The sequence below is a fragment of the Mauremys mutica genome, chromosome 4 (assembly GCF_020497125.1).
Source record: "Mauremys mutica isolate MM-2020 ecotype Southern chromosome 4, ASM2049712v1, whole genome shotgun sequence".
Classification (NCBI taxonomy): domain Eukaryota; kingdom Metazoa; phylum Chordata; order Testudines; family Geoemydidae; genus Mauremys; species Mauremys mutica.
The window spans coordinates 93550041-94126756 of NC_059075.1; the positions used below are offsets into that span (position 1 = coordinate 93550041).

The 576716-nt window shown below is 42.1% G+C and overlaps 1 protein-coding gene and 1 pseudogene across 1 annotated transcript; one reads left to right on the forward strand and one right to left on the reverse strand.

The window, feature by feature from the left end:
* The first annotated feature begins 74356 nt into the window (after nt 1-74356).
* SPON1 (spondin 1) lies at nt 74357-411518 on the forward strand. Its single transcript, XM_045015301.1, has 16 exons — nt 74357-74877; nt 88601-88707; nt 133163-133296; nt 169069-169142; nt 171588-171710; nt 197191-197339; nt 357671-357735; nt 397239-397440; nt 402674-402814; nt 404054-404129; nt 404704-404886; nt 405356-405526; nt 405627-405794; nt 407142-407306; nt 410272-410535; nt 411227-411518. Exons 1-16 carry the CDS (start codon nt 74655-74657, stop codon nt 411388-411390), a joined length of 2409 nt encoding a protein of 802 aa, XP_044871236.1. The 5' UTR covers nt 74357-74654; the 3' UTR covers nt 411391-411518.
* LOC123368154 lies at nt 281757-282438 on the reverse strand (annotated as a pseudogene).
* Nucleotides 411519-576716: the final 165198 nt, after the last annotated feature.

The window sequence follows — 576716 nt, forward strand, 5'->3', positions numbered from 1 at the left end:
GCAGAGCTTACATTCTAAAGGATAAGACTGATAAATGGGGATGGAGAAGAGAAGCACAAAGAGGTAAAGCAACTTCCTCAAGGTCACACACCAGTGGTAGAGGTAGGAGTAGAACTGACGTTTGACTTCCAGTCCAGTACCTTACCCACTAGGCAGAGCACATTTGTAATTGTATGGAAACCACTCTAATTATGTGTCAAAACTGTGAATTAGAGAGAGGCAATTTGTGATGGAATATTGAATTGGACTAAATAAAAAAATGGAGATATACCTATCTCATAGAACTGGAATGGACCCTGAAAGGTCATTGAGTCCAGCCCCCTGCCTTTGCTAGCAGGACCAAGTACTGATTTTTGCCCCAGATCCTCAAGTGGCTCCCTCAAGGACTGAGCTCACAACTGTGGGTTTAGCAGGCCAATGCTCAAACCACTGAGCTATCCCTCCCCCCATTCATGTGAACTTGACTAGATGATGAAGCTTTAGTCCCATCATGTTCTGGTTTTTTTTTTGTCACCTTCCACTTTTCAAAACCCATGTATCACTTTAAGAAGTTAATCTTAATTCATATCAGCAAAGATGATGTTACATTGTTATGTCTAATGTTGGGTAGAGCAAATCTAAAATTGTTTTCTTAGGTATGCTTTTGTGTGAGCTGCATTTTGTGAGGTGAGAAAACCGGGCAAGCTTTCATATCACATTTCATGTCAATTCTCTTACTTAAAAAAAAAAAGTATACCTTTACCTTTACATACTCTGAAGAACCTATTCCTTTAATAAAACATTTATTGTTTATGTTGGTAACTTGTTGTTATTAGACTTAATACTAGACTTTAAATAATGCTACTTTCAATGGGGAAAGTGCCCTCTAATTGATATATGGGCTGTGCAACTTTTAAAGATCAGAATAGATGGATCACCCCTGACATCCAGCTGTGCATCTCAGATGTTTCTGAAACAAATTTATAATGATGAGAGGAGTGCTTCAGCTGACATGTTTGTTAGGACTTGTTACTTGCATATCAATGAGACCCAGCTGAGACTCAGAAGAGCATTAAAGTGACTGCGGATGAGTCTGGAACACAGAATAATGCTGGCTGCCTTGCGGTATGGTAACTCTGGCTTGTCATAGATGAGTTGCTGATGAAGCTTGTAGTTTATTGACGATCTTTAAATGGCCCTGGCCATTAAAGCTCAGCCAGTAGTCCCAATGGTTTTCCTATCAAGTGCATTCAGTTTTTTCATGGAAAATATTTTAAAAAGCAGATTTTGAGAGTTACTGATGTCACATTGTTATAGGTGGTAACTTTCCATGTTAGTCACAAATTGATAGGGACCTTCACAAAAAAAGCAGATTTTTCTACCAAGACTTGGAAAAGAACAAAGCCCTTTGAAAGTCCCCAAAAGCCACAGTTTTATGTAACATTGTCTCTTAAAATAAAAAGTTGCTATTAATTATGTCTTTTGTATTACCATGTGGGAGTTTTAATTGCAAGAATTTGTGAAATATTTCCAACCAATTCTAACAATGAACTACCCAAATTTGTCTTTTGCAGCAGTCAGAGTCATCAGACTCTTTTTTTTCTCCTGAAAAGAAAAAAATGAAGATTTTCCAAACAAAATAATTTTAAGAGAAATTTATTGTTGTTTATAATATTTGCATTGTGTTAATACCTAAGAGCCCCATTGTACTTGGTGCTGTACAAACACTTTACATTGTACAAACACAGGAGCTTACAAATCTATGTGTATGACAAGAGACAACCATTGAATACAGAAAGGCAGATGGGGAACCACAGGGAAACAATAGGACAGTTTTGGTCAGTGTGGGAGGCAGGGGTCACAGCACTCCATCTTCCTAAATCAGTGCCAAGTTTTTTGTAGTTATTGCAGAAAAGAAGAGATTTAATATTATGTGACGGATGATGATGAGGTAGCTATATGGATGTTTACTGGGAGCTCCTTGTGCGAGTGAGAGGCTGAATGGGAGAAAGCACAAAGGTGCTTGTTTAAAAATGTAACAAGTGGGTGATGAAGACTGGCATCCTTGGACGAGTAGAGGTGAGAGCCAGCATCTTGTTAGTGAATGAATGATGATAAGCAGGGTGAAGATGGGTTGTGAAGGGTCGTGAAAGAGAAGGCAAGTAGTTTGTCTGACAGGATGGAGAAAGGGGAGCCAGAGGAGGGATACAAAGAGGGGGCTGATGTAGTCAAAGGAACAAGCTTGGAAAGTGACCTTTGCAGCAGTATTTTGAATGAATATGTGCAGGGCAAGACATCGTTTGTCAAGGCCAGAGAAGGGATTTTCCAGCAATCAAGACACAAGATGATTACAGACTGAACAAGAGGTTTGGCTGTGTGGATAGATAGGAAAGGTTGTATCCTGGAGATATTATGCAGGAAAAAATCAGCAAGATTTAGACACAGCCTGGATGTGAGGACCTAGAAAGAATTCTGAGTCAGATAACATTCAGGTGATAGGCTTGTGTGACAGGAAGGGTGATGATGTTGTGCACAGGAAGGGCAGGGAGAGATTAGGAGCTCTGTTTTGGCTATGATGATCTTAAGCTGAGCTAGGTATCCTTGAGAAGATGTCAGAGTGACAGACCAAGATTTTAGTTTGCACAAGAAACGGCTAGAATAGAGACAACTAGGAGAGAATGGAATCACAGATGAGAAAGGATGACATGATCTGAGTATCATCAGCACAGAAATGATAGTGGAATTAGTTTGCAGATAAGATTACCTAGAGACAGGGTATAGAGGGAGAAGAGAGAAAACCAAGGGCAGAGCCTGTGGAACCCCCACAGAAAGCTGGAGAGCGAGTGAGAAGGATTCTTTAAACAACAAGCTGGAGGAACAATTAGAGAGGGAGGACGACAACCAGGAGATAATGGAATCACAGAAGTCAAAGAATGACAAGTATCAAGAACAAGAGCCTGGTTGAGCCTGTCAAGCTGGTAGAGGAAGATTGAGTACTGGTTCTCAACTATGGCCAGGAAGAAGTCAAGAGAGACACGTTTCATTGGATTACAAAGGGGTAGAAGTTGGATTGGAGAGGCTCTAGGGTGGAACTGGAGGACAGGAACTCCAGACAGCAACTGCAAACAGCGAAATCAGTGCTCTTAGAGATGAACTGGGTGGGAGATAACCCCACTTGCATCTCCCACTACTGCTGAAAAGTAGCAGGGAAAGTCTAAAGTATGCTTGTATTGAGAGGGGAAAGAACCAGGAGGGAGCAAAAGGTGGAGAAGAGTGAGGGAGGGGATGAGAGTGGGTGAGAGGGAGACCAGGAATGGGATAGGATTACTAGGGCAAGGGGAGAAGTTGAAGGAGGGGAGCAAATGAAAAAACTTCAGAGTCCAAGACACAGGAGAAGGAGGAGATTGTTATAGGAGGGGAAGGGAAAAGATTAACTTTACAGTTTATTCTTTGAAGGAAAGATCAGGATCCTGTGAAGAGATAAAATACTAGAGGCAGGATGGTGGGGGAAGGTATTAGGAGGAGTCAAAGATGGTGAAAAGGTGACTGGGATTGAAGACATGGGATTCATATAGGATGGAGAAATAAGTGTTTAGACAGGAAGATGTCAGAACTGAAGGAGGAGAGAAGAAATTTGTGGTGGATGAAGTCAGCATGGTCACAAGAGTTTCACTAGAGATGTTCCATAGTGTGATAGCAGTAGTGGAGGAAGTGGATGTGAGGGATGACTCAGAACTGTGGTTGACAGGTTGTCCTTTGTGCCAGGAGTGGGGACAAAAAAGTCAAGTGGGAGGAGAAGGAAGCCTGGTTAGAATCAACAGCTATGTCTATTGATAAGGAGGAGAAGGACTGAGAGCAGAAGAGAAGCTATCAGAAGTCATGGACTGTAAGTCACAGATTGGTTGAATGACAGGGCAAGAGGATAGGTGGCAGATGAGTAATGTTGCAAGAGACCAGATGATGAGCAGAGAGGGGGAACTCAGCAATGGAGAAATCAGCAAGAGAGCAGTGCTTGGTGAAGTGAATGGCCCATTTGGTAAGTGGGAGAGTTGAAGCAGGGTTGCAGGTTGAATGAAGAGGTGAGAGCCAGGAGGCATATGGCTATGGGGATGGATGGCTATTGAAGTCACTGAGGATAAGTCTGTGAGATTGTGAGGTGAGGCAGAGAGCAGGCCAGAAGTCAGCTAGAGAAGACCGATGGGGAGGAGTTGGGTAGATAGCAGCAGCATGGAAGTGGGAAGGAGTGTAGGGCTGGACACAGTGCTGCTGAAAAGAGCAAGATGAATGGAAAGAGGGAGGAGAAAGGGGCTGAAAATGGTAGGAATGGGAGAAGAGAAGCATGGCCTGATCCAGGGTGGGCACTGTTCAAGAAGGTGGAGACCGCTAATAACAAAGAGCAGTTGCAGAGGCAATGTGAGATGAAGAGACCCAGGTCTCTTTGAGAACCAGGACCTGGAGAAAGCAAGATATGAAGAGGCTGTGGATTTTTTGATAGAATGGGCATTCCAGAGACAGCAGGAGAAAGGTAGGCGGGAAGGAAAGGGATGGCATGAGCTTAGAAATGGTGGCACCACAGGGATGGAGATGTTGGTGAAAATCAGTGAGGAAGGTGGACAGGGTGGGGGGTGGAGGGAAGGGCCAGGTGAGGCGTATGCTACCAGAGGTGAAGAGGGTGTGGATATAGGACCTGGATATGTGCTGGTGAGAAGCAGGTGAGGATTGCAATGAAGAGGGGAAGAAGAGTAGGTTGAGCTGATGGGAATTGTGGATGGGTGACAAAGAAAGGGAAATGGAACCAATGCGGGGGAGAGAGGGCAGAAACTACAGTGCAGAAAAGGATGTGGGGAGAACCATGTGAGAGTGGCAGATGGACATGATTACAAACAAATTTATCACTGGATCAATAAATGGGACTCAGTAAAATCAGTAGCAATGAGTCAATAAGCAATCATTCAAATGAGATATTATGTGAGTCAATTACTGAACTCCATAATGAGATTATTTTAGAACTGATTTAAAAAAATAGATCTGTTCTGAAATGGACAGCGCTGAATAAATTGAATTATTTAGAAACATTATCATTATCTCAGATGCACAGGTGTGTATATTTTTTTTAGTTAGAAAACTGATTGAAAAAGCTTTCAAAAACTTGGCCTCATCAGCAAAGTAATTCAAGTTCCCTGTAATCATGTTAAATACAAGACTAATTATTTTCCTGCAGTTAAATATTATATTAAATATAATTCAATTCTGATCACTTACCATGCTGCTGCTGCGAGAATATTTAAAAGTTAATAACTTTCTCAACAGTCTGTACATGTTATAGTAGCTGTTGTTTATCACTATACATTCCACTGGGTGAGAGGAGGCTGTATTGTTGTTTAAAGATTAATTTTCACCTTGCACATTAAATGACTTTTTTACATTTAAATGTTATTTTCTTACCCCCTTTGCATGAACTACAGTGGTAATAATTAATTTAATTGTACAGCAAAATTAATCAGCACTTGTGAAGTTTGGTGAGTAAGTCTGATAAGCATCACATGAAGAAGAGTGCTTGAAAGCATCAGATTAAGTAAATGGAAATATTCTGAATATTCTAAGTGTGGAACGAGCCAGGTGCTGAAAGACAATAGTTGTGTGTGTATCAATATATAATTGTGTGCGTGTGCATGCACTAGCAGGCTTGTATCTCTCTCATTTGTGTAATATGAATGAGAGGTTTAGCATATATTTGTGAGGAAAGTCCCAGTTTGGGAATGATTAAAATATCTGAAAGAGAAAAAGATGAGAGTGGGGAAGCAAGGTTAATTGAGGCCACAGCTCAGCCAATCACTTAAGCATATGATTAACTTTAAGCACCTGCATTAAGTCAATAGGACTTAAGTATGTGAGAGAGCCTGATCTTGTATTTGTTTGTGTACCCAAAGCTTACATTGACTTTCATTTATTATTTTATTACAAGAGTTTCTAAAGGCCACAACCAACATTGGGGCTTCATTGTATGTACAAGAGTAAAACAGTCTCTGCCTTGAATAATTTACAATCTAAATAGACAAGATAGATAAAAGAAGCATTACCACCCCCACTTTGCAGATGTGGAAATGAGGCACAGAGAGATAATGACTTGTCCAATTCATGCAGGAAGTCTGTGGGCTTCAGAGTGATGAATTGAACCCAGACTTAATGGCTAGCGCCTTAACCACAAAACCACTCTTCCCCTCTAGAAGGATACCACTGAGTGAAACCACTGAATTTTTGTGGTTTGGGGTTTTTCCACTCATCCAGTTTAAGCTGTTTGGTCTACATATATGGCCACCATTGTTATAGTAACTCAGTGCCATTCAACAAGGACCTGATCCAATGATCAGTGAAGTCAATAAAATGACATTCTGGACACCAGCTCTCATAATGATACCCCACTGGCGATGGCACACTTTCCTTATCTGATTTTACATTTTAACTTATTCTGTTTTATGTTTTGAGATCTTTGTCACAGTCTTAATACAGGGCCGCCCAGAGGATTCAGAGGGCCTAGGGTCTTCCCGCCGCCGAAGACCCAGCACTTCGGCGGCGAGTCCCGGGGCAGAAGGACTCCCTGCCGCCGAATTGCCGCCGAAGACCTGCCCCGGGACCCGCTGCTGAAGTGCCGGAAGGACTCCCCGCCGCAGGTCTTTGGGGCACTTCGGCGGTGGGTCCCGGAGAGGAAGGACCCCCCACCGCCAAATTGCCAACGACAACCCAGAGTGGAAGAAGCTTGGGGGGCCTGGGCCCCGCGAGAGTTTTCCGGGGCCCCCGGAGCGAGTGAAGGACCCCGCTCCAGGGGCCCCAAAAAACTCTCGTGGGGGCCCCTGCGGGGCCTGGGCCAAATTGCCCCTCTTGCTGCCCCCCCCGGCGGCCCTGTTTTAATGTATGCAAGTGGACTGGAAAAATTTGTCTTGACTCTCAGACACAAAATGCTTAAGATACAAGTGAAAAGGTGAGAAATTGAAATGACAATCTAATTTTATTATTCATTTAAATGAAATATGTCCACAAATGGTGTGCCCAAAGAAACATTTCAATTACTGAATCTGTCTGTCTCTGTCTCTCTCTCTCTTTGTCTCCTCCCCAACCCCTACTGGCTCCCCTATGCTATTTGGGGTAAGCATATTACATTTTCTTTCTTTAACAGTCACCTTGTGATGTACAGAAACAAGTACCCATTTTTTTCTATGGACCAAGAAACTGAATATATTGTGTTTTAAATCTTGTTAATTATTGTTTGTGTTTGTGTGTGTGGTTTTAAAGCAATAAAAAGGAAATCAGTGGTAATTGTTACTATGCTTAAAATAAAACCATTTTCCAGGTTTATTGCAACTTGTAATTGGCTGCTTTTAGAGGGGTGACTAAGAGCGTGGGTGCTAACACTGGGATAAGGAGGGGTTTCCAGCCTTTGGAAGATAGGGGCATTCAACACTCTTGCCTGGATAGAGTCTCATCCCTTCCCTCTCCTGAAAACCCTCTCTGGCATCCAAATACACACATCACAAGCAATACCAAGCTAACAATAAAACAATTTTATTTTCCTAAGACTTTGATTTAGCTTCTTAGTCTTAAATATATACTTTATCAAAGAAGAAAAAGAAAAAAACGGAAGTGGGAGAATTAATTTTGATTTCTAGGAAGCTTGGTCTCAGATAGACTTAGTCTAGTTATAATATATAGGTATTATGTTCCAAATTAGTGTTTGATATTCTATGTAGACAAAGAACTGGAAAATAGATTCATTTTCTCTTACTGAAAGAGCGACCTTTGTTGTATAATTAGAAATTTTTTTCTAATCTGAATGGGACCAGAGATATATGTACAGTATTTCCAAACAATTTCATCATGTATATGAGTCTGTGATGTGAAGCTAAGGATAATATAACAGTGAAATCAATTTTAAAATAACTATACATGCTCTTTTTAAAAATTATTTCACTTAGACTGGCAGACTAGTTCATATGGCATGTGGGTTGTGAATCCATGAGACTACAGGTTCTATTTCCAGCATTGTTCAAATATGCAAGAATGAAATCTCTTTCAAATCTCTTGACTCTTGAGAACTGTGATTGGAGTATAACCTCTTTGCACTGGGGTCTGAGAAAAATAAATATTGAGCTTTGATTGAGTATATTTTTATCTGACATATTTCCCCTGGAGTGATTGCATCACAGAAGACATTTGACCAATTTGAAGTAGTGTGCCTTCCTGCATTATAAAATGCTGCATGCTAACTTGATGAGGGACACTAGGGGATGGCCTGATCTGTGAATATATTCATGATTGCTTTATGTGCTTATGGTGATGTCTTCTCTAGGTATCATTTGAATATAGGGTCATCATTACTATCCTTGCCACTTTGCTTGCCATCCACATGAATGGAACATTGCGGGGGAGAGTGTACTGGGCACTGGAAGCCATTGGAATATAGATTAAAAATAACAATGCATTTTATTTATTTCCAGGGGAGGACATTACATAAAGCAAACAAAATGCATCTGCACAATGCCATGGGTTCTAGAGGGGCAATAAAGTGAGGCATGGTGTCTGAATAACTGGAAGCTTCATAGCTTTGAAATCATAGTGAAAACTCCTTTTCTTGCATATTTTAAAAAAATCTTAAATGGATTTGGCATGTGAGCCTTGCAGCACACACAAGAACTATCACAACAAACATTAATAAAACATTGGAATGCATCCCTAAAAGGCTGTCATGGAAGTACAGAAAGTATAATAATATGGCCAGCCTATCTCATATGTTGGTTATTTGATTTACCTGGTTAAAGTGATCGCAGGATCCCAAGGAGGAAAACCATTGAGGTTCAACTAATAACTAACTGTCATTTCACTGACTTTCAAAACAACATTATGTAAATACACAGTAATGAGTTCTCACCAGGAGAGAGAATTCAGTAAGAGCTTTTTCCTGATCATATGCATTGTCTAAATTTGAATTCTAATTTTGTTGTTAGCTTGACATTTTTGGTAAACAAGTATTGGGACATAATGAGCAAGACAATCTTGAGTGAGTACAGTATGAAGTGTATAATATCAGAGGGAATGACATAGGAATATCAATGATTCCAATGGATGGTGAAATTTTTAGACTGCAACTCTGGTATCTTATGCAAAGAGTCTTTCTAGGTGGAATGATAAGGCTAGTTGTTGGTCTAATAGTGTCTAGTGATCAGGGGTATTTACGGTGTAATCTGTGAAATGTGTTGTCAGGCTTTCTGTTCATACTCTGTCACCTCTAGGACTTATGCATACTACTTTATTCTGCTTAATCAAGTGAATTTCACTTTTGATAATACTTTAAAGTGTGGTTCCACTCTGTAAACTGACACATTAGAAATGTTGTCATTGGATCCCAGATTTATTGTTTCTCAGTTACTACATATCAAATGTGCTCAGTGTTTAACAAGTATTTTTTTCTAAATACTAAGCTTGAAAATTCAGCGTGGGCTATGAGAGTTAAGCTGGGTTCTTTCCTTTTGGGCATCGTCATCAGTACAAAAGGTTCTCCAGGCTAAATTTATCTCCAGTGGGGTTATACAGCTGTATCTGATTGGAATTTAGGGTATGTCTACACTACAAAATTAGGTCGAATTTATAGAAGTCGTTTTTTTAGAAATCGTTTTTATAGTCGATTGTGTGTGTCCCCACACAAAATGCTATAAGTGCATTAAGTTGGTGGACTGCGTCCTCAGAACCGAGGCTAGCGTCGACTTCCAGAGCATTGCACTGTGGGTAGCTATCCCACAGTTCCCACAGTCTCCGCTGCCCATTGGAATTCTGGGTTGAGATCCCAATGCCTGATGGAACAAAAATAGTGTCACGGGTGGTTCTGGGTACATGTCGTCAGCCCCTCCCCCCCTGCTCCCTCCTTCCCTCCCTCCGTGAAAGCAACGGCAGACAATTGTTTCATGCCTTTTTTTCCTGGGTTACCTGAGCAGACTCCATACCACAACAAGCATGGAGCCTGCTCAGCTCACCGTCACCGTACGTCTCCTGGGTACTGGCAGACGTGGGACTGCATTGCTACACAGCAGCAGCTCATTGCCTTTTGGCAGCAGACAGTGAATTATGATTGGTAGCCATCATCGTCATATTCCTGGGTGCTCCTTTAGCCGACCTCGGTGAGGTTGGTCAGGGGCGCCTGGGCAGACATGAGAGTGACTCAGCCAGGTTATTCCCATCTTCTGCCGAGCACCCAGGAGATGATGATGGCTAGCACTCGTACTGCACTGTCTTCTTACAAGCAGCCAGGAGATGATGATGGCTAGCAATCGTAATGCAGCATCTTCTGCTGAGCACCCAGGAGATGACGATGGCTAGCAGTCGTACTGCACTGTCTGCTGCCAGCCTAAAATGTAAAAGATAGATGTAGTGGATCAAAACAAGAAATTGACCTGATTTGTTTTGTGAAATCAACGGCCTGCTAAACCCAGGGTTTTGAGTTCAATCCTTGAGGGGGCTATTCTGTGTGACAGTTGTTTGTGTTTCTCCTTAAAGGTAACAATTGGAGATATACCAATCTCCTAGAACTGGAAGGGACCTTGAAAGGTCATCAAGTCCAGCCCCCTGCCTTCACTAGCAGGACCAATTTTTGCCCCAGATCCCTAAGTGGCCCCCTCAAGGATTGAACTTACAACCCTGGGTTTAGCAGGCCAATGCTCAAACCACTGAGCTATCCCTCCCCCCCAAATGATGCAAAGCCACCCCTTTTGTTGATTTTAATTCCCTGTAAGCCATGTTGTCAGTTGCCCCTCCCTCCGTCAGAGCAACGGCAGACAATTGTTTTGTGCAAAACCAGGCAAGGAGGCAATGGCAGCGCGGTGACGAGAGTGATGAGGACATAGATGTGGTCATAGACTTCTCACAAAGTATGGGTCGGGCAATGTGCCCCTGCAATGTGCACATCGTGCTGATGAGCTCTGCATGGTCACCTGTTCTGATCAGCTCGCCACGCTGGCCAAACAGGAACTGAAATTCAAAAGTTGGCGGGCCTTTTCCTGTCTACCTGGCCAGTGCATCTGAGTTGAGAGCGCTGTCCAGAGCGGTCACAATAGAGCACTCTGGGATAGCTCCCGGAGGCCAATACCATCAAATTGTGTCCACACTGTTCCAAATTTGACTCGGCAAGGCCGATTTCAGTGCTAATCCCCTCGTCAGAGGTGGAGTAAAGAAATTGATTTAAAGAGCCCTTTAAGTCGAAAAAAAGGGCTTCGTCGTGTGGACGGGTCCAGGGTTAAATCGAGGTAACGCTGCTAAATTCAACCTAAAGTCGTAGTGTAGACCAGACCTTAGTAAACAATTCTGTTGATGTTGCCCAAGAAGGAATATAATTCCGTTCCCTCTCCCTTAGTTGTGTTGGCTCTGCAGCGGTAACATGAGTAACAAGCAATATAAGCTTATTTTTCATTATAAAAGTCAGAAGATAGGACTCTGAATACATATAGAGAGGAAATCTATTGAGTAAGAAGTTGTCATGTGAGGCCACTCACCAGGCTGCTCTCCTGGTGTTTGATACCATGTGCTTGGCTAGCTGGGTCTGGACAGTGTCTCCAGCTCTGTACTTCTAGGCATACTCTTGAAGTTCAGATCCTCTAACTAGCATCCTTTCATGAGATATGGGACTCTGCAGTCCAACTGGTTAGGCCCTGAAACTAGTGCTGGCCCTCCCAAGGCTCCTCATTAGCAACTGCATGCTCTCTAGAGTTCCACCAAATCTTTGGACCCTCTAGATTCTTGTTTCACCCTTCAGAGACTATGTGACAGTTACTTCAAAGGACACCCAGACTTTGCAAAGGACTTTCTAAACCAATCACATTTTACTCAGACAAAACAAAAGGGCCATATAGAGCTGTGGAAAAACCATCCATCCAGAGTGCTCCCTATTCTGAGAGCTTTGGGTTTTAGTCAATCTTTTCAGTCTCAGGTCCCTCTTCTTTTCCTAGTCTTGTCTTCTGGTTTTCATCTCTTCTAAAAAGGCTGGTAAGAGAACCTCCCATTTACAAAGTTTCAGCCCCCTCTGTCAGCTGACCTCAAATGCCCTGTCAGGTGATTCATTGCTTGGTTACAACCCATCTAGAGTGCAGAGTAGAAAAACTGATTCCCCTGGGCTGCAGCCACCTCATTCTCCTAAGGTGCTTTCATTTGAATGGTAGACCATCCAGGTTAATGACTCTTGTTTGCTCTCCGTTGTTAGCACACTACTAGTATCACAGTATAATATGAATGTTAAAAGGCAAAAGTGAAGTCGCAGTCCAAATTACAATCAAAATGGCATTCAGAAAACAAAATGGAGCTTGCAGACTGATATAGACTTATTCCAATTTACACTAATCTGTCAGAGTTGCTTTTCAGAATAGTACCACACTTGAAGGAAATAGATGCAAACATACTACATTTGTTCATAATTAGAAAATGAATAGCATATTTAATATGTTGCTATAAACTAGTCCATGATTACCAACAGAACTGAAATGAGTTGTTCACCAGTTTAATTCTGGGTTGTAAATCCTTTCAAGAGGCATAACTGGTTGACTCTCCACTCTGTTGGTTTTTTTGGGTCTAATCCTGAGGTCCTTACTGTAGCATACTCCTGTTGACTTCAGAGGGAATTTGCCAATGTAAAGACTGTGTAGATACTAGAGCTGAGCCAAAATTCAGATTAAAAACTCAGACTGCTAGACCAAATTTGGCAATTTCAGATTTGGACAAGCACTTATCAAGGAAGAAATGCATTAATTTACCGGTGTAGCTAATATTAGTGTATCCCAGAAAAAATAGAGTTTTAGAATATCTGAAGTTTGAATAGATGGAAAAACACAGGCAACATGACAAACTTGTAGATTGTCCTAAATGAAATTATCCCCTCTTGATCTCCTCTAGCAAAAACTAAGGACATTAGCATGTGGCCAGTGGAGAATGAGTGACCAAATCATGCCACCAAGCAGTCAGAAATATTTCATATGATTGATGTCCAGATTCTGTTACCCTTACTGACATTAATATTCACACTGACTGCAGTGGGAGTAATCACAGAGTAAGGTACTGTTCAGTGGGTCTGATCCAAATCCCACTAATTTAATAGGATTTAAATCGGTCTTAACTGATGGGTATCAGAATCTGACCCTTTAACAAACCACAATAGAATCCAGCTGCTCAAGTCAAAAGATATATTTTGAACAACATTGTAAGGACACTATAATTCTCGACTTCAGTACAACAGGCGCTATACATGGCATTGTATATTAGAAATTGTACTACTATAGAATTGTACTATTAGAATAGTACAGAATTGTACTATTAGAAAAAAAGAACAGAGGGCAAGCAATATATGAGTATTTTTCAAGTACACCAACCATGCTTGAGTTTGAGAAAAAGAGGCAGGTGGGAAGGCATTATACTCCATGAAACCAGTACTATGTCTTGGCCATTCTAGAGATACAGTTATGTATAATTAACTTCAATATATATTATTGAACCAGGCTTGCTGGACAATCTTTTTCATGCTCTAAACTTTGTTCCTGTTGTCATTACCCCCTACCAAACATTTCTGAAAAACACAATTTGTTGTCTGATACATCCAGGTCATAAAACAGACTATTAAAACAGACCATTAGCTGTAGAGTAGTTACAGTTTGGTGACCTTGCTAGGGCACCAAGAATTTATCTGCTTGTGTTCAGAGAGTCAACAACATTTGAGTGTTTAACAGAGAGGATTTCCACTTACATGCAGAAAGAAAGATATTTTTCCCCTTGTAGAGTAGCAATGAAACTTTTATTTTGAAATCTGTAATCAGTTTCTTCTCATTAGTTCCTTAATTCTCATAACAGTAAAACCTCCTTTAATTTTAAATTCTGTGCATATTTGTGAACATTTATAGAAAATGGCAATAACCGTGTGTACTGTACTTGATCATAAATGCACCCGAGGAGCAGAATTTGGTGACTTGAGTGCTGCCAGTACAACTGGTCTTTGTTAAATATATATTAGAGACTTAAGTGTTTGCGAAAAGTTGCTAAAAATGGCAGCCCTGAAAACTATCACTTAGAATCTAAAAGGACTGAGACTCTAGGTCAGATCCATTCAGACATTCAATTCTTAGCTTTTCCTTCTGAGTTTGCTAACAAAAATGTTAATGAGGGAAAGTGATTTTTAATGTCTAATGTTGATATTTGTCCTCGAACTCATTGTACACAAGCCTCTGAGAAATTACCTGATGGTAACAACTTTTGGACACCAGCATCGTTGTCTAGAACTATTAAATTACAGATGTCGGTGAAGAATTCTTATTGATGTAAATGATGCCAGATCATTGTTTATATTTCTTTAGCAATCTCTCGAGTGATCCAGTGTCTAGATTGGGCTCTTTAGTTTGATATTTTCCTGTTAAAATACTAGAAATAACAAATGCACTAGAGGCCTTGATTATCCTAAAAAAGAAAAAAAGAGGTTTAATTCTTACATAGTGGGGGGAAACGCAGACTACTTAAGAACAATAGGGGCGGCCTGGACTTGGAAATATCTAATACAGAGTTGGGAGAGTTAAAATTTGAATAGCATACAACAGTTTTTTAAGCTATTGCACAGAACGTGACCGACAGCTCTGGCAGTCTGGACTATTGGTACATCCAGTATTTGGTAGAGATGTCAATGCAATATGAGGGCCCTGGCCTCATATATGGGGAGGGAGCACACTCAAGAACATCTCTAGTTTGGTATTTAGACTGACCTTTGACTTAAAGGGTATGTCGTGCCCGTTCCTGCTGCAGCATTATTAGAATTTCTGCTCTCAACATGACTATGCAATGGACAAACACAACGTGCCCCTCCATGAGAAAAGGTGAGAAAATTCATTCTGCCATTGGAAGAAGGTAAGAAGAGAAAACGTGTGTATATTGTTTGCCTGTTTATTAGGGTAAATATGACCTTGTAAGGTGCTTAGGTAAGATGATGGTGGAATGGCTTTACAAACCTAGACAGACAGACAGACGGAGGAAACCAAAGGTGATGAAGTGAAATGCCTCCATTGATAGTGCCATCCAAAGATGGTCTGTGTGTGTAGTGTGGGGATGAATGTCACACCTTGTATAACTATAAATCATTCAATAACTGATATGTATAAAATGCAAATATTTTAACAGGATTTTTTTTCCCCAGTGTTTGTCTGCAGATAATTAAAGATTAAAGTTCCTGGTAGTGACCTTTATGAAACTGTAAATGGCTTGTCTGGATGATTAAGACCATAGTGAAGTTGAAGCCGTAGCTAACGGCACACAAACCATGTGTAGTGTGTGTAAATGATTGCCAAAGACATGATTCCTTTTTTACAAAATAATTCATGAAAAAGAAAATGACCCACAACATACAATAATTCCTTATCAAGCAAAATAAATACTTTTCTCCCCCAGGAAGACTGTTTTCTCTTGCTTTCTAATTTCATAACATCATAAGCAGCGTTAGGATTAATAACTGAGCAGGAAGGAAATGAATGAGTGAGATGGTTTGAGAGTGCAGTTTCAGAGGCAGATTTGAAACTTGGCACACAGCATCAATGAATGTCAGTGTCAGTTATTTGATATTTTTGGACCAACATTGTCTGAATTTCTCGTATCATATAGTTTGATGGACATGCATGCATTTTTCTTCCATCATATCTAATGCTCTTTTTGCATTAGGGATACACATGAATTGGTTTAATACAAGATAACTTGGGTGTCTGAAAGATATCCTGACACTCAGGAACCATTTACTTTGACACCAAGTGAATTCCAGTGGTTTAATCACACTACTGAAAGGTCGTGTTTCACTGTACTTCAGAGCAAGTACTACACAGAGGTCCTGCCACATAATGGTGGGATGCGAATCTTTTTCCTTGAGCACTTCCTTAGTATGCAGGCTGCATACAGCGAGGCTTCACAAGTTTCCAGGATGAAGGAATTCTCCATTCTCAGCTTGCATAACTGTAATGGAGCTTTTCTGTGGCTGGTACTGCTGTAAACCCTATGGCTGCTTATTCTTTGAAGGGAGGAAATTGTTCATGACCCACTCACCTGCACGCTATTCTGGGCCTTCTGTGCCCAGGGGAAGGGGGAGTGTCTGATCTAAGAGACTATAACCCTTCATGGTTTGCATTTGTCTATCCCTGTCAATGGTTTTTAATGCAATAGTTCTTTCATCTCTGGATGTGCACTCTCTCTTTTAGAGGATACTGTATTGCTAATTTAGGAAGACACTTTTGCAATTTTCAGAGATCAGTTACATTGTCATAAAAATTTGCACACACTTATACTTAACAATACTAAGCTGTCATACAAATCAATATGATATGCCTGGAAATGTCAAATGAACTCATTAAGGACTGTGATATTACATAGTGTCCCAATGAATCCATCAGACCTTTTTTTAACAATATTACTCCAACGTCATCCAGCATGGGCATATTATCAGTATCATATCACTTCAGTGTAATGCCAGATTTGCATGCTGAAGGTGTATTTTCCCCTCCTCCTGCATAGAGATCAGCATGCAACAATCTCCCATTATTACTGTCTGAATTTATGCACAAGAATTCCTATTCACTGAAAGGACAATGGAAGTCTAAAAGTGAAAATAGACTACAGAGGTAGCTTTAGTGTCTGAATATGGCTTAGATAGCTTACCCAAACTGACTAGGAAGGGAAATAAAGCTTTCCAGATGGCCACTGCTGTTAAGTATATCAAAAAACTGCTGGAAGCTGTAGATGTGTACACAAAATCTGACCCAGCATGTATTACCTTTTCATAACTTATTTTTAGGACTTGATCCTGCTCTTTGGTACGAGAGCACGCTTCCCCACATTCTGTACCTTGGGAAATCAGCTATTGCATTCCCTCATATTTGCATAGTGAGCATTACTATAAGGAATATGGCCATGTGCCCAGATGCAGTGTCTTGGAGCAGATCTTATTGTTAACACCGTCACCATTTTAGAAATGTTTTCTACAAATCCATTACAAAAATGATATTTGGGAAGATATTTTTAATTATGTCCACTACCAAACCATAAAAACAGGCACTGTGAATTGCTTCTTTGTTTCTCTGCTACATCTCAACCAGCTCTAGATAGGTACTGCATTTCCCAATATAAATTTCTGATCTAATTAAACAGCCATAAGGGCACAAGGCATTTTCTGGGAAGTGAGGGAAGTGAAAACAATCTGGGAGGACCTGATGGCCACAGGCTATACCTTAGGCCATTAATCTTAGCCAGTCATCAATCCCTAGAATATGTTCTGTTTCAAGGTGGCTGCTGCTATTGCAAGAGGAAGATGAAAATAAACAAAAAACCATACTTTTAGCATATTGGTATTTGGATTTTTTTTATTGGGAACTGTAGTTTCAATAAGTATGTACAGGACGTTTCTAGAGAATTAATTCCCTATATCTCAGCCAGTTACACTGAGTTAATTTCAGAGCATTCCATTAATCTTAAAATAGGAACTAATGACAGGAGTATGGTCAGTATGCATCTTGGATATCTTGCAGACCTAGCCTCTTGGGTGGATGAATGGTAACCAAAGCTCAATGTACAATACACTGTACCCAACGATGATAATGGTTTTAGTCCATTTTGTTGTTAACTTCTACACTCCCAGAGATCTATTGATTATAGCAGAGTGCTTCTATATTTGTCTTCAAAAATAACTACCTTAAAAACAGAGCCAATTAGGATGGTTATAGGATGCTTTTTCTTTACCCCAGTTTAATGAGATAGCTAACATAAAATATCTCACTGGACAAGGTAGTGTTGGCTGGGGGGAAATGGATGTATTAAGACTCTTCAAAACTGCCAATACTTTAAATTTTAAAGTTATTTAGGATCTGTTGCACAATTTCAGTTTTTGAAAATAAACTACTCCCACAATTTATTTTATTAGTTTATTAGTTTGTATTGCTGTAGTGCCAAAGACTTCACTCGTATTCAGTGCCCTGCTGCACGAAGTTGCTGTACAAGCAAAAAAGAAGATGCAGTCCCTGTTACAAATAGCTAACAATCTAATTTAAGACCTCATCAATTTAGTGTCTCAAACAGTACGAGAAAAGCAGGGAAGAAGGAGGGTAACAGTGAGAAGAAAATCTGGTTCCATAGGCTCGCTACATCCACTGCTTAGTTGTAATATTAATATTAAGATTAAGAAGGCTAAAGTCAGGAAATCTATCAGCCAAAGTTCTTGTAGTAGTGTTATCCTGGCACTTTTTTTTCCTGCTCTTGCTTTTCTTAGAGAGATGAGGTGGTGAGATATCTTTTATTGGACCAACTTCTGTTTGTGAGAGAGACAAGCTTTTGAGGTTACATAGAGCTGTTCTTCAGGTCTTCTTTTGACCCAAAGAAGAGCTCTGTGTAAGCTCGAAAGCTTGTCTCTCTCACAAACAGAAGCTGGTCCAATAAAAGACATTACCTCACCCTCTTTGTCTCTCTCTAATATCCTGGGACAAACATGGCTACAACACTGCCTACTTGCTTTTCTTGTTATATAAGAACTGCAAATGTTTATACTGCTAAAAGCATGTAATAAAATATACAGGATGTGCTGTGCAAGGTGGCTGAGTCAATGTTTTTGCAGTATCCTCTACCCTTGAACCTTCCTGAACTCTGCTTTCTTTGTCTCTCTCTTCATATTGCATTAATGTTGGTTTTATACATTTGATTAAAGGAGAATGAAGAAATGGAGCTCTGGAGATAGCTACTGTTTGCTATGTTTCTCTGTTCTGTATAGATCTCCTTGTGTACAGTTCTTCTCATACTCAGTGCAGGGAAATGCTCTCCCTGTTGTGTGGACTGGGAATTTCCTTTTGAGTAAAACTTTTCTTGCACTCAGTGCATCCCTTTTGAATGGTATCCCCTCCTGTGTTTGATTCCTTGGTGTAACTGAACTGCTCCTTCAGCTGTAAAGTCAGGGCATGTACATGGTCTCTCTACAGTGTGAATTTTCTGGTGTGTTTGGAAATCTCCTGTAATAGTAAAACTTCCCCCACATTCAGTGTGTGTGAATGGTTTATCTACTGTGTGGATTCTGTGGTTTTCTTGGTGATATTCCTATTCCACAAAGCTCTTCCCTTATCCAATGCATGTAAATAATTTTCTGGTGTTGGGTGTATTTTGAGAATCCCTCAGAAAATAGTTTTTTTTTTCTCATATACATTGCAGATATGCTGTGTGTATTCTCTGATATCTATTAATCTCTACTATCCTAGTTAATCTTTTCCCCCCACTCAGTGAATGTAAATCCAAGGCTACTGTGTGCTATAAGTAGATAGATTTTAGGTGTGACCTAGGGACATGAGAAGTAATAAAAATACTATTATTCCTTGTACTTTTATGGCATTTTTCAGAGTAAGATCTCAAAGCACTTTACAAAGGTGACTATGCTTTATAATGTACAGATTGGGTTCCTGAGGCACAAAGAGATAAAATTACTTCCGCAGTGTGAGAAGCAGTAAAATACAACTGTCCCTTACCTAGCCCACCACTTTACTCAGTGACCTGAAGGTAAAACTAGCAATTAACTGCCTGTACCATTCTTCCAGAAGTGAGAGAGTATCTCCTCACATATGAAGTACAGATTGTCTGGAAGGGTCAATAACATGTGAGGGTATATGTACAGACACTTCCAATCAGTAGCAGAAAGCTAAGCATGAGGAGACTTGGCAAAAGCTGTGCAGGGAAGCTGAGGGAGAGATTGAGTGGTGTTAGGGGTTTCTGTAGTTGCACAAAATTCTGTGTTTGGTAATAGAATGAAGGCAACTCTTTCTGTGGTTATTTACCATTGTCACATGGAAATAATTACTTGGCATTGTGGGGTTTGTTTCTGTTTTTTAAGCTAATTTTCTGATACTGTGGCTTCTTTTCAGGAAATTTTACTAAGTGAGAATGATGTTCCAGCTCGCTGGTAAGTTAAAGTGTATGTGTAATAGGGTGTTGCAGAGAGTAGTCATTGTACTACCCACACAAGTTTAATTTCATGTAATGAATGGCATTTTTCTTACGGAAGAAGCAGCCAGGTTTTTTCAGGCACCAAAACCTGGTCCCATTACAGTCAGTGTGAGTTTTGCTATTGATTTTACTGGGTCCAGTGTTTGGGCCTCTGCATTTTAGTAATTATTCATCCACAAAACAATAGCAAACCTGTTTTCAAAATGAGCATTCCCCAAGTGACAATTTTCCCTCTTAATGTGTTTCTAAATAATATAAAATCTTGTCATTTTCAGCTCTGAATGTGGCTGGGACAGTGTCGTAAGTAAATACCATCAAAAATCTGTTCAAAATTGACTCAGAAAAATCAGCAAACTTGCAATTAGAGATTGACAGGAGACAGAAGTACCCATCCAATCCACATGACACACTATGGATACTTTATAGCTCCAGTGGGTTCCTGAGTTTTCAGAGAAATAGTGTTACTTCATGACATACCACTCAGAAAGACAATGGGTTAGAGCCTGAGCACACAAAAAGCACTTGGCACTGCAGAACTTTAATATGGCTGTCCTACTGTATAATTTTAACAGTCTGTATCTTTATGTACAACCCTTTTTCAAGACTATGATAACTTTTTGTACAAAGTGTGCCTTGTGAGGTATCACCGAAAACTGATAATTTGCTGATCATTATTGTCCTGGTAAAATATGTGTAGCAACATTGTATGTAAAGTTATAAAATTCTACTGTATGACATTACTGAGATGTATTCCAAATTTAGAAAAGCAGCACAAACCAGGGGGAGGGATAGCTCAGTGGTTTGAGCATTGGCCTGCTAAACCCAGGGTTGTGAATTCAATCCTTGAGGAGGCCACTTAGGGATCTGGGGCAAAAATTGGTCCTGCTAGTGAAGGCAGGGGGCTAGACTCGATGACTTTTTGAGGTCCCTTCCAGTTCTAGGAGATTCATATATCTCCAATTATTACCTTATTACCTATTACCTCAAAGACAAAAGGCAAATTGGTGCCTCAGTCAACTAAATCAAATGGATGATCACCTGGTTAAGTGGCCATTCTTTGACAGGAAAAAGAGTGTACATTTCTTGCTCACACCTTGGCAAAGAAGCATCTGGAGGTTCCTATCTCCACAGACTTTGTCTCCTGAACCCCAGCTAGAGATGATTCTCAAAGAAGAGGAAAAAGTATATGAATGGGGAATAGAGGCCCCAAGTTATTCCTCCTTTCTCTCTCTCTCCCTCCATGGCATCCACAACATCTGAAGAATAAAGGAAACAGGTTTGGACTGAGGAGGAATCCTGACTGAAAGATTCTGCCAGTAAAACTTCTAGAACATGTGGTGAGAGAGATCTTTGCTTTGAATTCACTTAGCTTGTTAAGTTAGTTATTAGTCACGTTTTACTTTCATTTTCTTGTAACCAACTCTGACTTTTAAGCCTCATGACTTGCAATCACTTAAAATCTATCTTCCTGTAATTTTATTATTTTCTCTAAACCAGTGTGCTTGGGTTGAAGTGTTTGGGGAACCTCCGTTTGGGATAACAGGGTTTGTGCATATCATTTTCTATTAATAAAATCACACTTTATATGATCTTGTATAGTCCAGGACGAGCTGGGCAGTACAAGATGCACATTTCTGGGGGTAAGTCTGAGACTGGGAATTAGCCTATGCTGCAGTGTAATTCAAGGGGGGCTGGTTATACCACTCTTGCAGTATAATGAGGAATAATTTATATGCAAGGGGATAAGCTAAGCGAGGAAACATAGCTGTTGAGATGAGATTTGGAGTTAGATGGAGAAGTAGGGGGGTCCTTTCCAGATGGCAAGAGCTCCAGAAGAGACTCTTGTCTGGGTCAGATTCTGATCAGATTACTCTGAAGGCCTAAATCTCAAAAAATTGTATTGAAGTCAGTGGAGTTACTTTGGTATAACTGAAATAAGAGTCTGGTTCTGAGAACCCTCATGGAACACTCCTGCGGGAGGAAATCTAGATGTTCTGTGGGGTTGTGTAGCAGGAATCTAAGTCTCCTTAAATCTTATAGTTTGGAGTAAGAATTCTTCAGAAATGTCCTGTGCTCTTAAATTCTATAGGCATTTAGAAATACTTTCTATACACCCCTACTGGTTTCAACTCTATTATAGTCTGTAGGTTACCACCGTAGAGGTAAAAATTCACACCAATGGGCTGAAAGCCCACAAAGCCCTCTACATCAGTTAAGCCTGAGGAACTGTACCTTTGGGCTACATCAACACTAGGAGCTAGGGGTGTGATTCTCCTGCTTGTGCTAGCTCTCATCAAGCTAGCATGAGTACAAATGTACCCATGGTAGCAGCAGTAGAGGCATGGCTGAGCTGTGCTGACTACAAACTTGCTTGAAACCAGTGCGCACATACCCAGCATGGTTTAGCAGTGCCTCTGATGCACTACCCATGCTACTGTACCTACACTATTGTTTGTGTTAATGCTAGTTCAATGAGAGCTAGCATGAATATGAGTACAGGAGCAGGGGACTCACACCCCCAGCTTGTAGTGTAGCCTTAGAGGTTTAGCTTCCAAGACAGGAAGTCTGCAGGAAGGGAAGCTACAGAAATCCATGTTCTGCTATGCAGAGACAACTGGGGAACTGCATCACCAAATGAGGATCTACTCCAAGCAGCTTGGGCCCTGAATGAATATTGAATACAACAAGGTGCCAGGAGTAAATAGAAAATAACCTAAGTGGAAGAATGGAGCAGCTAAAAGCTCTACCAGACTTGAAAATACGCAAGACAACTGGAAGAGATTTAAATTGTTAATGATATAAAGAGCACTAAGGTTTACACAGATGATGTTTTGATCTGGGGAAGAACAATAAAAGAGCATGACCAGAGACTCCAAGCAGCTTTAGAAAGCATCAGAGCTGCTGGGCTAATTAGTAAACAAAAATATAAATTCTATGTAACAGAAATAACACTCCTGGGGCGGGGGGAGTTAACACAGCAAAGTATACAGATAGATCACAGCCAGGTTGAAGCCATCTACAACATGCCTGCTCCAACAGACAGAGAAGGGGTACAAAGATTCCTTGGAATGGTGAACTTTGTAGGGAAAACAATGCCTGGTCCATCTACTCCAAGCAGTAACCTGAGCACATTACTGTGCAACGCTGTCCAATGGACCTAGAGAAGGAGTTAATTAAAGAGGCACCAGTCCTGAGATACTATGACAGCAAGTGCAAAACTAAGTTGTCCATGGATGCTTCAAAGAAGGATAGTGTCACAGTCCTCTTACAATCGTATGGTCCAACACGGAGACCAGTGACTTGTGTGTCATGGGCACTAATAAAAACAGAGTATCAGTATGTTCAAAGAGAGAAGGAGGCTTTGGCCTTAGTCCAGGGGTAAAAATCATTTAATCTCTTCATGTATAGGAGGCCCGTGATAGCTGAAACTGACCACAAACTACCTATTGCCATTGCCAAAAGGGGCCTGGCAAGTAGCCCCCCAAGAATACAGTGATTATTTTTTCACTTACAAATGTATAATTTGTAAATTTAATGCAAATGTGGGAGGGACTTGGTGGTTGCAGACATGCATTCTAGAGCATTTGACAAAAGTGCAGTGGAGCACAGTCCAGAGCAACAACTCAGGATGAAACCCTGCAGCATGTTCCCAACCCCTATCACCAATTCAGTGGGGGGGGGGGAAGCTCTCCGTTCCAAATGGAATTTTATTTAAAGATTCCAGGGTGGTGATCCCTAAAATACTACAGGAAAAATATATATTAAAAGGATACATTAAGGCCATTTAGGAACTGGAATATCAAAGAAAAGGACTGGAGAGGTTTTATACTGGCTTCAAATGAGCAGCAACACTGAGGAAGTATTTTATCCACCAAAAATACACACCAAGTCAAGCAAAAGAGCCTATGCTGGTGGAACAGGAAAAATTGGCCTCCTGGAGCAAAATAGGAATAGATTTGTTTATGTTGAGTGGAAAAAACTATATACTCATTGAAGACTATTATTCTTGCTTCCCTTAGAGAACCTTACTAGAAGCTACCTCAGCTAAACAAGTGACTGTGCATGTCAAATCTGCTTTTTGCTCGACGTATTCCTGACACAGTCATCTGACAATTGGCTATAGTTTAGTGGGCATGGGTTTAAGAAGTTTGCAATGAAGCCCAGGTTTAGATATACCGGTATAACCATTAATCCCCATTATCTGCAATTCAGTGGGTTGGTAGAAAATGGTGTTAAAATATAAGGGGATACTGAAAAAAAGCTGTGAAGTCAGACTTGATCCATACTTAGTATTGTTAAATTACAGGATGGCATCAATGAAATGTCACCTGCAGACATTTTATTTAACTGAAAACAGAGGACAAGAATGTCTGAAATGAGAGAAGCTGATGTAAGTGTCACTGGGAATTTGCAAATGTATAAAGAGACAGATAAAGCTAAACAAAAAAAGCAATATGATTTGGGTTCCCAGGAGCTGCCACCATTTAGTGAACATGACACAGAGCATATCTGTAATGGGAATCAGTGATCGCAAACAGCAGTGGTGTCATATGGGGTTGTCCTATGTGCAGTCTTATGAGGTTGTTACTCCAGACAGGCTTACACTGAAGAGGAATTAGAAACACTTCCAGAAGGGAGGGAGATAAGGGGCAATGAGTTTGCTTTTTTGCCAGAGAAGATTTCAGGCAACAACCACAAGGGGACAAGACAACCAAGCCCCAATATATAAGACTTAGAACAAAGGGACTTGCCACCTCTTAATAATGATAGTACTGATATTTCAAGGGAAACCCAGAAATCCAAGTGATAGTACAAGACATCTCAGAGGTTAATTGAACACTGTTATTAAATTTAATTAGTAGGTTGATTGTTAGCATTTGAATTGTCTGTTATATCAATGTTGTTTATTAAGTGATGATGGTGGCAAGTTTTGGCTGGGACAGGAAGATGTTGTATTGGGAACTGTATCTTTAAGTGGTTTAGCTTCCCAGACAGGAAATTTGTGGGAAGGGCACTGCAGAAGCCCATGTTTGGTTATGCAGGGGCAGATGGGGAACTGTGTCACTGAATAAAGAGGATCTCTTTCAAGCCACTTGAGCCCAGAGTGATTCTTGAACACTACAATGGCCATATTGGGTTCTGCTGGCTCAAAGGCCACATGGGAGTGCTTCCAAACCCTCCGAATGCCGAGGAAAAGGTCTCTAAACCAGCTCTACATCCGATAAGAAAATGATTATGGATGATTCCAAGTATCCTCTGAATATTGTCTGACATTTGTCTATCCTTAATGAATCCAGTTTAATCTGGATTTATATAAGCTGAGAGCATGAACTGCTCTTGGCAAGTGAGTATTTTTGGTAAAATCTTTGTTGTGATTCAACGGTTATATGGTCCTAGAAGAAGCACATGGAGGGACATGATAGAAATAGGCCAGGAAAAAGACCCTGGATTGAAATGTATGCAAATCCAATAGTCTCAGGAAACCTGTGAGAGCAGTACATAGTGGCTATGGAGCAATAGCCTATATTCTAGCCCAAAGGCAGCAGCTCTGCACACTGGCCCTTGATTTTTGGGGGCAGGGCGGATTTCTCCTCTCCTTTGCTGCATACGCCACCTGAACAGAACCTGAATATTGGGACTGTATGGGGATGGAGTGAATTCACCCAAGAGGAACTTCTCTGCAAGAGCTAAGGCTATTTCCACTTGCGAAGCATTTCAAATACACTTTCCAGACAAGAATGTATATAATGTTTTGAAATGCAATGCAACATGTTTTCTAAGGCAAACATTTATAAGCAGTGGTGAAAAGTCTGTATTGTACTGCGTCAAGCAAGTACAGATTGTCACTTCCAGTTGCCAAGGGCGAACACAACACAGTGTCAATGTTGCAGAGGTCAGGAAGATGATGAGTGTCACCATTGTACTTTTCTAAAGGGCTGTAGGTTTTCTTAAAAACAAACAAGCCCTTCCCCCATAAACATCATCAGTACACACTATTATGTGTGCAGAGCAAAACTAGATTGAATCGTTCTATGAGAAGAAATCCTGCAGCATTAAAGGCGTGAAATTCTATTTTATTCAGATCACAGAAGCTTTGTGGTTAGACTGTGAAACTGTGAGATGGAGGAAGCATGAAAGCTGAAGGAATATACATCTCCAGCAACTTAGATTTTGCATAGTTCAACATATTAAAAATATATTTGCCCACCCCACTCAATGAAATACTTATAAAGAATAAAGCTCCCTTAGCTATAGACAATCTGATTTTCTGAGACCTATAGTAAAGATTATTTTCTACTACAAAATTACCCTTGCAATCAGGCAGGAGGGAAACTATCAAGTTTATGGCTTTGTTTACAGGGTAGAAATAAGTATTACTCTGTTTGTATACTAATTATGTGGAAATACATGCTATTTATCTCTTATAGGCTACGTAGTAATTTTGCATTACCATAAAATTAAGAAATTGTAATGAGTATTTATGTCCTCTTTAAAGTATTATTTAATTTATGGGTATTTACTTTACTATTCCACTGGCAATTTTTTCATCTCTGCTGATTAATTTTTTGCACACAGATTAGCCAACTGGGAAACTCAAGTTCAAGAGAGAGATGAGGATTCTGAGCATTTGCCAAACAGTTATTTGTGTTGGATACAAACAGTGTCTGGGAATTAAGGTGACACAAGCCCAATGTGCATACCGAACTCTGCGTTGGCTAGTCTACAGAGCAGTTTTAGTTGATGATTGTCCTGACCTTCTGAGCTGAGTGATTCAGCTGCAGATCTGGAGGATGTTAGTACTGCCTCGATTGGAAGACAGTGGATTACTTTGTGTCTTGGTTAAGTTTCAAGAACATTTCTATAGAGAGGGTTGAATAGTGCAAAATAATAGTGTGGATATTTATTTTGAAATTTTTTTCAAGTTTGTTTCAGCCATGTCCAGATCGCTTTTGCCTTTGGTGAACAATTAAATGACAAAGTTCAACTGGCTTGTATATTTACAGAAAATTAATTTCAAAGCTGTTTCTATTCACAAACATTGAATGTTATATTTGCTCATATGAGTATTTTCCCCGTAGCCTCCTGAATTCCTCTCTTAACTCCATGACTCTTACTCTTCCCACTTCTGATATATTTAAAGAATGATTGCTCTTCAAATTCCCTTTTAGCCCTCTTAATTTCCACTTTATGTTTTGCCTGCCATCATTTATGTTCCTTACTACTGGCTCGCTGGGGCTGGATTCTGACTTTGGTTTAGGCATGAGCTTTGAGGCTCAAACAATTTGGGTTCAACTTCAGCTATGCCACAGATTTCCTTTGTGACCTTCAGTAAGTCACTTAATCTCTCCATGCCTCAGTTGCCCATCCTGTAAAATGGAGGTCATACCATAGTCTTTGTCCCACCCTTTGTTTGTATTAGCTCTTACCATGTGTAGATACAGCATCAAACACACTGTGTTCTCAATCTCTGCTGGGGCTCCTAGCCATTATTATACTGTAAACATTAACAATACTTGTTTGACTCAAATAACCATTATAATCTTGCTATGCAATATTGCCATACCGTTTCTTCTTACATTTCTTTGTCTGTATTTGTTTAAGGGGATACATACCTTCCGAAGTTCAATTATGGTACTGTTTGCTTAAATAGCTTCTATGCTGAGTCAACACATTTTAATTTCCTCACTTTCCATTTTCGGGTCTGTTTGACTAACTTCCTCATTATTTTATAAATCCCTTTTCTAAAGCTGCATGTTGTAGTGTTAGTTTTTTGTATTCTCCCTTCTTCAAAGATAGTGAATTGAATTATACCGTGGTCACTGTTGTAGCTTAGCTATAGTTTCTTCTTCACCTGTGTATTCCTTAAGACTATGTCAAGAATAGCCTCTGTTTCTGTGTGCTCTGAAACTAATTGGTCTAGGAAGCAATTGGTTAATGTGCAAAGAAATTGTTTCTTGAATGATTGCCCCAGTATTACATTTTCCCAGTTTATATGCTGGCAGTTGAAGTCACATTTTATTACTGTTGCCTATTTGAGCTCCCTCACCATTGTGCAGTCAATAGCTCTTTCCTGATCAGGAAGTCAGTAGAATGAGACTATAAGTATATCTGTATTATGACTCTGGGATTTGTACGGTCCTGAGTGGCCCTTGTTTGATAATGGGAACCATAGTACTTGACCTATATTTAAGGATTGCAACTGCTTGTCTCTCTTTAGATTCTTTACTTATTTGCATTGTTGAACTACATAATGAAAATCAGAATAATAATGCATTTTCTCTCTGTGAACACCAGTTTTCATTAAGCTTTATTGAAGTTTAATCCAATTTATGGTCTTTCACATCCAGGTCCTAATGCTGACATTTTTCACTTTTGCTTTTCATACTGTGCTCGAAACATCCAGAAAATACAAGAAGCTGGAGTTAGATGAGCAGAGGAGGAAGTAGAACAATCAAAGTTCTCCTACCACAGTGAACTTCTGCTACAAGTTTATTTGTGTTTCCTTACTGCTTTGGTGTGTTGAGTAACATTAGAACAATTATAACATTCCTTTATCTAGAGCAGGGATCAGCAACCTTTGTCACGCGGCCCACCAGGGTATGCCCCCTGGCGGGCTGGTTTGTTTACCTGCCACGTCTGCAGGTTCGGCCGATCGCGGCTCCCACTGGTTGCGGTTCACCATTCAGGCCAATGGGGGCTGTGAGAAGCTGCAGCCAGCACATCCCTTGGCCAGCGCCACTTCCCGCAGCCCCCATTGGCCTGGAACAGCAAACTGCGGCCAGTGGGAGCCACAATTGGCTCAACCTGTGGACGCAGCAGGTAAACAAAGTGGCCCAGCCCGCCAGGGGGCTTACCCTGGTGGGAGCATGACAAAGGTTGCCAATCCCTGATCTAGAGTCACTTTTGACAATGTACAATCTGTACATTATAAAGGAACCACAACAGAATAATAAAATGAGAGGCGGAAACTAGTCCATCCTCCTGTCCATGGTGGATTTCTCCCATCAGTATAGAAATTGGGGTAGTAAAACATACTCATCTATTAGTAGCAGCAGCAGCAGTAGTAGTAAACCACTTTGAGATCTACACATGAAAAACACTCTATGTGCCTATCATTACTGTTATAACATCACCATTCAGTTCTTTGTCTAGTCTCAATTTGAAGTTCTCTAATGATGGAGTGGCCACTACTTTCCTTAGCAAAGACTATTCCATGGTCAAATACATTTCACTACTAGGAATTTTTTCCTGATATTCAGCCTACGTGTATCTTTGGATAATGTCATTCCCTTACTCCTAATTAGTAACTCCTTGTAATGCCTTGAAGCTATTCTTCAGGCTCTTCGTGTGTGCCTCCTGAGAAGTGTTTAATGCCCCTGACTACCACCTTGCAGTTCTCTCATAGTCTTCATCTACATATTCATCTTTTTAAATCTTTTCCCCATAAACCAATTCTTCCAGCTCCCTTGATCATTTTGGTTTTGTTCTCTGATATTTTCCTGGAAGTTTGCCAACATCTTTCTGGTGTTCAGGTGCCCAGAACGGAATGACATTTCTAGACACAACCTCATAAGAGTTGCAGAGAGAGTGTGACTATGTTCTCCTTGCTCAGTAACATGAAGCCTCTGTGAATTAGCCTCAGATTGCATTGACTCGTTTGACACCAGACTGCATTGCAAGCTCTTCTCCTGAAGCATCACTACTGCAAAAAGGCAAATGAAAAGGCCTTGAATAACCATGAAACATTTTATAAGGGAGTCAGCAGATCTTGTGGTTTCCATTACTAGCCTCAGCCTTTTAGCCATCTTCTAACCTGTTATGGCCTTTTCCCAGCTATTATTAAGCCATTCCTTAAAGAGAGGAAAGCCTTTTAAAAACCAATGTAAAAGATATGTGGCTTTCTCCATGAGTATAATCCCACTGAGGCACTGGCTCTGGCAGCAATGCTGAACTTCTGGTATGCATTTGTTTAACGTTCAGTATAGCAGTTCCTAAAAATGTCATTGCATACCCGTGGTTCACTGCAGTGTGCTTTGGGCACTGCTGGAAATGGCATTTGAACACTACCTGGTGTGTTAACAGGCAGGTAGATAAAGCAGGTACCCACAAAAAGGCACAGGGAGAGGGTATAATTTAAACTTCTTTAAACTCGAATTGGCAGGCATGATGTCAAATTCTTTTAACCTGTGCCATAAAACACAACAATCATGTAATTGGTGGGATTATGGTTTGTGTGTTTGATATGTGAACAGGTTTTGGTTTGTTTTTAAATACAAAATGATATTCCTCTCATGTATATTTTGGTTGAAATATCAACCTTTTTGCTCTTGGGTATTTAGACTGTGTCGTTGCTGGCATTTTCTATATGTCCGTGCCAATATTTGAACAGAACAATGAACTATTAGTAGAGCTACTGTGTACATAATGATGAAAGGTGTGGGATTGATTGCACGTTGCTATGGCAGTAAAGCAATCACTTTGAGAATTGTGCTCTCTTTCTCTCGTATTATGGTAACAATGATGCACGTTAGCTTTTTGTGGAACAGCTTCAAATAGAAGCTTAACAGGAAAGAACTTGGAAAAACATTATCAAAAGTGGAGAATTATTTTCGTTTTTTTTCCCCTCAAGAATTATCTTTTCAATCCATCCACATCATCATTGTGAAATATAGTAGCTCAGAACCCTTCTTTCTTTTCCAGTTCAGTAAGTACTTGCACCTTTAATTTTTCCCTTTACAAAAAGGGATTATTTTTTCAGCTTTCACAAAGCCAAAGATGAGAAAAGGTATTTTCTTCCTTGAAAGATAATCTTTCAAGTGCTTTGTTCAAAACAAATGCTAGGAAATGCCAACATTCTTAGTCACAAGGTGAGTTTTTTTTTCTTCCAGATGTGTCCAACATATCCTAAAAAACACATTATTCAAAACCCTATTTTAATCCCAGGGGATAAATCTGCTTTCTTATTCATGTTTGTTGCTAGGATGCTATTTAAAGGGTACATTACCATTATGGAATCTATTGGTTTACGTGATCTAAGTCCTATTGTAATCTTTTTGGCCATCAGCATGACCTCTTAACCCTTTGTGGTTTATATACCAGACTTTGATGATGAAAATGTCATAAGTATTGCTTAACTTACTGCTGAGATCCAATCTTACCTCTTTACAGCATGGATGAAGTGGAACAAATACAGTGGTATTACTTTATGTACCTTAGCACAACCTTGAAAAATTTTACTTGCTTGCTTAACTAGAGGAGTTTTTAGGGGGGTCAGGAGAGAATGGATAAGTAAAATATCATATAATTTAGTTTTCCATCATTCTCATCGTGGTAATAAGTGTGTGAGCAGATTTTGAGCCTGGCTGGGTGCATTTAAAGATGATTTTGTAAGGCTTCCTTAGAATGTTCCACAATGTGTCTTAGGCCTGGTCTACACTACGCGTTTAAACCGATTTTAGGAGCGTTAAACCGATTTAACGCCATACCCGCCCACACTAAGAGGCCCTTTATATCGATATAAAGGGCTCTTTAAACCAGTTTCTGTACTCCTCCCCAACGAGAGGAGTAGCACTAATATCAGTATTACCATATCGGATTAGGGTTAGTGTGGCCGCAAATCGACGGCATTGGCCTCCGGGCGGTATCCCACAGTACACCACTGTGACCGCTCTGGACAGCAATCAGAACTCAGATGCAGTGGCCAGGTAGACAGGAAAAGCCCCGTGAACTTTTGAATATCATTTCCTGCTTGCCCAGCGTGAAGCTCCGATCAGCACGGGTGGCAATGCAGTCCCAAATCCAAAAAGAGCTCCAGCATGGACCGTATGGATGTGATCGCTGTATGGGCAGACAAATCTGTTCTATCAGAGCTCCGTTACAGAAGACGAAATTCCAAAGCATTTTTAAAAAATCTGCAGACAGAGGCCACAGCAGGGACTCAGCACACTGCTGCGTGACAAGCGTAACGGAAAGCCAAAGAATCAAATGGACGCTCATGGAGGGAGGGAGGAGGGACTGAGGACTCCAGCTATCCCACAGTTCCTGCAGTCTCCAAAAAGCATTTGCATTCTTGGCTGAGCTCCCAATGCCTGTAGGGTCAAACACATTGTCCAGGGTGGTTCAGGGCATAGCTCGTCAATTTACCCCTTCCCCCCACTCCCAGAAGGAAAAGGGAAAGAAATCGTCTCTTGACTCTTTTAAATGTCACCCTATGTCTACTGAATGCTGCTGGTAGACGCGATGCTGCGGCAGTGAACTGTAGCATCCTTGCCCCCCGTCCTTGGTGGCTGATGGTACAATATGACTGCTATCCATCGTCACCATCAACCTGGTGGCAGATGGTACAGTACAGAAGGACTGGTATCCATCCTCATCATCAGCCCATGAGTGCTCCTGGCTGGCCTCCCGGTCATTCCCAGTAGATGGTACAGAACGGCTGGTAACCGTCTTCATCATAGCAACAGGGGGCTGAGCTCCATCAGCCCCCGCCCTTCATTTGTAAAGAAAAGATTCTGTACTGCCTGGACTATCATAGCAGCGGGATGCTGGGCTCCTCTCCCCAACACTGCTGTCCTGTCTGGACTATCATAGCAGCTGGAGGCTGCCTTCCCCTCATTTTATCTCACTAACAAGTCACTGTTTCTTATTCCTGCATTCTTTATTACTTCATCACACAAATGGGGGGACACTGCAACGGTAGCCCAGGAAGGCTGGGGGAGGAGGGAAGCAACAGGTGGGGTTGTTGCAGGGGCACCCCTTGTGAATGTCATGCAGCTCATCATTTCTGCGAGATCTGACACGGAGCGGCTGTGCTCTCTGGTTCTCTGATACACTGGTTCTCTAGTACACTTGCCCCATATTCTAGGCAGGACTGATTCTATTTTTAGATACCATAAAGGAGGGATTGACTCGGGGAGTCATTCCCATTTTTGTCTTTTGCGCCACCGAATTAATGTGCTTAGTGTGGCCGCGTGCACTCGACTTTATACAATCTGTGTTACTAAACCGGTTTATGTAAAATCGGAATAATCCCGTAGTGTAGACGTACCCTTAGAGGACACACATGGGTTTCACTGAAGACATTAAATGGGCAAACAGGTTTGGTTTCAGAATCAAGAGACACATGTAAAAGTTTTTGGTAAATCCTTTGAGATTCTGCAGATCAGAAATCTAACATTATATTTAAAAGAAAATGGGATTTACAAATCAAGTGCTGAGTTTTCAGGACAAGGTTGCAGGCTTTGTCACTCCATAACATTCATGTAGTGCTTTAAGCTCTCAACACTATTGTGAGGTAAGTAAGGTGCAATGGTCCAGATGTGCAAGGCATTTAGGCACCTAAAGATGTGGATAGGTTTAGATGCTTTTGTAAATCCCACTAGATGCCTAACTCACATTGAAAGTCAGAAAATCCTACTAGGTTCCTACCTGTATCTTTAGGCACTTAAAATCCTTTTGAAAATCTGGCCCACAATGTATAGGTCTAACTTCACTCCACACTGAAATTCAGCCACCTTTGGGGTAGACACTGCAACTCCTTAACAACGCACAGCAACAGCATGAAATAATTAGGATACGACAGTAAGAAGAATATTGTTTCCATTTGAAATTGCAAAGGAGATATAGGTAGGTGGATTAGAATTTGGCGAGGATGTGTTAGATACCACCAATCTCTATGTTATGAATAGTTCCTTGAGATGTTTAATGATCCCAGCTGGGCAGACCTCTGGTTTTACCTCTCATGTGAAAGTCAGCACCTCCAGTAGCACAGTGTCCTCTAACACTGTGACATTGTGCTGGTGCACTGACTCTGCATTGATTCAAAAGAAGAATGCCCCCTATTCTGACTCATTAACACCACTTCCTGCAGCAACTAAGTGTTTCTTGGATATCTCTATGCTTTAGATTACAAGAGCTGATGAAATAATAGTGCTAGGTTTTGTGCATGCAAAACTCTTAGTTAAATGAAGGAACCACTTGCCTGTCATCTTGACTGGGGGTAAATTACTGCACTGCAATATTACTAATAATGAAAGGGAGATTAATGGATCTTCTCAGGCTTTTTATTCCTCATTCTTCGATTGTAACCTGGACAAGAATATCCTGTTGTGGATAAAAGGACAGAGAAGCTAGCCTGAAAAAAGAAAATGTGTGAGAGTGGAAGTGAGAGAGAGTTTTCCAAACAGGGTGCTTATGTCAATTGTGTGTCTGACTACAGTGTGCAGAACCAGTGGTAGTTGAATATTGCCTTCTTTGCCTTCTGGCTTAGAAGCAACATAGAATCCTGTTTAATGTGCCTTATGTTCTGTGAAAGAGGATTGTACCCTGCTCATTCAGAGGGAAGGCCTCAATAAACTAGAACAGGGGTTCTCAATCTTTTTCCTTCTGAGGCCCCCGCCAACATGATATAAAAACTCCATGGCTCACAACTACCATTTTTCTGAATGTAAGAGCTAGGGCCAGCATTCAGGGGAATCCGGCAGGGCAGTTGCCCAGGGCTCCATGCCACTGGGGACTCTGCGAAGCTAAGTTTCTCAGGCTTCAACTTCAGCCCCGGGTGGTGGGCCTTGGGTCACCGGACTTCAGCTCCATGTGGTGGGGCTTTGGCTTTCTGCCTTGGCCCCAACAAGTCTAATGCCAACCCTGGTTGGTGGACCCCCTGAAACCTGCTTGCAGACCCACAGGGGGCCCCAGACTCCTGGTTGAGAACCACCGACCTAGAACATCTTTTACTTTTTTTAGCTTCTGTGAAGTAGACTTTGAAATTAGCACCTAAATTAACTGAGGTAAATGGAGAAGAGTTGCTGCTTGTTTGGCTGGAGATACTTTTCCTGCAAAGCTGGATAAGTGCAAAGGCACAGTTTATGAACTGAATGATAAATACAGAGGGCTGTTACATCAATGGAGAGGGCTAGAAAGTAGCAGCACCATCTACTGACTAAATCACGTTATTACCAGACTAACTCACAAGCATAACTAGAGTCGCACTGTAATCCTTCATGTTCTAACCATGTGAATGTAATTACAAGACCTCCCTGGTTTATTAGCCAACTAATTAAAGATTTAGTTATGGTTTCTTATTGTTTAAAAAAAAAAGCTGCTGCCTCGCCTTTTGATTCAGTGCAGATTTATATCCCGACCTTGCCAATTCCCTATCAGCTCAGTTGACTATGAGGACTTTTAAATATCTGATCATGAATGTTAATCCTAGCCTCAGGGTCAGCCCTTTTGTTCTGAATCTTTATTTGGGGTATGGAATGATGGAGAAACATAGTTTTCTTATAAAAAGTAGGGGCTTGTGTAGTAGTGATGTGAAAACATAATTTGGTAGAGAGGGTGATTCTGCATGCACAGTTAAAAGTTGGAGGTCCAAAGCACATAGTCCGTAATTAGGTAAAACTGTAATTTATTTTAATGGAAGTGTTGCCTCACAAAGGGTCTGAAGAATTTGTCCCTAATTTTTTGGTGGAACTGTATCCTTTCTAAACCTGGGCTGGTCAGTCTATCAAACTCAATTTTTGAGATTATTGTTGGTTCCTAGTTTGGGGTAAGTCAGAACCACTCAGAAGAATCTTTATTTCAAAATGTTAGTGCACAACCTTCAGTTCTCAGACCAAAGCAGGAATGACAGAGGAGCAGAAAAGTTGAGGATGGGGGGGAGGGCTATGTGATAAAGATATGCTGAATTCTTTAAAACCTCAATGTTCTCTTTCCTTGTGATTCCATGCAGGTTAGGGGGAGAACTAAAATATATCTATCCAAGAAAATGTAAGAACATTAGTGTCTTCAAATATCATAGCTCTGATTATTAGGTGAACTTCAACCCAGCTTCCAACATTGTAGGGGCAAAATTGTGGGAGCATTTATTTGTTTGCAGCTTTACCCATTTAGATGTTTAGTTACCTGATTTGTGGGTACAGTCAAGTATGGAACCATCTAGATGGATACAATGCCACGTAAAAATAATTGAAATAATTGGTAATGATTTCCAGTTACAGGCCATTTTTGAAAACATAGATCTATTTATATAGATAGCAGAGTCTTCTGCATTGGGTTCCAAGGGGTCACGTTATGTTAATTGCTTATTTAAATAGCGAGGCGGAGCCTGCCAAGACTAGGAGTTCTATCATGTGATTCTTCAGCTTGAAGTGAGCTGCCTCTTCTGGAGCATTGACTGTTAGAACCTGTTGTCTCAATGAGCCATGCCTTTCTGTACATATATGAGGGCAGCAGAAATAGACTTCCTTTTATGCATGTTGTATGAAGTCTCCTGACTTCTAAAAGTTGCCTCAGATGGGGAATATTTCAGAATCTTTTATATACACTGGGGTAGATTCTCAGCTGGTGTAAATTGATATAACTCCATTGAGCTGTGGATTTGTGTCAGCTGAGGATCGAGCCCATTGGGTATTAATTTGAAAAAGGAAAAAATAAATATGTTGAGAAACCAGGTCTAACCTATATCTGTTTGATCAGATAACTGGTAAAGATCTGATGACTGGACAGAGAGGAAATATTACAACAGATACACATCAGAAACATACTCAGCTATCTAAGCTGCGTTCTGTGCTAGAAAAAGAAAATATGCCAATCTTCTCGCCAAAATTGTCTCTTTATTTAACCTGCCGTAGTCAAATGCATTTCAGTGATGGTGCCAATTGCTTAAAAGCTGCTGTTTTCATGCATCATTAATATTTCCTAACCCAGTTCCTGAATTCCCACTGACAATCCTGTTAAAGCAGTCTTACTGACTGCTTAGTAAATTCATCCTGGGCCTGAATGGCCAATGTAGAATTTCTGAATTTCATTACTGGCTGGGGAGCAACCTTAATTATCCCTGAAGAAACCTTAATGACTAGGATTACCTTGAGGGGAAAAAAAAGAGAAATTGTTTTATGTCCAGAAACCACTTAGAAGCTACAGGCACTAGCACTCATTGCTCATAACGTTCCCAGTGTGACAGCTGCCAACAAATACAGCTATGCCACATCAAGAATACCTGCTATGCCCTTCTACAAAGAGATGAAACACAGATTACATGCATTTGGTCTGCACATTTATTAAGGGCCAGATTCTGATACCTTCACACAAACTGAGTACTATCTTACTCTGCAGAAAGTCCCATTTTTTTCAGCAACAATGAGTCCTGTGGCACCTTAAAGACTAACAGATATATTGGAGCATAAACTGACGAAGTGAGTATTCACCCATGAAAGCTCATGCTCCAATACATCTGTTAGTCTTTAAGGTGCCACAGGACTCGTTGTTGCTTTTTACCGATCCAGACTAACATGGCTCCCCTCTGATTTTTTTTTCAGTGACTCTACTAGCCAAGTAAGGTTCCACTCAGCTTGAGTAAAGGTATCAGAATGTTGCTCTAATGCTGGATGAAACTCGGGGAATTTGAAGCCCTTCATGTTGTTCATTTTGTGTGTGGTTGCAGCACTTGAGTTTTGCTTTTCGTTTCAGAAAAGAGATGGGCCCGAAACAAAACCCTGCCTCAGAACAACACTGGATTTTGTAGACCTTTGTGATCTAGAGCTGAACTTTGTCTCTATTGTCAGTTATTGGCAAACCCGCAAAACATAAGTAGAACTCAGTTGAAACCATCAAATTTGTTTAGTTTCTGGGTTCCATATGCTTTGCACTCAAATCCCTAAACTGACTCAAACTTCTCTTAGGTTTTACCCAGGCACTGCAGAAAATTTTGAGAGCCTTGACAAACCTTTCACCAGACTTTCATCCAGTTTCAGGTATGAAGCTAAATTGTTGCTTAGTTTTGTCTTTGGTTGTTTTTGATATGATTATGCAAGCTGCCATTATTACTTCGTGAGTGGAATACTTTTGCTAGCCTGGTTGTTGAGAGAGACAATCTGCTAAACTAATAGAAAAATTGTGTTAAAGAATTAACTAAAAGCAGATTAGGAAGTTTGGCCTGGTAGGCTGCCCGCATCACTAAATAAAGAAGAAAACAGATACATAGAATAAATGTAGTTTAATATTTGCCTCTTCGTTACCCATCCAATAAGTAAACTTATATATGTATTTACCATTAAAAGTGTTTTTCTACATACCGTATTTTCCGGCGTATAAGACGACTTTTTAATACTAAAAAACAACCCCCAAAAATCGGGGGTCGTCTTATACGCCGGGTATAAACATACTGTAGCTTCGGCTACATACAGAACGTCCCTGTGCTGATACTGTATGTACCGCGCTGAGCCAATCCCGGCAAGCGGTGTATTCTATTAATGCATACAAAGCCTGCTCGGATTGGCAAAGGTTGTAATAGCCCGCCTCTCTGACTCAGCCAATCTGAGCAGGCCCAGAGCCCTCTGATTCCCGGCCGCGGCTGGGATTTAAAAGGCTCTGGGCTCCCCGCCGCAGCGGGCAGCCCAGAGCCCTCTGACTCCCCGCCGCGGCTGGGATTTAAAAGGCTCTGGGCTCCCCGCCGCAGCGGGCAGCCCAGAGCCCTCTGACTCCCCGCCACGGCTGGGATTTAAAAGGCTCTGGGCTCCCCCCCTCGGAAGGGGGGGTAGTCTTATACGGCGAGTATAGGCCAAAACCTATGTTTTAATTGGAAAATTAGGGGGTCATCTTATACGCCCAGTCGCCTTATACGCCGGAAAATACGGTACTTATTCTGACCTACAGTGGATAAGTTAGGGTTAGCCCTTTCGTAAGACTCATCAGGTGCTCAAATAGTATTGTGATGAAGGCCATATAAGTACTTGGATAGATAGTGTGAGGAAATAACTTTCCCTCAGGAACAATTGCTGCAGAATGGCTAGCATAGCAATATTTCTGCTGAGAATAACTGCTCCAGAAAGTGATGTAAGCAACACACTGGGAGATGTTGGTCCTCTCAGGTGGCTATATTGCAACTATTAATTTGTGTACACGGTACTTGTAAGCTACAGTGATGGGATCGTGAGAAATGCACACATTCGAGAAAGAGAGGGAACTAGAATTAGTTAGAAAGAGCTAATCCATATATTCTGTTCCTCTCTGGTTTGCGTGACACCTGAATTAGCAGATGCTTGAGCAAATATTCCCAACAGCTGAAAGCCATTCTTTCCATAGGAAAGCTGCTAGCCCCAAGAAATAACATTGCCCATGTTATTGCATGAATGGTTAGACATAATGTCAATACAACAATAAAGATATTTTGTGGCATCACAGAAGTTTGTCCCTCACGCTAATTGAGTGAACATGTTGTAGAGATATATATGGAGCCTTTGACAGCAGAGGCAGCTTATCATTTTACAATGCACTAACTTCCCTGCTGTCAGAAACTAATTAGATCAGCCCATAGCAGATTCCAAAACTCTTTAAGTTTATCAAATGTGCCATGCTCTGGCAAATAAACAAGTAAATATTTCACTAAAATTCCATGATATGCATTTTTCTGTATTCCTGTCCTAACAATGGGCCAAATTCTGGAGTCCTTAGTCTGGTAGGAGATTTACCTGCAAAAAGACTAAAGAATTTGGCCCCATGATACTTGTCTCCTTTAAAACTAATTTCTTTCTGCCTGATTAATTCAGTGGTGTTGCAATCCAGTGTCTGACCAGGCTTGACTCACATCAGCATGTGCCAGTATGCCATAACAATGTTTTGCTCCATGGTGCTGACGCAGGGAGTACAACTCAGAACTAACTCTAGGAATTATCTTCTACCCCCAACCAAGTCTCCTCTCTTGAACAATACCAGCTGTTTTATTTTTCCAGCTCAAGCCCTGTGCTCCATGGGCCTGAGCCTACTTCTCTTGAAATCTGTGGTAGACAAGGCCCCCTTATATCATAGCATTTGGACAGTGGAATCACTTTAAAAGGAAGCAGCATGTGTCTTTGTTCCCAAATAACTTGAGATAATTTGCATTAATGGGGAAACAAAGCCAAAAGCAAATGAAGATGACAGGGGATTTGACAAAACATGACATACTGAGACAAATCCTCATTCCTAGTAAAGTGGCTTGTCATTATTTTTCATAAACAAAATACATTGGCACTCTACAGCACAGGTCAGTAATTATCATGGTGCTATGTCTGTTTGAAATATATAGGAATACTGCAGCTACTCTTGCCTTTTTCTTGTTTCTGTGATATTTGGCTAATATTTAAAATCTTCAAAACCAAGAGCCTAGTTTCTATTCAATGCACCTATGTATAAAGCACTTGTCACTTACAATAGTGTACTGTGAACAAAAATTGGAAATCGATACATTGCAGCATTACACAACATTACAGCTTATATTATTCTATTGGTCTGAGTCTTATTTTCACTCAGATAGTCTATTTTCCATCCAGGCTTTTTATTTTTTAAACAGTTCCCCATATTTATTTTGCAAGAGCGTTTTCTTGTAACAATCAATTCTTAAAATAATGTCAGGTGTTTATAGTTGCCAAAGAGCAAACATTTACATGATTCTCCATGTAAAGCAAAGCATTTCAAAGATGTAAAATTTGTCAGCTGAAAGCCACAACAGTACTGCAGCCTTTCTTGAGGCTGATACCATCCAGATTCTTTTCACATAGAGTGATGCGTGAGGGAGAACGATGATGATGCTAAAGAACAAATTGACTCCCACTGGAGTCATTGGGTAAACTCGTTGATTCCAACAGGAGCAGAACTGGACTGTGGAATCCTAATCTAAAACTTGAGCTACACCCAGAAGTTTGGATAACCTGTTCTCAATTATTTCTTTCTGAATCTCCTAGTTCTGGTTGAGATCCGAAATGCTAAGATGCTGTGCTGGGAAAGAAGCTGATCTTGCAGGTGTTCTGGCCCTGAAATTGTCCAGCTGATTCTTCAGATAACCAGTTCAGATGAGCATCCAAACTTCTGGGTGCTTTTCTCCTTGGTGTATGTCATTCCATCTCTTAGTTCTCTCTTCATCATGTTATCTGACTGAGTTATGGCTTGATTCTTCAGTACTTGCTTATATGAATAATTCCAGGGAGCCAAATGTCACTCTTTACTGCCACCTCCCTGAGAGCACTGAAATGTTACACACAGTAGAACCACTACTATTCCATTGCACAGGTTTCTGGGCAGTGAGAAGCCATTGCAAGGGAACTCTCCAGTGGCTCATTGTTTGACAGCCAAAGTCAGATTAAGGCAAAGACACCATGGGTGAAATCCTGGGGTTCCGTTTAAGTTAATGGGAATGTTGCCATTGACTTTAGTGAAGTCTGGGTATAAACCCATGGCTAGGGCCCTAGGTGCTGCAGTCACTTGATGAGAGCAAAATCTCAGTATTTATTTTAAAGAAAGGATGCAAAACAAAGCTTGGAAACATTACCTAAGTATATGCAGGGATGTGTATGGGACTCTGCAGGACAGCTTGAGAAAATGACTGCACCACACCTTTAAGCAGGGGAGTGGGGCTGTTGCCAGGCAGAGCAGCAGGCACCTTCCCTCTCCTTGAGATGGTAAAATACCAGGATTTGCTGAGGACCTGCTCTGGGTGTTCTGCTAGCCGCTCCTTTCTAGTGGGGCTGTGAAGGAATTTTTCCCTCACCACCAGATTGGCCAAGGTGGAGTGGGGATTTTTTTTGCCTTCCCCACAGTGGGTTCAGGGAGGGCTTTGTTATGGTGAGTAGGGAAGGGAGTTAGGCTATGATGTCACAACTCATTATATAAGTGTGGGGGCGGATGTCCAGCACAGGTACTCCATAGGAAAGGGATACAGAGACCAGATAAATGGCTTGGTAAAGGTCTTAAAAGGACGTGTTGGTTAACAGAGTGGAATGAGGCAGGGAGGGGTCGGGGCTCCTATGACTAGTATGGCTGGGGGCCAACTTTGCCTTTCTTATAGCCCCCCCATCCTCATTTGGGGGGATGGTAATGTCCTGGCTGGAGATCAGGATGGAAAAAGGGTGGGGCTGGTGGAAGCCCCCCAAGTAGTTAATGAATGATCATGGTATTACCTGCCCTGTCCATTTTTATCTGCTAGGTAGTCCCAGACATCTAATAATAAAGCTGAGGCCTGATTAAAACCATATCAGGTGTCTCCGGTCCTTCTTTCTTTTGGTATAGCCAGACAATCTGTTAACTGCCCCAGTCAACCCAAGGAGGGATAGGACCATGGCACAGGGGCAGAGCCACGTGGGTGCTTAGGGTGCTGGAGTACCATAATTTAGCTTAGCTAGTAGTATGAGGGGTTAGTAGAGAGTGGAAGCATTGTCTGTGCATGCACCCATTATATATTTGCAAGCCTAAATCTCAGGTGCAGCTCTTGGGCTATAATGATGACAGAGGAATGTCTGTATAGCCACTTTGTGCCAAGCTGTTGCGTTGGAGGGATGGGGAGGATTCCTTCCCTTCCTAATTCTTTTGGGATGTCCAAATATTGTCTATTTACTTAGACATTGTATGGGTAAAGATCAAATTAGAAAAAGGTAGAGATGCTCCACTGGCCACAGGGGGAGGGAGGGAGAATAAGCCAGCCCCACCAGCACCAGGCCACAATGGGGAGAGGAAGCTCCTCCAGCCACAGGGCAGGGAGCATGGAGAGACCACTCCTCCGGCCTCAGGAGGCACAGAAAGTGCCCCTCCAAAAGCCACCACATTTTTATTCCTGTGCACGCCCCCATTTGAATTCCCATTTCTTCTCTTTAAGGTGTGTGTATGTGTGATTAACAAAACTGCTTCCTTCCTCATAAATTGGCCTCCACAGAAAACAAACGAATTACTATATTGTGAAGGCAGTAGCATTGTTATTCTGTATAAATGAAGGGAAGTTGAGAAAATGGGTTATGAGGGAGACAACATTGATCTAAAGCACAGATACCTCTTAGACAATGGCAGTCCTGATACTGGGCTACCTGGGGCAGTGTTCAACCATACAAGTAAAAACGTTTTCCTTCATCCCCATTCTGTGTGTCATTCACAGATGTTAACATAATGTAACACCTCTTCCAGATGAAGGGTCCAACGCATGAGTAGCTGCTCCAGTGCTCTAGTCTGTGTTAAAACATATATGCACATTCCAGAAGGGGACTGCAAAACAGAAGCAGCAAGTGTGCTTTGAGAAGCCCCACACCCCAGCATAAGACAGAGCTCTGTGGGCCCAATCCATGGGTATGTACACATGCATGTGCTTGCACAGACTGTATTTTCAAAAATGATTGGTGATTTTGGTTGCCTTTGTTTTTGAATGCTCAATCTGAGACACGAGGGTCCTGATTTTCAAAAGTGCTGAGAATCTACCCTCTGAAAATCAGGGTTCTTTAAGGTATCTTGGGGTAGGCACCCAAAGTTTCTTTTTAAAAAATATATCTGTGGATTTGTATACCTATACACGTGTGCGCACACCATTTTGCATAGTCATATTTGTGTGTGTAATTGATCAAGAATTTTCAATTCAAAAAGTGTCCACTAAGGTATATACTAATACATTTCTATTTCTGTAGCAGCCTTTTTTTGTGTACAGAATAATTAATTTTATACACTAATATTTGCTTGTCAAAAACTTGAATAGTTAATATATCCATTTGCCATTGATTTTAGTCATTTTTCCTGCCCCATTTTCATATGATAGTTTGTTGATTTTTCAATGGCAAATTATAATAATCCATTTTTGAAAAGTGTGTTCAGGTGCTCAGATGAAGTGCAAAGTGCGATATTATGAGGATGACATAAGAAATCATGAATATAAATAGAACAAACTCAGTGAGGTGAAAATATAACACAAAATATAAACCTGCAAGAAGATATTAATTTAACAGATGGGGGAAGGATGACTGGAATTGCAGTCTGCATCTGCATCCTTTTACATCAGTGACAAACATACAATTGACTTCAATGGTGCAGAATTGAGCCCTTAGTTAATGGTAAATAGTTATAACATCTAGATTTATTTTAAAATGTGCTGGCCAGACATTTCCATAATGTTTCATGAAAGTGGTTAATTTCAACTCATAATATATAATCAAATGTAATAATAGTTTGCACTTATATAGCAGCTTAAATTTTCAGATATAAACTAATTATTACTTACAATAGCCCTTTATAGTGGATAATGTATTACACTGCTTTACTTTTAAAGTAATCAAGGCACAGAGAGGCTTAAATGAGTTCAAACTAAATTATTGACCGTCTAACATTGCACCCATGGATACAATTTTCAAAAGCACCTAAGTGACTGAGGCATTTAGGCTTCTAAGTTCCTAAGACTCAGTGAAAGTCAGTGGGATTTAAGAGTGAGATTTCATGCATGTTTTCAAGAAATTTCATTTTCTGTTTCTGATAACACTATTGTGGCTGGGTTTTTGACACTCCAGGGGAATGTTTGCAAAAAAATGTAAGGAAACAACACAATAGAAGATGTTCATTGAATTGTCTTTTTAAGTGAGGTAAACATTTCTCTTCATATTCTGTTTTGGAGAAAAAAATCCTCTACACTTCAATAGTTTGTTTTAAACAAAACCTAAATTGTGTCAAACTTCTTGATGGTGTCCTTTTAACTACACACATGGACTCTTTTATGAAACCTGTATATAATAAAAAAAAATGTACAGGAATAGAAAAAAAATCTTTAGTATAAATATGCGGCCTATATGTGAGTCTTGTATTAAATAAATTTTTTAATGCGGTGGTGTAATAGTCCGCTACGGGGGCCGTGCCCTCTCAGGGGCCGCCGGGAGCCAGGCCGCCTCACTACACGGCCCCAAATCAGTCCTCGGGTTCTGAAGGTCTCGGGTTCTGCCCCTCAGGCAGGGGCTAAACAAAAGGCACGCGGTCACTGCAAGGAGCCCCAGCCCTCAGTCAGGGCTGGGCAGCAAACCAGTTCTAAGCTCCGGTTCTTGCAGCCGGAGCTGAGCGAGCAAACAAAGTCAATAAGCCCTAACCCTAGCTCCGGGCGGGGCAGCACACAAGAGTCCAGGGGCTCAGATCCTTTCTGCAGGCTGAGCACCAATACAGTCAATACGCTAAGCCCTGACCCTCAATCAGGGCGGGGCAGTGACACAGCAGTCCTGAGCTCAGCTCCTCTCAGCAGGAGCTGAACCCACAGGGCCACTTGTAAGCCCAGGCCGCAGTCAGGGCAGGGCACCAAACACTTAGTGCTAGGTTTAGGGCTCCGGTCCTTGCCCCAGGGGCGGGGCAGTAGCACTAGTCTCAGAGCGCAGGTCCTTACCTTAGGAGCTGAGCAGTAATAACAAAGTCAGGAAGCCCAGGCCCTTAGTCAGGGCGGGGCAACACACAAGAGTCCAGGGGGGCTCAGGTCCTTGCAGCAGGAGCCGAGCCCTAACAAAGTCAGGAAGCCCAGGCCCTTAGTCAGGGCGGGGCAGCAACACAGCAGTTCTAGGCTCAGGTCCTTACAGCAGGGGCGGGGCAGCAACACAGCAGTTCTAGGCTCAGGTCCTTACAGCAGGGGCTGAGCAGCAATGATAGTTCAGGGCTCAGGTCCTTACAGCAGGGGCTGAGCAGCAATGATAGTTCAGGGCTCAGGTCCTTACAGCAGGGGCTGAGCAGCAATGATAGTTCAGGGCTCAGGTCCTTGTATCAGGAGTTGAGCTACAATAATAAGTCAGGGCTCAGGTCCTTTTTAGCAGGAGTTGAGCAGTAATCTCAGTCTAGGGCTCAGGTCCTTGTCTCAGGAGCTGAACCACAGCAACAAGTCAGGAAGCCCAGACCCTTAGTCGGGGCAGGCAATAAACCATAGTTCAAGGCCCAGGTAAGTGCAAGCTTCTCTGCCTGAGTGCTGGCAGGAGGGGGAGTCTGCCACCCGTGCGTGGGGTGGCAGGGGGGACACAGGCCCACCCACTCCTCTGTGTCCCAGCCCGGGGCCCTAACAGCGGCGTGGATCCGCTGCAGTCAGTGGGGATCCTGGCCGCAACACACTAACATGGGCATGTCAGTGCCCTCAGCCGGACAGGGGTCGGCTACCCCCGGGCTACACTCCATCTCCCCCTCCATGGGTACCTGCTCCTCTCTGGGCTCTGCAGCGGGGTCCCACACCATGGGCTCCTCGGCGTGCTGAGGGCTCTCTAGGTCGGGCTGCTCCTCCGGACTCGGGTCACGGGAACGCTCGGGCAGCTCCTTGGGGTACCGGGCTCGGGGCAGGCTCGGCCAGTCCACCTCAGGGTACCTGGCTCGAGGGAGGCTTGGTCGGTCCACCTCGGGGTACCTGGCTCGAGGGAGGCTCGGTCCGTCCGCGTCAGGGTACCTGGCTCGGGGCAGGCTCGGTCCGGCAGGAGCCCGAACAGGAGCGTCCGTCCTCTCCGGCCGCTGGGCTCCAACTGAGTGTTGAGGCCGGCCTTTTATACTTCCTGTCCCGCCCCTTGACTTCCGGGGGGCGGGAACAGGCGGCGGTGGCTCCGCCCACTGAGGTGGCTGTTCCGGTTCCTCCCTCTCAGGGGCCGTCGGGAGCCAGGCCGCCTCACTGCAGGTGGATATGCTCCCATAACCAGGATAGGGGGCAGAAAACTTGGAGTTTCTGCTTATTGCTTTCTTAACTTCTGTGCTTATTAGTACAAATAAACTATTTTAATTAAAAAATATTTAATAAAGAACAGAAGTATGAACTTGCAAACACACAATAGCACAGAGTACCTAATATAAGCCACATCTATTGCTTCGGGTTTTATTTGCAGTTGTAATTGACTTTCAATGTCCTGGTCCATCCATTCAGTGCCTTTAGCACCAATGTGCCTTCTAAACCAGAAGTGTCAAGGTGGGGCTTAAGCTGTCTCAGAATCCTTGTTGATTGTTTGTTATTGTACTTTCACAGCAGCCATGAATGTAGGAAGTGAGCAAACCTTCCCTGCGGTGCCTAAGCTATCTGATATGGGGTGCAACCTTCTCTCCTGAGCTTGTATGTGTTTGCTTTTGTTTTTATTGATTATAGTATGACATCAGCGCAAGGAGGTCAAGATACTGTATAGAGCTGGCCAACCCCACCCCCCTATTTTACTGAAATTTTGAAATTATTTTCAAGTGTTTGAAATTGACCCATTTTATGTTTTTAGAAATTTCTGAATTTTTTCAAAAATTGTATTGAAAACATTCTCGTAAGCATTATGGAAATGGATATCCAACATCGTAGACTTACCAAAAACATGTTATTTAAGGAAACAAAAAACCTTGATAACAATTTTGATAATATTTTGAGAATTGTGTTCTGTCTACAGAAAGCTGTTGCTCAGCACAACTGAGAGCAGCAACTTCTGTTATATTTTAATATCCCTTTTATATTTTTATCAGATTGCTCATTAAAGTTTGTTAGATGTTTGGAAACTGCTTTTTTAAATCCGTCTCCACCTGCACTCACTGTACTAACAGGCAGTGCAGGTGTTTTTGGTAATTATTGTTCTGTGTTCTAAAGAGAGACAGGTAGGCAAGATAATGCAACATTTATTCTTTTTTCCTTCCTCTACCTCTACTGTCCTCTCTCATGAAGAATTTCCTACTTCTCTAAATTACTATATCCATCCCCTATTGGGGCATTATTTATTGTAAGATCCCTTTTGTTACATTTGTTTGTTATAGCAAAATAAAACACGAATATTATAACTTGCTTACATATGCAAAATTCTAAAGTCGATATCATTTAACAACTTTTTAAAAAAAAATAATTCTTAACTTGCTTCACAATTTAGTTATTTTCCTCTGGGTTTGGGAGGGTTTTTCTTTCGTGTTTTCCAGATCGTGGAATGCTTGACTTTGTAACTTTAATTTTCTTTTAATTTAGGCTTTTTGATTTTTGTTTAATGTAATATGCATGAAGACTGCACTGCAACAGGCTTGTTCTGTAGATAGCCACTGCACTGTAGTTAACACTTCAATACTGATTAATTTAGGCTTTCAGTAAGATAGACTCAGATTAAGGCTAAGCAACCTCAGAATCTACAATACAAGCTGATCGTCACTGTAGTCTTAAATAATTCCCATCATGTGCAGTATTGCAAATAATATGCCTCTGTAATGTTTTTAGTAACTACAAAATACTATACCCTGAGGCCAATTTACTGGCTGTTTGTATTTGTGGTTTACTGATGTATTTGATTATATTGCAGTTTGGCACAAAGGCAAGATAAAGGACCTACTATTTACACAAGCTGAGGGATGCCTAATTCCTTTAGCTCAGGTGGTAGAAAGTTGTCTTATTTTGGAGCTTCTAGTTTTGGCTCTGGACATATGTGAGAAATACCTATTACTGTTGGGTGTAGCACATCAGTTTGTTACATTAGGGCGTTGGTGTGCCGAGGAACCCAGCTAATTACTATTTTATGTATTGAAACTTTACGATCGCTTACCCTTTAACATTTTGGCCTAGTGAGTGTATTTGCAGATGCTATTTTTATTAATTGGTGTCTAATCCTTTTAAAATTGTACTAAATTCTTTGTGTCAATAACATCTTGTGTATGGTACACCTGAAGTCCACCTCTTGTACAACTTTCAGCCCAATTGTGTGTAATTTACAATAGTGCAACACTTTCTCTCCATTACACCCAGAAATAGGGTTTTCTCTTGTACAGCAGGATGTATGGTTGAGGGAACACAAGACAAAGGTTAGAACTAACACAACAAGCAACAAATTGTAATTTATTTATAAAAAGCACCAGGGGCATCAGTTAAGCTAGTTCCTTATGCTTTAAAAATCATAATCGAAGTAGAACTTTCCTTTGCTGCATTTCAGGGGCCAAGGTCACATTTTCATTAGGATGAAGTGTTCTTGAATAATTTCTCAAATAGGTTAGACTCTAATTGGGATTGCTTTCACATCAAGCCTAACCAGTGTCTTTTCCCCCCTCCATTGTATTATGTAAAGGTGTTTATTATGATAAGTTATAGGAAATTCTTCTTTTCTGCTTATGTTTGAATGCTCAATTTTGTTTCTTTCAGCCAGGACACTGATAAAGTATTGGCAATTGTTCTAAATCACATGGGTTTTTGGAGACTGTCCTTTTGCGGCATCAGCCCCATAGAAACGTAACTACTTTCTACACCTTTACTTCTCAGTTTTACAAAAAGGGATGTTTTTTCTCATCTTTGGAAACAATCCATAGTGTCCTTTTTCTCCTTAGCGCAAGAATATGCAGCTGTAGAGGATGTGAAGGCAGAAGTAGTGCCAAGAAGCATTAGTCTATTTTTAGGTAGTTCTTACAGCAAAAGATGAAATACCTGATCTTCAGTTACTACAGGCTGATACACAGCTTTGTTAATTAAAGGGCTGTTAGGTGTGCAGTTACATTAGGGGATCAGAAAAGGCGATTTTCTTTGGCCATTTTTGAATCCACTCAAGCCTAAATCCGCCAGAAACTATTAGGCAGTGTAAAAGATTTTACTCTCTCTCTGATACTAGTAAATAGACTCACAGTAATGAAATATTGATAAATAGGACCCCCAAGGTCTGTTAGAAACAAACAACAAAAATACATTGCTGAATTCTCTTAATTGGAGGGCAGAGAGATCTTTGCAGGCCTCACACGTCCTGTGTACTTCATGAGTTTGAGAAGCAATACTGAATTGGTTTTAACCCTAGCACGTGCTCTTTCAGTATATTGAAAACAAATTATGTCCTTTTGTGATGTTTTAGAAGTGCTGCAAAATATTATACCATCTCTACAGATAAGGAAAAGGCATAACTGAGTGACTGAAACATGCCATTAGGGCTGTTTCTTTTTTTAACCAATGATATCTCTTGACATTAATAATTGCAGTCATAAAAGCAGTTTTAGCTTATCTTTTGCTTCCACTTCCATCTGCCAGCACCCTGCTGTTAAGTTTCATGTGGAAAAGCAATTTGTACTCACAGCACATCTATTGCTTCATCAGTAAGAGTACACATTAAAGACTAGACTCCTCTCAGAGTTTAGACAATTATACCTGGTGGTGCAAATAGTACAATAAAATCGATGCATAGCCTACCCGTGCTGACTTCATTTTGGCCTGAAGACACTAACGATGAAATCCTTCTATGAGACACTTGTGAAATGGAAGAGAACTGTGATTAATGATTGGAATGACCTTAAAACAAAATGCATGAGAGGAAAACATATTCATATTATGTTTTAAATGGTCCATCTCTTTACCAAGTTAATTGAAGCATTTTCACAGCTACTGCAAGGTGGAATGTGATCTCACACATCACAAAGGAACAAAATGAACAACAACAGGGCTGGGAGCAAGTTGTCTGGCAGACAGGACCATTGACGTTTGGGAGTATTAGTTCAATTTAATCCATGATGGCAATATCACTTTATCCCAGAATAACACTGAAATATATCCCCCCTATATGCTGTACATTGGAAACATCTATCTAGTATTAAACTTGCATCAGTATTTCACTGTTGAGGATTAATTTTCATTACATGCAATATATTTATGGGACTACTTCATAAATATCACTGGTTACATATTTATCAGTATGTGAGCCAGAGCTACAGTGGAAACTACTGATATAGTAACTCAAGTATACTAGGGGTGAGAACAAATTTAATTATAGATTTAAAAAACTACATTAAAATATTAAAGATGCAAAGTCAGGCCCTCAAAAGATAGGGCATGCCAGAATTAAGGGAGCATGTGCAATCCTAATTCAGCCCCCTTGCAAGTATGCATTGTGATGCAGTCTGTAATTACATGATTGCATACTACTTTTTTCCACAGGACCCTGTCTCATTAGTGTGCAGGATGGACCTGCTCTGAGGATGAATCAGAGTTGTGTTGTGAATGAGGCTCTTGCTTGCAGGGCTGTGGATTTTCTTCACAGACTGAACAGTGTTCGCATGCCAAGAAAAAGAATTTGTAAGGTTATGTGCGGTGCTGTGCAAATAGCTGATTTTTTTGTTTTGTTTTTTGTTTTGTTTGGTGGCTGTACTAAAAAAATTGGGTGCGGGAAGTTCAGGACCCAAATATATATTTCTCAACTACAGGAAAAAAAATGTTTCAGGTTGAATAAAACTTTTCATTTGACCCACAACAAAACATCTTGTTTAAGTTTTGTGTGTTTTACCTTCTTAAAAAATAAAAAAGAAGGAACATTTCAAATGAAAAGTCATTTTGAGTCGAAAAATGTAAATGTTTCCTTTTGAAAATGTTGAAACCAAACATTTCAGCTTTTGAGAAATTTTTTCTTCTTTCTTTGCTAATTTACGCAATGTTTTGGTAGACCAAAACATTGCATTTTTCATCAAAACAAAGTCTTTAAAATTTCACTCATTTCACAATGTGTGGTAGTGCCATGTGGTGACTCCAGACATAACAGTATCTGCACAGATCCTCAGCTCGTGTAAATGGGCATAGCACCATTGATTTAAATACAGCTCTGCCCATTATACCGGCTGAGGATATATGGCCTTTATAATTTTCTTTAATAAAATAAAATAAGTTAGCTTGTAGGTGACACAAGTATGTCTGCTTTGTTGAATGTTCTATAAAATGCATAACATTTGTCCATTCCTTCAAGTGATCACTGCCATTGCTCCTTTCACATCCTTTCCTGCTGCATACAGTGGGCACTTTGAAAAATATCAGCATTAATTGTATTTTAGACTATGGACTTGATTCGTCACTCACTTGTGTCAGTAAAAATCAGGAATAACTCAGATGAAGTCAATAGAGTTAGAGCAGGGTGTAAAATGGGTGTAAATTAGAGGAAAATGCCCTTAGCACTATATTTTTTACACTCAGAAAAGGAAACCCTGCAAGTTCTGTTGTTAGTGTGGGAAGTAAATGTTAATTTACTTGTTTTTAGTGATAGCCATTATACTTTGCCTTACAAATTCATATGGGGTCAAATCCAGAGGTCCTTATTCAATTTTACTTTAGCCAATTCCAATCAGCTGGATGGCAGGATTTGGCACATAGCTAGGTTCCTTCAAGGTATAACTGTTTCCCTTAGAAATATTGCATAATTATTTTGAGACTGTTAATAAAAGGCCAATGTTCATGTATTTGGCAGTGCCTACAAATATTGCTCCCCTCTCTTCTTTCCAAAAAATGTAAAAGGTTTTTCAGCCAAAAGTTTACAACTACTAACCTTTGAATGTTTGGTATAATATTTAGCTGTAATTTCACTGTTACAATATACTTGCATATCTCTAAAGTAATCATGAAATATAAAGACTCTGCTTTAGGTACCTGAATATATAGTTGTCTGCCATCTTCAGAATTTGTCTGTAGGCTTTGACAATGTTCAGCAGAGTCTCTCTCTCTCTCTCATACTGGTTAATACCTACTTAATACACCTCTACCCTGATATAACACGACCCAATATAACCCGAATTCGGATATAATGCGGTAAAGCAGCGCTCCAGGCGAGCGGGGCTGCGCACTCCGGTGGATCAAAGCAAGTTTGATATAACGTGGTTTCACTTATAACACAGTAAGATTTTTTGGCTCCCGAGGACACAGTTATATCGGGGTAGAGGTGTACCTAACTGGTCCATTGCCACTGTCTGCCTCCCCATTTTCTGCACTACCCCTCCTCCCCCTCCACCCCCCTCCCCCAGTGTTCTTTGACATGTGCGGTGATGAAAATTACCTTGGCAGTCAGCTAGATGATGAACTCAGTTCAGCATCATCTATGTAAGTAAATATTTCATGTACTTATAGTGACATGCTGCAGGCTTCCCAAATTACTTAAATGATCTTAGCCTAAACCAGTGGTTTTCAACCAGTGGTCCACAGGCCCCAAGGGGTGCACAGAGTGTGTCTAAGATTTCCAAAGTGGTCTGCACCTCCATTTGAAAATGTTTAGGGGTCCACAAATGAAAAAAGGTGGAAAACCACTGGCCTAAGCATTCACTCTTTCAAAAGCACTGATTCAAAGACCCAAATAAATATTTCTGTTTGCATGCTTTGTGGATTGTTTTTAAGCTCATGTTTTTGTGGTGCCAAGTGAGGTAAGTGTAGAAGTGAGTATGTAGATGTTTGGTACAGATCATTATATGTATTATTAAACACATATAATTTTTCATACTGGTAAGTGCAATTGTTGATACTCTACTGAACAGGGCAGTCTTACACATGGTTAAATGACTGGTGGTGTAATGATCAATGAATACAATGTTCATTACTTGTGGATAGGTCAAATATTTCTTCATTGCATTGTTAAATTCATGGACCGTTTGGCATTTCTTTTCTGGCTCCAGGAGCATCTTGAAAATAATAGTGGGAGTAGATGCAGGGTCTCAGGAACTTTTAACCATTTTGCAAATTCTCTGACGAGTGAATTAAACGTATTGATTTATTGAAATTAGAAGAACCCCTTATATAGTGGGGACCTGATTCTCCACAGCCTTGCAGTTTGTATAGTTATTTATCCCTCTGCAAAGTGAGTATAAAATATTTTACTACCATATACCCACATGGCACAGATGTAAATGACTACACAGGTGCAAAACAGTGGAGAATTAAGACCTGTGGGCCAGATTTTTACATGTATTTAGACACCTAAGGAGGCAGATAGGCATCTAGAGGGATTTACAAACGGTGCCTTACTCCCATGGGAGATCCCACTAGGTGCATGACCGCATCTTTAACAATCTTGCCCTACATGCCTAGCATAACCCTGGTGTCCAGGATAAATTGCAAAAGGCTTACATCTCTTTGGCTTCCTTGTTTCATCCTTCTTACTCCGTAACATTTGTGGTAAATTTTGAATGGGTTTAACCTTTTAAAATGGGAATTTCTAACACATTTTTCACATTCTAATTCCCTAAGGGTTATGAACCCAGGGTACCTAGATATTAGCAGTTCACACATTTTTGATCAGTTATTCCTCTAGAAACTTCTGAGCTAATTTCTGATTCTTGTGTTGGAAAAGTCTTATTTGTATTTCTGCTTTCCACAGCATATTTGAGTAATTCTTATTCAGTGGCCTATTTTCTAATGGTTTCCTATGGACACTGATACCTTGCATAAAAATTAGCTAAATTGCAAGGCAACTCAATGTAGGATCATAAATTCTTGCAGTCAGTTCAGCAAAAGAATATGTTAAGGAGTTTGCACTCTAGGCTGCAATTTCAAGACTAAGTTTTGTACAGAGCTGTGTACACTAAGTGACCCCTTCTGTGTACCCTGTGATACAATATATATAGTTTTGTCAAGTGCCTCATGTGTCATATGTTTGCAAGAAGATTTTTAAATAATTCACAATCGCCATCCAAAATTGTGGCATTCCATATTCTGCATCCTGATGCAGCGCACAACAGATTTCCATGTTTTTAAATAAAGATTTTTTTAAAGAGTCTTGGTTCTATCTATCTTCCCAAAATTTGCAACATTCCTCCGCTCTTCAAAGGAAGCCTAAGTGTTATTCTCAATAGGGGGAATAGAAGCATACACATTAGACTTGCAACAGGGTTGCAGGTAGTGACATGAGAATATCTGATTTCTTGGTTTGCTGGCTGTACTAAAAAATTGAAAATAATTATTATTATTTGGGTTGACCCAAAATGAATTTTTAAAAAGTTTTCAGTGAACCAGGAAGTAAAAAAACAAAAATCATTTTGGTTGTGTCAGTTTTGAGGGGGTTTAAAAAAAAAATAAAAGTGAAGTAAATTTTGAAACAAAAACATCCAAGTACTTTATTTCAAAAACACTTAACTGAAATACTTGATTTCAGATTTAAAAAAAAAATGCAGTCAAAACAATTTGACATGAAGTTGCAAAATATTCAGTTAACCGTTTTCATAAAAAAAAAACGTTTCAGCTAGTAAATGTTGCCCCGCTCTAATTGCAGAATTCTTCTGTCCAGATGTCCAAAACTTGCATAAAGCCATTGAACCCTCGCAGTGAAAGATGTACCTCATTATCTTCACCTGAGATTTATGGAAATTAGGAGTGACTCCCCAAAGAGTAGGGACTAGAGAGTTGAGCCAATGGTATTGAAGGAAAATGCAGAAGGGAAGCCAATTTCATGGAGGAAGCTTAGTCTGAAGTTAATTTTGTGTTTACTGAGTTACTTACAAAGCCAAATCCTGGGAAGAGGGTGGATTTGGACATTAACTCTGGGTCTTTGTGTTCTGTTGAGGATGGGTTAGGGACACAACCCCATCAGAGTGACTCTTGTCCCTTTGGTGAACTGCTCCAGTGTTGAGGAAGTCTAAAAGAAAAAGGAAGACACAATTTAGCACACCATAGAGTGGATATTTTTCTGTTGACTTCAGTGGGATCAGAATCTGGCCCAAGTTATAAAAGTCTGATCAAGATTTCAAGCCATACTCTTGTGTAATTTGGCAGTGTTCTCTTCAAAAAGTCTAGTTTAGGACAGAGACTTGACTTGTGAAGTTCAGATCCAGACAACTCTGGAGGTTTTATCAGAAGTTCAGCTTGCAGGAACCATTTCATGCCCATATCCATTAAGTCTGACTGCACCACACCTTACAGGTCATTGTCGGGTGGGGATGGGGTGGGGGGAGGAGGAGGGGTATTTTGCTTTGAGAGACGTAGGGGAGAGGCACAGATGCTGCTGTAAATGCAGAGTGAATCAGCATGGTAATGCTGACTCACCCCCTAGAGACTGGAATGGCAAGGACTTGATAAAGAGTAAGCCTGGTGGGAGAAGGCCCTTTTCCCCAGACTAGGCAGAGCAGCACAAACCCTCCCACCCCTTGGAAGTGCCAAAATACCAGATTTAGTCAGGACCTGCTGTGGGCGTAATGCTAGCTGCTCCTTTCTAGTGGGGCTGGGAAGGAATTTTTCCCTCATCACCAGATTGACAAGCTGGAGAGGGTATTTTTCACCTTCCCCAAAGGGGGTTCAGGAAGGGCTTTGTTATGATGAGTAGGGAAGTGTGTCAAGCTATGATGTCACAACTCATTATGTAATTACGGGGCAGGTGCCCAGGCCAGGTACTCCACAGGGAGGGGATATGTGACTGAAAAATTGCTTGGTAAAGGACTTAAAAAGAAGGTGTTGGTTAAAGGAGTGGAATGGGGGGGGGGAGAGGGAGGGTTCAGGGCAGGAAGCCAACCCCCTTTCTTTTTTAACCTCTTCCCCTTAACCCTCATGTGAAGGGGGGGGGGAAATGGTAAGGTCCCAGCAATGGGTTGGCTGGGGGACCAGGATGGAAAAAGGTGAGTCTGGCAGAGTCCCCCAAGTTAGGGTGACCAGATGTCCCCATTTTATAGGGACAGTCCTGATATTCGAGGCTTTGTCTTATATGGGCACCTATTACACCCCCTCCACCCATCCTGATTTTTCATGCTTACTATCTGGTCACCCTACTCCATGTAGACATTGAAATAATCATGGAGTTACCTGCACTGTCGACTTTTTATCTGCCAGGTAGTCCCAGACAGCTAATAATAAAGTTGTAGCCTGATTAAACCATATCCAGTGTCTCCTGTCCTCCTTCTGGTATAGACAAACAATGAATTCTGAACAGAATCCAAAAATGATATTATAAGCTAAAATTTCTGCCAGTAGTGCAGTTATGTTGAAGACAATAGAGCTATGCCTATGTACACCAGCTGAAGATCTGATCTGATCCATTATATTTTAAAAGCATTACTATGCCCTATAGTGAAATGTTTTCTCTTTGGAATGAGAATATTACAATGGATTAATAATTTCATGTCATTTTTGTTGAAGTAATAGTTTACAGATATGTAAATTACTATTAATATATAAATTATACAATTAATAAGCTATAAACTCTGACAGAGATAGTAAACATTCTTCAGTGAACACATTATTCAGTGAATTGTGCCATTATTTGTCAACTGAATTCATGAAGAATAATTCTGTGAAGTCTTTGACTAGCTCTCTTCAAAGAATAATTTATTCAATGAATCATTTCCTCCAGTATTCAAACTGATGTACTTGCTGTCTTAAGGAAAGTAAAAGCATTAACACTGAATGGAAGAGAAATGGAAAATGAGGCTTTGAAGACTGTAATGAAGGAAATGTTTATGAAACTCACATGGATGTAGTCACTGTATTTTCAAGACTAGTTTGCAGGAATGATATATGCATAAGAGAATTAGGTAAACGATATATACATGTGTACTCTGCCATTTTGTATTGTAACAGTGAGAGCCGAACCACTATTTTGCATCAACATTTTTAACAGAAAACACAATTTCCATAAAATAGACATTTTCCATGGAGAAATTTAGATTTTGCAAAAAAAATTAAATTTTTCATTTGAAAAAAAGAAAGGAAATATTTCATTTTGGATCAGGTCAACCAGAATCAAAACATTTCAGTTTAGTTGAATTGAAATGTTTTGTTTCTGATCAGCTCACTGCCAATCACTGCCAACTCATGGGAGTTGTAGTCTGAGTACCTCTTGTCCCCATCTTCTTCTATGGGATGGGTTCTTTGGCTTGACTACATGTTCTATGCTGCTCTGTGGTTATGCTAGATTTTAAACTGCTGTGGGGCATAATGGCCACAATGGATCATAGGAGATGTAGTCCAGCCAGAGATCCTGGCCAAAAGAGGCGAATAGGGGTATGATGCACCCAAACTACAATTCCCATGAGACACCATGGCGATTTGAGGGGTGCATAATGAATTAATGTTGAATCAAGCTGAAACAAAATTTTTGATTCCGTTCAACAATCCAAAATTAAATATTTTGACATTTCTGAATCGAAAACGTACTAAACTTTACATTTCATGAAATATTCTGATATTTCAAGTTTTTGTCCCAATTTGGGACTAAAACATATTTCAAATTATTAGAATTTCCTACCTGTAAGAATGGTCCCTGAACATCTGAACCCTGTGCCTGTTTCAGAGAAAGGTCCCATGATTCATATATAGTTGAGAAATGCCACATGTTTTTGATAGGAAAATCCCCTTGCCCCTGCAGAGATTAGCTGATTTCCTGATGCATTAGTCTTGATTACCTCATTTTAATGTGTACAACAGCAAATGTTTATTGGTCATAAAATTATCCATCCTTTAAAAAAGATTAGCCATAGTATAAACATGTGAATATGCCTGTATACTGTGTTTACTGTAATTACAAGGAAATTACAGGCTTTTTGTATTAAAGCAGGTGGTTGATCGTCAAACAAAAATAATACATTAAAAAATAGAGAGCATAATCAACTGTTTATTTTAACTTGTAGAGCGACAGCATGATATGTATGTAATCAGTATTCCCAAGATATGATGTAACCCAAGGATTTACATAGGGTTGAACTGGATGGAAATAACCAGAAGGGCATGATGGATTTTGTTAAGGTTCTTTTTGATTCACTGACACTGCCCATATTCTAAAATGTCTCTATCACAAATTACTCATTGCATGGCTATCGGCAATGCAAGTTAATTTATCAGTATCAGTTGCTAAGATGGAGCATGCACTTCTAACAAGACATACTGTGCAAACAATTCCATTTGTATTTCGGTTACCTTTTTCTTAAGAAGCTGAAGTATCACTAACCCCTGGGTTACAGTAGTGAATTTGTATGATAGCTACTGTAGAGAATTATAAATATATAAAATGTGTGCATGCTATTCTCCTGGACTGAAGCAAGTATTTCCATAGACATGACTAGGAGTGCCACATGAGATTAAAGGGCAGAATTGGGACTAAAAGTTATGGAATTACAGGCAATATATTTTGGGAAAATTACTGTATTCTTCTGGTGTCATGAAAGGTGTCAAGCCAAAGGCTGTGTGTCAACAGTTCCCCAAAAATTCAATAATGCCATATTTACACTTTTTTTTTATATCACTGAAATGACCTCACTGGGCAATTTATCAGAAAATATCATTTGTGTCCAGGGTTCTAGCCTTTCAAGAAGGAAGATGACTTTATAGACCATCCTAATATCTACAGTGATCTAAACATGGCATTAACTTTATGATTTGCATTTGTTCTTTTCCTGTGTACTACTGATGGAGCATGGAAGACTTTCTCATCACATTTGATATCTGGAAATATGATCGACTGTGGTTGTTTCAAGAGCTTTAATCAAATACACATTTTCCTACATAGCTATTGATACAAATATTTAAATGTACTTTCATAGGCTATTAAACCAGGGAATATTGATTAATCTCATGCAATAATGATTTTGTGTTAATTCCCCAAAATGAGTCTCTCCGTTTTTTTAATAAATCTATATTATATTACCAGTCAGATCATTTTTACTACCAATTTCAAGTTTGAAATTAAAAACTATTAATTTTGTAATGACTGCTGTATACTTTTTGCTCCCATATTAGCAAATGTAATGACTGAAATGGAAAAGCAAAGGAACTGATTACATTGGTGTGTTTGGGTCAGTAATAGTTAAAAAAAAAATCAGTGCAATTAATTGCTTTAGACAATTGCTCAGTTTTATACAGCAATGTTTTAAATGGATGTCTGTCAATATATAAAGTAGTAATTGGAAAAAAATCTAACCATACAGAGCATTTGGCAGAAAGGTAAAACAAATGTAAATGGTACTAAAATATTGTAGTGGTGTTGGAAGCATAGCTAAACATTCTGTTTTTTAGTTATTAAAAACTCTGGGCTAGGATGCAACAGTAAATCAGCATAGCTCCAATGACTTCAATGACACTATGTCAATTTACACAAGTTGTGAATCTGTCCTCATTAGTTTCAAAGTGAACAAAAAGGTGATTTGAAGTGCATGTAACTCCCTTGTTTTCTGTGAATGAAAAGGATGCTGTCATTGTATAATAGGTGCCATTTTCCTACTTAATGGTTATGTGGCTGCATAGGAACACTTAACATGGGGTTGATGGAACTCATTAGACTACAAGAAACTCCCTTGTGCTGCCTACAAGTCAATTAAGCCTTGAGTGCAAATTACCTTAGGTGTGGTTAGCTGAATCTTTTTCTCAGGTTACAGCAGAATGTTCCCAGGATATTTTGGGGATGGAAGAGAGCATTTCTGTAGCAAAAGCTAAACCTCATGATAATCATTTATCTAGGTCCCAGGCCAAAAGGAGCAAGAAAAACCTTGGCTCAAAATAATTGCTTCAGCTTCTGCTTCTTCTGCTGAATTTAGCTTATATTAACAAAAATTATCCATTAGCTCTTGCTAACGATCAGGACCATGCAGCCCAGACCACTAAATTGAACTGTACTCTGTATTTAACATCTTTGACAGCATATAATGTGGGCTCAGTTAAAATATTCATTCTAGCAATATTCGCTATGCATATAATGGGGGATACCTCTAGAATCAAAATAACATTTGTTGTGTGTGCTTCCTGTACCAACATGATCAACATCAGGTCATGCCTTTAAGGAAAATCCCATTATATTAATTTTTTCAGTAAGAGACTTATAAAGAGCCATACAAATGCTGCTTCATTGTGTATACTTCACAGACTACCGTATATGATCAACATTTTCAGACATAGGTGCCCAAATTTAGGCACTTAATTTTCAACTATACTTATACAGAGCACCTCAGTATTGTGTAAATAAGCAGAATATACACAGATGTGGTTATTTCCAGTATATACTACGGTAAAATGGCTTCCTAGCCACTACAGCATGCAACATTGCTGAATATGCATGATATTAAGTGATTTAATGATTCCATATAATGTTCATGATTCTGATCTCATGTATGCTACTGAAGACAGTGGAGTTACACTAGTATGAAACCAGCATGATATCAGAATCAGGCCCAGCATGTTTATTGAGCACAGCACAATAGTACAAAAAGATCAGGTGATGTTTCATTATTTTGAACAGTGTTTTTGCAAAAGGTCACCTAAGCCTTGCAGTTCAGATATCAGGTTGCTCTTTATTCTTGTTACTTCATTCACAGTCATGATTCTTGGTAACAAATGGTTATATTCTAGCTATAGCTGTTGCGGTGCTTGTGTTATGCGTGTCTTTGTAGTGAAAGTGTGCCACATGCCTGCTTTTCATGTATAGGACATCACCAGGCTGGGCCATGCTCCTGCCACCTGATGACATGCCAAAGCTTGAAAGTGGGTATGCAGTATGCTACATGTTTTAGTGCTGTACGTGCCCCATTTTTCAACATACCACAAAATGCCTCTCACATTTTTGCATTAGCCTTTTGTTTTTGTTCTTCCACACGAGATGAGTCTTATACTGTATGAAGAAAACTACACCTATTTTTTCTCATCTCTAAAAAATTATAGCAAACCATTTTTCACATATTGGATCTTATTCATGCTGAGTGGTGTAGCTTATCTTTTGAGATTTTATAGTGGCCACATGTTCTTATAAGTTCTGAACTGGACATGGTTTTGTATTTGGTCTTTTCCTCAGGAATACGTGAAATGAAATCCTTCACAAAAACTTGATTATGTGAATTTCTGAACTATTTACCTCCTGGGCAAGCAGAAATGGGTAACTAAGAGCAGAACAGGATTGATGGATGGAAGGAGGGGAGAGTGGGAAGCAAACTGACACATTTTCAGTGGTAAATGTAAACTCTTGTTAACTGTCCTATGAAATGTGCCTTGCGAGGCTGCAGTTTTGCCCTGATGTGCAAGTGACAAATACAATGAGAAAAGATTTGCATAGCATATGTGCTACAGGGGGTTTGGAGAGCTTTCCATGTAGCGACAAATATTCTGGTCCATTCTAGACCATTCACTCTATCTGCTCAGCTCTAATTATGAACTGAATTACCCTTTGGAATATTTGGGCACATGTATCTTCTGGCATCGCCTGCATGTGTTATCCTACCCCCTTTTTGTCTAATTACCACTTCAAATACAATAGCTTAGCTTGCTTTCTGAATAAGAGATGCAAACCTCCCATTGGTAGGAGAGAGAAATAGACCTGTAAATCTCTGAAAGACTTCTAAACCATCAATATTGCCTGTCACCTTTACAGAGTACTTTTGACTTTTACTTATTCCACCTCAAAGATCTTTTAAAACTTGGACCAGAAGTGTGGTGAGTTTTAGGGGGAATATGCCTTGAAGAAGTGCTGCCATGTCTCCTGGCCAAAACAAGCACCATCTCCAACTGCACAATCCCTCAACGTAGTTGGTACAGAGGGATTTTTATAGGCAGTGATGTCCACTTTTCTTCCCACCTTCCAGTGTCCTAGCTCCATCGCCTATATGCACATCTACAGTAGAACCTCAGAGTTATAAATATCTTGGGACTGGAGGTTGTTAACTCTGAAATGTTCGTAACTCTGAACAAAATGTTAGGGTTGTTCTTTCAAAAGTTCACGACTAAACACTGACTTAATATAACTTTGACACTTTCCTATGCAGAAGAAAAATGCTGCTTTTAACCATCTTAATTTAAATGAAACAAGCACAGAAAAAGTTTTCTTAACTTGTCAAATCTTTTTTAACTTTCCCTTTGTTATTTTTAGTAGTTTACATTTAACACTGTATTGTACTGTATTGCCTTTTTTTAATTTTTTTTATTTTTTTTGTCTCTACTGTCTGTGTACTTTCAGTTCCAAATGAGGTGTGTGGTTGACTGGTCAATACGTAACTTTGGTATTGGTAACTTTGGTGTTGTATTTTAACACCATTTGGAATGAATGTGAGTTGCACATGGAAAGAAAAATAAACTTTCATATTTTGTTAGTGACCCTCTCCCCAAAAAAGCCTTTGAAACCATTTTCCAATGCTTTAATATTAATTAATAAATAATATCTAGCTCTTAAATAGAGTTTTTCATGAGTAGATCTCAAATCGTTTTACAAAGGTGTAAATATCATTATCCCAATTTTACAGATAGAGAGACTGAGACTCAGGGAAGTGAAGTGACTTGACTAAGGTCATCCAGCAGGCCACTGGCAGCACCAGGAATTGAACCCATGTCTCCCAGTGCAGTGTGCTATCCACTAGGCTACACTCCCGCCTCTGCTATATTTTATCATGTGATGTGAACAACAAAACAAATATTATCCTACTTCACCATGGGTATGCCCAGTTTCAGCTCAATGCAAATTAAAATGGCTGACTTTTATAAACCCTTGAAAAATGGAGTTTATATTGGAAATGCCAGTGGTCACTAACCTATAGCAATGCTGCTGCTGAGTGCCAGGACCGGTTCTAGGCACCAGCAAACCAAGCACACGCTTGGGGTGGCACATTTTCAGGGGCAGCATACTGGCCATCCTTTTTTTTTTTTTTTTTTTTTTTTTTTTTTGCTTGGGGCGGCAAAAGCCTAGAGCCGGCCCTGGCGGCAGCAGCAGCACGTCGTGCGCGGTGGGCACCTTGGGGCCACTGTTGTTCATGTCGGGGAGCAGCGCCCGCACCTTGTGGCCAGGCGGGCTCCGAGTGCGGGCCACTCAGGCTGCGGGCCACTCCGCAGGGTGCATGGAGCCGCCTGCAGGTGCCACAGGGCGGCCACCCCCCAGCACCGCAGCCAGGGCTGAGTGAAGCAGCCAGAGCCGCATAGGAGCTGTGGCAGGGCAGCCAGGAGCAGCAGCAGCAGCGGGGCTATAGAGGGGACCTGTGCCTGGGGTGCTGCCATGCGGGGCCCGCATCCTGCTCTCTGGGTCTCTGCCCTGCCCTGGCTCCTCAGCCTCCTGCTGGGGTGGTCCCCCCAGCTCTGCCCTCCTGGGTCCTGGCTGGTACTGGAGGCAGGAGCCCCGGCTGGAGCCTGGAGGGACCCTGGGCTGAGGTGCAGCCCGGGAGCCCCGCTGCTTACTCCGATCCTGCCAGCACCAGACCAGCTAGAGGCGAGGGGGGAGTGGGCGGAGTCAGCACTGGTTGGGGGGAGCCCAGGGCTGGGGCGGCAGGCGGTGGGGGTGGGATGCGGGGGGAGCCCAGCGCTGGGGCGGCAGGGGGTGCAGGTGGGGGAGGGCACTGGTGTGGGCGGGTGAGAGCCCAGGACTGGGGCAGCAGAGGGGTGTGGGGGGCATCAAAAATGTTTTTGCTTGGGGCAGCAAAAAACCTAGAGCCGGCCCTGCTCAATGCTGTTATAATGTATCTGAGGCTCAAAGAGCCATTCCTCTAATGATATATGAAACTCACTCCGGCAAGGTACAGTAAGCAGGGGCCCATTCCAAAAAGCAAAAAGTCCACTTTTCTTTAAAAGGAGGAAAAACTGCTGAATATAGCTATATAATGTATAAAAACTTCTGAGTAAACTATTGAGGTATGTTAGGAGCTTGTTGTAAAAAGGTTGGTTCAGGGGACATTTCTGGTCTGCAGATATCAATAAGTCTGCCAATGATGTCATTTTATTTTTCTGTTTTATTTCATTAGTCTCTTCTTTCCCTAAAACTCCTTTCCCTCTTCCCTCTCATTTTGACTATTTAATATGTGGTGTTATTGGAATGAGGTTGTAGAGCCACCGAATTTAAGACCAGACAGGACCGCTGGATCATGTAATCTGACCGTCTGAATAGCAGGAGGCATAATTGTTTTGGGCATTTTTAGGGGTTTTGATTACACAAGGAATATAGGATTTGGACATTTGGGTTTAACTGTGCAGTTGTCTTCTGGGCAGGTATTTATGTAATATTACTCCTATTTATGTAATGGTTGTCTGAAGCCTTGATCACAAATTTTTATATTAAAATCAAAAACATATTCAGAAAAGAGGGTTAGGAAATGTTGTAGACATATTTAGAGCTGGGTGAATACTGCAAGGAATGTATTTATGATCAGTTTAGTCAGATAAAACCCAGGAAATTTCATTGACTATCTCTGACCTGTTTTCTGAAAAAAATTGAATGGTAAAATTGTCTTCAGTTTTTTCAGAAAGAGAATGTGTCACAAATTCCGAGGCAAAATGTATTTACATGATTGTTTGCACCAAAATTGTTGAAGGCTCTTTTCAGTTTTGGGAGCCCAAGTAATATGGGAATGGAAATTGTGTTACGTGACTCAGGTGACCCATAACACAAGGTGAATAGTTCAAAGGAATGTTCCATTGCAAAGAGAGATGGTGAGCAATCCCTAGCTGAAATATGTCCATGTAAAGCCATTCAATGGATAATTTTGAATGGTGATCAAATTTGAAAAAAATGAAGTTTTAATTGTTCACTGCATATGTTTTAACCAGCTGTGAGCAAGTTAAAGGCAGTGAGGTTAGGAATGAAGTGAAATCATAAGTAAATAGTAAAGATTAGTAAGAGATAATTGAATATAGAATAGACTCTTAGTGGTTTTGTTTTGCTAAGTATTCACTCTTCTGGGGAAGGGGCTCGGGGGTGGGGGGAGAGGAGACTTAACCAGCTCTTCTGGACTTGTTCAGCCCCAATGAGGTGCACCTGCAAGGCTTATTCACCCCCAGGATGGGGGTGAGCTTAAAAGGGAAAACCTGCTAGAGGTGGGAGTGATGAACAGCTGCTCTGCTTCAAAGATTGCTGTCAATAGAGACAGGCCAACCGAGAGGGAGTCAGTGGCAGGCTGCACTACTCCTGAAGTTGCACAGCCCAGCTACAAAGCAGTGTGCCCAAAGAGGAGGGGCATAAGATCAAAGGGCTGATAGCCAGGCCACCTTTGCCTTTCTTCAGGGGTGGTTCCAGACCCCAGCACGCCAAGCGCGTGCTTGGGGCGGCATGCCACGGGGGGCGCTCTGCTGCGGGACCAGCAGACCCTCCGCAGGCACGCCTGAGGGAGGTCCACCGGAGCCGTGGGACCGGCGACCGGCAGAGCACCTCCCGCGGCATACCGCCCTCCTTGGGGTGGTGAAATGTCTAGAGCCGCCCCTGCCTTTCTTTGTTGTCATCAGGGCCGGCTCCAGGCACCAGCCGACCAAGCACATGCTTGGGGCAGCACCTTGTAAGGGGCAGCCAATCTTGGGGTGGCGGGGGGGCACTCATATTTTGTTTTTGGTTCGGCGGGGCAGCGCTTGAGGTTTTTTGTTTGTTTGTTTCGGCGGCGCAGCGCTCGGGGAAGGGGTGTTTCGGCGGTGGGGCGGCACTTGGGGGGGGCAGGGATTGCAGCAGGGTAGCGCTCTTTTTTTTTTGCTTGGGGTAGCAAAAAAGTTAGAGCCGGCCCTGGTTGTCATACAGATTCCCCTCTCCAATAAGGGAAAGAGAGGGAGAGGACCTTACTTTTGGCTCTTTGTTTTACTTGGAGAACCCCTCGTGCTATGAACTGGGGGCGGAAGGACATTATAAATGACTGGACTCGAGGGAACCCCTGGCCTCCCACACTAAGATTCAACAACAACTGTAATCTTTGCAGTTCTATTAAAGTGTGGTTTATTTTGAAAATTAACTATATAAAAAGGCACCTCCTTTCTCAATAAATCTCTTCCTTTTATATATCCAGATAAATATCTTCGTACTTCAACAACAAAAAATGAATATTTACTCCTCTTAGCCCTAGAGAACAACACAGCTAAGAATGTGAGCACAGCTGATTCTATTCCATCTTGCACATCAGCAACAGAATTGTTGACTGAATTTCTATCATTTTCATCTGTGAAAACCCGTTCAAAACAGTGGGGTTGCACAGGTGTTACTAAGGGCAAAATTGGAAGACAGTGGTATTTGCACAGGTATAGTGGAGGGCTCAATTTAGCTTGTAGAAATTTTATTTCTGGTGGCAATGTGCAAGAGAAAAAAACTATTGGAATATTTAAGCCTATGGGAAGATTGCAGGAGTGGTAGTTAGGGGGTAAAAAACAACTTTATATTTGTAAGATGAGGACATTTAATCCAGAAATTGCTGAGACAAAATAAACCTAGAACTTCATAGTCTTATTTTTACAGAGTTACTTTGCAGAGTAGAACCTCACTTTAATTCCCTCCACAAACGTAATGTTGTTCTTTGGGAGTACGTCAGCATGAATTTGACTGTATTTTCATGTACTATTGAAACGTTTAGTGGGGGAGTGAGGTGTGGAACATTTAAGAAACTCTTTTACTTCAGAGCATTGGAAGGGATGTTTAGATTAAATATTCCAAGAAACTCAGACTTCTTTAGACTGAAAAGCTCTCCAAAACAAAATGACCCTAGAAGGCAAGTTTCTGCCACAGCTTAATCTCTAAAGAACCATTCAAAAACAGCCTTAGTTTAAATCCTTCTGTGCTTATGTGGCACCTAGGGCATTGAACAGATTTCCCAGCCCTTTTTCCTCTGTGCAGTTTCAGACATCTAGTTAGCACCACAATTTGCCAACTTTCAATCTGTTTTCCCCTAAACTACACCTGGAGGGATCTTAACAATCTTTCTCTCTCCCTCTCTTTGACCTTTAGGTCCTGCTTTGCAGAGTGCCTCTAATAATATGCAGGCTGCAATTCTCAATGTGTCAGGAACCAAATATTCTTATAATGTATATTATAAACTAAAACTCCACTGTCAGCATCAAACAAGCTGTTCACATGCACAATTAAACAGGCAACTATAATTAAACTATTGGGAGTTTAATATTAGGGATGCACTGCACTGACTGATATGAACTCTGCTGAACAAATCTCTGCAAACTCTTACTCTCATTGCCCTTTGCCCTCGAGGCTCCTAACAGAAAGCAAATTGAAAACAGTGCTACTGAGCCTTCAGAAAATGTCCCAAGTATTAGAGGCACCCAAGCTGTATCCATTGCACACTAAGGCAGCAAACATTTAAAAGACATCAGTCTCCAGATTTCATTCTGAACAGCATTTTTGGAGAGCTTGTGATCTTGAGGTCTGCATTATGCCAAATGAGGACCCAAACCAGTTCTTGTTGTAGATAATTGGGCTTTTGCTAATGACTTTAGTGGGAGTAGGACGAGGCACCCTGGGTTTGGTGCAAACCCCATTGAAGTCATCGGGAAAACTCTCACTGGCTTCCATAAATTTTGCCCTAAGAGAGGAAAGGCAGAAAGAAATGGAGGTGTGGGATTAACTAAAGCCAATTCACAAAGAGATTTCAGCATTGCAGCACCTAACTTTTCGGCCCCTAGAAAAATCATAAGTACACCACTGCAATCTACAAAGCCTGAGTTAGGCGCAAATGAATCGGGGAGGGGAGAGGCACCTACGAATGGGATCCATGAAACCCAGCACATTAGGTTGGGAGCCACCTAAGCTAGCCAATGGTAGATTCCAACAACTCTCCCATGGAGTTAGCTGCATGGGCAGTGGGGAGGTGCCTGTCTCTGCTTGCAGGCGGGAGCCAGGAACCCCTCCCCTGGAGTTCAGTGGCTTTAACGTGAGAACGAGTTAGGTGCCTGCCTCATTCTCACACAAAACAGTGGGAGGAGGGGGTTGTGCTGCCCAATTTATAGCTTTTATCCAAGTGATTAGCGCACTCACCTCAGATGTAAGACACCCAGGTTTAATGCCCCCTTCTGCTAGAGGGGGGAAAAGGATTGGACTGGGGTCACCCACCCATTAGGAGAGTGCTCTAACCATGGAGATATGGGATATTCTCATGTGGCACTCGCTCAGGCTGTCCTGTAGAAGCTGTTGCACTTTGGGTAACTGCTTGAAGAGTCATTGGGTCAGAGAGACAGAGAGAGTAACAGGGTATGAGAATGATTCCATCATCCACTGATCAGGGCACCCACCTAGGAGATAGAAGACCCTGACTCCAATCCCCCTGCTGCAATGTCTATTCAGCTATTTATACATAGTTGAACAGCTTCAAAAGGAGATACAGAGGGAGCGCCACATTGGAATATCCTTTAGCCCTGTGATTAGAATTCTCTCCTGATGGGTGAGAGACCCTTGCTCAGGCAGAGAAAGGAATTGAACCCGTCTCTCTCACATCCCACATGAGTGCTCTAACCACTGGGCTGAAAATTATAAGGTGGGGGGCACCACCACCTCCTTTTCTGGTCTGATTTTGAAAATGACCTGATCTGTGTCAATCTCTGAGTAAATCTACTGGATTGGGCCCCATGGGTGAGATAGGTAAAAGAAAAACCTATCTTCCCTTAGTTTGTGGATTGCTCTGGGGATTAGGCACCCAGATGCTTATCTCACACTTAAAGGGAGGCAGCAGTGTCCGTGCTCAGAGACAGAAACACACAGACACCTAGGGAACTTTTACCCAGAAAACTTAGCTGCTGAGTGAGTTTGAGTGGGTTCGGAGGCAGGCGAATGGGAGTTTTGTGGATTGCAGTGGCACCTAAAACTGGGACTTTGGAGCCTAAGTACTTCTGTGGATCAGGGACCCAGTGTCCAACCATATCTTTGAAAGCATGGAAGTTAGAGGTGGAAAAGACCTTAGTGGACCATCTAGCTGTTTTCCCAGCCAATGCAGGGTTGCTTCTGCAATATATTCTCCAGTGGTTTATGCAGTCTGGTTTTAAAGATTTTGGAGCTCTTTTCCCCATGAGAAACAGTATGACAGACTGCAGATCTTGTGAAGTTTTTGCTTTGTTTTGTTAAGATAACCCACCTGGCAAGCAGGTTTTCTCCAGCAATTGCAGCTCCATTGAATATATATGATATTACCTCATAAATTGTCATGTCTAAGTCATGGACAGCAACATTATTCGTCCCAGGAAGTGCACAAAGAAAAGCAGCACAGCAATCATGAAGATACCGAGATTTCTCTGTTAAATTTACCAGGGATGATTGGATTTATTAGTCTGCATGTGTCTTTGACTGATACATCACGCTGGATGCTGTAGGCAAACATATACTAATTGGAAGAACAAATAGAAAACCCTAAGGATGCTCATGCTTAATGACACTGCCCATATTCTAAAATGTCTCTACCACAAATTACTCATTACATAGCTATCGGCAATGCAAGTTAATTTATCAGTATCGGTTGCTAAGTTAAAGCATGAACTTCTAACAAGACATACTGTACAGTACCTAGCTAGGAAAGTTTCCAACCGCTCAGATTTTAAATGAAAGAGAGAGTGAGAGAAACAGGCCAGGCCAGTTCAGGGAGAAGAAAGTAACTATATATAATGTATTGTAAGGTTAATGATCTAATGGATGGTGATGAATTAATTAACTTTTAATTAGTTCTACTTTGGTACTGTATTAGAACCAAATTATTGCTGAAGAGGACTAAATGTTCAAGCTGAAATCCTCACAGGAGCATCAAGTTAGAAGCAAAAACCTGGCTTCAGAACAAAGACGAATTGAACAGAAATGTATCTGGTTGTTGCCTGTAATGATTTCAAGCCAGATAATTGCTTTTGAAGCCAAGCTGAACAAAAGAAAGGGAAAATCAAATATGAGAAGGCAGCAAATTCCCAAACCTTTTTTGGCAGTGGGGACTTTATCTTGTCACATTGTCAGTTGTGTATTAGCTTGTTTTCATCAACTGATAAAGCTGACAGACAGACCTGTATGAAGTACCTGTGAGTTGTGCTGGTCTAAAGAGGAAATATGGATGTTTTCGTTAACCCTATTACTGTCCTGGGACACTCAAAAATTACTGACCTGAACACACAAGTCAAATGAATACAACATCCTCTTGTAAAGTTAAGAGTTAACATGACCTACAATCTAAACCAGGGGTGGGCAAACTTTTTGGCCTGAGGGCCACATTGGAGTATGGAAATTGTATGATGGGCCATGAATACTCACCAGATTGGGGGTAGAGGTGCGGGAAGGGGTGATGGCTCCAGCTGGGGGTGCGGGCTCTGGGATGGGGCTGGGGATGAGGGGTCTGGGGTGCAGGAGGGTGCTCGGGGCTGGGACCAATGGGTTCAGAGGGTGGGAGGGGGAATCAAGGCTGTGGCAGGGGGTTGGGGTGCGGGGGGAGGCTCAGGGGTGCAGGTTCCAGGTGTTGCTTACTGCAAGCAGCTCCCAGAAGCATGTCCCCCTTCCAGCTCCGAGGTGCGGTCAGGTGGCTCTGTGTGCTACCGCGTCCACAGGCGCCACCCCTGCAGCTCCCATTGGCCATGGTTCCCAGCCAATGGGAACTGCGGGGGTGGTGCCTGCAAATGGGGCAGCATGCAGAGCCACCTGGCCACACCTCCATGTACTATGTAGGAGCTGGAGAGGGGTCATGCCAGCTGCTTCCTGGGAGCCAGCTGGAGCACCAGAGCGGGGCAACCCCCTGACCCTGGCAGGAGCTGAGGGCCGGATGTGGCCCGTGGGCCGTAGTTTGCCCACCTCTCTCTAAACAAACATGAGAGACCAGGTGGGTGAGGTCATATCTTTTATTGGAACAACTTCTATTGGTGAGAGGAAACAAGCTTTTGAGCTTACATAGAGCTTTTCTTCTGATATGGCTACAACACTGCATAAACAAACATGAACATTGGGGGTAGGAAACTTCCCCTCAACTGAACTAGCTTGCCGTAAGTGGTTCAATGCAATTCCAAAAGCTTTTGCAGCCAATGCCCCAGAAATTTATGAATGGAGACTACCCAGCGCCTGCTACTTCTAATCCAACCCAGCCCAACTCAAACTGCCGGAATCCACCTGTTGTTAGAGCTAAATCAAATTTTTAAGACAAAGCTTTTTACACTAAAAAATGGGTTGTCCAAAACATTGTGCGAATTCATGCAAATTCACCAAATTTTCTTGGTTGGAGAGGAAAGAAAATCCAACATTGCAAAAATATTGAAACATTTTGTTTGGACATTTTCTAGACAAAACATTTTTATTCAGATCAAATGACACATTTCATTCTACCCCAAACAGTTTTTTTTCCATTTTTTTGGTTCAGCCAGCAAACCAAAAATCCATTATTCTCACAGGTCTATTTATTATTATTTATATTTGCTGTATCACAGCAGGTCCCTAGTCCTACACCATGGTCCCTCTGTGCTAGTCACTGTAAACAATATCATAAAACACACTGCACAAATGAGCTTAGAATCTAACAAATCTTTCTGGATGCAAAGGATCAGGGTCCACATGTGAACCCTGATAAGCCTATACTATCAGCTGGCCCTCAACAGCAAGTCCCAGCCAAAGGACTCCCAACTCTGAACTTGGGTTGGGGATCCAGAAACTGGCATCTGCTACTAAACAGGTCCACAAAGGACACTTGCCATGGGGGGGGGGGACCTGTGATTAATCTCTCTCACTCTCACACACACCACTTCCTTCTGCCAGTTATTAAGAAACTGACCCAATAGCCCGTTAAATTTGGAAAATGTAAATTTGCTACCTCATCAGGTGCACTCCATCATCCCTGAATAAATTAAGGGAGGAATGGTTAATATTATAGTGGTTGATCAGGACATTTAAAAAAAAACAGGAAAAATTTAACTCTAAATACTAAAGATCCTCACCCAATAAGCTCTGCATCAAGACAATAACTTCTGTTTGAGCTATAGCATATCTTTTAGAAAGACATCAGGCTTTTATTTATTTAAAGTCTGCAAGAGATGGAGACTACCACACTCCTGTGTAAGTTGTAATCATTCTCACTTTAAAAAATATTTACTTCTTATTTCTAGTCTGTATTTGTCTATTAGGGAGCTTGCAACTGCTAGATCCTCTTATGCTTTTTTTCTATTAGATCCCCATGTAGAGCATGATCAAGTCAACTCTTAACTTTCTTGAATAAATCAAATAGTCTCTCACTAGAAGGCAGCATTTCCAGATTTTGAATTATTCTTGTAGCTCTTTATGAACCTTTCCCCAATTTCTGGAATCCAGTGGGATTTGGGTACCTAATCATAGGCATGTAGCACTGGAAGGGCCCTCGATAGGTCACCTAGTCCTGTCCCCTCTACTGAGGCAGGACTAAGTATTATCTAGAGGCTATCCCTGACAGGTGTTCATCTAACTTGTTCTTAAACACCTCCAATGACAGAGATTCCACAACTTCCTTAGGTAATTTGTTCCAGTGCTTAACTATCCTTAGGGTTAGAAAGTATTTCCTAGTATCAGACCTAAATCTCTCTTGCTGCAATTAAAGCCCATTACTTCTCCTCCTGTCCTATCAACAGACAATTTAAGGAGAACAGTTTATCACCCTCCTCTTTATAACATACTTGACAACTGTTATCATGTCCCCTCCCAGTCTTCTCTTTTCCAGACTAATCCCACTTATTTCAATCTTTCCTTGAAGGTCATGATTTCTAGACTTTTAATCATTTTGGTTGCTTTCCCCTGGACTTTCTCCAATTTGTCCACATCTGTTGCCAAGTGTGGTGCCCAGAACTGGAAAACACTACTCTCCAGCTGAGGCTTCACTTTTCCAGAGTTCCTACTTCCTGAATCTACTAGGCTAACGTCCCAACGGGGTTACTGAGGTAGCTGTCCTCTATTCTATGCAGACTAGTTATCTGGGATCAACCCCCAAAATGGAATCCCCTTTTTAACACTATTGTGAACTGAAATTGGATGAAGAGTTACCCCACATTCTGAGGTAAACAAAGGATCCTGCAAGGATCCTGTATGTGTCTGCATGGAGGAGAGAAGAAGGAAGAGACGGCAATCAAGAAATGCTCTTTACAGGACACCCCTGTTGTTTCATTCACTGGGAACTATTTGAGATCTGGTGCCAACCACATCAACTTTGATATATTGGAAAGTCAATATTATGGATCCTTGGCCCCATTGGAAGTTGTCTTTAGACAAGACCATGCCTAACATATCATTCGCTGAGCTTGCTATAACCTTGCTCACCCAGTGCATGCCAAAGAAATTGGCCCAGGAGAGAGAGGGATGGCAGAGTCTTGTTTGTGCCTTACGCAACATATGGTGACATGAGAAGAATTCAGACACATGACATGACTCTGGTGGGTTTTTTTTGCCTTTTCCTGAGGAAGGATAGTCATGTAGTTGAGGCACTGGCCCATGACTCAGGAGAAGGAGTTCACCTCCCATCTCTGCTGCAGACTTGTAGTGTGACCTTGGGTAAGTCACCGTTTGTAAAATGTGCCTTTGTACACTGTACCTCTCTGTACCTCAGTTCTGCATGTGCGAAACCTTTATTCAGTCTGTATGTTATTCTTGGGCATAGACTGTGTCCCTTCCTGTAGGTAGGTGCAGTACTTGGCACAATGGGGCCAGATCTTGGCAGGACCCTCTTTGCCCTACCACACCACTACTATAAAGCTAATTTCAGCCTGCAGTAAATGCTGAAACATCTGTGTGTGTGTGGAGGGGGGGCCACTCTTGTGTGGATAGTCCATCTATTTAAGAGCCCTCTATTCACCAAATGGAAATTGAAGTCAGAATTTGCCAGTGAGTGCATGTGTATAAAATATACAGTTGCTGGATGAGGATTTGGTGTAGAAATGAATCAACTGCTTCTGGCATATCCCTCTCCCCATATCGCTCACATACATGACCCTGATAAAGTTTGCACTTAAGAAACTGCAGCCTAGCCTCCCTTTGCTTTTCAAGTCTTCAGGGAGTATGTGGCTATTGCTGCGCTGAACTCGATAAATGTTTGCAGTGTCTGGTGGTTGGAAGAAAAGTGGTGTTGGGGGGAATCAGGAAATTCTTTGAGCCTTTTTATCCCTTCAGTAACTATAGACTTTGGCAGGAATGTGGGTGATTAATTTCGAGTCTGTTAGCTCAGTCCATCCAGTTGAAGCTCCCCCACCCCTTTGGATGTCTTGGAGACAGCAGCGTGCTCTGCTATTTCACCAAACCCTGTGAATGCAGCTCTGCTAAGTAAACATTGCCGAGCTGCTAATCACAAGCTCTGAAACAAAACAGCACTTCACTTCGGGATCTGGGCAAGATCAGAGCTCGCTGCTCGCTCCCTCTCTCTCCCTCCCTCGGATCTCGCAGCTTTCAGACTCTCTCTCTTTCTTCCCATGCTGGGGAGAACTCGCAGGGTAAAACTGACAGAGGCTGTGGCTTTGTCAGAGGCTTGCTGGCTTGCTTGTTTTCTCCAGAGACAAGGGGGGTATTTCCTAGCCATCCTTTCCAACCTGTTCATGTTGTGATCCGCAGCAGCAGCACCACAAAAAGTTGTTGGGAGCACCGAGGATGGGACTTCATTTACAACCCTTCGCTTTGCACTTTCTGGCTTTGACTTTTCCCTTAGTGGCGCTGGGTTTCTCTGATGAAACCTTAGAGAAAGCCACGAAATCAGAAGGCTATTGCAGCCGGATTCTGCGAGCCCAAGGCACCAGAAGAGAGGGATATAATGAATTTAGCCTGAGAGTAGAAGGCGATCCTGAATTTTACAAGCCTGGAAACAATTACAGGGGTAAGTCTTTGCAGTTCTGTAATTACACAATATAATAATAACAGTAATTAATGATGATGATGGTGGTGACTAGAACAAGTGTCACTGAAACTAAAAGACCTCTGTGTGTGTGTGTGTGTGTGTAAAATCGAGACACTGAGGGGTACTTCCGCACACCGCTTGCAGTGGGGATGCTTTCACAGCAAGTGAGTGTGAGTTGTATTTCAGAGTAACACTTCACCCCAAATATTTCATTCGGCACTAAGGGGGATTTCCTGCTTCTTTCGTGTGTGCTAGCAGCTTTACGAGTGGCAGCAAGAGTCTACAGACCGCTTGTTCTATGGTGCAACACGGACTCCCCCTCTGTTACTCTGATTTTCCCCCACCCCCAGCAATGGAGCACAGCAAAATGTATAAGATTTAGCATGCAGTGGAAAGGCAGATAAACTCGGTGCTAATTGTTCTTGCCCTCAAATATGAGTATTAATTTAATGAGTTAGCATAAGGGCAAACTGATGCAGGAGGCTGCTAACTTCCCAATTTCCCACTTACGTTTATCTCCCCCACCCCCACGCGTTTTTGCTGGGGATATGAACAGATGGTTCAAGCAGGAAGGAGAGAGTGAAAGAGAGATGGTGCTAATGACCACTGTAGATAAGAGTGCTAGGGATGCATTCTGTGCTGAACACTGCACATATAATGCTGGAAACGAACTTCCTAAACTCATCTCAGCATTTTTGCATAATTAACAGGTGAAAGCAGTTTCAAGTCATTTTTTCTGCCTGATAATATTTATTTGGAAATAAACATCCTTCATAAACATTGTTGATGTCGTATTGAAAATACCACTTTGAAAAGAAACTGAACGTGCAGTTAGACATCTGATCTCTCATTACAGACTAATAAGTAGTGTATCAGTGAAACCATCTTTTGTGGAGAGCAAATAATTTTTTCAGAGCTGCTTCCAAGTGGTGGTTCTCCATCCTTCCCCCCTTAGTTAGATTCAGTATTAAGAGCAGTACTCTTCCACTGGATGAACACAGCATCTGAGTTCAAGTTGAAGAAAAATCATGTGCACTGTCTCATGGAATATAATCATTAGACTTAAATTCTTAGAGGGGAACATCCACTAACAGGTTAACAGACATTTGACTTCTTAGCTTGAGTTTGCAAGACTTTATATTGCATGTCAGCTTATCATCTGTTCTAGTGGCACTACAGAGAAGCCTCTGGTTCTTGGGCAGTGACTTAAACATAAATATTCTTATAAAGTTTTGCAAATTATTTCCAGTGAAAATGTCATTAGGTGTTTGATTCATCCGCTCAGAATATTTTATTTTATTTTATTTTTGAGATGGGGAAATAGATTTCTGAAACACATTTGGTGGGTATATTAAGTCTTATTACACAGAGCTCAATTAACAAAATAATCAGATTAATGTTTTTACATTCTTTTTTCATTATTAGCTCTCAGGTTCTTGTCCCTAACAAGTTATACTGTTTCAGAGTAGCAGCCGTGTTAGTCTGTATCTGCAAAAAGAACAGGAGTACTTGTGGCACCTTAGAGACTAACAAATTTATTTCAGCATGAGCTTTCGTGAGCTACAGCTCACTTCTTCGGATGCATAGAATAGAACACACAGACAGGAGATATTTATACATACAGAGAACATGAAAAGGTGGAAGTATGCATACCAATAGGAAGAGTCTAATCAATTGAGATGAGCTATCATCAGCAGGAGAAAAAAAAACTTTTGAAGTGATAATTAAGATGACCCATAGAAGGTGTGAGGAGAACTTAACATAGGGAAATAGATTCAATTAGTGTGATGACCCAACCATTCCCAGTCTCTGTTTAAGCCTGAGTTAATTGTATCTAATTTGTGGCACTAAATGTTCAACTAAGCACACATGCTTATGACATTTAAGATTAAATTATTCAGATGACACCTAAACCTAGCAAACGGTCTTTCAAGAATGCTTTACTAGAGTGTGGGTGGAAGATCGCTAAATGTTCCTGTAAGTATACTTATCAGCTCCAGCAAGAGTTAATGTAACTTGTTTCATGTACAATGTGGTGACATCATGCAAAGTTTTAACACAGGGCTATTGAGTTCATTTTCAAAAGAGTCTCCACTGGGAAATTAGAAATATCCTTCTGTGTTATACAAAGTGAAGAAACTGTGTGTGATGAGAGAAGCTGGGACATTAAGGACAAGCTGGTTTCGTAAATTACCAGAGAACAAGAAACAGTGTTGTAGAAGACTCTGGGAACCTGAGCTGAGGCAGAGCCAAAATTAATCAAAGGCTGTTACCATGGGCCCAGGGCTGATTTAAGGTGACCTGGGGCACAAGGCATGCCCCCTAGGGGCTCCAGTAACCCTGATCCTTTCAGATCTGTGCCTCTGTTTTGGTTGGTGATGGAGGGGGCCACTCGCATGAGTCTGAAGCTGTAGTAGTGGGAATCACTGCTGCTGTTCCAGTGCAGCAGGGAGCAGAGGACCCCAGATCACAGCTGTCATTCACCTTTCAGAAGGCCTAGGGCCTTCCTATTCTCTAGCCTACTGCTGCTGCTTGTCTTTGGGTGGGATAGGATCCATTTGCCCGGAAGCAGGCACTAAGAGGGCTCTATAGGTGGAGAAGTCTTGCTTGCTAGCCCTGTGGAGTGTTCTGAGTGGCAGTGATAGAGACAGCTGGGGTCCCCCTCACAGGGCTTTACTGCTCAGGGAGATGTTGGGATGGTGGTAGCTCATAGGTCTGGAACCAGAGGGGAGCATCTCATCAAAGGGCCCTATGATCCAAGGGTGGCCTCAGGAATCATGCTAATCGTGATAGGAGCAGCTGAGGGTTGTGGTCATGGGGTTACTCCCTCCTCCAAGGGCCACATAAAAAACCTGAGGTCAGCATCTGGATGACTCTGCCTCCCAAAGAAGAGGCAGCAGCAGTAAATGTGTCCCTTCTCCACCAGCTGCCCAGAGGAGAGGGAGTAAGGGTGGCTGGGGACTCTTTTTTTTCTCCTGCTCTCTTCCTTTCCCTGGCTGCCAAGAAAGCAGCCACATCCAAGGGCTCATTGGCTTTCCCCCAGCTGAAGTTGTTTGGCTGACGGCATCTCCCAATATACTTATTTGGAGGCTCTAGTGCTCTAGCAATCGGATGGCAGGGCATTCCCTTTCCCTCACCCAGTGGCACACAATCTGCTCCTCTGGCTCCCAGGATCACGTGACAACATTGTTCACATTACTGCATGGCCCTGGAGTTTAGGCTGGGGTAGTCAATAGGCGGACTGCAGGCCAAATCCAGACCGCCAGACACTTTTGAACAGACTGCAAAATCTTTTTATTTACTTCTTATTATCAATATTGTCATTGTGGTGTGAAAAATGTTTCTCTGGAGTCTGCCCCTTGACTATATACCTTGACCAAGAAATTTGGACCTAGACAAAGAATAATTGACTACCCTTGGTTTAGGCCTATATGCATAGAACTATTGTGCCTGTTAGAAAATCCAGGCCATAATAGGCCTGCTGTTGCTCCCACTGAAGTCAAGGGCACAATTTCCATTGCTCTCAAAGAGAGCATGATTGGGCCTCCTTGTAAGCAATCAAACAGGGACTCAAACTTTAAAAATTATTCTTGGTAATAAAGTCTCAGAAGCAGTAACTGACAGTAATCAGTCCCAGCCTGGATACTTTATTAATCCTGAAGAGGCTTTAGCTCAGTTAGAAAACTGCATAATGTTATTTTACATGACAAGACAGAGTGGGTTCTATTCCCATAAATATGTACTTAAAAAAAAAAGCCTAAAAAAAGTCTGCAAGATGGATGTTTCACATGAGCATACAAATTGTTCCCTCCTCAAATTGTTATGCTATTGAAGAGAACAAGGAGGAGACTATTATAATCCATTTAAATGCTCCTTCCATTTGGATGCTGTTTCTGTTGCTAATAGAATTTTCATTTGCAGGTCTGCTCACCTTCTCTGAAGAATAAACAGTGTTCAAGGACCAGCTCAGATAAACATTGTGTGCTCCATTTGCATTGGTTTTCCAAGTGCTTCCCTCTTGAGTAGTGTTGAATCTCATTCTCTCTCTCTCTCCACCACACACACAAAGACGCACTTTTTTGGAATTTATTAACAACTTCTGTTCTGCACCTATCTGGGTGCTTCTGATTTATCTACCTCAGGAGTTTAATAAGCATCGTAATTAGGGTAGAAAGCACCTCTTACAACTAAAGTGCCTTATTCTGTCTTCACTCATGCAACATACAACAGAGGTTTTTGCTTAATTTAAATGAGAAAGTTACACAATGTGGCTTCTTTGCCTAAAGCCAAGGGTGTTTAGAATCCTACCGTGCAATTCTGACTGCATCACATTTAGTAGGGGGTGGAGGAGGGTAGAGAGAGAGTGTATATCCTTATAAAGGGGTTAGGATTTGGCCAAGAGGTATAGAAATGATCCTCTGGCATTTAATCTCCCCCAGGAAAGTAAAATGTACAAAATCCTTTTGTTTTAGGTTGAATATCACCCTCAGAGTTACATAGTCTTTACTTTGGTCTGTTATTTTCAATAAACAATTTGATCTACATGTAAATCAACAATCATCCTAAATGACCTACAAAATAATATACATAGAACCTGTGTTATAATTTAGCTCAAGAAAGGGCCTTTATCTTTTGAGTCTCTATCAAGTAATGACACCCCCACCTCTTGTATGAAATGAGACTGAGCTCTGACATAGAATCACAGTCATACAGTTATATAAAGAAACAAATATTGTAGGACCAATAATGATACAATGTGCATGCAAGTTACTATAACAAGCCTTTTTATTTAACAATTCTTCAAATCAAATCTTGTAAGGCAGTGTTACCTTAGCAGACTGGATAGGTCAGAGAACTGATAAGAAGATATACATTCTTTCGCTCCTACATCTCTGTGTTCAATGTAGCCCAACTCAGTAGTGTCCAAAAAGCTACCAAGCAGTATTACCTACTTCAAGCATTCAAAAATCATGATTCAGACCTCAATATATAATGAGTAGCTTAAAAATCATGAAGTTTTTAAACAGTAGTAAATTTTGGACTCATTTTATTTGCTTTCTGAAGTAACCAGGTGCCTCCAGGAGCTGGGGCTTTAAAAAAAGCACCAAATATTGTGATTTTTGGCAGCACAGTGTCCTATCTGAAATTAATTTAGAGACTTTAGTTCATTTTTTCAGTGCCTTGGTGTCCTCATCAGTGAGCCACCACAAATGGCACACATTGCCAATCTCAACAGACCAACCAAGGACGGAGAGGTCCATAAAGGCTGAACTACTTTCTTGCTTCGATCTGGACCCCTGGGTTAGAATTTGGTGACACTGACAAGTAGGTGGAAGTTTGCACTGTATCTACAATACAGACCCATACATTCAGTCATCAGACCTACCTGTTCAGCATCTTTCAGGAACACTAAGGGTGACATCCTGGCCTCATTCATGTCAATGGCAAAACACATCTTTAGGAACTGGTGCAAAGCCTTTATATTGACTTGAGTAGACTTTGGATCTAACCCTATGACAGGTTGTATAAACCAGCAGTTCTCAACTGGGGGGTTGCGCTCCCCCCACCGCCCCACCCTTGCAGGAGCTCTGCGGAGCCTGCTGCTGAAACCCGGTGCCCCGAGTGGTGCTGAAGTGGGGAGTGGTGTGGGGCTGAAGCCCCAAGGTCCCCCTATCTGCAGTCGGGAGTGGTGTGGAATTGAAACCCTGAGCTCCCTCCTACCCCTGCAGAAGTCAGGAGCGGTAGAGAATCGAAACCTGGAGCTCTGCTCCCCCTCCCCCTGCTGAAGCAGGGGGTGGGGGCTGAAACCCCGACACAGGGAGAAACCTTGGGCCCATGGGCAGTGTTGAGGGGGCACAAGGGTGTTGCCCCCCAAAACTGCAGTGCATTAACCAGAGTGGGGTAGTCCTGGGGGCAGCTCCCCCACCTCCTTCTCCTCCTGATCCCCAACCCCTCTTAGACCCTGCCCTCTGGCCAGGTCCTAGGTGGGAAGCTGGAGCCAAGCAGTGTGGGGCAGCTGCTCCTCTGGCCAGTGGGCAGTCATGGCATTCGCCCATCTGCTGCTGGTGCCTGAGGTTGTGGCTGCTCCCAGCCCCCTTTGACTGCTCACGTAGATGGTCAGACCTACCCAGGCAGCTCTAGGCCAGCTTAGCCCTCAGGGAGTAGTCACTGGTGCACAGCCCCAGACAGGCAGGTGGCCTGCTGAGGTGAGTCAGGGGGTGGAGGTGGTGCTGCCTCCCTGGACCCTGCTGTAGAGAGCTGGCCAGAGTCCCGCCGCTCCTTGCCCACCCCTCCACCCCACCAATAGAAGTCAAACTATGCCTATGCCCAAGGGGTCCCATCCCTGGCCTGGAGCCCCGAGTCCTCCTCCCCTCCCCACGCTGGACCCTGGAGTTTTTCTAGCATGTTGAGGGGGGCCTCAGAAACAAAAAGCTTGAGAACTCCTGGTATAAACCCCACACCAATGATGAAGGGGTTAAACAGCTGCCACGGGCAATGCTGACCCCATTCCTTGGGCCCTGTCAATCATATCAAGGGTAGAATAAGGACTTAAAAGCAGGAATTTTCCAGCAGTTGCTGAGCAGTTCTGGAAGAGAGCAGATGGTAGCTCTACAGCTCCTAAGGGAAATTCCTGGGACACCTTCAGGAGAACTGCCCTCACAAAGGCCATTTACAAGCACCCTCCCCCCATCCATGCTTACAAGGAGACAACAACACTGGTAGACCAGCCAGGTAGGTCCCAAGGCAAGCTGATTAGGTGGTTGATACCATTACCCTCTGCCCCTTTTTGAGTTATGGAATCTGAGGACATACAAAAAGGGACTAGGGGAGTGGGAGCCAAGAGCCCCATCCCATCCAAGCACAAGTGGACTATGTAACTCAGTTTGTATCACAGGATCCATTGTGTACTGTAAGCAAATGGGGGGCACCTGAAGGATTGTTCAGTGTCCATACAGTAAGAGGCTCCCATCAGCAGCCCGAAAACTGTGACAAGTCCTAATTTCACGGAGGGGGGGAAATAAAAAAGAAATGCTAATTGATTCTTCTTATTTATGTAGAATCTAAAATATAATAGATTCTTTATTGTTGCTCTGGATATTAACTATACTATGCCTGTTTATGCAATAAATGCAATTGTAAAACATATAGGTACTGATTCAGGAAAGCATCCCTATTCAGGACAACACTTCAATATGTATTTAAGTGTTGTCTTGAATGGGGATAGATTTGACACCTTGCTTGAATCGGGGCCATAGTCATTATGTGCATACTAGTGTATTTCTCTTATTCCTTGGGAGGCAAAACCGTTTCCACAACAACCATCACTGTTCCTTCCTTTTTGGTGCCTGAAAAATCTGAGACAGAAATAGCAAATGGGATTTATTAGAAGGATTAATGTAACTAAAAAGTATCACCAATCAGAAACAAAGAATCACCAGTCAGTTTGGTCTTGATTCCATTTTCACTGGTTTGTGAGAAATCTCTTTCTCTCTAATGTAACAAGTTATGAGCTTATGTTATGAATGGTCTTTATGCCAACCAACCTATTCCACATACGTGTTACAGTGTAAATCCAGCATCTGTAGTGAATCCCATTGAAAAGATAGAGACAATCATTCCACAAGTAGTAATTTACACTCACAGTTTATGTCATAACCCTTGTCACTCAAATCTTGCCCCATACTCAAATTCTCATTTCCACTATCCAAAGAGAAATAAAAGTTGTGTGAGAGATCCACAGGATAATAGACCATAGCTATATGTAAGTCAAAAATTGCAGAATAGGACTTTAAATGTGGAAAACGTTCCTGTTCAAGGATATAAATGGATTTTGTGTATATTACCTATGTCCAAGGTCAGCCCACAATTGGCTTTTTCTACTCAAATTCATGGTCACTTAGATGTTGCTGAAATAACTATGTATTTGATATAGTCATATTTTTTCTCTTGAACTGTGACTAATCCATGGGAAAGTTTGCTGCATATCAATAATTTTTGTGGGAATTAGACTCTGTCAGTTCCTCAGCAAGAGTGAATGGGTGCACTTCATTGACTTCAGTAGTGCTGCATCTGTTTACTCCAGCTGAGAATCTGGTCCTAGAGTTTCATTTACATTTATCAACTCCCCACCCTCATTGGCCTTCTGCACTGACAAGAGAATAACAATTATGATTATTATTTATTATTATTGCCATAGTGCCTGAAGGCCCAGTCAGAGATTGAGACCATATTGTGCTAGGCACTTTACGAGCATGTAATGAAAATACCCTGCCCCAAAGAGTTTGCAGTCTGATAATTAAGTTCCATTGAATGAATACAAACTTATGCTAAAAGTCATGACATTTTAAGGAATAGCTAACTTGTTGAGCAATATTCTGCTCTTCTCTGAAAAAAACAACAACAACAACTTCTAGATCATAGTGAGCCAAATGCTGCACATATATTCACAAAGGTATTTTCAAATTAATTCCTCTGTTTTAGTGATTCTCAATCTTTCCAGACTACTGTGCCTCTTTCAAGTGTCTGATTTGTCTTGCGTACTTCCAAGATTCACCTCACTTAAAACCTACTAACTTACAAAATCGGACATAAAAATACAAAAGTGTCACAGCACACTTACTGAAAAACTGCTTAATTTCTCATTTTTAACCATATAACTATAAAATAAATTGCGACCTCCCCCCCCCAGGTTGACAAACACTGATACAGTATATAGAGCACTATAAACAAATCAGTGTCTGTATGAAATTTAGTTTGTACTGACTTGGCTAGTCTTTTCATGTAGGCTGTTGTAAAATATCTGAATGAGTTGATGTACCCCGTACCTCCAGCTTGAGAACCATTGCTCTAATTGACTAGCTCTTTCCAGAGATCAGACTAGCTCAGGGGTCAGCAACCTACGGCACACGTGCCAAAGGTGGCATGCGAGCTGATTTTTAATGGCATGCGGGGCGGGCTAAGCCGCTCAGCCCGCCGCCACTCTGGGGTTCCTGCTGCTGGCCCCTTGCCAGCCAGGGTCCCCCCTGCCACAGCCCCACTCAGCACCCGCTGCTGGCCTGGGGGAAGGAACCCCAGGCTGGCAGGGGGCTGAGACTCCAGCTGGGAGGAGCCAGGCCGAAACCCCAAAGCGGGGCAGGCTGAGACGCTCAGTTGCTGCTCTGGGGTTCCAGCTGCTGGCCCCTTGCCAGCCAGGGTCCCCCCCGCCGCAGCCCTACTCACCTTGCGCAGGCCCCCTTCCAGACAGGGTCCAGGCCTGCAGCCCTGCTCAGCCCTACCGAGGCCAGCTCACTCACCTCAACTGCCAATCTGGGGTTCCAGTTGCTGACCTCCTGCCAGTGGGGGTCTGGCTGTCCAGCCTTGCTCAGCCTGCTTTCTGGCCTGGAGTCCCTGCAGGCCACCCTGGGCTCTTCTACCTTGGATCACTGCTCTGCAGCCTTCCCGCTGTGGCCCACTGTTCCCAGCCTGGGACAGTGAGGGTTGCACATGAGGCAAGAGGGGGTGCAGCTCAGCACTCCCATCTTAAAATTGCTTATCTCAGACCACACTGCATTTGACCTTGTGCCTGCCTTCTATCGCCATTTTTTTCCCCACTGAGAGTTGAAGGGAACATTTGACAAAATGGCAGCTCCTAAGAAAGTGAAGCTAGACGTCTGATCATTTCAGCCTGCTTGGACAGACGCATTTGGATTTATTGAAAAGAAGGACCGTGCTATTTGTGCTTTCTGTTATGAAAGTGATGTTTGTCGCACGCCAAGTGTTGGACGACATTTTGAAACGAAGCACGAGAAAACCTTTCTTGATGAAGCAGACAAGACTGAATCAATCAAAAAGGCAGTAGCAGCCTATGAGAAGCAAAGCAGTGTTTTTAAAAGATTAAGTGTAAGTAAAAAATCAAGCTACAGAAGGAAGTTACAAGATTGCACAGTGCATTGCAAAAAACAGAAAGCCGTTTACAGATGGGGAATATATAAAAGAAGTTTTTCTCAGCAGTTCAGAGATTTTGTTCAATGATTTGCCAAATAAAGAAACAATCTTATCTAGAATAAAAGAAATGCCTATCTCTGCCAGAACAGTTGAGAGACGCATAAGTGAAATGGCAGAAAACATTAAGGAAAAGCAGATGACTGCATTGAAAGACACAGCAGTGTTTAGTGTTGCAGTTGATGAGAGTGTGGATATAAATGACGTTCCACGTTTGGCAGTTGTTGCAAGATACTGTGCTTCCGATGAAATTCAAGAGGAACTTTGTTGCCTAAAACCCTTGCATGGCACAACAAAGGGGGAAGATATACTGGAAAGTTTTGTAAACCATTTTGAAGAATGAGAAGTTGACATCAGAAAAATATTTTGTGTGACAACAGATGGTGCTCCTGCCATGGTTGGAAAACAGAAGGGATTTGTAAAGTTACTTGAAGATCAAATTGGCCATCCGACAGTCAAATTTCACTGCTACATCAAGAAAACCTGTGCGCTAAAATTTTTAATTCAGAGCTTAATAATGTGATGAATACAGTGGTGCGAATTATGAATTTCCTTGTTGCTCAATCTGCTTTGACTCAGAGACAATGTCAAGCACTGCTACAAGAGATGGACAGTGCTTATAATGACATCCCACTTCACAGCAACATTCGGTGGCTAAGTCATGGCAAGGTTTTGGTGTGCTTTGTAAACTGTTTTGATGCAATCAAGGCCTTTTTGTCAGAAAAAGAACAAAACTACCCCGAACTGGATGATGACAAATGGCTGTGTAAGCTCATGTTTCTAACTGATATCACTGCTCACCTAAACGAACTCAACCTCTGTCTCCAGGGTGCAGGGCAAACAGTTCTGGATCTTTATGAAGCCCGGAAAGTATTTGTTGTGAAACTAGCAGTTTTTTCCAGGGATATTCAAACTGCTACTTTCCACTACTTCCAACTCATAAAAGCGCTATCTACACGTTGCACTGTCAATGTTGATGAGATTGGAAAGTACATGCAAGAACCGGAATCAGAATTTTCTGACAGATTTCAAGATTTCCAGCGATTTGGCCCAATGCTTTCTTTTCTAATTAAACCTGAAAAGTTCAACGAAAGTGACTTGGATTTGTCTGTATTTCAGTGGATGGGTGTTGAAGATTTCGAAATGCAACTCATTCAGTTAAAAAGCTCAGAATTGTGGACATCAAAGTTTGTGGATCTGCGGAGCACACTGGAAGCTACCGAGAGAGATCATGGGTCCTCTATTCTGACCTGCTGGACATCCCTGCCAGTGAAATTTAACTGTTTGAAAATTGCTTTTGCAATGCTTTCAGCATTTGGATCCACATACCTGTGTGAACAGGTATTTTCACACATGAAATCTGTCCTCTGTCCCTCTCGGAGCCGGTTAACAAGTGATCACTCAGAAGCCTGTGTGCAGCTAAAAGTATCCAAATACGTGCCAGACATTGGAAAACTCAGCAAGGAAAAGCAAGGGCAAGGATCACACTAAACTGATAAGATCTGCATTTTAATTTAATTTTAAATAAAGCTTCTGAAACATTTTGAAAATCTTGTTTACTTTACATATAACAGTAGTTTGGTTATATATTATAGACTTATAGAGAGACCTTCTAAAAAACGTTAAAATGTATTACCGGCACGCGAAGCCTTAAATTAGAGTGTATAAATGAAGACTCGGCACACCACTGCTGAAAGGTTGCCGACCCCTGGACTAGCTCATTTAACTTAATTTTTGGGGTTTTTTTTGTTCATCTCTCTGATCTGCCTTTCTTCATGCCTGACCAGAAGGAGATAGGTAGAAATCCTCCCAGAAAACCTATTCTTTTCTTTTTTCTGACCTAACTATACTAGATAGTGCTGGAAATCATCTGATAAATTCTGTCCTTGTGATATTTCTAGACCAGTGGTTCTCAGCCCATCACTGGTTATGGCCCAGTCAACACACTGCTGCAGCCCATGTGACATCCTCAGGGTCATATAGCTAGTATATATTATGTGGATGCAGCCCACATAATACATAGAGAGTTTAATATGTGTCCCACAAAGGTAAATAGGTTGAAACCCACTGTTCTAGACTAATTTCCAGATCAAGGAGAGCTACCTATGTTCCAGATAAGCAGCTACACTTTTGGACATTGAACAAATTCTAAAATACAAACCCTTTAAATTTTACCTATCACTCTCAGACATTTCATTTCAACCACCGATGGCCTATCTGCGTCAAAGGGATTCTACCATGGATTTTCTTCTGTGTAGTGGCATTGATGGTGGGAATTGTTCACAAGGAATCAGGGGTTTTCCTCAGTCTTTATGGTGCCAACCAGAGTTTAAGGGTGTGAAAGTAGATTATGAAATGTCAGTATCTGCTTCATAGTTGAAGTTGAAGCTACTCTCACAGTGTAAGCCCAATTTTCAAACACCTATTTTTTCCCCCAAAAGAAACCAATTTCCCTGAAATTTCACATGGCCATTCTCATCCCAGGGTAGAATTTTTCTTGGAAGTTTGGAGAAAGTTAGAAAGGAATTTTAGAGTTATCGAGCCACAAATCTGTTCCCTTTGCACCAGTCTGGGAGCATAAAAGACATGGAGAGACAGATGTTTGTCACTTTGCATAAGGCACTGCTGGAAGGTTGTCAGATACAAGGGTGAAGAGGACAGCATAAGAACTTAGGTAGAATGGGAGATAATACAATAGAAAGATGGACTAACAGGAGAGTTGGGGAATCTCCCAATGTAGGGGAAGTCTCCAGCGATTGTGAAATCAGAGAAGCCAGCTCTGAAGCACACAAATATCTCCACAGACACTTGAAGCATGGGGCATTCCTGGGCAGGCTAGGGCATTGGTAAGGGTGCTTTTAAGGTTTCTTTTTTTTTTTTTTTAACTAAAGTCCACTGTGCTCTGTTAATTCATAGCTAGCAGAACAGTCTCCTGGGGTCAATTCTAGTGGTAAATTATGCTTTTGGCATGTTCAGCCCCAGGATGAGGGCAATGGAAAGTAGTTAACCTTGACTGGTGGATAAGGCATTTGTAGCTCAGTTGCAGGGCCGGCTCCAGGCACCAGCGAAGGAAGCAGGTGCTTGGGGCGGCCAATAGAAAGGGGTGACACGTCTGAGTCTTCGGAGGCAATTCAGCAGCGGGTCCCTTAGTCCCTCTCGGATGGAAGGACCTGCCACCGAATTGCCACGGACGAAAGAAGCGGCGTGGTAGAGCTGCCGCTGAAGTGCCGCCGATCGCGGCTATATCTTTTTTTTTTGGTGAGATTTCTCACAAAAAAAGCTGGAGCTGGCCCTGCTCTGTTAGACTCGGAGATTTGGCTAAAATTTTTCTTATTTTGCATTTAAAATTAAGGAAACATGGTATACGTCAGGGGCCACATCCCTGCTCAGGAAAGAGCCGGAGCTACTGGGGGAAAGGCCCCAGTAGATATGTCTCTGCAGCAAAATTCCCTCAAGAGTTTAGCATATTGACAGTCTATTTTTAAGAAAATCCATGGGTTGTAAATAACAGCAATGTTTCATATTAAGGCTGAGACTTATTGGTAGAATTGCATATGGAAGCTTGGACTGAACCTTCCTGCACTCTGCCTGACTGTACTCTATTAATCTTTAGCTTTCATTAGCACCAAATTAACACAAATATTTAGACAAAGTTGAAGAATAAACTGTTACATAGATTCTTGATTTCACAATCAACTATTTTTTTTCTTTTTTGCTTCAGTAACCCTTTCTGCTGCCACTCCAGCCTACTTCCGTGGATTCACACTGATTGCTCTGAAGGAGGGCAAAGAGGGAGACAAAGAAGAAGATCATGCAGGAACCTTTCAGGTGAGAGACACTTCCTTGCCAGGGGCGGCTCCAGGCCCCAGCACGCCAAGGGCGTGCTTGGGGCGGCATGCCGCGGGGGGCGCTCTGCCAGTTGCCAGGAGGCCGCAGGCAGGCAGCCTTTGGCGGCGTGCCTGCGGAGGGTCCGTTGGTCCCGCGGTCCACCGGAGCCACGGGACCACGACCGGCAGAGCGCCCCCTGCGGCATGACGCCGTGCTTGGGGAGGCGAAATGTCTAGAGCCGCCCCTGTTCCTTGCTGACCTATGGCTTCAGCAATCCACACCACTGTGTGGTTGGCTCAAAGAGGAGCCATTATTAACATTAAAGAATGCAAGATGTTGTAAAGCATGAAGATTTCTGTGGTCCTTGGCATGATGCAAAGGCAGCATAATTTACTTTGCATTATGCTCTTCAGGAGATCTGCAAGGCACTTAAACCTTGACTTCAATGGAACTTCATCACATCTTAAAGTTAAGCTTGTGCTTAAGTGCTTTGCTGAATCAGGGCATAATAGATCAGAGTTTGGGCTGGATATCCTGCTACACCTCCACCTTAGTATAACGGAACCCGATATAACACGAATTCGGATATAACGCGGTAAAGCAGTGCTCCGGGGGGGTGGGGCTGCACCAGTGGATCTAAGCAAGTTCAATATAACATGGTTTCACCTATAACGTGGTAAGGTTTTTTTTGGCTCCCAAGGACAGTGTTATATCAAGGTAGAGGTGTATTCAAATACGGTGGTGGTTTAATCCATACATTTCACCTTTTATATTTCTTTTCTTACATGTTTTTGTCGTATAATATATCTCTTTCAAATACAGCTAATGTTTCCTGGTCATTTCTTTGGTTATAACCATCTTACTAGTTACATATTAGAGTGTGATAAAGATATGTTGAATAGTAACTTGCTCTGTGAATAGTCCCAATTAAGTCAATGGAGGAAAGTGCTATTTAACATGATTAAAAATACCACAATCTGGCCCTTTGGGTGTTATCAGAGAATAGTTAGGGTTCTTTTGAAACTTGGCATTCTTTCAGTTATTTCATAACCACATTACATGACAGATAATTCTGCACAAAAGTAAGAATAAGTATTACATTTTTAAATTAGACAGAAATCATGCAAGTCTTGTCCAAGATTCCTTGTTGAGCTGTTCGTACTGAATTTTCAGTATACAAATATCATTATGGATGATATTGTGCACAATTAATAGAATGGACAACAAGGATAGCTAGGCATAATAATAAATTAATAAGACTGGCAACTGGCATTCAATAAAAGATTGGCAACTAGCATTCAAGAACAAACATATATTTTAAAGAGAAAAATGCAAATGATTTTATTTTTGGTAAGTAACAAGGAAAGAGATGTTAACATCATCCCACTGTTCCCTCTTACAATTTGTTTTGGTACTGTCAGACAGTAAATGTCACCAGCATATTCAATATATTGAATATTTGTCCTATTTCCTCATATCTGGAATATTTGGCAGTGGATTTCAGACTTCTGTTTGTGCAGTTCACAAGAAAAACCTAGACATACATTATGTTGATTTGATCCTAGAATTTGGCCCCCAGAGTTAAGCCTCTTCCTAGGCACACTGCTGACCTGGAATAGATTTCAATTATGAAGACATCTAATGGAAAGGGATATTTGGCTCAGTTTGGACAGTGGAAGGGGATTCAAATAAAGCATAATCCACTAGTTAGGAAGTACAAATTATTGTGGTTCATTTAATAATTACCATTTTTTTTAAAAAAAAGGTTCCTTTCCTCTTTCTAGTTAGTTATATTCCCACTTCTAATACTGCATTGAAGCTAAAATCTAATTAATTTCTCCGTCACTGGCCAGTGTGGGAAGTTATGCCTGAGCATAAATTTCAATGCAAAGTGCATTTCTGCAGCATAATAGAGTCAGAAACTCACTTAGTTTTGCAGAAATGGAGAACAATTTTGAAGCCGGTAAAGAGTAGGTAGCAAATAGAAATTTCTAAACAGCACAAAATCACCTAATGGATCTCAGTGGAGGGATGATTATTAAGATGTTTAATTAGTTGTATTATACTGCTGGCAAGCTGAAATCAGTGTTTTAATTGGCAGATGAATATTTCAGAAGTGGTGCGTACTAAATTAATATTTCTGTGGCACAAACAGTACTCATTGTTTCCTTCCCCCTGCATAGATACTATTAACTGCTGTTCCTCAGGTTAGCAGCTGACTATGATATCTGCATTCATAAAAGATTTAAATATAGATTTGACTGACGTATATTCCTGTGGCATGGCTAGATACTACCAGTCAGAGAGAGAGACTTTTTAAACGCTATATCAGGTTTGCACCGTGTCTTGACTTATGATGTAAAGTCACCAGAGGTGAGCAAAAGTTTTGCAAAGGAAATAAAAACTATGTGCAAGACAGTTTGCGTGAAGGATAGCTACAACAAATCTTTTCTGTTTGAAAATGGGAGAAAATGGGATATTTCTCAAAAAAAATAAAAGGGAACAAAATCAGACAAAAGGATTTGATCCTGCTTCTGGACCATGAGCGTGGCCCCCTGTATCCATGAAGCATCCCACTTACTTCACAGAGCCCATGCTAGTAGACTCCAGTACAGGATCATTACCAAATTTATGAAACATGATGCATTTGTATACATTGTGCAAAATGTAATGAAGTCGTGAAACAAGATATTCATTCATGTAAATATGAGCCTGTAGTATATCCATAATGGGACAAATCTTATGCTTTTTTCCCCCTCACAAATATGTACACCTCATTGCTAATATTGTGAAAGCCATTGCCATACAGTACCTGAAGGACTGCATTGAAATGCATACTGTACATGAGGGAAAATTGTATCTACATTGTATAATCCGGTGAAGATTCCACTGCAGCCATGGATTATTGTATGAAAATACATATCCATGGAGAGTTAAGAATTAAATGAGGCCTGCATCACCAATGCAATGTTGCATGGTTTCAGTGGAGTTATGCTGGCATAAAACTGGAGTAACAAAATGGTGGATAATCTCAATGAATGATACAAAACTGAGGGGAAAACTAAACAGGGAATATTTTATTGCACTCAGAAAATAAGCGAAGAATGAAAGAAAAAATAACAACAATGCCAGCTAAAATAAATGAATCTTTTAAAAATAAAATAATATATTAATCCTCAAAAATTGAGTTGCCATAATTTTTATTTTTAAGACCTGTCTTTTGAAAACATTAAAATGGCAGCAAAATCTTCTCCTTTGTAAGCTGTTTAAAATAAACAAATCTGCATAAGGATTCTGTGTTATTTATCATTGTCAGCAGGGAGGTGGAGAGCAGATCCTGAAAAATGTCACAGAGCACACAACAAGTTAAATTAGGATGTCAATATTATTCCATTTGGGATACAAACTACAGTGCTGTGTAACTTTATAAAAAGTCAGGCATTCTAATTAATTGTATTTTCATTGAGTGAATAAGTCAGAATTATGATGATTATTCTTTAGTGAAATATTTATTAATAAAGGCACCACCACTGTTTTCAGTGGTTGCAATCATGCTTGAAGTTCCAGCACTTTGAAAATCACAAGCATTTCCTCTGCTGCAGTAAATGGCTACCTTGGGTCAAGTCTGCAGGGGTCCCCTTTTGAAATCCTCTTCTGGCTCATTTACTTTTGTAGGTTAAGTAACTCAGCAGATATGGTCAAACTTCATTAATCATTAATCAACAGGGTCTTGATCTCATAAATGGTACAGCTGTTACTTGGACAATGCAGGAGGTGGATGGGTATTTTCTTCACTTTTTTGGTTATCTTTAGTTTAATCAGGGCTAGCCCTATACCAAATGGGGCCCCACACGAGAAGCATCTTTATTTGTTAAACTTTTGAATATCTTATTTTTATTGCATTTGTAGCCCATTTCACAACACTGATGCACAATTTGCATGCATGATTTATCCCTGTTATACAAGATGATAAATTTGCATGCTAGGATCTGTAAATCTGTATTTATTCATGCCATATATAAGCAAATAAAAAATATTGTTTCCTCTAAGCTTATAGAAACTTTTAAGAATAACTGAAATGTACTAACATGAAGAAATTGAACTGTGCACCAACATTGTCTGGACCAGTATTAAATAGTGTTATAGTAGGTGACAGCTTTAGAATGCTAACCCTAGTCCTTTAGTGCAAAAGCTTTTTATTTTTCGCCTTTGCCCAAGCAAACTGAAGGACAGCGCTAGAGAGGTCTGGCCAATGGCATTTTCAAGCGATAAAATAGCAAGCGATGGCAGTCTCTTGTTAGCCAGCATCAACTGAAGATATGTTTTAATGAGCCTGAGTTTCGAAAAGCTGCATTCACCACTCGCGACTTGGCAAAGGAGGTAACAGTATTTCATTTATATCGTTACATAGATAGGGGTTCAATACATACCTCTCGCATCTCATTAAATATGTCCTTTATTAGTCATTGCTTGAACTTTTCAAGTCTTAAAGCACAAGTACACTTTCACAATTACACAATAAAACAAGGTTCACAATATCGCAGCTGGGCTTTCACTTCACTTCATTCTTATATCTCACTGATTGACTGGCAATGCCCTGCCCCTTATATACCTGCGAGGGCATGGCTGACAAGATTCTAGGAGGTTCAAGGAAAATGTAGTTCTCAGAAAGTCTGGAAGGTTCTGTGAGATTCTACAAAGGTCCAGAACATTCTAGGAGGTTAGTGAAAAATTTATCCACATACTGAATACCTGAAACATTTTATTTCAAACTTTCTATTTTCCCTTTTGTCGCTAAAAACAGAAACAGCATCCTGAACCTGGCAAGCACCAACCCCAGCATCCTAGGCAGTCGCCTTACCTGCTCTGATGTTAATCACATGAATAAAGATGCATTGCTGAAAGTGATCCAAGTTTATAGTTTAGGCCACACTAATCTAAATCTACTTTATAATAAGTGAGCAAGATGAGGCACTTTAAACAAGAATCTCAGGGCTGGCCTTTACCATGAGGTGAACTGAGGTGGCTGCCTCAGGTGCCAGACTGTTGGGGCGGGGAGGAGGCGCCACTAGGACCCAGAATGTAGAAAATTGTGTCTGGGGCTGGTGCATATGTATTCTCTCTGCTCTAGATGCACAGAGATGGTGGAGTGCTGTGCTGGAGGAAGGAGGGCACAGATCAGCAGGCAGGAGAAAAGGTGAGAGGGAATAACAGAAAGCAGCAGCAGCTGCAGGGAGAGAGAGGAGGAGGAGCCTCTTATGTACCTCTCTAGCACCCCCAGGAGCCTGGACTGATTAACACCAGCTTCTAAGGGAGCTTCCTATTTCCTACTGCTTCCCTGAACCCACTTGAGAACAGGCAGTCACCTGAAGTAGTAGGAGCCAGTTAGGCCCTTAAGATGCTGATATCTTCCCTCACTCAGGCCCTGCTACCAGACTGCTTATTTGTCCCCTTCAATTGAGTGTTGAGATCCACTATTGCTGGCACAGAACAGCAGTCATGAGTGAAAGAAGAAAACGCCCCTCTGGGGAGGCATTCAGAAAAAGAAAGCAAGCAAAGGAAACTTTTCTATCTAAGCAGGAAGGCACTCTCCTGAGATACATAGACACAAATGTTCACAGTGAGCCTTCCGGCCCCGGTGAGGATGTGAGTGGTGAGGAGATGCCTGATCTTCCAGTTAGTCAGAGTACAGGTGACCTGGCAGCTACTGCAGCATCCATATCTCCATCACAAATGGATGTAACCATGCATATTCCTGAAGAAAAGTAGATCAGAAAAGAGTGTGGTGGAGGCACAAGAAACAGCAGCTGCTCAGTTTAGTTCCTTAAGTCTAGATGATCCAGGACTGTGGACCAACTTGAGCGGTAGCCTGAGGGACTTCCTTGTACTGCATGGGTCACAGCAAGTAAAAAACTTCATGTTCCCCAAAGACAATGAAAATAGAAGTTTAAATCCAACACCTTACTGGCATGAATTCCCCAATGGTGACAAAGTGGAGAGGCCATGGCTTATGTACTCAAAAACCCAGAATGCTGCATACTGTTTTTGTTGCAAACTCTTCCAGTCTAATGTTCCAGTCACATTGGGTTCTACAGGAACAAAGGACTGGAAAAATCTGGCTAGAAATTTAACATGCCATGAGAAGGCAGCAAATCACCAGAAAGCATTCCATAGGTAGAAAGAGCTTAAGATGAGACTAAGGTTAAAGGCCACCATAGATGATCAGCATAAGGAGAAGATTGCATCAGAGTCTCTTTACTGGCCACATGTTCTGAAAAGGCTCATTGCCATTCTGAGAGTGCTTGCTACCCAAAACCTAGCACTGCATGACACTTCAGATCAGCTGTATGTGCCAAACAATGGAAACTTCCTTAAAATTGTGGAGCTGATGGCTGCGTTTGATGCTGTACTCCAGGAGCATCTAAGAAGAGTCACCACCCAAGAAATGTACACACACCACTACCTTGGAAAAACAATTCAAAATGAGATCATACAGTTACCAGCAACAAAATTCAAACAGAAGATTGTGGCAGATCTGAAGTCAGCAAGATAGTACTCTGTTATTCTGGACTGCACACCTGACATCAGCCCTATGGAACAAATGACTTTAATGGTGCATTTTGTAACAACAACAGAACCTAGCGAAAATGTCCCTGCAGTGGTGACTGTCAGAGAGCATTTTCTAGAATTTATTGACATTGATGATACTACAGGAGCTGATATGACTAATATGCTTCTTAAAAAGCTGGAAGATACGGGAATTGCGATAGCTGACATGAGAGGTCAAGGCTATGATAATGGTGCCAAAATGAGAGGAAAGAACAGAGGAGTGCAGACAGGGATCCAAGAGTTAAACCCTCGAACTTTTTTTGTCCCATGCAGTTCTCATTCATTGAACTTGGTGGTCAGTGATGCAGCGTCAGCTTCTAGTGAGGCTGCTGAATTTTTTAATGTAATTCAAAGCATCTATGTATTTTTCTCTGCATCAACTCATTGATGGCAAATTTTGAAGCAACATCTGGGAACATCCTCTCTGGCACTGAAACCACTGAGTGCCACACAATGGGAAAGTCGAGTGAATCATAGAGTATCAGGGTTGGAAGAGACCTGAAGAGGTCATCTAGTCCAACCCCCTGCTCAAAGCAGGACCAATCCCCAACTAAATCCCCAAATGACCCCCTCAAGGATTGAACTCATTAGCAGGCCAGTGCTCAAACCACTGAGCTATCCCATCAAACACCAAATTGGGAAGATAGATGATGCCATAGTTGCCATTATGGAGGATAAGGCTATGACAGGAACTGTTTGTGGGAAAACAGTGGCAGAGGGAAATGGAATCACCAGAAACATACATAACTTCAAATTTCTGTGTGGCTTAGTGTTGTGGCATGACATGCTGTTTGAAATAAATGTTATAAGTAAGAGACTCCAAGGTGTTGACCTTAATATATCTGGAGCAATGGCACAACTGGACAAAGCAAAGTCATACCTACAGTCTTACCAGTCAGATGAGCGATTTCAAACATTCTGAAGAATGCACAGAAGTTGGCAGAGGAACTTCACACTGAAGCTATTTTCCCACCCATTCAAGAATACAAGAGTCACCGAAGAAGAAGACACTTTGATTACGAGGCATGGGATAATCCCATAAGAGACCCCAAACAACAATTCAAAGTTGAATTCTTTAACCAGGAGCTAGATTGTAAATACAGTCAGTTGAAAAACATTTCATGCAGCTCAAGGAACACCGCAGTATATTTGGGATGTTATATGATATTCCAAAACTCCTCACTATACCTGAAGAAGACCTACATCAGCAATGCAGGGCACTAGAGACAGTGTTGACACATGATGACAAGCGTGATATTGATGCAAGTGATTTAGGTGATGAACTGAAAGCCCTCTCAAGATACATTTCAGCAGGATCAACTCCAAAGGCTGTTCTGGAATATATGTGCACAAATATGACCACTCTCTTTCTAAATGCTTTTGTTGCTCTGTGCATACTTCTAACACTTCCTACAACAGTTGCCAGTGGAGAATGCAGCTTCTCCAAGCTGAAGTTAATTAAAACACATCTACACTCCACAATGACACAGGAGAGAATGGTTGGCCTTGCAATCATCTCAACTGAGCATGAGCTGGCACAGACTGTGGACCTTCAGGAAGCAGTTCAAATCTTTGCAACCAAGAAGGCACAGAAAGCACCACTTTGATTATTCAAACAGATAAAAATGTCAGTGTTTACTTTGCAGACAAGAAAAGTTACATTTGCTGTTCAGGCATTTGAAAGTTAAGTGTTAGTTAAAATTTTTGAACAAGGCATTTTAAGTTGTTAGTTCTCCTTTATTGGGGTAGGTATCCGAGCAGTACCATGAGCGGCGTAGAACAGGAAGAAGGCAGAATTGAGACCTTTCAAAGTTTTGGCCCAAGCGAGGGGACATGGGGGCATCATTTGAGCTCTCTGCCTCAGGTGCCAAAATGTTGTGGGCCGGCCCTGTGTATCCAACCCCTTTTGGTAAACTGCTTCTAAATGCAACCACCACAGTACTATTCTAGGAGTGGTCCTCCCTCTACAACTATATGGGTTTGATTGTCTTCTCCTTTGCACTAGTGTAAATTGGGAGGAACTCAGTGGAAGTCAAAGGAGTGTAAAGCAAGTATAAGAATAGAATCAGGCTCTACATTTCAGTGAATTAAATGAGTCATTAAAAGTGCTTCATGTATAGAAGTTAAATTTATAACACAAGAGATGGTTTTGAAAATGTGCAGTTATCTTTTGTTGTGAGCCTCTCATATCTCACAAGCTAAGTAGGGTTGGACTAGGTCAGTATTCGTACAGATAACCAGAGAGGTAAACACTGGGTACTGTGGGATGAGGCATTGGTGATTTAGTAGGTTGATTTTTTCCTCTGAGTTTGTATTGAACCAATGGTCCAGAATGTTGCTGAGGGCTTAAGCGCTGCTGATGCTTCTGTCATTTGACGGAGCATAAAAATGAGGTGCTGACCATTTGTAGTCATTAAAGTTCCCATGGCACTGTTCCAAACTGGAAAACTACATCACACTGTACATGACCTTACAGACATGGTTATTTTTCAATAGCAGAGCTACAGTGCTGTGTTGGGTTGTTTGTGTGGTCAAATAGTTGACATTTAATTTCAGAGGTAGTGAGTCTCATAATGTTTCTGTATATGGCTCATGATTTATGAAGTCTTGGAGTTAGGAATTCCACTGTGTGTGTTTAAAGAACCAAAATGTAGCACATGAGAGTGGTGGGCAGTTGATTGTGTGAATGAGGAGAATTCCTGTTATAAAGAAAGTACTTTAATGAATCTGTGTCATGTCATCACATAGTTGTATTGAGATGTTGTTATTCTGTATCCCAGTATGAGGACACTAGGAAAAAAATATCTTGCCCAGAGGTATGTGAAATTATGGGATTCACTTCACAGGGGTTTGTATTCCATACATTTCTCTTTCTTGAATCTCAGACTGAAACTCAGTCAGTTATCTGGTTTCACATAAGCATATAAAACAATGCATTATCACTTGGTTTTGACGCAAGATTTTAAATCATGCCAAATTCTCGCAAAAGGTTTGCAAACTGTAGTGAATCTTTCAATAAGCATGGACTTAATTTCCAGTTTATTATAAAGCCAGATAAGTTCCATGGAGTTGTGGGTTTTTTAATGACACCCTTACCCCACACTAGTGAATTAAACTAAGATACATGTGCAGCTTGACCCAATCAAAGGTAAATTCAGAAGCAGTAGAGAAATCAGTCTGAAATGACTATTCAGTCATTAAATCCATGATCCAACACTCTAATTAAAGAAGTGTGTTAAAGACAAAAGGGATGGAAAATGTCAGGTATATATTTTGAGGGGTTTGGGAGGTGGGGAAACCTCTAAGTAAGCCCATAAGTTATAAGACTGCATTTTAATCTTCAAAGACTTTCTCAGTGTCCAATGGTATGCCACATCTGGATGTTTTTGCTGAATTGCTGTCCCTCCTTACACTGCATTTTATGCTATTAGAAGTGTCATTCTAGGAAGAAGAAAGCAGCTCGATGACAATACCATGGTTCTGTGTTAATCTTTGATTAGCAGTGGAATTGGCAGTCCTTTATGAAGACTGGGTTATGTTTAGTGTTGAGGATGTGTACTTTGCAGACTGTGCCAAACCCAGTCCAACCTAGATGAATCAAAGCCCCTTGACTTCTGTTATACACTATTCAGTGGTTAAAAATTAAAACCTATTCCCTGATAGAGCAGGTTGGAATATGATGAACAATTTTCATAAGTTTTACATAACGTTTGGAAAAATGTTGACCTGCTTTTCTCACCAGCAAGCATTGGTTGACGTAGGCTCAATAGGAAATTGACTCTTGCTTGGGACAGATAGTTGTGAACCAGAGGAGGTAAGATAGTAATAACTGAATGAAAAGGAAGGAGATGAGGGACTGATGGGAAAGGGAGGTGTTGCTGAATGGAAGTCCATTTGGGGCATTTAGGGGAGGTGTGGGGTTGGAGCATTACAAACTCCCAGTGATCCTTAGCAGTGAAGGGAGCTTTTATCAGTCAATGAAAATTAAGCAACCTTGAAGCTTCTCTAACATATGCTGGGAGCAATTTGTCTTGGCTTGTGAGTGGAATATAAAGGTGGCATAAAATCACCTGTGTCTTCCATTCCCTGCATGAGCTAAGTGATATTCTGGTATGCCAAGGAACGAGCTCAATATCTATTATATATTCTTTTTTCTTATATTCATTAATTAAATAGGAAGATTGCACAGCTAAAATAAGAAAATGTTAGAAAACATGAGTCTTAAGGACACTATGTCAATATTTAACTTGACTATACTTCATATTTGAAGTATTAAGAGGTAGAAATTTACCAAGAGAAATAGGAATATAAAATTCTACATATATGCAACATGGCCCAGTTAATGTTACTGAGTGAATCATGATTTTGAATTTCCTGACTTTTGCTTATTTGAACTCTGCAAATTGAACATTGCATCAAGAACAATTGTTTGCATTCAATTTTCCTACTTTTTTTAGCCCTATAAAGAAAAGGGTGAAAAGTGGCTTTAGTAATTAAACTTGGCCCAGAATATGTAAAAATAGAGTTACTATTGAAACTGTTGTGCAGATGTAATATCTCATGGTATATAATCCTTAGGGAATGGGCAATATTTATTCATGATTTCCAATGACGTATAAGGCACATATCAGATTTTGTTCTTATGACCTATTTGATCTTTTCTGATATTGCAAGAGTAGGAGTAATCTTATTCTGCTTGTACTAGAAAATTTAATTACACTTGGTTGTACTTGGTTTAGACTGTTTATCTCAGACCTACTTTATTTAAAGTTAATTTTTTGCTTTTCAGAGAGGAGAAGGCTAGGGAAAAGGGGACAGAGGAGGTAGACAAAATAGCAAACAAAGCCTGGAAATGGAGAAAAGTTATATACCATGACCCATCTTAAGCAACAGTCCAAGGTTCCTACAAAAATTAGTTACCTATTGTATGTTGTCATTATCTAAAGATTGAAGAACATTTTACTGGGAGCTTCATGGAGATATTTTAGAGTGGTTGCTAGGGTAGTGGATTCAGTATTGTGGGAACCCCAGGTGTATGTATATAGCAGGAAATTGCAGTCAGTAAATTACCCCAAATGTCAATCCTGCATGGGAAGAAAACCTGACCACACGTTTTGATAAGTCCCAGTATTATCATTAAGGTGATCATTAACTCTCTGTAACAGAGCAGTGAGCCATTTGGCTACGTGAAGTTTCTTGGCTTTCCTGAGGGATGTGTGTGTGTGTGTGTGTGTGTGTGTGTGTTTTAAATAACCTAGTAGTATTATTCTTTAAGGTTATCCACACTTACTTACAATGATTTGAATATCTGACTTAGTATTAGGATATGTAATGTGAAGACAGTGGAATTATAAAGTGCCCTTTTTTCCAAATATCTGGTATCCCAAAGGGTGATCTCTGGAGATTGTTTTCTGAACCTGACTGATAATATGAAAGATCTGTAAACTGTCTGCACAAAGTTGGCTGGATATTAAGCTGGTTTTGAAACATCATGTTCCAGATTAGCTGTAAAGATTTCAGTGACTATTGCAAAATAAACCAAATTGGTCTAAGAGTTTATTATAGAATATGAAAGAGATGTGGGATTTCCTTTCTGGGATAATAGACTTGGCTATAAGACGCACACAACCACTTTCTACGCTAGTGTGTGTGTGTGTTTTCCATTCTTTACACTCCATGTCCAAAGGAGTTTGATTATAGAACTTATGCAAGTAGGCCAGAAATAACATTCCCATAGATGGGAATATGCAAGGGAGAAATGAAGGTGGCAAACTGGGAATTTCAGGATAAAACACTGAAATTCCATGGCAACAGCCAATGAACCTGGCTAGCATAGAAAAAATCATCGACGACCAGAATACTATTGCGTTGCCTTCCTATCACAGGTCAGAAAAGGAGCCACAACAGGAATAATTTATTTTTCAGATTTGTTTGTAGAAAAACAGTGTAATATTAGTGGAGGACTCTGGGGCGGAACTCTAAGGGCCAGATTGTGATTTTCTTTCTGACATCAAATACTGTCTCGCTCCATCTGTAGTTCCACTGAAGTCAATGGGATCAAATGTGTAATAAGGTTCTATTAATCATGAGTCAAGTTCTTTGACTCTATCCCTAATCTTATTTTCATCAAATGTAACAGACTTGTGGCTACCCTTTATGGATAATAAAATAGCTTTTGAGTTGCTCAAATAGGCATTTCTTTGTACTTACATAGAACTTCCATTGGAGGATTTTAATGGGCTTGCCTGAATTAAGTGTCATAACACATCTCTATGGAGATGAGCATTATAAACCCATTTTACAGACAAGTAAGTTCTTAAGCAATTTATTCAAGGTCACAGATAACATTTCGAGTGTAGCTGTGAACAGAACTCAGGAGCTCTGTCTCCTAGGGTTCTGCTGTCAACACAGTATCTCCTAAATCAAGCATGTTTGAACATTAATCTTTCTTTACATGTACAGTGTGGCTATGCCTTAAACACTCAACATTTGTAAAATGGATAAAATTCATTTCAAGAGAACAAAAATCTAACACCAATTCTAAAATGCAGGCACATCATATAACAGTACTGCCCATTTCTTGAGGACTACATACAAAACATTAATTCTAACATCATTAAAAATGGCAGCAGTCTATATCAGAAAGCCAGGCATGGCCTCCATTAAAAGATTAAAATAGCATAAAACTACTAAATACTGCTGTTACTAATCACACTAAATCCTGACCCACCGAAAATAAAACATGGATTTGGATCAATTCTAAGTATTTCATTCTATCTATCTTTCTCGTTGTGTATCAGTAAACATCAGGATTTAGGTGTACTCTTGATTAACAAAAAAGATGGCACATTGCCTACTGAGCCATGCATAAAATGCGGGATTATGGATTTTTTAAAAACCTGCCAAAAATACTCCCTTAATCCATTTAGCATGATTCTGCTCCTTTAACTTTGAACACACTTCCCTAATTAAACTGTTCATATTCCAGATTTAAATTGCTGTCCACATCTGCTGCAAAATTATTTGTCCCCTGCTGATAGTTGAAACTGAAAAAAAATCAAAGATGTTTTTAATTTATTTGTTGCACTAACAAACTACTTTCAGCCCTTTTTTGTTTTCTAAAACTTGTTTTATATCTGTGTACATTTTAGAGTTAATTTTTAACAAAAATTGTATTTTTGTTGATTCTGCAAGATTGTTCTACCTATGATGGCATTTGTTTATTTATTTATTTTTAAAGAAAGTGTTGCTCTCAAGAGATCAGTTTTGAGCTGAAATCTTATGAGTACAACTCACAGGATTTTTGGTACCATCAACTCCAAAGCCTAGTGTAAATACTACAGTGACTGCTGCTCTATAAATACCTAAGATAGATGTAGCAGATAGCTGTGTTCAGCCTCAAAACTGACCTAGGCATCAAACTTATCCTGATCTGGGCACCGCCTACTGGACCCATGACTAGTTTCTGCCAGTGGTGGTTTATGCCCTTATTAGTGCTACATACCATTAGTGATACCATAGTGTTTTGTTCTCTATAAATGACTAGAACACTTGTGATATATATGTTGAAATTAATTGATTCTAGGTACATTTTGTTCTCAGATGTAACTTTCACAGTTATGTGCCTTGGATTCTCACATGGGAATCTAGATTACAATAAGGAAACAGCTGGTTTTATTGCTGCACACCAACGCTTCATTAGAATAGCGACAGACAATATTTCCTGTGCTCACAATATTTTTATTGCACTATTTTCCCCCTTATTTATATATGTTCTCATGCAGTTTATTTTAATTCCAGATGAAAAGAACAAAATCAAAGTCTTTGTTTAGTGACATCTGAACAAAACAGGTTTCACTTAAGGCTTGGAATATCTCTAGCAGATAGGAATATGTAAACAAGAACAAATTATTTTTTCTGATCTGAAAAATGAGTTGAAGCCAACCCATTCACTGGCTAGTTGGATTATACATTTGTCACATATTTATATATTCCAGATGATGGGACTCTTGGAATTAATTCCTTGTGTCATTGAAAAATAGGTAGTCATATAAAGATATAAAAATGTTGTATGCATTTATAAAAATGTCAGGAACTTCCGAAGTCCTCTCCACATATTCTCTTTTCAACTGCTTGTTAGGTTTTGGTGGTAAAAAGAAAACAATATGAGCCTTTACGACAGTCTCCGGAGATGAGTAGAAGGGACCCGAGTTCAGTTTCTCCATCTAATTAAAAGTCATCTGCATTGATAATTATTACTGAAGCACAGTTTAACAGTTATTAATAAATACAGTAGTTACAAGCCCATATGCTAATTCCCAACATTAGTTATAACCAGAATTGCCATGTGAATTGAGCCCTTTAGTATGATCACAGATTGTTTACATAATGCAGCAGGGTATAACAAGTACCAGATGTTCACCCAAGCACTGTGATTTGTAGTATTTTTCTACTTATCCATTTCTAATTTCTGTTTGCTGTCATTAAAACTTCATCTGCAGAATTTATTCAGCTTATTTCCACTTTTCCATGAAATTATCTGAGTCATTATCTCTTTGAAGAGACTGAGTGACAGCACTTATGGGTGAAGTCAACATACAATTTATGCATCCAGGCCCTCAGTACTGTAGCTCTATGGTACTTAGTGATGTAATCTTCTATTTCATTCCAGATTTAATCGACCATTTGGCAAAAAAGGTGAACACTTGCTAATACTGTTTGTGACCTGATCCTCAGAACAGTTTCAATCTTATGAAGCATCCTAAAGGCTATTATCTTTTCATATTGTACTGTACTGTGGTGTTCTGTGGACAGACTCTGTGAGACAGCACTACAAGTTCACATTTAGAAAGTTTTCTATGCAACCATAAAGGCTGATCTTTCTGAATAAAAGTTGAAATATTAAAATGAAATATATAAAGACTGCAGACACAGGCCTGGTCTATACTGGGGGTGGGGGGGGGGAAATTGAGCTAAATTACGCAACTTCAGTCGACTGCTGCCTCTCCCCCATCGACTCTGACTGTGCCTCTCACCGAGCTGGAGTACAGGAGTTGACAGGAGAGTGCTCGGGGATAGATTTATCCCGTCTAGACTAGACATGATAAATCGATCCCCACTGGCTCAATCGCCCGCCGATCCAGCCAGTAGTGAAGACATACCCACAGTCTAAAATATGTACCAGCTCAATCTAAGTCCTGTCTGGTGCATTAGCTCTCATCTGACTAAATATAGTTGATCTTCAGCTTTTATTGTTAAGTATCATCTAAGGATTTCAGTTGTTTGTACCCATTTTTGTTGGAAATCAATTTCAAATGAATAGCTGTATTGTAAGAACAAATTCACTGAAGTCATCTGCTCTCTCTTTGCCTTTAAAAGTTCAAATCAGAAATTGTGCTCCAGCTTACATAAAGTATTTGACACTGGTCATGACCCATGTATATAGTATAAAAGTACAAAACTGATTAAGCAGAACACTTGATTAACCTTTGTGATAGACCCAGACCAGTTGGGTACAGCAGAATAGCAGAAGGCAGATATACTGGCCACTGGATTAACAGTTTTCTGTTCCCTGACTGACCAGAGCAGGGGCTGCTCCAGGCTAATGAGAACACCTGACTCTAATTAACCTGTAAAGAGTCAGGTGAGGCCATTCAGTTAATGTGACCACCTGACTCTAATTAAGGCCCTGCTGATACTATAAAAAGGGCTCACCCCAGTCAGGCAGGGGAGTCAGGGAGCCAGAGGAGAGGCAGTGTGGCTGAAGGGCTGGTTAGTGAAGACACCCTCAAACCATCGTTAAAGGAGCCCTAAGGTAAGGGTGAAGAAGGGAGAAGCAGGAGAGCTGTGGGGAAGTGGCCCAGGGAAATGTAGCAACTCTGGCAGTGAAAGGTTGGCTGCCAACAACTGCTACCATTAGGGTCCCTGGGCTGGAGCCCGGAGTAGAGGGCGGGCCCAGGTTCCCCCCGACCCACCACTAAAGGAACAGCTCCTGGAAGGGGAAGTCAGGTCCCTGTCAGGACAGGAGGCTGAACAGAGACTGTGGGAGTTCTCTCACCAACCTCCTTGCAGGCCTATGATGAAAAGGGCTCAGTAGACTGTAACCCTGGCCCTAGAGAGAGAAGGGCTACGTGGAGGGTCACAGTGAGCCACTGAGGCTAGCATAAACCACCTAGAAGCGCAGGACCCACGGGACCAAGGTCAGAGCTCTGCCACAACTTTTACTTGAAGTAAAATTGAGTCAGTTTAGCCATAGCATAGGTATTGTACAGATGGGGAACGTAAAAACCTGAAATTTTAAAAAGACTATTTTTAGTCCAGTTATTGACACCTCATGCAGTAAAATGACAGTCTATTATAGTTTTCTAACTAAAAATAAAACAAAATACGATTGAAATCTACATGGACAGATATAGTTTGTATTATCTACTTTATCTACCTAATCATAATAACTTCAGCCTGCTACCTTGGGAACAACTTCTTTGTTAATGTCCATTGTTGTCATGCTGAAAAGCAGTGCAAGAATCTTGCCACATTTAGGCTACTGACGTTGACATCAACTGGTCAAATTCTAATAGCTATATTCTTGTGCAGTAGGGCTAATCATGTGAGCAAAATGAGCTGTGTTTCTATTCAGACACCATTAACTGAGGCTCTTACTATTCTAGTTAAATCTGCCAAAGATTGTTACTTCCAATAGCATTAGTCAAACGTTTTGGTTCAAACTTGTTGCCACTGAATCAATAAGAAGCAGAAATGAGTTGGAGTCATCAAGTTAATAATGGATAGAAAGATATTTTAAAGTTGATTTTTAATGAATACATAGTATTCATGTTAATTATTTATGAATTTTAATAACTACAGAAATAATTATAAAATTTCTCTGTTTAGGGTAAACCACCACTTTAAACACATCAGATTCTGCTATGACCATTTTACATAGAAATTCTGTAATTACATTTGGAAATAGCTAATAAAAATTAGGGCCAGATTTTTAAAGGTTTTTAGGTACCTGACAACAATTGATTTCATTAGGAGTTCATTGCGTAAATACCTTTAAAAAATGGCCCCTTAGTCTACACTGCAGTAAAAGACCAGTGCCGCTGAGTCTCAGAGCCCGGGTCAAATGACTTGTGCTTGCAGGACTCAGGCTGTGGGGCTAAAAATAGTGGTGTAGATTTTCAACCTTGGGCTGTCGCCCAGGCTCTGCAACCCTGTGAAGGAGGAGGGTCTGAGGGTACGTCTACACTGCAATTAAAAACCCACAGCTGACCCTTAGGGTTCGGGCTAAGGGGCTGTTTAATTGTGGTGTAGACATTCGGGCTTGGGCTGGATTTCGGGCTCTCGGACTCTTCAGGGTGGGAGGGTCCCAGAGCTCAGGCTGCAGCCCAAACCTGAATGTCTACACCACAATTAAACAGGTCCCTTAGCCTGAGCCCCGCAAGCCTGAGTCAGCTGGAATGGGCCCACCACAGTTTCTAATTACGGTGTAGAAATACCTTCAGAACCCAGGCTCCAGACATCTATGCTGCTATATTTAGCACTGCAGCCTGAGCTCCACAAGCCTGAGTCAGTTGACCCAGCTCTGACACTCTGTGCCACAAGCTTTTCTTTGCAGTGTGGACGTACCCTTAGTGCTCATGAACTCTGTTGGATCTGCAGCCCTGGGGACTGAAACCATCTATTAATATAAAAATAGTGACTCCACGAGTATTAGCAGTGCAAGCTCCCTTACCAACATACCCATATTCAGACCTGGAAGACCTCCTGTAAGATCTCCATGCCTATTCAGTCCTTGGTCAATTAATGGTGGGCTTTGTGATGTGGATACCAAGTATATGTCTACACTCAGATTAAAAACCCCACAGCCCCAAGTCTCAGAGACTGGGTCAGCTGACTCTGGCTCGTGGGGCTTGGGCTAAGGGGGCTATGCAATTGAAGTGTAGATGTTTGGGTTCAGGCTGGAGTCTGGGCTCTGAGACCCTGTGAGGGCAGAGTCAGCTGACTCAGGCCAGCCCTTAGTCTTTCACTGCAGTATATATGTACCCCTAGGGACTGGACTGAGATCATTTATATTGTTTTTATTTGCCTTAAGGCTCTGACCTGGATTAGGATCCGACAGGGCTAGGTGCTATACAAAAACAGTTTGAAGATAATCTTTGTCCTGAAAAGTTTATATCTTATGCCCCACTCCTGCAAATGCTCCAAGGCCCATCTTCAAAACTGCTGTGGGGAAGCTATCATGGGCCAGTGTGGGCACAAGGAAAGCCATAAAATCTCATGACTGCACGTGTTACATTTCACTTTCCTCTGTGGAATTCCTGGCGGTAAATTCAAGAGACTTTATATATTTTACGTAAATATTTGTCATTTATAAAATTTCAAATCAAATCTCATACTAATGAGAATATATTGTTCATGAATACAACCCAACCTATTCAGTGTTAGAAAATGTTGCTAGGAATGTTTGATTGTGTTTTTGGCACTGCAGCAAATTGCTACCGAATACATTTAGTAGCTAATAAATTAGGTGGTTAAAACCGGCACTAGATTTACATTATCATTAGTTAAATCTGAAGGTTATTATAACATAATGACATGAAAATACTATTCATTCACTCACTCACTTATCTCCTATAAATGTTACTGGAGATATATCCTTCCTTATGATATTCTGATTTTATTAACAAAATTCAACCTCTTTCAGTGAATTCCTGGAAAAAAGCCACCTGATTAGAAAATTCACAGTATTCATGAAATGTAGTTTTCCCCAGCCTTATGTGTAACTAAAATCATAAGGGAAACCCCTCTCCCAAATAATCTCTGCAGTGCTGAATTAAAAAAAAACCAAAAAAAAACACCTGTTAAATTTGAATCATTTATATGTATTTTATTATATCAGTATGGATTAAGTTCTTTGAATTTTACAATAAGAGGACACAACAGATGGTCAAAGTTTAGTTTAAAGTCATATGTGCGTTAAAATAACTTATGCCGCCAACAAGTGACTACACTATAAGAAGGTGTTCATTCACTACCATTTAGCATAGTTTTGTGCTTCATTGAATTGGAAACATATGTTACTTTTGAAAGCATCCACTTTACTAGAGGATTCACTGTGGTGAATGCCAGTTGGTGGCCACAGACACTAGAGAAGATAGAAACAATTTTAACTGAGTCTCCTATGCAGCAGTTGAACTTGTTTTGTGCATTAGTAGAATCAGAATGGAAGCTGTGCTCTTTCATAGACAGCAGCAGCACTATCAAATGACCCTTCTAGCTGACCCAGTAAGAGCTATGTTGAACCTGTCTCAGGTGAAAGTCATTCTTTGCCTACCTTACGTTTGCCATAACTCAAAGTATACAGAACAAGTTCAAATGTAAACAATACATTTTTTTCAAATTATTACTAGAAGTCATTCAGTGTAAATGGACAGGATGAAATAAATAGGACTGCAGTGTCTAAAAAGCTTTTTGGGAATTACATATGTTTGTTTGATAACTTTATGAATGATGAAATTATACACACAAACACACACACACACACACACATATATATATATATATATATATATATATATATATATATATATATATATAGTTTTCCCCATAGAATCTGGAAAAATTTAGCTTTCCAAGAGGTTTAAAATACTGTTGTCTTAATTTATTACAAGTAACCATAGGAGCAAGAACTTTCTGAATATGGCAGTTTAGGGAGTTACTTGAAGAAAGAAAGGTGATTTCTAATTTGCTACAATTGAGTTTGCTGTACAGAATGTTTTCTGTTATAATGTAACAGACTTGGTTCAAAAGATATCAAATATTTTTACCGTAATGCCTTCCTAAATCTCCATTTATTATGGCTTTTTTTCCAGACTCTCTCTCATTCTCCAGTTTCTTTAAAAGAATGGTGTATACCTCCAATCAAGACCCTAAATCAGTGGTCCCCAACGTGGTGCCCGCCGGGGCATTTATGTGCACCCACCTAGTGCCCAGCAGGGGAGAGAAGCCGCAGCCCTGCACCTGACGGGGACATAGAACTCAGGCTGCGAGCAGGGCCGGCTCCAGAGCCCAGCAGGGCAAGCACCCACCCGGGGCGGCCCTTTCCCGGGGGGGCGGCAGGCTGGGCCGGCGGACCTGCCGCAGTCATGCCTGCGGGAGGTCCACCGGAGCCCCGGGAGCAGCGGACCTGCCGCAGGCATGACTGCGGACGGTTCGCTGGTCCCGCGGCTCGGCTGGACCTCCCGCAGGCATGACTGCGGCAGCTCAACCGGAGCCGCCGGACCAGCGAACCGCCCGCTGCTGCGGGAGGTCCAGCCGAGCCACGCGACCAGCGGACTCTCCGCAGTCATGCCCGCGGGAGGTCCGCTGCTCCCGCGGCTCCGGGGCGCCTCCCGCGCATGACTGCTTGGGGCGGCCAAATTTGTAGAGCCGCCCCTGGCTGCGAGCACGGTGTTCTCTGTTCCCAGCAGGGGCGGGGCCTGCCTAGTGCCCAGCAGGGGAGACAAGCCGCTGCCCCGTGCCTGACAGGGACAGAGAACTCCGGGGCTGCAGGCTGTGGGCACCGGTGTTCTCTGTCCTCGCGGCTTCTCTCTCCTCTCTGGATTCATATATTATGTTATATTAAATATGATGTTTTTCATATTATTTAATGTACAAATACAAAATAAGCCTTGAAAAATTGTGGGCGCCCGCCACACTCTTCTGAAAACATGAATGTGCTACTGGCCACAAAAAGGTTGGGGATCACTGCCCTAAATTGTGCTGAAATATCAGCACTCTTAGCTGGAGCTGAAAGAGTATCTTTTCGCAAATATCAGCCTGGTGTTTAAATGAATTTGCTTTGGCAATGCTCATGCCTCTGTTGTGTTCCCTTTGTGCAGACCTCTGGCAAAAGAGAGTTTAAAAAACAGTGTGTCAAACCCACATGTTCAACTATTCATTGAATCTCAGTTTTAAATTTTGACATGGGGGTTTCCATCCAGTCACAGCGCTTGTCTAGGTAGGTTATGCAATCACAGTTTAACCAACACAGTTTAAATAGGAGTGACTATCAAATACTCTGAGAGAACTCTTACAGGTGGCTGCAAGACCTCCCTCTTTGACAAAGCTTTTCTATTGTCTCCGTTAGCAGGTTTATTACTACACACATATATAGTTCCCAAGCAAAGCCCTCCTTATTCAGGAGGGGTATAAGAGCAGAGATCTCTTGAAGTCCAGTAGGGACCTCAGTGTGCAGATTTAATTTATGTGAGAAGCATGTAGATCCTATGGTGTTAGGCACTATAGAAAACCCTGAGTCAGGCAGGTAGGGAACTTATACATAATCAGTGTTCAGAGTTGCAACATTTCTGAATACTTTCAAAATTAGCAATGAATTTGAGGAAATCATGATCTGATGCCTGATTATTGCATGCGCATAAATAAATAAATAAAGGGAGAGCTAAATTCAGTGGAGAAACTATTCATAAGAACATAAGAACATAAGAAAGGCCGTACCAGGTCAGACCAAAGGTCCATCTAGCCCAGTATCTGTCTACCGACAGTGGCCAATGCCAGGTGCCCCTGAGGGAGTGAACCTAACAGGCAACGATCAAGTGATCTCTCTCCTGCCATCCATCTCCATCCTCTGACGAACAGAGGCTAGGGACACCATTCTTACCCATCCTGGCTAATAGCCATTTATGGACTTAGCCACCATGAATGGCTATTAGCCAGGATGGGTAAGAATGGTGTCCCTAGCCTCTGTTCGTCAGAGGATGGAGATGGATGGCAGGAGAGAGATCACTTGATCGTTGCCTGTTAGGTTCACTCCCTCAGGGGCACCTGGCATTGGCCACTGTCGGTAGACAGATACTGGGCTAGATGGACCTTTGGTCTGACCTGGTACGGCCTTTCTTATGTTCTTATGTTCTTGTGAATAGTTTCTCCACTGAATTTAGCTCTCCCTTTATTTATTTATTTATGCGCATGCAATAATCAGGCATCAGATCATGATTTCCTCAAATTCATTGCTAATTTTGAAAGTATTCAGAAATGTTGCAACTCTGAACACTGATTATGTATAAGTTCCCTACCTGCCTGACTCAGGGTTTTCTATAGTGCCTAACACCATAGGATCTACATGCTTCTCACATAAATTAAATCTGCACACTGAGGTCCCTACTGGACTTCAAGAGATCTCTGCTCTTATACCCCTCCTGAATAAGGAGGGCTTTGCTTGGGAACTATATATGTGTAGTAATAAACCTGCTAACGGAGACAATAGAAAAGCTTTGTCAAAGAGGGACAAATTATTGCAAATTATTTGCTCATCTTTAATCTGGACGTCATCAGGCCTAGGATTCCATCTAGCTGAGGACAAATGTAAAGACTGGGTTCACATTACCATTACTTACAAATCTTATCGTGCTCTGCTGCCACAATCCCTTGTAATTATTTATCTGCCATGGCTCTGCTTCGCAAACTGCATTGCAGATTTGGCAGCTGATGCTGATGCAAGCTGTTATGCAAAAGAGTGGTGAAGCCCTTTAAGGAGATCAAAGCCTTAAATTAAACTAAATGAAGTCTGTAATTCAAGATCAACAGTATTTCTGTTTTTAAGTGTGATTTTTACCAGTAGATTAATTCTTTCTGAAATAGATTATATTTCTGTAATCAGTCATCTGAAAATGAGGGGAATTAGTTTGGGGTCTATTTGTGCCAGTTGGTGTACTTTTTGGCATTGAGGCTTTGATGAAGAACACAAGTGGCACATGTGCCAATGCTGCTACTGCTTCAAAGCTTTGCCACCAAGCAGGATGCTAATGTCATTAAAAATGTGTACTTGCTATAATCCCCAAATCCCTTTCTCCTTAATTTAGAGGAATTCCAAGTCTGACATGTTCACTTGGCACAGTTCTCTTTATACTAAATTTGTGTCTAAAAGGAAGGAGGGAAAAAAGTCTGAAGCAAGATAAGCAATTGAGAAATGCTTATCAGCTAAAAACTCCCCTTCTGCTTTCTAGTGACTTTCATGGCCTCTCTCTGATGTACATGACTGCAAAAGTGGCTACTTATGTATACTTAGTTTATAGGAAAATTTGGTATGATTTTATATTATATTGTAGGAAAATGTCATCTATATAATTATCATTATTATTTGTAAGATGGTAGAGCCTAGAAGCCCCAAAGATTGAGCCCATGCTGTACAAACTCACAGTAAGTGACAGTCGCTCCTTCTAAGAGCTTACAATCTAAAATAGACAAGACAGAAAACATTCGAGAGAAAATGATTATCATTTAGCGGATGGGAAACTGAGGCATAAAGAGATCTCCTGAGTCCTTGTAAAAAGTCTCAATCACAAGACTGTTCTCTTTAATCAATAAGTAAATGTTATCATGTACATATGGCCGAGGCAAAGTGAGAGGCCCCTTACTCATCATCATCAAATGTGCATAGTCTGCTGAGGACTGTTGCGCCAGGCAGATGGCATCATACCAGACACTGTAGAGTGAACTTCACAGATCTGACTGAACCATGCAAATCTAGGACTCTCTGGGTAATGCCAAGTAGAGTAAAGATGTGCACCCCTTCACATGTTGATGGAGCATGTAAGAGCACAGTATGCTGGGATATTTTTGTCCATCCTAATGACATGGGCAAAGAGCTTGCAATGCTGCTTTTGGACGTAGTGAGCAATTGAAGAAAGGTCAGATCTCTGTGAGATTAGGGCATTTTGCAAAAAGTGGAACCACTTTATGCTCAGGATTTGGCACTGACAGCACATGTAGAATGCCTCTAGCCACTCCAAGTTTTTCTGTAAGAAGGTCTAGGTTTCTGCCCCGCCTAGCAGTAAACAGGCTTGATAGATTCTGAACTTCATCTCAGTGCAGAGACACAAAGAGCTGGAGCAGAACTGAATAGTCAGTTTTCTTGCCGGGCTGGGAGAGGAGATGTAGTGCTGCAAGAACTAGCAAGTGAACCATCTGCTTTCCACACAGAGGAGCAGCTGCCTCTAAAGACAGCCCAGGGTCAGACCAGGGACTAGAGGAGTGGCGGGATCCCTGTTGCTATAGCAGCTAATGAGAGGGCTGAGAAAGTGACAGTGTTGTTATCTTTGTCTCTCTTGTGATATTTGGTATCTTTCTTAAAGCCCTAGTTGCTAGAATCAGGTTCTTTAATCTCAGTTTTCATTTTAAAAGAAAGAGTTTCTAGCTTTCATGACTATGGACCATGAAAATGTCAACCCTAAACTCTAACCCCAAAAAGCAAATATAATAATCTACATTTATTGATTTGTAAATCTCATAATTTCTAAGCCATTATCATAGAATCGTAGGACTGGAAGGGTTCTCTGCACTCAAAGCAGACCATCCCTGACAGGTGTTTGTCTAACCTGCTCTTAAAAATCTCCAATGGCAGAGATTCTACAACCTCCCTAGGCAATTTATTCCACCATTTAACTACCCTGACAGTTAGGAATTTTTTCCTAATGTGCAACCTAAACTGCCTTTGCTGCAATTTAAGCCCTTTGCTTCTTGTCCTATCCTCAGAGGTTAATAAGAACAATTTTTCTTTTTCCTCCTTCTAACCTTTTATGTACTTGAAAACAGTTATGTGGCCCTCAGTCTTCTCTTCTCCAGAGTAAACAAACCCAATTTTTTCAATCTTCCCTAATAGGTCACATTTTCTAGATCTTTAATCATTTTTGTAGCTCTTCTCTGGACTTTCTCCAATTTGTCCACACCTTTCCTGAACCAAGAACTGGACACAATACTTCAGTTGAGGCCTAATCAGCACGGAGTAGAGCAGAAGAATTACTTCAGTCTTGCTTATAACACGCCTGCTAATACATCCCAAAATGAAGTTTTCCTTTTTTTGCACATTTAGCTTATGATCTGCTATGACTCCCATATCCCTCTCTGCAGTACTCCTTCCTAGGCAGTCATTTCCCAATTTCTGTATGTGCAACTGATTGCTCCTTGATCATGAATTTGGGGTCCTGATTCATAATTTTTAAACCTTTTAGGCTGCCAGTGCTGGAGTGAGGTCAGCTGAGAGAGATTGCTGGGGCCTGCTGAGACTCTCAGCATACTTCTTAAGAACACTGGGAGGTCCAGCAGGTGATTCACTTACATGATGCAGCCTGGAGTGTATTCGGGCAAGGCTGCAGAAGAGCAGGTTTGATCAAACCTACTCAGAGGCTAGTAATTCTGAGTTTGTGGAGGAGTCAGAAAGCTTTCTCCCCTAACCCCCAGCAAACCCAAGCGTACACTTTGGGTGTTGGAAAATCAGGCAGGGGCTCTGGTGTGGACGGGTGCACGGTTAATTCGAATTAACGCTGCTAAATTCGAATTAAAGTCCTAGTGTAGACCAGGCCTCAGTTGTTTCCTGGTATCTCATTAGATGAATGGGAGTATCACAAGAAAATGTATTTATATGGCAAGAGTACTACACAGTGTAAATCTGATTTTTTGATATGGCTTCTGAATATTATTTTGAATAAACTTGTTTTCAGATTGTGTCCATGTATTCCCAGGGTGACTTCAGGGAAAGAGACATTGCTTTGTGTAGGGTGTGATTAGGCCACTAGGATAGAAGTGTCCTTACCTGAAGTCACCTGTGTCACCTTAAATTTGGCATTTAATGACCTGTGGTTGTTTAGTCCTGCAAATCTATTGTGCTCTTAGCGCTTCCTCTTACCGGGTGCAGATCAACTCCTGGAGGAACTGAGTTTCTTTAACTACTGTTGACTTCAATAGGGGTTGAAAATGCAATTGCTCAGAGCCATGCAGGATTGAGCCTTTAATGTAGTTTTTTATGATGCAATATAAAAATTCTTTGCATTAAAATAGTGTTTCGCTTTTGAGGCAATCCAAGTACTTTATAAGCCTTACTTGAACTGCACAACACACAGACATTTTACAAAGTGGGAAAATGGACAGATGTGAAAAGTGACTTACCATGGTCCAATAGCAAGTCAGTGACCACTTCAGGAATAGTGCAAGAAATTCTGGCTCTTCCTGCTAAGCCCCCCCCCCCCCCCATGTTGTCAAAGTAAGTAAACTTGACAGCATTTCTTTGAGATTTTTACTTGTTGGGATCAGAAATTAGTAAGAAAATTAATCAAAAGAATATATTGAGAGCTATGAGATCTCGACCATCTTATGTGCACACTGTGGAAATAATCAAATAAACTCCATCTAAGTGAATAAGGCAAACCATATGGGAAGCCTACTGTGTGAATGAGGGATTAAGTCCCAGTCTTTTGTGTGAGACTATGGGGACTAATTCAGCAGAGTTCACATTCCTGTGGACACCTTGCTACTGCTCTAAGGATAGTGATTATGTATAAATGTGACCACAGAGCATAAAGAATGATTACCCTTAGCAAAAGATTAATCCTACAAACCCTTTTTAGAGATGAGGATTAAACTCTCAACTGTAGCATTTAATTTCACCATACCAGAATTGGTAAATACTGTCATTAGGATGTTGCAACTGTCACCCGTGGCATGTTCGTCACACACTTCATGCAACAGTCAGATTTTTCTTGGCCATAGACTTTTGTTAGTTGAATGTGCCAGAGTCAAAAGAATGAAATGAAGAATTTAGAAATGGAATTGACATTTCCTCACTAGAATATAGTTTCATTACTTTACAGTTAAACCGGATGAGTGAATTTAAGTTTCTCAGTTATTTACTTTTCTCTCTCTCTCTCTCTTTTTTATTTGGTTGGGGGGGAGTAACTGGATTGTTTTATTGCTTATGAAAGTTCTGGACCATTGAATCCTAAATTTAGTGTTAACTGGACTCAGATGAAATGCCTATCACCTCTGGCTATGGACCATATTCTGCAAAATCTGTAAAAGCTGTTTCAGCTCCAGTAGATCAGCAAAATAATTATGTTCACTGACAGAAACAGAAACATGCTCAACCAGATGAGGACTTTATGAGCATTGTTCTAATGCTATTTTTAGTCATTCGGAAAATCATAGCTACAAAATGGCTTGTTGTGAAAATGGTAAACTTGAAAGAGAGACTAAGACAGTTTTTACCAAGTTGGAGCACCCTTATCTCTGTAAAAAGGTTTGTGAATGTCATAAGTGTGATGGGTTGGACACCCCCCCATCCAGGGTCCTGATGTGTTGGGGTTCCACTGAGCTCGCCCGTTCCACCAGCCTGGGCTCCCTCACCCTGTCCTGCTGCGAACACACACACACATACGCAGAAGTAAGGATGCACCCAGCTGTGGAATCACACAGTCTGCAATCAGCTCTGTGTGGGAAGACTCAGCTCAGGGAATTGCCCAGCACTCTGGAGCATGCACCCTCTGGAGTGTAAACCCAAAAGTATATTTTCTTGTGCTGTAAAGAGATCTCCCTCAATGTGGAGGAAGATATGCACAGCTTCCCCCCCACACACACCCCGCCCCTAAGTCATTAACTGCACAAACTGGGTTTTGGAATAAACAAAAAACAAGTTTATTAACTACAAAAGGTAATTTTAAGTGATTATAAGGGATAGCAAACAGAACAAAGCAGATTACTGAGCAATTAAAACAAAACATGCAAACTAAACTTAATACACTCAGGAATACTGGCTACAAATAATCATTTCTCACCCTAAATATTTTTTCAAGAAGGTTGCAGAGTTTCTTGAAGGTAAATTGCACTGCTTGCAGTTTAAATCTCCAGGGATTCCTTTTACAGGCTGACCTTTCTTGCCTATGCTCAGCCCCCTGCCTCCCCCAGTTTAGTTCCTTTGTTTCTTTAGGTGTTTTCAGCAGTCTTCCTTCTTGGGTTGGGAGGCAGTGGAAACGAGCCCAGATTAAATCACCCCCCAGCCTTAAATAGAATTTGCATATGGGAGGAATCCTTTGTTTCCCATTCCGTGGAAAAATACCAGCATTTTAAGATGGTATCCTGTACCAGGTGACATGATCACATGACCCTGCAGTGTCAAAGCAGCATCCCAGGAAACTTCTCAGGCAGGAGGGAGATTAGTAACTTCAAAGTCCTATTTCAGAGTAGCAGCCATGTTAGTTTGTATGTCCTTCCTAATGGCCCATCCAGGCTGATTGCATACTGTCTGGTGGGCATTCCCCAAATACATGCACAGTTGTAATAGATACATAGTCAATATTCCTAACTTCAGATACAGTAAATCATAACCTTTCCAATGATACCTCACATGACCCATCTTGCATAAAAATATTTTAGTTATGCCATATTCATATCATGACACTATTTCTATGAAGAATATTGGGCATAATGTCACAATAAGCTTTCATGATTTTTTAAAATGAGTGTCTCTTCTGATTGTGAAGAAAGCATTTAAAATCCTCAAACTTATACTTTTCCCATAGTGACTTTTCCTAAAAATCCTTGGATATTCATGATGATGATTTTTCCATTACACATTATTTAGTAAATAAATGTATCTTAAAATTTACACATCAAAATGACTAGAGACACTATAATGGCTCTGTGTCCCTACAGTAAATTCTGCATGCATACCAAAGTACTTACTAGCTTGAGAGACAAGCCATTATTGTCAATCAGCTAAATATTCCTTATACCAAAATAGGTTTTTTTACTCCTAATATTTAAACAAGTTAAAAACTTTAATTCTGAAAATACTAAATGACCAATCCTACATACATGTGTGTGAAAGTTGTAGTTTGTAGTTAAGAACGTTTCTGAGATGGCCATACTCATTTATAACATTGCCATGCAGGATTTCTTTCATGATTTTCCTACCTCCTATCTGAGGGAGGAAGAGGGAGGGGAGAAATTCAAAATTCACAGGCTAAAAAATTATATTGAAATGCCTTTAGGTTTAAGACAGAAACCTATAAGAGCCAAGGAAGGCTAAGTGATAACTAATACTCCAGCTTTGACTTTTGATCTTGGATTAGATTCTCTGCTTCCCCTAGTTTTGATTGGGTGCAGTAGATGGGGGCTGGTCCCACATAGGCCCTGCTTAGGTGAGATTACAGCAGCAATGGGACTATATGCTGACTATGGTCCTGAGGGGCCATGGCCATCTGACAGCCAGGGATTATCAGAGTGCAGAGTGCCCCAGCCTTGTCTCCTTGCCATTCTCAACACTCCTACTTTGATGCAGGAAGATGATGGGGGATGATGTACCAACTGACTATGCTGGCTCTATACCTGCTAGGGATTCCAGTATGCAGAGACTCTCCTCAGACTGGGGAGAGCTAGTCACTTTTCCACTACTTTGCCCTGCTGCAGTGATTGCTATTGTTTTGAGAAACACATTAGAGACAAGAAAGGAAGATAATTTCAGTTTGGATACAATTTCTTAAAATGTACAATTTTTTCCCTCTGCTTGTTTCATGCTTATTCAAATTTGACTTGCTCAAATGTAAATTATATCTGAATGTAAATATCTCACTAGCACAACTGGGCCCTCATCTCAGTTGGGAACTTTAGGACACTACTAGAATACAAGGAATGAATAATAATAATAATATTGAATGCATTTGTACTATTTGGACCAGATTGTGATCTTGCTTCAATGGATTTAGTCCAAATTAACAGTAGCAAAAATAAATCCATTATACAGCTAGATGAGCAAATATTTTGGGGAATTTATGAATGGTTGTTTATCCAAATCTGTAATTGCCAGTTTTACACAGGATTCTAATTAGTTGTTTGAAATGCAACTCTGCCCTAACAAGAGCCTGAACATGGAGCCTGAACTGGATTTGGAGCATTCAGGATAGAGCCTTCCCACATATCGTGCAGAGCACAAAGGGTCTGGTTGGTTTTGCAGAAACCAGCAGGAAAACTTCTCTCACAATTTATTCATGCTGATGTCTCTTATGCTACTACTAATTTTTATGCTCTGTTGCCGATGCCAGGGCATTCTCTTGGGCCACAGTCAACTGGCACACTCTGATTCTTCATATGCCAAGACAAGAAAATCAAGTTCAGTCCTCAAAATAATTTACCATGTATTCTGAGGATCAGCAGATAGCATTTCAACAGGACATTGTTCAGAATAATTTTGCCCTTTTTCACCACCACTTTATTGTGTAATAAGGGCTTTTAGGAACTCAAACATGAAACAAGAAGAGGAGGATTTTCTTTATGGTTGGTCACAATGGGTATGTCTACACTGCAGTTAGTGACCTGTGGATGGCCTGTGCCGGCTGACTTGGGGCTCACAGGGCTTGGACTAAGGGGCTGTTTAATTGCTGTGTGGATCATAGAATCATAGAATATTAGGGTTGGAAGGGACCTCAGGAGGTCATCTAGTCCAACTGCCTGCTCAAAGCAGGACCAATCCCCAGCTAAATCATTCCAGCCAGGGCTTCGTCAAGCCTGACCTTAAAAACCTCTAAGGGAGGAGATTCCACCACCTCCCTAGGAAACCCATTCCAGTGTTTCACCACCCTACTAGTGAAAAAGTTTTTCCTAATATCCAAACTAAACCTCCCCCACTGCAACTTGAGACCATTGCTCCTTGTTCTGTCATCTGCTACCACTGAGAACAGTCTAGATCCATCCTCTTTGGAACCCCCTTTCAGGTAGTTGAAAGCTGCTATCAAATCCCCCCTCATTCTTCTCTTCTACAGAGTAAACAATCCCAGTTCCCTCAGCCCTCCTCATGAGTCATGTGCTCCAGCCCCCTAATAATTTTTGTTGCCCTCTGCTGGACTCTTTCCAATTTCCCCACATCCTTCCCCACATCCTTCTGCCTAGCCATTCGATCCCTAGTCTGTAGCATTGCATGGGATTCTTCCATCCTAAGTACAGGACTCTGCACTTGTCCTTGTTGAACCTCATCATATTTCTTTTTGGCCCAATCCTCTAATTTGTCTAGGTCCCTCTGTATCCTATCCCTACCCTCCAGCATATCTACCACTCCTCCCAGTTTAGTGTCATCTGCAGTCCATGCCGTCCTCCAGATCATTAATGAAGATCTTTTACAAAACCAGCCCCAGGACTTACTCTTGGAGCTCTCCGCTTGATACCAGCTGCCAACTAGACATGGAGCCATTGATCACTACCTGTTGAGCCCGATGATCTAGCCACCTTATAGTCCATTCATCCAGCCCATACTTGTTTAAGTTGCCAGCAAGAATACTGTGGGAGACTGAATCAAAAGCTTTGCTAAAGTCAAGGAATAACACGTCCACTGCTTTCCCCTCATCCACAGAGCCAGTTATCTCGTCATATAAGGCAATTAGGTTAGTCAGGCATGACTTGCCCTTGGTGAATCCATGCCGACTGTTCCTGATCACTTTCCTCTCCTCTAAGTGCTTCAGAATTGATTCCTTGAGGACCCGCTCCATGATTTTTTCCAGGGACTGAGGTGAGGCTGACTGGCTTGTAGTTCCCTGGATCCTCTTCCTTCCCTTTTTTAAAGATGGGCACTACATTAGCCTTTTTCCAGTCATCCGGGACCTCCCCCGATCACCATGAGTTTTCAAAGATAATGGCCAAAGGCTCTTCAGTCACATCTACCATCTGGCCTCATGGACTTGTGCTCGTCCAGCTTTTCTAAATAGTCCCGAACCACTTCTTTCTCCACAGAGAGTTGGTCAGCTCCTCCCCATGTTTTGCTGCCCAGCATAGCAGTCTGGGAGCTTACCTTGTTCGTGAAGACAGAGGCAAAAAAAGCATGGAGTACATTAGCTTTTTCCACATACTCTGTCACTAGGTTGCCTCCCTCATTCAGAGTTCTGGGACCCTTCCTCCTCAGAGTCCCAGAGCCTGGCCGCCATGATGATATAGAAGGGCAAAATCATTCTGAACAATGTCCTGTTCAAATGCTAAGGAGCTGTTTAATTGTGGTGTAGACATTCAGGCTGAGGCTAGAGCCCTGGCCCTATGACCCTGCAAGGTGATAGGGTCCCAGAGCTTGGGCTGCAGCCCAAGCCTACGCCACAATTAAAAAGCCCATTAGCCATAGTCCTGCAAGCCCGTGTCAGCTGGCACAGGCCAGGTGTGGGTGTCCAGTTGTGGTAGACATACCTAATAGGTGTTTCTTAAAGAAAAAAAATAGATTTAGGTCTGATGACAGCTCTTTGTGCCTAATATATTTATGAAACAATATAAGAATGAGTACTGCTTTAAAGATTTCCTTATAATGTGTTATGATCTGTGAATTTTTGGATTATCCATCCCACAATATGGGACATATAAGAAAGTAAAGTGGCTTTAATCAGATTATCTAGTTGTTCCCATATTATTCTCAATTTTATAGTTATTGAGAGTTTCATAGAAAACAGGCTCCCTTCTTAAGCTTAATTCTCTTTTGGAATTGTGTGTGTGTGTGTGTGTGTGTGTGTGTGTGTGTGTGTGTGTGTGAGCGACAGCGAGACAGTAATTTATGTTGGTTGACACCTGCTTTAGAGTCATGTGATCTGAGTTTTCTGCATAGTGTTCACAAGAATTGGCCACACACAGTTCACTTGGTGCTAATTCCTTCAGCATCAACCTTATAAAGATTAATTCAGCATATTACAAATATTGATTAAATTTACTGAGACTGGCTCATAAAACAGAAATATTATACACTGTGATAATGACTATTTTACATCAACTAAGTGTTTTCAAGTTATTTTTGTCTATCCATATCAATATACTTGCACTATCTTCTTAATATATTGACTTAAGTAATGAGTTATATGCTGTTTTATAGGGCTTTTCCTGAATCATTTCTCAGAGATGGAAAAGGTGCTCAGAATGAAAAGCTGGCAGCTAAGTGCCTTATCTTTGTTATAGTTAATATTTTGGGCACATTAAACATATTTCTTCCTCTCTTGTTGTTGGAAATGCACATTGAAAAGGGCCATTGTAGGCATAATGTGGCTCTGGTGCTCATTTAATCTGATGAACTGAAGAACAACATATGCTATAGTATAGCATATATAGGGTTCATAATAGCTAGGTAAATTAGGGACACTTGAATGCATTTGATTCTCAGACTACAGTTGTTTCTCTCTTTTTGATCATGTAGCACAGCCTTTTCTGCCAGGTACACAACTGAAAGTGCTTATTCTAGGGAAGAAAAAGACAGTTGGACAGAATTCAAACCCTTCTTTAGAGAGTCTCTCGCAGACAGATTCTTAATTCATTTCTTGTGTCCTGGAGTAGAGAGCATGTACTTTGTTTTCCTGTCCTTGTGCTAATGGATATCATACCCATTGGTCTTCTTTGGATCATAGTTCTATTAAATGTCTGAAGAGGAGTTCTTAACTTTCCAAGCCTTGCCCTCATCTTCTGCCCATCTCTTGGACTGACTTAGAAGACTTGTCTTTAGGGTGCAGTGGGGGATTAAAATACAATTTCTATCTTTTTATGTTAGGGATTTTATAGCATCCATCACCATAGTATCTAAGTGCATCACAAGTAAATTAGGTTTGCATGGCGATGTCCCAAATGGACTTTGTGCATATTCTGTCCCTCTGCTTTCCTGGGTATACCAACCTTTCGTGTTATGGTGGGAAAGCTTCCTCAAAGAGAAGGGTCTCGCATAAGGCTTAATTTGTAGTGAAAGAGTTGCTGGGGCTCAAGCAATTTTTTTACTTTCATAACTGATGCAGCAAGCCCAGAGGTGCCAGGCCTAGAGGTAGGGCTCAGCCCTGGCATGCCTTGGCACAAATTAAGTGCCGGTCTTGCAACATACCCTTGCACAGACTCAATTAGTCTGACCTCCTGTGGGATCTAGTTTCAAAGCCAAAGACTCAGCAAAAATGCTGATCTCTTGCTCTCATGTACTTTGTTTGGGTTTTATGAACTACTAAATTGTTCCAAAGGAGCACAGCTGTTTTAGTGTTTTGAAGATGTGATCACTGACCGATTGATGGCTCTGAAGATCAGGACCAGACCCATGACCTTGCAATGGAAGTAGATGCTGTGACAGTGGAGGGATTGGAACATTATTCTTTACAGAGCTTTTTCTTCCTTCATCCTCAGTACAGATTTTTTTTATACTAACCCCTCTTTCAACTTGGTGCTTTTCAACTGTTTTGTCAGCATCATGGCATTTTCCTGTACAGCTTCAGATACTATATCAAACCACTGTAAAACAAATTTCACTGTATGGAAAACTAATTGCTAGTTTAACTTCTTGAACTAACCATCTGCGTAGTTGGTTAGTCCATCACTCAACGCTTTGCTCTGATTTGCCTTGGTTGTGGGAGAAGCTATTTAATCATTCCCATTACAGCTAAGGAGTGTCCTTGAACACCCTACACTCCCCCTGAAGTCAGTGGGGTATAAAAAGAATGCAAGATCAAGCCTGAAGCCAGTAGTCACTGCCTTTTAATATTTTCCTTATACACATGTTGAGCCAAATTCTACTCTCCTTTACAGTTTAAATTCACATTATGGTTTAAATCCACAGTAACTTCAAGGATGTTGTTCTAGATTTACAGCAGTCTCCCTAAGGGCACAATTGTATCCAATGATATTAAAATCTTAATAGAAAAAAAAGGTAAGACACAAATAGAATGCTAAAACTAATTATTTCTTTGGCTTTAATGTGTTGGACAGCATTTACCACATGCAGATTCTCCCTTAGAGGCCCCTGATTCTTGGTCAAAGGTTCTACTTTTTCTTAGGATCTTATCCAGCAAATAGCTAACTGCTGGCCCATTCCAGAAAATGTAAGGTTCCTCATTAGAGATAACCTGAAGTTTAGCAAACTATAATTTATTTTGCAAATTCTACATTTTATTCCGTGTGTCTTATTCCTGCCAACTCTTTCCCTTGCATGCGTCATCTGGGTCAATTCCAGAAAAAAATCAGGATTTTATTATCCTCAGAAATTGTTTCTCTTTTTCCTGAATTTTACCAGGAATCTATCACTTTCTCCTGTGTAAGAAAGGGGATCACTAGTACAAATGCCCCATTGCTGTAGTGATACATCGTGTCTGATAGGGGTCCTAGAGCTATTTTCTACATCGATTTGATGTTTAACCTCCATGGAACCGTCTTTTCAACAAATGTATTTGAGCCAGGTTTATATTTACTTGAAGGAACTCCTAGAATCTGGATATTTCTTCTTCTTCTTTGATTCCCCAGCACCTCAGCTTGTTGTTCAAGGTTCTGAGTTTTATAATGGCATTGTAAAATAAGCAGGATTTTCGATGCTTTCAGATCCATTGGCATTTTACATTAGTAATCCTTGTTGACAAAGTTTCTTTTTAACTTTCCCTCAAAGCCATTATTTTATGGAGGCCCTCAGGCTTTGCAGGTTTTTTCTCAGACAAACATTTGTGTAATACTCCCTCTTGCTTTGATGGAGATTGTTGAAGGAAATTGGGTTCAAGGCTCAAAATCCAGCTACTTTCTGTTGTCCCAGTGTCTACATTCCAGAATATAACTGCTTCTGTATTTAATTATGGAATTTTCTATTCTTCACAGCTCACTAATTGGCAGTTCTTTTGTAGGTTATATAGGATTAGTATATATATCCACTTGTGTGTGTGAATGTTCACTGGTAGCTAATGGAAAGAGACCTGAACACGCTCTAACCAAACAAGCATTTGGAAATTGAAGAAATGTTTATGAGCACTGTTTTTGCATTATCAACCAATTATAATCACCAGGTTAGTCACACTGGCTCATGGTTATAACCTTATCTCCTTCCTTTAGCATTAGCTATCCTTACTTTTTAAAAAAAATTATTCTGAAATTCATTGCTCTTGAAAATTGCTGGATAGACTGCACTGAGGACTAAAATTTGTGTGTAGCACAGGTACAGCACAGACTCCCCTACCAGCATGCCTGCCCTTTGATCTAGAAAAACAATTTCTAAGGATAAGAAAGTAGCTAAGTGCCTGTCTTACTCAGTCCTTCCTGGAAGTGACATCTGTAGTAGTGTTGGTTTCTGTGCATTCCATTTGTCCAGTCGGAACTGGATTGAACACCTGTTCATTTCATATGGGCCACCAAAAACACTAAGTGGTAAAAATGAATTTTAAACACACACTAAACTGGATTTGGACCCAGGACCATATAGAGGAAAGGTTCATCCTTTACTGGCCGCTATCTGGCTTGCCTTAATTTGTTTTCGCTTAACTATAGTTATTCACCTTGCTCAGTCTGAGTTGAGCATGGTCTTTAAAGATTTTTCCAAGCATGCATAATCCTTACGCTACAATAACTATTCTGAGAGGATGATTACCTGCATCATGCCCATAGACTATGGGGCTAGTGTTGCTATAACTAATGCAGTAATTTAGACAGTATTTACAGCTTTCCCAGGAAACCATCCCTTTTAAGAATGGCCCAACCAGCTGTTTTGCATTTTAATACAGTTCTTGAATAGCTCTGTATTTTTGGAGAACAGATCGAACAACTGTTTAATTAATTTAACTAGGTTCAAAGCTGTATCTTCCATTAGAGGTATACTTTCCAGCATTGATTGCTGTTCCATTGTGAAAAATAATGCAGCTTCCACTTCCAGATTCTTAAGTGGAGGTGAATGATCTCAGCAGAAAGCATGACAGCTGAATGATGAACCTTGCTCATTTTGATTTGGCAGTATCCCTGAAAAGTGTAGAAACGTGCTTTCTTCTTTTGCTTGCTTGATTCTCCCACAAGCCAAAAGTCAGTTTTGCCAGCACATGTTGTGAGGGGTGTGAAGCAAAGTAGGGGCAGATCAGTGGGGCATAAGGTGGCAGAGATAAAGGTCATATTCTGCTTTCTGTGACATGTTTGTAAGTGATGGGGAAATCTAAGAAGTTTCTAAGGCCTCCATTGGCTAAGTGTTCACAAATCCATATTGGAATTATCCAGACCTTAGAGGAGTTCTCAGGAAAGGATGGGGGATACTTCCTCCCAACTTTCAGCCTGCAGGGAGCTCTATTTCCCTCCTTCCCCCAGTCTCTCTTCATTCTCCTCTCTCCCAAACCTGCTTCTTTCTTCCCCATCCCGAAGTACCCTAGTCACACCTACCTCTCACTAACCGCCCCACTCCCATCGCAAACTCTTTACCCATGCAGTGAAGACAAACCATAATGTGCTTGAATGGCACCTGTCTCTGAGCACCCAGGTGCAAGCATCTCCACTGCAAAGCCCTACCCGTGTTACTGTCCTCACTGTGTCTGCACCTACCCATGTGGGTCTCTGGGTTCTTTGCACTCCTGGGTTTTTCCTTGTCAGTTGTGAGATAAAGTGTCTGTCTTTCCAGCGGAATTGTGGGAAGGCATTGAAGGAATATCAGCACTCAGATGATTTCGCCTGCATCCTCACTGCAAACTGGGCAGGTTCCACCAATAATTAAACCAAAGCCTGGCCTCCAACCTGTACCTCCACCTGGGTAAGCTAGTTGGGGCTAAAACACCTCCAAACCCAGGTCACAGACTTCTCTGCATGGATGGTAGGGAGATTTGTGTTAAAACCCAGGTAAGAGCTCAGGTTGACTGTGCAGTGAAGACATACCCTTACACACACCTCTTCCCTGGGGCTCCTTTCTTGTATCCTCCATCCAAATGTCTTGAGTTTCTCCTTCCTTTGGCCACAGATACCTTATTCCCAAACACCCACATCTCTGCTCCTTCCAAGAGACCGTAATCCCCACTCATCTCTCCCACAAATATCTCCCTCAAACTATTCTCCTTTCCCTCTCTCCCACCTTCCCCACCTTTCTCCTCATTCTCTCTTCCCTTGTTGGGAGAGTGGGTAGCAGGCAGAGAGATAAGAGGGAGCAGGGGAAAGGCAATGATGGTGGGAGGGCTTAGTGGCTATATTTATGGAAGGAAGGGGAGAGGTCCTTAACCACATTTTCCTAAACCTCAAAAATATTCCAGTTTGTTTCAAGAAATGGGTGTGGCTTCTGGGAAGAGGGGAGGATGGGGAAAGTATTCTGATTTTAACAAAATCAGATCAAGGTGTACCTATTCCTAATCAGAAATGTGGTTTAGTTGTTAGGGAGACCAGGATTCTAGTCTTGATTCTGCCACTGACTGTGTGCATTACCTTTAGTCAATTCACTGGACTGTCCCTGCCTTAGTTTCCCCATCTGTCAAGTGAGAAAAAACGGTAATACTCACATTTGCAAAATGCTTTGATGCCCTTTGATAGAAGTTTCTGTGCAAATGCAAATATTTTCACAGGTTAATGTATACCACAGACACCCAGCTTCATATTCACTAAGAGGAGTGCTAAAGGAGGAAAGGGGATATGGCATATATATCTTGGGGAAGAGAGAAATGAATAGCTCAGAATTAGCTTGTGTCTCACTGTACTGCTACTTGATCTCCTTTGGCTTCAGCTGGAAAGGAGAATGATCCCATTTTTTTCAGTGCTATTTTTATTTTTAAAGGGAGAATTAGCGGGGATGAAGGAACGGACTTGGGACAAGTTGCAATCACCACCATCATCACTGAACATCAGGAAAAGCTTTCTGACAGTTAGCTCTAGTATGATATGGAAAGGAAATGGTAAAAGCCACATCACTTGGGACACTTAAAGTTAGTCTGGCTAAAGCTCTAGAAAATACATTGTAAGAACTAGCCCAGGGATCGGCAACCTTTGGCACGCGGTCCACCAGGGTAAGCCCTCTGATGGGACGGGACAGGATAGTTTGTTTACCTGCCACATCCACACGTTCGGCCGATCACAGCTCCCACTGGCCGCCGTTCCCCGCTCCAGGCCAATGGGGGCTGCAGGAAGCGGTGCGGGCTGAGGGATGTGCTGGCCACCGCTTCACGCAGCCCCCATTGGCCTGGAGCGGCGAACCATGGCCAGTTGGAGCTGCAATCGGCCAAACCTGCAAACTGACCTGGCCCACCAGGGGGGTCTTACCCTGGCAGGCCACATGCCAAAGGTTGCCGATCCCTGAACTAGCCTATACTAGCATGAGATTGCTCTAGACTAGATTATATGAGTTTTTTTCCATCTCTGAACTTCCATGGGTCCAATCCTGCCAAGTGTTGAGTCCTCTCAACTCCATTGACTTGAGTAAGATCTGAGAGATCAGATCTGGTCATTCTATGATATATAGCAGTGGTTCTCAGCCTGTGGTCTGCAGACCCCTGGGGATCCACAGACTATGTCTAAGGGGTCCGTGAAAGGTTATCGTTAACATAGAACTGTGGTTTTCAACCTGTGGTGACTATGTCTAGGACTTCCAAAGGGATCTGCAAATGAAAAAAAAGAAGGTTGAGAACCACTGATATATAGAAAACATAATTTTGGGAAGGGAGTTAACCGAATTTTCTTGAATTCGCAGAAAGGTCTTGTGTAAATCCGAGTTTTGGATTAAGGTTTAAATTAGTTTCTAGCTTATTCCTTTCTAGAAACAATGTGAAGAGATTGAACCAAACAGGAAAGAACTGTTAATATCTTTATGAATTAGATATTCTTTTTTTTTCTGTAAAAGTTGCTCCCACACTGACGCATGGCTATTTGAATTACCTATACATTTTGTGGGCTAGTCAAGTATATGTCACCAATTTGAATTAACTTGGATTCTGCAAAGTATTTAAAATTAACTCATTCAAATTATTCCCCATGAGGTTTATGCAGTGTCATAGCCATGTTGGTCCCAGGATAGTATAGACAAGGTGGGTGTGTTACGAAAAAACTGGACTTGACATAACTCACAGCCATCTTGTGCACTTAGCCACCAAAAACTGGAAGTGAGAACACCACTTAGCAAGAAGAAATTTGGCCTTGCTTAGACAGACAAAAACAGCTGCTGACAAGGTTAGCTGACCTGGCTGTAAGTGCCTGTGTCCTTAAGTTTTTTCCTAGAGCTGCTTTGCTGAAGATAAAAATTATGAGTTCTTTGCTGTTGCTAGGAAAATGATCATCCTATTAAAGATTAGTTTAAGTTATGCTTTGTTTTAAATTACTTATAAAATATTAGTTAGAAAGTGTACTTTGATAAAAGTTTGAATTTTCTAAGAACAAAAAGGCAATAATATTAATTTCTCCAGCAGCTAGGAGAAAGGCTGGCGACTGGAACCCTGCTGCTGCCACTCGCTATCACCTCAGATTTTGGATAACTATTTGGGGTGCTTCTAGGTTATTGATAGTTTTAATATGTGCTTTGTATTCTATCAGAATATGGATTTTTGAGTAAAAGCACATTTGTGTGTATCAATCATTTATCAGATGGAGGTGCTGTGTCCCCTCACTGATTTATTTCCTGACACTGCCTGAAAAACAGAGATTGGTTACCATAGCTTTGGGTTCAGATAACCCTGGGTAATAGGCGAAGTAACATCTTTTATTGGGCCAACTTATGTTGGTGAGCAAGAAAAGCTTTAGAGATTACAAAGAGCTCCACTTCAGATGAAGAGCTCTGTGTAAGCTTGAAAGCTTGTCTCTCTCACCAACATAAATTAGTCCAATAAAAGATGTTACTTCCCTCACCATGTCTCTCATATAGGTTTGTGGGATTTTCAATCATTCATCTATAACAACTTAATCATAACATTTTTGCTGTGTAAATGTTATTTCAACTGAGTAGATATGTTATTTAAATCATGCAATAGTATTTACTTACTAGTTATTACTTAACATTCATAATTCAACATAGTCTGGGTTTATGCTAAAATGCTGGAAATGATAGTTAATTTTTCATAATTTTATCGGTATATAAAATGAAAAGCAGACACCAGCATAATCCAAAACAAAAATAGAATATATTTCACAGTTTGACTGCAAGGAAGTAAATTTAAACAAGTGTTGTTGTTTCAAGTATCTGTGATTGATATTCTTTCCCTCTGAAACATAATAATGTTGCTAGATATATAAATCAACATGGGGTGTAGAATGACATGTTCTAGACGATCAGACCTATTTAGCCAAGCAGGCACTGTATTACTTCATCTTCTCAGAGCTATAACTTGAGACATAACCCTTAGGCAAAACTAATCCAATTCCTCTTCTTTCCCTGTCTTTATTCTCCCATACTCTCTGGGTTTTAAAACACAATGTAATGGGAGACAAGCTAAAATGTAAAATATAATGAAATAAGTTGAAAATGAAGTCCATTTGCTATGAAATGCCACCGTGGGCTAACATTAGAGAAAATAATGACATTAATAGCTTACAGTGGTGTGTAGAAAATGCATGTACTATGAAAAGCTTAATAATTCTGATCCTGTTCTGTCCCCAGTTATGCAGCCTGGGCAAAATTTCACACTCTTCACTCAATCAAAATTCCCATTGAAATAAATGGGACTGTTTACAGAGTAAAGTACCATCATAGAGCGACTTACCCGTTTAATGGAAAATGGAGCAAGCCTTGCCTATGCCATAATTAGCTGCTTCCCAGCATATGGGTCAGGTGACAGTCTGGTGAACACCTGAGCCTCATAAAAAGGGCTAAGAGAACTCATAGAGAGGGAAGCTCTGAGGTAGGATCTGCAGGAAGCAGGGAACTCCAGTGAGTGGTGGACGGTAAGAAGGACTCCAGGGAAGCAGCTTAGGAGTTAGCCCTTTATCTCAGAGGAGAGAAAGACTTAAAGGTAGCCCTGAAGGAGGGTTGAAGAGTAGCCAAAGAGGAAGAATCTTTTGTTTCTTGGGATTTGGGTTTCTTTGGACTTTTGTTACTCTGGAAGGTGTTAAATTTGCTTAGTTAGTTGGCCAAAGGGCCAAACCACATTACCAACACTGACCCATGTGGGGAAGACTGAGAGGACTCATCTTGAAGGAGGATAGTGAGGTAGAAGAGGATTATGAGTGGCCATGCCTGTACTATGCAACATAAGCAAGGGAATCCAATCAGTCACTGAGCAGTTAACCCTCAGAATATCTCAGAGGAAGGCTGATAAATATTATTTTCCCCATTTTGCAGTTGGGGAATTTGAAGCAAATAGGATAGGTACAGCTCAGTGTCAAAGCCAAGATTTCAGTTTAGGACTTTGAGTGAGTGCCATTTGGTGCTTAGACCATTAGATCGTGTCAAATAGAAGTGGGGAAAAAATCAGTATAGTGCCTGAACTATATTTGTTCACAGCCAAGGCCGGCTCCAGGCACCAGCTCAGCAAGCAGGTGCTTGGGGCAGCCAAGGGGCAGGGGCGGCATGTCGGGCTCTTTGGTGGCAATTCGCGGCGGGTCCCTCAGTTCCTTTTGGAGGGAAGGACCTGCCGCCTAAATGCCACCAAAGAAGAAAGCAGAGTGGTGGAGCTGCCACCGATCACAATCACGGCTTTTATTTATTTATTTATTTATTTATTTATTTTCTCCCGCGTGGGTGGCAAAAACCCTGGAGCCGGCCCTGTTGACAGCAGTCCATATTCTCAAAATTTCATGCGAATAATTTACAAAATTCAAATCTAGTGGGATAGTTTGGCACTGACATGTGTCTCATAAGGGATGTGATACAAATCAATAAATGTGATGGACAAAATATATGGGTATTAGATATATTTTTAAAAAAACAATTGTATCCACGTACATTCCTTGAATTTATATATTCATTGTTTTTTATTTTTGTTTATTTTCTTAGATTTCATAAAAGAGGCCAGAGTAATGGCCCTAGAATCCAAAGTCATCTGTTTATCTATAGTCTAAGTAGAACAGAGGGTTGTCCACACTGGATTGTGCCAATGCACCTCCACCCTGACCTAAAAGGAAAGGAGTTCTAGCTCTATGCCTCTCTTTTGAGATTGCCAACAAGGGTGCCAGTTGTTTAGTGTAGACCCCACCTACCCTCTAAATGAAAATCTGTTCAAACTACAGATATTCCCTTTTCTACACTACGTGAAATGCTTTCAGCTGTACCAGAACATCTGTTAAAGCAACATTAATTGCAGAATGTATTCAATGGTGAATAGAGTTGGGCAAAAAGTTAGCAATTAAAACCTGCAGCCACAGAAAATGTGCCCAGTTACAATCTTGAAATTCAGAAAAGATTTACTGAATGGTTTGGCTAAGATTTGTAACTCTCTGATGTAAACTGGACCCAGTTTGAAGTCACCCTTGGCCAGGCCAAGTCAATGCAAGCCATTTTCTGATTTTGAAGTGCAGCCTCTCAAAATCACAGCATTGTGTGGTTCCAAACAAAACTTGGCAGTTTTAACTGAATTGTCTTTGAGAGTTTGTGCTTGTTCAAACACCAGACTCCAAGTGAAACCCGTGGAATACAAATACTGGAGGACATTGTAGAAAATATTTGCACATGTATCAAAACCAAAGTCTTGCAGATTCTAATTCAAACTCTGTTTCACAGCCCCTGTTCCTGCAGAGCATCAGCTTACTCTCACAACTGGCTCAAGGGTATATGGACAGTGTGTGTGTGTGTGTGAGCCATAAGGCATAAAGGATGCCATTTTGTAGAGCAAAACAGTGTCCTCCATACAGCGTGAACTCACATGTATGGTGTGTGTGAGGTCATGCTGTGTGGGGGATGCCATTTTGCTCTTCAAAATGTCATCTTCCTTGCTGTCTGGCATTCTGGGAGGAAATAATTCATTAAAATAGGGTCAAGCTGGCAAAAAGTTTGGGAACTCCATCCCTATATGTCAAGTATCAGAGGGGTAGCCGTGTTAGTCTGGATCTGTAAAAGCAGCAAAGAATCCTGTGGCACCTTATAGACTAACAGATGTTTTGCATGCTGCAAAATGTCTGTTAGTCTATAAGGTGCCACAGGATTCTTTGCTGCTTTTATACATCCCTATATGGTTGATTTGCAGCCATATTCAGAAAGGAGCAACTTCCCATAACTTGAGACCATTTCTTTTAGTGCTGGTTTCATTTTGTTTATTTTAATAGATTAATTGACTTTTACAACTCTGTCTGCGAAAGACTGGTGATCTAGAAAAATATAGTTACAGGTAATTCCATTTAAAGGAGACACAAACTGACATAAAACACTTTCTAAGCACATTTATTATTATAAAGTATCTTTATATTTCTTTAGATTATAGATGAAGAAGAAACACAATTCATGAGTAATTGTCCTGTTGCTGTTACCGAGAGTACGCCAAGAAGACGGACACGCATTCATGTTTTCTGGACAGCGCCTCCTGTTGGTACAGGCTGTGTAATTCTGAAGTAAGTACTTTTACATGGATCCAAGTTACAAGTAAAACCAGGTTCAGTTTATAATAAGTCTAATATGATTTACAATACATTGATGCCTGTTTTTATACACATGAGTCAGCAGTAGTTTAACCTGCACATCATTCCCTTGCAACTATTTGGCCTACATTTTTAAAAAACAGACTCAATATTCCAGGCACAGCTCTGTGTCCCCAGTTGCACCTATTTAGAAGCATAGCTTTTAGAAGATTTCACCCACAAATCAGGCAGTTAGTCTTCTAAACATTTTGTGGAGGAAATTATGCGCATAATATTGGAGGCATGATTGAAATGCTGGTAAATCCTTACATTTTAGCCAAGCATGTCAATTGGGCTGCACTATGGTACCTGCATTTTCTCAAATTAATCAATATCACTCAGAAAAGCACTGTGTTAGATCAGCAACTGGATGTTTTTGACAGAAATTTGTTTTGCTTCCTGATTTAAAGTTACAACAAAACATTGCAGCATGCTGTCCACTGTGTTGCAAGCTAATGTAAGAACTGTGTAGAATGTAATGGTGTTATAAGAGTCCCATCAGCAATCCAAGAAGATTCATTCAGAGTCAATGCACTGTTTAATAGAGAGATGATTCCCCTTGCCCACGAGCATCACCTTCATCTTACTTTGATTGTATTTGAGCCCTTTTTATTCCTCAAGGTGTGTATTTCTTCCAGACATTAGGGTAACTAGTTGATAGTGGTGTTCCATTCTGAGAATGAGTTATATTGCTCTGTATTTTCAGCACACTGTAGGCATTTGACCCTGAAGCATCATCCATTGTCTCTTGGTGGTTGAAACAGGAAGTGAAAAATGTGTAATGCAGTAAAAGCTACAGGAAACATTTAGCTAGGCCAAATTAAATACTTAACTCTCATAAATATCATGATTCCTACAAAACTTTTAACAAGAGTTGGGCAGTTGGAGTACTGTGATTGCTCCTTATTATACTAATCATAAGTGTCTCTGTGTTACCTGCATCTTTGCTGCATCCACCTGAGGTTTGTCTGTTTTATTCTCTGATTGTAAGCAAGGATCATTCCATTATATGTGTGCATAGTGCCTACCACAATAGGGCAACTCGGTACTACCATATAACATAATAATTCTTAGTATTAATTGAGTTGGAATTTATCCGGAACCTCATAATTTAAGACCCTGCTCTTACAAGAATTATGGTAGGATCTTTCACGGCCACAGGTTGTAAGCAGGAACGTGGTTTTACATAGCTTCTAAAAGTCAGCCCACCAACAACAAACAGAGTGTCTCTGATTAGAATTCTGAGATATTAATTCAGTAATGACTAGGGAAAAAGTGTGGGTGATTTAGTAGGTAGGTCTCTAATTTCTACAGTCTATAGACTACTCATCCAAATACTGAACCATTTCCAAACTGTTAAGCTTGCAGTATCTGACCAGATCAAAGCCAGGGTGGAATAACTGAAGGTCAGGTGGAAGGGCCACTGTTAGATACACATGTTTTGGTGAATGTGAATAAAATGCTATTTGATTATTAACTGTCTTTCAATAAAACTTCTGTAGAAAATACCATTTTCCCTGAACTAGTTTCTTAGAGATGAAAAGATAAATCGACTGTTGTACTTCTGAGTTCAGTTCAAAAGAAGAATGAAACACCTCAGAAAAAAACAGCTACCTGTTATTGTGATTTGTTAGAGCCAGTGATTAACATTATAATGTGGCTTTCATTTGCACTGAAATTCAGTGCTCAGTAGTACGATACATAGCAATTACTGTTGTGCTTTTTGGCATAAACTTAACACCATTTACATTTTTCCATTTGGAACTCATCTAAATTATAGGGTTTACATTAAGCCTTCTTTACAATCACCTCCCCATACTTCCATACAAATGCTGGGCACCATTTTCTCAACTATTTTGGCAATCATGAGTGCTTCAGTGAGACCATAAAAATTACATAGTTTAAAAATAGCTATTATAATTAGGGATGGCCAAAACCAGCCAGGGGAAATTCTGCTACCTTGAACTCTGAAGGAGGCAAATCATCCCTCCTCCTACCCACCTTTTTCTATATATGCAGGAATGCACCTCAGTGTATAGCTGGAGCTAGGACTCTATCCTGATAATTTGCTGGTAAGATTTGCATCAACTGGTGCTGGTGGTTTTGAGCCAGTTTTGAACAGAGAGAGCCTGATTCTTATCTTACACCATATAGTGATCCATTGGCTTCAACTTACACCAGTACAAGTGTAAAGAGAATCATGCCTTAAGAAGAAAAGGTAGTTACCAGTTTGTTATATGAAGCTAATCTACAAATACATTTTTACCTTACTATCGGCCAAGTTCTGCTCTCATTATGCCAGCCTAAATCCAGAGTAACTCTACAGACTTAATGAAGTTGCTTTGGAATTGCACCCGTGTAACTGGGAATAGAATTTGATCTGATGTTCTTAACACTGAGTTTTATTTTCCTGGTTAGTAAAATCTATTACCTGAGGCCCATAATTGACCAGCAGTCCCCTTAACATTTTTCAGGCGCTGTACCTATTACGTGTTCGGTATGGGAAAGTGAAGGTTCCAAGTGCAGCCTGGGAAGTAGAAATGCTTTGGCAGGAGTACTAGTTAGTTTGATGCATAACTTCAAGGGCAGCTTGTAGGTAGCATTAGCTTACATTTTGCCTCCCCACTCCCACCCCATACTACCTTGCTTTGTCACACAACTATTAATCCATTTTTTGCATAAAAGGTTAACATTATCAGGTTATTTTACATCTGATATTTCATAACCATAATTAGTACAGAACATGGCAGCCAGATTCCTCACTCCCACAGGTGGTTGCAGCACAGAAGCCTGAAGGTTTGGTCTCTATTTTGCCCTAGTTTACAATAAGTGCCTTGAATTCTCCCAGACTCTGCACTGAAATATGTAACCATCAGTCTATTGAGCATGTCTACACTGCCTGGACACATATACAATACTAACTAATGCAGCAAAGTACTTAACCCCGCCAGGACTCTGCTTAAGTCCCATTGAAATCAGACTTAAGTGCATGTTTAAAGTTTAAACATCTACTTAAGTGCTTTGCAGGTTCCTGGCCTATACTCTCACAAACATGTTTGTGCACACGGACTCATTGAAACCTTTTCTGGAATGGGGGTGAGCAAGAGCACGTGAGCGGCAATGATCTGTCCCTACAGCAAGTGGAACATCTTAAAAATGGATGATAAGAGAGTCTTGGGGAAATGTGTATCTTTACACAGAAGCGGAGAAGCTCCCCTACTTGGACTGGGCTATTTAAACGTTGCTAATCACCTCTCTTGCCATACGATAAGAAAAAAAATTCTTCACTATCAACGTAGCTCTCATTGTGGTGTCCCAATACAAGAGGGCTTGGCTGAATTCAGCACACAGATCCAGAAATATGGCCTCTCACATCTAAAAGTTCTTCAGCGACTGTTCATCCTCCCAAACTTGCCGTATGATGTAATCCCACTAATCAGTGCTTGTTTCCTGGGCCCAGAAGCACTGATCCACCGTTTAGAATTGCTTTGTGAATGCCAACAGCAATCTGACATTTTTATTCACTGTGTCCATCAGCCTCTATTCATTGTTGTCAAACATCTCTTCTTCTTCATTGAACCAACAGCTGAAGTGGTAGTCACTGAAGTTCTGCAGATACAGACAAATTGTGCATCCTCTATTAGCTTTGGTCATTAGAATTGTGCTGAACTCTGGGTTCTGCCAGAGAGATGGTGGAAACCAAAAAGTGACACACGGGATTGTGGGCATTTTAAAATTGTAGGATGGAATGATCATTATGGGATGGAGAATGTGGCATTATGGGAACTTGACCCCTAGTTCTCAGAAATCCCTGGGAAAATTGCTGGTATCCCAGAAAGCACTGAGAAAATGCCCCACAAAGCATTGTGCTGGTTGGCTGCACAGGGCGCACTGGGATGCCTACCTGTGATGCACTGCATTTTCCATTGATGCAAGCACTTGTGGTGTGTATGCGCAGCATTGACACAAGCAGCTAAATGTACACGTGCCTGAGCAGTGTAAACCAATGTAATTTACATCATGTAGAAACTTTGTAGTGTAGAGACACAGCCTTAGATTATAGGTGCATTTCTTAGCTAAGCTGGAGGACAGACTGTCTTAAACCACTTTTAGCCCTAGGTTTCTGAAGTTGAATGATAAAGTATATTGCTGGGGATAAAGTGTCTCATTTAAGTGTGATTTGAAATCTGGGAAGATTAAGATTTAAATCTGAAAAAAGGAAAATATTAAGTGTATACAATAGAAGGATATACACCTCTACCACGATAGAACACAACCCAATATAACACGAATTCGGATATAACGCAGTAAAGCAGTGGGAAGCCTCGAGCCCCACTGCTTTACCATGTTATATCCAAATTCGTGTGGAGCCCCAGGCCCTTTAAATAATCGTCCGAGCCCCACTGCCAGAGCTCTGGCTGTGGTTTAAAGGGCCCGGGGCTCTGGCCGCTGCAGGGAGCCCCAGGCCCTATAAATCCCCACCCGAGCCCCACTGCCAGAGCTCCAGCGGTGATTTAAAGGGACTGGGGCTCCCCGCAGCAGCTGGAGCACCAGGCCCTTTAAATCACCACCAGGAAAGCCGGTCCAGTCCGGCATGGCGTACCGGACCAAACCCGATATAATGTGGTCTCACCTATAAGGCGGTGAGATTTTTTGGCTCCCGAGGACTGCGTTATATCAGGGTAGAGGTATAATATAAAATAATGGAGTAAAGCCTGCATATTTTAGCTTGGTATGCATTAAAATTTAATATTGGGGAAACTGTTGTATAAATATGTGTTTGTAAATAGTGCAGGAATTATGCAAAATCTTGTTAATATCTAAGTCACTCATGTTTATCAAGTCATGTAAATCTCATGAAGAGGCAAATGCAAGATATGCTTTGGAATGTTGCAAGATGCTAATTATATTTTCCTCTTTTTGCATTTGAGTTTGACTGAGTCTGAATGCAACAGATCATTTAATAAATATTGGCCAGGTGCAGATATATTATGTATTTAATTTACCATTTAGAAAGGAAATCTTAAGCAGTGCTCTGATGGGATCACATAGCTGGGATTTCAGGCAATTATGATATGTGCTTCGTATGATAAACTAAACATTTACAAGATTTTATTTACTAGCTGCTCACCTTCTGCCATCCAAACGATAGTTAACCAACCAACAAATGAAAATCCAAGCTAGCTATTCCTTCTCTTATTTCCTGTAACATATCAAATATCTTTATCAAGGCCTCTTCATGGATTGTTCATGGGGAAAAATTTTGAACCATGTCTAGGGGAATGTTTTAATCTTTTTCAGAAGAATGTGGAATTTGTTGTTTTTCTGCATAAATAATCTACCTCATGATTTATTAACTTCCCCTTTTCTGGATGTAAGTGGCCACCAGAGGGCTGAGCAACTTGAAAGGACTCTTCCCAAATAAGAACTCTGGCAGATTTAGCGCTTCACTGTATGCATTTTAAAAAAATTTCTTCATTGGAAAATGGTGTGTCTGGTGTGCTGGCTGAGCTGGTAGCAAAACATACTGCAGATTTCAGGAACAATTTCAGGATTCAAAACATGTATCTGCACTTGAGATACAATATTCAGTCTCCATGGAACATGTGGCTTCCTTTTCTGTGTGCCATCCCTCTTCCTCCCAGCTCCCATATCTCTGGAAGTGAATGATATTAAACTAGAAGTGTGTGAATCCCAGGGGGTTTGATTACCATGAGTTTCATACGCAATTTTATTTTGTTTGGGTTTGCATCCCATTCTGCTATTCCAATGCTGTTGGAAAATCTAAGATAGAGTTCAAAGGAACCTGAAAATCTCAATGAAACTATCCATTTCTGACTGGTTGGGGTCATATCCATGGGCACACAATGAAATTCTCTTGATATCTGTCCAATCAAATCTTTTCCCAGCATCCCGTACTCATGATGTAGTTGTGATGAGGTATGCAAACCCCACACTGGCCAACAAGGGATTGCAAGAGATGCACAGACTGGAGGAGAAATTAAAAAGGAGCAGAATAGCTCCCTTGGTGGCAGTCCAGGGAAGAGGGCACACCAGCAATTCACAGCTCCTGAGGGAAGGCAGGATCTCTTCCAGCAATAACTACCTGAAGCTCCCTCCCTGGGGGAAGGGAGAACCTGCTTCAGATACACTCGGAGAGGGAGGCATTCCCCCCCCTCTCTCTCTCCTACGAACTCAGTTTGTTTATGTTAATTCCCCTTGTGGTGTTATGGACTACCCCAGCTGGGGAGAGACTTGGAACTGATCTGGCCAAAGAGCCAAGTCACAGGAGGAGGCTGCCACTGCCCTGAGAGAGAGAGAGCTGCCACACCAAGCATAGCCATGAAAAGGTACCTAGCCATGAGCTGACCCCCCTTCGCACATCCTTGCCACAGACTGCGAACTTTGGACAATAATGGGGTGCTAGGAAGTGGCCAGGGAGGGCAGCCTTAAGGCACTACTGGATGTCAGACCTTTGATAGCCCTCACAGGCCATGGGCTGGAGCCTGGTGGACTGGGAGGGCCCGGCCTCCCCTACCAACCCACCCTTCACCCTGCAGTTGAAAGGACCTAAACCCTTACCACAAATGAGCACAAATCATCACCTTTCTTTCCCTTAAATAGGGCTTTTAAGGAGTCAGTGTGGCCCACTGGCTAGGGATCTGGGGGAGGGATAGCTCAGTGGTTTGAGCATTGGCCTGCTAAACCCAGAGTTATGAGTTCAATCCTTGAGGGGGACATTTGGGGATTTAGTTGGGGCTTCATCTTGCTTGGGGGTTGGACTAGATGATCTCCTGAGGTCCCTTCCAACCCTAATAATCTATGGTTCTATGATCTGGACTGGAAGTCAGGAGACTTTGGGCCTATTCCCATATCTGCCATTGACATTCTGTTTAACCTTGGGCAAGTCATTTCACCTCTGAGTGCCTTAGTTTCCCCAGTGGTAAAAAAGGAACTGTGAGACTTATCTTTCTTTGTAAAGTGCTGTGAGTCTACAGATGAAAGGGGCTATATTTACTCATATTATTTGATTAGCCTAATGACTAGAATACTTTAACATGTTCTTTTTCATATTTTTTATTTCTTATTATATGACAACAAAGGAATCATCAAATACAGAATTTGTTTTGTGATTGCAACTTATGGCCCTATTTCTTATTCCTGATGCAAAACTGCCAAAAAGGATTTTACCTGAATAAGCAATGAGGGATTGAGACCATATATTTTTACTTATACAGCTGCTGTATTAATAACATGTTTAACATTAAATTATATAAAATGTTTATTTACAGTGAAATATGTACAGTCTCTTTCCCCATGCCCTTGTAGACCACTTACATTTAAAACAAAATCTGAAAAGTTGCACTTTCTTACTAGACTCAGGGCTTATCTACATGATGCTTTAGTTCACACCAGATGGGTATAAATTTGAGTCTGCATTAGCATGTTGTGCACTAACTGGCCCATCTGGACCCTGCTGGCATGCACTAAAAGTTCCCTACTGCGCATTAATGTAGTCCTGTGTCAACATTAATACTCACTAGAGAACCTTAATGTAGTCCCATTTCAAATAGTGCTACGTTATTGCACACTAAGGAACCTTTAATGTGCTCCATCAGGTCCACATGGGGCCAGCTCATGTGGACTAAAATTTAAACCCCTCTGGTGTGGACTAACGCACTGTGTAGACAAGCCCTTAATATAATTTCTTAAATTTAATGGAGCCCAGGACAGTTGGAGTACATGTCTAATAAATATACTTTCTTATAGTGACACACACTAATTTGATGTCTGAGTCAGGATGAATATATTAATCATCAAATATTAATGTATGCTCTGGTTGCTTTGTGCTGCTATAGTGAAACTAAACAGCTACAAATCTGGCTTAACTGGCTAGCTACTGTAAACTAGGTTCATACTTGCAGAGATGCAGAGCAGCTGTAGCATACTAGTGAATCTGAACTTAGGTGTTTAATCAAAAAACCAAACCATACCAAATCCAGCTATGGTCATTCACACTGGGCCTCTAAACTTGCACTCCTGGAAAGAAAGTAGGAATGACTAGAGCCAGTCAGGAACTGGAATTTCTCTTTCAAGGGAAATTCCACATTTTCAAATTTTGTTTCTGTTCCAAATTAGAACAAAATCTTGGATTTTAAAATATCCTGGAAAATGAAATTGAAGAAAATAATTTTGGGTCAATTGAAATGTTTCATTTAGATAAAATTGTAATGTTTAATTTTGACTTTGATTTCTTAAATTTTACTTTATGTATTTTTATTTTATATTAATTGAATCTGTATATTTGTTTATAACATTACATATGAATTTCAAAACAAAAAGTAACTTAAAAATGAAACATTGAAACATTCCATTCCAATGAGATTGAAATGGAACATTTTACCTTACTGAAATGCTTTGTTTCAATTTATATTAGGGCTGTCAAGTGATTTTTAAAAAAATCACTATTAATTGCACTGTTAATTAATAATAGAATACCATTTATTTAAATAGTTGAAGATATTTTCTACATTTTCAAATATATTGATTTTGATTACCTTTGCAGGAGATAATGCTGCCCACTTCTTGTTTACAGTATCACCTGAAAGTGAGAACAGGTGTTCGCATGGCACTGTTGTAGCAGGCATTGCAAGATATTTACGTGCCAGATGCACTAAAGATTCATACGTCTCTTCATGCTTCAACCACCATTTCAGAGGACATGCGTCCATGCGGATAACGGGTTCTGCTCGATAACCATCCAAAGCAGTGCGGACCGACACATGTTGATTTTCATCATGTGAGTCAGATGCCACCAGCAGAAGGTTGATTTTCTTTTTTTAGCATTTTGGGTTCTGTATTTGTCACATCAGAGTATTACTCTTTTAAGACTTCTGAAGCATGCTGCACGCCTCATCCCTCTTAGATTTTGGAAGGAACTTCACATTCTTAAACCTTGGGTCGAGTGCTGTAGCTATCTTTAGAAATCTCACACTGGTACCGTACCTTCTTTGTGTTTTGTCAGATCTGCAGTGAAAGTGTTCTTAAAATGAACATCATGTGCTGAGTCATCATCTGAGACTGCTATAACATGAAATATATGGCAGAATGAGGATAAAACAGCAAGGGACATAAAATTCTCCCCCAAGGAGTTCAGTTACACATTTAATTAATGCACTATTTTTTTAACAAGCGTCATCAGCATGGAAGCATGTCCTCTGGAATGGTGGCCGAAGCCTGAAGGAGCATATGAATGTTTAGCATAACTGGCATGTAAATACCTTGCAATACCGGCTACAAAAGTGCCATGCGAACACCTGTTCTCACTTTCAGGTGGCATTGTAAATAAGAAGAGGGCAGCATTATCTCCCATAAATGTAAACAAACTTTTGTCTTGGCAATTGGCTGAACAAGAAGTAGGGCTGAGTGGATTTGTAGGCTCTAAAGTTTTACACTGTTTTGTTATTGAGTGCAGTTATGTAACAAAAAAATCAACATTTGTAAGTTGCACTTACACAATAAAGAGATTGCACTACAGTACTTATATGAGGTGAATTGAAAAATACAATTTCTTTTGTTTGCCATTTTTACAGTGCAAATATTTGTAATACAAAGAATATAAAATGAGCACTGCCAACTTCGTATTCTGGGTTGTAATTGAAATCAATATATTTTAAAATGTAGAAAAATATCCAAAAATGTTTAATAAATTGCAAATGCTATTCTATTGTTTAACAATATGATTAAAACTGTGATTAATAGCAATTAATTTTTTTAATCATGATTAATTTTTTGAGTGCATCGCATGACTTAACAGCAATAATCGACAGCCCTAATTTACATTAAACATATTTTTTCAAAATTGACTTTCTCAGAGAATATTTTGATTCATCTGCATTTTCTTACGGAAAAATGTTCCACTGGAGAATTTTCAAGCAAATTAGGGGAATGTACTGGTGTACTGCAACTCTAACGCTGTACACTAGTGAACAAGTTGTGTTCCACTCCAGTGTTACTGGAATTGATAGTGACAGCATACGTAATATATAGGATTAAATTTTCAGCTGGCCTCAAATTGACCTCTCATTTTATATCTGGAAATATGAATGTGGAGGTATTTCAGTGCAAAACTGATTACTATAGGTAGTTGGGATTCCTACTACCTGATACATATGTAAATGCATGCACGCATACATACATACAAATACTTCCTTGCATAGATTCTTGTGCTGATTAGTTAACACAAATATTTGCATCATTGCAAAATAAGGAGCCATTCCTTAAAATGTGATCAATTGTTTGTAAAGTGCATAAGGACTGAAGGTATTAGGCAAATATAATTTTTATTGTCTTCATGACAAGACATGTTGCTATCATTTCTTCTTTTGAATGTCTTTGCATTTTCTAGTCTCTTGCAAAAAGAAGATTAAAGGTGTGCCTAACATTTGATTGGAAACCCAAATGCAATTGAAATCAATCATGAATCTATTAGATCTGTGTTTGCTGACGAGCTGAGTGAAATTTGTTCTTGGTCATTAACTTTTTGTCTAATATTGATACAAACTTTTTTGCTGCCAGTGGATATCCAGTAACATTTTGAGGCTACTGTTTGGTGCTGCATTCAAGTTCAAAATATGTTCACTGGGAAAAGTTACATGAAGCAGTAAGATGCATGTTTTTTTCCCATTATGGTCAGTAGTTCCACTTCCAGAAAACCTATGTGAACATTCGTGAGGTCACTGAACTTAAAAACTCATCTATGGATTTCACAGTGAATTCAAATCATATGAAAACCAGGTTTGTTCCAGGTTAATTATTTTATTTTATATTTTAATTTTAGTACCTGAAAATTCCTGTAGAATAGTTCTGAAATAAACAATTTGTTGGCTTGTTTTGAACCCAGCTTTGAAGAATTGGCAGTTATGACTAGGATACACCATTGTTCACGGTGTTTACAGTTCTTAAAAGACTAAATAGTGTAAAGAGAGTTAAGGACCTATTTCTTTTATTCTTTTAATTTAAAATTTAAATCATTTTAAATTAACAAATGAACAATACCCCAAGAAAAACATATTTGATTGTACTTTTAAATAGCCATGAGGAAAACAATGAAAAAAAACAATGTCATGTATAAGAAGAGTGGAAAGTTCCCCAAATTATCAGGTGCTAAAATTTGGTTCAGGCTGTATTCTGCTTACATCAAAGGTAGTTCTACATTAACAGGCTCAAATTGTTAGTCTCTTCCTCCCCTACTCCCCCCTCCCTCCTCTTTCTGATAGTGTCTTTTATGAAGTCTTCATTTTTCTGTATTGTAACCAGTAATAAGACAAAGAGGGAGAGATGCTATCATTTCCTAGTTATTTTCTGTTTGTAAATGAAAATCATTGTTAATTTAGAACCCTGACAGCTGTAAAACATTTGCCATTCCACAGCAGCTGTCAGCAGCACTCCGGTTTATTTTATAAACAGATGTTTAATTTGACTTCAATGCCATTGTCAGTTTTTGAGAGGAAACAAAGAGAGGAAACAGAAATAGAAATAATCATGATATTCATCATTTTGTTTCTTTTCGAAACATAAATCAGGGTGATAAATGAAGACATTAGAAGTGTTTTGATATATCTTTAGCTCTAGAATGGTTTAACTCAATATTTATTTTTGTTAACCACATGGATTGGAATAAACCTCTCTCATTGCACAAAAATGCATGTTTAGAACATGTTGTGTCTTTTATTATGCCAGTGCTTGAAGACAATATTTTGCTTTGGAAAACATAACATTGATTACAAAAATTAATTCACTCTTTGGTGGATAACATTTTCTTGCTCTCCAAATTGCAGAAAAGTATTCCCTGTTTATATATTACAGCCAGTGAGCCTGATTTTGATCTCAGTGATTATTGACTTCAATGGAATAAAATGCCCAGTATTAACCAGGGGAAATGAGAGGAGAATAGTTTCATTGACTAGAAAAATGATATTGCGCAAACTCTTGTACAGCAGTGGTAATAATACTATATACTATACAAGTTCATATCTTGCTTTTCACTAAGGGTTTTGTCCTGTATTGCTCATGCAAGATGCCCAGTGACTTAATAGGATTTAATGAAGTATTAAATTAAAAAATCTGGGCCAGATCCTCAGCTGGTTTAAATAAGAATAGCTTCATAGACTACAATGCTTCCAGTTCAAAGATACAGCTTATGGGCTCAGTCCTACAGTCCTTATAGTTGCAGAAATTTCACTGAACTTAATGGGCAAGGCTGCAGAGTCTATCTGTAATTTGTTACTTTTCTTGATATGTTTTGTTCTATTCTTTTATTTATGTATTTATTTATTTTTTGTGTGCAAGAGAGTGATATATATATATATATAGAGAGAGAGAGAGAGAGAGAGAGATTTAGCTATATAATGTATACAATCAACTCATACCATAAGTTATCCTGCAGCTAGTGATATTACTAAACAGACTAATAAATTAAAAGGGAAAAAAATCATAATTGGTCACAATTTATATTAAAGTGACATTGATAAAGCACTAATAAATGATTTATACTATTGTAAATATGTTATAAAAATGAGTAGCATGGTTATAAATACATCAGTAAGATATTTTGTAGATCATAATTCACTGTTACATGTTTATTGCCCTATTGGCAAATTGATCTCTTCAACAATCTATAACAATTGATTCACCATTTATTAAAACATCTATTACTCATGTATGAATCTTTTGTAAACTAAACCTTAATATAAAGCATGGCTTTATATTTTATATTTCAACATCTGCAGATGGGTGAAAAAATTATCTGGAAAAAGTTAATTTTCTAATTTAAGGTCAGATTTTGTCATAATGTTGAATAGCACTTATAGCTTCAACATTAGTAAGGTGATAGAATATGGTCCCTCATGAGTAGTAATAGAATGATGACAGCAACTCTAAAATAATATTGGCCACTGTGCTCACTTCCTGCAGTAGAAGTCTCTGGAGGAGAAAAGTAATCTGTGAACTCTGGCTTTTACACCAGGAAGAACCTACATAAAACACTGTCTCTTCCATGAGGAGGGGTACATGGACACATAGGGGGTAAGTCTATGGTGAAACCAAGCTTAATTTCCTCAGATTTCAGGTCAGCCATGAGAAAGCTTGCCTACTACTTCCCTGTGTTGCTTGGGATTCCCTTTCCCACCCCAAGGCAGCATTTTAATTGGTGTTAGAAGCTACAGAATTAACTATCATGCTGCTATTTCCATAAAAAGCCTCCAGTGTTTAGGGAAGCAGGTTTCATAGCTTCCCCCCTGCTCTGCCCTGCACTGTCTCTGGCTTGGCTTGCATATTTCCAGACCTGCTACTATCCTGTGAAGGGGATGCTTCAGGCCCCTGGGGTTAGGGAGAAGATCTGCCACTGACTCCATTCCCTCTTCTGCAGGGTCAGGAGAATGTTCCTCACCGTCTTTCCCAAAGAATGGAGGGGCATGTAGATGATGATGTGTGTTTGTGTTGGTGAATATCACTTTTCAACAGCAGAGTTCAAATAAACAAGCAAACCAACAAACAAAACCCCACCATTGTAACAAAGGAGCCTAAACAAGCTCAGTCCAAATAGAAATTGAATGGAATAAAGGCTCAGCATTTGGATGAGACTTGGACCATCCAATGGAGCAATAATCCACTTCCTCTGTGAGTGCTTAACCAGAGTGGGGGATACTCCAATGGCATTTCAGTTAAAAATATAAATGAATCCATCTCAACAGATTAGTTGTTATGGGAAGGAGGTTTGCATGCTTCTACAGTTAATTCACACTTGGAATTAGCACAATGGCAATGTATTGTTTTAGTGCAGAGTGGGCAAACTACAGCCCGCGGGCCCAGGGCCACCCAGAGCGGGGGAGCAAGTGGGGCAATTCGCCCCAGGCTCCGCAGGGGCCCCACAAGAATGGCCGAGGCTCCCTCCCTGGCCTCGGCCTGACCCCGCCTCCGCCCCTCTCCCGGAGCCTCAGCCCATCCAGCAGCGACCCTGGACAGTGCTGCAGCATGGCTTTGGCAGGGCCCCTGAGCTCCGTCCCGCTCAGTGCCGCCTGGTAAGGGAGCGGGGCTGCGAGCTCCAGCGGGGCCTGAGTTCCCTCTGCTCGGCGTGGAGCTTGCAGCCCTGCACCCTTACCACGCGGCTCTGAGCGGGGAGGAGCTCAGGGGCCCCGCCGAAGCCACGCTGCAGCTGTCGAGGGACACTCCTGGATGTGCTGAGGCTCCGGGTGAGGGGGGAGCCGGGAGTAAGGGGCCAGGGCTGGCACGGGTTGGATAAGGGGCAGGGAGTCCCGGGGACATGGAGGGGGAAGAGGTTGGGGGGGAGCGGTCAGGGGACAGGGAATGTGGGGGTTGGAGTGTGGGTGTTCCGGGGGTCTGTCAGGATTCAGTGTGGGGGTGGATAGGGGTCAGGGCAGTCAGGGGACATGGAGCAGGGGTGGGGTCCCAGGGTGGTGGTGGTGGTGGTGTCTCTGGGGGACGGTGAGGGGCAAGGAGCAGGATGGGTCGGGGATTCTGAGGAGGGTGGCAGTTGGGGGGCAGGAATTGGATGGGAGGCACAGCCTTCCCTACCCTAAAGCTCATTCAGCAGTTTGAGGCTTGCAAAAGAGCCAAGCTGTTAGTTTTTCCATTAGGGCCACCATCCCTTTCACTTCTCAAATGCCAAATTATAGTCTATATTTAATTTCAGTGCCATAGGGAAATTCATGTCAGGGGATGGTAGCTTCATTTAAAATTAGCCACTGAGGGAGGGATCACATGAGAAGAGCAATATCCTACACCACCTAGCTCCTTCCCAACCCTACTAAGGGAGACCCCCCTCTCCTGCATTCCCTGAGGCTTCAAAGAGGTTAATTCAGTGGTTCTCAAACTTTTGTACTGGTGACCCTTTCACATAGCAAACCTCTGAGTGTGACCCCCACCCCTTATAAATTGAAAACACTTTTTTATATATTTAACACTATTATAAATGCTGGAGGCAAAGCGGGGTTTGAGGTGGAGGCTGACAGCTCAGGACCCCCAGTAATAACCTCGTGACCCCCTGAGGGGTCCCGACCCCCAGTTTGAGAACCCCTAGGTTAATTTAATTTTAGCACCCCGTGTCCATTCACATGCATGTGCTATTTTGAGCATTTCAGTTTTCACAATATAGGCTCATCCCAGATTCTAGAACAAGCTCAACTGCTCTGTTCGTGGAGTATGTACATAAGCTATACTAAAGACAAACCCACAGTAACTGTCTCCAGTTTGTGAGGGACCCCATGGAGCCAGTTTCTAGGAAACAGATAAATGCATGGAGGTTAAGTCCATTAATGGCTATTAGCCAGGATGGGTAAAGAATGGTGTCCCTAGCCTCTGTTTGTCAGAGGGTGGAGATGGATGGCAGGAGGGAGATCACTTTGATCATTACCTGTTAGGTTCACTCCCTCTGGGGCACTTGGCATTGGCCATTGTCGGTAGACAGGATACTGGGTTGGATGGACCTTTGGTTTGACCCATACGGCCATTCTTATGTTCTAAGCTAAATTAACCCAAAGTTATGGAGACAGATATGAGTCAAGGAAGACAGCAGAGTATCAGAAACCTGGAAAAATCTCTAACTGAATGGGCTCAGGCGGTTGGTCACAAGCTGAGGTGATTCAAAAGTTTTGGATTTTTTTTTAAGCAGAATTTTTTATTGTTTCTTTAAACAATCAAACACAGCAAGCAGCAAATATTTGGCCACACACTTTTGAAACCTCAAACCATATTCAGGTTTTGGCAGACTAATTTCAGCTTTTCAATTAAAAAAACCACAACAAATTTTGAAGGAAAGCAGACATTGTCCGTGATATTTTTTCTGCTTTTTAAAAACCCCTAGTTTTCAATCCAAAATAAGTTTTGACGGAAAATATTTGTCCAACCCTTTTAATGAGCTTTAGTGCCTTTTAGCACTAGCTGATGCTGCAAACCAGTGATACCTTGTAAAGAAGTTTTCTCAAAACTGGGTTTGTGCCGAGATGCGGAAGATTTATTTTTCCCAGGGCCGCCCATGGTGGGGGGAGCAAGTGGGGCAATTAGCGCCGGGCCCCGCAGGGGCCCCCACGAGACTATAGTATTGTAATTTTTTTTAATGGAAGGGGCCCCCGAAATTGCTTTTTCCCAGCCCCCCTGAATCCTCTGGGCGGCCCTGCGCAGGCCACATTCGGCTCGTGGGACCGTCCCGCCTGGCCCTTGAGCTCCCGGCCAGGGAGGCTAGCCCCCAGCCCCTCCCCTGCTGTCACCCCTCCCCTGCAGCCTCAGCTTGCCATGCTGCCAGCGCTCTCGGAGGTGGGGCTGTGAGCTCCTGCCGGGCAGTGCGGCTGCAAGAGCTGCTGGCCTGCCCCGGTGCTAGACTGCGCGGTGGCGTGGCTGGCTCCAGCCAGGCGGCGTGGCTGGCTCCAGCCAGGCGGCGTGGCTGGCTCCAGCCAGGCGGCGTGGCTGCCAGTCCTGGTGCTCTGAGTGGCATGGTAAGGGGGCAGAGAGTGGGGAGTTGGATAAGGGGTAGGAGGCCCTGGGGGACAGGGAGCAGGGGGTGTTGGATAGGGCAGAGGCAGTCAGGGGACAGGAAACTGGGGGGGTTGGATAGGCATGGGAGTCCTGAGGGGCCTGTCAGGGGGCAGTGGTGTGGATAGGGGTTGGGGCAGTCAGGGGACAGGGAGCAGGGAGGGTTGGATAGGGGGTGGGGTCCCAGGGGGTGGTTAGGGATGGAGGGTCCCAGGAGGGGGCAGACAGGGGACAAGGAGTGGAGGGGTTGGATGGGTTGGGGGTTTTGAGGGGGGCAGTCAGGGGGCAGAAAGTGGGAAGTGGAAGATAGGGGGTGGGAGCCAGGCTGTTTGGGGAGGCACAGCCTTCCCTTCCTGGCTCTCCATATAGTTTCAGAACCCCAATGTGGCCCTCAGGCCAAAAAGTTTGCCCACCCCTGTTTTAGTGTCATATCTACAATTAAGAATGAAATATGATCTTAATATTTGTAGTGGTCAATGTCATTAGAAGATATTGTATAGAGAAATTAGCATTGCATTTTCTGATTGCTGCCATTGCAAGTGTAGGTGGGTGAAACATTTTATGCAAAATGTAAATATACCCACTATTTTCTATTTTTCAATTTCTGGAACTTTTAAAGGTGTGCACAATTTCAGATGAAATTTGCATCGGCAAAATTTTCAGCTTTGCAGTGCCCATGGCAGTTTGGCTGGCCATGAATATTCTGAGCAGCTTTTCATAGTGTATTTTATAGTTAGAGTTTCAAACAGGGATTGATTTCATGATGGAAATCAAATCGCTGACATTACATAGTGCCAGATTCTGCCATCCTTATTTGTCTTGAATAGTGCCTTACTCCTTAAGTGGAGTTTAAATGTAATCTCTGGGACCATTCAAGGAGTGAGGTATTACTGAACATAAGTAAGGATATCAGAATCTGACCCATGGTATTTATTCCTAATTCTGTGTGCTCAAGAGGCCCAAAAAATCTATTAATATTCTTAAAGGGAGTAGCTGCGTTTTTTGGATGTGATTAAAAAGTGGGGGCAAATTATCCTTGGTGTAACTTTTAGTTGTTTTTCTTGGTATGAACCATATCCAGCTGTGATTTTCGAAGGAGTTGTTACCCCATTTTGACGCTATTGGATAGCCCGTTTTCAAGAGCTAACAGATTGTTTCTTTTAGGAGGAGAAATTGATTTAGTCACAAATTTCCTTGGTTCAAACGTGTTTGTTTGCATAAAATGTAGAAAGTCTTGTTTCCCTGAATGCAATAGGAATCAAACAACAGGAGACAGGTTTTAACAGTCCCCAACCTCTTGCAGCCAGCACTTTTCCAAAAGCTCTCTTAGCTTTTTTTTTCTAAGGGTCATGCCATCTGTGCTTCTCTGGCTGAGTCTGGGGCATCTTTATTCCTTCTCTGAGTCCCTCTATATGGTGCTGCTGCTTCTCTCTCAGGCCTTGTCTACACTCACTGGGCGTTCAGCGCATGGCGATTGATGCATCGGCAGTTGATTTAGCCGGTCTAGTGAAGACCCACCACTGATTGCTCTCCCGGCGACTCCTGTACTCAACCTGAAAAAGAAGCACAAGGGGAGTCAACAGGAGAACATCTCCCATTGACATCACGTAGTGTGGACCCTGCGGTAAGTAGATCTAAGTACGTCAACTTCATCTACATTATTCATGTAGTTGAAGTTGCGTAACTTAGATCGATCCCCCGCCAACCCCCCCATAGTATAGACAAGGCCTCACACACAGACATCACCGCTCCACCAGTCAATGTCCTGGCCCCTGTGTTTGCTATATAAGTTTCCAAGGAAACCCCTTTCACCACGTGGTTTATCTTCTACTCACGCCTTGCCATGCATCTGTGTTTTGCTTTGTGGCTCCTATTCTTTAGCTATCGCATTACATACAGGATTATTTGTGGATTATTTCTTACATTTATCCTGAATGAAGGATGGCAGTTAATCCCATCATCTTCAATCAGGTTTCCACCAACCCCCCCAACATAACAGAGTCTCAGAGTTTAGACACTCAAAATTACAGTGAAATTCAATCAGAGCTAGGTGCTTCACTCCTGTATGCTCCTTTAAAAATTCCAGCCTACACAGGATTCTCTTGCCTAGATCACAGTACCCTGAAACAAAAAAGGAGAAACTTTTAAATGAAACCTATCATTTTTTGAAAAGATCACTTTTGCACAGTTCTAATAACAGAGATAAATTCAATTGGGCTTGGGTGGGCAACTGCCTTTCTGAGATGTACAGGTACCTATCTCTTCAGGTAGCACATTTTCTGCTTCGTCAGAGATATATTCTATCTCAACAGTGTCATTCCGAATGCTTTCTGCCCTGCTATCTTGGAGAAATGGATTTGCTTGCTCAGTCAAATCACTGCTGCAGCTGAATGTAGTTTAAAGTCTTGCAATGCATCAGAAAGTGCACTTGCTTTTATGAATAGTTTCTCACACACAATTACATTAAAATAAACTTCAAGGTTTCCGATGCCACAAAAACGATGGATTTGTAGACACTGGGATGGGTAGATGCAGGAGGAATCAGCTGTGTTTAGAGTGAGGATAATGGGATCTTCACTGACATCCTGTACAGACAGAGAGGTAGTAAGCCTGTTAGTATGTACAACATGTATCAACAATTCTTTTTTAAGTCCTACAGCTTGCTTATCAGGATGTGTCTCTTCATGCACTTCTCTAAAGACTGTATGAACTCAGTGAAGTTGAAATGAAGGCATGCACTGGAAAGAGAACCTCTTCTCATGTTGCTGCAGGCTTACAGGTGTTGTCTGAAAAGTAAATTCATATGATGAGAGAGAAGTAGGATATGTATTACAAATAACAAAAGGCTCTGCACTCCAGAGTAACTGCCACTCATAACAGATGTGCCATTGTGACACGGCTCCCACAGTGCTTTAAAGTAATCCTCTAGTACACCAGAGTCACCTTAGCAGAAGCTGTTAACAAGTGGGCATTGAACTGGTCTGTCTGAACAAAGCATAGGAAGACTCACAGTTGTCTTTAATGTAATGAAGGGACAGACAATTGTTCATTCCTGCTAGTCTCCTCATACCATTCAGCCTCTGAAGCATTCAGTTCTGTCACCTGCAGTTCACTACACACAGTACAATGTAGGACAAGTCTAATAAATGAAATCTGGTACTTTAGCAGGCAAAGTTGAATTCATTTGAAGATGTGTGTTATGGAATGTTTGTAAACAGAAAAGGTTGGCTCAGCAGCATCTTGTAGTTTTTAATGAGGCCTTTCTACTTTCCTGATTTAAATGTCAAAATATATGAAGGCCTCTGCTCCTTTCCCCTGTTCAGTCAACTTCAGCTCGGTCATTGATTTCATTAGAAATAGGGTCAGGCCTCAAGAGGCTTGCCCATTGTCATACAATAATACAAAATTTCTAGATACCATTAATGATTGCTTCTTGGAGCAGCTAGTCCTGGAACCCACAACGGGAGAGGCAATTGTTGATTTAGTCCTAAGTGACGCACAGGATCTGGTTCACGAGATGAATATAACTGAACTGCTCTGTAATACTGTACACCACAGTGTAATTAAATTTAACAGCCTTGTGGGTGGGGAAATACTAAAGGTACCCACCAGAGTAGCATTTAACTTTGGAAAGGGGAACTTCACAAAAATGAAGAAGCTAATTAAATGGAAATTAAAATGAGCATTTACAAGAGTGAAATGCCTGCAAGCTGCATGGAAAGTATTTAAAAACACCCTAGTAGATGCTCAAATTAAATGTATACCCCCAAATTTAAAAAAAAAAGGGAGAGAACCAAAAAATGCCACCAGGGCTAAACAACAGAACAAAAGAGGTGGTTAGAGACAAAAAGACATCCTTTAAAAATTGGAAGTTAAATCCTACAGAAGAAAATAGAAAGAAACATAAATTCTGGCAAGTCAAGTGTAAAATTATAATTAAGCAGGCCAAAAAAGAATTTGAAGAGCAACTAGCAAAAGACAGAAAAACTAACAGCAATTTTGTTACGTACATCAGAAGCATAAAGCCTGCCAAACAATCAGTGGGGCCAGTGGATGAGAGAAGTACTAAAGGAGCACTCAAGGAAGACAAGGCCATTGAGGAAGAGCTAAATGAATTATTTGCAGGGGATGTGAGGGAGATTCTCACACTTGAGCCATCCTTTATTGGTGATGAATATGAGGAGCAGTTTCAGATGGTCCATAGAAGCAGGGCCGGGCCTAACATTTTTTGCCGCCCCCAAGCAAAAAAGAAGAGCGCCGCCCCGCCATACCCCCCCGCGAGCGCCGCGCTGCTGAAACCCCGCCCCCTCCAAGTGCCGCGCCAGCCGCCCCCTCCAAGTGCCGCACCAGCCGCCCCCTGAGTGCTGTGCTGCACCCCCGCTCCTCCTCCGAGCACCACGCCAAGCCTCCACCCCCCCTCCGAGCACCACTCAGCCCCCCCGCCCCTCCAGCGCCGCACCGCCGTAACAAAAAAAAAAAAAACCCGAGCGCCGCCCCACCCCAAGCATGTGCTTGGTCGGCTGGTGCCTGGAGCCGGCCCTGCATAGAAGAGGCTTTGGAACAAAATGATAAATTTAACAGTAATAAATCACCAGGACCAGATGGTATTCACCCAAGCGTTCTCAAGAAATGCAAATATGAAATTGCAGAACTACTAGCTGTAGTATGTAACCTATCACTTAAATTGGCTTCTGTACTAGATGATTGGAGGATACCTAATGTAAAGCTGAATTTTTTTTAAAGGCTCAAGAGGCGATCATTACAATTATCGGTGGGTAAGCCTAACTTCAGTACCAGGCACATTGATTAAAACTCTATTAAAGAAGAGAATTATCAGACACATAGATGAATAAGATATGTTGGGGAAGAGTGAACACAGCATCTGTAAAGGGAAATCATGCCTCACCAGTTTTTTAGAATTCTTTGAGAGTGTCAACAAACATATGGACAACGGTGATCCGGTGGATATAATGTACTTGAACTTTTAGAAAGCCTTTGACAAGGTCCCACACCAAAGGTGCCACACCAATGTCCCACACCAAAGGCTCTGAAGCAAAGTAAGCAGTCATGGGATAAGATGGAAGGTCCTGTCACAATCAGCAACTGGTTAAAAGATAGGAAATAAAGGGTAGGAATAAATGGTCAGTTTTCACAGTGGAGAGAGATAAATAGTGGGGTCCCCCAGGATTGGCACTAGGACCAGTGCTGTTCAACATATACATAAATGAGCTATCAAAATCTATTATCTGTTAATAGTGAGGTGGCAAAGTTTGCAGAGGATACAAAATTATTTAAGATAGTTATGTCCAGAGCTGATTGAGAAGAGTTACAAAGGGGTCTCACAAAACTGGGTGACTGGGCAACAAAATGGCAGATGAAATTCAATGTTGATAAATGCAAAATAATGCACATTGGAAAACATAATCCCAACTATACATATAAAATGATGGGGTCTAAATTAGCTGTTACCACTCAAGAAAAAGATCTTGGGGTCATTGTGGATAGTTCTCTGAAAACACCCACTCAATGTGCAGCAGCAGTCAAAACAGAGTGATTAAAAACCTTTAGGAAAGGGATAGATAATAAGACAAAAATATTATAATGCCACTATATAAATCCATGGTATGCCCACACCTGGAATACTGCATGCAGTTCTGTTTGCCTCATCTCAAAACATATATTAGAACTGGAAAAAGTGTAAAGAAGGGCAACAAAAATGGTTAGGGATATGGAACAGCTTCTATATGAGAAGAGTTTTAAAAGACTCAGATTGTTCAGCTTAGAAAAGAGACAACTAAGGGGTCATATGACAGAGATCTATAAAATAATGAATGGTGTAGACAAATTGAGTAAGGAAGTGTTATTTACCTCTTCATAAAACACAAGAACCAGAGGTCACCCAATGAAATTAATAGGCAGCAGGCTTTAAAGAAAGGTAAGGAAGTACTTCTTCACACAACACAAAGCCAGTATGTAGAACTCACTAATGGGATGTTGTGAAGGCCATAAGTATAACTGGGCTCAAAAAAGAATAAGATAAGTTCATGGAGAATAGGTCCTTCAATGGCTATTAGCTGAGATGGTGAGGGACTCCAGAAGTTGGGACTTGACAACAGGGGTGGATTACTCATTACGAATTGTCTGTTCACTCCCTCTGAAGCATATTTCACCTGCCATTGTCAGAAGACAGGATACTGGTCTAGATGGACCATTGGTCTGACCTAGTATGGCCATTCTTATGTTCTAAGTCAGTAGCTTAGTCAGTATGAAAAGCCAGATAGACCTAAATTTTCATACCATTCTCATCACCATGATAATGGAGGGCCTGGCATGTTTGTTTCTCAACTTTCATTTTTAAAAGTATGTTTTTTCTCTCTCCCTTTCTTCCATATAGTTGTTTTGGGAGGGGACAGTACTAACTGTCGAATAGATGAGTTCTGTAATTTGTTCTGAAAACAGTGAGATTCATAGTCATTGTGATGTGCTCTAGGAATGAGTTTCACAATGTGAGCCAGCTACCGAGAAGGTGTTGTGCCCCTATTGTGTCTGGCCCTTATGGCTGATAGTTGTATTGTTCCAACGGAGCATAACTGTCGTGGGTGATAGTGTAGTGGAAGATGGTCTCAGTTCTCAGACCTTTATTCCCACCACTCATTCACATAAAATCCATAAAAATACTGTGTTTGAGAAATATGGTTCTATTCATTCCTACTTTTCTATTTTCTGTAGAATCACCAGCCTTATGTCCCCTAAAATCCAGTTCCTGGCCATATAAAAGAGGATTTTCAGTCACAGTTTTAAAGTAATATAAATGTATTGTATAGCCTTTGTTACATGCACTATGATAACATTTAATTAATATATGATGTAGCAGAATCTTGTAGGGAAAGCCCACTTTTCTACTCTCTTGTTCTTTTCTGGTTTTTAAACCTGCATAGCTGTATAAATACTGATTTAAAAGGCAAGAAAATCTTTATGGAAAATATTCGTGTTCATCTTTGCCAACTGAACTCTCAACTCCAGCCAAAATACCATGTGAACTAAAAATGCCTTTCACTATTTTGTCCTCTTCTACAAACCTTTTATAAGAAATGTATAGTAAACTGTAAGAGGAGGGGCTTGTGAAAATATACCAGCTATTTATTTATTTTATACTTGGCAATAAAGTTTTTTCTAAGGACCTGCTATATGATATAGTACTAATGGCTCAGTAGAAAAGGAACTCTCTCTAATGAAATGGAATCTTGTTATGTGGATTAATTTTGGCAACAATGTTTGATCATTATACGTGACCCATAGTCTTAGTGATCTGTTGATTAGCCCCCAAGCACAGTTTGAATAAACCTCCTTCCCACATATGGACCATCCAGAAAGACAATTTTGAGGAGGAGAGAAAGAGTATTACAGATCTTGATCCCTTTCCCCTTTGCCAACACCAATTCTTGCCTCTCTCTGTACATTGTCCCTCAGTACCAATTCTCTCTTCTGCCAGGCTGGAAGCAGCTCTTCAAATGTGCAGCAGCCTGTAGTCTCCACTGCTGGTGGCAGCTCTTGAAATAGCCAACATGCAGGAGGTTCATCTCCCTATGGTGGTAGCTCTTCAAAGCCGTTGCGGTGTTGCTCAGCTACACTTTGGAAATAGCATTCCTCTTTGTGGCGGTGGCTCCACATTCTGTTGCAGTGGATTCAGGGCTCTCCCTCACCTCAAGCATAACAAGGGATCTATCTAGATAACTACATCATATCCATAACAGGAGTGTAGTCAAGCCCTTCCTTAAAAGCAAAATCTCCGTCAAGCAGGAACAGTAAGTACTATGAAGCATTTTAATGCCAATTCAAATCAGTGGGTCCTAATTTGGCTTTATCACACAGTGTAATATGGTTTACCTGAAGGCAAGTGGTACTATAAAGGTTTGAAAATCTTTCTGACCTTTGAAACTATCAGAGAAATTACTTCCAATCAGACCTTTGCAACTACATTCTCACTAATCAGTATCAGTGAGGGGCATGAACATCAATAACACATGGCTCTTGTGTAATTTTTTTTTTATCTGTGGAGCCAGCAATCCCTACTGTGAAACAAAGTTCCACTCTATTTCTACAGAATGCTCTCCTCCACAAAAGATAGCTGGAAAATGACACAGCCGTTCTAGTATTTTTATGATTATTTCTGCTCATTCCACTCTTTCCAAAGTCCAGTAAATACACTAAAGATTAGAATGTTTGCTTAGATTTTTGTTTATATGCTCCATTAACTGGACACTGGCTCTGGTGAGCTCAATTTTACAGCCTTTTCCTTGTTGGTACAACATAACTGCCATAGCAAATGAAATGAATTTCCTTTTCATAGCCTAGAATGCGAGGCAAGGGAATGTATGAAGAGTCCTATTTCCATTAGCCTACAACAGTGGTTCCCAAACTTTAACAACCTGCAAACCCCTTTCAATAAAATGTCAAGTCTCATGAACCCCCTCCTAAAAATGAATATTTCCAGGGATTTTCTCCCTTACCTCAACATAAATTATAAAAGCAGTGATCTTGGAAATATAAAATTTGTTTTTATGACATGCTTATTACACACTATTTATTAATTATTAGTTATCATTACAGTATTTTTATTACATTATGAAAATGGCAACTCTTCCAAGATCTCACTTTTGTTGCTTATAACTTAATTAAGCTTGTTATAAGACACAGCTCGTATCAGAGGCGCCTGTAGGAAAAAAAAAAGGTGTGTGGGCAAAGCCCCTGCGCACCCTAGGGGCTGGGGGAGCCCCGCCAGGAAAGTGGGGGGGCCTGTGGGGGCCATGGAAAAAAAGGGGAGGGACCCGCGGAGGGGTGTGCCGATGCGGGGGCAGCACATGACCCTCGTCATGCGCCCCCCCCCCCCATACTGGCACCTCTGACTTCTATGTTTCATCAAGGAGTATCAGATGTGACACAGCATGAAGGTATTTAAGAAGCCAACTCAAAGAGTTCCTCCTACACAAGCATTCAGGTCTTGAGCAACAATGCACATTACAACAAAGCTTAAACTTGTTCTTCATCATCATTTAAAAACAACACTAGCAGCCTATTTAATTTTAAAAACAGCAAAAAATATCCACCTCCCTTTCCATTTCTTATAAGGAGTCTTGACGTTTAAATCTCCTCAGTGTGATAGATCTGCTTTGCTTAGCTCTTGGAAGTCCCCAAGGCTCTGGGCTGCTGGCCCCGTGCTGCCCGGGGTCCCTATGGAGAGCTCTGTCCACCATTAGGGAATTTTTTCCCAAGAACCCCCTGTAACATTTGGTGAACCACCAGAGGTTCACAAACCCCAGTTTGGGAACCACTGGTCTAAAATAATCTTATGAAGGGAGAAAATGGTGCCACTGCTGAGCCCTGGGAATGCAGTGAAGAGAACTGAGTTCATTGCTGGAGAGAAGGGTAATTAGCAATGCTGCAGGGTGGTGGGCTAACCAGCAGGGGCCCAACTGTGGCAATTAATAATTGACCTGAATAAGGGCAGTGAGGAGCCGCCGGTATGAGGCATTGGAAGAGGTTGGGCTCTTTAAGGTATTTCTTCTTCCTGAGCAGCCTGGTGTTCCCATGCTCATCTGAGGATGAGGATGGGGCCCTGGCCCTGACTCTGCATCATTGCCATCCCCTAGAACCACACTGAGGGAAACAACCCTTGTGGCCTCATACACAGGGATTTCAACTGTGACAGGTTATTGTATGAATCATGTAATTGGCATTAAAGCTCCTAGATCCAGACCCACAAAGGGACTTAGGCCCCTAAATCACAGCTTTAGGCCCTATTGTGCTCCACAAAACCCCCACTCAACTACCACCTAACCCTGTAGGTGCCTAAACTCACATGGCACCTACCTTTTGCCGTAAAAGTCCCCTAGATCCCTAAATTTCTGACTCTGGGCATGTGCACTGCTGCCCGGGTAGGCGCCCTGAAGCCTATCTCTTGCACAAATGCCAGGACAATCCTTGACTTGTTATATTCCCACCTGATTTGCCTGTTGGGCCCAATCTGGTACACCGATGCCTCAGCTGTTCTGGCAAGAAACAGCTTAGGTGCCTAAGACACCTGACTCCAGGAGAGGGGTTCCCAGTTGTGGACCACAAGTAGAAATAGGCACCAATGTCAGTGAGAGGGGTGGGGCTTAGGATGCACCCCCTCATTGGTCTCTCCCTTTGGCTAGCTTATATGGCTTGCCACCATGTGGATCTCATTGTGCGGCATCTCTCTCTCCCGATGGATTGTATGGGGAACCTAGGCATCTAACCCAGGCTTTGTGGATTCCAGTTATTTTCAAGGTGCCTAAAAGGTAGTCATTGTGGTGCTAGCAGTCATACCATCTAAATCACTTTGTGGATCCAGGCGCTAGTGTTCTCCTCTCTGTGAACCTGGTTAAGGGCTTGTCACAGTTTAGTCCCAGGGTAGTATCATGAGAAAAACCTCTGCAGCTCTGGCATCATTAATATGGCAAAGTCCTTACTGCCCAGTTGCCTGTAAGTCTGGCTGTTCCTGTCTCATGTAGGGAGACAGTATTTTAAGCAATGACACTACACTGTCCTCCAGCCAACACTATCCAACACTTTATGCCTCTTCTCCAGAGTATGGGTTACAGCCTAGTGCCTACTGTGTGGAATACTGGACAGGGAAAATAATTCAGCTGGATGCAGTGCTCAAAAGAGTCAGGTGTGAAAGGGCTGGAAGCTTACTCAAGCGGTCTAGCCAATCTTTCTTACTTTTATCCTTTTTTTTCTTGAGAAGAAAAGCATGAAGTGTCAGAAAAAATCTCTTCATCATGGGTTTTTATCCTGAAGGTTTTAGATTTAATATTTATATCTGTGACAATTCAGGCAAAGAACAGAGAGATTTTCTGAGCACAGGACAAATATAACATTGCAGCATATTTAATAACATTTTTCCTGAGATGTTTCTTGTTGTATTATATATGATAGGCCAGATCCTATCTTGAAGTCAGTGGGAATCACGCTCATGCATATGATGGCATGGCTAAGCACAAAATCAGACAACAAAAGACTGGTGAAAGTCCAGCAAAATCCATGAAAGTTACTTACAATTCTTTGATCTTGATGCAGAATTTTGCTTGGTTGTATCTCCTGACATTGGTCTGGAGTGCTTAACACTTTTATCAGAATGAAACAGAAGAAAAAAAAACTTTATTAATATTGTTGTTGCGGAGACTTTTGTTATTTTGTGTCTGACAGTAGGCTACTAAAGAGATGACAGTGTTTTGTCTGCTCTAGCCTAAAAACAGAGCTAGGGAAACAGTGAAACTCGACTTAAATAAGATTCTATGTAAAGTAAGTAAAAGTATGCTTGGTTGGCACAACCTGTGCCAGCACCATGTTTAAAATCTATGTCTTAATCTAGGCTAGACATCAGAAGAAAAATGGTTTTAAGCATGTTTCTAATAGCAGTGAGTCTCTGTCAATGCTGGATGATCAAACTCTGGTAGACTCTGATGAAGATGGAATTGTGTCTATAATGAGTTTGAACACTACTCCACAGGTGCCAGCATCTGAAACAGGTGGCTTTGTGTGCATACTGGTGAATTTTAGCTTATTTGAAATAAAAATCTCTAATTCGGGGCCTCAGGATATAAATAGATCTTTGGTAAACCTCCAGGATATTATGTCACTTCCTAACTTCTAAGTGCTTGGCTTTGCTATTGTAACCTTCTTTTAACATAATTTCAATGTAATATTTATATATAGCACTGCATAGCCAGCACTGTAGTTACCCTAAATTACATACTACATTTAAAAAAAAAACCTGACCATCACTACCAATAAAAATCAGGACTTTCCCAGCAAAAATAGAACAGTTGGCAAATATATGGTTCTCCAATTCAGTTTCTAAACTGGTATAAATGGGACTTTTGCACTAAAAATGGAACATTCAGAAACTATATATAAAAGGGGAAGGGCAGGGAGCTACTATCTTCTCATCAACAGCCCAGTTAAATATATTTTCTGTGGGTACGTTGAAAACTGGCAAAGGAATTCCAAAAATGCAATAAAATAAAAAAAAAACATGAAAAGGAAACATTTGAAGGAACAAATTGTGATGTAGTAAAAAAAGTTTAACCTGTAAATAATTAAAAGCAAAAAAAGCCTCTCATCCATAATCCCGTAATATATCATGATTTCTTGATATCTGGCTGGGGTTTGGTCTCTCTTATTTAACCACTTTTAAATTTTCATTTAAGCTATCTAAGTCCTTTCAAATCTCACAAGCTTTCAAATGCTGATTTTGCTTACTAGGCAGGTTTCCCAAGCTCTTACACTACTACTGAGTGGCACTAATAGTTCTGCTTCCACATACTTGAATCAAAAAGGTTATCCCAAACTGGAAATTGTTTCAATTATAGCTCTTAGACTGCCAAGCCAGGCCATTTCACATAAAGAAAAAGTGTGGAAGTTTATTTTCCATATATTCCATTCGAATGTGAAACGTTTATTGTCCTCATTTCCACCTACCAGGAATCAGGAGGCAAACTGATTTGTTACTCAGAGAAGGAAACGTACAGCACTTGAGTATGGTTCAGGTAATGAATAGGGAATTATGCAAAATAGTTTTATTTTGGTTAAATGTCATTTTTGTCCATGACACTGAGTAATGCTTTGAAAATGTAATCCGTATGTTTTATTAAAATGTCAAGCTGTTTATTGAATTGTGGGCTTTGGCCTAAGTTTCCAGAAGTGACTAGTGATTTAGGAACAAAAGCATAAATCGCTTGGGGTGTGGTCTGACAAAAAGAACAAGACGATCTTTTAGAGTTTTCTTTTAAAACATCTTTAGTGGAAACAGTTGCACCTGCCATATTAACACTCCTTTTGCAATTTAGAGCATCTTCAGGGTTGCTCTGAGTTGTATTAGCTTGTAACAGCATGTGAGGGCTTTTTGCGTTAGCCGATAATAACAAGAGCATTTAAGCCACATGCCGTCTGTCGTCCCTAGCATGCCTCTGCACTGGGTGCTGTGAGGAAGGACAGCATATAGCCATTGCAGCAACTCTGTGCTGGTTAGGAAATTTCTTATGTCAGGGGTATTCTTTTGGGGCAGGTTCCAGCCCCTACATGCTGCAAGTGTGGCATACAGCTGGACAGAACACTGACTATGACATAGTTGTTTTTAAGTAAATAGGCATCCCTGTGCAATATTTCCTAACCCAGAAACTTCAGCTCTATGTACCTGATCTTTACTAGTTTTCATTGGTGAGATGAAAGAACTGCAAAATGCAAACAAACATCATAAAAACATTTTTCATTTTAATAAGGTAAGGAAATGTGTTTGTTTAAAAATATATATGGGTTAGATCAGTGGTTCTCAACCAGTGGTATGTGTACCCCAGGGGGTATGCTAGGGTGACCAGACAGCAAATGTGAAAAATCGGGAAGGGGTGGGGGGGGTAATAGGAGCCTATATAAGAAAAAGACCCCAAAATTGGGATTGTCCCTATAAAATCAGGACATCTGATCACCTAGGGTATCCAGGGGGTACATCAACTTATCTAGATGTTTACCTAGTTTTATAACAGGCTACATAAAAAGCACTAAGGAAGTCATACAAACCAAAATTTCATACAGACAATGACTTGTTTATACTACTCTGTATACTATACACTGAAATGTCAGTACCCGGGCCGGCTCCAGGCACCAGCAGAGGAAGCACGTGCCTGGGGCGGCACATGGTAAGGGACGGCATTCCGTCCATTCTTGGGGCGGCACAGTCCGAGTGTTTTTTTTTTTTTTTTTGCTTCTGCAGTTCGGGCAGCATTTTTTTTTTTTGCTTGGGGCAGCAAAAATGGTAGAGCTGGCCCTGGACAGTACAATATTTATATTCCAATTGATTTATTTTATAATTGCAAGGTAAAAATGAGAAAATAAGCAATTTTTCAGTAGTAGCGTGCTGTGACACTTTTCTGTTTTTATGTTCGATTTTGTAAGCAAGTCATTCCCAAGTGAGGTGAAACTTGGGGGTGTGTACACACGACAAATCAGACTTCTGAAAGGGGTACAATAGTCTGGAAAGGTTGAGAGCCATTGGGCTAGATTACGCCTTTAAAAAGCTTTTACATCAATCCGGGGTAGTCCTGGGAGTGAATGCAACTCAGACAACTTTCTGAAGCAAATTCCATTGCTGCTTCCTCCTCAGTTCAGGGGCAGAGTAATCTGTTTCTGTTCCAAATTACAATAACCCCCATAGCTGGGTCAGCTTTGCTATCTGACACATTGGAAGGGCAGAGTGAAGGCTCTGCTCAGTATTCAGCTCTCCCCACCCACTTATTCTAGGGCAGAAAAGGGGTGAATAAAGTGTACAATGCCTCTTATTCTTATGTGCTTGGGCTCAGAGTGCAGATATCCCACATAGGTGCTTAAGGCCCTGTGTGTCTCACTCTTACTTCTCTGAGAAACCTAGCCTTTGAATTTTGGGCTTACAGCTCCCCTGATATAGCAGCATCAAAACCCTGAGCAAAAACCTTTCTTTGGTCAGAGGCAGAGGTCTTAGAGCTGAGTCAGCATAATTTCAAACACTTTGAAGCAGACAAACACAAGGACCAGCTCCTGTTTGGTTAGCAAATCAGTTTGTGACCTGGAATGCTGATTATTAAACCAGACAGTAAATAAAACCATTATTAAATTCACTGAATAAAATAGCCTCTCCTGTCTGTGTGGATTCATATCAATGTATGCATATCTATGGTATTCATGTACCACTGTGTATAATCTGCAGATCCTGTTCCAGTTGATGACAATGGCAAAACTCCCATTGACTTCAATGAGAAGATGATCAGCTCCGTATATAATTTTAAACACAGCTGAAGACATAATGACTCACAAAGCTGTGAGGAAAAGGAAGTGAACTGTTTCTCTGATATTTCATGCTCATCAAAGCCAACGCTGAGGCAAAACAAAAAATTTAAACTTTAAGAGTGTTCAAAAAGAAAAAAAACAGTCTGATAACTTTTCCAAAATGTAATATTCTTAAGTATTTGCCTCTGCTGCAGGTTTGGTGAATCCTTCCCCCACACTTAGGTGATGTGTTGTATTTTTTGTTAAAATGCTAGAAGAACCTTTCATTCTCTCTCTCTCTCTCTCTCTCTCTCTCTCTCTCTCTCTCTCACACACACACACACACACACACACACACACACACACACACACACACACACACACACAAAAGAGAAACCTAGTCATTAACATGTTCTTTGCCACTCTACTGAGTACAAGGAATAAAAATATCTTGTAAACACATGAGGCCCTAATTATGCCCATGATTGTAGCTTAGAGGATGGTTATTCTGAATTTTACTAATCATCCTAAGTGGCTATTAGCTAGTTTTATTCTATTGATGGATGGTTCTTTAAGGACATTTAATGTTTCACTGAGTCTCTCTCGGGGAGAAGAGAGCCTCTTCTGCATTGTAGCATCTTGCTCCAAAAAGTCCTTTTGGTCATTTAGGAGAAATTCAAGCAGGGGTGATAATCTACCCTTTTCTTAAGCATGCCATTATCTGCTGGGCATTTGCTATTACTAGAAAGATTTTTTTCTCCCTTTGTTTTTTTTCTTGATCGGTGGAAGTACTGTCACATAGTGTGATGTTGCAGCAAATTTTTGTTCTCTGCCATGGATATATTTGGTCAGTGCCTGCTAACTCCATCTGATTCAGCCCAAGACAGTCCTGCCATTAATATGTCCTAGGTTTATTTAATCTGAAACCAATTCTTATGATTTACTCTCTGCTTATGTAAGGGGACTGTTGTCCTCTTACTAACATTCAGTGGGGGTGTTTTGGTTGGCTAGCTCCCATACTAAAAGAATGGGGAGAGGCCAATGCTCCAGGTCAGCCTCAGCCTCTGAGCCTGATTGACAGGGTGGGCAGGCTAATCAGGGAGTCAGGAGGCCAGGGGGATTTTGTCCTCTGTGTGAGCTGGAGTTGCCTGGGTCAGACAGAGTGGGGCCGAGCTAAGGAGAAAGCAGGGGCCCAAGCCGAGCTGGGGAACAGAGCTGTGCCAGATCCAGCGGGGCCAGAAAAGCAGCTCAAGAAGCAGGTCAGAGTTGGGAGCAGAATCACAGAAGCAGCCCAGGGAGAGAGAAGATCCTGTGCTGGGAGCAGAGCTGCAGCTACAGAGCCAGGTGTGGTGAACAACTGGGGCCAGCCAAGGGGGGACTTTGGGCAAAGGGCCCAGCACAGAAAGACATCCCTAGCCAAGGGTCCTTGCATGCCAGACTGGGAGGGGGATCTTAACCTGGCGGGGGGCTGATGTTGGGAAGAAGGGTCCCACCACCCAAAGCCTGGAGGTGTGTGGCCACTGCCATTGCAAGTGTCCAACCCGCAGCATCCCTGCAGCACAGCCAGGGCCTGAGAAGGAGACCTGGGACCTACAAGGAACATACTGTGAAGTTCCCTGATGTTCAGAGACATTGTTTGTAATGTTCCCTGCCACAGAGCAGGGTGATGTGTTTTCCTTTAACTTTTTCCATTTTTCCTTATTCTTTTTTTTTAAATTATTTGTTAATTAAACAACTTGTGTTTGCTTTAAATTGTATGAAATGATCAATGGGTCAGGGAGGCGCCCAGTGCAGAGAGAGCCCACCAGAGTGGGGACACCCTAGCCCTTGTCCTAGGTTATCACAGCAGGATTGGGGGTTGAGCCCCCCAGGAATCCTGGGCCCAGCCTTGTTGGGGTTACAAGGACTCTGCCAGACAGGAGAGTGGAAGGGGAGCCCTCGAGGGCAGGGAGGCCTCTGGGTAAAGGAAGTGGGAGTGAGGACTCAGATCCTCTTGCTAGCCCATTTCACCAGGGTAGTGCAGAAGCCAGGAAAGTTCCCCACAATAGCGGGACCATTCCCGTGCTTACACTTATATCTACCCCTCTTGTGGATAGTCTCCCTTCCTATAGGTGATGTCCACAAGCTGCTCTCCTAAATGCTGGACATGCATCCTCTGATTCTATGCAGGAGGGGATCTTGTGCCGGTCCTTGCGTCACACTGCTTTTTTTAACCTCTCTTGGTTGGTTTTCCTGGATTGTCCCTTCCCACAGGTGCTTGTACATGTTGACAACCATGTTAACATTTAGGGCAAGCTCTAGCTTTCTGAAACCTTTCCTGGTCTATGAACATCAGCCATTCTCTTGAGCATTTTAGTGTGAAATGAAGTATTTCCTTTATATATTGCCACTCTCCACCCATCTCACCTCTTGCATTCTGGCAAAGGAAGCACAATCAATTACATTTTATTCTAGTGATGTGTCTGGAATAGGATGTTAGTCAGCACAAGTTCACATCTTTTACATTAACAGCAGCTTTAACCATATGCAGCCAGATTCACCTCTCATTTGGTAAATCAAGAATAAATCCATGGAAGTCAGTGGAGTAAATGTAAAATTGAGGTGAGAGTAGGCTCAGGCCCATGCAGTTTTAACTAATATGGCCTTCATTTGCCATGAAAATTAATTCTTGTTAACCGTTTTTCTTTGCATTATACTTTGGTAAGAGCGGAAGTGTTAAATAAATTATACCAATATGCTGGTAATAATAAGTCTGGAAGTGGGTGATGTTCTCTTATGTGTAAACAAAGGAAATACAAAGTAATTCCAAACTGAGGAATGGTTTCTCACATTTCCTTTAATTTGATTAAAACCTGTAAGTTTTTACTTTGGAAAGGACACAGGGCTTGTGTGAATTTAAATTCACATAATTATGTGGGCTAAAAAGAAAAGAAATCCAATTATAACTTGTACAGAGCACTTTAGCAACATGTCACAGTCAGATGGCAACTGTTCAGCATTCTGTTTTTAAAGAGAGGGAGTTGCCCATATTTCAATATACTTTTTCAGAGCTGCTCAACAATAGGATTTAGAACAATCTGGAAATAAAAATTATTACTAATAATGCTTAAAATATTTGCACCGTCTGCCTGATTTATTGTATATTTATTTGAAGATTTATGTAACAGAGGAGGAAGTCAAGATAAAACCGCATGAATAGAAAGAAAATAAATGAGAGAAAACCCTCTAAACTTGTATGCTGTCATCTAAAAACATACATAGCTCCCCAGTGGCCGGAGTTGTGAGGGTCAGGGCCAGCTTTGCCCTCTGACCACGTGAGCCCTGCTAATGCAGCAAACTCACAAAAGACAAAGAGCTGGTGCTGTCTCCTTGGAGTCCTTAGAAGCAGAATGTTTAGGGTGTTTTAAAACCAAAAGTTGTACATACGACTGAACATTTTAAAAGGTCAAATTAAAAATGAGGTGTTTCAGATCGGACCCCGAGGGAGGGACCTATGGTACAACTATATAGAAGCAGCACAATAAAAGATAGAATTATGGTCTTTCTCCAAGTAGTTTCTCTCTATCTCATTCAGGCTCAAAATCTCAAGACAAATTGGGGCTTGCAAACTCACATTTTGTTTTGACTATGAGAATTAATGAAATATTTCGTGTTTTATGAGTTTTAAAATTGTTTTTTTTAAGGTTGAGTTGCCCTTTGGAGGAATTTAGTATGATGTTAGTTCTGTGTGATAATAGCACATTATATCTACATTAAATTGCTGCTGTGTATCAGAAACATTTATCTCCTCAGAACGCCAAGTGATTTCTTATAAACAGCTGCTTGTTTTTAGAGGTGTTATTTTTCTGAATTTTTGACAGTTGAATATCATACACTTAAAAAGAGCAGATTCCGTACAATATGACTGATCACCTTTTCTTAAGGCATCAAAATTATTTCAAGTTACTGCCATATGTAATCATAATCAAATGCAACTTGAAATAAAAATATACATCTCTCCATCTGTATCTCTGTCTATAGCACTGTAGGTGTGTATATATGGGGGGGGCAGTACTAGTTTAGATAGCAAATATTACTCATCACAGAGGAAACAATTTTAATGTAATACAGTTCTTAAAATGTGGCTGTCATGGGGGGAAAAAAGAGTGTATACAGACTTTGAGGTATACCTGACTGTAGACAGACTTTTAGAGAGGGATACCTTCTAATATAGCAGTTTTTACAAAACATTCTAAGAATGACCTATACTGTCCATTCACTGCTTCAACGTTCATCCGCTTCTTGCTTTTAAGGAACAGATATGTTTCATTGTAGCTGTATTTCTCTCTTCAACAGGGCCAGTATTGTGCAGAAGCGAATTATTTATTTTCAAGATGAGGGCTCTCTTACCAAGAAACTATGTGAACAAGGTAAGATGAACCAGGTCCTCCCTTGGCCCTCTTTGAAATATTCCATCGGCTGCTTCTTGTGTCAAGTTTAAACTGCTACACCTCAATTTTGATGTTCTGCATAACTCTGTCCTGGTATAGATTTGGTATCTGCAGTCTGATGAGGTTTTCTCACCATCTCAGCACCTTCATACTACTTTGATATCCTTTCCCCACTTCCACCCTTGCATTTCTTTCATGTGGACCTATAGGCACACCCTCCCAATCACCAGGCAATGACTTCCACACTTCACATTAAATTGCACTCATTTATGCAAGTCTCTGTGTTTATAAATGAGAGCCAAGCCCTCATCGTTCCCTGAACTCTACATACTGCAGGTGTTTCCAAGATGATAGGGAGGTGGAGATAGAGTTGGAGTTGTCTTACAATTATTATCTCTGTTTCTACGTGAAGTGATTATTCCTCTCTAACGTGGTCTGATTTATAAAGAGACAATGTCTTAGAAAACTCCATTCCTTTAGTTATCCTATTGTCTTGTCTTATGTTTGTCTTGGTGTTAACTCTTCAAGGCAAGGACTGTCTTCATGACAGTGCAGACTCTCTTGGGGGAAGATTTTCAAAAGCAGCTAAGAAACTTGAAAGTCAAGGGGATTTGTGTGCCTAAATCCATCAGGTGCTTTTGAAAATCCCAGGATCAGTGCTTAATAAATACGTAGAACTAGGGGAAAGAAATCGGGCAAGTAGCTCCTAAATTCAGTTTGCTTGGCAAGTAGTAGGATGTAGGATTCAATTTTAAATGTTACGAGAGTGGTTCTGTCAAGCTGCCTTTAAACAGAGGTTTAATTTGAGGTGATTCAAACTTGAAGAGGGGGCTCATTACTCAGACCTCCTGGAAAGGAATGATAATTTCTTTGTGCAGAAATGCAGAGATAATTGTTGTAAGATGATACCACCTCTATCCCCTTCTCCCCACCAGTTTGGAAACCATTTTGGCTGTGTCTAGTTTAGGAGAAGTTAAGGAGATGACCATTTGATTTTTGAACTTGAAGTTAAGGCCCTGGATTAGTTTAATCCGGCCCTGACTATAATGTCCTTTATTTTTAAGAAACTGAATGTGTGCTAAGATGCTTAACTGAAATTAATAAATGTAGCATCCTTGATGTTAGCCAGGATTCTCACATGCCATTATGTTGTTCTGTTTTATACATTCAAGAATGCACATTACACTCATTAAAAATAACCTTTAACATTAAGAGTGGTGAGTATGTTGAATAAGACCATTGCAAGCAAGCAAAATAAATGAAACTGAGACAGCTGTTCATGTTCCTGAGAAGAGAGAGGACAGTAGAAAAGCAAGGACATGAAATTGGGAATAGGAAGTAAATTTGCATCATGTGTATACTAGGAAAATAGGTTGTGTTTAAAATGTATTAGCTAAACATTTTAACTAACATGTTTTTAAACACTAGTGTAGACAAGACAAGTCATATTTAAAACATGTTAGCTGGTCATGGTCAACCATGTGGATGGGAATCTAGGGTTGATCATGACCAGCTAACACATTTTTAAAGATGTTAAACCTTGTCTACAAAAGTGTTCAAAATGTGTTAGTTAAAAGATTTCAGCTAACACATTTTTAAACACAACCTATCTTCCTAATCTAGTTATAGCCTTAGATAGGAAAAGGCATATTGGGCCTGTAAGTGAGTTTTGTGCTTTGATAATATTCAGTTGTGACCTGAAGGCACAGGGCTGCATTGGGTGCTAGGGAAAAGTGTGGAGCTGCACGGTCCAGCAGAGAAGGCATTATACCACAAGCAGACACGATGCCTCTTAATACTCCTGGAGCGGGGTATGTGGTCACTGGCCATGCTTTCAGAGAGATTGAAAGGTCTGCTTTTATACTCCGCTTCCCGTACAAGGCATCCAGTACTCTCCCTTCCCGTGTTCACTCACACAAGGGCCAAATACAGTCTGATCCTCCTTAATCTCTTTTAAAGGCTGACAGATAGGACCATTTGTTACTGTTGGCTTCATATTAATTCACTAAAGAAAACAGAGTTGTATTTTAACTAGAGTTAAGATGATGACATGGTGTTTGGCTTCAGATCTGGATTATATTTAGGGTTGGGCCTGAGGTTCAGTATTAAGTCTAAATCAGAGAGCAGCTGTTCTTATAAAATTTTGATCCAAATCGAAATAAAAACCAGAAAACAGAAAACCTGTCCAGTTTTGGACCTGAAGTGGAACCAAAACCATAGTGGCAGGTTCAGATTCAGAGATATGAAGTCAAATCACTAACCCCACTTTGAAATATCAACGTTTCAGTTTTGGCCAATAGCTAATTGTAACTCAAAATAATAAAATACTATGAGTTATGCTGCAATACTCATATTTATAATTGGAGTTTTGCTGTCATCTGTTGAATTGCAACTGAACATTTTCAATAACTGCTGTTTTTTTAGACTCAACCTTTGAGGGGGTGACTGATAAACCAATCTTAGACTGTTGTGCCTGTGGAACTGCTAAATACAGGCTAACTTTTTATGGAAACTGGTCAGAGAAGATGCATCCAAAAGATTATCCACGTGAGTATTATTATTTTATTATTACAATAGAACCTCAAGGTTAAAATAAGGAGCATGAGGATTCTTGGTGAGAGGTGATAAAACAAACCTACAGAAGGATAGTCTTCATTATGATGAATATATGTAGTACTGCCAACCCTGTGTTCGAAACTCTTGAGTCAAGCCCCTCAAAATCAAGAAGTTGGTTTAAAAATCATGAGATTTTAAAAATAAAAATGCGGTTGATTTGCCTTCTGGCATTTGATATTTGAAATGTGTTGTTGTAGGGTCACATTTTCAAGCTTCTCTTTGCAACCATGAGGGTTAGAAACTTGTTTTCTCTCTTTTTTTAAAGAATCTCACATAATTACGTAAGTCTTGCTGCTGAGTTTTTTAGAAACACAGGAAATGTCGAGATTCAATATAAAATCTTGAGTTTGCAGCAGCACATATGCCCAATCCAATGACCATATGGAAAGACTCCCAGTGACTTCAGTGGGCACCGAATCAGGCTGTTAGTGAGGTTGGCTGCATGTGTAAAGCATCATTTATGCATTCCTCTTTCTTTCACCATGCTAGCTAGATAAATGTACAAATCTTAAAATACAAACTTTTTTTCCTAACTTAAATCAAGTATTACAAAGTTTCTAATCTACAGAATCAGTGGATTTATGGCAATAAAACGCAAATAGGTGTAGAAGATTAAATCTACAAAAACATGCATAGAAAATGGGGATTTTTGTTTGTTTTTATTGTTCTTCTTTAGTTCCCTCCTTTGTCTTTTCCATCTTACATTTGTTCTTTAAATATGGTCTTCATTATCATTGACAATAAAGGCAGGTAAGAGGCTTAGGCAGGAAAGTCATATATTTATTTGGTCTTTAAGCTTTGATAATACGTTATCTGCTGCATGATCTTTATTAAAGCTTTTGTGTGTAGCTTTTCTTTTTAATATCACTGTCACCCAATGTGGTGAATTTTCATCATGCAGTCAAAGATTTGTCTGCATATGAATTGTTCCTTGATACTGATTACACTGATTCTGTCTCAAGTTTTGCTTTATTAAGTTGAACATAGAATAGTTCAGATACAGCATCGTGCAGTTAGTACAAGTCTGCGATGATGCACTGAAACTTGTTTGACTTGCTGGTTGGGCAAAAAAACAAACACATGGAGGATAAAACAAGCCATAGTCCCAGTATTCACAGTGATACTCTTTTGAGATATTAGATGATCTGTGTACTTGCTAAATGGTACCCATTCAAATTCATTGTGTGCATAGATTTCACTGGTATTACAGAAACATTTGGAATATATGAGTCAATTTATTTCTTTTCACTTCTGTGGAACTTATTTTATAATCGATCATACTTTCCTGCTTATTAGAACATTAGAATGGCCATAGAGAGTCAGACCAATGGTACATCTAGCCCGGTATCCTGTTTTCCAGCAGTGGCCGATGCCCAGAGGTGAAAGTAAGCGGGTACGCCCCGGTACGGCGTACCAGCAAGAGCCGGTGCACTGTACCGAGGCGGATTGGCTTCACCTGGTGACAATTTAAAGGACCTGGGCTCCCAGCAGCACCTGGAGCCCTGGCCCCTTTAAACTGCTGCCAGAGCCCTGGGGAAGTGGGGGCTTGGGTGGTGATTTAAAGGGTCTGGGGCGCCTGCTGCAGCTACCACCCTGGGCCCTTTAAATCGTCCCCGGAGCCCTGGAGTAGCAGCGGCGGGACTCCAGTGGCTATTTAAAGGATCTGGGGTGGCGGCAGCCGCTACTGCCCCAGCCCTTAAAATACCCGCTGGAGCCCTGCCGCCGCCTCCCCAGGGCTCTGGCAGCAGGGCTCGGGGACAATTTAAAGGGTCCAGGGCTCCGGTAGCCGCTACCACTCGAGCCCTTCAGATCATCCTCGGAGCGTGCTGGAGCCCTGGGGTAGTGGCGGCAGGACTCAGGCGGCTATTTAAAGGGTCTGAGGCTGCAGCAGCCACTGCCGCCCCGGCCCTTAAAATAGCAGCCAGAGCCCCGCAGCCGCCTCCCAGGGCTCCAGCAGCAGGGCGCTGGGGACAATTTAAACAGTCCAGGGCTCCAGTAGCCACTACTGCCCTGGGCCCTTTAAATCATCCCCGGAGCCTGCCGGAGCCCTGGGGTAGTGGCGGCAGGACTTAGGCGACGATTTAAAGGGCCAGGGGCTCGGCCGCTGCTACACCCCCGGGCCCTTTAACTTGCTGCCGGAGCACTGCCGCCGCTACCCCAGGGCTCCAGAAGTTTTGTTGCCCAGTCACCCAGTTTTTTGAGATCCCTTTGCAACTCTTTGTGGTCTGCTTTGGACTTAACGTTTATCTTTAGTAATTTTCTATCGTCTGCAAACTTTGCCACCTCACTGTTTACCTCTTTTTCCAGATAATTTATTACTATGTTGAACAGCACTGCTCCTAGTACAGATCTTTGAGGAACCCCACTATTTAACTGTCTTCACATTTAAAATTGACTATTTATTCCTACCCTGTTTCCTATCTTTTAACCAGTTACTTATCCATAAGAGGACCTTCCCTCTGATCCCATTACTGCTTACTTTGCTTCTGAGCCTTTGATGTGGGACCAAGTATATTATATTCACTAGATCAGTAATTCTCAACCAGGGGTATACGTACCCCTGGGGGTATACGTACCCCTGGGGGTACACAGAGGTTTACCACAGAGTACATCAACTCACCTAGATATTTGCCTACTTTTACAACAGGCTACATAAAAAGCACTAGGGAAGTCAGTACAAACTAAAACTTGTTTATACTGCTTTGTATACTATATGTTGAAATGTAAGTATAATATTTATATTCCAATTGATTTATTTTATAATTATATTGTACAAATGAGAAAATAAGCAATTTTTCAGTACTAGTGTGCTGTGACACTTGTATTTTTATGTCTGATTTTGTAAGCAAGTAGTTTTTAAGTGAGGTGAAACTTGGGGGTACACAAGACATATCAAACTCCTGAAAGGGGTGCAGAAATCTGGAAAGGTTGAGAGCCACTTCACTAGATCACCCTTGTTTGTTGACACTCTCAAAGAATTCTAATAGATTGGTAAGGAATGATTTCTCTCTACAAAAGCCATGTTGGCTCTTCCCCAACATATTATGTTAATCTATTATGTCTGATAATTCTAATCATTACTATAGTTTCAACCAATTTGCCTGCTACTGAAGTTAGGCCTACCATCCTGTAATTGCCAGAATCACCTCTGGATTTTTAAAAAAAAAATCAGCATCACATTAGCTGTCTTCCCATCATTTGGTACAGAGGATGATTTAAATTGATAGATTAGTAGTTCTGTGATTTCATATTTGAATTCCTTGAGATATCTTGGGTGAATATTGTCTGATCCTGGTGACCTATTACTGTTTTATTTAACAATTTGTTGCAAAATCTCCTGTACTGACACCTCAATCTGGGACAGTTCCTAGAAAGAATGGCTCTGGTGTTGGGATCTCCCCCACATCCTCTGCAGTGAAGACTGATGCAAAGATTTAACTTAGTTTCTCTGCAATGGCCTTGTTTTCCTTGAATGCTCCTTTAGTACCTCAATCATAGAATATCAGGGTTGGAAGGGACCTCAGGAGATCTAGTCTAACCTGTTGCTCAAAGCAGGACCAATTACCAGACAGATTTTTGCCCCAGATGATCCCTAAATGGCCCCCCTCAAGGATTGAACTCACAACCATGGGTTTAGCAGGCCAATGCTCAAACCACTGAGCTATCCCTCTCCCAGTAGGCCTACTCCTTGTTTTGTAGTCTTCATTCTGATGCACTTAAAAAAATGCAGTTAGTTTTTGTGTCTTGCTAGTTGTCTTCAAATTCTTTTTTGGCCTCCCTAATTATACTTTTATGCTTGACTTCCCAGAGTTTGTTCCTTTTTATTTTTTAAAGGATGTCTTTTTATCTCTAACTGCCTCTTTTACTCTGTTGTTTAGCCATGGTGACATTTTTTGGTCTTACTGTTTTGTTTTGTTTTTTATTTGAGGGATATGTTTAGTTTGAGCCTCTATTATGTTGTTTTTAAAAAGTTTCTGTGTTGTTTGCAGGCATTTCACTCTTGTGACTTCCTTTTAATTTCTGCTAAACTGGTCTCCTCATTTTTGTGTTTCCCCCCTTTTTGAAGATAAATCCTACTGTGGTGGGTTTCTTTGGTATCCACCCCCGTCAAAAGGATGTTACATTTAATTACATTATAGTTGCTGTTACCCCGAAAGGTTCAGCTCTATTCACTTCTTGGACCAAATCCTGTGCAGCACTTAGGTCTAAATAAAGAATTGCCTCTTCCCTTGTGGGTTCCAGAACTAGCTTCTCCAAGAAGCAGTCATTAATGGTGTCTACAGATTTTATCTCTGCGTCCCCATCCTGAGGTGACATGTTCCCAGTCAATATGGGGATAATTGAAATCCCCGATTATTATTGGGTTTTCTGTTTTTGAAGCTCTCTAATCTCCTTGAGCATTTCACAATCACCATCAACATTCTGATAAGGTGTTTGGTGGTATATTTCTACTGCTGTAGTCTTATTATTCACCATGGAATTTCTAGCTGTAGAGATTCTATGGTACTGTTTGATCCATTTAAGATTTTTACTATATTTGACTCTATGCTTTCTTTCACCTATAGAGCCACTCCCTCACCTGTGTGACCTACTCTGTCATTTCTGTATATTTTGTAACCTGGTATTCCATGTCCCACTGATTATCATCATTCCATGACATTTCTGTGATACCTACTATATCAATATCCTCATTCCATTTTTTACTTGCTTCTCTACATCTTTGCTATTTCTTTTCTTCTTCCTTTCTGTAGAGAGATTGATGTGTATTATTCTTCCTCCATGATTCTCAGACAGAAAAATGTCCATTAACCACTTTAAAATGTTCTCACTATGCTTCAGTCTATCCTTCATGAATCATTAAGCATATGCTATGGGTAGACTTAGTTGAATGCTAATAAATAAATAAATCAAATCTATAAACATATGTTAGAATTGTAAAATGAATTAATTTTGTCTATATTCATGCATCATTTTACTCATATATTTGTGCAATCTAATGTTTTGGCACATATGTCCATGGAAAGCAAATTTCAATGATGCATAAATGAAAATTAACAGAAACCCAATTTTAAGCTGAAATTCAATCTCCTTCAATCATGTGACTTATAACAGTACAACCCACTACAAGTAACTGGATAGCTCAGAAGCTGAATACTCACATAGAAAATATTTGTTTAATGGTTTCAATAACAAATAAATATGAGCTATCTGCTCTGGGATATTCTATGAGAAGAAAAGGAGGGTTATTTTTTATTACAATGGATGTGGCAGAGTGGTTTTCAACACAGCAGGGCAGGACTTCAAGTTAAAATGAAAGCATTTGCTGAAAGTCTCCAGCTAGGGCAGGGGGTCTCAAATTGGGAGTCGGGACCCCTCAGGGGGTCACGAGTTTATTACATGGGGGGTCGCGAGCTGTCAACCTCCACCCCAAACCTCGCTTTGCCTCCAACATTTATAATGGTGTTAAATATATTAAAAGGTGTTTTTAATTTATAAGGCGGGGAGGGTCGCACTCAGAGGCTTGCTATGTGAAAGAGGTCACCAGTAAAAAAGTTTGAGAGCCACTCCAGCCCACACAGTAATATAAAAAAAAAATCAGTGTTTAGAATGATTTGGTAAAAGAGGGTCGCTTTCATATAATTACTCCCATTGTCCCTTTATTCTTCTTTTAATTCTAACTGTGGATCCATGTAGACTGTTTACTATTTTAGAAGTTCAGGATTTGATCCCATGTCAGTCAGGAGTGTACGCAACCACGCGAGGATCAAACTAATTATTGGGAAGGAATCACATAATAAGAGGATTAAATGTTGTTACACTTAATGATTATAAAACAAAATAAATAAAGCTACAGTTATTATTTGTTTCTACATCTATAGACTCTCCCATTATTAACATATAATTAGAAAAGTCTCATTATGAAAGTACAACAAATCTATTTTCTTTTCACCAAATCTTTGTTCAGATTGGAATTGGTGGGACTTTTGACATTGAACCTCAATGACAGCAGGACTGGACCCAGGCAGAAGAGTCACTAACAAATTTAGAGCTAAAATTTCTGGAAGGCCAGAGAAATTTGTCATGTGTCCACACGTAGAGGTATTAACAATGAAAAGTAGTTGTCAAAATTCCTGTTTAAAATGTTGACGCTATGCAACTATTAAATTAAAATAAAATCCTGTTCACTATTGACTGTGTTGAATCACTGACAATTTGACATACCACTTCAGAAATGTTCACAAATATATTTCCAATCCAGTGGTTTCTATAAATATATTATGGCTGTCCATCATATTACATATCACCTACCATTTTAATTGGAGAAGATTTCTCATATTGATCTCCCAAGGGGAATATTATTTTAAAATCCATACTACCTCCCATTTATTCATTTACAGTAGGAGCTAAAGAAGGAGAATATTCTGTTTCTCATGCTGTATGGATCCAGTGTTGGTAGGAAAAAATCTCCCTCATCAAGAGCAAATTTAGAAAATTGAGTGTTTTGGAGTTTCTTTTTGGTTTTCTATGACAAATAAAAACTGAAAAAGCTAAAATTCCCCTTTGCCCTGACAACAGCAATATAGCTAATATATAAACAAGATACAAACACTTATATTTCTCATTCATGTTTCCCTCTAATTTATTTGCCAACTCTTATCTTAACAGATTCCAAATCTTTAACCTTGACCTTTCTTTACATTTGTATTCTTTATGACTAGCAAACAAGAACTGCAGAGAAACATTATACAATTGTGACTTTAAAAAAATAAAATAAAACCTAGCCAAATCCCAGACACTATTATAACGCTTCTTGGCTCTATGAGCGAAGAGGTGAAAACATTATCTAAAAGTTGTATCTATTCTTTCCTGAATACACAGGAATTTCCATACAAAGCTCCATTTTATGTGCTTTAATTTACTCCAAAGAACTGTTTATGCCAAAGAAGCATTGTTTTTATGATAAAAAAAAAAAAGCTTCAGCAAGCTATTTGACAAAGCCTTGAACTCAGGCAAACATCATTTTCCAAGTCCACAAGTACTTCGCTATGTTAGGTACACAATAAGGGATGATTTAGCTGAAGTTACACCATGAAGCTGAAGAACTTGTGTTCCATTAAATTTCAAATTGTATTGTTATGTGTAGGAACCAACAGAGCTGATGAATCCACACAACAATGCTCGGGATGAAATCACTGCATTATACTCTTGTTCGGAGTGTGTTGTTCTGATGGCACCAGCTGACTCTAAAGCAGAAGAAGAGCAGAACTAAAGAATGATAATATTATCTTTCTCTCTGTATATGGTTTCAATATTGGTTGTGGGGGGGGGATATCCCCTTTTATGAGCAAATTTAGAAAGAGGGGGGTTGGATTTTTTTAGAAGAGTGAACAGTATCCCAAATGATCACTTTTTAAGTGCTTTTGCTTTCTTCACTGTCAGAGAGACTGAGAGATTTTAATTAAGGTCTTGTTAGACTTGTGAACTTGGATAGATATAAGACAAGAGAAATAGCAAGTACACTTACCAGACACATTTTCACGAGCTATCACAGCTCTTGATAAAAATACTTCTGGAACCCAAATGCTGTATTTATTACATTTGGCTCATTGAAATGGAAGTATTAGATTTCTTCTTGCATTTTGCTGGCTAAAATGATTAGCGCGTAGAGCAATCCAGTGGCTTATAGACAATTAGCATCATTTGTGTTTTTTTGGCTAGTGCCCATATATCATGGAAAACAGAGAACATTCAAGAATAATAATTTTACCTGCTCCACCTAGCAAGTACATGGTAGGCACTAAATTGTCAGTGCATTTCTAAGACACATTGGTCTGTGCAAAAATCTGCATTTCAGCTTGTAAATGGGGGAACTGAACACACAAATAAAAAGTGAGGTGTAGCAGTAGATGATTGCCTATATTCCACTGGCCTTCTTGAGAGTTTTGAGGCCACTCTAGTGAGAAATGGGGAATTTGTCTTTTCACCTCTGGCCTCTGTGAATGTGGGGGTTCATTCCAGAGAAGGTGAGTTTCCTTGGGTTTTTTAGAGAATCACTAGCAGGATAAGAGCAGATTGGGGGAGTGAAATAAGGTATCCATTTGCATGGGTGTGAGAGATCCATGAGGGTGAGTTGGAGAGTGCGGAAAATTGTGTGGGTTTTCAAGAAGCTTAGGGTAGGTAGTGTTTTTCAGTCTGCTCTGAAGATCTTCATTTAAGTATGTAGCTGGGGCAGCTGCTTCCCTTCAATAGATACCTTTCAGTAGGTAAGATGCTTGAGTGATATTATGGCTCAGTAGACTTAGGGTGGGCTTGAGTTGTGGGGGCTTAATGTCTTTTGGACTAGGTCATGGCATTTAGGGAGGAGACTCCTTGGAAGACATGGGCCACAGTGATAAATGAAGGGTGGAGTAGATCCATTTTATGGACACCCAGCCAGCCACTTCCTTTTACCTATGCATAGCAGTGAGACTGTTTAACCCTTTACAAGTAGAGCAATCAGAGAACAGCTACTAAGAGAGATTTTATAGCTATTGGCTGGCTGGGTGTCCATAAAAGGGAGCTACCTCCTCCCCCCTTCCCCCCGCCTTCATTTATCACAGTCACTAATGTGAAATTTATTATATTAACCTTACTGGCCATGCCAGATCATTTTCTCAGGAATGCAGGGTGTCAATGACCTTGCTCATATTGAAAGTGTTGAATACAAAGTCAATGTCTGTAATGTCATCACCATTCATGTGTGATTAAGGATGAGGGCTCTGAGTTCTCATGCATGACAGAAACACAGTTGGATAACACTATAGGTTCAGTAATGGCCCAGTTGGGCATTCAGTTCAACATAAACCAAATAAATGTCACAGAGGTGATGTGGCTGTTTTGTATGAATCTGATTTTAAATGCAGGAAGTCTCCCACCCTAAATCTGAATCTGAGGCTGTGGCTACACTTAGCGCTGCACAGTGCTGCTGCGGCAGCGCTCCCGCGGCAGCGCTTTGAAGCGCAAGTGTGGTATCCATTTGCATGGGTGTGAGAGATCCATGAGGGTGAGTTGGAGAGTGCGGAAAATTGTGTGGGTTTTCAAGAAGCTTAGGGTAGGTAGTGTTTTTCAGTCTGCTCTGAAGATCTTCATTTAAGTATGTAGCTGGGGCAGCTGCTTCCCTTCAATAGATACCTTTCAGTAGGTAAGATGCTTGAGTGATATTATGGCTCAGTAGACTTAGGGTGGGCTTGAGTTGTGGGGGCTTAATGTCTTTTGGACTAGGTCATGGCATTTAGGGAGGAGACTCCTTGGAAGACATGGGCCACAGTGATAAATGAAGGGTGGAATAGATCCATTTTATGGACACCCAGCCAGCCACTTCCTTTTACCTATGCATAGCAGTGAGACTGTTTAACCCTTTACAAGTAGAGCAATCAGAGAACAGCTACTAAGAGAGATTTTATAGCTATTGGCTGGCTGGGTGTCCATAAAAGGGAGCTACCTCCTCCCCCCTTCCCCCCGCCTTCATTTATCACAGTCACTAATGTGAAATTTATTATATTAACCTTACTGGCCATGCCAGATCATTTTCTCAGGAATGCAGGGTGTCAATGACCTTGCTCATATTGAAAGTGTTGAATACAAAGTCAATGTCTGTAATGTCATCACCATTCATGTGTGATTAAGGATGAGGGCTCTGAGTTCTCATGCATGACAGAAACACAGTTGGATAACACTATAGGTTCAGTAATGGCCCAGTTGGGCATTCAGTTCAACATAAACCAAATAAATGTCACAGAGGTGATGTGGCTGTTTTGTATGAATCTGATTTTAAATGCAGGAAGTCTCCCACCCTAAATCTGAATCTGAGGCTGTGGCTACACTTAGCGCTGCACAGTGCTGCTGCGGCAGCGCTCCCGCGGCAGCGCTTTGAAGCGCAAGTGTGGTCGGAGCGCCAGCGCTGGGAGAGAGCTCTCCCAGCGCTGTCCATACTCCACCTCCCTGTGGGGATTAGCGTACAGCGCTGGGAGCCGCGCTTCCAGCGCTGGGGCTTTGACCACACTGGCGCTTTGCAGCGCTGCAATTTGCAGTGCTGGAGAGGGTGTTTTTTCACACCCTGCTGCAGCGCTGCAAATCTGCAAGTGTAGCCAAAGCCTCACAGAGTACGTTGCCCTCACATATGAATCAAAGGGTGGGGATTAATTGCTGTCCAGATTGCACGGTCTGCTCAACAGAGGCCTTGCTTGAGTTGAGAGATTCTTCTCTATGGTAGCAAATTTGTGCCTAATGGGAACAGATGTGGAATCAGCTCTACTTGCGTTTCAGTATGTGTCACTCACTAAGCTACTGGAGATGCAGGGAGAACTGCAGGCCAAGACCTGTGAATTAGATCTGTGTCCCTAGTAAAGGAAAATGAGGGATTCAGAGACCATCATTGGAGCAGATTGACCATGTGTCCGTTTGGAGTTACAAAGTACCAGTCTGATAAAGAAGTGATTATTAGATCCTGGGTCAAGAAACCATCTCTAGACCCTGAAGGCTCTCCAGTTATCACCCAGTCATTAATTTTCCAGTGTAGGGTAAATTATTGAGAAAGTTGTGGTGGAAACAGCTCTAGAAGCCTCTGAAGTCCTTAGACCTCCCTGATTCCAGTAAGTTTGCTTTTAGCCTTGGCCAAAGTATGGAGACTATGCTGGTAGTATTGTTAGATCACCTCCTGGCAATGGCTGAAGATCATGTGGCCATGCTGAGTCTCAGATGTGTCAATTGCCTTCAGTAATGTTGCCTGTGTTTACTCATTTACAGTTTCTAGCAAAGGTCACTGAAGTCCATCTTGAGAGGCTCCATAGCTTGCTTTCTGAGATTTCAGGGGATCTTTGTTATAATTGCTTCCTCTGTTGATTGTATTTTCCTCTGTATTTTTTCTAACACCTTATTTTGAACTGCTGTTTATTTTTCTATTATTTCTAATCTCTTTTTCTAGTCTCTTCTGATTATTTTCCCTTGTGTTTGTTTATTTCTACTCCTTTTCGTCCCCCACTTTTTTTCGATTTCAGTGTTTCACCTTTAACTCTTTTAATTTGCATTTCTTTTGTTTACTTCATTACATACTTTGATTTGTTTACTCTAACTTTCTACTCTTCCCTCTGCTTTCACTCTGTTTGTAACTCTCTTCCTTCCTGCAGACCAAAATAAATATGCTGGGAGATTCTATTTCTTATTCCCTCACTCTCTTTCCCACACACCCTTCCAGTATACACTATAATCTTTCCTTCCATTAATCTCTCTGCCTCCTCATCACATTCTCTGTCCATCTTCCTGAGTACCCCATTTGTTACCCATTTCCCCTACAGCATCCCATTTCTCCCTTACCATTGTTTCTCTCTCTCTCCCCCCTCCCCCCCAAATGCTCTCTTGCTCTTCTTCTTCTTGTATATTATGGCATAACAGACTCACATTCTGAGTCTATAACTTCCAGGTGCTGGATTTCATGACATATAGTTAGTCTCTCTTTTCCCCCAGAATTTTAAATAATTGTAATATTGCTTTCTTAATGGTGTCCCATTTCCTGGGTGCTCTAACTAGGTATTTTAGTGTAAACTTTGCCACTTCTAGGTGCCTGAGTTTGTCGTACAAAATCCCCCTATTAACATTACACTCTTCACACTGCCAGAGGATATGATTAACCATTTATTTGACCTTACATGTCTCACACAGCCCATCTTTGAGTTTATTAATTAAGGCCAAATTACTGTTTAAACCACAGTGTCAGGAAAGTATTTGAAGTAGAGCTACCTCACTCTTTCTCTTACGTTCTTGAAGTACATCACCATTTTTTATTCTAGGGCAGACTTCATGAAATCTTTTCCTCCTGGTTTCTTTTATGCATACTTCCTGTTACTCCTTTCTCAGTTCATTTTAATAAGATTTTTAAATCCCTGTTTACTTAGGAGGATCTCTGTCAATTTTTTTTCACTTTTACAGTGTTTTTCTCTACTTTGTCACCTCATTTCCTGCTATCCCAGCATGCATTGGGATCCATGCTACTTCAGTGTTTACTGCCATCTGCGCCAATTTTGTTGTTAGTAACAATATTTCATTAATTATATCATTTCTGCTATCTGAATTCCCATTTTTGATTGCCAGTAGGGGATATGACAAGATGACAGTGAAGGTAGGTTGCACATCCAGTATAATGTCAACATTATCATTGCAAGCTCGGCCATCAAACGGCTACAAAATTTGATAATCTAATGGATTTCTTTATTCCATGTGTTGGGACATAGAATGCTGTCCCCACGCTCCTGGTTTTCTTATCTTTAGACCCATCCACAAATATTTGGTAATGTTTCCCTAGTTTATCACATAGATATTGATTTGCTGTATTTAACACATTTCACTCTCCTTTCCCCCTTTTAATTTCATTATATAGTTCCACATTTATATCGTGGTGGAGGGCATGATTTTCCACTTATGATGTGTGTTCCCATGGCAATATATGCTCATTTCTTATAGGTATTTCTTTTGTCTTCATTCCTTTCTCCATACTTTAATCCTGTTAACATAGGTATTTGGGTTTTCCCCCCCATGTTTTCCACTGAATTCCCAGTATTCTTCATATATTTGTTTAATATTTCTATCCTCCCTGTTGACTTTTGCCCAAAAGGTTAAGGCTAGTAATTTTGTTCTTAATGCTATAGGCATGTCACCAGCAGCTCTCTGCATTATTCAGAAAGAGGTTGTAATGGAGGCACCATGTGCAATGCATAATGCCTGGGCTTGGTTGCGTCTAGCATCCTTAGGTTCTTTTTTGATGCTCAAGTAAACATTTGGCATCAGTACTCAGTGACTGGTGTTATTAATGTTCTATAAAGCATTGCCACTGCTTTCATATCAGTGCCCTAGGTGACTCTGGAAATCCTTTTAAGTATATTGAATTTACCTTTACATTTATTTACAATATTTTCCATGTGATTCTTCCATGTTAGCTTGCTATCTAATGAGGAATGTGTAGCTTTTAACTATACCTATTTGCTGCCCATATATAGTTTACAATATTTTTTAATTTTCCTTTTAGTGAATATCATTCCTTTAGTTTTTAGAATTGAAAATTTAAAGCCCCAGGTTTCCCCAGTCCATGCTTTTCCTAAATGCTTCATTGATTTGCTTCTCAGCTATTCCCTGGTTTATGTTTTGAGCCTATATGCCACAATCATCTGCGAACTTGGATATGCCTATTCCTGCACTCATCCTTTTTAGGAGTTCATTTATCATTATGTTTAATAAGATAGGACTGTTGACACCCTCCTGTCGAGTGCCATTTGCGATTGCATATATGCTAGGGTAGGCTTTCCCTATTCTGACCTGCGTAGTTCTTTTACTTAAGAAATCCTTTATCCACCTCTATATTCTTCCTTTCATGCCCATAGATGCTATTTTATGCAATAAGCCCTCTCTCTACAACATATCTTATGATTTTTCAATATCTAGGAAACCTATATATTCTTTATTTCTCCTACATTTTTGTACTTCAATCTTCACTCTTACTATATGATCAACTATACTCCTCCCCCTCCTGAGCCCACTTTGCACATTGTCATAAAGCCATTTCTCTAGATATGTTGTTAATCTTTCACTCATTCTTTGCATGGCTTTACTCATACATGACGTAAGGGCAATTGGCCTGTATGCATCAGGTCTTGCTCGCGGCTAATCTGGTTTCTACACTGAAACTACAACCACATGTTTCCACTGCATTGGTAGCTCACTTTTTCCCCATATACTGTTGTACAGCGTTAGCAGTGTTTTCAGATTCCCCTCATCCAAGTGTTTTAGCATTTTGTTACATATGCCATCCTTACCTGGTGCAGAGTTTTTGCTCTTAGCAATAGCTTTTTAAAGTTCCCACATATAGAAGTGTTCATTTTAATAACTAATATCATATCCTTATCTTCATCCCGCCTCTTCCAGTTCTCATGATTCTTCTAATTTTTTTTCCTCATGTGGATTTCTATTCTCTGATTTTCACCATTATTAACGTTGTGGAATATTTCTACTAGGGGTTCTGTGTTTTTCTTCATAAGAGCTTTTTATCCCTCAGCCTGTTACGGTGGTGTAGAATTGCTCTTACCTTGTATTCCATTCATTGTCCTAATCTGCTTATATACCTGTGATGTTTTAGCATCTTCATTTATTTTCCCATAGTACTTTCTCCAACTTCCTTTTTTTGCCTTTTTAATAGCCCTTTGTGCAATTGCCTTGTTTATCTTATACACCTCTATCTCGATATAACGCTGTCCTCAGGAGCCAAAAAATCTTAGTGTTATAGGTGAAACCATGTTATATTGAACTTGCTTTGATCCACCGGAGTGCGCAGCCCCCCCTCTCCCAGAGCACTGCTTTACCGCGTTATATCCAAATTCGTGTTATATCGGGTGGTGTTATATCGAGGTAGTGGTGTATTTCATTAAGTCCTCACTATTCATATATGTTTTGGTCCTTTCCTTAATTGCTTTTGTTACACTCCTCATTTCACCATGGTACTTGTTTTCTACCTTTAGGATGACCAGATAGCTCTACCTAAGATAACTTTTCTGCCATCATGATTCCCTTAGTTATATTACCACTAAGTTACAAAATGTTCCCAGTTTGCTTTTTTAATATTCCAAGTAGGGGCCTTCCTCCATCCGCAACATTGCCTTTACCTTGATATTCTATCAGGATAGGGAAGTGATTATCTTCTTTATCGACTTGGCAGCTGTATTTGCTTGCTATACTACTGAACACTATTCCCAGGTCTTGACAGGAGAGATTTCCATTGGCTGCATTAAACCAAGAGGGTGTACCATCATTCAGTATTACTAAATTATTTTCATCAATAAATTGTCTAGACATTTACCATTCTTACCATTTTTTCCACTTTCACACATTCTGTTATGGTTGTTTAAGTGTCCACATATAATAAATATATAGGCCTGCTGCATCTTCAATTATCTGTCAAATCCTTAATCTCTAGTTTTCCACAGGGGTTGTATATATTATATGTTCTCAAAGATGAAAATTTATTTTGTGTTGGAATCTCAATAGTGTTTTACTTTGTTTAGTTTCTTCATCTCAATTTCAAGATAATTTTTTTCTTAATTATAAGGAAAGGTTTTCCTCACTCCCAGTTCATATTTCTCCATCTTGCCTATAGATGCCATATCCTGGGATTCTGAAATCTAGTTTTTCTATTAAACCTGTTTCTTGTATGCAAATATTATCAGATTTAGTAGCCTTATTGAGATATTTTTATTTAGTTCCTGTCCATGTGTGATTAGGCTATGTGCATTACAAGAATAAATAGTACCATTTTATTTATCCTTTACTATTTCCTTCTCTTAAAAAGCATGGAGTCACTCTACTGATAAATTGCTGACACGTAGGTACTTTTCTGCTGCTTTAACTATAATTTTCATTTTCTCTTTTTCCCTGTCTGTGATGTGCAGTTTATTACCTCAGTCATAAAAGCTATAAACCTCTCTTTGTCTACATATAATATGTCTTCTCCTATTTTCCCCTGTATCACTCATATCCTTTGATTTATTCTATTGTGCATTTATCTCTTTCTCCTTACTGAGTTTCCTTTCCTCTTCCCCTTTTGGTCTTAGATGCATCTTATTAGCTTGCACACATACTATGCTATTTGTAATTTTTAGTTTTCTGTATCTCTCTTGATTGCTTTGCTGCTATAGAACCACCGTATGCTGCACTATACTTTCTTGAACCGCAGTTGCTATGCTTTTTTTTGTCCCTTCCACAAAATTGTAGGAGTGCTCCCCTCCAGATTTACTGCATCTGATTTTCCTTTTACATATATTGCCACATGTCCAAACATTTGACATCTGTAGCACCTCACCAAGGGTGGACTATATGGTTTGGTTTAAAAAATGTGGTATCCTATTGTTACCCTAAAAGCTTCTCTTTTAAATGCAACAAGCACGGCTGTTCATGGCTTTCTTTCCCCTCCTCTCTCTTGCTAATGAGCAGCTTATCATCCTCTGTGCTTTACTTCATCTTCTGTCATTTCGATTGGCACCCCATTTATAAACTCCTCTTGTCTCCATCAGAGACTTAAGCAGTTGGCAGCTTACTTTCAGTTTTCCTAGCATTTTAACCTCTCAGAGGGCTTGGCTACACTTACAAGTTGCAGCGCTGGGAGTTACAGCGCTGGTCATGCAGCTGTGGAAGGGCCAGCGCTGGAGTGTGGCCACACTGACAGCTACCAGCGCTGCAGTGTGGCCACACTTGCAGCACTTTCCAGCGCTGTATTGAGAGGTGCATTGTGGGCAGCTATCCCACAGAGCACCTCGTCCCGTTTTGGCGCCGTTTTGGCGCTGAGTATTGTGGGAAGGGGAAGGAAGTGTGCGGGTCATTCCGCTTCCTGTTTGCCAGCGCCCCGTGGTGCATCGCTTCACATCCCAGCATTCACTCTTTCCAGCAGCGTTTGGCGCCATTGTGAGTGTCTTTCTGTTACTCTCTGTGTGAATCGCGATTTCTGTGGCAAATGGAGCCCGATCTGCTGAGGACTCTGCTGATGAGTGTCACCAGCACAACACGTTTGGCAGTCCAGCTATTCCTTCAGCTCCAAAGTGACAGTGAGGATTCCGACGATGATATCAATATGGATTTGCCTGCCGCGTGTGACACTAAAGTGCTTGCGGCATTTACGGAAATGCTCAGCACCGTTGAACGCCGCTTTTGGGCTCGGGAAACAAGCACTGAGTGGTGGGATCACATCGTCATGGAAGTCTGGGATGACGAGCAGTGGCTGCAGAACTTTCGTATGAGAAAAGCCACTTTCATGGGACTGTGTGCTGAGCTCGCCCCCACTCTGCGGCGCAAGGACACAAGATTGAGAGCTGCCCTGACGGTGGAAAAGCGAGTGGCTATTGCAATCTGGAAGCTGGCAACTCCAGACAGCTACCGGTCGGTCGGGAACCAGTTTGGTGTGGGAAAGTCGACCGTGGGAATCGTTTTGATGCAAGTTTGCAAGGCAATTAATCGCATCCTGCTAAGAAAGACCGTGACTCTGGGGAGCGTGCAGGACATTGTGGATGGCTTTGCACACATGGGTTTCCCTAACTGTGGAGGGGCGATAGATGGGACGCATATTCCTATTCTGGCCCCCCCCCACCTGGCATCAGAGTACGTTAATCGGAAGGGGTATTTCTCTATGGTTCTCCAGGCGCTTGTGGATCACCGCGGGCGTTTCATTGACATTTACACAGGCTGGCCTGGAAAGGTGCATGATGCACGCATCTTTCGGAACAGTGGCCTGTTCAGGAAGATGCAGGCAGGGACTTTTTTCCCAGACAGGAAGATCACAGTAGGGGATGTCGAAATGCCCACTGTGATCCTTGGAGACCCCGCGTACCCGTTACTGCCTTGGCTCATGAAACCCTATACAGGGAAGCTTGACAGGAGCAAGGACCGGTTCAACTACAGGCTGAGCCGGTGCAGAATGACTGTGGAGTGTGCTTTTGGGCGTTTAAAAGCCCGCTGGCGTTGCTTGTATGGGAAGCTAGACTTGGGGGAAAGCAGCATCCCCGCGGTTATATGCGCTTGCTGTACCCTCCATAATATTTGTGAAGGGAAGGGTGAAACATTCAGTGAGGCATGGACCACCGAGGTTCAAGTCCTGGAGGCTGAATATGCACAGCCAGAGAGCAGGGCTAATAGAGAGGCCCAGCACAGGGCTACAAGGATTAGGGATGCCTTGAGGGAAGAATTTGAGGCTGAAAGCCAACAATAATGTTTGCTGCCTTGCATGGGAGTGAATTGCACTGCTTACACTGTTATTCTATTATCCATAATAATAATATGATTTGTAGTGCCTCTTTCTTTACTGGGCTAAGGTATCTTTCACTATCTGCTATAATAAAGACTGTTTTCAAAGCCAAGAATTGTTTTATTGAAAAGAAAAAAACTTCCTTGACAGACAGACAGACACACAACATTTCATGAACACAAGAGGGCAGGGGTGTGGGTTGGTGAACTGTACAGTCACAAGTTTGCATATGCCCTGTCTGGATTGCTGTTTAATGAATCCTGCACTTCAGGGTTCATATACTGCATGGTGATGGGGGTTGAATGCAGAGGGTAAGGGTGGTGGTAGGTATCAGGGCTGGTTGGGGAACATACAGGTGTTGGAGGCAGCTGGTGGTGGTAAGAACCTGGATGCTGGGGAAAGGTGGTTTGAGCTGACATTGGGGCACAAGGCACAAAGGACGGGGCGGGTGGGGGAGTAGCACGGTAGTGCTCTGCTTGCATGGCAACGAGTGACTCTATAGACTCCGCTTGGCGCTCCAGGATGCTTAGCAGCCGCTCCGTGGTTTTCCTCTTGGCCACTGCATTTCTCTTGCGTGTCCTGCTTTCTTTCTCTCGCCAATCCTTCAAGTCCTTACTCTCTCGAGCAGACTGATTAAGAACAGTTTTCAGCATGTCTTCTTTGCTCTTTCGGGGATTTTTTCTCAAATTTTGAAGCCTCTGTGATGTTGAACATCTGGGCAGTCCAGTAGTCAAGGTCACTGTAGAAACAGAAATGACAACATTTAACACGGGCAGCATTGTATCCACTATCTCCAGACATGAATTGTTACACTGAGGGAGTGAGTTCTTATTTAAGCATTCTTTTACCCACACGCATAACACTACAGAAGCCACGACATGGTGAGTGAGCAGTGCTTATATGGGGAGAAGTGGGGCTTGGGTGTAAGAGGGGAGCTGGTTGCTTCGGGTAATCTGGAGTGCTAGAGGGGTTGAGTGAAATGCAGATGCAGGGGTGATCTTATCTCCCTATCTCTTCACTAAAGAGTCTCCCAACATTTTTCACAGGACTTAATCCTGGAAGATGTTTCCCTACTGCGAGTCACTAGGGAACAGCGGGGGGCTCTTTTAGAGCAATGTGGATTCCGCCCGGGACCCTATGCGGCTTGCCTGTGTTCAGAAATGGTCCCCCCACCACTGGCAGAAGAGTGGCGCGGACGCGTCACCGTCACTGGGACAAGGGACACAGTGGCTCTGCCTATAAACCTGCGCAGGCATATTGCCCACGCTCTGGATGAAGCTTTTGCTGAGATAACTGAGGCAGATTACCGCGACGTGATAGACCACATCAACGGGCTATTCCACATCTAGAGGCTGGCATGCATGCATCCATAACCCCCCCTCCTCTCCAGAAACATTTCACCCAGAAAATAAAAGCCGCTTACCGGTAACACGCTCCTCTGCTTGTCCTTCTGCAACTGCTGGCTGCTGCGATTGGGTGCTTTCCTCCTGGCTTGAGAAGAGCTCCTGGCTGCATGCCTCCAGGGAATCTGCGGTTTCTTCCCCCATGCCAGGAGCTTCACTCGCGGTTTCCTCCCCCCCCCACGCCTCCGCCTCCGCCGCCTCCTCCTCCTGTCCCCCAGCCTGCTCAGAAGTGTCCATCGTTATCCTGGGATTGGCAGTGGGGTCACCCCCAAGTATCTCATCCATCTCCCTGTAAAAACGGCAGGTCGTGGGAGCAGCTCCGGATCGTCGATTCCCCTCTCGGGCTTTGTAATAGGCACTCCGCAGCTCTTTAATTTTCACCCTGCATTGTACTGCGTCCCGATCATGGCCCCGATCCAGCATGGCCCTTGATATCTGCTCAAAGATATCGTAATTCCTACGGCCGGAGCGCAGCTGTGCCTGAACAGATGCCTCACCCCAAACACTGATGAGGTCCTGCAATTCACCAGTGCTCCATGCTGGGGCTCGTTTGCCGCGTGGAGGCATGGTCACCTGTAACTGATTAAAACTGATTGCACTCCACACCTGGCTGCAGCAAACAGGAAGGAGATTTTTAAATTTCCCGGGGCATTTACAGGGCGGGTCACCTGAGCCAAGAGCAGTAGAGTGCAAACTGATGTGCAGAGTGGCTGAACAGGAATTCTGGGATACCTCCTTATTCCCTGGAGGACAGGTAAAGCGCTGGTGAGTGTCCACACCTGCTGGGCAGCGCTGGATCACCAGCGCTGCACTCCTTATACCCCTGCCGGGATGGGTTTTCAGCCAGCGCTGCAACCAGGGAGTTGCAGCGCTGGTTGTGCCCTGCAAGTGTGGACGGGGTGTTGTTGCAGCGCTGGAAAGCCTCCACCAGCGCTGCAACTTGTAAGTGTAGCCAAGCCCTGATAGTTTCCCCACTTGATCCTTGCTTTTGCATTCAATTAATAGATCTCCTCCTTTCAGCTTTCTACCTCTTTCTGTCTCCAGAACTTTTTAAAATTTACTCCGCCAGTTCAAAGGGCTTATATCCCCTATCTTCACATCCTTGACTAGTGATTTTATTATTATAACAATTTTAGATTTTACTCCTTTTGGCTGCTGTTTCTTCTTCTAGCTCAACCAAGTCCACATTTTACTTTTTCCTAACTTCTGGCCAGTCATTCCCTCTGCTACCATTGTATTTTCCATCTCCCCACTCTAGAGTGTAGCTCAGCCAGTTAGCCTGCCTTAGCCCCAGGAGCCTTGTCTGCTCCAGCCAACCTTCCTGACTGACTTCCCAGCCTCCAGCCCATTCTCTTCCCTCCTCCCCCCATCTCTAGCATCTTGGAACTCTTGACCCATTAATCTAGTCCCTTTGCCTCTTCTTCACTATCATTTTTTGTCCCAAGTATTACATTTTTCCTCTCTCCTCACAAAGGTAACAAATTGGGACAGAACCCCTGAAATCACCTTGTCCTTCATTCCTGACTCTGGAGGACTTCCATGGTCCTCTAGACCTATAAGAAATTAAAACAAACAAGCTGGATAAATGCAGGTGCATTGAAATTTGCTTCTTTGTTCCATTCTTATGACGCTGTAAACATAGAGAACCCTTTGATGAAACTGGTTTGAAACACTGGTGCTATCTGAACAATGAAAATGTGCAGAAGCACAGAGAGAACAAGTCTGAGAGTGCCATAAAAGTGCTCCTCTTTATCATGATTTCACATGAAAAAATTTGTAGCCCACTGATAAGATGGCCCTAGTGAGCAGAAGTAAATGCTTCCAAGTTGTTATCTAGTGGAATTACTTCCTATGAAACTTTCAAAGGATTGTTCCTTTTTCCCTCTGCTTCCCTCAACTGGATATCTTTAACAAGATATTCTTCTTTAGCTTCAGTTTTCAGGGGCAAATTCTATTTGTCTCTTTACTCTACACCTGGGTGTCTAACTCCCACTCTAATTTTGCCATTCTCTTACATATTTATCCACATTTTCACTGAGATTTCAGAAGAAACATGACCAAGAGTTTACATTTGGATGGTGCAGCCTCTAGATTTAATCCGGGGGAGGGATAGCTCAGTGGTTTGAGCATTAGCCTGCTAAACCTAGGGTTGTGAGCTCAGCCCTTGAGGGGGCCACTTAGGGATCTGGGGCAAAATCGGTACTTGGTCCTGCTAGTGAAGGCAGAGGGTTGGACTCAATGCCTTTTCAGGGTCCCTTCCAGTTCTATGAGATAGGTCTCTCTCTAAATTGTATTATACTTGTATCTCTCTGTAACAAAGTGGCTTGCCCTGAGTCTGGGACTCAGCCAAGCCTGATTATAGAATGAGCCTCACTTGAGGGGAATCACTCAGAACAGATGGTGGCTGCAACAAATGGAGGATGCATAGGGAGTTGTGGTAATTGGGGGAGGGAGATATTGCAGCAACAAAAGAAAACTAAAAAAGCCCTTGCAGGACTATGGCACTGGGAAGCTTGGAGGGTAAAGCCCAGTGAGCTCTGTGAAGAAGAAACCCTGACTGTGTTTTGGATTGGATGTGTCCCAAATAAGTGATAGAAGAAGAGCTTTGGGGGCGAGAGAAAATGCCAGAGATAAGTATGGACTTTTTCTTTGTGTTGTTGTTTAATGGACTCTAGTTTGGGACTCTGGGCTGTTGTAACCTAGTTCTGGTATTGAACTAGCACTAGACAGGGATACTGTTAACCAGAGAAAGTCTCTGTGGGTTCTCAAAGGGCCCTGAAGAGAGGAAAAATGGATGGGGAACGAGCAGAGGCACCACTTTGCCAGGCGGGCTCAGTAAGCAGCAGTCTTGTTATACGCACAGATGCTTCATAACCATATATATGTGTGTGTGTGTATATATACAGATAGTGCACATGCAAGTGTAACCCACACACCTCTTGGGTGTGGTGTTCTGGCCCATCTAGTGGCACTGAAACCACTGAGAGAGGTAAAATGAATCTGCTCTGCAGCCTTAGCTAAGCTTTTAGCTCATGCAGTAGAGGCTCATGCACTAAGGCCCAGAGGCCCCAGGTTCAATCCCACTTGCTGATGACCAGGGTCTGTCTGCATTACACAAGTGATACGTGTGTGGGAAGTAGATGTGTTGAACTCAAGGCCTGTGAAGCTCAACAGAAATAGCTTTCAGGCAGAATTTTCAAACAGTCTGGAAGCTGGGACCATATGCAAAAATGCATGTGGCACTTTCTTAATCTGAATATGCAATTACTTTAATTATGTGAACCAAAAGCCAATTAGATAATGAAATGGCAATGTGCACTTGCTAATATAGTATTTGTGCTTGCAGGTTCTAATAACTACATGTGTAAATTAGGTGTGCAGCTGCAATGCACATATTTGCAAATGGTCCTAGGTTCCTGACAGTGAAAATTTGATTTTTGTGTTGATTCAGTGTTTTCCTGTATAAGGATGAAAGGATAAAGCAGTACTGCCCACTCTGTCTCTGTAAGGGGTAACTGCTCCCTTTTCTGCCAGTGAGCACTTTCCCTTAGAGCTGCTCAACTGAAGGTGGTTGGGCTCAAAGGAGTGAGCCTTATCTCAGCAGGAGCAGGGGTGAGCTGGAGCCGGTTCGCACGAACCCGTTGTTAAATTTAGAAGCGGTTTTAGAACCGCTTGTTAACTAGCTTCCCTGCGAGGGAAGCTTTGATGGGCTCTGCCTGGGAAGCCTGTAATTCCTCCTCCCGGCCGCCGAGGGGCGCTGCGCTGTGCTGCGAGAGCCATGTGAGCTGCCTCCTGGCCCTGTTGCTGCTCCTGCTCTTTGGACCTCTGGCCCTGGGGCTCCTGCTGCTGCCTGGTGAGTCCCCGGGGGGGCTGCTCCCAGCCCCCCCCCCGTGTGAGTGTCTGCGCCCCTCCCCCGCCTTCCCTGCCCCCAGCCAGCCCCACCCCCTCCCCCCAGCCGCCCGCAGCCCCCTGCCTGCAGCCACCCCCTGCCCACAGCCACCCGCAGCCCGCCCGTCTGCATCACCTGCCCACAGCCAGCCCGTGTCACTCCCTGCCTCCAGCTATCCCTGCCCCACACCCCTATCTGCAGCCAGCCCCACATCCACTGGTGCCCTGCAGTTCCCAGGGCAGTAACCCTGCACACCTGCTTTAATGAGGGGGGCAGGGAGCAGCTGGGACCCACACATGTGCACACCCTAGAGTGACCAGACAGCAAGTGTGAAAAATCGGGACGGGGGTGAGGGGTAATAGGAGCCTATATAAGAAAAAGACCCAAAAATTGAGACTGTCCCTGATCACCACCCACATATGTGAAACGGAGCTCATTTCTAGTTCAGCCCCATCTTTTTAAAAAAGAACTTTAGGTAGGGTTAAAATACATCTGTATTTTCCTGGACATGTCAGGCTTTTCGGTTCTTAATCACCTCCTGGGAAAATATGGACGTATGGTAACCCTATTGGTACAAAAAATACATGCTGTCGCACATCCCTTAAATCAGAACTTTTTATAGGGAACCCGTTGTTAAATCAGAACTTTTTATAGGGAACCCGTTGTTAAGATTTTGGCAGCTCATCACTGAGCAGGAGGGCACCTCGAGCTCTACCACTGACCCCTGTCTGGGATATTCTTCAGCCTGACCTCACACAAAGCAGAAGAAAAGTTCGTTAGGGGGCATGGGCTATTGTTGAGTACTGAAAACCGGTAGAATGGAAGGAAGAGGGAGGACAGGAGTAAGAGGAAGGATGAGAAAGGCAAGTATTTTCTGTAGGAAGACAGCAGAGTTGGCTGGAGGAAGAGATAGCAGATCTTGTGCCTGGGCAGGATGGTTGACATTGTGTATCTGGGGGAACTGGGGCTCCTTAAGCAGTTTTCACATTAGAGATCAAAATAGGGGCTGTGCAAATAGCAATAATGCAATGAAACATACATTAGGCAACCTCCTATCTTAAAGCACTAACCTGAGTACAAAGCTGATCTATCTTTATTAGCAAACCATCTCTGTTAAGCAAACAATTCTTGTTAAATCCCTTGTGTGGTCATTTAAGACACAACTTCTCCGAGAATCATCTAATATTTAAGGGTGACTGGCCCTTTTAAGGAGTAAGGGGTCCAGCCCCACCTGTGATTCATTTGGCCTTCCTACCCGGTGGGGAAAATGAATGTAGCCACTGGCGGCCTGGAGATAAGAGAAGCTTCCTGAGAGATAAAGAGGGAGAAGGACTAACACTGTTTGCTGGCTACTTTCAGGCTTGGTGAAGGGAAAGCAGAAGCCCAGGGTTGAAAGCTGAGTGAGTGCTGAAGCTGGCCTTAATTAGCAGTCTAGGCCCCAGAATGGTGCCCGTGGGACTCCTGACTCAAGGAGAGAGAGCCTGTGTGAGTTAGCAGCCCAGACATAAGGCCATGGAGCTCCTGACCCAAGGAGAAGAAATCTATTCAAAGTATCGCACAGTCCCAGAAGGAGGGCTGAGGGATCCCTGAATCAAAGGGAACAAGCACTAGACTTGAGGAGTGAAGGGAAAGTTTCTCTTGTCATGAGAGACTTAATAAGCAAAACCCCACAAAGTGGGGAATCTTAATTTAAAGTATTCTGGCCTGGGAGATAGTTCTTACAAGAGCCAGAAGAGGGAGTAGAGGGAAGCACACCTCAGGGCTGTGTTGGGCCACAAGAGGGCTGCTTGAGATGGCTCCTATTATGCTGCATAAAGAAGCTCAAATCAAGGAGAATATATTTGGTTTTGTTTTGCTTAATTACAAAATTGCTTACCAGTGCATCTACAGTTACCAAGTGAAAAAGTTAAAGGCTTATACCAATTGGCCAGCATGGGTGTGTGCGCCTATCCAGCTGGAACATTGACCGCTTCTCCACTTCTATATTTTATTGTTAAATTAAATATTTAGGAGTTTTCAAGTATCCTGTTATAGTGAAATAGTTCTTTTTTTCTCCCGAAAGAGATGTGGACTGTGGGTTTCATGGAGATCGAAAACATTCAGTAAGCCTCATAAGAGATTCTCAGCACTTGGCAGAATTGGACAATTTAAGCAGAATTTCACTATAATAGGGGAGGGCATAATATGCCCTGGCCCAGGGAGTGGTAGCAGGGCCTGTCTTCACCTTCTTCAGTATTGGGGCTGTTGGCAGTCTGAAAGCCAGTGTGCCTATTCCCTTTTAACCAATTCTCTTTTTATTGTTATTTAAAGGACGAGCTAATCATTGGTCGGCAATCATTGGTGGTTCTCACTCCAAGAACTATGTCCTTTGGGAATATGGAGGATATGCTAGTGAAGGTGTTAAACAAGTTGCAGAGTTGGGGTCTCCAGTAAAAATGGAAGAAGAAATTCGACAACAGGTGAGTGTAATGAAAATAATTATGAATATCTTTAAGAGTAGTTTAGCTTTCACTTTGAATTGCTTGGCATTTGACATGTACAGCAATGTCGTTGCACTGGCTAGTTTTGAACTGGACAAATTAGGAAGGCCTTCTACTGGTACTTTAAAAAAAAACACAACCCTCAGTTCTTACACAGGCAAATATTAATGAAGCTAACCAGAAGGTCTGCCTGAGTAAGGACAAGTTACATTGTTTGTAAAGTTATTGACATAGGCAAGGCTCCTATAAAGTGGAAATGTGATGTACAAAAATAAAATTAATTTTCACTGGGTTAGTCAATGAAGACACTTATAATCTGTTAAAAGAACCATGTTGAAGATGGCTTTTCTGGTTAGACAATCAGTATGCCATGTGCCTGTTTTTCCTTCTGATTTTCACTTTGTATTTCAGACCAGTGGGCTACAGGAGTCTGGTAGAGGGCAAATATACTGGTCACTGGATAAGTAGTTTTCTGTTCCCTGACTGACCAGAGCAGGGGCTGCACTAGAGTAATCAGGAACCTGCTAGAACCAATTAAGGCAGACAGGCTGATTAGATCATCTGCACCCAATCAAGGCAGGCTAATCAGGGCACCTGGGTTTAAAAGGGAGCTCACTTCAGTTTGTGGTGGGTGTGTGAGGAGCTGGGAGCAAGATGTGCAAGGAGCTGAGAGTGAGTGCTGTTGGAGGACCTGAGAAGTACAAGCGTTATCAGACACCAGGAGGAAGGCCCTGTGGTGAGGATAAAGAAGGTGTTTGGAGGAGGCCATGGGTAAGTAGCCCAGGGAGTTGTAGCTATCATGCAGCTGTTACAGGAGGCACTATAGACAGCTGCAATCCACAGGGCCCTGGGCTGGAACCCGGAGTAGAGGGTGGGCCCAGGTTCCCCCCAAACCTCCCAACTCCTGATCAGACACAGGAGGAGTTGACCTAGACTGGGTTCCACCAGAGGGGAAGATCACTGAGGGGAGCAAATCTGCCAATAAGCGCAGGACCCACCAAGGTAGAGGAGGAACTTTGTCACAATGACCATTTGTAACTTATTCTGGTGGGCAAAGCATATGCAATATTTGTAACTTCTCAAAGCTGTTCAAGTTAAAAATGCTGTTTCAGCAGATCAGAAGAGCACTTGTAAATAGTAGCATTTTTGCAAGTTTGCACTAATAAAACTTGATAGATCAGGCAGTCCACTAGCATCATTAAAGGTAGAAGAGTTTTAGCTGTATATCAATATTAGTTTTCTTCATCTGTAATGAAGTCTACTTCTTGAAATGGCTTTTAAACCATTTATATTTTATTACATGGTCTAGAATAAGCAACCAAGTAAAACATTCCCTTGGATTATTTATTGTGTTTATTAGGGAATTGTGTAAGGAGAAACGTAGATCAGGGCCCTGTTGCTAGAAACTGTCCAAACACAGAGTAGCAGATGGTTCCTGCCTTGATGAGTTTACAGTCTAGCTAGACAAGACATGTATAGTGTGGGGGGGAGGGATAGAACACAATCAGAGAGAACATATGATGGCAGCAAATGTCATTACTTATTTTGGGAATGGGTATAGTTATGAGAGCATCAGTTAAATGGAAAGAAAAGACCAGGGAGTGAGGAGGACAGGGCAGAGTGGGACTGAGAGAGGGGGGACTGTGCTAGAGCCAACAGCCAATCAGCACTTGGAAGGGAAAGTCCTGTCAAAACTGTAGAAAGTCCTCCATGTCCAAAGGTACCTGCTTTGGTAGCTGCTCCTACTGGCTATAGTTACTAGCTGGTTCCTCTTAGCCTGCGGGAAAGACTGCATTGTGGCAGGGAGAGAAAAACAAACCACTAGTCCACCTGTAGAAGTTTCATCTAGGACAGTGAGGCATGTGTGGAGACTGAGGGCAATATCTGACCAAGGGCAGAATTCTATCATTTGAGATATACATATGGTTCTCATTATCTTCACTGAGAGTTGTTTGTGGTTTCAGCAGCAGAATTTTGTCTCCAGGAGTAGGCCCTATGGTTGGGTTTATATTTTGTATAAAATGTGTCCTGAGTGAATCCCTTCTGATATGGATTTAAATGTGGTTACATCTTCCGGTATCAAATGCGTGACTAGTGAGTAATTGAACTCCCTTGGTCTCATGCATCACTTTAGTTAACCTAGAAATAGTTATGTACACAGGCACAATTTCATCATTAGGATGAGATACAGTATTTTTAATGTGTTTCCTGAAGACTTTCAGGTGCCGTTATTGATGAGATTTAAAAGCCAAGTAACTAAAGTCTCTCTTACTATTTATTACTTGAATTACAGTAGTGACTAGAGGGCCCAGCCCCCCTGTGCAAGGCACTATCCAAACATACAGCACAGAGATGGTCCCTGCCTTGAAAAGTTTACAGTCTAAGGTATCCTACAAACATGCATCTTCAACAGAAGCTGATTGGTGCAGTGAAGTCAGCTAGTCTAATCTGTACAGATGAAAACTGGGGTGGGAAATCATTGGTCTGAATTTTTTTAGAAACTGCCGCTTTCAGATGCTCAGAGTGCAAACAAAATAGACTTTCTCTAATGCTGATTAGTTCAGAACTAGTGTGAGAATAGTGCCACTTACAACCATAGGGCTAGATTCACCCCAGCTAGTGTAGGGAGATATAAAATCCATACAGGTTACACTCTGGCCACAAACGCTCTCTGGAAAGTGCTACACGCTTTTTAGTGTGCATTGGCCCTCGGTGATTATGTTGGTGTAGAGAGGGCTGGACCCATATGGTACCATCTGAAAGTGACAGGTTTGTGGGAATAGACATTTGACTTTGAGAGTCCCTCATACTCTGTGTGTCTGTCTGACATGAATGCTTATATATGTGACTGTATTTTAAAGAAGGGTAATGACAATACATAGTGATTTTTTTAATATCAGGTTTAAATATGAGTTGGATGAGCAGTTGAAGGCCATTATCAGGGGAAGTTTTCATGGGACAAGAAAAAGAGTAGATAACTCCAAAATATAGTACATAGAGATTAGGGATAGGGCTGGCTAAAAGTTCTCCAGTGAAACACTTTCTTTTTTTTTTTTCCTCAATGGAAAACTAGGATTTCAACTAAGAAAATCTTTTGAGAAGTGCCTGCTTTTTGGCAGAAAATTTCAGCTTGTTGAAAAAACAAACTCCCATAAACCAAAAACTTTGGGCTGAAAACCAAAGATTTCAATTTGGAAATGCCACTGCTGTTCCTTATAGGAGTCTTAGTTTGGATGCCTTATGCCTCTATAGGCCAAGCTGTCTACACTACCACATGGGGTCGATCTAAGGTACGCCACTTCAGCTACGTGAATAGCATAGCTGAAGTCTACGTACTTAGATCTACTTAACGCAGTGTCTTCACTGCAGTAAGTTGACAGCTGACGCTCTCCCATCGACTCCACTTGCGCTCCTCGTGCTGGTGGAGTACCGGAGTCTATGGGAGAGTGCTCAGCAGTCAATTTATCGCATCTATATGAGACACGATAAATCAACCCCCGCTGGCTGGATCGATGCCTGCTGATCCGGCGGGTAGTGTAGACAAGCCCTATGTCTCTCATGATGTACCATGGCAGTTCAGCAGGAGGGGAGACAATGGTGCGTTTTCTGTGTGTGGGCAGATGGCACAGAGGAATGCTGGACATCTTCAGACCAGCTCTAATTAGGCTTTTTTAATACTTCTGAGTGTATTGTAAGAGTTGGGAAATAACCCTTTTTCATGCTGTTAGGCTTGAAAAATATTGACTACGCGCAGCTCTGGTGCATAGTGTTCTTGTATGGGACCTTGCAAAATTTATAGCAATGTTTTCAGTACTTGAAAACAACAAATTGCTGCTGTGGTTTACAGTACCAAGTCCATGTGTGGTGCACATATCAAATACAGTACAGTAATTAGAAAATTCTCTACTGCTATATCCAGGTATCTACATTCTGTAGAACTGCACTGAAAAGTCAATTTTGTGTACTCAGAATTAAAACTATGAATATAGTTACCTCATTGTCTGTAAATGAGAAGTTGTATTTGCTATAACTTTACCTTTCTGGGATGATTAAAATCACATGCTGTTTAATTAATTTTAAAGGGCATTAACCTTTAAGTGACTTGATTACTTCATTATATGCAGCCTTTGATTACAATGGCTGATTGCAAGGGACTGCTAGCTTTGCTTGGTCTTAGTCAAATGAATGCAATGATTTAGATTAGTGCTATGGATCAGTTCATATTTTCTGTTGATTAATTACTATGAATAAACTTTGTGTACCCAAAACCTTGTTAAACAACAATAAAATAAGTGATGCAGTATAATTTTTACCTTAAATCTGGAATGACAAATAATGGTGTAATTATGTTTAATAAATCTTCCCATTATTCCTAAAAGTTAGTTGATCTAATGGTGAGAATGTAGGGCCCAATCTGCTTCAGATGAAATCAGTGGTTATCATTCCATAGATTACAATGAGTTGGATCACATAGTTATGTGTGAAGCTCCTAATAAAGAGTCCAGTTGCCTGAGAGAGAATGGCAGAATTAGACCTTATTAGTCATCTGGCACTAAATCCTAAATTGTGCACTATTCACAACCATCACTAGTATAATGGAAAGTAGACATTCTTCAGTGATGTTTAGAAATGGCAGCCTTTTCTGAATATCATCCCTTGCAGAGCAGAAGGAACTCTTTAGGTGTCCAAATTGATCCAGCTATCTAGATGTGCCCAAACTCTTCAATTAGTACTTCATACAAACAAGAACAGAGGATTGAAATAGAAACAAAGAGCTTGCTTAATTATTTTTTTATGATGAACATCAGGTAGTACATAAATCAAACAAAAATCCCACCTGTGATATGTCAAACTGTATTCTGTATCATCTAGGTCTCTCCTGTAGGCTTTGCTAAAAAGTTGGGGGTGAGGGGGAATCAAATCCTAGGTTCTTGCTTTTAGTACTGAACAAGTGAAACTTTTTTAAAAAAGTGGCCAAAACCATAGTTTCACATGTTTCATAGGTTGTTGTTTTTGTTTGATTTGAAAAAGAACAGCATGATTTTAATGAGAAATGTGAAAGACTTGCAAAATTTGTTTTTAACAGGAGACACTGGGGATTGTTCCCTTATCAGTCTAGATTAGATCATAAATCTGTGTTTGTACTATGATGTACATGGCAAGCTTTTTTTCATTGGCTGAGCCTATTAAAAATCAGACCTTTAAAATAGCAAGAGGCTTGTAGCATATGTTACTTTTTCGACTATTCAGTGTCCTTCTGTCAAAGTCCATGCTTTATCAAAATCTGAAGATGAAAAAGTATTCTGTGAATGGGAAGCTAAGTACTAAACAAAAAGAATTTGTACTTGGTTAAGTGGATGAATTATACCTTTTCGGCTAGATAAATTTTGCTATGATTGAACATTTAAAATTATATATGGAATAAACATTTTCTTTTTAAATGTGAAAAATGCTTGCCTTTAGTGAAATCATACTTTCTTGTTCTTATAGTGTGGGAAAGTGTAAATATTGGTGTCAGTTTTGCTTTCTCCTATTCAGTCATTATCTATCACAATAAGTCTTCTTTCCAAAGAAAATTGTCCTAGTCCTCAATTTTAGCACATTAGGAGAACAGCAACAAAGGGATTCCTATTTTTTCTACTTGTTAAGATGAAGTGAACAAAATTGAATACAAAATGTAAGGTGAAAATGTACCATTGATTACTATAATGGCATAATCACACTTTCCATATATTATATTTCCTTTGTTCATATAGCCTAAAATTGTACTCTTTTTAGTCTCCACTGCACATTGAACAGATTTGTTTCAGCTCTTCAAAATGATACCCAGATCATTTTTCCTGAGTTTAGAATTAATTCAGACCACAATCTGCAAGCAGAACTTAAATTGCTCCAAATAATGCCCGTTAAATTTCATCTGACATTTTGATCTGGCTATTTAAGTCCCAAGAACTACTACTGAATTTTGCATGTTTCCTAAAAGCAAAGGATAATAAGGAAATAATAAAAAGAAGCTGGAATCAGGGCTGGCTCTAACTTTTTTGCTGCCCCAAGTAAAAAAGAAGAGCACCGCCCGAAGCCCCCGCCTCCCCCGAGTGCCATGCCTCGAAACAAAAAAAACCCCTCCAGTGCTGCCCTGACGAACCAAAAAAAAACCCCGAGCGCCGCCCCGCCCCAAGGTGCCGCCCCAAGCACGTGCTTGGTCGGCTGGTGCCTGGAGCTGGCCCTGGCTGGAATACAGCTCATTAAAGTTGTATAGCTGCAGCAGAGAAAAGTGGGGATGAGACAGACTGAGTACATTGACGGGGAAGAGGGGACACAACAAATCTAATAGAGACATTTAAAAGGAAAAGAATTGGATGTAGCCATCCCTTTAGTGAGTATGTTATCACTATATTTTTCCTAACTTGGGCTCTGTGGGAATTAGAGTGGAAAGAAGCCCTGGATCATACATGTGTTGCTTTTTTCACCATTTTCATACATGGATGGCTTGATTCTTCCCAAGAACACTGTATAAATCCAGCGAAATAGGAATATACTGGCAAATACTATGTATAATGTGTATATTGAGAGATTAAATGTATTGATGCAGGTTAGCAGTATTTTTGGGCATAGAACAGGAGTACCTTCCCTCCAACAAGCAGTTATTCGCTCCTTTGCTTTACAAACCATGTGATGTTGAATCTTACTGACTTTCACGTGTAGATAAAGGAAGGCATGGATGTGAAGTCCAGAGATGGTAGAAGACACAAAGGAGGAATCAGTAAAGGCAGAGGAATGGGGGGAGAGTAGGTGGAAATGGGAACAATGAAGTAGGAATTCTTAGCTGGTTTTTTTATTTATTTATTTATTTTTTAAACTTTCAGAATGTTCAGTTCTCTAGTCACTGTGTGTCAGCCCCATAACCTGGAGCCTATTCTAACTAGTGTATAGATATACAGGTACCTCCCATTAATGGTTGTTTTGGTTTGAAGGAATAACTACAGTAGACAAACCTACAATAATAGGGGCTGATATGAAATCCATTGAAGTCAATGAAAACACTCAGATTGGATCAGGGCTATAGTGCATGCATCAGTCCCTTGCAAACAATGGGGGCTGTGCATATCTAATGAATGCAGGCACTATAACAGCAATGAATATCTGAAGTTGCCCAGAACTCAACCAGCCATTAAAATGCATGATTTTGTAATTACTATATATAGATAGCTAGGTATACATTATGTATAATTAATGATACAGTAAGCAGTGCTTGCAGCCTAGTCTAATTTTTTTTGTTTGAACTTTTTTTTCTAAAGTGCATCTGTTTTGGACTTGAATCCTCAAAATACTGAAGTCAGTCCTCTGTAGTAATGGTAGAAGTGCAATATGCTTTAAAACAAGTAGACTTAACTTCTCCAGTTCCTGGGCATTTCATTTAGTATCTTATTCCTGTAGCTTTGTAGAAGCCCAGTGTCAAATTCTTTGGACTAAAGAGCCCAACTTGTCAACACAGTGCAAGGTAATGCACATTGCAACACTTCAAACTACCCAGGCACCATGATAATTAGTATTATTTTAAAGCACTTACGCTCTTGTGGTCGTGACACACATTTCTAAGGAAACAGAAGCAGCAGCCACAGGGAACTTAGAACTTTCATAAATTACCCTTTTGGTTACTGACTGCACCATTTTTGCAAAATTACTCTCAAGGAACTTATGGGAGCCTAAACTCTGTCGTGACTCAACTTTGAAAAAATATTTTCAAATGGAAAAAGGTGTGTGAGAGAGTCAGGGAGGGGGATACTGCTCCATACCCTGCACTGAATAAAGTTATCTTCATGGAGGTTATCTTCATGGCTGCTCTCACCATAGTACAAGTGTTTCACAGACACTAAAAAACTTATCTTTAGTTCGGTGAGATTAATGATTATATCCCCATTTTACACCTGAGATAGTGAGGCACAGAGGAAAATCAAAATTGTCACATTTCTACTAATTTTTGGTGCCCAATTTGAGACACCTAAAACTTGACTTTTCACAGCACTTACCTAAAGTACTACAAAAATGTTGTTCAAAACACCATTTCTATTGACTTCAGTGGCAGTTTTGATACTGAGAAATTCTGCAGCTCTGGCCCCCCGTGTCTTGTAATGGATTTTCAGACAGTGAGGAACACCTTATGAAAAGTTAGTTTATATGACTTACCTAGCATTATAGAGAAACTCTGTGGCAGAGGCAAGGATAGAATTCAGTTCTCTAACATGACATTCAACTTCCAGATCACTGAGACCATCCTTTCACTTTTGCACTTCCCCGCCTCACAAACTGCAGATGTTCCAACTTCTGCAACAAATGGTGCAGAGGTCCTGAGGACAATAGCCTAACTTACTTACTACACAGCCCTGATTCATCCTAGAGCACCTTCCACAACATTCACTGATTGAGTCATTATGAAACTAATGAACAAGTGAGCCAAATGAAGGCTGCACAGGCACGATGAACTCTGGCATTTCCAAACTTTTGAGTGCTTCACCTTTCTACTTTAACATTCTTTTAACTGTTACTTTGAAGTAACTTTCTTTTCTTTTAAACTGGGGGGGAAAAAAAACACCAGAATTTCTATCAGGTGGAATCAAAGTAGCCAACAACTTGGGTCATCAGCAAAGTTTGTACCTTTTCCATCCACAGCACAATCCTCTACCACTTGAGCTACTGGAATAACTGGTAGCAGTAGAGGGCTGGACCAGCTGCTAGAGGGAAATGAATGACACTTTGCCGGTAGGCTTCACAATTATTTGTTGATAGCAGAGTATAGAGGCTCAGGATTCCTGGATTCTAATCCCAGTTCTGGAGGGGATTGTCTACTGGCTATAGACCCTTCTTACCCTGTACCCTAGCTCCTCTGCTCTTATTAGTCTCACCCTGGAGCCTTCCCTTCTACTCCTATACACCACTCCTCCATCCCTTTGCTCCTCTTGGTTCTGTGATTCTTTCATCTCTCTGCCCATTTCTCACCCTCTGCATGCCAGTCAGGTGGCTTCATTTTTTATCCCCACCCCCACCCCACTCCTCCTGGCATGGGTTTAGCAGTAGGAACATTGAGAAAGTGGGAGACAGTTTCCTGTTCCTTTTTTTTTTTTTTGAGGGTTGGCTAAATTCGGTCAGTTTTTCCACAGGGATGACAAAAGGCACTTTCCTCATGCCAGAGTGACCCCCCTCAGCTAAATTTCAAGCCCCCTTTCTACAAAGCAAGAGAATGCTAGAGCTACATTGTTGCAAGATATTTTTTTAACATAGAGGAAAGTGTTTCTTCCCCCCCCCCCACACACACACCTTGTTTTCAGAAACAGTTAAAGCATTTTAGCTTTAACTTGCTGGAAAAAAAAATTCAGCCTGAGGCAAACACCTGACATAAGAAATTTCAGCCCTAGTGGTTTGTTTGACAAAGTTATGAGCAATTGAAAATGTGTTTTTTATAATGGAACGTGTTAGACCATATTAATTAGAAGTGGCACTAGTAGGGTTGCCACCTCTCAGGTACCAAAAACAGGACCTCTGCCCGCCCCATACAGTGTGCTGGTACCTGGGGACGTGAGCACTGTGTCCCCACCCCACCTCTGCTAGGGCTTCCCCAGGCACTCACCTTGCCAAGCAGGATGCAGCCCTGGCTAGATCCACCCTGCTCCTGCCCAGCAGTGACCCTTGCTGCCAGTACTTGTGTGGTGATCACTGGGTGCTGTCCCTGTCCTTCTCATTCTCAAGCTGCCCTAGCGCCTCAGCTTCCAGACACTTTGGAGCCAGAGTTCCCGCTGCACTGGTGCTGTCACCCCTCAGCTCCTGACAAAACCAAAGACTTCTAATATCTTGGGAAGGCTGAGATTTCCTGGGACAGCTTCCAAAAATAAAAGAGTAATCCTGGGAAAACCAGGATGTGTGACAAATGTAGGCAGTACAAGCCCTGCCTATAGCATGTGTGCACAAGCATGTACAATATTTGTGTGAGGTTCCCAATAATCGTCACCAAGCTTCTTCTCCCAATATGCTCCTCCACTGCCATCCCACTTTCTGACACCCCAACCCCACCCCCCCACACTCTGTGGCTCTTGTCCCCTTTGCATTTGAATCAGGCAGCTTCCACCTCCAGGCTCCTGGGGTGTTATTGAGAGGATAGCAGAGACAGTCTACCTGTTGTGTTAATTCTGGTGCCTGGACCCTGACCTAGATTGTCCAGGGTACCAGAGAGCTATAATTGCAGGGAAAGTCCTGTTCAGGCCTAGGCTGGAGCATGTCCAGTGCAGACAGAGTCTTTGGAGAACTTAGCTGCTAAAATCTATTAGGCAGAACTGAGCATATAAACAGCAATTTTCAAAGGCCTATAACTCAGCCAAATTTGGGCAGATTTTCAAGATGCATCCCTGATAGAGGCCATCCCTTGCCAAATTTCAAATCCCTGCTTCAAAGCATGGCAGTTCTAAAGCTGCTCAATGAAAAGGTCTTAAGAATATTTTTACGTGGGCTAAACAGTAGGTTATTTCTTACACACATAGATATATATTTCTTATATAAATGGGAAGTTTGCATTTATGCACACATCAAGACAGTCAACTTAAGTTCTTTTTTACTGAAAGATTTAAAGAAGTTTCTAAAGAGCTCTGGTTTGCTCTATAAATGAAATATGTTATAGCAAAAGTGCAATACAATAAAAATACAATATTAGCTGGATGCTTGTGAACCATGGACTTTTATTTGTTCAACATTTGAAAAGCCAGAGGGCAAAATGCTGAATTGTCAACTTTTCTTATTGACTGATCATGCCTTACACTTTGATACGTGTTTTTATTGTGAAAACTGTGTGATGTTTTTGCACAGATGGCCCTGTGTAAGATAAACTTGCTTTGTACTATAATCTGGGAGAGCGGGGGGGGGCAACTGATCCACTCTTTATTAAACTTTTTCTGGCAGTCTGGAAGGGAAGCCACAGCACATACAAATTTTAGTAAAACAATCTCTCAGATGTTTCATATGTACAGTATGATAATTCATGTGTTAAATCTCTGGGGTAATAATTGAACAAAGAAGGGATGCAAAAGGAATTCTTTGAGTGAAAACATTAGCTGACATCTCATCTCAAATATCTTCAGTCCATTCACCTTAGGAAACCTTACTGTATTTCACTTTCAGAAAGTCTGATTTATCTAAAATTAATTAGAAGTAGAGCTGTCAAGCGATTTTAAAAAAAACTAATGTGATTTAAAATATTAATACCATTTATTTAAATATTTTTGGATGTTTTCTACATATATTGCTTTCAGTTGCAACACAAAATACAAAGTTTACAGTGCTCGCTTTATATTTTTGATTGCAAGTATTTGCACTGTAAAAAAACCAAAAGAAATAGTATTTGTCAATTGCACTACAATACTTGTATTAAGTGAATCTCTTTATCATGAAAGCTAAACGTACAAACATAAAATTATGTACAAAAAAACTGCACTCAAATAAAATGTAAAATTTTAGAGACTGCAAATCCACTCAGTCCTACTTCTTGTTCAGCCAATCGTTCAGACAAACAAGTTTGTTTACATTTGTAGGAGATAATGCTGCTCAATAACAATCCAAAGCAGTGCGGACCGACACACATTCATTTTCATTATCTGAGTCAGATGCCACCAGCAGCAGGTTGATTTTCTTTTTAGGTGGTTTGGGTTCTGTAGTTTCTGCATCAGAGTATTGCTCTTTTAAGACTTCTGAAAGCATGCTCCACAGCTCGTCCCTCTCAGATTTTGTAAGGCACTTCAGATTCTTAAACCTTGGGTTGAGTGCTGTAGCTATCTTTAGAAATCTCACATTGGTACCTTCTTTGCGTTTTGTCAAATCTGCAGTGAACGTGTTCTTAAAATGAACGTGTGCTGGGTCATCATCCGAGATTGCTATAACCTGAAATATGTGGCCGAATGGGGGCAAAACAGATCAGGGGACATAGAATTCTCCCTCAGGGAGTTCAGTCACAAATTTAATTAACACATTTTTTTAACAAGCATCATCAGCATAGAAACATGTCCTCCAGAATGGTGGCCAAAGCACGAAGAGGCATATGAATGTTTAGCATATCTGGCACTTCTGTAGCTGGCATTGCAAGGTATTTAAGTGCCATGCAAATACCTGTTCTCACTTTCAGGTGACATTGTAAATAAGAAGAGGCTGCATTATCTCCTGTAATTGTAAACAAACTTGTTTGTCTTAGCGATTGGCTGAACAAGAAGTAGATTGAGTGGACTTGTAGGCTCTGAAGTTTTACATTGTGGTGTTTTTTGAGTGCAGTTATGTAAGAGAGAAAATCTGTTTGTAAATTGCATTTTCACAACAAAGAGATTGCACTATAGTACTTGTATGAGGTGGATTGAAAAATACTATTTCTTTACAAATATTTGCACTGTAAAAATGATCAAAAAAATATACACTTTGATTTCAAGTACAACACAGAATACTATATATATGAAAATGTACAAAAACATTCAAAATATTTAAATTGGTGTTCTATTGTTTAACTCAAAAAAATTAATCGCTATTAATCACAGTTTTATTGTACTGTTAATCATGTGAATTAACTGCTATTAATGGACAACCCTTATTAGATGTAAAATAGACCTGACAGAAAACAACTGTGGAATTTGAGATGGAATTTTGTGTCTAATTTATGATCACTTTAATAAAAGAATGGAAGAAAAATGGGGATTTTTTTTTTAAATTTCTAACTTTCATAGCATGGGCAGTTAAAACAGGTTCTGAAGACAAGAATATATCTGTATTCCCAGTTGGTTTACACTTCTCAGATCTTTAGTGACCTGGTTTATGCTGCCTAATTAATTTAGGATTGCTGTTAAATTAGTATCTAATTATCATCTATGTTTTTTTTCTGTAACTCTTCCCCACTATTGCCAGCAAATGCAACTTGCGTTCTTTCCTTTTGCTTTATAGAAGTTTAAATGGTTATTCATTATGGATGTGGTCCAATGCTCTTTGAAATGTCATTGTGTATGAGCACTCTTTCCACTGACTTCAGTGGGTCCTAGGTCAGGTACTGTCTTTCAGAGATACCTGTATTCTGTATCCTAAATTCAGATGCCTATTTGTGGGCATGTATGTATTAACTTGAGACATGTAGAGACTGGAAATTCCATGTTGCAGAGAATGTTGAGATCTCAAAATTTGTTTTTGGTTAGGAATGAAACCCCCAAATTTTGAAATCCTTGGAAAGAAAATTGATCGAAATGTTCTTCTTTTGACATTTTGAACATTTTACTGTGTGTAATTAAAAAATAAATAAATAAATAAATAAATAAATATATATATATATATATATATATATATATATATATATATATATATAAAAATTCTAAACAGTCATTGGAGCTTTTCCTCCTTTTTTCTCAAACAGAATTTTGGCAAAATTGACACAATTTCATGAAGCATTTCAATTTTCAACAGAACTGCTTTCTCCAAGGGAAAAAGGTTCCATCAAAATATTTCTGACCTATTCTAGCAGTAATGTATATGGTTACTAAGGTGTTTGTTGCCGTTCACTTATATTAATCTGGCAAATTATTATGCTAACAAACGTGGCTCAAAATTCAGTTTTCAATTATTTTGTTCATTCGACATCAGCGATCCCTCGAGGTTGAGGATGCTCTTTCACAGGTTTTTTTTTTTTTTAAAATGTATCGTTTGGTGACTGAGGAGTCCAATCCTTGAGTCACAAATGTTGCAGGTGGTGTTGGAAGTCAGGATTGCACTACGATGGCTACGTGACAGACATCTGTTCCTTACTGTGTACCTATATGAATTTAAATGCATAAGCTATGGCCTAACCCGTGTTGTGCTTGTGTGAATGTTAGGATAGGTGAAAAACCTCTTCCTGATATTCAAGAAAGCCTTAGGAAAGGTGTAAGGCCCAAAGTTCTAACAACTAGGGCAGGCATGTCCAGTCCCTCAGTGACTTGTGTGCAAGCTGCAGTCAGCACAAGCAGTCTGGGAACAGACACTGCTCCTTAAGGCTTGACCCAAAGCCCATAATACTTCCCGGAGTTTGGGATTAGACTTTTTAGCAGTGTTTTCCAGGGCTATCTCTGGCTGGAGTGGAAGTCCAGGGGTGTCAGATGGCTAACATCTAATTGTATATAAATCAAGCTGCTGGTTTTGTATTTCACATAGGTTTTGGTTTGTGATGTCATAAAAATTGGAGATTGACAAGATGTATTAAAATATAAATGAATGCTCACACCAGTATACATTTATACTCTATTTTCCATTGTAGTTTCTTAGTTGGACTCACTTTAAAAAGTCTCAAGCAATAGGTTTTCCTTTCCCTTCCCTTGGGAGAATATTCCACAATCTAATAGCTTTTAGGATGATTTTCACAATTAATGGTTATTCAGTTGTCCAGTACAGGATTGCTGGCTTCACTTTATTGTCGAGTTATTTGTCTCTTCCATGTAATGGGCTCTTCACAATATCCTTGAGGGTGACTATTCCACTGCTTAATACACTTCTCCAGTAGGAAGTTGTAATTGGAATTCCTGCCAGTCATACCCCTTTGGTCCAATTGAAACAATTCCTCTCTATCTTGGTGTATGCACCTTTTAAATATGTGATATCAATATAAAGGTTTTGTTTCTCTTATTTACAAGGATACGCAGCTGGTTTGAGCACCATGCATATTTTATCTTCCTGGGATATGAGTAATTGCTGAGGGGCATCATGCCAAGGTAGACCAAACTACAGCGTTAATTTTGAAAGGAGACATCTCTCCAAAAAGCAACATGTTTCTGAGAGAGATTTTAAATAAAGCATTGTAAACATAATTTCTTGCAGCAATGGCAGTGTTTTCCTAATGTCCTGTGCACGTGATTTATCCAGATGTTTGAAGGCACATTCTCTTTTTTTTGGGGGGGGGGGGGAGGGGGCGGGCAGAAGAGAATGTGCACTCTCTTATCAAACAGTCTGAAGTCAGTAACTGGAAGAACCAACTGGTGTTTTTACAAAGCCCTACTCCTCTAAAGGAAAGAGTGGAAAAAGAAGTTCAACCTTTCTATCTTGGTTTTATTGCTGCAGGCTTATATAAACAACACTGCTGCTGTATGTTCCAATCAATAAACTAGCAATTGGTTCAGTAGTTAGTTTAGTTTCTAATTAGAGGCATATGAATAAATTCTCACTGTGCAACTGGCTGCAGGTCATGTTTTGTCTGGAAAAACAGCTAAGCATTTGGCATATTCACTTTAAACTTTTCACAATGAGTTCAGTCTCAATTGCAAATTTCTCCAAGTTTGCAGAAATCTGCGCATTGCTAACCGTCGTCATCCATCGCTTCCGGTGCAACTCTGCTCTCCTGCAGATGCCATACCATGGCAAGCATGGAGCCCGCTCAGCTCACTGTCACCGCTGCTGTTGTGAGCCCTGTAAACACCTCACACATTATCCTTGAGTATATGCAGAACCGGGCGAGAAGATGCCAGCCCAAGGACAATTGTGAGGAGGACATGGACGCAGACGTTCCTGAAAGCACAGGCTATGGCAATTGGGACATCATGGCGGCACTGGGGCAGGTTGATAGAGTGGAATACCGATTCTGGGCCAGGCAAACAAGCACAGACTGGTGGGAACGCATAGTGTTGCAGGTGTGGAATGATTCACAGTGGCTGCGAAACTTGCGCATGCTTAAGGCCACTTTCCTGGAGCGCTGTGAGTTGCTTTCCTCCACCCTGAAGCACAGGAATACCAAGATGAGAGCTGCCCTGACAGTTGAGAAGCGAGTGGCGATAGCCCTGTGGAAGCTTGCAATGCCCGACTGCTACCAGTCAGTCAGGAATCAATTTGGAGCGGGCAAGTCTACTGGGGGGGCTGCTGTGATCCAAGTAGCCAATGCAATCGTTGACATTCTGTTATTGAGGGTAGCGACTCTGGGAAATGTGCAGGTCATAGTGGATGGCTTTGCTGCAATGGGGTTCCTTAACTGTGTTGGGGTGATAGACGGAAAGTATATCCCCATCTTGGCACCGGACCACCTTGACAGCCAGTACATAAACTGCAAGGGGTACTTATCAATGGTACTGCAAGCACTGGTGGATCACAAGGGATGTTTCACTGATATCAGTGTGGGATGGCCAGGAAAGGGGCATGACGCTTGCATCTTTAGGAACTCCAGGCTGTTCGAGCAGCTGTAAGAAGGGACTTACTTCCCAGATGAGAAAATTACCATTGGGGATATCCTTGGGGACCCAGCCTACCCCTTGCTCCCATGGCTCATGAAGCCTTAAACAGGCAGCCAGGACAGTAATAAGGAGCAGTTCAACTATAGGCTGAGCAAGTGCAGAATGGTGGTAGAATGTGCCTTTGGATGTTTAAAAGCTTGCTGGTGCTGTTTGCTGACTATGTCAGACCTCAGCACAACCAACATTCCCATTGTTACAGCTGCTTGCTGTGTGCTCCCTAATATCTGTGAGTAAGGGGGAGACATTTATGGTGGGGTGGGAGGTTGAAGCAAATCACCTGGCATCCGATTATGTACAGCTAGACACCAGGGCAATTAGAAGATCACAGCAAGGTGCACTGCACATCAGAGAGGCTTTGAAAACCAGTTTCATGATTGGCCAGGCTTCGGTGTGACAGTTGTGTGTGTTTCTCCATGATGCAAAACCACCCCCTTTCTTGATTTTTAATTCCCTGTAAGCCAACCACCCTCCCACCTGTGAAATAAAGTAGCTATTGTTTTGCAACCATGCATGGTTTAATAATTAAAAAAAAATGAGATAGCAGACAAGGTAGCCCAGATGGGGTGGGGGAGGAGGGAAAGACAAGGCCACATTGCTTATTGTAGCGACACTACAAATCAAACTGTTTGTTTGAATGACAGCCTTCTGTTGCTTGGGCCATCCTCTGGAGTGGAGTGGCTGGGCGCCCAGAGCCTCCCCTGCTGCATTCTTGGGCGTCTGGGTGAAGCGGCTATGGAACATGGGGAGGAGGGTAGGTGGTTATACAGTGGATGCAGTGGGGGTCTGTGCTCTTATTGGCTTTCCTGCACCTCCAACACATGCTTCAGCATGTCTGTTTGCTCCTCCATTAGCCTCAGTATCACATCCTGCCTCTGCTTTTCGTGCTCACTCAGTTCTTTCCTGGCCACTGCCACTGAATGCCTCCATGAATTAAGCTATGCCCTATCCATGTGGGAAGACTGCATCAGCTCGTAAAACATGTCATTGCGAGTGCAGAGACGGAGATGATAGAGGGAGCATAGAAATATTTGCACCTGGGGGGAGATAAAAAGGGAAAGTAAAGTTGGGTTGGCTTCTTATGCCTTCATAACATGTGGGAATGTTTTCAAACTGCAGCACCCCCCTTTCCCATAGCAAACAATGGGTGGGTTTCACATTTAAAAGGAGGGGCAGCAGTATTCGGGTATATGTGCAGCACACATCTACCCCCACCCTGCCATGTGGCTATTCTCCAGGATGATCCATTTTAGCCAAGCGCAAACAGCCCAGCATGAATGGAGTCCTTTTACTGTTCCCTTACAAAAATTCCCCTATTTCAACCAGGTGACCATGAACACTATTGCTTTTAAACCCTGTCCTGTAGTTACAACTGTGCACTCACCAGAAGTGCCTTCTCTGGCTTCAGGGTCGGGGATCCCGCCTGGTGAGGGTATTGGCTCCAGGGTGATGAAAAGTTCCTGGCTGCCGGGGAGAATGGATTTACCACTTGCCTGCTGTGCATTCTCCTCCTCTTCCTCATCCACAAAATCCTCCTCTGTGTTCTGTGAGTCCCCCCCTCCCACCTTGCAGATGTCCACGGACAGTGGTGGGATAGTGGTAGAGTCCCCCCCAGAATGCCATGCAGCTGTTCATAGAAGTGGCATGTATGAGGCTCTGACCCAGAGTGACCATTTGTCTCCTTTGTCTTTTGATAGGCTTGCCTGAGCTCCTTAACTTTCTTGCAGCACTGCTGTGTGTTCCTGGGGTAGCCTCTCTTCACCGTGCCCTGTGAGATTTTGGCAAATATATTTGCATTTCTTCTTTTGGATCGGAGTTCTGCCTGCACAGATTCTTCTCCCCATACAGCGATCAGATCCAGTGTCTCCCTTTTGGTCCATGCTGGAGCTCATTTGCAATTCTGGGACTGCATGGTCACCTGTGCTGCTGGGCTTGCCACACTGACCAAACAGGAAATGAAATTCAAAAGTTCTTGGGGCTTTTCCTGTGTACCTGGCTAGTGCATCAGAGTTCAAAGTGCTGTCCAGAGCGGTCACAATGGAGCACTATGGGATAGCTCCCAGAGGCCAATACCTTCGATTTGTGTCTGCACTACCCCAAATTCGACCCAGCAAGGTCAATTTTTAGCGCTACTCCCCTCGCTGGGGAGGAGTACAGAAGTCGATTTTAAGAGCCCTTTTGGTTGATGGAACGGGGTTGGTTGTGTGGACGTGGTCATTTTTTAAATCGACTTAATGCGGCTAAATTTGACCTAACCTCGTAGTGTAGACCAGGCCTAAGTGGTCTCAGTGCCCCTAGAGGGGACAGAACTCCATACCCAGGAGGTGTGTGGGTCACAAACTCATTTGAGCAGCAGGCTAGTCAATTAGTACTGTAGGCCAGAGGTTCTCAACAGGGGGTCCATGGCTAAAATCCAGAGCCCAAGCCATAGCACCGCCATGGGGTTGAAGCCCTGATCCCTAGCACCCACCATAGGGCTGAAGCCTGGAGCAGCAGGGCTGAATTCCAGAGCCTTGAGCCCCAGTTCTCCCCATAGGGCAGAAGCTCTGAACCCATGGGCAGAGTTGGGGGGACACCGGGAGTTGCACCCCCCCAACCTACAGTGCTAGAGCAGCCCTCCCTGCTCCCTGAGCGACTCCCTCTCTGCACCCTGAGCTACCTCCCTGCCTGTACACAGCCCCTAGCTATCCACCGCCCCCCTGCACCCAGAGCTGTTTTCAAACTTTTTGAGCTGAGCCCCTCCCTCCCTTTGAGTCATAATTTTTGGTAGTGCGCCCACCCCCTCCCACAGCCCAGACATGTCAGTGGCCTGCTGAGGTCAGTAAGGGGGTGGAGCTGGTACTGCCTCCGTGGACCCTGCTGTACGGAGCTTGCTTGAGCCCCGCTGGCCCCTGCCCACCCAAAATAGAAGTCTAACTACACCTGTGCCTGAGCCTGCCCCTCCCCACCAGCCCAGAGCCTGACTCCTTCCCTCTCCTGCTGGGCTCTGGACTTTTTATAGCATGTTGTGGGAGGCCTCAGAAAGAAAGATTGAGAACCTCTGCTCTAGGCCATAGAAATAAAAGTACCCAAGGAAAGTCTTTTGATCAAGACAATATAATTGGAGTGCTTGACATTATTTGCTAATTTGAAAGTCTTTTAAAATATCTTGCTTCATCCTTTCCTGCTGTTAGAATCTATCATGGAATTCTGTTATAATTATTACTATTCTGTAACAGAATTATACAGCGGGAAAGATGTGAGCTTATGACTGTTCAGTTGCTTGATTTTAATCTACCATGGTAGTACTTACAAAATTTGAACTTTCTTGAGGCTCTTCAATGCTGCTAATATTGAGGCACAAGTTCTGTGTGTCATAGCAGCCATTTGGCAATATGAATGTGTTTTAGTTGCTTGGAGAAATCAAAAATTTTGAAGGTTAAAAAAATTGCAAAATTTTAATTGGAAAAAACAACTGAAAATTGCTGCTTGTAGTTACCTCTTGTGATTATTTTTGCCTGAATTTCATAAAACAAATCCAGAAAAATACTCTATGCAAAATATCATACATCTATCAGTAAATAAATCACCTGCATGTATATAGCAGCATGTTTATATTTTGCAGGACCACCGGAAAGTGCTCTCACCAACAGAAATTGATCCAATAGAAGATATTACCTCACCAACATTGTCTCCTGTTATTTCCTATCTAGGCTTTCCTGTTTCTTAAGATCACTTTTTAGTTATTCTTTTTATTATGGATGTTGAATCCAAACTTTGCTTATTGTATATTTATGTGTGGCGAATCCACTGCATAAAATACCAAGGTATTGGGGAAGGTATTTGTCACCCTTTAATTTAACTTTTTATTTAATTTTCTAAGGCTGCCTTTCCAGTCATCAATAGGAAGAGCTGTAATATGGTATTGGTGACATCAATCAGAAACACAATCAGGATTATTTAATTTGAAATAGTTATTCAACAGGAGCAAAAAAACACATTATTTCTGAACGGAGTGTTGTGCTTCAGTCAATCACTGAAGTAAAATGAGGCATGAATGAATTTAGGAATAGTAATTTGCCTTGAGGATTAAAAACAGATATAGGAGTGAATACACACACTGGTAAAAATGAAGGAGGCACTGTCATTAATTTCTGAATATAAACTCATTAGATTTCTTTTAAAATGCATTATTGGAAGCATCGCTAGTTGACTTTCTCCTTTTAAACCAGTTGTTTTCATTTAGGACAGTCTTGATTCAGCCACTGGTCTGAATGTTTATCCTGTGAACCAAATCCTGTTCTTCCATGCAAAGTAGGAGTGAAACAACATTGTGTGGGTAGAAAAAAAAACTATTCAGGAATTGAGGGTAGAATCCTTCCCTATATGCTGGAGCCAGGGTATGGTAGTACAATAGTTCAGGGACCTGAACTGTGTGTTAATAGATCCTGCATTACCACACTCCAGCCAGGTGTCAGTATTGACTAGACTGAAGCAGCAAACACCTACTCAGGGGTTCAAATAATATTTTGCACAGATCTAGAAAACTCCCTGAAACACTGAAAACTCCCTCTCCAATGAAAGCTGGTTTTGAATTACAATTTTAAAATTTAGCACAATTGGGTAGTAATGTAGTATCTTGCTAGAATAAAAAGCCAGATTGCTCAAGTTGCTGAACACTTTCTGTGATGTGCTCTGTGCCCTAAACATCAGTTACTTTCAATAAGCTCAGCACCGCATAGGAATCACAATGTAATTTCCATTATCAGATCCCTTAATGCTGACATTTAGCTTTGAAAAATCAGGGTATGTAATGGGCACATCACCAGCTTGTAACATTTATCTGTATACTGTCTGTATGTGTCAGGCTTGTAAGAGAATAAGAGTACAATTGCTGGAAAGGATAGCTTGAAGGGCTGGCTAAAGGATTTGATTTGGATTTATTTTTAAATTATTTGTTGTACTATATTCCATATAAGATGATGATACAAAGCTAGATGTTCAGAATACATTGATTTTCCTCCTTTTTGGTAGAAGTCAAGTAATTTAAGATTGAATAGCAACATCTAAAATTGACTCCTGAATTTTTAAAAACATTCTACTTTTTAAATTCCTTTTAAAACATAGGAACACAGCAAGAAATTCACCAACAGCTCCTTCATTACAGACTGAAAGTACAGTCAGACCTGGTTATTCTAAACAGTTTGTAAAACTCAAACCATATAAATTATTGACTTTTCATGTGGGTGTTGACATTGGATATTTCTTAAATCTCTGATAAGCAGACACAGACAGGCCAAGCAAGGATTAACCAAATATGACTGCATTTGTGTCTTATGACATTTTAAATTGCATGGTATGAAATGGGGTTTACTTCTGTTACAAAACAAGCTATAAATAACCTGATGTCATATTCTGCCGATTCCATTATATGCCTCTGGCTTTATTTTTTTACTTCTCTAACAAATGTTTTTCCAGCACAGGTGTGTTGGACCCAAACTTGATTATCAATCCTTACATTTACGCTAACCTTGTAGTGCTGTGGAAAAGGAGGAGGGAGAGTGATATCATGAAGATCACCTTATTATCAGTTTCATGTTCCAAGCACTCATAGGCATAGCTAAATCATAACTACACTTTTTTCTCAAATATGTTTATTAATCATTCCTGAGCTCTTAAGAGTTTAAAATCATTCTGTATGAAGGGTGGGTGGGGGCAGTAGGGGGAGAAGGGCTAGCAGTCTGTTTTTGTCCATCACATGAACAACACTCTGTCACTGAATACAGTAAAGGTGAGACATATTCGTATAACTTCTCAAACAGGGCCCAAGTCACATTCTTCTGAAATTCTTGTTTTGTTTTTTGACTTCTCTAAAAACAATCAATAATGTATCAAATACTCCTGACACAACAAACTGATGCCGCTGTCTTTTTATTCTAAATTCCAGTTCAACAGTCAATAAACACATTCCTCCAGATAAAAGTCAGCATTAATTTAGTTGCTGATTTCAGTCCTGTATCCTGTGGACAGATGTCCACATTTATAACAGTTTCTTCCACAACCAAGACATTTATTGGCAGGCTAAAGCTTCAGTGGGAAGAAGAGAGGGGAGTTTTCTTTGCTATTGTCTGTGCTGTTGTATGTTTTGGGTTTACAAATGCCCTTGAGGCACAGCCCTGAGTAAAGAGCATGGCTACACTTGCAGATGTAGAGTGCTGTGAGTTAAACCTGCCTTCGTAGAGCGCAGTAGGGAAAGCGCTGCATTCTGTCCACACTGACAGCTTCAAGCACACTGGTGTGGCCACATTTGCGGCACTTGCAGCGGCATTGGGAGCGGTGCATTATGGGCAGCTATCCCAGCATGCAAGTGACTGCAATGTGCTTTTAAAATGGGAGGGTTGGAGTGTGACAGGGAGCATGTTGTGTGTATGTGGGGGGAGAGAGAGTGGGTTTTTGGGGGCTGAGAGCATGTCAGCATGCTGTCTTGTAAGTTCAGACAGCAGCAGATCCCCCTCATCCCCCCGTGCTCACACACAGCATTCCACAGTAATGGCTTACATGCCGGCTGTCAGAAACGGAGCTTTGAAAGGGCATTTCCGCATTCCTATAGGAGTTCAAAACAATGACAAGATGTCATAGGTTTATTCCCCACTTTGAACTTTAGCGTCCAAAAGATGGGGACCTGCATGGATCCTTCTAAACTTAAATCCTAGTTTAGATCTGGTAATGATGCCACCAGCCAGAGATTAGTGTCTGGCACACTTTCTGTTCCCCCAAAACTTTCCCTGGGGAACACAGATCCAAACTCCTTGGATCTTAACACAAGGGAAACTTAACCATTCCCCCCCTCCTTTCCCCTTCCTGGGTTGCCTTGAGAGGCTCCACACTGATTCACTTCTTGAATCTAAAACAAAGAGGGATTTACCTTCCCCCCTCCTCTCTTCCCCCCACCTATCCCTGGTGAGTCAGACTAATCCCCTGGGGTCTCAAACAAGGGAAAAATCAAACAGGTTCTTAAAAAGAAAAGCTTTTAATTAAAGAAAGAAAAAGTAAAATTTAGCTCTGTAAAAACCGGATGGAAGTTTACAGGGTACAGCTTATAAAAACTAGAGGGACTCTAGCATAAGTACAGGTACAGCAAAGAGATAAAATATTGTTCTAGCAAACACACATTTGCAAATACAGAAATTAATCAAAAGACTAATTCGCCTTTCTAATACTCACTATACTGCATAGAAAAGAATATTTCAGGAAGCTTGGAGAGCCTGGATATACGTCTGGCCCCTCTTAGATCCAAAGAGAGAACACTCCCCAAAACAAAGAACACAAACAAAGACTTCCCTCCACAGAGATTTGAAAGTATCTTATCCCCTGATTGGTCCTCTGGTCAGGTGTTAGCCAGGTTTACTGAGCTTGTTAACCCTTTACAGGTAAAAGAGACCTTAACCCTTAACTATCTGTTTATGACGCAAGAGTAGCCACTTGACTTAAGGGGATTATGGGACGTTTCCAGAGGCCAATCAGAGCGCAGTAACGCAACACTTCATTCACACTGGCGCCTGGGCATTGTAGCCAAGGTGCAGCAAACGTTATTCCTCTCGCTAAGGTGGAGTACCGGTAGTGCTGTAGCCGTGGAGTCAGAGTGCTCTACGTGCCTTGCCACTGTGGATGGAGAGTGAGCTAGTGCTCCCAGGGCTCCTTTATTGCACTGTAACTCGCAAGAGTAGCCAAGCCCTAAGTATAGCCGAGCCACACCACCCTGAGCAGTGGTTGGATGAGGATAATACATACAAGGGCCAGGTACAGTCTAGTTCTTCCTTGAGTGCTTGCTCATGTTGATTCCAAGTAGGTGTGTGCATGCCATGAGCACAGTAGCTGGAAGGTTTTTTCCTCTGGCAGTACCCATCGGGTTGACTCAGGCACCCCCTGGAGTCATGCTGCCACTTTAGTTCCTTCTTACCGAATCTCCCAGCACCACAGCCCAGCTCCGGTGAAATCCTCCCAATCAGAGTCTGAAGCAGAGCCCTTCATGTCCAGGCGGAGCCAGCACAGATTGGAGTGCAGATGCTGACGGTCGGACAGGGACAGACAGCAATTTCCCCCGATGCCGTGGCCTGCACAATGGCAGGCTGCAGCCTCATGGCCATTTTGGATCCCAAGGGCATTCCATCAAAGCCAGGGGTCCTATTCCAGGAGGTCGGATTTCAAACCACCAGCCAGTCCTTAGTAGATATAGCTTCAGTTCCTGTGGGGCTATGTCTATATTCACTGAGCTTCTGCCAGAAGACCTGAGGGTCTTGGTTGAGGAGTGCAAGCTTGTGGCAAGGGCGTCGCTCCAGGCAGCCCAGAACGTTGATGATTTGGCTGCTCGCACCATGGCTTTGGCAAGGGCCATGGGGAGGAACTCCTGGCTGTAGGCATCAGGGCTCCTGTATGAGGTCCAACAGACCATCCAGGACCTCCCCTTTAAGGGCTCTATCCTTTTCTCTGAGAAAACTGACTCACAGCTTCATAGCCTTAAGGACTCAAGAGCCACTCTCAAGTGTCTAGGTCTCCATACTTTGTCTACTGTAGTGGAGGCATTTCAAGCCCCAGCCTCTGCCTCGATTCTACCAGCCACAGAACAGGCAAGACTACTCTAGGAGGCATAAGAGAAACAACAGGAAGCATCCTCCTCCCTCATTGGCTCAGGGCTCTGGGCAGGCAAACCAGTCTTCCAGTAAAAAAGCAGGCTTTTTGAAGGTCCGCCCATGGGCAATGCACCAGTTCAAACACCAGATCCAACCATCCCTTCTCTTTCATGCCGACTATCCCATTTCTACCCTGCATGGGCCCAAATTACATCAGACCGCTGGGTGCTCTGCACAGTAGAACTGGGCTATTCTCTCTAGTTCGGCTCCCTCTCTCCTTTCCACCCCACTTCTCTGTCCCTTTTCAGGGACCCCTCTCACAAGTAGTTTCTAATGCAGGAGGTATGCATGCTTCTAAGTGTGGGGGCTGTGGAAGAGGTTCCTCAGGAGCTAAAGGTCAAGGGTTTCTATTCCCTTTATTTCCTAATCCCAAAAGCCAAAGGCAGCCTCCGGCCCATCCTAGACCTGTAAGACCGCAACAAGTTAATGAAGAAGCTGAAGTTCTGCATGGTCTCTTTGGCCTCTATTATCCCTTCCCTGGATCCGGGGAGGGGGACTGGTATGTCGTTTTCAACTTGAAGGATGCTTATTTTCAAATTTTAATAACACCATCTCACAGAAGGTACCTCAGGTTCATGGTGAACCATAATCACTATCATTTCATGGTCCTCCCCTTCAGCCCGTTGGCAACACCTCCTGTGTTCACCATGTGCATGGCAGTCAGGGGCAGGTACTTCCATACCTCAATGACTAGCTGATCAAGGGCCACTCCAAAGCACAAGTGGACGTGCATGTGAGCCTGATAAGAGCAACTTTCCATGACCTTGGCCTTCTACTGAACATGCAAGTGTTGGACTCAAACAGGCAAGAGCATTTCTACCAGAGTCACATTTTCAGACCCTTTGCAACATCATACAGGGTCTCAGACAATTCCCTACCACCACAAGAAGGAATTGCCTAAAACTCTTCAGCCACATGGCTGCCTGTACTTACATAGTGCAGCATGCCAGACTGAAGCTCTGACCCCTTCAGGCGTAGCTAGCGTTGGTGTATCAACCAAACTGAGACAGTTTAGACAAGGTAGTCACTCTTTCCTGGCTGGTTCTCGAGTCTCTCAACCCACAAGCAGTGTGTGAGGATTCCCTTCTCCAAATGTCAACCATCCTTTTCACTGGTCACGAATGCATCAGCAATGGGTTACGGAGCACATCTGGGGGAGCTCAGGACTCAGGGCCTCTGGTCCCAATCGGAGATCTCACTTCTCATGCCAGACCTTCCAAGCTCACTTGGAGGGGACATATGTATCAGTCATGACAGACAATATAACAGAGATGTTTTATAATAAGACGGAGGGAGCACGCTCCTCTCCCGTGTGCCAGGAAGCCCTCAAACTGTGGGACTTCTGCATAACTCACTCAATATAGCTGGAGGCATCTTATCTCCCCAGAGTTCAGAATGAGTTGGCAGTCAGCAGGTCCTTTCACAACCACAAGTGATCCATCAACCTGGACATCGTGAACACCATCTTCCGGCAGTGGGAATTCCCCAGATAGACTTGTTTGCAACAAGACACAACAGGAAGTGTCTGCAGTTCTGCTCCTTCCTGAATCACAGCCCGGGATTGATTGTGGACGTGTTCCTTATTCCCTGGAAGAACCACCTCCTTTACACATCCTTTACCACCTCCTTTACACATTCCACTCATCCACCAGGTGCAACTCAAGGTTCGGAGAAATGAAGACTCTTGATATTGATAGCTCCAGTATGGCCACGTCAGCACTGGTAGATGTCTCTCCTCAAGCTGTCAATGGAAACTCCTATCCCCCTACATCTGCTCCCGGACATGATAACTCAGGACCATGGCCGCCTTCAGCACCCCAACCTCGAATCTCTCCATTTCACGGCTTAGAAGCTCCATGGCTAAACCCAACAAAGGTGTCTTTCTGTAATCAAGTTAGAGAAGTCCTCCTTGGCAGTAGGAAACTGTGCACTAGGGCCACCAACCTAGCCAAATGGTAGAGATTCACAGTTTTGTCATCGCAGAAACATACGTCTCCTATGCACTCAACAATACCTTTTATCTTGGACTACCTTCTACCCTTAAAGCAACAAGGGCTTTCAATGTCATCAATAAACTTATTACTTGGCTGCTATTTCTGCCTTTCACCCAGGCATGGCAGGCTGGTCGGTCTTCACCAGCCCAATAGTTGGACACTTTTTTAAAGGGCTTGCCGGGCTATACCCTCAAGTAAGGCAGACGATCCTGGCCTAGGATCTTAACCTGGTTCTTTCTAAACTAATGGGACCCCCCTTTGAACCACTTGTGACATGCTTTTTGCGCGCTCACGCTCTCTCTCTCTCTCTCTCTCTCTTATGGAAGGTGGCATTCCTGGTGGCAATAACCTCTGTCAAGAGGGTATCCAAGCTTAAGTCCCTAACCTCTAAGCCTCCTTACACAGTGTTCTATAAGGACAAGGGTCAGCTTTGGCTGCACCCAGCCTTCTTCCCAAAGGTCGTTAATCAGGATATTTTTCTCCCAGTTTTCTACCCTAGATCACACACAAACAGCTGGGAACAAAAACTCCACTCTTTGGATGTTCGCCAAGCATTCTCCTTCTATATCGAATGGGTAAAGTCATTTCGAAAATCTACTCAACAATTCATCGCAGTAGCAGACAGAGTGAAAGGGCTCCCATTCTCTCTTCAGAGAATTTCATTATGGATTACATCATGCATTTGGGCGTGCTATGATCTGGCAAAAGTTCCTGCCCCCGCACTGACAGTGCACTGCATGAGGGCGCAGGCATCTTCAGTGGTGTTCCCAGCCCAGGTTCCAACCCAGGAAATGTACAGGGTCCTCAATCCACCCCTTTACCTCGCATTATGCCATTACTCAGCAGGCAAGAGATGATGCAGCCTTTGGCAGAGCAGTGCTTCATTTAGCGAACCCATGAGCTCTGATCCCGCCTCCGAGCACCTGCTTGGGAGTCACCTAATTGGAATCGACATGAGCAAGCACTTGAAGAAAAAATGGTTACCTTCTTTTTGTAACTGTTGTTCTTCGAGATGTGTTGCTCATGTCTATTCCAAGACCCACCTACGTACCCCTCTGTTGGAGTAAAGCCGGAAAAACGAACTGAAGTGGCGGTGGATCGGCAGGGCCCTATATACATCACCATGGAGGTGCAATTCTGGGGGGCACGTGAGCCAACCCGACAGGTACTGCTAGGGAAAAAATCTTCTGGCTTCCGTGCACGCTGTGTGCACACACCTAATTGGAATGGACATGAGCAACACATCTCAAAGAACAACCATTACGAAAGGTAAGTAACCATTTTTAGGTCTAACTACATGCTGAGCAGGCATCTTATACATGCACTAAGGGCCTAATCCAGTACTCTTTGAGATCAGTTGACTTCCATGAATTTTAGATTGTTCCTTAGATTCATATTCCAAACCATCAGAATTCAGTATTTTCTTGTAATGTATTTCTTTTTTCAGATTCATATATTCTGCTCTATTTGTGACTGTTCCACCCTACCCAGTCATTCACAACAATTTTATGTTCAGAATATATGAAAAGCCTAAAACCCAAAATATATGCATGAACTTTACCTTTAGAACAAAACAGCATAAAAAATGATATCGTAACTTAGTAATCGTCTAGATTTGTGAGGCAGCTGCTAATTTGCAGTGTTTTTCCCTTGTAAACTGTACAACTCTACTCCTAGATCTGTAATTCATCAAACAGATGTGATAATAGACATGCCCCCTGGCTAACACTTTCTTGAATGACACTATGCTTCGCTCCTGAGATATTTTATCAGGCTAACAGTCAAAATCAGTACTTACTATTGCACTGCAGTCAAGAGTAGTAATTTTTGTAAATAAGATGCATGCTAAGAAACAAGAACACCACCCCACACCTTTGTACTAAAGAAGACATAGCTCTTAAAATAATTTCTCACAACAGAGGTCGTAGGCTTCTGTCGCCTGCTACATCAGTGAAATAACACCGTACTATAGACAAATGAAAATTATTAATTATTCCAGCCATACAGAGATAATAAAAGACTCGGTGCTTTACTGTCCTCCATCAAATTGCTTTTGTTGGAGGTTAAATTGAAATCCATGAATTCATTTTAGTAGACAGGTGTTTGAATCCCATACGTAGTCTTCCTTATGGGAGTAGAACAAGAGATGCTTTTTTTTAAAAATTCTGTGGATGAGAACACAACGTTTTCTAAATCTCACATAGATTTCCTTTAATATATAGTCTCTGAAAATTATATTTTGTAGTTCATTATTATCCTGATAAAAATGTTTACTAGAGTTGTATAAGCAGCAAAACACATATGCTGTTGGCAAATTATCCGCCAGCTGCTAGTCAGGGTGTATCTTGGTCATTTCATTTATATTGTACAAAAAGAGTGGTGGAATGCTATATCAAAAAGAGGATTATTCTCTGAGTTGCCTTTCAGGAAAGAATAAACATCTTACATAATTTTTATCAAGGAATCATTAGATTATGTGAATCGTTCCTTCAATATCTGATGAGTAGCCTTTGATACAAAATTGTTAATGCAGTTAGGCAGTACACTACAGCAGAATATTACTTGCATTTTTCCATCATATTGTAATAGAATATCTTACTCATGTTTATTACATGATACTAGACGTGTCAGTCATAATAAGTGAAATACTAATACAGTTGCCACCAACATCAACAGTATTGTACCAACACAGTATATCAGATTCAAAATGATTATGATGGAAGATAAGCAGCACAATAAAATCACTGAAGGCATGTAAAGTGCTACAGTAAAATCCAATACCTGCAGTTTTTACAGAGCTATTTTTATGCTGTCAGATATAGGTGGGTTGAAAGCAAGTTTAGTCAATGTACTAAATCCCTTTTCATCAGCTGATACATTGCAAACAACACCTGTATAGTTTCACTGTTTTTATTGCCTTGTCGACCCGGGATATGAAACATACAAGGTAGGTGAAGTAATATCTTGTATTGGACTGTACATGGGCCGCTGATTATTCAATTGATTTTGGTGAAATTCAGGCTTCTTTAATTCAATCAGTAGCCAGCATATGTGAGAGCAACTTTTTTTTTTTTTTTTGCATACATCAGTCACAGGAACATTACTGATGTGCAGATGTAAATAGAAAGGATCCAATCCTCAGAGGTGCTGTGTGCCCCCAACTTCCATATGTTAATAGATCAAGAACTAATTCAGCTCAATAGAAAGGCTCCCACTCACTTTAATAAGAATTGGCTCCAACCCCAAATGTAAAAAGGTGCTGAGCACTTGCAAGTCGAACTGATTTCTCTGGGAATGGCAAGTAGAGCTACTGAATAGTTTTTTCAACATAAAACACAGTTTTGGGTCAACTGGAGCTTTTTTCCCAGCAAATAGTTTTGGCAGAAAACAAAATTGGGAAGAAAAATTCTGGAACCCTAGATGTTTCAGGTCGATATTTTTGAAACAAAATGTTTTGACTTGTTACAAAATAACATTTCATTTCAAGCTTTAGTTGTATTTAACCAAAAGCAAGCAAACAACCACTCCAAAATGAAACAAGATGTTTTGGTTTGACATGAAATGAAAATTTGGGTTTTTTTTGTTTTGATGAGAGAACCTGAAAAAAAAGATTTAGGTTAATCTAAAATGATTTTTTTTAATTCTATTTTTCCATTTACTACTAAACCAAAAAATCAATTTTTCATGTAGCTTTAGTGGCAAGTGCTTGCATATGTTCAGATCCTCCCAGGATTTAGCCATCTGGGAGTTTGGGGGCAATTGGGACCCTTCAAAAAGCATTTAGCATCTTGCTGGATTGAGCTCCAAATCAAAACAGATGGAATTATTTTAAAAGCTGATGATCTGGAAGTGTTTGAAAATTTTACTAATCTGAAGTTCAACTCTCCTTGCTTTCCTTCATGTGCTGCAGAACTGAATTCCACTTGAAACTAAAGAACAACAGTGTCTATATCTATGAGACAAATTACATTTGATTGCTATGGTTAAGCAAAGACAGAATTTATGTATACGTATTGTTTTCTTCACTTGTCTTGTTCTTTTGCCTTTGATAAAAAATAGTGATATTCTGTTTGCAGAGTCCTATTTACATTTGCAGCACCTTTAGAGCAGATAGTGCTCTGCCTCAGCACTCTTGTAAATAAAAAATAGGTAGATGGAAAAACTCCGTGTCCCACAGCAAAATAACAGGAAAACCCTATTCTTTTTCATTGACATGCAGCTGTTTCAAATGCTTTCCTTTGAGAAGTTAATTATGTGATTGCTACATTCCTTTAAAGCTGAAGAGAAAATATCTATAATGAGCTGAATCTGAACAGTTTTTTTTTCTCACAAATATGCATCTCTTCAACTTTCCCTCTGGGGAAGGGTGCTTATTGAGCTCTTCATTTATACTATATTACAGATATTTTTAAATACTTTTCTCACTCTCAGTAATTGATGTATTACCATTTCCCCATAGCATATTTTCTTGTTAAACACATTCATCTTTTCTCCATTAAGATTAAACAGAATGGTCATTATATCATAAAGAAATAAAATATTCACTTCTCTACTTACTGCAAAAATGCAGCTATTATCTGTCAAATGTACAGATTAACTTTGCCTTCAGGTAGATTTTAATGGCCCTTTAAATATAGCACTGAACCACTGTAACATACAGTAATAGATGAAGAACTTTCTTCATTAGGGGAAAGTATATTTTAATTAGATGTCAGCCCCAAGATTTTTTTGTTCCAATCATGCTTTTAGCCATGAAAGATTTTTCTCTTTGCTTATGTGCATTCATGACAACAGTTATACTGGAAGTTAAAATTAGGGGAAGCAATCTGTACTTTATTACTTACTATAGACTTTTTAATATTCATATTCCTTATATAGTCCCAGTCCAAATAAGAGTGAAGAGCTTGAGTTTGTATAGATCTGAAATAATGTGAGATTAGGCAGTTTGTGAGTGTAAATTGTATTTGCACATGCAGATGGGGAGTTGAAGACTTTACACCCAGGTATGCAGTTTCCATTCACAGATATGAATTTTTGTTCTTGAAGTATTCAGCCATAATAAAACTGCATGTTCTGAAATTTTGGAAAGTAAAACTGTGACATTGCACTCTACATGATTTTATGAAAATATGCTAATGAGTCTGAATATAATGTAACTGGAATATGCTTCATGCAAAAGTTCTCTTGTAAGGTATCATTACGAAGCTTATAATCTACTGAGTGTGGTCATCCTATTTGTATAAAGTATCACTCTTGTATCTGAAACCAAAAATATGAAATATAACTCTGGGGTCTTATTGTAGTTATGCAAAGTGTGGGCCATTAATGGTGGTTTGGAATCTTGATGGCTCCCATCAACCAGGAAAATTGACTGTGAATGGCTCTGTTTGCTTGCAGGCCCCCTTGTGAGTCAGGCTGGGAGGAATAATGAAGTGGGTTTTAGCCCACGAAAGCTTATGCCCAAATAAATTTGTTAGTGTCTGAGGTGCCACAAGTACTCCTTCTTTTTGCTGGGAGGAATGAGGGTTTGAAGTCTTACAGTGATCATGCCACATGAACTGGAATCCATCTTTAACCTGAGGCTTTTCCATTTAGAAGGAGGGGTGGGAACGCAGAGAGGGACAAAGGATTCTTTCTTTGTGCAAAAGAGATATAACAGGGTGGAACAGAACAAAGGGGGCTACAATCATGAGAAATCCCCTAGCTACTATCTAAGCTGAAACAAGGGCTGTACCAGGGGAAAAAATTGTGCCCAGACTAGGAAGGCGTCTAGTCTGTGATAGAAGCTTATTGAAACATCTGAGGGTGAGGTTTTATCTGTATTCAGTTGTCTTACTGTATTAGGCTTAGACTAGCATGTTTTGTTTTATTTTGCTTCGTAATTCACTTTGTTCTGTCTGTTATTACTTGGAACCACTTAAATCCTATGTTTTGTATTTAATAAAATCACTTCATACTTATTAATTAGCCCAGAGTATGTATTAATACCTGCGGGGAGGGGGCAAAAGTCTATCAGTGTAATAGAGAGCGAACAATTTGAGTTTACCATGTATAAGCTTTATACAGGGTAAAATGGATTTATTTGGGGTTTGGACTCCATTGGGAGCTGGGTACCTGAGTGTTGGAGACAGGAACACTTCTTAAGCTATTTTCAGTTAAGCCTTCAGCTTTTGGGGAACATTCTTCAAAGCTGGGTCTGGGTTTGTAGCAGGCTAGCATGTCTTAGTGTTCAGCTATTGCTACAAGTGTACAAGATTTGGGACCTGTTTTTTGTACATTTGCTTTCCTTATTTCAGAATTGTAACACCACCGCTTAGGATTTACTATTGCCTGGACCTCCTTACCCATTTTATTTTCCTAAGTCTAGTACTGGTAACTGTAACATTTCAGGTCTTCAGATGGTAAATATTCCCATTCCAAGGAACCTGGTGTAATGAACTCATAGATAAAGTTTCTCCTCAGTGTTCAGCAACATGGATATTTTATTATTTATGAGAGATGTAACCTTTAGTTAGACATCTAAAAGTCTGGGGAGGGTTTAAGTTAATTCCAGGGGCTGAAATTACAGGGAGAAGATCAAATTTTTCCTCCCTTCATCCTAGAAAATTCCAGTAGATTCCCCATCAGCCAAGCTTGAAACCTTACCTCCCTTTTCTCACTTCCTTCCACTTTACTCAGACTGGTACTAGTTCCAATCAGTCATTTCCTACCTCCTATAAAATATCCCCTCTTCATCCTTTCTGCTAAAACCTAGTCCAGGCCTTGGCCATCTTTTTCCTTTGTTGCTGTTGCCACCTCCTCTCTGGCCTCCATTGCTTCTCACACCTATCCACTCCAGCACATTCAAAATGCTGCTGCTAAAATCCTCTTCCTCTTTGAACACATCACACCTCTCTTCCAACCTATGCACTAGCTTTCCTTTGTCTCTTGCATCATATTAATTTTTCTCATTATCACATTTTAAGCTGTGTACCGTGCTTTCCTGATTTGCATCTAAATTCTCATTTCTTCCCACTCCTTATCCAGTTGGCACTCCTCTCAAGTCATTTTGCTAATTACCCCTTTTGTGTCCTTCTCCAGCTCTTATCTTTTTCCATGCCCTCTCCTCCACTTATGCTCCATTCCCTCTTATCTTTCCTCCCTCTTTCCATTCTCCTGCAAAGCCTAATAGTGTTATTCCACCAAAAACCAAATGCATGGCTATCGTGTTGTCTGGAGTGGCTCACTACTGTGAATGTAGGGAGCAGGCCACTTCCACCTCAATTGAATTGGCCTCGTTAGCACTAACTCCCTCCCTGTCTCCACTTGGTAAGGCAACTCTCATCTTTTCATGTGCTGAAAAATACAGTAAGCTGTGTGTGTGTGTGTGTGTGTATATAAAAACAAAATATACTGCTTACTGTATTTTTCACTCCGTGCATCTGATGAAGTGGATTTTTGCCCACAAAAGCTTATGCCCAAATAAATTTGTTAGTTTCTAAGGTGCCACAAGGACTTCTCATTATTTTTACCTCAGGGCAGACACCACAAACTAGTGGTATGTTCTATAATTAGATTTCACCAACTCAGTACAAAATGTGACCTCCCAAAGTACTACAATAGTCTTCTAATAGAATCATAGAAAGACTGGAGTGTCTCGGACTATGTGGTTCTTGATGCAAGTGACCATTTATCACAAATATTCTAGGTTACTCCTAGTCTCAAGAGACCAGTCACTCACCCAGGGAAAGTTTCTCACACCAAAGACAATGCTGATAGCCAGTTCGATAGCTAATAACCCTTTAATTAGTTTATTACAAAAAAGAAATTAGCTATTGAGAGATTAAAGCAGGTACAATATATGTACAAATAAGTCACAGGCAGTAGTTCCAAATGATAGCAGAGATGTTAGTAATCTGCCAGTTTCCTAAAAGTCTCTCAGGGCTACCCAGAATACCTCTGGGGATATCCATCTTCTCATCCAGTTATTCTGCCCTATTAGAATCCAAACAGGGCAGAGATGAAGAATTTTCCCCTTGTGTCCATATTTATAGGCTCTTTTCACAGAAAACAAGCTGACAGCGTCACTACCCATGTGCTCTCTTTCTTTGGTTGGCTATGCTTTTGTAAGTGTCGAGGGAGGCCTGGGGCTTTGGCACCTGGTCTGCCAGCGTAACAATGGCATTGTGTTTTTAAAAGTTATTGTATAATTTGGAGGCAAATCTAATTAGCCTTAATCAAATAACAAGTTCCATTGACATCAGTGAACTATTGGTGAGAGTAGGACAATGGAACAAACTGCCTCAGGAGGCTGTGGAAACTTCTTCATTGGAGGTTTTCAAAAAGAACCATCTGTCTTGGAGGGTTTAGACACAACAAATCCTGCATCTTGGTAGGAGGCGTTAGACCAGATGGCCTTTGCAGTGCCTTCTAACCCTATGGTTCTATGAAGAATAGTAGTGTTTGGTCTTTCAAATGTAAGATTTGGGGTGGGGGGAGAGTTTCTTCCCTCTCTTGCACAGTGAGGCGTATGCTTGTGAAAGGTGCTCATTTACAAAAACAATAATTTCTGCAATGTTTTCATTGTTGCCTGAAAGAGTGATGGTACTAGATAACTTTACCTGTTGAATTTAAAATCTCGGGCCCGTAAGCCCTCCAAACCCTGGGGCAGTTAGGATCCAGAGCTGAGTGTTGTACTTTGCTTATTTCTACATTTATCTACCATCAATTCCTCTTGTATAAATTATATATATTTTTATTAAAGAAATTAAACACTGTACTCAAGGCTGTGGCTTTCAGCCATCAGTCTCATTTAGGCAACTAGGCCACCAGCAGGAGGCTTCAGGTGTGTTGTAGCTGAACGAACCAAAATTCTTTCACCACAGAGGTTCTCGGGGAGTACAGGTGTCAGCACCCAATATGTTCCCTGTGACAATTAAACTCTACTGGCTGGAGTAGGTGAGGTCAGAGCAATAGCTCTACCCTCACACTGCTCCTCTATGCCCCGTTCCTGTAGCCAATTTCACATATGGTGCCAGAGTAGCTCAGCAACTGTGCCATTTCCCACATATACTGTGGTTGTCCCCAGCACAGGGGCATAATGATGGGGGAAAGCCCTCTATCCCTAGACATTCTATCTCTTGCCCATACTTTGCATCTTAATTTTCCTTCTAATCTTCACTGAATTTTGCTGAAAAACCTGTTAATCAAATATTAGCATTTTATCCAAAAAAATTTCCAAGCTTCTGTTAAGTAGCATTTATTTTTCAGGTTATTCACTAATTCGCATGGCACCTATTTGGTCAACTCCCTTTCTAGTTAGTTTTAGGAGACTTGAGAATGTATAGCTTTTATAGTCCTTTTCCCTCCTCTCAAACATGCCCTCTCATTATCCTTTAAATTCAGGCTGGCCAGACGTAACTTTTAAAGGTCAAAAAGGACAATCTGCCACATAAACAAAAACAAATGGGAAGTAAAGGGGGGAAGAATGTTTGTCTATTAGTCAGGGCACTATCCCAGGACTTGAGATGTCAAGTCATTGCTCCACTTACATGATCTTTGACATAGCCTCTCTCTGCCTCAGTTCCCTAGCTGTAAAATGGGGAGAATAATGCTGCCCTACATCACTGGTGCTATGAGATAAATATATTAAAATTGGGGGGCGGGTAAGTAAAATAGATAGAAATAAGACCAAAAAACCACCTTTTCCCCTCACTCCACTTAGCCGGTGGCACCATTTCTTCACACACTCTGTTGCCCCAGCGAGGTACTTTGCATTCATAGAGTGCCATTCAGCCGAGGCTAGCAATCTGCTTTTCAAACATTGATGAAATAAACCTCACAGCACCCTGTCCGCACTGTCTTCATTGGTGCAGAATGGTGATGTGACTTGCCTAATGTCACAGAATGAGTCAGTAGCAAAGCCAGGAAAGAGCTTGGGAATTCTAGCTCCTAGTATTATACCCTTTTAAAGACTAATATCTTACCTTTAGGAAAGATGATAACAAATTGTCATAGTAAGGTTATAGAAATTCTTCAAAATCTCCCCCAATAAGTTTGCGTAAGAAGTGCTCCTTTCCTCACCTCTCCGCTGAACTGTGAAAGTTCTGTGTTCTGGATGTTGTAGAAAGCCTGACATCAAAGGGTCTTTTGTTTGGCTACAGAATTTTAATGGAACTTCAATACAGCAGACACAACCCTCAAAATGTCTCCCAAGCTAAACTACCTTTCACTCCCTGCAGAAGCTGAGAGAGAGAGAGAGAGAGAGAGATACAAACATTGTCATATAAAAAAGGGGGCAAGGGCCCTGTCTTGATCTGTAGAGAAACTCAGTGCATAAGAAGTAGAAAGATTAGGCGGGTGTCAGGTGGGATGGAGTGGTGGTAGAAAATCTTTGTTTCCTTTTTCTATTAGCTCTTGGAAAGGCGGCTTGTCCAGCGGTTAAGGCACAAGATTAGGAGTCAAGATTCCTTGGTTCTGATCTTGCCTCTGCCTCCCAGTTGACTGTGTGATCTTAGGCAAGTCACTTTTACCTCTTGATGCTTTGATTTCCCCATCTGTAAAATAGATATAATTGTCACCCACCACATGTATATGGGTGGTGAGGGTTAATATTTGTAAAGTATTTTGAGTTCCCAAGTAAAAGTTGCTATATATAAGTGTGATTTATTGTTACCTTTAATTACTCTGTTGTTATTCCTGCATGCTACCTGTAGAACAAATGGAGGAAGAGGCAGGAGGACTAAGAATCATCTGGAGGGTTTTGTTCAGAGGATAGGGCGAAAAGAGAGTGAGGCCTGCTATTAGTATTCTTTGAGCAAGTAGGAGAACTCAGAGTTAATAAGAATTCTTTTCAGTCATTTGTCCTTCTCAGGCTCTGACTGGAGGAACTTTGGTCTGCTCTTTGTAAAATGTTCGAGACCCGACGATACTGCCTTTTATTTCTCAGAGTTTGTGAGGCGTGAGAAAATAAGATGGGTTCCAAGCAATGAGATAATTCTATTTTCCATGCAGTATACGAGAAGATAAAGGCTGCCATGTGTTGATGAGAACAGCACTTTAATAACAGTCATTTATCTCTGAGTGCACTCTGGAGGTAAATGAAATGATCACTTTTAAAGTTAAAAGCATAATTGAGCCTGGGTATTTTCTTAATTCAGTTGTCTCATTGAGGGGCGCTTGGTTCTATTGACATTTAAAGGGATGAACAGAATAATTGATAATGTGTTACATACTCCCCTAGAAAACTTGTCTGACTTTTTCTGCTTTCACCATTGAATCGTGTCTCTGTCAATATTTTAAAAATATCTGAGAGATCTGGATACTAATCTGCATCATAAATACTCCTCTCCATGTTGTGTTTGGGATATGCAATATTGTCCATAAAAAAGAGAGAAGAAGAAATGTCATATTGCAAATTATAATAGGGCTAACAATATGGTCACATCAGGAATGGTACAAATAATTGCTGCCAGCTTTGCTGCTGGATGTAGAGCTCCTTCTTTAGCCCGGTGGAAGCAATTGGGCTAAGTAATTATTTTAGTACAGCGAGCCTTTTTAAATTAAATTTTAGGATCACACCTAGTACAAATCCCAGCAGAATCAGATTCTGACTGACTCTAAAGCAAGTTAGGGATGAAATGGCTGTAGAACTGCAATATTCCCAATCCTGAGTTTGAAAATCTTAGAAGACTCCCAACCCCAGCACCTCCTATATGATTCATATAACAATTATAAGTTTGATTGCAGTTCTTCTTTTGGCCCTCGTTGTTGAGCATATTCTCCCTTCCCGCTACTAGAAGGGAGAGACTCTTTCCTGTCTATGTGCAATTCACGTGCTATTCAGGATGAATATGCAAAAAATACTTCTTCCTTTGCCTTTCCTCGAAATGGGCTGTACACTTTCTCACCAGCACCAATTTTTTTCTCTCCTTCCTGTGCCTAGTGGGAGTGGGAACTCATATTTCCTTTCTTGCCCTGCCCTCCTGCTGAAGAAGGGGGCTCCAGTCATCTCTCTCAGGAGAGGAGGAAACATGACAGCTCTCGTACCATTAGTTCTATTTTGTTTAGTGCTTCCTGCTCCTGTGGACTTCTTAATGGCAGTGCTTAATATAGTGAGGAGTGACCAAATGAGGGCTCCCCACTGCTTGGAGGAGAGATGGTGGGTACGTTGATCAGTGCTCCTTCTCCTTCTGCTTGGTTACAGACAGAGCCCTGTTTTTATGTGAAATCAAAGCTACAGACTATGTGCAGCAGAGCACCTTGCCAAAATCTCCCCATTCTGCTACTGCCTTTCACCTCTACAATATCAGTTGTAAATTATTAATAAAAAAAGGGACCAGATCTTGAAATCATGACTTCAAATTTTAGCCCAGTGAGCATCCTGCCTAGGTAAGGACTGAGTAACGACTGAGGACCTCAGGTCTTAGCTCATGCAGAATTGCAGTTGAGGATTGCAGTAACACTGTGTTGACTTACAAAAGACAGATAAAATCAGACTTCTTGGTTTGCTTATGCATGCATCTGCTTTCTGAGTACTATGTGGTCTGTGGAAAAGAAAATCAGCACACAAGTGTTAGTCTGATGCTGCTCCCAGTAAAGTTAAAGAGGATGGGTCCTGTACCCAAATTCTCCAGCTTCAGATGTTTGTTTTGAGATGAAGCTGAAATAAGGGAAATTTATTCATAAAGAAAATACTTACACAAGCTTTCGGAAGTATAAGTATAAAATTGCACCTCCAAAAGACAGAGATGGAATTTCTAGCATATAAAAACAACATGCTCATCGTCACCTTAGCGTTTCAGAACAGAATGCCTGCATTCTCAATGGGCACAGCAATGATTAGGGTGATTCTTCAGGGACAGACTCGAGAGGATTTTAGACTATTCCCACCTGTCAAGACTGTGCTGAGCCTAGTTTGGAGTATTTCATTTGAGATGCATTCAGCTTCAATGTGGTGGCATGATGAACACTTATCATCGTATCATTTTTTGCTGAAGTAATAATCTCAAGATTTATACTCCATTAGTCAATTTCTATCTGCGCTGCCCTACTGCAAAGCAGTAGGAGACCAAATGTGGGGTGGGTGTGGAGGGGTCCAGCAGTCACAAAAATGAAAATTCTGCTGCAAATGAAATTTACCATTTCCTGAAACAAGTCATATGTGTGCACATTTACAAAGAAAATTTCGATTATGTATTATTAAATTAATATCACCCATTTTTCAAGTTTGTGCACTAGATGCTTACTCCTTAATATCTATTATGAAACAGTCAACTGTGGGTGCATTCTGTCTCCATAAAATGTCCAATTGGAGTCAAAATCTTTTGTTTAAAGCCCAAACAAAAATCAAAATCTAAACAAACTGCAACCCTTGAACATAACCGCCTTATTTACTATAGGCACTGTCTTTAAGTTTTGACATTTATTTGAGTTACTGAGTTTAATAATGGTCAAGAAGCAAGTACAGAGGTGACAAAAATGTAAGAGCTAACTTTGAGGAGAGATGGATTGATTTAATTAAATTTCTGTCATGTGCTCTAGAAAGAAATTGGCAAATTAAAGCCAGTTATATTGGTTAGATACTTCAAGTCTGACACAAATGAAGTCTTTATTAATTCTTTGATGCCTGACTGCTTTGCCTGCATTGTAGCATAATAAGCACTTTATGATATGGGCCTGATCCTGCAGCCTTTGAAGTCCATTGGAGGTTGGCTCTAGGAGAGAAGAAATCAAACCTGCCTGCCCTAATTGTTCAATTGCTTTTAATATAACTAAAATACTATTTATGGTGCTTAGAATGGTAATGGGGCCATATATAGGGTGGCCGAAAAGGGGACCTGACAGTGTATGGTCAGATCTACTGACAAGGTACGAAAAGTCCAGTTACTGCAAGTGGGGAGTCACCAGGCCATCACTCCCACAGCCCCTATTCAGCTGGGGCTGCCTCCTATCTGTCAGACAGCTGCAGGTCCTGGCTCTGCAGGCGAGTCCCTTCTGACTGGGGTGGGGAGGGGAAGAGGAGTGAACAGGGTGGTGTGGTCTTGGGGGCCAGGGGCTGGGCCTCCGGGGGGCAAGAGCAGGGTCGGGGAGGTTCTGGCATGCCTGCGGGAGTGTCCAGTTTTTATATTACTAAGTTGGCAGCCATATGGCAGAGCAGGGTAGTGAACCCATTGCAGGCTAGCACCCTAACCACTGAACCAGCCTTCCTCCCTAGCTAGATTTACTGTAAGAGTCTCATGGAATACAGCGTAAAAAGCAGGCTTCTTGGCTGGAACCCACCTTCTGTAATAATGCATAGGCCCCCATGACCCATGACACCTGCCCTGGTACAATTGCTACATCTCGCCTGGCTTGCTTGTCTATTCTGTTGTTCCTTCTCTCCTACCTCTGTTGTTGAATTATGTTTCCTTTCCTGTGTGTTAACCTTTTGGGTTTCCATTTTTCAGTCTCAATTTCTATTCTTATATTTCCCCTGCCATTCCGCCCTTCAGTATCTTTACTTGTCTTCTCACCGTCCCCTTCTCTCCCTTAGTTCTCTTCTCATCTTATTTTTTCTCTTTTCACAGGTCTCACGCTCCCCTTTCTGTTTCCTTTTTCTGTCTGTCACTTGCTATCTTCCATGTCCCCCTTGCATTCTCTGCTGCCCCTTCCCTCTCTTTCTCCACCAATCCTGTCATTCTGAATTAGAGCAAAATCTGAAAAAATTAATATTCTCCAAAGGAAAATTGTGGGGAAAAAATGAGTTCATCAAAACTTTTAGTTTTGACAAAATTGAAATGTTTTATTTTGATTTAAACTGTTTAAAAAAATTTGCATTATAACAGAAGTGTTTCAGTTTGAATGGAACTGCATATGCCGGTGGAATATGGGTTTTTGTAGTTTCTTTGACCAGTTCTACTTGTGTGTCTTCTGAAGCTCAGAGCTTTTGTTTGCAGGCATAAAAGAGCCTATAAGTCTGAAAGGGGTAAGGAGACAGAGAAGCGTGCACAATTATCACCAAGAGATGCATGAACTCCCTATAGGAAGGGACTATTCTGAGGTAAGCAGAACAACCAGTAAAGAGCTGAAGGAGCAGCAGAGTAATATTCAAAAGTGTGGAGATGACTCAAGAATGGTGGCCGGAGAAAATGAGGTTATTTTCATGAAAAGACAAAGTGACATTTTGGTTGTTTAAATATATAGGGAAAAGGCCTGGTGTGTGGCTGTGTGTACACTCCATTTCAGTTCTCTCAATTTTTTTGCCAGTATTGAATCTACTGGCACTAGAGCTAAAAGTCATTCTGCCATCACTGTTGCAAACCAGAATGCAATTGGTCCTGGGCCTATATATTGACATATGATGAAACAAATGTGATGTCAGAAGAACCAGAATAAACTGACGCTGACCAAACAGACTTACTTCATATGGGGATGGGACTGGATAAATATACTGCCAATATGGGAGCAACCAGCAACAGATAAACATTAAAGGAAAATGTAACACCAGTTAGTTTCTGCAAAGTAGAAGTGCTAAATATGCTACCAGTGTTGAGGATCCAAACAACTGACTGTAAAGATTGAAATTGATAAACAAAGCACTGACATGCATTACAAAAGCTATTTATATATAGGTTGCCTGCTCTAATGCTTGAGAAAGGAGATTTAAAGAAGTCTGCTCTACCTGAATCCTGATCCTTTCAAGAAAAGCAATTGGATTGGCCAGCAATGTATTTTTCCTCTTTGCAGTGAGAACTCATTATGAGACTTGATATTCAGCATTCCCCCAAGCTAGGCTCATGAATTACAGAAGATCATACTCTGTCAGGGCTTTGACTCTCCCCAATCAAAGTTTAGGGAAGATCATTCTTCTTTCTCCATGGCTGCACTCCTTTTTCCATGCCACATGTTCATTCCAAATCACAATTTCCAACCCAGTAGAAAAGAGTGAAACAAATCTCATAAACACCAGAGAAGCAGAGTTACCCAAATGCTTCTCTTCCATTTCAGATAAAGCCAGATAACTTTCCCAGTGCCATTCCTGATTTTAAATTAAAGCCCCTGAAAACATCAATATCTCCTTCTGCTTGAGTCTCCAGAGAGAGAGTTTTGTAGCCCAATTGCCCACACCAATTTTGAGCCAATAAAATAATAATTCCTTTTTCTAAGGTTTATAAAATTCAAAAGATTTTTAATTTCCCCATGCTGATATAGCATTACTGTACCTACCTAGGTTGGCACATAAGATCTTCTGTACATCTTTTCTTCAGTGCTCCTGTTTTCCTGTTTCCATATTCGTCTCATAGTCATGCCATTTTTGTAGCCCTTTATTGACAATTGGATAGAGGTTTATGATAGAGACTTGCTGGGGTAAAACCACCTTACTCTTCATATCAAAAGATAAACTTCTATAGGTCACATAGATGTACCTAGGACTTACTGCGTGCCTGGAGTGTGTGTGGACTCAGTTAAGTAAGTACGTAAGCATGTGCCTCTGCATGTAAGCTGTCACCCTTGCTTGTTGATCTGTGTAATCTGATGTTACAATTAAAAGGGTGTTTCAGCTTTCAGCCTGATGTAAATTGATAGTTATACCTGCTTCTACCAGGGCTTGAAATTGGCCCTGAATATCTCTGCTTTTGTGTGAAATGAGACCTTTGGTGGTATTTTAATGTCATTTAAGTGGTTTAATTCCGTTGGATTTACTACTATTAAATAGAGTTGCCTTCAAATCCAATATCTTGTCAATAGAGGGGAAACATTTAATAGGCTTAATAGCTCCTTTGGAGTTAAATTAGTTTGTTGCAACCTTCTGAGTCATTAATGTGTTTGCTGTGAATGCATACTAACAACATTATGAATTTAGTGGTATTGGGCCAGCAAATATTTATTTTTAAAGGCTTCAACAAATTAACATAACCATTTTTCATTTCCACTCTACCGGACTATAGGTACTGCTATATAATATGTATATATAAAGCTATTTTCTGCCATCACAGAGATGTTTCCTAACTATATTAATTGCTATGCGTAAATCCAAATGCCAATGAGTACTTTTCAGGTATTTTTCATGAGTTAACTGGGCAATCAAAATTTAATATAAAAGGACTTGGTGCTTAAAAACCAACTCCTATGTCTCTATTCCTTCTTCCCTAAGCTTTTTTCCCTCCTACTTTTTGACAGAAATCATCTTTTTGAAAGAAAAAATATTGAGCGAAATTTGGCCACCCATAGCTTGAGAGTTGTTACATCATGATACCCATGAAGCTTGCCTGAAAATTACTGTATTGTACAGTTAACATCTAACACTATTTTCATTGGTATGTGGCATGGCTAAAACAGCTGAAGGGCTAAATGTGGCATGTAAAAGACGATGCATGGCTTAATGTGCAAAATGCATATCAGTATGAGGGAACACTCAATGTTGGTGAAATTCACCGATGTGTAGAGGCTGGTATGAAACAGGCCCTCTTCATGGGGGGTGAATTTCACCCTTTGTTCTGATTTCATGCATGGACTTATGTATGCCCAAAGGACTGCTTTCCATTCTTTGCCAGTCACAGACAGCTGTAAAAATTAGCCAGATTGAATAGGTACTAGGAATGGCATTCTTATCCTACCAAAAAATCCTATTCTATTTAGTGTGTATCCAAGTAATGTTTGCTTTAGCTAGTATGACTCTAAGCTGTAGAAATATTTTTATATGATAAACCTGTTTTGAAGATTCATGGAATGAAATGTTAAAATAAAATGTCTGTTACAAGCTAAAATGCAGTCACAATGGGATGAATCTTGTGGAAAACAGAAAAGGCACTTCTGTAGTTTACCAGAATAAATTTAAATCCATTCACAAGGGGCAGAAAGAAATATGGCACTTAGATAACAACTTTTCTCCCATGAGCCAGTTGTTAATGCTCTATGAGATGCTTGTACCATAGCTTGAGCGAAGCCATTATCAGAACACGGTTCTAGGAATAGCCCATTGCCTAACATTTAGCACAGCAACTGACTTAGAAACTGCACTCAGTATTTCAGAAACATTTCTCCAACTGTTCACATCATTATCACAGTCCTTCCTGGTGCAGCTAGAATGAAGGTTATGTCAGATTTTCCATCATTAACCCCACTTTTCAAGAGCTTATAAACATGGCCATTAACATTTACTGTGGGTTGAAACCTGGCATATAAAGTCTCAACCCTGGAGCATATCATTTTACAATAAAATACCACTTAGTCTGTTTTTATATTATAAATGTATAAAGCGTATGTTTACTGCTATAAGGTTTCCTTATTTCCGCTTGTTTAACTCATAAACAAGTTCAGTGGTAAAAATGAAAAATAGCTGATTAGTGGCCCCTATGCAATCACAGTATCTTCCACAATTATTTATTTATTATGCACAGGAATATGTTTTAAAACCCGTCTTTACATGTATTTGTCTGCTGAGCCATACGGAACGCAAAAGAGCCAACTGGAGTCTTTTCAGACTATAATCCACCCTTTTAAAAAGTCCCTGGGTTCACATTCACATAATCCACATTTTAATAAGTCATAAAATACCTATTTACACAACACTTCTGCAGAGTCATTACTGTCTATTGTTTCCCCTTCTCAAATGCTTTTTATGAAGCACTTTAAAAAAAAAGTTTATAGAAAGAAATGAAGTCAACAAGGAAATGACCACATAAAAATTTTATTTATGTAACATTAAAGTGATTATACAACTTATAATAAGAAAACTGGCATCATTTCTAAGCCATCCTGTTGTTTGCGTATTAGATTACTGTATTCTAGAATCAGTTTCTTGTACAGAATATCAAATATGTTTCATCATGTTACTATTTTGGAGTAATTTAAGGTTTGAGTTTCAGTTTTAAAATTTCTTCACTCTTTGTTGGTTTGAGTCATAACATTTATTCGATTAACAGCTACAGAACATCAACAGTCACATTCTTTCTGTTCTGCTCTGTATTCAGTACCTGTACGCATTTTCCCCAGTATCAGCTGGCTTGAAAATGCAGCATGGAGTTCTATGGACAGAAGCATTTCTATGCAGCAGCGAAGTTAGCATGCATACAAATCTGCTTTTCAACACATACTTAAAAAAGACTTATTTTTATTAGCACCGCACTGCTGTCACCCTAGAAGGAACATACAGTGTAACATATTCCCATCCATAAAAAAAAAAGAAAAACGACCCAGTGTACATCATCATTTTATAGAAACAGAAAGTGTGAATCAGGCATTACATTTAATGTGCAGGCAGACAATTCACATTCCACCAATAATATATGTAAAATATCTTTAGCTGTCAAAGGTTTCTTGTATATGGCAGGGGAAGGATTTCAGCCAGTTGTAGCCTAGAGGGACCACACATTTTCCCCTTGCAAATGTCACTGATGTTTTATTGCTGCTTGAGGCCTGATTTTCTAATGGGCCTATAAAACTGCACCCACAGACATTGAGCCTACAAGTCCTACATTTCTACATGCAAATGGAAATGTTGGAGTACAAGTAAGGTAGCGAGACATGCATGATGGATGTACAGTTATCCAGTCTGCAAATACAAATGCCTGTTTCTGTTGCTATTTGTAGCCTATTTGAAAAATGTATCCATCTTTATATGTATATGTAATCACATCACTTGTTTGCCATAAAACAGTGCTCCCTTTTTTACATTTTAAACTTCGCTTCAGATGCTTCTTCAAAGAAATTATGCATCCAAAGTGGCACAATGGAAAGTCTGAGAAACCAGATGCATAGAATGTATACACACACACACACACACACACACACACACACACACACACACACACACTCTTCATATTTTCATTTTTTCTTTAAATTTTCTTCATGGTTCATTGTTTCCTTTTTTTAATCTGGTCATAACAAGAATAATGTTCATGGTTCAGAATATAAGTGCTTGCAATAAACAGCTTCTTTGTTACAGTTGTCAAATGCCTAAACTCTGCTTCAGCATTTAACCAACTTCAAAAGCTGTTTATTGCTTTGTATACACCAAAACAATGAACATTATCTCTTAAGTATGCAGGTCTAATATAGCTATATTTTTTTTGAGTAAATTGAAAATAATGTGCATGTTTTTCACCTCCGACAAAGTTGAAGTAATAATGATGAACCCAGTGAATGAATAATATGACCATTTTTCTCTTTATGCCATTCAAGGAACAAATACACTTTTTAGAATCTCCCAGACCTATTGGCGATCTTACTCAATAAATGTGGCTTGTGTCAAGTTGGTGAATCACTTTGATTAGTCAAGACAAATATTATGGAGGGGCTGAACTCCACTGCATTCGATGGCAAAAATGTTACCTATGGCTTCTTGTTCTTAGTATTACAAAGCGCTGCTGTGTTTGTGTCATCTGACTCTTTTTGATCTGTGACTTCTCAGTTTGAACAAGGATCTAACTCTCTAACAGCTATTTGGCATTGGTTGGTTCTTTTCCAGGTAGTATCAGATATGCTGAGGGCTAGATTCACTGCTAAGCTTTGTACGGGTCCAGAGACTGAAAGCAGCCACAACCCAGATTAATTGGCCAGTTAAAGCAGATTTACAGCTGGTTTGAATCTCTGTAGAGAGATGCAAAGCAGCTGGAGTGCATTGGTGAAGCTGGTTCTGGACCACTTGGTTGTTTTCTCTGGAATGTCTCCTTTTTTAAAGCTATAATTGTACTGTATAGGTGGAAACTGCTCTCATAGTTTTACACACACGATCTTGCTGAACCTTTTATAAGCTTCAGCATTGGTATTTGGAAGTTTACACTGTGAGAAGCACTTTTCGTTGAGACGTGATATTGAAGGCTTTCATTATGTCTAAACGTTTCACATTTGAGTCTACTGCTAATGGCCATTATCTTGCTGAAAAGTGACATTAGTGACATGAGAGTCCAATGCCACAGACTGTAAATCATTTTGCATCCCACCTGAATAGCGTTTTATCATGACATCTTTATCTTGGCGACTGTCCCATTAGGTCAGGTCTGGCCTTAATCCCAAATTTAGGGGTGTAGAATTAAGACCAAAGGGTTGATTTTCAACACCATACAACTTCCCGCCAAGTATGCTCACTATTACCAATCCCAAATGTTCATAATTTATGAGTTAGGCCCCCTATATATATAGATCGGCTTAAAATAATTAGATTTTTTAAAAAATCAAGTTTGACTTATTTTCCTTCTGGTTTCTGAGTTTTTTTAAGGGTACACTTGGGTCATGTTTTCAAGTTTTTCTCTGCAACCATGAGAACTGGGAAACATCCTTTTAAAAAAAAATGAAAGCTGAGATTCTCATGTAATCACAGGACTCAGAGGTGGGGCTTTGCAAAAACTTGAGATATTGTGAGGCTTGCAATTAAAATTACAAAAGTTATCAATACTATGTACTGCTCAGTCTGTCCCTGCAGTCATATCTATACCCAATTAGTGGAGAGTCGTGCTCTACCCTGCTTAACATATTGAAGTACAAACATTTTCTTGGAACTATCTACTACCAAGTCACTGACTGTTTATTTCTATTCACAAACACCTTACCACTGCTCCCTCTTAAAAGTTGCTTAAACCAACCACTTGATTTGGGTTTCCATAATTCAAATTAAATTAAAATAACTTTATTTGCTCTCATCCATTACATCTCTTTCCTCAATCGCTTCTGTATTCAACCACTCAGACTCCTGTTTTTTATCTTTCATAATTCAAAACAAATGATATTAAGAACACTTCACCAAAATCTTTAGCAATCTATCCCATCTGCCACCTTTCTGAGCTGTTCAATCCCAGACTAATCCTTGTATTCATTGCTATGTGTCCAACAAAAATATGTCTCTGAGTATCTCCTCTTTAATTCTATTTCTCTTCTGCTCATTCCAATATCACTCATTTGAATACTTAAATTATAGAAAGTAGAGGTTGGAAACACCTGTGAGGGGCTCAGGCCCCAGTTCAGCAAAGCACTTAAGCATGTGCTTACACTTAAGCATATATACTTAAGCTTGCCTAATATCGAGCACTAAATATAACAATAGAATTAAATTACTCACTGATATTATATTCATTTTTCAATACACCAGTCTAGGAACTAGTGATCAATGTCTCCATGTCTAGTTGGCAGCTGGTATCAAGCGGAGTGCCCCAAGGGTTGGTTCTGTTCAATATCTTCATTAATGACCTGGAGGATGGTATGGACTGCACCCTCAGCAAGTTTGCAGATGACACTAAACTGGGAGAAGTGGTAGATACGCTGGAGGGTAGGGATGGGATACAGAGAGACTGAGACAAATTAGAGGATTGGGCCAAAAGATATCTGATGAGGTTCAACTAGGACAAGTACAGAGTCCTGCACTTAGGACAGAAGAATCCGATGCACTGCTACAGACTAGGAACCGAATGGCTAGGCAGCAGTTCTGCAGAAAAGAGCCTAGGGGTTACAGTGGATGAGAAGCTGGATATGAGTCAACAGTGTGCCCTTGTTGCCAAGAAAGCTAACGGCATTTTGTGCTGTATAAGTAGGGGGCATTGCCAGCAGATTGAGGGACATGATCATTCCCCTCTATTCAACATTGGTGAGGCCTCATCTAGAGTACTGTGTCCAGTTTTGGGCCCCACACTACAAGAAGGATGTGGAAAAATTGGAAAGAGTCCAGCGCAGGGCAACAACAATGATTAGGGAGCTGGAGCACATGACTTATGAGGAGAGGCTGAGGGAACCGGGCTTATTTAGTCTGCAGAAGAGAAGAATGAGGGGGATTTGATAGCTGCTTTCAACTACCTGAAAGGGGGTTCCAAAGAGGATGGATCTAGACTGTTCTCAGTGGTAGCAGATGACAGAACAGGGATTAATGGTCTCAAATTGCAGTGGTGGAGGTTTAGGTTGGATGTTAGGAAAAACTTTTTCACTAGAAGTGTGGTGAAACACTGAAATTGGTTACCTAGGGAGGTGGTGGAATCTCCTACCGTAGAGGTTTTTAAGGTTGGGCTTGACAAAGCCCTGGCTGGGACGATTTAGTTGGGGATTGGTCCTGCTTTGAGCAGGGGGTTGGATTAGATGACCTCCTGAGATCCCTTCCAACCCTGATATTCTATGATTCTACGAACTACACCACATGCTGGTCTGTGGGAACTCTGGGTTCAGAACTAAGGTTCGATAGCTCACTTCTAGGCTCTGAAGGCCTTGGGTGGATTTTGGAGGCAGTAATATTCTTTCAGGTTTGAGCCAAGCCCCCTGAAGTCAATGAGAGTATCTCCCCTGAGTTCAGCTGAAACAGAGATCCAACCCTGAGTGCTTTATCATTGACTTCAATAGATGCAGAATGAGGTTCTAGGTCTGTGGGCAGTGGGGAAGGAAGCATTTTGCATCATTATCTGATGACATTTGTTTTTCTTTCCTTTGTATTGTTACTTTTTCCTGATTGCCTCTTTCCAGTCTGAGTGCAGTGAACTAACACATGATTACCTCCCCCATCATCACCCAGAGATTGAAAAAGGAGTGGGAGGCTCTTGCAGCACCAGCCGGAGGGGGACCTGCGAGGGACTGCCCTTCCCTGAGAGAGAGAGAGAGAGAGAGAGAGAAAGTGGAGCTGTAAACTCTAAACTCTTACTACCCATATGCATAGACACTTATTAACTTCTTACATCAATCTTTTGAATTAGAACAGTGTCGAAAGCTTTCCTGAAATCCAGATAAATTATTCCACCTTCATATTTCTAAATAGAGCATGAATAATCTGGACATTTTTCAATGTCTTGTTCAAATAAAGTCAGGTTGACATATCTCTACTTTCTTGGATCTTCCTTTGGTTCTTAAATATGGGAACTACATTACTCCAGTCCTCCTTGGCAAGCTATAGACCAAACTTCTGTATAAGGCTGTGATGAGTTGATATGTGTCTGTGTAACCCTCACACCTTCTGGGTGTGGTGTTCTGTCCCAGCTAGTGGCACTGAGACCACTTAAAGGAGGAGATGAAATGAGTCTGCTGTACAACTGTAGCTAACAGCCAGTTGACTTTTAGCTCATGCAGTAGAGGCTCATGCACTAAACTCCAGAGGCCTGAGGTTCAATTCCACCTGCCGACCACTGGGATCTGTCAGTGTTACATCTGCACAAACCTATACCAAATTGTGTCCTTCACTTGACATTGTAACTACCATTTTGAAGATTGTGACCTTCATTTTGAGTGTAACTATGAGTCTGACCTTCCTTCTATACCGTTATTGCCATGTTGAATTGCAATCCCATTCTTGTGTTAGGGTGCTTTGTGCCTAGGTGTGTGTCTCATTCAATCAATGGATTTGCTAAAGAGAATGACCAGGTTACAGGAAACTGGTTCTCCCGGTTTGACTCCAGGGACTGGGACTTTAATTACTTGACTGAGGCTTTGAAGCTGGTTGGTGAGTCACTTGAAAGAGGGGACAGAAATTTTATATAAGGGCAGGGTCTGCTCCAAACTCTTGCCCTCTGTTACTGGCTGAACATCACCAGGAAGCAGGACTGCAAGAGGAAGGGTGGCCTACTTACCTGATACATGGGGTTGATTCTTTTGCATTTAGGACCAGATCTTCAGCTAATAAAATTAATGTAACTTCATTGGATCTATGTGGAATTACACCAGTCAAGGATCTTCCCTCAGATTTCTTCCTGGTTATTTTTATTATTTGGTTTTATTTAATTTAGGGCTACAGCGGTGTCTTACTAATGTGTATACATTCATCTTTTTCTCTTTAGCTGTATTCATTATCATCTTTTTTTCCTTCATATTGCTTTAATTTTCCTTCATAACTTGAGGATCCTGTGATTCCCGTTTCTCATGTTCTCTCCTTCACGTTTTCTTTTGTATTTTGTATACTAGTACTGTAATATGTGTAATGTTGTTTCTTTCTTCTTTGGTTTATGAACAAACACAATAAAAATGAAAAAAAAAATCTTGCATCAGATCCTCATCTCTCTAGCTTTATTTCCTTCTCTTTAATGGAATACTGTCTGTGACTGGGTAATGCAATACTCCATATTAGCATTGTCACCATTTTACAGTCTTTTAACATTTTGGGTAGTCATTTCATAGGTTAGTAATTTTCCAGAAAGTCCATAACATACTCAATCACCAGATTGCTCAGTGAAACATCTTATACCTCCATCTAAAATGACTTATCTTTTCGATTTCTTTTCAGATTCCTTCTTCTGAAAAATATTAGTTTCCCTTCACGTTCCTTCCTAACAGTCAATATCCCAATGCTAGTGATACCATTCCAGTTTAATTATCCACATTTGGATAATGTCTAACTGCATAGACTTAGGTGCCTCTGACTCTTAGACTTGACAAAGTAACTTGAAAATCCACATACAGTAGCTCTGCTTCATAACTCTGCTTTTGATACATTTTCTACCATCATCATACAAAGATCCCCAGGCTTAATTTGTGTAATCACATCCATTTTCTTAGCAGCCAGAGTGGTGGTATACTTACTTTCACATTCATGATTCAAGCCTATGGTAAATTTACATTAACTCCTGAAAAACTCAGCAATAGGAGTTATATTACCTCATTACACCTGAGGGGAGATCATGTTTCTTCAAATATAACACAATTCATTTCAAATGCCAGTACAAACTTTTTCTTTGTCTTGCTGCTCATATGTTTCCAGCCTGTTCTTCTGGGCTTCATGCTCTTTATGTTCATGACCCCACTCTAATATTGTCAGATTAATCTTACCAGGATTTTAAAATAATTCTGGAAGAACACTTCTTGCCTATTTCTTCAGTTACTGCCCATCATCCTGGTAGAATGCAAGGCCCGTTTTCAGCACATCAAACATACAGTCCATCACACATAATTTTATTCAGGTTGCCTGCAAAAATAGCTTCTGGAATATGTATCTGTAGCTAGATTGAATGTTATCTTTCTTTTTTTAAGCAGATGTCAGCAGTAGATCTTATGCTTAACATAGTTCAATAGAGAAAGTTATTAGGGCACATTCTATATGTGCAAGGAAAGGGAAGAAGGATTGCCCAGTGGCTAGAGTGCTAGCCAAGGATTTGGAAGACTTGGATTCAATTTTGTGCTCTACTACAAACACCCTATGTGACCTTGGGCAAGTAAATTAGTGTCTCTGTGCTTCAAGTTCCCCTCTAAAATTGAGATACTAGTTTCTCTCTCACTCACACACGCGCACACACACACACACACACACACACACACACACACACACACACACACAAAGAAGTAATGCATTAAGGATTTTGAGATGCTTGGCTACTGCAGCAGTAGGGCAGATAATTCCCCCACCACTCAAGAAAGAGTTAAGAACTTCTGCGGTCACAATAGCGCTATCCCCTTACATTTATATTGCTTGTCAGGTCAGGGCAGGTCTTAAAAGCGAGGAATTCAGTACACTTGAGGCAGTGCACTGAAACAAGCAGCGCTAGAGTTACCCAGAGCAGGGCTCTAGATTACTTGCTACAGAACAGCTTCAGAGCACTGCCAGTCTAAGTCCTCTGAGGAAAGAAAATTGGGACAGTTTGTTTCTTTTATTGAAATCCCATGATTAGGACTTAGCCTGCAGCAATGCAGCAGGGGCAGGAGCTGAGACTTCTGTGGAGTCTGATAGACAGCTTCCCTCCTTTTGTGTGGGGGAAGGGACCTGTGGCCCTTGGAATTATTTTCCTTTTTTTTCCGTTTGGGCTGTTTTATACACTGAACCCAGAAGAGGGAAGACTCATTAACAGGTACTACCGGAAAGCTATACCCCCAGCCCTAAGACCAGACCCCAGGACTGTGTCACCCAGGGAATGACACATGAAGTAAGTGTGAGGTGCCTCCCTTCTCCCCAAGGGTCAACCTTTAGACATAATCTATGCCAGGGCCATATAAGTACCTAAGTAGAAAGCAAGAAATATTTCAAAGTACTGAGTCAGAGATGTGTGTAGAATTTCTTCTTTGCCACACAGGTAGCTTTAGAATTCCCATTTCTACTCTGCATTCCTATCAAACCTAACTTTAGCCATTCTTAATGTGTCTTCTGGTATTTATCACTCTGGTTAATCAATAATTTTCTAAAGAAAATCAAAAGTCTATTAATGCTGAAGCAAATTACATTTCAGAAAGCATCACCAACCAAATACCATTTTAAAACTTTAATTACAAGGAGGTCCCTAATGCTGGTTTGTTTGAAATGTTCACCTAGGAACTGGTGATTGTATCAAACAATTAAACATTTAAATATACTTAACAGAATGAAAATTCTGAGAAAATAATATAATAATATTGTTGGTCACTATTTGAATGCCAGGATTTATAATAGAAGGGGTTATTATATGTTGATGGATAAATTCCAACATGTCCGTGATTTATATAAACTTGGTAGCACCACAAGAATTTAAAACTGATTTGATTCATTTAATAAAATTAATTACATTCTTTACTATGCAGTGACCTAACTCTGATGTTATTATCAAGTAATAAAGAAGGAATCAATGAAAGTTTTATAGGATATATCATAAGATATGTTAGGAAACTTAGACATTGATTTTTGTATATATAATAAACAAAATATTGATAAAAATTTACTCATGTAAAATGAACCTTGTGTTTAATATAATGAACAGATAAATCCCAATAGGAAAGCTGCTCAGAACTGTACCTGTAATATGTTATAAAGTTGGTGTTTTATTATGTTAAAGTAATTTAATGTCACTGGTATTATGTTAGGACTACAGCAGAAATTACTGAAGAATCTATTTAATTTCTCTTCATATTGAATGTAATAGTGTTAAGTATAATGAGCTTAATGAAAAGGGATAATGAAATGAAAGTTTGATGTATGGATAATGGAGAGGAGATGCTTGCAGTGGGAGGTCTGGTGTTCTGATCCACTTCATCTTGCTATGGCTAATAATAGTTGGAAAATTACATGATACAAAAAAAGTTGATAGTGAACTTGCACACTTTTTGTATGTATTGAAAGGATATGCTCAGCAATAAGATAACAAGCTAGATATCTCTTGTTCCTTGAAATTTAATGAATTGATGCCATTCCTAGTTCTTGAAAATCAAAGCCAGTTAAGAAATGAATAGTTCTGTGGATAATTATTGAATATGTACATTTATAGATGATGAAAAGGACAGTTTGGACCTTCTTAAGAGTGTATGACTGTTGTTCTCTAACAGCTGACCTGTCTTAATACTTTAACAAACAAAGGAGATTCTTCTTTAGCCCAAGTATTAGGAGCCTTTGTTTAAGAGCAGAAGGCCTCAAATTCTGTCTCGTTTGATGACCAGGGCTAAATCTACCTTGGATTTTTTCCTTAAAATATCATACTGTTGTGTTAGCATGAGTGAAGTTCCTCTCCATTTTAGCAATGTTGGTAGCAGTAGTAGAACAGCACGTACCTGCCAACATCTTATGACAAAAGAGGAGGGTTAAAATTTGCATTAAAATGGCAACATTTGCATAAAGTCCTGATGATTAGGGGGGAGCTTCTACCTCCTCTGAAAACCCACAAATGCCAAGTAGTTCTGTGACCACCTGCTTGACCTACATCTGCCCATTTCTACATTCTGTCAGTTCTGTGCCTTCAATCAATTCTGCACCCCAAAGATCCTAGACCCATGTCAATTAATTCTGCATTCCACTCAAGCCACATATCTGCTCCTTGTTCCCCAGCATACCTGCAACACAGAGGTTGGTTCCCCTTGCTCCCCTTCCAACTCAGGGGTTGGTTCTTCACCTTCAGGTCTTGTGAGATGGGGCAGATCCAGCAGTGATCTCTTCTTTTCTCTCCCTTTTCCCTCATGCCCAACCTGTAGACCAGGGCTGGGACATGGTAGCTGCATCTTGACTCTCCTCCCCGTTCCAGGCCTGGGCCTGCAGGGGAGAGGAGAAGTGAGCAGAAGGGAGGAAAAGGAGAAAAGAGAAGTCAACACAATATTCACAAAAGGAGGGTGAGAGGGAGTGGAGTTGCCCTGAGTTGCTGATCTCTGTGCTGTCTTCTCCCTCCATCTGCTCTCGTGAGAGTGGTATTGGGTACTTTCCCTCTCCCTCTCCTTACCCATCCTACATTAGGTTTGTTCCTGAGGAGAGGGGGACTGCTCTGCCTGCAACATGCAGCAGTTCTGATTGGTTGCTCTTCTGCAGGAGGCAGAGGAATGAAGAAAGGCAACCAATTGGAGGGAAGTGGGAGGAGTTCACTCAAACCTTTTTCTATATCTATGGGGGAAAAGTATAGGGTTGACACACATGTCTATCACCAACATTATAATCTCAGTGTCATGTAACCCTGCTCAGAGCAGGTCTAGATGATATTGCTGATTGCATTTGCTCCACCTGTACCCTTGGCATGCCAAGAGTGGAGATATGCAAAACTGACCCTGTTGGGGGAAAGGAATCCTGTCTTATCTTCTCAGGCAGAAAACATGCAATGGTTTCAGCTCAGAGCCACTTTTAGTTGTGGGTCAAATCCAAAACTGAAAGATGCAAACTGGCACAAACCTGAATGAAACAAAGAGGATCAAAAACCTCCTTGTGAGACACTCCCTGTGATTTGCACATCTCCCCTCTATACGTAGGACCAGATCATGGCAACCCCTATGTGAGTGTGACAAGGGCGGTGAGTCTCTACATTTTCACAGGGGCAACCACAATTCTGCCTCTTCCAGTCTGTGGGTGTAAAGTGGAGTGTGAAGTCTAGCACTCAGTCATATCCCTTTACAACATACAACAGTGCAGGGCTGGTACATGGAGAGTGCACGCCACACCCGATTGAAGGTCATTACCCTGTGTACATTCCCTGCTCCCGCTAATGCAGGTGCTCACTTTAAATCAGCAATAGAGATGACAATATGGCAGACATGCTGCAGACTATGAAGTGATGTTTCCAGTTCCAGTTACATGAGTTTTGAAAAGCATCCATTTGCTTTCTCTGTGTAAACAGTACAAGGCTAAGCTGAACAGCCTGCCTATAACTTTCTTTAAAAGTAAGCAGCAGAGGTACAAAATGTTAAAGCACAGTAGTATGGCTCCAGCAGGAGAAATCCCCACTTTGGGAACAAAATCTGACAAAGACATCTTGATTCATTAGGTATATAAGTACTAAGAATGAACCCCTGCTTCCCCAGATTTATCACCCTTTTGAAAGCAGCATGTGCTACTGTAGTTCTATCTATCTATCTATTTCAATGCACCACCCTGTGGGTTTTACTTGTAAGTATACCAGCAGGGTGTTTTACTATCTAAGGGCTAGTCTACACTTACCAGCCGGGTCGACGCGGTGAGTTCGACTTCTCGGAGTTCGAACTATCACGTCTAATCTGGACACGATAGTTCGAACTCCGGAAGCGCCGCGGTCGACTCTGGTACTCCACCACTGCAAATGGCGGTGGCGGAGTCGACCTTGGAGCTGCGGACTTCGATTCCGCGGCGTCTGGACGGGTAAGTAGTTCGAACTAGGGTACTTCAAATTCAGCTACGCTATTCACGTAGCTGAATTTGCATACCCTAGTTCGACCCCGCTTCTTAGTGTGGACCAGCCCAAAGAGATTAATGAAGCTTTTCGTGCTGACCTCTCATGATTTGTCCTATTTCCTTGTGCCAGTCTCAAGAAGGTAGCACATCTTCATTATAAATAAATGAAACCTGAGCACACAGTGACAGCCAGCTGTATAATAGTGCAAGTGCCAATTGACTGGGGAAGAGCTGGTGCTTATAGGGTGATACCTCCTGGGGTGGGGGGAGAGAGCATTCATGAAAATCTTTATATCTGTCAGAGGAGCCTCTTCTCAATTCACTTTTCAATCTCAATAACTTATTGGAACGTAAAGGCATCAGAATGTTACCAAAGGTAATACTGGACATCAAGGACCTTTCCAGCAGCTTGCTCCTTGGATAAATAGCAGGACAATACAATATACTTGACTCTGCTCTACTCAGTCCCTTTTAGGAGACAATGCCTCATGTAGAGGGCTGGTCAAGACCATGTTGGCAAAGCTGATGCTACAGGGAGTCCCCCAGGTCAGAGGGCCTCACCCTAGTTTATATGCTAACAAATTGCCTACTGGTCCTGTTCCAAAATTTCCTAACCCAAAAAGTGTTGCATCCAACCTGGGGTAAATCTATCTCAGACTTCATCTGGATGGATAAAGAGGAACTGATCACAGAACTAAAAATTAACAGTAGCCTAGGTACAAGTGATCATGACTTGTTCACATTTATAACATGGACACAGAATAAAGTCCAAAAGTAATATAAATATGTGGTGCTTTAAAAGGGCCATTTTCACAAAGCTGAAAACATTTGAGACAAATGAGCTGGGAGGTAGAATTTAAACAGAAAAATGTGAATGATAATTGGGAATTGGTTAAGAATACTTTACTAGACATCCTAAAATCCACAATTGAGAAAGAAGGCTGTATTGGTTAAAAAACCAACCTGGTTTAGAGGGGAAATGAAGGTAACTATAAAAATAACAGATAACAAATGGAAGTAAGGAAAAGTTGATAGTAATGAATATAAATCAGAAGCTAGGAATTGTAGAAAATTAACAGGGGAAACAAAGGGTCACAGGGACAACACAAGGACAACGGAGTTAAGGACGATAGGGAGATTTTAAGGGATATTAGTAACAAAATGAATCCTAACAATTATATTGGTCCATTACTAGATGCAAATGATAGATTATCAATAATGCAGAAAAGGCAGAAATGTTCAATTCATATTTATGTTCTGTATTTGGGAAATGATAGATGACGTCATATCAATTATGATACTTTTTTCTATTATCTCAGGAGAAACTTAAACAATAGCTTCTAAAGTTAGACATTTTAAAATCATCAGATCTGGATAACTTGCATCCAAGAGTTTTAAAACACCTATCTGAAGAGCACACTGGACCATTAATGTTGATTTGTAGTAAGTCTTGCAACTGGGGAAGTTCCAGAAGACTGGAATAAAGCTAATGTGCCAATATTTAACAAGGAAAAACAGGATATCCCAGGTAATCATAGGCCTCTCAATCTTACATAAATCCAGGGCAAGTAATGGTGTGGCTGATACAGGACTTAATCAAAGCAGGGTAATATAATTCTTTATTTATGCGTATCAATATGGGCTTATGGAAAATAGATCCTGTCAAACTAACCTGATATCTTTTTTTGATGAAAGTGCAAGTGTGGTTGATAAAGGTAATAGTGCTGATCTAAGACACACAGACTTCTGGAAGGCATTTTACTTGGTACCGCATGACATTTGGATTAAAAAATTAGAACATGTATCATTAAGATGGCACACATTAAATGGATTAACAGCTGGCTAACTGATAGGTCTGAAAATGTAATTGCAAATGGGAAATCATCATCAAATGGGTGTGTTTCTAGAGGGGCCCCCAGGGATCAATTCTTGGACTTACACTATTTAATATTTTTATGAATAACCTAGAAGAAAACCCAAAATCATCACTGATAAGGTTTGCAGAAGACACAGTTGGGGGTAAATAATGAAGAAGACAAATCACTGATACAGAATGGTCTGGATTGCTTAGTAAACTGCGCGTGAGCAAACAATGAGTTTTAATATGGCTAAATGTAAATCTGGGAATAAAGACTGTAGGCCATACTTACATGATGGGGGACTCTATCCTAGGAAACAGTGACTCTGAAAAAGATTTGGAGGTCATGGTGTGTACTCAACAGAACATGAGCTCCCAGTGCGACACTGGCCAAAAGGATTAGTGCAATCTCCAATGCATAAACAGGGAAATCCTAAGTAAGATTACAGAGGTTATTTTACCTCTGTATTTGGCACAGCTGCGACTGCTGCTGGAATATTATGTCCAGTTCTGGACGTGAACATTTTTTTCAAGCTGTGTGCAGGGCCATCCCTAGCCATTTGGGTGCCCTATGCAGCCCTCCAGGCCTATCCCCCCTTCCCCAGGCTCTGGGAGGCAGCAGCTGTGGGGGGCCACTTTGGGGGGCCCCACAGGCAAAGAGTGGCCCGGGAGATTAGTGGGGGGCTGGGAGAAGCCTGCTCCGCTTCCCTCGCCCCGGCCCCAGCCGCATCCCTCGGGGGAGGGGGCTTGGGGGAAGGGGTCTCCCACTCACCGGCAGCAGCAGGAAGCGGAGCAGCCCAGCCCCAGCCAGCTCTACTCCGCCAGCTCCCAGCTGCAGCGCTCCGCTTCCCACTGCCGATGAGAGCCGGGGGCGGTCCTTTTCCCAACCCGAGTGACATGGCTGGGGCTGGGGCTGTGTCTCTCCACTTCCTGCCGCCGGTGAGTGTGGGGGGCGATCCTTTCCCCGCACTCACTGGCAGCGGGAAGCGAGCGCTGCAGCTGGGAGCTGGCGGAGTAGAGCGGGCTGGGTCCAGGTTGCTCTGCTTCCTGCTGCTGCCAGTGAGTTCAGGGTCGCTGGGGGAAGAGGTGGAATGGGGGTGGGCCAGCGGCAGAGCAGGGGGGAAGGGTAAGAGGCAGGGTGAAGGGAGTTGTCCAGGCCCCCACCCCCCCAGGGACGGCCAAGCCCCTTGCCAGGGGGTGATGGCTGAGAGATAGGGCTGGTCCTGCCACGTATGCAGCTGCCTACAGCACCGTGAAATTTGGGGCAATTTGGTGCCCCAAATTTCATGGTGCCCTACACAGCTGCCTATGCTGCATATGCCTAAGGACGGCCCTGGCTGTGTATTTTGTTTTGTTTTGTTTTAAAGTCTATTGCCCAGTATTCAGCCAGTTTCTGAAAATGGGTTTGCTGCTGGCTGCTAGTTAACATTAGAACAATTCGACACTAACTTGACTGGAAAGCTGTTTCAGTAAATCAGACCCCAGAGGAGTTGGGGGTGGGGGAAGAGGCTTGTTAGAGTATTAGCAATTTAGCATACAACATCTCAGCCAGAGACAAGCAGTTAAATTGACAGTAAAAATCTTTCATAGTTAGTTCAGCAGAGACTCTAAAAAGTATAAAGTTTTTGGGAAATGGCCATGTGAGTGTGTTTTTCCTCTGCTTTTCTGCACCCAGAACCTGTTGTTAGATCTGGCTCACTGCTATCCACAGCTGACTGCTATTCTTCACCTGTTTTGTCTGATATACTAACTTGGATTTGGTACATTGACAATGCTTGCTCAAAGCGGCACCATCACCAGCCTAGTTTTTGAAATAATATTTGCAAAGGCATTAACAAAACAAAGACTTGGAAGAATCAAAGGCCATAATTCTTCCTGACATATTGTTTCAGCTAAACATAGTCAATGCTAATTGGAGGATTTATTTGGGGGTGAAGAAGATTGGCACCTTTCAAACATCTCTCTCTTTGCTTCAATGGTTACAATGTTTCCAGAACCTTTGAAGCCCCAAGACCCAGCAGGCACCACCTGCAGGGCTAAAGCCCCACCCCACCAGGTGCTCCCCAGCTCTCGAATTTCTGAAGACTGTTGAATTTGGCTCAAAGGGTCAGTAAATTTGGCCATCCCTGATATATAGTCAGAGCTGTCCCTTGGGTATGGCGAATTGGGGTGACCACCCTGTGCTTTGGGTGGCCCCGCGCTTCTGTAAAATCATGAGGAATCAGGTGGGGAGGTGAGGCAGGAGGCGGGCGGGGAACGGGGAGGTGAGTGGCAGGCAGGCAGGTGGGGGAGTGAGGAGGAGCCCCTCTACAGAACCTCCCTCTCCCCCCACAGAGCCTCCTACCCACTGGTGGGCCCCGCCGATCAGCATCTCCCTCTCCTTCTCAGCGCCTACTGCCTGCTGTGGATCAGATGTTTCACAGTGTCAGGAGGCACTGGTGGGAGGGGAGAAGAGCGAGGGCACAGCGTGCTCATGGGAGGGCAGGGGGCGGAACTGGGTGGAGAAGAGGCAGGGTGGGAAGAGGCAGGGAGGGAGCGGAGCGGGGGTGGGAAGAAGCGGGGTGAGGTTGGGGCCTTGGGGGGAGAAGGGATGGAGTGGGGGCAGGACTTGGGTGGGGCCGGGGGGGGGGAGCACCTCCCGCGGATTAGAAACTCAGCACCTAGGTCCTGGGGCCCGCACCCCCTTAGGGACGGCCCTGTATATAGTACTGTATCTTGCCAAGAATACAGTATGAAGAATGATAAGAAAGACAGGAATACAGTGTGAGATTCTTTGTGTGAAATTCTTTGTTTTCTCAGGACTTGTTTGATAAGCTGTTTTACATATATTGCCATAGCATTATAGGCAGGGTTCTCCAGAAGATGCAGATTGAGAAATGCAGCTTTTCAAGAGTGGTATCTTTTAGTAAAGTAGCTAAATACATTATAATATATATTTTATGACATGTATCGTAGAGAGTGGCTGCATACATTAGGCTAATTTTATGGCATAACCAATGGTTCTTGCCACTAGAAATATCACAGAAGCTATACAAATTAATTATATAGACCAACAAATAATATCAAATATAGATGTATGATGCAAGGACCTGATCCAAAATCAGGACCTAAGGGACCAAGGACCTGATCCAAAATCCACTGAAGTCATTTGAAAGACTCCCACTGTTTGGATAAGGTCCCATGTTATGTTTTGTGAACCATCATTTGCTAGCTGCTCATTATAACATTTGTGGTTATGCAAGCTAACACTAGATAAACCAACCTCGTACTTCAAGAGCTAGCTACTGGAAGAGATCTACTATCAACTATCATGCTTTCGAACGGCTTCTGGCTGCTGTCAGGATTGAAGGAACACAAATGTGGCTTTCAAATTTCTTTTCTCCTCTGATTCTGCACTGAGCAAAGGCTAGGACTAGGTGACATAGAATGGGTGGACCAGATATCTGGCCCCTGTCTTTTTCTCTGTATAGCACCATGTAAACCTATGTCATTACATAGAAATATTAATTAATAATAATAAACAATGTTTCCAACCAAATCAAATTGGATTTTCCATGCTTTTGAAACTTTTCTCCTTTTTCTGAATACAATTTCCTGTTTACTTTGATAAAATAGAAATTCTCAGCCAACTGTGCTCTTCCAGAAAGAAAATCAGTACACCAACCATACAAGAAAATAGGCTGTAAATTACCAATCCATTCCCTGAGAAAAATTACCCTCCCTCCCCCACACTCCTTCCTAAATCACTTCTGTCCAACAAACTCCTCACTTTCTTGTGGGAGAGAAGCAACTGGCAGTTACATACTGATATTTTATCTTCACTCTCAGGTCACATGACCCATGATTTTCCCAAGGGTTTTAAATTCTTTCAGCTTCCAAATCTCATGCCCGAGGCTGTAGATTATGAGTGTAGATCTGTCATAGTTCTATTACTTTTGGAGGACTTGCATTTATTACTTTATTTGAGTTTATTAAGGAAACATATTTAAATAGATTTTTAAAATCCTTTCTAGGTTTTAGTTAAGACAGTCTTAGTCTTTGATGGATCACTTTCACACTGAAGTGAATAATTACAGAAACTATATTGTTTTTATTGTTGTACCATTGTATTGTATTTAGAATCATAGTTCTGTGCAGTCTTTAACTAATTCACAAAAGGATGAAAAACTGGGCCTATTTCAGTTTCACTGTGAAGTCAATGGGAAGTCCATGATGTCAGGTGGATTGTCAGTGTCCCTGTTAGCTACTTTGTGCTACCTAAACTGGACAGGTCTTCACAAAGGTGTGGTCCATGAAATCCAATCCTTTGAGAGAGGTGAGATATGGTGGGCTGAATACTGGAGTAGAAATCAGAAACACATGGCTATGACACTGATTCCAACTATGGCTTTGAGAAAGTCTCTCTAATTTCTCTGCCTCAGTTTCCCCATCTGCAGCAATGGAGAAGATACCTTCTGTTCAATATAGGAAGGGTTAATTAGTGTTAGTATGGTGCTTTCAATACGAAAATTATTGTGTAAGTGCTAACTACAGCTACATGACATTTTTTTAATAGAACCCCAAACTCACCCCAAATCAAGTTGAGTTTGGTGTTATTTTGCAGGCTCAGCCATCAGCCAAGGCTGGAAGACTTGGACTGATGCAATTCACACTGTTTGGGCTAACTCACTGAGTAAGTCTCTTCTCTGAGCTTTTCCCAGGCATCATTTACATCTTCCACTCCTGAAGCCATCCCTCTTCCCAAGCCTGCCAAAACCCGAAGGAATGTGACTCTTGTCCTGGGATGAGAGGCCTCTTTCATCTCTTCTCTGAGGCCATCAGTTAGACCACAGCCTTTCCTAGTCCTGATCAGACTTTGCAGGGTTCAGCAATTGGCCTGATTCCTTAATGGAACAGCATGAGATGGTGGATGAGAAATGAATATAGGAATCTAATGGGCCAGGGTCACATTGGGGCACAGCACTTAATCCTTTGCATAGTAGCTAGCCACTGCTTTAAGTGCATCCACTCACTCCTATGGCATTCATGCCTCATGCATCATCTTGGTCTTGTGTTGAGATCCTTGACTTCATTGCCTTGATTCAGTACTTATCGCATAGTTGTAGATATGCTTGCTGCAGCCACTTCTATTCCTCACCATGAGGACCGCAGCATTAGCCAAAGTTTCCCCATTGCTGCCTGACAGCACTTGCCTTGAAAATGGCAATGGCTCACAAAACAAGAATGAAACAAGAGGCATTATTGTGAACATACAGAACAGTGGCTGAGCAACGCACCATGGGATGGGTGTCTGACCAGATTGCAGAATGTTGCAAAACTACACTGTGATGTGTGGCCCTAAGGTTACAAGTTAACATTAATTGATGGTGGGATAACTATGCATGGTGTTCAAATTCATCATGTGACAGTTGTGGATCACGTAACACAGATACACAAAACATACCCCATGTTAAAAGTATAGCCATGCCCTAAAATACTAAAATACCTCCAATCTGAATCTTACTATTCTGTAATGAGTTGAATTTAAGGTCATGTCTGATGCAAAAGATGAAGTGGGAGATAAGATGTCAGAAATATTTCATTTTGGAGGTGGAATAACTTCTGTGCAACAGCTGCCACAAAGGCAGGTGGCCAAAGCCTCAGCTGGTGCAAATTGGTATAGCTCCATTGACATCAGTGGATCTCTGCCAATTTTTACCAGTTGAGGATCTGGCCCAGAGTCACCAGAGAAATAAATTAACATTCTGTCTGCTAATGTAATGTGACATATTGGCACACACACATTCAATAGTGTAATGATCACAAAGTAAACACTAGCATCAGAAATATCAAGTGAATATTCCCTAAGGATACATCTCTCTACAGCCTCACAAAATCAGCTTGGCAACTTTGTGACAGGTACAATCTAACTGCCATATGTCTCTTGCATAATTACAAGAAAAGCTGTCCATGGTACTCAAATCTATGCACAGAAATGGCAAAAGATTTGAGCACCACTCAGCATGAAAGCACCCAGAAACACAGAAATAAAGTACATGCTAACTAGAAGAAGTGGTCCATCAACCAGTATTGAACACCATGTGTGAGGCAGCCACCTATAACACATTCCTTTTCCAAATCTGCCATTAACACTAACTGTTTGGCTTCAGACCGTTCTAGTAGTTTGTTGTGTTGCAGTTTTGTACTTCAAGAACTCATAGGATATTGGAATCATAAGCCAACAGTATGTGTTAATGAAGCAGGATTGCGTTTGTGAACTGCCTTTTAAAATCAGGCATTCGTTGAATTTTCTGATTTTGGATAACTCTTTGACATTGGCTTAGTTTGGGATTGTGGTGTGTTATCAACCACTTTACCATATGTATTGCAATCTTCTGGAAGATGTGGAGAATTGTCTTCATGATAGTCTCTTCAGTGAAATGATAAAAATAAATAATAATTGGAGATATACCAATCTCCTAGAACTGGAAGGTCATTGAATCCAGCCCCCTGCCTTCACTAGCAGAACCAATTTTTGCCCCAGATCCCCAAGTGGCCCCTTCAAGGATTGAACTCACAACCCTGGGTTTAGTAGGCCAATGCTCAAACCACTGAGTTATCCCTCCCACCAAGGGATAGTTGAGTTGTCCACTGGAGTACTACTGGGCTTAACAATCGGCATTCACTGGTTTGCCATGGACTTGATGTGAAGGAGATAGAATGCAAAATCACAATTGGCTTTGTTGTATTGACATAATTTGGTTGAACTGTAGCAGTGGCAAAGCCAGGAGGCAATATTTCCTTCCTAGCTATGTTGTATATAAGTAATGTTGCACTTTCACCTAATTTAATAAGTAACCGTATCTTGGTTCTATTCATGCACATAAAATATCAAGTTCCCTTGTATCAACATGTCTATTCATGAAAAGAGTGTAGCAAGTACATAGTAAGAAAATAAAAATCTGGTGTGTGTTAGCCACTGATGATAGCCTTTGAACCAAGAACAAACACATCATTACTCCAAAAATGGAGTTAGCTATTGACCATCTGCCGATTAAAGATGAGTCTGCAAACCACACTCACAGCTAGATAGACAAAATCCAAATCCAAAGCACAGTAAAATTATTCTACTGGTCCGATGATGCACGGAAATAATTAGAGAAGTATTCAACTCAAAAAGATTGGTTCTGGATCCAGATCTGACCTTTCCCAGATCTGGGGGTTTATTCAGCCTATTACAGTTACACGAGGCACCATCTGTGAAGATTGGATCCATATGCAAACTCCTAACGTTTGATGGTGTTCTCTTCTGGGCTATTGCTAGGGCCCATGTCTAATACTAATAATTAGAGCTAGGCAAAAAAATTGCATGAATAATTTTTTCACTGAATTTGATGCAAATTTGCCAAATAGTTTTTGCTATTGTTTTTCCCTTAGGGACTGAGATGACATTCACAAAACAGCAGGAGGAGGTTGTAGCCTCCTTATAACTTTTATCCCAGACACTCATCCAGGCTGTGTAAGATGCAGGTCCAGTTTCCTCCTCTCCCTGCCCCCCCGGTCTGATGTGAAGAAGGGATATTTGAACTTGGGTCTTCCACACTATGGGACATCACCCTAGCCTCTGGGTAATGGGTTATTTTGGTGTGGGCCCCTCTGTCTCCTGTTGAAGCTGTTCCACTTTTTATGAATAATTATTGGAACAAGGACTTGAACTTGGCTTGCCCATAGCTCAAGAGAGAGCCCTAAAAACCAAGCAACAGCCATTCTCTCTCTCTCTCTGGCCCAATGACTAGTCATTATCATTCTTAATGGCTGTGAATTGCCACTATGAATGACAATGGAATGCTAGAAACCACTGTTTTACTGTATTTCCCACCCTTTCTTACCTACCCTTGCCAGCAGCATCAAAGTGGCCTTGCATCTTTCTCACAGCTTCCATTCTGTCTATATAGAATTGTCTGCCTATTTGCCTTTAAAGAAGTCTTTGTAAGACTAAGAAAATGAGGAATAAAATATCAAAACAAAGGGCTCATAAAAATATGAGGAAAAATATGCATAATGTGATACATATTTCCCCTTGTCAACAATACAAAAAATTTACAATCCAATGTCTCTTGGAAACTTTTATATGTATGTGCTTGTACTTCTTTAAAATGTTGTTCTTTTTATCTCAGAGGTGGCATATGTGGTAATTTGATGCAAGAATTGCCATGGTAAATATGTTTTCACTGAACAGCAGAATAAATAGCTACATAAAATCCATGCAGATTGGTGACTGGTGGTGAGAGGTACCCAAGAGCTGCCGTAATTCATACAATCTTTCTTTGAAAAAAATCCCATTTGTTTCTTTTTATTCTATTAATTTAATATGTGTGAGAACTAGGAACACATTCTTGGCTCCAGTCCTTTGAATGTATACACACTCAAGCAAGCAATTGTGTCTGTGTGAGTGCAAGCATAACTGGGAAAAGTTTAAACTTCAGAGTAAACTGGGGTGACGACAACATTCATTTTTATAATAAACATTTTGAGCCTGATGCTCATTTTGCTTATACAAGTCCAAACCAGAAGTAATCTCATTGAACTCAGTGTAAAATTTGTATAAGCTAGATCAAACTGAGGCCCAGAGTTCCAGCATAGAAACGGTACCTTTTTATACCTTTTAAGGAAAAGCTGATGTGCTACTAATAGGACATGAAAATAGATCTAACCTAGACAGCTAGTTGTGTAGTAGGCTAATTTACTGTCCTTTCACCTCTTAAGGCCTGAATTCAAATTGTGCCTCAGGTCAGAAGTAAAGATAAACTTGATGGTCTGATCTTTGTGCACTTCTTAAAAGGGCTGCCTTTTTGGTCAAGTTCATGGACTCTGCTCAAGGGAGACTCAGATGCTGCAAGCCATAGCTGAAGTGCATCAGCAGAGGTTGTGGGTACATTGCATAGAAGCTGCCTGTATCAGGTCTGTTTTATTATTAGCCCCCAGTTTCAGGAACACTGCGTTCAAACAAAAGTATTTCAGAGAGAGATGGGGAGAAACAACCTGAACAGCAGAGCTATTTCACATTACTTTAAAAATTATTTTGAAATGTGTTTACTGCAGCTTGATACTGTATCTTTGTAATTATTATTTTTCATCCATTTCTTTAGAGGGGGACTTGACTGAGGGTTTCAAAATTATGAAGGATGTAGTGAAAACTGAACAGTCTTTTTGCCCTGTTGAATAGTATGAAAACAAAGGCCAAACTTTTCAAAATAGGGTGTCCAATTTTAGGTACACACTTGATAAAATTTGTCCAAAGACCTGTGGTGGTGATGGTGGTGGTGATGATGATGATTATTTTTACTAATAAGAGGAATTAATTTTTATCTTTCTGCAGTGTTGGGGGAGAGAAAGAGGGGAAAGGGAAGGATTATTTTTTCTATTTATAAAGAACTACACAGTGGGCTAGGAGAATTATAGGGGATTTTGCCCTCTTCTGAAGAACAAAGTGGTGGACAGTGGTGGATTCAGGATGCCAAACTAGGTGGTCTCAACTGGTAAGAAAAATTCTATGACATTAACTCTTTTGCTGGGTATTTTTGACTCTTTTTGCATATTTTTTGGAACATGATCTTCCTTATGAACAAAGCATGTTTATACAAATTCTAGCTCCGTGATTTCAATTAAGTTTATTACTTAATGTCATGGATGCCAGAAAACCACCCATTTAGTTTTTGCTTGAAGTAAACCAATTTTGTAGTCCCCTATTTTGAAACACGGCACAGCAAGTTTTATGTATATCCAGAATTTTTTTAAAAAATTTTGAAATGTATAAGAAAAATCTGACATCTGCTACTGTAACACAAATATTTTTGAATACATTTGACTTCCTAGTGATTACTAAATTATCTATCAGCTGATAAACAGCTAGTTTCCATACAATAAGCAGAGTTGTATTCTGTGTATTCGTTCCATTTGTCATCTGTTGATAATTTAAAGTAGCAGTTCATAAGGTTTTATATGCAGAACTTGCTTCAGTTCATTTTGGTAGTCATGAAAAACAAACCATAATCATCTTCTCAGCTGTAAAGTCAGTGCAGTGCAATATATCATAGCTGTGCCCTAATGAGGAATAGGGAATGAATGGGAGAGCAATGAGAAGCATCATAAATGTGAGAATGGCTATATAAGGTATAGCAAAATATAGGCTATATTGTAATATCTGCACATCCCTGTAAGCTAAAATGACAAATAGTCTCACCCTTCCCTTTTGCTGAAATATTGTGGGGTTATTTTTGTTTTGGTTTTTGTGATATGTGCATGCAGGAACATGTGCAATCGCAAAAATTTTGTTTGGTTTGATAAGAGAACATTTCCCTCAAAGAGTGGTCCACTTTCACTGAAACCTTGTAGCACATTCCCATAAATATCAAGAAAATGGGACAAATTGTAGATTTGCAACAATATGAAAACACTCAAATGTTGAGTCTCGTGGGACAAATCCAGCCTCCACCTCTGAGAAAGTGGAGGTCCCCCTGACAGTAATGCAGTGTGGTTACACTCAGCAAAGAGGGGGCTGGACTTTGAAGGTGTGCATTCTCTGCAGGGCACAGAGCCCAGATAGGTCTTGGATTTGGGGTTTGGTAGTGGGATGAAGTATCTTCTCTGCTGAATTGAAATAGACTCTGCAGAGCTGTTCCATAACCTGTGGTGGAAAATTCACTGGCCCTTTACAGAGATAGCCAATGTGAGCCTGCTAGTTTCATGGACTGGGGCCATATTAAATAGTTTTGCACATCTCTAATTATGAGGTTGATCACCAGAGGTGAATGATGTTAGCATCATCACAGGAGTCACTCTTTTTTATATACATTTTAATGCCAGCATACTCTGGTATATTAAATGGTATTCTTATTTTTAATTAAATTAAAATTTAGCAGTTAATCCACATTTTTAAATTTCTAACCTATTCACAGATGAGCGCCCATATAAAACATGCCCTTATGTATGTATGACCAGATTCTCCCCACTTTACTTGTGTTGAATAGTACGTACTCCATATAATCCCATTAAAATCAGTGGACTAGGTACTACTCATTATGAATAATGATAGCAAAATCTGGCCCTTAATATTTAGGAATTTTTGTCTGCACTATTTTCCCCCCTTTATTACATTTTAACTGAAGAGACTTGCACAATTGGCTAAAAGTCCTGTATGAAATAAAATCCTGTAGCAACTTTTAAGTAACTTTCCATTTCAACCTGATCTTTTTATCATCCTCAGGCAGCATTTCATTGATGTGTTCATAGATGGGGAACAGGAAGGGTGCCAATTGATGATAGCTTTTCAAAAAGAAAAAAGAACTGGAGAACGTGGTGTTTTTCTGGAATAATGGTCTTCCTCAAAAACCCTGACTCTCCTTGAGCTGCAGCAGCTTCCTATCATTTACTTAATGTGTCAACACAGCTGGAGTTGAAGGTTTAGGTTCCATTTATCTCCAGCTTGACAAGGGAGCCCAGTAACAGTTATATTAAGCAATAGAAAGAAAAGTGATGAAATTAATTGCAACATTTCCGTATTCTTTTTGTTCCAGTTTTCTGAGGAACATGTAGCGTTATACAACGCTGGATGATGAAGTTAATTATTCCCAATTTATATGTTCCTAAAATGGTGGTCACTGTACAAACCCTCTTTTTTTTGCAAGTCACTGACTTTACCACTGTTTTTGCCATATTCCATGTAGTTAGTGTAGAGCAGCGGTTCTCAAACTTTTTTATTCGCGGACCACTTGAAAATTGCCGAGGGTCTCGGTGGACCACTTAATGATCTTTCCAAATGTTGTTTGCACCATTAGCTAACTATTGTAAAGTGCTTTGGATAAAAGCACTATATAAAAAAAACCCTTAATACTAAACTTTTTTTGTTCTACAAATAAAAGCACAACTCATATTTTGATATCAGTAGTCTTATCTTTATAATGCGATGGATGTGCCCTCTCTCCCCCGCCGCAGAAGCCCCCGAGCTGGGGCTGGGAAGAAGGGGGGTCTCTCCCCTGCCACAGCAGCCACAGAGCTGAGGCTGGGAAGGAGAGCCATCTTTCCCTGGCAGCCGCAGCCCTGGAGCAGGGGAAAGGCACCTCTTTGGCCGCCGCAACCCTGCATGTCCCAAATTTCCCCCCACCCCCTCTTATCACCCCACTTCTCCCTCCCATCTACTCCCATTCCCTATTACACATGTGTCTTCTCCAGGGTCCAGACACCTAATTAGTGGGTGGCCCTTCATTCTCTTGTGTGTGACTGCCTAGGCGTGCACCTTAGAGGGAACTATCCGCGAACCACCTGAATGGAGCTTGCGGACCACTGGTGGTCCATGGACCACAGTTTGAGAACCTCTGGTGTAGAGAATTGCACAAATACTGACACAGTGTTAATTACTTGCAATCAACAACAGCACAGGTTTTTATGATGGCCACTGTTTACTTACTGCATTCAACACAGTCTGGGAACATCATTGATCAACAATATTGCTTCTCTTATGCCTGCTCATGTTCGCCTCATTCCCTTCCCCTCTATAAAAGTCCTTTCCTGTTATTTACTGTGAATGTTCTTTTGCCCATGAGCATATTCAAGCTTGCAGGTTCTGAATGAACTCAACCCAAATCAAATCCAATCTGTTTTTAAAAAAAAAAAGAGAGAGAGAGAGAGACTGCTTGGGTTTTATCGTATGTCAGATCATTCCTGGCACTTTTGTTAACAACATATCTTTATAAACAATGTTATGAATCACAACATAATATTGTCAGTCATTGGTATTTCTGTATCCAGATGGGTGTAGTTACCATTTCCTTATGTCCAGAACAGTTTGTGTGTAGGGGGAGCACTTTTTAAACTGATGTGCTCTTCTAATGAGTGTACGACTGATCCACATACATTTAGCTGTTGCAGGTGAAGACTGATTATGATCACAGTTGCCAATTTTCATGCGGTAAATAAGCACCCCGACTTTCACAATAAGCCAAAAATCAAGCTAATGCCATTTCAAAACAAGGCCCAAACAAGGCAATCCCTAAGAACCCCAACACTCTGTGACTAGCTCCCCACAGCGTGCAGTCTGGGACTGTGGTGGGCCCACTGTGCACCCCTGACTCTCTCATTCCTTTGCCCCTGCTTGCCCCCGTCCCTGCTTTCCCAGAAGCCGATCAAAAAAAAAAGAAGCAACAAGCTACAAGCCAAAAACTAGCCAACAAGCAACTCACAAGCCAATTAAATCAAAAACAAGCCCAATTGCTGCGTTTTTTCCACATGTTTGGCACGTCTGATTATGATATGGATGTGGAGCTGAATTTTATGACAGCGTGTTTTTTTAATCAAGTACTAGTGTAACCATGTGTGAGTGTGTTATAAGCATTACACTTAAGCAATCAATGTCTGTTTTAACTGAATGCTTCCAAATGAAGCTTCAAAGAGCTTGCTTCTGCTATGGTTTGAATTTGTTCAATTGTGCTACTCTCTGCTGCTTCAGTGGGAATATTTTTTTTAATTTGTTTTTGGCTTGGGTTACCCTTTTTTGTAAATCCCCCAGTTTAAACTTTGCAATTTAACTATAAAAGACAAGCTTCCACCAGCACCATGATTAGAGAATGAACGAGTAACTAGCATCTGATGCAGGGCCGGTGCAAGGATGTTTCGCGCCCTCGGCGAAACTTCCACCTTGCGCCCTCCCCCGCCCCGCCCTGAGGTGCCCTCCCGCACCACGGCAGCTCCCCCCCTCTGCCCTGAGGCGCTCCCCTTGCGGCAGCTCCCCACCCCCACCCTCCGTCCTGAGGAACCCCCCCCGCCCCAGCTCACCCCTGCCCTGCCTCCTCCCCGAGCACACCATGGCTGCTTCACTTCTCCTGCCTCTCAGGCTTGCGGTACCTAAGCTGATTGGCGCAGCAAGCCTGGGAGGCGGGAGAAGTGAAGCAGTTCACCCCTGCCCCGCCTCCTCCCCGAGTATGCTGTGGCCGCTTCACTTCTCCCACCTCCCAAGCTTGCGGCAGCTAGGGCAGGGAGTTCCCCTGCATGCGGCCCCCCCTCTTACTTGCTGCAGGCAGCCCTCCCCGCGCTCCCCTGCCCCAGCTCCCTCCGCCTAAATGCCGGTAGCGACCAGGGTGGCCGAAGATCTCTGCCGAAGAAAATGGTGCCCCCCAAATGCCAGCACCCTAGACGACCGCCTAGGTCGCCTAAATGGTTGCACCAGCCCTGATCTGTTGGATAAACAGAATTATCATCTGCCCAGAGGACAATGCTATATTCCTCATTGTCTTACTGCAAAGAGCCATCTATAAAGCTTTGGTGGATCTAGTCATACCTTTTTCTGGATACATCTGATTTCTAGAACAGAAGTGTCCCATTAAAGGCCAGATCCTGCAGTCCTTACTCAGGCCAACCTGATCAATGGCAACTTTGAGGGGCTAGGTCTGCAGTTTTATTCACTCACCCAGGAGCTGACCAACAGAGAAGAAAAAATCCCCATGCATAACCCTTTTAATAAATTCTGAGAGTTTAAGGCCAGAAGGGACCTTTAGATTATCTAGTCTGACCTCCTGCATATCACAGGCCATTAAATTTCACCTAGTTACCCCTGTATGTTTGGCTAAAGCATATGTTTCTTTCCTAAAGGTACCCTGTCTTGATTTGAAGGCATCCAGTGGCAGAGAATCTACCCCCTTTCCTAGGTAGTTTGTTCCAATGGTTAATCACCTTCAATGTTAAAATTATTGTGCCTATATGCCTTCTTTTCTGAAAGAGCAGAGCCTGGGCAGAATGTGGCAATCAGTGATACTGGCATAGTTCTAGAAATGGGACTAGTTTAGTTAACTCATGCTGATGCTGTAGGCTAGATAGAGATCTCTGCAGCAACAGAGCAAAATACCGCAGGGGCCACTTATAAATAGTAATTTAATTTTTCAATGGTATTGAAGACACTTTAGAATCCAGAGCACATTCCTCACCAAATTTGTAACAATGTTAAGGTAGATTAGGTCTGGGGCCTAAACTGTTTCATAGCTTCTATAGAAAACATAGGTTTGAAAGATATTTCTCTTTTCATATTATGAATTGAAAGATTTTTTTTCAGAAGTTATCTAGAAAAATATGTATTATGTTGGAATTTGTGTGAAAGTCAATTAACTTCTGTCAGCAGTAGGTATCTTTTCCCCTAAGGGCTGGTCCACACTAAGAAGCGGGGTCGAACTAGGGTACGCAAATTCAGCTACGTGAATAGCGTAGCTGAATTCGAAGTACCCTAGTTCGAACTACTCACCCGTCCAGACGCTGCGGAATCGAAGTCCGCGGCTCCAAGGTCGACTCCGCCACCGCCTTCTGCAGTGGTGGAGTACCGGAGTCGACCGCGGCGCTTCCGGAGTTCGAACTATCGCGTCCAGATTAGACGCGATAGTTCGAACTCCGAGAAGTCGAACTCACCGCGTCGACCCGGCTGGTAAGTGTAGACTAGCCCTAAGGGAGTAGAAAGGCAAGAAAGCGTAGTATGGCTAAATACTAAGGTGCTATTGTACAAGAGTTTATTCAAACCAAAACCAAATCCTTAAAAAAAAATGGAAATCCAGCCCAAAGGAACATAAACAGAGGCAAGTTAAATGTACAATTAAAATCAGAAGGGCTAAAAGGGAATTTTAAGAGCAAGTAGGTATGTGCATAAACCAAAAAAATCTTCAAATATATTAACATCAGAAACCCTATGAAAGTAAGTGGAGCAATTAATTGGAGGATGAGGACTGTGCAAAGAAGCTTAACTTATTTTCACCAAAGAAGACAATGGAGAAACACCAACCTGACAACTCTTTATTATTTTGCTTAGTGTGACGGATTACTCTGACGAGTCAGGTGATGTAACATAAAGTGAATTTTAAGAATGAATTATAGGAATTATATAAATCCTGTGTCTTTAAAACAGATTGAGCTAGATTTCTTGGCTAGAGTTTTTACCAGGAAATTAACATGCAAAATCACAGTCATTCTGACCAGATCAAAGGGCATAGAATATATGTGCAATATAATATTTTAAACAGAAATTTTGTTTGTTTGTTTTTTGAGGAGAGATGGAAGAGTATTTGAGTGCCTTACCTGTGTATTTCCACACCTTAATATTTTTGGATTTATTTTAAATCCTTAACTCTAAACGTCCTTGTTTTGCAATCCTTTTGGGGGGGATAATTTTAGTATATTCCTATAATGTTTTTTGCCCTTAAATTACTGATAGGTACTCTCAACCTTAACCCCATCTGAACATAGTTTTTTGTCAGTGAATATGAAATAATGAATGTCATATAAAATATCATTCAGGAGCTTTTCTTGTAGTAGAAGAACAAGGGATTACATTACAAGGCAGCTAATTTAAATTGGATTAAAAATAACTACTTACACAGTTCAAATTAGCCTGTGGAATTCACTGTCACAAGCTATTGTGGCAAATAATTTATGATTGTTTCTAAAAATAGGATTAGACATTCATATTAAGACTATTCAGTTACACAAGGTTGAATAAGAATGGTCATATACCCTCATGCTTTTACCTAGTATTAGAAAGACATAAGCCAGCCATGCACTGTCTGGGGCTAGGAAGAAACTTCACCTAAATACGTATTACTGCATAATTGTCCTTTCTGGGTATCTTGCATCTTGCTCTGAGGGATATAATATTGGCTACTGTTAGGATACGATATGAAAGTAGATGGCTCATTAGTCTGAACTGATATGGCAGTTCCTATATTCCAAAGTTCCTGATAGAGGTTCTATAGAGACATTGGAAGAACTGAGACTTTTGCAAATAGAGGGACCATTCTGACCTTAGTGTCAATGGGAGTTTGGGCCACCCATAATCTTGAATGATTTTAATTTGCAAATCTTTTACAGTATCATGGTAAAGCTGAAGCACTGTCTGTGACTGAGGTACATACTCATACCCCTTTCTTCTCTCTTACTGCTACAGTAGTTAATGCGCAAGGCCCACTTCTCTGTGCACATTTGTTATTGTTTCCTTTTGCTACATTTCAGTTTTCTGGCATATGTCCTTCTTTTCTTTCTTCCTTCATGAGGCTCTGACAATTTCCAACTTCATTTTGAATATCTGCATTCACATGCAGATTTTGTCTTTGTAGCTGGGACCAAATAGAAGGTGTCTTTGAAGAAAAGCTAATAGAAAAGCTGTGTGATAAGGCACTGTTCCTTAGACTTACCTTCCTTTTTGGAAACATTTCTTTGAAATCTAGACTAAAAAAAAATATTTCCCTCTTATCAGTATTGCTTTAATGTTCTCAGAAAATGCATCTTTATAACACCGAAAACTTGATGGATGATAAGTGTTCATTTACTCTGCTGGTTCTGGGTGGTTTGATTCCTTCCGTTCACGTAAGGAGGAGACTGAAAGGAACAGAATTTACTTGTTCATTTCTTTCATCTTTGTGATTAGCAGTTTATGGTGTAGTATTTACTGAAATGACATACCAGCTTTAGGCACATGACAAACACTGTCAACACCTGTTTTAGAGTCTAACAATGTATAAATACAGAATATTGCAGCTGTCTTTTATGGTTAAGTAAAAGAAGCAGCTTTGACAGGAAATGCTACCATGGTAGTTTGGAATCCAATGTGAAGAATTCTGTAACAATTAAAAAAAAGGATACAAAACCTATGTACAACAGTATTGTGATTCTATGACTCTCTGAAAGGTTACAATTATTCCTATAAGATCCACAGAAGAGCTGATGGTTTCACTGAAGAAAAAAGTGTCAGAGACAAATCTAGTCCTACAATACTATAAGATACAGTGCATTTATCAAGTTATAGAATCACATTCTCAACAATTGTAAAACAGTTTTAAGGTTAAAGAAAATTCCTAATAACTTTATTATTCTCACTTAGAAGCAATTAAAGTTAAACTCCTTTTAACTGCATTTGGTGTCATTTTTCTTATGGCCCCATTAGAGTAAAATTAAGGTATTTGTGGAGATAGCTCAGTCATTCCAAATTACTTTCCTGTCTGATGTTCAAGCTTTTGATAGCATACTTTGCGTTTGAATTCAATTTTGGAGAGACACTAGGCATATTAATTAGATTCTCTTTGTGCTCTTTGTAGTCTAAAAGGAAGGAAAAGCAGAACGGATATTTTTTAACATTTCAGCTCTGCTGTGTTTGCAGTGTACAAATCTCTTCTATGCAATGCTCAGTGTATTTATAGCAGTAAAACGATCACTGGCCAGTCTGAATTTGCTCAAGGTGAGTGTGACCTTTGGTTTATATACAGCCAGTGTAGAAATATTTTTAAAAATCTAGATTATTTTAATTATTCTGAGATTCTAATTTAAATGTTAATATATTCTGCCACAACAACATTTTCTTTTGTAACTCTGGAACTGAGCAGGCCCTTGAGTAGAACAAAAGCTTAGTGTGTTTATTTTCTGCTATTTATAGGAAAGATTTATGCTAGTAAGTTGTCGTTTGTAGAGTTATTTCATTTTGGTATTTGCAGGCACTCGCGGCAACTGTTTTCTTGGTCAACATGTACTGATGTCTACCTGGAGAAGCTTATGATTTCTAAAGCAGCACTTTTTGGTAGGTGCACCTTAGTGGTCCATGGACTTGTCCAGTGGTGAGAGAGGATACAAGAGAAGAACAGTGAGGTGAAGGGGAAGCTCATGACCCAAGCCGCTCTGAAATCATGCTTCTGTGGCTATGAGAAAAAAAGAAGGTAAAGCCTCCTGCTTTCCTTCCTTGTCCTTGTTGTGGTGCCTAATTCTGCAGGCCAGAAGGAGTTTGCATTTTCATTGTTGCAGGCTCAGGCAGCAGACACCTGTCCAAACTCCTGTTCCCTCACGGATCTCAGCTCATCCATAAGATGCATGCAGTCCAGCCTCACGGAGCCACAAATGAATGGCCAATCTCAGCAGCAAGTAGCCTTCTAGGCTCCAGTGTTCCCATCCCCATGAAGAGTACAAGTAACTCTCATTTACTCCAGTGGGAGTTACTTGTCTCCTTAGTAGATGGAAGGGGAAAATCTGAGCCCTAGGCAATAGGGATGGTCATAGCAAGCTACCAGGGAAAAGAAAAAGAAAGAAAACACACACATACACATGCACGAGAAGGAGAACATAGGCAACAAGAGAGGGAGAGACAGGACAGAGAAAAGGATTAATGGTTTTTCTGTGCTTGGACATGGCACAAGGGGGAAGAGATGAGATGTAACCAAGCAAATTTAGGAACCATTGACCTAAAGGGAATAAATGTATGTTGTATATTATGCATACATTTGCAGTATGTTGGTGTACTGGCGGTTGAGATTCCTGTTTGGAATAATAGGATGATAAGTTTCCTTTGATATGGGTAGGAATATATTTTAGGGGATTTGTGAGAGGAGAAACAAGTGCAGGGGGGGAAAAGAGAGGGCAAGTGACTGTACATTATTGGTTCTGGGACTGGTATAAGTCACATGTCCATAAAACAGTGGTGTTCAGAATATTATAAGGTACATATTTGAGCAAGAGAGGCTGTACAACTCAGCAATGAGTCCCAAGCGGCTTTTGATTTCTACATACTTGGAGGGCAAAGCATGGAGAGAGGAGGTCCAAGCATTTAATGCAAAGGGGGGAGATCATGAAGCTGTTAGAGAGAAAGGATCCGACAGCTGAGAGAAGACCTGGCAGTCGGGAGAGAGAGAAAAATGAAGCCATAGACTAGAGAGAGAATTGAGGTCAAAGTGGAACAGATGGGTCCTAAAATTAGAGGGGATGAGAGAAACACAGATACAAAGCAGGGAGAGATAAAGGGGGATGGAAGAGACTCTTATTAAAAGAGAGATGGAAAGGACCTGATAAAGCAAAGGAAAAGAGATGTGCTATAGACTTCCCTTCTCAATTAGGAATCCTCTTCTCTGTCTCTCTCTTTTACTGCAGTCTTTGTATTTAATTGTAAGATCGCCTAGAATCCTTTGTGGTGCTGTTGATATTGTTAGGGAGAGAGAAGAATCTGGTGTAAAGGCCACCTCAGAGTGGTAATTATTGAATAGCTATGGAGAAGTTGGAGCTCATAGTGGTAAGGGGACTGATAGAGTTAAAGCCTTGACTACATTTAGTTTTAATTAGAGAAATGATAGCAGTTAAATTGCCATACAATAATTAGATACATTAGTCAAATAAATAGCAGGAAAGTGAGGGCTGGTCTACACTACTGCTTAAGCCTATGCAACTTATGTTGCTCATGGGAGTGAAAACAGCAACCCCCTGAGCGACGTAAGTTACATCGACTTAAAGCGGAGTCCACACCATGTTATGTCGGTGGGAGATGCTCTCCTGTCAGCATAGTGCATCTTCACCAGACGTGCTATGGCGGCACAGCTGAGCCAATGTAGCGTGGTAGTGTAGATTTTGCCCTGAGTCTATATAATTCCTGGGGCTGATCCTATTCTGCTAGTACCAGGACTTTTCCAATCACTGTGAAGAACTCTTGCCAAGGACAGTCATGAAAGAGAAAGGAGTCAAAACCAGCCCCCACCTTCTTCAGCCATCCTTCTTACAACAGGATACAGGAGCACTTGGAGAGGGGAACATCAGTTCAGCAACCTGATTCTTGCCATTCTCCCCAAATTCTGTAACCATAGATGTTACCCCAGAGCTGGAGTAATCCCCTTGGTCTGTGTCTGGAAGAGAGTGGAGCAGGACATGAGAAGGGGTGGGAGTGGGGAGCTCATTTGCTGGCAAACTGGCTGGAATTCTATGATTTATTTTTTGTATCATAGAATATTAAGAAATACCCTCAATGGAGTAATTGTTTATTTTTCTAAGCAATCCGTATGACTCAGTAACTGTAAACATTCAAAAATGTTCTGAAGATAATTGGAACATCTCACGAAGTTCTGAATATTTTGCAACCCTTCCTAAATATCTCCTGCTTTCCGTTCCCCTCTCTAAATTGATACTAAAACACTTGCTCTTGAGTTACAAAGCCAAAGGCAGTTGTATAGGGACTGGATATGGGGTAATGAAGAGTGTCTTAACTATGTTATTTTGCAAGAACAGCCACAACTCTAAGGGGCCCCGGTCCCTTGGTGCATTTAGCATGATACTAATAGAAGATTCTGGTCATATAGCCAGTATATCTGCCCAGAGAGCATCATTGCATTGCTGTTGGAAGAAAGAGTGTGTGGCGAAGAGGCCTCTAGTCTGTACCAACTCTTGGCTGCTGGTTCTGTATGCAGCAGCCCTAGAATTGAAGGAATAAAAAGCTGAGTTTTACAGCCCAGTCCCCCACTTCCACCAACTTTTGCTGTGTGCTTTTTGATTATAACTGAGAATGTAGCTTAAAATTTTTAGCATAACATTCTTTGATGTGTCTTTAGTAATTTGTATATATCCATCGACAATCCTTCTGCAATAGCCAAAAAAAAAAAAAAAGACCAAGAGCTAAAAACCCTTCTCTTCCTTTGGGAGAAAAGCTCATAGGATCCATTTATCCAAATCTGGTGGGTGCTATTAGTAGTCTTGTACAGCATGTTAATTTTCAAAGCGCCAAGTATTGGCCTATGAAAAAATTTATGTAAAATAGCATCATATGCTCATTTGTCAATGTATTTTCATGATTATACCGTAATAGACTAACTAGTTCATTTTTGTGGTGGACTTTTGCTCATTCTGAAGTGATTGTTCTGCTTTTAAATAATTTTTAAATGCTTTCCAGTAAGGTGCGTGTTGTAAAGAAGAAGATTTGTAACACACTGTTTCAGAGCTAGGGCCAGAGTTCAGTAGGCCTGCATTGCGAGTGGCCTTATAGTGAAAAACCTTACAAGATAGCCTTGTGCTAAAGGTTCTTTGGTCTGAAGTCACATGCCAAACATGAAATTGCCTTGCCACAAAATAATCTCCGTGATAATCCATTGACCCAGGTGACTGGATTTAACAAGGGGAGATCTCATCCTTTTTAATCTCCTATGTCTTCCTAGCTCTTGGCAGGGTAACAACCACAGTACTCTCAACAGGTGTTATAACCTTGTGCATAATGTGGACCCTATCTTAGTAGAAGGATAGTTTTGTGAATTGACTCCCCCCTTGTTTGTGAATGCATGGACCACTTCCTCTCCCCTTCATGACTGTAACTTCCTGGGGCAACTACAGCAATTGTTTATATGGAAAAATAAGGTGAGAAAGGTATATGCATGCATGGATGTAATTATGTGGGGGCAGTCTTAGGGACATTTCCCTCTTAACTTTCAGTGGAATGGGGGACAACAGAACATTTTGTTCTTCTCCTTCCAACTTCGAGCTTGTTAGGAGCTGAGGTAGGGAAGATATGGGAGGCTATTCCCTATCCCAGAAGTAGTGCTGTGAGAGGCAAACTAATAGATTCTGCTTAACGTGTCCTCATACTGCTTCCTGCCACATCCATGCACATGTGATTGCCTGATCATTGCACTCCACCTGTTGCATCGCAAGAGTAGGAACGAAGTCCAAGCAGAGAGAGAGTGTGTGTGTATGCAGCCATCTTTATTCATTCCCAGCATGCTCTTATATACAACATGATAAGCAATCACAATTGCTAATTAGTTAATTAAACCCACACAGCCGCAGCTGTAACTCATAGGGTAATTATCATTCTACACACCTGTCTACCTATTCACAATTAGCTGGCCAATGAGAACAAGCCCAAAGCCAGCCCTTCACACACAATTCTCAATCCAGAAGCCTTCAGCATCTCACATTCAATCCCACATCTCCCCCCTTTATTTACAATCAAAAGAAAAGGGAAAAGGAAAACAAGATAAAAACATTCACCAAACATTTTCAACTTATAACAGCATAACACCACAATCTATCTTAATCAAATATTATGTTATTAAACATTTGCAACTCATAACAGCATAACATTATAACCTATCATAAACAAAACTTTATAAGATCAACCTATATGACCATTCAATCCTTAACATATAATTTCAAAAACATCAAACGAACAAAACAAAACACAATAAACAAATGATGTAACCTCTGCAGGCCCCCCCCCCTTTTTTTTTTTTTTTTTTTTTTTGACTCATCCCTCAGCTGTCAGGTGATCAAACTGACACTGAGGGTGGTGGGGGGTCTTAAGGAAAAAACATCAAACCACATGACAATACAACAACAATTCTGGCCAGAAAACAGACAACACAAAACATAACAAGGAACATAAAACATAAATCTTAGTTCTAAATAATAATTGCATGGTACCACACAGATTTTCTTTCAAACACAAAAAATCATCTCAAGTGAGTAATTCATTCATGGAGGATCAGACAGAAAAAGTCCTGGCAGAGCTAACAAACAGCTCTCCTCCGGGGGCTCTGGTTTCGCGACATCTGAGCGCGTCTCGTGAGGCTCCTCCGCATCTGCCTGCCGTCACTCCGGAGGACGCAACCAAGGCCGGACCCACCTCGCTGGCATCCACCTGGGACCCGCATCAGTGGCAACACACACATAACCCCTGCCCCACGTTAGCAAGTCAACTGGTCCTTTCCATATTTGCTGCTGATAATCAAACCATTTGACCGAGGGTCGGGGGGCCGCACCCTGCTCTTCCCCAGTCATCCCGCTGACATGTTTAATCGCGGGGGGCACCTGGCTGTTTTTACCAAGATGTAACCAATTAAGAGCTTGCAGCAACCGAGCGGCAGGCGTCTTATCCAAGGCGTCTGCCCGCTCACTGCAAATCCCCCCTTTTTGTCTTAAAAGGAGCGCCTTAAAAGAGGCATGAGCACATTCAATAATAGCGTGTAGTTTGTCTGCTTCAGCCTGAAGGGTTTGGACAAGTAGTTCTTTGGCTTGTAGCTCCTTCTTAATTTCACTCAGCTCAAGAACCGCAGCTCTATAATGACGACGGTTATGTGCTGCATCTACTTTGGCTGCCGCAACCTGCTTTTGAAGGTTATTAACGTTTGACTTTTCTCTTTCGAAGGCAGTCTGTAAAGCTTGAATATTTAGGACTGCTTGAACCCGGAGATTCAGCTGCACCAGGTCTGCCTCTCTCTCTGCTAGTACTGTTTCGAGGATGGTGCTGTGCTCTCGCAAAGCAATGTTAGACTGACCAAAACCAGTGAGCTTCCCCCGTTCATGTTCCAGTTCGAGGGCCAACTTCTTGTTTATTTCTTCCAAAAGTTTTATCTTTCTCCTAGATTCTCGAAGCTCCTGGCTGGTAAGTGAAATTACTTCTTGCAGCTCTTTCTCTGACATCATCTTACTGTGGCTAACAGCCTGCAGCTCTATCTCCAAAGCTTGAATCCGTTCATGGGAAACCTGGTTATTTCCTCCATCAGCGATTTGTGCATCCCGTTCTTTCTGCACTGACTGGAGGTGGCTTTCTAACTCCACTATCTGCTGATGAACCTGGGATACTTCCTTCTGAAGTCTTGAGCATTCAACATCAATGGACTGCTTTTCACTTCGAAGTTTCAGTAACTCCCGTTTTAATTCTTTCACTTCCAAATCCAGCCGTTTCTTTGTAGATTTTAATTCACTAATCAGCTGGTCCTGTGAACTTGCATTTCTTTGATAAGCTTCCACCATTACCTTTTGCTGTAAGAACTGCTCCTTCAATCGTCTCTGCGCGGTGAGCCATACTGGACTCAGGGAGAAAACCTTCTTATCGCCCTGAGCCACTGATTTCCAGAGCTCACAGCCCAACCGCTCCCAAACAGTATTACTACTCGATTGAACGGAAAGTCCCCCTCTTCGTCCCCACCGCAACAGGCGGGATAACGCATCAGAGGGGAACTTTTCTCCCCACCGCTCCGTGATGCGTATCAAATCTGCTGATGCAGCAGTTCCCATATTAGCTGCTCACTTCTTGGTTCGAGTGTGCCTCCCTTGTCAGATGCCCTGCGGCTCCCAGCCGCTTACTCGAACACCCTGCGGCTCCCAGCCACTTGTCAGGTACGCCTCCTTTCTTCGGACGCCCCGCGGCTTCCCAGCCGCTCACTTGGACACCCTGCGGCTCCCAGCCGTTTGTCAGGTACGTCTCCCTGATTCGAACGTCCCGCGGCTTCCCAGCCGCTCGTTCGGATTCCCTGCGGCTCCCAGCTGCTTGTCAGGCACGCCTCCTCTCTCGGACGCCCTGCAGCTCTCAGCTGCTCGCTCGGACGCCGTGCGTTTTTTTTTTGTTTTTTTTTTCTCTCTCTCTCTCTCTCTCTCCTCCGGCCGCTCAACGCTGGGACTTCAGGCGCGTCCTTCTTTTTCTTTTTATCAATTCAGGCCACCAACACTATCTTCATTCAAGATTGGCAACAGTGGTACTAGTACTTATCTTGTTTTAGTTCTGTTTGCCTTCTTGATAGTTCACGATTTGTCTTCTAGTGACTTCAGTTATGGGTTTAGTTCTTTTTGCATTTCATTCATTTCCTTTGCCTCAGCCTTCTCATACTTTCCTCTCCTTCTCCTAGTGATAACCAGTACAATAATTCCAGCAACAATTGCTAGTACCACCACTACAATGACTGCAATAATACCAGCAGTCAGACGTTTCATGGAAAACTCTGGGGGCTTTTCATCAACATAGTAGATTAGAGCTTGATCAAATTTTAGAGGTTCTTCACTGATGTTTATCTGTAGTGTGAGTCACCTTTGACATCTTTTTCAAAGTAGTAAGCCACGTCAGATATATCCACACTCTTGGCAGACTTCTGGGAAACATTTTGTTTCAGTTCAATAGTGATATAAGGTTTTTCATACACAACATCAGTTATATACTCTGGATTCAGCGAGTAACGCTCCTTAAATTCATTTTTGATGATTACCTTCAAAAGAGAAGCATCCACAGCTGTACTTCTCTCACTGTGTTTTGTTTCAATGATGATCCAGCTTGTTCTGACTAGTTCACTGCACTGTAAGTCTGTATCACATCGGGGTCACCATTTGTTGCATCGCAAGAGTAGGAACGAAGTCCAAGCAGAGAGAGAGTGTGTGTGTATGCAGCCATCTTTATTCATTCCCAGCATGCTCTTATATACAACATGATAAGCAATCACAATTGCTAATTAGTTAATTAAACCCACACAGCCGCAGCTGTAACTCATAGGGTAATTATCATTCTACACACCTGTCTACCTATTCACAATTAGCTGGCCAATGAGAACAAGCCCAAAGCCAGCCCTTCACACACAATTCTCAATCCAGAAGCCTTCAGCATCTCACATTCAATCCCACATCCACCAGATCACTGGAAGAGCATTCGCCCTCAAGCAGCTGGCATTGCAGAAGATGCTTCGTTTTTGAGGCTCTCTGCTGCAGTCACAGGTACTGGGGCTAGTGATATAATCCCACTTGATTATCACATCTCTAGACTGGCCAACTCCAGTGCAGAGTTGATTAACGCAACATAGTCCAGGGCTGATCTGCACCAGATGGTATGTACTCGACTGGTGGGAGCTATAGCACGCAAGCTACAGGGTCAGAGATGAAACCCCATGATCTGGGTGTCCCGAGCCTCTGACTGCCAGAAGCTGGGAGTGGATGACAGAGGATGGATCACTCAGTGATTGCCCGTTTTGTTCATTCTCTCTGAAGCATTGGCATTGGCCACTTTCAGAACACAGGATACTGCACTTGATGGACCATTGGTCTGACCTAACATGGCCATTCTTATTTTATCTACTCTTGTGCGCTATAACTGAACGCTTGTCTGAGTGACAATGTTAGGTGTTTAATAGTGGCAAGAAAAATTTGTCATGACTTCAGGTGATTCAGAATTGGTGTTATATTATGTAGCAGATGTCTTGTAGCATTGCCTTGTGTGTGCGATTCTACTAGCAACTTCCTGGTGTATGTCAGAAGGAGCAATACCTGAAAAGATGTAGAAGTTGTTGACATGGGTAGGCTTTAAGACATCTTGTAGTATAGCAGTAGGCGGTGTTAAGAGCTGGGCCTAGCTTCTTTGCATGAAGGGATCATGCCCACACTGCACTGATGTATTCAGCGAAGGAGTAGCAACCACCAGTGCGGATGATTGCAATGTGGACAGGATTGCACCCACTTCGATGCTATCAGCTTGCTGAGGATGTTGTTTGGTATGCTACCCTTGGCTTTAGTTTTCTAAATGTGGGCTCTAAACAAGAATGTGTGATCAACAGTAATGCCAAGGTATACCGGATTTATGGAATGAGCAAGCTTTGTCCCAAGCCAGCTGATGTTGAGTTTGTGTTTGGGCTTTCAGTTTTTGAGCTAGAATGCATTGACTTGCATCTTTGCTGGGTTTGCATGCAGTTGGTTGGCTAGGACAAGTGTATTCAGCAGAATACTCTCTAATATGCCAAATTCCTTCTGCTGTGTGGTGATGCTCAAATCATTCGTATCAATAAAGCACCTTGCACCATGGTAGCATGGCTGGTCATTTGCGTAGATCTTGAATAATATAGGGGCTAAGACTCCTGTGGGCGGCCGTTCTCCTGTCGTCACCATCGGCTCTGTTTCCCACAAAAGGTCACAAAGAATCTTCTGATTCATGACCCGAAGCAACCTAGTTCATTTAACAGTGGTCCTAATCTTTTCTTAGCAAGGCAAGAAGGTTCTACTGGGAGCGGGACAGACACTGCTGTTAGGGAGACTGTCCCCAGAGGAAGAAAGAGAATGTGAGGAGGTTGGGGGGACACACAGAGGATATTGAAAATTGGGAGAGGGGCAGGGTGTTTGAAAACATTGGGAGAACAGAGGAACAAGAAAAATATAGGTACTGGGTGGTAGAAGGGGGTGACTACAGAGCATGGCACCATCCACCATGAAATGTAGATACTGAACCTTGATTAAATACTTGTGGGTATCCAGATAAAACAAAAAACAACTGTTCATTTGCAAATGTCCACCTAAGACCTCCTAATAATATTTTCCCATGAAAACTTCTGGGCCTTTTTAATTTGCATACCTGCTGTAATTTTATCTGTTGACAGCCCATGTGTGAGAATCATGAGAGCGAAGTGTATTGTTCCTTGTCTCTACAAATAGTCATTGTTGATTGCATGCTGTAAGTGCTTACTGCAATTGATCTGTAAACAAGCTTTTGTTCTGACAGATTATATCCTCTCAATTCCCATTTAATATGTCACATTATCATCCACAAGTGGATTAGAGAATATAGGTCAGATGGGAGTGTGAGGGAGGTGGGGTACAAGGAGTTTATAGCCCTGCACACTATGCACTTGAGGGAAGGTGGTGACTGCTTCCTGTTTGCATCACTGGGATTGCACAGCACCCCCAAAGTGGGTGGGAAGAAGGTGAAGTCATGTAGTCTAAGAACAGTGTGCCCACCACAGACTCCTCCGGTGCTCCAGCCAGCTTGGGCAGTGATTATGCCTCTAACAAATCTCCTTAGTCAGAAATCAGATCTAAAGTGTTTCCTGTGAGGGCAATGAAGAAGAGTGGTCCAAGGATTCGGACATTAGTACAGGACTTGGTTCAAATCTCTGTTCAGACACAGATTTCATGTGTGACCTTGAAATTTGTCTATCTCTGCCTCAGTTCCCCATCTGTAAAGTAGGGATAGTAATGAGTGCTTTGTGTAGGTGTTGTGAGGATAAAGTTATTAAAAGGAATATGTGGAACTGAGATACTACAGTAATGGGCGTGATAGCAGTATCTTAGACAGGTAGCATCTCTTGTAAATTGGACAAGTTCCATTTCTGAAAATTAGCATAGTTGTGGGGAAAAACTGGTTCTTATACCTCTGTAATGTCAGAATCCTGGTCCTGATTTTGGGAACATAAGTCTGCAAAACTTAGCCACTTATGGTGAGAGTAGAAGTTGCAGGTACCAGTGGTCGGTCTGTTTGTCGTCTTCTGTGCTGAATGACCATTGCTCAGATCACACTTTCTCAAAGACAGGAAGTAAGCACTCTGTCTAGAAGGAATAGTCTGTTGAATTGGCCCAAAGTCTTCTTTGTTTGTTTGTTTGTTTTGGGGGTAATGGGGAGAAGGCCCAAATTTTTGGCCAATCAAAGCCCTATTTAGTCCTAAACTGTGTGATTTCAATATGGTCCAATGTTTGTGGAGGTGCAGAGCCAACACTGCCTTGGGGAAATTAGGGAGGGATTGTGCATGACATATGTTTTTTCAGACCATTATAGTATATGCAGTATTTTCCCTACATTTGATAAATATATCCTCTCCTTTAATGAATGCTAATCTATCACTTAGAGAGGCTGGTTCAGCCATCATTGGAGGCTGACTGAAGAGTTTTTTTCTTTTGCACCAAGTAAGTCTTCTCTTAATCATATCTCTTGCTCTTATCCTTGATACTAAATCCTCTCTGCATTCTTTCTAAAAGAACTCTTCATAAAATCCCAGCAATGATCACAGTTGTACTGGTAGAGTATGTTATGTGAGAGTTTCAATGGATCTATGAATGGTTTATGAAACACTCCAAAAGATGAGGTGTGAGAATTTGGTGATGTGCACAATACTCACAGGCTAAGGATTCCATGAGAGTCCTTAAAATAGGGGGGGAAATCTGTACAGAAAAGTTCCTCTTAAAAAGATAGCTGGTTCATAAAAGTTTAATAAACACAGCTTACTTAATAGCTCAGAGTTGGCATAGGCTATTACCATGTTCACATAACTGTATGTATTTAGCAATTTAATAACTCTGGCAGGCCGATGATAGTGTCAACTTCCAATACATCATAGCTCCACAATGATAGATGTTATGAAAGACTTTTCCATTCCAGGACAGTGTAGTTCTGCTCAAAGATATGGTATGATTGACATCCATGTTCATTCTCCCCCAATGATTTCTGTATAGAATGTGCTTAGTTTACAAGTAAAAGGATGAGGTTTTGTGTTTCTTTCTAGCTGTCATGGCTGCAAACTCAATCTGAGCTCTGAGTCAAGCTGGGTTCTTTCTATCTCATGCATCATCAACAATAGTAAAGATTCCTCTGCGGAAATTAGGACCTCAGTGTCACCTGTGCAACCCATTGTCTTCAAACTATTCCCTCAATTTCATTTGTGCCAACCTATTGCCTTAGGTAGGCCTGCATAACTGTAACTGATGGGAACTTAGGAAATAATTTGGTTGATGAGGCACAGGATGGGATAGAATCCACAGCTCAGTTTTGGCTTTAGAGAACCAAGATGAGTGAACAACATTAAAAACTTATTTTTGATGCTATAGTCCAGGGGTAGGCAACCTATGGCATGGGTGCCGAAGGCGGCACGTGAGCTGATTTTCAGTGGTACTCACATTGCCCAGGTCCTGGCCATCAGTCCGGGGGGCTCTGCATTTTAATTTAATTTTAAATGAAGTTTCTTAAACATTTTAAAAACCTTATTTACTTTACATACAACAATAGTTCCATTATATATTATAGATTTATAGAAAGAGACCTTCTAAAAACGTTAAAATGTATTACTGGCATGCGAAACCGTAAATTAGAGTGAATAAATGAAGACTCGGCACACCACTTCTGAAAGGTTGCTGACCCCTGCTATAGTCAGTGGATAAGACTCTGTGTGTTCACAGGGAGCAGGTCTGTTGGATGAGACAGTGCCATTTTTACATAATCACTTGTCAGACAATTTTAAGTGTCTTTTGAGCAGAAGGGTAGCATCATCTCATCTAATATATGGAACAGCAGTCACGTAATGGATCATATGTCTGTAGCAGAGCATGCTAGTTAATTCTTTTTAAGTATTCACTCCTTCGCTACATAAAACATGCACTAATAGAAAAATTATGCAGCATTCTGTGTGTATATGTTTGTGTGTGTCTGTCTGTGAAAGAGAGACAATTTGCAATTTGGAATCAATGTATTCTGAGTGAATACAAATCATTTGGTGTCCATCTCTGGTGGGTTGGTAATGTTTTTTTTTGCAGGGAGAGTTCAAACTTAGCACTAATCTTTGTTCACTTTATGGGAGATGTTTCAAAAATCTATTTGTGTAGCTGCTAGGCACAATTAAAATCACCTTACTTACAGACTTACATAACCGTCCCTTCTGGCCTTAAAATCTAAGAACATATAAACACTTTTTGTCCTTTTTAAAAGGTGTTCAGGCTCAGTTTGAATCCAGCCAAGATGGCAGTGATGTAAAATTGCATACCATCTGATGGGTAGTCATTGGTGATAAGTCTTGTCTCAGACAAATTTCCACAGCTGGTTCTAATTTGGTATTTGTGATGACAATCTCAGCAGAGAGGCCAATGGTTAAATGGACATTGTTAGTGAACTGCTTTCTCAGTTCTAAAAGTGATCTCTGCAGTTCAAGGTTCAGGCACAGAGAAGCTGGGTTGTGTGGGAGAAACTTGCAATTCCTGTCTGTGCTGTACTTGTTCTGAGGAAGGATGTCAAGTCAGTATATTATGTGCACTGAACTCACATACTTAAATATATACTGTGGAACATTTGGTATGTTCTCAAAGTAGTTCTACAGATTCTAGTTTGTTGGACCCATATAAGTAGTAATTTACAGGCATCAAAATTCTGTTCTTCATTCAGTGCTTTGTGGAGCTAAAAAGCTTCAAGCTTTTTGGCACAGAGATGGCAACAGAAGGTTGGATGCTAGTAAGTTCTGAATACATGGATTAAATATAATTTTATTATCCAACAGCCACTAAGAGTTCAGTGCAGCTCCTGTCCACTGTGCTAAATTGCTTAACTAACACCTCATTACGTTTGCCCAGTTCATGTTGGTGAGGACAGTACCTGATTGTTGAAGACATAGACATAATTCACCATTCTAATGTGAGGCAATGGTCTATAGGTGAATGACTTGAATTAATGGGAGTCACCCAGTTAAATCCCCAAATGTGGAATTGTGCTAGGCACTGTACAGACACATAGTAAGACAATCCCTGCCCCATATTGCTTGCAAGCTAAATAGACAAGACAGAAAAAGGATAGGAGGGGAAAACAGAGACTCAGGGATGAAGTGACTTGCTCAGGGTCACACAGCAGGACAGCAAGCATAGAACCCAGGGCTGGCTCACATCCAGTTACCGTCTCCACCAGTTCATGCTGCTTCAGCTTGTGTTCTAGAATTAGGAAAACGTCTTTGGAGAGATTTTTACTTTCTTCAAAAAATAAATGGTTAGTAGAAACATTTCTGTCTTTGTTCCAGAAGAAAGGGGCCAAATCCTGTAAAAGTCACTCAGAGAAAGCAGAAATGCTAATTGGAAGATATATGTTTCTACTTAGTATTGCTGAGCAGGCATAATAGGCTAAATCTTGTTCTAATGTTCAGTGTATGTAAGTTGTTTGCATCAGGCTGAGAATTAAAACTAAATGCAGACCCTACAGTCCTTTCTAATTCCATTTCTTCAATTCAAAGTGAGTGTTGCGTGTGGGCTATTTGGTAAATACTGGTAACATTTAAACTGTCGCAAATGGGCTTCAAGTATAATACCAAGTTAAGATAGATGTTGGGGAGGAAATTCTTGTTCATGCTCTTTCATTCTTCATGGCTATTGAATCAATAAGACAGCACCGTGTCTTGATTTAGCCAGTGAAGAATCTAAATGAGAGTGTAGGATTTAGAAAAATACACTCCACTATGTATGTTCAGAGACCATAAAACCGTGTATTTAAATTGTATTTTCAGCTTACTTAGATGTGGTGTTATGAATCTTGCAGGTATATTAGGCACAAACATCTCTATGCACTTTGATCACTTTATCTATACTAGAAAAATCCTTACTAAATTGCAATAAAAGTGACTTGCCATAATATCAGTTGTGTCAGAAATTCTAACTCATTAGTACTTAGCTATTTTATGCTCCAGGGGCTCACGGAACAGCAGAAAGGTTTGCATAAATACATGATAGTCTGCATAGATATTGTACTAATATCTACTCAGTGGAAACAGGTGTCCAGTTTGGCTCCTTGTCCCTGCCTGCTTGAGATAATCACAGTGAAAGTGAGTGGTAGTAACACATCATTACATTTGATACTGCACCACACTGGGGATCTTTATCTCCTGTTTTAAAAAAAGCTATAAACCCAATGTAAAAACAGAGGCATATTGACTCCGTAACTATGACAAGAGGCCTTTCACACATTTCCCTATCTTCCCAATGAGTATTTCATAAAGAAAAATGTCATTGCCGCAAGACAAATTTCATTAACAGAACATGGTGATACATTCTTTCCATAATGTTTAACCACTAACTCACCAGAGGTTCCTTGAGATCTTTTGCCACTTTCACCTCATATGGGCACATCAGCCTGGAAGGTATTTCAGGATAGAGTCCAGGTTTCCAAGGTGTGAATCTGATCATTTCTGTAAAGGCATATCCGAGTCATTTAGGTTGAGAAAACCAGCAAAGGAGTCATCCTTTTTTGAATAAGCCTGAAAAGAAGACATTTGTGATATTATAAAGAGAGATTTCCTTTTTGCAGGGAACATAAATACATGCATAAGTGAGGCTTTTGAAAATCGATGTGCATTAGTATTCTCTTCTTCATTTCTTTCCTTCTGTAGGGAAATAGGCCTAGGAATAAATAACCTCTTGCCTCTTTTGAAGGTACACCCTTTTTCCTTTTTATTTATTTATTTAAGGAAAGGGCTTGTGATGGCCTACCCTTTAAGATCCAAAGTCCTAGAGCTGGCCAGCTTTGCCTGCCATACTTGGGATGAGATGTAGGGTTTAATTAGAATCAGCTGGGTATGGAGAACTGAGTCCCCTATAAAAGGCAGCAGCAAGTCACCGAGGGAGGGTGAAGATCAGGAGACTGTAGAAAGTGAGAGGGACAGGGAAGACCCTGAGATCAGGTGAGTTGCTTCAGCTAGCAAGGACTACGAGTGACCTGCTAAAGCAGGAAAGACCCTGAGATACCAGGGAAGTTTTGAGGAAGTACCTCCCGAGGGGAGCGGCTGTGCCCAAGTTAAGGCTAGGGGAAGACTTTTTTGTGTTGATTCTGAACTTTTTGGCAATAAAACCATACCTTAAGGAAGGATATTATTAAACAGAGAAACCCTTTTATGAGATATTGAGTCCCAGATCTGAGGCAGGATGCTACAGAGCCACCCCAGATCACGAGGAAGCACTAAGAAGTGGTAATCCTATTATAAGTTTGATCTGTCAAAATGTCTTCAAAGGGTTGGGAGCATCTGGGGAAAAGGGAACAGATTTCAGAAGCAAACTTAGCAGGAGGTTATTCTTCAGCTCTGGATGGATGGAAAAAGGAAAAAAAATCATGTTAAAAACATTTTCAATTAGTAGGGCTGAGCACCTCCATATGGAATTTTAACAAGGGAGTCTTCTTGTTCAACAAGACTTCTGGGATTTGGGATGTATTTATTGTAGGGCACAGGGAGATATTAATTTTATTTTGTATAGTATCAGTCTGTTTAGCAGCATCAACTCCAAATAAATAAATAGATAGAAGAAATGGCCCACTTCTTCTGGAGATGACTCATTACTTCAATAATTTTGTTTTATGATAAAAATAGATTTGGTGTAAGTTTTCTGAATAATTTTTCTACAAAATGCAACCAAAAAGTATTTGTGGAGGCTTTAGGGATGCTTTTACTTAATCAATTAGGAAATGAGCTGGAAGATGCCTTGAGAAAAACATTTTAATGTGTTCAGTCCCTAGAATAAATATTGTTAGTTACATTGCCCCATTTGTCCTCATTGCAGAGCTGTGCAAGAGCTAGCATGTCTTTGACCAGGGCAGATGTTCAAGCAGGTAACCTTACTTCGTTGTTTGCGTACCAGCAAATGAGGGTGAAGTGCTGAGCAAAATAAAGCGGAGACAAGGAGCCCACGAGTTAGGGCTTTGCACACTCAAAGCCATACAAAGTGTTGAATGTGCAAGAAATGCAAGACTGGGACATAAGTAGAACAATAGTTGCAGATGGTGAAATCCTGGTTCTATTGAAGTCAGTGGCACCAGGGAATGTATGAAGGGTTCAGGTGATGTTGAGTGGCCTCTAGGTAGTTTCTTGTTTCACATATGTAAAGTGTTGTAAGGAGGCAAGGATGAAAGCATGATGTCTAAGATCAGAAGAGTGTGTTCTAATTGTAGGAGGACTGGTATGTAAAATAAGGAAAGTGGTAGATCGTGTTCTCTCAAAAGGCTAGAGTAAAAACAACAGTGGAATAAAAAGGAAAAACTCCCACTTAAAATGTTTGTGAAAATAATGTTTGCTCTCAATTTAAAACTGAATGGTGTTAACAGAAATAGTATGCAGCTGCAAAATGGTGTTTTGAGTATATTCTGTGATGTGTATCTCTTTTCCCAATCTTATGTTGTACTTATTGTTAATCCTCCTGCATCTGTTTCTTGTATGAATTCTATAAATATGAATAAATACACAGATGTAGCATACCTGCCGCATAGGATGCAGGAGGTCAGCATATCCATCGCCATGTGGCCTTCATAAAACAAAAATTATATTGCTATTTTTGAAAGAAAAAAAAATTTCATAAAAGAAAATAGAGTTCTCCGTGCCCCGGGCTAAGAATTTATGACTGTCAGAACACATCTCTTCTGCTTTTAACAGATATGGGTAAAAGCCAAGGTCTGAATAACCATTTTATGAGCTTTTATCAAGATTTTGTTATCAGCTTTTATCCATTTTATAAGCTTTTAGTTGAAGTACCCTTTGAATACTGACTCCAGTGATTTTTGTTTCATAAGCATTAAACTATATTTGCTGTTTTCCCCCCATAAATCACACCGATATTAAGTACTGAAACTTAATACAAATAAAACTGAGTCTCCACTTTGAAAACAATAAAACAAATACAATGACCAACACTGGGGGAGCCAAGGAGAAATGGTAGCAATCAAAATTCGGCTTCTTAACAGTTAGCCCTGTGTTGTATAAAAATGGGCCCTGGTGAAAGAGTAAAGGACTTGCTTGGCTGGGAAATTACAGACCTGATGCAGAAATGTATTTTTCCCATACCTTTTTTGGTTCATTTTCATGTGATTAGATTTCAAGTTTATTCTTTCAGATGAACATTTTATTTTTAAATTCTGAAATTGATGAGCTATTTATTTCAGTCACTGTCCCTAATTGGCAGTATAATTATGCATAGGATTATTATCTTTGATTTTTTTCCTTGAGTGATTAGCTTGTGACACTGTAATTCATTTTTAAGAATGATTTATTTTATATTTAAAATGTTTTAATTAAACTAAGATTTGGAAGAGCAAATAGGAGCATTTACATTTGACACATACAGTCTTGTAAAACATATATTTGAAGGCAGTTGTCTGTATATTAACTTAGGATAATTAATTGGGTGTATTTACATACTAATATTACCTAATTAACACTCAGCAAGGTAATTAATTTACAGTTAGCAGTTGGCCAAGAAACATGGAGCATAGAAACATAGCCAGCTGCTTTCACTTAATTGCATCTTTCCTGGTCACTTTTTTTTTTTGAATAGGCATTGTATTGTAGAGTATTCTGAGATCAAAGAAAACACCTGTTTTGTTGGAAAGGATAGTCTTCATGTTTCACTCACTGAAAGAGCATGGTACAGTACAGACACCACAAAGATGATTAGCATTTGACTAGATGTTGGTGTTCAGCAAGTGTATTGTACAAGACACACAATCTGGTAAATTATCCATCAAAAATGCCTGTACATAGTTCATGGCAGATGTTCAACTCAGAACACATTTCTTTTAAAACATGTCTTACAATAGAATTACCCAGTGACATGTTTGCATGTAAGAATCAGATTGGAATGCTGGGCAGCAACAGGGTTGCTGAACTAAACAAAATGGGTCCAGGCTCTGATCTCAGTGCATGCATGCAAATATAATAGGCAATAACCATCATTTAACATACTAGCATGGCCCACTGACTTTGAGGGAATGATATTCTATAACTGACAGCAGAGCTTACTCCAGTTTTTCCAAGGGATAATGCACTTTTTCAGTATGAAACATAGAAAAGTGGGTGTAAGGTTTCCAATAAAAAGAAAGTCAACAGTTATGTGTAGCCTGCCTACCTCTCTGTGTGCCATTCTGCCCAATCTTGCACAGTACATGAGGTGTTTGGGACCAGAACTTGCTCTTCCTTATACCTCTGCACTTCACTACCTTTAACATGATGGCATGCATGTAACTGAAGCCCAAGCCTGACCTTTTAAATGTAGGTTAAATTTATGCCTAGATAGCTCAGTGGTTTGAGCATTAGCCTGCTAAACCCAGGGTTGTGAGCTCAATCCTTGAGGGGGCAACTTAGGGATCTGGGGCAAAATCAGTACTTGGTCCTGCTAGTGAAGGCAGGGGGCTGGATTTGATGACCTTTCAAGGTCCCTTTCAGTTCTAGGAGATAGATATCTCCATTAATTAATTATATATATGTGTGGATGTGGGAAAGGAGAGAGGACCGAACGGCATTGTGCCCCAGAGGGAGCACTTCTGCTAACCTCACATACCTGCTGTGAATTCCTTAGCTGACTGAAATGCTGCTCCTGCCTCAATAATTTCACCTGCAGATCATCAGGGGAAATAAACAGAGCAGTAAGGGCATGGTAGGCTTTTCAAAGGTACTTGGCAGTAGCCTAACTTCACTCCTGAAATCGCAAAGCATGGAGGGGGTGGGGAAAGCATCATGAGGAGGGACAGAGAGAGTCTTGCTTGTCCCTGACCTGTAAGTCATTTCTGTGGCCCTCCTGCCAATAGTGCCAAGCATAAATCTTTTTCTCAGAGCCCACCTTATAAAATATTTTACAGGGATACATAAAGAAGGCACTGTATCTTCATTATAAGCCTCTCTGTTACAAAGATCCTTGTGATTTAGGGTTTTCATAATGCTGCCGTCAAAAATCACAAGCTTAGTTGAGATCTACACTTTTTTTTTAAAGTGCAATTTAGAATAGGGTGGGGTTTCTCATTAGAAAAGAGACAGCAGGTGCTGTGATGTGATTATCAGAGCTGTGCCTGCAATGCAGCCCAATTTTCTGTTTAAAATGTATGAGTCTCATCACTTATTCTAAGTGAAAATTCTGAAATTAGTAAGGGCAATGAAGGACAATTCATAGAGACTCAGCATTCATAAGTCTCATTAGTTTACAAACTAGGCAGGGGGAATTGAGTGATATGATTGGCTAATAAGAATTCTGAATGCAGTGACAATAACACCAGCACAATCCATTGGGCTCAGATGTCATAACAGTCAGATAGCCTGTCTCTTTTCTCAGACCTCTGTAAATTAAGAGTAACTCTATTGAAATCAGCAGCGTTAGAGAGGCAGGGACCCTCATCTGGTGTCAGTGAGAGGAGAATTTCTAAAGTGTTAACTGTTGTTTTACATATTTAATGTGGAGCCATGCTCGGAAAAGTGACTCTGTGAAAAGTACATTGTCTCTCCCTGACCCCAAAAGAAATTTGCTGAGTTTACAAATCCTGAGAAACTTTTTTTTACTGGCTCTACAAACTCAATCTGTTGTTTGAAACTAAAGCCAGGTTCTGGATCTCTGGTTCCTACAACATCATTAAGCCATTACTCAACAGTACTGAACAGACTGTCCCTGGCTGTGCTTATAATCAGACTTAGTTCTGCAATGGTCAGCAATTGTTTTTTTTTAGTGGGTACAGGCTTTAGAAAGTAAATCTACTGAAATGCATCAAAGTGGTTTAGGACCTCCATTCTACTTCACATCCTCTACCTAATGCCTACTGTTGCAAGTAAACAATGTGCCGATATATTTGTCCTCCATAATATAAACTGATTCCAAATATATGTTACAATGCTTTATCTTTGCGGTTACAATACTCCAGTGTAGTTTTGTGCTGTGTTAATTCATACCCTATTGTGTTTTACAGCTTAATTAAAATATTGGTTACCTACATTTGTCAATATTTCTGGTATATCATGAAATTATCCTCTTAATTTGTCAATTACTCAACCAAGAAGACCCTTTAGTTTAGGTTCTGAAATCTATTCATAATTTTAAAGAGTGCAAATGAGAAAGATGCTATTATAATTTATTCTATGGAAGATGGAGGTGGAGAGAGTTGTTTGATGGTACACAGGATAATACTGTTTAGTCTTGAGAAAAGACTGAGCGGGAGCTGATAAGTCTTCAAATAGGTTAAGGGCTGTTATAAAGAGGACGGTGATCAGTTGTTCTCTATGTCCACTGGACATAGGACAAGAAGTAACTGGCTTAATCTTCAGCAAGGGAGATTTAGGCTTATGTGACAGACCCAGACCAGTGGGGTACAGGAGTCTGGTAGAGGGCAAATATACTGGTCACTGGATGAGTAGTTGTCTGTTCCCTGAGTGACCAGAGCAGGGGCTGCACTAGAGTAATCAGGAACCTGCTAGAACCAATTAAGACAGACAGGCTGATTAGATCACCTGCAGCCAATCAAGGCAGGCTAATCAGGGCACTTGGGTTTAAAAAGGAGCTCACTCCAGTTCGGGAGGGGGGGAGCCAGAGGAGAGGAAGTGCGTGTGAGGAGCTGGGGGCAAGAGGCACAAGGAGCTGAGAGTGAGAGGGTGTGCTGCTGGAGGGCTAAGGAGTACAAGCGTTATCAGACACAGGAGGAGTTGATCCAGACTGTGGGGAAGATCATTGAGGTGGGCAAATCTGCCAATAAGCGCAGGACCCACCAAGGTAGAGGAAGAACTTTGTCACACTAGATACTAGAAGAACTTTCTAACTGTAAGGATAGTTAAACACTAAAATAGGTTCCCAAGAGAGGTTGTGGAATCCCCATCAATGGAAGTTTTTAAAGAACTGGTTAGAGAAACACCTGTCAGGGATGGTCTAACTTGACTTGGTCCTGCTTTTGCTAAGGAGTATAGACTAGATGACCTCTTGAGGTCCCTTCCAGCCTATTTCTATGATTATATGTACTAAATAATTATCTTAAAAATTACATGTTATTTTTTGCTGCCTTAATTATAGTGCAAACGTTGCACAGTGGGTTTTGGATATTGTAGAAATATCTAACTCGGGGAATCATTTTGCAGAGTTCCATTACATACCGCTTCAGCACACCCTTCCAGGGCAATAACTATGGGTTTGATCCTGCACCACTCATGTCTGAACCTATCCAATTTTCCAGCATCCTTTTTTGAAGTGTGGACACCGCAGCAGGGCACAGTATTTCAGTAATGGACTCACTAATACTGTTCATATATGTATGAGGTATGTAACTGCCTTTTTGGGTGTTCCCCTGCATAAACACCCAAAAAGACTCTTAGACTCTTAGCCACAGCATCACAGTGGGAATCTATGTTTGGGTATCTATCCACAATGACCCCTTTCCTAAGTCCTTTTCAGAGTCAGTGCTATCCAGGATACAGTCCCTCTTATTGTAAGTGTGTATTTGTCACGGGGACCTTCACTCACTGGAGTGCTTCCTTCTGGTTGTGTCTGGGGATTAGGTCTGCCAGCCTGACTCCCTTTTCTTGCAGTTCCTCAGCCTGTAATCTTGCACTCTCACTCTGTGGCCCCTCTCTTGCTCTTCAGGAGCTGCCACACCTCGTCTTCATGGCTTAGCCTTCCAGTTAAGTCACAATAGTCCTCCACTTCTGGGATACTATCAACATCTCCTGTGCCACTCCCTCAGTGACTAAAACAAATGGTCCCAGTCTTCAGGTTCACTGCCCAGATTATGATACTCATTCAGTGGCTGGTAGGGGAACTCAGGCCTGTCCCCTACTCTGGGTTCCAGCGCAGGGGCCCTATCTCCATCAGCTAAGCTTAAACCTTCCTAGACTATTTCCTACCTTGCCTATCCCAGGTTCATATTCTCCACCCTTCAAGCTAAAACTTTATGTCCTGGGTTTGCTAGATAAATCCTTCCTCTTGGGTCCAAATCCATTTCTCTCCCTTGTCCCAGGGAGTTTGACTGCAGGCCCCTTTCTGCTACCAGCTCCCTGGCTTGATAGAAGCCCTGCCTGTTCCTGCACAGGTGAGCTTCCCTTGATTAGGGCTTTCCTGTCAGCCTGAATGTCCCCTGGTTTTCAGCCTAATAGATTAACTGGCCCATCTGGCTTACGTTAACCCCTTGAGGGTGAGTATGAGGAGCACACCCCATAACAGTACTACCTTCTTTGTTCTGAGATATAGTGCTTTCAATTTGGGTATATTAAAAAAGCATTTTGCTCAAAAGAGCCAGCTTAGCAAGTGATCCAGATTGTTCTGTAAAACTGACCTGTGCTTATTCTTATATACCACTCCATCAGTTTTTGTGTCCGCTGCAAACTTTTTCAGCAATAGTTGTATATTTTCTATCAGCTCTTTGCTAAGATATTCAATAGCATTGGGCCAAGGACAGATCTCTGTCGGACCCCATTAGAAATAGCCCAGTCCATGATGATTCCCCGTTTACAGTTACCTTTTGAAATCTCTCAGTTCTTGTATTTGGGGTAAGATAGGGAGGAAGGTGAGCAGGCTGCACCATCTTCTGGCACACTGTGCTGCTTAGTTTGAGAATGAGTGACTAAATTGTGTTTGGTTGGAGCAATAGGAAATTGGAGGCACTGTCGTTTATAGGATTTTCTACAACACTCTTTGCTGCAGGATTTGAGCACCTCACATACCTAATGAATTAATCCTTGTGCCCTCTTAAAGTAGTTAAGTATTAATATCCCCATTTTGTAAATGGGGAGATATTGTATGACTTGCTCACACAATAAGTCTTCCTGGCACTCAAGGAGGAGCTTGCAAGATCGGTTCCTCAGTCAGTAATAGCTACAGGCATTGTCTCATGGATGATGTGTCAATGCTTTTACTGTCAAAAACCCTTGGTTTTCCTTCACGTGTTCCAAAAGTTTCCCATCAGTTCTGACATACAGTGTTTGGGAAGAATAGTGTGGATCTAGAAACCAGTTACCTCATATCAGTAGGGCCAGAACATAAGGGCAATGTGAAGAATGCTTCATGTATTCTCTTACAAAATCATGCAGATATTCCTTTGCAGCCTCTAAATGATCTCACTGTTCTTTATTATTTCCTTTTTTTTTTAATTCCAAGGGAAGTTTTACTCCATCAATGTCACTTTCACACCAGAATGCCTGAGTGGTTTCCCTTTTAGCCGTGAATGACATCCACATGACAAAAATACAAATAGTTCAGCTTGATTTAAAAAAAAAAGTTGTTGGAGGGAGAGTTTTGATAGCCAGTATTTAAAAATTGACACAGCAATCCTAGGGATTTGCTTTAAATGTTTCCACTGGTGCTAGTTCATGCACAGAGTGAATAACTATGCTTGACAGTTTCAGTTTTACAGCAGTTATTGCTTTGACAGGTCTTGACTTTCTGCCAACTTGGTTGGCATGAGACATATATTCCATTTGCCCCATTGGCTTCCTGGATACTCTCTCTCTCTTTTTCCCTCCTCCAAAGTACTGTTTCTCTCCCTCCCCTCCTCTTCTGATTTCTCTAGAGTTCTTCACTCCAGCACTCCTTGTCCTCATCTGCCCTCTAGGTCCCTAAGTCATCTCTTCTGTTGAATCACTGAGACACAAACACCTTCTCAGAAAGCAAGAGAGAGGCATTCATGATGCATCCCTGCTTTCTTGTCTTGTTAATTTTTTAAAGAAAATCTCCCTTCTTGACTTCAGTGAGTGGCAGCTGTTCAGTACGGTACTCTCGGGATCAAGTCAAAAGGCCCCATTAATTACCTCTTCCCCTGACCAAGAGGAAGTCGCCTGTCCCACAAATGTAGAATAGTTGAAACCTATTAGTTAGCTGTCTAAGTTGTAAGCCTCTGAACCTTACCCTTTTATGCCTGATGCATGAAACGGCATCAGTGTAGAACAGGCAGAACTGCATATATTTGTTCAAAGAAATAAATTTTCAGAAGGAGAAGAGAATAGGGAATGACTAGAGATCAGATGGAGGTTTCCACTAGTTCACTCCTCAACTGTCCAGACTGTTTCTTACCTCCTCTGAGTCCGACTCTTGCTGTAAATATTCATGATGATTAGTTACTGTATTGGGGTACAGGCTTATGAGAACTGGTAATGGGCTCTGGAGCCTTTCATCTCCAAGTCACCAGTTCAAACGGACTATCACTGAAAATTATTACTGTTCAGAGACGTGAAATGAGTTGTTAGTGTCTGTCTAGTTCCTAATGGGCAGGTGTGCACAGTATAGAAATACCACTTTTTTCTGGTCTGTCTTCTGAGGCTGCTAAGCTGGCATGGGAAATGAATTACACTATCACCCTGGGTAATATTGCCAGCTCAAGGTTGGTGAAGTATGGGGAAGATTGCAGTGCTACTGCTGAGCTAAATTCACAGTTGACACAACTCCATTTATGTCAGTTTAGTGGCACTTATATCAGAGGTGAATTTCTAGATTTAAATATGCATCATTTTAAACTGTATGGACTGTGTACACAATAGCTAATCAGAATTTTAGTGAGCCCCATTAACTTGACAATTACCTTATAATTTAAAAGTATATGTACTATTCCCCAGGTAGTCTGTAAAAGAAGTATGGAGAATATTGAAGATGATGTGGAAACTTAAACTATCTAGGCAACAAAGTTTTTAAAGGAGACAACTGAATATTGAATTGAGAACAAATCAGTTTGAGAATTGTTATTAATAAATGGAGCTCTGCAATAGTTATGCTGTGCAATCTAAAATCTCCCATATGGCATTAAGAATAATTAATATAAATGATAGAGCTATGCTTACAAAATTATTAATGACACTGTTGTGGAATGGCTGAAAGAAGCTTTTCATTTTCTGTATCTTTAAATTATCCATATTCTAGCAGCAATGAGAAATAACGTTAACATGGACTAATAGGAAGACTTAAAAGATTTATTTTTTCTCAGAGGAGATGTGTCATATCTAGTGGGTATACTGCATGCACTTTCTGGGTCAGCTGATGCACTCACAAACTTACCTCTGTCTAGTTTTTTCTCAGTCATTATCAATGTCATACACATGCATTTCTGTCTAGGTACTTATGAGACCTTCTGAGTGCTTCACAATCGCTAAAGGATTTTATCCTCACAACACAACTCTGAGGTAGGGAAGTATTATCCCCATTTTAAAGATGAGGGGCTCAGGTGAAAGATAGATTAAGTTACTCATCCTAAGTCACGCTGACTTCCTATGGCTCACCAAAGAGTTGAACCCAGGTCTCCTGAGTTCTTATCCACTACCCTGTCCACTTGTACTGGACTCACAACTCCATGTAGAAGACCCATAGCTGAATGCACAGCGGCATGGTAACTGCCAGGATCAGGCAGTTAAACACAGTTTCCCACCTGGAATGCACAAATGGACACTTTCACATACATGTGTGGTTTTGCTGGTGCACCAGTAGTACTTACATTTAACAGCTTGGCCCTTTATGCCTCTCTGTTTGATTTACAGCCTCAGAGAATTTTGCTTTATTGATTTTTATCTAAAGCTCTTTATGATCCTGGATTTCTGACCCATTCTTCCATGAGATTTATTGTATGTTTTCATGTCAAGGTGGCCAGCACACGCATAGCCTTTTATATTGGATGTTACTTATGGCAAAACCAGGAAATTAAGTGATGCAAGAAGAAAAACACCAAACTTTGTCTTGATCTCATGGGGTTGATCCAAGTTTTGGTTGGTGGTAGATTGATTCTGATTTTATTCAGATCAGTTCTCTCATACCGTTAGACTTATTCTTAAGACAAGTGGGAATCACTAGTACTCTGTTTTTAATTTTTGTAAACGTGCCCATAATGCCTTGTGGGTTACAATATAAATAAATACAGTAGATAAATAAAAATGTATACAGAGCACTTTATAGGACCTTACACAGTGGGCTCCTGGTCCATCAATATGGCTCCTAAGCACTACGGTAAGACAAATAATACACTTCACTTTCACTATGCATGACATTTTAATCTTTTATTATTTGCAGAATTGGAAATGTTTGTCTTTCATTATTTCCTGAGGTATTTATAGTACATAAATCTTTCATCCAAAGAGTCGCAAAAGGCTATAAACTGTGTTCCTGATAGTTATCTGGAAAAATATGCAAAGTGACCTTTTAATTCTCTCAATATGAGTAAAATCAGATGCTGGCCAGCTTATATTAGTCATTCCTGGCTCTACTGGAAGTGACTCCAGTAAGAATTATTATTGTTTTTTTTCCTTTTCCTTTTAATCAACCCTAAACTTTATGTATGAATTTGTATTATGAACTATAAGCGTGAATCGCGGTCAAAGGAAAAGAATAGTAGCTGGGTTGTCCAAAGTCTGGTCAGTAAGCTATCATTGTGGGGGCAAACTTTATTCATGTAGACTAGAGCAGATTGTTACTACCCTCAACTTTCATTGGGCTCAAGATAGCTCACTGTGTGCTGGTTCCTGTAGCCTACAGGTCATACATCTGTATTAAAAATAAATGTGGATCTAAGTTGAATTCCGTGAGTGCATTTGCTTTATAAGCTGTTCTCAGGCCATCTCACTGGGTGAACCCGTTGGGGCCAAGTTCACTGCTGGCATAAGTAGGTGTTAACGTCATCAGAGAATTTGGCCCTTCAGACCTGATTCTCATTTACACTAAGGCCTCTAAACCAATAAGGCTAATTTACACCTACTTTAAGACCTTTTTACACTGTCAGATAGATATAAAAAGACCTTAATGTAAATAAGGGTACGTCTACAGTATGAAATTCATTCACACTTATTTTATTCAATTTTTTTGAAGTGATTTTATACATTCGGTGTTGTGTGTCCCCACTAAAGCGTATGAATTCGGCGGAGTGCATCCACAGTACCGAGCATCAAATGTCAGAGCGGTGCACTGTGATACCTATCCCACAGTTCCCGCAGTCTCTGCCGCCCATTGGAATTGTGGGTTAAGCTCCCAGTGCACAATGGGGCAAAAACATTCTCGCAGGTGTTTCTGGGTGTGTGCCGTCACTCACTCCTCCCTCTGTGAAAGCTACGGCAGACACCATACTACCAGCAGATGGTGCAGCAGGGTGCACCACCTGTCTCCTGGTACTATGAATCCACCTCACATGTCCTCTTGTCTTTCTATCTACTTTTTCATCTAACCATTTCCCACCTTTTTTCGGCTCCAATGAACAGAGCCGCACAGCTTCCGCCGCTTTTTCCATGTTGTCTGTCCTGGGCTCCGGCTCCCATGGAAGCTACAGAAGGCAACAATTCCCCGCCGTTTTTCGACCATCGTGAACAGAGCTGCACAGCTTCCGCCACAAACTCTGCTTTCCTGCTCTTGCAGCTCTAACGAGCTTCCTGACTCCGTGAAAGCTACAGAAGACAACCATTTACTGCCTTTTATCGGCCATCTAGAAGCGAACAGCTCGTTTCATGCCCTTTTTCCAGGATTACCCGTGCAGGCGCCATAGCGTGGCCTGCATTGAGCCTGCTCAGATCTCCGCTTCAGTTTTGACCATTCTAAATATCTCACGCATTCTCCAGCAGTATGTGCAGTACCTGCAAAACCGGGCAAGGGAGCGACAACAACGCAATTACTATACTGATGAGGACATGGACACAGACATTCCTAGAAGCACGGCATGTGGCGATTGGGAGATCATGGTGGCACTGGGCCTGGTTCATGCCGGGGAACACCGATTCTAGGCCCGGGAAACAAGCAGAGACTGGTGGGACTGCATAGTGTTGCAGGTCTGGGATGATTCTCAGTGGCTGCGAAACTTTTGTATGCATAGGGCCACTTTCATGGAATTTTGTGACTTGCTGTCCCCTGCCCTGAAGTGCAAAGACACCAAAATGAGAGCAGCCCTCACAGTTGAGAAGCCAGTGGCCATAACTCTGTGGAAGCTTGCAACGCCCGACAGCTACCAGTCGGGAATCAGTTTGGAGTGGGCAAATCGACTGTGGGGGCTGCAGTGCTGCAAGTAGCCAATGCAATCATTGACCAGCTGCTATCAAGGGTAGTGACTCTGGGAAATGTGCTTTAATGCACTGGGGTTCCCTAACTGCGGCGGAGCGATAGCCGGAACGCATATCCCCTATCTTGGCCCTGGCACACCAGAGTGGCCAGTACATAAACCACAAGTGGTATTTTTCATGGTGCTGCAAACACTGGTGGATCACAAAGGGCATTTCACTGACATCAGTGTGGGATGGCCGGGAAAGGTGCATGACACTCACATCTTCAGGAACTCTGGTCTGTTTGAACAGCTGCAGGAAGGGACTTACTTCCCAGACCAGAAAATTACTGTTAGGGATGTTGAAATGCCTATAGCAGGGGTCGGCAACCTTTCAGAAGCGGTGTGCCGAGTCTTCATTTATTCATCGGTTCCTACCCCTGGCCTATAGTTATCCTCGGGGACCCAGCCTACCCCTTAATGCCATGGCTCATGAAGCCGTACACAGGCACCCTGGACAGTAGTAAGGAGCAGTTCAACTACAGGCTGAGCAAGTGCAGAATGGTGGTAGAATGTGCTTTTGGACATTGGAAAGCGTGCTGGTGCAGTTCACTGACTTGGCTAGATCTCAGCACAACCAATATTCCGATTGTAATTACTGCTTGTTGTGTGCTCCACAATCTCTGTGAGAGTAAAGGGGAGATGTTTATGATGGGGTGGGAGGTTGAGGCAACTCGCCTGGCGGCCAATTTCACACAGCCAGACAACAGGGCGAGTAGAAGAGCGCAGCAGAGTGTGCTGTGCATCAGAGAAGCTTTGAAAGCCAGTTTCATGACTGGCCAGGGTACGGTGTGACAGTTGTATTTGTTTCTCTTGAAGTTACCCGCCCCCTATATATATATATGAAAGGAAATAAAGTCTAAACTGTTTGAAAACTGTTCTTTATTATTTGTTGCACAACACATTGAGAGAAACCAGAAGGCAGACTGGGGGAGGAGGGTTGGGTTAGGGGGGTGGAGGAGGAGGGAAGGACAAGTTGAGAAACCAAATCAAAAGTTCGTATATCCCAGCTTTCTGCTGCTTGGGCGATCCTCTGGGGTTGAGTGTGTGGGTCCCTGTAGCCTCCCTCCTCGTGTTCTTGGGCATGTGGGTGAGGAGGCTATGGAACCTGGGGAGGAGGGAGGGCGGTTATACAGGGGCTGCAGTGGCAGTCTGTGGTCTTGCTGCCTTCCCCGCATTAGATCCACCATACAGCACAGCATGTCAGTTTGCTCCCGCATGAGCTTGAGCATAGCGTCCTGCCTGTTCTCATCTCATGCGTCCCTCCTCTGTTTGTGTTCCTGTAATGCTTTACGGGACGCCGCAATTGTTTGCCTCCACGCATTCAGCTGGGCCCTATCAGTGTGAGAGGACTGCATGAGCTCGGCGAACATGTCTTCCCGAGTTCGTTTTTTCTGCCTTCTAATCTGGACCAGCCTCTGGGACAGAGTAGATAGGGGCCACGTTGAAACATTTACACCTTCAGGAGGAGAAAAAGGGAGGGTAGTATTTTAAAATATACATTTCAAAGAACAAAGGGGACACTTTGGTATGAGTAAGCCATCACACATAGCCAGGCAACAGAATTCAGCTTGCAGGCAGCCTAGGGGCACGCGCGGTTATGCTTCTTCTACATTCATTTCAATGTTTTCAAACTGCTGGGACCCCTTTCCCATAGCAAGCAGTGCCTGCGGGCTCTCTGGGATGATCACTTAACACAACACCCAACACCGCCCCCCCCCCACACCCATCGCGTGGCTCCGATGAGGCTCTGAGCAAGGATGAACCCTTTAAACTATATGCGAACAGCCCAGCGCGGCTGGGTTTCCCTTTTGCCCACCACCGTGTGGCTCCGATCAGGCTCTCACTCACCAGAAGTGCCTTCTCCAGGGTTATGGTCCGGGAGCCCGCACTGGGAGTGGGGGGAGGCTATTGGCTCCAGCGTTAAGCATAGTTCCTGGCTAGGGGGGAAAACTGATTCCCCACTTGCCACCTGTGCGCTGTCCTCCTCCTCCTCCTCCAATGACTCTTCCTCCTCATTCTGTGCAACTCCCTCCTTGCAGGTGTCCACGGACAGTGGTGGGGTAGTGGTGGCGTCACCCCCCATAATTGCATGAAGCTCACGGTAGAAGCGGAATGTGTGGGGCTGTGACCCAGAGCGCCCGTTTGCCTCCCTGGCTTTTTGGTATGTTTGCCTGAGCTCCTTGATTTTTGTATGACACTGCTCTGTGTCCCTGGATTAGCCTCTTTCCATCATAGCCCTGGAGACTTTAGCGTAAGTATTTGTGTTCCTTTTTTTGGAACGTAGTTCTGTCATAACAGACTCGTCTCCCCAACATGTGATGAGATCCAGTACCTCCCGTTCAGACCATGCTGGAGCTCGTCTGCGAATCCGGGACTGTGTGATCTCTTGTGATGGTGGACTGTGCATGGTTGCCTTTGATGGTAGACTGTGCTGACGGTCACCTGTGCTGATGGTGACCAAACAGGAAATGAAATTCAAAAGTTCCCAGAGCTTTTCCTGTCCACCTGGCTAGTGCATCGGAGTTGAGAGTGTTGTCCAGAGCGGTCACAAGGGAGCATTCTGGGATAGCTCCCGGAGGCCAATACATTGAATTGCGTCCACAATACCTTTAACCCGGGATTGCAATCTTGATTTAAGCGCTACGCCACTTGCCGAGGTGGAGTACAGAAATCAATTTAAAGAGCCCTTTAAATCGAAAAAGCTGGTTTGGTCATGTGGACAGAATCATTTTTTTTTCAAATTAACTCGGCTAATTCCAAAATAACAGACTAGTGTAGACCAGGTCTAAGAATCAAGCCCTTCATATATTAATCCTACTCTATATCTCCATGTGACACAGAAGAAGAAAAAAAACCCAAACCATCAAAGTTCAAAAATACTGAGCTAAATTCTAGTGCAGAAAAATATCAACCATTCTGTTTAAGGTTCTGTAATTAGGGTACATGCCATTCATGTTCATAAATAAATATTTCAACTTTAGTTGTAACCTGTTTTCAACTGTATTGTTATCACTTTTTTCATCTTTGACAAAAAGGTTAATCGTGCTGCTGATGTGTGAACTTAAAGCCTTTGAGCTGTTGTCTATTTTTCTCCCCTCATCAGTGTAAGTTTATTGACAAATAGAAAATTAATTCACTCTTGAAAGCATTTGGTTGAGGCTAGCTATACTTCTGCCCTTTCAGCTCTTTCTTCGTGAATCTGAAATACACAGAAATGGATACAGAAGAAATATGCATATGTTCAAGATAAGCACACACAACTTATTCAGGAGTAGCATCTCTCTTAGGTACTTACAATGGCCTTCATCACCATAGTATCTGACTTCCTCGCAATCTTTACTGTATTTATCTTCACAACACCCATGTGAGTTAGAGAAGGATTGATTATTCTTATTTTACAAATGGGAACTAGTGCATAGAAAGACTAAAGGTACATTTCCACTTCAGCGTGTATGTGTGTGTGAGAGAGAGAGAGTGCTAGCTTCAAGCTAGCATCTACAAATAGTAGTGTAGCTGCAGTGGTGATGGCTAGCCACCTGAGTATAATCCCTTCCATGACCTTAACAAAGTACTTGGATGGCTAGCCCATGCTGCCATGGCAATACTGATATTTATAGCATGCTAGCACATGTACATCTGCCTAAGCTGGAAATGACATGCCCAATTGCAGTGTGACTTGTGCAAGGTCACACAGAGTCTGTGTCTGAGCAGGGAACCCTGGTATCCCGATTCCCAGTGTAGTGCCCTAACCATTGGACCATCATTGCTCTCTAAACCTTGGTACTCTAGCACTGGGCCATCCTTTCTTTCCTAGTGCCTTGGGCCATGGTTGCCTCAGAAAGCACAAGCAAAGCAGGTGGGTAGGTGGATAATGTCATCTGTGTCATTCTAAAAGGATATTGGATAAAAGTCCATTATAATTTTCCTTTTCTGTTTATTTTTTATCATCCTGAACACTCCTGATTACCAAAAAGTGATGTTCCCTGTCTTGCAATTCAGTCAGATTCATGTAAGGCAGATATTTAACAAAAAACACTGTATGAGATGTATAAAGGTTTTCTTTAATTACGATTCAGCTTGTGAGTCAGTGCACATTGCGCTACTCACTCGGTAACAGCCATCTCATATTTGTCATTGAAAAAGGAAGCTAGAGTTCACTACAGTAACTATTATAATAACAGCATAAATATTGGGGATAAATGACCTCTGATTAGATATTTTATACCTGAACCATTATAATGGCTGCAGGTGCAATCTAGGTTATCAGAAAATCAAACAGCCTGTGACATGAAATCAGTTTCCTTTTTAACTTCCAGCAGTGATGTATATGGCCAGCATAATCAGCAGAATTATATTAGAGGCACCAAATGTAAAAAGATAGAGAGTGAGATTCTGTGAAACAAAAGAATACAAATAATAGAAAAAAACCCTCTACGTTTTAATGACTGAGACTAATGTGCTTTGTTGTATGCAATGCACAACAGTTTACCGGTAATCTTAATCAATAGACAATGAGTTTCTGATCTAAGATGAACCTGTATCAATTTGAGATTAATCCACTGATCTAGATCTCCTTGCTGAAAGTGCTGGGTGAAATTCAGGCCGTACTGAAGTCAATGGCCATTGTCAACAGCCTTTACGTTAGGCTTCCAACATTGGTTACTGGTGTTAGTGTCAGTGGAAAACTCTAAATATTTCCCTTAGCTGCAGTGAGAGGAGTGAGTTGGGAAGTCAGAGGAGGACAGTAGTCACACAGCAGGAGGAGCTGCAGTAGGAAGAGATGCAATTACAGAGGTAAATGGAACATAATCATGAAGGATCTTCTGGATGAGAAGAGTGATTTGAGTAATGAATACAGAAGCAGATGGAGAGGCAGTGGATTTTTTTTTCTGGGTGGAGGTGATGCAATCACTTTTGTACTTGTGGGTGAGAAGGTGCACTGCAGGGTTCTGGATGATTTGCGTTTTGGATCTGAGTGATTTTACACAAAGGAGACAGAGTTGGAGCTAATCAAAGTCAGAAGAGAGGAATGAATAAATGAGCCATTTAGCACAATGAATGTCAAAGTAGTATCGGAAGTGGGAGACAGAAGGGTGAGTCAACTGTCTCACATTATTCAGTGGCTGGAAAACAGATGTCTGAACAATATGACATCTAGCTCTTCCTGGGTGCTACAGAATGGCTTTGCTTTTTTCTTTTTTTTCAGATTCTTTTCATGTCAGAATACAGCAGTGTCTGAAGTGGGAGACAATACATAGAAGTTTAAAAATAAATCACCGTTTAGTGGTTTTAGGTAAAAGCAGTGTCCCTGCAAGCAGCAAAGGGGAAATCCTGGTCCCTTTGTTGTCAAAGGGAAACTTCAGTGGGATCAGGATTTCATCCCATGTGTTCCGGATCCAAACTTCCAGTAGTGTGCGGACAGCTCACATACAGAAGGGAGCTGTGAGCACATTTGAAAATGTGGGCTTTAATGAGCACAGCTAGTTTGAAACTATGAGGAGTTACAACATTCAGGGTCAGATTCTCATTTACACTAAGAATTTGTCTACAAACGGAGTTACTCAGGAATAGCTACTGAAGAATAAGTATTCCTGAATAACTCAGTGTGTGGACACTTGTATTCTGGAATTAAAGGGCTTGTTTACATGGTGTGTTAATATGCCCTAGGATGTGTACATTCTAATGCACACTAGCATGTTGCACACTAACTGGCCCATGTGGACCCATGTGCACTAAAAGTTCCCTTGTGTACATTAATGTAGTGCTGTTTGAAATGGAACTACATTAATATGCAGTAGGGAACTTCTGGTCCACACAAGCCAGTTAGTGTGTGACACACTAGAGCACACTAGGATTTATGCTCCTCTAGCTCAGACTAATGCAGTGTGTAGATAAATCCAGAGAACCTGGTTCCTGTTTAGCTTAATCTGCTTTGCAAGTGGATTAAGATAAACAGGAATAAGGTACTCTTATTTTAGAGTAAGTGTGTCTACACATGGAGTTGTTCAGGAATAGCTTTAAATTCAGACCCTACCTTAATCCTAGTTAACTATTAGGTGTAGACAAGGTGTAAGGAGATTTAAAGTGGATTTAAATTACATTTGCCTCCTTTGAAGGCCTCTTTACACTGCCAGAATTGTGTAAATGGCCTTACTCTAAAAGAAAAATCAGCCCTCCGTCTAATCTTGGGGCAAGGCTACACTTGCAGATGTAGCGCGCTGTGAGTTAAACCTGCCTTCGGAGAGCACAGTAGGGAAAGCGCTGCAGTCTGTCCACACTGACAGCTGCTAGCGCACTGGTGTGGCCACATTTGCGGCACTAGCAGTGGCATTGGGAGTGGTGCATTACGGGCAGCTATCCCATAGAGCACCTCTTCCCATTCTGTTGCTTGTGGGAAGGGGGCGGGGAGTGCAGGGAATTCTGGGTCCTGTCCTAAAGCCCATGATGCATTGGTTCACATCCCAGCAATCCCTTTGCTTCCGTCCACATTTGGTGCCGTCTTTCAACGTTTTTTGTATTGTGCACTCTGTCTTCCCTTTCTGTCTGCGGGAATGGAGCCCGAACTGCTGAGGAGTATACTGACGAGTCTCTCCAGCACATCACGTTTGGCAGTCAAATTATTCCATATGATCCAAAGTGACAGTGAGAGCCCCAACGATATCGACTCGAGTAACGCATATGACACGAGTCTGCTTGTGGCATTCACAAACATGCTCACCTCCATGGAATGCTGCTTTTGGGCTCAGGAAACAAGCACTGAGTGGTGGGATCACATCATCATGGAAGTCTGGGATGACGAGCAGTGGCCGCAGAACTTTTGGATGAGAAAAGCCACTTTCATGGGACTGTGTGAGGAGCTCGCCCACCCTGCGGTGCAAGGACACGAGATTGAGAGCTTCCCTGATGGTGGAGAAGCGGGTGGCTATTGCAATCTGGAAGCTGGCAACTCCAGACAGCTACCAATCAGTCGCTGTTTGGAGTGGGAAAGTCGACCATTGGAATCGTGTTAATGCAAGTTTGCAGGGCCATTAATCACATCCTGCTCAGAAGAACCGAGACTCTGGGTAACGTGCATGACATTGTAGCTGGCTTTGCACAAATGGGTTTCCCTAACTGCGGAGGGGCGATAGATGGCACGCATATTCCAATTCTGGCACCAGCCCACCTAACCTCCAAGTATATTAATCGGAAGGGGCATTTCTCGATGGTTCTCCAGGCGCTTATGGATCACCATGGGCGTTTCATTGACATTATTGCAGGCTGGCCTGGAAAGGTGCATCTTTCAGAACATTGCCCTGTTCAGAAGCTGCCCTGTTCAGGAAGCTGCAAGCTGGGACTTTTTTCCCAGACCAGAAGTTCACCATAGGGGAAGTCTAAATGCCCATTGTGATCCTTGGAGACCCTGCTTACCCTTTAATGCCGTGGCTTATGAAACCCTACATAGGGAGCCTTGACAGCAGCAAGGAGCAGTTGAACAACAGGCTGAGCCAGTGCGGAATGACTGTGGAGTGTGCTTTTGGCTGTTTAAAGGGCCGCTGGCGTGCTCTGTATGGGATGCTGGACCTGGCCGATGACAGCATCCCCGCAGTTATATCCATGTGCTGTACCCTCCATAACGTTTGTGAAGAGAAGGGCGAAAGATTCATTCAGGCATGGAACTCAGAGGTTCAACACCTGGAGGCTGAATTTGAATAGCCAGAGAGCAGGGCTATTAGAGGGGCCCAGCACAGGGCTTCAAGGATTAGGGATGCCTTGAGGGAGCAATTTGTGGCTGAAAGCCATCAGTAATGTCTGGTGTCCTGCACAGGAGAGAAGTGCAATGGTTCCAATGTTAGTAGGAATCTGTGTTTGCTACGCTGACTTGCAGTGCCTGTTACCTTAGCTCAGGAAAGAATCTTTTACTTTATGCAATAATAAAGAATGTTTTCAAAGCCAAACAATCCATTTATTGAAAAGAAAATTCATTTATTGAAAAGAGACACAACTGCTTGGGAAACAGAAAGGGCAAGGGGCTAGGGAACGGTACAATCACAGATTTGTGTATGTCCTGTGTGGAGGGCTGTGCAATGAGTGCTACTCTTCAGGATGGCTATACTGCATGGTGATGGGGATTGAGTGCAGTGGGTAAGGGTCATAATTTTCAGGGCTGGGTGGTGAAACTACAGGTGTTGGAGGTAGCTGGTGGCGGTAAGAACCCGGATGTTGGGGAAAGTGGGTTGGAAGTGACATGGGGACACAAGGGAAAGAGTTTTGGGACAAGGGCTGCAGGGGGGGCGGGCATGGTAGTGCTCCGCCTGCATTGCTATGAGCACCTGTATCGAGTCCGCTTGGCGCTCCATGATGCTTAGCAGCTGCTCCGTGCTTTGGTGCTGGCGATCCACATTCTGCTGGCAGACCCTCCTTTCGCTCTCCCACCACTCCTGCACTTTTTTATTTTAATTACTTGAATGCTGCATTACTTTATGCAATGTGTCTTCCCTGCTTCTACGTGGCCTCTTTCTGATTCTTTCTAGTCTTTCAGCCAGTGAAGTTCATCCTGGAAGATATCTCGCTGCTGAGGGTAACCTGGGAAGCAAGGGAGGGACTTCTACTGCAATGCGGCTTCCGCCCTGGCCCATATGCAGCTTGCCTGTGTGCAGCAATGGTCCCCCCAACCCTCATGGCACAGTGGCACAGACAAGTTAGCCTGACTGGGACAAGGACCACAGTGGCTCTCCCGAGAAACCTGCGCAAGCGCATTGCCCAAGTTCTGCATGAGACCTTTGAAGAGAGGTCACTGAGGCCAATTACCACGATGTGAGAGAGCACATCAACGCTCTATTCCACATCTAGGCATGCATGCAGCCCTAACCCTCCTCGCCCCAAGAGCCTGCACCGAATAATTTCCTTCCCAAAATAAAAGCCGTTTACCAGGAACCTCCTCTGGTGTTTGTCCTTCCCTAAGCACTGTCCGCCGCGACTGGCTACCTTCCTCCTGGCTTGAGAACAGCTCCTGGCTGCATGCATCTAGGGATTCTGGGGTGTCTTCCTCCACCTCAGCTTCCTCGCTCCCGCTTTGCTCCTCCTTCTGCCTTGTTGCACTGGGCTCGGAAGTGTCCATGGTAGTCCCCAGAGTGAAGGTGAGGTCGCCCCCAAGTATCGCGTCCAGCTCTTTGTAGATATGGCAGGTCGCAGGGGCAGCACCGGAGCGGTGGTTTGCTCGCGGGCTTTGTTGTAGGCATTCTGCAGCTCCTTCACTTTAATCCTGCACTTCAGTGCATCCCGGTCATGGCCCCTTTCCATCATGTCCCTTGATATCTGCCCGAAGGTATTGTAATTCCTACAGCTGGAGTGCAGCTGGGACTGGACAGCTTCCTCCCCCCAAACACTGATGAGGTCCAGCAACTCGCCATTGCTCCATACTGGGGCTCCTCTGGCGTATGGAGGCATGGTCACCTGGAAATATTTGCTGAGAGCACTCCACGCCTGGCTGAGCAAACAGGAAGGGGACTTTCAAAATTTCCAGAGAATTTAAAGGTTGGGTCTGATGATTGGTCACCTGAGGGCAGGGCAGTAGAGTTCGAAGTGATGACCAGAGTGGCTAGCACAGGCATTGTGGGACACTTGTGGAGTCCGATGAGTGCATTAACAGACCAGGCACCACGGTGCTCCAGCAGGGGCACAACAAACATTATTCCACTCGCCAAGGTGGAGTACCAGCAGCGCTGTAGCCACGGAGTCAGAGCGCTCTATGTGCCTTGCAGGTATGGATGGGTAGTTAGTAGTGCACACGGGGCTCCTTTATTGGGCTGTAACTCGCAACTGTAGCCAAGCCCTCAGTGATACTGATGGAAAGCTAGAATAAATTCATTGGGCTGGATCCTCTGGTCTAGCCAAATTGGACTCTGCGCAGTATCAGAGTGAATGGGGCTAAAAGCAGCTTGAAGCTATGACTGTATCGTTCCAATCCTGGGGTTACTGGAGACCAGGCTGGTCCCCTGGCATAAATTAGAGCAGCTGGAAGGATTCTTCCCTGCTCAGATCCCTTTGGATTCATGGCAGTGGACTGAAGTAGAGCAGCAGTAGTCTGTCCATGAGTGTGGCCACTGAGGTTTATGGAGTTACGCCCCATTTATGCTGTTATAATAGATATCAGCATCTGGCCCATAGTTTCTCTTTTCTCCTCCGCTGTTTCTTAATTGTTTGTTTTCCATTTGGGGGCTGTTTATTTTTTTCCTTCAAGGTTTATTTTGGCTCTTCAGTGATAGATTTCAATGTTTATCCTGTCATCTGGGGAAAAAACCAGAGCATTAAAAACATCATTAATCTGTTTATAAATATGCGCCTGAGTGCAGTTTCTTGCCAAGAGAAACATTTTTGTCGAAGATGTTTAAACTGACAGTTTGGTTCAAGTACATGCATCTTATTTGTTATCACCACATAGACACAGAGTGTATGAGATGTGTATACATATGCATATGCCCTAGCTGTCTGTTTTTGCAACATTAGCTGTCTATCTATACATGCACATTAATACCCACACACGCACCGTACCAAATGCAGGCAGTGAGAGAATATGCAGAATAAAAATGCTATTTATTTTCATGAGTTGGCTACAATCAGATAATTCATAGAGTGGCAGAGCAAATAGGAGCCATGAGTGAGTTGTCTTAGGTCAGTTGAAAGAAGTGAAAATAGTGTTATTCCATTCTGTATCCTGTCCATTCTGTATCCATTTTAAAAGTGAGAGAAATTGAATTTCCTTTCTGTGATGGATTCAGAAAATGTTGAACTTTGGGAACCTCGAGCTGGAGCGTTGGTATTTTTATTCAGAATGAGAGACAGGCTATGATTTCTTTCTTTCTTTCTTTCTTTCTTTCGGGAGTAATGTGCTATTTGGTTAGGAAGTAAAATTAAAGTACTGTCAAGTAATGAAGGTCAGTGTGTAACATGTACATCAGCAAGAGATGCATGTTCCCACTCCCAAATGGCTGGGCAAATTCAGATGCATGTGTGTGCAGCTCTTAAACCACCTTTTATTAAAGTTTAGTCTTTTGGCTGTATCCTGAGATCAACACGGCTCCCAGCTATGGTACACGGTTTTTGATAGCTGAGGGGAAAGGGGAATTCCATTTTGAAACTTGTTTTTCAGTGGAAATTGTAAAGGCATTTTAAATGAAAAGTTGGCAAACTAAACTGTATAGGTTCACACAGGTTCTGACAGTCTGATGCTTATATCCAGGAAAGATCTGCTACTAGATCTCCTACTAGACTGTGATACTCCAACACGAAAGCTTTGAACCTTCAAGGAATAAAGTACATCTTTTTTATTTTCTTTTTTCTCAAACCAAAATTAATTTCCTGGATGTATGTATTATTATACATACAGTACATGCAGGGCCACATTTTCAATCTTCCATATGCACGTCTAACTTGTGTACACAAATCCCAGCATTTATACACACACACATCCCCATCTGTGCATGCAAATGAAGTACAAATGGTTTTTAGGGGTGCGTATACTTCATGCAAGCAATGTTTCTTGAATGCAAGTGGAGAGTAGGTTGAATCCCCTTTGGAAATTAGGCCTTAGTGTTCATGCAGAAACTTCAACAAAATCAAAAACTGATTTTCAAGAAAATCAAGAAAAGCCTGGTTGGATCTAAAACAGTAGATGGAAAAGTCAAGTGCTAGGTCACTTAGCCGATCATTTGCCAATGCAGGACTGTCCTCTATGGTATATTCTCCAGTGCTTCCATTAAAGACCATCCTACAGTTTAATACATTTCACTGTTATGACACTTTCTCTGATGTTTAGCTTAAATATTTTTTTCTTCAATTTTATCCCAAACTATGATCCCTTTGGGTCTCTAAAAACTGTGGGCCAGTTGCTCAGTCGATGTAAGTCAGTGTGGCTCAATTAATTTAAATAGTGCTGTAACCATGCCTCAGTGGGCCACAACTGAGAGTGCCAAATTCAGGACAAACCGCTGAGAAATAGGGCAGATACACCCCTGCAAGACTGGTGGCTAATCCCCCATAGGATATACCAAACCAGCAACAAAAGTAAACTTCTGCTTCACCACACTGGCTAACAAGAAGTCATAAAAGCACTTTCCTTAGGCATTCCAGTCCTTGTATGACCAGCGAAAACACTAGACTTAGAGATGAGTGGTTCTTTAAAATCAATCTCTTCAAATAAATGGTTCTTCTGATCCCAAAGGACCAGCCACACACCAGGTCAATATATAGCTTAGATCTTACCCAAAATTACACTGATGCCAATCCTTTAGTAGCTAAAATCTAAAGGTTTATTCATAAAAAGAAAGAAAGGTGAAAGTTAAAATTGGTTAAAGGAATCAAGTACATACAGTAATTGCAAAGTTCTTGGTTCAGACTTGTAACAGTGATGGAATAAACTGCTGGCTTAAGTCAAGTCTCTGACTGTTTCCAAATCATTGGAAGGTCTTCAGGCCATTGGTTATAATGCTCCCATTAGTATAAATTCATAGTCCAGAGGCTGAAGCAGAAAAGAGGAAAAATGGAGGGGTTTCCAGGGTCTTTTATAGCTTCTGCCATGTGGGAGGAACCCATTGTTTCAAACAAAACCCCCAGCACAGCTCATGGAAAATTACAGATGACAAGATGGGAGTTTGGAGTCACATGGGCAAGTCCCTGTGCATGCCCGCTTTTGCTTAGTCAGTACAGAAAGCCATTACCTATACTTCAGGTGGAACGTCTGCAGGAAAGTCCACTCAGTTTAGCTGGGCGTCTCCCATGGTCCATTGTGAGTTAAGTGTCCTTTTGATGGGCCACTGTAGCGAAGCGACGACTCACTGGCGAGGCACCTCCTCCTGGTTGCCTCAGGAATTAGCTCTTTTCCAGTGTACAGAGCGTCTCCTACTGGCTGGTGTCTCGCCTACCCGAGGCCCCCCCATGTCCCTCCCAGACCCCAGTGTCCAGTAGCCCCAGCAGTACCCCCACACTCTGGGTCTCCCCTCCCAGGGGAACCCCCAACCCTCTATGCCCACCTTGCCTCAGTGGCTACTGCCAGTCATCATCTAGCCCCCTTTCATAGAATCATAGAATATCAGGGTTGGAAGGGACCTCAGGAGGTCATCTAGTCCAACCCCCTGTTCAAAGCAGGACCAATCCCCAACTAAATCATCCCAGCCAGGGCTTTGTCAAGCCTGACCTTAAAAACCTCTAAGGAAGGAGATTCCACCACCTCCTTAGGTAACCCATTCCAGTTCTCCACCACCCTCCTAGTGAAAAAGATTTTCCTAATATCCAACCTAAACCTCCCCCACTGCAACTTGAGACCATTGCTCCTTGTTCTGTCATCTGGTACCACTGAGAACAGTCTAGATCCATCCTCTTTGGAACCCCCTTTCAGGTAGTTGAAAGCAGCTTTCCCTGGGGCAGACTGCAGTCTGTAATGGCCACTCATCATCAGCAATGGGGTTAGGACCAGATGCCTCTGCCTATTCCCAGGCTGCACCTCTGTAGCCCCGGTACCTTTGTAAGCCTTCACCAAGGCCTGCAGCCTGGGGGGTTACCAGGCTGGAGCTCCCCAGCTCCTTTTGCCCTTCCCCAGCACTGCTCCACTTCAGGTACCTTGCTCCCAGGCAGCCAGCCCTTCCCACGCCAGGGCTAGAGTGAGAAGACTCTGTCTCCTGGCTCACAGCCCTCTTATCAGGGCCAGCTGGGCCCTGACTGGGCACAGTCACAGCTGTGGCTGCCTCCCCAGTCAGCCTACCTTTGCTGCTTCTACTCTTTTTCCTAGCTGCAGCCCTCTCCAGGGCTGCTTCTAACCAGTGATGAGCTGCCAAAATCTTAACAACGGGTTCCCTATAAAAAGTTCTGATTTAACAACGGGTTCCCTATAAAAAGTTCTGATTTAACAACGGGTTCCCTATAAAAAGTTCTGATTTAAGGGATGTGCGACAGCATGTATTTTTTGTACCAATAGGGTTACCATACGTCCATATTTTCCCAGGAGGTGATTAAGAACCGAAAAGCCTGACATGTCCAGGAAAATACAGATGTATTTTAACCCTACCTAAAGTTCTTTTTAAAAAAGATGGGGCTGAACTAGAAATGAGCTCTGTTTCACATGTGTGGGTGGTGATCAGGGACAGTCTCAATTTTTGGGTCTTTTTCTTATATAGGCTCCTATTACCCCTCACCCCCGTCCCGATTTTTCACACTTGCTGTCTGGTCACTCTAGGGTGTGCACATGTGTGGGTCCCAGCTGCTCCCTGCCCCCCCCCTCATTAAAGCAGGTGTGCAGGGTTACTGCCCTGGGAACTGCAGGGCACCAGTGGATGTGGGGCTGGCTGCAGATAGGGGCGTGGGGCAGGGCTAGCTGGAGGCAGGGAGTGACACGGGCTGGCTGTGGGCAGGTGATGCAGACGGGCGGGCTGCGGGTGGCTGTGGGCAGGGGGTGGCTGCGGGCGGCTGTGGGCAGAGGCTGGCTGCAGGCAGGGGGTGGCTGTGGCAGGGGCTGCAGGCAGAGGCTGGCTGCGGGCAGAGGGTGGCTGTGGCAAGGGCTGGCTGCGGGCAGAGGGCGGCTGTGGGCAGGGGGTGGGGCAGAGGGCGGCTGTGGGCAGGGAGCGGCTGCGGGCGGCTGTGGGCAGGGGCTGGCTGCGGGCAGGGGGGTGGCTGCGGGCAGGGGCTGGCTGGGGGCAGAGGGCTGGCTGTGGGCAGGGGGTGGCTGGGGGCGGCTGGGGGCAGGGGGTGGCTGGGGGCAGGGGGCTGGCTGTGGGCAGGGGGTGGCTGGGGGCGGCTGGGGGCAGGGAAGGCGGGGGAGGGGCGCAGACACTCACACGGGGGGGGGGCTGGGAGCAGCAGGACGCAGCCGGGGACTCACCAGGCAGCAGCAGGAGCCCCAGGGCCAGAGGTCCAAAGAGCAGGAGCAGCAACAGGGCCAGGAGGCAGCTCACATGGCTCTCGCAGCACAGCGCAGCGCCCCCCGGCGGCCGGGAGGAGGAATTACAGACTTCCCAGGCAGAGCCCATCAAAGCTTCCCTCGCAGGGAAGCTAGTTAACAAGCGGTTCTAAAACCGCTTCTAAATTTAACAACGGGTTCGTGCGAACTGGTGCGAACCGGCTCCAGCTCACCCCTGCTTCTAACCCTTTTTACCTTGGAGTGGGGCAGCCACCCCACTACAGCCACGCAATTTGAATAGTCCCTTCAAGATGTGCTGGCTAACTACCTTGTGAGCATTACCCCAGGAACAAACATTTGAAATCCAGGTATAGAACCAATATTTATAACTTCAAATACAAAAATGATACATGCATAAAGATAGCATAATCATAACCTGCAAATCATAACCTTTTCATAGATATCTTACATGCCACATTTTGTACAAGATTTGTTGCAAATATATAACAGTGGTTGCAACAATGATCTATATGGTCATATTTTAATCAGATAACATCACAAATGCTATTCCAGTTTATACCAACAGAGGATCTGGGCCTTTATCATCTTCTTGCCTCCCAAACCGACCCTATTGCACTTCCCCCTTTTAATAGCATAGTAAGCCTTGAAAGCACCTGAACCAGTGCTGTTTTGCTGCAGGGCTGTGTGCTGACAGGTTGCAGGCAACCTAAGCAGGGATAAATACATATGCATTTCACAGAACACAGTGCTGTGTGGGATCCCGAGCATGACTACACAGTTACACCTGCCAGTCCCCACATTTAAGCGATGTACAGCATCTGTAAAGCTTTCATAATGGCTACAGAGTGTCTCTGTTACTTCTCTGCAACTACTGCTTACGGGTTCCTTGCCACTGCCTTTTACACAGTGAATCTCTGCAGTGTACAGCCTAGATACACAGGCTGTGTGAAGGGAATAGATTTTGCCACTCAGAGCTTACACTCTTGAACTACTTATATTTATAGAGTCCCCCATCTCCCTCCCACACAGCTTGCTTGTTGTTTGGCCCAGCTACGGTATACATATTTAGTTCCTTTAATCTTTTTTTCTTAAGCCAAGCCCCTTAATAAGTGTTGTCGCTCTTCTCTGAATATAGTAAGCTGTTTATTTCTCAAGTATTGATTCTATTACTGCTGGGGGGGGGCAGAATTTTGCCCAGGATTCTATGGAAGCCTGAGGGTTCGGGGGTTCGATAAATGTGTCTGGCATGCCAATGGCATCATAAAATTATCAAGGTGACCCACAAACATCCTCTGCCTTTATCAGCATCTTAAAATATTTCCCCTTTTCCCCTCTTCACATACATGTGCAAAATACCCACAGCATTCCTTAGTGTAATTATTAGTACCTCTTTCTTGGAGTAATATGCCATCAGGCAAGTACTTGTTGCTTAGCAGTAGTCTCGTGCTGCCTGGAGCTTGTAGGACTATGTAAGACAGAAGGACTCTTCATGATTTGCAGAGGGACAATGAGAATACTTGGTGGGCCCACCACTCTTAGGAGTTGATCCTGCAAGAGCCAAGCAACCTCGCCTCCCACTGAGTGTAATGAAAGTGAAGGACACTCAGCATCAGGCCAATAAACGCCAGCCTGGTCATAGGAGCTACTGAGGGAAGTTCAAGTACATCCGAAAAGAAAACTATTTGACAGCTTATCACATATTAAGAGCTACTTAAAACTCCTGATTGAACTATTCATATATTTTTTCAGGAAGGGTCTTTTTAGAGCCCTTTCCTCCTTTCCCATTTCCCTCCCCCCATAACAGGCTATGGAGAGTTAGATGTCCAGTGGCATTCCCTTCAGAAACGTCCCTCCTAAATTTCAATTTATAGTAAATAAAACAGTCAAGCATTTCTAGTCACAGGTGAGTAGCTAGGGTATATGATTTCTAAAGGCCAAATCCTGAAGCCATTACTCAATGGAACTGCAGTGGGTGTTCTGACTAAGGGTTGAATACAAGCTGTGTAAAACTGTAGGATTTGGGACACAGAATAGTTACATAGGACAAAAATAATGCATGATCTATTTATACTGGGAGAGTATACTCCATGGCCTAAACTAGAGCTTGCCCAGCAGTATTCTGTGACTGTTCACTACCTCTCACATTCCTCCCCTGCCCATGCAGGTGGCCCTATGTTTACACCCTACTTTACGTATATAGGTGAAGACGTTCTCTGCTGAGAAGAATTAAAATAAGAGAAACACAAAACAAGATGTAGCACACTAACTCAGTACATATGACCAAAACTCTCTCTTTTGTCTGGCTCCAGCTAGGATAAGAATTTGCTACTAACTGATGAATGGAGTTATGCCTTTACATCAAGTGGTAGAAACTTGCATGTTTAGTGCAGAAGGTTTGATCTCCTCTGATAATTGTGGTTTGTATGTGTGCCTGAAGCCATGTCTCATTACAAAGCCACAGGACACCAGTGCAGAAGAGGGAAAGTGAAGGATGTTAATGGTAGAGGAAAGAGGAGATGTAGGATTGTTTGAAAAGGTGGGTTTCTAAGGAGGGATATTGATCAAGTGGCGGTGGGTGGTTATACTGCAGTAGTGCCAAGAAGGCCCAATCAAGAAACAGGGCCCCATTGTTCTAGGCATATAACAAATAGATGGTCCCTGCCCCAAAGAGCTTAAAAGCTAAGAGACAAGATGTGGATACAACAGATGGAGGGATCACAAGGGAACAGTGAGACAGGATCACCAAACTCTGTTTTCTTAGCATGCCAACATTGGAATGTTTTCATCTATAGCAATAAGCAAGGCAACATTGCAGGCATGCTTATGACTGAATTAGGAAGGCTCCCTAAAACAGAAAGCAAGAAATCCAATTTTATTCTGGATCACAGCATGTGTTCAAAGCTGCTATCACTGCTAGAAAGGAGGCTCTGGGAATCAATGTACTGTAATTTAGAGAGTAACTTTTCAACCACAGAAGTTCAAAAATAATTACTGTTTTGATAACCACTACAGGTCTCTTGGTTATACAAGCCTTCTAGGTAATATCCAATTGTACTGGAATTCAGAGTTTCAGTTGTCTTTGATCAGCAAGGAAAAGAATTCCCCACACAGTAAACTACTGTTCTTTCTTTGCCCTGGAGCACTAGTATATTGATATCTGCCTTCTATTCTCATTCATTGGACAAGTCTTGTTAAATGTGAACATCTTCCTAGTTTTTTCTTTTTGTGATATTCCTATTCCCTGCCCCCAGCAATATAACATATTACTTAACTGGAAGGTAGTGAAAAGAGATGTTCTAGCCTGTGCATTATGACAAATGAGGTCAGTAACATACATATAGGGGTTTAGGCATTTGAGTAGCTGAAACTTTGGTGATAACTAGTCCCACTGAAACAGGACATTCTCTATCTTCCATTCCTAAGATGTGTCCACGCTGCAGTTGGAGATGTAATTTTAGTTTTGGGTAGATGTGCAAGCATTATTTTTGCTCAAGCTAGTGTGCTACGAGAAACAGGGTGGCCACACGGTGGTGGTATGCTAGCCTCCTGAGTACTCTAGGGTCTCAGGTGGGATTGTACTCAGGTGGATAGCCCATGCCACCTCCACAGTGACACTGCTCTTTTTAGCACCCTAGCTCTGTCAAAGCTAGATTGTTGTGTATTTGGTTGTCATGGGTTTTGTTACTATGGCAACTGAGTTAGACTATTAAGGGATAGCTCAGCCGGTTTCAACCGGCTGAGTGAGCTCTCTGTTTCTGTAAATAAAATGGAGGTTTTGGTTAGCTGTCTGCTCTCTGGCCTCAAGTGATTGTTTCCTACACCGGCTGCCCCAAGGACTTAACACTGGCGACGAGGATGGGATCCTGGTGCTGCTCCAGTAACAGAAGGAAGTAGAAGTCAAGGTAAAGACCAAACAAAGAAAAAAAGCTGCTTGTTTGCACTGACTGTGAAAGTGAAACTAAAAATCATGGCTACTCTGACCAGGCCCCTGGAGCCTTTTGATGAGAATACAGAGCAGTGGCATGTGTATACTGAGCGTTTTGAGCTTTTTGGTATTGCAAATGACATTACAGAAGCGAAGAAGGTGCCAATATTCTTAAAAGTTGTAGGGGCTAAAACCTACTCTCTGCTACACAGCTTACTGCACCCTGTTAAGCCTGAGACTAAATCTTACAGTGACATTGTGGAAATCCTGGGGTCTCATTTCTCCCCAAAACCACTGGTAATTGCTGAAAGATATAGGTTCCACAAAAGAGACCAAAAGGAAGATGAAACAGTTGTACAATTTGTAGCCATTTTAAAAAAGCTAGCAGAACACTGTGAATTTAAAGAGATGTTAAATGATGCCCTGCGTGACAGGTTAGTGTGTGGCCTCTGCAGTGAAGCTATACGGAAGCGCCTACTGACAGAGGCTCAGCTTACATTACAGAAGGCTGTTGATATTGCTGTCTCCATGGAACTGGCTACAAGGGAGGCACAATACATCGGTGCATCCCCTAGGGTGCAAAAAGTGTCACAAGAACTGACCCACAAAACGGTGCAGAGTCAAGAATGTTACCGCTGTGGTAAGCTGGGTCACCAGGCATCAGAATGCTGGTGTAAGGACCTGGTGTGTCGACACTGTGGCAAAAAGGGACACATTGAGTATGCCTGTAAACAAAAGAAAAAGAGGCCTGTGGTCTGGCCGACAAAAAGAGGAACCTTGCATACCCTAGAGCAGACCCAGGATGATCAAGGTGACACCTCCTCACAAGAGGAAGTGCCACTGCATGTTTTGTCTTTGGCAGCGGGCTCACATGAATACTGGGTAACCCCCTTATTGGAGGGCAAACCTATACGCATGGAACTAGACACCGGTGCAGCTGTCTCGCTGGTTCCTGAGACTGTGTATAAGGAAAAGCTACAGCATCTTCCGCTTAAGGCAATAAAAACTGTTCTGACGACGTATACAGGTGAAGCTGTGCCCATGTTGGGCACTATTGATGTTAAGGTGGAGCTCAATGGAAAGGCGGCTAAATTGCCACTGTTTGTGGTGAGAGGTAACTACCCAGCCTTAATGGGTAGGTCTTGGCTTGGGAAGATTCAGCTGAACTGGGCAGAAGTGCACCGGATGACTAAAGAAGAAACCAGTCTAACCCCTATACTAAGGAAACATGCTGCTGTTTTTGGAGATGATTTGGGAAGTATGAAGGAAATCACTGTGACATTGAACATTAAACCTGACAGTCCACCAAAATATCTGAAAGCCCGAACTGTGCCATATGCCATCAGGCCAAAAGTTGAAGCAGACCTGGAGCGCCTGGTCACCAATGGAGTCCTAATACCAGTTACCCATAGCTCATGGGCCACTCCTATCGTTCCAATCGTGAAGAAAGATGGCTCTCTCCGGATTTGCGGTGATTTTAAAGTCACTGTCAACCCAGTGTTGTGTGCAGAGCAATACCCGCTTCCCCGCATCGATGACCTCTTCGCAGGCCTGGCTGGGGGACAAAAGTTCAGTAAGATTGATCTGAGTCAAGCATATTTACAGATGCACGTCGATTAAAAGTCCCAAGAGCTGTTGACTATTGTGACTCATAAGGGGCTTTATCGATACTGTCGCCTACCCTTCGGAATCACATCGGCTCCCGCCCTGTTCCAGAGGGCTATGGACCAGATCTTGTGTGGCTTGTCAGGAGTTCAGTGCTATCTGGATGATATCCTGGTCACTGGAAGAAATGAAGAGGATCACTTAAGGAATTTAGAGGCTACCCTACAAAGACTGGAAGAGTATGGCCTACGAGTTCGCAAAGACAAGTGTGAATTCTTCAAGCCCTCTGTTGAATATTTGGGACACATCATCGATTCTGCAGGTCTTCATAAGGCCCCTGCAAAAGTTAAAGCTATTGTGGAGGCTCCCCCACCTCGAAATGTAAGCCAGCTGCGCTCATTTCTAGGACTACTGAACTATTATGGAAAGTTCATCTCACAGTTAGCCACATTGCTAAAACCACTTCATGAGCTCCTTGGGCAGAACAAGGTCTGGAAGTGGACTGAAGCCTGTGATGTTGCATTTAACAAAGCTAAGGATGCATTGTTAAATTCTGAAGTTCTAACGCACTTTGATCCATCCTTACCCCTGCAATTGGCCTGCGATGCTTCCCCTTATGGAGTGGGAGCGGTCGTGTCACACATTATGCCTTCGGGAGAAGAAAGACCTATTGCTTTTGCTTCACGCACTCTAAGCAAAGCAGAAACTAACTACGCCCAAATCGAACGTGAGGCATTAGGAATTGTTTTTGGAATTAGGAAGTTTCATCAGTACCTGTTTGGGCGAAAGTTTACTCTTCTTACAGACCATCGACCTCTGACATCAATTTTTGGACCCTACACAGGCATTCCCCCATTAGCTGCTAGTCGTATGCAACGTTGGGCATTGATACTTTCTGCACACACATATGAAATCAAATATCGGAAATCCACTCTGCACGGCAATGCGGATGGCCTCTCAAGGTTGCCTTTACTGGTCAAACATCAAGATAGTGCCCAAAAGGAAATCTTCTACTTTGAACAGGTAGAGAATACACCCATCACTGCTACTCAGATAAAGAAGGCAACCCGCGTTGACCCAGTATTATCCCAAGTTATGGACCTGGTGATGCATGGAAAATCTCGACAAACCTCTCCGGTCTCACCCGACCTTGTTCCCTACATGTCCAGGCGGACGGAGTTATCGGTCCAGTCTGGTTGTTTGTTGTGGGGGAGGCGTGTCATTATTCCACCACCCCTGAGATCACAGATGTTAGAACAGCTACATTCCGGTCACTGTGGAATAGTGCGCATGAAGGAAATTGCACGAAGCTATTTTTGGTGGCCTAGATTGGACAGTGCTATTGAAGAGAAGGCAAAAGCTTGTATGTCATGTCAGAGTGTAAGAAATGCACCCCAGTGGGCACCCCTACACCCATGGGACTGGCCTGAAAACCCGTGGCAACGTATTCACGTTGACTTTGCTGGCCCCCTTGAAGGAAGCATGTTCTTGGTGGCAGTAGATGCCCATTCTAAATGGCCAGAAGTCTTTATAATGCAGTCCACTACTGCAGAGAGTACTATCCAAAAACTACGAGGACTCTTTAGTCGTTTTGGTCTGCCAGAACAACTTGTGAGCGACAACGGACCGCAGTTCGTCTCTCAGGAGTTTCAAAATTTTATGAAGGCAAATGGGATACACCACATCACGTCAGCACCATATCATCCGACCACCAACGGATTAGCTGAAAGATTTGTGCAGACAATGAAAAACGCTTTGAAATCAGCAAAGGGACAACACTCCATTCAAAAGCGTCTGGATACCTTCTTACTTTCCTATAGAAACACACCTCATGCTACGACCCAGGCTTCCCCAGCCTTTCTAATGATGGGACGACAGCTGCGCACTTGCTTTGATCTGCTGAAACCTTCTGAACCCAGACAAACTGTGCAACATCAGCAGCAATATCAAGTCATCAGACGGGTACCCAGAGCAAAAGACCGAACCTTTAGCCCAGGACAGCCAGTTTTGGCTCGGAATTATACTTCCAGAGCTAAATGGGTCCCGGCCACAGTCATCACTCAAACAGGACCTGTTTCCTATACAGTCTGGACTGCAGAGAATCTTACCTGGCGGCGACATGTAGATCAGCTGTTGCCAGGTCATGCCAGTCTTCAGGACCCATCTGCAGTTGAGGGGTCTGACTTCACCCCTCCTGGTGAGACACCGAATCATGAGTCACCTATTCGTGCTGCGGACCCTGAGCCCCTAGTACTTTCGGGTGCAACAACACCAGAAGTTCGCCGTAATCCACCTAGAGACAGAAGGCCTCCTCATCGGCTGGATCTTTAGTTAGGGCGAACCCGCGGTTATGGGGCAAAATAATCCCCAGGGTTTAGCCGGGAATGGATGCAGTCTACCCTCCTTCTCTAGTTTAGTGTGTGTTTTATTTAGGGGATGTTCTTATTGGGGGGGAGGAATATGTTGTGTATTTGGTTGTCATGGGTTTTGTTACTATGGCAACTGAGTTAGACTATTAAGGGATAGCTCAGCCGGTTTCAACCGGCTGAGTGAGCTCTCTCTTTCTGTAAATAAAATGGAGGTTTTGGTTAGCTGTCTGCTCTCTGGCCTCAAGTGATTGTTTCCTACACCGGCTGCCCCAAGGACTTAACATAGATCTTGTACATCTCACTTTCAACAAAAAGTTACATATTTATATCACTTATGGACTATTTTTGCTTTTAGAGTCTGATAAGAAGTTAATGTTTAAATTAGGCTTTTAAGATTAAAACAGCTTTTATATATTGAAGGTTATTACTTTAATGGAACTCTGATGATGTCCAATCTAAGGTATTGCAGATGCTCTTAACTGAGTTTAAAGGATTAAAATAAAGAGAATCTACAGCTGTGTATGTTAGGTATACAAATACAAATAGGTGTTTTGAAGAATTATAGTGCTAAAATCCAACATACAAAAGGCTGAATCCTCAGCTAACTGCACCGAGCTCATAGTGTAGAGAATGATCTGCCAGACTCTGGTATAGCCAAGGTTCATTTTAGGATTTTGGGAGCCTTGCTGAGGTTATCCTTCGATAGACTCCAACACCTCAACTTCTCTCAGGATCTCCTGAATCCACACTTCATTCTTTTTTCTCATCCCCTTCCTCCACTCATTTCTAATCCCCATTCCATGGAACTCAAAGCCAAGATATGCTGGTTTTACCCAGAGTCCGTCTGCCAAGGATAAACTAATCTCTTTTCTTTTTCTAGCTCTGCCAGGTCTTAGGCAGAACTCTTTGCCTAAAGTTAGATACAGCTAGTGCAGAGCACTCAGACCACAGCAAACCTCATAGTCCTACCTCAGGAGCTACCCCGTGGCAGTATCTTGTGTGGGTACTAAATGCCAGCCCTGGTGATAGCATAAGTTTGTATTTCTGAAGGTGACATTTAATCTTAGCAGAAGACTGGATAAAGAGGTTGGCTGTTACAGAACTCCCTGGATCAATTCACAATTGCAAAAGAAGCTTGCTGTCCACCTCCCAGTTGGAGGCAGAAGTGTTAGTTGTGTACTGTGGCTTCTTATCATTTTCACATCACTACAAGTCAATATGCTACTGCATAGTTACTAGTACTTGAGAACAGTGTGGCCAGCTGTGGTGTAAAACTGACAAAGAATGACACAGTAATCAACAGCAGTGGGAAATGGGAATGAGAAGCCAAGCAATCATCTGTGACAAAGCTTAGACTCTGCCAAACATAACCTTGAGACAGACCATTACATAAACTAAAACTACTACATAACTCTGACAACCAATTTTTCCTGTCCCCTCCCACCTCTCCTTCCCACAATTGATCAACAGTGTATTTGCAAGAGAAATACACTTTACTCTTGAGTTAAATAGAGACCTGTTCCTAGTTTTCTTTTTGATCAGAAACAAAAACCCTGAGAGCCGCTTCAGACGGCACCTCCAGGCTTGTATCCTCAGAGTGCCCCCAGTTCCTAGGGAGAATGGAAGGGGGCATTGCAGCCCAGATTTGCTGAAAAGCCCATGTTATACTTGCCTGTGCTGCACTGCCGTGAGATTTCATCTCTATTTATTGAGTCCAGTTTCATCCTGATGCATAGAGCTGATCCAAGAAACGTGGGTATCTCACACTGAAATGGATACACCTACTATAGCCCTGTATAGAATAGTAAAGGTAAAATGTGAATTTCACTCAGTTAAATAAATTGGGCCTGATTCTCCACTCTGCTGCACCAGTTATGCCAGTGTAATCAGGCCCACAGCATGGAAAATTTGATACTATGTATGATGAAATGGGTAAATCACCCATAGAAACAAGCAGGCCACCTATTCCATTAGATATAGATCCTATCAAATCAGAGATAGCATTTAGTGAAACATTAATGTATTCAATAAATATTGACTTGAGTTGTGGATCAGTGTAGAAAATCATTAACCTGCATGTTTAAAAGTGATTGACAGTAGAATATAATCACAGAAGCTACAGCAAAGAAGGCTAAGAGTCTTAGAAGTACTGTAATGTAACTTCATCACAGACACACACATCGGATTATGGTCTGGAAAGACTCCAGAAATTTCACACTAGCCCATCAGGTACCTACATGGCAGCCAAGAGAGCAAGGAAAATGTTCTCAATGTCTGGAGAAATGTCCTAACTGTGAGATCTATTAGATTATGAAGTCTCCTACCAGGAAGAGAAATTTAAGGAATTCCCAGAAATTTAGACATTTAAAACTAGACTAGATTAGACAGCAGCTGTGAACAATCCTCCATTACTGAGGAAATAGAAAAAAATCTTCAATAGTAGATTAATCATATCCATTTCCTAAGTCTAAAGGAGAGATCTTGGAGGTTTCCATAACTGAGTATTAGCAAAACTATCTTGAGGACTAGGAAGGAAATTGATACAAGCTCAAGTTTGCAGTCAATTTTGTGAAAGTAATTTTTGATTTTGTTCATTTTCCTGAAAGCAAAATATAGAGAATTGTGTTCTGGACCCTGCTTGGTACACTTCCCTTAGAGATCTTGAAAGGTGCTGGATTAACAGCTCCGGAGACTGAAACACTTCAATTTTCCATAGAGCAGCTCCAGAAAGCATAGTAATGCCAATTTACGTAGTGGCTCTGCCAGCATGCCTCAATCTTATCCTTTAGAGGAAAAAGACTTGTTTAGTCTCCATGCTTAATTTTTTGGCCTCTGTTCCAAGACTATAAGCTAGTTCCAGCTTTGGTAGTTTGTGTCACCTGTTCACTGGGAACCAACACTACCTGTGCATTTCATAATCCCATACAATAACAATTCCCAGACATGTCCTTGGTGGATATGTTACATAGGCAACCATCGATCCACTGGATCATGGTGGAGGCGTAAAAGGTCTAGTCAGGTGCCTGATGAATCCACTTATGGCTGATAAGTCCCATTCAGGAGTGACACAGCTAGTTACAAATTTCACAGATCCATATGTTGTCTGAGTTGGAGTCCAAGATTGCAGCACGCTGCTTTCTTCTTTCTCACTTTGCTTCCATCCTCTGGATCAAAGCCTCTTTGTATTGAGCTACACACAGTGTCAGATATTTCCTCCAGATTGGATAGGATCCTGTGCACTCTTCCAAGCCTTTCACACTGATGCTGAACAGCTTCATATCATTTTTGCACACATCATGGTACCGCCATGAAAGGCGACTCTGCTTTCCAGAGCCATCCCGAATCTTGCCGTACATAATATTCTTGGGGATACTGTCTCCTTCCATTCTCCTAACATGATCAAGCCATTGCAACCTCCTCTTCTTAATAGTAGTTTCTAGGTGTGGACATGTAGTAATTCTGAAATGGCACCATATAGTTCGATCTGAGACAACATTCCTGAAATAAATTAGCTTCTTCCAGAGACTGGACTGTCCCTAAGCTGTACATCATAATCAGAGGCATGGAGTGATGTGACTATTCACACCTGCCCTATGTACCTATGTGTCACTGACTAAGTGTACCTGTTTTCACAAGTACTGTACCCAAACCTTCATTCTTTCCATTTCCTCTTTGAGAAAATAGCAGCCCACTTTGGATAAGCTTTAAGTTTGTCACAGCAACCTACCATTTTTATCCAAACACAATCAGCCAAGAACTGACATATGCAAATCAATATATTGTATAGATTAAATGCTTATGACAAAATTATAGCATTTCAACTATTGCAACCAATTATATTGAAAAGCACATGTGGCACTTGACATGAAAACTTGGCTGAATTTGCAGATTTTTTTAAAATGGTGATAAAAAGGGGTGTGAAATCACAATGTTTAGAGTTGTTTTCTTAAACTTTATGAAAGTGCTTCAATTAATTAGTTCATTAATCATGACCGGACTCCAGAGAATTCTGTGATATGTCCATGCCAATTCCAATATTAAGAAAAGAGAATAGAGTGGTAGGTTCTTAGGGAGTCAGTTCTGCTGTATTAGTATTGTGCAGTCATGTAATCCACCATGGGCTGCAGAATGCAGAGCTCCTAAATAGATTGTTCCTCCTTTGTGTAGGAACGCATGTAGGAAAAAGCTAAGAGTATGCAAAGCTAATGAATAATGTGAGATCTCCCTGCTCTAATATCACCAACAGATTTAAATAGGACCAATTCCTGTTCCTCTATTTTTAATTAATGTAAAGGTAATTTCTTCCCTCAGAAATGCTTAGACACCTTCTATTGACTGCAGCAGGAGTTGTACACATGTATTTAAAAGCAGAATTTGGCCCAAAATGTGAGCTGGCTACTTAATAGTATTTATTTGTGGCTGCTTTCAGTTTTTACTTTACATTTAAACAGCATATATGACCTTTTAAGACTAAGTAGATTTTGAGCCATATTATGGCCCACTTAATGAAGCAACAGCAGTGGAGGTGGGGGAGTGGGGAGAATGCAGGAAGCAAATCCCATGTACCTGTGCAGAAGGCATCCACAATTTATCTGTGTACCTTCAGGAATGCAAATGGAAAGGCCTGCCCACAATTTTGGACATCATCTAATTCCCAGCAGGGTCATATCTGGGCAAGGTTATGCTGCTCACACTAGCTGGATGAGAAGCAGGATTGGGTGGGAATTGGCACTATGCATATACTATATGTTGCTAATTCCTTCTTGGTGCAGGGCTGCCCAGAGAGGGAGGCAAGTGGGGCAATTTGCCCCAAGCCCCGGGCCCCGCAGGGGCCCCCACGAGAGTTTTTCGGGGGCCCTGGAGCGGGGTCCTTTACTTACTCCGGGGGCCCCAGAAAACTCTCACGGGGCCCGGGCCCCCAGAGCTTCTTCCACTCCGGGTCTTTGGTGGTAATTCAGCGGCGGGGGGGTCCTTCCGCTCCGGGACCTGCTGCCGAAGTGCCCCGAAGACCCGCGGTGGGGAGTCCTTCCACCCCAGGACCCGCCAAAGACCCAGCTCTTTGGCGGTAATTCGGCAGCTGGGGCCCCCCGCCGCGGGTCTTCGGGGCACTTCGGTGGCGGGTCCTGGAGCAGAAGGACTCCCTGCCACCTGATTACCGCCGAAGCGGGGGCCCCCCGCCGCCGAGAACCCAAGGCCCCCTGAATCCTCTGGGCGGCCCTGTCTTGGTGGGTATTATGCCTGCTTGTGGTTTGCCTGCTTCTGGTACTGCTCCTTACCCCTTTGTCCTCCTGTGTGATTAAGTGCTAGAGGGTAAGGAGGTAGATTCCTTTGAAATATAATTTTGCATTTGCAAACTTTTTGGGTCAGGAACTTGAATAATTTTGTGTGCTGTGCAGTGCCAAACACAGTTCCAGCACTTAATAAATAAGTCATTCTCCATATCATCTGCTTCCTTCCTTTCTCCTCCTCTCTTCCCTTGGAAAGATGTTCATTGTAAGAAATAAAAAATACTTTTTCATAAGGGGATGGGTGAGAAGCAGAAGAACATCACACAGCAGATTAGTGTTTTTGTGAACTGCATTTTGTGAACAGAGCATCACGGGGAACTATGGGCACTGATTGTTCTTTGGATGTTGAGTGGCATCCTACCTTCTTTGACATACTTGCTTACAATATATTTGTTATTTTTCAGTACTTCATATCATATAAAACATAATAGTGCACCGCTGTGCAAAATAACCTCCACTGCCTATAGTTTACAATGCTTTAGTCTGCCAGATTAATCTTGAAAAGTCACATGGAAACAGACAGAAAGTTACCTGATTTGAAACCAGGAGATAATTTTTATCATTTGTATTTATCATGTCTCTTAGTGCCATGATAGCGCTTCAAGACACATGCTGAGATCACAAGGGACAGTATAATGCAACAATATCTGGTACTGCATACATGATGTGATATGTCAGAAAAGCAATATACAGTGCATTCCCAAAATATTTTAGCAGAGCAAGTATTGACTAAAAGCAGAGTCACAGCTATTTTCTAGCTGCACATTTCCAATACAGAGAGCAAATTCCAGCAAATGAATTCCGATGCTATGTAATTACTGAGTATAGATTTCCCCTGGGGAAAATACTAACCCGCCTGATTATAAGATTAATTCGTCCCTCAGCTGCACCAGGAAATATTCCTCCGAAGACAGCAGGCATTGTGCATCCATATGGAAGGGCAGAGTTGGAACCTCTATTAAGGCCCAATTCTGTGATTCTTAATTGTACCAAACTCCTATTGAGTTCAGAACACATCTCTGCAATTGGTGAAATGGAAGACCTGTGAAACAGTCTCTCTCTGTGGCTGTTGGGACAGAGCCAGGAATAGGGTAAATAATCTCAGTCTTATACTGACCCTGCTGACATCTATGAGATATGGCACGCCTGTGGTATAATTTACTTCAAGTAGAAATGTCCTGATTATTCACTCTAGAATGTAAAAGACTTGGGAAGTATGGAGCTATTTTCATCAAGAAGGGTTTTGCAGGAGATTATTTAGAATTGTCAATTAATGAAAATGAACTGTTCTCTCTGTTCAAATGCTGAGATTTCATTAATTTGAAAACTGCCAATAAATTGCTCATTAACAAAACAATAGGACCTCTAATCTAAAATATAATATAATTAAAAAGAAAATCATTGCTGACAATAAAGTGTATTTAAAAGCAGCTGTAGTCAATATGAAGGTTGGATTTTAGTGCATGAAATGAAAGGCATGCAGCCACGTGAGACCAATAAAGCTGGGTGATTTATTGTAGAGAAAATGTGCAGAACAAATCAGCAGAAATTTGGGTCATGGAAGAGCTGAATGGGGAAAAAGAATTTATAGAAATTATTGAGGCTTCCTGTAGTTCCTGCTGATCCACAAGAACTGGTGATTAGGAAAGCTCTTCTTTGAGAAATGCTGATTCCATTTGATCAGGGATAGGGGCACAGAACATTACAGGAATCCTCATGTCTCAGAAAAGCACAAAGGACCTGACCCAAAGCTCATTTAAGTCAATGGGAGTTTTTAGTACTTAATTCAATGATCCAAAGAGCAGCACCGAACTGAACTATAAAAATTTATCTAGTAGGTATAACAGTCTAGTAGGCATTGGCCAGTTTGGAAGAGGTAAGATTAGTTTCAGATATCCTTACTTATGTTGATTAGTTTGTGAGTCAGAGTGGTTGGATCTGGTTAATAATATATGAGAGTGTGAGTTCAGAAAGTAGAGATTGGACAAATATCAGAGTAGCAGCCATGTTAGTCTGTGTCCGCAAAAAGAACAGGAGTACTTGTGGCATCTTAGAGACGAACACATTTATTTGAGCATAAGCTTTCATGGGCTACAGCCCACTTCATTGGATGCATAGACTGGAACATGCAGCAAGAAGATATTTATACATACAGAGAACATGAAAAGGTGGAAGTAGCCATACCAACTGTAAGAGGCCAATCAATTGAGATAAGCTATTATCAGCAGGAGAAAAAAAACTTTTGAAGTGATAATCGAGATGACCCATAGAAGGTGTGAGGATACTTAACACAGGACAAATAGTAATGTTGTGTTCTACCAAGATTAGAGCTGGGCAAATAACTGATTTTTTGTTCTGTGGCTGAATGCAAAAATATAGTTTTTAAAAAAAAAATCCTGCAAAATGAAAGTGTGTGTGTGTGTGGATACACACATGTGTATATATACACATACACCAAGGGTTCCCAGACTTGGTTCACGGATTGTTCAAGGTAAGTTTAGTTTGACCCAAAATGACATGTTTTGTATTTGTTTCTTTTTTTGGGGGGGGGAGCAGAAGGCTTAACCTTAAAAAAAAATAAAATAAAATTGAATGAAATCCCAAAACAAGCCATTTCAACACCTCTGAATATTTTATATTCAGCTGTTCTCAAGGTTGCTACAAATATCCGTGTGACCATAGGGCTAATCACCTTCTCTTAGTTTCTTCATCTATAAAATGGGGAGTTGTGTTAATTAATATTTGTAAAGCATTTGGAGATTCTTCTTCAAGTGATGGTCCCTATTCGGATTCCAGACAAGTGCACATGTGCCCCATGTGCCAGAAGCAAGAACTATTCAGTAATAGTGTCTGTTGACCCACACATGCATCGAGTGTCTTCTATATGTCTGCATCTGAAGCTATAAGAGGCCATGTGGGTCAGTGCTACTCCAGTTCCCTCTTACAGCCACATGGCCAGAGTTGGAATCCTTGTTCCTTGGTGCTCTTAGTTCTGCTAAGAGAACTCTTGTCCATTGTGTCTCATCTTTCTGTATATAGTTGTTAGCATTGTATATAGTTCTTGTAGTTTGGTTAGACAGACTCCCCTGTTGGACTTCTCCCATCATGGAGACATCCCCCGCACCTCCCTCCGGGGATTATGTCCTGACAAGTCAACTTCAAGAACTGTACCTCATGCCCACGCTCCTTCTCCATGAGCGACAAGCACCAGAGGTATCTCTACTGCCTTGGCAAAGCCCACATCATTTCCTGCTGTTCCGTCTGCTGTCTGTTCCCGTCTTGGATTCAGGAGAGCAAGGAACTTCATCTCCTTGAGTTTCTCATGAAGGAAGCTATGCGTCCATGTGCACCATCAGTTTTGGGACCAGTGAATCTGCTGCTATGGCACCCATCACTGCTGGTGAGCACTTCTCCAGCTTCTCCCATGCATTGGAACCTTCGGTACTGACGCATCTGCCAAAGCCCCACTGTGAGTATAAGAAACATGGATGTGGGCATACGGGTGGCTCCCTAATAGGGATTTCTCCTAAACAAAGTGTTGCATCCCTGAGCCAGGCCCAGTCAGGTGAGAAGTCACATGCCAACCTGGCTGCTCTGGTTCCCAAGAAGCCTCAGACAGAGCATAAGTTGAAACACCAACGTGAGCTGCATGTGCTGCCTCCTGCCCCAGCTCCCACCTGTCCTCTTCAACACTGCTGGGCTCTTCCAGACTGGCACACCCAACTCCCCACACACCATGCCACCTGGAACTGCTGATGTCCACGGCCAAGCTCATGCTCCCATACACTGGTTTTCTGCTGCCCTCTGCAGACCCCCTGCTGCTTCCCTTTCTGGTGAAGGAACCTCTTCTTCTCCTCCCAGAGTGCTGCTCCTCTTCCACCTGCGCACCAACAGCACTGACACCTCAACCCTTCCTGGATCCATCCTTGGATTTGGAGTGGTCTTCCAAGCCGGAACCCTCCTTCTCAACTATGCGCTCTCACAGTCCGGATCCCTGCCACCACCCACCCTATCCACACACGTATGACCCATCTGCTGAGTCTTGATTCTGTTATCACCGGGGCCTGCCAATGCATGGCAACCCCTATGCTTGGCCCTACTGGCCTCCATGGGGCCCCTATCTGGACAGCTGCCATCTTACCGGCTATCCCCTGCCCACACTGCGCCCCCTCCAGAGGAAGAGGTCATTGCACAACCAGTGCCACCAGTTCCCAGAGAACCCTCGTCGTCCCTAGATGAGGCACTAAATCTGACTTCACTATTCCCTCTGGATGACCAAAACCAGTACCACAATCTACTGTGGTACATGGCAGAGGCTCTTGACCTTACAGTGGATGAAGTCTAGGAGACACAAACAAACTCTTGGACATCCTACAGTTGCCTGGGCCCTCACGCATGACCCACCTTATCCATGCAGCCATCCTACAATTGGCACAGTCAATCTGGTACATGCCTGCCTCCTGTGCCCCCATTCCAAAGCATGCAGAGCCACCATCTCAGGGTACAGGCTTCCTCTTTGCCCACCCACTCCCCAACTCCCTTGTGGTGCACACAATGAATGAACATGCCTGAAGGCCAGCACCTGAAGGCCACCCTGCCAGACAGGGCAGCAAAGAAGTCAGACCTTTTGGGGTGAAAGGTTTATTCCTCTGCAGGACTTCAATTCCATATTGCCAACTATCAGGCCCTCTTGGCAAAATATGACTTCCTAACATACTCCAAACTTGCAGATTTTCAGACCTTTCTCTTGTTGGACAAACAACAGGATTTACAGGTGCTGCTGGATGAGGTCAAGCTGGTCACCAAGGTGACCTTCCAGGCACCAGCCAATGCCACCAATACTGTGTCCTGCTCCCTAGTGAACAGTGTGGTACTTTTGCCGTAACTCCTGGCTCCACTCCTCTGGATTTCCTAAGGATGTCCAGACCATCCTTGAGACCCTAAACTTTGACAATCAGAAACTCTTTGGTGATAAGATGGATGTATCCCTCCACTTCCTCAAGGATTCCCATGCCACACTTCACTCACCCTGGCCCTGACCAACAGGCAGCAGAGATTGTCTTTTTGTGCCCGCCCCGTGTCTCCTACTAACCCTACTTTCAACAACTGCAGGAGCCATCTTGCTGCCATTCACACACTCAGTAGGCCCATTATCCCGCCACTGCCTCTTCCGCTCCCTCAACTCTCCCACAATGTCAATCGAAACAGCCATTTTGAGTCTCTGATTGAGACCTGAAAACCACCTCCCATACCACCCATAGTGGTCTTCAGGGGCCATCTTGCCCTATTTGCCCACACTTGGGGCGAGATCACTACTGATTGCTGGATACTGGATATTATTCACCAGGAATACTCGATAGAGTTTCTCTCGTTCCCCCCTTGTTGCCTACCCCAGCATGCCCGAGGAGACCCTCCCATCGTCATCTCCTATAAGAAGTGGATGCTCTCATCCAAAAGGGTGCTATAAAGTGTGTGTCCCCCACCCCATTATCAGAGCTGAAGGTTCTATTCCCCCATATCCTCCTCCAGAGGATGCGCAACAGGTCCTTCTACGGAAATAAAGAGTGGGAGCTCCACGAACCCACGCTTCATTCCATTTTCCACCAGTGAAGCACCCCACATTGGGACCTCTTTATGATGTTGAAGAATCACAAACTCCCCCTCTCCTGTTCCAGTGGGGTCCTCAAGGTGGGCTCACGGGGTGATACCCTCCTCCTGCCCTGGACCTCCAAAGTCCTCTATGCCTTTCTACCCATTCCAGTGCCCAAAAGTCCTGTGTAAAGTATGACAGGATTGAGCAACGATCATCCTGATTACCCCCCTTTTGGCCTCACCAATATTGGTTCACCATCCTCCTCCACCCCTCCACTCATCCTCCAATCCACCTTCCCACCCACCCAGGCCTCCTCATTCACGTGCAGCCTGGGCCCACTCCACCTCATGGCTTGGTATTTGGATAGGACTTGCACGTAGACAGAGTGTGCTTCACCATGATATGCAATGTCCTCACACACAGCAGTGGCCATCTACCAGGGCCTGCTATCAGGTGAAAAGGAAGCGTTTCACTGCTTGGGTGCACCGTCATCATTACTCTCTGGACTGCATCTCCATTCCCATCCACCTGGATTACCTTCTCCAGCTTAAGCTATTGGGCCTCATGCACTCATCCATCCAGGTCCATCTGGCGGCGCTTAGTGCCTTCCTCCCCCCTGTGGACAGTTCCTCCATCTTCACTCACCCAGCCATTGCTCACTTCCTTAAAGGCATGCTCAATGTCTTTCCGCCGGTACAGAAACCTACCCTCTCTTGGGACCTGAACATCATCCTCTCTGTCTTCACTAAACCACCCATTCAACCCCTCATGACCTGCTCCCTCGCCCATCTCTCCATGAAGGTGATCAACTTGGTGGCCATCACCTCAGTATGGCACATTAGCGAGTTGGCAACTATGATGGCTGAACCCTCCCTTACACTGTCTTCCATATCTCCCTTTGCCTGCACCCCAAGTTTATCCCCAAGATGGTCTCTCCTTTCCACTGCAACTAAAGATTCTACCTTCCAATCTTCTGCCCCATTCCTCCAGGGCAAAAACACTGCATTCTCTCAACGTCTGTCAGGTGCTGGCCTTTTACCTTCAATGCACTCATGCCTTCCATGCTTTACCCTGGCTCTTCATCACCATTGTGGAACACTGAAGGGTCCAGGCTATCTCCCGTTGCATTGTGGAATGCCACACCCTTTCTCACGTTCCCTCCCCATCCCCCAACGTCACGCCTCACTCAGTGCAGGCCCAGGCTGGCACATCGGCCTACCTCACGGACGTGCCTTGGCAGGACATTTGCAAGGCAGCCACCTAGAACTCTGTCCACACCTTTATCACTCACTACACCATCACCCCAGCGGCGGTGGCAGGTGCGATTGTTGGCCAAGCCGTCCGGCAGACTGTGACTTCATGCGAGTCCACGCACCCACCTCCACGCTGAGCACTGCTCACCAGTCTCCCATGTCTGGAATCCATATAGGGATCATCACTCAAAGAAGAAGAGGAAATTACTTACTGTAATTGGAGGTTCCCTTCCTTAATGGAAGGTGCTATAAAAATGCAAAGTGCTATTAACTAGTTCAGACGACTTCAGGCAACTCCACATTTAATTGCATATTTACTAGCTTTTTGTGAAATGTTTTCCTCCCACAGCAGTGCATCACTCAGCAGTTCCGCTTTGTGCAAATATTTTCCTTGTTTTCACTCAATAAGCTGTCGCAACTTGGCAGGAGGAGGGTGTCAAGCTGCGCATTTCATATGATTTCACATCATAGCCATGTAAAATCATGAATTTCACATGATATCAGTGTATCAATCACCTCGAGTTTGCTAGAAGGATAATGTAGCTTAATTATTCTTTCAGTGAACTGTGTCTGAGTTTATTAGTAATGAAACGAGGGAGGTTTTGCAGCTCTAATTACTCAATACTCTAAAACTATCCCACCAAGTGTGGGGCAAATTATCTGTAGCTTTGCATAGTAAACTGGAAAACAACTCTAAACTTTATTTTGAAAAACATTCTCACATTTTTAATAAACCGGTTTAGTGTATGGCATCAGGACTCCCCCTAGTGCAGAATGTATCAGTCTGCTACTTCCTCACAGCTGAAGGAGTGGTAGAATGGTGGAGACACGTGTTTTAAGTGCTGAATGTCCTGGTTTCAGTCACACTGAAATGATTTTTATATAGATGACAACATTGCATGTAGGGTAAAATATTTGGAGGGGGGGTGTTTGTTTTTTACACAGTTCTGATGTGTAGAAACAGATTTCACCCTCTTGCTGAGGGGGAAAAAATGCAAAATAAATTTGTAACCAAAGCAGAGAATAGTGCATGCAGTCTTCCTGGTTTAAAAACTAAATACAAACCTTCAGTGCTGCCCTCGAGCTCTAGAATCATTGGGCAATACCAAAATAATGGGATTGTCTTCTAGAAGCATATAGGTGCGCAAAAGAGACAGGCAAATCAATAGCAGCCACACTGACACCCTTTGCATGGTGAGTCACAGACAAAACTGTTAGTTTGCCCCTGCCATCGCTAGCATCACGGAATGTTTGGAGGGCACGTACTGACCTTCACTGCTTCATGGCATGGCAATGCACTTTATTGTACCGTGATTATGGAGCTAAAATTGAAACAAAATGTGCACCTAATTTGAGAAAATAATTGTAAACCATGGAGCTATAGATGCAATTGTACATGCCAATGCAAACTAACCACTGGGAATTAGCAAGTTATTCACTGTCGCTATACCCATTCTGAGCATGTCTTTCGCCCTAGATTTAGGTTTTCAAGTATATTTTCAAGTAAATTTTCAAGTATATTATTAGTAGTCGGTTCTACAGAATTGTACAGTTAAAAAGAAAGCATTTATCTGACCTTGATCCTGACTTCATTGAAAAAATTTACAATATTTTCCTACCCTAACAATGGAATATTGTGGTGATTTAATATCAGTGCAGTAAGGTAAATGCTTCCTTTGGAAATGTAACGCACTGTATGGGTCTCTCTAATTTTAGAGCTGTTCTGGTCATAAAGTGATTATATGAATGCAACACTCAGCAGCTTCACCTCACAAGGAGTTTACTTTAATGACACTAAGAGCAAGAAAGACTTTAATTTAAAAGTTTGCCTGAAAATACTATTGTGTGATGAACCAGATGGTAGGGTTTTTTCCATCTCTGTATTCCGTGGGTAAAATATTGCCAGTGGCACTTCACAGAGGACAGAATTTGATACTATATTTCTGTATCTGCTACTCAAACAGCTTGAAATGTCATTTTTTTTCTTGAAAGTAATCATGAGATGAAAAATGTTTGTATCAAGGGTAAGAATACTATTGGACCCCTATTTTTGCCACCAACTTTGCCCTGCTCCTACTGACTGCAGCCAGTATCAAGCTGGCACATCTTAATAGGTTTACTTTGATTGAGTGCACCAAGATAAGGTACTGTTATGTTCATGGCTTCCTCTCCTAGCAGAACCGAAAGTTTTCTTCCAGTTATGGATGCACCACCGCAGCGACTTTACCTCAAAAGACTCCAGTGGTCTAATTTAACCATTGATTATTAAGAATTGAGAGAGGAAAACTGGATTAAAACAAAACAGTGATCATATCAGATCCAATCTGAAACCCTGGGAAGCCCATATAGATTTTCAAAGGCGTGTAAAGCCCTAACTTCCCTCAAAACTGCCCCGGCCTCTTTGAAAATCCCACCTAAGGCCAATATATTTATGGTGAATAAAAAGAATACTAAGGAGTCCTTTCTGCCCTCTGTCTCTTTTGGCCCATCAGCCAGTCAAGATAGAATCATAGAATATCAAGGTTGGAAGGGACCTCAGGAGGTCATCTAGTCCAACCCCCTGCTCAAAGAGGATTGTTCTTAGGTTTCCTTTCCTTGACCTCTCACAGCCCTGTTACACATTTGGGTTTCTGCAGTGTGCCTGGTATATTACATACCAGACCTTATTCCTAAAAGAGTGTTTCCTGGAGTCTGTCCCCAGATTAACTCAGTATTCAGTGTTGTGGCTAAAGGGTTTCAGTTACTTTTCCTTGTTTTGTCTTTGCATCTCACCCCTCCAACTAAGCATACCCCTCCCCAAAGCTGTCTACCCATTATGGTGACCTTGATAGCCCTGCCTTGCCACATTAATTATCTTTGTTGTGGGTGTACTACCAGCTCTTTCTGCTATTAAAGATGCAGCGCTTTTATAATTGTTTAATTCATTCTTAACATTAATTCTACTGAATGGCAAGCATTAATCATGGATTTAACTGAACTGCCACAGGACTTAGCAAAGGTATCTGCCTTCCAAGCAATGGGAGATATGGATGCCAACCATACCAACAGCAGTGTTAGAAATGACCTTATTCAACCAACCACAACAGGCCAGCCTATCTAGGGGAACAATTCGCGTGCCAAACAGGCCAAAAAATAAAATAATAATAATTTCCATCTCTGTGGCTACTAAAGAACTTGGGTTTGTCCTGAGAGCTGTGAGCCACTATCACATGCATAAATCAATGCCCTTAAGGAACTTTATATGAAGGAACAGATAATGAAGCAAACTTTTCTAGATTAGTCATTTAGGCACTTTACACAGGCTGGATCATGCTCCCCTCCAGGCAAGGATCTCTGTGGCACTAGTCCTCCCATTCTTGCACCTGGCAGAGGCCTTTCTATGTGTCTGTGATCGGGAATGAAGGAGACTGGACAGGCCAAGGGAGAACAAAAATCATCCACTCCCTAGTGAGATCCTGAAGAATCTTCAGGAAAAGTAATAAAGTCCTGTACCCTACTACATTGTCTGCTGTGCCTCCTCCACATGCATCCTAGGAGCTGGTGCTGTCAGAATGAGACAGTTGCAGTGATATGTCGATGTGGCTGGCCCTGGATCACTGGGATTCACAGAAGGTTTAGGGTGAAAACTGTGGTCTTTTGCGGGGGAAAGGTGATAAACCCAGCCCCTGTAATGGGGGCTGTGAGAGGATCCTCCGGAAGCTTCCTCCCCCAAGTCACCTCTCCCATAAGTTTTAATGTGGGTTAGGATGCTCTTGCCCACAAAATTCTAAAAGCCAGCTAAGCACTGACCCAGCAAGAAAGTTGAGACCATGATGCTACACAGCCCTGGAGAAATGTCACTCTTGGGTGCCTGAAAACACAACCAGTTTGCCTTGAAATTCATTGCAATAACTGGAGAAGGTTGGGGGTTTTTAAATTCCCATTCTTCTGATTGAATAAAGCATATTTCATAAATGGACCCCTATTTAGTTCTTTAATTTTGGTTAAAGATTGTTCTGTCAAGGATTTTTTTTTTGGCACAGTTTTTACAGTTCAGGGGAATGAAAGAGTTGTGATTGCCTTTGTGCAGCAGCTGACGCACATTTGAATATTTATGTTGTGCATGCTGACTGAAAATAACACTATTAAGCTGATTTGTCACAAAAGCTTTTAAGGCTAGGAAAAACCCACCTGCTCACTGAACTTACAAGTGCAAGGCAGCCTTAATTAAAGTCACTTGCTCTTAACGGAAAAATATGCCGTCTCCTACATCCAAGCTGCTGTGGTTGGCTTGTGCACTAATGCCTAATAGAAGCACCAGAAACAGCAGCAGCAAACATATACGCCAAACTTAGAGAGTCTTCTGCACATTGTCACCCCATCCTAGAATAGCCGTGTCCTCAGTCCCCAGTTCACGGAAATAATTTTACAGAACAATCCAGCCTCCCCTGTGGCTTTTCCCTAAGATGACTGCTGATCCTTTGATCCAGTTTTAACTGACTGGTTCATAGCATAGCCAGGGATGTCTTTGATGATGTAATCTACAACTGTTCTGCATCTCACTGAAGCAGTCAGTTAAGCAGGCATAGCTAGCTGGATGTGAACCTAATAGGTTATCGGGGGTGGGTGAGATAAGTTTTTTTCATGTGATTCCATGAGGACAATTTTGCCAGTATTTCTAATCTCTGAGGAACAACTCACTGCGCTGTCGTTTCCAGTGATAGTTCATTCATGTGTTACCAACACTCCTATTGCACTGCCACCCTGCTCCAGAGCAATCTGGGCCAAATAATTCAAGGGTGGTGCACACATTGGTAAACTTGATTAAATGTACAGGCCAAGGTAGAAAATGAGGAAGTGGCAGATAGAACTACTAGCAGGAGGGTGCAAATTACACTCACTTACATCAATTTATTGACATGTAATTTACACTGTTCTTTACAATGGTGCCCATTGTAAGACCCAGCCCCTATTTTAGGCACATGGAACTTTAAGACACTGCCTATGTTCTGTATTCTTAAAGAGATGGGAAAGAAAAGCCAACCCACCCCCAGCAAGACAGTCTACACAGAATGAAGCAAGAGATGCAACAGAATAGCAGCCTGTAATCAGCAAGACATGAAGGAGAGCTCTCAGGGGATAAATACTTTCCTATTATGTCGATTGGTTCACTAACTGAAAATGAGAACAGAAATATTTACAATGTACCTAGGAATCAGTAACACAAGCTGCCTGGGGCGGGGGCGGGAGGGTTATAGTGTGTAAGAACAAAATATCACTTTATCAGAAGATGCAGGGTACCCATATATTGTATAACAACAGCTTACAAGAAATAAAATAGGGCACAAGATTTTCACTGTTGCCCATAGCAACAATTCTGTTATTAATTTCAGCCCACATTGCTTTCCCAAAACATCCGCTTCATGGAAAGAAAACCCCAAGGGACAGGTCATGGAGAAAGATATACCTGGAAGTGAATGTATGATTTGGGGATATGTAACAGCAGTAATTATAAAAATGCTTTTCCTTTTATGTCATCACAGATAATATACAACACAAAACCATGATCACTCCAGAAATTATCCATAACTGATTTTTTAAATTGATTTTTAAATGTACTGTCAATGGAGATCCATTCAACCAGTGCTTTAGCAGTTTTATAGCACTATTTCCATTTCTAAACAATGGCCTGGGATTGGTAGCCAGGTATATCTGAGCTTCGGTTCTGCCCCTGGCTCACTGCGTGGCCTGGGGCTAGTCACTTGGATCAACATTTTCTAACTTAGATGCCTGACATCATGCTGATGGGTCTGAAAAGTTTTGACCTTAATCGATCTGTCTAGCTTCCTTTCTTTAAAATGTGGATAATACCTACTTCATTTGAAGGTGTGTGTATACATACATACATAGTAATATAAATGCTAAGCATTATTGACCCAATTCAGGAAAGCTTCTTTGTTCAGCATAGAACATAAGCAGTTGTATAACTTTAAGCACCTGTCTAAGTGCTCTCTTGAATAGGGACCAACCAAACCATATGCTTACTACCTGCTCTCTTGACTCAAGGCCTATTAGCATGCTAAACATTCAGAGCTGGGTTAGATTCTGATCCCTTTCTTCAGGGTTTTCAGTTCCACCCCCGTCTCTACTCCCTTATATATGTCCATCATGCCATTCTGCTTCTGCAATTCCATGGAATTCCAAAGTCCACTAAACAAATACCTTAAGTGTTTTGGTGTCTTTGAGTTGAAAAAGTAGATCATATAGTTTCTAAGATCAATTTTATTTCTTATTTCTGGGAGAAAAGAAATGCAAAATATATACATTAAACATTATTGAGTTGTGCAGGGAGTAATTCAATCTCTGTATATATTACAGTTGTAAATACTGAATTCAGTTCAAGTATATATGCACACTTAATTCATGATGTGTGGTTTTATTATGTGCCACAGTTTTTAAAATGTCAGGGCATAAGAGCATCTCCATCCTGCTTCAGAAAAATCACTGTCATATAAATTCAGATAAGAGCAAAATAAAATTCAGTCCTGGCGTAAGTCCACTGATTTAAATGAGTTCTCAACGACTTACAATAGCTCTGAATTTGTCCTAGAGGATTTTAAAATAATATGCATAAAGAGAAAAGGATCTCAGCAATGATGTATAGTAAACCATTAGCAATAGTCTCCTATTTTTATTGTCATTTTTAAAGAAAAATCTTTTGTGATGCTAAATAACTTAACGCTAGGGTATAAATGCTCTCCTCTGTATAATGTATAAAAGCAGCTTCTTGTAAGTTAGTCTAAGCTCTTATAAAGAAAAATGTTGGCACACAAAAATAAACTGCATCCTAGAATTGGGGCTTGAAGTAACTGAAGCAGCACCTTTAGCAACACCCACAGGGAAATGTATGCACTATGCACCATAAGAGGTAATATCATGTTACTATCGTGCAGGGGACTTTGCAAATAAGGGTATGTAATATTTATGATAATGGCTGTGATGATCTTCTGATGTGCCCATTGTGAACCAAAAAGTCTCAGAAATCTCAGCAGACTCGGGCTAAGCTGACTACTTACGCAATTAATGAAACCTGCCTTCTCTCTAAAATACAGAGCGCATTACTAGATCTCACATTCACAGTTATTATAAGTTAATGTGCATGTCAAGATAAATTTGAAAGCAAAAACAAAGATTGGGAAGTTTTGCGGAATAAAAAGTGATGAGTAGCTGCAACCTATTGCTGGATGCAGTCTCAAAAATCTGAATAAACAACTTCCTTCTAATCCGAAATCTGGGTGTGGATGTTCTCATTTTGTTCAAAAAAGTACATCTAACTGAACTGGGGAAAACATGTTTTTATTTCCACACACTACAAATAGATTTTCTCAACCAAAGGGCCTTGTTGAACTTCCATTAAGATCAATAGAAACCCTTGTGGATCAATTAACTAACCACTGATTTTGCATTAGTTCATGGTTCGGAGAAATGTGTCTGTCTCCGTTTTTTCTAGATACTTACAAAAACCATACCATTTTATTCTCCTGCCTCTTTGCACATGCACATTTTCGTTTCTAATCCATGAAACATTAATGCTTCCTGGCATAGCTTCTGTCACAGTTGCATTCTCTGTACGTGCATTGTAAGCATCTAAACTTGTATTCAAAGTTATATTATCAAACAAAAAAATATGTTCATGAATTCAAGAAAATTGTTTATGGACAGTGGACACTGGCTTTTCACAGATCAAGATGGTAATTTGTGTTTGTGTGTGGGGACAGGTGATTTTGTGTATACTTATGATAGTGAAACCCTTGTGTCCTGGTCTCTTCTTAGATTAGGGTACCATCATCTGCCTGCCTTACTGTCCATCGCCCATCCAGATATTTATAATTTGTCGCCTTAGAGGGGCAATTTGCCCCGGGCCCCGCAGGGGCCCCCACAAGAGTTTTTCAGGGGCCCTGGAGTGGGGTCCTTCACTTGCTCTGGGGGCCCCAGAAAACTCTCGCGGGGCCCGGGCCCCCGGAGCTTCTTCCGCTCTGGATCGTCGTGTTCAATTCGGCGGTGGAGGGTCCTTACACTGGGACCTGCCGCCGAAGTGCCCCGAAGACCTGCAGCGGGGGGTCCTTCCGGCACTTCGGTGGCGGGTCCCGGGGCGGCACTTCGGCGACGGGGGGTCCTTCCGCTCTAGGACCCGCCGCCGAAGTGCCGGGTCTTCGGCAGCAATTCGGAGGCGGGGGCCCCCCACCTCCGAAGACCCCAGGCCTCCTGAATCCTCTGGGCTGCCCTGATCTGAATCTTCTACATGTACAACAACACAGTGTTGATTTCTTCGCTTCCTTCCCTCTCACCACCACCTCCTTTAGAGTCTTGTGGAGAGAAAGAATGGTCTTGTGGTGAAGACACTGCCCTGGGATGTAGAAATTTGGATTCAGTTCCTCTCTTTGGCACAGACTGTCAATTAGGACTATGCATCTAGGTGATTTTTTGGGTTGCTGGCAATTCTGAATGAATGAATAAATGAATAAGAATTGGGTCGACCCAAAAGCAGTTCTTTAAAAAAATCTTTGGCAAATAACCCACGCCCCACAAACGTTTTTATTTTTATTTTTATTTTTTAAATTATTATTAAATTGAAGTAAATGTCAAACTGAAGAGTTGTTGATATGAAAAATCTAAAAATTAATGCTATGTTGTTTGTTTTAAAAAAAATGTTTTGTGGGGATGACCAAAACCATCCGATGAAACCAACACACGTTCATGAAATAATATTTTCGAACTCCTGGATGACAGGAGAGGTCCTGGAAGACAGGAGAAGGGCTAATGTAATACCCATTTTTAAAAACGGGGAAAAGGAGGAGCTGGGAAACTATAAACCAGTCAGCCTGACTTTAATACATGGGAAGCTACTAGAGTAATGTATAAAACATTGTTTCCAAATGCCTGGAGGAATGCAGTGGACATAATATACCTGGACTTCAACAAGGCTTTTGACACAATCCCACATGGCATTCTGATAAGTAAGCTGGAGAAATGTGTGCTTGACAGAACTACCATTAAGTGGATACATAATTGTTAAAGAACCACAAGCAAAGAGTAACTATTAATGGAATGATGTCAGATTGGAGTGAGATCTCAAGTGGGGAGGTCTCAAGTGGGGAGGAATCTGTTCTGGGTCCAGTGTTGTTTAACATCTTTATTAGTGACCTGGACATAGGTATAGAGAGCATACTGGTCAAGTTTGTAGATAACAGAAAGCTGGGGGGTTGCCAGTACTTTGGAGGATAGAAATTCAGAGGGACTTGATAAATTGGAGAACTGGGCTATAGACAACATGAAATTCAACAAATACACAAGTACAGAATGGGGGGAAACTGGCGTAGCAGCAGCACTGCTGAGAAGGATTTGGGAGTTGTGGTGGATGACAACCTCAACATGAGTCAGCAATATGATGCTGTTGTGAAAAAAGCAAATGCAATTTTAGATTGCATTAACACAGACATAGCATGTAAGTCATGTGAGATGATAGTATCGCTGTACTCGGCACTGGTTAGGCCTTAGCTGGAGTACTGTGTCCAGTTTTTGTCACCAATGTATAGAAAGGTTGTAGAGTAACTGGAAAGGATCCAGAGGTGAGCGACAAAGATGACTGAAGGGATGGAATGCAAGCCACATGAGCAAAGGCTGCAGGAACTGTGTATGTTTAGTTTGGAAAAGAGGAGATTGCTGTCATTTCTCCCCTTAATCTTCAGATGCTAGTAAGGTTCCCACAAAAAGATGGAGAAAAGTTGTTCTCTTTTTGCCACAGAGGGCAGGAAAAGAGGCAATGGGTTCAAACTACAGGATAGCAGATTTAGATTGAATCTCAGGAAAAACTTCCTAATTGTAAGAACAGTAGCCAGTTGAACAGACTGCCTAGGGAGGTTGTGGAAGCTTCTTCACTGGAGGTTTTCAAAAGGAGGCTGGCTAGCCATCTGTCTTGGATGATTTAGACCCAACAAATCCTGCATCTTGGCAGGGGTTAGACTAGATGACATTCGTGGTCCCTACTAACCCTATGGTTCTATGAAACATTTTGGTGTTGCTGAATCTGCATTTTTCACCAAAAAAGTTTCAGCTGAAAAATTTCACCCAGCTTTACTGCTTATGTGACCTTTGGCAAGTCACTCAGTTTCTCTGTGCCCCATCGTAAAATGGGGTGATAGCTTATCTACCTCAGAGCAGTGTTGCAAGGATAAGTTCATTTATGTTTGAGAGATGCTCAGATACTATGGCGATATATACCATAGCAATAGATAGAAATCCTGTCTTTTAAAACAAATGCCAACCAACTGCTGTCTGAAACCATTAAAACGAAACCTTGGCTCAAAACATATTTATTCATTTTCCCAATTGATTCAATCTGACTGGAAGATTTGGCTGTCTGCTAAAGTGCTTTGTAATTTGTTTAGTTGAACTGAATCAGTAGTATTATTTATTATAAAGTACTAAGAATCCTGCATAGTACAATAAAATGTTACAGTATATTACATGTTACATAATATAAAAGCAGTAGTAAAAAATTGCTTCATAAAAGCAATACTTTTCAATACTGAACCAGATACAGGTCATGGCAACTATTAAAAAGCGGCAGGAGCATATGAGAAAGTTTGTAGAATTTGCCAGATCCCACTAATCTCGCCTCTGATTCAGTAGGATTCCAATGGAAGACTTAAAAATTTTGCTATAAGCTTCCACTACATTTTCAACTGACATTACTCTTTAAACAAGTTGCTTTAAGTCCCATTGGTTGTGCAATACTTTAAATCAAACTACATTCTGAATGCTACTCTAGTGAGATATGCCTCACTTCATGATCCAGAACATTTTCTGAATCCTTTTGTAATGCACATGATTTAGTGATTTAGTTCACTGGTTGATTCATAGTACAGGATTAATGTATGGTGCCATTTAATTGCAAGGACAAACAGATGTAATACAAGTTATTAATTCTTGAAAAATAAAAAAATATATATAATGGGTTTCTATATCTAAGTGGAAGCATATGTTATAAAATTCTGCTTTAAAGCTTTCTTTTAGGAGGCTATTTTGGTAGGAAAAAGTTGTTGCATGTAAAAATCCAGAATAACTGAAGTCAGTATAAAGACTCCTATTGACTTCAGAGGGCTTTGGATCAGGCCCTAAGAGTATGATAAAGAGATAATTTTGGCAGATCGAGAAACTGAACTCCTGTTTAGACAAAGAACAGGCATAGCATCAGCAGTGGAAATTTCCTTCCCCCATTACTGTGTCTTTAGGGGTGAAAGGATATTTCAGTTTCGTTTCCCAATACTTCCTACTACTGAGACTAACAACGGTGCTAATTAGCAGTTATTTTTGTAAAAACTAGCTGATTGTAGAGAACTGACAGACAGAAAAAATGGCTTTATCTGGCAAAAGCATTGTTCACTATTAATTCTGAAAACTTCATTATGACTTTAGTCAACATACTGTAGTATAATTTGTAAATGTGCTACAGTATAAAGTATCATAAATGATTATATCTAAACTACACTTGTCAGATTAAATTAACTATATAGATTTTGTGATGCAATAATAGTTTATGTTCATTTAATTGCTAATTTGCAAAATGTGGTCATCCTCTCATCCTTTGTGAGCCCCCTAGTCATGAATATAAATGACATAGGCCCTGATTCCAGAAAGCATCTCTATTCAGAACAGTCCTGAAACATGTGACTAGGGATGGAATTAAGTGCATGCTTAAGACTTTCCTGAATCCGAGCCATAGGACCTGATCCAAAGCCCACAGATCTGATCGAAAGTGAGTCTCTCTGGTTCTTTATTTTGGCCCTGATTCAACAAAGTACTTAAACACAAGACTTACATTTAAGGACATGAGTAGTTCCATTGACTTCAATGCTTAAGATGAGGCAGATACTTAAGTACCTTGTTGAACTGAGGCCTAAGAACCCAAGAAAATTCAATTACAAAATGTGTGATTCATATAAGGGGAAGAAACTCACTTAAAAGCAAGTACACATAGCAGAAAAGTTAATAAGGTGTCTGTAACAACTGACAGAGAGATGCAGATTCACATTCTTGTATCTCCCACATGCTTAGAAATGTGAGATAAGGTTTTCTTCATCTTCTTTTATAGCCTTAGACTGAAGGATTTCCAGAAACGTCATAAAGTTTTGGTGTCCATTCCTTTTCTTTCACTTGTGGATGGTGTTGCATTTTGTGTGTCTGCAATTTTACAGAATATCTGGGTTTCTGTAAGTGTCAAAATCTAGCAGTTTCAACAGTTAGTCCAGGCCTGCACAACTCGTAAAGCGGCGAGGGCCACATTCCTCCAAAGAAAACAGCTGAGGGCCGAAACCTCCCGGCCCCACGGAAACACCCTGCCCCAGGGCCGCCCAGCCCTGCGGAAACAAACCCTCCTTCCCCAGCGCTGCCCCACCAAAGCAGCTGTGGGCCAAAAAGGAAGGTTGGGGGTGGGGAGGTGATACTTTATTTTAAATCAACCAGGGGCTCCCAGCTAAAGAGGTGGCTGGGAGCCCTCAGGGTCAAATTAAAGGGCCCGGGGCTCCAGCGGCTGGGGGAACCCGGCAGGGTCGGCTCTAGGTTTTTTGCTGCCCCAAGCAAAAAAAAAATTGGCTGCCCCCCCTTCCCAGCCCTGGGCTCCCCCCTGTACCCTCCTGCTGCCCCAGTCCTGGGCTCTCCCCTCACCCACACACACACCCTGCCGCCCCAGCCCTGGGCTCCCCCCCCGCACCCTCCTGCTGCCCCAGTCCTGGGCTCTCCCCTCACCCACACACACCCCCTGCCGCCCCAGCGCTGGGCTTCCCCCTTTCCTCCCCACCAGTGCCCTCCCTCCACCCTGCTGCTACCCCAGCCCTGGGCTCCTCCCCACCAGTGCCCCCCCCACCTCCTGCCGCCCCAGCCCTGGGTCACTGGTAACTCGCTCCCAGGGCGGGTCATTCAGCCGGAATTTTGGATGTGCACAAAACACAGACAGGATTGGTTCCCATATGGTTACAGAGGTGCAGTAAAGTGGAACAATTTTCAGCTTGTGTGATTGGAGGATATCTGGATGCATATTATAAGACTGTCCTCCATAAATGAGGAAAAGTTGAGGTGCCTTTATTATTCTTTTGTTCCACTCTTTCTTTCTATGGGGAATTTGCCAATGCAATATCACTGTCTTCCTTTCAAACAAACAAAAAGGCAATGGCTGTTGAAAATCGCAATTCCAGTCCTAATAAGCATTTCTTGCTCAATTTTATCCTACTTTTCCTACAGCAAGTTACAGTGGATCAGTATATTTGATTTGGGAGAAATGAAGTAAAAGCTGTCCAAACCGAGCTTGAGCACTCCTGAATTTTGAGGTGTTCAAATCTGGAAGGCAGGTGCTGTGGGGGGAGGGGGGCCTGTGGGCTCCACAGGGGAGCATGGCAGCAACTGTCTGGAGCTGCATGGAGCCAGACACGCTGGTCTGAGTGGCACAGTAAGCGGTTTGGGGGTTGGAGAAGAGGTAGGGGGTTCCGGGGGCCAGTCAAGGGACAGGGAGCAGGGGGCGTTGGATGGGGCAGAGGTTTGGAGGGGCAGTCAGGGGACAGGCAGCAATTGGATAGGCATGGGAGTCCCAGAGGTTTATCAGGGGACAGGTGGGGGCGGTCCTGGGGGGAAGCTGGGGGGGTCTTAGGAGGGGCAGTTGGGGACAAGGAGAAGGGAGGCTTAGATAGGGGCTGGGGTCCCAAGGGGCAGTTAGGGGCAGGGGTCTCAGGAGGGGGCAATCGGGGGACAAGGAACAGTGACATTTAGATAGGGGGTGGGGTCCTGGGGGGCAGTTAGGGGCAGGGATCCCAGGAGAGGGGTATCAGGGGACAAGGACCAGCGATGCTTAGATAGGGGGTGGGGGGCAGTTGGGGCAGGGGTTGGGGAGGGGGCAATCAGTGGCCATGGACTGGGATTCAAAGGGCTCTGGGCTGCCGACAGCCACGGGGAGCCCTGAGCCCTTTAAATCCCAGCCGCGGCTGGGAATCTCTGCGGGCAGCCCAGAGCCCTCTGGCTCCCGGCCACAGCTGGGATTTAAAGTGCTCTGGGCTCCCCACGGCTGCTGGCAGCCCAGAGTCCTCTGACTCCCGGCCCCGGCTGAGATTTAAAGTGCTCTGGGCTCCCCACGGCTGCTGGCAGCCCAGAGTCCTCTGACTCCCGGCCGCAGCTGGGATTCAAAGGGCTCTGGGCTGCCCGCAGAGCGCCGTGTGCGGGGGATTTAGAATCCCCCCGCGGGCCGCACAGTGGGGCTCCGCGGGCCGCATGTTGTGCAGGCCTGAGTTAGTCATTACTTCCTATTCAAACTTCTGTATTATCGCTAGGCAAAAAGCATCATAGATGATAAAACTTACTGGTTTTCTCCACATTTTGACATAAATTTGGGGTATTGCATGACTGTAAAAATCAAAGCAAAACTTTGAGGGTAGGAAGGGCAGGAAGAAAAGTGGGCAAATGATGCAAAAGAACCCAAGGGAAATGTTTGCCAGAACATACTGAAATCAAAAATCTAAAGTATTTTACAACTCTACAGAAGTCTTTGCACTTGGATAACTGTAGCAGGGTGGTCCCCTGCGCCTGCCCGGAAGGGCTTAAAACAGCCCAGGAGAGGGCTGTGGTTGGGGCAAGAAGCCTGGGCTGATTGGGGGGAAGCAGGCTCAGCTGTGGCCATGCTCCAATCAGGCCCAGCTGGCCCCTATAAGAGGCTGTGAGCCAGAAGCCCAGTCAGTCTCTCTCTGCCTTTAGAGGGAGAGGGGCCTGGCTGCAGGGAGCTAGAGACAAGGTACCTGAGTGGAGCAGGGCTGGGGAAAGGCAGAGGAGCTGAGGAGCTCCTGGAAAGCCTCAGGCTGTGGCCTAGCATTAGGCTAACAGGTACTGGGGGTTGCAGAGGGCAGCCCAGGAGTCGGCCAAGGCAGCAGGTCCAAACCCAACTTTGCCAGTGATGAGTAGGCTGATACTGCAGTCTGCCCCCGGGTGTGGGGGCTAGACAATGACTGGCAGTAGCCATTACTGAGGTGAGGTGGGGGTTCCCCGGGGAGGGGAGACCCAAAGAGAGAGGGGTTACTGGGCACTGGGTCCAGGGAGGGACATGGGGCCAGAGGACAGATGGATCACCAGCCTGCAGAGGGTGCTCCAGAGCTGGAAATCAAGCTAATTCCCAGAGAGACCAGCAGGAGGCGCCACAGGGGTGAGTCTGCTCCTCTACAATAACACACAGCCATCTATTAGACTTTGGAGTGGAAAAATCCTGCTTTGGACTGACAACTCTTTTTGTATTACTCATTTGTGGGTTTAATCTCAGACATTTTAAATTCTCATAAGAGAATTTAAAAAGTATCCCTTAAATTTCCACCCTACATAGAAGGAGAAGTAGATAGGCAAAGATGTATACTACACTGTGGACATGTGTACACACACAACCCACTGGTGAGCGTGTGTTAGAGTTGCCTTCTGTGCCCAATCCAGAGAGGATGTGAGTCTATTACAGCCCCTAGCAAGAGAGATAAAATATGGCTCTTCAGCTCATGTTTTAGAGACTTGTGTTCTGGAAGGCCTTGGTTCAATCCCTGGTGTGTTAACCAAGATAGCTGAATCACATGGACTAAGGAAGTCCCTCCCTTTTTTAAAGATTGTCACTCTGGTTATATTTGTATACCGGAGATGGTACATTTAAGGTTGTGTTATGATTTCAGATTACAGAAAATGTAACAACATTCTGCAAAAGGTGGGTTTTTTTAATCTTATTCTCTAGTAAAAACTAGCTCCTGGCAAGCTCTTTGTGTATAGAATCTCTGTCAAAGGGAGGTTTAAAAACAACAACAAAAATCACCAGAAACATTTAATAAAAAAAATTAGTCACTTAAAAATTGTGTAACTTCTGAAAAGTCAGTAGTATCTCTGATGTGCACTACTTTAACCTTGATATAATTTGCTGTCATTATTTAAAAATTAAATCTAGCAAATAATTGTTACAGTCTCAATCTGAAACAGTAGGGATGCCTTTAGTCTAATCCCATTTAATTGGAGGTGGGTTCATTTGTATCTGGATTTAAAACCCTTCAAAGTGTTGGATTCTGGAGTCTTCGGCTCTGGGTATTGATTCATTGTAAAGAGGGGTCCTGGCTATGAAATTCAAATCCCAGATTGGATTCCAGCCTACCCCAGAAGCAAAGCAGTGTTTGAATCCAAGCCTTCTGAGTCGGGTGTCTCTCTCTCTCTCTCTGCTCTGAATAATGAACTACCATTGATATTACATTTTGAAGCATTATTCATTCTTAGTATGCTGTACTATGTTCATTTACAATGCAAGTGCCACAAGCGCTTGCTTATATAAGTGACTTGAAGTAGCTTTGATTTCTGTTGGGTAAACAGTGCACTGTTTTGAAAGTGCAAATATGTATATTTAACTAATAACAATCAGACTCCCTTTGGTGTGTGTAATATGTAGTTAAAGCATTTTAAAGGTAAATGTGTTCTAAAGGAATGTAAATTAAAACATACAAATTTAAAAAGTGCTAGGATGTTGAGCCAAACAGCCAAAAGCAAAGGAAATTTAGAATTAAGGGAGATTCCATCCTCAGCGCAAGATATACACACGTACACAGAGAGAGGCAGTGAGTATCTGCCAGATACAGTCAAACCTTGCAATAACACGCCCCGCCATAACGCGAAAACGCATATCACATGATCATAGGTTGGCTCCCCTTTAAGGTATAATACAGTACTGTACCAGTGGTCCCCAACACCATGGCAGGCCCACAGCCCCGGAGAAGCCGGAGAGAAGCTGCAACCCTGTGCCTGCCGAGGACAGAGAACTCCGAGGCTGCGGGCGCCGGTGCTCTCTGTCCCCAGCAGGCGCGGGGCCACAGCTTCTCTCCAGCTTCAAAAGGAGCCGCGGCCCCCCGCTTGCCGGGGACAGAGAGCACTGGCACCTGCAGGCTCGGAGTTCTCTGTCCCTGGCAGGCGTGGGGCCGTGGCTCCTCTCCCCTGCTGGGCACTAGGCAGGTCACATCAATGCACCGCGTTGGGGACCACTGACAAACTGACTGGTTTGAAACCCCGCTATACCGCGACCCCGCATTTAGTGCAATGGAAGTTTTTGGACCCCAAACATTGCGTTATAGCCAGGTTTCACTGTATTTAACTCTCCTGGTTTGATCAGTTTCTGCTATTCACTTGACACCCAGGATGCAGTGGAAGCAGTGTGGTTATTCTGGGTGCATTTGGGATCAGGCTGTATGCCCTGCATGAAGCAGAGCACAGCTCAATTCTACCCCAGTATGACAGTAGTTTTGGAAGGTGGAGTAGGGAATGAGCAAGACTAGGGCTGGTGGATCAGGCTGCTGCAGCCATGTGGTCTTCGGCAGATCTCAGATTTCTCTGCTACACAATGCGTGCGGTGTGCTGCGCATGATTGTTCCCCTTTCCAGCACAATATTCCTTATACTAACCCCACTAATAATCTGATGGTCATTATCTTTTGATATTTATTTAAACACATAATGCTAGATCTTCAGCTGGTGTACATGAGTATTGCTCCACTGAGTTTAATGCAGCTATCCCAATTGACACCAGCTCAGAGTCTGGCCAGTGTCTGTTCAACAGCAGCAAATTATCCCTCCATAAAGTAAATGGATTAGTCCAAGCTGCTCTCTCAGGATGAGGAAGAGGTCATGTTGAGGATGAGCACCTGGAGCTGAACCACTTCCATGTTACAGATAAGCCACATCAGTGCTGTAATTGCTTTGCTTTGGTAAAAAGAGGGAGACTGAGAGTAATGACAGCAGTAGAAATGACCAGTGAAAATTGATTTCCCTAAACTGGGGCATATATGGATTAGAGGTAGCCTGGGGTATCAGAGCCATTGCTTTCAAGCCAGAAATGGCAAGATTATCACTAAAATGAAAGGACAGCTCTGTTGGAACTGCCAGTTACCAGTAATGTATGAGTGGGTTTTTTTAGTTTAATTGGGAAGTATTTTAAAAGGCTGCAGAAATCATGAGCATGAGTTGTGAACTTCATATTTTCTTAAACAATTTACTGGAAAGGAATCCTGGGGGAGATGGGAAAGGCTCTAAGAAACATTTGATAGATGTCCTCTGTGCACCAGAGCCTCATTAAAACAGTCTCCTGTTTTTGTTCTGGGTTTATTACACTACATATAAATTTAAAAACTGCTGATGCAGGAATTATTCTAGGCTTTAGAAAAAAAAATCTTTGTACAGTGCTTAGCCACAGTCTGGGTTTCCACAGGTGTGTTATATACTTCACCATTTTTTTATGAGTTTGTGTGGGTGAGGAAGTGGGATAAAACCACTATCAGTAGTTGTATTTAAATATTTACAGACGATCACAGTGCATCCATTGATTGTTTGCATAATATTGAATCCTTCCAGATAAGGAAGTTTTATTAATGCTGTTTCTGCCATTAATAACAACCATCTTTGTGGTGTTTCTGATTGACTAGGGCAAATTTCCAGTGCAAGGCTCCTTATCTCCTTTCTGCCCTCCTCAGTGAACGCCATTTTGAAAACATTCCCCTCAACTCAGGAGTTGGTGATCCCATTCTCCTTCCCCAAGTGCTGTTGTGTCCATTGCTAAACCCTACAAATAGCACCATTCCTGTTATTGTTCCTCAGCAAGGGTCAGGTGTGCCTGTACTCACATAGGACTGAACAAAACCATAACAGAATCCACCAGAGATGTGCAGTTTTGTCAGTATTCTGGCTGTCTCCTGTCTTCCCCTCAAGGTGGCAGAGTGGCTGTATGTTGGAATGATGAGGAGGTCTGTGGGAACTACAGAGCACTGTTGTGTGGAGTTTGGTCTCTGTGCCCTTCCCAAGTTTCCCACACTTTTAGCAGAACAGCTTTTGTCTGTGCCCTGCTGCCACTGGCCTTGTCCGTGCCATTTGGACACCGATTGCCCTCCTCAGTTTCATCAAGCTATGGAGGGGAGAGTAACTGTAACCCAAAGCAGCATCATAAACTCCACCACTCTTAAAGGGAACTATGATGAACTGAACTGTTCTGCATTCTGCTCCCCACCCTCTTAGTTGAGTTCAGCTCCTGCAGAAGAGGGAGAGGCAGTAATGCAGTGATGGTAAGGGAATGCTTTCTTCTCAGTGTTCATGTAAGCTCCTCTCTGCACCACACTGAGCAGGGCAACACATCCCCCAAGCAGCAGGGAAAGCGAGGCATCTCTGTCTTCATCAGAATTCTGAGGTGCATCTAGAATCCAAGTGCCTCCTCGATTTGCTATAAATCATTGCAGAATGTTACTCCCATAGTAAAGTTATCCCAATCACTGTTTTATATTGTGTTGTCTTCTTTTACAGAGCGATGAGGTTTTAACTGTCATCAAGGCGAAAGCACAGTGGCCTGCCTGGCAACCGCTAAACGTGTAAGTAGGTAGAGAATGGAGACTCCCAATAGACTCCTGTTCAATATCATCTAACAGACTGCTCTAAACTTATTGCCTTACACAATGGTTTGCTCTTGCAAAGAAACAATATAAAAGTACTGTTGATAGATGAGTTTGTCTTGTGCTTTGGTATTCTGCCAATGAGGGGCTTTTTTTTTTATTTGCACGTATGGGGCTTACTAACTATATCAGGGAAAGAGAAAAAGCAGATAGTTTTATTGAGCTTGTGCCTATATTATGTGTTTTCTCAAATATATTATATATAGATGTCAGGCTGTCTGGAGTGGCACACACATGTGAGTGCCAACCTCAGGGCAAACTGTTACAAACCAGGGCTCTCGGGTGCAGAAGTCAGGCCAGTTCCATCGCTGTGGTCTCTGTGGCAGGGGGGTAATTGGATGCCTGGTCAAAACTTATGAGCAAAGCTCTCCGTTCCTGACCTGGGGCTTTCCTTTTAGAGGATATTCCCCTCTCCTTGCCTAACTGTTCAAGGTCTTTTTGTGTCAAGATCATCATATGACCGTGTTTCACCCATTGGGGTTAATCTTTAACCTTTAAAACCCTTAATATCAAATTTAAACTTCTAACCGCACTGGGTTATGATTAAGGCTATGTTTTAGTCATGGGTATTTTTATTAAGAGTCATGTACAGATCACTGGCAGTAAACAAAAATTCATGGTCTGTGTCCTGTCCATGACTTGTACTATATACCCCTGACTAAATCTTGGGTGCTTTGTTGGGGGGGAAGAAGCAGTTGCATGCAGCCCAGGACCCCCACTGCTGCTGGAAGGTGGGGTGGGGGGTTGGCAGGGCTGGCAGTCTCCCTACCTGGCTCCACGCAGCTCCCCAGAAGCAGCGACATGTCCCTCGTACCCTAGGTGGAAGAGCCAGCTCCACAGTTCCCACTGACTAGGAACCATGGCCAATAGGAGCTGCGGGGGTGATGCCTTTGGGTGGAGGGAGCATGCAAAGCTGCCTGGCCACACCTCCGCCTAGGAGCCGTGGGACATGTCACCGCTTCCAGGGAGCTCCTCCCTCCCCCCCAAGGTAAGTGCCACCCGGAGCCTTCACCCCCTGCTGCTGCTGGGACCAGAGTGCAGTGGCCTGAGAGTGTGCCAGCAGCAGCTAGTGTGGCTGGCCCAGGGGTTGCCCGAGCTGTGCAGGTGTACTCCAGGCCAGGCGCGCTAGCTGATGCAGAAATCCCTTGACTTCTATGACAGACTCACAGCCTTGTTATGATCTATCCAATTGACCTGTGGCATGTGAATCTTGCTAAGACGATGTCAATATCAGGCTGTCTGGAGTGGCTCACCAACATGGGTGCCAACCTCATGGCACAAACCCCAAACTAGTTGTGTTTTTATAATTAGATTTCACCAACCAAGTATCAAGTGTGAACTCCTCAAGCACTATAACAGCCTTAACATGGAGTCACAGGCAGTTTCCTTGGGCACTCCAGTCTATTTTGTCCCCTAGGAAAGACTGCTTTTGTGAGAGATGGTCCCTTACACCAAAAATCAAAACAATATTCAGGTTACTCCCAGTCCCAAAGGGTTTACCCAAGTCAATTATACCTTAGATTGCTCACTAAAGACACTTATAGCCAATCTAATAATAAACTAACTACAGATTGATTAACTAAGAAAAGAAACGAGAGTGATTTACAAGGTTCAAGCAGGTAAACATACACACACAAGTTAAAGTCTTAGGTTTCAAAAGCTAATAGGCACTGCTGTGATATGCAAACTCTATATGTCTCATGGGCTACCTCAACCTAAATAGTTTGGGGATCTCTTGCTTATGCTTAGAAATATTGCCCTGTCCAAATTACAAGCAGCATAGTGATACAGTTCCTTCTTAACAAGTATTTTATTCCCTTCCCCCAGAGTTCAAACTGTGATGGGATGTGTCCACCTGCATATCTCTCTTCATGGGTGTGGGGGAATCAATCAACAAAGTCCTTTTTCCACTGATGTTCCTCAGTGGTTTCTCTGGCCGCCTTATGTTGGGGAGGAGATGACACCTCTTGTGGTAAACTAGTATTTCACACTTGATAATGTTTCTCTCCTCACTGGAGGGTGGCAGGAGGGTTACAGTCTTAACAAACATGTTCATAGTTACAGAGCAAATGCTTCAAAATTACGTTAAACATGGGATTCAGATATTGTATGTAAGATTAATACATGCAGCACCCTGCAAGCATTTCATTAAGTTTAAACAGTAAACACTTTCTCATAACTCTAATATCTATTTTAACAATATTAACACAGAGACAGGCCAGTCAGGTTCCCAGCTATGCATTTTTCAGTGTTCAGTGAGGCCCAGGGACCTTGGCATGAGCTGGCATGTGGTGTGCCAGCATCACATGCTCTCCTATTTTGTGCACAGTATCGTTTGGTCTGGCACGTCTAGTTTGTGCACTGTGTCCAAAGAACGAATGACTCAAAAACGTGAGGATTTGTATCTCAGAAAAGAGATCTAAAATCAAAGATTAAAGACACTGGATCACACTCTCAGCTACTGTACACTGGCATTGTGACATTGACTTCAATAGGGATAATCTGATTTATACTAGCTGAGTATCTGACCCACCATCCTCACAGGATTCTTGCTCTTGGGTTTTGTGCTCTCAGCTCAAGACAGGGTAGAATTCCAATAGCTCCAGGCTTCTGAACCCCAGATTTTCTGTACCTTCCACCACATGTGATCTGTGCTGGGCCAATGCAATTGCCAGTCAATATCTTTTACTAACGATGTGTCTGGAAATATAAAATCAGTACTGGTAAAATTAGCAAGTCACAGAAATTGATGGAGTGGTAAATGGTGATGGGGAGAGGTCCCTGACACAGACTGACCCATTTTAACACAGAAAAATGTAAAAGCCACCAGGGAACAAAATGTGTAGGTCACCCTGTCGAGATGGGGGACGTAGGGATCATGACAAGAACCAGTTGAACATGTGCTCCCAGGGCATTGCTGTAGCTCAGAGGGCTAATATGATCCTTGCATGTATAAGCAAGGGAATATCTAGTAGGAGAAGCAGGTAGTGGCAGCAGTTCTATATATAGCATTAGTGAGACCATTACAGGAATAGTGTGTCCAGTTCTGATGTCTGCACTTTTTAAATGATGTTGAAAAATTGGAGAGTTCAGAAAAGGATTACAAGAATGATTCAAGTACTGGAAAACATAGCTTCTTAAGTCTCTCACAAAAAGGCATTTTCATGTATCTAAGAGAAGGTTAACAGGTGACAATAAAAGTCTACAAGTATCTACATGGGGAAGAGACTGCTGATAGTAGATGGCTTATTAATCTATCAGAAAAAGCTAGACAAATTCAGACTGGAATAAGGGACAAAATTTTAACAATGAAGGTAGTTAACCATTGGAATGACTTATCTTGAGATGTGGTGGAGTCTCTATCACTTGAAGTCTTTGACTCAATATTGGATATTTTTCTAGAATATATGCTACAGCTCAAACAGAAGTTATGGGCTCTGTTCAGACATTATCGCGTAAGGTCCGGTGACCTAACTTTTGCAAGAGGTCAGACTAAAATCTATAAATCTATGGTCTTGCACGAGTAATTATCACCCTCAGTACCTAGAGTCTTCTAGTGTGTTCCTTATTTAACTTAGTCATTCAGTGAGCACCCCATAGCTCAGCTTTGACCATTACTAGCTCTCCAATTCTACTCTGCTCACCAGCTCTTAGTTTTGGATACCTTGTATTAGGATTCAATAGAGTTTTTTGTCTGGTTGTCCGTTAAAGCTTAGGCTTCATTCCACCACCCAGCTCTGTTGCAATAGAGCCTGTTTGGCTCAGAGGAGCCTTTTTTTTTTTTTTTTACCTCCAACTCTCTCCCCAATACAGATGGTGCTTTGCATCAAAGTGTTCATTGCCGCAAAGCTTTGCCTTGGTGCTCAGAAACTCTTGAGGTTTTGGCATAGACAAAGTAGGGTAGGTTTTTAACTCATTATTTTGCCTGTGTTGGGGATGAAGAGAAGATTTCCTTTTCTAGGGGTGTCAATCCATCATCTTTCAAAAGCATGAAATTAATACACAAAAATCAAAGTTAATTAAATTATAATGCCTCTGACCATATTAACCAGGATAAGGCGACACTTAGAAACGTCATAAAAATTAACAGTTGTTTTTTTAGAACACAACTTTAGACATTTTTAGGCATATTGTCACGTGGCCAGGTATGATAAAGCTTCTAAAACATCCTCCAGGTGTTCTTGTAGTCACCTTTCCTTCTCCAGATGTTAATCTTTCTCACCTTGCAACAGTTTCCTGGGGAAGAAATCCACATATGTGTTCTTTAAAATTCCATACAAAGGTGACCTTCTCCTAACAACTGTTTTTTGGTTGTTGTTTTTTTTTTAATAATTTTTGTTATGTTCCTGGTATATTGTTGTGGTGCCCCTTTTTTAATTCCATTTTAAAATCTGCTTTCAGCTCCCAAAGGAAGGTAAACCTTTGCAATTAACACACTTGTATTATTAGAATTTCCATTTGCCTTTATTGATTATCTCTGTTGGAATTTAGATTATGATTGTGCAAGGATTAAAACTTATGCCAGACAAATGCTTAGTCAATTAGTATGCATCACATAGCTAACTAGTCATGGCAAGAGTGCATTGCTAATTTTCTACTGACTAATGGGCATGGATAATTTTCTCTTGAGTAATCATGAATTATATGTCTTTTCCTGATATGGCATAAAGCTGATTTGTCAAGGCATCATGTCACCTAATAGAAAGCCATTTCACAATATATCATAATACATCCAGCAAGAGATCCTAGTGTAAGGTATAAAACACTAATATTATGAAACACATAGCACTAGTAAGCATAACTCTAGAGCCTTAGAAATAAAGTTACAATTTTTAGCAAGGGATATCAGTCTTCTCATGCTTCAAAGTGCAAGGTTATCACTTGATGGGATCAGGATGTAACTTCCTATCCAAGTTTTAATACAAACTTAGTTACAGTGATTGCCCTTATAATATCAGTATTTGTGAGCAGTTACAATCAGTACAGGGGAAAACCTCTGGTATTTCAGGCACCAATATGTTTAAGTGGTGACTGCTGTAAATGTATTAACAGATTTCAGTATTCTGAAGAATCGGGTATCGGACGGTATTAGAATCAGAGTGCTACACTAGAGGACTATTTATCTGGTCAACTTTAATTAAAAAATCACAACAGAGTGAGGGGATCCTGTGACTAACAGAGCTGGAAAAATGGGAGCGGTCTGATTGGCTAACAAATTGACATGGGAGGGGAGACAGTCTCAGAAGTTGCTAGCTGTATTATTGTGAAATAATCAATCCATGATAGCAAAACTTGGGGGTACAGAATTCCATCCCCAGAATAAACATTTTTTCTGCTCTATCTGTGGATCCAAATCCAAAAGTCCTTGCCCAGGTAAAACTCCCATTTCTTCAATGAGCGCTTTGCCTGAGAAAGGACGTCAGGATTTGTCCCACAGTTAATCTAACATATCACTAGACAAAAACAAAACAAAAGACCAGATCAGCCAGCATTTTCTAATTCTGTAACTTGATATAGTTACAGTGGGAGAAATCAGCCTGTTTTGGCGAGTCATGGAGGAGAGCAAACCCCTAGGCCTGGAAGAAGTGTGAACTCCATAGCTGGGCACAAGCAGAGTTTTCTTCGATGTGGCTGTGAAATCCAAGCCACGTAGCAATGTTGTCAGCTTATTTGTTATTACAACTGTGCAGTTTTCCAAGGTCATTCCATCCTCCACCTTTTGTGAGCCTTCACCAGCAAAGTAGGTTATCATACAGGCACCCGATCTTTTACATAAAATCAATTTATATAAAATGGCAACAATCATGCAATAGGAGATAGTTTCTTCAGTTAGGTCTCTGATGCTTTCCAAAATTTCTGGGCAAAGCCACCAAGTATGAAGAAGGGATACCCTTTCACCACACAGTTCCTAGCTCTCTGAAAAGCTTTGGGCATTGAAAGCAAGCAGCTGGACAGGCATAGCCCATTAACTTTCCCTCTTGAAACATGTTACCAGAATGTTTCCAATACAGGTGGACCGGTTTGCTCATCAATAGCTGGGGCAAACAGGAGATGTTTGAATCTTAACTCCAGTGCCTAGGGACTTTGTTTGATTATTGCAAGCCAAGGAGCTTGCACCACTGTGTATCACCTTGAATCTCAGTTAAAGATTTTAGGCTGCATCATAGGGAAAAGCATAGATTGGACATTGGCAAATTGCTTCTATCCCATCTGCTATGCACCTAGATACTATAGTGCTGGATATTTTATAACCTACAAATCATGGAGCAGATAAACAGTATCTTTCCAAATATCATCACATGTGCAGCCAGTCTGCTTACAATAAACTAAAGGGAACTGGTCAACTTAATTATTATCTATGTTATCATACTACCTAGGAGTTCTAGTTGTGGACCAGGACCCAACTGTGCTCGGCACTGTACAATCAGAACAAAAAAGACAGTCCTTGCCCCAAAATGCTAACAATGTAAGAGTAAGAAAAAAAGACAACAGACAGACACAGACAGATGGGGGAACACAAAAGTACAATGAGACAATATTGGTCAGCACGTGGTTTTAGCACACCAGCAGCATAACCATTATCAAGTTTTTAGATGCTGAATGAGCAAACATCTTTACCTGCATTTGTAACATTTGTAAAATTATATTACAAAAACTGAAAGAAAATCTGATTTAGCCTTTCAGTTGTCTGTTTACTCTGCATTTGTCTTCAGCACCTACAATAAAATTAGTTGTCTATTTCACTTTCCAGATTTCGACACAGCAACGTTGAGAATGTGTAAATATTTCAGAACAGCTTCTCTTTGAATATTTAGAAAAAGATGATGGAAATAGTTGAAAATCTTTTGATGATAAGCTGATGTCTATGTGGAAATCCTCCCTCCGTGTTGTTGTTGGTGACTCTGCCACGAGGCAGCTGAGTCAGTGTGTTCCGCCCAGTATTCTTCCCTTTGTATGCCACTCAGGGAAACATGAAAGTTAAAAGCAGAGTACAATAAATTAATATCCCAGCTCCTGGCTCTACTCACCACTGTTAATTTAACAGAGAATAGCTCTCCTAGATGAAGCATGCATGCTGGGGAGCTATTTCCACTATCCTGGAAATGTATAGTGCACCTATACTCATTCCATAAGGGACCCAGTCTAACAAAGCAGCAGCAAGCCTTCATAAATGAACAATCTGGTAACACTGAGGGACATATTCCAGAACTAGGTGATGTCCAGCTAAGGCCACTCACAATGTCCTTCCATAGCCTCCACTTCATCTTACTCTGATACTGCTGTCCCCTGGGCTGTTTACAAGGAAAGCCTTTGCTACTGCTATCTGGAGCACCTGCAACAGGTGAGCTTCGTCCTCCACAGCCATGGACCTCTGGTGTTGTGACTTTGCCCAGAGAACTCCAGCCTGCCACCCTAAGGAGCCTTACTTAGTTGGAGAACCAGGAATGCAGGGGATGGGGGTGCAGGCTTGTCATTCTCTTCCATTTGTTACTCTCTTTTTCTGACTGACATGAAAGCCCTCTGTTTTATTTAATGTCTCTGTCCCCTGAGTCTCACCTGTTGAGACTCTGTTACAGCAACCCACTGTCACGGCCATGGTCATATTTGTTTAATGATGATTTTGACTTACTGCCTTTTCTTGGGATCACAAACTTCATCATCTCCTGCCTCTTGCCTATCGTATTAGCTCCTACAGTTCTCTGTGTAGCTTGAGTGAATAGCCACATCTTGCTGTTGTCTGGACACTTGACTGCCTATGGCATGTTACAATATCTTGATTGTGTGGCCAGTTTCTTTTCTGAAGTAACACCAATGTATTCCCCTTCAGCAGCATTGTGGTTAATCTTCCTTTGCCTTTTTCAAGGGGTTCTGCCTCAGGAAAGGGCAATTTTTGGTAAAAACTTAGGAGTCAGGTTTGCCAGGAGAGAAGGAACAGTGCAGTTTTATTAATTACCTGAGTGCTTAGCTCAGTCTGAGTCTTTGAAAGCTTCTGGAAATTTCTAGTTCAAACAGGGCATTCTCAACACAGGAGTAAGCATGTTTACTCTAAAGCACTTTTCTGTGCGCCTGGGAATTCACTCAATATTTTACCCCTTTACTTCCCCTCAGATGCCACATATCCTGGATATCCTCCTTCTGAATGAGGAGAGATGGATACTACCCTTTCTGCCTACCACTAGAAAATGAGGTGGGGCATTCCCTTTTCTCCTCAGGCTGAGCATGATCTCTGGAACAATCTGCCTTGTCACTCAGCTCTGTGTCACCATCCAGAGTAGGATACTATACAGTAGAGAAAGAGAGTAAAAAATGTTGGCCCAGGACCTCATGAGAGATGCTAACAAAGGGCCTGATCCAAAGTCTATTGAAGTCAATGGGCTTTGCATCAGGCCCATATTAACTGGAGAAAGATGCAGATGCTCTTCTGCATCTTTTCCTTTTTGTCTTTGTGATATTTCTTTATATCTCCACTTTCTCCCACCCCCAACTACTCTACCACACTTTGAACCAAAAATAACTTTTACAGCTACTTTGCTATACCCAGTGAGTCTTAAATTCAGCATAAAAAGTCCAGATAATGAGGTGATTTTTCCCTAGCTTTTGAAAATTTTCTTTTTTGTCATCTTTCCTTGCTTCTGCCTGCACTCGCAATACCTCTCTCTCCCTGCAAATGTCCTACATTTTTACACTGCTATACTGCAGGTCAGATAATTCTGGTAAACTGAGTGTTAGCTGAGTGAGAAACAGAGCACTTGAATACATTCCCAGCATGGATTTATTTCCAGGTAAACTTTGCAGGAAATCACGTAGGTTGCAAAAGTCAGTGGAAACTGACAGGTTTTGCTTGGGTTCAGGTTGTAACCATCCAAAAGCCCAGCAGTTCCAAAATTAAACCATGAATCAGTCCTGGTTCACTTAAAATTGGTCCAAGCTCTTTGGAAACGCAACCCAGCTGAACCATTTGGCAAAGTTGGCCTGAGTTTTGATTTAGTGATGAAATCTGGTTCTGCTGCTGTTCTGGAAGTTTCACATCCCTTTACTTCTCATTCATTGGTCCCCAGTAACTCAATACCATGCACATGGTGGGGCAAAGAGACAGACAAAAAATATCTGAATGGACTCCCAAGCAAAAATACAAAGTGGGGCCCTTCTCCTCAAACGGAATGCACTCCTTTTGCCATTCACCCAAAATGTCCATACTAATCTACACCACCACCTTTTCCACAAGTCCTTGGTGTGCCTCTCCACTCCTCAGCTCTACTCCCAACCCTCTGCTGGTATTGCCGCTCTCCTCCACCCGCTCACAGATGTCCCTGGCTCTATACATGCCCCCAGTATCTATTCCTGATTACCACATGGTGGCTGGCAAAAGAGGCTGCTGTTGGCTGCCTTCCCACTTGTCATTTCCACATCTGGCTGTTCCAGGAGCTACAGAGGTATGGGTAAGCAGCATACAGAGCCAGATGGGCAGGGAGCTTCAAAGGAGCTGGCAGCTACTTTTATCTGCTCCCTTACAGCAGCAGGAGCTCCCTGTAGTGATGGCAGAGAATTGGCAGCTTTCTCTGAACTGCTGGTTGCTTCTTCCCTCTGGTTATCCCTGTTGCTGATGCTTCCCCCCCCTGCGGTGGGAGGGGCGGGCAGGCAATGGAGCCTAACTGTTCCCACTGAGGTAGCAGCGACTTCTGCTACATGACCTGAAAAGCCTATTTGGGCCAGCATAGCATTACTTTTAACAAACTGAAATATCAGGAAGGCACCATAATGTCCACTCCAGTACTAGAGCCTCTTGTTTGCAGTGTCACTCTACAGCGTGTCTGTCTGGGAAAGCAGTTTCTGTTTGCCAGCTGTGTTTGCAAGGTTAGGGGAAAATAGAAGTAACAGAAAAGTATATTTGGCACCCCTAAGTACAGGGACTGTGTGGTCCTAGGAGTCTCCTGTTCTGATATTCTGGGTATTTCTGCAATAAAAATAAATGAATCAATAAATAATGTAAATTCTAAAACCTCCATTTTCCAGTATTTAATCTTCATTCACTAATATCTGGGTCTTCCTTTGTACTACTATGAGAAGCTTGTATCATGTGGTCCCCAAAACAGCAAAAGCTATTCAAGCATAAAGAGGCTCAGTCAGTGAGACATACACAGTCGAATATAGGATAATGGTAGATATATGCACACTTGTATTCTTAAATGAAATCTTCATCAGTAAACACAAGTTCAATTCAAATACCCGAATTGTAATACATCTCTACCCTCATATAACGCTGTCCTCGGGAGCCAAAAAAATCTTACCATTTTATAGCTGAAACTGCGTTTTATCGAACTTGCTTTGATCCGCTGGAGCGTGCAGGCCCCCCTGCTTTACCGCATTATATCCAAATTTGTGTTATATCGGGTTGCGTTATATCGGGGTAGAAGTGTATTAGATAATATCTAACCTTTAGTCACTGTCTCCTTCAGATGATTGCATATGTGAGTTTTCTGTGTTCTAGAGACCCGATCCTACCTTTTCATCCACTGCACATTACCCTTTGTGTACTGAGGATTACAATGGACAGAGTACTGAATAATGCCTTTACTTTGATTACACATGTATTCTCCTATCTGAACGCCTGAGCTCAAATTATGTGGGCACCATTCGGCACCAATGGCTGAAGCACAAGTGAATCTTGGATCGAACGTTGTTAGGCTCAGTTGTGCATCTTTTCGATACTATTTTTATTAATGATTATTATAGCAGCATATAGCATCCTGAGTCAGAATTGGGGCCCCATTGTGCAAAGCATTGTATGAACATAATATAAGATAGACCCAAGCAAGTTAATCCTATGTACATATAAAAAAATAGGATCTAATTTTCAGTAGTACCAATTCAGACCTGAGGATGGCATTTACAATTCTTTGTGTTCACTGTCCCAGCACTTACTTCTCAGCATCTATATGAAAGAATATTAACGATCAAGAGACAATGTCTAGTTTAATCATGGTCCATTATATCCGTCTTCCCCAAAGTGTGGAGCACCTTCTTTGGGAGCCATGTAGGATTAGCCAGGGTTAGGGGGTCAATTGTTCTGCAGAGTCTCAACTTTGTTTAAAAAAATGACTCTCTAGGTGTTGTGGTTGTGAAAGAAAACCTTGACAATGTCCTGGTCTACACCTAAAACTTAGGTTGACCTAGCTATAGTATGTATCTCAAGGCTATGAAAAAATTTCACACCCCGATCACCATAGTTAGGTTGACTTAACCCTGGGCGTAGTCACAGCTAAGTCAATGGAAGGATTCTTCCATCAACCTAGATACTGCCTTTCGGAGAGGTGGATTGCCTTCATCAGTAAAGAAACCCCTTCCGACAATGTAGGAAACGTTTACACTACTGTGGCCTGAAACAATAGCTCTGAGGTGTGAACTGCCCCTTTTGTTCAGGGGGTACTAACTCAGATGCCCAATGATGATGCTGTAAATGTCACCATTGTTATCTATGGTACTACTTATTTCGCCACTTGTAAGAAAGGAGAGGAAGTATCATATAAAAAGCACTACCAGTGTTTCCCAAAGGAGATAATGGACGAGTGTGGGTACAGAACAGAAATGTATAAAGGAAGATGTGCACGTTGGGAGGTTGCAGAGCAAGCCTGATTGGTTTCATTTCCTTGAAGAGTGATTCTTCTTTCAGAAATTTAGGAAACATTGAGTTAGACATCTGTCTCTGTCTCTCTTTATAATTTATCTAATCTATACATATGGAGAGAGAGAATTTATATAGATAGACTGATAAATTCATTTCTCCTTATCCATCTAATCAGGGCGTGTGTGTACCTATATAAAATGTGTGTGTATGTTCACATGCTCATTCACTAAAACTGATGATTTTACCTATATTATCATTTATTATACAGTAGTGCCTAGAAGCCCCTACCAACATGGGAGCCAGCTGTGCAAAACGTCGTACATTCACATAGTGAGAGACAGTTCCTGTCATGAAAAGTTTGCAATCTAAATTGACAAGATAAACAAAGGTGGGAAGGGAAACAGAGGCACAGAAACGTCACCTGGGAGGTCAGTGGCCAAGCCAAGAATAAAACCCAGTTCTCCTGATTTCCAGTGCCCTATTCCCTCCTAGACCATGCTGTCTCCCACTTTACAAGAACAGAGAAGTTTACCTCAATATCTGCCATAGATGTATTTGTCTTACTCTATACTTACTACAGGAAACACCTTAACTACTGTTAATACTGAGGTGAAATTATTTATTAATGTGTGTGAATGAGAGAGAGAGAGAGAGAGAGAGCAGAACAAAACTGAATAAGGCATTCTACAGGGATGGTATGTAAATATATTGTCCCTAAAGGAGGAAGATACACTACTGAAACAGAGTTGATAGTGCTCTGTTTAAATATTTAAGAAGTCTCTGAACTATGTTCCTGCTGGCAATAGCATAATGATACTAAATCGCTTGTTTAGGTAGCCATTATTCTGGTGATGCTATTCTGGTACCAGCAAGAGGATATGCGGTTTATTTCATTAGCTTGCTGCCACCACCTGGTTCAGTCTGGATAAACCTGTTCACCAAATCTTGGCAGAAACCATTCCATCATGTTTTCTCATATAACCATTTTACAGGAAATTTAACTTAAAATTACACTATGTCTGCCAACTCTTGTTCTCTGATAAATCTATATCAATCGGTATTGAGAGGGGAAGATTCAGTTTTGAAAACTGAAAGGATTTAGGTAAAAAATAATGAAATTCCCAAAGCCTGTACCCCAGAGATCTGGCAACATCTTTGAGTCACTACTGTCCATTAGTCTTTTAAGAATACTCTATTAAACAATGAATAAAATTATTCACTATAACGCATCAAGTTCCCCATAGCATACAAACTAAAATTCACACAGTCGGGTATCCAAACATTTCCTTTCAACAACTTCATGAGGGAAAAAGTATTTATTTTACTTTTCATGCTGTCAGTCTAGTTTCTGTTCTTCCTACTAAAATATTTGCATAGGAAATTACACTTTTTACCCAGTAGTAGCATGGTGTCTTTTTAAACAGTAGGTAGTGTTTTGCAAAACACTCCAGTAAATAAACTAAGGACATTTGCTCAGTTTAAGTTAATGTAATTCTTACCTTCCTGTTATATTATAGTGCTAAAATGACCTACTGTACTGTAACACAAAGCACTGCCCATTAAAGCTTACTTTGTTTTCAGTAAGCAAAATGTTTTATCCAGAGAACTAATTTATAAAAGTGTAAATCACAAATGAACAAATTAGCTTCTGAATGGTTGCTTTGCTCAATTAATCAAGTCCTTAGACTATCCAGCTGAGAATTACAATTAGAATAGGGAAAAGATGTGTTTTTAACACACACACAACTTCAAATGGCTTATTATAGATTTGACTACCTGACATGCTGATGAAGGTAAAATGCAGACTTATTCTGAACGCTAATTAACTGGCTGTAATGTGCACATTTTAATTTTTATTTATTATTTCCTCTAAAGTAAAAAAGGAAAGCTGATGATATAGTCCTTTAATCACCCATCCACTGTATATCATTAGCATTTGATTATACAAATTGCTTATAAACCCTGTTCCACCTAATAATTTGTGAGTGAAATCATGCATATATAATTTCACCTAGAGTGAGTGTCAACTGGGGGTTACACAGAAATGGGGAAGTTATTGTTTTATAGTTACATGTTACAGAACATTTTACAATACCCATTTTTCTTGCAGTCTTGCAGTATTAGACATTTTTCCTGATTGTTTGCATTTATGCTCCACTATTTCTGTAACTTTGGATAAAAGGTAAGGCCAGCTTTTTACTTCCTTTAAGCTCTTTGTACTCCTAGAAACACACTTAATATACTGACCACCATACCCAGTGTGCATATTGCACCACCTAAAATTTTCTTGAATGCTTAGATGGTTGTCAGAAGGCCAAGCAGTTACCAAATTGCATATTGCATATTGTATTCAATACAAAAGGGCTTAAAAATGTGTTTCAGGCAGGGCCATTGTTTTCATTACAGTGATAGAACATACTGTAGGTGTCCTGTTCACTTGGTGTGCTGTACTCTGTACAGCCTATGAGTAAATGCAGAGTGGCTGTAGGACAATGGAACAGGCTGCCTTGGGAGGTTGTGGAAGCTTCTTCACTGGAGGTTTTCAAAAGGAGATTGGCTAGCCATCTGTCTTGAATGGTCTAGACACAACAAATCCTGCATTTTGGCAAGAGGTTAGAGTAGATGATTCTTGTAGTCCCTTCTAACCCTGTGGTTCTATGATTCTATGTAATGGTGCTGTTGTTTGAGGAGGCTGGATTGAGAATGGCCTATTCAGGGAGACCACGTGGCCACACATTTATACTGCAAAGTCAAGCACTGTGGTGGATCCACTCCATGAGTAGAGACACATCCTATATATATTAAATTGATTAATTATAACAGGCCACAGAATGGTACCTTTTGGTCCATTGAGACGTGCCTACTTTAATACAGTTTTATTTGCATTCAGCAAGAGAGACATGAGGCACACTGTAAGGTGACAGAGACATGGCTTTTCATAGCAAAGAAAGTTACATTTCAAACCTTAACACCTCTGCCATTTTAGTTTACCTCCGACCTAAAAGATAATTTTAGACATACACACTGTTGTTAAATTCTGCTTTCTGTGTCAGTCTGAAATACAGCTCCCTTGGCTTCAGTGGAATTACTCCAGATTTAGAATCGAGTCCTGCAAACTTCTCTCTCATATATGCAATACTTAGTTAATGACAATAAGGGTGAGACAACTGCATGTGTGTAACTTTACTCAGGTGAGTAAAGTTATATGTATGCAATTAATATTTGTCACAAGTGACGGCAAAATCTGTCTCTGTACATCACACTGAATAACCCTTTTAAAAAAAAAAGAACCAGTTCTGTAAATTATACCATAAACAGTTTTTTTTTAAAAAACAACCTAAATGCCTCTCAAGCTGAGATAGTGTCAAATTTCTGCCTGGAGCAAACTTTAACAGCCCCATTGTAGAGACTCCTCAAGGGGAAAGAATGACTCACAGTGTCACAGAGTTTAAGGCCAGAAGGTACCACCAGCTCATCTAGTCTGACCTCCTGTATATCACATGCCACCAGCATTTACACACTGAAGCCAACAGCTGACACTTAGAACAAAGTACTACAGTCCACAGAAGACAGTGCCACAGAGAGAAAATAGGAAGGAAGGTGAAGAAACCCAAAAGTCACTGCCAATCTGACCTAGGGGAAAATTCCTTCCTGACCCCACATATGGCAATCTGTTAGACCCTGAGCCTGTGAACGAGAACCTGCCAGCCAAGCACCTGAAAGAGGGAATGCTCAGTGCCACCTCTGAGCCCAGGCCCACCCCATCCAGTGTCCCATCCAGTGTCCCATCTCCAGTTGTAGCTATCCCTGATTTTAAAAACGTCCTAGAATACATGGGATGTGGGGAGAGAATCCCTTCCTGAGCCCTGCCGATGGCCAGCTGAAACCTTGACGTCTGATTTTAAGACATAACCCAGAAGTGAGCCCCAGGGCAGTTGAACCTGCCCCCTACTGTCACAATCAACCCTGTCATACAATTATACTCTGAAATTTGTCCAGCTCTCTTTTAAAGCTAATTAAGGTGTTTGCCCCCACATCTCCCACTGGGAGGCTGTTCCAGAACCTGATAGTTAGAAACCTGCTTCTAATTTTCATCCTGAATAACTATTTCATGGCCAGTTTATATCCACTTGTTCTTGTGCCAACATTGTCCTTTCATTTAAATAGCTCTTTGCCTTCCCTGGTATTTACCTCCCTAATGTTTTTATAGAGAGCAACCATATCCCTTCTCAATCTTCCTTGTGTTAGACTAAACAAGCCAAGCTTGTCCAGTCTCCTCTCATAGGATAGGCCCTCCATTCCCCTGATCACCCTAATATCTCTTCTCTGCACCTGTTCCAGTTTAAATTCATCGTTCTTGAACATGGGTGATTAGAACTGTACACAGTGTTCCAAATGAGGTCTTAGCAGTGCCTTGTACAGTGGCTTTCATACTTCACTAACTCTACTGGAAATGCCTTGCCTAACATCACATTTGCCTTTTTCGCAGTAGCATCACATTGGTGGCGCCAAGTCATCCTGTGATAGACCCATGTCACTCTCCTCCTCTGTTGCTTCCAACTGATGAGCCCTCACCTTGTAGCAGAAATTCTTATTTTGACCCTGCACTTCCTTCTATTGAATTTAATTCCATTTCTATCACTCTAGTCTTCAAGGTCATCCTGATCTTTCTATATGTAATTCCAATTCTCCTCTGTATTGATGATGCCTCCCAACTTTGTATCATTAGCCAATTTCATTAGCACATTCCTACTTTTTGTGCCAAGGTCATTAATGAAAATATTGAATAAGATTGGTCCCATGACTAATGCTTGAGAAACTGCACTTGTAGCCTCCATCCAGTCTGACAAGTCACCTTTTAGCACAACCCGTTACCTTCTGCCCTTTAGCCAATTCCTTGTCCACAGTACAATGCTTGCCCATCTTCCCTAATTTAACTAATCATTTCCCATATGGTTCCATGTCAAATGGTTAATGCAGCTCACATATATTAGATTTACTGCACTTCCCTTATCTAAAAAGTCAGTTATTTTCTCAAAGATTGGAATCAAGTTAGTCTGGCATGATCTACCTTTGGTAAGCCCATGTTGAATTACATCCCCTTTATCATTTACCTTCACAATGTGTTCTAAAACCTTGTATACTACTGAGGTCAAACTAACAGATCTGTAATTCCCTGGTTCACTTTTTTCCCTTTCTTAAATATAAGTATGATGTTAGTCAGTCATACGGTACTACTCCCAAATAGATAGACTTATTAAAAATTCTTGCTACTAGACTAGCAATTTCATGTGCCAGTTCTTCCAGGATTCTGTGATGAAAATTATCCAGTACCTCTGATTTGAATCCATTAGGTTTCTTAAATTTTTCTTCCACCCCCAAATGTGGTAATTTCCATTTTTAGACACCCTTCACCATGCACATGTTCCATATTATCATCGCTATTGAAAACTGAGGCAAAGTATTCATTTAGGTTTTGGGCCACACTCTGTACCTAGATTATCGTTAATCTCCTTCCTGTCCGCACTGCAGACCAACCCAGCCTCATCCTTCCTTGTTTTCTGTTTATAGCTATAAATTTATTTATTTTAATTTCTTTGAGCTAATTCAGCTTGACTTTTGATGATTCTCATTTTTCCCTACCTTTTGTAACCTCCACATTGTAGCTTTCTTGCTGATCAGCCCCTTTTTCCATTCCCTATAGGCTTTCTGCTCATGCCTAATAACTTTTTTGATGTGATTATTCATCCAGCTGGGTATGGAGCCTTTTCCTAGAAGTTTTTTCCCCTTTCTTGGGATGCAAATTTCAGATGTTTTTTGCACAGCTGATTTGAAGAAATTCCTAGCCTCCTCCACACTTAAGTCCTTGAGCTCTTGAGTCCAGCTGACTTCTTCAACCCATAATTTCCCAAAGTCTGCCCTTTTGGGAAAAAAAATCATAGTTAACAACCTAGTTCTGATTATCCTTCCATTTAATTTAAATGGAATAAACTCAGGATCACTTGATCCAAGGTTATTTCGTATTACCAGCTGTTCTAGGATGTTCTCACTACTTACTAAAACCAAGTCTGAAATAACATCATCTCTTGTTGGTTCAGTGATGATTTGATGAAGAAAACTGTCATCTAACACATCCAGGAATAAGTAGACCTTACCAGTATTAAGGTATCAACAGACGGCTGATCATAGTTTTGAGACTGTTACTTGCACAATATACAATAGGGCAGTGTTTCTCAAACTTTTGTACTGGTGACCTATTTCACTCAGCAAGTCTGAGTGCGACCACCCCTTATATATTAAAAACACTTTTTTATATATTTAACACCATTATAAATACTGGAGGCAAAGCAGGGTTTGGTGTGGAGGCTGACAGCTCGCGACCCACCATGTAATAACCTCGCGACCCCCTGAGGGGTCCCAAACCCCAGTTTGAGAACCCCAGGATAGGGAATCTGTCATAAACAAACTAGCTACTCACTGACACAGTAACTGCTATTCACCTGAAGTGCATCAAAGCCAACAATACATTATTTTCACTGTAATAATAGCTGCATCCAACAAAAAATAAAACATCTGGAAAAAAATTAAAGAGCTGTACAAACATGACTAACCTGTTGATGATAAGCAACTGAAAGCAGCAAAAAGCATATAAAACATAAAATCATTAGTAGCTAAAGCACGAAAAAGAGGAAACCAGGTTCATGCTGATAAACTGCTTGAATTATGTATTTTCTCTAACTGACTTGCCAATATAGCAAACTGGGGTGAGTGGAAAGGGATGTCATTTGGAATCTCATCTGGTCTACACTATCCAGGCAGGAGAATTATTTGTTTTGGAGGGTTTGTTTTGATTGTTTTGTGACAATTACAAGGTGGCTTGGTTTTTTGGGAGGTGGGTTGCTTTGAAATTCATTTTAATTTGAAAGATCTTTAAAGTAAACCACTCTTTCCTGAGTAGTTCCTCCTTAAAGTAATATTTAGGCATTTGTCTGCCACCAGAATGGATGCAGTCTCGAGACAGTCCTCACCATATGAAGAGTTCTTGTATCAGGAAGACATTTTAATTGCATAACAACTTTATTAAACCTACACGCTTTTGAACAATGCTACCTATTCTTACATGCCAGTAGATGGCATTTTATGCCACATCCATATACACATATATACAGTTAAATATATATTATGTATAGCAGTACACTCAGGAACAATTCAAGAGGGTTGACAACCATGCAAGTTCTGCTATGATGAATAGTATGGTCTAATAGATAATGTAAAATAATATGGGTTTTACACAGTAAATGCTATGGAACATAGTGGTTGCATTCATCCAGTTATAGAATATCTGTTAACTAGAGAGGCCTGAGTACCTGTACTCCTAAATATTGCATTCTGTGAACCATATTTTGCATTCAGATAAGCACTCTAGGCAAATTTTTCAGAATCACCCAACTGATTTAGGCCTGGTCTACATACAAGAGTTGGACAGCTTTTACAATACTAGTCTGGTTAAAATAGTACAATCCTTCTAGAATGTACGTGTATATATATTGAATATACAATCACGTACGCATGTACATTTTTAAAACCATTTTGTTGAGCAGCTTTAGCATCTCCATACTTCAGAGCAAGAGCTTGAAAATTTGCAGGAGGGTCACCCTAATGTCAGGGATATGCCCTTTTCTCCTTCAGTGAAAAACACCTAAATATGAACAAGTTACAAGCCTTTGAAAAATCTTAGTTCGCATATGGTCAGTAAAGCCTTGTTAGAATTTGGTAGATAAATTCTCTGAAGATTCTCTCTGCAATGGACATGCCCATAGAGGAACAATGATTGACTCGGACAAGGAGAGAGGGAGTGGAAGCAGGGGAGGAAGAAGAGGAAGACTACAAGTAGGATGGGGAGCCCCGGGTGGGGGCAGGAAGACTAGGGTTGGCTTGATTCATCCCCATAGCACCATCCATCCTGTGCACTGAGAATACGGTTGCCCTAGAATTTTCTAACTTTTGAGTCCTTGACTTTTCAACCTTAACATTCTTTTAACATAGTGCTTTACATTTTGAACAGTGAATCTATTTAGAACCAGATATTAGTTTATAAGGATATTGGCTGGCCCTTGCCACTTAGAGGCATTCACAACACCAAATTAGTGTCCAGGCTCCCTGTACAATGCATGGGGTTGCAACTGAGCTGTCTGCCTCCCATGTGCCCCTTTGTGGCCTAGGGTAACACAGCACGCAACCTGCCTCAGTTTCCCCTCTTGGACTGTTTAATTAAAACATTTCATCTGGTCTTTTCTTAGTCAAAAATATCCCTCCTTGGAGATTGGGTTTATTAACATAAAATAAAGTCAAATTAAACTCCAAAATTCAGAACAAAGGTTTCTCTTCTTCCTTGCAGGCCTTCCTGCCTTGAGAGCATTGTGGTCCCTCCCCTCCTTGGACAGGGTCTCTCCCAGGCCTCTCTGCCATGGGCAACTCACCTGGTCTCAGTGTTTTCCCTGCCAAAGGCTTTCCTCAGTCTCTGCCACAACTTCCTAAATTTCCCTCTTCCTGCTGCCCCTTATTGTTGAGTCACCCAATTCCTCTCTGCTGCAGCTCCTTCAGTAATTAAGACTTCCTGGCCCAAAACCCTCCAGCCATTAAGAGCAACCCACCCTGGTACACAGAGACTTGGGGATTCACAGAACCAGCATGCTGAGGGGGGGAGCCATGTAAGCTACCCAGTAGGAAATGCCAAGGAGAGGTGTGAGGCTTAAACCCTCTCCAGCCTGGAGTTAGGCACCTATCTCTGCTCAGGATTCTCAGTCATGTTCTCTCTCCTGGAATTAGGTGCCTAAGCCAGATCAGCCCTTTCTCAAGAAAAAACAAGGAGGAGATGTGCCCCCCCCCATACTCTTTAGCCCAGTGGTTAACATACTCGGGTGAGGGCCCAGTTCCAGTCCCTGCTTCAGTGCATACTAAAGTATTTCATAAAAAGTAGAAAAGCTTCAACAGGAATGACTGAGACACCCACCCCAGAGTACCATGGAACCCGATGGGTAGGGCACTCACATGGGATGTGGGAGACTTGGGTTCAAGTCCCTGCTCTGAATCAGGCAGAGTGGGAATTTGAACCTGGATCTCCCACACCCAGGGTGAGTGTTCTAATCCCTGCAGTTTAGCATATAAAGGGGCTGGGGGCACCACCACTTCATCTTTCTCCTCCCCATTTTGTGCAAGGCCCAAGCCAGTAGGTGTACTCTTGGGTGGCTTTAGAGCTTGCCTACCACATTGCACCCTGGAAGGGAATGCCTAGTTTGTGAATCCTGATGGATTTTAGGCATGATTTAGGTGCCATGTGGTGACATGACTCAGCCAGCTGTGTGTGTGCCCCGCGACAGAAATGTAGGTATCTAGGGTACTTTACCAGTTGACTTAAGTGCTTACAGCCTTAGGCAGCAGCTGAGTTTGGAGGGTGGGGGGTTGAATGACATTAGTGCCTAAATGTTGGACTTAGGTGCCTAAAGTGGCAGTCAGGTGCCTGTGTCCCCCCTTGTGAACCAAACTGTTCCATTGGCTGGGAACAGCGAACCTCAGCCACAGGGAGCTGAGGGGCTCCATGCCTGCAGATGCTCCAAGTAAACAAAACATCCCGACCCGCCAGCGGCTTACCCTGACGGCTGGGAGCCAAAGTTTGCCAACCCCTGAAATATAGAGTCGGCTTATGAAAGGGTCATACAGTTTTTGCTATTTTTACCTAACCATCTTGGGTGGGGGGTTCGGCCTATAAATGAATGGGCTAATGAACGAGTATATACGGTACCCCTCTGCTAATATTTCTGGATCTTGCATGATTGGATTTCACTTTTATTGGAGAGCTAGAGCATGCATTAATTTAACTATTTTTATTTGTATTTCTAGAGATCTTTGGGTTTTCCTTATTTCCAAATCTTTGCTCTCTTATTATCTTCTACTGTCACATTGAGCAGTGTAACCTAATATTTGGCAAGAACCAATATCTGTCAATCCAGTATGAGTGCAGAAACCTTTCACAAAATTGTATGGTATAGTATTAAAGAAAAAAAATTTCACAGTTTGGGAATGCTCTGTAAGAAACAAGGCCAGACAGAGTTGCTTGTTTCTATGGCAACAGTAATGTGCTTAGCTCAGCTATTTTCTCCTTTTATCATTTTAGAGATAGCTGGTATGAAGCCAGTGCAGAAACGTTTCTTTAATGTTGTCAAAAATAGAAGAGTTCTCCCCGACCCTCAGTCTACTGAGATATAGTGATGCATAAAGGAAGGGCTATCTGATGTACAAAAGAATAGATAGGGTAAGAGTTCTGCACTGTGACTTGTGATAATACAAAGGCAAAGACATAAACCTTTTTTCTGACTGTAAAAGAATTATGATTGTTTCAGCTTTACATTTGGCTAATGCAAAACAAAAGCACGATCACAGTAATCCTTACTGTGAGACTATTATACAGTATAGCTCTAGTTTTAAAAACCCTAAGTGGAAGAATCAGCCTGTGATACCCTGCTCTCGACACTAAAACTTTCTTATTGCATCAGTGGTTGCTCTTACAAATATATTGGGCTTTGAAGGTACACAAGCCCAGATGCTTCAAAAGTATTAAGTGCCTAACTCCCATTGAAAACTTTTTTGAAAATTTTGGGGTTTTTCAAATTTGAAGGTATTTTTAATGGAAATTTGTTATTGTAAACCAAACCATTTGATAAATGTTTGTAGGAAATTTTCTTAATTATTTTTTAAAATTTCCCACAGAAAACAATTGACATTTTTTGAGCAGCTGTAATCATCAGTCTGTGTTTTAAATTGATATAAGCAAGGAAGTTTACACTCAAATCAGGTTTCAATTCCAAGTGTATGATACACTATATAACACCAGTTAGACTTTAGTGATACATGAGCACCTCTGGGTGAAATAAAGATAAAGTGAGAGATTTAACTACATGAATTTCAATTCTATTGTTGTTTTATGGTAGACCTAACAAGTATATTGTGTTATACTAATTTAACAGAGGGCTAAATGCTGCCATCACACCCAGGTCATTCCATTGATTTAATAGTACATATGAAGAGAGAGTCTAGCTCCCAATTCTTTTACATTTAATAATACTCAGTTGCATATTGTTACTGGAAGGCTGAGATAGTACACTGTGCATCTCTACAGTGGTGTTTTTGTAGATCCAGCAGATTCACTGTTCACATGCCACTGTGAAGTACTATAATTACCCAATTCTTAATATTTATATTCCTACACATTTATTCAATGTTATAAAGTGTAGTCCCTGGCCCTTTCAATGAATTCAATGTACAGTTGATGTCCCTTGACGGGCTACGAAGCAGGTTCATTGCTGATGCCAGTCTGTCTGGAGAGTGCCACCCAGAGACACAGCACAAGTTTGGAAATACAGATATACCACATTATACAAAGGTGATAGAAACATATAAACAAGATTATCATACTTGGAAAATGATAACATTTTCACAGATACCTCACATGGCATATCTGGCACGATTTATTGCACTTTTATAATACTAGTGTCAATAATAATATCATAAAGTGTCCCACATATTTCATACAGCGTAACACCATCATGATGACAGGAGTCCAGATAGGCAAAATTTGAGTGAGTGGCACTGCAACCCCATGAGCCAGGTCACAACTCCACTCACACAAATTTAGTCTAGTCAGGGGAGCAGGGCCAAACCTGAGCGGTGCTGCAACTCTGGAGATTGCCAAGCTCAGAGTGGAGAGCCTAGCCCAACCAGCCCCCTAGCACACGAGCTAAAGGAGATGCCACTATGAGGTGAGTGCCCAGCATGACCCAACCCCCCTGGGGGGATGGGCATGATCTGACTGAAACCAACCCAGGGCAGGGCTGTAACCAGGAGGAGGCAAGCAGGACAGCCACCCAGGGTGCAGAGCTCCTGGGGTGGCTCGGGCCAGCGATGCCAGGCAGCTCGGGCCAGCCCAGCAGGACAGGGGTTGAGGAGGGAGTGTCACCTCCTTCCCTTGACTGACCTCAGTGGGCCACTCATCCTGTCTGAGTGGGGGGGGACACAACCAAAAAATGTGGGGGCACATGACGCCATGTGTACCCCCCCGCAATGTTGCCTCTGGAAGGGGGAGCAAATATGCTTGCACGCCCTGGATACTAAAATGCCTAGTTACGGTTCTACCTCAGGGCCTGCACCACCAGACTATTTACCAGGTCACAACAGGCCATAAACATTTACAAAAGGATCATGAGCCCCAGAAGTTTGAGAACCACTGGATTAGACCTTAATCACAAAACCGTTCATCATAGTCATACAGGGAATTTGTGTCGTAAGTGTTGTGCAATTTACTGAGAGTTATGAAGTGTAATTGTTTGACAGATGGTCCAACACCCACAGCAACAAAGGCGTTATTCAGTCTCAGAAGATTGAGGAAGAATGTGTGTGTGTGTTTGTTGGGAGAGAAAACAATCCTATCAATCATTTTTGTCACAGCAAGCACATAAGTCAGTTCCACATCCAATCACTCAATTTTTATTTAAAATTCAAAAGTAGCTATGCAAAACTTACATTGACACATTTGAACACTAAAAACAAGATTTAATTGTGGGCAGAAGTGCAAGGAAACAAAGAAAAGCCCTAACCAAACCAGGAACAGTCACTATAAAAGAACTTTATTCAAATTCTTTGTGGAAATTAATGACCATCCAATTAAAATCTAATTTTAATCATATAATTCTGTCTTTTTCTTTGTATATTCCTCCTATCAGTAGTTACTATTGTATGATTATTTCCTAACCATCTGTTGTCTTTCCTTGGGCCAAAATAATTTCCATTTACAGTTTTCTGAATGATACTGTATATATTATCATATGTTTATATACCTTATTAATAATTCTACCTCATGACACTTTTTTTAAATAATCACTAGGTAACTGGAGCAAGAAAACACTTCCAGATCTTGCTTTTTTTAATTTAATACCAAACTGGAACATTTACACAATATTTATTTGTGCAAAATTTTGGTATTCTACCGTTCGCTAAATGGTTTTTAATTTAACACCTAAATTATGTTTCGTCTCTAGACTCTATTCTCAGACAGTTTTTTAAAAAAAAAAAAAAAAGCTTGTGCAGGGTAGATGCTGCAAGAGCCTTTTGTAAATATTAGATGCGGAATGAGGTGAAGTGTTTATAGCCTTAATAAAGGTAGTGAGATGCCTGACATCCTCAGAGATTACACAGGGAACAGGAGAATATAAAATATAATTGCAAGGTTTTAGCTATTTATAAAAGTGATTGTTCCTCAGATGAGAAGGAGTTCTAAATGCTGAGAGAACTTTTGTGGTAGCTCCAAATAAATCCTGCATTGTAGATATTGCAGCAGTCCCTTCAACATTCCTGGCTAAAGGAACACTCTTCAGCAATTTTGAATATTCAGGTTAAATCAAATTGACAAAAAATATTTTGACTAAGCAATAAATATGTTTGCCTTGTGTTTTGAGAGATGCTATTGTAACCTAAAATACCCAATATTGTGGAAAATAAGTCGATAAAGAATGAAAGCAAAATAGGCAAAGTTAAGGTCCTTACAATACAGGTCTTTATTAGGAATGTTCTCCTCAGGATATTAGCATTTAAACAGAATGATTGTTGGAGGCTTGTCTGGCCCTAACTAGAAAGGGTATACAAGCTTTCAGCCCCACTTCTTCATGGTGCGAAGTGAACTTAACAGACTAGAGAATCTGGACCTTTAGAGAAATGTAAAGAGGAATGAAAGTGTGGTTCTACATTCAATATGTAGCATGCAGTATTCATTTTGGCAGAATCAAGGCTGACCCATCAGGTTAAATTTAATAGTGATTATAAAGACTAACGACAACCCCCAAAATTATTGTGCCAGATTCTGAGCCTCTTTCTTACACTGGGAGGCGGGGACCAAATAGTCACACAAATTGTCACACTGGTTTCAGTGGGATACTCATGTGAGTATCCACTCACCAATATAAACAAGAGGTGTCACACTGTCTGGAGTGACTCAGCTGTGAGTGCCCTCCTCAGGGCAGACTGTCAGAAAACAGGGCAGACACCTCAAACTGATGCTGTGTTCTATAATTAGAGTTCTCCAAGCCAATAACAAATGTGAACTCCTGGATCACCGTACCAGTCTTACCAGAACGTCACAGACAAGTCCCCATTGACTCACCAGTCTATCTTGCCACCCAGACAAACTGGACTTTGTGCTAAAAGGTCACTTCAATCAAAATCACACCACATCAGGTTGCTCCGAGTCCCAAGATAGCAGTTATTTACCCCAGATCAGTTGGTACTCTAGATCTTACACCAAAGACAATGCTGGCAGCCAATTCTATAGTAAATTAACTACAGGTTTATTAACTAAGAAAAGGAAATGAGAGTATTGAGAGATTAAAGCAGGTAAAATATATATACAGGTGAGTCACAGTTCTTCTTCGAGTAGTGTCCGTATGGGTGCGCCACTGTAGGTGCGGCAGCACCTCCCATGCCTGGGAGCTGAAGCTTGAGCAACTTAGTTTTGCGGTGCCCATTGTGCACTGGGGCCAAAGGCAATTGCCCTGCTTGCTACCCCCTAATGCCAGCCCTGGCTTTTAGATGCAGAAAAGCAGTTGTTGTGGCACAGCTGGGCCATAGAGTTTTATAGCATGTTGGAGGGGCCTCAGAAGGAAAAAGGGTGAGAACCCCTGCACTATTATACTTCAAAATGTGAAACCAAAAGTTTGGGCACAATTCAGTGCTTCCTTATACTGAGTTGACTTCTTTGGGACTATTTGCAGACTGAGGTGTTACTCAGTGTAGTAGTGGCAGAATCTGTCCCTCATTTTGTGTGGTTGTTAAAAACAGTCAAAGCCTTCATTTCAGAACAGATTTCTGCAGGGGCGGCTCCAGGCACCAGCATGCCAAGCGCATGCTTGGGGTGGCAAGCCACGGGTGGGGCGCTCTGCCGGTTGCCGCGCGGGACCAGGGACCTCCCACAAGCAAGCCGACGAAGGCAGCCTGCTTGCCGTGCTTGGGGCGGCAAAATACCTAGAGCTGCCCCTGGATTTCTTTTTATGCTAATGTTAAGGAGAGGGTCACACACTCAATTGTATAGCCAATTCTCTCAGCTAGTTGAAGTCCAATGTTTTTGAGTGTCAATGTTTTTATCAACCTCTTTTGGAAGCCTGAAAGGTAAGCGACCAAGAGTTTGTGCAGCCTTATTTTATAACCTTTACTATGAAACAAAATTGCCAAAGCCTTACTGTTACCTCCTTTGAGTTGGGCCTGTGGGAGACAATGTTGATAACAGCTTAGCATTAAATACTTTTCTTCCTCTTTATATGGGTGTCAGTCATATTTCATTGACTCCATGTTCACCTTTTTCTAATTGTTTACTTTTGCTGAGTCTTCTGGGGCACATCCCTGTTCAAATTATTCAGCAGGTTAAAGGTTCACCTGCTTTGGAAACTTCTGAAGCTCTGCTTAAATGCATTCTCCAAGCAGGCTGTGACTATGAAATGCTATCTTGATGTTGTGTCAGTATCTGCTGATAAAATGCTGTGTTTTTCCTTTTGATGCTTCTCTTCTTCTACATGGTTTTCTGAACTCTTGTCCTAATATGCTGCCTTATTTGTTCTGTCTGCTGCTGGGTTTTAGGATCCGCGGGGGGGGCGGGGCAGACCAAAAAAAATGGCGGCAGAGCAAAAAAAAAAAAATCTGGTCACCCTATTAGGATCAGTGTTTCACACTCAATTCCAGCCCTTGTTCATTTGCTTCATTTCCTTTCTTCTCATGAAGAGGGGTTTTTTTTCCTGGTACGTGATTCCAGGATGTCATGCTCTTTAAGTTTTAGTCAATAAAAACTGATATAGTGTAGGTGCTGCTGGGAACCATAGAGCTAGCAGTTCAAGAACAGCAATATGTGAGATGTGCTTCCATTCACACAGTGGCATTTGTGTTAGTGAAAAATCAACCACCACTCTGAATAAACACCTCCTTTCAATCAGTCACTTGGGGGCTGTCCTCCTGAAGAAACAAGAGTATTTGAATACAAAGATGCCTGTTTTGTTGACTGTGCCTCTAGTATAACGGGTAATTCTTTTATAGTGTCCAGTGGACATCCAGTTTTCCTTGTCTCATGATCAGCTAATTCCCCCCACATGCCACCTACAGAAGAATGGCAGAGTGTCTATATTGATGTATTAGCACAAAGTGATGTTTCTGTAGCTACTGCCATGCTTTTATACTGGATACCATGATTCACCGGATTTAATCGCTCTCTAAATTCCAATCCAAGGGATACTGGAGGCAAACTTCTTACAAATAGTTTAGTCCAAGTACTGGATAGCTCCATGGATAGGTCATGGGGTAAGGAGGACCCTTTCACCTTTAGCTTGCTGGTGTGCTGCCAAGAGACACAGAAGAAAGTATCTACTGAGGACTGCTAATGTATTGCTAACTGATTCCCAAGAAGCTGTTACATATTGTGTGAAGAGTCACAATCAGCCTAGGACTTCTAGATGTGCAGTCTCCTAGTAACTGCATTACTAGAGTTGACACTTTGATTTATTTAGCACTGCTCAAGTTCTTTTCCTAGGGGATATCTAAGCAGTTTCTTCAGTGTTGTGTTTCAGTCTGTGCTGTAAAAGGGACTTGTAAGTTGCCATTGGGCGCTCACATTCAAGTATCTTATCCGTGTTTCTGAGGTAGTTCTTTTTGGTGAGTTGTCTGACATGATGCACATAGTTTCCTAGTTGTGTAAAACCAGAACAGTCCATGAGCCCTTCATGCTTAGAATCGGTTTGACACTACTGTCATTACATCCTGTAACTACCATATGTTAAAAAGTTATATTGTAAACTGTAAAACTTTTTCAAAAATGTGTCAGAGAAGGGAGAAAACACACCAAACCCACAGAAATACACTCAAATATCCATGCTGAGGAAGTGGGGAAATTTTTCTGAGTAGCAAAAAATTCCCTCTGCCAATGAAGGCACGCCATGAGGTTTACACCTCACCACCAGGGCTGCCCGGGATGGGGGAAGTGTGGTGATTTACCTCAGGTCCCGGGCCCCACAGGGGCCCCCACAAGAATATAGGATTCTATAGTATTGCAACTTTTTTTATGGAAGGGGCCCCCAAAATTGCTTTGCCCCAGGCCCCCTGAATCCTCTAGGCAGCCCTGTTCACCACTTGGAGTGCCAGTGACAGGGTGAGGGGCAGGGGAATGGGACCCCTTACTCCCCATTCAGGAGTGGCAGCAGAGGCCCCTTTGCCTCCGACTCAGCAGGGAGGGGAGCAGGGCTGTCTCCCAGTACTTACAGCCTGACTGCTAGTGTATCTAGCTGTGGAGAGAAAGGGCTGGGCTCACTGTACTCTTCTGCTCCTGACACACCCACAGACCTCTGCTAAGGTGGTGTTGATTGAGCATCCCAAAATAATGGGTCTTGGAGTTAATTCCCCATAGAAATGCATGGTGCAGTTCATATCTCACAACTATTATTTCAGGCTCTCTGCACACTCAGGTAGATATCTCTGCATCAGTTACACTCAAATCATGTTTTTAAGTTTTTCTTCATATCTGTCAGGGCTCGGAATTTACCTTTTGTTTAAATTAAATCTCAGAGTCTGATGTAGTCATGTGACTCTAGGAGCTGGGCCCTAGGAACAGGGTCTGAATGCTGATGCCTTAATCCAGCCCTGTCAATAACCCTAGAGAGGTAGAGGCGCCAGCTATTACAAATTACAAAACTGCCAAATACCCCTTTTAGCTGATTACATTCCATAGACTCAACCAGTTTTCCCCAGATAGTATTTGACTCTGCCACCTGAGCTGGAAGTCCTTTCCAATTTAATAACTATCATAACAATCTTACACGTCTTGTTCTCCCCTTCCCATTCTACCCTCCCACTTACTCACACTGGCATCATTCTTTAGCCACAACCAAAATGGAGGCTGTGACATTTATCAAGGAACCATAATCACCTCAACATCACTAAAGTTTCTTAAGACTGTCAAGTTTCTTTCCAGTGCTGCAGCAAAAGCAACTGACACACTTTTGACTTTGCTCATAATGCTTAGATGAAAGGTAATATTATTTTAGATTCTCAAGTCCCTGAGGCAGGGGGTGTATCACCATCTGTGTTTAGTACATCTTTGAGCACACTGTCAGCATTCAATAAATAACAAGACTGTAAGTAAAAGCTGTTGACATTAGCTCCGCCTTTTTCTTGTGTTTGCGGTCAGCAAAGTCATACCCGCTCAGTCCCAAAGACGTCAGTTCCCTACTCATCCTCTTGTTTCCTTCATATTCTAATAGAGTAAGAAAACAAGACCAACTATCAAAAATATACCTTTGGTGTAGCAGGTTTTGTCCTGTATAATATTGTTTTTCAATATTTCCGTCCAGTATTCATGATTCCTCCACACTCAAAATCATTTCCTCTCACCAAGCTCTCATTAGTGTCCCTGTAAATGCTAGTACACATAGCAGTCAGGGGCGGCTCCAGGCCCCAGCACGCCAAGCGCGTGCTTGGGGCGGCATGCTGCGGGGGGCGCTCTGCCGGTCGCCGGGAGGGCAGCAGCCAGCCAGCCTTTGGCGGCATGCCTGCGGAGGGTCCGCTGGTCCCGCGGCTCCGGTGGACTTCCCGCAGGCATGCCTACGGAGGGTCTGCTGGTCCCGCAGCTTCGGTGGAGCCACAGGACCAGTGGACCCTCTGCAGGCACGCCTGCGGGAGGTCCACTGGAGCTGCGGGACTGGCGACTGGCAGAGCGCCTCCCGCGGCATGCTGCCGTGCTTGGGGCGGCAAAATGTCTAGAGCTGCCCCTGATAGCAGTAAGTGCAATTTTCCATTGGAGTGTCAGTATAACAAAAGAAAACTTTTAATAAAAGGGAGCAGGAACTCTGCATTAATTTGGGAAAACACAACAATGATTCCAAAGGAGACAAACCATAAGTAAACAGTTATCTTGGACAGTAATCCTTTGTCTCACTTTCCCACCTTGCATTGTGAAACAGCAACAGATGACCCCAAAGGGGAACTCAAGCAATTACTCTGCTGCTTCCGCTGTCAGGGGTTCTCTGCCATCACTTGTAACTTGCTACTGCCTTTGCTGCTGCTATTTTTGCTGCTGTCACCTTCGCTGCTGTTCACCAACTTCTGTGCCGCCTCTGCTTCTAACTGTGATGCCATGTTCTGAGGTTCCACTACTTAGTCCAATTCTTAGTGTTTTCACCTCTTAGTGATTTCATTAGGTAATAAGGAACCTCACTTCTGCTGCATTCTCTGCACTGTGACACCGTCCCCATGTCCTAGACCTGCTCATCAGTGGTTTCAGCTCTAATCACTGAGCAGAACCAAGGACACTTAACTGGGTCTGACCAGCGCAGGAGGGTCAAATTGTATATAGAACTCTTTCAACAGCATCCAAGGTAAGAACACCTGTCCCCACCCCCCCCTGACTTTCACTTGGATGTTGCATTACTACCCCTGGCTTAGCGAGTAAGTTTTCATTTAGGGTGACCCCCTTAAAGACATACAATGAGGATAACATTTCACTACTCTTACATTCAAGAGTAAAGTGAATTTTAATCTCAAACAGCCAAAATTGGTCACCTAGGCAAAGTAAATGTGTTTATGCAAATATAGCGTATCCTTTTCCTTCAGCACATCAATAGATGGCAGGGGAGAGCTCATTTACACCCTGGCTTACACCATTTTGGTTCCATCTGCTTCATTCAGAACACATAATTAACAGAGATGGTTTAGTGTTAAAACTATGGTAGAGTCTTATTGTGAAATGATTTATTTACATTATATTACAGTAATTCCCCGCTTAACGTTATAGTCATGTTCCTGAAAAATGCAACTTTAAGCGAAACGATGTTAAGTGACTCCAATTTCCCCATAAGAATTACTGTAAATGGGGGGGTTAGGTTCCAGAGAATTTTTTTTCACCAGACAAAAAAAACCTGTAGATATATACACACAGTATATGTTTTAAACAAACAATTTAATACTGTTCACAGCTATGATGATTGTGAAGCTTGGTTGAGGTGGTGAAGTTAGAGGGTGGAAAAGGGAGGGATATTTCCCAGGGAATGCCTTGTTGCTAAATGATGAACTAGCACTCAGCTGAGCCCTCAAGGGTTAACACATTATTGTTAATGTAGCCTCTCACACAAGGCAGCATGAACACGAGGGAGGGGAGACAGCATAGCCAACAGAGACAGACACACACCTTGTGTGTGGGAGAGAGAGAGAGCGATGCACACTACCCCTTTAAGTAAGCTGACCCACTCTTAAGTGCATTGCCTTTTTAAGTGGATCAGGAAGTTGAGACAGCAGCTGCTGTCCCAAGCGCGCGCTCTCTCTCTGTCTCTCTCCCTCCACGTCCCCTCCTGGGTCTATATGGAGAAGGGGTAAGCAGGGTGCAGGAGCAGGGGGAAGGGGGACACCCTGACATTAGCATCCCCCCTTTCCCCTCCTGCAGAGCAAGCCGCAGTCTCTGGGAGCAGCTCCAAGGCAGAGGGCAGGAGCAGCACATGGAAGTGAGGGGAGGGACAGCTGAACATGCTGGGCAGCTGCAGCACAGGGAACTTCAGGGAGCAGGGAGCTGATAGGGGGGCTACCGGTCCACCCTGGTTACAAGCCTTCACCAGCTAGCTGCATCGAGCTGCTCTTCCTGCCAGCAGTGGACAAAGCAAGCAGTTCCCAAACAACGTTAAAATGGAGCATTGCCAATGAGCATGTTCCCTAGTTGATCGGCAATGTAACAACAAAACAACGTTAACCGAGACGACTTTAAGTGAGGAGTTACTGTACTAAGATCTTCTTTCAGTGATTTCATCATCCGTCGAAGAATAACAATGCCAGACCCATGAAGTGTAAGGATGAGAGTTTAGAAATGCGTGAAGTGAATTATTGTGTTGGCTTTTCACTTCTGGAGACATGGAGGCACATCTGACTACATTCATAAGTGAAGTGAAATAAAGTAAATTAAGGGTGACCATCAGGAAAATCTTCTAAATGATGAGATCTTTTTAAAGGTGAGACAACCATCCAAGGGAAGTAATGGAATTCTCATTGCATAAAAAATTAAAACTAGAAGGACCAACGCACTAGAAAGCAGACAGCAGTCCTACCCTTGCTCCCATATGAACTAGGTTCTTGTAGATCTTTTCCAGCTAACATTTGGTTTTTCCAGCTTGTGTGCTTTAGTGCAGTAAATAATTAGCACTATAATAAAATGCTTCAGATGTTTTGGTAATGCTGTGGATGGGAAGGACTTGGTTTCTAGTCAGTATTATAAAATCTTTATTTTTGTGGTCACTAGGAAGTTTTAAAACTTTCCACTTTAGAAAGATGAGACATTACCCCCACTTACACATAGGCAGTGATCATGACCCATGTCTTGGAGTAGCCTGCCTCACCTTCTGAATGACAGTTTCTCTAGAAATAGTGTACGAATGTTGAATACTTTGGCAACATTATTAAAATATGGTCCAAATTTGCAATGAATATTCTACTACTAGTTATAAGTATCCATGACAAAATTAGGCAGTGGTAGGGAGGAACAAGCTCCACAAATAATTTTAATTCTGCACCTCAGATGATAAACTTTTAAAATGTCCAAGCTAATGTGTTATCAAAGGGAGGCCTTTAGCCCTAAAGTTCAGATCAGGAACTGTTGTGTCCCAGTGTCTGGTGTTCATATCTAGGGGTTTGGCTTGATCCATTGATAATGGGGCATGTCATGAAATTTGGATCTGGAGCAAAACTTTCCAAAAGTGCAAGTGTTTTGATTTGGCCTCATTTCTAGTTCCCATGTGTCATATGTCTTCAAGAGCATTTTCTGTACTTCTATCAGTGCATACCCTTATGCTACAGGAGCTCAGACTAGATGCATTGTCTTTCATTGAGACACTGGCTTTAAAGTGTATGAATCTCCTTGAGTAAGTTCCTCCAGCCAAATGGTCGGACATACCCCATGGTCTCTGTAGGGAGCCATGTTCTATACTCTTCGGATAGAGTAGTCACTGCAATAATTTGTGGGTGTGGTTTTGTGTACAACATTCATATTAGTGCAATATATCAATGTGTTATTACGTTATACTGCCTAGAATTAAATCAAAGGGACAGAAAAAGTGTCTCTTTGTTATAGGGCTAAATTGTTCTATGGATAACAGTCATTTACAGTGATTTACCCAATGCAATGCAACAAATCAGTGGTACAGGCAGGATTAAAACCTAGGACTTCCCTCACCACCAGACCGTTCAGAAAATAACTGTCAGCTATAGTATGACCTATCATGGTAGTTTGCTTAGTCATGTCTCATAGTCTCATACACAATGTGGGCCAGATTCTGCACTGGTTTACATTCTGAGCAGACACATTGTGGTAATTGACATTGGACTATGCAGTAGAGCTGGGCAAATAAGTGATTTTTCAGTTTAGTGGCCAAACAGGAAAACAAAATATTTGAGGCCTAACATTTTGTTCGACCCCAAACAAGTTTGTTTTGCTTTGAGAAGTGGTTTTACCCTTTGTTTGTTTGTTTGTTTAGTTGACTCTAGCTAAATTTCAAAAAGATTTGTTTCAAAACAAAAAGGCAAAACTTGTTGACTTTTTTGGAAATTTTGTTTTCCATTTTTTTCCAGCAAAAACAATTTGTTGAATTTGACTTGAACTCACTAATAGTTTCAGTCAACCCAAAATTGCATTTTTTGTGAATAAGCTATTTGTCAAAAAAAGAAATGCCTAGCTCTAATATGGAGGACTTACATCCTGTGCAATGAAGTACAAGAATATCAGCGAAGGATTTAGCACCACAGTGTGCGTATAAAAGCAAATAAGAAATGATCAACCAACCTTACATAATATTGTACAATGGAATTTATCAGATGTTTCCTGAAAAGTATGGTGGTGAAAGGCACCAACCTCTTTGCCTGTAAAATGGGTACAATAGCTACTTACCTACTACTACGATTCCTGTCTATTCTCTCAACAGTGATAATGGGACAAATGAAGTCTGTTCACCACTTTCTTCGTGGTTTTTTAAACTTTATACCTTTTTGTTCTGTCATTTTTCACCGTGTCTATCCAACACCTCTACAGTTTTCCTCCATTACTAGAGCCTTATCACCAGGTATGGTATCCTTCCAAGTCCATTCTTGCATGTCCAAGCCATCATAGTCATCTTTCTTGAATCTTCTGTATTAGCATTATTTCTTGCCCAAGCCATTTTCTTATTGTAACACTGACAAACCCCAGTTATCAGCGGCCGAATCGAACCTGGGGCCTCTGAAACTTAGTGAATGAGCCTCTACTGCATGAGCTAAAAGCCATATGGCTCTTAGCTAAGGCTGTAGAGCAGACTCATTAATCTCTAAGTGGTCTCGGTGCCACTAGATGGGACAGAGCACCACACCCAGGCGGTGTGTGTGTTACATTATCACTTCATTTTTTATTTTCTGCTATCTTGAAACAATCAGTATTCTCCTCAGCCAGTTCATGTCTTCAGTTGAAATCTTCTGTTCATTGTATTTCCTCATATTCCAGCATTCCAGCCTGTTCAGAAGTGTAGGCATGACAGTTGTCTCATCCCCATTGATTTTTTTTTTGCTTTTTATCTAAATATCATTAGCCTTCCAGATCTTGCAGAGTTTTCCACATACAGTAGCAGCTAGCTAGATTCTTCATTTTACGTCATTTTCACAATTCCTGTTCTTTGATACTAATCCTCCAAGGTATACACCATTGCCCAGGGAAGCTGAGGCATAATTAATGTTTGTAAAGGGCTTTGAAGATGAAGTGCTAAATATTATTATTAAACAATATTACACAGTAGTATGAAATAACAGAAATCTATACAAAAAGAGCAAATATCTTCCTAGCAAAGTGTTCACAAAGACTTATAAACAGGTTCAATGTTGATTTAGTAAGTCTCATGTGCAGTTGATTGATTTTATATTATTCTGAGAACATGATTAATATTTACTTTTCTAACAGTGGTTTCAAACAAAGATCCAACTCTACTGCCATGAACTTATAACAGGGAACAGCAATTTACAAAAGGTTTCCATCAAAATGTGTCTAAAATATCCTTTGTTGTGGATTTCTAATCATCTGTCTTCAATCAGTAGACAGAGTCTACTTCTCATTGTTGTCTGAGTCTGAAGGGTATGTGAGTGAATGCCTCCATCAGGATCTGAAATGAAAGAAAGCCAAAGACAAGATGACAAGTTTCATATTGTAACTGTGCACAAAATGGCCATATATTCATTATTTATACTGTATAGTGCTTGCCTTTAAAACTGTTGAATTTTGCCCCAGATAAATGCAGTAGATAGGATTACCTCAATTATCTCAGTATTCACCGTAATTCTGATAGGGAAAATTGAGGTGTTTCTGATACGCAGGTAACATTCATTAGTTTTCCATGGCAATTGGCAAATTGTGTGATCACTCCCGTATGACTTACAGGTATGTTTTATAAGAAATATTTGATTCAGACCAGATTGTGATACATTCCCTCATATTGAATAGTACCTTAAAAGACAAGTCAATCTGGAGCGCTACCTAACAAGAGTCAGGTCATATGAATCCACCCCTTAATAAAACACTTGGATATTTCACCAAACAGTTGGAAAGTTTTCTATTTGGGGTGTATAAGAAAATCCAATAAACACTTTATACCGTAAAACAACAGCATATGAACAGCTCTATGGGCTCAGGACTAAGAACAACCAAAATCAAACACATTACTATTCATTTTCTTGAGGTACAGAAACTTTGGAGCCCACTTCTTATGTTAGGCCACCCGTGTGTGATTGGGTTCTCAAATGGGGAAGTAGGCACCCTAACATGGGCAAGCAAGTTTGAAACTTGAGTTCTGAACCTTATATATTTAAAGAAAAGTAATTGAGAAAGGTGTATTTGGTCTGTTATGATTCTTAATGTACTAGGAGTTCTAGGAGCCATGGTAAAATTTAGAAGAAATATACAAATTAGTTACTACATTTTTTCAGTGATGGGGGAACCAATGGAAAAAGTAAACTCCCACTGGCTGGGGAAGAAATGCAATGACACAGAAAGGCAGGCTGAGGAAGAGTAGCAAAAATTAGAGCAAAAATACCTTATAATCTTCAAATGCCCATAAAACAGAGATTGCTTTGGTATAGGAGTGAGAGAAAATTAAGAGTCTGCATTGGTCTCAAGCATGTAATGAAAGGAACCCCCCACTGATGTCAGAAAGAGTTTTCACTTACTAGAATTGCCAGATTTCAGTCATAGTAACTAGCAAGAAAAAATTGCGCAATTAATCATACTATTAATCGCACTGTTAAACAATAATAGAATACCATTTATTTAAATATTTTTGGATGTTTTCTACATTTTCAAATATATTAATTTCAATTACAACACAGAATACAAAGTGTACAGTGCTCACTTTATATTTATTTTTATTACAAATATTTGCACTGTAAAAAACAAGAGAAATAGTACATTTCCATTTACCTAATACAAGTACTATAGTGCAATCACTTTATAATGAAAGTTGAACATACAAATGTAGAATTATGTATAAAAAATAACTGCATTCAAAAATAAAAATGTAAAATTTTAGAACCTACAAGTCCACTTAGTCCTACTTCAGCCAATAGCTCAGACAAACAAGTTTGGTTACAATTTGCAGGAGATAATGCTGCCCATGTCTTGTTTACAATGTCACCTGAAAGTGAGAACAGGCGTTTGCATGGCACTGTTGTAGCCGGTATTGCAACATATTTACGTGCCAAAGATTCATATGTCCCTTTATGCTTCAACCACCATTCCAGAAGACATGCATCCATGCTGATGATGGGTTCTGCTCGATAACGATCCAAAGCAGAGCAGACCGATGCATGTTCATTTTCATTATCTGAGTCAGATGTCACTAGCAGCAGGTTGACTTTCTTTTTTGGTGGTTTGGGTTCTGTAGTTTCCGCATTGGAGTGTTGCTCTTTTAAGACATCTGAAAGCATTCTCCACACCTCCTCCCTCTCAGATTTTGGAAGGCACTTCAGATTCTTAAACCTTGGGTCAAGTGCTGTATCTATCCTTAGAAATCTCACATTGGTACCCTTTGCATTTTGACAAATCTGCTGTGAAAGTGTTCTTAAAATGAACATGTGCTGGGTCATCATCCAAGACTGCTATAACATGAAATAGATGGCAGAATGCAGGTAAAACAGAACAGGAGACATACAATTCTCCCCCAAGGAGTTCAGGCACAAATTTAATTAATGCATTTTTTTTAATGAGCATCAGCAGCATGGAAGCAGGTCCCCTGGAATGGTGGCCAAAGCATGAATGGACATATGAATATTTAACATATCTGGCATATAAATATCTTGCAATGCCGGCTACAAAATGCCATGAGAACACCTGTTCTCACTTTCAGGTGACATTGTAAATAAGAAGCAGTCAGCAGTATCTCTGGTAAATGTAAACAAACTTGTTTGTCTTAGCAATTGGCTGAACAAGAAGTAGGACTGAGTGGACTTGTAGGCTCTAAAGTTTTACACTGTTTTGTTTTTGAGTGCAATTATGTTATAAAAAAATCTACATTTGTAAGTTACACTTTCACAATAAAGAGATTACACTACAGTACTTGTATGAGATGAATTGAAAATATTATTTATTTTGTTCATCATTTTTACAGTGCAAATATTGGTAATAAAAATAATATAAAGTGAGCACTGTACACTTTGTATTCTGTGTTCTAATATAAATCAATATATTTGAAAATGTAGAAAAACATCTAAAATATTTAATAAATTTCAATTAGTGTTCTATTGTTTAACAGTGTGATTAATTGCGATTAATTTTTTTAATCACAGTTAATTTTTTTGAGTTAATTGCATCAGTTAACTGCAATTGACAGCCCTAATGATCTGTAAAGTAACCTAGCAGTTGCTGTTCATAGGAAAGATGACAAAATGAGTTAATATTCTAGTGTTTTACATGTGGATGGAGATTTTGGCTGAGATTTGGTTTTAGTTTCCAGTTGAATAGGAATTTGATAGTTATTGGTCTACAGCACAAAGCACCACATGATTAACAGTCTCTCCTTGAGAGAATCTTTGGCAAGGATTGGAGAAGTAGGGGTGCTTGCACATCATCATTGACGTATATTAGCAGAAACTTGCACAATGCCTGGCTGCATTATTCTCTGGGTCTAGCCAGTGCTGTTAATCTCTCACTTACATGAGCACGAAAATCTAACTAATGATTGTTTTTTTAAGTTGCACTTCTAGGCACTTTTTAAATTGAAGCCACAGTGCATTGCTGATTAAAAATATCCTGACAGTCAAAAATGAATATTACTTCATGGTTCTTCCTACTATGTTGCTTGAAGTTTTTAGTTTGTTATGGTATATGAGAACATATTGACAAGGCTTTTTTGTTACATGACCGTGAAGTAAGGACACTTGCCACAACTCTTCATTCCAAGCCACTGAGCTACAATAAACCGTAAACATCCTTGAATGAAGTAAGAGCCGTTTCATTATATAATACACAAAGGCTGCCTCACTGCTGAAAAGGATACCACGTATGCGAGTTGTATTGTGCTTTCACCCTATCACATCTCTCTGTTTATCTCTAGATTTCAGATATATGTTGTGTCTGAGCTGACTAATTTTTCTCCATTTAAAGCACAAATCTCGTTGCTGCTCAAATAGCAAACTTTACTTAAGCGGGTAACTTTATCTTCCTGTTTCTTATTTGCAGGAGAGCTGCTCCCTCTGCTGAATTTTCTGTGGACAGGACTCGTCACCTGATGTCTTTCCTTACCATGCTAGGCCCCAGTCCTGACTGGAATGTAGGCCTGTCAGCTGAAGATCTTTGTACCAAGGATTGTGGCTGGGTTCAGAAAGTCGTTCAGGATCTGATACCATGGGATGCTGGTACCGACAGTGGGGTTACCTATGAGGTATTTGTAATACTTGTAATGGCTTTAAAACATAAGCTCTACCTTAATTAATGTAGCTGTTAAGAATGAAGACCAATAATCCACAACTATGTGAAAACCTCTTAGTATTTGGCAAACCATTCCTTTCATAGGAAAATAAAAGGCAATTGGAACAGACATTGGTTGCAATTGCTGTCTTTTATTGTGCCTGATTTCCCAAATCTGAGCTCTTAGATACTTGTTGGGAAATTGAGTACTTATCTATCCCTAATTTTTAGTAACCTAAGTTCATTTTTCTTCGGAGAGCAGGGTCATCAGTGCACAACAATGTCACAAGAAGTGTGTATATTAACCCATGGGCCATCAAAATCCCAGGGTGCTAGTTTAACTCAATTAAATTGAGACACTGTAAAACATAGGGTGACCAAAGCAATTACCTGGCTGGAGGAAGCCCACCAAACAATCAGCGGGGCTGATTGAGATGATTGAGGTACTAAAGGAGCACTCAAGGAAGACAAGGTCATTGTGGAGAACCTAAATGAATTATTTGCATCGATCTTCAATGCAGAGGACACCAGGAAGATCCACACACCTGAACCAAAAGATTTTGGAGCAAATTGATAAATTAAGTAGCAATAAGTCACCAGGACCAGATGGTATTCACCCAAGAGTTCTGAAGGAACTCAAATGTGAAACTGCAGAACTGTTAACTGTGTTATGTCACTTACTGCTTAAATCAGCCTCTGTACCAGATAACTGGAGGATAGCTAATGTAACGCCTAACTTTTAAAAAGGCTCCAGAGGCGACCCTGGCAATTACAGATTGGTAAACCTAACTTCAGTACCAGGCAAATTGGTTGAAACTATAGTAAAAAACAGTATTATCAGACACATAGATTAACACGATATGTTGGGGAATGATCTGGAAAAGGGAGTAAACATTGAGGTGGCAAAGTTCACAGACAATACAAAATTACGCAATATATTTAAGTCTAAAGCAGACTGAAGAGTTACAAAGGGATCTCACAAAACTTGGTGACTGGGCAATAAAATGGCAGATGAAACTCAGTGTTTATAAATTCAAAGTAATGCACGTTGGAAAACAATTCCAACTATACATACAAAATGATGGGGTCTGAATTAGCTGCTATCACTCAAACGAGATCTTGGAGTCATCATCGATAGATCTCTGAAAACATCTGCTCCATGTGAAGTGGCAATCAAGAAGCTAACACAGTATTAGGAGCCATTAGGAAAGGGATAGATAAGAAGACAGAAAATATCACAATACCACTATATAAATCCATAGTACACCCACACCTGGAATACTGCTTGCAGTTCTGTTCACCCCATCTAAAAAAAATGAGAATTGGAAAAAGTACAGAGAAGGGCAACAAAAATGATTATGGGTAATATTCCATATGAGGAGAGATTAAAAAGACTGGAACTGTTCAGTTTAGAAAAAAGACTGAGGGAGGATATGATAGACGACTATAAAACTCATGAATGGTCTGGAGAAAGTGACTAAGGAAGTGTTATTTACCCCTTCACATAATAAAAGAACTAGGGGTCATGCAATAAAATTAATAGGCAGCAAGTATAAACAAACATAAGGAAGTACTTCTTCATATAACACACAGCCAATCTGTGGAACTGGTTGCCAGGGTATGTTGTGAAGGCCAAAAGTATAACTTGGTTCAAAAAAGAATTATATCATTTCATGGAGAATAGTCTCGTCAATGGCTAATAGCCAAGATGGTCAGGGATGCAACCCCATGCTGTGGGTATTCTTAAACCTTTGCCTGCCAGAAGCTGGGACTGGACAACAGAGGATGGATCACTTGATAATTGTCCTGTTCTGTTCATTCCCTCTGAAGCATGTGGCACCGGATACTGGGCTAGATGGACCATTGTTCTGAACCACTATGGTTGTTTTTATTTTCTTAACTGTTACAAAATCCATACCAGCAAGGAAATAATTACTAAATATCAAGCTGTGGATATATAAGAGAAAGGTCTGCAGCATCTGTGTGATCCTTGAGATGGGGTATGGAGCTAACATATAGACTCATACAACAAAAGCTGAGCAAAAGCCAACCACATCTCCTAGAAAGCTTTATGCTTCAGTAGCAAAGACAGGTAGCTATGAAAACAGATAAAAATCTTGGGAAAAGGGGAAATAAAGAAAACAACAGCATGGGGGAAGGCACATGGTCAGAATAAAGAACCATCCCAAAGGTTTGCAAAGAAATTATGATTGGGGACAAGAACTTATGCACCTCTGTGAGTGGACAAGATATGATTCCTGAGAAATATGTGAATAGAATAGCAGAAGACCAAAAAAAATAAAGTTTTGGCTGACTCATATATCCTGTTGTGGAGTGATGACACTACGGCTACCTAAATGGTCATGAGTGAATGCACAGAAAGAAAATGTAGTTCAGATTTTTGGTTTTTCCTATGTTTGTGCCTCCACAGGCCTGCCTTTCCACATACCACCAGAATTATTTTTCAGCTGCAGTTCTTCTGTTCTTACACTGTTCCCTGTATGGTTATGTTTGCAATATAGTAAATCTGTCTTGAAAAACAAACAAGCAAAAATAATGTATTCATCAAGTGGAAGATTTCTGTCTTCTGTGGTAAAGCAAAACAATCAGCAGATTACTTTCACTTATCAGTTGCTGAAATAAAATGTGCCTCTCCTGCCACCTGGCTGCTAACTATAACTCATCCTCCAACAGTAAAATATGACACCATTCATGAAATACACTAACTCCAAAACCCTGGGCTTCTGGTATAAAAAGACATCATTACAAAAAATAGACTGATCATTTATAAAAGCTAGTGGTATTTAATATAAAGAATCAAAACAAATTGTAATTAAAGCAGTGCATACAGGTGAAGACCTAAAGATCTTGTTCTTTTCATCTTGCCTTTTATTAGGTACGTCTCTCGCTAAATGTTTGTATGGTTCCTAACACAATGGGTCCCTAATCTCAGTTAGGACTTTACCATAAGACAAGTAACTAATAAAGCTCATATTTAATATTGTAAGTTCCCCAAAAGTGGTTAGGTTGCTGAATGTTCCCTGAGAATTCACAGTTAAAGTAATGCCTTGTTTTACTCTCCAGCTCCAAACAGAACTATGTTTGCTAATAAAAATGATTTTGGACTTGACATTTTTTATATCTAGTGGACATTTTTAACAAGCTTTTTCTGTTTTTGTCAGAAAACAAAGTTGATATAAAAGACAGTTGTCAGTACTAAATTTTCCACCACTTCTCTAGCTATTGTTCTAGTTCCTATCCATTTCAGTGACAAGAGTTTTTATGCAATATGCAGACATACAAATTTTTTATTGCTGACCTCTTGACTGATCTCAGATGTAAAATAAAACAAACTTCCAAGAAGGAAGGGGAAAAAAAAGCGTTCACCATTCCATTTTAACTATTCCATGTTTTTGTGTGTCTCGAGGTAGACTGCCGGACAAATATGCAACACAATTATGTGCAAAGCAAAGCATTTGGTTTGTTCTGAGATTAGACACCACCACTGTTCTGAAATAGTTATGACCTTGAAAAGCATTCTGAGGAGGGTCAGGTAAACTTCAAAGTGTATCAGACACTAGCTAGGGATCAATAGAAGACATCAATGGTGGTTTGATTTGTATATTAACTATGAATGTGCGTTCAGTGTGTATATATATGGCCACAATTAATGAGAGTGTGCATGCAGAGACTCAGAATAGGTTTTAATGGGGCATGCCTGTTGGTGCACCGAATACTTTTGCCCAGACCCCCACACATTTATATAGCATGTTTTCCAAAAGAGAAACTTTTTGCCTAGTTTTTAGTCTCATAACTTTTTCGAGTGAGGTTTTAGGCTCACGAAGCCTCTCCCCCCTCTCCTGGTATATGACATAATAAAAACAAAGACATTTGTTAGGAAGAAAAAGATAAAGTACCTAGAACGCAATGAAGCTATTGTTTACACCAGCTGACATGCTGTTCAAATGTAACTTAAGCTCAGAAAGCTTTTGCTCTCCTCAACTGTTGTTGGCTACAATGTATTGTAATATAAAATAGGATGTCAGTAATTACAGTAATGCATTTAAAATGTCAGAGGCAAGGAAGTATGGTGGATTTGCTTTCAAAACCTATAGTCTCACCCTACCTGGTCTCTCTCAACTGCAACCTAAAAATTTAGGGGATGGGGAAATGCTTATGTTCTAAATTTATTGGGTTCATAAGAATGTTTTCTCTCCCCACAATGGCTCCAAATAGTAAGAGTAGGATTTTGTTCTTAATCTTCAAGAGAAGAAATAGCATCCTGAATAGCATAACACACCATTTGTCCTGAACTTGTCTTAAGTGCAGTAACTTAAATATGTCTCTAAGATAAACAATTAAACAATGTGTTGTCTAGCTTGGGTCCTAGTGTTTGTCCAGCTTTCTATACAAAGAGAAAACAACAAATAATTAATTTTTTTTAAAAATCCTCTCCCACAATGTGCCCTTTTTTCCCCAGGGATTTCCAGACAAATTCTGGTTCTCAGTCTGGCCACTACTATTTTAAAGAAATAATTACTAAGGGTCATTTATGGATCACAAAACTTAAAAACAAGTCAAAGCTTTGAAATATGCTGAAGAAATAATATTGAGTTGTTTGTTTCTTACTTGTAATTTTAAACATGCTGTGACAAATTCATCTCTGGTGTAAAGCCACTGACATGAGGGAGGTTTCACTATGGATGACTTTGGTATCATCTCTCTCCATCCACAGATGCATTCTCTCCTCTTTTCTCTCTCTTTGTGACACGTAAAGGGAAGTTCCATAGGGAAAAGTGACTACAAATAAAAACATTATGGTCTCATTTGAGATCTGCTCCCTATATATATTCATAGTAATAACTGCCTTACATCAAAGACAAAAATAAGTGTTTACTGCTTTTTCTCCTGTTACTGCAGCAGAGCCAACACAGCTCTGTAGGGTAACCTGGATGCTACTGTACCTCACATACCATGAACAGAATTATTAAGTTCCAGTTCCACAGATTTACATAAATGCTGCATAATGGATGTTCGTTGCTATGGGAGAATGCAGTCTGTTGAAAGGGGCATTTTCCTATTGAACATTTCAGAAGCGGTTCTAATTTCTGTATATGAATTACATTGTGTTGACTTCTATTATTCAAAATATATGCGTTTTTATTCCTTTTTAATCTGTATTTGTATCTGTTTCTTTCTGATTGCAGTCACCCAACAAGCCTACAATTCCTCAAGAGAAGATAAGACCACTAACGAGCCTTGATCACCCTCAGAGTCCCTTTTATGATCCAGAAGGAGGGTCTATAGCAGTGGTGGCCAGAGTTGTCATTGAGAGAATTGCACGAAAGGTAGCAATATAAAATTCTAAAAGACAGCAGTAAAAATGAAATAATAAAATTTAAATACGTTATGGATTTTTTAAACTGTTGAAGCCCTTTTAATCTACTGTTCCTCCTGCTGATAGAAACGTCCAGCGCTGCATATTACAGTACTACTTTTTCACAGAAGCATGGAGATTAGAGATGAAAAATCTAATGTGGTTAGTCATATAATCTAGTCCCTTGCCAATGCAGAATGAAACCTTACAGTATGTTCTCCAGTTCTTTGCCCAGCCAACTTTTAAATGATTCAAGTGATGGACTTTCCAATACTTCCCTTGGGGGCTTATTCCATGGCCTTGTGGATCCCTGTGTTAAGAAATGCTTCCTGATACTCAAACTACTTTTCCTTTGGTTTAGTTTCATCCTATTTGTCTCTGTTATTCCATAGGAGATCCTCCTAAACAAATCTCCGCTCTTTCTGCTTTTTTAGACCACAGATATTTGCAGATGGGTTATATATTCCTGTCTTCATTGTAATTTACAACCATATCAGCACTGATTCAAACCTGCAGGTCCTTAAGTATGGTTTGGGCATAGACCCTTTTTATTTTCCCTCAAAAGCATATCTGCAGATCTTTAATCACTGATGTTGCTTCAAATTCCTCCCCATTTATTAAGCTCACTGTACACTGCATTCTGTATGTAACCCACCACCATCAGTGTGCCATTAATATACTTCTTTGTGATGTAAGGCCTCTGCATATGCAGTCCCAAACCACATTGTTTCTGCCACAATATGAAACTGCAGACATTTTAGTTTGCTCTCTACTCTCACACCTAGGTTTCTCTGTGCGTTTTTTCTAGCCAGGTTTCCCATTCTCTTTTCATATCAGTGTTTCAGGTGGTTTTCCTTAGATGTATACATACGCTTTTGGAAATCCCAACCTATGTAACCTGTTGCTATTTCTTGCCTATATTTTAAATTCTCTAGAGGTGAAATTCCCCACTATGAAACAGGCCAGCACAATGTGTATGCAGCATTTAAGCCCTACTGGAATTGAGTGAGTTATAGGATTTGTGCTGGCCCCCTGCATACAAGTGTGAATAACTGCAAATCTGTAGCTTTGCAACTGTTGAGGTTCTGGAGCACAAACCCTGCTTGTGTTACTGTGTAGCTTCTAGCAACTGGTTTTACATCCCGCCAGCACCTATCGGTTTATTCCCATTACCTTCCTAATTTAAATCTTTACCACTCTTTCTCTGCAGGGAGAACAATGCAATATCATCCCTGATAATGTAGATGACATTGTAGCAGATCTTGTTCCAGAAGAGAAAGAAGAAGGTACTTTTTAATTACATTCTGCTATGTGAGTTTTTTGTTTCATCCTTCAGTGCTGCTTCTGTATCTTTCCTGTCTTTATGTCATTATTAGTACACTATTAAATATACAAAAACAACTCACTCCGCATCATTTCTTACTTGAATGCCTAAAGAACTGATGACAATATTGGGGTTTTCAAAAGCACTTAAGTGACTTAAAAGCACAAGTCCCACTGAAAGTCACAGTGATGCAGTTTTCCATTCTTTATGTTGCACCTCTTTGGTCTGGCAGCCTGCATAGAACCACCGTGGTGCCCACAGAAGTTTGGCAACAGTTGTCCCATCATTAGAAATGTATACTACAGGTGACTATCTGGGACGAATTAAAACAAACTTCTTCATATCCTAACACAAGGAAGAATTCTGAGCTGCATCACACAAAGGTGCCAGCTGAGTGAAACTTAAAACAGTGAAATGCTTCATTAGCAAGCAAGGAACCAATCATGTTAAACATCTCACGCAGTCACCAACCAAGTGAAGAGGCATAAATGGAGACTAACCCATTGTTGACACGTTCTGTTTTTTATTGATTTTAGATGACACCCCTGAGACTTGCATTTACTCAAACTGGTCCCCATGGTCAGCCTGCAGCTCCTCCACTTGTGATAAGGGCAAGAGGATGAGGCAGAGAATGCTTAAAGCCCAGCTGGACCTCAGTGTGCCTTGTCCCGATACCCAGGATTTTCAGCCATGTATGGGTCCAGGCTGTAGTGATGAAGGTAACAAAACAGGAAAGAGTGGAGGGGATAAAATGCGGGGAAGGGGAGAGGGCATTTTAACTTGGAAGACCAACCTTCTATTATAGCTGCATGGTCCCATCTCTGGGTGTAAGTGATGATGGTTGAAGAAAAGTGCATGCATAAGTCTTTGTGTGTTCAAAACTGCGAACACCCATGTGGAAAATTATGAAGTCCCTTTAGAAAATGTGGTCCTCTGTGTTCACTATTGCAATTCAGTAGGCTGTTTGAGTGTGTGTTTGAAGGTTAAGGAGGAGTAGCAAGAAGGAAGGAGTGAAATGAGGAATGAAGGGAAAGGCAGAATGAGACAGGAGACAGAAACGAGATAGAGTGGATAAACAGAAGTATGGAAGTCTAAAAAGAGTGGGGGTGGGGTAGATACCTCTTGGTAGATGAGATTTATTGGGCAAAGGCATGGCAATCTCAATTGAAATTCTCCTCTGTATTTTAGATGGTTCCACTTGCATGATGTCTGAATGGATTACATGGTCCCCCTGTACTGTTTCCTGTGGAATGGGAATGCGATCTAGAGAGAGATATGTGAAACAATTTCCTGACGACGGCTCGATGTGCAAAGTACCAACTGAAGAAACTGAGAAATGTATTGTAAATGAGGAGTGTTGTAAGTATTTCATTTAGCCTTGCAAAATCCAATCAGTAACAAAAGCACTAAACGAACCATTTCTTAGATAGTGATTTTTTTCTCTTTACATTATAAATAGCTCCTAGTAGTTGCCTCGTGACAGAATGGGCAGAGTGGAATGAATGCAGCGCTAGCTGTGGAATGGGAATGAAAAAGCGACATAGAATGATTAAGATGACTCCAGCTGATGGATCCATGTGCAATACGGAAACTACCGAGGTGGAGAAATGCATGATGCCAGAATGCCGTAAGTGTCCACGAGCCATGGACAGAAGTATGACAATCTTATGACACTTTGTTTGAGAACATCAAAGAATGTGTCTAACAGAAAACATTCCCAACTTTTCCTTGCACCAGATTCCCTGCCTTAAGAGAACATGCATTGGTACCACTTCCACCCAAAGGATCACATATCAGTTCCAGAAAAATTATTCACTGCTATGGCCATATTACTTTTTCAAAGCAATGCTTTCAGAATATCACAGTATCATTCCCAGATGCTATACACATGTATATTAGCAAAATACCTTTGGGCACCCGTAAGTATTCCATAGTGGAATACCCACTGCCTTAAGTAATTACTGTTGCTGTAAAGCAGGGATGGGCAAACTATGATCTGGGGGCCACATCTGGCCCTTCAGAAGTTTTAATCCAGTCTTCAAGCTCCCGCCAGGCAGCAGGGTCCAGGGCTTGCCCCACTCTGTTGGTCCAGCCAGAGAGCGGGGTTGGAGGCTTGCCCCACTCTGCACGGCTCCCGGAAGCAGCAGCATGTTCCCCCTCTGGCTCCTACACGTAGGGGCAGCCAGCGGGCTCCACATGCCGCCCCCGCCCCAAGTGTTGTCCCCACAGCTCCCGTTGGCTGGGAACTACGGCCAATGCGAGCTGCAGGGGCAGCAACTGCGGACAGGGCAGCGTGCAGAGTCACTTGGCCACACCTCCATGTAGGAGCCAGAAGGGGGGGACATGCCGCTGCGTCTGGGAGCTGCTTGAGGTAAGCACTGCCCAGAGCCTGAACCCCCAACCCCTCATCCCCAGCCCCACCCTAGAGCCCACACCCCCAGCCGGAGCCCTACTTCCTCTCCCCAACCCCCAATTTTGTGAGCATTCATGGCCCGCCATACAATTTCCATACCCAGATGTGGCTCTCAGGACAAAAAGTTTGCCCACCCCTATTGTAAAAGAATCAAAAAGTCTAGAATGAAATACTGTTTCCAGCCCGTGATGAGTTCTTTGATTTGGAATCAGACTGTTATAAATTTCACAAGATCAGGCTCTCTCCTGAAACGTTCCTAGTTTCAAATGGGCCCATGAGTACTTCTTGAAGTATTTTGATTCTCATGCATTGAGTCTCTGCAGAAACAAAGTGGAAAAAAGTTTGCAGAGAAACATTTTTAATAGTTAACCTGAAAAAAAATGTTGGGTTTCATCTGAGCTTTTGTAGGAACATCAAGTTAGGTTGAATAAAACAAAAAGCAAGCTAACAGCAAAATACAAGAAATAGGGGTTGTGTCCCTTCTTCAAATGTTCACATTTAATCCTTTCAAAGCTTCGTGGGGATTCGTTATCTTTGCTAATCATTCTTTTCCTGCACTAGATACCATTCCCTGTATGCTCTCCCCTTGGTCTGAATGGAGTGACTGCAGTGTCACTTGTGGGAAGGGAATGAGGACCCGGCAAAGGATGCTGAAATCTGCAGCTGAGCTTGGAGACTGTAATGAGGAGCTGGAGCAAGTGGAGAAGTGCATGCTTCCAGAGTGCCGTAAGTGAAGGAGCCGGTCTGAAACAGGAAGGCTAATTTCACATGTTTTGCAGACTAAGGCTATAGCTACACTATGAGCTGAGGGGGTGATTCCCAGCCTGTGTAAATATGCTCATGCTAGCACTCATTGAGCCAGGACAGTAAAGATCGTATGGACAGCAGTAAGCGGTGGCTAGCTGTATTGAGTATGCACCCATGCGGTTCAGGCAGGTTTGCTTTCGGCCTGGCTAATCCATGCCTTAGCTGCCCATGCTACCATGACAACAGTACTATTTTTAGGATGTCTGCGCAAGCTGGGCATCGCACACCTAGCTCATAGTGCAGACATAGCCTAAGCATCAACCCCTGGTGCCATGCTTAGTCTGTGCTGTGGAGCCTGGACAGAACTGTGGTGGTTGTGTGCCAGACCCACTGAGTGCTGCTCAGAACCTGACGGTGTGCCTGTCCCCTCGGGGTGGTTGTACAGCTATACGGCTGTCCAACCTCATCTGGGTAATGGGGAGAGAGTCTAACTCCTCCTCCTTGGAGTCCTTGGGGAATGAAATCTGGACGATGCTGAATACGTGCAGCGTGAAGGACTTTGAGAGGTCTGCACAGCTGATTAAGAGAACCTACAAAGGGTACTATCAGCTGGGAGAGACAACAGGCCCAGCATGGTGAAGATAAACTGCCCCACAGGGTAATCCCCATGGCAGAGGGGAAAAACCTAGGGTCTCCCCAAATGGCACTCTGAATATTTAAGGGGATGTTCTGTGTGCTTTATGGATTTCTTGTTTCCTACTCCATGAGCTACGTCAGACTATCCTGGTACTCAAATACATATTGTGTGCCCTGCATACAATGTGCATATTTGAGAATATACTACTTAAATGAGCAATAACTCGTTATTAAAATATCCAGTGTGCTTCATCTCCACAGGTAATCCAGGCCATGGAAAGTTACCCTCACCTAATATGTGAGATTGAGAGGGCACTTAGCATGCTCAATGCCTTTCACTCAAAGTATACGTATTTCCCACAGCGCCAGATTTATTAAAAAATGAGCACCTTGCCATCTTTTCATGCTACATCTTAGCTCCTTACTAACTGTTCCCTTTAAGGAAATATAACTGGATTCTCCCTGCTTATCTTTGCTGTTATGAAATATAACAGCATCTCCATGGACCTCTTTGAAAATTCAGCCATTCACAATCTTCTTCTTATTGGAACAAGGACAGTATGGGAAGCAGCAACCTGAGCTCCTTTATACAGTATCTTAAACCTAGAGGGATGGAAGGACCAGGCTTTCTTGGCCTCTGCTGAGTCCACCACTAAGGGTGTCACTTCTTGCCAATTGTTGATGTGATTTTTTATGATGGTGTCTCCTGAACACTAGGAACTTGACTGACACCATGACATAGGCCATGAGAAACAATAACAAGATGTGTGTGGGAGGACTTTCGCAAAACACAGTTTAGTCCACGAATAGGTCAGATGATAGTGGATTTGGAAATTAGTTCAACCTACTCAACTCCATGCCAGGCTGGTAAAGAGTTAGTGAAACCATGATTTTTTCCAAATGCATAATTTCATCCAGTCTCCAATAACAAGCAAGTAAAATGTTGGGCCTTGGGTTTGGCTCAATTGGAGCACCCAGGGTCAGTGTGGCTTAAAACTATGCTCCTGCTTGCCTGATCTGGGGTGTGTATGTGTAATTTGAGCAGCTCATGAGCTGCTCTAAATTGCCACCTAGAATAGCCCCCTAGGGGCTGCTCCATGACCCACCATCACAAGAGAGTCGTATGTCCAACGCCTTTTCCTCCAACCACATCTCTAGGCCAATGGGGACTATGACCAAGTTCTGCAGAGCCACATACAGTGGCCTCACACCACTTGGGCATTCCCCTGCATGACAGAATCCCCAGCTGCCCTCTTATTGCTGTTTTGCACTTCTTAAGAAAAGCAAGGCAGAGGGGAAGAATATTCTTACTGGACTCTTTGCCAGCCAAGTGTTATAATGCCCTGCATAAAACTACCTGCATTTTTAGCCAGCATTGGTTATAACCCCCCACCCACATTCTTATGATGCAATTTTGTAACTGAGTGCTTCTTACATAATTTAAAAGTTACTTTTTTTGGAATAAATATGATTATTTCTCCGTTTTGAGAGTGTCAGTCAGTCAGTGAGAGTTTGATTTTTAAAGCAATGCTGGAAAGTCCTGAATGCAGACTTTTGGGGTATGAATGGCTCTGTGCCTACAGGGTGGAACTATGATTCAGGAAATCTAAGTTCAAGTCCAGTCTCTTTCACTGATTTGTTCTGGGACTGTAAAAAACTCAAGTTAAAAAGCTCCATGCCTCAGTTTCCCCAGCTGTAAAATGGGGATAACAATACTTGCTTAAATCTTGTGACTATTCTTAATATTCATTACTATCATTACTATGAAATAAATTTGTTACTCGCTAAGGTGCCACAAGTACTCCTGTTCTTTTTGCGGATACAGACTAACATGGCTGCTACTCTGAAACCTATAAATATTATGAGATTCTTGGAGACCAGGTCCTATATGGGTGTAACGTATTCATTATTCAACATCTTTACTCATATGATGGTTGGGGTGGTGTGCATAACTCCAGAGAAAACTATTGAAAATGGACTAATAGATGGTCAAAACCTAATTCCTGCCACCAAAGCAGAGCATTTAAGGAGGAACAAGACTATTCTTTTTTTTAAAGTTTGTGACCTCTCAGCACCATTCTTTCCGAGGATGGTTGAGGCAGTGGCAGCTAATGCAAAGTGCTTCCTCCTGACTGCGCAGAGATTTTTAATGTGTTTTCTTGCAAAACTCACTCTGAAGACTGGATGCATTGCTATGTTCACGTAGTTTGGATATGAAGACTCATTAGGCAAAGCCATATGTTTCTTCTACATCATCTGGTTAGGTCCCAAAGAGTTGTTATAATTGCCAGTATTTCTTTCTTTACAGCCATTGACTGTGAATTAACTGAGTGGTCCAAGTGGTCTGAATGCAATAAATCCTGTGGAAAAGGTCATATGATCAGGACAAGAATGATTAAAATGGAACCACAGTTTGGAGGAGCTCCATGCCCAGAAACTGTCCAACGTAAAAAATGTCGAATAAGAAAATGTTTGAGAGGTCCAGGTCTAGAGAAAAGGCGGTGGAAAGAAGCCCGTGAGAAAAGGAGAAGTGAACATGCCAAGGAAGATGTAGATGGTGAACTGTATCCAGGTATGTTTTATCCACATTGCTTAGGCTACTCATGGCAGCTTGACCTTTGTTCATAACAGGAACAAGCCGGGGAGTATCAGCACTTCACCGCAATAGCACTACATTCTAGAAAAAGCTTCAACTAAGTTACAGTGGGCTTGTGTTCTTGGCTTTCAGCATGGAAGGTCAGATCTGAACTTCAGTAGCGAGTTGCAACTAGAGAGCTTTTTCAGCCCGTTCCCAAAAGAAAACAGGTTATGTCTGTGCAGCTCTAAGAATATCTTGTTCTTTCTCAGTAAGGTCCTTCCATACAAACAATAGACCACCAAAAAAGTTAATACTGACTAAAAACTCCATGGGACTGAACTAAAAACCTCCAGCTCCAATTGCATCTGAACTGTTGCAAAATTTCCTCCTAAATCCAGCTATAAATGTCTTAGTTAGCACCTCTTTCTATGCTGGGATTTAGCAAAACTCAAATACCAACATCCCTGGTCATTACAATCTAGGTTATAATAGGTAGATGAAACCTTTTTGGGGAAGGGATTGTATTTTGTACAGTGCCTACCACAAGGGGGCCTTGACTGGACCAGATTGGAGCCTTTTAGTGTTACAATAATAAATTATTAAGAGTGTGTATGTGTCCATACACCAGGGGAGAGAGAGATGAAAAGCTAGCTAAAATAGCTTTGATAAATGTTTTTATTTTTAGGTTGTAAGATGAGACCATGGACTGCTTGGTCAGAATGTACCAAGCTGTGTGGCGGTGGAATTCAGGAACGCTTCATGACAGTAAAGAAGAGGTTCAAAAGCACTCAGTTTACCAGCTGCAAAGACAAGAAGGAGATAAGAGCATGTAATGTTCACCCTTGTTAGCAAAACCCGAGGCTGCAAAGTGATGGAGTCTGAGCTAAATGGAAAGTCAACCATGGTTTGATTTTTAAAAATATATATATATAAATGCAGCAAAGAGTCTTGTGGCACCTTATAGACTAACAGACGTTTTGGAGCATGAGCTTTCATGGATGAATGCATCTGACGAAGTGGATATTCACCCACGAAAGCTCATGCTCCAAAACGTCTGTTAGTCTATAAGGTGCCACAGGACTCTTTGCTGCTTTTACAGATCCGGACTAACACGGCTACCCCTCTGATACTATATATAAATGGTGTATATTAGTCTTCATTTTTGCAGTGTGGGTTGCTTATTAGTCTTGCTAGTGCAAGAAATATATTTTATAAATATTTCCTCACAAATGTATGCTGAGAGTGGTTCCTTGATACTCCAGCTAGCCCTTAATGCATAAAACTAGTAAGTCATTGTGAGTCATTTAACTCTGAAATAAAAACATCTCTGTGGATATGCAATAGCCATATAGAAATATTCCCTGTACAGACATGGGGTGCATGCATATTAACGTAACTAAGTTAAAGTGACATGTTTCACGCGTGGAAGGAATTGTCTCATTTGATTTGATTTCAAAATATCCAAAGCAGTGCCTATGTGATTACACAACTGTGCCAAGGAATAATTTCAGTAATGCTGGTTCAATAATATTAAAGGTGCATATTTATCTCTTCCCACCATGAGGGTTAAACTAGTATTGGATAATTACTATCTTATATATTTTTCTTCATGAGGATCCCCTTACTTCTTTAAACAACTCAAATACATAGGCATCAGTCTAGATAGCTCAGTAACAGTGTCCGCTCAATGAGCAGTGGTGATAAAAAAAAAAAAAAACCCACACACAGGAAACATATGGACAATGTGAACCTCTATCTTGAACACCATGTTCAGTTCTGCCCACCACCTCTGTCTCAAAAAGGATATAGAAGAAGGTCTAAAGAAAGAGAAAGGCAAGGATTATGGCATGGCAGTCCTTCCACGCCAGAGATTGAAAAATTAGGAATAATTTAGTGAAGAGGTCTATAAAACAATGAATGGTGTTGAAAAGGTGCTCATATATACCTTATGCACAGACACGGGGAGCAGCAAACTGCAAACTAATAGAAGGATTTTTGTGTGTTACTTGATGCATAATCAGTCTGTGACATTCACTGCCACAGGATAGATTCTTACAACAAAGAGTTTACAAGGATTTGTGAAATGCGTAGACATTTGTGAATTAGAGGGCGATGGCCTGAAGTTACACTAGCAAAGATAAAAGTCATGCCTGACAGCCTAAGCCACCCACTAACTGCCAAAGGTTAGAAAGTAACTTTTCATACCTAATGTATGTTACTGCCTAATTGCTCCTTGAGATTTTTCACACCTTTCCTCTGAAGCATCCAGTACTATCCCCAGGCAGAGACCAGCTGCTGGATCCCAGGCCTGCTAATGCTCTGGTCAGTCTTCATTTCTTAAGGTTTCAACATTTAAAATTGGGAAATAAAGGTAAATTTTAACTTTGGTCCAAAAAGGGACTATAAACCTATTTATCAATAACGATGCACTGAGGATAAAAACTGTTGGTTGATAACTCTTTTTAAAAACAAGTTTGAGAGAAATGAAGGGAAAAATGAAACTTTATATTTCTTTTTAAACCAGCTGTAGATAATTTATTCAAATCATTTATACTTGGTAACAAGCCCCAAAATGCAGCACCTGGTTTTGAATTTCATAATTCATGTGAACTGTTGCCACTTTTGTGTCATTCTCTCTCCAACAGCATCAGCTCCTCCCTTCTCCCACCTCCCCACTATTCTAGAGTGTCTGGCTGAGGCTGTGGCCCCTTCATCCTCTTTCTGTAAAACCCCTGCTGGGGCTTCCCTAATACCTTAGTCCATTTTGCTGCATCTCTTGCCCCCAGAATGAAGTTAAGACCAGTGGGTGCAAACCTTGCTCAGCCAAACCAGGAAACGAGGTTTTTCACTAACCTCTGAAAACCAAACACTTTGCATTTTACAGAGCTCAGGTCATTTTATCATGATCGCTAACAGTTTTCACAAATAGATGTATGGTCCCTACCTGCCTGGCCTATTATATACAAAGCAGCCATCTGAGCTAAATGACTCCATGGAATACCATAAATACTGCAGAAGTGACCAGACAGCCTCTTCAGGAGAAAGGGTGGGTACCATACTAAACCCTGAGGTTCCCAGGAGCTGTCCTGAGTAGAAACACAGATGGGCATGAGAACCATGCCACCTGTTCTCTACAAGCCCCTGCAGTTGGTAACAGCTTCTGCACCAACAGGGGCCAAGCAGTCCACAGTAGTCATTAGAAGCTCAGATCTGTGCCTCTTTAACCTGTGGTCCTGTAGGCTATGAGAGTTCTTTGTTTTCTCCTGGATGGGGTCCTGCTACCTCGCAAGCCCTTCTGGCTTGTTCATGCTACTGCAAAACCTATGTAGAAGGCACTCCAATTTCTGTAACAAAATGTCATCAATTGTTGATGCTCTGGTTCCCAGTCATTGTCATTCTTCCTGTATGTTCCATGTCATCAAATTGTTTTAAATGTTAGGTTTATTCCCTTTGCCAATGTTCTGATAATAGCTGAATCCAAATATATACCTCGAGTATGTATGAAATGTGATATTATTTGAACATGCCTATAAGGAAAAACTTCTGGCAATCCTTACACTGTGTTTCTAGTTCAGTTTCAATAAACAACTTCCTTTATTTTTCCTTACCCAGGACAGCTCACTGTTATTTCCACTTATTCCTCTTAGGCTCACCAATGTTATGGATGTTTGAGTTTTCACATTATTAATACTAGCAATCACAAAATAGCTTGCAGTTAGAGATGTGGCGGTTTCTGTCTAGATCCAGCTTACCATATTATTTTTCTGTTGATCCATTTTTCCCAGTTCACTTTGCTGACTTTCTTCTACCTTGATATAAAAAAATATTTAAGCTTGTTACTTTTTGTAAAAAAAAAAATCTATATATATACAAACAAAAAAAATAGGTTGATTTTCTAAGGAAAACAAAAAGTTCTGATATATAGTATGTAGAATGATTGCATTGATACTGTAAACTTTCCAGTAGCATAATATTCACTGCATATCAAATCAATAAAAAATGTACATGGTTCTTGCTTGTAACTCATGAAGTATACAGTTTTCAACTGAAAGCACAGGTATCACTCCAGAGTTTTGTACACCCCATGTATCAGATTGTAGCATCTTGTGTACGTTATATTTTCTAACATGAGCTATAGAAGCTTTACATGTAATGAAAGAAAAGTTAGGGGCTTAAATGTACAATAGGTTTTAATAGGTGCAACACACAATTTTTTTTTTTTAAATGTTCATTTGTTTTTAGTTTTTGTTTCCTGTGGAATTTCTGAGAAAGCAGTCACAAATATATTTCTTACCAAAGTCTTGTGTAGATGTTTTGTAGTTGTCTCGCTAACACATTATTATTTTGGAATAAAGACATCTTTATTATGAAAATTCCATTGCTTGTATGAGCTTCCATTTGACTGATAGGTTTTTTACATATACATTACCATATGTCCTACACCACTGGCTTTCAGTCTACTGGACCCCTTTCAGGAGTCTGATTTGTCTTGTGTACCCCAAAGTTTCACCTCACCTGAAAAACTACTTGCTTACAAAATCAGACAAATATATAAACATGTCACAGCACATTACTAAAAATTGCTTCCTTTCTCATGTTTACCATATAATTATAAAATAAATTGATTGGATCATAAATATTGTACTTACATTTCAGTGTATAGTATATAAAGCAGTATAAACAAGTCATCTGTGTGAAATTTTAGTTTATACTGACCTTGCTTGTGCTTTTTAATGTAGCCTGTTGTAAAACTAGGCAAATGAGTTGACATATTCCCTAGAAGACCACGGTTTACGTCCCCCAACATTGAGAAGCAATGTCATAGACTAATCAACAAAAGGTGCCAAATCTTGTCCTCCTTAGTCACACAAGTAGGCTTGTTGAAATGAGGGGAACTACTAGCAGGACTCAGGTGAGTGGGATTTGGCTAATGATAGTCACCACATTCCATTCAATTAAGGTTTTCATTCAGTAGCTGTTTAGATAGCAAAGGCTAGCTTCATATCACTATGAACTTCTCTACCTTACTTGCTGAGTTACCTAGTTTTACATACAAATTAACTGTTTATTATGAAGCAAGCTGGATTATGTGAGACCCAAGAATACTTGAAAGCCAGTTTTCAAGAAGTTGGCAATATTTTTAACATTGATGTTGTGGTTTTAAAGGCCCTTTTAGAGTATACAGTATTAGCTCAGGGAGCCAACATATCCTGACACACCAACACAGCCCACTTGCGGTAAACAGATGCAGGAGCATGACAAAGCAGACTCTGTTTACCAGCCTAATGCGAATTGTTCATTTATAGGGAAAAAAGGAAGGTATAAAACCATAGGTACGGCAGTGTATGGCTCGAATGTGGAAAGAATCATGGGGAATGGCAACAAACATGATCATTTGCTATAAACAGCTCCATGTCACTGGGGTTGAGAAAGAGGTGACACGGCTGTTTGGGCTTAGGCTACTCCCCTGCCTTTCACATTTCCTCCTGGCTAGCTTAGGCAGCCCCTTGGTGTCTAATAACAGGATTTACCCAACTCCTCCCTTGCATTGTATAGGGAGTCTGGGTGCCTAACGTTGCATTATAAATTCCACTAGGTAGCAAGGTCACATAGCAAGTGTGTGAAAAAGCTGGAAATTGCATTCAGGTCTCTAGCCGGCACCCTGACCTCTGGACCATCCTTTTTCTCTGGCCTTCCTTGCTTCCTATATAAGTGATTTATTTTCAGCTCAGCAGGCCTAGTTGGCAGTGTACTGCAGTATGTTAGGGCACTGCCCTCTACCCTGCTGAATGGCTACATTTAAAACACAGCCAGATTGGGAGCGAGGATGTAGCTAAGGTCAGGTTCTGGTCCATTGCTTAGGGCATATAACTGTAATGATCACTGGCTTCCTGCGGCCTAGCTTCCCTACTGGCTCCTTGGGTGGACTGTCTATGAAAGCAGTAAAGTTAAGCTCTGTTCTTGGCTAACCCTGGTGCCTGTCATTACAACAGTGTTGCATTGCCATTTCAAGAGACCCCATTACGGTCACCCACAGTGCTGTGACATTCAAGAATTGTTAGCTTCATGCTGATTACATTCCCTTGCTCTTTGATGAATACCAGGATAACACAGTCTGTCACATTTCAACTCTTAACTGCAAAACAGACAAAAAAACAACTCCCCACTTTTTATAGTTTTCCACTTAAGAAGCAGCATCCTAACTACCAGGAACAGATTTTACCAGTAAAATCAAATGTGCTTAAGACCTTTATGGTATAATATTTCAGTCACTTATTCTTTGCTCTGCATGCAAAATCATTTAAAGGCCTTTATTACTATGTTTTTAACATCAAAATTCAGTACCTTCATGCAGCGTTTCGTGGTGGTGTGCAAAACAATGCAATTACAGTCCACCTGAATGATATTAAGCTTCCTTTCCTCCAGTGTCCAAAAAGACAGAGAAGTTTGTGCCCTAATTGATGGGCACATTAACTGCTCAGCAAGCAATGACATTTCTCATACTCAGCCCTCGATGGTTCAGTGCATCTAAAATGCTAGCGCTATGGGCTTTGCAGGCTCCTCAGGTTCTTCATAAAAGCCCAGAAGAATATTGTTTACTCCACCATCAAAATAGCAAACATCAAGCGGGAAGGCGCCTTCTGTTATGCTTACTTAAAGCAGCTGCACAAGTAGAAAAATGGCTCTGCTCTTGGCTTTTAATTTGTTTCCTGCAGTTTCAGTAGCAAATGCCACAAGAGCATTTCGAAAGAAGACTGTAAAAATTCATTTAGCAAGTTTCAGCCAAGGACTCTAGTTGCAAGATAACAGTATTTTTCATTTTTATGCTCCCCTCCCATGGAAGCACTTCTCACTGCTCCAACACAAGTAGCGGCACCGGAGAGAGCAGTGTCTGTAGCAGTGCTATTGTTGATTCACATGGACTCTACTGTAGTTACACACGTGCATTTGGCAAAATTGCCCATTGTCTTTGCAAGTCAAAGACATTTGCTCCTCCCTTACGATAGCCACCAGTGTGGTTAATATGCTGGGGATTGGACCAGGGACCTCCAGAGTTAAAGCATAACCTTAAATATGGAGCACCTATCAGTGCCTCCAGAAAGGGGAGGGAAAAAAACCACTAAAAACACAAGCCAGTTGTAATTTCCAAATAATTGAACAGTCAGGGTCCTTCCAAAATAATCTGAAGTTATAGCCTCACCAAAGAAGGAGAGAGAGAGAAGGGGCAGCTAACGCTCCTTCATTCTGTGGGCTGGTCTGTGCTGAGTGGTTTAAAGTAGTTGCCCAAGAACTATTTCTTACTGTTGCTACACGTTACGGGTAATGGCATAAGCTAGCAGCGAATGAGTGGAACAGAGCTATGCTCCCTGGCACACACGCTCCCATTCTCTGCACCTGTGAGGGTAATTGCCACAGAAGCCAGTTCTGCTGGCTTAACACCAACTGGGAGATCAGGGGAATTCTTTGCTGGCTATTTACAGTGGAGTGGTGCAAAGGAGGTGGATTGTAGAAAAAAATCTAGCCCTTAACGCAAGATAGGATTATTTTCCAAAAGTATTAGCAAATCAAGGAAATTTACCTCTCACCTCTATTTGGCAATGTGTTGCCAAGACTGGGTTTAAGGCAAGCTCAACACAATGCACAGCGAATCGAAGTCCTTAGAGGACTCTGTTCGGCTGGCAGTTAAACTTCAGCTGGTATGTGGCGCCTGATTTTTGTATGTTAGATGAACAGATTAAAAGATCCCAAATCTACCAACTCTGCTGGTTGGTCCTGGCCCATCTCGCTGAACCTCGCTCTCATCCACCCCAAACTGGTTGCTGAGAGCAGTACTCTGTCCTTCTCAAAGCTCCTCTCTCATGGATTCTAGTGTTCACCTCTCAGCCCATTCCCACTGCTCATTCACACGCAGCGGCATGCACAGGAATAGAACTTCAGCTGCTTTTGGAGGGGCACTTTCTGTGCCCCCTACAGCTGCAGGAGGAGCTGGCGCTCCCCACTGTGGCCCTGGAGGAGTTGGCTCTCACCCCCTCCCACAGCAGCCCCAGGGATGATAGGGCTGGCTCTCCCCACGACATGGCCAGAGGAGCTGCCTCACCCTGTCACGGCCCCAATGCCAGTGGAGCTGGCTCTCCCTCCCCAGCACCGGTGCCGGAGGAGTTTTCTGTGCCCCCGCTGACTGGGGGAAGGGAGCTATGCCCCTGCTTCCCCCACCCCCTGGTGCTGTCCTCTGTTCACACTGTTGGGTGTATACTGTGCCTCAAATATAGCGCCAAGGAATCAATCTCCAGTTTACACATTGCAGCTTTGCTAGTATATCGCTTTAGAGCAGCACACTGTGTAGTGTGCATTGATCTTATAAAATGTAATATTTTAAATACAACACATGGTCGCACGAGACAGAGTTCTCTAGTCTAACGCTGCTGTTCCAAAGCGAAACTAGCACAGGCTATTTCTCTATTTTTTCCACTTGATTTACTCTGTGCATTTGACAGCATTTCATAGATACTGGCATCCTCTGTTTCACCTCTACAGTCAGTTTGATCTGTTTAAGAATCTTTCACACAGCAATGGGGAGAAACAAATATGTTTTAAAAAACGAAGTGTTGGTTGAAAACACCCAACCACCCCACCCCACCAAAAAAATGGCAGTGGGCCTTTGAGGCAGAGACAAGACCTGAAAGTACTTCAGACTATTTCTTTATACATGCTTTAAACTTGACATCAGCATGCATTTTTACTGAGAACATAATCAAATTTGTATTCTTGGTCTGGTGCAGGTGACAATTCTAATCATAAGAGTCTAGATTATAGTCTAAAAATGTGAAGCATCATGTAAAGGAAATACATCCAAGATACACAAGGTTTTAAGAAGAGCAGGAAGCTATTTTTCTGTAAGTTAAACAGAAAAATCTAGACAGAACAAAATCTAGCATATGACACAACTAATGACAGTATGGGACCACTTATCTCCAAATGTGAACTGACATTTATTGTCGGATTAAACCTTTATGCATTAGGAGCCAAGAAAGTGTTCAGTGAACCAAATGTTTTTCATACTACTGTAAATCTGGTTAATTCTATTTTATCCTCTGAGCATGTCAAACTCTAATCTTCATCTGCACTGCAAATCTTGGACCTTAAGAATTGAGCAGAAACTGTCTGTAGAAGGGTTTGTCCCCAAAGACGCAACAGGGAAGGTACAATTCTATTAAAAGCCTGTGCATCAAGATATATGTTGGTCCAACAAAGGAATCACAATCATGAACTTAATCCACTAGATGGCACTGAAAGCGAGTGTATGAGGCTTGTGTGTAAAAACTACAGACAACGGCCTGAACTCAATGCAGCCATATACTGTGCGATCTCATTGAAATTGCTAGGTTTGCATGGGGTATAGAGCAGTATTGAATGTTGCACTCACTGTATATGTAAATAAATGCATGCATACTGACACTGAAATCATGGTAACACGCACACAGCCAGGTGCTTAACATGTGCCTGGTAGCTCTCGGGAACCAAAATCACTGGTCTAACCTCTGGTAGTTAGTTATGCAACTGGTGATGTAGGCTGCCTTGCAGCAGAAGGTGTGGCAACAGACTCTTGCGTGCCTCACACACTGGTTTATTGGGTAATAGATCCATGCAGTTTACAGACCCACTGGCCTTTTCTTCCCCACTAAGACGCCCCACCTCCCGCTAGAGCAGTGGTTCTCAACCAGGGGTATGCAGAGATCTTCTAGGGGATACATCAACTCATCTGGATATTTGCCTAGTTTTACAGCAGGCTACATAAGAAGCACTAGTGAATTCAGTACAAACTAAAATTTCATTTCAGGGCCGCCCAGAGGGGGGGGCAAAGGGGGCAATTTCCCCCGGGCCCCGGGCTCCGCAGGGGCCCCCAAGAGAACAGCTGAGGCTCCCGCCTCTGCCCCTCTCCTGGAGCCCTAGCGCATCAAGCGGCGTCCTCAGACAGCGCCACAGCGTGTCTCCGCCGGGGCCTCTGAGCCCCGCCCGGCTCAGAGCCGCGTGGTGAGGGGGCGGAGCTGGGAGCTCCGGGCTGAGCTCAGCTCCCTCCGCTCGGCGTGGAGCTCCCAGCCCCGCCCCCTCACCACGCGGCTCGGAGCGGGACGGAGCTCAGGCCCCGCCAGGGACACGCTGCAGCTGTTCTGCGAGGCGCTGAGACTCCGGGTGAGGAGGAAGCCGGGGGTAAGAGGCTGGGGCCGGGGGGTTGGCTAAGGGGCAGGGAGTCCTGGGGACAGTCAGGGCACAGGGAGGGGGCAGAGGTTGGGGGGGCGGTCAGGGGGCAGGGAATGGGGGGAGTTGGATTGTGGGTGTTCTGGGGGGGGTGGACAGGGTCAGGGCCGCCCAGAGGGGGCGGGGCAAGAGGGCGCAGGAGCTTCTTCGCTCCCGGTCTTCGCCAGCGGGGGGTCCTTCCGCTCCGGGGCGGAAGGCCCCCCCCACTGGCGAATTACCGCCGAAGCGGGACCCGCCGCCGAAGCGCAGCCCGGTCTTCGGCGGCAATTCGGCGGCGGGGGGCCCTTCCGTTCCGGGACCCCCGCCGCCGAAGTGCCCCGAACACCGGGCTGCACTTCGGCGGCGGGTCCCGCTTCGGCGGTAATTCGGCGGCGGGGGGCTTGGTCCCGGAACGGAAGGGCCCCCCGCCACCGAAGACCCCGGGCCCCTGGAATCCTCTGGGCGGCCCTGTTTCATTTGGACAATGACTTGTTTATACTGCTCTGTATACGATACACTGAAATATCAGTACAATATTTATATGCCAATTGATTTATTTTATAGTTATATGGTAAAAATGAGAGAGTAAGTAATTTCCCAGTAATAGTGTGGCTGTGACACTTTTGTATTTTTATATCTGATTTTGTAAGCAAGTAGTTTTTAAGTGAGGTGAAACTTGAGGGGTACACGAGACAAATCAGCTTCCTGAAAGGCATAAGTGGTGCTTGTGCTCCAGTGTTCCCATGGCCAGAGTCTGTGTTGTTGTTCCTGAGTCCCATATTAAACTTAATCGAAAATATTCAGACAGTGAGGAAGTATATAACTATTACAAGTATTTCAGTTACTTTGGGCCAGCTGTTGAAGGGTATTTAGGCACCTAGATGCAGAGTGGGATTTTCAAAGCCCCACTATTTGCATCAGCAGGTGTCTAATTACCTTTAAAATTCTGGCCCTTTGTGTCCAACAAATTAAAATAACCAAGTTTGCTTTTGCATTGCAGTTTCAGTAAAGCACCTACCATGCACAGTAGTATAAAATACACATTAATAATAAGCACAACATCCCTAACAAATGGGTTAGCCAGAATTCTTAAGAAACCTGAGTAATGTATGTGCTGTAGATACTAAGTCTTAAACCAGAGGTTCCCAAACTGGGGTTCGTGAACCCCTAGGGGTTCACAAAATGTTACAAGGGGTTCTCGGAAAAAAATTCCCTAATGCCGGTCAGGGCTGTCGCTAGGGACCCTGGGCAGCTCGGGGCCAGCAGCCTGGAGCTCCTGGACTTCCAAGAGCTAAGCAGATCTATCACACTAAGGAGATTTAAACTTCGAGACTCCTTATAAGAAATGGAAAGGGAGGTGGATATTTTTTGCTGTTTTTAAAATTAAATAGGCAGCTAGTGTGGTTTTTAAATTATGAAGAACAAGTTTAAGCTTTGTTGTAACGTGCGTTGCTTGCCTGGACTGCTCAAGACCTGAATGCTTGTGTAGGAGGAACTCTTTGAGTTGGCTTCTTAAATACCTTCATGTTGTGTCACATCTGATACTCCTTAATGAACCATAGGAGCCTTGTCTTATAACCGGCTTATTCAAAGTGATATAAGCTACGAAAGTGAGATCTTGGAAGAGTGTTGCCATTTTCATAATGTAATAAAAATACTGTAATGATAAATGGTAATTAATAATAAATAGTGTGTAATAAGCATGTCATAAAAACAAATTTTATATTTCCAAGATCACTACTTTTATAACTTATACTCAGGTAAAGGAGAAAATCCCTGAAAATAGTCATTTTTAGGAGCGGGGTTCGCGAGACTTGACATTTTAGTGAAAGAGGTTCACAGGTTGTTAAAGTTTGGGAACCACTGTCTTAAACAATTCCTAATATATTATTAGATAATCACTATAGGATTAGTTTGTATCATTAGTATAGGGTGGTGTATCATTTGTAAGGTTGTTTGCATACTGTAACTATTTCCATACTTTCACATGCTGGGGTTTATTTTAAATTTAATCTTAACTTGGAATTTCCTTGGTCTCTAATGGTGGTTTTTTGCACTTTTTTTGTGTTGGGGGAGGGGGGAGCATTAAGTACTAGTTCTTGGAAGCTCTTTCCCTTGAAGTTTAAGATACCTGCTCACAACTTTACCTCCGGCTTAACAAAGATGTTCAGTTTTTTGCAGTGGGGGATATAATACACCAGTCCAAAATACAAGAGGAAACATTTGCAGAGTGAGAGATAATACAATACTGGTTGTAGTACAAATGGGGAAAAATCCTCCTGCCATGAGTGAACCTTAGTTCCTATAGGCAAAACCATTGTAACCTATGCAGGAGCTCAGGGACAGAATCCTTCACCAAGCTGGAGGGAGATCATAGGACACCAGGGCATCTGGGACTGTGGAAGCTACTACAGCCCGTGAATAAATGTAGCAGCCTCAGTCTTCTAGTGCACCTGAGTTGTGCTGGGCCAGCTATACCTATGCCACTCTCCTAGCCCACCCCTACTTTTATCCTTTGTACCCCTACACAGAACTATCCAGAGTTTAGCTGACAGGGATGCAGAATCCCCTGAAAGACCCAGGCTTCCTGCCTCAACACAAAATCACATAGACAAAAACTTGAAATGCAGCCATTATTCCTTTTAGAGCTTGGTGCACTTACAGAGGAAACTAAACTCTTGAATGCCTTGGGTCTGAAATGAATGTGATGGATTTCAGGAATGAAACATTTTTAAAGCAAAATAGGAAATGCCCATGTGTCTGATGACGTGGGTACTCACCCATGAAAGCTTATGCTCCAATACATCTGTTAGTCTATAAGGTGCCACAGGACTCTTTGTCCCAATTTTACACCATCTTTTCTGCTTGTTGGGGCAACAGTGATGAGAGCATTGTTTTAAAAATGGGTGGGCTCTGTACTAGTTCCTTTCTGCCCTGTAGCATTTCCACAGGAGAAATATACATTGTCTATACACTGTATAAGTTCAATGCAACAAAAGGATATTGCCGGATTTTATAGTAGTGGTGATGCAATTTGCTTCTTTTCACCAGCTTCTGACTCTTGCTTAGAGTTTTCTTTTATGGCTGGGCTGTGGATGATCATCCCTTGGATAATTTTAAGGAATTTCTCTTCCTAAAATTTTTGTGAAAGATAAATTGTGACATAGGACATCATTAAGAGGCAAACAACAATGATCAGCAAACTAACAAACATGCCTCACCTGTCCAATGGGTGAATTAAAGAATTAATACCAGTGGTTCATGCCTAATATGCAATATTTTAGTTATCAAAGTCAAAATTCCTGAACCTGTCAGCCAAACAGATTAGCTGGTCTCCATTTGACAGTCAATGTCCAGCTTCAGCCTAACAGGAGCCACATCAGCAACAGCATTCCTTGTTCTCTTATCACAATCTATTCTCTGTTATCGTCTCAAACAGAATCAGGAGTGTACACCAAATGGCATGCTCAACAGACACGTTCCAGCTGGCACCAGGCAGTGTTCCACATTTCTGACATGTGTTGCTGCCAAATCGCAGCTTCTGTTCCCTCTTAAGATAATTTAAATGACCCCTAGACGTGGCTGTCATAAGATGCAGAAATCACTAAAAACAGCCCAGGATGCATATTATTTGTACAGGGTCCCACCTGTCAGGACACTGAGAAGGCATTTCTCTCTGGGAACTTGTGATTCATGATCTTCGTATGCTTAATAGCTCAATCTAAACAGATTGCTTCCTAATGTGTTTTCTGTTATTAGTTATGAAGCCCTCATCCCTTAACAATATCAACCTGCTCTCACTGTGTGTGACATGGAGAACTGCATGCCAGAATAATGAGAAGCATGCAGCATGGAATGGAAGTACCATATTGCATTTCAGCCTGCCCACAAACACAGCATTAATAGCATTACTAGGAAATTAGGCAGAAAAGACACTATGCTGTTAAGCAGAATCAGCCAGATGGACAGGAGGCCAGAATTGATGGACAGACACATGATGGCATCAAGGAGTCTTTTCTTTTAGTTCCAGACCCTGCCACAGTAACCCATGCTTTATGACTTCTAGAACAAATTATTGCAATATGCTTTATGTGACTCTCCTGCCAGGTATTGATGGCAGCAACAAGGGTTCAAAATGGGTCCTTCTTGAATAATAAACTTTTAAAAAAGGCTAGAGCCTCCATCCAGAGTCTTGATTTCAGCTCTTGAAAAAATAACTAACTTTCCCAGGTCACCTTTAGCAGGTAGTTCTTCCCTTGGCCAACTCCCTGACCACCAAAGCTCCTGCCCCCTAAATACCTCTACACTCCAGTTTGAGTCCAGTTATAAACGGTGTCCAGGGCCTCCAGAGATAGCACTCCAATGTTTGACTAGCTCCAGTCCCATTGTTCTGCAAGTCCACTCATCCTAATGCTGAGTGGGTCAGGGCCCCATTAAATCAGCTCAACTCACCTCTACTAGCCTGGCTGTGGAGATCACTCTAATACTGTCACTCTAGAGTCCTCACACCACGAACACATCAGACCTTTAGCGTTTTGGCTTTTTAGAATCAAGCATCTGGCACAGGAAACAACTCTTCCCCACCTACTCCGCCTCCTTACTGGGTCCACACTTAGTTCTCATTCAGTGCCCTCATGGTGACCTCTCAACTAGGATATATTTCTCACTGTTCCTACACACTCACATTAAACAATAAAGATAATTACTTATCACAAATGCACATAAAAACAAACATATTTTAACCAAGACAACATAACCTACAAGGTGGAGTTAGAGGTAACAATGAAGCTGTTTTCCCCTTTTTCACCAATAGAAGGCTCCATCCTGGTAGGCCAGGGATCTCAAACTCAAATCACCAGGAGGGCCACATGAGGACTAGTACTTTGGCCCAAGGGCTGCATCACTGATACCTTTTCATACAACGATACAAAAGTATAGTCAACAATGAAAAAAATGAAGAGTAATATAGTATGCTATTAAAAGACAATGTATTAACTTTTTTACAACTGTAATGTGAAAAGTCAGTGCTAATTTTGACAGTCATTTCATTTTTGGCCACTTAGCTGGCAGCGTTTTGCATCAACCAGAGCATCAATATTAAGTTTGATATCCTGAGACGAAACCAATCTCAGTGTTGCTTGCAAATGTTCATCACTGACTCTTGACCGTAACACAGATTTGTTCATCTTCATGGAAGAGAAAAACTGTTCACATATATGTGTACTTGCAAACATTGCCATTACCCTTTCAGAAGCAGAGAATAACATGGGAAATTTTTCTTGTAAAAGAAACCAGTAGAATTCCAACATCTGTATAGTTCTGCTTCAAAATGATATCACACTGAAGCTCCACTAACTCCATCTGCATTTCCTCTGCAGCATTGTCAATTTCCACAGCAAATGGCATGGAAAAAAGTTGAAAATGTGGTTCAAGTGCCTTGAAATCTTTAAACCACACATCAAACTGTTTGTGTAAGTTAGAAATGATATCTGCATATTCTTTCAATGATTTAGGTTCAACTTTTCCTAAGAAATTCAGAGTGGAGAAACGGACCAAATTACCAGCAGTCACCTGTTTCCCCCACAAAGTAAGCTTGATTTTGAATTATTTAACATTGTCATACATCTGTGTTATCACCTGTTTTCTAGCCCTGAAGCTTCAAGTGCAGTGCATTCAGGTGATCAGTTACATGTGTTAGAAAAGCAAGGTTGCAGATAACAGTGGAATCAGCAAGCTGTGGAACCTCCTTGTTTTTCATTGTCATGAAAGAAGCAATCTCCTCCCTAAGTGCAAAAAAATGCTTCAAAACATTTCCACGACTCAGACATCTAACTTCAGTGTGATACAGAAGTTCCCCATATTTGCTGTCCAGAACTGACTTCAGTGGAGCCAGGATTTCACTCTAAATAATTAGAGACAAATCTGGCAAACTCCTGTTGAGACAGATCCTTTGAGTTGCTGAGCATGCCGAACTGGAATTTAGGATGTTCAGCTGGTACTTGGTATATTGCAGGCAGGGCTGGCTCTAGGTTTGTTTTGCTGCCCTGAGCAAAAAAAAAATTTTGCTGCCCCCCCCCCCACCCCCAACCCCAGCCCTGGGCTCTCTCTCGCACCCCTCTGCTGCCCCAGCCCTGAGCCCTCAGCCCCCCAACCAGTGCCCTCCCCCACCCACACCCCCTGCCGCCCCAGCCCTGGGCTCCTCCCCACCAGTGCTGACTCCGCCTGGTCCGGCGCTGGCAGGGTCGGAGTAAGCAGAGGGGCTTCTGGGCCGCACCTCAGCCCAGGGTCTGTCCAGGCTCCAGCCGGGGCTCCCGCCTCCAAGACCAGCCAGGACCCGGGAAGGCAGAGCTGGAGGAACCGCTGAGGAGCCGGGGTAGGGCAGCCCCAGAGGGAGCAGAGCCCCGGAGAGCAGGTCGTGGGCCCCGCATGGCAGCACCCCGGGCACCGGTCCCCTCTATGTCCCCGCTGCTGCTGTTGCTCCTGGCCGTCCTGCCGCAGCCCCTGGGCAGCTTGGGCCGCTTCACCCAGCCCTGCCTGCGGAGCTGGAGGGCAGCTACCCCGTGGCACCTGCAGGTGGCTCCGTGCACCCCGCGTAGCGGCCCCTAGTCTGAGTGTCCCCCACTCAGAGCCCGCCCGGCCCAGTCACAAGGTGCGGGCACTGCTCCCAGACACGAACCACAGCAGCCCCAGGGTGCCCCCTACGCACAACGTGCTGCTGCTGCCAGGGCCGGCTCTAGGCTTTTGCCACCCCAAGCAAAAAAAAAAGATGGCCGGTATGCTGCCCCTGAATATGTGCCATCCCAAGCACGTGCTTGGTTTGCTGGTGCCTAGAGTCGGTCCTGATTGCAGGATGTTGCACAAGTGAATTTTTTCCTGAGTAAAATTCCGAATCTCAGGATTTGATATATGGTTAATATTTTAAAAAAAAATCATAAAACAACTGGAAAACCTTTATAGCCTATAGGATTTCTATTTAAGTATGTACAATAGAGTACCTGAATTTGAACGTATCTTATTTAAGACGCTGAATTTGAGCCAATGCATAAATTTAACTTCAATTAGTAAAAAATCTTAGTATGTTTGCAAACAATTCACAAACAGGAAGAAGACTATAATGACTGAATAGTTCATCCAACTCTGCTGTCCAACAAGTGCCTTCTCCTGTTATAATGAGAGCATAAATGTCCCCTCCCTCTGCCCCCGGCCTCACCCCCACTCTACCCCTTCCATGAGGCCCCACCCCTGCCCCGCCCCCCCATTCCAACCCCTTCCCAAAATTCCCCGCCCCAACTCTGCCCCCTCTCTGCCCCTATTCCAATCCCTTCCCCAAATTCCCACCCCGGCCCTGCCTCTTCTCCACCTCCTCCCCTGAGCACGCCGCATCCCCGTTCCTCCCCTCTTCCTCCTGGAAAGTCCTAAGCACCACCAAACAGCTGTTTGGCAGCGGGAAGTTCTGGGAGGTAGGCGGAGAAGCAGGGATGCAGCATGCTCGGGGGAAGGGAAGGGGGGAGGGGAGCTTGGCTGCTGGTGGGTGGAGAGCACCCTCTAATTTTTCCCCATGGGTGTTCCAGCCCCGGAGCACCCACAGAGTTGGCGCCTATGGCAGACTGCAGGAAATAAGTTCACGGGCCGCATGCGGCCCACAGGCTGTGTATTTGAGACCCCTGTGCTAGGCCCTTTCTAACCATGGGACTTACATTTATATGGACATATGTTCAAAGACCCCTCAAAGGTGATAGCTAATGCAGAAAGCAGCTGTCCACCTATTAGGGAGTGTCAGTCTCAGATAACGTTACCAATCCTCAAGAAAACATATTGGCTTCCTATTCATTTCCAGCTACAATTACAAATTAAAAATGAATCCCAAGTAATTACTATTAGAATACCAATCACCAATTTTATATTATACTTTAAAAACAATTAGCCCTAATTTAAAAAAATCAAAATAAAATAAATTTGACTTATTGAAACAAAATGTTTTTGATTGACCCAGAACTTTTTTTCAGAAGTTTTGTGGGAAGTATAAACATTTTTACTTTTTATTTCAATTTAGAACTATTTTTCCTCCCTCCGAATTTCCTGTGGAATGGAAATTCTGGAGTTTTGATCAGCTGCAGTGATAGTGGTAGTTTGGAGAAAACACCTGGATTACATCACAAAGATTATATTTCCTCCGTGGTTTAAGGTGCTTTTCTGCTGTATGTTACACATTTGTAGCTTGGAGCCTGGTTAGATTCCCACTTATTGGTGCATGATCATCTGTTGGGGTAGATAAGACAGCTGCTTTCACTTCTGTCTGGCTAGGATGTTGCAATTTTTCCTTGCTTATGGACCACTCCATGTGATTGATGCCTTTGTCATCTCACACTAGATTGCTGCAATGGAGCCTGAAGGGTAACGCACGTTAAACCCATTTGGAAACCAACCTTGATATGGACAGTGACAGCCCTCTTGTTGAACAGAGGATCAAGCCATGAACATTTTACATCGGTGCTCTGTGATCTGCACTAGCCACTGATAGGTTTCCAATTGAAGTTAAGAGGTTGATTTGTCCTATCGAGCTCTAAGGGCCTAATTCAAATTGCATGGGAAGCAACGAAAGTCGATTAACTTCAATGGGCTTTCAATCAGCACCTCAGCGACTTAGGACCTGAGAGATCACATCTCTCCCTTTACTATACTGCCATGGAGTAGCTGAAGATCATTGAAAGTTTTACCTTTAGAGCAGGAGAAGATGGCAGAGCAAGCTCCATGAGATCCTCTTGGGTACTGGGTCTGAAATATCCCCTATGTGCTGATCTTTGGGGCACCCTGAAAGCCACATCTTTTCACAGAGAAGGAAGGAAATGTTGCTCGGGGGGCAATATATAGTGTGGAGGTGGGATATCGACTGCATTTTTTCTTTTGCTGTAAGGTTTAACTGCAGTAAATAGTTGGTTGTGTCCTCAGGCTTAGGTGTCCTATAAATTATAGACAAGGGTGCCTGGGGCTTGGAATGGCTGCCTTATTTTTGTCCATTTCATAAATCTTAAGCAAGTAAGTAAATATTTGATGGTTTACCTTCCTTGCGATTCAGTTTGCTTTCACATGCACTTTTGGAATTCCCTACTTCTATGGTAACCAGTGTCCTACTTAGAGCAGGGTGAAATTTATCCAATAGTTTATTTGCTGAAAAATAAAGTTTCAGATCATCCAAAACAATTCTTGAATTCAGGTCAAATTCAGGTACCAGTTTTAGCTGACTGGTTTTTATCACGGGGAATGCTGGATCCCGAGTCTCCCAGGTGAGTGCTCTAACCACCAGGCTAAAGAGTCACTCATGCTTGTGCTCTCTTTCTTTCTGCCCCAATAACTTCAAATTAGTTATCCTCATAGGGCTGCCAACTTTGTAATATTTAAAAACCAGACACTCCAGCAGGCATGCCGGAACCTCCCCTTCCCTGCCCCTTCTCCCAGGCCTCACCCCTGCCCTGCCTCTTCCCCGAGACCCTGCTTCTGCCCTGCCCTTTCCCCCGAGACCCTGCCCTCCAGCCACTCCTCTTTCCACTCTCCCCCATCCCTGTGTGGGTTGGGAGGGACTCACCTGCCGAGCTGGGGCTGGGAGCTGCAGCCGCCCGATGCAGACAGAAGGTGGCCCTGACTGAGTAGGGGCTGGCGCTGGTGATGACTTGGTGCCCCCCCGGCCCGCAGTAACCGGACTTTGGGTGCCCGGTCAGTAGATCCGACTGGACACCGTCAGGTCCCCTTTTCAACTGGACTTTCCGGTCGAAAAACAGACACCTGGCCATCCTATATCCTCAGTGGAAGAGCTTCAACAGGAGAGATCAGAGCACCCCACATCAGACTGTCCTATAGCCGAGGGGTTAGAGCACTCACCTAAGAGGGGACACACATCTCTTCAAATCCCTTCTCCCACTCAGGCTGGGGGGCGGGATATAAGGACGAGGGCTGGTCATCTTATATATAAAGAATTGGAAAAGGTACAGAGAAAGGCAACAAAAATGATTAGGGTAAAGTACAGCTTACACAGGAGGAGACATTAAAAAGACTGGGGCTGTTTAATTTAGAAAGGAGATGACTAAGGGGGGGTTGGAGATATGCTAGAGGTGTTACCACACCATTCATGATTTTATAAAGTGAATAGGGACGTGTCATTTACCCCCCTCACATAACACAAGAACTTGGGGTCACCTGATGAAATTAATAGACAGCAGGTTTAACAACAAACCAAAGGAAATACTTCACACACACACACAACACCTGTGGAACTTGTTGCCAGGAGATGTAGTGAAGTCCAAAAGTATAATTGAGTTTTACAAAGAATTAGATAAGTTCCTGGAGGATAGGTCCAGCAATGGCTATTAGCCAAGACTCAATCCCATGCTCTGGATGGCCCTAAACTTTGACTGCCAGAATCTAGAACTGGACCACTCGAAGTTGCCCTGTTCTGTTCATACCCTCTGATGTGTTTGGCACTGGCCACTGTCAGAGAAAGCTTACTGGGCTAGATAGACCATTGATCTGACTCAGTATAGCTGTTCTTCTGTAAGTATGCAGGGGAAGTAGAGTCCTACAAGCAGTAGAGGGTAATAGCCACTCCACCTCTGTTTGCCCCCACACATGGGTTGGAGTACTACAGTAATTCTGCAGTGCGGCGGGCCCCCAGCCAACAGGTTAATTTCACCCAAAGTGTTTTACACACATTAATCAATGAATCCTGCATGGTCCAGACTTATTTTTCATCCCCATTCTATAGATAAGGAAATGAGACTCAGAGAAATAGAGACTGATGCAGAGCCTGCTTAGTAAGAAGCCTTGAAGCATCGGGATCCTGAAAGCAGAAGAGTTTTAGTGCAATTTTAAGATTCTCCCTTTGTGCCTGCAGGTGGCAGTATAAGATTAGTTCTAAATCTATTGGTTTTCTAGCCACTGAGCTTTTTCTTCAACAGTAAAAGTCAAGTTCAGCATCGCGGAGGCAGAGCTGCATCACAGTGCGAAAAGAGGTACAGTGTGGGAAGAGATGCACTGTCCAGAAAGCAGTGGCCAGAAGCATTAGGCAAGAGCAGAGAGAACCAGATCCTCAGCTCATATCAATAAGCATTGCTCTATTGTCTTTAAGAGAGCTACATCCATTTAACCAGCTCAGGATTTGTCCCGCACTGGGCCTGGGCAGCCTGGAGAAGGAGGCGAAGTCACCTTGACTAAAAGCAGATGGGTGAAGAACTGGCAGGGAGGAGCAACAGGATTATAAGGACAGAGGGGGGAGTGGAATACAGTGGGAGGGACAGGAGAGGTTGGATAGGAGCAGAAGGGAAGGGAGGCAGGAGCTGGGGATGGGAGGGCTGAAAGATAGGAGCCAAAGGAAGAGGGATAGGTGCTGTGGAGTATGGGGTGATTAGGAGCTGGGATGGGAGGAGGAGCATATAAGAGTCGAGAGAGCAAGTGAGGCAGGAACAAGGATCAGGGGAAGATGGCTTGATGGGGAAGGGATGAGGAAACAGCTGGAGGTCAGAGAAGTGGTCAATAGGTGCAGAGGTTGGGGCGACAGAGGCAGAAGCTGTGAAACGCACTAGCAAAGTGTCTCTCTCCTCCCTTTCTAGTGGCTCATGCACATAGCAGATAACAGCCTGCTGTTGCTACCAGTTACTCTGTTAGGTCAGGGGCAGAGGCCTGTGCTGCGGATGGAAAGGTCTGAATGCTGCAGATGATTTAAATGAAGGTTCAATAACAGTCCACATGCTAAAAAGCAAACTGAAAATACAGGATTTTTTATTATTAGGAAATTACTAGAGCTGGGCACTCTCCCCTTCTCCCTATCCCCAAAAAAGAGAGTTTTTCCACTGAGAAATGCTGATTCAGGCCAACCAAAACATTTTCTTAGTTCATATCAAGTTTGCCAAATTCTTTCAGTCAGGGGGGGAAATTCTGAAAGAATTGAAAAGTTTTATTGTCCCACTTTCAAAACAAAACAAAAACTTTTTTTTATTTGAAATTCCTTTTTGTTTCAAAATTTACTTCAATTTCATTACAATTAAAAAAGCATAAAAGAGCAGAAACAAAACATTCCATTTCAGGTCAAACTGTTTTGTTTGACCCAAATGATTTTTTATTAATATTTATTTTTTGATTCAGTCAGTGATCTGAAAAGTGTCCATTATTTGCACAGCTCTAGATATCACATTTAAAAACTATGTTAAAAACACTGAAGTTGCACAGTTAAGCACTCAGCATTAGGAAATGCCAGAGTCAAGGTTGCCTTTGTAACCTTAATCGGGCTCCCTTGACTGCATGATAATAGCATGAGGTCATATAACTGAAGACTATATTTTTTCCCCCCACAGGATGGATGGTGCTCTGGAAGGAATTATGCTTGTGAAGGAGGCGGTTGTCTGTATTATGCCTGCTTTCTTTGTTGCAGCAGTTGGAAGGTGTGTGGTGAATGAGGCAGGGATTTGCAGAAAGAAAGGATGATTTCATAGTTCAGAAGAATTGGATTATATCCCTGCCTCTGCCACAGACTTCCTGTGTGCTGCTGCTGGGCAAGTCACAAATCAAACTTCTCATAGGTGGCTACTAACTGAGTGGTCCTCATTTACTGGGTGCTCTACAGGACACACTTGGGGCCTGATTTGCATAAGTGCTGAGCACTTACAGCTGCAACTGAAGTCAACTGGAGCTTTGCTTTGAACATATAAAGTGCTGTCTGCTACTACTTACACTGGAAAAAAAAATCAGGTCCTAGTCATCTCAAGTTGGGCATCCAAAATTAGTCGACACTTTTGACCTTAATTTCTGTTTCAGTTCTCCAGTTGTAAAATAGGGATAATAATCTCATCTCACAAGGCATTGTGAAAATAAATCAATTAATGCCCGGTACTGTGGTGAGAGCACCATAGAAACATCCAAGAGGAAATTAATGATTTTGTATTCAATGCCGGGTGCGGATGGTGTGCTATAAATAAAACCCAGGGCCACAGGTGGAGAAAAAGCAGTATTGAATAACTATACATTCACTGAATGGAAAAAGTTGCATAGGATCATGTAGTTAAAAACAACTATAATGCATAAACATGAGAGGCTTCACTTTGCAACCCTCGCACTTTTAATGTCATTAAATGTTGTTGTGGTGCAGTGTTCGTTTTCCAGAGAAAATGACAAAGAAAAATTCATCAAGAAAAGCTACTTATATCTAGTGTTGGAGAATAGGGCTCCAGACTGGTTTATGCCTGAGAGGTAGAGATATATGCTGGGTCCTCTTGGGGGCAGTTGTGCACTATACAACTGAGTTCTAGTTTTTATTTCTGGGTTACTTGCCTGTGTCTGTTGTTATGAAGCAGTCATATGAAAGCAGAACTAAAACCATCCTGTACAGTAAGTTTGTTTGATGTATTTCTCACTAAGTTTGTATAAATCAGATGGCTATTTGGATCCTCTGCTTGTAAAGTTCCTAAAATTATCAAGGAAATTACGAGGGGAGAACAACAAAAGCCTTCAGTAACTATTGTCCTCATCAAGGCTACCGTTTCGCTGTTGAAAAGAGGACAGCAAAGCAGATTTGTATGAAAGCAAGCAGTTTAAAATAAAGTGAAACTCAACACCAGCAAACTCAAGTTTCCTTTCTGGGTGTTGCTTTATCCAGTTTCATTAAACTCTAATATTAAAGAAAGTTACCTCAGTCTCCTAATGATTTCAGAAAGCAATCTCTCAATGTCCACAGAGTCTTCCTGACAGCCTTCCTTCAAACATATTTGAGAGAGCCTTTTCGAAACAAACACCAGATTCCACAAACAGGGATCCTATGCTGACCACCTGATACATACAACATCCCAGTCCTAGGGCTTCTGAGTGTAAGACTTACATGAGAGACAGAAGCTGGGTGAGGTCATATCTTTCATTGGACCTTCTTCTGTTGGGGAGAGAGACAAACTCAGCTCGAAAACTTGTCTCTCTCACCAACAGAAGATGGTCCATTAAAAGATATGACCTCAATCATCTGCTCTCTGATATCTTGGGACTGACACAGGTACAACAACATTGCATATAAGAATTACAAGAAGGGGCCAGAGACAACAGATCATGCCACTGGGGTGGAGGAGGGTCAGGTTTGCCTCCCTGCACCATGGGAAAGGAATTCAGCCCTCAGAACCCGTGGATCGTAGGGGATCTGCTGGAGCCCCCTCCAGTTCTTCCCCACTATTTGAATTTGTCTTTGAGGAAGTTTTGCTGCTTCTACTAACAAATGCCTCAGAGTTAGGGTGACCATATTTCCCTATGCTGAATACGGGACAAAAGGTAAAATTTACTCATATTCAAGCGAGTTCAATGGCAATCAATCAGAACTATGAAGTACAAACGGTCAAATTAACATCAAGTTGACAGAGCCCCTGTTAAAAAGAAATAATGCGTAGTTGGATTCTTTTTATTTACCTTCTTATCTTTAAGGATTCAGGGTTCACACAGGGAGGGGGTGACACACACATATACCTTACCCCCACACAGGGCCGGTGCAAGGATGTTTCAGGCCCTAGGCAAAACTTCCACCTTGCGCCCCTCCCCCGCACCCCCGCCCTGAGGCATCCCCCCCGTGGCAGCTCCCCCCCTCCGCCCTGACGCGTCCCCCCCCACAGCAGCTCCCCCCCTCTGCCCTGAGGCTTCCCCCTTGCGGCAGCTCCCCACCCTCCACCCTGAGGCACCCCCTCCGCCCCAGCTCACCCCTGCTCCGCGCATGAGCACCCCGAGCACACCGTTGCTGCTTCACTTCTTCCGCCTCCCAGGTTTGAGGTGCCTAAGCTGATTGGCGCCGCAAGCCTGGGAGGCGGGAGAAGTGAAGCAGCCATGGCGTGCTCGGGGAGGAGGTGGGGCAGGGGTGAGCTGGGGCGGGGAGTTCCCCTGCGTGCCGCCCCCCCTTTACTTGCTGCAGGCGGCCCTCCACGTGCTCCCCTGCCCCAGCTCCCTCCGCCTAAATGCCGGCAGCGACCGGGGCAGCCAAAGATCCGTCCGCCGCAGTCGCTGCCGAAGAAAATGGCGCCCCCCAAATCCCAGCACCCTAGGCGACCGCCTAGGTCGCCTAAATGGTTGCACCGGACCTGCCCCCACAGACATACATGGGGAGAGGCAACACCCCCCCCCCGGTATACCTCTCTCATACAGGGAGGGGAGGCGACCAACTGGCCCTCCCCTCCCTGCCCAGCACTCTCCGCCTTCCATGCCTGGCTGGGCCCCTGGGACAGACCCGCCACTCCAGGTACCTGGCACCACGTCTACCCCAGGTAACACGTTGGGGGCGGGGAGCATGCAGGGTCACATGCCCCCACTCCCCAGATTTCTGCCAGGGTTCACACCAGAATGTGGCCAGCAGCAGTCTTTCGGCACTGTGCAGAGGGAAAGGGACGGGGGCTGCTTTCAGCCACAGGGGAGGTTGGGGGGGAGAAGGCATGATCTGGCCTGTGTCTTTGCAGAGTTCCTCTCTTCTGTCCCCATCCCTCCCTCGCATGGTGGCTGGAAGCAGCTTGTCCCTTCCTGCCCACCCATTTGCACAGTGTCAAAAGGCAGCTAACACCTCTAGGCTGCTTCTGGCCACTGACATAACCCAGCTGCCTCCTGTCCCCCAGCTACAGCACAGGCAGGAAAGGGTTAAGCCCTAAGGATGCATTGTGCACCAGGGCCCAGGGAACCTGACTGCAAGGGCTTCAGCCAGAGAGGTGGCTCAGTAGAGGAGGGTGCCTAGGGACGGAGCAGCCCTCAGCTCCCTGGGGGCAGGACCCAGGGTGGAGGGGTGGGGGGGTGAAGATTGTGGTAACCCTCTGCCCAGGGGGCTGCTGTAGAGCATGCAGGGTCAGGGTGTGGACAGGCTGGAAACCACTTCTCCCCTCCTCCCTCCGCCACTACAAAGCTCAGCTGAGGCGCAGAGAGGCTGCCCCGTGCCAGCGCTGTGCGGGGCTTTGGGACATGCAGGGCTCGGGTCCTCCTGACCAGCGCCCCAGGCCAGAGGGTCTTGGGCTCTCCTGGGGCACCGGCCCAGCCAGAGGCAGTGGGGGAAGGAAGGAACCTGCCGGCCAGGCTGCTGGTGAGCTGAGCACTTTGACCAGGGGCTGGCTCTCTGCACAGCGCTGGGAGCAGGATGCACCCCGCTGGCAGGGATATGGAGGAGCAGCGGGGCTGGGAGGGGAAAGGGGCAAAGCAGGAAGAAGACAGCAAGAAGGGGAGCATGTAAAGGGCGGATGGGGGGGGCAGCAGAGGCAACACGGAACAGGCCACTGTGTGGTGCCTGCCCGCACTCACCAGTCACCGCAGCTCACAGTGTGCAGCCAGCACCGGCCAGCACTCAGCAAGGGCTGTGCTGATGGACCAGCAGAGAAGCAGTTGGCCCCAAGCACTGCATCGTCACCCTGCCACCAGCTTTGCAAACCCACCCGCATCGTTGGCCACTGGATCCCCCCGATTCATCACTGGTGGGAGGGCGGCTGGCGAGCAGGAATCTGGCCAGCAACAGGACCCTCCAGTACAGAGGGAGAGACAGAAAATACGGGAAAATTTGCCCGTTTTTAAGAAAAAGTTGAGACATCTGCAGGAGAGCTTAAATACGTGACTTTCCCTTTAAAAACAGGACGTCTGGTCACCCTCCTCAGAGTCCCCGTGGTGGGGGATTTCACACTGTAGGCATGCTGCTTGCAAAAGGCTTGAGATTGCATCACCACTTGAGTAGATTCCTTGTCTATTCCTGTGGGGGAGGGAAGGGAGGGGCATCCATCCCCCTGCCCCTTCTCCTGCTAAACTGGGCAGATGGTACACCTGGATTTATAAATTATTGGCCTACAGCTGGATTTGGAAATTATTCCCATTTTACAGATGGGGAACTGAGACAAGGGAAGATGAAGTGCCTTGCCCAAGGTCACACAGGAAATGTGTGACAGAGCCATGAATTGATCCCAGGACTCCTGAGTCTCAGACCAGCATCTTACCCAAAACACCATCCTTTCTCCCAAAGGAAATTGTGGTCCAAATACCGCCTGCCCAGTTTAGATATCCAATTCATGTTTTATGTTCGGAAAAAGCATCAAATGCAGTTAATAAGTAAAACCTCGGGAGTACGGACAAAAAGACATAGATCCCATTAAACCTGAACCAGTCAGGTTAAAAATAAACCACAGATTTCACCTCTTAAATACAAGTACTTGATAACACTGAACTCCTACTATATTGTGACTATTCTGTAACAGGATAACGGAAATACTAATTTTGTAAAATGTCAAGGCTTTTAAAAAGCGCTTACGTATAATGTAGATAAATTTCACATAAGTCGAGCACACTCAAATAAAACTTAGTATGGTGCCCTGTCAGAAACATTCAGATTAATCCAGAGTATGCAGCTATATACTCATCAAATCAGCTTAATAACGAGATGGCAAGATCCGTTTTCAAACATCCATTCGTCTGATGAAAAGAGCATTACTATACAAGAGCAAGACATTACTACAACAGAGCATTTAAAACTTGATTTAGATGCTTAGGTGAGTACTCAAGTATCTATAAAGGCATTAAATGACAGAGAAACCTTGTCCTGCAAGTATACATCCAATGAGATTACTCACTTGTGTGTAAAGTTACTTCCATACTTATTTGCAGAATCATAGGTAATCCAAGTATTTTGTTAAGAAGGAATGAGGGTCTTGCGGTCAAAGCATTGAGGAGTTGTGCCACAGCTCTGCCACAGACTTCCTGTGTGATCTTGGACATGTCATTTAATCTCTCTGTGCGTCAGTTCCTCATTTGTAAAATGGAGATAATACTTCCTTTCTCCCATCATTTGCTTGTCGTGGTGCTCTGATAAACTCTCACCATTAAAGCACCTTCTTGTATCCAGATGCAATGTTGCAGGAACCTGCAAATCTAGCACCACACACAAGCCATCTGTCTCTGTGCACAGTTCCGCCCTCCATCTGAAGAAGCATCTCAGTCCAACCTTTTTCAGGGCAATAAAATGTTCAAACTAGTAATCGGAGTCTGTCAACAAATCTACCCTTTCCTGGGCTCTGCCTCCCATCTCCTTTTAAGTCTTTAAATCATTATTTGAGGACTTCAGTGACTCAGCCAGAGGTTAAGGATCTATTACAGGAGTGGGTGGGCAAGGTTCTGTGACCTGCAATGTGCAGGAGGCCTGACCAGATGATCATAGTGGGCCCTTCTGGCCTCAAAGTCTATGAGTCTGAGTCCTTCTTTAGCTACTCCAGAGTCTTCTCCACAGTTCCAGCACTGAGCACTAGCCCTTTGGACTGAGTCTCTCTGAGGTCTCTGGGTTTTTTTGCAGACTCTAACTCGGGCCCATTCACAGGAATTGTTCTGCTCCCTGTGGTACCATCTAGACTGAGCTCTCTGCCCTTTATCAAGGCCTAGTTGTCCATTAAGTTATCACCTGATGCCTAGCAGTACAAGCCCTCTGTCTGAGACAACTAATTAGGAACATTTTTGTACCTGTGCTATGAACTGGCTGTGATGGGGTAGAACTGTTTGAAACAGGACTACATTAACATGCATTAGGGAACTTTTAGTGAATGCTAGCAGGATTCACTCAGACAATTAGTGCACATCTTGCTGGTGCACAGTAAAATTTACACCCTACTAGTACAGACTAATGCACTGTGTGGACAAGCTCTAAGACACCTCTTAAGTAAAACACGCATGTTGTGGATCCCACTATTAGACTGTATGATGCAAATCAACATCTCTATATGGCACTGCTAAATTACAAATTAACCCTCTCTAAAAGAAGATCAGATCATGTCAGCTAGAAGATCAGTACTGTATGATCAGTCTTAATATCATTATCAAGCAATCTGTGCCAATCTGATGGGCAGACGATGCGCTCGGACTCCAAACTCAGGGCTCCAGCTGTTGGATTAATGGACCATTTGTCCCCTGCCAAGCTGCATTTGACTATCTCTTCATGTTGATTTCGGCAGTGGAAGCGCACAAGCATTAAATGTCACCAAAGGGGGGGAAGTGCTCAAGGTTTAATGGGATTTGTCCATAGATAGTATTTCCAAGTGTATTACTTCACATTACAGTAGATTTTCCCCATTTAGAATAAGAGTCCATCCCACCAGAAGCACAGAGTTCCTTAGACCTGAGTCAGATTGAGCCAGGTTGGCGTTCTTGAACTATTGCGTGATAAATTTTCTGTAGACCTTGTGGTCAACGGATCAGATTTACTCTCACTGGTCCAACCCCATATGTTTAAACTGACCCTGGGATTTGGCACCAAGTATTTTTTTCAGTAGATTCTTGACTGAATTGGTCACTGTTCCATATAACACTTTTTTCAGTCCCCTGCTACAATCAGTGAGTGAAATTTGACCCTGTGCAAAGGGCTGGCACAAGCCCTATGTACCACTCTGTCCCACTTCAGCCCTCAAAATAGGATTGAAAATGAAGCATGGCCCTGTGCAGGGTGAATTTCATCACAGAGAAATACAGTTATCTCCTTCTGATTGGAGGATGGAGAACACTTAACATACAGAAGAGAAGTTATGTGAATATACATCTCATACAACCGATATGTTCATATACACACATACATCCACGTGGCACATAGTAACTCTAGAATCTATATAACAACTTCCTGTAATGTTCTGAACAGTGGCTATTCAGAAGCATTCAATTTGCTTTTTTAAATCCTGAGCCACTCTGGATATACACAGCCACAACAGGAAGGATGTGTTATGCTTTACATCTTGCCTGAGAACAGTAGCTGTTGTTAATTGCTCTCATGATTATGGCTCCAAACACTTCCTGACAAATGAATGGTGCTATGTATTGGCTTTTAAAAACCTGCCATTAGCTCAGCTAGGCAGGGAAAACCAAAACCTAAGAAACTGACAGAAATATGTTTGTTTCCACCAGTATTACAAAGAAATAGTTGGTGCTTTTAAGGCAATTTTTCATAATGGATAAAGGCAGTTCTCTTAGGCAAAACCTGGTTTTACACTCATAATTCCCTACCCTACCCAAAAGTAGTAATACATGAGTATTGTGAGTATGATGGGTGAAATGCTGACTCATTTGTAAATCCATGACAAAATGTCTACTGATGTCAATGGGGCGAAAATTACAACCAATCCACCCCAAAGGAAAAAAAAAATCTTTGCACTTTTGGAGGTTCCTCAACTCTAGGGTGACCAGACACCCTTTTTAAAGGGACAGTACCATATTTAAGCCCTCTTGCTGGTGTCCCAACTTTTTCTTTAAAATGGACAAGTTGTCCCGTAGTTTCTGTCTCCCCCGCACATCAGTACGGGGAAATCCTGCTGCTGGCTGGCTCCCTGCTCCCCAGCTGCCCACCCACCAGCACTGAGTTGCGGGTGGGGGTCCAGTGGCCAACAATGGGGGTGGGTGTGCAAGGCTGGTGGTGGGGCAAAGCTAAGTGCGCGAGGCCAGCCGCTCCCCCTGCTGGTCAGTCAGCGCAGCCCCCGGTGTGTGCCAGCTCTCGCCAAGCAGGGCCTGCCACCATCCTGTTTCTGGCTGGCACTGGTTGCGCCAAAGCCCCGCACAGTGCTGGCATGGGGAAGCCTCTCCGCCCCTCAGCTAAACTCTGGAGTGTGTGTGTTGGGCGGGGAAGCAATTTCCAGCCTGTTCGCACCCTGACCCTGCATTCTCCACAGCAGCCCCCTGGGCAGGGGCATAACACCCTCTTCACCCCCCACCCTCACCCTGGGTCCTGCCCCCAGGGAGCACAAGGCTACTCCGTCCCCTCGGTACCCTCCTCTGCTGAGCCACCTCTCTGGCCGGGCAGTCAGGTTCCCTGGGCCCTGGTGCACAATGCATCCTCGGGGCTTAACCCCTTTCTGCCTGTGCTGTAGCTGGGGGATAGTAGATGACTGGGTTATGTCGGTGGCCAGCAGCAGCCTGGAGATGTTAGCTGCCTGTTGACACTGTGTGGGCAGGAAGGGACAAGCTGCTTCAAGTCACAGGGGAGAGTGAGGGAAGAGATGAGCTCTGCAAAGACACTGGCCAGGTCATCTCTTCCCCCCTCAGCTGGAAGCAGCTCCCATCCCTTCCCTCCTGCACAGTGCCGAAAGGCTGTTGCTGGTGTGAACTCTGGCAGAAATCTGGGGAGGGGGGCATGTGACCCTGCATGCCCCGTTACCACGTGTTGCCTCGGGAAGACGTGGCAGCAGGTACCAGGGGAAAAGAGTTTGTCCGGGGGGCCCGGCCAGGCATGGAGGGCGGAGAGGGCCAGGTAGGGAGGCTTGGGTTGGGGAAATAGAATTGAGTGGGCTGACTCATGGCTGCAAAAAAGTCAAAAGGACATTTCAGTTACCTACCAGGAAAAAGAAGTTTTAAGAGAACAAACGTTACCATTTTGCACCAAAAAATGACAACATTTAGTTTCTAAGGAAATTCACAATTTTTCACGTGCATTAAAAAAAATGCTTTTGCAGGGAACATATTTTAGAAGTGACTTGAGTTAGTGCATCTACAAATGTGAGAAATTAAGCAAGAGTGCAGGGGGGAAAAAACACCATATATCCCTCTTCACAATACCAAGAGGAAGGAAAGTCAGCTATTATGGTGGATAATTCACAAAAGAAAGAAAACTCTGGGTAGCAAATCCAGTCCTAATTCTAAGAGTTTCCATTCAAGGATCATGATTTCTCTATCCTAATGCCACATGGTAAAACACTAAAGCAGAACGGTCTTGCACAGAAATCTCTGTATAGCTCATCATCTTTGAATGAGATGCTTGGCCCTTACCACATATGCATTCAGCAACATGGTATGTGACTGCCTACTTCACCTTAACATGCCAGGTATTCATGTCCGTGACTAAAAGCTGAAGCCAAACACATGACAAAAACATAATTTAAAATGTAAGCAGTTGAAGAATATAAAAACAAATGCGTAATAAAAGGGGTTCCTGGTATGCCCATGTGCCAGTGGCTTGACATACAAAGAAAAGATTTTCTTTTTTTAAAAAAAGACAAAGCTACTATTCATAAATTATAGATGATTATTTTTTCTACAGATACATTGTTTCTTGGTATTTTTAGAAGGCTGTGCGCTGACACACAAAATGATGGTTTTATTCTGATCATTCACAACTCACAAAGAGAAGAGCAAATTCACCACAACTTGCTGACCCTATGGAGGCCGTAAAACAGCAAAGAAAACAAAGGAACTTCCCTCAAGCTGCTCATTGTAGTGGACTGGCACGTAGCAAACTGAAAAGGAGAGGTATTCATAAACTAAGCTACCATTCAAGGTTGCTGAATCATTTTTTTCTTTTAAGCACCCTGCTCTGGGTTTATGATAAAGTACATTTAAGTCTTCATTACTGGTGGGGATATAAATATAACCACCTTGAACCAAATGACCTGCAGTATTCACAGATCTAAAGAAAAAAAATCTAGTTATTAAACAGATTCTTCTTCATGGTTTTGGATTATGTTAACTAGCATGAAAGGCACTTGGCAATTCCTTCAAGAAGTGATGTCTAAGTGGTTTAAGCTTCAGCTATGAAATGCCTAGATTCCCAAGAATCTCAGGTTCAGATGCTAGAGCAGGGTTAGCTCAGTCCATCTTCCTTCTGTGGGAGATATTATCCATCTTGTTCATACATTGAAACCCTCCCATATTATGTGGTTTACTCTGTGCAAGGTCTCAAAAACTAACAACATTATCCTGCAAACACTAACTACTAGGCACACTGCCCCGTTACTGCAAGTAGTCTCATTTAAGTTAATGGACCTACTCATAGTAGTAAGCACTATACCCTGTAGTAAGTGTTTGCAGAATTAAGCCCTATATGTGATCTACTCTGGATGAACATTAAAGACTCAATGGCATTTTACATAAGATTAAGTGTCCTTTGTCAGAAATCTACACCATGCAGTTCCAGGCTTATCTGCCCTCCCACCTCAGAAGAGGCTATATTTTAATGGAGGGTTAATAGAGTGATTCCTTTAGTATGCTGCATCCGAGGAAGTGGGTATTCATCCACGAAAGCTCATGCTCCAATACATCTGTTAGGCTATAAGGTGCCACAGGACTCTTTGCTCCTTTAGTATGCTTGATAGTGTGCTTTGGGGTCCTTTGGAATGAAAGGTGGTATACAAAGGTAAAACATTTATCATTATTTCTGAACATAGTATTTTTGCAACTCTATGTTGACTAAACCAAAGGCAGTTTATTCACATGCAGCTTTCAGTTCAAAACAAGAAAACATGGCATGTAACATCTTGAACTGACGTGCCAAGGAACAGACTATCTTACCGAGAGCTCTAACCGCCGAGGGCTTTTTCTCCTCCTATTTTTGATACGGGTGCCATCCAGCATGGGAGGACAGTGTCTAATAAGTATACACATGCTGCACTTCAAATAGTGAAGCAGTTTAATCACTATTATTATTTCATACTTTTAGAGTCCAAATGCCCTAAACATAACCGGGACCCCGTTGCTAAGCACTATACAAACACATTTGAAAAAAATGTGTCTGTGTAATCCCTGACTTCCCTTGAGCGAGCACCAGCTGGGACAGAACACAGAACTGTCACCGTTAAAAGCATGGATATCCACCATTTGAGCTTTTTTAGTTGGAGGGAGAAGGAGGCTTTTATATTCCATGTAGGTCAGCCAGGTATGCATCTGCTTATCTAACACACACAGCTAGAACATAGAACCTTTCTAATGCACTGCAACCTATTTGCCCTTGTTGTGGATGACATATACTTGTTCTAGATCACGTGCATAACTCACTTATGACTAACGCAGCCATCCTAAACACATACTGATAAAACCTTTATGCTAAACATATTATTGTATATCCTCCCTCTCTCTGGATACATATACAATACACCGCACATATGCACGGTGGTTTCCACTATAAATATCAACAAATTAGCATTTGCCTCAGTATGTCATTGCCTGTACTGTGTGAGATTTCCTAGTCCCAAACTCCTCCACACTTCTAGTTACCACTATGGGTTAAACGTTGCCCTTGTTTAGTGTTTTCACTGTACATGCGTGTGGAGGAAAAGGCAAGTTGTCTGTCTCTCTTGTAAGCTTTTTCCATATTTCTGTATCAAAGAATGTTCAGCTGTGAAAAGACAGGTTTCCAACTCTGCCTGATGCATATTTCAAGGGAAGAGAGCTCACCATCTGCTCAAATAGAGGACGATTTACAACTCTGTTACAATATGTTGTTCTTTTCCATCCCCTGTATTCTCCTTCATAGAGGCTTCTATGGGAAGACTACAAACTTTGGAGGATATGGAATACAAAACAGCACCAATACCCAGTACCAATTTCCTTACCTAGAATCTGATGGAGCACCAAGATAGCCAGGGCTTCTATCAGAGTCTGAAAAGGCCAGCACTGCGGAACAGAGTTCAATGCTGTCCATCTTGGCAGAAGAATACATCCAGGATGACAAGCATGAATATAGACCATTTACTCTGCTAGGAATTTGGAATCCTCCTGTGGCAGGCATTTCTGAAAATTCCTTTTCTTAACCTCAGTTGACCATCTCAGTTCGTACTCAGAATATACTCTGGTGTTGGTGGTATCATGTCAGACAAGAAAGCATTGTTCAGTCATTATTATTAAGCCCCTCACTTTCCTTTGTACAGGAGAGAAAATCTTCTGGAATTAAACTTCCTCTCTAAAATCTGGAGAGGAAGAGGAGGAAAAAGGAAATAGGAAAGAAGAGAGGTTTGTATTAAGATGTTTTTATTTTCAAGTGACTTTTGGATAATAATTCAATTAATTTAATTAATTCAGTATCTGTCAGAAAATCTTATGTGAGCTTTTATCAAAAATGTAGGTGCTATCTCCGCTTTTTTATTTCTTTTACCTATTTTTTTCTCTCTTGCTTAGGATTTTGTTTTTTTCTTCTGTCTCATTCCTATTCTGTGAACATTTCTCCTCCATATTCTACTATCCCCTTTTCAAGTCCCCCTGACTCCCTCCATTCCAGAAGTGACTGATGGGATTCTCTGTTATCCCTCCCTATGAAAGGCCAGGCCTGGCAATAGAACCTTCACCTTGGCCAAGATCTGCAAACAGCTCCTGCAACAGCCAGTCAACACTTCTCCTTTAGTTAGTACAAAGAGCGCAGACACATACTAGCTGATATTATGGCTACAGATGGGCAGGAACTGGACTGTTTTAATTTCATGGGAAATTCTGTGATTTTGAAATTTTTTCCATTCCAAAAATTCTAAGTTTCCCATAAAAGGAAATTCTGGGGGGAAAGTAATTTCAGGTTGATCAAAACATTTTGTTCCAATAAAATCAAATCTTTTTTTTTATTTTACATTGTATAAAATGCAGTTTTAAAACATTGAAACAAAAAATAATTTTGAAACAGAAAATCGAAACATTCCATTCCAGAAAGGTCACAGCCAGTGTTTTCACCTTTTCAAAATGCTTTAAAAAAAAAGAAAAAAAACCCCAAAACCAAAACAAAAAAAACAAAAAAAACACAACCACCTTTCTGAACAAAATTTTGTTAAAAATCAACATATTCCTCTGAACATTTCGCTTTTGACAAATTGGCATTTTCCGACGGCATTTCCATCAGAAAATTTCTGACCAGCTCTAATTATGGGCTCTTTGTACATGTTCAGTGTCCAATACATGTATGCAAGTTGAATTGCATGCTTTCACAAACGCATGCATGAAACCCCAAATTGTGCATGTGTGATGGAAGCTGCCTGCATAGAAATTAGAGGTAAATATGCATACACACTTTGAGAGCATACTTTGAAAATATGGGTCTATATGTGCATGTAGACATCTCTCACACACACGCACACACCCACACACACCCCACACTGCTCTGTCATGGAGAAATTCCTTTTGTTCCTTCATGTGTTTTTGTTTCCCTTCATTCAAAATAGAAGTCATTCTAACTGAAAGCACAATTGCTCTATGTCTGGGAAAATACAGACAGCAAGGACTGAGTGGAAATTGAGTATGGTGCTGACGTTTAGATGCTATAAAATTCAATACAAATTGTAACAGAGCTTTAAATAAGGAATCTGCACTGGGTGTAATATTATTATCTACTACATGGCACCATAAACATGCATGATGGTTTACAGGCACAAAATAAAACAAAATCCTTATTCCAATAAGTTTACAATCTATGGCCCTGTTTCTGCAATAAACTCTGTATGAAGGAGCCCCTGTATCCATGTGGAGTCACACTGACTTCAATGGGATGCTGTGCAAGTCTGAAGGTCCATCAACATGTATCCAATTGGAGGAGAAGGGCCGTCTATTGTATTAAAAGATAGCACAAGGGAAAGATAGTAATATGAGAAAATGGGGTATCATTCATCTGCAGGATATGAGAGTTGTAAAGCTTGCAGATTGCTTTTGTTTGGTGTTTTAAAAATCTCTTCTCTTTCCATTGTTTTATCTTTCTTTCTTTGTGTTTCACTGCCCCTAGACTCTCAATATCCCAACAAGCTCTTATTGGACTTAATTCATGCCTGATATGACCAGCTTGAGTGGAAAACATACCAGAGATGAATCGTCTCCTTCGTGTTTTCCAAAGAAATAATAAGGGTAATTTTTTGCAACTGGCTCGGAGCCTGAATTGTTGCTCATGAAAAGAAACATGGAAACAAATAGTACAAGAAGAAATCATTTAAAGCCTAATGAACCTAGGTATGGATTCTAAATGTGAGCTATAAGGCTTTACTGCCTGTGCTTTCAGAGAACATATTTTCAGTGGGATTACTTTGAGGTTATAAAAACATTTCTTTCATCCAGAGTAGAAATGTAGCAGGTAGCCTGCTAAGTGCAAGTGGGAACCTGCATGTTCTCCATTAAGAATGCATAGGAAACTTCCATAGCTATGTTCCATTTTTTGTCCCCAGAAAGAACTATTACATAATAGGAGATGGTGCTGTTGTTTACATTGGCTGACATTAAAAGATCTCCCTGGATTGGATTCCTGGAATTTCATTTAGACTTTTGCTTCATTTTCCTGGGTCTTTATCTGCTTTGAGAAATGTTTTTATGTGCTTCCAGGACTTTACCCACTCTCTGATTCTCAGGCTTGATCATTCTTAGCTTCCACTCCTGTTTCTCTGTTTTCAGGCTCTCTCAATCATCAGCTTCTAGGGCTCTGTCAAATCTATATAATATTTGAGTACATATCATTAAGGATAACACATTCCAGGTATTTTCTTTCCTAACAGAAAATTGTGGCCTTTTTAATGTCCTAGAATAGCAAGCTGATAATAAGATTAGCTTTCATATTTTGATGCATACAATAATATTTATTTCAGATGTCTCCGCTGTGGTATTTTTGTTTGATTGTTTGTTTTAAAAGTGAACACGCTTCATGTTCTAATAGTTACAGCTTAATTCTTTTGCATGCATCAATCATGCTGGTCAGGATCATATATAATGATGCCCTCTATGAACTAAATAGCACACTTGGCTGAAAACCCATCTGTTATTGCATACATTTCCAGTTCAAACAGACTCCCTTACTAAATCATGAAAGCCTTTAATACGTAGAAACGATGGGATTAAATATGTTGCCTTTGAATATATTTGTTCTCTTCTATTTCAGAAGTACAGCATTAGTTAGAGTTACTCATTTTATTTAAAGGTATATCTCTAGTGCTAACCAGTTACATTAAACTCTAGGACCTATGTCCCTGAAGAAAATTAGGTTCATTTTCAAACAAGATTCTTTAATGTTGGCAATCACAGGGCCTGGCTGTTTTTAGTAATTCTGAGATGATGTAAATCAGTGTTTAACACACATGATAATCCACATGTTAAAAATCTCCCAACGGTCTGGATTAGCTGTGCATGGGGCAGCAGGGCACAACACAGGCAGTGGACAACAGTGGCTGACTTTATGATGCCATTGCATTTCCCAGTCTCTGGGGTTGCTGGTTGCCATATTGGTCCTCAGCAAAAGACAAAGGAGCCACCAGGTTAAAAGAAAAGTTATATTTGCAAAGTGATATTTAAGAATCGGGCCCATACGGTTTGCACAGCTGAATTCCAGATACTGGAGCACATGCTTTGCTCTGAGAAAAAACTCGGCATAGTAGTTCAAGTAGATTGAAAACAGATGGAGCTTTCAGCCAAGGAGAAGCAAGCAGCTTCCTCAGGCAGAGAGAAGATAAAAATAAATAAATAAATAAATAGAGCTATACCTACTGCCTAGAACTGGAAGGGACCTTGAAAAGGTCATTGAGTCCAGCCCCCTACCTCCACTAGCAGGACCAAGTACTAAATTTGCCCCAGATCCCTAAGTGGCCCCCTCAAGGATTGAACTCACAACCCTGAGTTTAGCAGGCCAATGCTCAAACCACTGAGCTATCCCTCCCCCCTAAAAAAGGAAGAGCGGGAACATTCCCTATGCTTTTGGCACAGACAATCTTAATTCTGGACATTCCTAATTTTTGAGGGCTTGACTTTGCAAACTTATTGGGGTAAATTTTGTAGGTAGCACGATGATATTTTCTGCAAAGAACGGGCAGGTCATCCTTTGTACTAATAGAAGGCTAAATTAGATTGTAAGCTCTTTGGGGCAGGAACTGTCCACTACTTTGTGTCTGTGCATCACCTGTCAAAATGAGTTCCAGGTGCATAACTGGGACTCCTAGGTGCCATGATAATGCAAATAAAAATAAATAAATTAGTGAGTTGATAGTTTTGAAGAGAAAAAGGGCTAAATATTGGTGTTTCTGAAGTGCTGTGGGAGCACTGAACAAAATAAATCATTCTGCTTCCCAGCATTTAAAATAACGTTATGCTGGGTTTATTTGTTAGAAACAACACATAACGTGGTTGACATATTGCATCATTTAACACCTGAAACAGCAGAAAATAGCATGTGCTGATTGGAGCTGGACAAAATATTTGCCAGAAGTCCTCCCTACCCTGTATTGATGAATGGGTTATGTAAATATACTCCAGCCTATAGGTTGTTCACCAAGGACTAGATTATTGCATTACAGCGCTGCAGTGCTTCAGGCTAATTTAGCTGTGTCTATGGAGGGGCTTAGGTCAAGCTAACTACATTACACAGGCACGAAAATTTCCCATAGCTTGGAGCAACATAGCTAGGTGACCCTTAGAGCTCCTCCTCTGCTGCCCCCTTGCTGTGGGAGTGAAGTAAGTAACTTCATCTATTGGTGGAGCAGCTTATTCCCCCAATGCACACCAGTAAGCTAGTCTGGCTGGCAAAGCAGGGAGTGAAGCACCAGGGCTCCTTTCACCTCCTGCCCCTTGTTTGCAGTGAGGATTATTGTGCAAGCAGCCTCCCACTCTCCCTATTGCATGGATGGAGTTACAATCTGAGTGGGACCAATCAGGGGAGTAAAGGAAACATTACTCCCCCTTATATTCCTGCATGGCTGAAGAAGGGCTGTGAGAATCCAGCACTGAGATCATTGCTTCAGAGTGATTTGTCACCTAAATCAAACCAAATAGTATTTTTTCTGCCCTCAGATGTGAACGCTTCCATTGAGAACACTTATGCAAAACTATATCAATACGAGTATTAGCATAAAAATATATTCACAGGAGGATTCACAATGTGTTTTCTGGGAACTTGCAAATTTTTAGTAAGTGAATTTTTGTCAAGAGTTTTGAGTAGCAGCAGCAGCAGAGCAAGTGTGTGGTTTTAGATCAACGAATGCTCATGCATACTTTTTTTGCAGTATTTGCCATACTCCACTATTAATCAGCTGGTCTCACGTAAGGCATGCATGACCTTATGTGCTCTCCAATGAAACTAAACCATTTCTAGACATCATTAGGAGAAAAATTCACATTGAATGTCAACTCACTGGAAGTACAAAAGAGTAATAATGACAACTGAGGTGCCTCTGACAGGACTACATGAAAATATGTGTTTGACAAAGCTTAGCAATGGTGGCTTGTGACATCTCAAAGTGGGTGAAAGGAGGTGACGAAAAAAAATCTGTTTTATCCTGCAACAATAGGACAAGATAAGAATGTTCCAGAAGAGCTACTCATCTGCAAAGAGATGGAAGAAGATGTAAAACCACTGGATTTGAGGAAAGAAGTTCACCATGAACAGTGGGGAAAATGCTTTCACTTGCACACAATCCTGTTTTTAATGGAGCCTTTAAATGGAGTCAGCTTGTGAGCTGGGTGAAACGTTGTTATGGGCTGAGTTAGCATCTCTTTAAAACTGATGTGTGAATGAGTCCCCATTTAAGTCAACTGTAAGAAACAGTTAAAGGACACACCTCAAACAAAGTCTCAGAGAGCCTGCCCAGAAACTAGCACCACGTGGTTGGAGGGTTTGACTGGATATTGTGATGAGGTGTATGGGAGAGAAGACACAGAAGCTGAGAACAGACAGTTAGAGATAGCGAAAGAGAGGCTGAAGGAGCTGCTGACCCTGGAACAAGCCTGCGGAGATGGGGTTTTGGGGTCAGAGGTCCAGGCTGAAAAGACTGCTCATGGTGCCGAGCCCAAAAGAGGTTGTTTCCTGCTGTTCGATTCCCTCTGTGTTGAGCGACACAGGATTTTGTACATTCTTTGTGAATAAAAAACAAGTGCTAAGGAACACCTACCGCCAATGTCTACTCCTAACTGGAACACCCACAGGCCCCAAACTTTGACTAGCTGCTTGGGTCAAAAAGGGCAACATATACCATACCTCCTAGCTGATCACGAAGCCGACTAGCTAGGGTGAGAACTACCTGAGATACCTCGGCTTTCGAGGCCCCAGCCCCACGAGCTACACCTCTTGCACATTAAAGGGAAACAATGGTTGGTTTTTGTACACAGCATTTAGTAGTAATGTATCAGACAGTTTTCTAATACTATTTTTTTGTGAGCAGAAATTTTCTCAGAGGCAGGTAGAACGTTAGGGGGGTTATAAAGGGAAGGGAAGCAAAAAGAAAGTAACAAAATTAGTACAGAGCTCACAAAAAAAAGAGAGACAGTATCTGAGAGCACAGAGGTTGAGCTAAGACACTGGAGGTGCATGATGGAAGGACCTGATCCTCCATCTGGGACAGTATCTTATCACAAAGCTAAATGGGCTTTTTCCATCTTTAGACACCCCTCCTTTGCTGATATACTGCCAAGCATAGGACAAGGTCTCAGCAGGCCTCGAAGTCTCTGCTCTCCTGGCTACTATCTTCAGTCCTCATGTACTCTGAAACAGCCCTGTGTAGGAAGCAACTACTATTACTATCACTTAATACTTCCAAAGCACCTTTAACCTTCAAAGCACTTTACAAAACACTAAGGGCTTGTCTACATTGGCACTTTATAGCACTGCAATGTTCTTGCTCATGGGTGTGAAAAAACACCCCACCCCAAGTGCAGCAAGTTTCAGTACTGGAAAGCGCTAGTGTAGAGAGTGCATCAGCGCTGGGAGGTACGCCTCTCTCCCAGCGCTTTGCCGCAACCACGCAAGCCACCTTTAAGCACTGCCGCAGCAGCGCTGTAGCGTTGCCAGTGTAGACTAGCCCTTAGACTAACAGTACATTACTTAACTGAAGTGGTATTATCCCCATTCTACAGATGGATAAAGCACAAAATGGGAGGAGAAGTGACCTATCCAAGGTGATAGAGTGACTAAGAGTATGTCTACACTGCAACAAGAGATCCATGGCATGGCTGTGCCTGGCTTGGGTCAGCTGACTTTGTGGGGCTTAAATTGCAGTGTAGATGTCCAGGCTTGGGCTAGAGCCCAGGCTCTGAGACCAATCCCCAATCATTAAGCTCTTGTGGGGTGAGTCTCAGAGTCCAGGATCCAGCCCAAAGCCCAAACATCTACACTGCGATTTTTACCCCTACAATCGAAGTCCCACAAGCCCAAGTCAATTGACCCAGGCTTCAAGACTTGGTCATGCAGGGTTTTTTTTGAAGTGTAAACATTCCCTCAGTTCCTTGTTCTGTTTGCCTCTTTTCAGTTCCCTCCCTGCCCCTCTCCACCCAGCTCCCTGTTGTCCCTTCCCCTTCTCTCGCCTTATAGTCCATTTGCTCTTCCCATGGGTCTCTTCTTCATCTTGTTCCATTGTCCATTGGGCAATTCTGACTTTAACTGGATTCTGCACAGGCATAAGTGCCTGCCAGAACAGATTGAGCCTTAGATTGTAAACTCTTCAGGGCAGTCACCCGTGACTTTCCATTTGTTTTGTAAGATGCCTCACGCATCTTCCTTTCCAGATCATGCAATAACTGTAGTATGCAATAATTAATAATAACAAAAACAACAAAGCCTCTCCCCCCCATATTAATGTTCCCCACATCTCAGCTTGCCAATTTTGGTTGGATGTATTCCTGGAGGTTTCATCACATGATATAATCTTTAATTAAAGATTAAACTTTAATTCCTGAAGACTCCAGGACAATCCCCCATCACTCTTTTCCTCTCCTTTGCTCCTATATTACATGTTACACAGGCCTAAGACCTTTTATGCAACACATTAATACACTATTACTTGTTGGAAGAAGGGAAATTATATTATCTGTGAATAATTTGCTTTGGGAGATATATTACCAAGTGCCTATCTAATATTACCTGCCATGTCTTGACAGATATTCGAGAGAGATGAAATTAGCCCAATTAAAGCTTCATTGTGATTCAATATTTCTTTTGTAGAATGTCAATATAAATGGAAACCTGCGATATCAATCTTTATCAAGAATAACGTAATACGATCATGACATTTCAGACTCTTTCAAATGATAAACTAGTTCTCAATGAAAAAAGGCTGCTTTCATATTCATAATCAGGATTCAACAGCAATTGTTGAACTTGCATAAATGAAGCACAGAGGCATTAAAACACTGCACTTAATTATACCCTCTGAGCACTCTTCAAATACCAATATTTACCTTTGAGTCTATAACAAAATTGCATGTTTCCAAGCTGGTAGAAAGCTTTCTGGAGTCAATGTGCAGATTGCTTTGGGGAAATGCATCTAATAATTATGCACCCAACTGCAAATTTTTTTCAATAATTTACAGGAGATTATACTGGTGAATTACATCTTAAAAATCAGCAGTTCCATTTGTGTGCAGTGCTACTGAGGAGGATCGAAAAGTAAATATGGATTAACCTTTCGTGGGCCCAGCGCCAAACATATTTGTGAGCCCCCATGGGGGCAATGAAGCATGATGCAGCGGGGTGGTCCGTCCCTGGAGGGCCAAGCCCCCAGAGCGAGGGGCTGGCCAGGGGCATGACATGGTCCACCCAGCCCAGTGCAAGGGCACTATTTACAAACCAGCAGTTGCCAGATGCACAGTGGTCTATGCTGCATCACATGCCCTCTGCCCAACACTGGAACACCCCCACTCCTGATTCTGTCTGGCCATAGGGCCCCCAATCCCACTAAGCCCAGTGCCCTTCCAGACCCTGCCACCAATGCACAGCGCCCTGCACAACACCACCCCTGCCCAGTGCCCCCCTACCCACAACCCCACCACAACTGCCCAGCATCCCACACAGAACCCCCCACTCCCTAGTGCCCCAACACACAGAGATCTTCCCCACCCCTTCACAGCCCAGCACCCCCCCGGACCCTCAAGACACCCACTCCCCCAAGCCCTGCCTCCTGGCCACACTCACTGTCCCTGCTGGGAGGCGACTGTGTCTGCTGGGCTGAGCCAGCAGTGCAGCCAGGGCTGCTCCCCAGGTGGGGAATCACTCCGGCCCTTTGGGAGGGGCACAATCAGCCCACTTGCATGGAGGGGCCCAGCCAAACCCACCCCACTGTTCCCTCCCAACTGGCCGAGACTGGCCAGGCTTCTGCACCAGTCCCAGGCAGCTCAGCTCTGGGGAGACAGGCAGGGCCCTACAGGTGGTGAGAAGCAGAGACTGCCCGGAGCCGGAGGTGCACTGGGGTCCGGCCAGGAGGCAGAGGGAAGCCAGCGGGTGGGCCCAGGGGTTGGAGACGAGCCCTCGGTCGGCTGGCAGCTGGCTGAAAGGAGCAAGTGGTGAGCAGGGGGAAAAGGGGAGAGCCAGCATGCTGGTAGGGTCTCAGGGCGCAGTGCAAGCAGAGCAGGCTGGGGCCCCTTCTGATCATGGGCCCAGCCCCATGACGCCACTGGTAACATTGTAAACCTGGAACTATCTCTAACGTCTGTCCCCAGCAAGTAGAAGAGCCTGTTACTGACAGCAAGTCACTCCTTTATAACTAAATGAGAGAAGATTATTATATATAAATGGCAGGAGAGCTGGCTGTATTTTAAAGAATCCTTATTGAGGTTGCAGGAACAAACCATCCCGATGTGTAGAAAGAATAGTAAATATGCAGGTGACCAGCTTGGATTAACAGTGAAATTCTTGCTGATCTTAAACATGAAAAAGAAGCTGACAAGAAGTGGAAGCTTGGACAAATGACCATGGAGGAGTATAAAAATATTGCTCTGGCATGCAGGAGTGAAATCAGGAACGCCAAATCACACTTGGAGTTGCAGCTAGCAAGAGATGTTAAAAGTAACAAGAAAGGTTTCTACAGGTATATTAGCAACAAGAAGAAGGTCAGTCAAAGTATAGACCCCTTACTGAATGGGGGAGGCAAACTAGTGACAAAGGATGTGGAAAAAGCTAATGTACTCAATGCTTTTTTTGCCTCTGTCTTCACGAACAAGGTCAGCTACCAGACTACTGCACTGAGCAGCACAGTATGGGGAGGAGGTGACCAGCCCTCTGTGGAGAAAGAAGTGGTTCAGGACTATTTAGAAAAGCTGGATGAGCACTAGTCCACAGGGCCGGATGCACTGCATACGAGGGTGCTAAAGGAGTTGGCGGATGTGATTGCAGAGCCATTAGCCATTATCTTTGAAAACTCATGGTGATTGAGGGAAGTCCCGGATGACTGGAACAAGATTAATGTAGTGCCCATCTTTAAAAAAACGGAAGGAGGAGGATCTGGGAAACTACAGGCCAGTCAACCTCACCTCAGTCCCTGGAAAAATCATGGAGCAGGTCCTCAAATAATCAATTTTGAAGCACTTAGAGGAGAGGAAAGTGATGAGGAACAGTCAGCATGGATTCACCAAGGGCAAGTCATGCCTGACTAACCTAATTGCCTTCTATGATGAGATATCTGGCTCTGTGGATGAGGGGAAAGCAGTGGACGTGTTATTCCTTGACTTTACCAAAGGTTTTGATACGGTCTCCCACAATATTCTTGCCAGCAAGTTAAAGAAGTATGGGCTGGATGAATGGTCTATAAGGTGGATAGAAAGCTGGCTAGATCATCAGGTTCAATGGGTAGTGATCGAAAGCTCCATGTCTAGTTGGCAGCCGGTATCAAGCAGAGTGCCCCAAAGGTTGGTCCTGGGGCAGGTTTTGTTCAATATCTTCATTAATGGTCTGGAGGATGGCGTGGATTGCACCCTCAGCAAGTTTGCAGATGACACTAAATTGGGAGGAGTGGTAGATATGCTGGAGGGTAGGGGCAGGATATAGAGGGACCTAGACACATTAGAGGATCGGGCCAAAAGAAATCTGATGAGGTTCAACAAGGACAAGTGCAGAGTCCTGCACTTAGGATGGAAGAATCCCATGCACTGCTACAGACTAGGGACCGAGTGGCTAGGTAACTGGATATGAGTCAAGAGTGTGTCCTTGTTGCCAAGAAGGTTAATGGCATTTTGGGCTGTATAAGTAGGAGCATTGCCAGCAGATCGAGGGATGTGGTCATTCCCCTATATTCGGCATTGGTGAGGTCTCATCTGGAGTACTGTGTCCAGTTTTGGGCCTCACACTACAAGAAAGATGCAGAAAAATTGGAAAGAGTCCAGCGGAGGGCAACAAAAATTATTAGGGGTCTGGAACATGTGACTTATGAGGAGAGGCTGAGGGAACTGGGATTATTTAGTCTGCAGAAGAGAAGAATGAGGGGGGATTTGATAGCTGCTTGATACCTGAAAGGGGGTTCCAAAGAAGATGGATCTAGACTGTTCTCAGTGGTGGCAGATGACAGAACAAGGAGTAATGGTCTCAAGTTGCAGTGGTGGAGGTTTAGGTTGGATATTAGGAAAAACTTTTTCATTAGGAGCATGTTGAAGCACTGGAATGGGTCACCTAAGGAGGTGGTGGAATCTCCTTCCTTAGAGGTTTTTAAGGTCAGGCTTGACAAAGCCCTGGCTGGGATTATTTAGTTGGGGATTGGTCCTGCTTTGAGCAGGGGGTTGGACTAGATAACCTCCTGAGGTTCCTTCCAAACCTGATATTCTATGATTCTAAGCTAATTCTTTTGGTGCTAAAAAACACAGGCTTTCTTCTTGCTAAAGACCCATACTCTTTGTATGTAAGAAGCTCAAGATACAGCTCACGTTTGCTCCAGCTCATGCTTACAATGTACATTGGCAGGGCAGCATGCAGATGTTTCCCCATGGTTTAGCCATTGATTTATGAACAGAGAGCCAAGTCTCAGCGCCTGTTCCATCCCCTTAGCACTGGAGCTTACGTAGCTGAATGTTCATAAAGTGCTTTGAGCGCCTCAGATGCATTGTGACAAGTATTATTTTTATTTAGATTATATATTTAGTTTTACTGACAAAGGAAAAAGAATCCTACTAGAATTTTATTAAATTCCATTTTTAAAAGGTTGGTTCTTTCCAGTCTAGATATTCCTCCATGAAGTATTTGGGTTAGTCCATTCAGATTTAAAATTCTTCCATTGAAAAGTCAAAATATTTTGAAGATTTTTTTAAAGCTGCAGAAGTATATTAACAACAAATATTTGTATCAAGATATTTTGCTTGTATTTGTCAGAAGGAAAAAGCAAAATGTACCGGTTAATGCAAATGTAAGGCACAAAATAATTTATACAGATTTTTAAGTTTTTAATACAAAGGTTTGTGATTAATACACTTCCACAGTTTTAGTACAATTTTGAAAATATTAGCATTTTTCAGTAGGAAAAATGTGAGCATTAATGGACTGGCATAAAATATTTCATGGAAGAACATCCAAGTAGGGAAGAATTTTTGATTTAATTAAAGTTACTTGATGTATTTTAAAAATAGAACGTAATAGTATTCCAATCAGATTTTTTTCTTTATGGCCCTGATTCAGCAAAGCACAAATGCATCTGGTTAACTTCAAGCACCCGAGTAGTCCCATCAGCTTCACAAAAATCACTTGCATAGTTAACATTAGCCAAAATTAAAGCTCATTGTTGAATCAGGGCTTAGGATAACAAAATGAAATGATATATAATGAACAGAAATACTTTGAGATCCTCAGATGGACACTGCTTTGTGCAAAGTGCTTTATTAACATTAGCTAATCAAACTTCACATCTCACATGAGGTAGATAAGTAGTTCTATTAGACGCATTTTACAGATGGGGAATTTGAAGATCAGAAAAATAACAGCCTTAGATGTGTATTGTGAGTAGTTCTACTGACTTTAAATGGGACAATTCAATACATAAAGGATACGTCTACACTACCTGCCGGATCAGTGGGTAGTGATTGATCTATCAGGGATCAATTTATCCTGTCTAGTGTAGATGCGATAAAATCAATCCCCGATCGCTCTGCCGTCGACTCCAGAACTCCACTGTGGCGAGAGGCGGAAGTGGAGTCGACAGGGAAGTGGCAGTGATCGACTTGCCGCCATCCTCATGGCCAGATAAATCGACCTAAGATAGCGTAGCTGAAGTTAGTGTATTTGCATATCTTGAGTCAACTCCCTCCCCCCTCCCACCCCCAGGTAGACCCAGCCAAAGGTAAGCATGTATATCTGTTCTTGCAGGAGCAGGGCCTAGGGACTTGCCTAAGGTCACACAGGAAGTCTGGGAAAGAAAACCAGGGGCAAAATCCTGGTTCCAGTAAGTCAACACCAAAACTCCCACTATCTTCAATGGGGCAAAGATTTTATCCCAGGTTTCTTGACTCCCGGTCCTGTGCCTTCACCACAAGTTCATTCTCCCTCCCCCCACATGGGAAAAATATTTCAGAGTACATTTTAATCACGATTGAGAGAAGACAAAAGTTGAACCCAGATTATGTTCTCTTATACTTCAAGTAAACAGCAAACATTCATTATAGTAATTTTATAAAATGAGATTATAAATTCAGTAATCTGACTTCTTAATGGTGAGTCATAGCCATGTCACTAAAATTCAGCGATTAGATGACTATGGTGTAATAAGCACCATCATCATACAACTATACTAGTAGGGGTGGCAGATAACCCAGCACTAAAAAGACAGAATATGATTTTTGTACTCTTGGTTTAATTATTTTGTAAATGTTAAACTTTTCTACAGGCTTAGTATGTCAGTAGAGCCAAATTCTTATGGCCTTTTCCCCCTTTATATCTATATTCACTGTATCATTGTTTCAACACTGACATTACTACTATCTATAAGAAAAAAAGTGGGGGATATTAGAGTATGAAACAGCAATAATATATATTACTTTAAAACGAAAAAAGTTACCGAAAAAAATTATCGTCATGGAAACCATGCTTCCAAGTTAAACTAGAACTACACTATCTGTCATTAAAGCTATCTCTGGCAAGCTTATCCATCCAGAAGAGAAGACACTTATAAAGGACACATACAAGCTCATCTACATGGACTCCAGTCCTACCGAAAAAATATGTACATGCATTTAACTTTAAGCACTAGGAGTCATTCCATTGGCTTCAGAGAGATTATTCCAAGTGGTTAAAGTGAAGCATGTGCAGGTGTTTTTGAAGGATCAGACATGAAACAATGAAACATTTTTGGAGTAGAAATGGTCTTTTGATTATGTGTGCATAGAGTGCCAAGTGTAATGGAGCCACATCCCTGACGGCAGGGGCGGCTCCAGGCCCTAGCACGCCTCTGCGGGAGGTCCACCGAAGCCGAGGGACCAGCAGACCCTCCGCAGGCAAACCGCCGGAGGCAGCCTGCCTGCCGTGCTTGGGGCGGCAAAATTCCTAGAGCCGCCCCTGGTGACAGGAACCTCTAGGCACTACTGAAATATAAATATTTAACCACAACACACGAAAGAGGGAGATCCACAGCCCAAAAACCACCACGATACAAACACTCAATGCTACCATCACAGCGGCATCTACTCATTCACATTTTGGCATAAACCCTCTCCCCTTTATAAAGCCCAAGCAAAGGTGCTTTCTGCAGACTACTTCGTGGCTATTGGGAGGTGGGTTCCTTCTTCCTAACACAAAGCCTGGAGTTCCAGCTCAGAACTTGTGCTTTTTATAGGCTGAGGTAGCTTCTAGAGCAGGGGTCGGCAGCCTGCGGCTCCCGGCTCGCCAGGGTAAGCACCCTGGCGGGCCGGCCCGGTTTGTTTATCCACCGCGTCGGCAACTTCGGCCGATCGCGGCTCCCACTGGCCGCGGTTCGTGGTCCCAGACCAATGCGGGAGGCAGGAAGCGGCGCGAGCCGAGGGATGTTCTGGCCGCGGCTTCCTGCCTCCCACATTGGCCTGGGACCGCGAACCGCGGCCAGTGGGAGCCGCGATCAGCCGAAGTTGCTGACGCGGTGGATAAACAAACCGAGCCGGCCCGCCAGGGTGCTTACCCTCGCGAGCCGGGAGCCGCAGGTTGCCGACCCCTGTTCTAGAGCTTCTGTGCCTAGGAATTCTGTACACATCCTTCATTTAATATGGAAGAATGTTTTGTTCTTTTCCACAGCTATGCAAATTAATTGTAATTTTAAAAAAGCTATATTGGGAAAGTATTTACAGAATTAGCATCATAGAGTCATTTGGACTAGAAGGGAACTCTATTGGATCACTCCAACCATCCCCTTTCATCATAGGAGAATTTATTTAGTTAATGACGTATTCTTACCTTCATTATGGAAAGTTAAAAGTTGCATGTTTAAAATCCCTGAGTATTAGAATAGTCTGAAGTGCAAGTTAAAGGCAGTAGAGATATGCGGATGCTCAGAGAGATGAATGTGATAGCAAAGCCTAGATGGATAAGATCTGAAAGGATAACTAACTCGTTGAAAGTACCCAAAACATCTCAATCTATGGGTTTCAAAGAGAATTGTGATTTTTTTCCTCATTACAGATCCCCTTTTTCCCCTGCCATAAACTGCAGCTTTGAGAGGGTGCTGAAGTTGTAGAAAATATACTTCTAGTACTACTAATTTCAACCCCTTGTTTATTGACCCAGGGCAGTGGTTTTTGACATGGTTGCCTCCAGAACAACAGACATGTGGCAAGAAATCTAAAACCAATAGATTTTAATTTTCCTTTACAGATAATGGATGTTGGGGAGTGGGGGCGGGCAGAGGATTAAACAGGGAACTGAATGTGCAGAGACTGCAGGCAAGATACAATCCTGTTCCTGGTCATGTATGATTCGTAAAGAGAGAGAGAGGGAGCGCACTTACCCGCCAGGGACATTCCATTTGAACTGTCTCCTCATCATCATTGCAGGCAGAGAAGTAGTCACATGAACCATAAGAAACTTTCTCACTTGGACACAGCATTACATTTTTGGCAGTGAGGCCAGCAAATCATTAGTTAAATGCAACATGTCATTCTGCTTCATCATTACCAGGCAACAACAGGAGAGGGCTTAATGAGAAATAAGAGCTACTGGAAATTTAAAGTGATAAGAAAATATTTTCCAGCTGAGACATCATCAGATCAGACAACAATTGTCCTTGTTAAAAAACTAGCTGTGAATTACATTATGATGATGATTAAAGCCTTAGATTTAGCATACAAATGTGTGTAACAAAATTAAGTATGTTTATTATTGTAGTTAAATAAAGGCTATAATCCCAGTTATTTCTATGTTAATATTTAGGGATCACTTTCCAGGGATACCTCCTAGGACAATACAGAGTATGCAATGTGTCTGAGTCTAAGTCTAGGGTTGTGAAGAAGCAAGACACTCTGACTGAATAGCATTAGACTAAAGCTGTAAACTTAAATAGGAGCGGCTATTGATTTTCCATTTTGAAGAATACCTCATTTCAAACCTTACATAGCACTTTTCACATACAAAAGTAATTGGGATTATGATTTAACAAATGTTTGCAACACTCTTGTGAGATATGTAAATATGAACCCCATTTTACAGATGGGGAGTTTGAGGCAGAGATGGCTAGTGACTTGCTCAAAGCCACAAAGAAACCAGGATTAGACCTCAAGTTCTTTGTAATCAAACTATGCACATATGGTATAAAAAGCAGAGGTCTTCCTAAGCAAGTTTTCTACAAACTTTGATGTAAAATAAGGGCCACTTTTCCAAAGGAATTACTTTTGTACATGCATAAAACCAGCATAAATGCATGTAAATTGAGTGGATTAGCACTCTGACATGTGCACTCAGAAAAGGAAGAAGCTTTTACCAGTCAGAAACTTCAGACTGGTAAACAGTCATTTCCTCATACTGGAATAAACAGAGGTACCCTAGACTACCACTGAGTAAACTGAAGCAAGAAGACTCCTGCAATTCTCCATAAGGTTTTGGCAAAGGTTATATCAGTAAACAGGTCAAGAACTGGACTTACTAGCTGGCATTTTCACAATGTTTACTAATTTAAAGTAGTGCCTTAAGTACTGAGAAATGTTTGCATAATTTCACTATTTAAATCTAGGGACATAATGAGCATTGATATTTTAGGCCAGTCAATTTGACTTCAGGTCAGGAGTGAGATTTAGAAATTCTACTAAAACATCAGTGGGAAAATATTAGCATATGGAGAAAATAGCTTGAGATTTTTACCTTTTTTAAAAAACTTCTCTTTTTATCAACAAGGAGAACGATAAAGGGCTAGCGGTTAAAGTGGATGGCAGAGAAAGGGAGGAGATGTGGATTCTCTTCTTGGTTTTGCTACTCAGACTTGTGCAGGTCTGTTCCTCAACTAGTCCATCTGCAAAAATGGAGATAACAATACTTCACTACTTCACTGGAGTGTTTCAGTGAAGACCAAATTCTATTCTCTGATGGACGCATGCAGCTCCCCTAAACTTCAGTGTGAGTTGCCTGCATATGTGAGGGCAGACTTCAGCCATTAACATCTGTATTGTGCTTCAGGATCCTTGGATGACAGAAGCTGTAGAATGGCGCAGTAGCTGCATTTTTATCACTACCACAAGGAAAAAGTTGCAATGACTTTCAAGCACAAGGAGGAGGGATTCACTTGTTGGTTTCAGATACAGTCAGCAATATTGACAATGGATTATATACAGGCAGACTTACTGCATTGTACTAATAATGGCATTTACAATAAAAACCAGTTACGTACACTTAACCTTCATTGTACTGGGTTCTCTCTTTCATGATCTGAAATATAGATATGACTCAGGACTTTTTGAAAAGGAATGGTGGGAAATAGAGAAAAAGAGAGAGGAGATGGATAAAGAGAACCAAGGGGCAGAATTGTGGTGAGGACAGGGACTGGTGTGGAACTGAAGAGGGACGTCTGAGTGTGGGAGACTCATTTGGATTTCAGTTTCAAAGAGAGAGACTGTTCATTATTTAGGAGGAATCAAAGAGTGTCCACTGGCATTGGTTCAAGATATCTTGCCTTGGTTCCCAAGTGAAGTAGAAGGAGTCTCCCTAGTGTGGTTCAGAGTGAGTTATCTCAGCCTTGGAAAACTGTCATGAAACTTACTAGCCTGAGAACAAAATCTACTCTCCCTTCTCCCTCTTGAAGATAATGAAAAAAGAATGCTATTTTACTCACTCAGGAACAAAAAAATGTGATTGCATGGAATTAGTTAGTGAGTTGAATTTTCGAAGTTGGGAGATCTATTCCATCACTAAAAGGGGGATTATGGTCCTTTCAGCACACGTTTAAAGAGAATCATTGATGTTAAGGCTGCATCTTTGATGTATGGTAGAATTTCATTATTTTAATAACGGCCTATTAGACAGTTTCTCTGATAAGATAATTGGAAAATTAATGGATTCGACATGTAGCTTGATTAGGAGCAGTCAACTTGATTTTAAGAATGAAGGCACATACTTAACTCTTTTGCTGGAATTGCTATGATTTCTAGCAATAACTCACAACAGTACAGAGCTACATCATTCTCTTGCATGGGAAGGAAAAACCAGGCCCAGTAATTTCTGCTAGGTTCACTTCATAATGATCTCCTACGAAGCAGCATTGTCAGGGGAGGACACAGAAGGAACAGGGCACTCAGGGAGAACACCGTTCCCAGACCTTTGGATCCTCATGTTACCAATGTGCAACAGAGACAGCCATGCTAGATGAATCACACAGATCACTATGGAGCCAAGTCTAGAAAACTGGCCCAGTGGTTCCCAAAACACAGGTGATAATCAGTTGAACTAAAGGAGATCCTTCAACCTCCTGTGACAAACCCCGTCAGAGAGATATCATAGCATTAGCTTAGAGGTGCAGTCCTTCTACACTGTTCTAAGGGTTCAATTCCCCAGCAGCAATGATCTCTCGGGAACAATGCTGCCGCGAATGTCTCTCAACCCACCGCAGAAGGTGTTAATTTTGTTCAAAACATTTATACAAAAGAGCATGACCTATAGCACAAAGACTCTGCAAGGCCACCTTCTGTTCAAACAGTGGGCCAGATCCTCAGCTACATGTATGGGCCTCAGCAGAACTATGCAACTTCACACCAGTGGAGGATCTGGCCCAATAGGAATATATTCATGAAGACTGGAGGTGAGGAGAGTGAACTAGGCCAAGGGATAGACTGTTAAAACAGCATCCTCAAACAAAGCCTGATCTCTACTGTGTAGCACAAGAAAAGATAAAGGAAAGTTTTCTAGCAAAGGCAAAAGGAAGATTAATTGCTACTTAGCAAACATAGTGCAGGAACCCTAAAGTCAGCCAAGATATATTTTAGTTTCTTCCAGTTTCTCAGTAGCAAATACAAGCAAACCACAGTCTTCCTCAAAGTAATAGCTGCTTTTTTTAAGGAGGGGGAGGTGTGAACATGAGTTGATGAAGTGTTTCTCAGTCACAGCTTGAGAAAAGTTTCAATTTGTCTGAAAATATTTATTAATTCAGCATTTTTAATTAATTACTCTACAAATTTTAAATCTTTAGCTTGGAACATCCAGCATTTTTCAGGAGAGAAAAATGACAGTTACATAAGCTTTCCTGGAAGCCAGAGTGAAGAGAAAACTAACCCCTAAAGGAAATAGAAAAGTATGGTCTTCTCATAGTAAAGTGAAGAGAACATTAAATAGCACAACTCTTGTAACTTGCATGCCAATGTCAACAATTTCTTCAAACAAAAAGTTAACTTATAAAGATTAACAAAGTTTGGCCCTTCTCAGCCAACTGTGGTACTGCCGTTTTAAAAGCCTGGTAAACATGCAGGTCCCAGCCAAGTAAGTAGCTGACTGAACTTAACTAAAGGCATTTAAGAATTGCTCTAGTGATGCATATTGTTTACATTTATATTCTACTGTAAACACAACAATAAATTCAATAAAAATAATCAGCTGTCTTTTAATATAATTAAGGATCTGATAAACTCACCATGGCAAGGAAGTTCACAGTTAAGACTGGCAATCTGGGCTGAAATTGTCCCCTTATTTTACCCTGTCGATTGCAAACTCTGAAGGAACCAGGGGATTTAAGAACATGACCTTAGCTCAGATTTTCAGTTTTAAATCAGAGTTCTACTCCCTTTTGCAAGCTTAAATCTCATGCCCATGCATACTTTATGCAATGCTTTGTGGTTGAAGTTATATTTCTTGAGATGCAAGTCTGACACATATTTAAGTAAGGTTTCTCAGTCTTCTTCAAGCACCACTTTGGTAGATATAAAGACAGATTATTTCTGCAGGCAGAAGAATGTTATCCTAGTGCTCTACACAGGTTTGTCCTTATCAAGTGACTGTTTAGCAACAGGAGCCTTAATATAAGTGGGAAATCGTACTGCAAACAGACTGACTGTTTAAAGTCTATTTAACATGTTTATATTAAAAAATATAAATTAAGACTCAATTATTATAAAAGCTGGTTGCCTGGAAGGGATCCTGCAGTTATTCTCCTTTAGAGATTTACTCAATGCAAAGATTTAACTACAGACAGAAACAAAAAACAAGGAGAATTGTGGAGGTAACTGTTTAGGTCTCCAAGGGGAAGTTTAATTAGTGCTGAATTATGAGCATACCACAAATGCACAGAGGGAAGAGAACAGCCAAAATATTGTAATGTATATGAAGATATGAGGACCTTCATTATACCACGGCACTATGCCTCAAGGAGGAAAGGACACCTTTAGCATTAACCTTGTCCAGTGTTTATTGATCTCTAAAGGTCTCTGGGCACATGGCACAGAAAATATTTATGGATATAAAAGCTCAAGGCCTTCAGCGGTTAAGGCCTTCCCATTGTAACACAAATGGCATTCACAGAACCAATAGCTCCTACACAACAGCCCTATTTTCTTAAAATAAGTAAATAAATAACCTTGAAAACAAACAAAACCACCCTCTCCCAAGCAGAGTTTCTAGATCCTCAAATGGGAGGAGAGCTGGAGATTCCATGAAGCTCGCTGAAGACTTGGCTACTGCCAGTCTAATTTATATGGAAGGTACTCAGACACAAAACCATTATCCACCCAACAAGACATCCCAGAGTTGATGCAAGACATCCCAGATGGTGATGAACCTGCTTCCAGACATACAGCAAAAAGAGACATCCTTTACAAAATAATTATAATGTAACTAGAACAGCTGGGGTTGGATGAACCGGGGTAAATCCAAGCTTGGAGGCTCTCAGCCACGTGGCTAAAACTGATCTGAAAAAGGATGCTATTTAAAAATTAAAATCTATTTTACATCCTAAAAAAAAGTGTTTTATGAAGTACTTATTTAAAAGGGGAAATATGAAGGAAATAAGAATATAGAGATACTGGCTCCTATGTGCTCTGCTGTACATGTCACATCACACCATGAACTGTAGTGAAGATGGTGCAATTCACAGTAGTGTAGTTGAAAAGGGAGATTGTAGTTCACTCTGATGTTTCTAACTTTGTGTGGAGTTTCATGATACTTTTGTTAGTGCAGCAGACATCTACTTGTCAGAGAAAATTGACTACAAAACCAGAATATGTTGGATCTTAAAACTACACTAGACTTTAAGGAGCAGAAGGCCATATGCAAGTCTGCAATTATATTTTGAGATATATTTAATCCTGTAGCCACTCTTCAGGAAAAATACAAGTTTTGCATATGTAAGGAATAAAATATCAGGACCTAACTTGTTTTCCCCTGATTAATATTCAAGATACCATTCTACCAGTTAAGATGGTGCAGAATCTGATCTACGTTAAAACACAAACAATAATTAAGTCCTGAACCAGATCTGATATGTATGATTAGGGCCCTGTCTGCTAACAATCTATTTGCTCGACTGTATTGGAGTAAGTGAAGTGCAAGTGGATAGTTAGATCAAAAATAATGGCTTCAGAATACAAGCATTTGTTTGTTTGTCTGGATCATTATATAGGAGCAGGAAGAAGTGGAGAGATTATAAATCACTGCAGGAAACATGGGCACACTCACAAGCACTAAGTGGGTCAGGAACATTAGCACTCAGCCAGTAGGGAATCAGGTGTTTGTCTGGGTAGACATCTCTGTATGCTGAAGCTCTGAACGAATGGGTAAAAATGAAGATCATTCTAACCACACATTCATAATGGTCCATGGAGCTACACTACCCCCAGGCCTATATATATATATATATATATATATATATATATGGGCCTGGAGGTAGTGTGTATAGATACAATTTTCTACACTCTGGGTCCTAGTGGTGCCCCCCCCCCGCCCAAAACAGTCTGGCACCTGAGGTGGCCGCCTCAGTTCGCCTCATGGGAAGGCCAGTGGTGAGCCATGCATTCTCACTGCCTGGGAATCCACAAATCTATGCCATAGATGCAACCTGAAGTTGATATATATATACACACACACAAATTACTTTAATGGTGTGTTTTGTAACAACAACAGAACCTAGTGAAAATGTCCCTGCAATGGTGACTGTCAGAGCATTTTCTAGAATTTATTGACATTGATGATACTACAGGAGCTGATATGACAAATGTGCTTCTTAAAAAGCTGGAAGATACGGGAATTGCGATAGCTGACATGAAAGGTCAGGGCTATGATAATGGTGCCAACATGAGAGGAAAGAACAGAGGAGTGCAGACATGGATATGAGAGTTAAACCCTCGAGCTTTTTTTGTCCCATGCAGTTCTCATTCATTGAACGTGGTGGTCAGTGATGCAGCATCAGCTTCTAGTGAGGCTGCTGATTTTTTTAATGTAATTCAAAGCATCTATGTATTTTTCTCTGCATCAACTCATTGATGGCAAATTTTGAAGCGACGTCTGGGAACATCCTCTCTGACACTGAAACCACTGAGTGCCACATGATGGGAAAGTCGAGTGGAGGCGATAAAGCCTATCAAACACCAAACTGGGAAGACAGATGATGCCATAGTTGCCATTATGGAGGATAATGCTACGACAGGAACTGTTCATGGGAGAACAGTGGCAGAGGGAAATGGAATCACAAGAAACATACATAACTTAAATTTCAGTGTGGCTTAGTGTTGTGGCATGACATACTGTTTGAAATAAATGTTGTAAGCAAGAGACTCCAAGGTGTTGGCCTCGATATATCTGGAGCAATGGAACAACTGGACAAAGCAAAGTCATACCTACAGTCTTACCGGTCAGATGAGGGATTTCAAAATGTTCTGAAGTGTGCATAGAAGTTGTTAGAGGAACTTCACACTGAAGCTATTTTCCTACACATTCAAGAATACAAGAGTCACCAAAGATGGCATTTTGATTACGAGGCAAGAGACCCCAAACAACAATTTAAAGTTGAATTCTTTAACCAGGTGCTAGATTGTGCAATACAGTCAGTTGAAGAACATTTCATGCAGCTCAAGGAACACGGCAGTATATTTGGGATGTTGTATGATATTCCAAAACTCCTCACTATACCTGAAGAAGACCTACACCAGCAATGCAGGGCACTAGAGACAGTGTTGACACATGATGACATGCGCAATATTGATGCGAGTGATTTAGGTGATGAACTGAAAGCCCTTTCAAGATACATTTCAGCAGGATCAACTCCAAAGGCTGTTCTGGAATATATGTGCACAAATAAGATGGCCACCCTCTTTCCAAATGCTTTTGTTGCTCTGCACATACTTCTAACACTTCCTGTAACAGTTGCCAGTGGAGAACGCAGCTTCTCCAAGCTGAAGTTAATAAAAACACATCTACGCTCCACAATGACACAGGAGAGGCTGGTTGGCCTTGAAACCATCTCAATAGAGCATGAGCTGGCCCAGACTGTGGACCTTCAGGAAGCAGTTCAAATCTTTGCAACCAAGAAGGCACGGAAAGCACCACTTTGATTATTTAAACAAATAAAAATGCCAGTGTTTATTTTGCAGACAGGAAAAGTTACATTTGCTGTTCAGGCGTCTGAAACTTAAGTGTTACTTAAAACTTTTGAACAAGGCATTTTAAGTTGTTAGTTCTCCTTTATTGGGGTAGGTATCTGAGCAGTACCATGAGAGGAGTAGAACAGGAAGAAGGCAGAATTGAGACATTTCAAAGTTTTGGCCTAAGTGAGGGGACATGGGGGTGTCATTTGAACTCCCCACCTCAGGTGCCAAAATGTTCTGGGCCACCCCTGTGGCCTACCTCTCCTCGAACAGATCCTGGCATTCTCAGAAATAGGGGAGAGTCACAATCAATCTCCCTTTACCTGAAATGCTGCTCACACCAAGGGCAAGGAGACAGAGAGAACAGAGGAAGCTTATTCCCTTTTTCCAGGACCTCTGCCCCAATGGCCTAATTCCAGTATCCCTGCTCATAGTTAAAAGTCTCAAAGACTCATAGTCATATTCTTAAAACAACTAGAGACAACACCTCAGTGCTTGTGATAAAATGTCAAGCTGATTAGTTTAGAGAGCCAGGTGTGTAACAGTCTCAGCACGTACCTACACACAGAGTTTAGTAAATGAACAAGAGAAAGGTAAACCAGGGTTATACCAACAGAACAGTGTCCACACATAAAGCTGCACTGGTTTAACTAAATCAGTACAACATTAGTTGCACACAGTACAAGTGTGCGCAGAGATCAGACCCTTTCTTCCACTAAATTTATTTAAATCTTTTATTTCAAATAATTAGTAAAAATGACATGGAGTTTGAAGTTTCACAAATCATGCAAGCTGCCAGATTGCTTTATTTAAATTCCTTGTCAGGCAGTCTGGCAAGAAGAGTGGAAGGAAATAGCTGATGCACAGAGGCTATTTTGGTTTATTTGCTAACCACTTCCAAAACTGGAGTACGTTACCACACGTAACAAATCAGGCAGACTGAACGAAAGAAAATTCAACATCACCAAAGAGGGCTAGTGGAAAAATCCCCAGGAAAGGGCAGACAGCAAGCATGGCCAGATGCATTCCATACCCCAACAAGGCATGGCTGGATCAAAGTGCCCAACTCCCCAATCCCCTGTTCACTAGCTGGGAAATAGAGGCTGAAGACCATGATTCACTTTGATTTTTGAAGTGTAATACCTGCTTTTTAGTATGTCTCTCTAAATGATCCTGGCTAGTACCTGCAATCACTGGTCTAGTTTAACTTCAAACCTTCCTCCCATATAGTTGTGGCTTTCAAGGACACAGCCACAGTGAAGGGTCCAGCAATCTTTTTTGTCCATTTCAGGTCTGAGCTGGTAGAAACTACCTAATCAGGCTCATTTATGAGCATCTCAGTGGTCAGGGTTGTTCTAAATCTTGACTTGGCTGGAAGCTGGGCTTGCCAAGATCAGAAGGGAGCTACAAGCATTCTTCCAGAAAGGAGAGGGATGGTAAAGTCTGAGACCCTGTCTGCGTTTTGCTTGGAAATTTAAGCAGTCAGTTTTTCATTACATTACAAATCTTGTTTTTGCAGGAAATTGTCCTCCTTCGGCACCATTTAAACTAAAGGCTATAAATATAAATGCATTTACAGATTTTTATTTTAATGAGTAAGATACAGCATCAGAAGGCAGGGCAGAGATCAGAAGCAGGCTGGTCTCAGCCAGCTTACATAATTTACTGTCTACCAATTTAGAGTCATAACAAAAACAATACATACTGTCCTCCTTATAGGAAAATAATCCTACACAGAAGTACAGATAATGAGACCTCAATTCCAATTAGAGATACAGACACATCATCCCGAGACTTTCTTGTGCTCCAAACCATACAACAATATCTTTTGATAAAATCATTTGTTTAATAAATGATAGATAGGATGGTTTAAAGTGGGCCCAAAGGCCCACAAGATAGGCTGAGCAGGTGATCACACGCTTGATGCATGAACAAGGGGGGCTCAGAAGGTAGGTGAATGAAGTCAGCAAGCAGGAGCTGGGTGGATAAACCCCCCCCTTGCACTCAAGCTTGGGAAGTGCCAATAAAAAAGTTCTCAGTACTGATAAGGAAGATGCTTGTGCACCAGGAACTGCTCAAGGCCATGAATTTTGTAATCAAATGCTTCACCAGGTGCCATTAATTAACCGCAGGCAATTAAATGCTTTAACTGTGATGTAAACTTGCTTATATAAATTTGTGCTGTATTGAAGAAAGGGTGGGGGCTGGTTCTGGTTCTCTGTGGAGAACGGGCTTATTCTTTGTTGCTTGTGTGCATGCATCAATAAAGAACTTGGTTTCGGACTTTGCTGGGTTGCCTATCTCTCTTGCGGTCAGACAACGAACCTGAAAAGTCTGAGATAAAGATAATCCTAACAGATTTGGCGACTCCACCGGGACCCGTCTGACTTTCCGGCGAGGGGGTCCATCTCCAAACGCAACGCAGCGCGCATCCTTCAATTGAGAGGAGCCTTGCCTAGGAGTCGGGTCTCACGCTGGCGATAAGGCGTCGTCTCATGAACCAGCCTGAGCCCGTTTAAATCCAGCAACATCCACCTGCCCTTTGAGCAGGAGTCACGGGAACTAGGTAAGTGAGCGCTCGGTACAGGAAAATGGGACAAGGTGGCAGTAAATGCCCGGGGGACACCTCGTTATCTCTCATTCTGAGAGATTGGAAGGATATATCCGGGACGGCCGGATTGTCCAAGGCTAAGATGAGAGATTTGTGTCGGATCCAATGGCCATCATTTACCTTTCATTTGTCCCCGACTAGAGACTGGCCGGAGTGTGGAACCTTTTCCACAGATAGGATGAACTCCTTAAGGGCTATTTTGGTCGATCTTAGACTGGGACAAATGGATTATTTGTGTGGTATAATTATAAACCCACGGAGGGACGAGTGGCTATTGAAGCTGTTTGTATGGAGAACTCCTGTAAAAATCTCCCTCCATATGCCCCAGAACCGCACCGGGAGGAGGACGATTTTGTTCCTGTTCTTCCCCCTGTCCGGCGGAGTGCAAGGATTCAAGAGTAGGCTAGGGACAGTTCAGGGGCAGAGGAGAATAAAGGGGGAGCTCAGAGTAATGTTCCCTCATCTTCAGAGAGATCAGTCAGTCTCACCCTCTCTGCCCAGTCTTCAAACAGTCTTCATCAAATTCAGAAGGAATCTGAATCCATGGGGGAGAATGCCTCTGAGACAGACCTGACAATACAAGCCCCGTGAAGAACTTATCCGATTCCACTGGTTGCTGGGGGACATCAGATGGTTTTTACCCATACCCCGTTTGCAACTTCAGATTTGCTTAATTGGCAGCGAACTATGCCTCACCTACGGGACAATCCTGAGGCAGTGGGAAGAATGTTCCGCACAATCTTTTCCACTCATGTGCTCACCTGGGCAGATGTTAATCAGTTATTAGATACTCTCATGACAGAAGATGAAAGACAAAGATAAAAGAAAAATCTGCAGGTCATCTGGATGTTCCTTGGCCAATTACTGACCCTAATTGGGATCCTAACACTCCGGCTGGCAAGGTACAGCTGGATTGATTTTTGAAAGCTGTTTTGAGTGGCATTAGAGACGCAGGAGAGGCTACTCCAAATTGGAGCAAGGTGACTGCTTGTGTTCAGCGTCCAGACGAACACCCCTCTGACTTTTGTGCCCGACTGATTTGTGAAGTTAGAAAGCATGGGAATTTGAATCCTGAAACTGATCATGGAAAGGAGATGGTTAAAATGGTTTTCATGTCACAATGTGCGGAGGATATTGCTAAGAGATTTAGAGAGCATCTAGACGGTATGCAAGGGAAAAGTTTGCCTGAGGTAGTTAGCATTGCTACTAGAGTGTTTAATGGGAGAGAGGAGAAGAAAGAAAAAGAGAAAAGGAAGGAAAGGCAGAAGGACATAAAGGAGCAAGTGTCACTGTTGGCAGCAGCAATGACCGGAGAAAGAGGCAGAGGTTGTGGATGGAATCGAGGTGGATGAAATGGAAGGGGAAGAGGAGAAGCAGCGAGAGGCAGAGGACGTGGAGAAGGAATTAGAAGTGGTGGTTGTCATTATTGTGGTGCAGAAGGACATTGGAAGAGAGAGTGCCCAGTGTGCCCTAAGAAGGAGTATAAGCCAGAAGCAGTCAGGCAGTTCGCAGAGGACAGCGACTGAAGGGAGGCGCCGCTCCCCTGGAGTCCTGAGATTTATGAGGCTGGACTTGTGCAGTTCAAATATGATGCCCGGTTCCCTGTGATTCCCCTTAAAATGGGGAACGAGACTTTTGAACTGTTAGTGGATACCGGTGCTACTCATTCAGCCATACCCAAGGGAGCGGCCCCAAAAGGAAATATTAAAAAATGTGTGATACGAGTTACTGGAGAGACAGAACGATGTTTTATGACCAGCGATTGCATGGCCACTTTGGGCCCTTTAAATATTCAGCATTCCTTTTTGCTTATGAATGGGCCAGTAAACTTGCTTGGACAAGATTTGCTGTATAAATTGCATGCTCAATTTTTTTGTAATCCGGATGGCATCAGTCTAAGGTTCCCATTAGAAAAGGCATATTTGTTGGCTGGGCTGGAGGTTCAAGAGTTCAGTAAAGATCTCCCTGCGCGAGTGCAAAATGAAGTTAACCCTATAGTGTGGGGAGGAAAACATGCAGTGAGACTAGTAAAATCAGCTCCCTTTTTAAGTCCGACAGTAAAGAGTGATCAGCCTCCGCCCGCCCAGAGACAATACCCTCTGAAACCTGAAGCCGTTCAGGGGCTAGGACCTCTCATACAGAATTTGAAGGAAAAGGGAATCCTGGTGCCATGCGTCTCTCCTTGCAATACCCCTATTCTGGCTATTAAGAAGCCTCAGCCTGGGCCAGATGGAAAACCGGTGTATCGAATGGTTCAGGACCTGAGACTAATTAATCAATATGTGATCCCAGAACACCCTGTAGTGCCAAACCCTAGCACTATACTGGCAATGGTGCCGCCAGACGCAGAATGGTTTACTTGCCTGGATTTGGCAAATGCCTTCTTTTCTGTACCGGTTGCCCCAGATAAACAGTACCTTTTTGCATTCACATGGGGAATACCAGGTGCAGCCGGGCAAAGGGGGGAGGAACAGAAAATTCCACCCCCAGGGCAACTTACGTGGACTAGAATGCCGCAAGGGTATGTGGAGGCACCAGGGGTGTTTGCTAGAATTTTAGCAGAAGATTTAAAAGATGTCTAGTTACCCTGAGGCTCTACCTTGGTAACTTATGTTGATGATATTTTAGTGGCATCAAAAACACAGGAAGATAATGAAATTGATTCCATCTATCTACTTAATCAGCTGGCAACAAAGGGACACAAGGTCAGCCCCACAAAACTGCAGTGGGCAAGACAAGAGGTGACGTATTTGGGGTGTACTTTAGGACCTGGAATTCGTTGCATAGATCCCCAGCGGGTAAAAGCAATTTTAGATATTCCTTTTCCCACAACAAAAGGAGGAATGAGAGGCTTTATTGGAATGACTGGATTTTGTCCTTCACGGATAGTGGCTGCAGGTGAATTATTGAAGCTGTTACATGAGTTAACTAAAGAAGGGGCAGAGGAGCCTTTACATCCAAATGCTGAGCAGTTAAGAGCCTTCAGAACACTCAAGGAGTCTCTTGTTCGGGCTCCCGCACTAGGGCTCCCTAATTATAACAAACCCTTTGACTTGTATGTACGTGAATCTAAAGGAGGGGCATCTGGAGTGTTAACACAATCATTTGGAGGCTCTCCTCGACCTGTTGCTTATTTGTCAGGACAATTAGACCCTGTAGCTCGAGGCCATCCAGGCTGCCTAAGAAATGTTGCAGCAGCTGCTTTAATTGTGGAAAAGGCTCAAAAAATAGTTCTAGGACACCCCCTCATGCTGCATATGCCTCATGCTGTGGCCAGCTTGTTAAATTCGCAGCAGCAGAAGCATCTAACTAATCAACAATTGTCAAAATATGAAATTGCTCTCTTAATGACTCATGGGGTAACCCTCAAATGATGTGCCATGTTAAATCCGGCTTCCTTGTTGCCCCAGGAGGGAAGTAGTGGATATGTGCATGATTGTCTGCAGGTTTTGGACTTAATTTCTACCCCTTGCCCTGACCTTACTGATGTTCCCCTCCAAGACCCCTGTCAGAGTCTACCCTCACTTGAAACTGGGCGGTTTCAAAGTGAGGACCCGCATGTCTTCCCCCACCCCAAAATCCTAGGGTAGGTCTTCCCTTCGGCTGCCACCACCCGGTCAATTCCGTGGGCCGGGACACCCCTGTTTCCCCCCTTGGGAACACAGATCAATTCACAGAGGAGGAACCTTCCCCCTCCCCCCTGATTCAATTCCTTGAATCTCACACACACAGGGAAGCAGCCCACTTCCCCCTCCCCTTCCCCTGAATTTCCCCAAGGGAAGGAATTAACCAAGTCCAAAGAAAAGAAAAGAATTTATTAAGAGAACAAAAAGAAAGTACAGAATCTCTATGAGCCCAAGCTGGACACTCATAGGGTATAACCTTATCAATCTCTGGAGAGAATTCCCCCTCCCCCTTTTCTCAGTAAAAGCAATATCAGCAAACAGGAATAAAGCATTTCCTTTAGCAAACACACAATTACAAATGTAGAAATCAAATCATAAGACTAATTCGCCTTTCTAATTAATACTCACTATTAATTAGTAGAAACTACTCCAGGAGAACTTGGAGACATGACTGTCCTCTGTTAGATTCAAAAACAGTTCTCTCAAAGACAAAGGCTTCCCTCCACAGAGATTTGAAATTATCTCATCTCTGATTGGTCCTTTGGTCAGGTGGTCACCAGGTACTACATGTTAACCCTTTACAGGTAAAACAGACCTTAACCCTTAACTATCTGTTTATGACACGCCCCCCAAATCGCCAACAGTGGGAACTACTGGTGGTGATTTCCTCCTAGAACTGTAAAATAAACAGATAAACAAAACACATGCACTATTACATATACTACTAAGTATGTAAACAACAAGATATTTGACACTGAAGAACACTTTGTATGCATTTGAGCGGACATACTTGGCAACGTCCTTGCCCATCCCCTCCCAGTGGAAGGAATGTTTTTAACCTGTTATTGCTTTGTTGACCCCAGAATGCACACTGGGATGTCAGGGCCCAAGCTTAAGAGCTTGTCCCAGTACTTAGTTGGAACTACCAACTGTCTTTGAGGATGCTGGCCTTCCTGGTGTCCACCAGAAAGAATGTCCTTATATAAAAGTCCTTGTTTTACAACAAACTGGAATTGGGTAGAAGAGCTGAGAGGCGGTGGGTTGCTTCGTGCCGCCGCCCAAAGCTTTCTTAAGGCTGTCATCGGCTTCCTGCTCAGTCTGGAACTGTTCCCTTGAGGCGGGAGACACCAGTTCCTCTGGGGGCGATGTAGGTGATGAGGTTGTTTTCATTGACTGTGGACCGCTCTCCGCTGGTGCACAAGGTGATATTTCAGGCTCTGGCTGAGCCTCTTGGGTAGAGTTGTCTGGTGCTTCTGCCAGTTTAGGCCCGTTGGCGCCCCCTGGCGGTGGAGTTGCAAGCGCTGGCGTCAGTGCTGGCGCTGGTTCTGCCGCTGGTTGCTTTTCCAGTTCCGGTCCTGGGACTGGATGTACTATGGCTGCTGTAGTTGTTGGCATGGGATCCGGTTCCACCACCTCTGTCTGGGTCTCTGGTAACACAGACAGGGTCCTGGTGGATGGCTCAGGAACAGGGATGGGAGTGCCTGCTTGTTTGGCCTGGCCGCGGGTGACCACTCCCCCCCTCTTGGCCAGCTGCACATGGTTGGCCAAGTCTTCCCCCAGTAGCATGGGGATGGAATAATTGTAATAGACAGCAAAAGTCCTTTTTCCTGACCAGTCCTTGTACTGGTCTTCAGGGATGCTGTACCCATGGCAGGTCCTTTTAACCTTTTTGAAGAAGGCCTTAGTGTCCTCACCTGCCATGTAGGTGGGAAATTTCTTGGGATGGGGAACAGTGCCTTCTGGTGCTGGCCACACCCCTCTGCAGTCAGTGAATTTTATGTGTGGCTTGCTGGTGTTGCTTTTTGGTGCTGGCCACACCCCTCTGCAGTCAGTGAATTTTATGTGTGGCTTGCTGGTGTTGCTTTTTGGTGCTGGCCACACCCCTTTGCAGTCAGGGAATTGGTTTCCCCAATTCCTAACCCTCTCTATTCCCGAGAGACTGAATAGAAAAGAAACAAAACCTTTTCATTTGCAAATGTGTAGTTGCTGTTTGCTGATATACTGAGAAGACCCAAAAAAACTGGTTTGTCCTGTTTCTAGCACTTGCTAAGTACCTCACAGTGGGGGTCCTTTCTAACAAGCCTCCTAGAAAAACTTGCACCTCTTTCCTAGCTGTTTTTAAGCAGACAGAAAGAAAAAAAGGAGAAAAAAGAAAAGAAGAAGGAAAAAAATCCTTTTCTAACACAGCCTGTTAGAAACCTTATGCCTCAGCTAAACCCAGCTGAAAATCTGTTTCCAAAAAAACAATCTTCCTAATAAGCCCAGCTGACCGGCTGGTGCTACTTAGTACCTGCAGAAAAGTGTAGTAAATCCTCTCAGAGATTTGTATTCCCTGGCTCCAGAGGATTTGAAAAGACACAGGGAAAAAAAAATCTGGCTGGAGGGTTTCTGTCTCCCCCCCCCAAACCTGTTTTCCCTGTTGGATGGGAATGTACTTTGTCGAGCACTTCCCCCCACCTTAGGAATCCTGAGTGATACCTGATATCACAAAGGAAGGACACACCTGTAGGGAAGAGTTTTTCCTCAGCATAGCCAGCAGAGAAAAAAACTCCTCCTAACCCTGAAAACTGCTTGAAACTTGCCTTTTCCTCAAGCTGCCTGTCCAAGCAACAAGAACGAAAATATGCTTCCAACAAAGCCTGCTGGAAAACTAAATTGCCTCCAGCCAACCTGGCTGAAACTGTAAACTGCCTCTGCTGTGAGTTGCTGTACTCAGCAGCCCAGCTGAAAGGCTGCTGCTAACAATACCCCTGAGAAAAATCTGGTCTATTCCTCAGGGATTTGTGTTCTCCTGTCTTCTGATCCTTTCAAAAGACACAGGGAGAAAAAAAAACCTGGCTGGAGGGTTTGTCTCTCCCCCCCCAAACCTGTTTTTCCTGTTGGATGGGAATGAACTTTGGCGAGCCCTTCCCCCCACCTCAGGAATCCTGAGTGGTACCTCGTATCACAATGGACGCAAGTACCGCTCCACAGGAGGCTTTGTAACAGAAAGCCCTGCAAAAAACTGAAAATACTTCTAACCCTGAAACTGCCTCAGAGTGCCTCTGGTAGAAAAGCCTTGCCTCTCTCTCTGGGTCCGAAACACCACTGCCACCATGTCAGAGTCTACCCTCACTTGAAACTGGGCGGTTTCAAAGTGAGGACCCGCATGTCTTCCCCCACCCCAAAATCCTAGGGTAGGTCTTCCCTTCGGCTGCCACCACCCGGTCAATTCCGTGGGCCGGGACACCCCTGTTTCCCCCCTTGGGAACACAGATCAATTCACAGAGGAGGAACCTTCCCCCTCCCCCCTGATTCAATTCCTTGAATCTCACACACACAGGGAAGCAGCCCACTTCCCCCTCCCCTTCCCCTGAATTTCCCCAAGGGAAGGAATTAACCAAGTCCAAAGAAAAGAAAAGAATTTATTAAGAGAACAAAAAGAAAGTACAGAATCTCTATGAGCCCAAACTGGACACTCATAGGGTATAACCTTATCAATCTCTGGAGAGAATCCCCTCTCCCCCTTTTCTCAGTAAAAGCAATATCAGCAAACAGGAATAAAGCATTTCCTTTAGCAAACACACAATTACAAATGTAGAAATCAAATCATAAGACTAATTCGCCTTTCTAATTAATACTCACTATTAATTAGTAGAAACTACTCCAGGAGAACTTGGAGACATGACTGTCCTCTGTTAGATTCAAAAACAGTTCTCTCAAAGACAAAGGCTTCCCTCCACAGAGATTTGAAATTATCTCATCTCTGATTGGTCCTTTGGTCAGGTGGTCACCAGGTACTACATGTTAACCCTTTACAGGTAAAACAGACCTTAACCCTTAACTATCTGTTTATGACAACCCCGAAATGGAGTTGTTTGTGGATGGATCTGCCTTTGTCCGAGAGGGAATCAGACACTTTGGATACGCAGTTACTGATAGCAAGACTGTATTAATAGGGAAAGATCTTTCTCCTGGGGTGAGTGCCCAAGCCGCGGAGTTAAAAGCCCTAACCGCAGCCTGCCTTCGTGCTAAAGGAAAGAGGGTTAATATTTATATGGACTCAAAATATGCTTTTGGGGTGTGTCATGCCACGGGTGCAATTTGGAAGGAACAAGGTTTCATTACCTCGTCTGGAGCTCAGTGTGCCCATGGAAAAGAAATTGCTGAACTGCTTCAAGCCATTCAGGATCCTAGGGAGACTGCAGTGATACACTGCAAAGCTCATATCAGGCAGACTGATCCAGTCCCAATGGGAAATCGCTTGGCAGACAGGGCGGCCAAGGCAGCAGCCCTACAAGGGGCCCAATTGTACCTGATCTCTCCCTTAGCTCAATGGCAATTACAAGCTTCAGATACTGAAAAGGCAACATGGGAAAAGTGGGGTTCACAACTTAATTCAGTGGGAATTTGGGAATGTGATGGTCGTCCTATCCTACCCAGAAGCTATCAGCATAAGGTACTACAAAAGGTTCACAGTAACACCCACCTAGGAGCGAATAAAATGGTTCAAATAGTTCTTAGGCAGTTTATATCCCCTGGATTAAGTGAAATGGCTAGAAGAGTAGTGGAAAGTTGTATTCTTTGTCAGCAATGTAATCCTAAGGGAACACGCCAACAGGCGACACCTGGTGGGCGCAGATGGGCTCATAGGCCCATGCAACACATTCAAATCGATTTTACTGAATTACCCCCCTCAGAAGGAAAGAAGTATTTGTTGGTAATTGTAGATCAACTTTCAGGATGGGTAGAGGCCTTTCCCACTGCCAAAGCAGTTTGCAAGGTGCTTCTTAATGAGATCATGCCAAGATTTGTCCCTCCTGAAAATATTGATTCTGATCAGGGAATGCATTTTACAGCAAAAATTTGCAAGGAACTTACTGAGGCGGTTGGGACAAAATGGGTTTTTCATGCTCCCTGGCACCCTCGGAGCTCAGGCCAGGTGGAACGTATGAATGGAACTCTAAAGACCACCCTAACTAAGCTGTGTACGGAACTCAAGATGAAATGGACTAAAGTTCTTCCTTTGGCTTTGTATATTGTCCGGACTACCCCGAATTCTAGGACTAAGCTAGCACCCTTTGAGATACTTTTTGGACATGTACCACCTTTTTTTACTTCTCTGGTTTCAATACCTAGTGACACTGATCTGACTTGTGAAACAGAAGCTTATGTAAAAGCGTTGCAGCAGCATTTAACTACATTACAACAGTACTCAGCACAGTCTCAATCTTTACCATTGTGGGAAGCTGTTCATTCTATTTCACCAGGTGACCCGGTGTGGATCAAAGCTTACCGAAAGACTCCACTTCAACCCCAGTGGTTAGGACCGTTTGAGATTAGTGAGCCCTACTGCTGTTCGGGTTAAGGAACTTCCCACTTAGATTCATCATACCAGAGTCAAATGGAGCCTCGCTAGGGAGCCCGACCTGTTAAAGGGTTCCCCAGAAGCAGATGGCTTCGCACTTCAAGGAAGCCACGCACGTTCACCCCACCGTGAACCGGGTGAGCCAGAAGCAGACGACCGCCGTGCCCAGGACACATGGACTGCTACCCCTTTGGGCGACCTGAGGCTAAAACTCAAGAAGAAGTAGATTTGTGCCCATTCCCTAAGGGATGGCCACGAATAGTCGCTTGGGGAGTCGGTGGACTTATTTGTGTGTTGTTTGTTATTTTTCTTCATTGGTGGTTGGATTAACTAGGGGATATGAAAATAATGCCTTTATTCGCTTTGCTCATGAAATGAAAGCCCGTATCCCAGCACTGAATAACATTTCGTGTTGGGTATGCTCCTTGATGCCAGTAGATAGTCACCGAGGTCTTCCCATGATCCCCATACCTCTTAGCCCTATGAATATGACATGGACTCCTTCATGGAAGGACTCCTCAGGCTTGCAGAACCTAACCTGGGCAGATTAATAGATACCTTACGGTGTGGACGCGACCTGGTGAGTGGTGCTTCCTGGACTCTGGAAATGTGCCTGTAGGAGTTAGCAATTGTAAAGCCTATTTTAATGGAACCCATTTTGGTGAAAGACAGGGACCTGATTGTACTCTTGTACAAGTTTTACCTCGACCTGGAAAGTCCTGGTATGTTTTCCCTGCTAACTTTTGCAGCTTGTTTAATTGGTTGGTATTGGATAAACCTCATGGGTTTACCAAAATACGTTGCATTATAGCACCAGATCTATCGCACACTAATTGCACCGCAGTGCTGGAGCAGTTAGAGATCATTCGCATACGCTGCATAAAAAAGCATTCTTTTAGTTCTTCGGGTACTGAGTACTCTGTGTGTCAGTGTATTGATAATGCTACTAATAGTTTTCACAGTCTCCCTGCCTGGACTGGATGGTATTACAAACCCCAATATACAGCATCTGTTATATCTAATCCCTTGTTTGGAGTCTATTGGGTTTGTGGAGAAAAGGCTTATTTAAGCTCAGCTACATATTGAAATATTAACAAATTACCTGGAGACATCATGGAGATGCAACTGCGTATCCATAATTAAAGGGGAAATGAGAAGTTATGCCCTTTCGGTTCATTTTCTATGTATAACCAAGGCCTGAAACATTTTTTCCTTCACTTTTTACATTAGAAATTCATTAGAAAGCTTTGTTTTTCCTAGAAAACATCACAGAAAATGGAGATTCAGTAGGTTTAGGACATCAGAGAAACCATACACGTGAAACATGATCACTTAAGAAAGTGGTAAAGGAAAAAGTGCTGTTTGTTAAAAATTCACCACACACTGCCTCTTCAATCAAGAGCTGAGAACACTCCTGGTTCATATCTTAGTCATCCAAAAAGTTCCCCACCAAAAACAAGGACAATTAGATATGACATGCCTGATATTTCTTACATTAAAAGAGAGAGGGGGGAAAAAAACTTTTTTGTGAGAAAAAGGGAGGCAGGGACATCTTTAAGAACCTTTATACATCACAAGGAAGCAAACAGTGCTGAAATCAGATTTCCCCTTGTCCCTCCCCAGCTGTACATTTTACACCTGAAAGCTCTCAGATAGGTAAGATTCTTGCAGGGACATCAGCAGCACTAGCTGAGAGAAATTAATATTTCCCTTTGTATTAAACAAGACATTTCTTCCATTTCCTGGCAAGGATGAATGACATAATTCTGACTGAAGTAAAGGATATATTTGTACTTCCTACTTGACTTGGCAAGATGGATATTGAGCTTTATATAGAATAGTTCTGCAGTGAAGTACTTTACCATTTCTGATTGCCTCCATATTTCTCACAAAGAGAATCTTTCAGGGCCAGCTCCAGCTTTTTTGCTGCCCCTAGCATTGAAGCGGGAAAAAGAAGATAAAGCCGCGATCGATGGCACTTCAGCCGCACTTTGGCAGCGTCTCTACCATGCCACTTCATTCTTCGGCGGCAATTCAGTGGCAGGTCCTTCACTCCGAGCGGGGCTGAGGGACCCGCTGCCGAATTGCTGCCAAAGACCTGGACATGCCGCCCTTTTCCATTGGCCGCCCCAAGCACCCACTTCCTTCGCTGGTGTCCGGAGCCAGCCCTGAAATCTTTATAAAGCTTTTTAAAACTAACTGGAAATGTTCATGACACTATTTCATAGTTCCTGTATGGGAAAAGGCCACGACTCTGAGCTCTTAATGAAAATGACACAAAAGAAATACAATCAATATTTTAGCATGAAGTCTAGGTAATTTCTATATAATCAGATAGCAGAAATGAATCATATACAGTGCCCACTGGCACTGCTATAGTTAAAGTTCTGCCCAATGTTTCTACTACAAACTGCTCATGTACAGAGGTTTAAAATTTATCTGTCGGGCAATTTCTGAACCACAGAACTATAAAAACCATGTTCAACCGGCTTGGATTTTTAGTATTTTCCTCTAGCAAATTTTAAAAGAAAGATACTTCAGGTAATTAGTCAGTAATGTGGATTAATAGTGTTTGATATTTATTTAGCAACCATCCAGAGTACCAAGAAGCCAGACTACTGAGATTTAAAATATAAATGGCCTGTCTGGAATTCCAACCTTAACAATAGCTTTTGTAGGGATTCATCAGGCTCTTAATGTTATGAAACCTCTTCATTGACCTATGGATATTCAGTGTAGGGCCATCTAAATGGCATGTGCTTAGATCAGTGTCCACATGCTGTACATCTCACAGTTCCTGACAATTTTCAAATGAGGAACATTCCTAGCCATTGAATGCATAGTATTTAGCCTGCTTATGGGTTTGAATCAATGTGTGTGTAAATGTTAGCGTACACTGTAACTCCTGTAATACAATGATGTAAAGTCTTTGTAGCCCTCACCCTGCCCACAGGATATTTCTGCTAGGCTTTGACTCAGTGAGCCTCACTTTAGGCCAGGATGTGGTTGATTTCATAAATAATAGAGAGATTCAGTAATATAGGGCCCTATCATCCCCTTCAGCAGCAAATGCAAGGAAGGAGAAAAACTAATAGCAAAGCAGCATAAATTTCAGCTAATGGAGAAACTGACAGATTATTCTCTCCTGAGGGAAGGATTTGAGGCAGTACAGAAAAAAGTTGGGCCATGGCTATTCAGCTACGAAATCTGACTACCAACACTGCACAATTAATCACTGATATAGGCTACACATTCATCCTTTACCTTCTCTCAAGAGGCAGCAGACTGGAAATTAGTGCTGTAAAGAACAACGGTCGATCATAGGTGAAATCTACTGAAAACTATGTGGATTTGCTAGAGAAGCATCAAAGCCTCAGCCAGAGTTTACAAGCCCTGAGACTGAGTGTAAAGTGTCACTCCTTCACCCTTCCTTTCCTTTGTGCCCCTTTTCAAAAGTGCCCAGTTTCATACCTGTGTGAGTCTGGCCCAATGCAACAGTAAAGTGTGTTCTCTAAATGGTACTCTAGGCAGAGGTGAAAGTAAGCCAGTACGGGCCAGTACGGCGTACCGGTGTAAAAAAAGGTGCAGCAGCGTCCCCGCAAGAAAGCGGCGCATTCAGCACCGGCTTGCTTTTACCTCTTTTAGCTGCATAACAAACAGCTTAAACTCAGAGCTAATAAAAGCTGCACCATGCCCCTCTTTCCCTAGAACCCTCCCTATTTCCTAGTAAATCAGAGATCGAGGATTGTTTAATCTCCCTTCCAGGCACATAAAAGGGTGCAGGGGGCACCACCAATGGGTGGTTAGTAGTAGGGGAAGGCAGGGGTGAATGAAGGACAACTAGAATAGTCTCTGACGAAGTGGGTATTCACCCACAAAAGCTTATGCTCCAATACATCTGTTAGTCTATAAGGTGCCACAGGACTCCTGTTGCTTTTTACAGATCCAGACTAACCCCTCTGATACAAGATACTTAGAGAAAGTTTTGTCAATTTCAGCCTCCCCACTCTGCAGGACACCAACAAAACAAAAAGAGATCTGAGATTGTGCCCTGTCCTAAGGACATTTCAGGTGTTTAATTCAATATATAAAGAGGATGGAATGAAAACTACTATTTCTTTCAAAGGGGGTGCAATAATTTCCCTGAATATCCAGTTTCCTCCTCCAATCCCTTTGTGGTTTTGTCTAGCAGGCTATTTGCTTTCCCTGTAAATCTTTAGTTGCTTTAGCAAAATTGCTTTGCCCAAAATAACACCCCCTCCAATCATCATGACACATCTTCCCACCATGTTTTCAACGTTTAAAAAAAAAATTCAAAGAGGATCCGCAAGCAGTTTGGACATCACAACCATGAGCCTCTGCTGGGGAGGGAATGGGATAGTTTTGAACTTGGAAATGGTTCCCGATTTTGATTGTATTTTTTTGTGTATTATACTATTGTGGATCCCCTCATCCAGGGGACAGAAAAGAACTGCCCCTGCCTTGGTCTCTCACACACACACACACCCAACAACTGTGAGTGAAATTAACAAGGATGCCAGAAATGGCTCCTAATCCTGCGGTCTAAACCGCGGATGGAACAGCTGAGTTTAAAATGTTCTTATGCAGGCAGCAGGTGTCCTGGGCAGGCTTCTCCCTCAGCCAGTCCCCCTGCTCCCTGCTGCAAGCTAGAGGGGAGCTGCTCAGGGCCGCCCGGGGGGGGCAAGAGGGGCAATTCGCCCCAGGCCCCGGGCTCCACAGGGGCCCCCACGAGAGTTTTTCGGGGCCCCTGGAGCGGGGTCCTTCACTCGCTCCGGGGGGCCCAGAAAACTCTTGTGGGGCCGGGCCCAGGAGCTTCTTCCGCTCCCGGTCTTCGCTGGCGGGGGTCCTTCCACTCTGGGGCGGAAGGACCCCCCACTGGCGAATTACCACCGAAGCAGGACCCGCCACCGAAGTTCGGCTCGGTCTTCGGCGGTAATTTGGCAGTGGGGGGCCCTTCCGTTCCGGGACCCACCGCTGAAGTGCCCCAAAGACCCGCGGCGGGGAGCCCCCCGCCGCCGAATTACCGCCGAAGACCGGGCTGCACTTCGGCGGCGGGTCCCGCTTCGGCAGTAATTCGGTGGCGGGGGGGCCCCCGCTGCGGGTCTTCGGGGCACTTTGGCGGCAGGTCCCGGAACGGAAGGGCCCCCCCGCCGCCGAAAACCCCAGGCCCCCGGAATCCTCTGGGCAGCCCTGGAGCCGCTGCAGCCCCTACTGAGTGTGTGTGTGTGGGGGCGGAGCGCAGAGCCTAGCTGTGTCCGCAGCCTGGTTGGAGGAGGAGGGAGGACAAGGAAAAAAATGTGACCGTGACTTTTCACTTTTTCAGGCTTATTCCAATATTAAAGTTTTATTACAGTCAAGATTGGTAGTAGTAGTAGCTTTATTTTCTATATCTAAGTATGCAATGGGAGGGATCCACAAAGTATGTAGGAGAGGTAGGTTGCTTGCAATTGGACCGTACCAGTAAGGAATTTAAATTACTTTCACCCCTGACTCTAGGGATCATGACTACTGCCCAACACATCAGCCAAGACCGATGTGTTTCCCCACATAGACTCAGATGTGGATTGTACACATGGAGAGGCAAACATGGTGTTTACCAACCTTTCATCTCCTCTCTGCATCCTGGGCCTATTTTCAAGGGAAAAGCATGCTTTTGTTCACTTCTGTGCCACATAGCAGAGGAGCACATGGGCTCCATAGTGAAGATATGATCAGCAACTTGTTACAATCTTTGGAGGATGTTAATCAGAAGTTACTAAAAAGTTAGACATTTTTTAATTAAGCAGGTCCAGACAACTTGCATCCAAGAGTTTTAAAAGAGCTGACTGAGGAGTCACTGAACTATTAATGCTGTTTTTCAATATATCTGGGAGCACTGGGGAAGTTTCAGAAGACTGGAAGAAAGCACTAATGCTGTGCCAGTTTTTAAAAGGTTAAACAGGATGCCCTGGATCATAATATAGGCCTTTCAGACTTACATCAAGCCCAAGCAATATGATGGAGCAGCTGTTACAGGACTCGATTAATAAAGAATTAAATAAGTGTAATGTAACTAATGCAAATAAAAACGGGGTTTACGGAAAATAGATATGTCAAACTAACTTGATATCTTTTTTGTTTTTTAAGATTATAAATTTGGTTGATAAAGGTAATAGTATTGACATAATATACTTTGACTTGATACCAAATGACATTTTGATTAAGCTTAACAAAGAGAAGGTTAAGGGGTGACTTGATTACATTTTATAATTATCTACCAGGGGAACAGATACTTAATGGGCTCTTAATCCAGCAGAGAAAGGTATAACACAGTCCAATGGCTAGAAGTTGAAGCTAGACAAATTCAGACAGGAAATAAGGCATACATTTTTAACAGTTAGAGTAATTAGCCATTGGAACAATTTACCAAGCGTTGTGGTGGATTCTCCAATCCCTGACAGTTTTAAAATCAAGAGTGGATGTTTTTCTAAAAGATCTGCTCTAGGAATTATTTTAGGGAAGGTCTATGGCCTGTGTTACACAGGTGATCATAATAGTCCCTTCTGGCCTTGGAATCTATCATTTCACAAAACTATTTATTCACCAATGAATCAAATGGGTTTACTTTTGACAGGGCTTTGCATTTCCACCAGGTTTTCTGCTCTTTTTAGACCACGGTGCTACTTACCCCAGAGCTATGATACATGTAGGAACATACACTCAGAATGGAAATAAGTCATACATATTTTAGGTTGGAAAATAATCTAATTGAATTTTTATTTTTCTTTATCTTTATGTTTTAAACTCCTGAGTTGGTTAGTTCTGCCTTTTGTCAATCAGTTTTTGGCACCCCTTCAAATGTATCCTGCCCTGGGCTCAGCTCCTAGCTAGGCTGTGAGAGGACTGATGCATTCACAAAGCAATCTCATATGGAAAATTGAAAACTTTTGTCTGGGTACGCAGTTTGTTATCTGCAGAATTATATAATACTTCCTAGCCAACTCTAAGACAGTAGAGCTCATCAGAAAAAAAATTCCTGAGTTTTTTATTCATTGACAAATAAAAAACTAATAAAATATTGGGTGTGTGGGGGTTGCTGAAAAACTGAAAACCCCACCACTGCCAACAAAAATGGAAGTTTCTGTTTAGTCAAAAAAGCCATCATTTTCCCCAGTGGAAAAAAATGTTTCAGTGTCTTAGCTGGATTTATTTCTGAATGGCAACTGTAAGAGCAGTACTATATTTTCCCCAAAAACTAGACAAGTATTGTAAAGCATCAAAAAGAAAAATCACTACCACTCACTTTCCTATTAGTTCTAATAAAAAAAATCACAAATATATATTTCAGGAAGATGCATAACAGTCTTCCTTGAATGTTATCTGTCTGATTTTGTTATGAAGGAAACAAACTTATGGGTTTCATTTAAATTGTGAACAGTTTTAGGCTCAATCAAACATGATTTAGACAGATATTTACTTGCATTTGAGGTGCTTCCTATTTTTGGAAATAGAGTGTGAATAAAGAATGGAAATGAAGCTTCCCCCTGGGTGAAACAGCCCTCACCTGCTTGTGACAACCCCAAAAAAAGTGTGTAGGAGTGAAAAGAAGAGCACAAGTTTTGCACCAGGGCTCACACAGCACAAAGAAGCAGCCCCACAGGGCGGCATTCTGTTTATGCAGCACTTCCTGAAGCCACGGTCTCAGGACAGAGAACAGCAACAGAAGTTACACGGAAAGGTAATTTCCTATCTGCATCACCCAAAGTGATGGAACCATACTTCGCTCTAGGATTTCATAGTGAATGACAGTTTTAAAGGCAACTATAGCAGCTTTCTCTTTTAGTTATTTTCACATTTCAAATCTTGATATACATGTTGGTGGTAAAATCTTGGCCTACCTTACACAGGTTGGCGGGGGGAGAAGAGAGTATGGAGTTAGCCTCTTCCTGCCCCTTCCCCATACCAAGAGCAGGACAGGACATGAACTGAGTACTCCTTCCAGTGGAAGGCAGGGACAGTTACATGACTAGTTAACATGCCCCTGTGGATAGGCCTGTGGTTGCTGATTAGATTGGTCAGTGGGGTTGAGAATGGCCAAGCTCCCAGGCCCTTGTGCTTGAGCAGCAGCCATATTGGGAAACACGTGACATTCTTACTGGAGCAGCAGTATGAGGCAGAGTAATGGGCATCATGAGCTCTTGAGGCATCATGGCCTACATAGTAAAAATGGATTAGGGACCATCTGCTCAACTGCTTCTGCCTCATTGTCCTACCTCTGTGCAACTCACACTCATAAGGTGCACAATTTGCTTTAGGTTTTCTAGAAGCAAAATCTTTCTGTAGAAAAAAATATATTGCTGCATGATGACAATGGAGCTTAGACATTTGTAATGAATCCAAAGTTACTAACCTAGCCTGTCATCAGTACATAAAATGTTTCCTCATCGGAATAAACATCAGCAATTAACTGTATTGTACTAAAAGGTTTTACTGAAGCTGTTCTATGCTTGTGGCCACTCTACTATATCCAGAGTTCTCTTTTCTTTGCAAAGAGACTTCTGTAGTACTTTCTCTGTTTTGATGTTTAGTATGTGGAATAGGGTCTTCTCTCACTGCAGTTACAGTGGGATATTTATCTGGAATATATTCATTTAATACAGGGTATGTCTAAACTTCAACTAAAACCTGCAGCTAGCCCATGTCAGCTGTCACATGCTCGCAGGGCTCAGGCTAGGAGGCTCTTTAAGGGCAGTGTAGACGTTTGGGATCTGGGAACCTTCCCACTGGTGGGGTCCCAGCGCCCAGGTACAAATGTCTACAACATAATTAAACAGCCCCGGAGCCCATGTCAGTTGACACAAGCCAGCCGCAGATATTTAATTGCAGTACAGACATCCCATCAAAGACCCACAAAAGCCTTAAAACACTAGCCTAACTCATAATTTGATAATGTATACTTTATTTCTTACTTTAAACAACTATTAAAGGCATTTGCATGAAATGGAAGACAGGCCCCTTGTTGCATTTAGGAGTCAGTATAGTCTAGCATTTAGTGCAGCAAACTGGGTTTCAGGAGACAGATTCTATTTGCTGCCACGCAACTGTGCAAATCTAACTTCTCTGTGCCTCAGTTTCCCCACTGGTACAACTGCTTACCAACCTGTGATGACAGGGGCTCTTCAAGTGTGAAGTATCATTCCTGTGAAGCCCTCGCCTCCAACTGCTCACTTTAGGTTACAGTCCTCGGCATCCAAAACACCACAGCTGATTGCTCAAGAGATTATTCGGACGCTGCACAAAACACAAAGGATCATCAGAATCAGGGGAATCTGAGCTGGGAGGGGGGCAGGGATGAGCAGATGAGTTTATCTGATCCCTTCTTGTACATTAAGAAGCAGAGTGCATGTTCAGCAAAGTAAATATAAGCCATCTGTCATTGTGACCTAAGCACAGGTGGTAATGGGAAACACGACAACAAATTGCAGCTCTAAGCTCGCTGACCCCCACTGTGTCTTTGCTGACCTTTGCCTGCCAAAACAAGCAAGAAAATAAGTTATGTTCCTAGGACCAGATCCTCCATTAGCACAAATCAGCATAACTCCAATGAAGTCAAGTCAAGCAAGCGATGCTGATTTACAGCAGCTAAGGATCTGTTCCACACTTTTCTATTGCCTACTGTATAGTTACTTGTTTTATGCTATATAGGTGCTTGTGCTAAGCTCATCACCATGGGGTCTGACCACAATAATGCCCACTGACACACGACTTCCCTCCTATGCTTCATTCTGTGACATTCCATATTCTTTATGAAAATATGTTTATATGAATATGACATAACAGACATACTTTATGCAAGATGGTACATGTAAGATATCATTGCAAAGGTTATGATTTACTGAATGCGATTATCCAATTTGTATGCCTGTATCATTTCTGTATTTGAAGTTAGGAATATTGACTATGTATCTGTATTTCAACTATGCTACTTTGGGTGACTGCTAACACTTCAGGTACCACAATGGAAAAGCCAGACAGGGTGATGGCCCATCAGTGAGGACAATAGACTGTGAAGAGCTTGGTCTTCCTGTGGATGCTCCATACTGCCACTGACTCATGGATGCTGGGATGCTACAGAGTCAGGTGGTCTTGTCACATAATACTAAAACATTACCTGGGACTTCTTGTAACTTTTCACTGTAATGGAAGCGGGGGGTCGAGTTTGGGAAACACAGGATTCCTGCCTTATGTAAATCCTATTTAAGGGTGTGGAGGAAGAGGAAGGCACATGGACTCCCCCTCTCCATGGCCTGTGTGCCCAAGAGGAAAGACTGAAAAAGGGAAGGCAAGGGGGGAGTCCAGATTGAGACAGGGGTCCAGTCTGAAAAGGAATATAACTGAAACTCTGCACCACAGAAGCTTTGCAAACTGCCTGCAACAATATCTAGGGGGAGAAATACTATTTGTAACCAATTTCTTTAGTGAAACTAGCTTAGTTTGCATGTTTGATTTCATTTGCTTAGTAATCTGCTTTGGTCTGTTTGTTACCCCTTTTACTACTTAAAAATCTGCCTTTTATAGTTAATAAAATCTGTTTTATTTATTATTAAACCCAGTTTCTGTAATTTCTAACTGGGGGGGAGGGCAAGAAGTGTGCACACCTCTCTCCACATTGAGGGAGGGGGCAAATTTCATAATATATCTTTGAGTCTGCACTGCAAGGGAGGTGGATATCTGATTGCTAGAGCAAATCTCTTAAACTGAGTCTTCCCAGAGTTGATCTGAAGTTGGGTGTGACCGTGTGTGTGTGTGTGTTTTCAGAGCCTGGCTCAGCAAGACAGGTTAAAGGGGGCCCATGCTGGCAGAACAGGCAGACTCAGTGATATCTCAGCACATCAGGTGGCTTCCCAAGGGGTCCAACCCATCACACATTCATTCCTTCTCTAATTTCAGCTTTATGCAACATGGTTTTTGCATAAGAAAATTCAGAGTTATTTCAATGTCACACTTGATAGAACACAAAGTATTTATATGCAAACCAAGAAAATGTGTTAATTGTGGAAAGCACACTTCTGGGTAAATTTGCCCACCAGTGCATCAGCTGATTTAGTCTGCATATCAAAGAGTTTTACATAACAGTTTCAGCCCTCAGCTAGTATAAACTGGCATAGCGTCATTGAATCTCACAGCAGCTGAAGATCAAGCCCTATTTGTTTAAAATAAATTATTCGCTGCTCCATCTTCTCAGCAATTTCATTGTGTCATACTTACCACACACACCCAAGGTTCTTGCACAAAACCCAGCTGCAGCTTCTCTACCTGTCCATTTAACAATACACATGGAAATGCATAATGAGCTTGACTGTTACATGATACTAAGTATTTTTTGGCCGTTCTCTTGCAGTCACCATTCAGAACAGCAAGAGTTTCTCACAGTTAGTGGCTCTGGCCCTCTTCAGTTCTCTAGCACAGGAGTAGGCAACCGAAGGCAGCATGCAAGCTGATTTTCAGTGGCACTCACACTGCCTGGGTCCTGGCGGCTCTCCATTTTAGTTTAATTTTAATTGAAGCTTCTTAAACATTTTAAAAACCTTATTTACTTTACAAACAACAACAGTTTAGCTATATATTATAGACTCATAGAAAAAGACCTTCTAAAAACATTAAAATGTATTACTGGCACACGAAACCTTAAATTAGAGCGAAGAAATGAAGACTTGGCACACCACTTCTGAAAGGTTGCCGACCCCTGCTCTAGCAGATTATTGTGCATCTTGTTTTACCAGTAAATTGTGAGCCACTTCTCTGTATTCATCTTTCAGATCTACTGGAGGAACTGTAAGCAATGGAGGAGAGAGAGAGAATACAAGCAACTGGGAAGTATGTTCAACTGTATGGAAATGAAAATGTTCATTACATACTGTTTAATATCATGGCTACAGCACAGTGAGCTAGTATGTTTCAAGTTTATTAAATGAATTCTCTTCATACTAAATTTCCAAAGATCCTACTTGACAGGAGGCTTTCATTTCAATGGCAAAGACCACTTGTTATCAGTGTCATATTAGCAAAGTACTGGCTTTGTATTTTAAAGCACAGATGTTTAGATGGCACAGTCCTTGCAAATAGGAAAGTGAGCCCGAAAATTAAAAGGAAACTACTATGGTCAAAATCATATCTATATAGGCCAGTAAATTATACTGATCCATTTCTGCAGCAGCTTCCCTGTATGCTTCTTTTCCATTAAAAATTCATGTTTATTCTTGGAAACTCCTTTACTCTACATAAAACTTAGAAGTATGGAAATAGTATTAAAATAATATGGTCAATAAGTTTTACACAGACTAAGGGCACATGCAATAAAATAACTTGTTTATTGCTATTTGCGTTGCTCTAAATGCTGAGGCTGCCATGTAAAGGACCAAGTTACACAATGTACAGGCTATTGTGGGTTTTACCCAGTAACATTAAAGCTGTTGAGTACAATGTTTAAGAAAACAGATTATGGCTTTGATATATTTACTTTGATCTACCCGGAAAACATTTCCCCTATTTCTCAAAGTGGCAGATTGGATGGTAACCATACTGTTTCTATTCACACATGGCAAGATTTTGTCATTTGTCAGATGCCCCCTTACTCTCCTGTACAGGCTCACTTGTCATAGTAGTAGTAGAGTAGTGACTTTCTGTGCAAATGGATGGGAAGTGAGTGGTGGGGAATGGGTAGTTTTGATTCTACTGTGCCAATTCCCCTCACCCAGGAGTGCACTAGCAAGCACAGTTTAGCAGTTACAGCGGTTGAAAATAATCTGTACCTTGAAAAAGTGCTGGCACAGATTACTTGCCCTCTGGAGCAAAGGGAAACAAGGGACTGAACTGTGGCTCTGAGTCACAATATAGTCTCTAGTGTCCTCCCAGGGTAGTACAACTACATGCTGCTCTTTACTTGGGACAGACTGTAACATTACAATGGAGCCCTTTAAGGGGAGTCACATGCTGAAACTCCATCAGTCGCTCTGAAAACGTAGAGATTGTGGTCATATCATCCTGAATAGCACAGGCAGCAGAGCAAGCTTTCCCACAGTTCACTTCAGTCCGGACTTGAAAGGACACAACAGAGTGAGAAGGTGGTTCATCTTTCAGGCCATTTCAATCCTGGTATTGAGATCATGCTCCAGTTGTGCTAAATATTGTATGAACACATAAGAGACAGCCTCTGACCCAGAGAGTTTATAGTATAAATTGACAACTCAGATGAAGTTTATAGTATAAATTGACAACTCAGGGAAACTGAGGCATGGAGCTCTGAAATGGACTTGCCCCAGATCATAATATCAGGTCAGTGGAAAAGACAGGAGTAGAACTCAGGTTTGCTGAGTCTTGGTTCAGTGCTGGAGTGGTCAAGATTCATCTCACAATTCAGGGGGTTATACGAACTGTAGAAATGGTCTTGCATAAGAAACATTATGCAAAAGCCATGGCTTCACATTGAGGCAGTGGGGATTACACACATTTTTGACTTTACAAGGACAAAATTTATGCATCCAGGATCAATTTAAATAAATCCTGATCTTTAGGATCATCTACTTGAGCGTCTTATGTTAGGCATCTAAATCCACATTTGGGCACTTAAATAAGTGATTAATGGGAAATCTACTTATTTAGGTATCTGAATTTAGATTTAGATGCCTAATTTAAGGAATCCAGGTTTTCAGTGTTGGCACAAGTAAAAAGGAAATTATTTTCAAGGGATAACGACCCAAAGCCATTATGGAGTCAGATTCTTGGCTCTGCTATGCCCACATAGCACTGTAAAACTAATAATAGAGAGGGACTGTAAAGCTAACTTAAACAGCATCCTCAGAATTCCCACCCTCACATAGGGGCATTCTTCACAGTGTAAGGGGAATTCTTGGGTGAAAGGGAGGGTGATTAGGGCATCTCTATGCCATGCAATCTCCAGCTGACAAAATGGCCTTGGGGAGGGGGGGCATATGCAGCTAAATTGCATCTGGTTGCCTAAGGGACTGAACCCAGGATCAAGGGAACGCAGACCTCTCCCCTCAGAATTTCTTGGGCAGACCACAGAATCTGAACCTCCAAACTCTCCCTGCACACTTGATGGTAATCTTGCTTTACAAGTGATTCTGAATTCAAATATAAGCAAAGGCAAGGAAGATTAAAAACATGCCCATTAATCTCTGTGGACCTAGATTGCCAACTAGTGCCAAAAAAGGCATTACCATTTATACCAACTACATCACACAACAGATTTTATCTGAATACTGAAATTTTTGAATTCCTTCAGATATTTAAACTAAATATTTTCTTCATATATCAGGAAAACATTATTCAAACAGTAGCAAAGCCTCTGGCAGAAGCATGAACGAGGCAGTGGTAGATCCATCTTGTCCAGCTCACTGTCAGTTCTGCAATGTTACCTACAGCAATATTTAGTACTTTGGCTAATTTGTTTATAAAATGAGAAATGAGGAGACTTCCATTACACCCCTTGGCAGGGTATTCCATAGTCTAATAGAACTCGGTATTTTTTTCTGACATTTAGCTTGCATTGTATGGGTAACAGCATGCTACTGTTTATCAGTGAGGTTTTCCTGTGAATATCCATCTCTTATGGCAGTATGAGAACACAGTATATTGGTGTGAGATATGGAGATTCCATAAATATTCAACAAACATAAAAAGAACTTTTCAACCTTAAAGTCAAGCACTCAAAAATTAGGAATTGATGGATTTGATGGCCTCTGACTTTAATTCTGCCCTCTTGTACATACACACTATGAGGGAATTGGGGGTTAGACTACATAACCTTTGAGGTCCCATCTAACCCTATGGTTCTATGATCACATATTTTTCCCCCACTGGACCCCTGCCTCAAAGAGGCCTCAATTCAGGAAAACACTTAAAAACACATACTTCACTTCAAGTGTCCTGGATAGAGATGCTTTCCTGAATCAGGGCCTCAGTGAAGAAGACTCTCTGATTTAGTACAACCAAATTTTCATGGAGCAAAACCACTGCTACTGAAGATTACCAATATGACAGTTTCTTTGAAATTCATTGAAGATGGGACAGGATTTTTTAGCTGGTCCCAGACATAAGAGCTATGTCAAAAAATAATCTTTCATCACTGAGAAAAATCACAGAACATTTATGGTCTTGCCTGGAATTTTCCTTGGTTTCTGAAAAAGTAAGAGACAGTTTTGACAAAAGAAAAGCTTCAGCCTGCCAAGCAAAGACCCTGTTTTGCTGTGAAATGTCAGAATTTCTTTATAAAAATCAGTGTAATTTCTCTCTTGGGAAAATTCGCAATTTTCAAGAGCTCTGTGTGCTGGCAGAAATAATTATATTTCTCCTTGGATCAAATGTTCAAATTCATGTGAATTCTCCACTGAAACTTCAGGGGGTTTTGGCTTACAAATAATTGCAAAGCCAAAATGAGTAGTTTCACACTGTCATACTGATATGCTTGGCAGAGTGCTGCAGACCCATTCAGTACAAATTTGTCAGGCAAGCCATAGCCATTAAAAATAAATAGTAATGAGAGCATGTCTAAAGGGAACAAATACAAAACAAAATGCCCAAGTGCTAACAAACCTATTGCCTGAGAAGGTCAAGACTATTTTACTACAGAAACTACCATTATTTAAAAAAATAGCAGAACATGGGAAGCATTTAAAGCCAGAACCTTTATGCATTCTGAGTAATACCTTAGAACAACACTGAAACCAATGGACAATTCGGAGCAAGGGACTACTCCAAGTGAGAAAAGTTGGCAGACTTTGGATCTTGGAATATTACTTCTATTATGAGAATGGATTGAGGTAAATCAGATTATTTTTATCTCACTCTGATTTATCCTACAGAATGTACTATCCTGACAGATTGTCCTTTTCCCTTCCATCACCTTAAGATATAGTCTAGTTACTCTCTTACTGATGTGTGTTTGCAAAGGAAATCAGGCACGTTGCTGTGGGCATGTGGCATATTGCCACAGTAATCCTGTTGCTGTTGTTTTCAGCCATGGACTCAGCAATTAATTGTGTTGACTCCTTCATCACCTAGCACAGCCCTGGTATATTGTACAACTTGTACTTTTTAAAATGTTGCCCAAAATACTGAATTTTTATTCCACTTAAAAATGCATTTGCCTGTTTATTTGTTCCTTTCCTAGAAACTTAATATTATATGTTCCACAGTTCATCAATTAAGTACATTATTCATAAACTAACCGGCGCCACTGTTGAGTCAAAGTCTTTATTCTCAATGACTTACCAGTTCTGTAGTTTCTGAAGCAAATTAGTGTCAAAGAGAATCATTACTTGAAACATTTCTACTTCCCATGAATAACAAACCAGGTTATTCAATGGCATATACTTAAAACTACAGCTGGAGGACCTTGAAAATTAATTGCTGATGTCTGCCTGGTCTACATAAGCTTCACCATTACAGTTCATGCTCCAGCTAAATAGGACAGTCACCTATTATTTCTGTTGCTTAAATCCAGAATTATTCAATTTTCTTCCCAGCTTCTGTTCCTCGTATCCATGGCAGCCACATCTCACATAGTGGGCTTACTGAAAAACACCCTTAAAGTGTTGACACAAAGCAAGGAAGTACAGCAGGTGGGAAAAACACGACAGTAACATGGTTTCTAAAACCAACAGGGTTGCACTGCCTTAGTTCTAATTAGGAAAAAAACCCATATTCAATAGAGCTTACGGTAAATGGAAAGGGTCAGGAGACAAAAATATAAGTGGCAAAGAGTGGACCAGCAAAAATAGATGTTAAAAGCAAAAAAAAAAAAAAGAGACTGAAATAACTATAGATCTTGTGAATAGAAGGGAAAATCTCCCCACAGGTACCTACATCCCATCTGCCCTCCTATACATAGGGAAACTTAAGGGCTAAAATGCAGTGGACATGTCTGCATGGTGTGTGGGGTGATCAGTTAGAGGACAGCCATGGCTGCCTGGGTGAAATTCACCTCCTGCACATGATCTAGGCACCACTCACATCATCATACTAGCACTGAAGCATAGAGTTAGCAAGAAAGTGGGAACAAAAGCTTGGCTAAAATTTTCTTTTCCATTTTTAAAAAACACTGTTTCCAGGTAAAGCTTTTGAAATGGGGGAGGGGAGGAAGAGAAAGTTTCAACTAGCAGTAACTAAATGGTACATAGGCCCTGTGCTGGCCCTCTGTACAGGAGTGAGTTTCAGCCCATCTGTGCAGCACACAGCCAAACTCTGAGCCCCAGTCGGGGGATTGTGAGAAGGCCAGGAGAGTGTTAGCATGTGTGACTAGTGAGTGAATGAACAGCACAGCTCCATTGATTCAGACCTCTGCACTGCAGGGGGGAAGCGGGAAACATAACATGCTGCATCTGCTATTCTCTCAGCACCATATAGCAACAGCTTTGCCTATGGAACACACTTGCTACCATGGACCCAAACTTCATGTCATATGCTGCCCCTCATTCCCATTACTTCTGAGTGCTCAGGCTGTTTACCTGAGTTGGGCCCTCTTACCCCAAGATTTGGCCATAAAAGCTAGATACTGTTCTCAGGTTTTTGATGCCTCACAATTGTTGGCTCCTTTCTACTTGGGTAAGTTCTGGGATACTTTGTAAGTTGTTGTACATAATTCCTGTTTGCTAATGCAGAATCTGAACAGTTGCAGTATAGTCTAGTAGATCTATAAACAAACTTTACTCCTGACAGAATTCTGCAGGGGGGGGCAAGTGGGGCAATTTGCCCCAGGCCCCGCAGGCCCTCCCCCCAAGAATATAGTATTCTATAGTATTGCAACTTTTTTTATGGAAGGGGCCCCTGAAATTGCTTTGCCCCAGACCCCCTGAATCCTCTGGGTGGCCCTGGAATTCTGTGTCCCTGTGAGGCTGCAGCATTCATATGGCCTGCATATTTTTGAGCCTCCCATAGAGAAAAATACAAAAAATCTGCAGGGGTGGGGGAACACACCTCTTCCCCAGCAGCCCAGGTAGCACATCTGTTCCAGCGTGCCTGGAGCAGTCTCAGAGATGCAAATCACTGCAGTGGGAGAGGGGCTGGGCGTGTGTGCCTGCCTGCGGGGGAGACATTGATCATAGTCGTGGGGCTGGGTGTGCATGCCTGCAAACAAGAGAGAGAGAGACTCGTGGAGGAGGAGGTCATTTTATTATGCATGAGGAAGGCTTTGTCCCCCACGCAGAAAAGTAGCAACCTGCCTGCTAGTTAATTGATCTCATTCTCTGAGGCAGAAATGTAGTAGCCTGCCTGAGTGGCACAATGGGGTTAGATTGCAACTCAGGATTTATTTTACTTACTCCTTAACTTAAAAAACAACAACCAAAAAAAAAAACCCCGCAAGACTTTGAGGGCAAATAAAACATTTGCCAAGCAGTCAATAAAACGTCAGGACAATCAGAAGAAATCATTTCCCAAAGTACCCAGCCAGCTCCAGAACAAAGATTAGCAAAACTGTAAAACTTCCATGTGTGAGCAATTTAAAATGACATTTTCATTTTTTATTTTTGCTGTTTGGTGTTCTGTAATGCAATTTAAATGAAAATCTAGGATTATAACTGGAATGCAGGGTATTAGTTACCAAGTGTTTGTAACTTAACTTTCATGTGTTTAGGAAATACTGAATAGTTATTGTGACTTTTTTCTGTATTGTAGTTTAAATAAATTACCAAAACAACTGAAACTGGTGAGATTATATTGCATTATTTTGACCAAAAAATATGCAATTTTTTGGTGCAGAATCCCCCCAGGAATAAAACATATATGCCAAAATTAGTAACGAGATACATTTTAGGCCCAAATCCACCCTGCATTGAAATCAAAGGATCTCCTATTTTCATCTTTTTTAAAAAATGGAAGTTACAGTATTTTACAGAAGTAATTAAATTTTGAAAGCTAGATGCTTCAGTAGATATTTGGGACATAGTCTAAGGATGGGTCACGGGAAGTTAATTTTTTAGATACTAAATCTGTGTAGAAAATTTCAGCTCTGGGAGGTGATTACTGCAATATTAAATTCATTGAGAGTACGAATATAAATCTTCAAAACAAACCACAACCAGACCATTTTGGGGCTGTAGTCATTCTCCACAACATACCTACATTATTTCTATTAATAAACAGAAGCAAAGGGGGAAATATACTAGGCTAGGTCTACACTGGGGGGGGCGGGGGAAGTCGACCTAAGATATTCAACTTCAGCTACACGAATACGTGACTAGCATAGCTGAAGTCGGCATATCTTAGATTGATTTACCTGGCCATGAGGACGGCGGCAAGTCGACCGCTGCTGCTCCCCCGTCGACTCTGCTTACGCCTCTCGTGGTGGTGAAGTTCCGGAGTCGACGGCAAAGGGATCGGGGATCTATTTTATCACGTCTACACTAGACCCGATAAATCAATCCCCAATAGATTGATCACTATCTGCCGATCCGGTGGGTAGTGTAGATGTACCCTCAGTCTAGAAGCAAAGATCTTGATCTTACTACTCACATATTTAATTTGATACAATAAATCCTCACCATATCTGTGCTGCTTATTGACTTCTCTTCAGAGGCAATGAACATAATAGAGGGTGCAATTCTGGCCCTAATAAAGTCAGTGGCAAGACTCCCATTAACATCAATAGAACAAGAATTTCACTGTGAAAGTTTAGGACCAAATTCTGGCCCAACTAACAGAGTGGCATAAGTGGTAACAAGGCGTCCCTATGATCCCTTTCCCAGCATCATAGGAGGAAAGTAAACTCTGCAAAGCTGCAACATCCCCTCCTTTTTGCAGATGGGAAGGAAAGCGTGAACTGGGGTGAGAACTGCCCAATGTAACTGTGCTGGGTGTAAACCAAGTTTACTTCCTTCCCAGTGGGGGAGGGTAACTGATAGAGAGATTAATCTCTCTGAGTCACAGTCTCCCTTCCAAGTCGCTCATAGGGCAGAGTAACAATGTACTGCACCTTGCTCTGAGCTAGTTCAGGTGAGCCTTTTATCACTTTCAGCAGTTTTGTTAGTAACTTTTGCAGCATCAGTGACTGACAGATGCTTTCAAAGAACATCTGTCAGACTGATGTTCCTTGCATAGAACTTTGTTACTGACAATAATAATATAGAGCTAAATCTATTCCCATTAAAACCATTAAGACTTTTGACATTGACTTTAAGACACTGGACTCAAACTTCAGAAAAAGCCATCTTGTATGTACAGTATTTTTATTTAGCTTGATTGAGAAATTAATACTTAATTCAGTTTTTCTGTTCATAGATTGTCAGAAAAGAAATACATCTGAGGACAAATGTGATCTATTATTTTACATTTTCTCTAAAGCTGTGTCTTCAGAATTTGAAATTTTAACTGGTGATATATTGCCAACCAAACCCAACTCAGTCAGTCAATAGTGGTGTTTCTGCTCCTTGACTGGAAGAGCAGAATTTTAATAATCAGGGTATCTGGTGCACAAATTTGTTCTGCATTTTTCTATTAGCAATTTCATCTGCAAAAACTAGTTTAAGTTACATTCTCAAAGTGCAGTTGAGTGTATGAAGGTGAAAAATCATACAGATGGTAGTTAATTCTTTGGGGGACTCAATTAGTTAATTTCTGAGATTCAGATTCAAGACACCACTTCTGCACTCAGGAAAGCACTTATGCATGTTCTAACGTTAATCTGAAGTCAATAGGATTTAAACATGTGCTTAAGTGATTTTCTGAACAAGGACAGATTTGATGTGTGCTTAAGTACTTTCCTGAACTGGGGCCTAATTCTAGATTTATTAATATTCATGTGTTACATACAACAGGCCAAAATCCCACAGCCCTTAGTTTACATTGTCCTCTGTCAAAGCCACTGAAGTCGCTGTGAGACTTGCTTGAGTAAGGACCAGGTAAGCACAGGAGGATTGGTCTAATGATATTTTAATGTCTATTTGAGTTAAAAATAAAATGTCAACTGTCAGCCTTTTTGGAGAGGTGTTTAACAAGAACTCTATTAAAAATGACCTAGTGCAGAGGGTCCCAGCCTGATATGTAGGTCAGCAGCAGGCTGCAGAACACTTGCAAGCGATTGTCAGGAATTGGGTCATCCCATAATGCTGGGTTTCTTCCTAACATCCACCGACTATGGCATTATGAGACAACTGAAAAAACTATTCCTGACATACTTTCTTATATAAAACTTTTTCAGATAAGCAGTTCCTGTAGTTACCACAGGATGTCATGTAATTGTAAAACAGGAGGGGAGGTGGGTCCATGAGACACTCTCTTTATTAAGATGAGGCTCACACACTATGGAAAAAACATTTGAGAACTCATCTAATAGCTATCAGGGGACTGCGAATCAGAACTCAAGGGTTCTGTTTCAGGCTCTTCCATGGATTCATTTTATGAGTTTAGGCAATTCCCTCAGTCTTTCCATACCTCAAGTGAAGATAATAGTTCTCTAGCTCACCACAGTGCTATAGAGAAGTTAATTCATTTAAGCCTTAAATTACTCTGAGACCCTTAGATAACAGACTCTATATAAATGCGAAGTATAATTGTACTTACATCTGAGCATATGTATTCAAATTAAACCACTGCATGAGTCAGACTGAAAATTTACAGAACTGCATCCACTGTAAATTACTCACAAGAGAAATATTTCTAAAATATGAAGAAAAATGTCTTGCTACAAGTTAAATAGCTTAAGGATACAAACAATATAGCTGTTTCTGTGGTCTGGTTATTGATATTATGGCACACTGGCTTAGTCATTGAAGTAAAACATTGAGGAAAACACCACTGCATATGAGTAACTTTTTTAATAAAATACTAGAAGAAACAACCTGCTCAAACATGTAACCAATTACTTTAATCAGATCAAGTTCATTGAACCAGAAACTCCAGAAAACTTGCATATTGTGCCCAGCAATAGCATTAATAAGTCCTAGTCATAAAATGTTAATTGCATGCATTAAAAGTCACTAACACTGGCTATAAAATTTTAAATATTGTTTGCTCAGTTTTCCCCTAATTCCACCATGCATTGCTATGTGAAGCTAAGATAATTCAGGGACCTGAGGATATGAAGTTCTTTGATTTTTTTCTGTGCCTTTAGAGACTCTTTAAGCAATAAATTACAATTATGTAAATATTAGCCCTCACTTGGGGATAAATACCTTTGAGAGCATACACAATTATTAGATTTGCCCATGAGCACAATGTATTTCTATTCCTTGAGAACTTTTCTTATGGAATGGCTCAATCCAGCTCCCAATTAAAGAATTTGAACACTGACTTCAATGGAAGTAGGATTCATTTCAGCCCTTTAAATACTACCCTTATTTACAATACTCCTCACTTACATATAGCATTTTATGTGATGCTCTCAAAACATTTGCAAACAAGAAAAACATCTTCAGAACACTCCTGTAAGGCAACTAAGTTTTACTATACCCATGTAACAGCTGGGCAACATGACAATGTGTGTCTATAATAAAGTGTTGTGGGTAATATATTGGGATCATTTGATGCTAGAGAGAAATTATTTATGTGAAACACACCCACCTCACTCTTGACATTAACTCTTGCTGAATGATGGCTTGGTCTGATGCTTGTGAGCCTTGAGATTACAGGATCTGAGTGACATAAACAGATGCAGCTGCACAGAGAGAAGAATGTGAAGCAGAACATGTTACAAAAAGTAACATTGATTATGTTGCAGCTCTGTTCTTTATTTTTGGAATGTGTAGCTTGGTTATAATCTCTATATTAGTGCCTCAGTGTTATATAAAATACAAGGTAACAGACTGCAAACACTTTCTTCTGGAATTCTCCTTTGTTCACATATTTGTTTGTATTGTTATTTAAGGCTCAGGCATAGCCTGAGTGTAGTCCAAGTATCACTTGGAGCAAGTGCCCTCCCACTCTTCCTTCCATGCTGCTATATGCAATTAGGGTGACCAGATGTCCTGATTTTATAGGGACAGTCCTGATTTTGGGGGCTTATTCTTATATAGGCACCTATTACCCCCGTCCCGATTTTTTACACTTGCTATCTGGTCACACCGATATACATAATGCAGGTAACAAGCAGGGGGACTAAGGGAGGAGAGGACAAGTTAGACCAGGGGCGGCCAACCTGTGGCTCTTCAGAAGTTAATATGCGGTTCCTTGTATAGGCACCGATTCCGGGGCTGGAGCTACAGGCACCAACTTTCCAATATGCCGGGGGGGTGCTCACTGCTCAACCCCTGACTCTGCCACAGGCCCTGCCCCCACTCCACCCCTTCCCACCCCCTCCCCTAAGCATGCTATGCCCTCACTCCTCTCCCATCCCTCCTTCCACCCCCACCCCACCCCCCTACACACCACGAAACAGCTGATCGGGAGGTGCGGAGAGGGAGGCACTGATCGGTGGAGCTGCCGGTGGGCAGGAAGCACTGGGAGTTGGGGTGGGGGGGAGCTGATGGAGGGCTGCTGACGTATTACTGTGGCTCTTTGGCAATGTACATTGATAAATTCTGGCTCCTTCTCAGGTTCAGGCTGGCCACCCCTGAGTTAGACTCTCAGCCTTACAAGTAAAAAAGGAATAGTAGCCATTAAAGATTTAAGCATAAGCAGGATTACACAGTGCCTTGAAGGTAAGGATGGGAAGAGGGGAGTGGGGAGTCATTCACTGGCCACAGGCACTGCCCTTGTGGCCATGTTTGGCAGATTCATCAGCTCAAGCAGACCTTTTCAACAGCCACTCAGACCCTGACATAGTTTGCCCCTTGTCATGACTCATTTATAGTTCCCACCCCTCCCAGGGTAATAAAGAGTCCAAAAAGTACCTAAAGTCTCCAGCCCTTCCCTGGGCTCAAGAGTCCTTGCCTGCTTCCATCAGGGCTTTTACACCCCTTTTCTTGGTGGGCCAGTAGGAGAATCCAGGTGCATCCTCTATGCTGGATTCCAGCCTAGGCCCACCATTTTGTCCGCTACCACAATAGGAACTCAGCAGCTACAGTCTGCTTTGTCAGACATGCTGCTGCTTCTCTGTGCCACTTCCTACTGCCATCTGCTTCCAGGTTCCTTTAATAGAGCAACCCATTCCAGAGCTTTGTCCCTGGTGGTTCCAGCTCCTTTGACCCACTTTCTACCAGTTTGTAGCTGATACAGAGTCCCCTGTCAGAACAGGCCATCTGCCTGCTCTGCAGGCTCTTAACCCAGCTGTACATGGTTGCCCAATTAGCCATAGCTGAGGAGGTATCTACTCTGTATCTTAACCCCTTAGTGACTGAGGCAGGATAGAGTTTATACACCCATCACAGACCACAAACCTGAATTTGATGCAGAAGGCACTACACAGCTAATAAAGGATTTTGAAAAGGAGAGAAACTTAGCCTGGGTAATTGGAGAGAGAAATTGTTTTAGCAGCTGTATTCTGGATATGAGGTAAGAATCAGGAGGACAGACAGTTGTATGGCATGGTAGTCATGGCACAAAGAATACCAATCAATAGACAAGGGTTGCAAAGGAAGGGAGAACACTGAAGCTGATATGGCGGTGGCACCATGTGTTTGTGCATACAGAAATGAGATAATGGAAGGGTAAAATAGTCATCATATAAAAATTAGGGCTTTGACATAAGCCTGATACCAAGGATAGCATTCTCTTGGAATCAATATACTTCCATGTTCCAATATTTCTTAAGCATCTGAAGCAATATCTATGAATTAGAATAAGGAGTTGTTTGGAATGTGTAAGGGTATGTGTGCCTTCTCCATATATAATACCATGAAAAGGGGATGTTATCGCCACATAATCATACATTGCACAACCTGATCCTGAGTTTATTTCTTCTTAGTCTGTTAAACAGTGTGAGCTCATTTTAAAAATCTGCAAAGCAAACTGCTGGATTTTACAGTGTCCCATGGGGTTATGCTAGCTTGGACCATCTTCTGAGAGGGAATCTGCAACTGTAGTTTTTGAAGCTCTGTGTTGTTTTCAGATGCTTTCTGTGCATAGATAGTGCTCTAAAATTCCTTTTATTATAAACCACTGAAATGAGTTTACTCTTCAGGGGCACAAGCACTAAATGGCAACTGCACGGAATGGCTGCAGGAACTTGCATCACAGAGCCCAGGAGTCTGCCACTTTTTTAAAGTGATGCCTGCATATGTGAGAGTAACTTAGCAGAGAACAATGAAAACATGTGGCAGTTTATATACCCCTTTTTACTGGAAAAGTAATGCACTCAAAGCAGAAATGTGTGTACAGTCTTGGAGTCTTAAATTCCTATCATTCCTTATTTTCTGCTCTGCAGCATGAATTCCACTGAGTTCCTTTAAAAAAAATAAATTTCCACAAGTCAGGTGGAATTTTAAAGCTCTAAAAGTATATATAGAAATGTTGGGTCTGATCCAAAAACCAATGAAGTCAATGTGAGTTTTTTCAGGGATTTCAAAGCATCTGGATCCTCAACAAGTGGCCTGCTGAATATATATACCTTGATTTTACCACCGTCCAAATGTGTTCCCTCTTTTAATGCTCACATTTTATTACACCACTACGGCTATATAATTCTGTGACAAGACAACTTTACTTCATAATGTTTCAGCATTCAAATGCCATATTGAATATAAGAACATAAGAACGGCCATACTGGATTTGACCAAAGGTCCATCTAGCTCAGTATCCTGTCTTCTGACAGTGGCCAATGCCAGATGCCCCCATTTTGATTGGTACTCAATGAAACATTACATTAACTTACTCTGACACAATAATTCCCATGATACACCCCTACCCTGATATAACACCGTCCCCGGGAGCCAAAAAATCTTACCGCATTATAGGTGAAACCACGTTATATCGAACTTGCTTTGATCCACCAGAGTGCGCACTACTCCCCCGGAGCACTACTTTACCACGTTATAGCCGAATTCATGTTATATTGGGTCACATTATATCAGTATAGAGGTGTATATTTCAAAGCAGTACCATATGTACATACAAGAAAATATAGACAGCAAGGTAAAGTATGTAACATAAAAATGTAACTTCCTGTGTTATCTAACTAGGAAAGCACCGATGACAAGCATGGGACCTTCACAGGCCATCGATGACCTTCTCTGAGAGCACTCTATTTCACTTGGCGATTTCTCTCTTATGCAGTCCTACAAACTTCCATAAATACCCTGCTTACAAAAGCCTTCATAAAGAATAGGTAAAGGTATCAATGCTTAGCTGAAAATTTCCTTTCTCTAAGAAATAAGGTCCTCAGATCCATCACAATGCATCAGCCTGCTTGAGCTTGGAGATAGAACCAGACTTGTCATGTCACTGGAAGCATGAGAATGCACTGCCTCCCAAAATTCCTTCCAGTTGAGATAACATCCATCACCAGCATAATTCAAATCTGCTTTCTTAAATTACAGTTTGTGTTAAATATACTTTGAGAAAAAGCACAATTTTTCCTACTGCAGAACATGACAGATTATACCTAATTACAACAAACCCAAATCCTTGGATGTCAATTTACGTCTCTATTCTGGATGATCCATTTGTTTCCAGAGTGGGCCTGATCTGTGGACCTCAATCTCAAAGAAAGGAATTTTTCAGATAAAATACAGGTAAATTTTCTTAGATCTGTTACAATGAGATTTTCACAGTAATGTGCCTCCAGTGTAGGAAGCAGGATCATCTTTTAAGGACAGACATCCAAAATGAAGCAGATGATATATACATATCTCTTCCATCTTCGCTTGGGCACGAAGGGAATGTCTACACAGCAACTAGACACTCGCGGCTGGCTTGCAAGGTGGGAGGCTCCTAGAGCCCAGACTCCAGCCCAAGCCCAGAAGTCTACTCAGCAATTAAACAGCCCCACGAGCCTGAGTCAGCTGGCACGGGCCAGCCAGGGGTTTTTCTTTGCTGTGTAGACATACTCTAAGGGGTGATAAAGTCTTCTGCCAAAAGAAAGGAAATAGTATTATCTAAACCTGGATGACCAATATGCAAAGAATTTGATGAACTAATGACTTTCTAGCAGATCTCAATACAGGAGATATGACTGCTTTTCCCTGACGTTGTCAGTGTGCCTAAGGGTTGGACTTTGATCATTAACCAAACGAGGAACATTTCTTGAATTTACTTAGGGAATGGATGCTATGGCAGTTGTGAGGACAACCTGTCCGTCTTAAAAGTAAGAACATAAGAATTCTGTGACAAGACAACTTTACTTCATAATGTTTCAGCATTCAAATGCCATATTGAATATAAGAACGGCCATACTGGGTCAGACCAAAGGTCCATCTAGCCCAGTATCCTGTCTTCGGACAGTGGCCAATGCCAGGTGCCCCAGAGGAAATGAACAGAACAGGTAATCACCAAGTGATCCATCCCCTGTCGCTCATTCCCAGCTTCTGGCAAACAGAGGCTAGGGACACCATTCTTCTCCATCCTGGCTAATAGCCATTGATGGACCTATCCTCCATGAATTTATCTAGTTCTTTTTTTAACCTTGTTATGGTCTTGACTGTGCATTGTGTGAAGAAATACTTCATTTGTTTTAAACCTGCTGCCTATTAATTTCATTTGGTGACCCCTAGTTCTTGTGTTATGAGAAGTAGCAAACAACACTTCCTTATCTACTTTCTCCACACCAGTCATAATTTTATAGACCTCAATCATATCTCCCCTTAGCTGTCTCTTTTCCAAGCTGAAAAGTCCCAGTCATATTAATCTCTCCTCATAAGGAATCCGCGCCAGACCCCTAATAATTTTTGTTGCCCTTTTCTGAACCTTTTCCAATTCCAATATATCTTTTTTGAGATGGGGTGACCACATCTGCACACAATATTCAAGATGTGGGTGTACCATAGATTTATATAGAGGCAACATGATATTTTTTGTCCTATTATCTATCCCTTTCTTAATTATTCCCAGCATTCTGTTTGCTTTTTGACAGCCGCTGCACATTGAGTGGATGTTTTCAGAGAACTATCCACAATGATTCCAAGATCTCTTTCTTGAGTGCTAACAGCTAATTTAGATCCCATCATTTTATATGTATAGTTGAGATTATGCTTTCCAATGTGCATTACTTTGCATTTATCAACATTAAATTTCATCTGCCATTTTGTTGCCCAGTCACCCAGTTTTGAGAGATCCTTTTGTAGCTCTTCGCAGTCTGCCTGGGTCTTAACTATCTTTAGTAATTTTGTATCATCTGCAAATTTTGCCACCTCACTGTTTACCCCTTTTTCCAGATCCTTTATGAATATGTTGAATACGACTGGTCCCAGAACAGACCCCTGGGGGACACCACTGTTTACCTCTCTCCATTCTGAGAACTGACCATTTATACCTACCCTTTGTTTCCTATCTTTTAATCAGTTACCAATCCATAAGAGCACCTTCCCTCTTATCCTGTGGCAGCTTACTTTGCATAAGAGCCTTTGGTGAGGGACTTTGTCAAAGGCTTTCTGAAAATCTAAGCACACTATATCCATTGGATCCCCTTGGTCCATGTGCTTGTTAATCCCCTCAAAGAATTCTAATAGATTGGTAAGGCATGATTTCCCTTTACTAAAACCATGTTGACTCTTCCTCAACAAATTATGCTCATCTATATGTCTGGCAATATTGTTCTTTATTATAGTTTCAACCAGTTTGCCTGGTACTGAAGTCAGGCTTACAGGCCTGCAATTGCCTGGATCACCTCTGGAGCCCTTTTTAAAAATTGGCCTCACATTAGCTATCTTCCAGTCATCTGGTACATAAGCTGATTTAAACGATAGGTTACAGACTACAGTTAGTAGTTCTGCAATTTCACATTTGTGTTTCTTCAGAACTCTTGGGTGAATACTATCTGGTCCTGGTGATTTATTACTGTTTAATTTATCAATTTGTTCCAAAACCTCCTCTACTAATACCTCAATCTGGGACAGTTTCTCAAATCTGTCACCTAAAAAGAATGGTTCAGGTTTGGGAATCTCCCTCACATCCTCAGCCATGAAAACCAATGCAAAGAATTCATTTAGTTTCTCCACAATGGCCTTATCGTCCTTGAGTGCTCCTTTAGTACGATTGTCCAGTGGCCCCACTGGTTGTTTAGCAGATTTCCTGCTTCTGATGTACTTTAAAAAATTGCTATTACTTTTTGAGTCTTTGTTCCTCAAATTCTTTTTTGGCTTTCTTGATTGTATTTTTACACCTCATTTGCCAGTGTTTATGCTCCTTTCTGTTTTCCTCACTAGGAGTTAACTTCCACTTTTTAAAGGATGCCTTTTTGCCTCTCACCGCTTCTTTTACTTTGTTGTTAAGCTACAGTGGCTCTTTTTTGGTTCTCTTACTATGTTTTTTTAATTTGGGGTATACATTTAAGTTGAGCCTCTATTATGGGGTCTTTAAAAAGTTTCCACGCAACTTGCAGAGATTTCACTTTTGGCACTGTACCCTTTAATTTCTGTTTAACTAACCTCCTCATTTTTGTGTAGTTCCCTTTTTTGAAATTAAACGCTACAGTGTTGTGCCACAGGTGTTTTTCCTGCCACAGGAATATTAGATTTAATTATTTTATGGTCACTATTACCAAACGGTCCAGCTACAGTCACCTCTTGGACCAGATCCTGCACTCCACTTAGGACAAAATCAAGAATTGCCTTTCCTCTTGTGGGTTCTAGGGCTAGCTGCTACAAGAAACTGTCATTTAAGGTGTCAAGAAACTTTATCTCTGCATCCCATCCTGAGGTGACAAGTACCCAGTCAATATGGGGATAATTGAATTTCCCCATTATTAATTATTATTATTATTACTGAGTTTTTTATTTTAATAGCTTCTCTAATCTCCCTGAGCATTTCACAGTCACTATCACCATCCTGGTCAGTAATACATCCCTACCGTTATATTATTATTAGAGCATGGAATTACTATCCATAGAGATTCTATGGTACAGTTTGATTCATTTAGGATTTTTACTTCATTTGATTCTATGCTTTCTTTCACATATAATGCCACTCCCCCACCAGCACGACCTGTTCTGTCCTTCTGATATATTTTGTACCCTGGTATTACTGTATCCCATTGATTATTCTCATTTCACCAAGTTTCTGTGATGCCTATTATATCTATATCCTAATTTAATACGAGACACTCTAGTTCACCCATTTTATTATTTAGACTTCTAGCATTGGTATATAAGCACTTTAAAAACTTGTCTCCTTTTAGCTATCTGTCATTACATGTGTAATATGGTTCTCATAAGAGAAAACTCCTAACTTCAAATAAAATTCATTCTATTGCAGATAGCAGCTATTGGGCAGCCCACTCTAATGAACAGGAAATATAATGACACCTCCTTCAGAGGGTCAATTGTGGGGGTGGAATAGTCCCAAGTTAAAGGACTGTTACCAAAAATACCATGTTTTACTTATTATTCATCTTATATTATATATATAGTTGTTGCATTTTCCCAAGATGGTGCTGTGTCCACTAATAAGACCTTTCCATTGTTTTTTATGCAGACTCAGTGCTTGAGAACATGGAACATAAAGGCACCCAGGGAAGGTATTTCATTTCCCCAGGTTTCTGGGTGGGGACTGGAGCTGGTGGTGTTGGTCAATTTTAAGAGGAAGCCCTAGACATTTGAACCCAGCTGTTTCTGGTGTCCACAACATGGGGCAGAAGGATGACATAAAAACAGGAACTAAAGTTTGGAATTTTCATCAGAGAAGCTTTGCAGAAGAGGGGGCTGCTTAAGCCACTGGCTGCTGGGGAGGCAGAAGAAAATTGGAGGGAACTTCAGGAAGTGGAGCATTCCCCTGTTGCTAGCTACTAACAGGTCTCCAAGCTGCAAGCAGGCTGAGGCACCTCTGGAATGGATCTGTGCACCTTAGCAAAAACAAGAATACATTTTGGTTTTGTACCATTGAATGTGGCTTTGAGTTGCTCAGCTAGCCCCTTTAATCCAAAGATGTTAATCTGCTTGTCTGGAGTCCCTTAAATCTATCCCTAAATCATTTTTGAAAGTTTAAGCTTATGAAGATTTATTTGTAAAGCGGGGTGTGGGGGAGAAGGACTGAATTCCACTCTCACAAAAGCTATCAATAGTCTGGAGAATCCCATCCTCTAAAAGCTAATTTACACTAAGAGATGTGATTACTTGCATGCTGAATAGTTTAAAAAACAGATTCCAACATCTTTATTCACATACCCTTACTCTGATGTCAATAGGACCACTTGTGGAGTAAGGTACTAGTCAACTAGGGTGACCAGATGTCCCGATTTTTGGGTCTTTTTCTTATATAGGCTCCTGTTACCCCCACCTCACCCCCGTCCCGATTTTTCACACTAGCTCTCTGGTCACCCTATAGTCAACATAAGAGTTAGACTGCAGCCCTAAATTAAAGCAGTTTAAATTTTCCTGCCAATTCTCACACAAAAATAGAGTTACTGTGCTTTGTAGAAATAATTTTAAGTAAAATGACAGAAAGCATTAACCATATATAGGGTTAAATCCTGGAGTCCTTAATCAGTCTTCAATGGGGGAGTTCAGGATTTGGTTCATACATCTTGCAACATTCAGTATTATTTCAGAAATTCATGTTCCATTCATTATAAACTAAAGCTTTTAGATATACTTTCTGGCTCCAAGTCTACTGTGTTTACACATGTGGAGTAGTGCCTTACTCTGCAAGTAGTCTCATCTGGCAGCTATGGGACTACTGTACTCAACATGGATAAATATAAGAATTGGGACTGTTGTTGCTTATCTTGCGCTGTTTTTCAGACCAAATAGGGAGGCCACAGTTGATGGACTGAGAACAAACTACTCTAGGATTAAACATTGTACCACTATTTTGTAATGTTCCCAAAGCTTCAACTTAACTGGAGTCTGCTGCACTGCTGTAATATAAATAACTATAACCCCAATTATCCAAGCCTCTGTTAACCCAAATTCCCTGCCTTCTGAAATAGGGTCATGTCTGTTATGATTTATGTCTATCAATTACACTGAAGAGTCCCTTAGTTATCCAGTCTTATTCAATGTCTCTCACCGCGTTTAGTTAATTTGAGGTAGCACCATACCTGGACATCTATGAGTATTTTGAGACAGCTTTTCAGACTGTGATAATTGAGAAAGATCATATGGGACAAACTACATAGAATTTCTGCCTGTGGCCTCTCATTAAAAAACAACAGTACCTAGCATGCCCTTTGACAAAATACCTACCACTATGTCACTAAGGGGGCAAAAGATTCATTTTGTTTTGTAGGGCACAGGCAACTCACTACAATTGTTTAGCCATAGCAGCTGCCTCATATTAAACCCATCAGCTAGCTGAAACTCTGTTGGCCTCATATATATATACTATGGGGTTTTGGCAGCATTCATTCTTCCAGTTCTATTATGACATACGTCTCTTTCCCTCTAATATTAGCACTGAGCAAGCTACCATGGGGTGTGTTTCTGCCTGTGCTGGATGGATAGGATTGACAACAGCAACATGGCACTAATGGCTTAGTCCTTCAGCACTAGGTGACAGGATCCCCTCTGCCTCATTCTTTCACTAACTGTGTAAAGGGAGGGGGGTCATTTTATGAAGGAAAGGTTTGTTTTTTTTAAAGCAGCTTTTTAGGGGGTGTTTTGTTTCATTTCACATTTTAAAGAAAAAAAAGGATAGAATTAAAATGGCAATATGCCCCTCAAAACCCCAAAATCAGTAATAGATTCCCATTATTAACCTTAGCAAATATATATCAAACTACTGACCAGTGCTCAGAGATGATCACCGTAGAAGCATTTAAATAGAGATTAAAATAGACAGAAATAGGGATCAAATTCCCCACCTCTTTCTTTAAAATGTACTAAAGCCAGTAACTCATCTGAATCTATGGTTTGTGGTTAAATATTAAAATTTGTTAAAGGCTGTTTCTATGGAAGACAGGTGTATAGGATGACCAGATGTCCTGATTTTATAGGGACAGTCCCGATTTTTGGGTCTTTTTCTTATATAGGCTCCTATTACCCCCTACCCCTGCCCCAATTTTTCACATTTGCTGTCTGGTTACCCTACAGGTGTATGAACTGGGGGCTAGTGAGATGAGAGGAATGTGTGTGTTTCTTAAAATCTGCAGTCCAAAGCCAGGCAGCTGGGGAAGGTTCTAGGCAGAATCTACAGTGAAGCAGGGTTCCTTGCTCAGTGTTAAGAGAGTCCTTGTGATATTTTACCCTTGTCACTGGACATCATCGACTTAATTTCTGATTCTTAAAAACAGCTCTGGTATCTGAATTAGCAGAGGTGGGAAAACACAATCCAATGCTTAGTATAAGTTTAAATGCAAGTTTTCATTAGCCATGTTCACACCCCTAGGTGTTGGTTGTTTGTTTATTTATTTATTTGCAATCAGTACTAAAAAAAGAAATTAAGCTTTTGGTCTCAAATACAAAAAGGGAATTTTAAGTTTTCCTTCCATAACCATTCACGTCAGAAACATAATTAAAGAGTTACATTCACCCAATAAATGGAACAAAAACAAAGCTAAGTGAAGATAGAGCTAAAATTCAGAGGGATCTTGATAGATTGGAGAATTGGGCTATAGACAACAAAATGAAATTCAACAAAGACAAATATAAGGTGCTACACTTAGGGGAAAAAAACAAATGCAGAAATACAGAATGAGAGATAAGTGGCTTGGCAGCAGCACTGCTGAGAAGGATATAAGAGTTCTGGTGGATCACAGCCTCAACATAAGTCAGCAATGTGATGCTGTTGCAAAAAAACCAAAAACAAACAAATGCAATTTTAGGTTGCATTATCAGAGGCATAGCATGCAAATTATGGGAGGTGATAGTACCACTCTACCTGACACTGGTTAGGCCTCAGCTGAAGTACTGTGTCCAATTTTGTTCACCAATGTATAGAAAGGATGTGGATAAAACTGGAAAGAATCCAGAGACAAGTAACAAAGACGATCAAAGAGATGGAATGCAAGCCATATGAGCAAAGGCTGAAAGAACAGGGTATGTTTAGTTTGGAAAAGAGGAGATGAAGGAGGGATATGATAGTGGTCTTTAAATACTTGAAAGGCTGCCGTAAAAAAGATGGAGAAAAGTTGTTCTCTTGCCACAGAGGGCAAGACAAGAGGCAATTTAAATTTAATTTAGATTGAATCTCAGGAAAAACTTCCGAACTGTAAGAACAATAGGACAATGGAACAGACTGCCTAGGGTGCTTGTGGAAGCTCCTTCACTGGAGGTTTTCAGAAGGAGGCTGGAGAGCCATCCATCTTGGATGGTTTAGACCAGGGGTACTCAAACTTCATTGTACCATGACCCCCTTCTGACAACAAAAATTACTACCTGACCCCAGGGGAGGAGGGAAGGGGAATGAAGTCTGAGCCTGTCCAAGCCCCACTGCCCCGTGTGAGGGGAGGGGGATCCCAAAGCCAAAGACCAAGACCAAGCCCCGCTGCCCTGGGCAGGGGGGCGAAAACCCAAGGGCTTCAGTCCTGGCCATGGGCAGTTGAGCTCGAGCTTCGGCCCCGAGCCCCCTCAAGCCTAACACCAGCCCTGGTGACCCCATTAAAACAGGGTCGGGACCCCAGTTTGAGAACCACTGGTTTAGACGCAGAAAATCCTGTATCTTGGCAGGGGGTTAGACTAGATGATCCTTGCTATCCCTTCTAATCCTATGGTTCTATGACAAGACACACAGCTCTAATGTTAAGTATCAACTAGCTAGACTTGAATTTCAGTTACTCTAAGAAAAATAAAGTTTAGTGAATAAATAAAATTGCCATCTGCCCACAGACATTTGCAAACAGGAAGGAAGAAAATATGCTACATAAAATACAAATTATGAATTATCTGCTCAACTGTGATTATTGCTGCGACAGGCTTCTCTAGTGATGAGTTTTAAATAACACTAACTTTACAAATTAAGTTTGATAGCCAAATTACTTTGGAGTCTAACAAAACTCAATTTCCATACATGAGTGGAGGTTTCTTCTCCCTCACCCCCAGATTACAAGTATTTTCACTGTTGATAACCAAATAGTCTATTTACAGTACATCAAGCTGCCATTGTGTTTTATGGGGTTAGTGGATACTGCTAACTGACACACTATGCCTTTTGGTGGCTGGCTATGAAGTGTGTGAAGGCAGGGACACATTTTATAAATGTTTATGCTGTATTCCTAAGGCATCAGTCAAAGCCCTGGCAGACTCCAAATGAAGCTATTATAGTTTTTCTTGTAACTTTCCTTAGAGCTCAACGGCAAATTGAAATCTGGGAGTTTTCCAAACTGTTCAAGAAGCTAAATTAACGTTCAAGTTTTAGGTAGCATACCTGAGAACTCATAAATCATGTGACAGCTATTAGACTGCACTTGTACCTCTCTTACATACCAAACCTCAGGATTCAAATGTCTGTCTTCAGTCTTGTTTAACAATTTTCTATTTTTGTTTACAAAGAGCAGTGTTTCAGGGAAAGATGCTTCCTGCCCATGGTTTTACATAAGAAAGAAGTGTTACCAGAAAACTTAAAAAGATGATTTCTGTGAATACTCATCTCTTTTTGGCAGATCATCCTCCCTCTGTCCAGCTTAGCACCCCTCTGCTCCAAACATCCAGACAGTTTTCCTTTAGCTTTTACTTTCTACAATATAGTGTTCCGAGGAATAGCCATTCTTAGGCAGAACAGAATTTCAGGATCACAGTAATGAAAAAATACATAGTTGACACCGTTCCACACAGCAAGTGAAGATTCATGCATGGAGGGTGTTCTGCACACACACAAAGTTGGCAGGTGTTATCACCCAAGCAGATATTATACAACTGATAATGCCATAACCTTCAGTTTCAGAAATATGAAAAGACGACACATTGGCTTTGGGCTATAGCGCTAATGGAAGAAATAACCCAAGATATTGCTCTGATCAGAGTAAAACTAGATGTCCTGATGCAGGCAGGTAGCTAATAAATGATAAATTACTACCCTGTGATGTATGTTTCCTAAAATTGGAAGAGAATGAACCAAAACCAGCACTGAGACGGATGCAGTGATGGATGAGTTGCAAAGGAAAATATCACCATTAAGGAATGCTGCAATCCCTTTCAGCAGCAGAAATTAATGGAACATTGTCAATTAGTGTGAAAGACTTAGTGTAATGGGTCTGGAATACACCTGATGGATAGTCCATGTAGCTCAATAACAAAGGTTAGCACTAGAAAATTGGTTCCCTGTATTTGTTTTAATCCATGATTTTCTTCAAGAAGGGAAACAAGAACAAAGGAAATCAATATAATTCAACATTTTTGCAAGAATAAAATTGGTTGTTTCTTCTAAGCCTTCTGATACTCCAGATTCTTCAGAACTTAAGCTTTCATTTTAAAATGGTCCTGAGCCTGCAAAGACCAGTAAACAGTAAGCTTGCAAGTAGTTTCACTGAAGTCAACAAGACTACTCACAAGCTCAAATGTAAGGCCTGGTCCACACTAGGACTTTAATTCGAATTTAACAGCGTTAATTCGAATTAACCGTGCACCCGTCCACACCAGGAAGCCATTTAATTCGACCTAGAGGGCTCTTTAGTTCGAATTCGGTACTCCACCCTGACGAGGGGAGTAGCGCTAAATTCGACATGGCTATGTCGAATTAGGCTAGGTGTGGATGCAAATCGAACTTACTAGCTCCGGGAGCTATCCCACACTGCACCACTCTGTTGACGCTCTGGACAGCAGTCCGAGCTTGGATGCTCTGACCAGCCACACAGGAAAAGTCCCAGGAAAATTTGAATTCCTTTTCCTGTCTGGACAGTTAGAATCTCATTTCGTAGTTGGACATCGGGGCGAGCTCAGCAGCACCGGCAGCGATGCAGAGCTCTCCAGCAGAGGAGTTCATGTAATCTCTGAATAGAAAGAGGGACCCAGCATAGACTGACCGGGAACTCTTGGATCTGATCGGTGTGTGGGGTGAGGAGTCTGTGCTTTCGGAGCTGCGCTCCAAAAAACAGAATGCAAAGACCTACGAGAAGGTCTCCAAAGCCATGAGAGACAGAGGATACAGCTGGGATGCAACGCAGCGCCGTGTGAAAATCAAGGACCCCAGACAAGGCTACCAAAAAATCAAAGCGGCAAACGGACGCTACGGAGCCTGCCACCACTGCCCCACCAGTGACCATGGACTCTGACAATGGGACAGTGTCGACGGCCAGTTCCTTGGCGATGTTCGCGGACGAGGAAGATGAGGAAGGGTTTGTGGACGACGAGGCAGGCGACAGCGCTTACAACGCTGGTTTCCCCGACAGCCAGGATCTCTTCATCACCGTCACGGAGATCCCCTACCAACCGTCCCCGGCCATTAACCCGGATCCTGAATCAGGGGAAGGAGCAGTCGGTAAGTGCTTTAACCATGTAAACTTTTATTCTTAATATAACAGGAATCTGAAGTATGTGAAAAGGAGGTCTCTCTATATATGGGGATAGAACAGAAATCCTCCTGGGAGATCTCCACGAAGCTCTCCTGGAGGTAATCGAAAAGCCTCCGCAGGAGGTTCCTGGGGAGAGCTGCCTTATTGGGTGCTCCGTGGTAGCACAGTTTTCCGCGCGAGGCTTTCATGAGCTACTCAGGGAGCATTGCCTCCCCGAGCACGGCTGCATAGGGCCCTGGTTTGTGCTGGCTTTCACGCAGCATGCGCTCTCTATCTCCTTCAGTGACCGTCCTCAGGGTGATCTCGCTCGGAGACTCCTGCATCTAATTAGGGGAATTACTGTAATGTTACGCCTGGTCCAAAGTATTTGTAAAAAATCTCCGGACAGACGGCATAGCAGAGACTCAGCACGCTGCTGCGTGACGAGCGTAATGGAAAGCCAAAGATTCAAATGGACGCTCATGGAGGGAGAGGGGACTGAGGACGCAAGGTATCCCACAGTTCCTGCTGTCTCCGAAAAGCATTTGCATTCTTGGCTGAGCTCCAAATGCTTCTAGGGTCAAAAACAGTGTCCGCGGTGGGTCAGGGCATAGCTAGGCAATTTACGCAGCCACCCACCCACCCCCAGAAGTGAAAGGGAAAACAATCCTCTCTTGACTCTTTTACATGTCACCCTATCTTTACTGAATGCTGCAGATAGACGCGATGGTGCAGCACTCAACACCAACATCCTTGCTCCCCCCATGCTATGGATGGCTGATGGTACAGGTCTGATTCTATTTTTAGATACCAAAAAAGAGGGATTGACTCAGGGAGTCATTCCCAATTTTGGCTTTTGCGCCCCTGGCTAAGAGCAGCCAGGGGCACTTATGACAGCAGCAAATGGTGCAGTGCAAAAGGACTGGTAACCATGCCCATCTTATTACCAATTTATGGTATGGTAGATGGTACAGTATGGCTGGTAACCATCTCTGCTGTCATGCAAAAGCAAAAGCATGCTGCTGTGTTGCGCTGCTGGACCGCCTCTGTCAGCGGCATCTAGTACACATACGGTGACAGGCACAAAAGGCAAAACAGGCTCCATGGTTTCCACGCTGTGGCGTCTGCCAGGGCAATCCAGGGAAAACGGGCTTGAAATGATTGTCTGCTGTAGCTTTCCCGGAGGAAGGGATGACTGACGACATTTACCCAGAACCACCCATGAAAATGGTTTTTGCCCCATCAGGCACTGGGATCTCAACCCAGAATTCACAGAGACAAACTAGACTGTGTTCATTGTTCGCAAAAATTTATCTTTGCAAGGAATTCACTCCCTTTTTCCCATCACACAGCTTCGACTGTTTCCAGACCCGCCACAGCATCCCCCTCACAGAGGCTGGCAAAGATTAGGCGGCGAAAGAAAAAGACAGGGGACGAGATGTTCGCTGAACTTATGGGGTGCTCCCGAGATGAGGCGGACCAGCAGAGCCAGTGGAGGGAGACCCTCTCTCTGTACCAGCGCTCACACAGCGAAGGGGAGGAGAGGTGGCGTGAGGAAGACAAGCAGGCGACTCAAACGCTGCTTGGACTAATGAGGGAGCAAACGGACATGCTCCTGCGCCTTGTGCATGTTATGCAGGACCTCAGGCAGGAGGACAGAGCCCCCCTGCAGTGTATCTGCAACCGCCCTCCCCCGCCACAAAGTCCCATACCCCCCTCACCCAAAATAACCAGAAGGAGGGCGCCAGAGGCCGTGTAAACTGTCACTGCACCCCAGCAGAGTGCTCAAGTACCCAAAAGCTCTCATACCCTAAATTTTGAGAAGTCCTTTCCTTCCCGCCTCACCCAAGCCCCCATCCCAGTTTCATCCCCTAACTGTCTAGTTGATAATAAAAAATACTTTTCTGTGAATTACTGTTTCCGTCATGTTCTTTTAGAGGAGACTGTGTTTGAAGGGGGGGAAGGGGGTTGGTAATTTGACAGGACAATCACCTTTACCAGGGTACAGACATGGGGGCAGGATCAGCAGCAGGTCACACACACACTGCTGTCAGTACGCACTCTGGTCGGTATGGGAGGTGGTTTGCAGGTTCTGTGTGGGTGGGGGGGGGTATGTGACTTTGTAGCGGGGGGGGTTACAGATCTCATGCAACGGTCCCTGTCCTGGACCACAGAGCCACGCAGCAGAGGAATCTGTATCCGTCCTCCCCCGCCAAAAGGCCACATAGCCCCCGCACACAGAGTCCCAAAAAGGAGGGATGGCAGGCTCCGTTGAAACATCCAGTCCGGCACTGCAGACCGCTCTGGGAGCAGGAACCTGTCATTCCTCGAGTTTACAGGCGGTCTTTACATCACTACACACCCTACCCAGCACAGTCCGTGTCCCAGTTTCAACCCTGTAACGCAAAGTCATCAATAAAGAAACCTTTGTAAAGTTACAGTGGAACATGTATTTTATTTTTAAACGTCTGTTGGAAGTTGGGGAAGCGGGGTATGTAACTGCACATGCTAGTCAACAGTCACTTGGTAAAGAAACAGGGGCAGGTTCAGCTTCTCTGTAAAGAAACTGAACAGTCACAGGTCACGCTGCTCGCTGGTACTTGAAGAGTTCCTTGTCGCTGTGCAAGGCGCCTGCACAGAGCTTCATGAGCCAGGGCATTAGCGGGTAGGCTGGGTCCCCGACGATCACTATAGGCATCTGCACATCCCCAAGACTTATTTTGTGGTCCGGGAAGAAACTACCTTCCTGCAGGCGTCTAAACAGACCACAGTTCTGAAAACACGCACGTCATGAACTTTGCCTGGCCACTCGACGTTGATGTTGGTAAAACGTCCCCCATGGTCCACCAGTGCTCGCAGCACCATTGAAATGTAGCCCTATTTCTCAGCAGCTGACTGTGGAAGAGGTGGACGATAAGGTGCGAGGAGTTGACAACGGCCATAACTGCAGCGGGATCCGTGCTCAAAGTGCTGTGGCGCCCGCGCTGTCACTGAGCAGAAAAGTGCACGAACAGATTGCCCGCAGGCGCTTTCAGGGAGGGAGGGAGGGAGGGAGGGAGGGCGTGATTGACGGTTCAATGACGACAGTTACCCAAAACCACCCTCGACACATTTTTCCCCCCAGCATGCATTGGGGGGAAATCCCAGAATTCCAATGGGCAGCGGGGAGTGCGGAAACTGTGGGATAGCTTCCCACAGTGCACCGCTTCCAAAGTCGACACTGGCCCCGTTACTGTGGACTCGCACAGTCGAACTAGTGTATTTAGTGTGGATACACAACTTTGACTTCATAAGGTCGATTCCACAAATTCGAATTAAGTTGATTCGAAATAGTCTTGTAGTTTAGACATACCCTAAGCCTTTGGATAAGACTTTCCAGGACTGAGTCCCATGCTTCTGAACCTTTTCATTGTGACTCAGTCTACTGTTATCACCCTGTCTTATGTGTGTGATTGTCCTGCCTCTGCAATCCTAGACCCTGTTTAGCAAAGTACTGAAGCATGAGACTAAGCACAGGACTTGTCCCATTTAAGTCAGTAGGACTTTTCACATGCTTAAAAGGTAGGCTCATGCTGAAGTACCTTGCTGAATTGGGGCCCTAAAGAAGGAGTGTACTGGTGACTACCAGCCCTGCTTACTCCAGGTTACACCTTATAGGTTACCACATCTACACAGAATTAAACATCTGCAGCTGGTCCAAGTCAGTTGACTCAGGCTCGCAGGGCTCATGCTGTGGTGCTGCAAAATTGCTGTGTAGACATTTGGGCTCAGGCTGGAGCACGAGCTCTAGGCCCCCATGAGGTGGGAGGGTCCCAGAGCCCGGGTTCCAGCCCAAACGTCTACACAGCAATTTTTAGCCCTGCAGCCCAAGCCCTGCAAGTCTGAGTCAGCTGACCTGGGCCAGCTGCAGAAATGCTATGGGACTTTTATGCCAGTGTAGACAAACCCATAGATACATACTGTCACCTCTCAGTCAAATGACAGCAAATGTTGGGACGTTGCAGGTCAGGTTCTTGTTGAAGAATACATCAGTGATGAGCAATCTGCCAATAAAAAGTTGCACTAAGAATATACCCCAACACACCATTCCTGGAATAAAGATGGTCAAACAATAGGCAGGTCATCCCTCTTTCAAGGATCTAAGCCAAACATTCATGTGTGACCCTCAGGCAGCAACTCTGCCCAGGGGCGGTTCTAGACATTTCACTGCCCCAAGCACAGCGTCATGCCACGGGGGGCGCTATGCCAGTCGCCGGTCCCGCGACTCTGGTGGACCTCCCGCAGGCATGCCGGCGACCGGCAGAGCGCCCCCCGTGGCATGCCGCCCCAAGCACGCGCTTGGCGTGCTGGGGCCTGGAGCCGCCCCTGACTCTGCCTCAAGAATTGGCTCTAGTTAGATAAGATAGACAGCAAACTCCCTCGTTGCTAGGCACATCTCCCACAAAGAGACTGCAACAGTATAATAGGATCACAGCATCTCTTCCAAGACTAAAAACTCACTTGCACAATAAAAAACAGAAATTGCAAGACAATGCGTAATAGTGTCATCTGGTGATCCCTGCATAACGAACAGCCAATATTTCTCAAATTTAAGACAGTCCATAAACTTTAGTATTTATATGCATCTGTACTAGCCTGTATATGCATCTGTGCTGTCCTAAGAGATTCTTCATTTTAAATGAATTACAGTTCAGCTCTAAAGTTTTAGAGGAATCCCAAACCATTGCACTATTTTTAGACACATTTAATACCAACTTATTCCCCTGACATGAATGCAGCCATCTGTCAAATTCCTTCTGGAACACGGAAGTCAAATGTATAACAGATTTAGAAATTACAGAATAATCTTCAGGAAGACAAGACATCTCTCTGGAACCTCATTAGTAAGCCACATCCTGATACTTTTATTTAATTGTATTTATTTGCCTTATTCCCATATGTTTGTGGTTTATTCTGGAAAATGAGGGGTTGAAAACAAAAATTGTGTTCCTGTCATTTACATCCTCTTTCGTTTGCCAGTTGGATTCTTTGTCTCTGGCTGGATCCCTTTGGAACCTCCAACAATGCCTTCAGGATGAGAAACCTTGCCACTGAACAAGAGCAGCACAACATCTGCCACATGCATAACCCTTCCTCCACAAAGCCAGCATCACTTGGAATTAAATTCAGGTTATGCTGGTCTTTTGATACGGGCCTGACCCTACAGAACAGCTCCGTGGCACCGAAACAGAACAAGCTAGAAAGGGCCATGAATACTGCTTCTGTGGCAGTCGGATAGCTTCAAGAGGAAGTTCCGCCTGCTACAAAAAAAGCAAAAGAATAAGAGTTCCAGTTGCTGCTGTCAACACTGGTCAGGAGAACTGTATACTCAGTAAGTACCCTGAATCATCATCAGGAGTTAAAACGATCATGTTTGGGGTCTGGCTAACTGGAGTGAGCGATGCCACGCTTCCAAAGGGATGTTCATAGGCTACAGAACAGGAAGACGGGTCCATTAATTAGGGAGCTAGCCCAGGATTCAGTGAACCTGAATTCCTGCTCTGCCATATATACTTCCTCTGACACCTTGGGCAAATCAATTTAGTCTTTGTGCCTCAGTTTCCTATCTGTAAAATAGGGATACCAATATATCCCTACCTCACAGGGATATAAAGATTGTGAGGAGCTCAAATACTACAATAATGGGGGGAACAGGGCATATAAATATCTAAGGGCTTGGCTACACTTACAAATTTGCAGCGCTGCAGCAGGGTGTGAAAACACACCCTCTCCAGCGCTGCAAATTGCGGCGCTGCAAAGAGCCAGTGTGGTCAAAGCCCCAGCGCTGGGAGCCGCGCTTCCAGCGCTGTCCGTTATTCCCCACAGGGAGGTGGAGTACGGACAGCGCTGGGAGAGCTTTCTCCCAGCGCTGGCGCTTTGACTACACTTAGCGCTTTAAAGCGCTGCCGCGGCAGCGCTTTGAAGTGTAAGTGTAGCCAAAGCCTAAGATACAGCATTAGGTTTTGTACCAATTAGATCTTGTTCTGTTTTAAATATTGAGAGTGAAATTCCGGCCCCATTTAAGTTTTCAGGAATTTTGCTATTGACTTCAATAGGATAAACAAATTCACCATGTATTATAGGCAGAGCTGGTAGCACTGCTTATAGTTAAGATTACCTGACACTTACTGTTTAATAAGCCACTGAAAGCAGGGTCTTATACCTTTGCTATATTTTAATTGTCTGGCTTTAATTTTCCATGCCAGGTTCCTGCCTCAGGCAGAATATTTTTGGAAATTTTCAGCAAAAATGGTTTGGCTATTTCTGAAAAAGAGGTTTGGGGAAATGCATTGTTTCACCCATGTTAATAAAATTCTTATAATCATTTTGTTGAGGACTCAGGTGGTATGGCCCATCAGGCCCCCTGCTGCAGGCCAGCTGTACTGCAGAGGCAATCTGGGGACCAGCTCTGCTGCAGGCCCTAATTTAGCGGTGCCATTTGGAGTACCTGACCCAGACTGGAAGAAGAGCTCTGTGTAGCTCAAAAGCTTCTCTTTTGCTCTCTCTCTCTCACCAACTTAGTAGAGTTTGATTTAAGGATATTTACTTTATATGTTTGGACATGTGATGCTGATAATGTGTGTTTTCACAGTTAAGCTTTAACTTTTTGAATCTCCACCTTATTTGCTATACCCTAACCACCCACCATAATTTCCCCCAACTGTGAAAGCTAAAACCAATACAAATAAAATGCTTAAAATATACATTGCTATTATCCATCAAAATTATAAAAAATAAAAATGAAATTCTGCCAACCCTAATTATGATGCAGTTTACACTGTCACATACTATTTTTTCCCCTCAGGACCCCTCAGTAAAACCTTGTAGGAGTTGGGGGGGTTGGTTGGTTGGTTTTGTTAACTGTATATACATACTGTGACAAACCCAGACCAGTGGGGTACAGGAGTCTGGTAGAGGGCAAATTTACTGGTCACTGGATGAGTAGTTTTCTGTTCCCTGAGTGACCAGAGCAGGGGCTGCACTAGAATAATCAGGAACCTGCTAGAACCAATTAAGACAGGCAGGATAAGTAAGACACTTGGAGCCAATTAAGAAACTGCCCGAATCAATTAGGACAGGCTAGCTAATCAGGGCACCTGAGTTTAAAAAGGACCTCACTTCAGTTTGTGGTGTGCATGTGAGGAGCTGGGAGCAAGAGGAGCTGAGAGTGAGAGGACATATTGCTGGAAGACTGAGGAGTACAAGCATTATCAGGCACCAGGAGAAAGGTCCTGGGGTGAGGATAAAGAAGGTGTTGGGGAGGAGGCCAGGGGGAAGTAGCCCAGGGAGTTGTAGCTGTTGCACAGCTGTACCAGGAGGCACTCTAGTAGGGTGACCAGATGTCCCAATTTTATAGAGACAGTCCTGATTTTTTGGGTCTTTTTCTTATAAGGCTCCTATTACCCCCCACCCCTTGTCCTGATTTTTCACATTTGCTGTCTGGTCACTGTACACTCTGGACAGCTGTAGTCCACAGGGCCCTGGGCTGGAACCTGGAGTAGAGGGCAGGCCTTGGTTCCTCCCAACTCTTGATCGGACACAGGAGGAAGTGACCTGGACTAGTATCAGAGGGGTAGCCATGTTAGTCTGGATCTGTAAAAGCAGCAAAGAGTCTTTGCTGCTGACCTAGACTGTGGCCCCTACCAGAGGGGAAGATCTCTGGGCTGTTTCCTGACCCACATGGTGAATCTGTAGGTGAGCAAATCCACCAATAAGCGCAGGACCCACCAAGGTAGAGGAGGAACTTTGTCACAATACACACATATTATATGTGTGTGTGTGTATATATATATATACTTTTTATAGTGATAAAACTTGCACACTTTTGTAAAAAACTATATAATCTACTGATCAACTGTCTGCACATATTTTAAACTGCTGCTTTCTCTGTTGGACTTTTCATTCCTATCCTATCTTATTTAGATTGTAAACTCTTCAATACTGGGACTGTTTGTATTTTGTGGCAGGGGTGTGTGTGTGTGTGTGTTTTTCCGCAGTGTGAAGCACATTGTCAGAATTAAACAAATAAGTGATCAGATGATAATGACTAATGAGTACATTTTTAGCCAAACTTACATCAGAAACTGGTGAATAATTTTAGAGGGCCTTCCTGCTGATGATTGCATATCCCATTATATTAACCTAGCATGAGGTAAAAAATTATCTGCTTTTAGTATATAGACTTTCCATGGAACAGTGTTGGCTCAGAATCCACATTCTCTGCTGTAGGTTATTTTCTTGAATAACATAATCAACATTTGCTTTTGCATTGCATCTTTACTGTAAATTTTGTCAGTGATTTCAAGAACATAAGGGTAGTATAATGACTTTAAATAACTGTAGTAAATCACATAGACTATATGGTTAAAATAAAGTTACTTTCATAGATGATTAAATTGAACTCACAAGAGCAGTATTGCCATCCCCAAACATTAAAAAAATCATATTTTTTTTTAAATGTTTTTACTTGCTTTCTTTCTGGGCCTTTAGAGTTTGAACTTTTCTCCATAATCAGAAGCTCTCTGGAAACTGTTTCATTTAAATGAAAAATGAGTCTTTAATCACATGACTCCCAAAGCTAGGGATTTAAGAAACTCCATAAAACTGCAGGAGTTCAGAACACTGCAGTCATACACTTTCTGTTTGCTGCTCTTAGTATTCCAGCAGACCGAAGCAGCACACTGTACAGTCAGAGTAGCACATCTTCTCCCTTCCCAGCACTGAATTTTGGAATTATGGCTGATTGTGTTGTTTTGCATAGGATAACTCCTCCTTCAGGGTTAAGTCCTGCTTCATTCATCTGAATGGAAGATGTAAATCCATATTGCCATAGAACTACTGTAATTTACAATTTCACTGGATAGCAGCATGTACAACCATACTTCTCTAAATGTGCTTGAAGACAACAGGACTGTTTCCTAACTACAACTTTCATCCTCACTTTTAAACTAGTGACATTAATTATACTTTTCCATATTAATGTTTAATAAATGTCTAACACAAGTGAACAGTTTGTCACAAACAACTTCCAACTGAACAAGCTTACCATGGTTCATTCTGGCTCAGCCAAGGAAGGCTTACGTTTAAATTATATTAGGAGGAAGGTCTGCTAGTTAGAGCACAAGCCTAGGATTCTGGAAACCTGGTTTCCATTTTCTTCACTGCCACAGACTTTGGCAAGTCCTTTATCCTCTCTGGCTCACTTCCCATCTGTAAAATGGGAATAACTGTGCCTCACTGCAGCGTTGTCAAATTCTCAGATGAGAGGTTTGGCTCAAACATTGTGTGGTGTGTCAAGGACTACGTGGAATTGCAAACTATCACTTTATAAGAAGGTTGGGGTGTTCCCTGGTCCTGCTTGCAGACAAGGTGGTTCTGTAATAAAGTATGCAATTACAGTTAGTTAGCAGACTGCCAATTTAAAGCAAGGTGTGGTGATTGTGCCTCTGTTTCAGGAAGCAGTCTGTTTTTCTCACTGTGGTGTTGGTCTGAATTCTCAGACATGAAGCAGCATTATGTTGCAATCTTGTTGTTGTTTTTTTTTTGTCTACCTCTGTTTGTATACCATGAAACATAAGACATTGCAGTAAATGGGAATTAAGATGCTCTACTGAGCATATTAAATATCCAGCCAGATATAACCTTAAGGAGGAAGACAGAGATTGCATATTGAGTACCACGTGGATCAAAGACGCCATGTCCCTTTTGGATTTGCCATGATGACGACGACGACGATAATAACTGAGCATATTATAGGATCAGGCCCTTAGAACAGATTGAATAAAGATTAAACACTTAGCCATTTTGGTCTGGACTAGTCATAAATTCATAACCACAGTGCAACTCTCAGCAATTTGATTGTAACCATTGCCTCTTGTTTGTGAAGCTCATTAATAATATACTAGAGGGCAGCTGCAGGATTGCAGAAAGTGTCTGGGAAATGAACCAAAACCATTATATCATCTTGCCTGTTATTTTTGTTCTTGCTGCTGTTTTTCATATTTTGGGTTGCAAATGAATAAATAAATACAATTATAAGTGAATCCTGTGCACAGAAATATCTTGCACTGAACAAACTTAATATCATACATAGTCTCAATCCCTCACTGATTTGTGGCCTTCAGTTTTCTACTGTAGGTGCAGGAAAACATAATTTTCAAAAAACAACAAAGTGGAGAATTTTTTCAAATAATTTCAGTAACATTTCAAACATTCTCAATTATGATGCAATTGTTGGGGGGAGGAAACAATTCAAAGCATGTCCTAACACTAATCTTATACTTTCCACTCTCTTACACTGGTATAAAACTGGTGCAACTCAGTTTTCAATTAAGTTACACTAGCATAAAACTGGAGTAACTGAATGATGAATCAGAACCGGAATGTGCAAAAGTTACCAAGAGAGAAAGTTATATTTAAAAAAATATCAGGCATTACACACCAAAACTCCAGGAAACGTAGATTTCTTAGGATAAAATCTGAAGAGTTGGCCCCAGATTTCTCATCAACTTCTTGTTCCCAAGAGGCTAAAATGTTCAGATCCGCCAATATATTGGCTTCATTGTAGTAAAAGAAAAACCAATTTTGTGTGTATTAGAACTGAGCTATGCAAGAGCCTGTTGGACACACATGTATGTGTTTCGCTTTATAAGTAACCTTTTTCTTAGTTTTCTTTTGAGTCACTACACATCTCTATTAATAATAGATATCAAATAAATATAAAACCGCACTACCACCTGTCCTTAGCATGAGGAAACCTTGTATGTGCCTGCCAGGGGTCATCTCCCCAACTCCACCCACACTGGGCAACAGAAGCACTCCTCTCTAGGCCTCACAGGCCCCATTCTCTCTCTACAGGTTAGCAGTAGGCACACTCCAATTTGCATGTTTTATTAGGCTATGCTCACCCAAAGTCCTTCCAGTGTTTTACAGCCAAGCTTGGCTGTGATCTTCCATTCATGAGATAAGTCACATTGTCATCTTGCCTTTTCTGTGGCAGAGTCAGGGAGTCTGGACTGTTCTGATATATCTGGGGGTGCAAACAATGTCCTTATTCATAAACAGGATCTCCCTTTCTGGTTGTTTTTTCCTGTGGCTTTCCTCTCTTGTTGATTTTTGCAATCTCCTGATTTGCCTCAGGCTAAGTACGCAAATAGGCAGACATTCTGAAGCAGACAATACCCACTTTACATATGACTACACAGGGAGAACCCCATTACTCCCTGCCTGAAGGGAACTTGTCCAAGACCCGTCATCTCCTAAAGGATATCTGCCTTAAAAATGTATTTTTAGTAGACACAATTCCTTAAAAATTATCTGTATACACATCACAATGATTATGATGACCAATGGGCTACCGGCTTTCATCAGAGAAGTAACATGCCACCCTTTAGTGAATTATTATGCACATATCTGACCTAGGGAATCCTTTAAAAACTCTATGCACCCTTGGTGCCTTCTGTCCAGAGCCATAACCAGGGTGGGGAGAGTGGGGCAGCCACCCAGGGCACAAAGCCACCAGGGCAGAAAAATGAAAAAAAATAGTAGAGGGCACAAACATGCTTGCTCACCCCAGGCATTAAAATGCCTAGTTACAGATCTGCCTCTCCAGCTTGGCACCAAGAGGTTGCTGAGTCACATTCTACAAAGGACAATTCTGGCTCAGCAAGAGCACCTGGAACTCTGGAGTAATGACCACCCCCCCATCACCACCAACAACAACCTGCACTGAACGAGTCCTGTGGAAACAATGGCATGTGATCATGTAATTAACTGTAAAGAATCATGATCATGGAAATGACCATGTAGCTGGACCCAAGTGAAGAGAGACTTTCTTCACCAATAATGGTAGGTTGAATTTTGTTCCTGGAAGAGTTTCTAAAAGAGCTTGAGTGTTATTAGTTAAATCCAGGTCTTCAGATCTCTCTTGCAAACCAAATACCCAAAAGGTTGGGCCTTTGATAATCCCAGCCAAAACCCGTCTCCCTAAATTGGGATCTTGTATCTTATCAGTATGGCTGATAACAGGAAAGTGACAAGCAGGTAAAATGTAGTTTTTCACTTGCTCTATCCCAAGTACCTCCTATATCAAGAGTTCATAAACAATTTTATAGAATGAACCACAACGTAGACAGATTGTTGTTATATAAAGCATCATCCCTCCAATTTATGATCATGTGCCTCACTTTATTTTCCATTTCTTATTGAATAACACCCCTGTAAAATAAAACCACAGTAATTGCTTAAATGGAAAAGTGTTTCTCTATTTTAGTGATCTTTTATGACAAACTAGCAGCTAGAAATACAGCTCTCTATGTGACCAGATAGACCCATTAGCAGTCCACTGACCACAGTTTGAGAACCACAGGACTATACCTCATGTGTGAAGTTAAGAGAGGCTACTCGTGGCTTCTGCTGAAGAGGTTCTGACAACTTATTCTTTTCAGGAGTCATTTCTGACCCACAAAATTCAAATCAGAATGAACAGCAACAGAAACTAAGTCAGAAGAGCACAAAAGCAGATTAGGAAGTTTCTCATCGGTCCATAATCAAGAGCAGCAAATGAGACGAAGAGATTTCACAGACTGCCATACTTCAGTAATGTACATTACATGGATATAAATGGGAAAACTGAATATGGCAAAATTTAATTGGTGAGAACTGTATTTTGCATATATGAAATGTATTAAAGGTATAACAACAACAAAATGAAATTCTCAGGAATGAGATCTGTAACAATCCGGGTTCCCATACATTACACCCACTGTACCTTCTGATTCTATTACAAGGGCTCATAGGGATCTACATAAATGTCCTTGAAATTTGATGTTTTACACCAGCACAGTGTGGAAATCAAACAGTTACTCTTCAGAGTGTGAATCTGCCTCTGCACTTGTGAATTAAACAAATCTTGGAACAAAGAAATACCATAGAAATGGCTTCAGAATTTCTGTACTCTGTGGGATACCTAGTCAGAGTCTGGACTCATGTCTCTATATTTCTGGCATACTTTCAAAGTCATTCCCTGCTGTGTCTTTTTTTCTTTTAAATGTCAGAATTGTAAATGTCTAGACAGAATATGGGAGACCACTATTGAATCTGTAAGGTCAGAGCTTGAACAATTCTAGCAGTTTAAAAAAAAAAAGTTTGTTCAAACCCATGTAAAACATTTTTAAAGGATACTGTTTCCTATGCCTGCTTCTGCTGTATTGAAGTCATGGAAGTTTTGCTATTAACTTCATCAGGAGTAGGAGAATGCTTTAATAGTCATGGTTTTTTAAATTTCTTTACCCATTTGCCTCATTTCAATCTTCTTCCCCTCCCCCTCTTCTCCTGTACAAAGGAACACGGGGTGCATTTTATTAAAGATAACTTGTGCAGTTTCTCCACCCATCCTTCAAGTCCCTTTGTGCCACATGGGCCCTGTAAAGGAAAAGGAGACTGGCGTCACCTGTATCCCAAAGTGTTGAAGAGACCCCAGCAGCCATAGAACTGGCAGAGTCAGGTCCCAGGCCACCTTCCCCACAAGCCCTAGTGCAAGGGAATGTTGGAGGTGGGGAGAAAGCATGCCTTCGGCTAGCCTCAGCTGGCGGATGGACTTTTGGGGACTATTGCCAAATGACACACATTAGAGCAGCCCCACAGCTTAGGCTCAAACCTGCAGCTTGAGCCAGGGTAGGACAGCATATCAGAGAGCCAAAACCTGCTCCCTGATAGCCCGTCAGGAGGAGGGGTGTCTAGGGAACCAATAATAGAAACAACCAATTGCTTGTTTCTTCTCCTTCAAGGTGATCATCATCTGCCCCCTGCTTTTCCCTCCACGTTTACCTTTGACACATGGATCTCCTCACAGTCTCCCACTTTCATCCTTTGATTGTTGATGTCAAGATTCAAATATCCATCTGCCATTACTGCCCTCTCAGCACCTGTTGCTCACCTCCTTCAGCCTCAATCTCTGGAACCAATGACCTCACTTCACAATCTTGCAATAAATGAACAGGGGCCCAGTGGAAAAAATTTTATATGAGCATGTAATAAAATGTAAATGATCATGTAATATACATAAAGCATATACACAAGGGTGAAGAATTAAAGTTGTATTGGCAACCATAAGTCTGGCATTGCAACCTAAACTACCTTTTCAAAAAACTACATAGAAATATTATTGCCTCCGTTTTTATGGAAAAAGATAAAAGCAAATTCTATTACCTGTTTTCAAATGATTTTGGTTTTGCTTTTCCCCGGGAGAAGTCTATTTCTTTTGCTGAAAATTTCAACAAAAATGAACTATCAATTTTTTTTCACTAAAAAACATTTTCAGATTAATTATACAGAAAGTGCAGTGGAAAAGAATTATGGCCTTGTAGTTAAGGGACTGGACTGGGATTTTGGTGATCTCTATTCAGTTCCCAGCTCTGCCATATGCTTCAGCTCCTCATGTGTAAAATGGGGCTAATAGTACTTCCTTTCTCCTAAGTATCAAGAGTCACATCTACTTAGATTTTAATCTCTCCAGGAGAATATGCATTTGTACATAGCAATTTCGGCCTTCAAGGCACTGCTACAGACAGTCCAGAGCTGCAGAATTTAGCTCGAATATGGATTTCAAACATCTGCAAATTGGGGATGTTTGAAATCAAGGCTATGGTTCCAGCCCACCACTACTTTTATTTTGTTTTTCAGCAGTATATTTAACTCATCTATGCCACAGGTCAAAGTTGAAATAGAGACTAACTTTATTATTCTTTTTGTTTCAGCTGGGACTAGTAGCATCAACCAGACCAGGTTCCCATGCTGCTAGACGCTGAGCAGTATATAGTCAGGCAGCACCTGACTCAAAGAGCTTACAATTTAAAAGACAAGATGTACCAGGTGGTTGAAGCAAACAAATGGTCAGGAAGATGGGGTGGGACAAGGTAGCAGTGATAATAGGATGTTTTAGTATAGTCTAGTGGCATGCATGATTTCTAGGTGTAATAAACTTACTCAGAAGCACAACTTTCCTTTAAAAATAAAGTTATTAGTCTTACCTAAATCTAAAATATATTATTTAGCCTTTATAAGCTCTCTTAGATGATTAAACTTTGATAATGTCCTAAGCAGACGAGTAATAGCAATCAAACAGACGATATGCAATCTTCCCTAGCAGAACTGCTGTGTGAGAACTAGCAGACATTGTGGTGTCTTTCTGATACTTCATTCAGAGCCTGTGGAAAGAACAGAGGAATAAGAGTCAGAACTCCTGATATTCTTAGCTCTTTCACTGACATGCCCTGTGACCGTGGCCAAGTTGCTGTCATTTCTCTGTGCTTGGTTTACCCATCTGCAAAACTGGCATAACATTTTCTATGGTACCCTTTGGGGAATTGTGAGGTTTAATTTACATTTGTAAGGCACTTTGAGAGTCTTGGATGAAAAGTGCTGTAAGTGCACAGTAGTGTTATTTCAGCTCTGTAACAGTCAGATAGCTGGTGATGTGCAGCAGCACTGAAAGTTGCTATTATCTTGGCTTAATAGTAATGGCTGGAAACAAGTTTCTGAAGACTGTCAGGATGACATCAGACATTTTCACAACACTTACAGAGATTTATTCAGGGTTGTTAATTTACTGATACTGTCTGACATTCTGTTCTATCTGAGTACAGCTTTTGATAAATAGATCACAGCATCTTGCTAGACAGAGACAAGAATTGCGTTAGGCAGGACTGCACTTTATTGATGTAGCTTCACTTTTTCTTAATAGTCAGTAAGGGAAGAAACCATCCATTGACTTATTGGCATCATTCTCTTGAACATGATGATTGACATGATTGTGATTATGGGTAGGTGGAGTCAAATACCATCTTGAGAGGTGGCAGCTATAGTAGGTAACATGCAGAACTCCATGGCAGACAAAATGGGACATTTTTAATTTGAAATATAAAATATTGTCTGTTACTTCAAAGCCAAGGAAAGTTGGAGCAATGGCTATCAGAACATATTGAATACACCCCTAAATACTTACATATTGATCCTCTGGGTATTTGCAACAAATTTCTTGTCTCTTTTTAAAAAGTATTTGGAGCCAGATTTTCCCTCTTCCAGTCATCCTGCACCTCAAGATTTGTCCAGAAGGATTGCTAATGATTGTGTGAGAGCAATACTTACCAGTACACTTAACTACCAGGGGCGGCTCTAGACATTTCACCGCCCCAAGCAGGGCAGCATGCCGCGGGAGGCGCTCTGCCAGTCACCGGTCCCGCGGCTCCGGTGGACCTCCCGCAGGCATGCCTGCGGATGCTCCACCGAAGCTGCACGGGACTAGCGGACCCTCCGCAGGCACGCCTGCGGGAGGTCCACCAGAGCCGCCTGCCACCCTCCCGGCGACCGGCAGAGCGCCCCCCGCGGCATGCCGCCCCAAGCACGCGCTTGGCGTGCTGGGATCTGGAGCCGCCCCTGTTAACTACACACGGGAGAATATGAGGGGCTTATGCATGGTAAATAAGGACACAATTTGTCCCACAGTGTGTTCTGAACTCACACAAATGTGATTTTTCCCTGGTTTCAGTAACTGGCTTTTTTTCTACTTCTGTCCTCATATGGAACCAAATGATGATTATATCCCCTTTTCTTCAAAACTGTGTGGCTAAATGCTACTGCAGTATACAGCAAATGATGCACAATCTCCTTCCTCTCTAATCTGTCTGTTCTAACTATGTATTTCTATCATGCCTACCATCACTGTATCTGGGAACAACTAATCCTGAATAATAACCTATCCCAGATCCATCCTGCTGTTCCAGCTGGCAAGGCTGTTCTGAGCAGTTACTATTCTTCACATTAAATTTTAAAAAATCAGTTTTCTGTAAATAAATGTTACAATTTCTTTTAAAAAATACAAACATTTGTTTCTTAAAATCCAGAAAAGAGAATAGGAAAAACCATTTTGATCAAGTGAATACAAAGTAACATGAGTTTTTCAGAGCAAAGTCAGTGGTTGGACTAGAACTGGAGTATCAGTCTATCTATGTATTTTATGGTTTACTGCAGCACTCATCACTATAGTACCTAAATACTACTGTGAGTACACAACTTAACTGAAGAAAACACGTTTGTTTCTCTCTCTTACAAGAAAGGGCAAAACTGCATTACAAGATATAGATATATAAACTTGACAGAAAATAGTTAAAGAAATGTTATCTTCCCCAAAGGTTTCATTAAGGCTCTGAGTGGCTGGGCTCACTGGATGTTATTAGACTTTGTTACTGATATCTAATTGCATCACATGTTTTATTTATCTTGCTGTGATTTAAAGTCCAGCGCTTATAAATGCCAAACTTAAGAAATATTACCAGCATTACTGCATCAATAACAGTCTTAATGCTGTCAAATCAACACATGTGCTTCACTCATTCATTATATTTAGCTGTTCAGACATTTACAGCACTATTAAATTATGCTGAGAGTGGTAGTGTCTTGCATTCCACTCTTATTTATTTTACGTTGTTTGTGGAATATCATTTGATTTACATTAGTTACCCTGGACAAAAATGCATTATCCATTCGTAGCTAGATCGCTTCAAAGTGTACCACACCAGGAGAAAAGTCTGAGGACCTATATTCACAGGTTTGAGTAAAAAATAAACAAACAGTAACTTATACCCTACAACTAGGGACATCTTTTACTAGCACATGTAACATGATTTCAGGCTTTATCCTACACTCATTAGCTCCCATTAACTTTAATGACGCAGAATTAAGGACTAAATGAAAGCTCATGTCTCTATAAAACAGTATTTCTAAAACTAAAACCCTGGTATGCTGGCTTCTGAATTGGGTGCTATTCATGAGGGTGAACACACCACTGTAATATTATTATTGTGAGGGTAAGTTCAGGATCTTAAGGTTGAAAAGGAAATTCAGTCTTTTCTATATTACATTCTTTCTTTATTGCATTACATTCATTCAATACGTACAAATTCTCTCAAATTTTTATTCAGTCCTCACTTAAGGAAAACTCCCACTGTTGGCTATTGGTTGCTAGGATTGTCACTGAGAGCAGAATTACTGAGATTAAACATAGGGATTTTGCCCTGTGTTCGCAATAATGCTTAGAATCAGAGGCAGATTAAGATTTATTGCAGCCCTAGGCACAAAGAACATTGCCCCCCCGCCCCCCACACACACCTTGGGGCCTCCCCCGCATTCTCCCATGGCCCTGCCTCCTGGCCTGGACAGAAGTCAGGCCAGGGTAAGAGCTGCCCAGGGAGCCTGGGCTGCTGTGGGGAGCTCTGGACCCTCCACCTGTCCTGGACAGCATGCCCTGGGGGGCCAGGGACACAGGCCAGGGGCTGCTCTCAGGCACCCCGGCTCCTCACCCAGGACAGGTGGAAGGTCCGGTGCTCCCCACAGCTGCCTGGGAGGCTCTTAGTACACAGTCTAGAGTGACCATACATCCTGTTTTGGCCAGGACAGTCCCCTTTTAAGCTCTGCCCCAGACATCCCGACTTTTTTGGCAAAACTGGACATTTGTCCATCATCAGTTGACAAGAGCAAATGAGACAAATGTCCAGTTCTGCCAAAAAGGGACTCAGGGCGGGGGCAGCTCCACATGGAGGGAGGGGGATAGGTTCGGAGGGGGGGGCTAGAAGGAAAAGTCTGTTTACAAATACAGGGAGCTGGAAAAAAACAGCTATTTATTGAAGACAACAAAAGAACCGTGTACAGTTGCTGCAGGTTTTTTTACTGCCTTTATTGTTTTAAATGAGTTAGAACTGCCTATCTTATTGCAACTGGTTTAATAAAGAAAAACATGTAATGATTTAAAATACTTCAATTATTCCTGTTTAACATAGATACAATATGTACATTTTCCTTTTTAAGTGGTTTGAGAAGCTGATGTAGTCAGAACGTCTGAGCATAGGGCTGTGGAGCCAGAAAAATGAGTCCTCTTCCTTGCTAGGTGATCTTTGCTAATTGCACAACTTTGCACTATCTGAGTTTCCACATCATAACACGATTTTTACTTACTTACCTCCCAGCAGGAGTGAGGTTTAATTATTTAGCTTTTATAAAGCAGCTTGAAGTTTAAAAACACTATATATAAGCTACATATTCATTGGAAAAATACTAGATTGTAAGCTACTCAGGGCAAGAGCCTTGTCTCTTTACATGTCAAAGAATCAAAACACTAATATAAAATAGGCAGCATAGAAATAAATGGTTCAGTGCACTAAAAATGTGGCTATCTTAAATTTATCATCTTGTCAATAAACTGTTTGGCTTTGGGTTTTGGGTTAGAATTAATAACCCTGCTGATACTTGAGACACTAGTTTTGGAGCCTGTAGTTTCAGGTGAGTAAGTGTAGACAGCTGAAGCTGTCTGTACACATAATACAACATTGTGCCAGAGAGCTGTGCCTAAGTGCTAAATATTGTAATAGCTGAGACAAAGGGTTTGTTTTGTTTTTTTGAACAATATCTTTGGTAAGTGTTGGAGACTGGGAATCAGGACTCTTGAGTTCTCTAACTAGCAGTGATACTTGATTCACTTTGTGCTTGAGTGTAGGCAATTCACCTAAACTCTGTGTGTTTCACCATACCCATGTGTAAAATGGGGGGAAGAAAAGGGGCTGAAGGAGGCAGCTCCACATGGGAGGGAGGAGGAGAGAAGGAGGTGGGGAGTGGGGGGACAGCTCTGCGTGGGAGGGAGGGGGGAAGAAGAGGAACTTGAGGGGAGCCAGCTCCACACCGGGGAAATTACCCTACACAGCTCCTGCATCCAGCCTGGCAAGGGGGCGGGGCCTCAAGGGGAAAGAGGAGGAGAAGGGTGGCAGGGTCCCGGGGGGAGGGAGAGAGAGGAGGAGCAGGGGGCAGGTCAGGATTCCAGCCTGTGGGGGCCCCCCAATTGATCGGGGCCCCTGGGCATGGACCCTGTGGGCCTCTACAGCAATCCACCAGTGCTTAGAATAATAAAAATTGAATTAATGTTTAACATCTCTTGTATTTTCTAGCATTTATAACAGTTTGCTGTGTGCATTCCACTCACATCGGGCAGTGAAAAATAGACTAGAATCATAGATATGTCTGGCTGCACTGGACCTTGAGAGGTCATCTAGTCCAGCCCCACTGCGCTGAGACAGAACCAAGTAAACCTAGACCATCCCAACAGGTATTTGTCCAACCTGTTCTTAAAAACTTCCAGTGATGGGGATTCCACAACTTCCCTTGGAAGCCTATTCCAGAGTTTAGCTGCCCGTGTAGTTAGAAAGTTTTTTCTTGATATCTAAATCTCGCTTGCTGCAAATTAAGCCAATTACTTCATGTCCTTCCTTCAGTGGACATGGAGAACAATTGATCACAGTCCTCTTTGTAACAGCCCTTTACATATTTGAAGACAGCCAAGAGGTCCTCAGTCAGTCTTCTTTTCTGAAGACTAAACATGCCCAGTTTTTTTAACCTTTCCTCGTAGATCAGGTTTTCTAAACCTTTTATCAGCATGGTCTGCTCCTATCTCATCTGCATTATTATATGCAATAGGTTTTTTTCAGCAACTGGCATCTTTGTGTGTAAAAGGCATTCATGCTTGAGGAGTCTAGGATTGCTCAAATGTTTAAAGCAACTAACACTCTTTAAATTTGCTTGGGCATATCTCATTGGTATTTAGAAAATTATAAAGGTAAAACCATATATATGCCCTTTAAATGAGCAGATTCCTGTACACTTTTCCAAAGTATTGCTCTGAGTTATTCAGAGGCCCCAAAGAAATTGTAAGATGCTCCAAGAGTGAAAATTCTGTGTTCAACAATGTACTGTAGAATACACAAAGGAGTGGGGAAATAAATAATATTAATAATAACAACAACAAAGAAACTGGGTGTCAAACACTGATTTAGATCAAAACAATAATAATTGATTGTCTAAAAGTTACTATGGTAACACGTCTTCAAAGGGGAAAAAAGTGTGCAGTCCTAAATAACCTGAACAAGTTGACCTGAATAACCAGCCCTGAAGAAGAACTGTTTAAGCTCGAAAGCTTGTTTGTCTCACCAACAGAAGTTGGTCCAATAAAAGATATTACCTCGCCCACTTTGTCTCTCAGCCCTAAATAAGTCATTTCAAAGAATTTTCAGGCTGCTTTACTTCAGCGCATCTTTGTGCTTGAGTTTTAATTCACAACTCAAGTTGCCATACTTGTTTTCATAACATATGCTAACAGCAATCCCCATTAGCATAGTCTCTTTGCCAGCAAAAAAGTACAGTCTGTTGGCATAAGATATTATTTATTCATTTTCCCACTCTGAATAATGGATGCAGCTCATAAAATGCTGTAGAAATTTAAAATACTTTATTATGTTCTTAACAGCTTTGCAGTGCACTTAGGGAAGACAAGAGCTTTATTCTTTATTAGAGGAAAAACTCATGCTAGTTTGAGTACCAATTTCAATTTGCAGACATCTGATATTTTGCTTTAAGTTCTATTTAATTCCTGTTGCAAGAAAGGAAATCTGTGTAATTATTTAATTAGCAATAAGAAGACAAACAGAAACAAAACAGATACACGACAATATATACAGTATTTTTGCATTAAAATGTTGTGCGACACTTAAAAGCGACTTTGTAAATATGGCACCTCTTATTCCGTAGATCTGTGTCGAGTGGATATTCAGAGTCATCTCTGCTGATGTTACCTGGAAAACAAACAAACAAACAAAACCTATTTTTACTTCTTTATACATGTATTTGCACTTCAGAGGTAAGACAGCTAAAAGAGGGATATTGATTGGCTCTTAGGTCTGGTCTACGCTAATGCTGGAGTCCGGGGTCAATAACCTTCAGCATGCAGCTCATCAGAGTAATCCACTGGTGGGCTGCGAGACATTTTTTTTTCATTGACCATCCACAGAAACGACAACCCCCCCCAGCTCCCAGTCGCCGTAGTTCACCGTTCCCAGCCAATGGGAGCTGCAGGAAGCCGCGGGCCACAGGGATGTGCTGGCTACTGCTTCTCGCAACTCCCATTGGCCAGGAACAGCGAACCATGGCCACTGGGAGCTGCAGGGGGACATGCCTGCAAACAATCAATGTAAACAAAACATCTTGCGGCCTGCCAGTGGATTACCCTGATGGGCCGCATGCCGAAGGTTGCCGACCCCTGCTGTAGTTGGTCTAAGTTACATTAGTTAAGTTACGTAAGTAATGTAAGTCGATCTATCTTAGATAGACTTACAGAAATGTCCACACTATACTGTGTCAACAGAAGACACTCTCACGATGACACAGCTTCTGCCTCTCATTGAGGTGGATTACAGACGTCAATGGGAGAGCGCTCTCACATCAACTTAGTGTGCCTTCACTAGACCCGCTAAATTGATGCCACTGCATTGATCACAGTGGTGCCAATTTAGCCGCAGAATGTAGACATGGCTTTAGTAAACAATTCTATTGATGATGCACAAAAAGGAATGGAATCTGTTATACATACGCCGAATCAAGGGAAGATCACTGTTTCAGCAAAGGTATAACTAACACCCCAATTTGACATTTATTAATAGCAATGATGCACTGGAAAGATCCCAGCTTCACTTTCAGATCTCAGGCTGAGTTTTGCAGGCTGGCAGATACTAAAGTCATATTTTAGTTATAAAGTATTAGCAGTCATTGAGACACAAACATAGCACTCATGCAATGCCATTTGATAGAGTCACTTTGCAAAGCAGGACTGCACTTTAAGTCATTTTTGATCCCTTAGTGGAGTTTAAACTGGAAATAAATGTTTTTATCATAATGCCATTCAGGATGATCCAATAACTTGACAACTGGAAGAAAAGCTGTTAGTATTTATTCACCATTTTTGCAATATAGAATGTATATGGTGGGGAAGTTAACATTTCTAGGTTTTACAAAAACTTTTCTACAATTATCGAACTCTAAAACCTTTAATTTTGTTGCTCAATGTTTTGATAGGAAGTTTTTCAGAATTCCTGTTAATTTTTTTTAAATAGGATATCCAAAGACGCTCGTGGTATGAAAAAGTTAGAGAAAAATTAAAGTTTATTTTCTTTTAACAAAATTATGCCCATTTCACTCAGCTCAGCATTTGGAAAGAGCAAACATTAAGGAACACTTTTCATCATAAAAAAATGGAAAACTATGATATAATTACAGGTAGAATTTCAGAGGATCCTTCTGGTGGTGTCAAGTATCAGAGGGGTAGCCGTGTTAGTCTGGATCTGTAAAAGCAGCAAAGAATCCTGTGGCACCTAATAGACTAACAGACGTTTTGGAGCATGAGCTTTCATGGATGAATACCCACTTCATCGGATGCAAGTAGTGGAAATTTCCAGGGGCAGGTATATATATGCAAGCAAGAAGCAAGCTTGAGATAACGAGGTTAGTTCAATCAGGGAGGATGAGGCCCTGTTCCAGCAGTTGAGGTGTGAAAACCAAGGGAGGAGAACCTGGTTCTGTAATTGGCAAGCCATTCACAGTCTTTGTTTAATCCTGAGCTGATGGTGTCAAATTTGCAGATGAACTGAAGCTCAGCAGTTTCTCTTTGAAGTCTGGTCCTGAAGTTTTTTTGCTGCAGGATGGTGGTGCTTCTGGTGGTGGCCATTTTGCTAGGACAGCAATGTCCTCGTCGATCTTGAAATATCTTACTAATGAGCAGATTATTGTCAAGATAAAACCTTTATTATGAACAGAAACTATGTACAAAAAATCAGGTAACAAAGCTTTCTACTATTCTGTGTAGCTGCAGCCTGTGACTGCCCTGTCCTGGGCTTCCCTGTTTTTGCCCAGCAGGAAGCATGTCCCAAGATAACCAAAGACTGCATCTACAGTGTAGAGGAAATATGGTATCTATACATTTCCTGCAGGACCTAGTCTATATTCCTTTTTTAAAAAAAATATTTTCTGAATTAACTCTTCAGGTTGCTTAAACACAACCCTAACATGCCTCAGTCAGTCTCAGAGGGTGTTTCAGTAATTTTCCCAACCTGCTATATTGCAAACACTCTTTAGTCAAATTCTTCTCAGTAACAGACTGTTCAGTCTCATGGTCAATAACAGGGTCAGTTTGTGAATTATTTTCAACTTGTACGTTTGATCTAATTTCCCTTGTCTCAGGCAAGTTGTCAGGTATCTTGAGCAGATGCTTATGATTTCTTCGTAAGACTTTGCCTTCGTCTGTGATCACTGAGAATGACTGAGATAACTCTTTTTTGGTCATTGCAACTTTGTGTCCTGTGCCCATCTTGCCAAATTCTCACAAAGTCTTTGTTTTTTAACTGTGGAAAAGGTCTTGCTCCTTTATTGTGTTTTTTTTCTGATTGTACTTTCCCAGTCTTTTCTTCTCTAACACAGTCATCCTTTGTTTTTGTCCCACATCCAGTAATAAAGTATTTATTGGTCTGTTATAAATAAGTTTATCACATAATTTTCCACATTGCAGCCATGTAAACTCTATAGCTAAGTAGTGCTAAATATGATCTTCTGTTGCATTTATTGCTTTTTTTAGCAAGTTCTTCACTATATATTCCCTAAATTCAGCTACATCCCATAGAGAAAGTCACAAAATCTTGTACATCCACACACCAGACCTAGTGTCTTTCAATTTCTGCGTACATCCTTTCTGCAGCTATCATAGTGCCCTAGATGCATATGAGACTGGCACCCATTCTGTTCCATGACTCTGTAATAGCACTGCATACAGTCTTCATTTTGGAGGCATTTGTGCAGAGTCTGATGTCTTTCAATGGGTCAAAAGATTGCAGCACTGGAGCTGATGTCAGAATGTGCTTTCAATCATGGAACATTCTTTCAGGCTCTGGTGTCCATGTCCATTTGGTCACCTTGTGGATGAGATGTTTTAACTGAGTTGTGCAAGATGTATAGTCAGGTCTGAACTTGCAGACATAATTCCACACGTCTAGCAGCCTTTGAGTTCCCTTTTTATCTTCAAGTCTTGACATGTTCAGTTGTGCTTGAACCTTTGATTCATTGGGCAAGATTCCCCTTGGAGGTCAGTCTCTCTCCCAAATATGTTATTTCCATTGTTTGAAATTGACATTGCTTATTCAGTTTAAGGTTATTAGCTCTCATGATTTCCAGTATTCTCTTCAGTCATTCCTGATGGTCAGTGCCAGTGGTGATTCAGATTACTATGTCATAAATGCACACTTTCACACCTGCTAGACCTCAAGCATCTGGCTCATTGTACAAAGAAAGACTTCTGGAGCTAAACATTCTGAAATGCAGTCTTAGGAAACAGTATTTGCCAAATGGTGTGGTGAAAGTGCACATCTTGGCGGTCTCAGTGTCTAAGGACACCTGCCAAAATCCAGCCAATGCATCTAATTGCTGAAGAATTTGGATCCTGCCATCGCAGACAACAGTTCACTTTGTGAGCAAATGGAAGTGTTCTCCTTTTATGTGTTTGTTCAGCTCCTTAGGGTCCATACACAAGAGGAATCTTCCCTCCCCCTCTTTTCTTTTTTTCTCTACAATTACTAAGGAGTAAACCCAATCCGTTGTGATTTTTCTATTCTCCAGATGAAGTCATTTGCTGTCAGGTTTTGTAGCTCCTCTTCTAGCCTCTTTCTTAAGGGCAGGTCTACACTAAGGGCGGGGGTCGAACTAGGGTACGCAAGTTCAGCTACGTGAATAGCGTAGCTGAACTCGAAGTACCCTAGTTCGAACTACTTACCCGTCCAGACGCCGCGGGATCGAAGTCCGCGGCTCCAAGGTCGACTCCGCCACCGCCTTTTGCAGTGGTGGAGTACCGGAGTCGACCGCGGCGCTTCCGGAGTTCGAACTATCGCGTCTAGATCAGACGCGATAGTTCGAACTCCGAGAAGTCGAACTCACCGCGTCGACCCGGCAGGTAAGTGTAGACTAGCCCTAAGTCTTGTGAAACTTTTACTGTAGCATGTTCCACAAATTGCCCTTAGTGTCAGATCCATCTCCCTTAGTAACCGTTCACTGACTTATTTTTTTTTATTGTTGCCACTCTAAAAACCAGATTGTTCTGGGGATGTTTTTTAATATTGAATATTCACAGGACTGACTTTTTAGTTTTAAATCCGTGACAAACTCTTCTATTATTTCCCCTTCATTCTGCAGTCTCATTCTGAGCCTCTCTCTCTGGTAACTTTTTCCCCCCTAAGGACACAGTGACCCTCAAACATTTTCATTATGTCATCAAAGTTTTTCTCTCTCTCTCCCCTCCCCGCCCCACTACCATCTGTATGGAGTGTTTTGTGTATATCTAGAGCTTCTGTGTCTCCCACTGTTCATCCTCCAACTTTATATGTAGCTTTCATATACAGCTCAAATTGCTGTTTGAACCTTTTCCAGGTACATCCAGCATCTCCCCTTATTTTCAGGGCTGATGGGGGAGTTACTTGCAATTACAGAAGCTCTGTAGCAGCCATATCAAAGTTACCTCCCTTACTTACTTAAGTCTTCCAGCACCCTATGCTTTCCGCTTCTGGTGCCATGTGGTATCTTACTGTTGAGCAGACTGGTTTCAAGATAAACTATTATTATGAACAGAACTACGTACAGAAATTAGATAAACTTTCTTCTTCTCTGTATAGCTGCTGTCTGTGATTGCCCTGTCCTTGGCTTCTTTGTTTCTGCCCCAGCAGAAAGTGTCTCTAGAGTACACAGGAAGTGTTTGCTAAACCAATATGAAGCGGAAGGGAAATTTATTTTAGTCTCATGGGGCCAGATTTTCAGAGATGCTGAGTATTCTCAGATTTCACTGATTATGTTAACTGGATTTGTATAGTTAGCACTTCCAAAAAAATAGGCCTTTGTTGTTCTTTGGGCTTCCCTACTGTCAGGGTCACAAATGACCGCACTCTTTGCAGCAAGATGGCTGACATTGAGACGAGGCTCAGAAACACTAACTGTAGAAATAGTCTCAAACCAAATACTGGGAGCCAAATACCTATGTTTTGAGGAAATCTGGAGATCCAAATCTCACAGCTAATCCATCTCTAATGAGCCAAGCCAAATCCACAAATAAGAACATCTTCAGACTTTGGGGTGATCTGAATCTAGTTCCAATCATTCCAGCTTGAGCTCATAGACTCAGATTCATAGACTTTAAGGTCTCCATCTAAATTACATGTCAAATTTTTCCCACAGGTTAGCACAGAAATGCTCTTTCAATTTTCAGACATGCAGATTGCTGAGCAAGATATGTGCATTTTCATTAAAAACATGTTGAGTCAAAACACAGACTCACTACTATAAGTAGCAGTTTGGACCATTCCTGTAGCATGCTGTAGTATTTTTATGAAGACTGCTTTACTTCAGATATTTGTGATGTTGTAATGATATGCCCCCTCTTCTTGTCTGCTGCAAGTTAACAAAAATCAAAGCAGGCAGTGTTCTGAGATTATTACAGTTATTAGCTGTCAGTAAAAATTAAACTACAGCAGGAAGTTTGTAGGAAAATTTCATAATTAAATGTAAAGTGCATCTGAGCTATTTACCCTGTTGAAGTGCATCCTGCCTATAGCAAGAATGTTGTTGTCGTTGGCCTGCCTCATGATGATATTTTCCTAAAAAAATACATGTATCTGATGAAGAGTTTTAATTAGCAATCTTGGCAAGAGGCTGAGGTTTTAGTCCTCAAACAAAGAAAATGCTTTCAGGGCTTGATCCAAAGGCTATTGGAGTCAACAAGAAGGAAAGAGTGGTATACAAGCAGACTTAAAATCGCCTGGTGCTGAAGGTAGGTTTGGATTATAGGCAAAACTGAGGGTGGATTTAGGTTTGCAAGATCTCAGTCACATTTTAATTTTACAAAGCCAAAACTAGAGGGGAAGGCAACATTTCAGATTCAGAAGCCCCATTTAATTTAAACCTTCAGATTTGAGAGCCTACCATTGCTCTGAATACTGCTATATGCAGCCAGACGTTCAGTAGCTCAATATGGGAATTGACCACCAGTGCTTGAACACTAGTAAAACCAGGCCAGGGAGACAGCTAAAGCAATTCCCAGCTAGCTTGAGCGAGGGTCTGGATTCACACCATGAGCTATGGTAGTCTTTTCTTTATTTACAGCACACCTCACCACCACTTTTGCATTCATCACTAAGAGTAAGCTTGGCAGAATTCTATTTTTTATATATATAATTTTAACAGATTCTATCAATGTTTATTTTTAAGCTTTTTTTATCTATTTAAATTTTCACAGTTGCAGGCAATTATGACAGGGCAAACCAAATACTGGGACAATTATTTAATGACAGATGTTCAGATTCCAAAAGTTAAAGCTTTATAACTATTAAAACACAAAATATACAGCGAACACTTCCACTTGCTCACACGAAGTGAACTGTTGTCTGCGATGGCAGGATCCAAATTCTTCAGCAATTGGATACATTGGCTGGATTTTGGTAGGTGCCCTTAGACACTGAGAGCACCAAGATGTGCACTTTCACATGTCAAAATATACAGAGTACATCCTTAAGTTAAACTCTAATAAATTCTCAAGCGGCATTTTTCTGATTTTGACTATCTGTAAATTTTGAATATTATTGATGGAAATATTTTTTCATCAGTTTTCATGTATATGGAGAAATTGTGGAGAAAATTACTGACAGTAGTAATAAATATCAGAGTTTCCAAGACCAGTAGGGACCATTGTGATCATCTAATCTGAGCTCCTCTGTAACACAGGCCATAGAATGTCACCAGAAATAATTCCTAGAGTATATATTTTAGAAAAACATCCAGTCTTGATTCAAAAATTACCACTGATGGAAAAGTTAGATCAGGGGTAGGCAACCTATGGCACGAGTGCCGAAGGCGGCACACGAGCTGATTTTCAGTGGCACTCATAGTGCCTGGGTCCTGGCCACTGGTCTGGGGGGCTCTGCATTTTATTTAATTTTAAATGAAGCTTCTTAAACATTTTAAAAACCTTATTTACTTTACATACAACAATAGTTTAGTTATATATTATAGACTTATAGAAAGAGACCTTCTAAGAACATTAAAATGTATTACTGACACGTGAAACCTTAAATCAGAGTGAATGAATGAAGACTCGGCACACCACTTCTGAAAGGTTGCCGACCCCTGTTTTAGACTGTCACCTTCTCTTTGTTCAGTTTAATAGACTGCATCTAATGCTATAAAACATGTTTTCTAATTCTTTAATTATATTTGTGGCTTTTCTGTGAACTTTACCTCTCCTTCTTCAGGACACCAAAAAAATACCAAGATCTCTGATATAAAAATCAAAACAAACCAAGAACCTCTCACTTCAAGCACAATTCATAACAGGACATTATATGTACATTGCTTCTTTCATAACTAGCCAACCTTTAAATAAAAATTCTTTGGATCTTCCCTACACTAAGAATATAAATGAGATATAAATTTAAAATATATTAATTCTGTTGCTAACTTTTAATTTGGATTAAATGAAATCCCGTTTTGTACAGAGGGGAAATATTTCCCCTGAAGTGATGAATCAGAGCAGTTTATATAATGAAATAAAGACTGTGGTGACAGGCCTTTGAAACCAAATTAAGCATACACTAAATGTTTTTAGGAACACAAAGGCAAAATGGATTACTAAAAGCAAAATATTTTTAAAAAACTGAATCATTTGTTCTTTCAGTAACTTCACTGCATCACATTTAAGCCAGGAAACAGGCTCATTAGTGGTTTTATGAATCTTTATGGTTTCTCTTTGTACCAATATATTTGTTACTATCGATAGTGTGTCAGCCCAGCAATATAAGTTTAGGGAAAGCAAAGCTATATTTAGTAAATACAAAAGCAATCCACAAAGAAAAAAACTTGCAATTACAAGGAAACTATAGAATGTATATAATATGTAACAAAATGTGGCATCTTTCAGTGAATTGTAAGTAACATCGCATTAAACAGGAAGAACTTACAGGATGAGGCTATTGGCTCAGAAGAGCATATAGACTGAAATCCAAAATGGCCATTTAAACCGTTTCCTCTACAGTGTTTATACTGTCATACTCAGGGTTTTTTTTAAAGTTTCCTATGCTTTGTTGTTAGTGACAAAGGTGTTATTTACCTGACTTCCCACCTGGTCCTTTAAAATGCACATACTGAACCTGCCCTCCTCTAGATTCTTTTATCACATGTTCACTTTTCATTTTTAATTTCCTTATTTTTTATTTCTGCCCTGTTTTATATTTTCTCTATTCACACTATTATCACATTTCTATTTTTAGACTCTCCCCGGCTGCCTACATTATCTCCTTTATTTCAGAATTTAGCTATTTATCCTTAGATCTATTCATTTTCTTTTTTTACACTCTAATTCCTTTTTTGCTTTCCCTGTGTGATGCAACCTGACCTTTCTATCAGCTACCCCAGCACATTTCTCTTTCTTGCTTCTCTCTCTAAATAATAACTCTACAGAGATTTGCTAGCCCCTTTAACCTGAAACCACAAACTAGAGCTAGCTGAAGTGGAGATCCCCTGAAGACCGTCCGTATAATTCTTTCCTCCAGGCATTGAAGAATCTTAGACAAGTTAATACAGGAAACTTTGCCTTGCAATTTTCCTTTTGGCATCTTGGTGATTTAACAATCATGTGTGACTCTACTATCTCTGAAGCATTAGATGATGAAGGATGGCTTTTTCAGACTCACCATGGCACAAAAGAGAATCATGGTGATGAGAGGGAAAGAGAATGAATATCTGTCTTGAAAAGCTAAAACAAAAATATAAAACCAGTGACCCTAACAGGGTCCTCAAGATATGTGGACAGGAAGGCCTGACTGTTCATTGCTTGTGAAGGCTCTTTGAACTGGCAACAGGACATAAAGTCTCTCACTTCCTGGTCTTGTCTTCTAATCTGAAAGTTTCTAAATGACTAAGGCTACAGATTACCTTCAGTTGAGGGTGGGCTTTGGCCCTGGTCACATTGACAGCAATAGGAAATGGTGGCCATTTTGAGAGAGAACAGTTCTTTGTGGAATTCTCTTTAGATCATTATTCTTCAGCCATTGCTAAAGCATAAACTTTCAGTTATGAGGAATAAATACTAAAATATTAATCCTTAAAAGCTTCTTTAAATATAGCCAGTATATGAGATTTCAGTGCATTTTAACTCAGAAAAGAAGTGCTGAAATTTGGGGAGGATACCATGTATTTTTCCACCAAAACAAAAAGGCTGAATTCCTGTGATAAGTGCAAAACTCAACTCAGCCTTAACCATACAGTAAGACAAAAACTGTGTCAAAAGGGAAAAAAACAGGCCAGGTTTTATTCCCTGTATTTGTTGCCTTTCATGACACTTGATATTTAGACAGAAATCATTGCATTCTTGCCATCTGGCCATTGTACAGCCCATGTGGCATCTGTCTTTGTAATGCTGGGATGAAGACATTCCATAGTACAGTGTTTAAACATTTATTTAGGGTTTTTTACTGCTCTGCAATCAAAACGCACCCATCTCATGCTCTGGGAGCCAACAGACTCATCAGTTACCCCCAATCACATCAAATAGCCTAGCAACAACATACATAAAAAAGGAAATCCAACTCCCCAAAGAATCCTCACACCACTACTACTAGACAGCCGTATCATGGGACATAGAAAAAAGGCAGGCCCTGAAGTGCACCCTCAAGGTTAGCAAACAAGGGCTGTTGCTGACAAACAAGTTCCAAAACATAGATCCCTAATGGTGAACACTCAACTAGCTGCCTTCTCTTATCCCAGTTGGATTTCAGCTCAGGCACCTCTGCTGACCACAGCTGTAGTAGTAGGTCACAGGAAGAGAGGAAGTCATAGAAGTCTCAAGGCGATTTATATGTCAAAAAACAACCTTTTAAAATCAACCCAGAAACCAATATGCAGGCAGTGCAGATTGGAGAGCACAGGTTTCATCTGTTCAAACAGACACAGAGAATACACCTTTTCCTCTCCCCTGTTCATGGACACAATACACAAAATATAGTACTAAAACAAACGTTTCCTTTCCAATCGACTTATCAAGACTACTAATTGCCACCACCATTCTTAGCCCATTTACATCATCTTTAGCCTTTTTCTTCTCAAAGCCTGAGAGATCAGACAGATCTTGCAACATGGTATCACAATGAAATAAAAAGGAATGCAAGGTAGGCATACAAACAATAGCCATCAGGTTAGAAAATACGATGGATTTAGTCATAAACATTGAATAATTAACTTAAATACATTTTGAACACAAATCTCCAGGCAAAACCCCAAATTTGGAGCTAATTAATCTTAACACACAGCTAATCTAGATATAGATACCATTGAATATGGGGTTAACCTTAAGGAATAGAGCAGAGTTTTACTTCAGCAAGGGGCACCCCTTCTGTCACAATCCACTCTGAGCCCTAGTTGCATGACTGAGAGTTCATTTACACAGGCTGTCAATTAGGAATAAATACCCTTTGAAGTAGCCAGACAGAAAAGTTCAGTTGATGCCCTTTGTAAGACTGTAGCCAATTATCAGATAGAGGGGTCCAAAAGTGCAGGTGTCATGGTGGAGAAAGGCTCCGATGTAAAGATTCAGATAGCTCTGAGTGCAGTAACATGACAACAGTGAAGATGTATAGCCCTAGATGTTCTACATGGCAACCATCAACAGCAGACATTTTTTTAGGGCAGGATAAGAAATTAAAAATCCAACTAAAGTGAAGGGTATTTTAATGTGAAAATAATGCAATCCTCTGGCACAGCAGGTTTAACATTAACTGGTAGCCTCTGCTCACTGGAGGCCTATGATGTCCAATTATTTCACTGTCAACAATCCACTCCAATGTGGCTGTTTAAAGGTCACGAATCATGTTTCTGGTTCTTTTCCTTTTAGTCCCTCCTCCCTATCATCCCCTCTTCATTTGACACATTCTTCATTGTTATCTGCACTGCAGTAGGAACTAAAGACCCCAGTCGGGATCAAGACACCCCCACTGGTGCTAGGCACTGTCCACACATATAATGAAAAGTTGGCCTCTGCCCCAAAGAGCTCACAGTCTCAGTATAAGATGTGAGACAACAGGTGAGCACAACAGAGGGAGAAGCACAAGGTAACAGTGAGATGATTAGGATTAGTGTAATCCAATCACTAATGGCTAGACCATGCACTACATTCTAGCCCCAGGCAAGGGACAGTGTGTTGCTACACTTCTCCTTAGTGTATGCACAACGTGTCTCAGGCGCCGTGTGACCAGAATTCATCACCAAATTTGGTCCACTGATTGGATAATTTGCTTCTCCGGCCCAGGCCAGATACTGAAGGGGGGAGGGCAACATGAACACTGATCCATGCCCCGCATGCCCTGCTCCTGCAGCAGCCAGGGAGGGAGACTGTGACTCAGATTCTGGGGTGAGAGTAAACTGTGAAGGTCTATACCTAGCTCAGCATGTGCTCCCAACAGGCTCATGTAGCATCACTCCCAGGTGCAGTGGGGTCATGCCAAGTCTCCACCCGCCTTCATAAGGTATTGGGCATAACGGCTATGTGGAGCCTGCTCTCCACTGTGAACATGAAGTGACAGGATGGCACACGGGTGTAAGGAGCACCTTAAGTCCCCGTCCTCCTTTCTGCCAATTTGAAGAGTGGGACATAATTTCTCCCTCTACCAGTAGCTGTCAGTTCTTCAGCAAGCACTGATGTCCATTCTTTTCTCTCAGTGAAGACAGATGCCACTCCTGCTAAAGTGATGTCTATGCTGCCCATGACTTAAAAATCCATAACTGGTCCATGCCAGCTTGTGGAGCTCAGGCTAAGGGCAATTTAACTGTGGTGTAGATGGTTGGGTTCAGGCTGGAGCCTGGGCTCTAGGACCTTGTGAGGAGGGAGGCTCTCAGAGCTCAGGCTGCAGCCCAAGCTCAAATGTCTACATTGCAGTTAAACAGCCCTTTAGCCTGAGCCCTGCAAGTCTGAGTCAGCTGGCATGGGCTGACTGTGTGTAGACATACCCTCAGCGTGTAACAGGCAAACCACAGCACATAGTACCCAAGGACAAATCCTCCCACTTTTACATTTGTCCAGCATTAAGGCAGTTATTAATAATCAAAAGATAGAGTGCAGAAATGGAGAGGCCCTAGAAGTCCAACAAATAATATATATAAATAAACATATTTAAAGTGAAATATCTTTGCACTGTTTTGAATGTGCGAGTCATTGATAAAAAACAAACTTTAAGTAGAGAGCCCAGATGTAAAACCAGTGGTACAAGTACGGTGGTACAGCCCGGTATGCCCATACCAGTAAGATATTTGTTGCTGATACGGTGTACCAGAAAGACACAGGAGGAGCCTGCACCCAGCCCTTCCACGCAGCTGCATCTCTTGAGTCCTCCTGCCTGAGGTCTGTACAGCAGAAGTCTCTGGCACAGCAGGACGAGGACTGAGCTTCCTCCTCTCCCCACCCACCCCAGATAACGTGGTATGGATAGGGATCATGGGGAGGGGACAGAGAGGGTGTGGGGGGCAGGGTGGGGAGGAGTCACATGGGGGGGTCATGTGCCCCCCATTCGTGTCCCTCCCACGAGTGCAGCATACTGGCAAGAAATGATTTCTACTTGCAACACTTTGTAAAACTAAGAACAATTTAGAATATTATGTGCAGGTAGTAAGATACAAGACACATACGCTCATATTTGGAGTGTGGTATTTAAAAAAAATCATGTCCTCTTAATTTGTTTTCTGTTCGAGTGCAAATACACAACTGTCAAATTGAGATGGTATTTAACACCAATTATGAATGGCCACTGGCAGTTTATCTGTTCATACTAGATAGAGGTTTTTGTAGATTGTTTAATAATATATTTTTCAGCAAAATGGATTAGATCCAGCTATTTAGGGGTTGGTTATTCCATTCAGCAGGTGACTTTCAGTTGATCTTCTGAACAGTGAATACCAACTAGTTGATTGGTAGATTTCTCACAGCCAGCTTTTTCACTCTGTGTATGCCAGAGGCTCCAGTCACTGTTGATGTCTTTAAAAGGATCATACTGAAAAGCAACTTAATAAGGTGGCCCTACACAACGAGTTTGCCTAGAGTTATGTACATTCTTTGGAAAATACCACATTTTAAAAAAATATTTTAATAATAAAATTGGGTTTGTTCATTGGAGATTGGCAGTATTTTGTCAGTTTCTCAAAAACCAGTTTCTTCTGCACTTCAAAAGCTATAAACTACAAGTTACATGTATTTTCTGTTGCCTAATGGTTGTCTTTATTTTGACATTTGTTACTTTTTTGGCATAATTATTTTACTAAAATGTTTTCTTTGCTGAAGAAAATATCTAAGAAAAAATATTGGCAATATTTTTCTGTTAGCTTGCTTATTAAGATATGCCAGAGACAAATTCATGATACCTGCATTCTCCATCAGTAGAGTGTAACCAGCATTAAGAATGCTATTTAGCAATCTTAGTGCAAGTTGAATGACATTTAAAATAATCTGAAATTCCATCCATCAAGGTCGTGGTAATGGCCTAGTTTTTATACAGGTTGAGGTAGCACTCTCTGAAGATATGCAGATTTTAAAGTTTCTGCCTCAACTGGTTTTTACAAGGTTTTGCTTTCTCAGTTACCAAATCATTGCTTCTGCTATTGCAGGTCACAGTGCACCCCTAAAACTTTCTAGTGCTACTCTGCATATCCAAGTCTATTGATTTTAGTTTATATAGTTTTCTCTTTCTCTCCATAAATCAGCATGTCAAATATAAAAACAACATTTATGATTGTGCCCAACTACCAGAAATCTAGAGTGTGAACTTCGCAGCTTGCAGGAATACTTTTGTCTTTATTCTGCTTTCATCCTTAATCATTTCTATTACATACAGCGTATGTTGTAATACTTTTTCTGATATTTGAGGTATTAAAACCTTACAAAAGTATAGGAAGAGCATATTGATATAGTTTCAAATGATTATAGCCATGGTACTTTATTTTATTTTTTTAAGTAGTTCTATAATTACCATGTCTTTCTTAAAGAGTCTACTTTGTGGTTAGAGAAGGGAACTAGGAGTCAAGGAGTCTTGGATTCTGTTTCCAGCTCTGGCACTTCATACCTCAGTGACCTTAGCATGTCATTTCTGATGTGACTACTCAGAAATGTGAATTTAAAATGTGGTTTCAGAACTTCACATATGTGACTTTGAAATTTGCTTTTTACAAGGGATGGTTGAAAAGTTTCCATTGAAACTCATTTTGATGCAATGTTGAGTTTTTGACAAAAATTTCATTGAGTGAGAATGACTTTCTGTGAAAAGTTTCAATTTTTCATCAAGAAACAAAAGCCCCAAAACCCAAGTCTTTGGTTTTGGCCAAGCTAAAAACATTTTGCTAAAACCAAAACATTTTAATATGTATATACTACTATAGTACTGCATGGGAATTTTAGTTAGATTCTCCTTTATGGACCAGGTCCTTCAGACAGACTTTGTCTCCCATGATACACTCCCATGGGACTTACATGACACACTGCCTCCCCCACCAAGAAGGGATACTGTGGTGCATCATGGGAGATGTAGTCCAATGACCAAGCTTGGTTTATAGAGGGAGACCGGAGTACAAAGCATCCAAATTACACAACCTATGAGGCATCACAGTGACATTTCCAGAGCAAAATATTTTGGATTTTAGTTTAAAATGTTTTGGGGTTTTATTTTATTTTGAAAAATAAAAGTTTTCTGTGAAAGATGTTGTTGAAAATGATTTTTCCCATTTTCATTGAAATTTTCCATGGGAAATAAAAAAAAGCTGACAAGCTTTACTTTCTACTAACTTTGTTCCATTCGAATTTTGATTGCTCAGATATTCACAGAAAAATCACACAACAGGATTATGAGTGTGGCTGAAGCAGTTTTAAAACACTAGCAGTTTTCAGTATTTACTCTACTCTAACAATACTTGCTTACTTTGTATAGAGTTGTGAAGATCTGGTATCCTATAAATATGTTTGATAGACGTTCATTAATGCTAGTAAATTGTTTTATGGTCCTCAAATGAAAGGGTGTTAGAAGTGCAGAATATAATTAACCAATTCAGTTTAAACTAACCTACTTCCTGCTGAATTTATTTCTTGTTCAGCTGATGAGCTCACTTCCTACTGAATCAAAACTTCATCTTTATAACATTAATTAAACCAGAGAAACCCATAGCACATCTGATAAAACTTATTAATGTATTTTCTCAAGGTGTAAAATAAATTGGCAAAATGTTTGTGCTCCCCTTGTCCCTATTCTGCCATATTAACCTACTAACTAAATGAAATTTCTAGTGGCTTAAAAGAGCATGAAGTAATTGAACATACTGTTAAACCAGAGTATCAGAAAAATATAATGAGAATATCAGTTCAGCAGTATAATCCTTAAAAACCCAATTTATGAACTAGAGCAAATTAGTGAAGTTGTGTTGCCTTGTCAAAATGAAATAATAAAAATGATACCAGGACCATAGCTAAATTACTTATTTAGGTCATTGCCAAACATTATTCTATGCAGTTACTTTAATGGACATATGATCAAAACATTTTTATCAGAAGGGAAAAGACCAATAGATCAAACAGAAGGTCATAAATCTAATGGTAGTTTAGGACTTCCCAATCTAGAGATGTTATATACTGCAAAATGTCTTTCACAAATGCCTCCCCCCTTTTTTCTTTTTGAATCTACTGTATCTTTTTCTAACTGTTTAGAAGCTCAAGAAATAGCACAATTTTTAATTCAGTTGTTCTTCACTGCCCTAATTAAAAATCATCCCCAAATCTCCTGTAGTAAGGATCCATGAATTGATCAATGTTTTACCAGATTTAGCCCATTGTTTTTCCTTTTGGAACACTGTTAAAAATTCATGATAAGTCCCTTTTTGGAGACTGTGGAAAATGACAGGGATTGCTTCTTCAAGACTTTTGCCTGTGGGGCTTACCCAAGTGCCTTTGCATCCTGACAAAAATGGTTTTAACATGGGAAATCACCAGCCATGGAGTTATGTAAGTTATTTGATTTGATTTCTGCTTGCCTACAGCACCTAACCCACTTCCTATGTAATAATCTCAATAGTGAAACCTGCATCTGCATTTCATCCAGTTTTTAAAGTTTAAGTGACTTTACTAGCACTATCTTTCCTATTTGTGCATATCAGTCTCAAAGAGAGATAAATGTTTTGATGAATCCAAAACAAAATTAGAACAAAATGTATTACACACCTGCACCCTTTTAATATGTGGGCTGCTTGGCAAGAGTGTGCACTGGAAATCAGAATGGTAATCTCACACACATTAGTTGTCAGTGTCCTATAATTAGCATTTTGGGTCAAGTGTTTTAAGTTATATAGCAGCAGTACAAAAACAAGTTACCAGCAGAGTCTGACTCATATTTCGGGTTTTCATCAATATACTGGACTACAAAGACTATAAAATGCTCTAAAGTTGTACATGGTCCAAGGAGACTGATCTGGAGAAGATAAGGCTCTTAAATTCCACTTTCAAGATTGATATGTTGAAGTGGTAGAAATTGCTTTGTATCAGCACCTTCTCCATTCAATTACAAAAGTGAAGAACTTTTGGGAATAAACATTTTTTTATCTAGGGAGCAACGCTGACACTCATTTCAGTGACTCATACATTAGCCAGGTGTTGAGAGATAGATGACATCACTAGCCAAATTCTGAAGCCAATACTGCATCCTCCAGAGTGTCCCCTGATGGTAATAGGTGGTACTGCATGTTACAGTACATCATACCACATTATGGGCTCTATTCTCTACTTCTTTAAACCTTGTTGAGTCTTGTTCACCTGTGCCAAGTGACAGTAAAATGTTATCATTCTGATTTGGCAGAGACTTACACTCAGTTGACACAGGTGTAAATGACTCCACAAGATGCAGGTCAATAGAAAAATCAAGACTAACGTCAACAGTGTGACAGACAGCTGGGGCTTAGCCAATCAGCTTCTGATGACCAGCTACCCCTGCATTTTGGGCCAGGTTATGGCCTCTACCCATCTGCACAGATGAGTAAAACATGGTTAGTGTCAGCATTGATGCAAAAAAGATTGACTTCACAGGGCAGGTGACCCACAGAGCAAAGGAAAACTGCACCTTCTCACAGGATGGTGTACCTGTCACTGCAAAGCATGCTAGAGTCCCCAGAGGACTACTGGTTCAGTCAACCAGAACTCCTTCCTGGGTGCCCCAGTGTAGCACATCCCCTCTGCATTCTCACATCCAGTGTAGTCTGTGGTAGTAAGCCACAAACTAATGCATATGTGGCTCACTGCCCTTTCTTACTCCATTTCCTCTCTTCTAGGTCCGTGATATGTCTTGAAGTCCTTCTCACTTGTTCCACGACATACGGAGGATGGGACCTTCTTCATCTTCTGTATTGCTTTGCATATCCTTCCCAGCTTTAGCAACCCCTAGGTGGGATGGATACATTGAGATCTGCTCAATAAGCTTCTTAAACAGCAGTCATTGAAGCATGTTTTCTACCATGCTGTAATAACTAAGAGAGTAAAGGCCCTTGCTGCCTTCTGGACATCCCAAGATGTTACAAAATGCATTGAGTTATTTTTGCTTTTGCTTCATCTGTCCATACTCCCAAAACACTTTTTATAGCACTGATTTAATTGGGCTATTTTGTTTGTTTTTAATACACTGTTGCTTTTAATTACCAAATGACAGAACAATTGATGGGTACTTTTTTCTTTACCCCCTTCTGTTTTCATATTTCTCACTCTTACATGAGGTGATGATATTTTTAGACTATGGAAGTGCCCATAGCATTTGCTGAACAATGCTGTCTGCTTTGTGCTACCACAGTGTCACAAAGCAGCCCTAGCAACTGAAAATCAAGGCCAGAGAATCTTGTCCAAAGGATTCCATAAGAATTAGCTAAAGCGACCACACCCAGACGTCATTTCAGGAATTGTTTGGGAGTAAGCACTCATCCGCATGGAGTGAAAAGGAAGTTGCAAAATGTATGAATAGAGATGCCCTTATTTTGAATTGGGCTGAGGCTAGGATGACATCCCAGTTCTGTGACTAATGTGTTAGAGCATAACCAGCCACTAGATATCATGCATGTCATTTGTGGTGGTTGTGCATCCAGGATTTGCTTATCACAGGAGAGCAGGAGTGAGTAAATAACTTATTCCTAAAAGGAGATGTGATTAAGCTCTATTTACCCATCTTACCCTACACTGCATGACTGGGAAGCTGGCTTCAGTGATGTTTGTTACAGCTGAACCTTTGAGTAGTTCAGGAGTTCAGACTTTTGTACTGGTGACCCCTTTCACACAGCAAACCTCTAAGTGCAAACCCCCCTTATACATTAAAAAACACTTTTAAATATATTTAACACCATTATAAAAGCTGGAGGCAAAGCAGGGTTTGGGGTGGAGGGTGACGGCTCGTGACCCCACAAGTAATAACCTTGTGACCAATGATGAGCTGCCAGAATCTTAACAACCGATTCCCTACCAGGTCTTTGGCGGCACTTCGGCAGTGGGTCTTTCATTCTCTCTGGGTCTTTGGTGGAACTTCGGTGGTGGGTCCTTCAGTGCCGCTGAAGACCCGGAGCCAGTGAAGGACCCGCTGCTGAAGACTTGGAGCGCCGCCCGGTGAGTACAAGCCCCACGTGGTTTTTTTACCTGTTTTTTTTAAGTCACCCCTGCTGGGGCCCCGTTGAAACTTCGAATCGGGCCCTGCACTTCCCAAAGCCAGCTCTGCACATCAGGGTTGCAAAATTGTATCGGGGGCCGGGTAGGGAAGGCTGTGCCTCCCAAAACAGCCTGTCCTTCCCCATCCACGCCCTGCCCCCAACTGTCCCCCTCAGAATCCGCAACCCATCAACCCCCCCACTCCTTGTCCCCTGACCACCCCCTCCTGAGACCCCCAACCCTAACTGCCCCCCAGAACCCCACCCCCTACCCAACTCCCCCCTCTCCCTGTCCCCTGACTGCCCCGACCCCCCATCCACCACTACCCCGACAAAACCCCAGAACTCCCACGCCTATCCAACCCCCTCCGTTCCCTGTCCCCTGACTGCTCCCCCAAGAACCTCCGCCCCCTCCAACCGCTCCCGGCCCTTTATCCAACCCCCTCCTCCCAGCCCTGGCCCAGCCCCCTTACCATGCTCTTCTGGGCAGCCGCGTGTATGGATGCCGCGTGGCCCGCTGGAGCTTGCAGCCCCACCCCCTTACCATGTCCAGAGCGCTGGCGCCAGCAGCGCATCACACAGAGGTTCTGCAAGAGGGGGGAAGGCAGGGGAGGGGCTGGGGGACCCTCCTCAGCTGGGAGCTCAGACGGGCCAGACAGGATGGTCCAGCAGGCTGGATGTGGCCTGCGGGCCAGTGTAGCGACAGAAAAACATCTCTCTCCCAATTGCCCTCCCCTTTAACAACCGGTTTTAAACTGGCTTCTAAATTTAACAACCGGTTCACGTGAACTGGTGTGAACCACTGCTCACCACCTTTGAGAACCCCTGGAGTAGTTCCTTTGCGTTGCAGAGCAGTGAACAGGAAGGGGTTAACTCCCAGGCCCGACTGAACTAGCCAAGCTTAGTATAATGAAAGCCATGTGACAGTGCTGAGCAGTTACCTGTATGAGAGTGAAGGGAACAGACAGTAACAGGAGTGCAGGGCAGAGACAACAAGGAAGTTGTAAATGCTGTCTAAATTTGAAAGATTTGGAGGGAAGAAATTATTGGCTGTCTAGTATGGGTATAAAAATGATGTATATCCAAAACCAGTCATGAAATAGTATTTAAAATCAGTATGTGGTGGCACAAATCAGTGTAACAGTTATATCATCAATTAGGCATGTCCTGCAGTGCTGACATTCAGTGAGACTGTTTGCAGCAGGCAGTTTTACTGGTATATTTTTCCCCATTCTGTGCTCCTTGCCTAGCAAGAAGGCATTTTGCATACTTATGTCCCAGTGCTGCAAACTGCACTGCACATGCAGAATCCTGCACCCATACAGAGGTACATTGACAGTCTGTAGCTTTTCAGATCAGGACCGAAGGGCCAGAAGGCAACGTTGCCAAATCCAATTATTGAAAAAGTCAGGAGTCAGGCCTCAGAAGTGGCATAAGATTTTTAAAATAGATTTGGGACTCACTTTATTTTACTTCTGGCTTTAGAGCCTTTAATGTTCACTAGAGCTGGACAGAAGATAGGGGAAGGATCAATGGAAAACTTCAAACTTTGGGGCAAAATATTTAGATTCAGTAAACCGAATTATGCTGCCATAGTGCCTCATAGGAGTTGTCGTTTGAGTGCCTCATGCTCCCTTTATTCTCCACAGACCAGGCTCTCTTGTCAGCCTGCATCTCCCATGTACCATCCACCGTCTTCCTTCTTGGTGAGGGGACATCGTGTATCATGGGAGTCACATGGCCATTGTACATCATGAGAGAAGAAATTCAGGTGGGGAGCCTGACCCCTAAAGGAGAAGAGGTCAGGAGGCAACCAAACTACAGCTCCCATGAGACACAGTGATGGCATATCCAGAATGAAATGTTGGGGGTTTGGCCAAAACCAGAACGTTTTGGTGTTCAGTTTTTTCAACAAATCAGAAGTTTCACAGAAAGCAGATATTTTCTCCAAAAAAATCTGTTTAGTTGAAAACTCAGTTTTTGGTCAACAAAATTTTTGATGTAAAATTTTCAGTCAGCCCTAGTCTTCACGTTTCTACTCTCCTCTTCAGCCATGAAGGCTAGACATGCATTCTTTTTTTTTTTTAAATGAAAGCTGAGCATCTCATGTATTCACTTGACTCAGGTTTATTTCTTTCCAATTCTTATTCAACCAAAACTTCTTTTGCTGAATGTGACCTGAATTCATGAATAGTTTTACTCAACTGAAAAGTGCATATTTCTGACAAAAACCATTCACCAAAAAAAAAACCAAAAAAACCCCCATCGAACTTAATAGTTAGTACAGAGACTTCTTGGGTTATCATCTATGAGGGGATGCACAACTGAGTTTAGTGAGTCTATTTCATAAGAGATTATAAATATTCCCCTTGTATTTCCCCTCAGTGGTCCAGCAGGGCCACACAGTCTCAGGCTTCCTGCTCCCCAGTTGTTGTCTCTCTAAGGTGGAGACATGTGTCTCTCCCACTTCTGGTATTTCAAGGCTGCATATTCCCTGCCTTCAGGTTGCTCTAAGACACCTGCTTGCTTTATCCTCAGAGACAGTTAACAGTTGTAATGGCTACATTTATAAGGTACCATGGCAGCACTTCTTTGTAACCTACCTTATGCTTAAGGTAAAAAGCACTACAGAGAAGGCATATTAAAAACAATAAAAGAACTTACGCACATTAATAAGCTTACAAGACATCACCCTAACATGAATGCTGGCAGGAGCCATCCTTCAATCCCCTGACCAAAGGGGATTTCTTGTGGTTACCAGTTCATCACAGCTTCAGCTCAGATCAAGCACACAGCCTTCTGAGGCCTCAGGATTGGGGCCCTCCATGGACCAGAGGTCCTGTCCATTTGCTGGAACAGGAAGAAGACCCTGAGACAGTTTAAAACTAGGCTATTTATCCAAAACCCATTTATTTGTCTGTTGATCCCTGGAGAATCCAGTTTGAGCTAGTATATGCAGCTAAAAACCCTTTGAATCCACCTCTCTGCAGATAATGGAGGAAATACATTAGCTTCCCCGCTCTGTATTAGCAAAGGTACACACAATGTCACAACCCATATACGGCATTTTTAATATGCATCCCAAAGGTATTAACCCTAATTCGATAAGCTTTAACTTCATTCAATAAAGTTTGTTCTGTATATTGTCAGTCTGTCTCAGTTCCTTCTCCTGTGTCTGTCTTGCCCAGATCGTGAATGAAGCAACATCAGACATACAAATAGTTACTATTAGCTTGTTCAACTTGAACCTAAGAAATAGTAAAATCAGTTCCTACACCCCATTAATCACAATTAATATTAATTTTAAAATCGTAGATTTTACTTTTCATCTGAAACCACCCACTGGTTTGCAAAGTTTTGTACTAGTTTGCAAAGTTTTTTACAACTATTTTAAGACATCCCTCCACAAAATACCATTCTCAGTTATATTCAGCAGGAAGCAGTGTATAGATTCCTTCCTTTTCTCTCTTTCGGACATATTGCTCATGTATATGCTCATATGTTTGATTACCTTGCATTAGAATATTCATGGGATATAAATAATGTAAAAATATGAAAACCACTAGGATGTAGCAGGAAAAATGTACACTCTCTTGGATAATGCTGATGTTTTTAAGGTAACTCTCTTTCTATTGTATGGGAACTTGAAACAAAATCTGTTCTATGTAGAGAATCATAGAATCATAGGACTGGAAGGGACCTTGAGAGGTCATCTAGTCAAGTCCCCTGCACTCATGGCAGGACTAATTATTATCTAGACAATTCCTGGCAGGTGTTTGTCTAACCTGCTCTTAAAAATCTCCAATGATGGAGATTCCACAACCTCCCTAGGCAATTTATTCCAGTGCTTAACCACCCTGACAGAAGCTTCAAAACAACATTTCCAGTTAAAAATATACTTCATCTTGTAAAAACACTGTAACAGAATATTAACACACTGTGCCAGTAGTCATGACTAGAGATGGGCAATTTTTTAAAATGGTTTTGCAAGGGCCAAAACCATTTGCCAAATTTGAGTTGAATATGATGAATAGTTCTGGTTGGGGGAGAAAACTTCAGAAGAGTCAAAACATTTTGACTTTTCCATTCAAAACAGCATTTCAATTTTTAAGTTTTAAAGTTTTTTTTTTACTAAGCACACACAAAGAGGGTGAAAAAACACCTGAAAAGGCCACACTGAACTGAAAAACTCAGGGGGAAAATGACTGAGTGGATGAAAATGAAATGTTTTGAGTTGATGAAAAAAATTGTTTAGTTTTGAATTGAAGTGGATTTTTCAGTTTAGTCCCCAAACAAAAAATTAATCCATTTGCGCAGCTCTAGTCATGTCCTCTGACTAATGTAGTATTGTTGGCTATCAGGATGAGAAGCATATTTATCTATTGCAAGTCTCATGAAACTGAATAACACAAGGAAAATTGGAACTTAAAAATCTTTACACAGATTCCATTCAATAGAAATGCACTTCCAATCTGGTTACCTTTCAATCAAGAACAGGCCACCTCCACACCATATTACTTCTCTTCTAGGGCTAGATGCTCACTTATCTTTTGCATCAGTAGCCTCCATCAACTGTATCTTTTTCTGCATTTTTAATCTTTACCTGGAACCCACAATGACACACGTAGTGCACTTATCAGACAGTGAAAAGATATGTTGGGCTGGGGGAAGCTATTAAAGAAATAAATATTTATATATCGGAAACTATTTGCTTGTTACTTTAAACCTCTTCCTCAAAACCCTTATTTTGATAAGTGCATTTTGCAGACTGTCCCATCAGTTGGAAAAAGGTATACTTTGGAGATTTCAAGACCACCAGACCCTTTTTATCAACATTAATGTTATCTGGTAGTGATTGAAAAGGGATTGAGAGTTCCATTTAGGTGGCCAAAACTGTCATCTACAGGAGGTAGAAATCAGAGTCTCCTCCCTAGTATGAAGACTTGCTGAGTCAGTTATACATCAAAGCTCCATTCTCATAAGGAATGGAACAATGAGAAAGATACACTAAGAGCCGGGTGCACAGAAAATAGCTACACTCTTTAAATCTTTTTCCATAAGTACCACTTGTAGTTGTGCTGGTCGGTTGCTAGCTATCCATTCTGTACTGAGTACCAGGAGAGGCGTGTTCTTGGGGAAGCTATCTTGTCTTGTTTTGTAGCTTGTTGCTCTTCTTAGTGACTATTTAAGGAGCACTGTGACTCCAGATACTATGGCTGAGCCTCTCCACCACTCTCAAATCTGTTCAAATTCTACTTCTCAAACACAAACAAGATTTTTCTGCTAATTACCTCCAATTTCTCCAGGACCACAATTCAAGGGTCTGAGCTATTAATAATGTTTATATTTTTATATGCTGTATAACTTGGCCTGCCTAATATCTGCAGACATTTATTTGTAAACTTACTATGCTGTTGTAGTAAATATATACTATTTATAGGAAGATAAATTGAAAAAGAAAACCCAACTTATCTTATTTAGGGCCTGTAAACTTCTCTTCATTTGAGTAGCCCTGATGAAGTTGATATTCATGGGAGTGAGGGTTTTGCAGAACTGGGGCAATTAATTATAAAATCTCCATGACATCCTTGTGTATGGTTTGCAAAGTGCATAGCATAGTCTCACTGCTACATACATTTGAAAAAATCACACCCATCCAGGGTACCAGGATTAACTGATCTGAAAAACCTTGAACATTTTCTTCCAGCAGCATTCCCAGCAATCTAAGATCAGTCTCATTCTAAATAACCTTTAAAGGGTCTTAATTTATACTTCCTAGTTTGCAGCTCCAAAACCTTTTCTACAGCTGCCCAGGAACATTATTGCCTATGTCCTTGGAAACTCCTTTCTCTGACAGACCCAATGCTGTATTATGTGCTTTTAGATAAGTTTCTTTTTGAAAAACCATATAGTTTATATAACAGCACAGTCACACAAGACTGCACTGGAAGATCCATCCAGGTTTCAGTCGGTCAATTTTACAAATACAATAAACACAAAAATCTACATTGCATGCCCCCTTTTCAGCTAATATCGTCTGGCATTAAGAGACCAGCCATTCACTTCAAACTTCAAAAAGAGAAAGAGCTGATCTATAAGCTTGTCTCTAAGCAGGAGCTTACCACTGTAAATTAGACCTATGAATCATAGTAATGGACAAGGCTCCCATCTATTACTAATTCAATCCACTGAGATAAATCTGTCTGAAGAGGAATACCAGATAGTGGTCTTAGGCCTGGTCTACACTGGGCGGGGGGGTCGAACTAAGGTACGCGACTTCAGCTACATGAATAGCATAGCTGAAGTCAAACTACCTTAGTTCGACTGACTTACCCGTCCTGACGCCGCGGGATCAAAGTCCGCGGCTCCCCCGTCGACTCCGCCACTGCCGTTCGCGGTGGTGGAGTTCCGGAGTCGACGGGAGCGCGTCCGGAGTTCGAACTATCGCGTCTAGATTAGACGCGATAGTTCGAACTCCGAGAAGTCGAACTCTCCGCATCGACCCGGCGGGTAAATATGGACCTACCCTTAGTTCACTGGGTGCAGCTGATACTTCAGCCTGGCTAGCTATGGTCCCAGGTGGCTGGTGTGCCATCTGGGGATTACCCTAAATAGTGCACTCTCTCCATGCTTTTCTCTTGGCGTGCCTCCTATAGCTATGTGGCCAGCACCCAATGATTTCTCCAAGCAAGGGTCATCCTCAGCTGGAAAGATCTGCCAGCTGCCAAGCAACTTTTCACTAAACAGAGTGGCAAAGGGAGGCCGAGAAAGGATCAGGATTGAGCACAATTTCTTGTTACTAAATGCTTGATGGTGATCAAAAAATCATTCCTTGAAATAAAAATACTGGAATTGATTAATAGAAAAAAATGATAATGGCTTTAGGTCAGGAAACAACATTAATAGTGTTCATGACAGATTTAGGACCAAATGCAGCAGCATTTTATACTGGATTTGACCCTCAGTAACAGACTTAATTATTTTCTCAATCTCTGCAGTCAGAAAGGATGAAAACCAAGCAGATACAGCTTGGTGGTGGGTTGAGAGAAGGGGATTTGGTGTTTCCATAGCATCAGTCCCCCTAGCTGATACCCAACAGAATTGCTTCCTTGATCGCTCTGCAAGGATAAGAACTAGGAACCCTGTTCTCCCAGCTCCCCTGCAGAGATCCCTGCCTAACTTAATGCCAATTATAATATTGTTATGCTGAGAGGTACTGATAAGTGCATGGTACACAAACCTGAAAGTGAGTGTGAACACACTGTTCAGTTAATATAACTGTCAGGATAAATTAGTCTGAGCCCCCCCACCTAAAGGAGTGGTGAACCTGCCCAGGAATTATAGACTGGGTTAGTGGAACAGCTTTTTGCTGAGTATTGTTTTGGGCCAGAATGTTTGGGGGAGGCAGAGACAGACAGATGGAAGAAGCAGCTGAAAACCTGGTATCCAACCCTGGAAGAAACCTGGGGAGAGGTTTTTGGGTCAGGGAATAGGCTGAAAAAAAGAGTGATTGTGGTACTGTTTCCTGCTGTTTGATTCCTTCTGAATTCAGAGACCCAGGACTTTGGACCTTCTTTGTAAATAAAGAAAATGGCATCAAATCAAAGAAATACCTATCACCAATTTCCACTACCAAATGGAGCATCCCCAGTTGCTGAATTCTGGCTAGCCACTCAGATCAAACAGGGGGCAACAATATCTACTGTCCTCACCAAGAGCATGAGTACTACGTGGTTTGAATCACAAGAACAGGTTTTATAATATTCAGCCAGTCTAGCTGGGAGGACATACCTCAGAGGGCATCTTGCAGTCTTTACAGAAGGGAGTGCACTGTGCTCCTGCCAGCTAGTGCTTGCTGCCCACTAGAGTGGATTGCAATTATTTATTTTAGGGAAAAGGAAGAAAAAGATTTAGTGGAAATTAGTTTGTTTTTCAATCAGCTCTGCTTCTGGCAGCAGCATGTTCACTAGTCAAGGAGAGGTATGGAGGAAAGAGGCTGGGATTCTCCCTAATCAGTCCCCACACTATGCTCTTCTGGAGACGCCGTGGGCTAGCACATTAGCTAACCAGCTCTTTAGGGAGAGAGACTGAGGGATTCTATATCAGTGCTGGCCCCAGTGTAGAAGTTCCCTACCCCCTCTGGCATACCAGTGCAGCAGAGTGGGATTTAGTTCCAGCTGTATTAGAAGCTGATGATGCACTTTAGTGGAGTAGGATGCTGGAGCAGCACTGCCTTTTTTCAGACAGAAGGCTTGCCGTTAGTTAATTTTAGCTCTAATGTTCTGCTACAATAAACACTTTTAATTGTGTTTAGTTAAGAAATATGTAAAGAACATGATAAAAATAGAATATTTATTGCACTGGCTAAATAAAAAAACCACAAAGTCCATGCATCTTGAAAAAAGTGTTTTCAGATCTATCTATTTCAGTGCTTCTGCAAAACAAATGATTGCTCGTTTCACATTAACAATAGGACACATTCTGAAGAGAGCTACTGTAAGACTAATTGGAGTAAATTGTAGTGTGCACATTTGCCACTTGGACAGTCTTAAAGTATTTTTTCAAAGCCAAGGCGACTCCTTTTCTCTCACTGCATCTGCACTTAGTGAAATCATCCACTGAGAATTGGTTTAAAAAACAGGCTATAAAGCAAGTTTGCCAATGAAATCTGGCCATAAATATATTGCTCTGTCATTTGAAATGAGGTTATTACCAGTTTTATTTAGATCAAAACTGAAGGCTAGATTCTCAAAAGGACTTAGATGTCTAGACCTCAGAATCAGGCCCCACTGGGATTCACAAGACCCTTGCTGAGCCATTGCCAAACCCTATAGGTGCCTAAACTTGCTCAGCACCTAAATGTTTGCAGTAAAAGTTCCCAAGGTGCCTATGTTTCTGCCTGTGGGCATGCAAGCTTTCAGCCCCATGCCAGCTGTCTGGACGCCCAAGACCTAGAGCAATGCACAAACTAGGGGAAGATTGATGTGCCTCCAGCTAACTCACCTGCTGGGCCTGATCCGGCTAGTGTACTCAGACCTCACCTACCAAATCAGGCCCTTACAAATGAGCTTACACAAAACAGAGGAGGAGCTCCCTCAAAGCTTTCAGCCCAGTGGTTAGGATATTCATCTGGGACGCAGAAGACCCCTGGTTAAAGTTCCCCCTCTGGCAGAAGGCATCTAAACAGGGATCTGTCACCTCTCAGGTGAGTGCCCTAATTACTGGGCTATGAGATATTCTGATGCAGGGGAGCTCCCTCAGTCTCTCTGATGAAGCTGTTACATTGTGGATAGATTAAAAAAAATCCATTGGGGCAGGAATTGGCTCCTGGGTCTTCCATGTCCAAGGTGAGTGCTCTAACCACCAGCGTACATCATCTCTCTCTCTCTCTGGTACAGTGCCTCTCTCATTATTTATTCACAGTAGAATAGCTTCAACGGGAGAGAGTGAGGGAGCCCCACATCAGAACATCCTACAGCACCTGTGGGTGGTGCATTCTCCTGCCAGGTGGCCAATCCCTGTTCAAATTCTTTCTCCCCCTCAGCTGGAGGGAAGACTTGAGATAGGTCTCCCAGGAGTACCCTAACCACTGGGCTAAGCTGTGAGGGAGGTCATCCTCTGCCTCTCGTTTGCCAAATGCTGGACATGTTAGCTCGGATATGTGGTAGAGCTGACGTATAGACAGCTGTAATGCCCCACGTATGACGGGTATAATCTGTTCATGGACAATCCACAAATGAGAAAGTCACCAATGGTCAATGCACCCATGGCAGACCAGGTGCCAGCTCATGCCAAGGCCCCTAGGCCTCACTGAACACTCACAAATGTATAACTAGAAGCCACTCTGGCTCACCTATCCATTAGCACTGTTAAAATGGATGTTAAGTTTATAAGAATATGTTTAGACTTGATGAAATGTTTGTAGGATGCTACAGGGCAGCCCAGAGGATTCAGGGGGCCTGGGGTCTTCGGCGGCAGGGGGCCCCTGCTTTGGCGGTAATTTGGTGGGGGGGGGGTCCTTCCGCTCCGGGTCCCACCGCTGAAGTGCCTCGAAGACCGGCAGCGGGTCCTACTTTGGTGGTAATTTGTCGGCGGGGGCCCCGAAAAACTCTCGTGGGGGCCCCTGCGGGGCCCAGGACCTGGGGCATATTGCCCCACTTCCCCCCCCCACAGCCCCCCCCCCCGGGCGGCCCTGAGATGCTACATGTATTGAGCTCACTCATACCATCTGAATCTCATGGTAAAGTTATATTGAATGTTTGCACTGTAATTGTGTAACTCACCAAACAGGAAAGCAGCATTAATTAATGTAAAGTGCTGGTCCTGAATACGGGAACACCCACTGAAACCAAAACAGTCATTGTGAAACAAAGGAAAAAGCCTGTTGATTGCCCCTCACCCCTACTCCCAACCATTCAGAGGAGACAGGAACAGACACTTGTTCCATCAGTTTGAACTCTGGGGGAAGGGAATAAAAATCCCTGACCAGAAGGAAAACTTGCCTAGGTGGCAAGATAGACCAGAGTGCCCAAAGGGACCATCTGTAACTCCATGTTAAGGCTATTATAATGCTTGAGGAGTTCACACTTGATACTTGGTTGGTGCAATCAAATTCTAGAACACTCAACCAGTTTGGGGTTTGTGCCCTGGTCATGCTGACTAGTAACTTTCTCCATGAGTAGTCTCACTGATCTCTGAACGTGGCTTTGAGTAGGTTGTATTACAAGTTGTTTGCCCATCACAAGCTGTAAGTGATGCTTTGTTTCCATTAGCATTCATTAATTAAATTAATCAATGAATTAATTAATTCATTAATTAAATGCTAGGTTGAACAATTCTTGCTAACTTGAAGTTTTCCATGACAGATCAGAAGAGGAAAAACTATTTTATTGTTAAATCATATTTCAGTAATGGGAAATATGATTTAAGACTACTGTAACTTAAATTGCATATATATATATCACTTAAATTTTGCTACATGTTCAGGTTAATTAAAATGCAATACAAACCATCAGAAAACTTCAGAAAACACTTTGGATTCCTTAATCATAGGAAGGTTTTCTGTTTCGCATAGCCCTTTCAAGGATAACATGCTTTCCCATTATTCTCCAGGGAAATGGTGATTGTGTACAGGAATCATTTCCTAAACTACATTTGATTACTGCTGAGCTCTTCACAAGATCACTTTACAAAATGGTTGCATTTATCATTCAAGACTAATCTCAGTTTGCTTCTCATTGAGACTGGATGAATCAAAGAAACAATCCATTGATTCCGTTGATTCAGAAACCCTTGAAATTAGTAAATTCTGAATTGACTCTATTATGTACTCAGGTCACATCCAAGAGAAATTATAAAACTTGAAGGTTTAAACCTTACTGTATTTTAAGTTGGCTCAACAGACTTAACTGATCATGAAAAAAGCAGACACAATAAATAATCAGAGACCGTGAGGATTGAAAAAAAAAAAAAAGGCCAAAAATGCATATGGCATTTCTTCTAACCCAGGGCTAGGTTGTACTTTGATTGTATTCAGCCTTGCATAGGAGTAAGGCTTCAACTTGCTTCCCACTGTGACCATGGAGGACTTGGCCTAACTCTGAGCACAGAGGGGGAGAGTAGGGGCTGCCCACCCAGTGTCTGCAGTGGGAAATAAGTAGGGAGGGAGGGGCAAGGAGTGGGAGAAAAAATGGCTGGGCAGTCAGTGGGAGAGGAGAGGGGGGATAGGGTGGTGAAAAGTTATGCTGCACCTTGGAAGGGGTGTAGTAATTTATTCCCCTCAACTCCACACTCACCTCCAAAATAAGAGGTCAGTCTAGGGAGGAATTGTGTATTGAGGCACAAGTTCCTTCCCAGGACTCCCCTTTGAGTGGCACACCTCTGCACTGTCCCATACTCAGGGTGTACCCCAAAGGCTCCACCTAGCCCTCAATAAATAGCCTTAAGAATACATGTAGTGGGGGTGAGGGGGGTGTGCTCAGGAACAAAAGTTTCCATTGTATACTGAACTGCAAGTGTTATTCTACTGTTACTGTAAAATGGACTGTTGCAGAGTTGGGTACTGCTAGTATTTGTTATTATTCTATATAGAATAAAAATGCATGTGAACAAGAAACCCCAAAGAGCTAAAAATAAACTAACATTTTGAAATAATGATATTTTAAATAAATATTTCAGACCTGCAAAAGTTTATTTTTTTCTTGCTTTATTTCTGTGACTCCAGATGTGTCATGTTAGTTCATGTTGGTGATGGTGACAGAGTAAAACAGATTAGTTGAATTAGTTCAGACAAGTTTGGCAAATTCTGAACATCTGAGCACTTATCAATTTGCAGGTGTTTTGCCACTTGCATTCCACAGAGCTGTTGCCAACAGACCAAGTCATTACCAGTCTTAGAAGAGTAAAGTAAGGGGAGCTTTTGCAAGGGCTTCCCTGACTCAGAAATTCACAGTTCTGAGATGCCATTTCCCAGCAGGACTGATAGTTGTAATTTCCGCTTGGCACTGAGATTACTTTACATTTATTTTAAATGAATAAAAAACTCCCCCTTTTTAAAATGGGTGATATCTTAGAATAATAGATTCTCCCAGATCTTTCATTCAGTTACAGAATCTTGTCACAAATTCATCTAGTATGTAGAGGATCTAACAATATATTTAGATAAACAAGCTTGCAGTTTGTTCATGAGTTCCAAAGCTGCTGCAAATGCCAGCAGAAGACTTCTCCTCCCACTACTTTTCAGTGGACAGCAAGTTAGCAGATGTTATAGCAACAAATGATATATTCAGGGGGCAGGTGAAGTGATTCATGTCCAGTATGTGAGAAGTTCTGTATAAGGCAGTTAGGGCCAGATTCAAGCCTCCTTACTCACCTGGAGTAGTCCTTTATTACACAAGTAGTCTCACTGAAGGCAGTGGGATTATACACAGAGTAAGGTACCAATCCCAGAGAGTAAGGGTATCATAGACTAGTTAGAGCATAAATATGATAAAGTTTTGCATAAATATTCAAGTTTTGGTTTTATTTTGACTGCTTTCATTCTCCTCAGACATTCTGACAATGGAGCTTACTGGCAAGAAAGTTTGCTGAAAAAGCAAAATTTGAAGTGAATATTGGAGAATATTTTCAAATACAAGTGTCAGGATTTATCCAGTCAGGCTACAGTAGCATCCCAGTAAAAGCAGAGCACATTTCATATTTCAGATATCTAAATCCTGCAGCTAAGTGCTTGCAAAAGAGAGAGAGAGAGAGAGAGAATGAATTATTTGCAGAAGTTATCTGAAATAATTTCAGATAGAGAATAAGTCTGGATAATTCATGAACAGAAAAATAAGCACAATTAGTTGAATAGAAATTCATTATTAATTATTTGCCTAGCTCTGATCACAGCAATAATTTGGCATAAGATCTTTTCAGCCTGCCTACATCTAGTTACCAATATATTATTATAGTCAACTATATGCATATAAAGATCAAACTAAATTCATTCCATGAACTACATTTAGCTGCAAAGCAGATTCTCCATGACATTGAGAATACAGACATGAGCAGTAAGATGCCCAATATATCCATCTTCATGTGGACATTGCTACTGTAAAGTATAAATAAAATAGATCCGAACTTTTTGCCATTCATACCTAAATTCAAATCCAAGCATAAATTCTCTCAGTATTATTCCATTATAGTACAATTTTATCATTCCATTATAAAATAAATCTAGTTTCTGTACAAACAGTGATGAACACTCTTGTCACTCTCTTTGAAGTTCAATTATAGTAGACAAAAATCCACACTGATTTACATATACATATGTATATGTAAATACATATACAAGATGATGTATATGGAAGTTGAGAAAAGAAAACACTCATTCCCCTACAGACAAAGAGATCTTTTATTATGCAGTCTCAGTCAGTGGTTACATTGGCTGAGCTACGACCATTGAGAGGGCTACTCCTAGTGAGATTAAAACCCTGATATTATTCTTCAATAGAATTAAATTATGGTTCTTACCAGAGCTCTTCCCATATTAGTTATTCTAAGGAATAAGGATAAGATCAATGGTGAACCACTTTCACAGAACAGGCAAACTGAAAGTTTTCAAAGGCACTTGTTGGCCTAGGTCTGCTCCACTGACATCAGTGGGAGTTTTATCTTTGACCTCAACAAAAGCTGAGTTAGGCCAACAAGTGCCTTTGAAAAAAATCTCACTTTGCATCCTCACCAACATCCCTGGAGAAAATTTAATAGGTACAGTAGCTCTAGTGGATTTACTATGGTGGGCTGAAGAGAGGTTCTCATGTTTCATAAAGTAGACACAAATACTTTAAGGCTCTTGCTCCTTGTAATCGGTCGGTCGGGGCTCGACCCTCCAGCGGGCAGGAGGGGAGCCACACCGACTCACTTCTGTTCGCCTGCTAGCTATTAGGAGTCACGGGGAACAACGTTAGATCGCCGGGCCCTCTGGTGCAGGGACCGGCCAACAGCAGCTCAAATAGGCCCAGGCCCTCTGGTGCAGGGCAGGGCAACAGCAGTTCAATAAGCCCTGGCCCTTTGGAGCAGGGTAGGGCAACAATAGTTCAGGTAGGCCCTGGCCCTCTGGAGCAGGGCAGGGCAACAGCAGTTCAATAAGCCCTGGCCCTCTGGAGCAGGGCGGGCAATAGCAGTTCAATAGGCCCTGTCCCTCTGGAGCAGGGCAGAGCGACAGCAGTTCAATAAGCCCTGGCCCTCTGGAGCGGGGCGGGCAATAGCAGTTCAATAGGCCCGGTCCCTCTGGAGCAGGGCAGAGCGACAGCAGTTCAATAAGCCCTGGCCCTCTGGAGCAGGGCGGGCAATAGCAGTTCAATAGGCCCGGTCCCTCTGGAGCAGGGCAGAGCGACAGCAGTTCAATAAGCCCTGGCCCTCTGGAGCAGGGCGGGCAATAGCAGTTCAATAGGCCCGGTCCCTCTGGAGCAGGGCAGAGCGACAGCAGTTCAATAAGCCCTGGCCCTCTGGAGCAGGGCGGGCAATAGCAGTTCAATAGGCCCTGTCCCTCTGGAGCAGGGCAGAGCGACAGCAGTTCAATAAGCCCTGGCCCTCTGGAGCAGGGCGGGCAATAGCAGTTCAATAGGCCCGGTCCCTCTGGAGCAGGGCAGAGCGACAGCAGTTCAATAAGCCCTGGCCCTCTGGAGCAGGGCGGGCAATAGCAGTTCAATAGGCCCTGTCCCTCTGGAGCAGGGCAGAGCGACAGCAAGAGGCAGAGCTCAGGCCCTCAGGTAGGGCTGAGCAGCAGTTCAGTCTGTAAGCCCAAGCCCTATCTCAGGGCGGGGCAGCAAGACAGCAGCTCTAGCTCAAACCCTCAGGCAGGGCTGAGCAGCAACAGCCAAGTGCAAGCTGCTATGCCAGAGCGCTGGGTTGAGGGGGAGTCTGCCACCCGTGAGTGGGGTGGTGGCAGGGGGGACACAGGCCCACCCACTCCACTGTGTCCCAGCCCGGGGCCCTAGCAGCGGCGTGGACCCGCTGCAGTCAGTGGGGATCCTGGCCGCAACACACTGACATGGGCACATCAGTGCCCTCAGCCGGACAAGGGTCGGCTACCCCCGGGCTACAGTCCATCTCCCCCTCAAGGCCTACCTCGTCCGTCGCACCCGGTTCAGGCCAGTCGGTCTGCATCGGCTCTGGTGGAGGGCTTGGCGGCAGGTCCGGTAGCTCGTCTGGGAAGTTGGGCCAGGACGGCTCGGGCGGCTCCTCTGGGTAACAGCAGGGCCTAGGGGGCTCCTCCTCATAGCGGGCGCTCGGCAATCCTGGGGGCTCCTCCCAGTACGGGCTCCGGGTAGGCTCCGCGGGCTCCTCTGGGTAGTGGGCGAGGGGAAGCTCCGGCCAGGCAGGGCAGTTACCTTGGGCCGAGGAGGGCTCCCAGCCGGGAGCTCCCGCAGGCACGTCTGCTCCCGGCGACGGCTGGGTGTTGACTGAGCTTGGGCATGCGCCTTTTCTACTTCCTGCCCCGCCCCTTGACTTCCGGGGGGCGGGGACTGGGGGCGGAAGTTCCGCCCACTGAGGTGTTGGCAGGGCAGCTCCCTCTGCCGGGCAGGAGGGGAGCCACACCGACTCACTACACTCCTCTTTTCTGGACAACCTGAAAAGAGTGACAGTCCACACCAGACCACATAGACTTTGCACACTGAAGTCAATGGGGCTATGTTATGAGTGAGAAGGATCTGGTCCAGCCTTTGCATTTCTGGATGCCAATATTTAACAAGTGAAAACTCCTTTCTGAGGCTTAGCATACATTAGTATGTTGATCTTTTCATTTCACATGGCTTTCTATTTTCCAATTTTTCCTGCTCTTATTTCCCTAGCTTTTCAGATTTCCTTTGCTTCACCCTCACAATGTTATACCTACAGATTTTATATTTCTCACTGCAGTTTTATTTGGAGTATCACAGACCTATTTACATATAGACTGTCATTTTATTTTTATTGTTGCAACGTGTATACTTTAGCCATTTTATTTGACTGGATGACTTGCTGTCCATGAATTTCATCATCCTTGCTAGAATATCCAGTCATTCGTAAGAGATCTCAATGTAATGTATCACTTTACAAGTGCCATCAACCTTTTCTAAAGAGCTAGGCCGTATGGACCAGACAGCAGTTGTTACCACCCCTGTCTCTTTAAATTATACTAGAATTTTTAATACTTTCTGCTACTAACACTAGACATCCACTTACTGTGACTTCCCATTATGTGACAAAAAGATAAAAATACATTTCATATTGTTTGTATCTTGGAATTTGTTGTCTCTAATGCGAGCTACGTGGACAGGTTTGGACAGCACTGGAGAGCCAATGGGACACGTTGTGCTCATGCAGTTAGATTACAGCTTGGGCTACACACACACAGTTATGGTGCACACTCACTGTTAGAGCACCTACGGGCATCAGGACATGATGTTGCTGGGGACTTCACCTCTTGCACCTCCTCCGACCACTCTCTTGGCCCTGTGATGGCCATTCTCTCTCCAGGTTTTCCATGGCCTAGCCCTCCATCCAGGTCACTTCTTAAGTTCAGCCCCCTTCTGACTATAGACCAAATAAATATGCAAACTTCTGCCCCTCTTGAGCTCCCAGGGCCGCCCAGAGGGGGGGGGCAAAAGGGGCAATTTGCCCCGGGCCCCGGGCTCCGCAGAGGCCCCCAAGAGAACAGCTGAGGCTCCCGCCTCCGCCCCTCTCCTGGAGCCCTAGCTCATCAAGCGGCGTCCTCAGACAGCGCCGCAGCGTGTCTCCGCCGGGGCCCCTGAGCAGCTGAGCTCAGCCCGGAGCTCGCACCCCCGCCCCCTCACCACGCGGCTCTGAGCGGGGCAGGGCTCAGGTGCCCCGGCGGAGACACACTGCGGCGCTGTCTGAGGACGCCGCTTGATGAGCTAGGGCTCCAGGAGAGGGGCGGAGGCGGGAGCCTCAGCTGTTCTCTTGGGGGCCCCTGCGGAGCCCGGGGCAAATTGAGGGGGGCCCTTCCATTCCAGGACCCGCCGCCGAAGTGCCCCGAAGACCCGCAGCGGGGACCACCCCCGCCGCCGAATTACCGCCGAAGACCGGGCTGCACTTCGGCGGCGGGTCCCGCTTCGGCGGTAATTCGCCAGTGGGGGCTCCCGCCGCGGGTCTTCGGGGCACTTCGGCGGCGGGTCCCGGAACGGAAGGGCCCCCCCGCCGCCGAAGACCCTGGGCCCCTGGAATCCTCTGGGCGGCCCTGTGAGCTCCACTGAAGTTCTCTGCTCCCTGGCCCCTACAGACCTTCTCTTATGCTGCTTCCTCCAAGCATGTTTTCCTTCCGTGGCCTCTCATCCACAGGGAGTGTGCCAGCTTCCCTTAGGGCTTGCAAAGAGCAGGGAAATTCCTGTCTCAGGGCTCCCTCGC

Coding starts and splice junctions, on each gene's coding strand:
- SPON1 (XM_045015301.1), top strand. CDS start 74,655: ATGGGACTTCATTTACAACCCTTCGCTTTGCACTTTCTGGCTTTGACT. Junction 197,340..357,670: donor AAGAAGAAATTCGACAACAG/GTGAGTGTAATG, acceptor CTTCTTTTACAG/AGCGATGAGGTTTTAACTGT. Junction 405,527..405,626: donor TATTGTAAATGAGGAGTGTT/GTAAGTATTTCA, acceptor CATTATAAATAG/CTCCTAGTAGTTGCCTCGTG.